This window comes from Elephas maximus, chromosome 6 (genome assembly GCF_024166365.1).
Source record: "Elephas maximus indicus isolate mEleMax1 chromosome 6, mEleMax1 primary haplotype, whole genome shotgun sequence".
Lineage (NCBI taxonomy): Eukaryota > Metazoa > Chordata > Mammalia > Proboscidea > Elephantidae > Elephas > Elephas maximus.
In genome coordinates, this window is record NC_064824.1 from 107,696,610 (window position 1) to 108,186,615 (window position 490,006).

General features: G+C 37.8%; 1 protein-coding gene across 43 annotated transcripts; it reads left to right on the forward strand.

Annotated features, from left to right (window-relative positions):
• The first annotated feature begins 193,041 nt into the window (after nucleotides 1–193,041).
• Nucleotides 193,042–482,017, forward strand: MAP2 (microtubule associated protein 2). Of its 43 annotated transcripts, none has more exons than XM_049888022.1 (19): nucleotides 193,042–193,280; nucleotides 271,449–271,498; nucleotides 346,083–346,150; nucleotides 387,904–387,981; nucleotides 410,207–410,491; nucleotides 427,484–427,597; nucleotides 428,696–428,773; nucleotides 438,532–438,777; nucleotides 440,423–444,148; nucleotides 444,355–444,561; nucleotides 444,730–444,864; nucleotides 447,938–447,999; nucleotides 453,050–453,220; nucleotides 453,796–453,943; nucleotides 458,560–458,900; nucleotides 472,139–472,231; nucleotides 474,158–474,239; nucleotides 477,830–477,942; nucleotides 478,163–482,017. In XM_049888022.1, exons 5-19 carry the CDS (start codon nucleotides 410,230–410,232, stop codon nucleotides 478,376–478,378), a joined length of 5,994 nt encoding a protein of 1,997 aa, XP_049743979.1. In that variant the 5' UTR covers nucleotides 193,042–193,280; nucleotides 271,449–271,498; nucleotides 346,083–346,150; nucleotides 387,904–387,981; nucleotides 410,207–410,229; the 3' UTR covers nucleotides 478,379–482,017. The 43 variants fall into 43 exon arrangements, with proteins under 43 accessions (XP_049743979.1, XP_049743992.1, XP_049743993.1 ...); XM_049888035.1 differs by having other exon boundaries at nucleotides 447,941–447,999; XM_049888036.1 differs by having other exon boundaries at nucleotides 444,733–444,864.
• The last annotated feature ends 7,989 nt before the right edge of the window (nucleotides 482,018–490,006 follow it).

Genomic DNA, 490,006 nt, shown 5'->3' on the forward strand with positions numbered 1-490,006 from the left:
CTGTTCCACTAGCCATCAGGTTTCAAGTTCCTCCTAAGTTCCAGGCATGGTGTTGTGTGCAATCTCAGAAGTAATATTAGAATGTTTCAAGAAGAGCATATGTAGCAGATGTTTACAGATCCACTTTACCTGGTAAAATTTTTTTTTAAATCAAAGTAGCAACAGCAGGCATGAATAATTTTTCATTTCATTATTTCTCTTACAAAGGTATAAATATCCAGTGGTATTTTTACATAAAGAACTTTATTTAAAATTAAGCTTGGATGCATTTACTTATTTACCCAAACAAATGACAGAGGAAAGAAACTCAGGTGATTGCTTGTTATTTGAAATACTGTTATTTCAATAATGTGGTAAACAATTTTGAAGTGGGGTTATCAGTTTCAGAAAGAAAATTCCTTGATAATTTTATTGCAAAAACAGTATGGTATAATTTCCAGTTTTTGCTTGTGGTAGGGAGCTAGAAAAAAAACACTGATTCCACTACTTCCTCAATTTTGATATAAACAGATACCATTTAATCCTACACCAACCATGCAACGTTTACATTTCAGATGAGAAAACATGCTCAGGAATGGTCAATACTTGCCCAAAGTCAAAAAAGTAAGTGGGGGAATCAATTTTATGTTTGCTGTTATACAAAAAAAGGGTGAATTTGTAACAAAATAAATGTAAATCATAACTTTTTGTTCATTTAACACTTATTGGCTATCTGAATAAACTGAAAATTTGACATTTTTTTTTTGCATTAAATTTTTAATTTTACTGTCACATATTCATCCACTCCTGTCAATTACTATTGTGTCTTGTTTCACCAAGACACTAAGTTGTGAGACCTAAGGAAAACATGTGTTCATTCTGATATTCTGTCTGATTCATTCCTCAATTTTCTTTACATCAATCTTGTTTAAAAATAACTGCTTGAAACTAAAACCATACTCGAAGCCAACTCTTCAGATAAAGATTAGATATATATAAGACAGACAATGATACTGGTCAGGAGTGTGCTTCTTAGCTCAAGTGGACACACGAGACTATGTGGGCAGCTTCTGTCTGGAGGCAAGATGAGAAGGCAGAGAGGGACAGGAGCTGGTTGAATGGACACGGGAAATACAGGGTGGAGAAAAGGGATGTGCTGTCACATAGTAGAGAGAGCAACTAGGGCCACATAACCATGTGTGTATAGTTTTTTGTACGAAAAGCAGACTTGAGTTGTAAACTTTCACTTAAAGCACAATAAAAAAATAAAAAATAACTACATGAATTAATTCATTCTGCCAGGCTCAATTTTGTAGCACTGTACTAATTAAGAGAGTGACATTTGTTATGCAAAAGTTCTTCTGTGTGTGCGTGTGTATATACAGTTGCGTCTTTATGTTCAAACACAGCTAAACAACATACCTTTTTCATTTTCAGCTTCGCTCAAGAGACTAACTCATTCTGAACACTCTTTCATGATCAAAAGCCAGTAACGTTACAATGGGCTTAACTGCTTTGCATGTCATAATGTTTGTTATTTTATTTTAGCTTAGCAAGAATTTTTTAATCTACCAAACTTTCAGAGAATAATTAACACCACCACTACTAAAGGTATTTCAGAACACAGAAAAGAATGGAATACTCCCAAACTCATTCTATAAAGCCAGCATATCCTGATACCAAAACCAGATAAAGACACCACAAAAAAAGAAAATTACAGACATATATCCCTCATAAGCACAGATGCAAAAATCCTCAACAAAATTCTAGCCAATAGAATTCAACAACATGTCAAAAAAATAATTCACCATGACTAAGTGGGATTCATACCAGGTATGTAGGGATAGTTCAATATTAGAAAAACAATTAAAGTAATCCATCATATAAATAAAACAAAAGGCAAGAAACATATGATTTTATCAATAAATGCAGAAAAGGCATTTTACAAAGTTCAATACCCATTCATGATAAAAACTCTCAGCAAAATAGGAATAGAGGGAAAATTCCTTGATATAATAAAGGACAATTATACAAAGCCCACAGCTTACACCGTAAATGGAGAGAGTCTGAAAGCATTCCCCTTGAGATCAGGAACCAGACAAGGATGCTCTTTATCACCACTCTTATTCAACATTCTGCTGGAGGTCCTAGCCAGAGCAATTAGGCTAGATAAAGAAATAAAGGGCATCCAGATTGGTAAGGAAGAAGTAAAAGTATCTCTATTTGCAGATGACATGGTCTTATACACAGAAAACCCTAAAGAATCCTCAAGAAAACTACTGAAACTAATAGAAGAATTCAGCAGAGTATCAGGATACAAGATAAACATACAAAAATCAGTTGGAACCTCTACACCAACAAAAAGAACATCAAAGAGGAAATCATCAAACCAATACCATTTACAGTAGCCCCCAAGAAGATAAAATACTTAGGAATAAATCTTACCAGAGATGTAAAAGACGTATACATAGAAAACTACAAAACACTACTGCAAGAAACCAAAAGAGACCTACATAAGTGGAAAAACATAACTTGCTCATGGATAGGAAGACTTAACATTCTAAAAATGTCTATTCTACCAAAAGGGATCTTTAGATATGATGCAATTCCAATCCAAATTCCAATGACATTTTTTAACGAGATGGAGAAACAAATCACCAACTTCATATGGAAGGGAAAGAGGCCCTGGATAAGTAAAGCAGTACTGAAAAAGAAGAAGAAAGTGGGAGGCCTCACTCTACCTGATTTTAGAACTATTATACTGCAAAAGTAGTCAAAACTGGTACTGGTATGACAACAGATACACAGACCAATGGAACAGAATTGAGACTCCAGACATAAATCCATCCACATATGAGCAGCTGATATTTGGCAAAGGCCCAAAGTCAGTTAAATAGGGAAAAGAGTCTTTTTTAACAAATGATGCTGGCATATCTGAATATTCATCTGCAAAAAAAAAATGAAACAAGACCCATACCTCACTCCATGCACAAAAACTAACTCAAAATGGATCAAAGACTTAAATATAAAATCTAAAATGATAAAGATCATGGAAGAAAAAATAGGGACAATGTTAGGAACCCTAATACATGGCATAAATAGTGTACAAAACATTACTAACAATGCAGAAGAAAAAGTAGATAACTGGGAGTTCCTAAAAATGAAACACTACGCTCATCCAAAGACTTCACCAAAAGAGTAAAAAGATTACCTAACGACTGGGAAAAAGTTTTTAGCTATGACATTTCTGATCAGTGCCTGATCTCTAGAATCTACGTGATAATGCAAAAACTCACTACAAAAAGACAAATAACCCAATTAAAAAATGGGCAAAGGATATGAACAGACACTTCGCTAAAGAAGACATTCAGGTAGCTAACAGATACCTGAGGAAATGCTCACGATAATTAGCCATTAGAGAAATGCAAATCAAAACTACAGTGAGATTTCTGCTCAATCCAACAAGACTGACATTAATCCAAAAAACACAAAATAATAAATGTTGGAGAAGTTGTGGAGAGACTGGAACACTTACACATTGCTGATGGGAATGTAAAATGGCACAACCAATTTGGAAATTGATTTCGCGCTTCTCTAAAAGACTAGAAATAGAACTACCATCCGATCCAGGAATCCCACTCCTTGGAATATATCCTAGAGAAATAAGAGCCTTTACCCGAACAGATATATGCACACCCATGTTTATTGCAGCACTGTTTACAATAGCAAAAACCTGGAAGCAACCAAGGTACCCATCAAAGGATGAATGGATAAATAAATTATGGTATATTCACACAATGGAATATTACGCATCAATAAAGAACAATAATGAATCCGTGAAACATTTCATAACATGGAGGAATCTGGAAGGCATTATGCTGAGTAAAATTAGTCAGCTGCAAAAGGATGAATATTGTATAAGACCACTATTATAAGAACTTGAGAAATAGCTTAAACAGAGAAGAGAATATTCTTTAATAGCTAGAAGAAGGGGAGGAAGGTTGGGAAAGAGAGGGGTTTTCACTAGTTAGATCGTAGATAAGAACTATTTTAGGTGAAGGGAAAGACAACACACAATACAGGAGAGGTCAGCACAGCTGGACTAAACCAAAAGCAAAGAAGTTTCCTGAATAAACTGAACGCTTCGAAGGTCAGCATAGCAGGGGCGGGGGCTTGGGGACATCTAAGTCAATTGGCATAATAAAATCTATTAAGAAAACATCCTGCAACCACTTTGGAGAGTGGCGTCTGGGGTCTTAAACGCTAGCAAGCAGCCATCTAAGATGCATCAATGGATCTCAACCCATCTGGACCAAAGGAGGATGAAGAACAGCAAAGATACAAGGCAATTATGAGCCCAAGAGGCAGAAATGGCAACATAAAACAGAGGCTACATTAGCCTGAGACCAGAAAAACTAGATGGTGCCCAGCTACAACCAATGACTGTCCTGACAGGGAACACAACAGAGAACCCCTCAGGGAGCAAGAGAGTAGTGGGATGCAGACCCCAAATTCTTGTAAAAAGACCAGACTTAATGGTCTGACTGAGACTAGAATGATGCCAGAGGTCATGGTCCCCTGATCTTCAGTTAGCCCAAGACAGGAACCATTCGCTAAGCCAACTCTTCAGACAGAGATTGGACTGGACTATGGGATAGACAATGGTACTGGTGAAGAATGAGCTTTTTGTATCAAGTAGACACATGAGACTATGTTGGCATCTCCTGTCTGAAGGGGAGGTGAGAGGGAAGAGGGGGTCAGAAGCTGGACAAATGGACACGAAAAGAGAGAGTGGAGGGAAGGAGTGTGCTGTCTCATTAGGGGGAGAGCAATTACGAGTATATAGCAAGGTGTTTATAAATTTTTTATGACAGTCTGACTTGATTTTTAAACTTTCACTTAAAGCACATTAAAAATTAAAAAAAAAATAATTTTTTGATGTATGTTTTGATACATGAGTGATAACAGGAGATACAAAATAAAATACTCAACTTACCCTCAAAATAGAAATTATACCCCACAGGCTTCCTCCTACTAAGTTCCTTTTAAAAAGCGAAATCCAGCTTCTCACATCATGCTTATATAAGACCTCAGAAACTGAGTAATAAATTGAATTCCCAAATCAAGGCAAAGCAGAGGAACATAAATCAGTCATGGCACCTGCATGTAGTTTACATGCTTTTAACCACTAAAACGAAAGAATTATTTTCTAATGCACTTTTATCTATAATTTATCTTGGGAGATTGTTAAGAAGGTTAAATTTTCTTTGATACAACGGAATTTCTGTATGAGTGAAACCGCCTCCCTAGCCTCCTACTAGGTTAGGCCTGCCATAATTAATTATGTAAAACCAAATAAACCTCTGGGAGATAACCCGTTGCCACATATCATTTAACAGTTCTCCTGAATAAGTGGTTTAGAATATTAGCAAAGAATTTTCTTTAGTTATTCCCTAAGATACCATCTTCTTCAAAACATTGTCTATGGTACTCTATTTTTAAAACAACTGCTCTCTTTTCACACCAAAGACAGACTTATCAGAAGGTTGTAGAGCCTCTCAAAGTTCTTTGTTAACTTCTTTTCTAAAATTCCATGTATTCATCTCTCAGAATCACAGAAATAGAGGGGAATTCGGACATCACTACTTTTCTTCACTCTATGAAGAAAGATGAAACACTGTTTATAGCTTTCATATGTCTATAATCCTTTCAACTGTGGGTACACGAACAGAACATGCCCTGAGACAAGCTATGTGAGTATAATATAGGTTCTTAGCTGTAAATACATATGCAAAATTGATAGAATACCACCATGTGCCAAAACTAAACAATGAAATCCCCTGCTATGAAGTTGATTCCAACTCATAGCAACCCTATAGGACAGAGTAGAACTGCCCCATGGGGTTTCCAAGGAGCAGGTGGCAGATTTGAACTGCCAACCTTTTGGTTAGCAGCCAAGTTCTTAAGCACTGTGCCACTAGGGCTCCTTAAAAATAGCTGGGACTGACAGCTACCAATTTGTTCAGATTCTGCTCCCTATCCAAACTCCAGGGCATAACTCTAGCATTTCTGCTAGTGACAGCAAATGCTGCTGATCAGGTAGAAGGGAGTGATTCAACAAACAAAGTATGACAGTACATTTGTGGGCTTCACGCATTAAGTGAGACAGCCAAGACACTGGAAGGATATTTCTTTCTGTTATGTGTCTTAGACAACATTCCACAATGACTCCTGGCAAAAAAGACAGGAACCAGCTATTGATTCAAGAGACTGAGCATATCTACTTAATGATTTTAAAGCTTTGTGTACACATGAATGGAGAACACTATTTCATATAGTTTCCTAAATACTCATTGGGAGAAACACAAACACCCTTAAAAGATTTTCATCATGGATGCGAATACTCAATTTAACTATTTCTTTATCAAAGTCTCAATAATAAACTTCTTACCCAGTACATTTTAAAGTTCTTTAAAAATTACTCTTGGCAAATTCCTAGCTGGTTGCAAGAAAGAAAACAATACAGCAAACTTATTTCTAGTTGTATTTCAGTTGTTGCCTTAATTTGGGTCACAGATAAGACATGTGCTGATATACCCAATTTTAGAGTTATTGACGAGAAAGTATTTTATGGGAAAAACGTATCCTATTAAGAACAGATAACAGTATTATATTTAGAATGGACACCCACTTTTTGATAAACTACCAAATTGAAAAAATGAAATTACATGTTCATAAATTTAATCTTTTATAAAAAAACATTTGTTAAATAATATTTATTTTCTTAATGTATGTATTAGGCATGAATGAAGTCTATGATGGTCTCTGGAAGGCTAACCCAAACCCAGTGCCGTCGAGTCGATTCTGACTCATAGCAACCCTATAGGACAGAGTACAACTGCTCCACAGAGCTTCCAAGAGTGATGTGTAATTTTCCATCATGCAAACCCAAAAAGAGAAGAAAAGCTTCCATGGTACCGAAAACCAGTAAAACTAGTTCTTTTGTAAGAAACCACTGAGCACTTCCACAAACCAACATTCAGGTGAAGCTCTGGGGTATACAGGCAGAGGAAAGCAATGACAGTAGTTTTATGTAAATGTAGCAAACTACCATTTTGGAAATGAACTTGAGTATCTGGCTCTGTTTGGGAAAAACATAACAGAATGATTTGATTGTTTCTGGAAGTTTGCCTCACCATTGATGGATGAATGTTTTTGGGTGGGATACATAAATTAAAAGCAAACAAAGGAAGTTACTAGGTAGGCAAGGACCCTCAGTGATGACAATATAAAAGAAAATTTTATGTTTTAAAGGACTGAACCCCATTAGAGACCTTGCATCCACAAAAGGGGAAAGACGGGATGGGCCGTCTTGAGTCTAAGGATGTCAAGAAGTACCATATTTTTACACAAATAACACACACCTTCTACATTTGTTTGCCAACCATGCCCTCCCTGCCACAAGGTATTTTTGCAAGCACACTATGCTATTTTTTTTACAGCAACATGTAAAAAAATTGGCATAGTGGCACTTAAGAATATACTTCACAGGGGGAGGACATGGTGGCAAACAAACATAGAAAGTGTATGCTTTTTGCATAAAAACATGGCAGTAAAAAGACTCTGAGGGAGGAAAAGAAGAAAGTCTCTAAGTCTGGGTCCATAAAGTGATGTAGGCTTGCACCCACTGGGACACTCACAATGTAGATATGTGGTTCAGAAAGTGCCAGTTCCTATGGATAATGAGATGAAAAATTGCTAAGAGTGGATATTATGCTCATTCCCAGAGCAGGAGTCAAAGAAGTGGATTTATCACAATTGCAGATAAACTGTCCTCTGTCCTCATTTGCTTCCGGGATTTGGAGAATTTTGGTCATTGGATGAGTTGTATGCTTCATTTCCATCTCCAGCTGATTATTTGTATTAGTCCTGCCCCCTGCCCTCTATACCCCAGCAATCCCACCTTGGACTGTCCAGTAGAGTCTCTTATGAAATTTCTTGCTTGCTGGACGAGCTGGGGCCTAGGGATTAAGTTCCACACTCTAGGGAAGAACAGACGAATGCTTGTACTCACTGGTCTCATGAAGGGAGAATAGGTCTCCAAGCTAATAATAGCATGGTATTAAAAGAACATATTTTGGAAATTAAAAAAAAAAAAAAAGATTCTTAAAGTAAAGCAGAACTACAGTTTTGAATATATTCACCCCTTGTTCTTAATAAAATTCAGGAAAATTTACTACACAGAAACAAGTATAACTAAACATTACTGAGAACTGGTTATGTAACAGGATATAGGGTTACTATGAAGTTGGAATAGGCTCGAAGGCAATGAGTTTGGTTTGGTTACCTGTATTTACTGTTTATTCTTCTCAAAATTTCTATGAGACAATAATCATAATCATCATTATTATCATTATCCCCATTTTACCCTACAGCAAACCAAGGCAAAAAAAATTAAGTACCTTGCCTAAGGTCACAAAGATGGTAAGTGTCAGAGACCCAGTTCAGGTACAGGCAGTCTGTCTTTAGAATCCATGCTCTTAACCACTTCACTACCTAAAGAATAAAAGATAATTAATGAGATATCAAAATGTGATGAACATGAAAATTTTACGTAGAGCATTAAGGAAACTATCTAAAGGAAGAAACAAAATAGAATCACAGCACTAAAAGAAGTGTTAGAAAACAGTAGATCTAACATAGCAGAAAACTGAGTCAGAAACTTGGAAGGCAGCTGATGAGTGCTGAATCCAAGAAATAGATTAAGGGAGGCATAAACCAGAGAACTTGAATATATGTTCGGTATTTTCCTAAAAAAAAAAAAAAAGTGTATATATAAACAAATAAAATGTATTAACTTTCTATTGTTTCTATAACAAATTATCACAGACTTAGTGACTGAAAACAGCACAAATTTATTATCTCACAGTTTTGTATGTCAGAAGTATTGGCTCTTCTCGTTCCTTTGTTCCAGGTGTCACAAAGCCAAAATTAAGGTGTTGGCCAGACTGTACCCTTATCTGAAGGCACTGGGGAAGAAGCCATTTCCAAGCAAATTTGTACGCAGAATTTAGTTCCTTCTGGTTGTAGGACTGAGGTTCACGTTTCCTGGCTGGTTGTCACCCAGGGGCCAAGCTTGGTTCCTAGAGACTGCCTCATACTTCAGATCTCTCTTACTTCTCCTTCTGCCAAATGTCTCTTGCCTCCAGCCAGAGAAAGTTATCTACTTTCAAGGGATCATGTGAGCAGATTGGCCCACCCAGTAATCCAGAAGAAAACAAAAACAATAAAAACTCACTGCCATCAAGTCTATTACAACTCATGGTGACCCCATATGTTTCATAGTAGAACCGCTCCATAGGATTTTCTTGGCTGTAATCTTTATGGAAGGAGATCACCAAGCCTTTCCTTCCCAGGTGTCACTGGGTGGGTTTCAACCACCAACCTTTAGTTTAGTCCACAAGCTGTTTCTGCCACCCAGTGACCTAAGCCAGTATAATCTCTATATCTTAAAATCTGTATTAGACTGCAACATCTTTCTACTGCAGGGTGGCTGGTGAGTTTGAACTGCTGAACTTTTGGTTAACAGCTGAGCACTTACTCACTGTGCCACCAGCTCTCCTTTTTACACTTGTAGGACGGCATCATCCTGGCTACCACATAGAACAAATCAATAAATAAAGGTAAAAAAGGGAAATAATTTCCCAAGCTATTGAAATCTAAGTCTACAGATGGAAAAGATCAAATTTATATATTAGAATAATGACTGAAAACAAATAAGACACATTGTTTTTGGTGGTTTTAGTTTTTATTTCAGAGTTGAAAGAATAAAATCAAGATAAGAATAAATAAATGGATACCCACAAAGGAACCAAAGCCAGGCCTGCTTTAGATTACCCATTGTGGTCGAGCTGATTCTGATTTACAGCGATCCTATAGAACAGAGTAGAACAACTCCGTAGGGTTTCCAAGGAGCAGCTGGTGGATTTGAACTGCCAACCTCTTGGTTAGCAGCCGTGCTCTTAACCACTGCGCCACCAGGGCTGCAGATTTAGCTTATCAACTCCACATTCTAGAAGATAACAGATTCATGTGTCCAACGTTTTATGAGAGAGCATTATGATTCAACAATTCATTACTAGTCAAGTTCATTCATGTCTAAAGGCAAGAGCAAAACATTTACACTGTCCGTGTATACCTGATGCATGCTTCTTGAAGAAAAAATGTTTAATGACATACTCCACACTAACTCCAAGTAAATAAAAGAAAAAAAAAATCCCTCAAAATATCACAGGTGTACCATAAAAGGTAACCCTAAACATTAAATCCAGTTTATGACAACTCATGAACAAGCCTCAAATTAAATAAAGACTCTGGGAGCTAGGAGAAAAATAAGTATCATTGTGGAAGGTACACAGCATTTGGAAATTTAATGATATTCTATTACCTTAAGGTAGTGTTCAGAGTTAAATTGACTTTTCATAGCGTAAGTTTGACTACAACGGCAAAGACCAAGTACCTGCTTGCCCTTCCATTTTCATTCTTTGACTCATTGTTACTAAGAAGAATGATATGAAAAATGAACACTCCAGTGTTCATTCATTATATATTCCCTAACGAGAAACAGAAAATTGGGGGATTCTACCCAAGGTCCAAGTAAGGCCAATTAAAAAAAACCTTCACCAGGCAGCTAGCAGTTGGCTGTGGAGGTGTATGGAGCAGAGGGAAGCAGTGAATGAATCACTATCTGCCAGACATTTATAATGAACATTTACAGTGAACATTGGGAAACCAGCTGTCAATTTTGGGGGTTTTTATTTTGTTGTGTTTTTTTTCCCTCATTTATATATAACCATCAGATTGTACTAATTACTGATTCCCTGACTAAGTTCTAATGTTTATGTAGAACTTGGAGTTTACCAAATACTTTCAGAGAAGGGCTTTTACCTGACATTGGTAGATTCACAACCTTAGTCACAGGCAAGAACATTATTCTTGTTTCATAGATGGGATGACTGAGCCTGAGAAAATATTACAGTTAATAAATGGAAGAGAAAACAGGTCTCCTAATTCTCAGCTTGTACTAACTCAGAGATCCCTGGGTGGCACACACAGTTTGCACTTGTCTGGTAACTAAAAGTTTGGAGGTTCTAAGACAGGGAACAGAGGAGCCCCCAAATCTGCAAAGTACAAGAAATGGGCCAGGGCACAGGAACAAAGCCATTCCCCAGAACATTGGGCACGGTATCAGAAAATAGCCCACAAACTTCTTTAAAGTTGTCTTTCAGAAGCAGCTGGATAAAACCAGCTCCAGGGACATGCATACAACGTCCACCTGCGACCAGTGTGTGACCTTCCACCAGGTGCAGTGAGGGGCTGCAGCAGCAGCCGGGGAATCAAACTCGGGGAGCGAGAGCACAGGTGTGACACCCCATAATAAGTCCTGCTACAAATCCCAGAGGCATCTGTGACAGGAGCCGTCTTAGAAAGCTGCTGCGCAGCACCTTAGTTAACATATTTCCACCTATGCCTATGAACAAACATGAATCTTTTCCCAACCAAGAACTTTTAAAAACCCAGGCAAGTCCTTTGTTCTGTGAAACAGGGGTATGCATTGCTTAGGCCCTCCTTGTCTCTGCTTACAAGCCTCTTCAATAAAGCTTTGCTGGTGTGGAAAACTCTGTGTGCCTTACCTGTTCATTCTTGACCAGTGAGAGGCAAAAGCCTTATTTGATTTTGGCAACAGTTTGAACCCACCCAACAGCACCACAGAAGAAAAGGCCTGGCGATCTGCTTCCATAAAGATTACAGCCAAAAAAACTCAATGGAGCAGTTCTACTCTGTAATACATAGTGTTGCCATGAGCCAAAATTGGCTCTAAGGCATAAAACAATAACAACATTAACTTAGAGTTTGTAACTGCTCGGTAAATAGTTACCAATCAAAGAAGATAGCCAAAGGAACCACTATGAATCACTCAACGAGCATTTCAGAGCCTACTGCTACTGAACATAGTGTTTTAGACACAAAAGGAAGTGTCATTTCAAAACACAGATGATTTCACTGCTGCCTATATGGAAATTTCTGGCTTTGTTGTTAAAATGTGGTATTTCTACACGCAGTAACAGAGAAGAAACAAGATTTTATATAACAAAGATTGAATCCTACAGTACAGAGATTTCATGTTATAGGAATATGATAAGGAACAATGTCATCCACTGGAATAGATTTTTAAACATAGGGTTTGAACCCAGGTCTGTCTAACTCTAAATACACATGGGAGCACTGCCCTGTGCTCTTAAATGTTGCCTTAACTTCAGGTCACCTGGGAGATCCAACGATCCATATCTAAAGGAATGTGGAATTCCACTAAAGGGAAAATGACATCAAGAGTAGGAACACAAGAAAATTTCAAGTTTTGTTCTCCCTTATTCCTTTGAACTTACTTGGATTGGCCAGTGTTGCTGGTGCTGCTGCCCAGGCCTCAATAAGCAGTGCTGGCATCAGAAAAGGGCAATGTGAAAACTTCAGCTGAATTTTTTTTATAAAGTTTTTTTTTCTTTTATATTCACCACACACAACACACCACTTAAAATGGATACAAAAACAGACATGAAAACCATTGATTATTGGACAAGCCACCTTAATTTTTAGCATGTTATTCTGAGCCATGAGAGAATACTGATGCTTTTATTTCTAAAAGCTTAAAGATGGTGATTGGTCTACTTTTTGTGTGAGTTATAGGAGTAAGCCATGTTTGGAGGGCAGAAGGAAGTTCTTGAGGCCAGAAATATGATACCGTTGGTGCATTTGATTTTTAATCTCCCCATACATGAGCCCCTCATGCATTTAATGAGGAGAAAGCTGCTGAGAAGGGTGTGTAAGAAACTACAGAAAAACAGGGTAGCTGTTGATTTAAAAAAAAAAAAAAAGGAAGAGACAGAATTGTTTGGTCCTAAAACTTGAAGCTATAGAGGGGCTATTTTTCACAAGTTAGAAAATCAGAAAGTTTTGGAAATCTGAGTCTCTTTCTCTTTTGGTTCCTGTTGGTTCCAAAATGGGAGCATTTAGATGCATTAACAGTTCAAAGAAGTATAATTGTTATGGTCATTTGATGATTCAAGCATAAGTAATCCAAATAAAAATATCTTGCTGGGTTCTGTTAACTTCAAATTTACTATAATATTTTGTTTCTTGTTTTAAATTTTTTCCCATGTATCCTGTTCCCAATATGAAGGTATCTGTTCAGTTCATTCTATAGTTGAATAGCCTTTTATAGTACAAGTGGCATAAAGTTTAGCTTTAAGGATTAATGAATGACTTTATACTATGCACTATTTACGGAAAAGGCTTAAATAAATAAAGATGATAAAGATAACAATACAAACACATAGAAGCCAGTACTTTATAAAAGAGGAAAAATATTTCAATTCAACCTAGACATTAATCCTAGATACCATATTAAATGCTTCAACCTACTTCAAGTACACTCTTAATATTCCAAACATTCCATCTGAGAGATAAAATTAACATAGATGAAGACAAAGAAAACTGCCAAAAAGAAACAAAAGCCAATAAGAGAGAATTTCCTTGGTTTCTCCAGTGACCGTACAAGTAACTGGTTTCAACCTTAGCTTATCTGTGTGAGTTTTAATCTTATATTTATATATTTCAAATTTTTATCTAATACTTTCTTGAAAATCTGCTCAATTCCTGTACCATCTAAGAAATTTATTCCAAAGTAGACAACTCAATTGTCTCTGGTAATTTCTTTGTCTTAATTCCTATATTTAAATATATTTAAATTGGCACATCCAAGAAACATTTAGTACATGCCTGTTATAGGCTAAGGATTATTCAAGGTTCAGAAGATACAGCAGTGAACAAGACAGACAACATCCCTTCTTTCATAGAATTTGTACTCTAGTGAAGGAGACAAAATTTTTTAAAAATGATTTTATTTTGTGTTAATGAGAAAAGAGACAAAAGCACAATGAATCTCGTGGTGCTGAATTAGAATTGGAGGTATCCATGTAAACTTGTGTTTTCAATATTTGTAGATAGATACAGAAATAAATATAGGTGTAAATGTGGCTGTCTATCTATTTAAGAGCTATGGCTGCTAACCAAAAGGTTTGCAGTTCAAATCCACCAGATGCTCCTTGGAAACTGTATGGGGCAGTTCTACTCTGTCCTATAGGGTCACTATGAGTCAGAATCAACTCGATGGCAACTGGTTTGGTTTGGTGGTTTTTTATCTACCTATAAAAACAAAAAAATTTTTTTTTTTTTATCTAGTTTTATCCACTGATAGGCAGAGCAGGGATAGCCCAAAAGAAATCAGCACTCCAGATGCCTAGGTCTTGGTTTGTAAATACCATTCTCTGCTAAAATAAGAACACAAACAAAAATCCAAGAGATTCTTGGAGAAATAGCTGATTCCAGGTCCTGATCAGAAAAGTACAAGATGAGTCCAGAACAATACTTTGTGGATGATGGTTTGAGTCCACCCAGGGATGCCTCAGAAAAAGTCTGGTAAACTACTTTCGAAAAATCAGCTGGGGAACAGTTTTACTCTGACACACATGGGGTCACCATTAGTAGGAATCAACTTTTTGGTGACTGTTTTTTGTTTTGTTTTGTTTTAAACCAATAAAAACCATTGCTATTGTATCAACTCCCAACTCATAGCGACCCCACAGGACAGAGTAGAACTTCCCCATAGGGTTTGGAAAGAGCAGCTGGTGGATTTGAACTGTGATCTTTTGGTTAGCAGCTGAGCTCTTAACCACTGTGCCACCAGGGCTCCTTGTTTTAAGGATGAGAAAAATTAATAGATAGTATGGAAAGACACCAAAGTCATGGTCAGTGACAAAGAGCTCATCTTTGCATTATTGTCAATTTATCTTTGTTCTCCTCCAGAATGCAAGCTCCCTTAAAGTAAAGATCACATCTTAATCACTGGACATTCATAACAAACGCAGTGCTCAGTATCTCAGTGAAACGTGGTTTTAAAAAGAAGACCTAAGAAAAATCAATTTTTAGAGGAAAATTCTTTGGCCAATTTTTTACCTACAATCTAGACCAAATTTTACTGGTGCAGCAGCAGGAACTACTGAGTTCATTTGTTCCACAAATGTGTACTGAGACCTACCAAAAGCAAAGTGCTTTATAGACACCATGGCAGAAGTGGATAGACAAATTAAAGGTTATGGCCATCAGGTATCTTAGGAAGTAGGAAACACTCTTAAGCACTTGAAATACAATTGCCTTTACTAATATGCTACCAGTCTGCTAGGTAATGGTGCTATGCACTGTATTTGAAATTAAGTAAACATTTTTTAGCCTGCAAAAAAGTCCCAAAGAATTTTGTAAGTCTTGTTTTCACTTGAGATTTTTTGCACTTCCTGATAGCTCCAGGCCGTGTTAGTCAATATAATAAATGCAGTGACATTTTGCTTACACCATGACCACAGGCTATTAAGAACTTTTGTGTCTTACAGACTTTACTCATCCAGGAAATGAGCTGCCAGGATATGTGATGAGACTAGAAGTTACATTTTGTAACTCATTATATGTGTGGGTGTCTTTCTGAAATTGTAGAAACCGTATTCTCTTGCAGGATAGGCAGAAGGGAATGCAAACTCACATACAGCCAGGGCTTACAATTAGTTTGTTCCAGTTCAAACCCCTGCTGAGAATATGCATTTCCATTCCAGATATACTGAGTCAGAATCCACATTTTAACAAGATCCACAGGTGATTCTTCTCCCCAGCAGTATTAGCATTGCCTGGGAACTTGTGAGAAACACAAATTCTCAGCAGGGAACTTATTAAAAATGTAAATTCTCAGCAGGGGTTCAAACGTGAATGAACCATTTCAAAGCCATGCGGGGTTCAAAGCCCTGCATATATAATGCCTTCTCAATTGGTCTAAACATATGGTAAATACAAGTAAATTCAAAACTCTCCCTTAAAGGAAGGAAGCAAAGCCAACTTAACCACATAAGCAGTGAGAGTGACAAATAGTAGTAATAAGTAACACACATGACAACTATTCTCATTAGGACATTCTAATCAGTTTATAACTTACTGTGAGTCCAGCAGAGGCAGCAGGCTATCAGGAGAGAAATTTTACAGATAAGGTCTGCACTTACCTTGCCACCTAAACATTCGGCTACAAGTTATTTAAAGTTGTTTGCTGATTTGTTTTCTCAAATTTTACTTCATTACTGATCTGTGTCTTATCTTACCAAGAATGTGTAACCAATTTGGGAACAACTGTCAAATATATAATGACTCTTACCCAAAGATTAAGCACTAGGCTGCTATCCAAAAGGTTGGGAGTTTGAATCCATCCAGAAGCTCTACAGGAGAAGGATCTGAAGATCTGCTTCCAAGAAGATTACAACTTAGAAAACCCTGTGAAGTTCTGCTGTGTCACTTGGGATCACTCTGAGTTGAACACTGACTCGATGACACCTAACAACAACATCACTAGTAAAGGATATCATGTTTGGTAAAGTAGAGGGTTAGAAAAAACAAAGGAAACCTTCAATGAAATGGATTGACACAGTCACAAAAATGGACTCAAACACACCAATGATCATGAAGATGGCACAAGACCAGGCAATATTCCATTCTGTAATACATAAGGTTACCATGAGCCTGAGCCAACTCAATGGCAACTAACAACGAAAACATAGCTATACTCAAAAAGACATCAACTAATTTTTAATAAGCATCCACTAAATGCTAGTCAGAGTGAGCAAATAACTGCTTGCTCCAAAATCTGGAGTTCTCTTGTATAACATATTTACATGTGTTCAAAATAAATGGGGCACTCTTCATAATTTTAAATTAAATTTTGTAAACTTTAAATTAAAAAATTATATGTCTTATTATAATTCACAACTTGCTAATACAGAGGACTTCCAGTCAACATGGCATCCTAGATAAACACACTATAATGACCCCCCGACAAAAAAGTCTCGAGAAACTAAGTAAAATAGACACATAAAATGACCTTGGATCCCAGAGCATCTAAAAAAGAGTAGAAGAAACAGACTGAGCACTGATTGGAAGGAGAGGCAGAATGAGGCCAGCAGGAAAACAGAGATTCACAGGTCAACTGTGCCCTGCTTGCCAGTACAGAACAACACAGTTATTTGGGGATGGCATCAAACAATAGCTCAGAGCAAGGAACCCAGGAAAGCAACCACAAAGAGAGCACAGCTGGTGACAGAGGTTCTGTGCAAACACTCCCAGAAAGAAGTGACAAAATAGGCAGGATGCAGCCAGGGATGGGGCACCCCTGTGGAGAAAGTTCAGGAGTGGTATAGCTTTGAAACCAAGGGAACACAGGGAAGTGCCTCTAGAGCACTGAGTCTGAGACTGAGTCATCTGAGCCTTAGAGAAGAAGAAAGTGTAGACAGGGAGTGCAGAATTGCAGGGGAAGGCAGTGAAGGGAGAGACAGACGGGTGGGTGAGAGGTCCAGCCCCTCTGGTGAATGCAAAAAGGAAGGAAGCTAGGTATTAGTGTAGCAACTGCTTGTCAGTGGAGGCACCTGGTCATTTATATGGGAGCCACCCAGTAAAAAGTCAACTTACAGAGTGACTAGAGCCCCCTACCCTCAAAACCAGCCCTGTAAAAGCAGCCACACCACCTACCATCTACATGAGTGTGTTCCCTGAGACACAAGCATATGGAGCCAAGGTGTGCAAGCCCAGTCCACCCACAACCCCCTCCATGAGGCACAAGAGACTTTCACTTCCATGTGCAAGCCTGGTTTGCCCACTTGGTGATCAGGGACCTGTGTGTCCTTGCCTAGATAAGAGCCACCGATGGTGTGTGCACACAGTGCCCAACCCAGTAACCAGTGAGAATGTTCCCTCTACCCATCCCCCAGTGACTGGACGGACAGATGCATCACCTCATTAGCAATACCATTCACATCCTGACAGGCATAATCTACACCTCTACCAAATGATGAGCAGGAGATCCTAGTGTCTACATCCAACGTCCACATGGCTACATCATCATACATTCTATTCCCAAACCGTTCCTGCAGGCCATCTGCACTTGCACTGAAACCCCTTGATACCCTGCCACCTACTGAGACACCAATTTGTGCATGCACAGAGGGCCTACCCCACTGTGCATGCACAAATTGGGTAGCATTCCCTCACAGCAGATACAGCAACATCCTGCCCTGACCTCCAGAGAATGTACTAAATGCTAGCACCAACCAGGAAGGACCCTACAGGCCTACAAGGGCTGTGGAGGGACCCTGAAGCACTCAACACTTGTCTCTCAATATCAGGGAAAGATCTTGCTCACCCACCGCCATTCAATGCGGTAAGGGAAGACATATGTGCCTAACCACAGAGGACTCACACATGGGTGAGAACCACTATACCCACTACCCACTAAAAAAAAAAAAAAACCCACTAGTGAGAGGAAATCATACCCAGCCAAAAGACACCACCAAAGCCACACAGAGACCAGAACCACAAAACAACAACAATTAAAATAATACAAAGGAAGAAAGATATCCCAAAGAAAAAGAGAGGAAACAAAGGTCCAGATACCTGAAAACAAATTTTTTAAAAATCAGCACAAAACAAACATACGTACAATCAATAGAGAAATATGTAAATAAATAAATTAATACCCTCGTGCCTTGGAGACAGCAGACAATAACAAATCATATGAACAAACAGGCTCAAAGCCATAAGATGGTTCAAACAAGTGAGCAAAATAAAGTGGCAGAAACCTGCCTGAGAAAGAAATACCAATAGAGCTACCCAAAAGGAATTCAAAAGACTTATATACAGAATCATTAAAGAAATCAAGGAAAACAAACAAAACCCTAGAAGAATTCAGGAAAACAATAGAAGAATAAAATGACAAAATAAATAGACAATTAGAAACCATACAAAAATAACAACTAGAAATTCAGAAAATTAACAATAAAATATCAGAAATAGATAATCGTATAGAAGAATCAGCAAAATTGAGGACAAGTCTCTACCAGACTGAGCCCAGAACAACTAGATGGTGCACCGCTCTGACAGGGATCACAATAGAGAGTCCAGAGCAGGAGAAAAAAGTAGAATAAAATCCAAATTCACACACCACAAAGACAAGGCTAGCTTGTCTGATAGAGACTATAGAAACCCCAGAGTATGGCCCTGGAGACCCTTTTAACTCAATACTGAACTGATTTGACAGTTCTACAGGGCAAACGGTAACACACATGAGGAATGTGCCTAGTAGTTCACTCATGTACCTGAGATTAAATGGGCATACCAGCCCAAAAGCAAAGACGAGAAGGCAGGAAAGGACAGGAAAACTGGACAAATGGAAATAGGGAACCTGGGGTGGAGAATGGGAGAGTGTTGATGTCACAATGTCACAAAACAACTTGTATATTAATTGTTTAATGAGAAACTAATTTGCTCTGCAAACTTTCACTTAAAGCACAATTTAAAAAAATGCAGGACAAGTCCCTTGATATTAATTTGTTTGAGGAACAATCAGGAAAAAGAATGAAAACAGCCTAAGAGTTATGGAATATTATCAAAAGGAAACATTTGAGTGTAATAGGAATTCTGGAAAGGGGGCGGCGGGAGGAGAAGCACAAAGAAAATCTTTGAAGATTTATTGGCAGAAAACTTCCCTAATATCATGAAAGATGAGAAGGTTTCCATCCAAGAAGCTCAGAGAACCCGAGACAGGATAGGACCCCCCAAGAAGTCACCAAGGCATATCGTAATCAAACTTTGCAAAACCAAAGATAAAGAATTCTGAAAGCAGCTCATAAAGAAACAAAATATCACCTACAAAGGGGCACCAATAATACTAAGCACTGATTTCTCTGCAGAAACCATGCAGGCAAGAAGGCAAAGGGATGACATACATAAAACTCTGAAAGAAAAGAATTGCCAACTAAGAGTCATATAGCTAACAAAATTGTCTTCCAAATATGATGGCAAAACTAGGACATTCCCAGGAAAATCAGAATTAAGGAACTGGTAAAAACCAATCCAATGTTACAAGAAACATTAAAGGAAGTCTTTTGGACAGAGAACCAACAACATTAGGCAACAACCTGAGATTAAGGCACACTACAGCACCAGCCAGATACCAATCCAGATAAAGAAGTCACAAAAGTACAATAAAAGCTGCAAAACCGAAAGCAGGGAACCAGAGATGTCAATCTGTAAAATGATGACAGCTTCAAAATAAAATGGGGAATAAAAGGTGTAGTTAAAGAACTCCCACATGGAGAGGAAGTCAGGATTTTATTGAGGTATAACAGACTGTTTCAAACTTAGGAAGAAAAAGTAACCATAAAGAAAATTAATAAATCTACTCACCAAAATAAAGAAGAAAATCAAAAAGACTCAGTAAACACAAAACCAACAATAACAAAGGATACGAAAAGAAAATCCATAAACAAGAAGGACCCAGCACAGAAATTTAAGGGGAGCAAAGAAACTGTTCACACCACACACACACAAAAAGCCTAACAAAATGGTAGCAACATAGTCATATCTATTGATAATCACACTGAATGTAAATGGTTTGAATGCACTAGTCAAGAGACAGAGAGTGGCGGAATGGATTAAAAAACATGACTCGTCAATATTGCCTACAAGGGACACTCTTTAGACACAAAGACATAAATAGATTAAAAAGCAAAGGATGGAAAAAATATATCAAGCAAACAGTAACCAAAAAAGAGCAAAATAATCTCTGATAAAATGGACTTTAAGTCAAAAGCCGTTATAAGAGACAAAGAAGGGCATTATACAATGATTAAAGCATAGATCCACCAAGAGGACATAGTCGTAATAAATATTTACTTATCTAATGACAAAGCTCCAAAATACATAAAAACAAACTAACAGAATTGAAAACAGAAATAGAAAATTCAACAATAATAGCAGGAGACTTTAACACACAACTTTCAATAACAGACAGAACAACTAGAAAGAAGCTCAACAAAGACAGATATAAATAACACACTCAACCAACTCAACTTCACAGATATATACAGAACATACCACCCAACAGCAGCACAGTACACATTCTTCTTCCATGCACATGGATCATTCTCTAGAATAAACCATATATTAGGCCACAAAGTGAGCCTCAATAAATTCAAAACCACAGAAATAATACAAAGCATCTTTTCTGATAATAATGCTATAAAACTAGAAATCAATAATAGAAAGAACAAGGAAAATATTAAATACATGGAAATTTAATACCTTACGTATAAATTATTGGGTAATAGAAGAAATTAAAAATGAAATTAAAAAATCCTTAGAATCAAATACAAAGGAAACCACAATATACAAAACCTTTTGGACATAGCAAAAGCTGCGCTCAGAGGAGAATCTATAGCAATAAATGCACACATCAAAAAAGAATAAAAGCCCAAAATCAGTAGCTTAACCCTACAACTTGAACAAATAGAAAAGGAACAGCAAAAGAAGTCCACAGTCACCAGAATAAAGGAAAAATAAAGATCAGAGCAGAAACAAATGAAACAGAAAAGCAGTAGAAGGAATCAATAAGACTAGAAATTAGTTCTTTGAAAGAATCAACAAAATTGACAAACCACTGCCAAACTGACAAAGGGAGAAGAAATTAGAAAATACAAATAAACAAAATAAGAAGTGGGATGGGTGACACTACAACAAAACCAACTGAGATAAAAAGGATTATAACGGAATATTATGAAAAACTGTACTCCAAAAAACTTGAAAACCTGAAGAAATGGGCAAATTTATGGAAATAGCCTACCTACTAAAACTAACAGAAATAGTAATAGAAAGTTTGAACAGACCCATAACAAAAGAAGAAATTGAAGATGTCATTAAAAAAGCAAACTTCCAATTAAAAAAAAAAAAAGCCCCAGCCCAGGCAGCATCACTGGAGAATTCTACCAAACATTCAAAGAAGCTATTCCAGAACATAGAAAAGGAAGGAATACCCTCTAATTCATTCTATGAAACCAGCATGACCCTGATACCAAAGCCAGGCAAAGACACCACTAAAAAAGAAAATCACAGACCAATATCCCTTATGAAAAAAAAAAAAAGTTGCCATCGAGTTGATTCCGATTCATAGCAACCGTATAGAACAGAATAGAACTGCTCCACAGGGTTTCCAAGGAATGACTGATGGATGTGAACTGCTGACCTTTTTGGTTAGCAGTCATAGTTCGCCATAGTTCTTAACCACTGTGCCACCAGGGCTCCATGAATATAGACTCAAAAATTTTCAACAAAATTCTAGCCAACAGAATTCAACAGCATATCAGAAAATATATTATGATCGAGTGAAATTCATACTAAGGATATAAGGATGGTTCAACATTAGAAAACCAATCGATGTAATTCACCACATAAATAAAACGAAGGCAAAGAATCACATGATCATCTCAACCAATGCAGAAAAGGCATTTGATAAAATCTAACACCCTTTCCTGATAAAAGCTCTCACCAAAATAGGAATAGAAGGGAAATTCCTTAATATAATTAAGGGCATACAGTTGGCCCTCTATATCCACGGGTTCCACATCTGTGAATTCAATCAACTGTGGATTAAAAATATTTGGGGGAAAAAAGTTTCCTAAAAGCAAAACTTGAATTTGCTGCATGCTGAGTATTACTCTGAATCCACGTGAATGAAATGATGTGTAGGCATAGCCTGCTGTAGCCTCCTACCATTTAATAGATCCTCAAATTCTTTGCAGCGCTCATGGTTTGAGCATTGTTTTCCTCTTGTCTTATCATTATTCCCTGAACAATACAGTATAACAACAACTATGTACATAGCATTTAGATTGTATTAGTAATATAATTAATCTAGACATGATTTTAATTATATAGGAGGACGTGCATAAGTTATATGACAATATTATGCCTTTTTTTTTACTATGCCATTTTATATAAGTGGCTTCAGCATCTTCAGATTTTAGTATCTGTGAGGGGCCTGGAACCAATCTCCCGTGGATATTGAGGGACAACTGGATATTCAAAACCCACAGCCAACATTATTCTCAACCAAGACTGAGAGTATTTCCCCTTGAGAATAGGAACAAGACAAGGATACCCTTTATCACCACTCTTATTCAATATTGTACTGGAAGTTCTAGCTAGAGCAGTAAGGCGAGAAAGGGGGAAAAAAGGGTATCCAAATTGAAGAAGTAAAACTATCCGTATTCGCAGATAGCATGATCCTGTACATAGAAAATCCTCGACACTCCACAAGAAAGTTACTAGAATAATAGATGGATTCAGCAAAGTGGAAGGATACAATATCAACACACAAAAAACAGTTCAGTTCCTCTACACTAACAAAGAGAACTCTGGAAAGTAAATCAGAAAATCAATACGATTTACAATAACCCCAAAAGGATAAAATACCTAGGAATAAATCTAACTAGGGATGTAAAAGACTTATACAAGGAAAACTATAAAACAGTACTACAAGAAACTAAAAGAGATCTACATAAATGGAAAAATATTCCATGTTCATGGATTGGAAGACTTAACATTTTAAAATGTCAGTACTACCAAAAGCAGTCTATAGATATAATGCAATCCCAATCCAAATTCCAACAACATTCTTCAATGAAATGAAAAAACTAACCTCCAACTTTATGTGGAAAGGAAGGAGGCCCTGAAAAGCTGAAGAAATATTGAAGAACAACAACAATGTAGGAGGCCTCTTGCTTCCCAAACTCAAAACTTATTATACAGCTACAGTAATCAAAACAGCCTAGTACTGGCTCAATGACAGACACACAGACCAATGGAATAGAACTGAGAACACAGAAGTAAACCAATCCATCTACAGGTAGCTGATCTTCAACAAAGGGTCACAGTCCACTGAATGGAGAAGAAACAGTCTCTAACAAATGGTGCTGGCAAAACTATATATTCATATGCAGAAAAACTAATCAGGGTCCATACCTCGCACCATGCACAATAACTAACACAAAATGGATCAAAGACCTAAATGTCAAAGCCAAAACTATAAAGTTCCTGGCAGATAACACAGGGTCAAAACTAGGGGATCTAATTTTTGGCATAAGTAGCCTATCAAACAAAACTAAAAATGCACTAAACAACAGAAAAGAAATTAGATAACTGGAACTTTCTAAAAATTAAATACTTATGTTCATCAAAAGACTTTACCAATGGAGTAAAAAGAGAACCTACAGACTGGGAAAAAAAATCTTTGGCAATAATATATCTGATAAGGGTCTAATCTCTAAAATCTACTGAAAACTTCAACAACTCAACAACAAAAAGACAAACAATCCAATCAAAAAATGGACAAAGGACATGAATAGACACTTCACCAAAGAGAACATTCAGGCAGCCAAAAAATACATGAAAAGGTGCTCATGATCATTAGCAATTAGAGAGATGCAAATCAAAACTACAGTGAGAAACCACCTCGTCCCTGCAAAAATGACAATGATAAAAAAAAAATAAAGAAAACAAATGTTGGTGATGTTGTGGGGGGATTGGAACTCATACATTGCTGGTGGGATAGTAAAATGGTACAAGCACTATGGGAAATGATATGGTGCTTCCTTAAAAGCTAGAAATAGAAAAACCTTACGATCCTGAAATCCCACTCCTAGGTATATATCCTAGAGACATAAGAGCAGTGACACAAATAGAAATATGCACAGCTATGTTCATTGCAGCATTATTCCCAGCAGAAAAAAGATGGAAGCAACCTAAGTGCCCAAGCACAGATGAATGGATAAACAAACTGTGGTACATACATACAATGGAATACTACACAACTGTGAAAAATAATGAAGAGTCCACGAAACATCTTATAACATTGCTGAATATGGAGGACATTGTGCTGAGTGAAATAAGTCGATCACAAAAGGACAAATATATGGTCTCACTTTTCTAAAAAGTTGAGAATAGGTAAACCAGCTCACAGCACCCTATAGGACAGAGTAGATCTCCCCATAGTGTTTCCAAGGAGTGCCTGGTGGATTCGAACTGCTGACATTTTGGTTAGCAGCCATAGCTCTTAACCATTACACTGCCAGGGTTTCCCAAGAATAGGTATACATGCAGAAAATAACATTCTATAATGGCTACGAGGATGGGAGGGAGAAGCACTTTCTAGATAGTAGACACTTGTTATTTTTGGTTATGGGAAAGGTAATACCCAATATGGGTGAAATCTGCACAACTTGTCCAAGGTAAATGAAGACATTAAGAAGCAAGGAATACTTTGAATATTGTGCTCCCTTAAATAAGCAAAAATAAGAAGCAATTTTGGCAAATGCTATAACTTACAATTTTGCAACAATAACAACCAAAAAATAGGTGTGTCATTACATAGGTAGATATGTGTGCATGCATGTATATAGGAAGGCACATGTGAGTATTCGGGTGTGCATGTATAAGTGTATCTATAGGCATATATATATACATATTTATGTGTGCTGCATATATACTCTATATATAATAAACCACAAGGGAACACAGTTACAGATACTTCCTACACATAACCAAACACCTTGTGGGTTTGGCTTACTGGGTTTGAAGGCTTGGGCCCATAGTTTCATGGGACAACTCAGTCATTCTGCATAACATAGTACATAAAGATAATGTTCTACATCCTGGTTTGGTAAGTAGTGTCTGGAGTCTTAAAAATTTGTCAGCAGCCATCTACAATACAACTATTGGTCTCTACTCCTCTGCAACAAAAGAGAATGAAGGAAAGAAACCAAAGACTCAAAGAAGAAACTAGCCCATAGGACTAATAGCCTCATCTACCCTGAAACCAGAAGAACTAGATGGTGCCCAGCTGCCATTACCATCCGTTCTGACCCGGAACATAATAGAAGGTACCAGATAGAAAGGCAGTAAGATGGAAAAGGTTTTTATTTTATTTTATTTATTTTTTAATAGATAAATGTGTTGGATGCAAGATCAATATTGGTGCAGGGAATGATAAAATTTTTCCATATCGATTATAACCAAATAGTTAATAATAAATATAAAACAGAAATGGTAACGACAGTGATTAAAGATGGCTAACGGTTTCTATGGAGCCCTGGTGGCACAGCGGTTAAGAGCTCAGCTGCTAGCCAAAACGTCGGCAGTGATAATCCAGCACCTGCTCCTTGGAAACCCTATCAGGGAACTCTACTCTGTCCTATAGGGTCACTATGAGTTGGAATCAACTTGACAGCAACAAGTTTTTTGTTTTTTTTTTTAACAGTTCCTATATGATTGCTGGAAACCCTGGTGGCTAGCTACAGCTGCTAGCCAAAAGATCGGCAGTTTGAATCAACCAGGCTCTCCTTGGAAACTCTATGGCGCAGTTTTACTCTGTCCTATAGGGTCTCTATGAGTCGGAATTGACTCAACAGCAATGGGTTTGGGTTTTTTGGTTTTATATGATTGCTATATATCAGTGTCATGTAAATTTAGTACCAAGTTCTTTATAAAAAAAAAAAATAGATTTCCCTGCACTCATATTCTTCTCATTCAGTGGCAAAATTCAGGTTAAATTAATTATAAGATTAATTTACACTCAAGAGTCCATTGTTAATATTGTTAGCCAAATGGGTTGGCTTTAGACTCAGTTTTTTTTAAATGTCCTGATAATATTGATCAAAGTGGAAGTATTTTAGAGATGCTCTTCTTTGGTAGAAATAACTGAAGTTCTATGACTCTGACAGGTAGTTTAAAAAGAAACCATAGATTTTCGAATACTTGAACTTATCTTGTCATCTGAATGTCAACTATTCTTTTCATGATCTTTGAGATATACGGTTGTCCACCAACATTTTCCATCTCTTGGCTTTATTGGGAAGCTGCTTTCGTATTAGCAGCGTGTGCTGCCGCAAGGCCGGGGCCTTTATGACTGTTTGAAACCAAAGAATCGGGTGTGTGCTGCAAATAACTGTTTTTACAGGGTATTGTATGAGGTGTCTGAATTTTTGGTAGGAAATATAGAAATTTTTATTTGGGACCCGTATGTCCCAGTGGACTCGGGGGGGACTCGGAGTGGGGTAGGGTTAGTGGGATAAGGTATGTCTCGCTGGACTTTAAGGGCAGGCTTGTGGAAGGGGGCAAGAAAAAAAAATCCATACTATCTACCAAAAATTCACACATGCGCAATGACTCAGCATGCTTCCATTAATGAAAACACATGGTATCAACAAAATATTCACAGCAGAAAATAATTAGGTCTTGAAAAGGGTATACAGTATTAGCAGTAATATCGAATCAAGGACTCAACGTGCTCCTACGACTTCCACTGAATGTCTCAGTTCACCCACCCCCCCGCCCGGTATTAAAAAGTAATTAAAACGACTTCACAGAACTTACATTCTTTAGGCATTCGTTTTATTTCGTACTACACATACTTTCTTTTCCTCACTAAAAAAGCTGAGTGCAAACTTTACTTCTTTGGGTGGATGAATCTGTGGACGAAGAGTAGTTTTCAAATCGGAGAAGCTCCACTGTGAAATAACCCACCACATACGTTCTCTAAACTGATATTTTTACTGTGAAATCCACAACGTCTATTACCATCACTTAAACATTTATGATCACTACGATATTTTCCCTCTCTAGTCTTCTTCACCTTTATAACATATGGTGCTACTATCCCTTCAGATAGTGTTCACAATCGCTGTAGAAGCTAAAACTCTCAAAACTGAGGGCTAATTTCTAGCAGGCAAAAGCATTATGGACCATTTAAACTGAAATGAAGTAAAAAGTTCCGTCGTCTCCCAGGCCGGAACTCCTCCTCTGAAAACTGTTGTTCATAAATATTCCCTTACATTTTAGCGGCCAAGGGTCGCTGTTTCCAACTGTGCGGGCGCGTCTGTGCGTTACGTTAGCCTATGTTAGAGGTGTGTCAGCGTCAGCGCCCGCGCACGCCTTCGTCCCGGTCGCCTAATGCCCAGTCGCCGCCTGAGACTCCTGGAAGTAGGTGCTGCCCCGCACGAGCTCTTACCTGGGCTCCGGCAAGGAGGCGGCTGCCGAGCATCAGCCACCCCCAGACGTGGGGCACCGCCCCCGGCCCGGCCATGCCCGCACAGATGGAGCGAGAAGCAGGTCCCTCTTCCCCAGACTCTCCAACTTGGCTGCACGTGGCAAACTTGTGGCCTGGAGCAGGCGCAGCTGCCGCCGTCCTGCGCGTCTCGGAGGCCGGGTCCTGCCCCGTTGCGGCTCCCTGGTGACCAGTGTCCTGAGCTTGACTAGCAGCCCCTCGCGGGCCACGGCGGGGAGGGAGAGGCAGAGCGTGGTGGCCCCAGCGCCCGGCAGATTCGGGACGTCCCAAACTGCTGCAGGAGCGGCCGGGCGGTGCTCAGCTCCTCCTCCGGATTCACTCCATCCTGCAGACAATGCGGGGTGGGGAGTGTGCCAGGATGAAGGGGATCCAGAGGTGCTACTACCACCACCCCGAATTCGCACCATCTGTTTCTCTCCACTCCTCTGTCCAGAGTTCCCACTGCCCTGTCTCTAACGGCGACCTGACTCCCAGGGATTAGTCTGGAAAGGTCCCTGCTGTCCAGATGCGTGCTGCCCACCAGACACGGGAGACACTGGACAGTGGTGGTTAAAGGCTTCTAAAGCCAGGCAGATCTTCTATTAGTGGATGTTTGCGAACAGTCTCTCTGCTGTTAATTGCCTTCCAGTCCACGTATTACAGAGTAGAACCGTTCCATAGGGTTTTCTCTGCTGCAATCAACAGCAACTATCGCCAGACCTTTTCTCCCATTGTGCTGCTGTATGAGTTCGAACAGACAAGATTAAAAGTTAGCAGCCGAGTGCATATTTAGCTGCTAACCAAAAGTTCGAATCCATCAGCCACTCCTTGTAAACTCTATGAGGCAGTTCTACTCTGTCGTATAGGGTCGCTCTGAGTCGGAATGGACTCGATGGCAGCATGTTCTTTCCTTTTTTTTTTTTTTTAGGGACCTTAAAGAATCTCTAGGAGCCCTGGTGGCACAAAGGTTAAGCACTGTGCTGCTGGTTAAGTGCTAGGCTGCTATCCTAAAGCTTGGCAGTTCAAACCCACCCAGGTGACCCCCCAGAGACCTGGCCATCTGCCCCCCTAAAGATTACAGTTTAGAAAACCATATTGGGAAGTTCTGCTCTGTCACAAAAGGTCACTAGGAATTGGCAATCCGCGAAATTGACTCTATGGAGATGAACAACAACATAGCCCTCTAAAATTTTCTAACTGCCACCAACCCATGCAGATCAGGACTTCAATATAGTCATGTGTCACTTAATGTCCACAATACGTTTTGTGAAATAGGACATGATGTGATTTGGACATTGCGCGAACATGCCTAAATCAAGAGCGATAGCATTCACTGATTTTCCACCTTCCTGTTGTTTAATAACCTTTTGTTTCACTTCCAAATTGATATTGCTCCTTTTTCACTTGCTGCTGCTATCCCTAGAAATGGTTTCGCTGTTTGGGAGCCATGATACACTTCATGGTAATATTTTGGAAAGAAAATTTAACAGAGATAACGCTATAATACTCAAGAGACGCGGAGCACAGGAGATTGAATGTTGCTGCCTAGAAGTCGAAGTATATACACTGTTATACAGTGAACTTTTCATCTGTAAGTAGGGAAAGTTCCATTTAAATAATGATAGAAAGTACAGTATGGTACATACATAGACCAATAACATAGGCGTTTATTATGACTATCGAGACATATGTATTATAGGTTATATGTACACTGTACCATTATATACCTAACAATGGAATTGCTTTGTATACAAGAGGCGTGAGATACACATGTTGCATACAGGGGACTGTTGCATTTGCTATGTCCACTTACTTTCACTACCTCCCATTCTCTGATCAGGATTTCTGGACTCTATTATAGCCTTACGGGACCACAGAAGTATATGCAATCAGACGTTCCTTGAACAGATGTTATGTAGTGCATGACTGTATTTATAAATCAATGTCAATTTGTGGCCTAAAAAAATGATTTCATGGTTTATAAATATTTTTAAATCTTTTGTATCTATCAAGGAAGAATTTCAGCTAGATATTAAAATTCACCACACAGAGATAATTACTTCTAGCATTTTGAAAGACTTTTTTTTTTTTATAAAACTTTCTATATATTTATCTATACCCAAAAACCCCATGCCGTCGAGTCGATTCCAGTATATCATTTACACAGATTGCACCATATTGTTTCAACACCTATATTCTACTATTGCTGCTATTGTAAAGACTTTTCACAATTGTGGTACATCATATTCTTAAATAATGTTGCCCTCTAATTCAGTGAGATAATAGCCATTATGTCAGTAGGAAGTCTCTCTTCCAGTAGCCTAGCACCTTCCACTTTGAGGAAGCTTCACTGGGACAGATATGCCACCATGACTCTGAGCACTCTAAGACCTCCTTCTTAGGAATCCTGGCTATTATGTGTCACAACTGAAAATATTCCAGCAGTGAAGCATAATGTCAATACCCAATTGTAGTAGGCTGAATAATGGCCCCCCCAAAATATCCACATCCTAATCCCTGGAATCTGTGTTAATTTACATGGCAAAAAAAAAAAAAAGACTTTGTAGATGTGATTAAGTTAAGGGTCTTGAGATGGGGACATTATCCTAGCTTATCCCAGGGAGCCCTAGGTGCAATCACATGTATCCTTATAAGAGTGAACCAGAGGGAGATTTGACACAAAGAGAAGAGGAGAAGGCAATATGACCAGATAGGTGGAGGTTGGAGTGATGCTGCCACAAGGCAAAAAATCTTGCAGCCACCAGAAACTGGAAGAAGAAATAAATAAATTCTCCTTTAGAGCCCAGGGAGGGAGCATAGCCCTATAGACACCTTGATTTCAGCCTAGTAAAAGTGATTTTGGAACTCTGGCCTCCAGAACTGTGACAGAACAGCTTTCTATTGTTTTAAGCTGCCTACTTTGTGAAGATTTGTTACACTAGCTCCAGGAAACTAACTCACCAATATGAACTTCAGATTCCCATCTAAAGTACTGTGAAAAGTTTGTTCCCTCTTATCTCTGCAGTCTGAGGGAATCCGTTCAATTGATGAGCCTGTATTTTTATTACATCAATCTCAGAGGGGAGTAGTAAAGTATTTAAAAGTTCTGCTATTAAAGTTCCATTTTTAATGGCAGTTCCAGAGGAGGTTAGAAATTTTGTTTCCATAAGATGCTAAAATCATAAGCCATTCCAAAGGCATATTTAAATTTCATGTAAATATTCACAAACCTTCCTTTAGTAAGTTTGCAGCTCTAGTAACCCTACTGGAAATCCTGATGGTGTAGTGGTTAAGTACTACAGCTGCTAACCAAAAGGCTGGCAGTTCAAATCCACCAGGTGCTCCTTGGAAACTCTATGGGGCAGTTCTACTCTGTCCTATAGGGTCTCTATGAGTCAGAATCAACTCAACAGCAATGGGTTTGGTTATCTGGTTTAGTGACCCCGGTGGCATAATGGTTAAGACCTCGGCTGCTAGTCAAAAGGTCTGCAGTTCAAATTCATCAGTCGCTCTTTGGAAACCCCATGAGGCAGTTCTACTCTGTCCAATAGGGTCTCAATGGGTTGTTTGTTTTTGATTTTTTTAGTAAAAGCAATAAATTCAGCTTGTTGGGCTGAAGTAGCTTCAGGAAAGGCTTGACTTTCAAGAACCTCAGTAGAGGTCATGATTGCACATCCAGCCTGATAGCAAGAGCTAGTAGGATCAGGTTTCAAATAGGAACCATCAACAAATAGAGTTAAATTAGGATCAGCCAAAGGAGTTTCTCTTAAATCTTTTTGGGAGGTTAAAAGCTGTTCAGTTAAATTTAAGCAATCATGAGTCAGGTAATCATTATTATCAATTTCTGGAAGGAGAGTGGGAGGATTTAGACAAGCCACAGAATGTAGTCTAATATTAGGTGCAGCCAGAAGGGGCACTTCATAGGAAGTGAGTTGACTGGCAGAAAGATGTTGGGTCAAAGCAGACTTAAGAATAGCAGATACTGCATGGGGAAGACAAACATTTAGAAAATTTCCCAGCACTATATCTTGAGTGCTTTCAACTAGTTTGGCTGTGGTAGCAACCTCCCGGAGTCAGGGAGGGTACCTTTGGCTACAAGATCAAGCTGCAGGCTGTAATAGCCTACTTGCCTCTGATAGTCTGCATGCTTCTGGGTGAAAACACCTAAAGCATTTCCAGAGTCTTCATGTACAAACAGGGAAAAATCTAGGTGAGAGCTAGGAAAGTCTAGTGTAGATATGTTTCCTAGAGCTTCTTTTAGTTTAATTGCAGCTTCCAGATTCTCCAGTGAAATTTGGAAAGAATCTGGTTCAGAGGCTTTCAAATATTTATACAGGAGTTGGGCTAACAAGGAGAAATTAGGACTCCAAGTTCTACAGTAGCAGCAAAGTCCAAGAAACCCACATAATTTCTTCTTAGTTTTGAGAATAGGAAAAGCAAAAGAAAAAAAACTTCTTTCCATTTAGGATCAACAGAAATGTTTTCTGCAGAAATTAAATAACCTAAATACTTAACAGAAATCTGGGCCAATTGTAATTTTTTTTTAGAAGTTTTATGCCCTTCAGCAGCCAGATGTTTGAATAAGATGATGCTGCAACATGCAGGCTTGCTGCGAGTTTGAGTTTATTCGTAAGTCATCAACATATTGCAGTAATTTAGATTCATGTTTGAATTATAAGGGCTATAAATCAGCATGGAGAACTTGAGAGAAGTAGGTGAGAGATTCAGTAAATCCTTATGGCATTACTGTCCTAAGTAAAGGCAAACAAATATTGGCTCTCAGGATGGACAAGAATACTGAGAAAAGCTCATCACTGATCAATTACAGTAAAATGTGTATCATATGGAAGAACATTAGAAAGAAGTAGATGAGGGTTTGGAACTACTGGAAATCCAGGAATAACAGTGAAGTTGATAGTCTGCTAATACTGAACAAACCTTCAGCCTCCATTCTTTGGTTTCTTAACAGGGAGTACAGGGATGTTACAAGAGCTGCTGCAGGGAACAATTAATCCTTTAGAAAGGAAGTCCCGAATAATAGGGGCAAATCCCTCTTTAGCTTCTCATTTAAGAGGGTATTGCGGGAATCTCAGTAAAGGCTTAGTGGTGTCTACTTGAACCTTAATGGATTCTGCTGATAAAACTCGCCCCACATGGGTAGATGGGGTGGCCCATAAGATTGAAGGAATTGATGAAAAGAGTCACAGGGAAATGGGTTAGAGCGGGTTAAACTGCCTTTGTGCATGACTAACGTTTGCAAACAGCAAGCAGCTTTTTCCCTTTGAATTAGTACAGATTCATATCCCTCTTTAAGGGTTTTTTGGGATCTGGTAAGCTCAATAATATCTCTCCTTTTTCTGAAAATTGTAAGTGGTAGTCTCATTCAGACAAAAGGTCATGGCCTAACAAATTAACAGGAGTATCAGAACTAAGTAGGGCCAAGGGATATTGGAACAGGCTTTGAATGAAATCAGTCTATTTTTAATTTGTAACCCGCACAATTTCTATAGTTTTAGTACTCCGAGGCAGGTGCTATTGTAAACAATTGGAATTAATAGCAGAAAGAATAGAACCAGTGTAAATTAGAAATTTTCAAGGTTTTCCATTAATATACATGGTAATTTCTCCTTGTGAATTTAGTGCCACCAAAGGAAAGGACCCTGTCGTGTCCCCAGAGCCACTTTATTCCATATCTGGCTGAAGGGTCTCTCATTTAGACTGTTTCTTTTGGTTGTTTTTCAACTTATAGCAATCTTTTTTCCAATTCTCAGGTTTCTGCAATAATTGCAAGTTCCAGGTTTAGTGTTTCCAAAGGGCTTGATTTTACTTTTTTGGCTAGGAGACTATAATCGTTGTAGTTGTCAGGCCATTAATTTATTTGGATGGAAGTTTGCTTAGTCTCCAAGGCCTAGGAAAATTCATGAGCTAAACTGGCCAGTTCAGCAATGGGAGCTGCTTTCCAATATAGTCAATGCTGTTTTACTAGGGCAGAAAGTTCAGGTTTGAGGCCAGATATGAAAACTGCATTAAAAACTCCTTGTCATGGTTAAGGTTGTGTGTCAACTTGGCTGGGCCATGATTCTCAGTGGTTTGGCAGTTGTATTATGTTGTGATCACTTCCTTGATGAGATTTGATATAATGTGATGACCTCCATGATGGAATCTGCTGTGAGTAGCCATTCAGTTGAAATGGAGTTTCCTTTGGCATGTGACCTGTGTCACATATAAGTGGACGTTTTGGCAAGGCTCATGAGTTTTTGCTTGTTCTGGATCCTGCAGTTGGCTCCTGTTCATCTGACCTGAAGTTCATGGGACTTGAGCCAGCAGCTTACCAATGGTCTTGCATGCCGATCTTGGGATTCATCAATCTTTGAAGCTTGTGAGCAAGAGCTCTGCTCTCTGACCTGCTGATCTTAGGTTCATCAGCCCCTGCAGTTACCTGAATCAGGAGAGACCTCTATCCTGACTCATTAATTGGGACATTTCAGCCTCTACAACTGTGGGAGCCATTTCCTTGATATAAACCTCCTTTTTATGTTATATATATATATATATATATATATATATATATATATATATTCATTTGCTTTACTGGTTTTGCTTCTCTAGAGAACCCAGCCTAAGACACTCCTGTATTCCCAGGAGATGATGGATCAATCCCAGAATGTTCAGCAAACATTTGAAATAATGTGGTCTGGTAATCATAAACATTTTTGTCTTTGTTTTGTATGCAAGAGTGAATTTTTTTCCTTTCTATTACTAGGGGGAAAGCCTTTGGAATGGCCTCTAACAGTCTTACACTGAAAACCCAAGAATCAGCTGACAGGTGGGTGGTTGTTCTATTTAGGTCTAGAGCAAACCTTCTTTGGAATTTTTCCATTCAGCCTGTTCTAACCATAGTTGGGCCTCTTCCAGCCCAGTTATTATGTGGACTGGTTGATATAAATTGGGGAGTCCTAAATGGTAAGTCTCAACAAGTATTCTAAATTCCTCAGCAAACTTGTAAGGATCCTCCTGGAGTTTTGGGAACTCTTTGGTAATTTTATGTAATTCTGAGATGTCTGTGGAGTAATAGTAATGTGAGGAGAATCCTCAATATCCACACTGGCATGGATTTTAAAAGGCATCTCAGGAATAGGCTTTATGTTCCCAGTAGATTCTTTAGGGGAAAAGGGAAGTTCAGGCAAAGCATTAGTGTTATTAGAGGAATCTTTAGTAGTATCAGAGGAGTAAGAAGGCAGAGGAGGATACAAAAGGGAGGTGGCTGGAAAAGGAGAAGAAAGTTCTGGGATAGTTTGGGTAGTTGGAATGGAAGTCTGACATTGCAATTCCTTATTTTGTTCAGTTAATTTAGAAACATTATCCTGGCGAGAAGCTATTTTACTTTTATTATATTTTCCAGAGGCTTTGGAATACCAATTAAAATAAGCATCCCATTATTTCTGCTTTATTCTGGAGTTTTCTAATGTGCTGCACAGAAAACTCAATTTAGATCATTAAAATTAACCAAAAATTGGCCACATATTTTCTAGACCATCCTTAGTGAGATTATGTCAAGCAGCTAGGTACAATCAAGTAGCAGAGCCATAATACTTGTTCATGTATTGAACGGGACTCCCAGAAGCGAATTCCACGTTGCCCCTAGATATGGCATTTCCCATTTTCAAAAAAGGCTCAAGTTTGCTCAAAGTTTAAGACTCTCAGGCTCAACAAAATCTTAAGGCGCCTGAGATTCAACACACTCAAAAACTTCTAGGACAGCAATTTGCCAGTTTGTCCAGAACCTCACACTACTGCCACTAAAGAGGCAAAATCTTGCAAGGACAAAACCAGAACAACATGAAACAAATCCTTCAATAAATCTCAAAGAGCTTAACACAAGACAGTGAAGCTCAAATTTCAAGAGGGCTTACCTAAGCAACTCCCAAGAGCCCATGGAGATGGATGAGCTGAATGGCTCATGTTGGCACTGGAACTCTGGGTCCTCAATCTATTGGGATCACTAAAGATAAGGTGCCTCCAAATCCCATAATTCTGACACCAAGAAATATCAAAGAGTAATGTGAAGTTTCTGTTAAGATTAAAGCAGAGAGTTTTATTGAAGGAATAAAGCAATCCATATTAGGCAGTCCTTCATGAGGATTTACCAAAGTACTCCAGCTAAATAAATTTTTCACAGAGTGTAAGTACAGAAAATCCAGGAACTTACAAGAAAAAATTCTGATTGGTTGACACATACATAATCATGCTTTAACAGATACCAAGCAATTATGAGATCCGTTATGCATTGTTTCATTAATTGTAAAATTTGAGACAGTTAACTTCTTGCTAATCTATGGATATTTTGGGGGACAGCCTGAGTGAATATCCTTTCTGGGAGCATACTGTGAGAGGAAGGGAGGGGAGAGGAAGAGAGCTCTCAGGGTTCCTGAGGTATTCTGGCTAGCTGATTTTTGAGGGCAGCTCAGAATGAGCAGTAAACATTAAAAGTGGAGACTGGCTGTCTTAGTTACCTAGTGCTGCTGTAACAGAAATACCACAAGTGGATGGCTTTAACAAACAGAAATTTATTCTCTCAGAGTTTAGATGGCTAGAAGTCCAAATTCAGGGTGCCAGCTCTAGGGGATGCCTTTTATCCTTACAATCAATCTTCTCCTGGTCAAGGATCTTCTGATTATAGGGACCCCGGTCCAAAGGATGCAGACTCTTGGTTCTTCTTGCTTAATGGTAGTGAGGTCCCCATTCTCTCTGTTCACTTCTCTCTTTTATATCTCAACAGAGATTGACTTAAGACACAACTTAATCTTGTATATCAAGTCCTGCCTCATTAGCATAACTACCACTAATAAAACCTCATTAACACCACAGAGGTACGATTTACAACACATAGAAAAATCACATCAGATGACAAAGTGGTAGACAATCACACAACACTGGAAATCATGAACTAGCCAAGCCAACATACACTTTTCTTTTCTTTTTTTTAAATTAATTTTTATTGAGCTTTAAGTGAAAGTTTACAGATCAAGTCAGTCTCTCATACAAAAATTTACACACACCTTGCCGTATACTCCTAATTGCTCTCCCTCTAATGATAGCACAGTTCTTCCCTCCACTCTCTCTCCTCATGTCCATTCATATAGCTTCTGGGTCCTCTGGCCTCTCATCCCCCCTCCAGACAGGAGATGCTAACATAGTCTCAAGTGTCCACTTGATCCAAGAAGCTCATTCTTCACCAGTATCATTTTCCATCCCCTATTCCAGTCCAATCCCTGTCTGAAGAGTTAGCTTTGGGAATGGTTCCTGTCTGGGGCTAACAGAAGGTCTGGGGACGTTGGCTTCCGGGGTCCCTCCAGTTCCAGCCTAACCATTAAGTCTGGTCTATTGACGAGAATTTGGGGTCTGCATCCCACTACTCTCCTGCTCCCTCAGGGGTTCTCTGTTGAGTTCCCTGTCAGGGCAGTCATCGGTTGTGGCCAGGCACCATCCATCTCTTCTGGTCTCACGCTGATGTAGTCTCTGGTTTATGTGGTCCTTTCTGTCTCCTAGGCTCATAACTACTTTGTGTCTTTGGTGTTCTTCATTCTTCCTTGCTCCAGGTGGGTTGAGACCAATTGATGCATCTTAGACGGCTGCTTGTTAGCTTTTAAGACCCCAGATGCCACTCTCCAAAGTGGAATGCAGAATGTTTTCTTAACACATTTTATTATGCCAATTGACTTAGATATCCCCTGAAACTATGGTCCTCAAACCCCTGCCCCTGCTACGCTGACCTTTGAAGCATTCAGTTTATTCAGGAAACTTCTTTTCTTATGGTTTAGTCCACTTGTGTTGACCTCTCCTGTATTGTGTATTGTCTTTCCCTTCATCTAAAATGAAACTTATCTACTATCTAAATAGTAAATACCCCCTCCCTCCCTCCCCCCTCTCATAACCATCAAAGAATATTTTCTTCTCTGTTTAAACTATTTCTCCAGTTCTTATGATAGTAGTCTTATACAATATTTGTCCTTTTGCAATTGACTAATTTCACTTAGCATAATGTCTTCCAGATTTCCGCATGTTATGAAATGTTTCATGGATTCAACATTGTTCTTTATCGATGGGTAGTATTCCATTGCAACACACACTTTTTTGAGGGGGTACAATTCAATCCATAACACCACCCTACGTCTTTGGCAAAAACCTCTTCCTATGCCAAACACCTAGATTTTGGGGGCTCCTTCACAAGTTCAAATGTCATAATGTTCACCTACGTATTTCTATGCAAATAACACACACCTTCTGTGTTTGTTTGCTGGTTGCACCCTCTTCCCATGAGATATTTTTAAAGCATACTGTGCTAATTTTTTTTTACAGCAAGGTGTGGAAGAAGATTGGCATGGCAGTGCTTGTGAGGGTGCCTCCAAGGGAGAGGGTGCCTCCCAGGGAGAGGGTGCCTCCCAGGGAGAGGGTGAAGCTGGCAAACAAACACAGAGGGTGTGCATTATTTGCATAAAAATAATGTATACTCATAGAAATTGATGAATAATGTAGACTTCTCCCAGCTCTTTACTTGTTCCTAGTTATTTTGTGCAAGTTCAAAAAAGAAGTCAGTGCGGCATTTTGGGACAGTATTGGTTGTGATTTAAAAAGAATGAATTCAAAGGTAAAGCCTTTGAGAGACATGTAGGCTCTCATGGAAGAGTAAGATTTTATAAACTCTAATCAGTTTCTCATAAACCTATGTGTGTTGATCTTCAATCTTCAAAAGGTTATACTTTCTAGTTATTGGATAACGCTGAAGTATAGGCACTTGAAATATTATGTTAGTATAAGGAATCCCCACAGAAGAAAAGATTTCCACTATGTCACTATAGGAACTACCAAGGTTCATTTTGCCTAAGAGACAGTCAATCGATAATTCTCAGAATTTATTTGGGATGCAATTTCCTTCTGATATATCAAATGAATAACACATCAGATTTGTATAAATAATACAGAAAATAGCATGTAATCTCTATTTAGATAAGGTCCACCCCACTGAAAAAGTGATATTTCAGAACTGGAGTCTGCTTTGTAGCTTATAAAGTAAAAAATCATTGGTCCTTTACTGAAAGGAATTGGATATTTGATCATTCTTCTTACTGAGAAGGTATTTTTATGCCTTTAGTAGAATCATTACTTCCATCATCCCATCTCATTAAGGATTTGAAGTAACCGTTCCATGGAGAAGTATCATGGAGAAAAGGCCACAAGGCCAAATGTATTTCAGGTTCCAAAACACATAAACAGTTCATATAGCAACAAAACTATTTGAAAATATAAAATTTTATTATGTGTAATTCTGTGGTCAATTTCCTGTGGTGGTTTCTTGTATTGAGCACTCATAAATCCACATATGCCTAGATATGCGAGTGCTTGTCTTGAGGAAGAAGCAATAAATGCTAAGGAGGAAAAGAAATCCTGGACACCGATCCTGGGAAATGATACCATTTCAAGAAAACATATATAGGTTTTTTTTTTAATTGTTTTTATTTACCTAGTGATTTTCCTTTGAAGTAAAAAAAAAAAAAAAAAAGCATGATAATTATTCAACAAATCCTTATTGAGTATCAGCTATATAGAAGACATTCTAAGTGTTTCAGAAGATACAAAAATGATTAAGACAGTTTCTTTCTTTATGAAGTTTTTTTGTTTTGTTTTGTTTTTTTAATCAATGAAGGTGAATATAAAGCAGCCCAGGCAGCCAAGAAAGCTTCTGGTATATTATTGTTCTTCTTTGAAGGTTTTACTTTAACCAGTGCCACGAATTACACTCAAAGAATACTGTTTCTGGGTCCCTTTCCTATGGTTCTGTGCTCTGTATTTATCCTTTCAGATGATTTCTCCAGCTCCATATTCATCTCGTTTAAATCCAGTTGATAGGACCCATTTCCTGTGATCTGTGTCAATGCTATCCTCACCTTAAACCATATCCAAGGCAGGAATAACCACACATGTCAGTCCCTGAACTTGACAAATTCACTTTCGAGTCCCATTTTCCATACTGAGATGTGTTTTGATATCAGAGTGAGACAAGTTAATTGTGTGTGAAACAAGTTAGACAAGGCAGCTATTAATTTGAAAAACTATAGCAATTAAGAGCTACAACTGCTAACCAAAAGGTCGGCAGTTCAAATCCACCAGCTGCTCCTTGGAAACCCTATAGGGAAGTTCTACTCCATCCTATCAGGTTGCTATGAGTTGGAACCAACTCAACGGCAACGGGTTTGGTTTGGTTTGTTTTACAGGCTTATATGCCATGATAGTCAGGGAGCCCTTTCCTGGCTACATGACAAATTTCTTTCTTCAGTGCAGCTGCAGGAATACATTGCATATTTATTCAAAATAATCAGAGTGAAAACCCAAATATAACCTACTGAAAATAGAACTAGATCAGTATTCAGGACAGACTAACTTCTACAACACCCAGAACCAATGCATGCATTTATGAGAAGAGATTTACTAAGTTTGAAGACTGGCTTTGATGAACCAATCAGACCCCAATGGCTGGTGATGGATAGAGTGGCTGTAAATCATCACCCAAACTGGGACTATGTTGATATAAATTGGGCACAAATAGTGATTAGACAGGGCCAATGCACACAACTATGTGTCACCCTTACTACTGGCCTCCTGCTAGGGTTACTACCCATTTCTGTAGACTAAGCCCACTTTTTCAGATAGACTGCTTCACTTTTTGGCATTGAACAAGTTGTTAACATCTCTGAGCCCGGTTCTCTCATCTATAAAATGAAATTAAAATAGTATGTACCTCGATGGGTTATTAGGATTAGATGGGGTAATATACGTAAAAGAAAGAGGAGAATATCTCACACATAAGAGCTAATTAAAATAATAAAATTTTGATGAGGATGATGATGATTATTACTGTGGACATACTGAGTATGAATATTTGAAGATTATAAACTTCTGTAAAAATGATCTTCTCCTCTCGTTCGTCTCACAGAATATTTGATTTATGCATAGAGGGTTGAGTATTCATTAACACGCTGGCAGTTGCTTCCTGCAGCTTTGATTAAAAGTAGCACATTTACAAAAAAGTCATGTTTTTCATTAAATGTATTCAGTACTGCAGCCATAGTATAGAATGGCATTTGAGCTTCTTTGAAAAAACTATATCATGTTTCTGCTTCTGAAATTCTCATGAACCCTCACAACTCTAGACAGTAAATTGGTATCATTCTTCAGTAACTTCATCATTTCAGGATTTTGAAGGGTCTTAAGTCTTCCCTTGTTCTACCACAGTGTGCACATCTCCAAAATCATGTGGGCAATAATATATTATTCACACTCCATGTATTTAAAAAATGAGTTTATCTGATGGTTGCTATTGTTGTCAGTTGTCCTCAAGTCATTTCCAACTCATAGTGACACTATGTACAACAGAACGAACCACTGCCTGGTCTTGTGCCATCCTCACAATCATTCTCATGTTTGAGCCCATTGTTGCAGCCGCTATGTCAATCCATCGCATTGAGGGTCTTCTTCTTTTTCGCTGACCCTCTACTTTACCAAGCCTGGTGTCCTTCTCCAGGGAATGGTCCCTCCTGATAACATATCCAAAGTATGGGAGACAAAGTCTCATCCTCCTTGCTTCTAAGAGCATTCTGGCTGTACTTGCTCTAAGACAGATTTGTTTGTTCTTCTGGCAGTCCATGATATATTCCATATTCTTTGCCACCATCACAATTCAAATGCATCAATTCTTCTTCGATGTTCTTTATTCATTGTCCAGCTTTCCCATGATTATGCAATCACTGAAAACATCCTGGCTTGGGTCAGGTGGCACCTTAGTCCTTAAAGTGCCATCTTTGCTTTTTAACACTTTGAAGAGAACTTTTGCACCAGATTTGCCCAATGAAACGCATTGTTTGCTATCTTGACTGCTGCTTCCACGGGCATTGATTGTGGATCCAAGTAAAATGAAATCAGAGAAAAGACTGACGTTGTCAAGGATTTCATTTTATGGCAACAGAAGTAAATAGCAATTTGAAGAAATAAATTACATGACCTTGTAAATCAATCATGAAAAGAAATGTCTTTTTTTCTTAACAAAGCTTAACAATGGGAACCTGTATCACTCCAGTAGTGACGACCCCTAGAAGCATATTTCAATAGTCTGACTTCAAGGTTTAAATGGATTTTTTAGACTAGAATCATACAAATAAGAGAAAACAGAAGTAATATTTCTAAAGTATCCACCCCATGTCAACAACTGAAAAGGTGAGATAAATATAGATATCACTATAGGTTGCAGAGTCCTTGGGTAGTACAAATAGTTAACATGTTTGACTGCTAACTTAAAAGTTAGCAGTTCAAGTCCACCCAGAGGTGCCTCAGAAGAAAAGCCTGGTGATCTACTTCTGAAATACAGTTCTACTTTGACACACATGGAGTTTCCTTGAGTCAGAATTGACTCAACTGCAACTGGCATATATATGAATTCTTCAAAGCAGCAAGCATAGTGAGGTAGGTATTATTTTTTATTTACAAATGAGGACACCGAGACTCAGAGAGCTCCATAAGTCACAGAGTTGTTAAGAAGTGGCCCAAGAAATAAAGATTCCAGGCTAAATAACACATATGTAAACAAAAAGTATCCTATAAATTATGTGATACCTTGGAAAGGGCTCTGAATTTTTGTATCTGAGAGCATAGGCTTGCGTTTTGAATGCCCTGTGCTGTGTGACCACTTGGGTAGTCACTCATTTTCTTTGAGCCTTGCTTTTTTTTAATAGTGTTCGAAATTTAGTAGGGAAAACAGACCATTTTCACCAAATATAGGACTGGTTTATAGACACACACACAGCATTTGGGCATACGGAAATCAAACCATCACCTTTGATATTGGTAAGTTTCATATTGGTGAATATAGCTTCAGTCAGCTAATTATTCCACGAATTTAGACTTTGAATTAGTCCATTCAAAAGAAACTTAGTTCTACAAAGCAGACAAATTTCTCCAGATTGCTGCCTCCACAGGACCAGCATGCAGCAAGCAGGAAACCAAATATCTCACTCCCTCTTCTTAAAATCAATGAGAAGTGTTTAGGGAAATTTCTTCCTCAGGTGGAAAGAGGATTGTTACTTTAAATAAGAGGACAAGATAATTTGGTACACACACACACAGTTATGTTATTTCCAATGAAATCCTAAGTATTTTTCCTCATAACCCTCAGAGGCAAAGCCCAACTGAGATAAGATAAAAGAAAAGCACTTTGTAATTTTTTCATTTCTTTATAAATGCTGGGGACTATCATAATTTACAAAAGGTCAATTTGTGAATTTAAGGTTTATATGATATTAGACTTCTTCCTTTGTCGTGTAATTCCATGGGACTTCTTAAGTTTAACATGGGTTGTCACATTGAATGGGAACTTGTGGAAGGAAATCAACATTTTGAAGGGAACCTACTTCATACCCGGGAAACTTGACATGTACTGCTCACTTAATACTCATGACTAACCTGTAAGTTAACTACTAGAGAAATCTGTTGCTCACGCAAGTTATATAATGTGCCCAACTTTGTACTGAGAGTGTGCACGAAATCTGAAAAAGCCAGCTGAACTCCGAAACAGTTTCGGAATAGTTCTGTGACCCTTTACATTTTCGTTGTGTTAGAGAAAATAGGTCAGATATTTCCTGCAAGAAATATTCTATAATAATTATGTCTAAGCTATGCATTTTAAATCCATTTGCATTTGAATACATATTGAAATCTTTTAAATTTTAGAATCGATTTTAAAATAATAAACCAAATATTTACCATTATTATTTTATCTGATTAATGGCTCGGAATGAAGAAATATATTCCAAAAGGGCAGGTAGTAATCTCATTATTCAGCTCTGAAATTGATTACCTAAAAAAGAACACAGGCTAATTTAATTACTAAAAGCCTTTCTTGACTAACTAAAGAAGTTGAAATGGCACATTGTCCTTCAAATCTGTAAATATTCCTTTCCTATGATTCTTCCTCTGTGCCCCCATATTATACAAAAAAAAAAAAAAAGATGTGCAAAGAAGGTTAGTATTCTACCTGGTTTAATATAAATTGCCTTACATGAAAGCCCATGGGTGGCAGCAATGGTTTCAATAAATGTCATTTGAAAGAATCCAGCTGGGTGTCAAACATTTATTAGATATCACCACATTGATGGTGAGGATATCATCCACAAGTTCACACTTGGGAAATTTCCTGAGGATGTGTATGATATAAACAAAGGAGGGATCAGTCCCTGGAGAAGGACATCAAGCTTGGTAGAGCAGAAGGTCAGTGAAAAAGAGGAAGACCCTCAAAGAGATGGATTGACACACGGGCTGCAACAATGGGCTCAAGCATAACAACGATTGTAAGCATGGTGCAGGGCCAGGCTGTGTTTCGTTCTGGTGTATATGGATAGGGTGTCTATGAGTCATAACCCACTCGATGGCACCTGACACCAATAACATAAAAAGAAATGCTGACTCTATGGCAGCTAACAACGGTAACAAAAATATTGCAATGTTTCAGGTTAAAAGGAATGGGACATATCCAGATTACCTTGCGGCACGTGGTTAAGAGCTTGTCTGCTAACTGAAAGGTTGACAGAACTCACAAGCAGCTTTGTGAGAGAAAAGACCTGGCAGTCTACTCCCATAAAGATTATGACCCAGGGAACACTATGGGGCAGCTCTACTCTCTCACATGGGGTTGCTATGAGTAAGAACCAACTCGCAGCACACAACAACAATTAATAAACGTCGTAAATTATATCCAAGCAGGACACAGAGTAGACCCAATGTACATCTCACTATCTTCTATAAAAACAGAGAAAATGGCTTGACCAATTCTGGAACCAAATATTACGCCGCAAAGTGGCTTTGATATATGTTTACCAGAAATAAAAATATTTGTGGTGGTATTCCTGCAAAATTATCAACCAAAAATGTAAGATATTTATGTGATTAAAAACCAAAATATATTGACTTTATCAGAATGTCATTATTGCTTTGTAATTGCAAGAAGAAAAATGAATACCTCCATGCTATGATCATCACCAGAACATTTCCCTAATGGTACAGATTTCTTTGAGCTTATGCTGTGATCTACTTACATTTCCTTCTCTTCCTATGATAACAATTTTATATACCAAACTTCTTACACATATAACACTCACTTTCTATGTTTTTGCTTGCCAACTATACCCTCCCCTTGGAGATATTTTTGTAAGCCCTGCTATGCCAATTTTTTTTACATATTGCTGTGAAAAAAATTAGCTTGGTGAGCTAACAAAAATACCTGGGGGGAGGGAGGACATGATTGGCAAACAAACATAGAAGATGTGCATTATTTGGATGAAAATATGATAATGATTTTATAGAGGAATATGATAAGGCACTTCTATATGAAGACGTTAAGCAATATATGTGAAGTGTCTTAAAAGGAAGTAAAGTTGTGTTTTAAAGAGCTAAGTGCACCCTAAATAAATTGGAACATTGACTATGAGGCAAATAGATGGTAAATGGTATTATCCATGACAAGTTAGTTCTATCAATCATTAACTCTCACCATTTTGTGCTTACTAAAAGTATAAGAACAATTTCCAAATGTCTGCTTCTTAAAAGCTACTATAAAAAGATTTCACAAGATAAAACACCAAGACTTCAAATTCCTTTCCATTGTGTATCAATGCAACAATATTGTATAAAGCTCTTTATTCTGTCCAGAGTCTGATAACAGTAAGTGCTTAGGAAAAGAAGCAATTAAGCACAGAAGTCATCTGTTATGGAGATGGAAATCTGTACTAAAAGGTAGGTTTTAACATGAGAATCCTTAACTTTTACAAACAATAGATATTGCTGTCAGAATACAAGATTTTTGGACCTTTTGTTTCAAAGAATGAGTAACTGAAGCAGAGATGTCAGAATTATATACACATACGGAGCCCTGGTGGTCCAGTGGTTAAGAGTTAACAGCTGCTAGTCAAAAGGTCAACAGTTCAAATCCACCAGGCCCTCCTTGGAAACCCTATGGGGCAGTTCTACTCTGTCCTATAGGGTTGCTATGAGTCGGAATCAACTCGACGGCACGGTTTTTGTGTGTGTGTGTGTGATATATATATATATATATATACACCAAACACATTGCCGTCGAGCTGATTCTGATTCATGGCAACCCTATAGGACAGAGTAGAGCTGCCCCATAGAGTTTCCAAGGAGCGCTTGGCGGATTTGAACTGCTGAACCTTTGGTTATCAGCCATAGCACTTAACCACTACGCAACCCGAGTTTCATATAAATATATGTGTGTATATATACACACATATATATATATATATGACCAGACCAGACCCAGACCCAGTGCCATCAAGTCGATTCCGACTCATGGCGACCCTCTAGGACAGAGTAGAACTGCCCCATAGAGTTTCCAAGGAGCGCTTGGAGGATTTGAACTGCCGGCCCTTTGGTTAGCAGCTGTAGCACTTAACCACTACACCACCAGGGTTTCCCTATATATATATATATATATATATAAAATTTATTAGTAATATAAATTAGCTCTGGTAGTATAGCGGTTAAGTGTTCAGCTGCTAACCAAAAGGGTGGCAGTAGGAATCCAACAGCTACTCCACAGGTGAAAGACTTGATAGTCAGATTCTGTAAAGACTGTTGTTGTTTTTAGGTGCCCTCCACTTGGTTCCGACTCAGAGCAACCCTATGCTCAACTGAAGGAATCAGTGCCTGGTCATGCACCATCCTCACAATATTATTGTGCTTGTGACCGTTATTGCAGCCAATGTGTCAACCCACCTCACTGAGAGTCTTCCTCTTTTTTGCTGACTTTCTGTTTTACCAAGCATGATGTCCTTCTCCAGGAACTGGTCCCTCCTGATAACATGTCCAAAATATGTGAAACGAAGTCTCACCCTCCTTGCTTTTAATGAACATTCTGGCTGTGCTTTTCCCAAAACCAATTTGTTCCTTCTTCTACTAGTCCATGTTATATTCAACATTCTTCAGCAACACCACAATTCAAAGGCATCAGTTCTTCTTCCTTCTTCTTTATTCATCGTCCAGCTTTCACATGCATATGACATGATTGAAAACACCCTGGCTTGGCTCAGGTGAATTTCAGTCCTTAAAGTGACATCTTTGCTTTTTAACACTTTAAAGAGGACTTTTGTAGCAGATCACCCAATGCGATGCATCTTTTGATTTCTTGATTGGCAATTTTTTTTTTACCTCCACAGGCATTGATTGTGGATTCAAGTAAAAATGATATCCTTGACAACTTCAATCTTTTCTCCATTTATCATGATGTTGCTTATTAGTCCAGTTGTGAGAATTTTTGTTTTCTTTATGTTGAGGGGTAATTCACACTGAAGGCTGTAGATTTTGATCTTCATCAATAAGTGCTTCCAGTCTTCTTCACTTTCAGCAAGCAAGGTTGTGCCATCTGCATATTGCAGGTTGTTAATGGCCCTTCCTCCAACCCTGATGCTGTGTTCTTTACTGCTATAAATAATGAAACTGTCATCCTTTTATGTATCAATGTGACATCTAGCTATTTTCCCATGAAAGGAAAGCTCCTTAGAGAATGCAACATAGTCTTGATAATTTTAATTTTATGAGATCTGGAAAAGTTAGGTAATTACAGTTTGTTAATTTGTCTTTCACTAATCCTGATGCTGTGTTCCTCTTCATACAGTCCAGTTTCTCGGACTATTTGCTCAGCATACAGAGTAACAAATATGGTGAAAAGATACAACTCTGAAGCACACCTTTCTTGACTTTAAACCACACAGTGTCCCCTTGTTCTCTTAGAACAACTGCCTCATGGTCTAAGTACAGATTCTTCATCAGCACAATTACGTGTTCTGAAATTCCCATTCTTTGCAATGTTATCCATAATTTGTTAATGAGTTTTCCTTCAATCCTGATGCCCCATTCTTCTTCATGTAGTTCAGCTTCTTGGATTATTTGCTCACGTACAGACTGAATAGGTACAGTGAAAGGATACAAACATGAAGCACAACTTTCCTGACTTTGAACCAAGTGGTATCCCCTTGCTCTGTTCGAACTGCTGCCTCTTGATCTGTGTAGAGATTCCTCTTGAGGACAATTAAGTGTTCCAGAATTGGGAATTCCATATATGTACATATATATAATTAATGAGTTTTATATATAAACCAGTAGGCTGTATATATATATATATATATATCATCAGGGACATCATACATGAAGAAAGCAAGAGGTCATTAAAACGACAAAAAAGAAGGAAAAAATCAAAATAGTTATCAGAAGAGTCTCCAAAACTTGCTAAAGCAAAAGGAAGAAATGATGAACCAAAATTACTTAACAGAAGATTTCAAAGGTCGATTCAAGAAGACGAAGTAAATCATCATGACGACACATACAAAGAACTGAAGTTAGAAAACCAAAAGGGAAGAACACAGTCGGCATTCTCAAGCTGAAAGAACTGGAGAAAAAACTCAAGCTTCAAGGTGCAGTAGTTAAGGATTCTATGGGCCACATACTGAATGACTCAGGAAAGAAGCATCAAAAGAAGATGAAATGAATACACAGAGTCAGTGTACCAAAAATAATTGGTTGACATTCAATCATTTCAAGAGGTAGCATATAATCAAGAACGGATGCTACTGAGGGAAGAAAGTCAAGCTGCACTGAAGACATTGGAGAAAAACAAGGCTCCAGGAATTGATGGAATACAAATTGAGATGTTTCAACAAATAGATGCAGCACTGGAAGTGCTCACTCTTCTATGTCAAGAATTTTGAAAGACCTGGCCAACTGACTGGAAGAGACTCCTATTTATGCCTATTCCAAAGAAAGCTGATCCAACCAAATGCAGAAATATCAAACAGTATCATTAATATCACATGCAAGTAAAATTTTGCTGGAGATCACTCAAAAGCAGTTGCAGCAATACATTGACAGGGAACTGCCAGAGATTCAATCTGGATTCATAAAAGGATGTGGAACAAGGGGTATCATTGCTGATGTCAGATGGGTCCTGACTGAAAGCAGAGAGCACCAGAAAGATATTTACCTGTGTTTTATTGACTATGCAAAGACATTCAACTATGTGCACCATAACAACTTATGGATAACACTGCAAAGAATAGGAATTCCAGAACACTTAATTGTGCTCATAAGGAACCTGAGCATAGACTAAGAGGCAGCTGTTTGAACAGAACAAGGGGATATTGGGTGGTTTGAAGTCAGGAAAGGTATGTATCAGGGTTATATCCTTTCACCATACTTATTCAACTTGTATGCTAAGCAAATAATCCAAGAAGCCAGACTATATGAAGAAGAACAGGGCATCAGGATTGAAGGAAGACTCATTACCAACCTTCGATATGCAGATGACACAAACTGCTTGCTAAAAGTGAAGAGGACTTGAAGCACTTATTGATAAAGATCAAAGACTACAGCCTTCTGTATGGATTACATCTCAACATAAAGAAGACAAAAATCCTCACAACTGGATCAATAAGCAATATCATAATAAATGGAGAAAAGTCTGAAGCTGTCAAAGATTTCATTTTACTTGTGGATCAAGTTGATTGTGGATCAACGCCTGTGGAAGCAGCAGTCTAGAAGTCAAACAGCGTATTGTATTGGACAAATCTGCTACAAAAGACCACTTTAAAGTGTTAAAAAACAAAGATGTCACTTTACAGACTAAGGTGTGCCTGACGCAAGGCAGGATGTTTTCAATTGCCTCAAATGCACGGGACAGCTGGTCGACGAATAAGGAAGACTGAAGAAGAACTGACACCTTTGAATTATGCTGTTGATGAAGAATATTGAATATATCATGGACTTACAGAAGAACGAACAAATCTCACTTGGAAGAAGTATAGTTAGAATGCTCCTTAACAGCAAGGATGGCAAGACTTTTCTCACATACTTTGGACATGTTATCAGAAGTGATCAGTCCCTGGAGAAGCACATCATGCTTGGTTAACTAGAGAGTCAGCAGAAAACAGGAAGACCCTCAATGAGATGGATTGACATAGTGGCTGCAACAAGGAACTCAAGCTTAACAAACCTGGCTGAGAAGTTTTTACAAAACATAGATTCCTAAACCTTCATCCCACACTAATTTCAAAATTTGAAGAGTGGGGCTCAGAAATATTTTTATGTCCTAAAATTTTCATGTCATTCTTTGGTAAAGTTGGTGGATTAATAACAAGAATAAATGGAGTTAGAGAAAATTTTATTTTAGCATTTAGGAATTAAATTTATCTGCTCCTGGAGACTTGAGTTCGTTTGAAGCAAGCATTCTCTCATTTTTTTCTGCTCTACAGAGTTTCCCCTTAATAATTTCTGCATGGCTATTTCCAACCTGGAAATTATTCCTCTTAGTAGAAAATATGTAAAGATTAAACACTTCATTTAACACACACTTCAAATATCTTTTGTTTATTTGAAAATATCTGTTGAACAATTACCTTATGCCAAAACATAAACAGTTACTATTGAGTCCACTCTGACTCATGGTGACCATATATGTGTCAGAGTAGAACTATGCTTCATGGGATTTTCAGTGGCTGATTTTTTGGAAGTAGATTGACAAGCCTTTCTTCTGAGATGCCTCCGTAGACTTGAACCTTCAACCATTGCAGTTAGCAGTCCAGTGTATTAACTGCTTACACCATCTAGGGACTTTTCCAGGCACTCATATATTCTGGGGTACATATGCCCAGATGTGTGGGACTGGCAGCCCAGTGGAAGGAGACAAATGTTAAATAAGTAAGTTCACAAATATGAAGTCGACAAAAGTTTGGTGAATTGAATCTGTATAAGAATGTTCTACTTGTTTACAGGATTTCTTTATAGAGAGAAAGTTCTAGAATAGCTGGGGGAAAAAATGGCTTTGTAAAAGAAATGGAACTATTTAAAGCCACAAGCCCTTTGGTAGCCTTATTTCACTTTAAAGAACCATACTACTTTGACAGAGTCTTCAAAAGCTTTTCCAGAAATTTAAGCCTAACATTCCCCTACAATTTTCTGTTCACTTTTTCCAATAATAATTGCTCACCTTCCTGGAGAGAGGCTAGAGAGGGCTAGCAAGAATAAGCATAGCATACCGCTTCACACTGGGTTGAGTCATGCCTTGGTTTTATTTAGGGAGTTATTACCTGTTAAGTGTTTTTTTTCTTCTTCTTCTTTTTTACCAGAATCTTATCATTAGAAAATATGGTGTTTTATTTAAATTACAGGTCATTGTTGTTTCTGAACAAAACGCTGCGTTTGATTGCAAGACAAGGAAAATGGTCACCTCTCGTGAAGTCGATTTGTTTTGAAGACTGCTGACTGAAGAAGCAATTGTAAATGAACTGCTGAATGACTTTTGGTGAGCACTTGGGCTACACCTGCAAATTAGAAATTATTTTCAACTTTCTACCACAGTTTTGATCCAGAATAGAAAAAAAAAAACTTGCTAGTCAAGTAATGCCAGTTGCAAACATGACATAATAGGGGTAAATATTATAGTTAAGAAATATTAAAAAAAAAAAAAGTAAGTATATATTACAATCTGGAGAAAAAACTGATTATGTTGGCTTTATTGTCATATAGCTTCTAAGTAAAAAGTATTCTCTAGATGACTTATGCTATTTTCAAAGGACATTTTCAGCAAAGACTTTACTGCTGATGTTAACATCAAACACAAATTTAATAAAGATTCCACACTACTGCAAGTAAAGTAAGGAAGGGATGAAGTGGACTGAGTAAGCTTGAACATAAAGCATGAAAATTGGAGCATTAAGGAAGCGAAGAGGCCATAATGATGAGACCGTGAGAAGAATAGAAAGGAGGTCAGAGATGCAACTAGGGGTCAGACCAAAGAGGGCCTTGGAAGCCTGAATCTTATCTGAGAGGAAGAGAAGCCATTTGAGGGCTCTGAGCAGAAGAGAGACATCGTCAGACTTGGATTTTCAATGGATCACTCTATCTGCATATGTAGAATAGAGTATATGAAGTCAGTGGTGGATGCAGGGAAACCATCCAGGAGGCTACGATAAACATGAAAGGAAGAGCTGATGGTGACGTAGACTAGAGTGATAGTGGTAGAGATGATGTGAAAAGTGGTAATGTTTTGGATATAGTTTGAAGGTGGAAATTTTTTTTTGCCATAGGTTGGATGTGGGATATAGAAGAAAAAGAGGAGTAAAGGAAAGTGCCAACGTTTTTGGCTTCAGAAACTGGGTTAATGGATTTTCTATATTTCATTCCATCATTCGATAGTTGTGTTTTATTTATAATACTTGATCTGGGAGGCTTTTCGAAGGAGAGAATCTACAATTAGAATACTTAAAATTTCTTCTCTGAAGGAGAATGATTCTTGTTCAAACAGATAGTCTCCAGACTCCTTGACTAACCTGTTGCCCTCAAGTCAATTCCGACTCCTAGTGACACTATAGGACAGACTAGAACTGTCCCATAGGGTTTCCAAGGCTGAAATATTTAGGCAAGCAGACTGCTACATCTTACCAGCACAGAGCAGCTGGTGGGTTTGAATCTCAGACCTTTCAGTTAGCAGCTGAGTGCTTAACCACTGTGCCACCAAGATTCCTTTTTCCTTGACTAGCTGCCTTCAACCTCTTTTGGGGGGGGGAACCTAAAGAAACAAACACAATGTTATCACTAATTTTCCTGCTGACTGAACTCCTCAAAAGATTTTTCTTTTAATGAGCTCAAAAAATACAGAGTTGCCCTCAAATGACAATCTTCCCACATTAAAATAATTAAGGGCTCTGTCTTTTATGTTTATCTTTTAGAATATGTAGGAGATAAAAGGTTGACCAATCTGTCTAAGCCAGCCATGGAAACTAGTATTTAAAGTGTTTAGTTCAATTCCCGGAGAAGCCCTGAGATATCCTGTGTACTCAATAAAATAATTTATTTCTATGTGTTTCATTCCAATAAATTTCTTCCAAAAGTTTTCTTCTTAGATATAAGACTATTGACAAATGATTCCTAGAGTATAGTAAGCAAAATAATCACAATGTTCTTATCAATATTACATTCAAAAGTATGATTTGATTTGTTTACAGATGACATTTTCAAAATCTATTTTCACATTTTGTATCTTTAAGTCTAACTATAGTGGTTTTTGGAGCCCTGGTGGTACAGTGGTTAAGAGTTCAGCTGCTAACCAAAAGGTCAGCAGTTCAAATCCACCAGTCGCTCCTTGGAAACCTTATGAGGCAGTTCTACTCTGTCCTATAGGGTTGCTGTGAGTCAGAATTGACTAGATGGCAACAAATATTTGATAGTGCTTTTACTCTATAATAAAAATGTCCTAAAATCTTCTGTGTTTTTTAAATAAACTGATAATATGTGACGAAACCTTTAATTAAAATTTAGACAATCTGTAACAATCAGTGTCACCAAAACTATACCAAACTGGGCGGAGCCGAGATGGCGGAATAGATAGACGCTTCCAGTGAGCCCTCTTTACAACAAAGACTGCAAAAAAAAAAGTGAAACGATTATATTTATAACAAGCTAGGAGCCCTGCACATCAAAGGCAAGATTAGAAAATGAACTGAGGGGCGGGGGAGGAAGAGATGTTTCAGAAGCAGAAAGTAGTTACTGGACCTGAATCATGGGGAACCCTCAGGCACCATCCCAGAAGTGGCAGTGGGGGGCTGGTACTAGCATTCGGAGGCAGTTTCCTCAGACAGAAGCAGCCAGCAACGTAGCCTACTCATACCTCCAGAACCAGAGAAGAATGGTGCTCTAAGCAAAAACTAAAAATACTTGTATGTATTTTACTGCCACCCCTGCCCCCAAGCCGGTATCAGCAGCTGAATTCCCTGGGCCTGAGATAGGCCATGTTGAATGCCTAGACCCATTCACCTGGCCTTGGAGAAGGAATAAATTTGCAATTATTTGCTAGCTCCACTAACCGGGGGAGCTCAGGACAGAAGCGGCTCCTATCCAGGCATAAATGGTCCGTGGACTTTGAGTACCTTTACCCCTGCATGGACCTGTGTAGGCCTATTTCAGGAGAGTAGGCCTTTGTTCGCAGACTCCAACCATTTCAGCTGTGCAGTGGAGAGGTGGGTGTTTGATGTTTGACATTGCTTCGCATATTAAACAGGGTCCTTACCCACCCACATCTATGACCTAAGGACCGGTAGGTCCACTCAGGTCACCCAGCCACCCATGACAGGGGTCCAAGGATAACTGATACCTCCCAGTTCTTACAACCAAACACATTGGGTGCCCATGCTCCATCTGCAGAAACCATCCACCTGTATGCTCTAGGGAACAGGGACACGCTTTCCTCAGAGACACGTGGGGGATGATTCTCAGCCTCCTGCCTCATTCAGAGTGTGATCCCCTGTTGCAATCAGATACTGGTATATACGCCAATCACCCCTGCCCCTCTAAGACTGTAGGAGAGAGCCTATACCACACACTTGATGATCAGCTACCTGAACACCTGAGCCGAATTCATACAAGAAAAGTGAATGGATACCTAGACTAATACACCTGATAACAGCTCTAGCCATCCAGGGACAGGACTTCAGAGCTGCCAAAGCAAAAATAATCAAGCTAGCTCACTCAAGCAACCCTTTTGGGCATATCAAAACAAAACAAAGCAAGAAGCTATGACACAGTAAGCAAACATAAAATAAACTGATACAATAACTTATGGATGGCTCGGAAAAAACAGTCAGTATCAAGTCACATAAAGAAACAGACCATGATCACCTCAACAAGCTCTCAAAACAAAGAATGCAGGGATCTTCTAGATGAAAGTGCCTTCCTGGAATTACCAGAAGCAGAATACACAAGATTAATATAGAGAACACTTCAAGACATCAGGAAGGAAACAAGGTAATATGCAGAAAAAGCCAAGGAACACACAGATAAAGCAATTGAGAAATTAGAAAGATTATTCAGGAACATGATGAAAAATTTAATAAGATGGAAAAATCCATAGATAGGCAGCAATCAGAAATTCAGAAGATTAACAATAGAATTACAGAAGTAGACGACTCAACAGAAAGTCAGATAAGCAGACTTGAGCAAGTGGAAGGCAGAAATTCTGAACGTGAAGATAAATCACTTGGCACTAATATATTTGAAGAAAAATAAGATAAAAGAGTTAAAAAAAAAAATGAAGAAACCTTAAGAATCGTGTGGGACTCTATCAAGAGAAATAACCTACGAGTGATTGGAGTACCAGAACAGGGAGGGATAACAGAAAAAACAGAAAGAATTGTTGAAGATTTGTTGGCAGAAAACTTCCCTGATATTGTGAAAGATGAGAAGATATCTACCCAAGATGCTCATCGAAACCCACATAAGGTAGATGTTAAAATAAAGTCACCAACAGTATTATAATCAAATGTGCCAAAACCAAACATAAAGACATAATTTTAAGAGCAGCTATGGATAAAAGTCACTTACAAAGGAGAGCCAATAAGAATAAACTTGGACTACTCGGCAGAAACCATGCTGCCAAGAAGGCAATGGGATGACTTATATAAAAATTTCAAGGAAAAAAATTGCCAACCAAGAATCATATATCCAGAAAAACTATCTCTCAAATAAAAAAAATGAAAATAGGACATTTCCAGATAAACAGAAGTTTAGGGAATTCTTAAAAACCAAACCAAAACGACAAGAAATACTAAAACGAGTTCTTTGGTTAGAAAATCAATAATATCAGGTATCAACCCAAGGCTAGAACACTGGGCAGAGCAATCAGAAGTCAACCCAGACAGGGAAATCAAAAAAATAAATCAAGATTAAAAAAAAAAAAGTGCTCAAAACAGGGTAACAGCAGTCATTGTGTAAAAGAAAAAAAAAAGTGTAAAAGAAGACAGTATTAATACAATAAAGAGGGATTAAGAAATGTAGTCATAGATCTTCCATATGAAGAGGAAGACAAGGAGGTACAAAGAAATAAAAATTAGGTTTAAATTTAGAAAAATACAGGTGAATAATAAGGTAACCACAAAGGAGACAAACTATCCTACTTATCAAAATAAAATACAAGAAAAAAATAGTCTCAGCAGAAAAAACATCAACAACAACAAATATGAGGAAAGAACAATATATAAATATAATCTACTCAGCACATAAAATTAAGTAGGAAAAAGAAACTGTCAACAACACACATGAAAAAGACATCAAAATGATAACACTAAATTCATACCTATTCATAATTATGCTGAATGTAAATGGACTAAATGCACCAATAAAGAGCCAGAGGGTGGCAGAATGGATTAAAAGACACGATCTGTCTATTTGCTGCCTACAAGAGACACACCCTAGACTTAGAGACAAAAAGAAATTAAAACTCAAAGGATGGAAAAAATGTATCAAGCAAACAACAATCAAAAAAGAGCAGGAGTGGCAATATTAATTTCTAACAAAATAGACTTTAAAGCTAAATCCATCAGAAAGGATAAGGAAGGACACTATATAATGATGAAAGGGACAATACACCAAGAAGATATAACCATATTAAATATTTATGCACCCAAAGACAGGGCTGCAAGATACATAAAAAACTCTATCGGCACTGAAAAGTGCGATAGACACCACCACAGTAAGAGTAGGAGACTTCAACACCCCACTTTCAGTGAAAGACAGGACATCCAGAAAGAAGCTCAATAAAGACACGGAAGATCTAAGTGCCACAATCAACCAACTTGACCTCATAGACATATACAGAACGCTCCATCCAACAGCAACCAAGCATGCTTTCTTTTCTAGTGCACATGGAACATTCTCTAGAATAGACCACGTATTAGATCATAAGGCAAGCCTTAGCAGAATCCAAAACATTGAAATATTATAAAGCATCTTCTCTGACCATAAGGCCTTAAAAGTGGAAACCAATAACAGAAAAAGCAGGGAAAAGAAATTAAACACTTGGGAACTGAACAATGCCCTGCTCAAAAAAGACTAGATTATAGAAGACATTAAGGATGGAATAAAGAAATTCAGAGAATCCAATGAGAATGAAAACACTTCCTATCAAAACTTTTGGGACACAGTGAAAGCAGTGCTCAGAGGTCAGTTTAGATCAATAAATGCACACATCCAAAAAGAAGAAAGGGCCAAAATCAAAGAATTATCCCTATAACTTGAACTAATAGAGAAACAAAAGAAACCCTCAGGCACCAGAAGAAAACAAATAATAAAAATTAGAGCAGAACTAAACAAAATAGAAAACAGAAAAAGAACTGAAAGAAGTAACAAGACCAAAAGCTGGTTCTTTGAAAAAATCAACAAAAGTGATAAACCATTGGCCAGACCGATAAAAGAAAAACAGGAGAGGAAGCAAATAACCCGAATAAGAAATGAGATGGGTGATATTACAACAGACCCAACTGAAATTAAAAGAATCATATCAGGTTACTATGAAAAATTGTACTCGAACAAGTTTGAAAACCTAGAAGAAATGGATGAATTCCTAGAAACACACTACCTACCTAAACTAACACAAACAGAGGTAGAACAACTAAATAGACCCATAACAAAAGAAGAGATTGAAAAGGTAATCAAAAAACTCCCAACAAAAAAAAAGCCCTGGCACTGACGGCTTCACTGCAGAGTTCTACCAAACTTTCAGAGAAGAGCTAACACCACTGCTACTAAAGGTATTTCAGAGCATAGAAAAGAACGGAATACTACCAAACTCATTCTATGAAGCCACCATATCCCTGATACCAAAACCAGGTAAAAAAAAAAGACACCACAAAAAAGAAAATTACAGACATATATCCCTTATAAACACAGATGCAAAAATCCTCAATAAAATTCTAGCCAATAGAATTCAACAACATATCAAAAAAGTAATTCACCATGACCAAGTGGGATTCATACCAGGCATGCAGGGATGGTTCAACATTAGAAAAACAACTAACGTAATCCATCATATAAATAAAACAAAGACAAGAATCACATGATTTTATCAATTTATGCAGATAAAACTTTTGACAAAGTTCAACTCCCATTCATGATAAAAACTCTCAGCAAAATAGGAATAGAAAGAAAATTTCTTAACACAATAAAGGGCATTTATACAAAGCAAAGCCAATAGCCAACATCATCCTAAATGGAGAGTCTGAAAGCATTCCCCTTGAAATCGGGAACGAGACAAGGATGCCCTTTATCACCACTCTTATTCAACATTCTGCTGGAGGTCCTAGCCAGAGTATTTAAGCAAGATAAAGAAATAAAGGGCATCCAGATTGGCAAGGAAGAAGTAAAAGTATTTCTATTTGCAGATGACAAGATCTTATACACAGAAAACCTTTAAGGAATTCTCCACAAAACTGCTGAAACTAATAGAAGAGTTCAGCAGAGTATCAGAATACAAGATAAACATACAAGAATCAGTTGGATTCCTCTACACCAACAAAAAAAAGATCGAAGAGGAAATCACCAAATCAATACCATTTACAGTAGCCCCCAAGAGGATAAAATACTTAGGAATAAATCTTACCAGAGATGTAAAAGACTTATACAAAGAAAACTACAAAACACTTCTGCAAGAAACCAAGAGACCTGCATAAGTGGGAAAACATACCTTGCTCATGGATAGGAAGACTTAACATTATAAAAATGGCTATTCTACCAAAAGTGATCTACAGATTTAATGCACTTCCAATTCAAATTCCAATGACATTTTTTAATGAAATTGAGAAAAATATCACCAACTTCATATGGAAGGGAAAGAGACCCTGGATAAGTAAAGCATTACTGAAAAAGAAGAACAAAGTGGAAGGCCTTACTCTACCTGATTTTAGAACGTATTATACCGCCACAGTAGTCAAAACAGCCTGATACTGGTACAACAGCAGACACACAGACGAATGGAACAGAATTGAGAATCTAAACATAAATCTATCCACAAATGAGCGGTTGATATTTGACAAAGACCTCAAAACAGTTAAATGAGGAAAAGACAGTCTTTTTAACAACTGGTGCTGGCATATCTGGATATCCACCTGCAAAAAAATGAAACAAGACCCATACCTCACACCATGCAAATGAATCAAAGACCTAAATATAAAATCTAAAACAATAAAGATCATGGAAGAAAAAATAGGGACAATGTTAGGAACCCTAACACATGGCATAAATAGTATACGAAACATTGCTAACCATGCAGAAGAAAAACTGGATAACTGGGAGCTCCTAAAAATCAAACACCTATGCTCATCCAAAGACTTCACCAAAAGAGTAAAAAGATTACCTACAGACTGGGAAAAAGTTTTTAGCTATGACATTTCTGATCAGCGCCTGATCTCTAAAATCTACATGATACTGCAAAAACCCAAGTACAAAAAGACATATTCCAATTAAAAAATGGGCAAAAGATATGAACAGACACTTCCCCAAAGAGGACATTCAGGTAGCTAACAGTTACATGAGGAACTGCTCACTATCGTTAGCCATTAGAGAAATGCAAATCAAAACTACAATGAGATTTCATCTCTCGCCAACAAGGCTGGCATTAATCCAAAAAACATAAACGAAGAAATGTTGTAGAGGCTGTGGAGAGATTGGAACACTTATACACTGCTGGTGGGAATGTCAAATGGTACAGCCACTTTGGAAATCAATTTGGTGCTCCCTTAAAAAGCTAGAAATAGAACTACATATGATCCAACATTCCCACAAACAGATACATGAGCACCCATGTTTACTGCAGCACTGTTTACAATAGCAAAAAGAAGGAAATAACCAAGGTTCCCATCAACGGATGAATGGATAAATAAATTATGGTATATTCACACAATGGAATACTACACATCGATAAAGAACAGTGATGAATCTTTGAAACATTTCATAACATAGAGGAATCTGGAAGGTATTATGCTGAGTGAAATTTGTCAGTTGGAAAAGGACAAATACTGTATAAGCCCACTCTTATAAGAACTCAAGAAATAGTTTAACAGAGAAGAAAATATTCTTTGATGGTTACGGGGCGGGGAGGGAGGGTGGGAAAGTGGTTTTCATTAAATAGTGGATAAGAACTACTCTTGGTGATGGGAAAAACAACATACAATACAGGTGAGGTCAGCACAACTGGACTAATCGAAAAGGAAAGAAGTTTCTGGAATAAACTGAATGCTTTGAAGGTCAGTGTAGCAAGGGTGGAGGTTTGGGGACCATGGTTTCTGGGGACATGTAAGTCAATTCGCATAATAAAATCTAATAAGAAAATATTCTGCATCCCACTTTGGAGAGTGGCGTCTGGGGTCTTAAACGCTAGCAAGCGGCCATCTAATATGCATCAGTTGGTCTCATCCCACCTGGACCAAAGGAGAATGAAGAATACCAAGGACACAAGGTAATTACAAGCCCAAGAGACAGAAAGGGCCACATAACTAGAGACTACATCAGCCTGAGACCAGAAGAACTAGAGTGTGCCTGTCTACAACTGATGACTGCCCTGGCAGGGAACACAACAGAGAACCCCTGAGGGAGCAGGAGAGCAGTGGGATGCAGACCCCAAATTCTCCTAAAAAGACCAGACTTAATGGTCTGACTGAGACAGAAGGTCATGGCACCCAGACCTTCTGTTGGACCAGGACAGGAACCATTCCCAAAGCTAACTCTTCAGGCAGGGATTAGACTGGACAACGTGTTGGAGAGGGGTGATGGCGAGGAGTGAGCTTCCTGGATTAGGTGGACACTTGAGACTGTGTTGGCATCACCTGCCTGGAGGGGAGATGAGAGGGTAGAGGGGGTTAGTGAGTGGAGGGAGGAAGCGGGCTGTTTCATTAGGGGGAGAGCAATTGGGAGTATGTAGCAAGGTGTATATAAGTTTTTGTGTGAGAGACTGACTTGATTGGTAAATTTTCACTTAAAGCACATTAAAAATTAAAAAAAAAAAAACTATATGAAACTTTAAAGCGACAAACACATATTTTCTAAACATGAGAATTGAATAAATAAATGAGATTTAGTTGTGGTTTCTTATTTCATATGTAGAAGATAATCTTCCAATTCCAATGGTTTTGGGGGGAAAGGGGATCTTTTTCCCCTATAAATTAATCAGGATCTCCTTATGTGTTATTATAATAACCCATAGTAACTTCTAGCCATTAGGTTAGAGACTTGGATATACCTAGGTCATGAAAAAGTAGAAGTCTATGTTCGTAAGAATGAGGTAGAGGAAGCCATGTGTTTTAAAGCTGTCCCTTTGTGGTAACGAGTTTTCTACTGTGTTGGAAAGAGAAACACCATATTTTAGGGTTTAACTATTATTTTAAATACTGCCATGTAACTAAAATAATCAGAAATGTTGAACAGCTTATCAAACCTTGTTGGACTTGAGATTCCTAAAGTGATAGAAATATATATATATATATATATATATATATATATATATAGCAACCTAGCTTATAGAACTATTGTAAATTCCAGTGGAAATAATTCCTTCTTTAAATTTTAAATAAGTTAGATATCCTACACAGGGCACACACACGCACGCACACTCACACACAGAGGGAAAGACAGACACCATACGAAAACTCTCTGCAAGCCGAGAAACCAAGGAATGTCCAGGGTTACCAACCAGGAAGGGATTAATACAGTCAAGACCCTGATTTGAACTTTTAGCCTCTAAAAGTGTGAGAAAATAAATGCCTGTCCCTTAAAGCCAGATACCAGCAGGGTCACCCATGGAGGACAGGTTTCAGCTGAGCTTCCAGACTAAGACAGACTAGGAAGAAGGACCCGGCAGTCTACTTCTGAAAAGCATTAGCCAGTGAAAACCTTATGAATAGCAGCAGAACATTGTCTGATATAGTGCTGGAAGATGAGCCCCCCAGGTTGGAAGGGACTCAAAAGATGACTGGGGAAGAGCTGCCTCCTCAAAGTAGAGTCGACCTTAATGACGTGGATGGAGTAAAGCTTTCAGGACCCTCATTTGCTGATGTGGCATGACTCAATATGAGAAGAAACAGCTGCGAACATCCATTAATAATCGGAACCTGGAATGTACGAAGTATGAATATAGGAAAATTGGAAATCATCAAAAATGAAATGGAAGGCATAAACATTGACATCCTAGGCATTAGTGAGCTGAAATGGACTGGTATTGACCATTTTGAATCGGATAATCATACAGTCTACTATGCTGGGAATGACAACTCAAAGAGGAATGGTGGTGCATTCATCGTCAAAAAGAACGTTTCAAGATCTATCCAGAAGTACAACGCTGTGAGTGATAGGATAATATCCATACGCCTACAAGGAAGACCAGTTAATACAACTATTATTCAAATTTACGCACCAAGCACCAGGGCCAAAGGTGAAGAATTAGAAGATTTTTATGAGCTGTTGCAGTCTGAAATTGATCGAAAATGCAATCAAGATGCATTGATAATTACTGGCAATTGGAATGGGAAAGTTGGAAACAAAGAAGAAGGATCAGTAGTTGGAAAACACGGCATTGGTGATAGAAACAATGCTGGAGATCGAATGATAGAATTTTGCAAGACCAATGACTTCTTTCATTGCAAATACCTCTTTCACCAACATAAATGGCGACTATACACATGGACCTCGCCAGATGGAACACACAGAAATTGAATTGACTACATCTGCGGAAAGAGACGATGGAAAAGCTCAATATCATCAGTCAGAACAAGGCCGGAGGCTGACTGTGGAACAGACCATCAATTGCTCATATGCAAGTTCAAGCTGAAACTGAAGAAAATCAGAGCAAGTTCACGAGAGCCAAAATATGACCTTGAGTATATCCCACCTGAATTTAGAGACCATCTCAGGAATAGATTTGACCCATTGAACACTATTGACCAAAGACCAGATGAGTTGTGGAATGACATCAAGGACATCATCCATGAAGAAAGCAAGAGGTCACTGAAAAGACAGGAAAGAAAGAAAAGACCAAGATGGATGTCAGAGGAGACTCTGAAACTTGCTCTTGAGCATCGAGCAGCTAAAGCAGAAGGAAGAATTCACGAAGTAAAAGAACTGAACAGAAGATTTCAAAGGGCCTCTCGAGAAGACAAAATAAAGTTTTATAATGACACATGCAGAGAGCTGGAAAAGGAAAACCAAAAGGGAAGAACATGCTGGACGTTTCTCAAGCTGAAGGAACTGAAGAAAAAATTCAAGCCTCGAGTTGCAATAGTGAAGGATTCCATGGGGAAAATATTAAATGATGCAGGAAGCATCAAAAGAAGATGGAAGGAATACACAGAGCCATTATAACAAAAAGAACTAGTCGATATTCAACCATTTCAAGAGGTGGCATATGATCAGGAACCGATGGTACTGAAGGAAGAAGTCCAAGCTGCTCTGAAGGTATTGGTGAAAAACAAGGCTCGACGAATTGATGGAGTATCAATTGAGATGTTTCAACAAACAGATGCAGCGCTGGAGGTGCTCACTTGGTTATGGCAAGGAATATGGAAGACAGCTTCCTGGCCAACTGACTGGAAGAGATCCATATTTATGCCTCTTCCCAAGAAAGGCGATCCAACCGAATGTGGAAATTATAGGACAATATCATTAACATCACACGCAAGCAAAATTTTGCTGAAGATCATTTAAGAACAGCAGCAGCAGTATATGGACAGGGAATTGCCAGAAATTCAGGCTGATTTCAGAAGAGGACTTGGAACCAGGGATATCATTGCTGATGTCAGATGGATCCTGGCTGAAAGCGGAGAATACCAGAAGGATGTTTACCTGTGTTTTATTGACTATGCAAAGGCATTTGACTGTGTGGATAACAAACTATGGATAACACTGCGAAGAATGGGAATTCCAGAACACTTAATTGTGCTCATGAGGAACCTTTACATAGATCAAGAGGCAGTTGTTCAGACAGAACGAGGGGATACGGATTGGTTTAAAGCAGGAAACGTGTGCGTCAGGGTTGTATTCTTTCACCATACCTATTTAATCTGTGTGCTGAACAAATAATACGAGAAGCTGGACTATATGAAGAAGAACGGGGCATCAAGATTGGAGGAAGACTCATTAACAACCTGCATTATGCAGATGACACAAACTTGCTTGCTGGAAGTGAAGAGGACTTGAAGCACTTAGTAATGAAGATCAAAGACCACAACGTTCAGTATGGATTACACCTCAACATAAAGAAAACAAAAATTCTCACAACTGGACCAATAAGCAACATCATGATAAACGGAGAAAAGATTGAAGTTGTCAAGGATTTCTTTTTTTTTTGGATCCACAATCAACAGCCATGGAAGCAGCAGTCAAGAAATCAAAGGATGCATTGCATTGGGCAAATCTGCTGCAAAGGACCTCTTTAAAGTGTTGAAGAGCAAAGATCTCACCCCGAAGACTAAGGTGCACCTGACCCAAGCCATGGTATTTTCAATCGCATCATATGCATGTGAAAGCTGGACAATGAATAAGGAAGACCGAAGAAGAGTTGATGCCTTTGAATTGTGGTGTTGGCGAAGAATATTGTATATGCCATGTTCTGCCAAAAGAACGAACAAATCTGTCTTAGAACAAGTACAACCAGAATGCTCCTTAGAAGCAAGGATGGCGAGACTGCGTCCTACATACTTTGGACATGTTGTCAGGAGGGATGAGTCCCTGGAGAAGGACATTGTGCTTGGCAGAGTACAGGGTCAGCGGAAAAGAGGAAGACCCTCAAGGAGGTGGATTTACACAGTGGCTGCAACAATGAGCTCAAGAATAACGATGATTGTAAGGATGGCGCAGGACCGGGCAGTGTTTCGTTCTGTTGTGCATAGGGTCGCTATGAGTCGGAACCAACTTGACGGCACCTAACAACAACAACAACATCCTACATAATAAGTTTTAAGCTTAACAAGCCAATGCTATAAATCATTTATAAACAAAATATTTTGTAAGAAAAAACACTCCATCGAAAATGTTTAAGAGGTAAGTTGTTACATGGGAAAAGAACATTTCATCCTGGCAGTTTGACAGCTGTAAGCTTTGGTGCCATATGTCTGTGTGAGATTGTTTTATAAGGCACTAGTTCTCTTTGAGGCTCTTCCATCCCCTCCCCCCCACCCAGAGAGAATATGAACTGTGATCAAATCTTCTCTATATGAAGATAAATTCCCATCTCGGGCTGGCTTCCTTCCTACAACCAGTGAATTGTGGGAGGAAAGTATTTATTTGTAAGTGTCTATGCTGAAGAATGGAAACCCTGGTGGCGTAGTGGTGAAGTGCTATGGCTGATAACCAAAAGGTCGGCAGTTCAAATCCACCAGGTGCTCCTTGGAAACTCTGTGGGGCAGTTCTACTCTGTCCTTTAGAGTCCCTATGAATTGGAATCGACTCAATGGCACTGGATCTGGTTTTATGCTGAAGAATGAAGAAAAAACTAGTAAAGGAAATAGATACCCCAGATACCAGTTGAGATAAGAGAAAAAAAAGCTTAAACACATTTCATAACAAGGGGATGGGAGATAAGACAAATTTACAACTTTAGTCTCTTTGATGCTTATACGTTTACCTTGAGGAGGCTGGATTTAATCTTTCTATTGGTTGACTTTTCAAAACCTCTTTACAGAACGACTTAATGTTCATGGAGGATGGAAGAGTAGATGGGTTATTTTTTCAATAAAGGATGACAGGATATTAAGGAATAACAAGAGGATTGTGCTCAAGCAATATCAGTAGGGAATCTATAAAGTGTAAGACGAACTGTACAAGGATAAGCCCTTACAGGTAACATTCATAAAATTCACCGTATCCAGCTTTTCATTTTAAATTAAAAAATCCAATGGGAAGTTTCAAGAAGGAAGGACCTGAAGTAAGTTATTTTGTGTTTTTGCTTGTTTTGCAGGCTTCTGAAAAGTGGAAATCATTTAATGCAAAGAAAATGTCTTGTCTTTCAATCAAAGTCCACATAATCTTTTTGGCAAAGGTTGTGATGTGTTGTAGTTCCATTAAATATGAGAAAATACAAGGCTGAATAGTATTAAATAAGGTCCTAGACTTGAATTAACATTTGAACTAAGGTAGGATTGATTTTACCCCTATATATTTGGTGAAGGGAACGTTGCAATAGTTTTAGGTGAAAAAATAAAAGTCTCAATGTAGCCTAAGAAATGGTTTAAGAAGACAAAACTGTAACTGTAAGATAATAAATATGGGAAATGTTTTCTGATTTTTAATTCAATAATAGCAAAACATGAGGTAAAATTTATGTTGTAGAGTAGCAATACTATTTGAATGATGCTTTATTAATCACTTTAATAAATGGCAATGATGATTCAGTGACAAAATTCTCACCTTCCATGTGAGAGGCCTGTCTTCTGTTCTCGGACAATGCACCTCCAGTGCAGCCACCGCTCATGTGTCAGTGGAGGCTTGCACATTGCTCTGATGCTGAACAGGTTCTGGTGGAGCTTCCAGACTAGGAAGAAAAGCCTGGTTATCTACCTCACAAAATCAGCCAGTGAAAACCCTATGGACCATAACAGTCTAATCCCCTTTGCATGGAATTGCTATAGTCGGGACCCATTAAAATCTGAAATGTGCAATGAAATACATGGACTGAGTTTTAAAATTTTAACTATAGGAAACAATTTCTACTACTTGTGAAGAGGAAACAAAAAAGGAATGCAGCAGCATCCATCCAGCTTCATCATCACTAATGGAAAGCCTGAAGCCACACTCCCTACATTAAAAAAAAAAAAAAACCATGGTCCATTCCAATGAATCTGAATTTATTGTAATTCAAGACCTGTCATGTCTTGAATTTCACTAAGGGTACTCAGAATCACCAACAATACTACTTAAAGTCCTTCCTTTACCCCTCTCACATCCACTAGTGTTCCTTGGGCTTCTTTCCTCAAACTCTGTTCACACCCCTAGAAACGCCTTCTCCACTATGTATGTTTTATGTGTTACTGAAAGTAATTAGGGGGAAAAATCAGGGTCATTATAATGAAAAGATAAAATATCATAAACTAAGTTCAAATGGCTTAATAAATGGTATAATGAAGAGAGAAACATCTGAAGCACTTGTTATGACTATGTGATAAACTATTTTATATTACTAGTTTGTGCTTATTTGTATTGATCTTTATTCACCTTGAAGAAAAATATGAGTTAAAAATTATCAACAGATAATAGAACAGTTTCAGAATAGCTTCTTGTGGTTGAACACGTAAAAAGGATTTTCTTTTAGTAGACAATTAGACGAGAGAATTGATTAACAGAATCTGTAAGTGGAAAAAACTAGATGTGGTTATTGGAAAAGTTCATTTAAAAATCAAAGACCTAACAGGTCCATAATAAATCTATATGCCAGTACTAAAGATTTTCTACTAATTAGAAAAAGAGCAAAGTTCACTCAATAAAAAACATTACATAACGTCTTAGGCTGGTTTCTCTAAGCCAAAAAACAAGCCTGTTGCTGTCAAGTCAATTTTGACTCATAGCTACTCTACAGGACAGAATAGAACTGCCACATAGGGTTTCCAAGGAGCAGGTGGTAGATTTGAACTGCTGAGCTTTTTGTTATCAACCAAATGCGCCCCTGGAGAGGCATCACCAGGGCTCCCCTAGAGGGCCAAAATCAGTGAAGTGTATATATAAATATATAATGAGAGATTTATTTCAAGGAAATGGCTCACACAAACGGGGAGACTGGCAAGTCTCAAATCCGTGGGTAAGGTAGCAGGCTGGAAGCTTCTCCTGACTTATGTGGATGCAAGGGCTGATGATCATAAAATCTTCAGGTCAGGCAGCAGACTGCTTGCTCATGGGGTGGGAGGGGCTGGAGAATCCAAAATCTGTAGGTCAGGCAGCAGGCTGAAGGCTTCTTATGTCCTAAGAACTGAAGATCAGACAATAAATACAAGATGAATATAGGATTGAGAGAGAGAGAGAGCTTTGCCAGAACATCTGTTTATATCATGGATGCAGGCCACACCCCCAAGGAAAGGCCTCTTCCAACACATGGGCTGCCCGCATCAGATTATAAAATGGGAGCTGAAGCCAAGTTGATGCATAACATTTAGAAATAATCTTTCACAATTGTTATAAGAGTGTTAAGTTACTAGAGGAACTCTATCTATCTATGTATCCATCCTAGATCAAAGTCTACAGCCTTCAGTATGGATTATACCTCAACATAAAGAAAACAAAAATCCTCACAACTGGAACAATAAGAAACATCATGATAAATGAGGAAAAGATTGAAGTTGTCAAGAATTTTACTTCACTTGGATCCGCAAACAACACCCAGGGAAGCAGCAGTCAAGAAATCAAAAGGCACATCGCATTGGGCAAATCTGCTGTGAAAGACCTCCTGAAAGTGTTGAAAAGCAAAGATGTCACCTTGAAGACTAAGCTGCACCTGACTCAAGTCATGGTGTTTTCAATCACCTCCTATGCATATGAAAGCTGGACAATGAATAAGGAAGACAGAGGAAGAGTTAACACCTTTGAATTGTGGTGTTGGAGAAGAATATTGAATATACCATGTTCTGCCAAAAGAACGAACAAATCTGTCTTGGAAGAAGTACAACCAGAATACTCCTTAGAAGCAAGGACATGTTGTCAGGAGGGATCAATCCCTGGAGAAGGACATCATGCTTGGTAAAGTAGAGGGTCAGCAAAAAAGAAGACCCTCAATGATATGGGTTGACACAGTGGCTGCAACAATGGGCTTAAGCATAACAACAATTGTGAGGATGGTGCAGGACCGGGCAATATTTCGTTCTGTTGTGCGTAGGGTCTCTATGAGGTGGAACCAACTCGATGGCACCTAACAACAATAACGGCAAATGTCCATCCATCCTTCCACAGTTTTGTAGTGGAGCCATGTGAAGGTATTTGTTTCTTCAATTTTCTCAATAAAAAGGCTGCAAAAAGGTCTTGATTCTTTTGAGATAGTCTGGATAATTGAGTGAAAAATAAGAGTCCTTACTTGGACAGAAGTCATGTAATTCAGGACAGTAATACAATGAAGATAAATTCCACAGAAGCAAAGTGGAGATTCATAATAACGGAATAGAATATGTTGATGGAGGAATGGCAGCAGAGTGTTCCTCAAACTAATATGATTTCAAATGCTATCTTTTTCTACTTGGTGTCAACTTTCAACGTGTCTCCATTGACCATAAAAACCTGTAAGGCTTGTGCACTGACATTCAGACAGATTTCGCTGAGTTTAACATCTTTCTCAAACAATCTAGTAATCGCATTTTTGACACAAATGAAAGAAATGTTCCTAGCTCTCATGCAATCTTCCTACTGTGGTTCAGAGAGACTTCAATGATTTTGAAGTTAGTTATGTTTTAGTGTTTTGCTTTTTTACTTTTTTCTTCCTCAACTGGAGTAGAGAGAAAACAAGTTGATCTCAGTCAAAACACTTCATTCTTGTAAAATTATTGTATTTAGGATATGTTTATAAAAGATAAAATCAATGAAAATCTTGGAAAAGCAAGTTCAATAAATTAATGTGGGCATTGGTGTTTTCATTGGTTTATATGTTAACGTTGTATATGGTGGAAAAATAAGAGGAAGATGACAAGGATGACTCCAATTTTGTTTTGTGCAAAATTTGAGTGGAAAGATAATAAATTCAATTTTGAACATATAGTTTGCATCATCTTTGAGACATCTGAGAAAACACAAGTGATAGGCTTTTGAATAGTGGCTGTGAAGTGCTATAGAATGATATAAGCTGGGAACAAAGGTATGGGAGTCATGGTCATGCAGAGGGTAAGGCCTTAATGATGGGCACCTTTGCCTAGGGAAAGAATGTAAAACCATCTGGTGAGCCACTGATTGAAATCAGCCTGAAAATAGTTTTTCGATTGCAGGAGAGTGTTTTAAAATTTTGAATACTTTAAAGAGAGCATGCCTTCTTCAGTGCCAAAGTCCATATCGTCTACTGTCTTCTTACACCTGGTTGCTTCATACTTTTATATTACATGCCCAGGACCCAACAGTTGTTGAGTTAGGGATGCCCTGTCTAGGGAGAACAGAGAAAGGCTTAATACTGTGCCCTTATGATTGCCAACATTTAATTGTCAGTTAAAAAACAATGTCCCATCAAAGAAGGCTGTCAAAGGGATGGGATGAGAACCAGGGAAGTTGGCTATCTTATTGAACTGAGGGAAGGGAGGGTTTTAAGAAAGAAGAGACTCTTGAGGTTATTAGGGTATGATTTATCAGTAGATAATACACAAAAATGTTCAATTTTCAGGATCAAAAATACTTAAGGTGAAACAGTGTGCACTATGAATTTCAGACTGTTTCGTTATCATTAAAATAAATTCTGAGAATATACCTGGTTGGAACTTTCTAATTAGTGTGATTACTATGGAACTGGAAATAATTACATTTAAAAGTAAGGGCTTATTTTAGAAAATAATCAGTTAGTATTAGAATAAGAAATTGTCAAATGAGTCATTCAGTAAAATAAAATACCTTTCCCTTGAATCCTGATGAATATATTATCTGTAAGATTCAAGAGCAGTCATTGGCAATTACTTTGTAGAATTTTTCTAAGAAAAACCTGATGTGGTGAGGACAAATCAAAAGAAAAGAAATAAAATATATAAAACACAGATGAGTGACCAATTTAAAATTAATAATAATTTAGTTGAAATTTACTTAGAATTCAAATTAGACCTAAGTTTCAGCCCAGGAGTTAACAATAATAAAGACAGCTTATTATATTTTCAGTTGGTTTAAAGCTAAGAAATACTCCCAAGTTACAGAGCTTTGTATTGGTAAACTATTCACAAAACAATGTGCATATCAAACAACCGGAAAACTCAATGTTTACAACTAAAGCATTTATTTTTCACATACATGACTTAAGGTCTGCTAGGGTTCAGCTGATCTCAGGTAAGCTCAATAGGGTTTGTCTCCAAGACCTGTGTATCTGAAACCTGTGGGTTCCTATGAATATGTTCTACCCTTGGCAGTGATGTAGTGTCGTGACCAAGAGACCAAACCAAACCACACAAGTACTTTTGAACCCTCTGCTTCTGTCATACCCACTAACATTTGATTTCCAAAACAAGTCACATGGCCAAGCCCCACATTAATGAAATGGGAAAGTGTATTCTGCTCACCAAGAAGCTACAGCAAGGGCCAGGATGCAAAATATGGTTGCCAGGGAATAAAGAATGGATAATGATAATTAGATCTCTAACACATTTAATACTCTCTTATCTCTGAGAAGGAAAGTTTGTGTATGTTTTGCTAAGAATTTGGATTTTGCAAATAACATTCCTAAGAATTAGCAGTAAAATGTCCAAAAATACATACAGCCATACATGTATAAATTACTCTTTACCATCTTAAAAAGAGCAAGATTTTTGAGCTACAAAAAAAAGGAGTAAAAATATGGCTAAATAGATAAGATGACAGCATATAGAATTGAAAAAAAAATTGAAATGTGTTAAAGAGGAAAGGGCTGACATGAAATAGAACAAGACTGAGACAAGTAAGGATTATTTTAAAAAATCAATAACACAAATAAAATTCACCTAGATATTGCAGAAAAACAAATCTTTACGGTAGAAAATGGAGGAGAATGTTAAGAAAAGGGACACAAAGTTTTGAGAGAATATGCTGGAAATGTAGTCTAAATAATAAAGATATACACAGACAAACATTGGAGAGATCCAAAAAATAAAAAGCAAGAATTAGTGACAGTGTGATATCTCAAATCCATTATCTGGCGCAGACAATTCCAGTCACATTAGAAATTTCCTTGTCTAGGAACAGAAAATATTAAAAGGCCCAGAATAGAAAAAAAAAAAAAAAAAGGTGTGTATGTGCATACACATACACACACATACATACGTATTTATACCTCATTTTTGCTGATTAATCTAGTTGATGAGAGACCAAGTGTCAGATGCTACTATTACCTACAATTTTAATAGAGAAGTAGTGTTTCATCATGTACCACCATTACCCTGAGACAGGAGGTTATTATAATGTTCTTTTCTGAGGTAAAAATTTATCAATGTGGAAAGCCTTGGTCAAAGTACTACCATGTGACAATGGCCATTCCTTTACAATGATCCATTGACTGTCATTGGCTCTGTCACATGGAACTATAAAGAGCCTACCAACCGTACAGACTGGGTCATAAGTTTCATCTCTCTTAAATGGCCTTGTCTAAAATTTGGCTTTTCCTTGAATACTACCTTTTCGTCTACAGTATTTGCTTCAAGTTTACCAAAGAAGAAAAATGAGAACTAAAACTATCAAAGTGAAAAATCAACTTTAAAACATGTGAACAAAATACTACATTTTCTTCTACAGCCATCTGCTTACAGTTTACAAAAGAAAACTAAGAGCAAAACTATCAAAGAGAAATATCAACTTTAAAATATATTAACTGAGTATATGTACAATATTTGATAATGTCTTGATCAGTTAACCACCCACGGCATAAATGAGTAAATATTGTCTTTAAGTGGACTATGGTGAAGGAGTCTGAATACTTAGTAAAAATCTTTCATCGCCTCTGCAGAAATTCAAGCAAAGCACATTTCTCACTGACTCTTTGTGAATAGTAGCAGCTTAAAGACAAAAATCTACTTATGAATGATTCCCAGAAGCATGGATGAGACTTTCATGATAACATATAAAAGTAATATTTCCTATAAATCAGAGATTATGTGATGTTTTTACTTATAACTTCAAAAGAATTATGATTGCTCAAGTACTAATAAAGATATAAGGTGGAGTTTCAGAAACCACAAAGAACTGTATTTTGTGTAGATGATTTTTAAAGACAAAGACAACTTTCTTTGAAATTATTCAAAAACAAAGCATCTACATTGTTTTGCTGGAAAGAACATTACAGAACAAATTAGAAAACACCTACTCAAGTTGTCATGCCAAAGATGTGAGAGGAATTTTAGCAATAACACGGTCTTTTGTCTCCCTTAAAGAAAAAATTCAAGCCTCCAATTCCAGTACTGAAGGATTCTATGGGCAAAATGGAACCCTGGTGGTACAGTGGTTAAGGGTTCAGCTACTAACCAAAAGGTCAGCAGTTCAAATCCACCAGCGCTAAACCCTATGGGGCAGTTTACTCTGTCCTTATAGGGTCACTATGAGTTGGAATTGACTCGACGACAACAGGTGAGTTACTTAGTTATGGGCAAAATATTGAAGGACACGGGAGGTATCAAAAGAAGATGGAAGGAATATACAGAGTCACTGTACCAAAAATAATTGGTTGACATTCAACCATTTCAGGAGGTAGCATATGACCAATAACCAATGGTACTGAAGGAAAAAGTCCAAGCTTCACTGAAGGCATTGGAGGAAAACAAGGTTTCAATAATTGGCGGGGTACCAGTTGAGATATTTTAACAAACAGCTGCAGCGCTGGAGGTGTTCACTCATCTATGCCAAGAAATTTGGAAGATGGTTACTGGTCTACTGACTGGGAGAGAGACACATTTATCCCCGTTTTAAAGAAAGGTGATGCAACAGAATGTGGAAATTATTGAACAATATTATTAATATCACATGGAAGTGAAATTTTGCTGAAGATCATTCAAAAGTGGTTGCAGCAGTACGTCATCACACAACTGCCAGAAATTCAAGTAAGATTCAGAAGAGGATGTGGAATGAAAGATATCATTATTGATGTCAGATGGATCTTGGCTGAAAGCAGAGAATACCAAGAAGATGTTTGTTTTTTATTGACTCTGCAAAGCCATTCCACTGTGCGGATAACAAATTATGGATAACACTGCGAAGAAGGAATTCCAGGACACTTAACTGTGCTCATGAGGAACCTGTACAAGGGAATACTGCCTAGTTTAGTCAGGAAAGGTGTGGGCCAGGATTGTATCCTTTTACCATACTTATTCAACCTGTATGCTGAGAAAATAATCCAAGAAGTTAGACTATATAAAGAAGAATGAGGCATTGGGATTGTAGGAAAACTCATTAACAATTTACATTATGTAGATGACACAACCTTGCCTCTTGGAAGTGAAGAGGACTGGAAGCACTTAGTGATGAAGGTCAAAGACCACAGCCTACAGTATGGATTGCACCTCAACGTAAAGAAAACAAAAACCCTCACAACTGGATCAATAAGCAGCATCATGATAAACGGAGAAAAGATTGAAATTGTCAATCATTTCATTTTACTTGTATCCAAAATCAACACCCATGGAAGCAGCAGTCAAGAAATCAAACAACATATTACATTGGGCAAATCTGCTGCAAAAAACCTCTTTAAAGTGTTAAAAAGCAAAGGTGTCACTTTGAGGACTAATGTGCGCCTGACCCAATCCATGGTGTTTTCACTTGCCTCATGCATGCAAAAGCTGGACAATGAATAAGGAAGACTGAAGAAGAATTAACTTCTTTGAATTATGGTGTTGGCAAAGAATATTGAATATACCATGGGCGGCCAGAAGAGCCAACAAATCCGTCATGGAAGAAGTACAGCCAGAATGCTCCTTAGAAACAAGGATGGCAAGACTTCGTCTCATGTACTTTGGACATGTTATCAGGAGGGACCAGCCCCTGAAGAAGGACATCATGCTTGGTAAAGTAGGGCAGTGAAAGGAAGTGAATTGACACAGTGCAAGGATGGGCTCACATATAGCAACCATTATGAGGATGGTACAGGACCATGCAGTGTTTCTTTCTATTGTATGTAGGTTGTTACGAGTTGGAACCAACTCTACAGCGCTTAACAACAACAACAATTTAACATTGCCATTGATTTTAATGTTAATATTGTTAATGTCAATTTTGCTAATATTAATTTAACATTTTCCAATCTTGTGTCTTAAAAATGGAAGAAACCCCTTGGTCAGTTCTCAAAATAACCAATCTATGTGTGGCTTGCAGTGCTTCTTGGCCATTGTCTTAGTTACCTAGTGCTGCTACAACACAAACACCACAGTTGGATGGCTTTAAAGGACAGGAATTTATTTTGTCAACACTTTGACAAAACAATGTAAATATTGTACCCAACTATATGTCCAATTGCTACATTTTCATCTTAATAAAAATATATATTTTTTTAAAGTATGAAATATAGGAATGAATACTTAACACCAAGTTTTGTGAAACTGGAGGCTTAAATATTTTCTGGTAGTAATGTAGCACCATCTCTTGGAATTTTACTGGAACTGGCAGAAAAGTTTATTGACGTTCTACTAAGTCACTATTATCTAGAATGCCTTTGTGTAACTTCTAAATTGTACTAAAAATAATGTGTAAAAAAAAAGTAAAGCCTTTTGAATTATAATGAATTTATAAAAGTAAGAGACCACTTAATCCTAGTCTTTCATTTTCTGGATAAGGAAAGTGGTCATCTGAAGTAAGTGACTTATTTAAACTTGCACAGTAAGTTTTAATAGCTAAACTTCAGAGTTTTTCTTAAAAAAAAAAAAAAAACCTTAAACTAAGTATATGTGTATACATTTAGTATGTGAAATTATTTCAATAGTAACATTTTTATTTAAAAATAAATTTCAGTAGTTTCTAATTTGACTTTTTATTTTTTAAGTTCTAGATTTATGGAAAAATTTCAAAGATAATGCAGAGAATTAGTTTTTATATATAGTAATACTAAATAAATCACATTGATAGAAAAATTATAGAGATGAAATGACTTGGGGGTATTATGCTGAGTTCTGAACACTAGGTCTAGAGGAACATTGAAAAACTGGAAACTTGTTAAGGCAAATTGCAATCAAGTAGATAAGAGAATGTGCTTCAGGGAACCATTACATCAAATGAGCTATGAAGGGATCTTGGGCTGTTTATTGTGGAAAAGATACAGATGAGAATTTTATGTGACCCCAAGGCACAGCATCAGTCTCAAAGGGTCAAAGATATAGAGATACAGTTTTGTTCCTTCTAACTGAAAAGAGAATGGGCAACCTGATGAGTAGTGAGTTTTCAGTCACAAGCGATATCTCATCAGAAGCTAAACTCTCCTGGGGAAATTCAGTCAGGAATGCTGTACAGTGTGTTGGAAGAGAGATAAAATTAGGTTCCCAAACCACTATTATGTATTTGGGTTTTTATATGTGATGTGTAGAAATGCAATGGGATGTAGAAGATTCTCAGACTATGAAGAGCTTAAGGGCACTCATTCAAAGGTTCGGTTACGTGCATTCTGATATATTCTAATAAGCAGACAAATGCTACCTGTGTCTTACTGGAAGAGTTTACAGTAGGAAATTTCGGGGACCCTCCAGAATTTGTAGACCTGCTGAGACCTGGGGAGGAGCTCCCAGACTGTACTGGTGGAAAGTGCTGGCCAGTGTTTCTCTAAGAAACCAAAGAGACCAGGGTAGCTATTCCAAGAACAATCCTTTCTTGCCTTCTCATTAACATACACTGAGTTAAGAGAACTCTAAAACTGTGGAAACTCTTAAAATCCAATTAACTAAAAACAGTTATTAACTACATAAGTAGGGAAACTTTTTATCACAACCATGAAAAGTATTTCCTAAAGGATCTCACCACCACCAAGAAAGAAGAGCCAGAAGTGGAGCGCACATTTGGACGCAGAATCCCTGCACTGAGAAGCTCCTGGAACCAGGAGACTGAGAGAGAGAGAGAGAGAGACAGCTGTACCACTGAAGATGGCAAAATGGTGAGAAGCAGTGGCAGGGAAATGGCAGCAGCAGAGGCAGCAGAACCGGATCGACAGGAGGCAAACAGGAGATGGCATGGTAAGCAAGAAAGTTGGGTGCCTTCAGGCAAGAGACTAGTTGGCAGAGTGGGGTGCCTCTAGGCACTTGATGGAGCTAGGTTTGCTGACCCACAGAGCTACAGCTGAGCACCTGTGGGCCGGAGCTTACTGGTAGAGTGGGGTGCCTCTGGTCATTTATCGGCAGGGCTTTGTAACACTTGCATGTGAGCAAGGCAGAGGCATGGCTGAGAAGAGCCTGTCCTGATGGAAGAACTGTTTCCTGAGAATTCCTTAACCTGAATCATAACCTGTTACTTCCCTAATAAACCCCATAACTGTGAAAAAAAAGAGATTCATCGAGGATGCAAATTTATGAGGAAAGTACTTAGTAGGCCTTTCAAATAATGATGGCTTTATATTTGGGCTATAGAGTTTATATATAGAGAGAGGGTGCACACGTATGTCAGTTTGTCCTGCTATGGTGCCTAATAAGTTGCCATGGTACTGGAAGCTTTGCCAAAGGTATCCAAATACTAGCAGGGTCACCCATGGTGGACAGGTTTCAGCAGATCTTTAAAAAGACAGACTAAGAAGAAGGACCTGACTTCTGAAAAAACTGACCAGTGCAAATCTTACGAATAGCAGCAAAACATTGTCTGATAAGTTGCTGAAAGGAGAGTCCCTCGGGTCAGAAGTTACTCAAAATAAAACTGAGGAAGAGTTGCCTCTTCAAAGTAGAGTCGGCCTTAATGACGTGGCTGGAGTCAAGCTTTCAGAAGCTTCGTTTACTGATATGGCTTGACTCAAAATGAGAAGAAACAGCTGCAAACATCCATTAATAATTGGAACATGGAATGTACAAATTATAAATCTAGGAAAATTGGAAGTCATCAAAAATGAAATAGAACACATAAACAATGGCATCCTAGATATTAGTGAGCTGAAATGGACTATCGTTGGCCATTTTGAATCAGAAAATCATATGGCCTACCATACCAGGAATGACAAATTGAAGAGAGATAGCATCAGGTTTATTGTCAAAAAGAACATTTCAGGATTTATCCTGAAGTACGATACTGTCAGTGACGGGATAATATTCATACACTTACAAGGAAGACCAGTTAATACAACTATTATTCAAATTTACCCACCAACCACTAATGTCAAAGATGAGAAAACTGAAGATTTTTACCAACTTCTGCAGCCTGAATTTGATCAAACATGCAATCAAGATGCATTGATAATTACTGGCGATTGGAATGCAAAAGTTGGAAACAAAGAAGAAGGATTGGTAGTTGGAAAATATGATCTCGGTGATAGAAACAGCACTGGCGATAACATGATAGAATTTTGCAAGACCAATTGCGAATACTTCTTTTTCAACAACATAAACGGTGACTATACACATGGACCTCACTAGATGGAAAGCATAGGAATCAAATAGACTACTTTTGTGGAAAGAGATAATGGAAAAGCTTAATATCATCTGTCAGAACAAGGCCAGGGGCCAACTGCAGAACAGAAGACCATCAATTGCTCATAGCTGAAGAAAATTAGAACAAGTCCACCTGAGCCAAAATACAACCTTGAGTATATTCCACCTGAGTTTGAAGACCATCTCAAGAATAGATTCGATGCATTGAACACTAATAACCAAAGACCAGAGAGGTTGTGGGAAGAGATCAAGGACATCATACATGAAGGAAGCAAAAGGCCATTAAACAGTCAGGAAAGAAAGAAAAGACCAAAATGGATGTCAGAAGAGACTCTGAAACTTGCTCTTTGATGTAGAGTAGCTAAAGCGAATGGAAGAAATGATAACATAAAAGAGCTGAACAGAAGATTTCAAAGGGCAGCTTGAGAAGACAAAGTAAAATGTTATAATGAAATGTGCAAAGATCTGGAGTTAGAAAACCAAAAGGAAAGGACACGCAGGGCATTTCTCAAGCTTCCAGTTGCAATTTTGAAGAATTGTAAGGACAAAATATTAAACAAAGCAGGAAGCATCTAAAGCAGATGGAAGGAACACACAGAGTCACTGTATCAAAAAGAATTGGCCAATGTTCAACCATTTCAGAAGGTAGCATATGATCAAGAACCAATAGTATTGAAGGAAGAAGTTCAAGCTGCACTGGAGGCATTGTTGAAAAACAATGCTTCAGGAATTGACAGAATACCTATTGAGATGTTTCAACAAACGGACGCAGGGCTGGAGTTGCTCACTTGTCTGTGCCAAGAAATTTAGAAGACAGCTACCGGGCCAACCAGCTGGAAGAGATCTATATTTGTGCCCATTCCAAAGAAAGGTGAACCCACAGAATGTGGAAATTATAGAATAGTATCATTAATATCCCACACAAGTTAAATTTTGCTGAAGATCATTCAAAAGCACCTTGCAGCAGTAAATCAACAGCGTACTGCCAAAATTCAAGCCAGATTCAGAAGAGGACATGGAACTAGAGGTATCATTGCTGACGTCAGGTGGTTCATGGTTGAAAGCAGAAAATACCAGAAAGATGTTTACCTGTATTTTATTGACTATGCAAAGGCATTCAACTGTGTGGATCATAATAAATTACATATAACATTGCAAAGAATGGAAATTCCAGAACACTTAATTGTGCTCAGGAGGAAACTTTACATAGATCAAGAGGCAGTCGTTCAAACAGAGCACGGGGATACTGCATGGCTTAAAATCAAGAAAGGCGTGTGTCAGGGTTGAATCTTTTCACCATACTTATTCAATCTGTATGCTGAACAAATTATCCGAGAAGCTGAGCTATATGAAGAAGAATGAGGCATTAGGATTGGTGGAAGACTCATTAACCACCTGTGATATGCAGATGATACAACCTTGCTTTCTGAAAGCAAAGAGGACTTTAAGTACTTACTAATCAAGATCAAAGACTGCAACCTTTGATATGCATTACATGTCAACATAAAGAAAACAAAAATCCTCACAACTGGACCGATAAGCAACATCATGATAAATGGACAAAAGATTGACATCAAGGATTTCATTTTACTTGGATCCACAATCAATGGCCATGGAAACAGCAGTTAAGAAATCAAATGACATCTTGCATTGGTCAAATCTGCTGCAAAAGCAAAGATGTTACTTCGAGGACTAAGGTGCACCTGTCCCAAACCATGGTGTTTTCCACAGCTTTCTAAGCACTTGAAAGCTGGGCAATGGATAAGGAAGACCTAAGAAGATTTGACACCTTTGAATTACGGTGTTGGTGAAGAATATCAAATGTACCATGGACTGCCAGATGAACAGACAAATCTGTTGGAAGAAGTACAGCCAGAACGCTCCTTAGAAGCAAGGATGGCGAGACTTCGTCTCACATACTTTGGACATGTTATCGGGAGGCATCGGTCCCTGGAGAAGGACATCATGCTTGGTAAAGTAGAGGATCAGCAAAAAAGAGGAAGATCCTCAATGAGATGGATTGACAGTGGCTGCAACAATGGACTAAAGTATAACAATGATCATAAGGATAATGCAGGACCAGGCACTGTTTCATTCTGTTGTACATAAGGTCTCTATGAGTCAGAACCGACTCGATGGCAGCTAACAACAACGTGTATATGTATATATTTCATATGTGTGTGTGTGTGTCTGTGTGTGTCTACGACTCTCAATATCTAAATTAGTTGTTGCTAAAAAAAAATTCACTTGTAAGTCAACTGTTTAGAATTCAGGAAAAAAAGACAACTATTTAGATTTCAGAAATTCTCTTTACACTAGCCTTGTAAATGGTTGTTGGTTCCCTTCCAATGTGGAATTTTTTTTAAGAGTACGCAGACACACAAATATAATTTTGTGTTGATGCATGAGTGAATGTGTTACCATACTTTTTCATAGGTTTTTTTTTTTTTAAACTTTTCTTTTCCACAGTTCATGGACCATACGGTGTGACATGTTTTATGGGCTCAGAAACTGTGGAAGTAAAGGTGTTAGAGAATGCAGTGCCCCCTCAGGCAACCTTACTGTGAGATAAATTCCCACTTCCCACTCTCAGGGATCTTCATTTTTAAGAAGCATCCTACACAATTCTGAGGATGTGGGTCACACTGACAAAAACAGATCCAAAAGTTTGGTTTGGTTTGGTTTTTCCATCACCTACAGCAACAATGGCAGTGATTCATGCAGTAATGAAGTGTTGTAAAGACACTTTTTGTATGCATAGGTTATTTGCAAATTGTGTGCTTGTAAGCTGGGGAACTAACAAACAATAAAATATATTCCACTACTGGTAATTCTTAAAAAATTGTGTTAACAGCTAGAGTGTTGTATGACAGTATTCTGAAGCCAGTGGGTTTCTGTAAAACTTTATAAGCCAAATCTTGGACTCTACTGTTAGCATATAGATGGCAGGTATTCTTCAAAGTAAAATGATATTTCTTTTTCTAACATGAGAACTATGTATTTTATATGAAATAGCAAAGTAGTATTCGATAAAGCCTATTGGAGTAGTTAAGCTGATAAAAATTTAAATTGGGTTTTCTCCTCCATTCAATTCTTATTTCCTTCTTAGTTGTCTAACCCACCCACCCACTGCCATCGAGTCGATTCTGACTCATAGCGACCCTATAGGACAGAGTAGAACTGCCCCATAGAGTTCTTAGTTATCTAGTGCTGTTATAACAGAAATACAACAAATAAGTGGTTTTAACAAACAGAAGTTTATTTTCTCACAGATTAGGAGGTTAGAAGTTTGAATTCAGGGTTCCAGCTCTAGGGGAAAGCTTTCTCTCCCTGTTGGATCTGGAGGAAAGTCCTTGTCTCTGAGCTTCTGCTCCTGGGTAATCTTCATGTGGCTTGGCATCTCTCTTCCCCTATCTCTCCTCTGCTTGTTTGTTAAAACTCTTTTATATCTCAAAAGAAATTCACTCATGATATACCCTACGCTAATCCTTCCTCATTAACATAACAAGATGACCCATTTTGCAAATGGGATTATAACGATAGGCATGGAGGTTAGGATTTACAACACATATATTTGGGTAACATAATTCGATCCATAAAACTTTCCTGTGGTAAAACAGCCTAATTCTCATCATTAGCACAAACAATTGACTATCTACACTTTGTTAAAATTCTAGGCAACGCTGTAATCTATTTTCTGATTACATCTATTATACCAAAACTAGTATTTTTGATTAGGTAAATAAATTGGGAAAGGGTATCTTAAAATACTCCCTTTGACCATGCCATCTATTTCCTCTTTAGAAAAAATGAATGCTATACGTGAAGCTACTCACCTGAAAAATCAATTCAATGAATTTACAAGAGCTTTTTCCTATTATTCATCAATTTTACTTTATTTTGTATAGTGACTGAGGTACTTAGAATTTACAACCAACTTACTAGTCAGCTGGCAGAATTTATTCTGCACTTCTACCTATGCAATCCATTCCGAAAGTAGACACACAACAGAGAACAACAAATGTTGGTGAGGATGTGGGGAGACTGGATGGAACACTTATCCATTGCTGGTAGGATAGTAAAATGGTTATAACCCCTTGGAAAATGGTATGGTGCTTCCTCAAAGAACTAGAAATAGAACTACCTTATGACTGAGCAATCCACTTCTGGGTATATATCTTAGAGACATGTGAGTAGTGACACAAATAGACACGTGCACGCCTATGTTTGTTGCAGCATTATTCACAATAGCAAAAAGATGGAAACAATCTAAGTGCCCATCAAAAGATGAATGGATAAACAAATTGTGGTACATACAGACAATGGAATGCTATGCAACCATAAAGGAAAATGATGACCTCTTGAAGCATAACGTGGATGAATCTGGAGGACATATGCTGAGTAAAATAAGTCAATTACAAAAGGACAAATATTGAATGATCTCACTTTTATAAAAAGACGAGAATAGGTATACCTACAGATACCAATATTCATTGGTGGTTGTCAGGGATGGGAAAGGTAACACCGAATGTGGGTGGAGTGCACACAGCTTGACCATGTGAAGTGATGTCACTAAGAAATACACAAGAAAAAGGGCATTTTTGGCAACTGCTATAAGGTAAAAAAAAAAAAAAAAAATTTTATAAGGTATATAATTTTTCAACAATAGCAACAACCAAAAAAAATATGTGCAGTTATAAATCTATTCATGTATGTGTATATGTATGTACATATATGTGTGTATATTTGTATATACATGTATGTATGTGCATGTATATACATTCGTATGCATAATAAAGCACAGAGGGCGCACAGTTATAGACATTTCTTAGACATAAATACATCGCAGGGTTAGTTTTCTGGGTTGGAAGGCTTAGGGCCATAGTCCTGCAGGACAACTCAGTCAATTGGCATAATATTGTTCATAAAGTTTATGTTTACATCCTAGTTTGCTGAGTAGTGTCTGGGGTCTTAAAAGCTTGCTAGTGGCCATCTAAGATAGAACTGTTGGTCTCTACTAATCCAGAGCAAAAGAGAAAGAAGAAAACCAAAGATAGAGAAGAAACTAGTCTACAGGATTAATATTCTACAGAAACCACAACCTCATCTACCCTGAAATCAGAACTACATGGTGCCCAACTACCACCACGAACCATTCTGATCAGGGAAATAATAGACGGATCCTGATAGGATGGGAGAAAAATGTGGAACAGAACTCAAATTCTTAAAAAGGCCAGACTTACTGGACTGGTTGAGACTGGAGGGCTCCCAGAGACTGTCTCCCTGAAATACTCTTTAAACCTTGAACCAGAACTATCCCCTGATGTCACCTTTTAGCTAAGTAACACATTGGCTCGTAAAATAAAGAATATCACCATGAGTACTGCACTCCTTTAAAAAAATCTATACAAGACCAAACGGTCAACTATTACTCTAAAGTAAAGATTGGAAGGTAAGAGGGCAGGGAAATTAGATTACTGGAAAAATGGAACAACCAGAACAGAAATAATAAGAATATTGACACATTGTGAAAATCATAACCAATGTCACTGAACCATCTGTGTACAAATTGTTAAATGGAAGCCTAATTTGCTGCATAAATTTTCACTGGAAGCACAATAAAATATTATCAAAAAACAAAAACAAAACAGCAGATACACGGCTTTCCTCACCCTTCTAATCCAATATGTATTTTCATTTTTGGTGTTCTGCAAAAATGTGATTGGTTTACCAAGTCTGACTTAAATTTTAATTATTTTGGTAAACTGCTTAAATATAAATTGCACTGCATTACTTTTAAAAACACAGTTATATAAACAAAAATCTAAATATTGTTAATGTCGCTGGAAAAAATAAAATATGTAGGTATAGAGCACCACCTACTGATGAGAATATTTATGAGACTACTGATTTTATTTAATTGGTAAGTAAAAATGAAAATTACAGGGACATCATATGAGTTCACTTATTTTGTGGATATTCCTAGGACAATTATTTCTATCCCACTTGGTATTGATGAGATGATCCCTCTACTAGCTTACTATGCAATAGACAAAAAAAAAGTATCTAATAAAACAAGAGTTAAGCAAATAATACTAATTTAGGTGTACTGATTGTCATTTTCTTGCATCTCAGTTCCAAATCTATTCTTCATTGCCTTGCTTGTGATAATGGAGCTGAATCTTTACACTTTTCTCCCTTTCTAGCTGGCAACATGTTAAGTGGAGGAAACAACTGCTCACAGGCAAGTCCAAGTTGAAGCTAAAGAAAATTAATTAAGTCCATGAGAGTCAAAGCACAACCGTGAGTATACCCCACCTAAACTTAGAGACTATCTCAAGAACAGATTTGATGCACTGAACACTAATGACTGAAGACCAGACGAGCTATGGGATGACGTCACGAAAGTTGTGGGATGACACAGGAAGAAGGGGCTTATCTTTCTAGTTCAGTTGTGTTTTTTGTTTGTTTGTTTGCTTTGTTTTTTCTTGTTGCTCCTACAGTGTTGTTTTTCCCAGAATATCATATAGTTGTAATCATACAGTATATAGATTTTCCAGACTGGCTTTTTTCATTTAGCAATATGCATCAAAGTTTCCTTCATGTCTTATCATAGCTTGATAGCTCATCTCTTTTATCATTGAATAATAATAATATCGTATGGATGTACAGTTTATTTATCTATCTGGGACACCACTTATCTGTCAGTTTGTTGTACTGTGGAGGCTTGCATGTTGCTGTAATGATGGAAGCTATGTCACCGGTATTTTGAATACCAGGAGGGTCAACCATGATGGACAGATTTCATCAGAGCTTCCAGACTTGAAAGGAGGACTTGGGGACCTACTTCTGAAGGAATTGGCCAGTAAAAATGTTATGAATGGCAGTGCAACATTGTCTGATGTAGTGCCGGAAGATGAGCCCCTCAGGTTGGGAGGCACTCAAAATACAACTGGGGAAGAGCTTCCTATTCAAAGTTGAGCTGATCTTTCTGATGTGGATGGAGTAAACTTTTCAGGACCTTCATTTTCTGATGTGGCACAACTCAAAATCAGAAGAAACAGCTGCAAACATCCATTAGTAATCGGAACATGAAATGAACAAGGTCGGAATCTAGGAAAACTGGAAATCGTCAAAAATGACACAGAATACTTGAAGGTCCATATTACAGGCATTAGTGAGCCAAAATGGACTGGTATTGGCCATTTTGAATCAGACAATCTTATGGTCTACTATGCCAAGAATAACAAATTAAAGAGGAACAGTGTCACATTCATTGACAAGAAGAACATTTCAAAATCTATCTTGAAGTACAGCACTGTCAGTGATAGGATAATATCCATATTCCTACAAGGTTGTTGTTGTTAGGTGCTATTGAGTCGCTTCCAACTCATAGCGACCCTATGCACAACAGAACGAAACACTGCCCGGTCCTGAGCCATCCTCACAATTACTGTTATGCTTGAGCTCATTGTTGCAGCCACTGTGTCAATCCACCTTGTTGAGGGTCTTCCTCTTTTCCACTGACCCTGTACTTTGCCAAGCATGATGTCCTTCTCCAGGGACTGATCCCTCCTGACAACATGTCCAAAGTATGTGAGACGTATCCTCGCCATTTTTGCATCTAAGGAGCATTCTGGTTGTACTTCTTCCAAGACAGGTTTTTTCGTTCTTTCAGCAGCCCATGGTATATTCAATATTCTTCACCAACACCATAATTCAAAGGCGTCAATTCTTCTTCGGTCTTCCTTATTCATTGTCCAGCATTCACATGCATATGATGCGATTGAAAATACCATGGCTTGGGTCAGGCGCACCTTGGTCTTCAAGGTGACGTCTTTGCTTTTCAACACTTTGAAGAGGTCCTTTGCAGCAGATTTACCCAATGCAATGCATCTTTTGATTTCTTGACTGTTGCTTCCATGGCTGTTGACTGTGGATCCAAGTAAAATGAAATACTTGACAACTTTAGTCTTTTCTCCATTTATCATAATGTTGCTTATTGGTCCATCTGTGAGGATTTTTGTTTTCCTTATGTTGAGGTGTAATCCATACTGAAGGCTGTGGTCTTTGATCTTCATCAGTAAGTGCTTCAAGTCCTCTTTACTTTCAGCAAGCAAGGTTGTGTCATCTGCATAATGCAGGTTGTTAATGAGTCTTCCTCCAAACTGGATGCCCTGTTCTTTTTCATATACTCCAGCTTCTCGGATTATTTCCTCAGCATACAGATCGAATAAGTAGGGTGAAAGGATACAACCCTGATGCACACCTTTCCTGAATTTAAACCTCTCAGTACCCCCTCGTTCTGTCTGAACAACTGCCTCTTGATGTATGTGCTGTTTCCTCATGAGCACAATTAAGTGTTCTGAAATTCCCATTCTTCACAGTGTTATCTATAATTTGTTAAGATCCACACAGTCGAGTGCCTTTGCATAGTCAATAAAACACAGGTAAACGCCTTTCTGGTATTCTCTGCTTTCAGTCATGATCCATCTAATATTAGCAATGATATCCTTCATTCCACATCCTTTTCTGAATCCGGTTTGAATTTCTGGCAGTTCCCAGTTGATGTAAATGCTTTTGAATGATCTTCAGCAAAATTTTACTTATGTGTGATATTAATGTTATTGTTCAATAATTTCTGTATTCTGTTGGATCACCTTTCTTGGGAATGGGTACAAACATGGATCTCTTTCAGTTGGTTGGCCATATAGTTGTCTTCCAAGTTTCTTGGCATAGATTAGTGAGCACTTTCGGCACTGCATCCATTTGTCGAAACATCTTAGTTGGTATTCCATCAATTCCTGGAGCCTTGTTTTTTGCCAATGCTTTCAGTGCAGTTTGGACTCCTTCCTTCAGTACCATTGGTTGTTGATTATACACTACCTCCTTTACCCTCGTGGCGTAGTGGTTAAGAGCTAGAGCTGCCAACCAAAAGGTCAGCAGTTCAAATCCACCAGGCACTCCTTGGAAACTCTATGGGGCAGTTCTACTCTGTCCTATAGGGTCGCTATGAGTCAGAATTGACTTGACAGCAATGGGTTTGGTTTTTTGGTTTTCTCCTGAAATGATTGAATGTTGACCAGTTCTTTTTGGTACAGTGACTCTGTGTATTTCTTCCATCTTCTTTTGATGCTTCCTGCATTATTTAGTATTTTCTTCACAGAAGTCTTCAATATTGCAACTCAAGGCTTGAATTTTTTCTTCAGTTCTTTCAGCTTGAGAAATGCCGAGTGTGTTGTTCTCTTTTGGTTTTCTATCTCCAGGTCCTTGTGCATGTCATTATAATACTTTACTTTGTCTTTCTGAGCTGCCCTTTGACATCTTCTGTTCATTTCTTTGGCTTCATTATTTCTTTCTTTTGCTTTAGCTACTCGAGTTCAAGAACAAGTTCTAGAATCTCTTCTGATATCTATTTTGGTCTTCTTTTTCTTTCCTGTCTTTTTAATGACCTCTTGCTTTCTTCATGTGTGATGTCCTTGATGTCATTCCACAAATTCTCTGGTCTTTGGTCATTAGTGTTTAGTGGGTCAAATCTATTTTTGAGATGATCTCTCAATTCAGGTGCAATATACTTGAGGTTATACTTTGGTTTTCACAGAATTGTTCTAATTTTCTTCAACTTCAACTTGAACTTACATATAAGCAATTGATGGTCTGCCCAGTCAGTCCCTGGTCTTGTTCTGAATGCTAGTATTGGGCTTTTCCATCATCTCTTTCCACAGATGTAGTGTATTTGACTCCTGTATATTCCATTTGGTGAGGTCTATGTGTATAGTCAATGTTTATGTTGGTGAAAAGATATTTGCAATGAAGAATTCATTGGTCTTGCAAAATTCTATCACGTAACTTCCGGGATCCTTTCTATCATCAAGGCCATATTTTCTAACTACCAATCCTTCTTTGTCTCCAACTTTCACATTCCTATCATAAGTAATTATCAATGCATCCTGATTGCATGTTTGATCAATTTCAGACTGCAGATGCTGGTAAAAGTCTTTGATTTCCTCATTTTTGGCTTTAGTGATTGATGCATAAATTTGCATCATAGTTGTATTAACTGGTCTTCCTTGTAGGTGTATGAATATTTTCCTATTACTGACAGCATTGTACTTCAGGATCTGTCTTGAAATGTTCTTTTTGACAACGAACAGGATGCCATTCTTCTTCAATTTATCATTACTGACATAGTAGACCAGATGATTGATTCAAAGTGGCCAATACCAGTCCATTTCAGCTCACTAATGCCTAGGATATCAATGCTTATGCATTCTGTTTCATTTCTGATGATTTCCAATTTTCGTAGGTTCATACATCATACACTCCATGTTTTGATTATTAATGGATGAGTAGAACTGCCCCCATAGGCTTTCCTAGGCTGTAATCTTTACGAGAGCAGATGGCCAGGTCTTTTCTTCTAAAGAATGGCTGGTGTGTTCAAACCACTGACCTATCTGTTAGCAGCTGAGTGCTTAACCATTGCACCACTATGGCTCCTTCCTTACTAATATAAACCTATACATTAATATGACCTGTAAATGCTTAGTAATCATGCAGGTATCTGTGGGCAGGTGGTTGCATATTCTATTCTAGATCAAATAAAAAAATGCTAAGAAAAATCTTGTTAAAGTATATAGACAATGCTTTTGCTCTCTCAAGGAGTCAATTAATATTTTTTAAAGAATTAATTCTTGATAAAGGTAACTTACTCAACACTAAGGGGAAAGAGATAGCTTTAAAGCTGAGTAATCTGACACCATCTTAACCAAGTATAGTGGGTTGAACTGTGTCCCCTCAAAAGATATGCTCAGGTCCTAACCCCCAGAACTTGTGAATGTGGCCTTATCTGGGGAAAAGATCTTTGCAAACACAACTGAGTTCAGGATCTCAAGACAAGATCATTCTGAATTAACCATAAAAAAAAATTATGGGCTCTAAATCCAATGATGAGTGGCCTTATCAGAAGAGGAAAAGGCAGAGACAAAAGAGAAAAAACACATGGACTAAGGCCATGTAAAGATGGAGGCAGAGATAGGAGTGATGTGTCTACAAGCCAAGGAATGCCAATGATTGCCAGCAACCATCAAAAGTTGGAAAAGCCAAGGAAAGATTCTCCCCTAGAGCCTTTAGAGGAAATGCAACCTTGCCAACACCTTGATTTTGGACTTCTGACCTCCAGAACTGTGACAGAATAAATTTCTGTTGTTCTAAGCCACCAAGTTTGTAGTAATTTGGTACAGAAGCCTAGGAAATTATATACTAACTGATCACAATTCACCAATAGGGGACAATATTGGGACAAGCTGGCACCATGTGCCTCCTGATGTGATATAAGAAGGATAGAAAACCATGTCTATGGAATTCCTTCCTAAAATACCTGGACAAAAATTAGACAAACCTACTACAGAGGCATAGCTTTTATTATTATTATACTCTAAACGAATTTATATTTTGTGTATTTTTTCTTTTCTATGTACAATATCTTTATTCAGATACGTTTTTTGACGACAACTACGTAGAGCCTCTTCTCCTACTTGCCTGCTTTCTTCCATCACCCACAACCCCTCTATCCCCACTCCAGCTGCTTTCTTCTCACATAAAACTTTAAAACTTCATGAATTAAGTAATAATAATTGCTTTCAGAGGGCCTGTAATATGCCAGGTGATTTATATTATATAGCTTATTTTGTTTAATCCTTAGAATAAATCTGTAAAGAAAATAGTAACTCTGTTTTGCAGATGAGAACTCAGATGCTCAGAGATGTTCAATAACACATTCAAAGTCATGAGCTAGTGAATGAGAAGCCAGGATCCCATCACTGGGCTGTTATCTCACTGCAGTACTCTACACAGTCCTGTAATTTACATTTTAAAGGGAAATCTATTTCTGTCATCTCCACTTCTATGCCTTCACTCTTTTTTTTTTTTTTAAGAAATAGCCATCCTGATTTATGTGAACCACGTAAAAGTTGCAATATTAGCGTTGCATTATACTTCTTTAAATCAATGTCTCATTCTTTATGCCAATAACGGCAACAATTCCTCATAAAAAGCTACCAGAAATGATGGTCTTTTGCGTGCTCTCCAAAACCAAATCAAACCCGTTGCCATCGAGTTGATTCCGACTCATACCGACCCTGTAGGTCAGAGTAGAACTGCCCCATGGAGTTCCCAAGGTGTGCCTGGTGGATTCAGACTGCGGACCTTTTGGTTAGCAGCTACAGTACTTAACCACTGTACCACCAGAGTTTCCTAACGGACTTTTTCACAGAGGAAGCCTCAGGTTGTAGAGCATCCCTCTGACCTGCAGAGGGAATCAGCTGCCCAGAGAGCAAAATCTATTGCCTCACATTAAACTCAGACTTGAAACAAAAAGTCCTTTGCAAACCCTGCACATTCACTGTGGATTGTGGGGACCACAACTAAAGCACACACTCCTACAGCCTCCCTTGGAGTTTTGAGTATGTCATCTAGGACCTTCATAGCTGAGTTTCAGATTGGGCCTCAAATTGAGTATTTTCATAATTTAGTTATATTGAAAGCTTTACAAATTGCTAAGATCATTATATTTTTTATCCTTAAAAAATAAAGATTTTTAAAAGACCAGTATACAATTCAAATTCTAAAAATCATTAAATCATCAGAAATGTCATAATACAAAAAATACTGAGAATAGTAAAACCTTATTAATTCACCCTAGCTAAGAGATCTTTCTACCTGAGACAGCAAAAGATACTAATCATATACTTTAATAAAGTTATGTTGTTTTAAGTGTATTTCTTCCTAATTAAGTTAACCAGCTGCCATCAAGATGATTATGACTCATGGCATCCTTTTGTTCACTCACATTGTTTCCTAGAAAAGGAGTATTAAATGTAGGAGCCGAGCTGATCAAGCACATGGTCTTTGGCATCAAACATACCTGGACTCAAATCACATCTCTGCCACTTATTAGCTGGATGACCTTGAGAAGTCACTTTACTTCTCTGAGCCTCAATTCCCTCATTATTATATCATAAAAATAAAGATACTTGGTTCATATCCTTGCTGTGAGAGTAAAATTAGATAATGTATAAAAATGTTTAGCACAATGTAAGTGCACAGAGTAGTGTCACTATTTGAATTGTTTTATGTGGTTTCTAGGAAAATCTTTGGCCCCATTTATATTGGTCTTTACCATTAATTTCTAGTCAAATACAAAAATATTCTTAGGGCAAGAATATTCTTAGAAGCAGGGATGGCGAGACTTCATCTCACATACTTTGGACATGTTATCAGGAAGGATCAGTTGCTTGAGAAGGACATTATGCTTGGTAAAGTAGAGGGTCAGTGTAAAAAAGAAAGACCCTCAACGAGATGGAATGACATGGTGGCTGCAATATTGGGCTCAAGCATGGCAATGATTGTGAGGATGGTGCAGGACTGGGCACTGTTTTGTTCTGTTGTATGTGGGGTCATTATGAGTTGGAACTGGCTCAACAGCACCTAGACACAACACTATTCCAAAATAAATTGCTAATAAATTTCAAAATGTAATGTTAACTTCATTATTAGTAATATTGTAGGTGATAATAATGTTAGCAAAAATATAAAAACCCTAGGAATTAAATTTGCAATCAATGTATAATACCTATATACGGAAAGTTTAAAAAGTAATTGAGGGGCATAAGAAAAACTAATTCTTTGAAATTTTCAATTCTCCCTGTGACCACTACCATGTGAAGAGCCTAGTCTAGCCTACTGAATGATGACAGACAGGTCATCGCCATCTCCCAGTCAACATCTAGACAATCACTATACATAAGATTGAGGCCATTTTACGCAATTCAGCCCTAACCAAGCTGCCAGCTGACCACAGAAGCCATGTGACTGACTCCAAAAAATAATAAACATTGGTTGTCTTAAGCCACTGAGTTTTTGGATGATTTGTTACATAGCAAATTCTAATACACCCTCTTAGAAAAGTACTAAGACAAGCTCACACTGGCTTTCACCTGACATGGCACACATCAGGTATAGGAGAAACCTTCGCGCAATGTTTGCTTTGCTGAACTTGAGAGAGTAGAATGATTCTGAAGCAACAACTTCCTTCATGTCATACCAGAAAGCCAGCCCAGCACTTGCCTTTTGAGTTTCTCAGGCATGAGTCAGATCTAGTGGTAATGAGGGGAGTATAATAAGCCCTCCAAATGGTCACCTTAAAACCCTTTTCCTTTGACTAAAAGAAAGAGAAAGCACTTTGTCTTACTCTAGTAGGAAGAATCACAGCACACCAATACTGTTTACTTTGAATTTCCAATTATCTATTTCTTAGCCTATTAAAGACCTAATTTTTTTTTTTTTTTTTAGCGATGAGAGATGGGTGGTCAGCCAATGATGAAAACTAACATCCTGTTATCTCCCTTTTTAAGTCTTACACTCACTATGCAATGCACATCTATCATTTTTGTGCCTCAGGCTAAATCAAGTCTAAAGTAATTCCATTACAACGTCCTTTTAACATGTACTTATAGAATCTTGAAAACCTGGTGGCATAGTGGTTAAGCGCTATGGCTGCTAACCAAAAGTCAGCAGTTTGAATCCATCAGAAGCTCCTTGGGCAGTTCTACTCTGTCCTATAATGTTGCTAAGAGTCAGAATCAACTTGATGGCAATGGGTTTGGTTTTTGGTTATAGAATCTTTGAACGGGGAAGCTCTTAGATTGATTTGAAATGCAGATACTTTGAAGAGAAATAATGGTGTATTCCTTCTCCTTCCTACTTTAACCTGACATGGGCCCCAACGTTCCTCTTTTCAGGTTCCCAGTAACCTCCATGAAACCAGGAACATTGGGGCCCATGGACCTCACCAGATGGAACACACAGAAATCAAATTGACTACATCTGTGGAAAGAGATGAGGGAAAAGCTCAATATCATCAGTCAAAACAACGCTAGGGGCCAACTGTGGAACAGACCATCAATTGCTCATATGCAAGTTCAAGCTGAAACTGAAGAAAATCAGAGCAAGTCCACCAGAGCCAAAATATGACCTTGAGTATATCCCACCTGAATTTAGAGACCATCTCAAGAATAGATTTGACACATTGAACACTAGTGACTGAAGACCAGACAAGTTGTGCAAGGACATTATCCATGAAGAAAGCAAGAGATCACTGAAAAGACAGGAAAGAAAGAAAAGACCAAGGTGGATGTCAGAGGAGATTCTGAAACTTGCATTTGAGAGTTGAGCAGCTAAAGCAAAAGGAAGAATTCACAAAGTAAAAGAACTGAACAGAAGATTTCAAAGGGCCTTTGGAGAAGACAAGATAAAGTATTATAATGACATGTGCAAAGAGCTGGAGATGGAAAACCAAAAGGGAATAACATGCTCGGCATTTCTCAAGCTGAAAGAACTAAGAAAAAATTCAAGTCTTGAGTTGCAATAGTGAAGGATTCCATGGGGAAGATATTAAATGATGCAGGAAGCATCAAAAGAATATGGAAGGAATACACAGAGTCATTATACCAAAAAGAATTAGTCGATATTCAACTATTTCAAGAGGAGGCATATGATCAGGAACCGATGGTACTGAAGGAAGAAGTCCAAGCTGCTCTGTAGGCGTTGGCGAAAAACAAGGCTCCAGGAATTGATGGAATATCAATTGAGATGTTTCAACCATCGGATGCAGTGCTGGAGGTGCTCACTTGTCTATGGCAAGAAATATGGAAGACAGCTTCCTGGCCAACTGATTGGAAGAGATCCATATTTATGCCTATTCCCAAGAAAGGTGATTCAACCAAATGTGGAAATTATAGAACAATATCGTTAATATCACACACAAGCAAAATTCTGCTGAAGATCATTCAAAAATGGCTGCAGCAGTATATTGACAGGGAACTGCCAGAAATTCAGGCCGGCTTCAGAAGAGGAACCAGGGATATCATTGCTGATGTCAGATGGATCCTGGCTGAAAGCAGAGAATACCAGAAGGATGTTTACCTGTGTTTTATTGATTATGCAAAGGCATTTGACTGTGTGGATCATAACAAACTATGGATAATACTGCGAAGAATGGGAATTCCAGAACACTTAATTGTGCTCATGAGCAACCTTTACATAGATCAAGAGGCAGTTGTTCGGACAGAACAAGGGGATACTGAGTGGTTTAAAGTCAGGAAAGGTGGGCACCAGGGTTGTATTCTTTCACCATACCCGTTCAGTCTGTATGCTGAGCAAATAATCTGAGAAGCTGGACTATATGAAGAAGAATGGGGCATCAGGATTGAAGGAAGACTCATTAACAACCTGCGTTATGCAGATGACACAACTTTGCTTGCTGAAAGTGAAAAGGACTTGAAGCACTTACTAATGAAGATCAAAGGCTACAGCCTTCAGTATGGATTGCATCTCAACATAAAGAAAACAAAAATCCTCACAACTGGACCAATAAGCAACATCTTGATAAATGGAGAAAAGATTGAAGTTGTCAAGGATTTCATTTTACCTGGATCCACAATCAACAGCCATGGAAGCAGCAGTCAAGAAATCAAAAGACACATTGCATTGGGCAAATCTGCTGCAAAGGACCTCTTCAAAGTGTTGAAGAGCAAAGATCTCACCCTGAAGACTAAGGTGCCCCTGACCCAAGTCATGGTATTTTCAATCATTTCATATGCATGTGAAAGCTGGACAATGAATAAGGAAGACCGAAGAAGAGTTCATGCTTTTGAATTGTGGTGTTGGCGAAGAATATTGAACATACTATGGACTGCCAAAAGAACGAACAAATCTGTCTTGGAAGAAGTGCGACCAGAATGCTCCTTAGAGGCAAGGATGGTGAAACTGCGTCTTACATACTTTGGACATGTTGTCAGGAGGGATGAGTCCCTGGAGAAGGACATCATGCCTGGCAGAGTACAGGGTCAGCGGAAAAGAAGAAGACCCTCAACGAGGTGGATTGACACAGCGGCTGCAACAATGAGCTCAAGCATAATGATGATTGTAAGGATGGCACAGGACTGGGCATTGTTTCACTCTGTTGTGCATAGGGTAGCTATGAGTCGGAACCGACTCGACGGCACCTAACAACAACAAAAAGTAACCTCCATATTGATAAACTCACTGTTCCATTTCTAAGTCTCATATTACTCAGCTTCTCAAGGGCGTTGTACACAGTAGAGATATTTTCTACTCTTTGTTTCCAAGGATACAATGCACCCTTGTTTCTTCCTCCCTGGTAAGCTGATTTTGCTCATCTTTCTGTGTTGAATTTACCTCCTCTTCCTGATCTCTACATGTTAGAGTTCCCTAGGTCTTTACCTCCTCACTATTTTTTATCCTTAACCTTTAGGTGATCTCATTCAGTAACATGACCTTAAATACCATCTATACATGAATGGTCGCTATGAGTCGGAATCGACTCGATGGCAGTGGTTTATACATGAATGATTCTCAAAATTTATATACTTGCTCTGTCTTCTCCCCCTGATTTGTATATTCAATTTCCTACTTGACATCTCTGCTTGGCTACCTCACGGTTATTTCAGATATACGTCAAACACAACTTGACCCGTTCCCCATAAACCTATTCTTCACCTATTCTTCTCTGTATTAGTAAAGAATACTACCATTCGCCCACTTGCCCAAGTCAAAACTTTTGATGTCATTCGACCACCATTTTCTTAGTAAATTCTAACAAATTTCTATCTTCCAAAAAACCAACTGCAACCATCTCTTACCAATTTCCCAGCTAACATCCTATTCCAGGCCACTATTAGCTCACATTCAGATGATTGCAATAGCCTCGTATGTGGTCCCCCTACTTCCACTCTTGAAGTCAGATCATGTCACTTTCCTGCTCAAAATTCTCCCATAACTGCCCTTAATATATATAAAACAAAGCACAAAACTTTCTATGGCTTTTAAGGTCGTATATGATGCACCTGTTGTTGTTGTTTTTAGGCACCATCAGGTCATCTCCAACTTACAGTGACCCTATGTACAATTGAAAGAAATGTTGCCTGGTCCTGCATCATCTTCACAATAATTTCTGTTTGAGCTCATTGTTGCATCCACTGTCTATCTATCTCGTTAAGGGTCTTCCTCTTTTTCAGTGACTTTCCACTTACCAGGCATGATGTCCTTCTCCAGCAACTGGCCCCTCCTGATAACATGTCCAAAGTAAGCAAAACAAAGTCTTGCCATCCTCATTTCTAAGGGGCATTCTGGCTCTACTTCTTGCAACACAGGTTTGTTCATTCTTCTGGCAATCCATGGTATATTCAATATTCTTCGCCAACACTGTATTCCAAAGGAATCTATTCTTCGGCCTTTCTTATTGTCTTAGTTATCTAGCGCTGCTGTAACAGAAATACCACGAGTCAACAGCTTTAACAAACAGAAATTTATTCTCTCACAGTCTAGGAGGCTCGACGTCCAAATTCAGGGCTCCAGCTTCTGAGGGAATGTTTTCTCTCTCTACCTGTTCTGACGGAAGGCCCTTGTCATCAATTTTCCCCTGGTCTAGGAGCTTCTCAGAGCAGGAACCCAGGTCCAAAGGATGTGCTCTGCTCCTGGGGCTTCTTTCTTGGTGGTACGTGGTCCCTCTCCTCTCTGCTCCATTCTCTTTTATATCTCAAAAGAGATTGACTCAAGATACAATCTAATCCTGTAGATTGAGTCCTGCCTCATTAACATAACAGCCTCTAATTCTGCCTCATTAACATCATAGAGGTTAGGGTTTACAACACGTAGAATAATCATATTAGATCACAAAATGAAGGACAACTACACAATACTGGCAATCATGGCCTAGTCAAGCTGACACAATTTGGGGGGGACACAATTCAATCCATGACATTTATTCATTGTTCAGTTTTTACATGCGAATGAGGAAATTGAAAATACCATGGCTTGGGTCAGGCATACCTTAGTCCTCAAGGTGGCATCTTTGTTTTTTAAAACTTTAAAGATGTCTTCTGCAGCAGATTTGCCCAATGAAATACCTCATTTGATTCTTGACTGCTGCATCCATGGGCATGATCTAACTAGTGGCTGCTTATCCAATTTCATTCATTACCTCTCTCCCTTTGCTCACTCTATTTAAGCTACATCGGCCTTCTCCATGGTTCCAGAATACATTAAACTTGTGCCCAAGACAGGATATTTGTATCTTCTGCCCCCCTTTGCTTGGAACACTATTAACACAGGCATTTCAATGGTGCAATCTCTTACTGTGTTCAGATCTTCATTCCACTATGATAATTTTAGAGCAGCTTCTACCCATTCCTCATTTCTATATCCTTATCCTACTTCTCCATAAATTGCTTAACACTTAACTGCCATTATATGGTATGTCTATTTGTAAATTTTTCATAACCCCTGCTAGAATGTAAGTTTCATGAAAGCAGGAACTGTTTTATATAAATGTACAACATAGCTCTGATATGAAATACTCATTTGCCTATATGAAAATTCAAAATGCCATAAGCAGTAAAAGAAATTAGACAAGATGAGCCCCTCAGGTTGGAAGGCATTCGAAAGATGACGGGGAAAGAGCTGTCTCCTCAAAGTAGAGTCAACCTTAATGAGTAAGTTAAGTGTTTGTGTATCATTATTTTTTAACAATGAAAATACAGTCATGTTGCTGTTGTTGTTACGTGCTGTCAGGTCGGTTCTGACTCATAGTAAACCTATGTACAACAGAATGAAACACTGCCTGGTCCTGCGCCAATCTCACAATCGTTGTTGTGCTTGAGCCCATTATTGCAGCTACTGTATCAATCATAGTAAACCTACGTACAACAGTTACATCTTTCTGGTATTCTGTGTTTTCAGCCATGATCCATCTCACATCAGCGATGATATCCAGCTTGGATTTCTGGCAGTTCCCTATCAATTTACTGCTGCAGCTGCTTTTGAGTGATCTTCAGCAAAATTTTACTTGCATGTGCTATTAATGTTATGGTTCGATAATTTCTGCATTCTGTTGGATCACCTTTCTTGGGAATAGGCATAAATACGGATCTCTTCCAGTTGGTTGGTCGGGTAGCTGTCCTTCAAATTTCTTGGCATAGATGAGTTAGCACCTCCAGTTTCTTGAAACATCTCAGTTGGTATATCATCAATTCCTGGAGACTTGTTTTTTGCCTATGCCTGCAGCTTGGACTTCTTTCTTCAGTACCATATGTTCCTGATCGTATGCTACCTCCTGAAATGGTTGAACGTTGACCAATCCTTTTTGGTACAGTGACTCTGTGTATTCCTTCTGTCTGCTTTTTATGCTTCCTGCATTGTTTAATATTTTGTTGTTAGAGTCCTTCAAAATTGTAACTTGAGACTTGAGAAATACCCAGCATGCTCTTTCATTTTGGCTTTCTAACCCCAGATGTTTGCACATTTCATTATAACATTTTACTCTGTCTTCTTGAGCTGCCCTTTGAAATCTTCTGTTCAGCTCTTTTCCTTAATTCTTCCTTTTGCTTTAGCTACTCAACATTCAAGAGTAAGTTTCAGAGTCTCTTCTGACATCCGTTTTGGTCTTTTCTTTCTTTCCTGACTTTTTAATGACCTCTTAATTTCTCCATGTATGATATCTTTGATGTCATTCCACAACTTGTCTGGTCTTTGGCCATTAGTATTCAGCAAGTCAAATCTTTGAGATGGCCTCTAAATTCAGGTGGGATATGCTTAAGGTCATCCTTTGGCTCTCAAGGACTTATTCTCATTTTCTTCAGTTTCAACTTGAACTTGCATATGAGCAATTGATGGTCTGTTCCACAGTCAGCCCCTGGCCTTGTTTGAGAGATGACTTTGAACTTTTCCATCATCTTTTTTGACAGATGTAGTTGATTGGATTCCTGTATATTCCATTTCGTGAGGTCCACGTGTATAGTCGCTGTTTATGTTGGTGAAAAAAGGTATTTGCAATAAAGAAGTCATTGCTCTTGCAAAATTCTATCATGAGATCTCTGGCATCGCTTCTATCACCAAGGCCATATTTTCCAACTGCCAGTCCTTCTATGTCTCCATCTGTCATATTCCAATCACCGGTAATTATCAATGCATCCTAATTGTATGTATGCTCAATTTCACACTGCAGAAGTTGGTAAAAATCTTCAATTTCTTCATCTTTGGCCTTAGTGATTGGTGAGTAAATCTGAATAATAGTTGTATTAACTCATCTTTCTTGTGTTGTTGTTGTTAGGTGCTGTTGACTCGGTTCCCAGTCATAGGGACCGTACCCACAACAGAACAAAATGATGCCTGGTCCTGCTCCATCATTACAATCATTGTTATGCTTGAGCTCATTGTTGCAGTCACTGTGTAAATCCACCTCGTTTAGGGTCTTCCTCTTTTCCACTGACCCTGTACTTTGCCAAGCATGATGTCCCTCTCCAGGGACTGATCCCTCCTGGCAACATGTCTAAAGTATATAAGGCGCAGTCTCACCATCCTTGCTTCTAAGGAGCATTCTGGTTGTACTTCCTCTAAGACAGATTCGTTCATTCTTTTGGCAGTCCATAGTATGTTCAATATTCTTTGCCAACACTGCAATTCAAAGGCGTCAATTCTTCAGTCTTCCTTATTCATTGTCCAGCTTTCACATGCATATGACATGATTGAAAATACCATGGCTTGGCCAGGTGCACCTTTGTCTTTGGGGTGAGATCTTTACTCTTCAACACTTTGAAGAGGTCCTTTGCAGCAGATTTGCCCAATGCAATGCGTCTTTTGATTTCTTGACTGCTGCTTCCATGGCTGTTGATTGTGGATCCAAGTAAAATGAAATTCTTGACAACTTCAACCTTTTCTCCATTTATCAAGATGTTGCTTATTGGTCCAGTTGTGAGAATTTTTGTTTTCTTTATGTTGAGATGCAATCCATACTGAAGGCTGTAGCCTTTGATCTTCATTAGTAAGTGCTTCAAGTCCTTTTCACTTTCAGCAAGCAAGGTTGTGTTATATGCATAATGCAGGTTGTTAATGAGTCTTCCTCCAATCCTGATGCCCCATTCTTCTTCATATAGTCTAGCTTCTCGGATTATTTGCTCAGCATACAGATTGAATAGGTATGGTGAAAGAATACAACCTTGGTGCCCACCTTTCCCGACTTTAAACCAATCGGTATCCCCTTGTTCTGTCCGAACAACTGCCTCTTGATCTATGTAAAGGTTGCTCATGAGCACAATTAAGTGTTCTGGAATTCCCATTCTTCGCAGTATTATCCATAGTTTGTTATGATCCACACAGTCAAATGCCTTTGCATAATCAATAAAACACAGGTAAACATCCTTCTGGTATTCTCTGCTTTCAGCCAGGATCCATCTGACATCAGCAGTGATACCCCTGGTTCCAAGTCCTCTTCTGAAATCGGCCTGAACTGCCGTCAATTCCCTGTCCATATACTGCTGCTGCTGTTTTTGAATGATCTTCAGCAAAATTTTGCTTGTGTGTGATGTTAATGATATTGTTCTATAATTTCCACATTCGGTTGGATCACCTTCCTTGGGAAGAGGCATAAATATGGATCTCTTCCAGTCAGTTGGCCAGGAAGCTGTCTCCCATATTTCTTGGCATAGATGAGTGAGCACCTCCAGTGCTGCATCTGTTTGTTGAAACATCTCAATTGATATTCCATCAATTCCTCGAGCCTTGTTTTTTGCCAATGCCTTCAGCACAGCTTGGACTTCTTCGTTCAGTTCCATTGGTTCCTGATCATATGCTACCTCTTGATATGGTTGAACATCTACTAATTCTTTTTGGTATAATGGCTCTGTGTATTCCTTCCATCTTCTTTTGATGCTTCCTGCGTCGTTTAATATTTTCCCCATAGAATCCTTCACTATTGCAACTTGAGGCTTGAATTTTTTTCTTCAGTTCTTTCAGCTTCAGAAACACTGAGCATATTCTTCCCTTTTGGTTTTCCATCTCCAGTTCTTTGCACATGACATTATAATACTTTACTTGGTCTTCTTGAGACACCCTTTGAAATCTTCTGTTCATTTCTTTTACTTCATCAATTCTTCTTTTGCTTTAGCTGCTCGATGTTCGAGAGCAAGTTTCAGAGTCTCCTCTGACATCCGTCTTGGTCTTTTCTTTCTTTCTTATCTTTTCAATGACCTCTTGCTTTCTTCTTGTGTTATGTCCTTGATGTCATTCTACAACTTGTCTGGTCTTCAGTCACTGCTGTTCAATGCATCAAGTCTATCCTTCAGATGGTCTCTAAATTCAGGTGGGATATACTCAAGGTTGTATTTTGGCTCTCATGGACTTGCTCTGATTTTCTTCAGTTTTGGCTTGAACTTGCATACGAGCGATTGATGGTCTGTCCCACAGTCGGCCCCTGGCCTTGTTCTGACTGATCATACTGAGCTTTTCCATTGTCTCTTTCCACAGATGTAGTTAATTTGATTTCGGTGTGTTCCATCCGGCAAGTCCATGTGTATAGTCACCCTTTATGTTGGTGAAGAAGGTATTTGCAATGAAGAAGTCATTGGTCTTGCAAAATTCTATCATTCGATCTCCGGCATTGTTTCTATCACCAAGGCTGTATTTTCCAACTACTGATCCTTCTTCTTTGCTTCCAACTTTCACATTCCAGTCTCCAGTGATTATGAATGCATCTTGATTGCATGTTCGATCAATTTCAGAGTGTAGCAGCTGATAAAAATCTTCTGTTTCTTCATCTTCTGCCTTAGTGGTTGGTGCATAAATTTGAATAATTGTTGTATTAACTGGTCTTCCTTTTAGGAATTGGATATGGATATTATCCTATCACCGACAGCATTGTTCTTCAGGATAGATCTTGAAATGTTCTTTTTGACAATGAATGCAACACCATTCCTCTTTAAGTTGCCATTCCTGGCATAGTAGACCATAGGATTGTATGATTCGAAATGGCCAATACTATTCCATTTCAGCTCACTAATGCCTAGGATATTGATGTTTATGTATTCCATTTCATTTTTGATGATTTCTAATTTTCCTAGACTCATATTTCATACATTCCTTGTTCCAATTATTAACGTATGTTTACAGCTGTTTCTTCTCATTTTGATTCATGCCATGTCAGCAAATGAAGGTCCCAGAAGCTTGACTCCACCCACATTGCTAAGGTCAGCTCTACTTTGAGGAGGTAGCTCTTCCCCAGTCGTCTTTTGAGTGCCTTCCAACCTGAGGGGCTCATCTTCGGCACTATATCAGACAATGTTCTGGGGCTATTCATAAGGTTTTCACTGGCTAATTCGTTTCAAAAGTAGACTGGAGGGTCCTTATTCCCAGTCTGTCTTAGTCTGAAAGCTCAGCCGAAACCTGTTCACCATGGATACCATACTGGTATTTGAATACCGGTGGCATAGCTTCCAGCAACACAGCAATATGCAATCGCCCACAGTACGACAAACTGGCAGACACTTGGGGGAAATATGGTCATGCATTAAAATTAGAATTAGAATTTTTAAGGTAGAAAAGTAACGAATGACTGTATGTCTATAAATACAGTCATACATTACTTTTCTACCTTAAAAATTCTAGTTAAAAAAATTGCTTTTGAGGGAGATTATGAAGATTATTTGTCTTTTTTAATAATTAATGTCTAATTTTCCATTTTGTGCAGTCTTCAAAGACAAAGCCTAAGGGGCTATAAATGAGAGATTTTCAATGTTTTCACCATCATATTCATTTGCCTTTCTCCTTCTGGTTTAGAAGAAAACTTCGGCTAACATACGGAGTATACTGAGGTCTTTAATAATTGACACCGCAGCATGCACAGTGAACGCAGTGACATGTACAATTGCACGTGTCAGTTTCACATGTCACAAACTGAAAACACTTGTACATGAAAATTGAACATGCTCATTCTCAGGACCCATCTTAGGTCCTTAACGTCGAAGTAAAACAGGAAGCTGATATTCTACGTTTCCCTTAGGAAATCCAAAGGATGCCCATCCCACTGCTCCCCTGCTGATATTATCAGAAGAAGAACTTGATCAGGAAGATCAAGTTGGTGTCTAAAGAATTCTCAGCATCCTGCTCGATGCTCTTGGAAGAGTCTTCTCTCTAACCTCCTGTCAACAACCATTCAGTCTGCAACCAAGCTTAACTGCTGTATTCCTGAGCATCAAAGCCCTGGGGGAAAATAAGAAACTACTTTTTTTTCTACTTATATTTGCATAAAGAAACTCTAGAAGAATGCATAAAGTGTAATAAAAGTGGTTACGTGTGGGAGTGAGAGTGGGAGGCAAGCTGATGGTTAACAGAAAGTGTGAGACTGTTTTTGAATCATATAAATACACCTGTACAAAAATATTTTAATAATAAACAATGTACTGAGGAAAACTAAATTGGATATAATGAAACTCGATGTTGTTTTCTAAGTTTAATAAAATGGAAATTTGAAAGTACTTTTGCCTCTGGTAAAGTTTTGTAGGAGAAACTACGGAAGAACATGCCTGCCATGTCAGTTCACAAGAGTTCACGTCTTATGATAATCTGCCTGCATTTTGTAGATATAACTGTTTTCCTAGGTGAAATCCAGCGTAGCATCTACTTTAAAACATTCCATTCATTATCTAAATATTTTCTATGTCCTAAGAAAAGAGAAAGTCTCTCCCTCTGCAGAACTACCAATATTCTATTCGTTTCTCCTCATTAGCTCTTGGCTCTTTGGGCATGTTTCTCTTGGAATGTTTCAAGCAGCTTGTTTTTAAAGAGGAACCTATTCCATCTCTAAAAAAAAAAAAAAAAAAATTATAGATGAGCTCGTATTCCTTAAAATATCTAAACTAGCTTTCTTTGTTTTACATATGCGGGACTGGGTTCCTCAACCTAAGTCCTTTTCTGAAAAACAAGCAGAGTTGAGGTATAAGAGATGGTTTTCATCCTATTTCAGCTACATGAGAGAATGTTTAAGAGTCTTGTTAGAATCCATCAAGTATTATGTTACATTGGGCTCCACAGAATCAGACACTGAGAAGAGGCTCTGTGTGCAAGTAATTTTTTTAAGGAAGTGTTTCCAGGGGAGATATAATAGAGCGTGAGTCGTAGAACAGACAAAGGGAGAAATCCAAGTAAAGGCAAAAGTCCCCCTGAGTGTATCTCCAACCGGATCCTGGATGGGAATCCTGGACTGTGAGGTACACCTCAGAGTTCTCCCTATCGAAGGTGGGGGAACTGGGAATACATGTTTCCAAGTGGAAGTGGTGGGGCACATATGCTAGGCCTAGGGCAATCTGCTGAAAAAAGAGCCCTATATCTGGCCACTGAAAACACACTGAAGGATAAGGAGTAGAAAGTGTTTGGGGCAGGGGATGGGGAAGGAAGATACAAAAATGTACCAACAGATCAGAGGAGGTCTGAATGGAGTACCCACATTACCTGGTGCAACTATTCTTTAGCTTTTCATTGCAGACTCAGGATGCATTTATGTATAATCTGTGTATCGATCCAAAGCTATTAATGTTGTTTTTTTTTTTTTTTAATTTTTGACGTATCTAATATTATAGCCAGAAATTCATATGGATAATCTGACAGATTACATTCCAATTTTAAGTAGTCTAAAAAAACTCTCTCCCCTATTTTTAATATATTTAAATAACTTGATAAATTCATTAAATTAATTGGTTTCATGTATCCTAAAAATAAATATTCTTCTCCGTGGTGATGTCATGATTTAGAAACCACAAATTAAGTCATCTTAAAAAACTTAACCTGTTGATTAAATGTTTCTTAAAATGTCAGCTTTAAATCAACTAGTACAGAGCTAAAATTTCTGTGTCTGGGTATCATTTTTCAGTGTGTAAGTGGAATATTTGAACAATGAATTTATGTAACAAATATTGTGCCAGGCACATTTTGGAGGAGCCTGGCAGGCACAAACTGCGATTGGTTGCTAACCTAAAGGTTGGCAGTTCGAACCCATCCAGTTGTTCTGTGGAAGAAAGGCCTGGAGAACTTTAAAAATAAAGATTACAGCCAAGGAAACCCTATGGAGCAGTTCTCACTCAATGGCAGCAAATAACAACAACAACAGACACATTCTGGGCATTGGAAATGAAGTGAGGAAGAAGACTGGCAAAATTCTTTCTCGTGGAGTTTACATTCCAGAAGGGAAAGATAGACCAAAACCAAGGAAAGGAATGTGTCACATAATTTCTGATGTTTACATGTCCTATGAAAAAAAAAAATAATAAAATGGTGTGATAAAAACTGAAGGGAGTTTAAAAATATACAGGAAAATAAAACTGTAACACTAAAAGAAGAAAATGTAGACTGTTATCTTGACCTTGGGATTAAAAAAGACTTCTTACAATCCAAAAAACCTTAGATTTTAACATATCAGTATTAAAAATGTCTGATCGGTGAACTGAACTACAGACAAAGTTAGCTAATGACAGACTGGGAAAAGATATTTGTAATATCTAAAAGTGAGAATTAACATATGGATTATATAAGGAATTCCTAAAAATCAATAAGAAATGGATCAATAGAAAAAAATGGCCAAAGGATATGAAAAAACAATAGACACAGGGGGAATTTGATTGCTAAAAGTATGTGATGTGATACCCAGCTTCATCAGTGATCAGAGAAATGCATTTTAAAACAATAAGCCTGTCAAGTCACCATAAGTTTCAAATCAGATCGTATCCAATGTGATAAGTGTGACGGTTAAGATTGCGTGTCAGCTTGGCTGGGCCATGATTCTCAGTTGTGATCGCTCCCATGATTGAATGTACTGTGAGTAACCAATCAGTTGAAAGGGAGTTTCCTTGGGGGGTGTGGCCTGCATCCAAATATAAACAGAATTCCCGGCTTCTTTGCTCACTCTGGATCCTGGGCTGCCTCGTGTCTCTCTGATCTCTGGCTCTTGGGACTTGAGCTATCAACTTATCTGCAGATCTTGGAATTCGCTTCACAGCCTGAGAGCCCCGCTCTCCAGCCTGCCAATCTTGGGTAGCCACCCTCCTCCCCGCCAGCGACATGAATTGAGAGAAGCCTTATCCTGATACACGGGCTTGGGACATTTCAACCTCTACAATCGCTTGAGCTGTTTCCTTGATATAAATCTCTCTTTCTCTATATATTTATACGCTTTACTGGTTTTGTTTCTCTACAGAACCCAGCCTAAGACAGTAAGTAGATGGAAAAAATGGAGACCATCATGCCGTGCAAGTAGGAGTGTAATTGTTGCTAAAGAGCCATCTAACAGTGTTGATGTGGCCAAACCTGCAGATGGACTATGACTTAACAATCAGGCTTTGGGAAACATACCTCAAGAAAGAATTGCACGGGTCAACGCAGGCTCATTTTTAAGGCCATTGGGAGTCAGAGACAATCTTAGTGTCCAGAACTAAGGGAATGAATAAATAAAATGTGGTGGTCAAGCACCATGAAATACTTTGCAACAATTAGGACCAATTAACCCACAAACAGCAATACCCCAGGTGATTTCTAAAATAAGTGAGGATAGTGACAGGTATATAAACATGTCATTTAGATACACTGAAATCCCACAAATACAAAATAACACTGTACATCGTATAAGGATATGAATTTACCCAAGATTAATCAACAAATTGTTGTTGTTGTGTGTCTTCGAGTCCATTCCAACCCATAGCGACCCTATAGGTCAGAGTAGAACTGCCCCATAGGGTTTCCTAGGCTGAAATCTTTACATGAATAGCGCCAGGTCTTTTCTTCAGAGAAGCTACTGTTAGATTTGAACTGCTGACCTTTCAGTTAGCAGCCAAGCACTTAACCATTGAGATACCAGGGCTTCTTAGATAAACAATGCTATGAGGGAAATGAGAGTAAAAAAAGAAAAGGAACAAAGTTGAAAACAAAATTAAACAGGGAAGACCCCTGCAAAGAAAAATTTCTACAAGGGTCAAGTTCCAATCATCTAATTAGAATCTTTTGCAAAAACTTAACTGACTACGTTTTCATTATGATTCACATTTATCATGACTCAAGGGTCTACGCAATAAATGAATTCATTTTACAAACTTTTACGAGTGTCTATTACGAACAAGCACAGTTCTACTCTGACCCACCCTGGGTCACCATGAGTTTGAATCGACTTCACAGCAACTGCTGGTTACTATGGACCAGGCTTTGGGATGAATGTTAAGCTTAGAAAGAGAAACGAAACAAGGGCCGTCTAGTCTAAGGGAAGACATGATACATATTTAGTACAGTCTGTGCTTTTAGGTAAGTTTAGACACTTATTTTCCCACGCAATGATATGATATCTGTTTCACAAATGTGAACACATTTCCCCTTTGGAATCTGGGACTTGGAGTTAAATTTTGAATTCGGTAGCTAAAGTTAACTGATCCTAAGTTTCTGATAGAGTTTTCACTCTCTTTTCTCAAGAATTTTGGTTTGATTTTAAAATTATATTTCAAATGTTCAATTTGAACATTTAGTCACCCTGAATCTTTCTAGGAAACTGGTAAACTACAGAGCATAAAATATTTAAGCATTTAGAAAACTATATGTAAATGCGCGCATTCGAATGCTGTTGAACCTGCATTTTTCATTGTTACCCAGTATTTTATATTGTATATGCTAAATTGACAAAGTGATATTAGGGGATGGTACTCAACTCTGCAAAGTAACCCTGAACCATTCACATATTATAAAACATCACTAGGAAATATAAAAAGGCACAACACAAGAGTAGCTTTAAGAAAATCAAAGTGCGAAAGTTTGGGTAGTAGCAAAAGAATCCACCAGCGATTGGATTTGGAAAAGTAAAAGCAAAGCTTCAACAGGCAGCAGCTGGAGAGGATAAAGATTTCAGTTGTTTTCTATGAAATACATCTCAGAAATGTAGCAAATGACACGTTATTCATGCCCTAGGGCTCCTTCTGACTAAAAGCCAATTTCCTCTGTTTGAGCCACGGAGTATCTGCAGGCTTAACCCAGCTTGGCAGTCGTCCGGCAGCCTGAATCAAGGACCAGCTATGACTTCCTGTTGCCTTTTTCTGAAACTTTTAACAATACAGAGAACCAGTCACTCCTCACGTTACAGTGTGTTAATTAGCAATACTTCACTGTAATGACTCTGAGAAAAATCTGACAAAGAAAAAACAAAACAAACAAACAAAACACTACGGCAAAGAAAATATAACATCAGAACTGCCTTACCATAAAAAAGAACACTGACAGAATTTCTAGATTTTGGACTTGTCTTTTTAGGTTTACATTCATGTTTAATGAACTGAGCATCTTCTAAGCATATGAGCATATTTAATTCTTGAAGCAATCCTGAATGGCAGGTAAATTGTCCTTATTTTGTATTAACAGGAAATTAAAGCCAAAAAAAAAAAAAAAATCCCTGGATTCTGAGTCATAGTGACTCTATAGGTAATGGAAGCTCTAGAAGATTAATGGCTTGTACAGGATAATATAGGTTGCAAGGGATGAAGTTGTTCGTGGACCCCAATGTGAATTAGACCAGCTGTCTAGGCTACGCATATGAAAACAAACAAACAGGCTATCCATAAGGAGTATATTTATTGCAAAGATGATGGAGCATGAGGTAGGAGCAGAACTCACTATATCATCAACAGTTAACCCGGGTCTACTTCCCCAAATTCTACAGTATACAGAAGTCCTCGTAAAGACACAGAAAATTTGCTTGGCAATTCTCAAGACAAAGATCCTAGCCATATAACCACTACCATCCCTCATTTTCCAAAGGGAAGGGTTTGCTTGGGGAGGTTTGGGTATTACTTGGTGTGTTGTAGTTTTACTGTGCAGTTTTAGCCAACTACCTTTGGGTGATCAGCCAGAGGAAACCTGTTCAGCACTGCCCTTAATCCAGGCAAAACGGCCTTCTACGCTGAGCCCCTCAATTTAGATGGCCCATTTTATTGCTTTCTTTACATTTCAATTTGTGGTTTTGTAGAAACTCATGAACTAGTGGGGTATTTGCAACAGTTGCAAGAGGCTGCTGAGGAATATTTTGTGTTGTTAAATAAATGTTTATATGTTAAAATATTTTAAATAAATAACATCCATATCACTATATATATATGAGAGATAGATATGAAGTGTAATACTAAATTTTTTTCCCTTGGCAACCAGAAGGGTTGAACTGTGGGAGATTATATTTTTACAAAAACAATTTAAAAGTGTCGTTAAATTTTTTTAATTAAAATTCTTGACTTATCGAAATCTGGTTTTAAGTTCTTTTTTTTTTAATTGTGTTCTAGATGAAAGTTTACAGGGCAAATTAGTTTCTCATTAAACAATTGATATGCATATTGTTTTGTGACATCGATTGCCAACCCCATGACGTGTCAACGTTCTCCCCTTCTCAACCTTGGGTTCCCCAATTCCATTTATTCAGCTTTCCTGTCCCCTCCTGCCTTCTCGTCCTTGCCCCTGGGCTGCTGTGCCCATTTAGTCTCATATACATGATTGAACTACATGTATTATTGTTTGTTTTTTAGGCCTCTTTAATCTTTGGCTGGAAACCCTGGTGGCCTAGTGGTTAAGTACTACAGCTGCTAACCAAAAGGTCAGCAGTTTGAATTCGCCAGGTCTCCTTCACAACTCTATGGGGCGGTTCTACCCTGTCCTATAGGGTCACTATGAGTCAGAATCAATTCAACTGCAATGGGTTCGGTTTGGTTTTTAATCTTTGGCTGGAGGGTGAACCTCAGGAGTGACTTCGGCACTGAGTTAAAACGGTGTCCGGTAGCCATACTCTCGGAGTTTCCCCAGTCTCTGTCAGACCAGTAAGTCTGGTCTTTTGTTTGTGAGTTTGAATTTAGTTCTACATTTTTCTCCAGCTCTGTCCTGGACCCTCTGTTATGATCCCTGTTAGAGCAGCTGGTAGTGGTAGCCAGGCACAATCTATTGTGCTGGACTTAGTCTGGTGGAGGCTGTGGTAGTTATCGTTAGTTTTGAGTTTTGATTTATACTTCTAATAATTGAGATATATGGTATGTGAGTCACCACTTGTCTTCTTGCTTTGAGATGCCAAATGTTAGAAACTAACTTGCTTTGAGATCAGGCAGTAGCTTGGTGAAAGTTGCTATGGCCATGGCAGTGTCTGGGTACTCCCCTCTAACAAAGTACGCAGCACTAGCAATGATTGCTAAGATGGAGAGAAGCCTGCTGAACAAACTTCATTCCAAAAGGGGCTGTATATGTGGCAAGCACTGAGGATGTTTTGATTCCTCTTTCAGTTCATCTAAAACATAACAATACCTAATGGTTTATCTTTTTCAAAATATATTGGAAATTAACAGTCTTTCTGGAACAAGAAACTTAAACATCCCCACGAGCAACAGAAGAAGTGGATTTAGAGTCTGCCACAGAGAAAGCATTGACCATAGGAAACCATCATACCATCTCTCTTCCCTATAATTCTGGTATGGATGGCAGGATGTAAATGCTTATCCAGAGTCCAGCCACAGTTCAGAGACAATTGAAGGCCATTTTGATTATGTCCTCCAAGGAACAATATCCTCTAAGAGTCTCTTCTTGACAGAAAAACACAGAAAGAGATGGAGAGATCAATCCTTAAGCCATTATTAGCTAGACTTACCCCTCAGCTAACACAAGTTAAGGAGGAAAATTCAGGATTGTAAAAATGATAAGAATAGTAGCAATAAGTACAGCTTCTAGTTATTAAGCCTGAACTATAAAAAAAAAAAAAAAACTTTTTTTTTTTTAATGTGCCAGGGACTTGACATACATTATTCAACACAGAAAACATGCAAGAAATGCATTAATATACAATATTGAATATAAGAAAACTGTGATTAAATAAGGTGAAATCATTTATGCAGGCAAACGATGTAACTACCAGCTACAGCCAGGATTCCAAACCATGTTTGTCTGACTCCAAAACTCAGGAAAGCTGCTTTGACCTTATATAAGCCCACAGCCTCCCTTGCAGAAAGAGAGCTTATAGAGAAGAGGGTAGACTTCAAAGGAAAGTAAAACTCTGGGTAACGTGAAGATCTTCTAGCTCAGTGCTTTTCAAACTTGAATGTACATCAGAATCACTCACGAGTCTTGTTAAATAAGAATTCTGTTTCTGCAGGTCTGGGTGAGACTCAAGATTCAATATTTTTAAAGCTCCCGAAATAGCAAGAATCTGGTCCAACCCCTTTACTCATAGATGAGTAAAATGAGGTCCAGAGAGGTTAGGTGATTACTGTTCATTCAATGAGGACAGAGCAAGTATCTCCAGACTGTTCTGCTGCCCCTTCCAGTTTACTGCACAAGTTGTTCCAAACGGGTTCATCGCCATTACTAGTCATTTCAGTCTACCCACATAGCTCTTCAGGATAACTTCTGCCCCTTGCCCTCCTGCCCCTCATGCCCCTGTCACACATGTACTATAGGTTCCTATCTTCTCCCCTAATCACTGTTACCACATTAAAGATTGCCTTGCTTTGTGCAATGACTGGATTCCTGGAAAATTATGTGAGATTTTATTTTTTAAATTAAATCATGATTTAAATGCTCTGACAAACCTGGCTCTTTCTGTTTTTTTGCGCGGGGGGGATAAGGGTGAGAGAGGGCAATGAGCTTTATAATTTAAATATGCAGAATTTTTTTTAAAATGTCTACAGTTGGGACTTCATTTATCAGGATCTCTTAAACTGGGGGAACACTAGATAATTAATAGCTCTTACAAACAAAAACATCATCTCCCAGACTCTAATTTGATGACTTGGCACAGATCCATAATTACATTATTACTGTGTACAGATTATGTTATCTTCCCTCAGAGCTACATAATGAATAGGAAATTCAATTTTATTATTTGACATTTCTCAGAGCTTATTATCCCAATTTGGAGAAATTGCTTTTTTAAAACTATTTCTTCTTACCAAAGCATTTTAAATGGATTTCTCCAGAACCTACTGCAAGGCAACCTGTTCTTGGCAAAAAAAAAAAAAAAAAAGGCAATTCATTTTCTGACTTGGGAAATTCTTTTAGAAATGGTGTCAAAAATAAAAGTAAATAGGGGATGATGCATCATAACTAAAGTGCTTATTACAGATGGCGCTTCCCATACGATAAACTTATACAGGCTGTAATAAACTCCTCAGGCAAACTGATTTCCACTTCCTTAAGAGTCTGTCTAATAGCCTTCATCCTAGAATTTAACATCAAACTAGAGTCAAAATATAAAGATTCATCAATCATTATCAGAGGTATTAGGAGCAAAATATTGCTTTCAAATATAACTTTAGAGACTATCACAAAGGGAAATGATTTTTATACATAGGTTTCTCAGGCAAATCACATTTTACCCTTGCTGGAGTACATTGAGTACTTTCTTGGGAGCTTTCTGAGCCAACTGTGATCTAAAATCAGGTCTATTTCTTTTGTCTTTCTTTGTGTGGCTGCCAATTTCTAAGTAGCTTTTTTATGCCAAACTTAATCAAATAGGATCACACCAACCCAACAGTTGGGTAATGTTCTTTTCCAGCACTGCCGTCATCTAGCTCTCTCATTCCATTTCGTTTCTCTCCCTTCTCTTTCCCTTCGTCCTGCTGTCTGCTTTTACATGATTTCACTTTCTTGTCCTTTCACTAAAGGATTAGCTTGAAAATAAAATAAGATGAAATTTTACAGAGTTTATTATGGTTACTAACAGGGATAATAATAACCTGCTATTTCTCTCTCTCCTTTACTCCCCCAGCACATACACAAATTGGTCACTTCACAAATTTTAGAATGCAAACAAACCATTTAGAAAACGATCTCATTCTTGTGTTCTGGTCAACCTGGACCACTAGTCCTTTCCTGACATGCAGCTGGGCACCTTTAACACCAAGGCTAAGTTTGCACTGTCCCCACTAGGGAGAAGGTATTTTATCCATTTAGTTGTCTGCTCTTAAAAACACTAACCCTTCTTCAAGTTCCTGTCGAATGGCACCTCCTTGAAACTGTCTCGGCCTCGATTTGTGATTGATTTGATTGACTTTTCTCCCCTAAAAGCCTGTAAGCTTCTTGAGGACAGTGCCAATGTTTTTTTTTATCTTGGTCTCTCCACAGGGTCTGTGTTAGTGTCTTGTTCGTGGTGTTACTCACAGCTAGTTTGATGGAAGTCACAGGATAACACATGCCAATTATTTCCAGCATCAGCGCTATAGAGACATACAAGTTGGCTGTCACAGCTTCCTTGGAGTGCCACCAACGATGGTAACTGGCCAATTTCCTGGTCATTCATTTTATCCCATGAGTTCCCATTAGGTTACAGAAGTGATAATTGTTACATGATCCTGTTGAAAATTTCCTAAGCATATGAGAACAAAGTCAGAAGTCATTCCAAGACATAAGTGGCATCAGGTGGTAAAATAAATGTCAATAAGCCCGGGAATCTAAGCAAGCAGGAAGCATGTGATACATTACATAGATTTAGGTAGATCAGGGGCTAAGTTCAGGGTAATAACAGCTAAAACAGGTAAAAAACAGTTAAAGCTGTTTCGTAAGGACTCTTTATGAAGGTGAAATTGTGCTGCCTGCTATATTATTGCTGCGTGTGTATGTGACTACTGATTAAGAATATACATAACCTCACAAAGACCCCTGGGATTAAGTAAAGCTTTCAAATGAATCTATAACAATGACAATGGCATCTACTTACGTGTAAAACTTAACAGTAGGTAATGATCAAGAAACATTAAGCATTCTTTATGTATTCTCAGTACATGTATGGATTCACAAAATATAGTAAAGCCTGTGAAAGCTGAAACCTGTGTAAGAGGGAAACCTGTCAGAGAAGAAAAACTCAAATATTTTCCACTAATAGAGAGTGATAGAAAAGTGGTAAGGCTGCACCCTGTCAAAAGTGGAAAACTTGAGGGATCTGGAAAAACAAGGTAGTCCTGTCGAGTTTCGGTTCTCACAGGTTTCAACGTATATGCAGCATTTTGTAGCCTCTAAAGTTCTGGCGCCCACTGGGTGGGAGCTCCAGACGTAAGGCTCGACTAGCAGATACTGTCTCATAGGGTTTCCAAGGCTGTAAATCTTTGTGAAAGCAAAATGCCACACCTTTCTTCCATGGAACGGCTGGTGGGTTCAACTACCTTTTGGTTAGCAGCCAAGCACTTAACCACAGCACCGTGAAGACTCCTAGATTGATTAATAAAAAAAAAAAAAATTTTTTTAAGTGGTTAATTGGAAAAGCTATTCCCAATGTTAGCAAGATTTTACTTTAATTAATCATCATTGGCTTTCATTCTTTACATGTTACATACAGCAAACCCAAAACAGACTTTGAACAAATACTTGCATTTATTGATTTATATTATTGATCACATTCTTTATAACAGTCTTTCTCAAAGGATAATACTCAGGTCTCTAGCATCAGACCCATCAGGGACATTCATTTCAGATGGAGATTGCCGGACCATATCTGAGATCTTCTGAATCAGTGTCTTTAGACATGACATCCAGGAACAGGGGTTTTTAAAACATATACCATAGGTGGAGTTTACACAAATGCAAAAATTGGAAATTTTCTGATTTAGAATAATGGGATTTTTTTTAAAAAAAACCTTCTTTACAGTCAAGAGTATTTAAAGGGTAGGGAGAAAATATTAAACATAGAGAAAAAATATGACAAAGCATGACTTTAAAACATATCCGACTTAGCCTGTCCTAAGTGGAGTTTCTCAAAGGTAGAGAGACGTGTCAAATGAAATCTAATACTCATTCCAGCTATGTATTTCCCTAACTTTTGTCACAGCTGTACAAGCACCATAATTTTAATTTACAAGATTGATAAATGTTTAATTAATAAAAAAATACTGATTAACATGTCTGACTAAAGAAAAGATAGAGAAACCGTTCAGACAAAATTATTTAAAATATATCTATTGCTGCTCTGTTTAAAATAATATTCTGCCATTGCCCACACATTTTCCTCCTTCATAACATTTTCTCTCTTTTGTTTTAAACAAGTGGCCTGCGATCCATAAAGAGTCTGTTGAAATGATGGATGAGAGGTTTATCTTTTCCTCCGAGGGGAAGCTCACTAAAGGGCAAAAGCTGTTTTGCTCTATGCTGCTTGGGGACTGTAAACTCCCTGGAAGCTGGGTGATAAATGCTCATCTAGTGAGTGTTTTCCCTTTTCCAGCCATTTTTTTACATTAGTTTCACCTCTCCTATTTTTTTTTTTTTTTTTTTTTTTTAGTGAGTGGACAAAGGCAGACATATTTGCCAAGACAAAAAAAAAAAAAGAGTTCTTAATATTTCAGTAGATATTTTTGCTTTTCATGGATTCATTTTTGGATAAAATCGTTTTTTTCTTTCCCCTTTCTTTATAGAAACATTTATAAAATTAAATTGATAAAATGAGCGTTTAAAATGAAATAAGTTTTAGTACCTGGTCTGGGAAGTAGTCATTACTGCTGTGTGTGTGTGTGTGTGTGTGTGTGTGCGTAAATATTTCTCTACTTGTGAAGAATTGGACTTCCCTGCCCTCTTAATGGTAGGCGTTGCCACTGGACTTGCTTAGACCAATGGAATGTGAATAAAAGTGATGTGTCATTTCTGGGTGGCAGCATTTAGTTGCTAATGCTTAATGGTGCCAAGGCAATTATGGGAGCCCAGGTTGGTATGAGGGTGCCCTAAAATTGAAACAGCCTAGAATACTGAGCCCATACATGGAAGGCAGCTACCCAGGAAAGCCACCTGGGGCTGCAGCAAATATGATGAGAACAAGAAACAAACTTTTGTTGTGTTAGATTACAAAGACTTAGGGGTGTTTGCCCTCACAGCAAAACCCATCCTCTGCTGACATACACTCTGAGAACTTCTTTTAAGGTTGCATAATTTTTTCTAGCTCCTTTCTTAGTTGCCAGTTTCTCCTCAAACATTGTTTTGTAATTATCAGACTTGACTCTTCCAGCAAACTGAGAAAGATATTGAAAAAAACTTCCGTCTGCTTCACAGAATTCTCCAGAATGAAAGTCTCTCTCGTTATCTCATGTCATTCATTCTATTCTGGAAGAACAGTCTCCAGAATGTTTCAAGTGGCCCCTTTCATTCAATAGTCCATCTACATGTGCCTAATTTCCTTGAAATTTCTCAGGGTCAATGTACCTTATCAATCTGTCATATTATCTTGCAACTAACATATTTAAATAAAATAGTTTATCTTTCTAAAACTACAGAAAAACAGATTATTTCTCTGGAAAGGGCAATAAATTTGGTTTCATGTCCCAGTACTTTGTACCTCTCTCAATGGTATCATTTTAGTTACCTTTGAGATCTAGGTAACCTTACTCTCCAAAAATATTTCAAACAATCTGTATAAAAAATTAAAGCCAATCATGGCAAAAGTTGTGTGATAGATATATTTATAATAATGACAAACCAAAACAAATAAATAAAAACATGAGTAGCTGCCGAGACTGTGTCTGTACAACCAAAAACCTCATGAGGTTTGATTCCTTGATTTGGAGGTTTAAAGTCATGGTTTTATGGAACATCCCAGTTAATTGGCCTATTAACGCGTTTAGTCCTTCTGCTCTATCTCCTAGTTCATTGCATGCCCGGGGTCTTAAAAGCTTGCGAACAGCCATCCAAGGCATGACAATTGGTCTCTATTTGCCTGGAGCAACAGACGAAAAAAGGGAGTCAGGAATAGGAGGAGGATGTGAAATGTGTGGTAAATTGCCTCCATAAACAACTGTGTCCTTTGTTGTGAGACCACAAGAACTAGATGGTGCCCAGCTACCATTACTGAACATTCTGACTGAAGAGTCCATGGAAGAACCCTGATCAAAAGAGGGAAAATGCAGAACAGGATCTCAAATTGTCATGGATTCCAGACTTTCTGGAGCTATGAAGGCTTATGAACCCCTGAAACTACTGCCCTGAGATAATCTTTAAACCTTAAACCAAAAATAGCCCCTGAAGTCTTCTTACTACCAAACAATAGGTTGCTTAACTAGTAAAAAATGCCTGCTTTGAGCATTATGCTCTTTAAAGAACTATCTATATGGGATCAAAGTGACTACAGCAGCTCAGAAGATTAGATAGGAAACTTAGGGGACAGTTAGTTTATGTTAATGGGGGAGGAATAAGTCAGAAAACGAGGGTGAGAATGACTGCACAACTTGAAGAATATAATCAATGTCACGGAATTATATGTGTAGAAATGGTTGAATTGGTATATGTTTTGCTGTGTATATTCTCAACAACTACAACAACAAAAAAGAATTAAAGCCAATCTCAAAATGACAGTGAAAAAACATAAGTGTTTTATTCACTATTTTAGTATATATTGAATATATATAAATATGTCAAAATACTGTTGATTCTTGCTATTTGTGGTAGTTATGTTCTATAAAGACTCTTCGAACACTTAATTAGTGAATTTCAAATCAGCCTTGTTCAACTTCACCTGAGAATGCATATCTGAAAAGATTTTTACATAGAAGTATTTATGACAGCATAATTCATTTAAAAATAGAAAATGAATCAGCCTAAATAACATACTGAAGTCCCTGGGTTGCTTCTCTAGAGGAGGCTGGAATGTCCTAAGTCCGTGGATCAAGAGAGAGGCTTCTCCTCATTCACGTATCGGCAAGGGCTGGTGAGCCCAAGATCGGCAGGTTGGAGAGCACAGCTCATGCTCACAGGCTGTGAAGATCAATGAATCCCAAGATCAGCAGGTAAGCTGCTAGCTCAAGTCCCAAGGGCTGGAGGTCAGACAAACAGGACACATCTGAGGATCCAGTGAAGGCAAAAGCCAGAATGTTCACTTATATATGAATGCATGCCACACACTCAGCAAAACTCCTTTCAACTGATTGGCTACTCACAGTAGATCCCATCATGAGGATGATCACATAACACTGAGAATCATCGCCCAGCCAAGTTGACACACAATCTTAACCATCACAGTCCACCCCTTGTCAACTTTGCACCTGTACACATCTCCACAAACCATACATAATCTCTGAATAAAGACAATTACAAAGTCATACTTGCACATAACATGATACAACTACCACACGTACAATCAAAAACACACTAGCCATGTTTACACCTTATATTTTATAAGTGAAGAAAACAAAAAGATTTGATGCACACATACAAAGCAAAAATACTCAACAATTACAGTCCTCATTTCTGCAATTGGTCAGATGGCTGTAACTGGTATTTAGAACTACCTTCTTCTACTACTCATTCTGTACTCCCTTTGCCCTCAGCAAGCTCCTCATCTGGTTGCAGTTCTTTACCTGGTGGGGTGACCCAAAACTTCATTCCTGAAAGGTCTGGGCCATTAGTAGTCATGTTGGAATTGGGTTGCTGTAATTTTCCATTGACTTTAATCACAGCTCATGCTAGTACTAAGAGACGCCCTAAGGGATCTCCTGAATTCCAGACACACTCTTTTACTGCTATTATGTGATATCAATACAATTTTCCCTTGGTAATCAGGATCAATCACACCAGCCAGTATGGTAACTCCCTTCTTTGCCTGTTGACCCAGAGGCATAAGGAGCTCAAAGTGGCCAAACGGCATTCTTAGTTTCCAGTTCAATGGAATCAATGATGTGTCTCCAGGTAGGAGCATTCCTCCCTTTGAAACTAAAAACTTTAGACCTGCAAAGCATAAGGCCGTGGGGACAGGAAGCAAAAATCTTTTGAGTGGGTCAGTAGGGGTAAAAGTGAGTGGTCCCACTCTCATTTCCACCCCAGGATCCCTGGACCCATGAATCCTGGCTATGAGAGAAACAGCACCATACATTGAATGCTGCTTTAGAGCACATACAGCCTCCTTGAAAACATTGCCCCAGTCCTGCAAGGTATTGTCACCTAGCTGGTACCGTAATTGTGTCTTTAGAAGGCCATTCCATTATTCTATCAAGCCAGCTGTTTCAGGTTGATGGGAAACATGGTAAGGCCAGTGAATTCCATGAGCATGGGCCCACTGCCACACTTCATTTGCTGTGAAGTGAGTCCTTTGATCAGAGGCAATGCTGTATGGGATACCATGACGGTGGATAAGGCATTCTGTAAGTCTACAGATGGTAGTTTTGGCAGAAGCATTGTGTGCAGGGAAGGCAAATCCATACCCAGAGTAAGAGTCTATTCTAGTAAGGACAAAATGCTGCCCTTTGCATGATGGAATTGATCCAATATAATCAACATGCCACCAGGTTGCTGGCTGATCACTTAGAGGGATGGTGCCATATCGGGGACTCAGTGTTGGTCCCTGCTGCTGGAAGATTGGGCACTCAGCAGTGGCTGTAGCCAAGTCAGCCTTAGTGAGTAGAAGTCCATGTTGCTGGGCCCATGCATAATTTCCATCCCTGCCACCGTGGCCACTTTGTTCATGAGCCCATTGAACAATGTTGGGAGTAGCAGATATTCCTGAGTGGCAGAGAGTAAGGAGACAAGGACTGCTAGGTAGGGAATGGAGATTTGTAACTTTTTCTTCTGTATTGTTGGAATTCATTACAGTGAGCATTATTACTTTTATAATTTAAAAAAGCAATAAAGTTTGAAAAATAGAACACTCTTTTTCAAGACAATATATCTTTCCTGCTTCTGTTGAAGCAGAACAAGTCTCTCTCTTGAGTCTGTCAGATATAGATTCAATGGAAGTAATTTAGATTCTTTGTTTTTTTTTTTTTTCCCTGTGAGAGTAAGTACAGCAATTCAGTGCAGGTGTAGTGGGTTTTTAGTGGGTTACCTGGTATTCAGAGCATTATTGCCAAGTCTGCTCTAATAGTTCAGTCCCTCCATCTGGACTCACACGCTCTTTTGGCTGGGACAATACATTTACCTGTCATTGCATAGGCTAAGCCACATAAAAAAAGTTCCTTAAAAATGTATATGTGGGGGTGTTACGTTTGTAATGAATTTTTGTATAAACAGTGGAAAGCAGTAAGTTTTTCTCTTTCTTGTTCTATTCTTCTGATGTACATTAACTCACATTTGTCACGTTTGAAATGAAATGTTTTGCATAAGTAGGAGCGATGGAACTAGATCTATGAGCTATATATTAAATAAAATGAAGCAAATTACAGAGGCGGAGCCAAGATGGCGGACTAGGCAGACGCTACCTCGGATCCCTCTTACAACAAAGACACGGAAAAACAAGTGAATCGATCACATACATAACAATCTACGAACCCTGAACAACAAACACAGATTTAGAGACGGAGAACGAACTAATACGGGGAAGCAGCGATTGTTTCCAGAGCCTGGAGCCAGCATACCAGTCAGGTACGGCACAAGCACAGAGACCTGCTCCACCCCCCTGAACTAACCCCAGGAGGGGGACTAGCCGGTTCCACGGGCGGCGTGGGACGCAGCCGTTAGGAGAAGTCCCCGGGAGGCAGTGACTGATCTTGGAGCAGAAAGAGCAGCATCCGAGCCGGGGAACCGTCCCACAGGGATTTGGACTGCACGCAGGTACGCCATAAACACGGAGAGTTGCTCCACCCCCTGAACTAACCCCGGGAAGGTGACCATCCGGGTCGCGCGGGCGGCGTGGGACGCAGCCGGTAGGAGAAGTCCCCGGGAGGCAGCGACTGGTATTGGAGCGGGGAGAACAGCGTTCCAGCCGGGACACTCGGTCGCGGCACAAGCACGGGGAGCTACTCCACCAATCTGAACTAACCCCGGGAGGGGGCCCACCTGGTTCACGGGGGCGGCACGGCCACGCGGCTGGAGGGACGAGAAGTCCCCGGGAGGCAGCGACTGATTTTGGAGTCGAGAGTGCACCGTCCCAGTAGGGGAGCCTTGACGCTGGGCGTGGGGCTGGAAGCGGAGGATCTGACCGTGACTCCAGCGGGCCAGACCCCCCGGGGGCAATCTCCACACAGACAGCACACATAGGCGACGCGCCCGCGGGAATCTCAGATATAATAGTCATTCCAAGCAAGACAAGCAACTCTGGCTATATTCTGAGGTGCTACTCTCCTATCTCTCTGTTCCCTCCCCCACCCTCCCCAGGCGGCTTCATTAACATCTGAATAGCCTGAGCCAGAGGGAGAACTCTGATAGAGATCTGACTGCAGTTTTTTTTTAGCGGATTTTCTGGAAAAACTAGTTTCCCAGTGATGGCTCGGAGACAACAATCCATATCAAACCACTTAAAGAAGCAGACCGTGACAGCTTCTCCAACTCCCCAAACAAAAGAATCAAAATCTTTCCCAAATGAAGATACAATTTTGGAATTATCAGATACAGAATATAAAAAACTAATTTACAGAATGCTTAATGATATCACAAATGAAATTAGGATATCTGCAGAAAAAGCCAAGGAACACACTGATAAAACTGTTGAAGAACTCAAAAAGATTATTCAAGAACATACTGGAAAAATTAATAAGTTGCAAGAATCCATAGAGAGACAACATGTAGAAATCCAAAAGATTAACAATAAAATAACAGAATTAGACAACACACTAGGAAGTCAGAGGAGCAGACTCGAGCAATTAGAATGCAGACTGGGACATCTGGAGGACCAGGGAATCAACACCAACATAGCTGAAAAAAAATCAGATAAAAGAATTAAAAAAAATGAAGAAACCCTAAGAATTATGTGGGACTCTATCAAGAAGGATAACCTGCGGGTGATTGGAGTCCCAGAACAGGGAGGGGGGACAGAAAACACAGAGAAAATAGTTGAAGAACTTCTGACAGAAAACTTCCCTGACATCATGAAAGACGAAAGGATATCTATCCAAGATGCTCATCGAACCCCATTTAAGATTGATCCAAAAAGAAAAACACCAAGACATATTATCATCAAACTCGCCAAAACCAAAGATAAACAGAAAATTTTAAAAGCAGCCAGGGAGAAAAGAAAGGTTTCCTTCAAGGGAGAATCAATAAGAATATGTTCTGACTACTCAGCAGAAACCATGCAGGCAAGAAGGGAATGGGACGACATATACAGAACACTGAAGGAGAAAAACTGCCAACCAAGGATCATATATCCAGCAAAACTCTCTCTGAAATATGAAGGCGAAATTAAGATATTTACAGACAAACACAAGTTTAGAGAATTTGCAAAAACCAAACCAAAGCTACAAGAAATACTAAAGGATATTGTTTGGTCAGAGAACCAATAATATCAGATATCAGCACAACACAAGGTCACAAAACAGAAAGTCCTGATATCAACTCAAATAGGGAAATCACAAAAACAAACAAATTAAGATTAATTAAAAAAAAAATACACATAACAGGGAATCATGGAAGTCAATAGGTAAAAGATCACAATAATCAAAAAGAGGGACTAAATACAGGAGGCATTGAACTGCCATATGGAGAGTGATACAAGGCGATATAGAACAATACAAGTTAGGTTTTTACTTAGAAAAATAGGGGTATATAATGAGGTAACCACAAAAAGGTATAACAACTCTATAACTCAAGACAAAAACCAAGAAAAACGTAACGACTCAACTAACATAAAGTCAAACACTATGAAAGTGAGGATCTCACAATTTACTAAGAAAAACGCCTCAGCACAAAAAAGTATGTGGAAAAATGAAATTGTCAACAACACACATAAAAAGGCATCAAAATGACAGCACTAAAAACTTATTTATCTATAATTACCCTGAATGTAAATGGACTAAATGCACCAATAAAGAGACAGAGAGTCACAGACTGGATAAAGAAACACGATCCATCTATATGCTGCCTACAAGAGACACACCTTAGACTTAGAGACACAAACAAACTAAAACTCAAAGGATGGAAAAAAGTATATCAAGCAAACAATAAGCAAAAAAGAAGAGGAGTAGCAATATTAATTTCTGACAAAATAGACTTTAGACTTAAATCCACCACAAAGGATAAAGAAGGACACTATATAATGATAAAAGGGACAATTGATCAGGAAGACATAACCATATTAAATATTTACGCACCCAATGACAGGGCTGCAAGATATATAAATCAAATTTTAACGGAACTGAAAAGCGAGATAGATACCTCCACAATTATAGTAGGAGACTTCAACACACCCCTTTCGGAGAAGGACAGGACATCCAGTAAGAAGCTCAACAGAGACACGGAAGATCTAATTACAACAATCAACCAACTTGACCTCATTGACTTATACAGAACTCTCCACCCAACTGCTGCAAAATATACTTTTTTTTCTAGCGCACATGGAACATTCTCTAGAATAGACCACATATTAGGTCATAAAACAAACCTTTGCAGAGTCCAAAACATCGAAATATTACAAAGCATCTTCTCAGACCACAAGGCAATAAAACTAGAGATCAATAACAGAAGAACGAGGGAAAAGAAATCAAATACTTGGAAAATGAACAATACCCTCCTGAAAAAAGACTGGGTTATAGAAGACATCAAGGAGGGAATAAGGAAATTCATAGAAAGCAACGAGAATGAAAATACTTCCTATCAAAACCTCTGGGACACAGCAAAAGCAGTGCTCAGAGGTCAATTTATATCAATAAATGCACACATACAAAAAGAAGAAAGAGCCAAAATCAGAGAACTGTCCCTACAACTTGAACAAATAGAAAGTGAGCAACAAAAGAATCCATCAGGCACCAGAAGAAAACAAATAATAAAAATTAGAGCTGAACTAAATGAATTAGAGAACAGAAAAACAATTGAAAGAATTAACAAAGCCAAAAGCTGGTTCTTTGAAAAAATTAACAAAATTGATAAACCATTGGCTAGACTGACTAAAGAAATACAGGAAAGGAAACAAATAACCCGAATAAGAAATGAGAAGGACCACATCACAACAGAACCAAATGAAATTAAAAGAATCATTTCAGATTATTATGAAAAATTGTACTCTAACAAATTTGAAAACCTAGAAGAAATGGATGAATTCCTTGAAAAACACTACCTACCTAAACTAACACATTCAGAAGCAGAACAACTAAATAGACCCATAACAAAAAAAGAGATTGAAACGGTAATCAAAAAACTCCCAACAAAAAAAAGTCCTGGCCCGGACGGCTTCACTGCAGAGTTCTACCAAATTTTCAGAGAAGAGTTAACACCACTACTACTAAAGGTATTCCAAAGCATAGAAAATGACGGAATACTACCCAACTCATTCTATGAAGCCACCATCTCCCTGATACCAAAACCAGGTAAAGACATTACAAAAAAAGAAAATTATAGACCTATATCCCTCATGAACATTGATGCAAAAATCCTCAACAAAATTCTAGCCAATAGAATCCAACAACACATCAAAAAAATAATTCACCCTGATCAAGTGGGATTTATACCAGGTATGCAAGGCTGGTTTAATATCAGAAAAACCATTAATGTAATCCATCACATAAATAAAACAAAAGACAAAAACCACATGATCTTATCAATTGATGCAGAAAAGGCATTTGACAAAGTCCAACACCCATTTATGATAAAAACTCTTACCAAAATAGGAATTGAAGGAAAATTCCTCAACATAATAAAGGGCATCTATGCAAAGCCAACAGCCAATATCACTCTAAATGGAGAGAACCTGAAAGCATTTCCCTTGAGAACGGGAACCAGACAAGGATGCCCTTTATCACCGCTCTTATTCAACATCGTGTTGGAAGTCTTAGCCAGGGCAATCAGGCTAGACAAAGAAATAAAAGGTATCCGGATTGGCAAGGAAGAAGTAAAGTTATCACTATTTGCAGATGACATGATTATATACACAGAAAACCCTAAGGAATCCTCCAGAAAACTACTGAAACTAATAGAAGAGTTTGGCAGAGTCTCAGGTTATAAAATAAACATACAAAAATCACTTGGATTCCTCTACATCAACAAAAAGAACACCGAAGAGGAAATAACCAAATCAATACCATTCACGGTAGCCCCCAAGAAGATAAGATACTTAGGAATAAATCTTACCAAGGATGTAAAAGACCTATACAAAGAAAACTACAAAGCTCTACTACAAGAAATTCAAAAGGACATACTTAAGTGGAAAAACATACCTTGCTCATGGATAGGAAGACTTAACATAGTAAAAATGTCTATTCTACCAAAAGCCATCTATACATTTAACGCACTTCCGATCCAAATTCCAATGTCATATTTTAAGGGGATAGAGAAACAAATCACCAATTTCATATGGAAGGGAAAGAAGCCCCGGATAAGCAAAGCACTACTGAAAAAGAAGAAGAAAGTGGGAGGCCTCACCTTACCTGACTTCAGAACCTATTATACAGCCACAGTAGTCAAAACAGCCTGGTATTGGTACAACAACAGACACATAGACCAATGGAACAGAATTGAGAACCCAGACATAGATCCATCCACGTATGAGCAGCTGATATTTGACAAAGGACCAGTGTCAATTAACTGGGGAAAAGACAGCCTTTTTAACAAATGGTGCTGGCATAACTGGATATCCATTTGCAAAAAAATGAAACAGGACCCATACCTCACACCATGCACAAAAACTAACTCCAAGTGGATCAAAGACCTAAACATAAAGACTAAAACGATAAAGATCATGGAAGAAAAAATTGGGACAACCCTAGGAGCCCTAATACAAGGTATAAACAGAATACAAAACATTACCAAAAATGATGAAGAGAAACCCGATAACTGGGAGCTCCTAAAAATCAAACACCTATGCTCATCTAAAGACTTCACCAAAAGAGTAAAAAGACCACCTACAGATTGGGAAAGAATTTTCAGCTATGACATCTCCGACCAGCGCCTGATCTCTAAAATCTACATGATTCTGTCAAAACTCAACCACAAAAAGACAAACAACCCATTCAAGAAGTGGGCAAAGGATATGAACACACATTTCTCTAAAGAAGATATTCAGGCAGCCAACAGATACATGAGAAAATGCTCTCGATCATTAGCCATTAGAGAAATGCAAATTAAAACTACGATGAGATTCCATCTCACACCAGCAAGGCTGGCATTAATCCAAAAAACACAAAATAATAAATGTTGGAGAGGCTGCGGAGAGATTGGAACTCTCATACACTGCTGGTGGGAATGTAAAATGGTACAACCACTTTGGAAATCTATCTGGCGTTATCTTAAACAGTTAGAAATAGAACTACCATACAACCCAGAAATCCCACTCCTCGGAATATACCCTAGAGATACAAGAGCCTTCATACAAACAGATATATGCACACCCATGTTTATTGCAGCTCTGTTTACAATAGCAAAAAGTTGGAAGCAACCAAGGTGTCCATCAACGGATGAATGGGTAAATAAATTGTGGTATATTCACACAATGGAATACTACGCATCGATAAAGAACAGTGACGAATCTCTGAAACATTTCATAACATGGAGGAACCTGGAAGGCATTATGCTGAGCGAAATGAGTCAGAGGCAAAAGGACAAATACTGTATAAGACCACTATTATAAGATCTTGAGAAATAGTAAACCTGAGAAGAACACATACTTTTGTGGTTACGAGGGGGGGAGGGAGGGAGGGTGGGAGAGGGTTTTTTTATTGATTAATCAGTAGATAAGAACTGCTTTAGGTGAAGGGAAAGACAACACTCAATACATGGAAGGTCAGCTCAATTGGACTGGACCAAAAGCAAAGAAGTTTCCGGGATAAAATGAATGCTTCAAAGCTCAGCGGAGCAAGCGCGGGGGTCTGGGGAACATGGTTTGCGGGGACTTCTAAGTCAATTGGCAAAATAATTCTATTATGAAATCATTCTGCATCCCACTTTGAAATGTGGCGTCTGGGGTCTTAAATGCTAACAAGCAGCCATCTAAGATGCAGCAATTGGTCTCAACCCACCTGGAGCAAAGGAAAATGAAGAACACCAAGCCCACATGACAACTAAGAGCCCAAGAGACAGAAAGGGCCACATGAACCAGAGACCTACATCATCCTGAGACCAGAAGAACTAGTTGGTGCCCGGCCACAATCGATGACTGCCCTGACAGGGAGCTCAGCAGAGGACCCCTGAGGGAGCAGGAGAGCAGTGGGATGCAGACCCCAAATTCTCATAAGAAGACCAAACTTAATGGTCTGACTGAGACTGGAGGAATCCCGGCGGTCATGCTCTCCAGACCTTCTGTTGACACAGGACAGGAACCATCCCTGAAGACAACTCATCAGACATGAAAGGGACTGGTCAGCGGGTGGGAGAGAGACGCTGATGAAGAATGAGCTAATTATATCAGGTGTACACTTGAGATTGTGTTGGCAACTCTTGTCTGGAGGGGGGATGGGAGGATAGAGAGAGAGGGAAGCCGGCAAAATTGTCAAGAAAGGAGAGACTGAAAGGGCTGACTCAAGACGGGGAGAGTAAGTGGGAGTAGGGAGTGAGATGTATGTAAACTTATATGTGACAGACTGATTGGATTTGTAAACGTTCACTTGAAGCTTAATAAAAGTTATTATAAAAAAAAAAAAAAACACACACAAAAAAAAAAAAAAAAAAATGAAGCAAATTTTCATCACCGGAGGAATTATCATATTTAGATATTCTCATAAAGCAATCATCAGTTGTGTTACAGATCCCAAGAAGAGTAAACCTACAAGCAGACAAAGCCGAATGTTGTTTTGACACTGAGAAATTTAAGGCAGTTGAAATTTTGACGATTATCTCAGAACAGATCAAAAATTTTTAAAGCAGTGGGGTTGGTTTGACCGATTCATGTTTTAAAGCATTAAAATGTATCCGTCAAAATCTCTGGCTGACTCTCAAAAAAAGATACCTAACTTCCAGTAAGGCTTAAGTCAATTAAAGAAAAACAAATTTATGTATTCAATTAAATAAGAAAATGCAAACAATACACTGATTAAAATGTTACAAAAAGCAGTATGTACCTATGACGTTAAATATGCATGGCCGCCAATGGCTAAAAGTTAGTTATAAGGATCTTTATTCCTTACATTTGCAGAAAACTTTATGATGTTAAATAAGGAAACGATTTATGTTGTTGCTGTTGTTGCCTTGAAGTCGGCTCCGTCTCATAGCTCTCTCATGCACTACAGCAGAAAATACTACCCTGTCCGGCGCCATCCTCACAGTCTTTGCTACGTTTGAGCCCATTGTTGTAGCCGCTGTGTTGATATGTCTTGCTGAGAGTCTTCCTCTCTTTTGCTGACCCTCTACTTTACCAAGCATGATGTCCTTCTCCAGGGACTGGCCCCTCCTGATAGCATGTCCGAAGTAGGTGAGACAAAGTCTCGCCATCCTTGCTTTTAAGGAGCATTCTCGCTGTGCTTGTTCCAAGACAGATTTGTTTGTTCTTGTGGCAGTCTATGGTATATTTGATTTTCTTCACCAACACCATAATTCAAATACATGATAATATTAAAAATTTTTCTATTGTTAGTAGAAAATAAAAACTGCCTGTGTTTACTGTAATATTTTCTAAATTAAAAAAAAAAGGTATTACTATCGAGTCAATTCCGACACATAGCGATGCTATAAGACAGAGTAGAACTGTCCCACAGGGTTTCCAAGGCTGTAAACGTTATGGAAGCAGACTGCTATGTCTTTCTCCTGCAGAGCAGCTGGTGGGTTCAAACTCCTGACCTTTTGGTTAGCAGCACAGTGATAACCATTGAGCCACCAGGGCTTCATCTGTCTTTAAAAGGTTCCAACAATTCCATCTTAGATCAAGAGTAAGTCCATTTCCTAGCAGGTCACTAAGCTTCTTTTTGCTGCTAATTTCACTGCAACTTAACATAGGTTTAATATTGTCCCCCATTTGCACACTTTAAAGAAATTTAATCAGATTCCTTTCAGTTTTAACCTTGTATTATAATGCTTTATGCACACAAGTAGGGTGGCTTGTTGATCTTTGTATTTTCCAAGTGTATAGCCCACTACTTTGACCAGCCTGCTTAGTTGACAAATGTTTCATGAATAAGGGACTAACGGTTAGTGTGTAGCTTGGTTGCCCACGTTTTATCATCTTGGTTATAACATAATAATGCAATTGATTTTCTTGGTTTTTTTGCAGTACCTATCAAATGAGTGTTATTCCTTCCACAGCAACCTAAGCTTTTGGTTACCATGACATGTTAATGAAAATAAAACATACTGTCTCTTTCTCTAGAAGGCAGTAAATTTTGCCCCAATTCTGAAATGTAATAGCCTATACATGACAGAAACTTGTACTATTTGAGAGTCTACAAAGTTGTAGACATAAGTTGTCACATAAATCTGACCTGATACAATTTTTATGAAATCAGGGAGAGCGATCAGTTTCTCATATCTAATAATCTTACCTTTTTTCTAATATCAAACTACAAAAATTTCTCAGATACCAGAAAACACATTAATCATTTTGGTAAAATAATAATTTTTCCAGGGAAATTAAAAATGTCTCTTTTTAATTCTTAGCTATTTGAACATCATCAAATGTTATTGCTAAATTGTAAATGTTAAGAGTTTCAAAAATATTTATTCATTTACTTTACATTAATTTTGTCCTGTAATCCTAAATTAGTATATTTCAAGTGACATAAATTCCTTCCTAGATTCCCTAGGACATGATTTCTCTAAGTTTCTTTGATGTTTAGCAGAATAATATAGAATTTAAATTATGTATTTTTCATTTCATTTATATTCAATGCTTCTCTTGGTTCCTAAGTATAAAATCAAAATAAAGACAGATAAAAATATCTCTGATATCTCTGTAATAATTTCTTAGGCAGGATATTTCTGGAAATTAAAAGTAACTCCATAATCAGAACAGACTATCACCAGAAAAATAAAATTAGTCATTAAAAAAGAGGCTGTTATATCTTCTCCCTACAGGGAAATCATGATTTAATGTTTACATTTTAATCCTTGCTCCATAATTCATTCTTGTTTCAGAGTAAGTACAATCTTACCTCCTACCTCTTGGACCCTCTTCTCTTTGTGCAACCCTGATCAAGTCTACTTTTGAGATAGAAAGATAAAAGAGACCTGATTATCTTTGAAGACGGATCACACCGGATTTTGCCTCCAAAGTAATTTGAATAAACTAAGTAAACCCAAAGGTGCAGACCAAATAGTGAGAATGAATATGTAGTTGATCTGTAATTTACACACAATAAAATGCCCTCACTTTAAGCATATAGTTTGATTACTTTTGGCAAATGTAAACATCCGTGGAACCAACCCCTGACCAATGTAGAGGATATTTTCATCATCTAAAAAAGTCACTTCGCGCCTCTTTGTAGTCTATATCCACCCCCACCACCACCACTGCCAACACCACCCCACCATCACAAGGTCAAAAACCACTTAAATGATTTCTATCACTATAGATTAGACTTTCTTATTCTAAAACTTCACAGTTGATATAAAGATAAGGGGGAAAAAATGATCACAGAGAGATTTCATTATATAAGCTTTTCATATTTTGCATGGTGGCATAACCTGGCCATGTTTCCTGATGTGTGAATGGGCTCTCATGTCTATTTTCTTATTTGGCATGGACCCAGGACTATATTCTGAGGAAAAACCCTCCACTACCTCTGTGCTGAGAAAGAGAGGCCACATAGTCAACCGACTGCTCTGATTGGCTCTTCCTACTTCACTGAAAATGGCATCCCATTCTTCAATCTGGTACTTTATCAAGAAGCCTGAGGCTCTGACCTTAGTTACCAACACAAACTAGCTGCCCTTCAGGTCTCAACAAAAATTAGAACTGTGAATACTCAGTTGCTAATTCTCACTAAAATTGTAATTGTGATAAATAAGTTTATTTGGAGTATTGCCAGAATGGTAAGTAGCTAATCAGTTCATCCAGAAGTGTAAATCCATTGGTCCTCCTAAGTTTGCTTTTAATAAGTTGTACTTTGATTTTATAACACCAGCTTACATTGAAGAAACTATTAGGGGAAATACATAAAATTCAGTGTTATATCCTCTCATTTATTCAACTTTTTTGTTTTAATGAAAAGTTAAGTTCGAAGTACCCATGAGAAATCCAAATCATACATAAGGTAAGGACATGAGTGTCATAGTCTCCAGAGATCTATTGTCTTAAAATAGTGGATGATGTTGTTAGCTGCCATCAAGTCGGCCCTCGACTCATCGAGTTGGCCCTCTACTCATGGCAGAGACTCAGACCATTATAAGTCATAGGGTTTTCACTGGCTGACTTTACAGAAGTAGATCACCAGGCCCTTCTTCCTAGTCTGTCTTGGCCTCCACTGGCAGATGGGCAGTGGCTGTGCATAAGGTCGAGAATCAAACCCGAGTCTCCTGAATGAAGGCCAATAATTCTACCACCGAACCACCACTATCACCAGGGGATGGTCGTCAACATATTTAAAAATTAGTCAGGCACAGGCACTGAGCAATCAGGAGAAACACCACCAGAGTGCTGGCGCATGACTTGAAGTCCTCCTGCTATACCAGGTTTCAGCCCTGGATGCTGGACGGTAATGATGAACTGAAATAACAAGCTCAGCAGAAAAGGGTGAAGAAAAGGCATTCAGGGCAGTGGCTATTTACCCAGTAAGAATATTTCGAGGTTTTAATAATCAACATGGCCATCTTGATGCATACTGGTTGGATATCAGTCCTGAATACTGTTGAGAACATTTATTACAAGCAATGTCCTATTTATAAAGACTTTTGGAATAAATTTGTTTCAGAATGATGGAAGTTATATAGTTCCTAAGCACTTGCCTTCTTAAAAATGTATCTCATAGACATTCTGAATCTCAGCAATCTCTCTTTCTCAGTCTGCCTACTGAGAAGCTTAGAACAATAATTTCAGCTATGGTATTAAAATTTTAGCTATTGTATTAAATATTCTAAAGTAAGGTACTTTGTATTCTTTTTTTTTTTTTTAAGGTACTTTGTATTCCTACACTTGGCTGTATCTTATTTTTACTCTAACGTCATGTTTCTTTTGAATACAGTTTCCTATTATTTGTATCCTATTGTATGTATTTCTTAAATATTTACGTATTTCTCAAAATTTTTTTTTAATTTAATATATACTCAATTGTGTAAATATATATATACATCCCCCACGTACCTGTCAGTTTGTCGTACTGTGGGGGCTTCCATGTTGCTGTGTTGCTGGAAGCTGTGCCACCAGTATTCAGATACCAGTAGGGTCACCCATGGAGGACAGGTTTCAGCTGAGCTTCCAGACTAAGACACACTAGGAAGAAGGACCTGGCAGTCTACTTCTGAAAAGTATTAGCCAGTGAAAACCTTGTGAATAGCAGTGGAACATTGTCAGATATAGTGCTGGAAGATGAGTCCCCCAGGTTGAAAGGCACTCAAAAAATGACTGTGGAAGAGCTGCCTCCTCGAAGTAGAGTTGACCTTAATGATATGGATGGAGTAAAGCTTTCAGGACTTTCATTTGCTGATGTGGCACAACTCAAAATGAGAAGAAACAGCTGCAAACATCTATTAATAATCAGAACCTGGAATGTACGAAGTATGAATCTAGGAAAATTGGAAATCATCAAAAATGAAATAGAACCCATAAACATCGATATCCTAAGCATTAGTGAGCTGAAATGGACTGGTGTTGGCCATTCTGAATTGGACAATCATATAGTCTACTATGCTGGGAATGACAACTTGAAGAGGAATCCTGAAGTGAAATGCTGTCAGTGATAGGATAATATCCACACGTCTACAAGGAAGACCAGTTAATACGACTATTGTTCAAATTTATGCACCAACCACTAGGGCCAATGATGTAGAAATATAAGATTTTTATCAGCTGCTTCACTCTGAAATTGATCGAACATGCAATCAAGATGCAATGATAATTACTGGTGATTTTAATGCAAAAGTTGGAAACAAAGAAGAAGGATCAGTAGTTGGAAAGCATGGCCTTGGTGATAGGAACAATGCCGGAGATCCAATGATAGAGTTTTGCAAGACCAATGACTTCTTCCTTGCAAATACCTTCTTTCACCAACATAAATGGTGACTACACGCATGGACCTCACCAGATGGAACACGCAGAAATCAAATTATCTACATCTGTGGAAAGAGACGATGGAAAAGCTCAATATAATCAGTCAGAACAAGGCCAGGAGCCGACCGTGGAACAGACCATCAATTGCTCATATGCAAATTCAAGCCGAAACTGAAGAAAATCAGAGCAAGTCCATGAGAGCCAAAATATGACCCTGAGCATATCCCACCTGAATTTAGAGACCATCTGAAGAACAGATTTGACACATTGAACACTGGTGACCGAAGACTGGATGAGTTGTGGAATGACATCAAGGACATCATCCATGAAGAAAGCAAGAGATCATTAAGAAGACAGGAAAGAAAGAAAAGACCAAGATGGATGTCAGAGGAGATTCTGAAACTTGCTCAGGAACGTTGAGAAGCTAAAGCAAAAGGAAGAATTGGTGAAGTAAAAAAACTGAACAGAAGATTTCAAAGGACGGCTCGAGAAGACAACGTACAGTATTATAATAATGTGCAAAGAGCTGGAAATGGAAAACCAAAAGGGAAGAACACACTCGGTGTTTCTCAAGCTGAAAGAACTGAAGAAAAAATTCAAGCCTCAAGTTGCAATAGTGAAGGATTCTATGGGGAAAATATTAAATGACATAGGAAGCATCAAAAAAAGATGGAAGGAATACACAGAGTCATTATACCAAAAAGAATTAGTCCATGTTCAACCATTTCAAGAAGTAGCATATGATCAGGAACTGATGGTACTGAAAGAAGAAGTCCAAGCTGCTCTGAAGGCACTGGCAAAAAACAAGGCTTCAGGGATTGATGGAACACCAATTGAGATGGTTCAACAAACGGATGCAGTGCTGGAGGTGCTCACTTGTCTATGACAAGAAATGTGGAAGACAGCTTCCTGGCCAACTGACTGGAAGATATCCATATTTATGCCTATTCCCAAGAAAGGTGATCCAATCAAATGTGGAAATTACAGAACAATATCGTTAATATGACACGCAAGCACAATTTTGCTGAAGATCATTCAAAAATGGCTGCAGCAGTATATTGACAGGGAACTGCCAGAAATTCAGGCCAGTTTCAGAAGAGGACGTGGAACCAGGGATATCATTGCTGATGTCAGATGGATCCTGGCTGAAAGCAGAGAATACCAGAAGGATGTTTACCTGTGTTTTACTGACTATGCAAAGGCATTTGACTGTGTGGATCATAACAAATTATGGATAACATTGTGAAGAATGAGAATTCCAGAACACTTAATTGTGCTCATGAGGAACCTTTACATAGATCAAGAGGCAGTTATTGGACAGAACAAGGGGATATTGAGTGGTTTAGAGTCAGGAGAGGTGTACACCAGGGTTGTGTTCTTTCACCATACCTATTCAATCTGTATGCTGATCAAATAATCTGAGAAGCTGGACTATATAAAGAAGAATGGGGCATCAGGATTGGAGGAAGACTCATTAACAATGTGCGTTATGCAGATGACACAACCTTGCTTGCTGAAAGTGAAGAGGACTTGAAGCACTTACTAATGAAGATCAAAGACCACAGCCTTCAGTATGGATTACACCTCAACATAAAGAAAACAAAAATGCTCACAACTGGACCAATGAGCAACATCATGATAAACGGAGAAAAGATTGAAATTGTCAAGGATTTCATTTTACTTGGATCTACAATCAATAGCCATGGAAGCAGCAGTCAAGAAATCAAAAGATGTATTGCATTGGGCAAATCTGCTGCAAAGGACTTCTTTAAAGTGTTGAAGAGCAAAGATGTCACCTTGAAGACTGAGGTGCACCTGACCCAAGCCATGGTATTTTCAATCACATAATATGCATATGAAGGCTGGACGATGAATAAGGAAGACTGAAGAAGAATTCATGCCTTTGAATTGTGGTGTTGGCGAAGAATATTGAATATACCATGGACTGCCAGAATAACAAATCTTTCTTGGAAGAAGTACAACCAGAATGCTCCTTAGAAGCAAGGATGGGGAGACTGTGCCTTACATACTTTGGACATGTTGTCAGGAGGGATCAGTCCCTGGAGAAGGACATCATGCTTGGCAGAGTTCAGGGTCAGCAGAAAAGAGGAAGACCCTTAATGAGGTGGATTGACACAGTGGCTGCAACAATTGGCTCAAGCATAACAACAGTTGTGAGGATGGCGCAGGACTGGGCAGTGTTTCGTTCTGTTGTGCATAGGGTCGCTATGAGTCAGAGTCGACTGGACGGCAGGTAACAACAACAACAACATATATATTCATATATGTATCATATATACATATTATACAAAATATTGGTTAACTTTGAGTGGTATAAAATAGGTGATACCTGAGCCAGAATTTGAGACAAAGGCATTTACTTGGTAGACATGGGAACAAGAGCATTCCAGAAAGATGTCATAGCATGTTCAAAGGCATGAATTAGTGAAAATAGCATTGTATATTGTTGAACTATTCATTTTTTAATTAGAAGATACCGATGGGGAGAGGACAGACTTGCAGAGATAAACAGAGGCCAGCTTAGGATACCAAGACAATTATCTTGGACTTATTATTGCATGCAACAGAAATTTAATGATTAATTTTCAGCATAAGAGAAATGTGTACCCATTTGTAATAATAAAAAAAAAAGGTATACTTTAGGAGCAATATAGAAAATATTTTTCAGGGTGGAAGAGGTTAGAACATGGGATATAAATTAAATGTGTTATAATATTCTAAGCTAAATATGTTTAAAAAATAAACAAAAGTATGTGTTGGGCACGGTGCTAAGAGCCTTTGCATGTATCATTTGGTTCAGCACTCCGTTCTAATGATAATGAAAAGATTCCTATAACTGTAATAATATTGCTCAACTTTTCTGGAATGATTCATCTGTTTTCTTGTCCTTCTTGATCAAATGCTTCTTATCCTCCAAAGCAAGATCTGAGTACCACCTCCTGCAGGAAACCTCTGAGTGCTCTCTTCTCTAAAGTTGAAGATTATACCAAATCTATTAAACAACATTAAGCAGTTCACTGTTGATTCATGTGTTATCTCTCCACCAAGAGCATAAGCTCCTTGAGTAGATGAACCATGCAAAATTTCTCTTAAGAGCTCCCACCACTCCCTCCTCATAGTGGTTAGTTTTAAGAAGAGTACATTGAAAAAAAAAATCTGTGTCCTTTGGTATAAAAGAAAAAATAATTGGTAGAATTCTTTATCAATTGCTACTTTCAGCTGCTGGTAAGAAGCTAAAAATAACATAGGCTTTAATAAGGTTTAACTCCATTTCTTTTTCATTAAAAAAAAATGTCAAGGTAAGTCAACAATGGTAGAAGTTGAGCTCCACTCACTATCAAAGACCCACTGTCCTACCTTTCTGTTTCTCCATCCTTAGCAAATGGCTTACATTCTCAAGGCTTCTTCTTGGTTCAGGGATACAGCTGGTGCTTCAGCTATCACATTCAGGCGGGAAGCAAAAGGAAGGATTGAGGGGCAAAAACTACACGCCAGTCCTCTGTCCCGCTAAGAAGTTCTCCCAGACTTCCCATCTAACTACTACTGCTTATTTTATTGTTCTCCTCTAGCTTCAGGAAAGGCTGGGAAATGTAACTTTTTAACTGGACACTGTAACTTCAAATAGAATTAGAATCATAATAAGGAAGAAAGGTTGTACAACTATTAGGTAGGCATTTCACACTGTCTGCCACAGTGCTTCTTTTAAGCTCAATATTTTAATATATTTTTTCTTTTCATTAACCCACAGAAGGATGTCCTGAAGCATGTGGACTCAAGACTGCCTGAATCCATATTCCATTTTACTAGCTGTGTGAACTTGCAAAGTTATTTATCCACTCTGTGCCTCAGTTTCTCAATCTATAAAATGGGGATAAGCATGTACCTACATCAGGGTAGCTGTAAGGATTAAATGAGTCAATAGGTGAAATCCATTAAAACAATACCTGACATAAAGTAAGCATTAGGCAAGTATTTGCTATTATTGTTACAAATGTTCGATGAGAGTAGGCCTGGATTGCCATTTTGAGTGGCAGTATCCAAACTTGGCTTCTCTAAAGCCAAGCTTAGAACTCTTCATCTCACCACCAATTTACTGGGCTCCAATAGACCAGTGCAAATAAAGGACTGCAGAAAAAAGAAACAATAAAGCCCAGACATAAGCATCTCTCCTTTGCAATTTTACTGAGGGCTAGTTTGATAGCCCTGATGCCTGGATAGTCTGTGCCTTTAAATATTTAATAAAGCTTCATGCAGCCCCTGGACCTGGAATAACTATCAGAAAGGAATACCTCAATCTGTCATGTGAAATTATTTGTCAAGATGAGACCAGCTATGTATTTGAAGCTACATTGCAAGCATTTAACAGTAAAGAAAAGTTGTTTTCTGCTCGATGCAGAGTAACTTTCAAAGATTCAAATGATTTTTACTTGTTATGCATAATAAAAATGGTTTTACATCCAGAGGACTGCAGCCTTTTCTGTCCCCTCTCGGGGTGACCTGGCTTCACTAGCTGGTTAGATTGCTCTCTATCTGATTGGGGCCTTGTCAGGAATTCTCACTTCCTACACCAGCTGAGGCAATGCCACGTTAGCTCACCGACTCATTGCAGTGGAATGAAACCAACAACTGGGAGTGAAACCTGAAGTCCTGTTGACAAAAATGACATTATAGGCTCATGATCAAGAGCAATGGCTTCATGCTGAGCACAAATTGTGGGCAGCTTATTTGTTTTGCATCAAGATTGCTGATTCCTGAACCCAAGCAATGGCCTACTTTTAAAGCACCTATGGTCACAGAAAGGAGCTTTATAATTTCTTTAGCCTCTCCTATGATCATAATATTATATTGAAAACGTTACTTCTATGTATTCCAGACAAGTTGTTGCAATGACTATATAGTGTGCTATTTTGTTAAGTAAAATATCAATTATCTTAGTATACTATAAAGGTAAAGCAACTATGTGCAAAGACCTGGAGTTAGAAAACCTAAACAGAAGGACATGCTCAGTATTTCTCAAGCTGAAAGAATTGAAGAAAAAATTCAAACATCAAGCTGTAATAATAAAGGATTCCATTGGGCAGGAAATTGAGTAATGTAGGAATCATCAAAAGAAGATGGAAATAATGCACAGTCGTTGTACCATAAAGAACTGGTCGATATTCAACCATTTCAGGAGGTAGCATATGATCAAGAACTGATAGTACTGAAGGAAGAAGTCCAAGCTGCAATGAAGGCATTGGCGAAGACAAGGCACCAGGAATTTTGGAGTACCAGTTGAGATGTTAAGGGATGCAATGCTGGAAGTGCTCACTTATCTACGCTAAGAAATTTGGAACACAGCTATCTGGCCAACGAACTGGAAGAGATCTATATTTGTGCCCATTCCAAAGAAAGGTGATCCAATGGAATGCAGTAATTATTGAAAGTATCATTAATATCACATGCAAGCAAAATTATGCCAAATTCAGAAGAGGATGTGGTGCTGATGTCAGGTGCATTTTGGCTGAAAGCATATTCCAGAAAGATGTTTACCTGTGTTTTATTGACTGTGTGAAGGCATTTGGCTGTGTGAATCATAACAAATTACGGATAACATTGCAAAAAATGGGAATTCCAGAACACTTAATTGTGCTCATGAGGAACCTGTACATAGACCAAGAGGCAGTTGTTCGAACAGAACAAGGGAATACTGTATGGTTTAAAATTAGGGAAGGTGTGAGTCAGGGTAGGATCCTTTCACCATACTTATTCAATCCGTGTGCTGAGCAAATAGCAAATAATCCCAGAAACTGGACTATATAAAGAAGAAAGAATCATCAGCATTGGAGGAAGACTCATTAACACCCTGCAATATATAGATGACACAACCTTTCTTGCTGAAAGTGAAGAGGACTTGAAGCACTTACTGATGAAAGTCAAAGACTACAGCCTTCAACGTAGATTGCACCTCAACATAAAGAAAACAAATATCCTCACAGCTGGATGAATGAGCAACAACATGATAAACACAGAAAAGATTGAAGTTGTCAAGAATTTCATTTTACATGGATCTGCAATCAATGCATGGGAACAGCAGTCAAGAAATCAAATGCATTGCACTGGGCAAATCTGCTGCAAAAGACCTCTTTAAAGTGTTAAAAAGCAAAGATGTCACTTCCAGGACTGAGGTGACCTGATCCACGCCATAGTATTTTCAGTCACCTCATATGCATATGAAAGTTGGACAATGAATAAGGAAGACTGAAGAAGAATTGATGCCTTTGAATTGTGGTGTTGGTGAAGAACACTGAACATACCATGGACTCCCAGAAGAATGAACAAATCTGTTTTGCAAGAAGTACAGCCAGAATGCGCCTCAGAGGCAAGGATGGCAAAACTTCTTCTCGCGTATTTCCGATATTTTATCAGGAGGGACCAGTCCCTGGAGAAGGATGTCATGCTTGATAAAGTGGAGGATTATTGAAAAAGAGGAAGACCCTCAATGAGATGGATTGACACAGTAGCTACAACGATGGGCTCAAGCATAACAACAAATGTGTGGATGAGGCAGGACCGGGCAGTGTTTTTTGTATTGTACATAGACGGCATCTAACAACAACAACAAAACAACTGTAAAGTCCGAGAAAATCTATGAACTTCTCCTAATTTTTACCCTTAAGAAGGAAAGAAGTTACGTTCAAAAGCAATACAAGTGCGTAGCAGAGAAGAAATGTAACCTTCTTCCTCAAGGCAGATTAAATCTGACCAGTGCAGCCATGAACTAAAAGACAATCTAGCACCACCTGTTTTCTTTTTGTTCAAAAGCCTGAGGAAGACACATCACTACTTTATATGTCTTTTTCCTTTTCTACACTGACAAAAATGTTTTTAACACTTTTTTGTTAAATGATCAGGCTGGTAATAAAATGTTATACAATAATAATAAGGACAATATGAATTACTGACAAAAAGAAGCCATCTGGCAAAATTGCATTACTGTGGAAGAGTTTTGGTCTATGTGAATGTTATAGGGGTATTGTTTTTCAAACTGGGCGTTGCCACAGGGTGGAATAGGGAGAGGTATCCTTCATTCAGAAGGGCCAAGTGATTTCAGGTAGATGATTCAAAGGTCCAGGTACTTTCACAGGTGCTCACTGAGTTGGGCCTCTCATGTTTACACACACATGAATGATCATCTTTACACTGATCTCCATATCAACTCTATATACCTGATGTTTTACCGTAAAGCACAGAGTGAGAGTCTTGGAGTTATCTGTGGCCTAGACCTTGAAAACTGTGAGAATGATGCCAATATTGAATTAATTTTTATAGCAAATATCACCTTCAAAATGAGAAATGGCATATAGTTGTGAAAGCATAAGTAGTGCACAATGTCTGGCCCAGTAAATCTTTAAGTAAAATGTATTCAGTGAATGCAAAGCTCTGGACAAAATGCCAGGAAATATGAATTCTAGCTGCAAAATATCCACTTGTTAGCCATTTGAACATGGCTGACCACTTATCGTGATAGCAAGAGGGTATACTTCCACTTATCTACCAGGATTTTTTTTTGTGTGTGTGTGTGTCATGGAGCAGAAACTGCATTTATCAGTGCTTTCTTGTCTCTGCAGAACATACCAACAGAGGTCTGTAGATTCTTATCTGGGTAATTTGCCCATTGACTGGTATTTAAATCTCGTTATGTTCCTGGGCCTTGGTTTTGTAACCACATATTTGAATTAATCATTACATAAATTGACGTAAATATGCATGTAAAAAGAGAATACTTTCTATGAAAACTAAGTCAAATGCTTTGGAAAGACTTTGTAAATCTGAATCTATCAATACCCTTTATCAATCAAGGTGTATCAAGAAAACTAAAAAAGTGGGGAGAAAGATAACAAAAGTATTGTACTTAGTTTGCTTCAAAATCAAGGTGTCGGCAACTCCATGCTCCCCAACCTCCCCCCCCAAACCTCTAGGGAAAAATCCTTCCTTGCCTCTTCCAGCTTCTGATTGCCCCAGGCATTCTTTGGCTTACAGCCGTATAACTCTAATCTGCTCATGACCATCTACAAACCGTTTGTGTGTCTCTGTCTCTTTTCCTCTTCTTTTAAGGATACCAGTCATGCTGGATTCAGCCCCACCCTGCTGACCTCATCTTGACTTGATTGCATCTGAAAAGATTTCTGTTTCCAAATAAGGTCATATTCACAGGTACCATGTGTTAGGGTTTCAATATATCATCTGGAAAAACACAATTCAGCTCATAACACCAACCAATCATTGTTACTGATAATGTCAGAAAACAGGGCTTCATCTCAAATATATACGTAAAAATTTATAAAGTCTTACATAAATTTAATGACTTCTTCATTGCAAAAACTTTGTTTGAACAATGAAAACTACAACCATACATGTGGACCTCCCCAAATGAAATACACAGGAATCAAATTGACTACATCTGTGGAAAGAAACAATGGAAAAGCGCAACATCGTCAGTCAGAACAAGGCCAGGGGCAGACTGCAAAACGGCCATCAACTGCTCATATGCAAGTTCAAGTTGAAGGTGAAGAAAATTAGAACGAGGCCACAAGAGCCAAAGTACAACCTTGAACATATACCACCTGAATTTAGAGACCATCTCAAGGACAGATTTGACACATTGAACACTGATGCCCGGAGACCAGATGAGTTGTGGAATGACATCAAGGACATCATACATGAAGAAAGCAAGAAGTCATTAAAAACACAGAAAAGACCAAAATGGATGTCAGAAGAGACTTCAAAACTTGCTCTTGAACGTAGAGTAGCTAAGGGGAAGGCAAGAAATGATGAAGAAAGAGAGCTGAACAAAAGGTTTCAAAGGGTGTCTTGAGAAGACAAAGTAAAGCGTTATAATGAAATGTGCAAAGACCAGAAATATAAAACTGACAGGGAAGAATATGCTTAGCATTTCTCAAGGTGAAACAACCGAAAAAAAAAAAATTCAAGCCTCAAGTTGCAGTATTGAAGAATTCTATGGGGAAAATATTAAACTACTTAGGAATCATTAAAAGAAGATGGAAAGAATCCAGTCACTGTACCAAAAAAGCATTGGTTGACATTCTACCATTTCAGGAGGTAGCAAGTGATCAATAACTGATGGTACTGAAGGAAGAGGTCCGAGCTGCACTGAAAGCATTGGTGAAAAACAAGGCTCCAGGAATTGACGGAACACCAGTTGAGATGTTTCAACAAACAGATGCAACTCTAGAAGCACTCACTTATTTATTCCAAGAAATCTGAAAGACAGCTACGTGGTCACCTACTGGAAGAGGTCTATATTTGTACCCATTCTAAAGAAAGGTGATCCAACAGAATGTGGAAATTATTGAACAATATCATACACAAGTAAAATTTTGCTGAAGATCATTCAAAAGCAGTTGCAGCAGTACATCAACAGGGAACTGCCAGAAATTCAAGCCAGATTCAGAAGAGGATGGGGGCAAGGAATATTATTGTTGTTGTCAGATGGATCACGGCTGAAAGCAGATAATACCAGAAATATGTTTACCTATGTTTTATTGGCTATGCAAAGGCATTCAACTGTGTGAATCATAACAAATTATGGATAACATTGCAAAGAAAAGGAATTACCAAACACTTAATTATGCTCATGAAAAACCTGTACTTAGACCAAGAGGTAGTCATTCCAACAGAACACAGGAAAACTGTGTGGTTTAAAGTCAGGAAAGGTATGTGTAAGGGTTGTATCCTTTCACCATACTTATTCAATCTGTATGCTGAGCAAATAATCCAAGAAGCTGGACTATATGAAGAAGAATGGGACATCAGAATTGGAGGAAGACTCATTAACAACCTGCGTTATGCACATGACACAACCTTGCTTGCTGAAAGTGAAGAGGACTTGAAGCTCTTACTGATGAATATCAAAGACCACAGCCTTCAGTATGGATTGTATCTCAACACAAAGAAAACAAAAATCCTCACATTGAACCAATAAGCAAGCAACATCATGATAAACAGAGAAAAAATTGAAGTCAAGGATTTCATTTTACTTGGATCCACAGTCAACACCCATGGAAGCAGCAGTCAAGAAATCAAATGGTGCATCACATTGGGCAAATCTGCTGCAAAAGCCCTCTTTAAAGTGTTAAAAAGCAAAGATGTCACTTTGAGGACTAAGGTGCACCTCACCCACACCACAGTATCTTCAGTCGCCTCATATGCATGTGAAAACTGGACAATGAATAAGGAAGATTGAAGAAGAATTGATGCCTTTGTATTATTGTGTTGACAAAGAATATTGAATATACCATGTACTGCCAGAAGAACAAACAAATCTGTTTTGGAAGAAGTACAGCCAGAATGCTCATTAGAAGTGAGGATGGTGGGAGGTCATCTTACATACTTTGGACATGCTGTCAGGAGGGACCAGTACCATCATGCTTGGTAAAATAGAGGGTCAGTGAAAAATAAGATGACTCTCTATGACATGGATTGACACAGTGGCTTCAACAATTGGCTGAAACATAGCAAAGATGGTGAGGATGTTGCAGGACCCAGCAGTGTTTCACTCTGTTGTACATAGGGTCACTATGAGTTGGAATAGACTCGATGGCACCTAATAACAAAAACAACACAACAACAACAACACATATTAGTATATGTATGTATACTAATAATCCACAAAGTCAATAAATGAAGTATTCACTGGGAAAAAATGAAGAATTGATTCATGTATAGTTGGTTCTGAAGCCATGAAGATATACATGGTGAATTGAAAGAAGAGGACACAAAACTTCAGAACTCATAAACTCTAAGTGTGAACCAAAGCCTTCCTTAACCTCAGTAGCTTCTTTACCAGGAGTCAGTATCAATCTACAAACACATGCACAAATATACACGTATCTATGTATATATAAACCCATTACCTTTGATTAGATTCTGACTCATAGTGACCGTAAAGGACAGAGCAGAACTGCCCCATAAGGTTTCCAAGGAATAGCTGGTGAGTTCAAAATGCTGACCTCTTGGTTAGCAGCCAAGCTTTTAACCACTGTGCCACTAAGGCTCCATACGAAGCATTTAAATATATACATGTATCATGATTTTTATACACATGCCATATATGCACACGATATATATAACATATGTATGCCTATAAATACAGTCAGACATACATTTACTGAATGCTGAACTTTCTACTCCCCCTCTTAATCTTATTCCTATAAACTCAATGCCTAGCCAACAACGTACAGTTTCTGAAACAAAATTACTTAAAAGGAAACTTCACACATAGCTTGTACTTTCTTGCAGAATTTCTGTGGCAGCAAGTTCTCAAACTTTATTCCTAACATTTAGAGAGCTTATTGCTGATCTTAGGTGATAGAAGTTAACACCTGAACAATGTGCTTTATATTTTCAGAACACTTTGCATCTAATAATTAATCTACATAATATCACTGTGAAGTGAATAAATTATAATTTTCACTTTTTTTTCACATGAGACAACTGAGATTCAGTTAAATAAAGTATCTAATACATAGGACACTAATGAAATTTATTTCAACACTATTATTTAAAGAAGAACTACACACAAATGATAAAATAATATTTCTATAAACTATTACTGGGCACTGATTATGTTCCTTAAAAACAAAGAAGAAAAAAAAGTGGTCTTCATGTGATTATAGTATAATGTGTTGTGTGTGATGAGAGATTTGTTTGAGGCACAGTCAAGGCACCAAACCAAACCAAATCTGTTGCTGACTCAGGGCAATCCCATGTGTTACAGAGTAGAACAGGTTCATAATGTTTTCTTGGCTGTAATGTTTATGGAAGCAAAGTTGCTGGATGTGTTCTTACTGCCACCCGTTAGGTTAGTAGTCCAGTGCAAACCATTTGCACCAGTGGAGGCACAGGAGCAGGAAGTACTATTGTTTGTGGGGTGCCTTAGTTATCTAGTGCTGCTACAACAGAAATACCACAAGTGAATAGCTTTGATTTATTCTCTCACAGTTTAGGATGCTAGAAGTCAGAATTCAGGGTGCTAACTCCAGGGTAAGGCTGTTTCTCTAGGTCGGCTCTAGGAAAATCCTTGACACCAGTCTTCCCCTAGTCTAGGAGCTTCTCAGCTCAGGGACCCACAGTCCAAAGAATGCACTCTGCTGCTGGCTTTTCTTGCTTGGTGGAAATGAGGTCTCTCTCCTCTCTGCTCGGTTCTCTCTTTTATACTTCAAAAGAGATTGACTGAATCCTGTAGATTGTGCCCTGCCTTATTAACATAACTGCCTCTAATCCTGCCTCATTAACATCATAGAGGTTATGATTTATAACACATAGAATTACATCAGATCACAAAATGGAGGACAACCACACAATACTGGGAATTATGGCCTAGCCAAGTTGACATATATTTCAGAGGGACACTATTCAATCCATAACATGGGGGAAGGGTAGAAAATGCCTCCCTATGATAACCTTGATGAAAGTTATCATGTCTTGGAAAGTAGGATTTCATTCAGCAGACCAAAGTGAGAAGGGCTCCTATGTGGGCACGGCAAAGTACCAAGATACACAAGTGTGAAGCACCTTTCTAAGCTAAAAATAAAAATAAGAAATTACATCAGTGCAGTAAGACTAAATAAGCCCCAAGTTTTTGTAGGAAATTGTTAGGAGGTAAGTTTTGGCAGGCATACAGAAACCACAAGATGAATAATCCATATTCCATGCTATGAAATTTAAAATCTATTCTTGAGGCCGCCAGGAGCCACTGAAGGAGTTTAAACAGGGAAGTGAATGACATGGTCACATTTGCATCTAGAAGATTTTCTCTGTAAATAAGTCCTGGTTGAATTCTTTGATTTAAACAAAAAGGAGAATAAGCTGAACAGAAGAAAGACCTAGATTAATTTGTAGCACTGAAGCTGGAGAGATGGTGCCAATTTCAATTCTTATTTTAGAGGTGGAATTAACAACTCTCAGTGTCTTTAAATATAATCGGTGACTTTCCTTCACTAGCGGTTTTAAAAAAATTTCTCTAGTAAGTGAGCAAATATACAAGTATATGCACACACAAAACAGCAACCCTTAAACCTTGACAATAAATGTCTGCTGGAAAATAAGACTTGGCCAAAGAGATACTCATTGTTATTAATAAGATAGTGGCCAAATCTTACATATCTATGGGAATTTATTGATCTGTAAATTAAAAGCCAAATAATTTTGAAATATCCTATTTTTAATACTAGTTGTATTTTAATCCACTATGTTTTGAGGGAGTCCCTGGGTAGGACAAACAGTTAAGTGTTGGACTGCCAACCAAAAGGTAGGTAGTTCAAACCCACCCAAAGACGACTTAGAAGTGATGCCTGGAGATCTACTTCAGAAAGGTCACAGCCTTGAAAACCCAATGGAGTACAGTTCTACTCTGCACAGTTGGGGTCATCGTAAGTCAGAATTGACTCAATGGCAACTAACAACAACATGTTTTAAGGCCTAATGTAGAAATGTTTAGTAGCCACTTATTTCTCTTAGCTTAGCTCTATATCAGACCCTAAGAAATCTTGGGGAAGAGTAACACTCACCAGTCTCCAAAAATGAAGAGAGGAATAGAGATGGTTGACTAACGTCCTATGTGCCTCCAGTTCATTTCTCATGCCCTCGCAGGAAACTTCATACTTCCCCTAGAGCTTTCTATGCTGAAAACCCAGGCTCATTTTTCAGTCTGACCAAGGCCCTGGAGGACATGATGCTCTGGAGGACACAAACACAGTGGCAGACAGACAGGTTACTGGTGTCAGGCACAGAGTAGAGATTGTGTTTCCCAGGTCCCCATCCACTCCTTGCCTTCTTGTACATGAGCTTAGGCATGTGACTTAGCCCAGCTGTGTCTCAGTTTCCTTCTCTGTAAAAAGTGTGAGAATTATAATTACTTACTTCTCAGGGATGTTATGACACTAATTAATGTCTCAAAACTCTGTGCATAAAAATTATTCTGCACAGATGTTAATTGCTATTATTCAGAGAACAGTCATGAGGGCAGACGCAGTAGAAGAAGGTGGTGGGCAGGTTTTCAACCTCCTTACTGAAGGTCAAATTGTAGTTAGTAAGAAGAACGGTGAAGAAAATAAAACAGTTACCCAATACTTTAAAGTGAAGGCATTAATTTGTAGAGCTGAAGCAACCAGGTGTCTACTGAAAATGAATGTGGAGTGACTCAAAATCATCAGAAAATTCAATGGTCTATGGGAATATTCCATGAAAAAGGCAATGCTTTTAACACAACCTGATTCCCAGTGGAATGGAAAAAATTTTGAAGGATATTGGCATGCTGTGTATAATCAAAATGAGACTAATCCACTTAAAAGGCATCATGTGAGTCCACCTGACCCTGTCCTTTTATCATTTTTAGATCCTGAAGAAGTTCAAGATGTGAAAACTAATAAATGCATAAGGATTGCTGAAGAGACAAAGGTCAAACTAGAGAATTCTGGAACTTCTCTTATCTCTTATTCCGTAACTGAGAAAGATATGAGATTGTGTCTCAGTGACATTTGAAAGGCTGATATATTTGACAGACAGCATAGTTATTTTCCTATAATTTCTACAGTTGTACCCATCTCCTTTTGGCTTCTGCCTCTGTGGCACTTTTTGGCCACGCCCGGGGAAGCATGAGGAAGACAAGTCCTCAATTCTCCCTGACAAATCTTGTATAACGTGACCTGGTAAATCATGTGAGGTGATTCCTGTAAGGTTGCTGGACCAGTAGAGATAGTCTGAGCAGAAAGTCAGGGGGTTCTAAAGTCTGTTTCATCCTAAAATCGCAGGATTTCTAAGCACCCATGTGTTGCAGATTATTTACTTAACATTTTGTCTTTTCCACAAGACTTCTGCAAGATGACTTAAGCATTTTCAATATTACAAGCTGCTGCACCAGCTAAGGGCAGAAGTATTGTGAAATCACACTTGAGTTGTATGTGGGTGAGCTAAGCAATAGGTGGCCCAGCTGGAAGATGGGGTCAGATCTGGAGAACAGCAGTTGTTATCTTACGTGTCTGAGCTGTATCTGAAAACCACTTATTTTTGTGGAGATCATATTCAACGTAAGTTGAAGTTTATTATATGCCAGGACAGCCATAGTTGTTTTGTCATTCTATCTTCAAAAAGCCAAGTAAAATAGGCATTTTCATTCCAGTTTTTTTCAGAGAGGAAACTGCGATTCAGGGAAGTTAAATAACATACCGTGGTAATTTAACAAAGTAAGATGCCTCACAGAAAACAAAAATCCTCACAACTGAACGAATAAGCAACATCATGATAAAAGATTGAGGTTGTCGAGGATTTCATTTTACTTGGATCCACAATCAACACACATGGAAGCAGCAGTCAAGAAATCAAAATGACCCATTTCATTAGGCAAATCTGCTGTGAGAGATATCTTTAAAGTGTCAAAAAGCAAAGATGTCATCTGGAAGACTAGATGCGTCTGATCCAAACCATGGTGTTTTCAATTGCCTCATATGCATGCAAAACCTGGGCAATGAATAAGGAAGACCGAAAAAGAATTGATCCTTTTGAATTGTGGCATTGGTGAAGAATATTGAATATACCATTGACTGCCGGAAGAAGGAACAAATCTGTCTTGGAAGAAGTACAGCCACAATGCTCCTTAGAAGCAAGGATGGGGAGACTATGTCTCACATGTTTTGGACATGTTATCAGGAGAGATGAATCCCTGGAGAAGGGCATCATGCTCTGGTCAGCGAAAAACAGAAAGACCCTCAATGAGATGGATTGGCACAGTGGCTGCAACAATGGGCTCAAGCATAACAATGATTGTAAGGATGGCACAGGGCCGGGCAGTGTTCTGTTCTGTTGTACATAGGGTCTCTACAAGTCTGAACTGACTCAATGGCACCGAACAACAACAAGATGTTTTACCTTCTAGTCTAGTAATTTTTTTTATCTATGTCCCATGGCTTCCTCTGATATCATAATTATTTAAGTACCTAAAGAGGCTTTATGAAACATGAGTGTACTACTTCATGATGGGCTCTGCTCTAGATCATAAAAGCATACTCACTCCCAAGCCCCAGTTGAAGAGAAGTAAAAGTAATAATAGACGCAAATTGCACTAAGCAGCCATAGGAGAAAGATGAGAAAGGAAACTGACATAGTCGCTGTCACCAAATCATCATGGTGAGAAAAAATATGGTGCTTATCCATTTATGGAGACATTATTATGTGTCATCATCTAAGGATGACAAAGGAGTCTAGAGAGACTAGGTCAGTTCCCTCGAGGATTTAACCATCTAGTAGAGAAGACACTCATGAAACAAATAAGTTTCCGAACAATCATTTAATTATGAGTAATGCTAAAATGAATGTAGAAGTTTAGTTGCTGTAATATCCAGTATGCATAAAATATGTTGCTACTTTTTCCAGAGTAGTAGCCTTGTTTATAATGTAAAAAAAGCTGATTTCAGTCAACGTTCTATATCCCTATATCCAAAGGGGATTGCCTGCAGATTTTATCCTGGATTTTCACAGTTCCCAGGACTTCCAATTCATTTTAAGACTCTTCTTTAAATGAAGATAGAGTCAGCGGTTCAATTCCAGGAGGAACTCACCATGATAAACCAGAAAACCAGATGCCAATGAAACAGCCTGATAGGTTGAGTCAGGGTTGACTGGGCTATGGATCCTGTCACATGAGCCTGGCTCCATGCCCCAGGCATCGAAAGGTCTGGTTACCAGGTCCCTGACAACTCTCACCAAGAACAAATGGATTGTTAATCCTGAGCCTACAGGTGAAATGAAATCCACAGGTTGGTCTCAATAACAACTACTCTTCAAAATGCTCACTGTGACCACATGAGTCCCCTTAACACCATCCCAGCACTTTAACTTGAAAACTGTAACTGCACCTTACTGTTTGGAGATAATAAGTGTGTAGCAGCTGAGACTTCTTCATTTGTTTGTATATGATTCTCCTTGTGAGTTTTAAAAGATCCCTGGAATTAAACTGGGCCTTGCTGCACTGCAGAAACAGCAGGACACCCAGCACACTGGTGGTAGGCTGTTGGATAATGGGGCAGAACGGCAACATAATGAGATATTATAGCAATTCCTAACCCATTCCACACCTGAACAACTCTGTTAATGAGTCAATAAGGTCTGTAGCTCTGTAATGGGAATTTAGGCAGTAGGACATTGAGGCAGGACATTGCACAAGACAACCTAGGAGCTGCACCAGAGCAGATACCATGGCTCCCAATGTTTTTAATAGGCCAATTCAATCTGTAATGTGATCTTTGTGTGGTACCCAGCACTCTCTTCCTTTTCTGAACTACTTCTCCTTTTCAAGTTCCTTATACAAAAATAATAGAGGCTTTCTTTCTAAAATGAGACAGACAGGATTTACAACTTTGAGTTCCCAAAAGGAGGAAGTACAAGGAGTGAAAATAAGACTTACCACCCAAAATTTAGTCTCCTCTCATACTGACCTCTCATCCCAAACTCTTGGATTTCTAGGATATATGTCTAGGAGTGTGATATTGAAGCATCATGGTGGTGCAATGCTTGGAGGTTTAAACTCACCCAAAGGCTCCATGAGAAAAACACCTGGCGATCTGCTTCCATAAAGATTACAGCCTAGAAAACCTCATGAGGCAGTTCTACACCTTCACATGGAGTTGCTATGAGTTGAAATCAGCTTGACTGCACCCAACAACAATGAAATTGTGATATTAGCCAGAATTATGGCTTTCCCCTTTTAGTTCTACCAATTCATTTCCTTGTTTTAATTCTTTTGCAGTCTTAAATGGTATTTATCTCTTTTAAAACCTAATAATCACATGAATAACTTGGGCTCTTTGAGCAGTTGCCCAGTGATATCAAATCGATTACACATGGAAAGTCAAATATCACAGCATTCTTCCCCTGCCCCAACAATATTGATAGCCATATGCTTCTAGACCAGTGCTGCTGTCCAATAGACATATAATGCAAGCCAAATACATATTGTTCAGCTTTCTAGTAGCCACATTAAAAACAGGTGAAATTAGTTAGTAGTATATTTTATTTAATGTGGTATACCCAAGATAGTATCACTTGCTACAGGATGAAGGAGGGCTGCCTCATCCATACCAAATTTTTTCTGAGCAAGAAATAATCCTTTGTTGCATTGAGCAAGCCACTGAAATTTCAGGGTTTATTTGTTACTACAGCATAGCCTACAGTTATCCTGACTAGTATAAACATTTTATAAATTCAGGATTAAGCAGAACATTTCTTTCTCATCAGTTTAGAGAAATTTGGTCTGGCTAAACAGAAATAAAATCTTTGACCAGGAAATTAGGTTAAGGGTTGATACACCAGTGTTTTTTAGTGGTGGGAACAAACTTACTAAAGAATAAAAAGCTGTTGCCTCACTGTCAAAAGAAATATACACAGGAGTTGGAATTGATTGCCCACGAGTGAGTCAGATATGTGCACAAAACTGAGTCCCATCACAAATCAAAACATTTCAGAGCCCCCTTTGCTACATGGCTGTAGAGAACTTGACTTTTTCCCAAAGTTATCATTCAGTCAGACATCAAGGTTATTATTCAATACATCCTTTTCAACCCTCCTTCTTTTTCGTGTATTTACCCCTTCCTCTCCTCCTGGTCTTACGTTTAAATTTCATGGGAGTCACAAATGCCAAATGCCCAGTGGAGGAATGGAAAAGTCTGATACCATAGAGATGCAGAGGTTGGGGATAAGGGGTGGGGTGTTTACATTCTCCCAGAGCCTCCTGCTTCTTAGCCAGATGTTGAAGGGGATCAGCTGATGACACCTAAAGCAGAGGTCTATGGAAGGCTTATGTACCAATATGTGTAGCATTTAATGACTTTTGGGTGTCTAGTTACTTCCATCCACCTCACAAACTATGCTCTTACCTTGCTGAGTAATTTCTTGGAGGAACTGATAATTCAAATTAATTTCCTTGCCCTGCCCTAGACCTACTGTCACACCCAAATGGGGCACGGGGGATGGGACACACTCTCTCACACAAATACTATTCAAGCTGTCAGCCTCTTATGCTCCAGGATTCTGCTGCTCCATGAATTCCAGTCAAAAAGCAGTTGCCAGTCCCCTAATTAAAGGCTCACCCAAAAACTTCATGGGCAGGTACCTTAGGACTTCTAATTGCATGGGAAGATGAGTCAAGCACTACCAACCACTATAATGAAGACGGTGGACTAGAGAGGCACAAAGAAACCCTCATATACATTTTTCCAAATCTGTCCAACTCTCCTCTCACCCTCACACCCTTTTGCTCCACCTCAGCAGTGAAGAGCCAAACCAGTTCTTCTAGTTCTTATAATTTCTTCCCCAAAGGCTTTAATCTGACACCTAGCCAGGTCTCCATTGAAATGACAATCTTCTGTCTTTCCCTCTCTTCCCACACCCTCTCCCATAGCATTTGAGTGTGTGTGTGTGTGCGTGCGTGTGTGTGCACGTGTGTGTGCGAGCGTGCATGCGCTTGCTTTGTCTTTGTGTGTGTGTGTGTGTGGTTTGCCTTTTGTGTTTGAGTTGGGAGAGGGGAAATGAGAAAAAAGGTAAAATTCCTTGTTCTCTCTTTCACTTTCTTGCCACAGGTAAACACTTCACATCTCGCCCTTTTCCATGTAATTTCTATAGCCTCACTGCAGATAAAAGAGCTTCCATAGACATTCAAGACAGGTGCACAATTGAGTTCCTGATGAAACCTTTTTTGTTTGGCTTTGTGAATAGATCTGACAACAGCGTCCAGGAAATTGCATCTGATGTATCAAGGCTAGGCCTGGCTGTCAAGCCTGCTGAGTCATATCCATTGAGTCAGAGAGTATTGTGCTGTAAGAGAATTTTTCTTTAATTAGCAAAATTCTTTGCTTTGGGATGAGGAAGACAGACAGAGTTTCCTAGGAAATGACCCTGAAGAGGTAGAAAAGCTTCTTCCCTTAAATGTTGAGTTGTTGCTATTTTTCTTCAAGGTCTTGTCATTATGGTCTCAAGGGTCAAACACAACTCTGAACTCAACTATGTGGGAACTAGAAGCTTGTAACTCAAGTGATTTTTTAAATAAATATATTCATTACCATCAAGTCAATTCTGACTCATAGTGAGCCTATAGGACAGAGTAGAACTGCCCCATAGGGTTTCCTGGGCTATAACCTTTACAGAGGGTCATTTGCCTTGATCTGGCCAATGGGATACTAACAGACATGACCCAAATAGTGACTTGAAAGGCGCTTGCATATTCTAATATCCTTCTGCAATTGCAAATGAGAAGAACATGACCCAGGAAAGTCTATGGGAGATAAGCAAGGCAAATGGAACAGATGTGCGTTTAAACTGCATCTCGAAGCTAAAACCAAATTAGTTAAACCCCAGCAGACCTGCAAGTGCATGAGCAAGAATAAATGATCATTGCTTTAAGCCACTACATTTTGTGGTGCTTTGTTCTGGAGCCTCATCATGGCAGTACCTAACAGATCTACTGATCTAAGTGCTAGAAATAAGACAGTAAACAAGACATAATCTTTACTCTCGAGGGACTTACATTTTAGTGGGTGACACATATAGACAACCAGAAAGTAAATTGCTGTAAAGAATACTATGAAGAGCACCTAACCTGATCTTAAGGACTCAGGTGTCCTGGATCAAGTGATATCTAAGCTCAGACCAGAAGAGTGAAGAGGAGTGAGCATACTTAAAGGGCTGGACGCAAGGTCTGATTTGATAGAGTATCCACGGGCAGAGGAAGTAGATGCGAGAGAGCAGTACAATTGAAGGGAAGTGTGAGCAACTAGAATATAAAGTTTGAGGTGGAAAATGGTGAGAAATGAGATGAGAAAGAGGAGCAGCCAAACAAGTCCAGTTAAGGAATCTGGACTCTATCCCAAGGGCAACATGGAAGAAGGATAGCAAGCATGGGTGTGAGATTTTGATATGGTACACTAGGAAGATTATCAGGCCATTGAGTCACAAGACCAGAGTTCGGGTTTATTCACTTTCTAGCAACGTATCCTTTGACATGTTATATTGGAGTTTCTGTTTTTTAGTTGTCACTCAGAAACGATCAAATATACCTTAAAGCACTGTGAAAATTCCTAAATTACAGAATTTTATGCAACCCGTGATATGCAGATAACACCACTTTGCTTGCTGAAAGTGAAGAGGATTTGAAGCACTTACTGATGCAGATCAAAAAATACAGCCCTCAGTATGGATCACACCTCAACATAAAGAAAAGAAAAATCCTCAAAACTGGACCGATAAGCAACATCATGGTAAACAAAGAAAAGATTGAAGTTGTCAAAGATTTCATTTTACTTGGATCCACAATCAACACCCATGGAAGCAGCAGTCAAGAAATCAAATGACATATTGCATCGGACAAATCTGCTACAAAAGAACTCTTTAAGGTATTAAAAAGCAACAACGTCACTTTGAGGATTAAGGTGCACCTGACGCAAGCCATGGAATTTTCAATTATCTCATAGGTGTGCGAAAGCTGGACAATGAACAAGGAAGAGCAAAGAAGAAGAATTGATGCCTTTGAATTATGGTAATGGTGAAGAATACTGAATACACCATGGACTGCCAGAAGAATGAACAAATCTATCTTGAAAGAAGTACAGCCAGAATGCTCCTTAGAAGCAAGGATGGCGAGACTTCATCTTTGGACATGCTATCAAGAGGGACCAGTCTCTGGAGAAGGACATCATGCTTGGTAAAGTAAAGGGTCAGTGAAAAAGAGAAAGACACTCAATGAGATGGACTAACACAGTGACTGCAACAATGGGCTCAAACACAGCAACGATCGTGAGGATGACACAGGACCGGGCAGTGTTTCGTTCTGTTGTACATGGGGTCGCTGTGAGTCAGAACCAACTAGACTGCACCTAACAATAACTGCCTAACAACATGCAAATGCTATTATTATATTTGGTAATAACAATGCCCCTTTATCTATAAAGTTCTTATTTGAGGGACATAGAAGAAAATAATGATTAAAGTGATTTAAGATTACATGCAAATTTCTGTTTTTTGATTTTTATTAAATTTTATTGCATTTCATCATACAGTAATTTCTAGTATTTATCTAAGAATATGCACAGTTTAAAAAATAAAAAAGCAAACAATGAATAGACTATTACCAGTCTATTATTCTCTCCAATCCATTTTTCCCCCTTATTCAAACATAATGCTGAATTTCCTGTTAATAGTTCTATTCTTCTTTATAATTTTATCATTTGTGTATGTATTGTTAAATGATGTATTATTTAGTTTTAAGTATTTTAAATTATTACTGTGTTTATCCTTCTATGACTTTCTCAGCATTAATTTTTGAGAATCATCTATGCTGCTGTGTGTGAAGTATTCTGTTAAATCTCCAGTATGTTTACTATTACACCCTGGGCTGCCAGAAACGTTTTTGTATATTTGTCCCGGTGTGCATGTGTAAGAAGGTCTTGAAATACTGTTCTAAGGATTGAAATTGCTGGGTCATAGATTTTGTATATTTTCAAGTCCACTGGGAATATTATATTGTTTTCCAAAAAGGCTATCGCCAGTAGTGTTTATGAGTTCACACTGCTTTACTTCTTGCTTGCAGTTGGTACTGTGGGTTTCGATTTTGCAAGTCATGCTGGCCCATCCCTCCTTTCCATCTCTCCTTTCTTCCTCACTCTTCTTCATTTCCTCCCTTGTATACTGTCTTCCCTATATCCCATCACTGACTTGAAAACTGAAATAAGTCTATAACTAAATTTGCTAGGGTGAAGAATGAGGAAGAGGGTCAAGAGATACCTTGCTGACTTATTATACACAAGCATCATCCTCAAGCTCTGTGGTGAGACTATTGCTAGTCTGGCAATGCTTAAAACAATATTTTTTCCAGATTGCCTTAGCATCATTTATTGCAGAGTAACATTTAAAGTGTGACCTTCTGAAACAGAGTAAGAGGCTAATGTCAAATACATTAGAGGCAGAGCTGCTGTTTTGAGAATCCGCATCCACCATGTTTTGGAAGGTACTCAAATAAATGAAATCTTTTACTAACGGACTGCAACGCTGATTCCACTGTTTCCATGGCAACCAGTTCTGGGCAAGGTATGAAATCTGGGCAAGACTCTTTATTTAAGAAATATCGAATAGCCCCAGGGAGTCACTAGTCATGTCAGACCATCATACCCACAATAACAAAGATTATCCCTTACCCGTCAGAAGGGGATAATCCTTCCCCAGATTTCAGGACTTTCTGACAACTCTCGAGAGGAGTAAAATCCCATCTTGAAGCGTTTCTCTTTATTTTGCTTTCTTGGAGCAAATAGAGTATTCAGAATACAAGGCAGGAGGAAGTGGGGGGGCGGGGGAGGAGGAGTGGATCCAGGCTGTCTCCAGTGGCTCTACTTATGCTAGATGTCAGGAAGTATTAAACACAAGTATTTAGAGGGTCTAGGTTTTAATCCCCCCTTCTAACTGTGTGATATTAGTGCTGAAGTCTTGGGTTCTTCTGCTTTAAAATGAAAGGATTGCCCTGGATTATCTCAAAAGATTCTTCAAGTTATCAACTGAAAAATATGACGCCATGTTCTATCTGTCAGATAGACTTCCACGTAAGCACACTTTCTCCCTCAGAAAATGATCAACAATAAGGGCAAAGTAAAGGTCCTAAGAATCCCACATTTTTTTACATGATATAATATTTTCATTTTGAAACAAGTTAAAAGGCATCTTTTTAAACTGTAAAGACCACTGTATTGGAATATAAGAGGATTAGCTCTTGTAATTCAACTTTTTAAAAAACGTAGACTCTGAGACTGGGTGATGGGGTTTCTACTCCTGGATCTGCCCCTTTTTTGGCTCTTTGACTTTGGGCAACTTCCATATCCTCTCTGACCTCAGTTTTCCACATATGTAAAATACGAATAATAATCGTACTTCCATCATAGTATTGCTGTGAAAAATAAAGAAGCTAATGCTTGTAAAGCACTTAACAGTGCTGGCATATTACAAAATAAAGCACTCAATAAATATTAGCTATTATTTCAGAAGCATTCCTTAGGGTACCATTCAGTGCACTAAAGTGCTCATTTACTTGATAACAGTCTAGTCGCCCAAACGTTTATTTGCCTCCAAAGTAAGCAGTTTATTGCTTACTTAATTGCCTAATGGACTCTAAAGTATTTTAATCTGCTTGAATAATAATAAAAGCATACTATGAAGCATTATTCTTATTATTTTAAAAACAGAAGAAATTAATTAATGCAATGAATGTAGAGAGTTAATTAAATTCAAGTCTTTGAAAATGTTGGCAAACTATCATCAATGTTTATGCTGCTGAATATTTAAAAAGCAGAAAACTAAGATTTTTTAATGTTTTTCTTAAACAACAATTTGGTTGTTTTAGTTTGTTTTATTTTTTAAGTTCTATCCAGAATCCATTAGTTTCTCTGTATATCACAGTACAATTCAGACACAGATTTCCCTATTTTTCAGGTTGGAAGTAAATTTCAATTTTACAAGCCAGTCTGGCCCCTCCTTTTCTTCCTCCTCTTTCTCTCCTTCACTCCCTTCTTGTGGTTCCCTCTTTCGAGATTCTCCAATTAATATGGACCATTAAAACTGTTCAGCAACCTAGAATTTCAGTGACCAAAAGTGTTAGGAACCCAAAGAAGAGCTCCCTTCCATAAAACCATTCACCACAACAATATCTGTATTTTCATTTAATCATCTTTATCTATTGGTTTGATTTTTGGTACCTGAGTATTTTGTAAATTGATCAAATGCAGTAATTTATTTAACAACAAATTCTCTAAGTAAAATTTAAAAAAATTTTTTTTGCAAAGTGAAGAATCATCAGCCTCATCATTTTTTTCAACATATAAATTGGATTTCTTTTAAACAAGTCCTGTCTGTATTTTTCCATCTCTAATAAGGGCACAATCGGGCCACCTGCAGCTGGGATGCAGTGAGATATTTGGAAGGATTTCTACATTGTAATGGCTGGCAAACCCTGGGATGCTTTACTAAGGCCAAAAGCCCTTTCTCTGAAGTTTTTAGGAACAGGATGACTAACTTGTCTGGGAACAATGCCATCTTGAAATCTGAAGGACAGAAAGGAATCATCAGATGATTTAATAGAGTCCCTTCTTATCACATGCTTATCACACTTGCAGTGCCTTTATTGATGGCTAGCCTTAGACAAAAGAGTGAAGCAATCAAAATGGGACTTGCTTGCCTCTCTCTCTGCAATAGTGTCATTCATAATATTACCTCAACCTTTACCAGGCAACTGGTACACTCAAAGTATCTCACAAAACCTGGGAGTCATCCACTGTGTTAAAAATTAAGTGAATCAGTACCATGATAAATAGCCTTCTATAGTTCATAAATACTCATGCTATTACATTTAATTCTCACAGAACAACTCTTTCAGGAAGCTACTTTTGTCTATTTTGCAACAGGAGGTTGAGAGAGGCAAGTAGCGTCCTCTAGGCAAAACAGATGACTCCAATTCTGCTGCTTTTTCCAACAAATTAATCTGCAAAGGTAACAGAATGGCAATGCTTTTAACCATAAAACTAATAAATTACCCCCAAAGGATGAGTGACTGGGATTTTTCAGGGACAGTGGCAAAGTCGGTGGGGACAGTTAAGTTTAGAGCTGAGAGGTGGAAGGGACTTTTTCCAGCATGTCTCCAATTGTGTTAAGTAGCCAGGTTCATATTGTGACCATGTCTGAGTTCAAGATTTCAGATTTTACTTAAATAAAGGTATTTGTCTTTAGGCAGTTGAGTTGCATGGCAGTCTGACTCTTGTAGAAAAACAACTGCTATTCTTACTTCAGTACATTACTCTCCTCATCATTTTACACAAGACCAAAACTGATCACCCCTTAAGTTTTATCACTCATGTATTCTGGGAACATTAAGAAACTTAGATGTCATACTTTGACATTTTTGAAGCAGTATCTTTCTGAACATTTGTAAAGAAGCATAAACACTTTAAATTAATGCTATAAAAATAAATGAGTGCAGCGAACTAGCATCAGCTGTTTAGTTATACTTGTATTCTTGCCTAATGATTCAAAAACTGTATTATTATTCTAGAATGAAACTCTTAATCGTTATGTATCAATATACACTTGGACAAATTCACTGATGTAAAGAATTAGTGTTTTCATAAAAGTAAATATTTTTCTTAGAATTTATATCAGGTCCTTAAAAGAATTCAAATTACAAATCAATGTTTATTAAATGATGTCATGCACATTAAGCACTTTGACACATAGGAAGAGCTCAATAAATATTAACAACATTATTTTTGTAAATCTAAAGAGCATGATTCTATTTTATGGCCCCTCTTATTTTGTTAACTTTTTTAAAATTGCTTTCTTTGTAATAATTTGCCCCATTACTGAATTTTAAGATACTTTATAAAAATAAAACAACTGCAAGTTAAAATATATATCAAGTTATATTGCAGTAATGTTAAGACATGCTGACTATCCATTTGACAATTAGATCTTATGGACATCTATTGAAATTCCTTTGTAGAATCTGCGTATTAATCTTAATTTCCACCCACAGGAAAAAATAAAACATTTGCTAATCTTTCCACAAGTACTGAAGATTAATGGATTAAGTTAAACTCTGTACCCCAGGGTTCACACAATAAAAATGGTACCAAAAAATAATTCTGGTAATAATTGTTCGTGTGTATTTATCTCCAGACTTATATCTACCTGAGAGCAAAGATTTGATTTTAGTAATGTTTGTACCCATTTACCCATTAATTCATTCAAGAATTATTTACAACAAACTTATCATGTGCTATGTACTGTGCAAGCCCCCAGTCCTACTGGAATCCATGCATTTATCTCCATCTTCACCACTGACGTGAGGATCCTACTAATCAACATCTCTTGCAGGGACTATCACAACAGCTCCCTGACTGTTCTTCCTACTTTCATCCTTGTCTCTCTATAGTGCATTCTCCACAGCAGTCAAAGTGATTTCTTTAATTATATAAATGCTCCAATAGCTTCTGATGGCATTTCAAATAAAATCCAAACACTCAGGTTTCTAAGTCCCTGCCTGATATGACCCCATCTGCTTGGACCTCATGGAACACAATCCCTCTTGTCTACTACCCTCAAGCCCTCTGGCCTTGTATGTCGATCTTGCTCATTCTCACCTCCTCCTTATCATTCAGATATCAGCTTAGACATCATCTCTTCCTGATGACCCATCTAAATTAGACACTCAGTCACTTTTCTTCACTTCACCTCATTATTAGTGCATTCTGCAGAGACTTATCAGTATCTGGTATTTCTCTCCCTGCCCAAGAATGTAAGCTTGAGAGAACATTTTGTTTGTTCGTGAGAATGAGGTCTTTGTCCCTCTTATTCACCACTCTATGTTCAGTGACTAGAACACAGTGTGTGCTAAATAAACAGTTGCTGAATTAATGGACAGAGATACTGCAAACAACAGCATGAACAGCAATGATAACTCAGACTTCCCATCTACAGGAAGTTTTCCAGTCTAATAGAAGAGAAAGGAAAGTAACAGAAAATAATGTAATTTGATGGTAGAAGTATACACCGGATGCTAGAAGAGAGTGTCTGTTCCTTAACTGGAAACAGGGGAATTTAAGGAAGATGCAGAATTGAGAAGATTTAATCTGGAAGATGAGGTGAAAGAAGGAATCTAGGATAAATCTTAGTTTTCTGATTTGGGAGACAGAGTGACAGAGGTACCATTGCCCAGGATAGAGATGACATGAAGAGTATGTGCCTTGAGAAAAAGTAAGTATTATTTGGAACATATTGAGTTTGATGCCTATAAGCCAAACAGAGATGATTAGTAAGCAGTCGTACAGAGGACTAGGGAATCCAGGAGAAAAAATTGAGTAGATCCTAAATATAGAGTACTATATCACTTGTTTTCATATCCATTATCTCTTTGGAAATTAAAGCAATTCTTTAAGGTAAGTAAGGCTGATATAATTGCCATTTGATGGTAAATAACCAATTCAAAGGACACAGAAAAATAATGAGAAATGGAATTCAAATCTCCTATTTGGACAGTGTTTTCTTCATTATGCTTACCGTAGACATCAAATATTTGGAATATAGTAATGGACCGCAGGAAGAATAAACGTTCTTGATAGGGATGGTGAAGAGACAGAAGAAAAGAATGTTTCCTGTTTAATTCTGGCTTTTTTTAATTTCAAACTGAAGGTAGAAGGCTTTGGGTTAATTCATGACTGCCTTTAGAAGGGAGATGTTACTGGGACATTGATTCATGAATTTACTGGTCATCCTTCCATGTTGGAAATCAGTCTTGCTAATATTTTTTGGGTGTGGGGGCGTAGATAATGTTAATATTGATATATATATATATATACCCATAACCCATTGCTGTCGAGTCGATTCCTATTCATAGAGACCCTGTAGGACTGCGTAGAACTGCCCCATAGAGTTTCCAAGGAGTGCCTGGTGGATTCGAACTGCTGACCTTTTGGTTAGCAGCCATAGCTCTTAACCACTACGCCACCAGGGTTTCATACATATATATACAGTGTGTGTGTGTACACTAAGGGGCAAGAAGTAAGAGAAGGGAGAAGTACTTAAGTTATTTCAGTGATTAAAGCATTTAACAAAGGAAAGATGATAAGTTTTAGGTCATTTTACTCACTTTTCTCAGAAACATCTCAATGAAACAAATAAATATAAGAAAGTGCAATAAAACAATTACTAACCCTTAAAAACTGGTGGTATTGAATCTGTAAAATGTACCTGAAGGATAATTATAATGGATTTTGAAAACAATGAGTGGTTACTGAATCCAGTTATGGTAGACATATAATCACACTGGAGGAGACATTTTACTTTAGTGGTTTTAAAGTAGAAAATGTACTTGATGTACATCCAGAGAGTGTCTAATCTGTTGTTACAAAATGGGGGACAACATCAATAAGAATGATAAATATTTACTGTATTGAACAGAAATGGAGTGGAAAGCTACATCCATGGCTTGGAGCCCTTTTGCCGTATTACAAAAAAAAAAAAAAAAAATTTCCTTTGAAAAGGATTTTAAAGCATTGTGGCTATAAAGGAAAACAGGAAAAGTATTTTGGGTTTATATGTAAATGTGGATTCAACAACATCTTTTGTACATTTTCACACTTTTTATTTCAACATGTGTAATTTTATTATACATTAATTTATATAAAACGTGGAGCATTATAAAATATAAAAATTAAAGTAAAAATAAAATATTTTACTAGACAACCAACTACCATTGCTAACATTTACCTGTCTATCGCTCCACCCATCTAGTCCATTTTATTACTTTTCATTGCACTTATTATGGAGGCTCAGTGGCTAAGAGCTTGACTGCTAACTAAAAGGTCAGCAGTTCAAATCCACCAGCGTTTCTTGGTAACCCTATGGGGCAGTACAACCTTGTCCTATGGGTCGCTATGCATCAGAATGGACAGCAACGGGTTTGGTTGTTTTTTTGGTATTATCTCTTTTTATTTATAACTTATAATAACCTTTTTTTCTAAATTATAAGTTTAAGACAGCCTACAGATCAAGCTCCTGGGCTCTAGAGTCAGAAATTCTGGAATTAAATTTTACTGCTTACTATTCATACGATCTTGCTTTTACTACTCAACATCTCTAAGATTTAATTGCCTTATCAATATAATGGAGATAATAAAAGTACTTACCTTGTATGTCTATCTGAGATATGAATTTGTGTGCATGTGTCTAGCTGCATTGCACATGCAGACAGCGCCTCAAACTTCCAGACTGCTAGAAATGGAACATGTACACCCATTGGCATCAACCATTTGACAGGTGCTACATTCATCTGCTGGCAAAATGAAAGCTATCATTATTTGTAGAAAGCAGACAGTAAACAAAAAATTTCACAAAAGGAGAACTACTTACTCTTCCTCTAATTACCCGTGTCCTTCTTACATCACTGAGTAGGCGTGCCGTGGTTCAGGTCATATGTCAGATGCTGTCTTCACATCACCACTGCCTCTGGCTACCACCATGCTGCTCGGGGAGCCTGCATGGCTCCCAAGGCTTCTGCTGTACCACTGGGCCTCGCTGACCTCTGCTGCCGGTTTCCACCACACTACTCAGGCCTACAGGGCTGTATTACTGCATGCTACCCAGGCCTCACTGCCCAAGGGGGGAGGCATGCAACCCTTGCACAGACACACTCAGGCCTCTGCCTTGCATGGGCAAGTGTTACAACTCTTTTAGCTCTGCCAGCAAGCCTTCTGCCTGAAGGCGCTCAGCTCTCACTCCATGGGCTGACAAGCCTACTGCCACCATTTCTTGCCTTCACACGCAGTCTTTAGTGTTCACTTTTTTTTCTGGGTCTTGGAGGTTCTCAGCACAGGGACCCTGGGTCCTTGGTCCAAAGGATGTGCTTCACTCTAGAATCTTTTTTTTTTTTTCTTGAAACGTTTCTATGTCGTATAGAACAGAGCCTAACTTAGTAATATTGATCACTAATGAAGCCTTGAAGAGTTTTTTTTTTTTTTTTAACACAGTGGGTCTCTTTGTATAAATAAATATTTTTCAGAAAATTCAGTGTATAAAAGGAATAAAAACAGAACTGTGACTAAGTTCTTGAGACACCTTCATAAAATCCCTAGGGCCCATGGTTAGAAGACAGATGGGAAACTGCTGTTAGAGTGGGAATAGCATTGGAATTACAGCAGGTGAGCAGTGTGCCTATACCTGTGTGACTCTGAGCAAGCTATTTAACCATTCTAGGACTTCGTTTTCTTATCTGTGAAACGACAGCTTTGTCCTAAATGTTCTGAGTGGTTCTTTTCAGCTATATAAGTATATTCAAATATTTCAGGTATATTTAAATATTTCAGGTGTATTCCAGCTCTTGTTCCTCACTCAAGTTATATTCTCTTACTGGAGTATACCCTTGTCTCTGCCTATCTTAATCCTAAATTTCTTTCAAGACCATGCCAATGTCTTTCCTTTCTTTTTTTTTTTTTTAAATGTGTGATTATTATGCTCTAAAATCTCTCCTTTTTTTTTTTTCCCTAGGCTCTTCTTGATGGTAGTGAGGCCTCCCTGAACCTCTGTGGGTTTAATCCTTATATAAGCCTGCTCCTTTTCAGTTTCAAGCAATGGTCCTCCCACCAGGACCACCAATTGACCAATCCCCTCAGTAAACCATAAGTCACTCAATTTGCATAGTCCCAGCAAAATAATTTTTTGGGAGTTATAAGACCATGGCTATGAAGGCCATCTAAAAGCAATTCATTATAATTAAGTGAGACTGTATGTAAAGTACCTTAGCAAATACTAAGTGCTCATTAAATTTTTATTAGTTTTAATTGTTATTTTTATCATTTTAATGCCTATATATTATCTTATTATAATGTTTTGTCATTTTTACTAATGATCTCATGAACATTCGCATCACAAAATATTTAGTTGATTCGTTTTTCTTTCCTATGTATTCCTGAAAGTAGAATTGCTGATCAAAAGGCAAGCTTCTTTATAGAGCTTCTAGTTATTTACATTTGGTTTAGTAAAGAAAAAATAAAATGAAGGTGCCTCAGTAGCAGAAAGATATGTACTTGATAAAACTGTAGCATTGTATTAAGAATAAATGTCAGGGGGAAAAAAAGTTACAAAATTATGCCCTATCCTGAGGATGCAACTTCAATTAAAATAAAGTAGCTTGCGTGTAGGTGACCGGAATAATATTTTAAAAGGTCATGTATAATAGGTCAAAAGCTAAGGCATTTCAGAACCTCCTAGCCTTGAGATAGAAACCTGAAATAATTAATCAAGGTGCCAGTTCTCCCAAGAGAACCCTGATAGGCATTGTCTAGTGAAAGGAGAAGAAAATAAAAATATAGAGGATGTTGATAGACAGAGGAGATAGGAATGCTGGAGTCTTGTTAAATCTGCACATAGAGTAGAATGTTATACATCCGTGTATAGCTAGAAGAAAAAATAACAGAATATGAAATATTCTTTGAGAAGACTGCAGTGGCATCACTAGGGTTGTCGTCACCCAGTGTGGTAACTAATGGTGTCATCCCCCCACACCATGCTAATTACCACAATACTGTAGCTCAAACACCAGAAGAGTTGGCAAAATTAGTGACTATAAAAACACCAGAAGCAATGAAAATATCAGTGCGTGCTTGTAGCAGGTGCGAACGAAACCACATGATTCAAAGTGTCATTGTAATTGGGTAATAAAGACGGCTCTGACTGGAGGGCATCAGAAGGTTCAAAAAGTAAATTAGCGTAGAGTTTTAGCCTTGTAGGTATATTGATACATGTAACCTGGGCTTATAAAAAATTTTTTTTGTTGTTATAACTAACTACAGGGATATTTTTATAAAAAAGTAATGAATTTCTGTTGTAAGACTGCACAAAAATTTTATAGACAGTCATTTTGGTGTCATCCTTTCTGATAGTGTCACCCGGTGCAGTCCACACCACCTCCTCTCCCCAACACCCCAGTGTGACACCACTGGAAGACTGAGACTTCCAGAGTGATTCATCAGTTAGTTCATTTCTGAATGAAGTTATACATAAATCCAATATAAAAACTAAATCTAACATTATGTCAACTATGATTGACTCAGCAAGAGAAAAGATGAGTTGGAGGCTTGGAAAGAAGCACAGACAGTGACCAGAGAATAGAAGATTGGGGGATATGCCCTCTCAGTTCATGCATACTCCTCTATGTTATGATGTTTCTACCCCAAAACTGTAATGTTGCCAGGTGTATTAGTTTCCCAAGACTGCTGTAACAAAGTACCACAAACTAGGTGGCATAAAATGACAGAAGCTTATTGTCTCACAGTTCTGGAGGCTAGAAGTTCAAATTCAGGGTGTCAGCAGGACCATGCTCTCTAATGACTCTAGGAGACAATTCTTTTTTGTCTCTCCCAGCTCCTGGTAGCTCCAGGTGCTTCTTGACTTGCAGCTGCAGCGATCTGTCCCTCTGTAGTCACATGGTATTCCTCCCTCTGTGTCACTTCTCTTTTTAAGGATGCCACTAATATTGGATTAGGGCCCACCTTATTTCAGTATGACCTCATGTTAACTGATAATATCTTCAAAGATCATATTTCCAAACAAGGTCATATTCATAGGTACTGGATTTTAGGGGCTCAACATATATATCTCTTTGGGAGACACAGTTTAATCTATAACACCAGGTAAAGTTCAAAAGGCCAGAAAAGGAAAGAATTGCAACTATAGAAAACTCACTAGTACATGAAGCATAACAGTGTGTGAAATTAGCTATGCAAAGCTTGAAACAATACATGATTTCCTTTTTTCTACAACTGGGTGAAAATTGCAAAATTTCCAATACAAGAGAAACTAAAAACAAATATAAGCTATGAAAAATCACTACAACGAAAGATTCATTTCTACATTCTTACTCTCAGATTCTGTATGTAGTTTTTTCTCCTTAGGTAAAAGATACTGAAATATTTTAGAAAGTCCTTAGTTTATAGAGCTACAAAAAGAGTAGTGAAAAAATATATGCAATTTAGGGCTTACTGAACAAATAGAAGGAGAAAAAAAATAGGTCAAGGTACTCCGTTGGTTTTTTCTATAAGGTGCTCTATGATGGAGTCAGGAAATCAGCTCGAAGTGATTGTTGTTGTTAGGTGCCCTCAAGTCAGTTCCGACACGTAGCTACCCTATGTACCACAGAGTGAAACATTGTGCGATCCAGCACCATGCTCACAAGCCTTGTTATGGTTGACCCCATTGTTGCAGCCACTGTGTTAATCCATCTCATTGAGGGTCTTCCTCTTTTCCTCTGACTCTGTACTTTACCAAGCATGATGTCCTTCTCCAGGGACTGATCCCTCCTGAAAACATGTCCAAAGTATGTAAGACACAGCCTCACCATTCTTGCGTCTAAAGGGCATTCTGGTTTTACTTCTTCGAAGACAGATTTGTTAGTTCCTTTGGTAGTCTACGGTATGTTTAATATTCTTCTCCAACGCCATGATTTTAAGTGGATAAGGGATAAATACATTGAAAACACAAGCAACAAATTTCGCATGTGGCCTACTCATTAAAAGCTACTGTCTGTTAAGCTCTTAAGTATGTGGTAGGTTGCAGACTATAACATTAATTAATCCCCCCAACTACTGTACTAGGAGAATACTATATTCCTATTGTAGGTAAGAGAAGTTGGGTATCTTGTTCATTGTCCAGCTAGTAAGACACAGAACTGGGGTTCAAATTTAGGAATTCTTTGTGAGTTCAGAATCTGTTCTCTTAAATGCTCTACTAACTTGGCTAAACTGCAGCTCAATTCCAGGATAAGACAGATGCATAAAATCTGGCTGCCTCTCTAAATTTCAGATTTATATCTAGGACCAAAAGAGAGAAGTACTATATCCTTGATGTAGGAACATCATATCACCTTCATTTACTGAAGTTCCAGTTCATTTGAAAACCCTAAGCCCTGACAGGAGCCCTGGTGGCATAGTGGTTAAGTGTTCACTGCTAACCAAAAGACTGGCAGTTTGAATCTACCAGCTGATCCTTGGAAGCCCTATGGGGCAGTTCTACTCTGTCCTGTAGGGTTGCTAAGAGTTGGAATCCACTTGATGGCAATGGGTTTAAGGCCTAATAACCCATCTAAAGGAAAAGGAATTGTAAGAGCGACTGCTTATGTATAGCTTCAATTTATCTGATTCCTAACCTACAAACAAAATTAATTAGTGCCATAAAAGGACTGGGATGTAGAATGTATCTGAGAATATAGACGTTTAACATGGAGACTATAAAAATGAAGATACAGACTAGGTGAAGATATTTAATGATAAGAAAGAAAATGTGAAATGTGATGAGTGGGAGTAAAAAAGGATACTGAGAACTGTTAAGACCGTGTGGTTGCCAAGGAGACACCAAACCATGCTGTGGATGACCTAGCTAGGAGAAATATTCATAAGTGAGAAAATGGCTTTGAGAGAGATATAAGAACAATCACATTTTAAAGCAGCATATGGGGAAATAACGCATACTAGAACATTTGGTTTTTGAATGTCTGGTAACAAAGAAATAGTTGGGAAAAAATAGCAATAGATTTAAGAATGTCAAGGTTGAAGAGCTGTCTGTGGAAAGGAAGAAGTACCAGAGAACAGTAAATGCCTTTTCATGAAGGGCGCGGGAGGGTAATTATCCAGTAGAGACAACAGAGTGACTGTGCTGATGTCAATGACCATCGGCAGCTGGAAATACAACCTTGGTACTAACTTGCTCATGGACAAATTGTTTTAAGTTCTGACCAATCTCGTTATTGTTTTGCAAGACCATTTTTTCAATCTATTTTTACCTATCGTAGAACACTTTCCGGGTGACAGACCCTAGGTGACTTCTGAGGCTCCATTTATGAAGTGAAACTCGATACAGCGTTGTTGACATTTTAGTTAAGAGGAGTATGAGCAAAGCACGATGTATAAAGAAATGCATATTTCTATACAAACCTTAGTGTTCATCTGGTTTATCTTAACATATTTCATAGTACCTAGCACAACGGTTTGTATATGCTAATTGTTTTTTGAATTCCATTGAACAAAGCATTATACTAACTACTCCCTAATCCTTATGAATATTAAGGCAGGGGCACCTTTAGAGCAAAAATTAAGGAAATAAAAATTGTGAGAGACAGTTGAGATTTTTCTATTAAGTATGACTTATTTTACATTGTACTTTCTTGCTTTTTAATGGAGCAAATGTTAACCATTTCACTTATTCTTCAAATGATGAAAAGCTTTGGGCCTGTATGCAACTCAATAATTCTTTGAAATAATGACGAAATGACACTTGATGCAATTTAACTGAGAATGCTTTTGATGATATGACATTCGACACACAACTAACGTCTCAACAGCTTGTGACAACAAAAGAAAGAATTGTTTTTTGTTCAACTTGAATATATTGCTTGATAAATGTTAGAAGAATCGTACAAAATTATACAAGAGTGGGTGTTCCAACAGAGTACCCTGTACCTTGCAGAAAAAAAGTAACAAGAAAGAATTTAACTTTAAAAAGAATAAATGGAAAGTCAATCGACCAAAAAAATAAATAAATAAATAAAAGGAATTAAATTAATTCTAACCCATTGCTGTCGAGTCAATTCTGACTCGTAGAGACCCTATAGAACTGAGTAGAACTGCCCCATGGGGTTTCCAAGGAGCATCTGGTAGATTCAAACCGCTGAGCTTTGTAGCTGTAGCTCTTAACCACTGTGCCACCATGGTTTCCTAAGATTAAGTAAAGGTACCAATATGTTTAGAGAAACATATTCATTGAGAATAATATCACATTTTGACAATTGCAAACTTTAGAGTTGTTCCCCAAATACCATTACTGCTTATATTTTCATGCGGAAAGTAATGTTACAGCTGAATTGTTTCCACCTTTAGGAATTGACATCATATTCTTTGTTAAATTTAGTACTTAAAATATCTCTTGAAACCTTTGTGCCCTTTTGTCTTTCAGATCTTCTTGTAAAAATTAAAAAAAAAAATTTAGCCACATTTATTTCCTTGCATTGATGATAAGGTCCCTTTTTTCTGCCATTTTTTTCTTAAATAACAGATGCAATATAACAAACCTGAATTAAATTACATGGCAGTCAAGACAAACTACAGCAATTGATTTTTATCAGATCAACCTATTAGCAAAAGGAGCTATTGTTGATGCAATACATTTCTCCTGTTTTATAGACTTGTTTCGGAGAATAATTTTGAAAGTTCTCTTTACTTATGACATCAACCAGCTTCACGTTAACAAAGTATTTTTCTGTGAAACTGGTGATTAGAAGTCATCATCCACCCATTTTATTGACTCAATTTAGAGTAATATCAGGAATCCTATTTTGACTTCCTGTGAACAGGTTTTCTAAAAATAAAATTTAAAGGACTGCGTAATAATGACACAAGGCTTGTAACGTACATTTTAAATGAAGCTCAATCAAGATTTCAAATATTGACCTGAATTTTACTTTGATCTAAATAATAAAAATTACCCCAATGTTAGATGTAATTATGGTTTATTTTATTACGAATAAGAAAATAATTCCTTAAGTTTTTAGCCTGGCAAGTGTTCTGAATTCTTCATAAGAAAAGAGCCAAATAAAAACAAATACAAGTATTTTGATTCACTATTCAAGGTACTAATGTTGCAATATACCTTAATGCTTTTATTTGAGAGATAATATGCCTATATATGTACAATTCGTTTTGGGACATAGCATAGTTACCTAATAGTTTTTCTCTTTTCTCCTAGTAATTTCACAACAAAATGGCAATGAACCGGTAGGGGCCTCTGGTGCTCTTCCATTTATGTCAAACTACATTTATTTCTGCATTCCTTGATCCTATTAATTAATGAGCAAAGACTCATTCAGAGTATCACAACACTCATGGCAAAAATAATTGGCCTTTAGATATTTGCAGACCTTGTCTTCTGACCTTGTCAAGTCTTGCGGTATTTGAAAAATAACACTCAAACAGCAAATACTTTTCTTAATTATATTGACTACTTCAAGTATGAGGTCATCATTTAAACGTGTTTTGGAGTAGAAAGTGTCTTTGGGGGCGGGGAGGTGAGTTTGCAAGAATGAGAATCTAAGAAGTCAGTAGGAGAGTGAAGTTATCTACACCATATTAGAAAAACTGCATTTGTATTTATCACTTCTTTTACTTCCAAGTCTAACCAATGTTTCTTTTGTTCAAGAAAAATGAATAGGGAGCTGCTCAACTGCTTGAGTCTTTTTCTGCGGAAGTGGAGGTGTGTTGAAACTTCAGAAATATTCTTTAAGGTCTGAGCATGCTCTTTTGCAATCACCATAACTCTGGGCTGCTTAAATGCAGCATAAAAATTCTATCGTTGATGGAAAAATACAAAACCTCTGAATTATCTCCCATTGCCCTTAAGGCAAACTGGCTTCTGTGTCAGGAGCAGTTCAACTCTGTGCCTTTTCCAACACAATTGTACTCATTTCTGGCTCTCCTTCCAGTGGTGAGAGCAGCTCTATTTTCCTGCTGAGATACTTGATGCTGCGGATCAGAGTTATGACAATTGACTTATAAGTACCTGAGAAGATATGAAGGGGCAGCACTGTTTCCTTTGACAGCTGGAGTTTCTGGACTTGTGTGCTGTAATATTCAACTGACACAGTTTTCACCACAATGTCATTTCACAAGAATAACAATTTGGGTTTTATGTTGACAAGCACACTATGAAAAATTGGAAGTCCAGCCAAAAAAATCTTTGATCAATGAGAAGGTATCATTCAGACAGAACAAGCAAGAGCTATTTTACACAAGGGAAGGCTTATAAATTCTCTACACCACTGTCTCATTATTAAATGGATTCTATTGAAGTGCTGAGTTGTGCGTGGCATTGAGAAGAGCTAAATCATGACTCATATTTGGAGAGACACTTGCTAGCACATTATAATTTAATCAATTCTGATATGGTAAGTTGGCACAAAGCCTTCATTACAACCTCATGCTACCATTGCATACAGCAGGAGATAGATAACCAAACCATACACACACACATTTCACTTGTAAAGTTCTGGAAATTACATTTGCTGTCTCCTGTGATTTAGAAAGAAGGAAGGCTGTGTTTTGGTTGTTGCTGGCTAGTGCAGTTTAGATGTTGGATTTTTCTGCAGCTGTGGTTCAGGGTCCTATCATTGTCAAGAGGCAGTTGGGATGTGAGCAGAAGCTATTTCCTGATAATTGAATTACATTTAGGGCACTGTTCTTAAACTCACCAGTTACAATAACACCTTCATGATTTGCAACTAACTAAATATAAGACCCAAATCAAAACATTCTGGAAAGTAACATGTAAAAATGTCTTCACGAGTTTGTGTGGGTTCTAGCCAGGCCGAAGGACATCATTCCTTCTTGCTCTTTGATTATGTTCTTCTTGTTAGGTGCCATCCGATGGGGTCCAATTCATAGTGACCCTGTGTAAAACAGAATGAAACACTGCCTGTCAGGTATCATCCACACAATGGTTGTTATGCTTAGCCCCATTATTGGAGCCACTGTGTTAATCCATCTCGTTCAGGGTCTTCTTCTCTTCTGCTGACCCTCTACCAAGCATGACGTCCTTCTCCAGGGACTGGTCCCTTCAGATAACATGTCCAAAGTAGGTGAGATAAAGTATCACCAGCCTTGCTTCTAAGAAGCATTCTGGCTGTTCTTCTTCCAAGATAAATTTCTTCATTCTTCTGGAAGTCCATGGTATATCCAATATTCTTTGCCAACACCGTAAATCAAAACCATCAATTCCTCCTAGGTTTTCCTTATTCATTGTTCAGCTTTTGTATTCATATGAGGCAATTGAAAACACCCTGTCTTGGTCCTCGAAGTGACATCTTTGCTTTTTAACACTTTAAAGAAGTCTTTTGCAGCAGATTTTCCCAATGAAATACTTTGTTTGATTTCTTGACTACTGCTTCCATGGACTTTGATTGTGGATCCAAGCAAAACAAAATCCTTTGCAACTTCACTCTTTTCTCCGTTTATCATGATATCACCCATTGGTCCAGTTGTGAGGATTTTTGTTTTCTTTAGGTTGAGATGTAATCCACACTGAAGGCTATAGTCCTAGATCTTCACCTGTAAGTGCTTCAAGTCCTCTTCACTTGTAGCAAATAGGGTTGTGTTATCTGCATGTTGCAGGTTGTCAATGAGTCTTCCTCTGATTTTGAAGCCCCATTCTTCTTCATATAGTCCAACTTCTCAGATTGCTTGCTGAGCATACAGGTTGAATAAGTATGGTGAAAGGATACAACCCTAACGTACACCTTTGCTGACATTAAACCATGAGGTATTCCCTTGTTCTTTCCGAATGACTGCCTCTTGGTCTATGTGTAGGTTCCTCAGGAGCATAAGTAAGTGTTTGGTAATTCCCATTCTTTGCACTGTTATCCATAATTTGTTATGATCCACACAGTCAAATGCCGTTGTATAGTCAATAAAACACAGGTGAACATCTTTCTGGTATTCACTGCTTTCAGCCAGGATCCATCTGATATCAGCAATGATATCCCTAGTTCCATGTCCTCTTCTGAATCCAACTTGAATTTCTGGCAGTTCCCTGTTGATGTACTGCTACAAATGCTTTCAAATAATCTTCAGCAAAATTTTACTTGAGTGTGATATTAATGACGATGTTCGATAATTTCTATGTCGGGTTGGATCACCTTTCTTTGGAATAGGCATAAGTATGGAGCTCTTCAGTCAGTTGGCCAGGTAGCTGTCTTCCAAATTTCTTGGCGTAGACCAGTGAGCACCTCCAGTCCTGCATCCACTTGTTGAAACATTTCAATTGTTATTTTGTCAATTCTAGGAGCCTTATTTTTCCCCAATGTCTTCAGTGCGGCTTGGACTTCTTCCTTCAGTATCATTGGTTCTTGATCATAAGCTACCCCCTGACCTCACCTAATTATTGATGGTACAGTGACTCTGTGTATTCTGTTCATCTTTTTTTGATGCTCCCTGTGTCATTATGTATTTTGCCCATAGAATTCTTCACTATAGCAACTCAAGGCTTGAATTTTTTCTTCAGTTCTTTCAGCTTGAGAAATGCTGAGTGTGTTCTTCCCTTTTGGTTTTCTAACTCCAGGTCTTTGCACATTTAACTATAATACTTTATTTGGTGTTCTTGAGCTGCCCTTTGAAATCTGTTCAACTCTTTTTCTTTAAGAGCAACTTCAGAGTCACTTCTGACACCCATATTGATTCTTTCTTTCTTTTCTGTCTTTTTAATGACCTCTTGCTTTCTTTGTGTATGATGTCTTTGTTGTCATTCTACAACTCGTCCGGTCTTCGGTCATTAGTGTTCAATGGGTCAAATCTATCTTTGATATGGTCTCTAAATTCAGGTGGGATATACTCAAGGTCGTTCTTTGGCTCTCATGAACTTTTTCTAATTTTCTTCAATTTCATCTTGAACTTGCAATTGATGGTCTATTCCACAGTCAGCCCCCGGCCCCCGGCCTTGCTCTGACTGATGATATTGAGCATTTCCACCATCTCTTTCCACAGATGTAGTAAATTTGATTCCTGTGCATTCCATCTGGCAAGGTTCATGTGTAAAGTCATTGTTTATGTTGTTGAAAAAAAGATATTTGCAATGAAGAAGTTGATCACGCAAAATTCTGTCGTTTGATCTCACACATCTGTTTTATCACCAAGGTCATATTTTCCAAATATCTACCCTTCTTCTTCGTTTCCAACTTGCACATTCCAGTCACCAGTAATTATCAATGCATCTTGACTGCATGTTTGAACAATTTCAGACTGCAAAAGTTGCTAAAAGTCTTCAGTTTCTTCATCTTTGGCATTAGAGGCTGGTGTGTAAATTTGAAGTAATAGTAGTATTAACTGATCTTCCTTGTAGACATATGGATTTTATCATATCACCGACTGCATTGTACTTGAGGATAGATCTTCCAATGTTCTTTTGGATGATGAATGCAATGCCATTCCCTTTCAATTTGTCTTTCCTGTCATAGTAGACTATATAATTTTCTGATCTAAAATGGCCAATACAAGTTCATTTCAGGTCGCTAATGCCTAGGATGTCTATGTTTATGTGTTCCATTTCATTTTTGATGATTCTCAGTTTTTCTAGATTCACACTTCATACATTCCACATTCCTATTATTAATGGATGTTAGTAGCTGTCTCTTCTCATTTTGAGTAGTGCCACATCAGCAAAGGAAGGCCCCAAAAGCTTGACTCCATCCACATTATTAAGCTTGACTCTGCTTTGAGAAGGCAGCTCTTCTCCAGTTGTATTTTGAGTGCCTTCCAGTCTGAGGAGCTCATCCTCTGGCACTGTATCAGACAATGCTCTGTTGCTATTCATAAGGTTTTCACTGGCTAATTGTTTTCAGAATTAGATGGCGGCATCCTTCTTCCTCGTCTGTCTTAGCCTGGAAGCTCAGCTGAAACCTGTCCACCATAGGTGACCCTGCTGGTATTGGAATACCAGTGGCATAGATTCCAGCATTGCAGCAGCACACAAAGCCCTAATGACAACAAACTGACAGACACGTGGGGACTCTCTGACTATGGAGGAAATAAATTAGAAATCAATAAAAATAAGATATCTAGGATATTAAACAAAATAATGTTTTCAATTTAAACAACACAATTCTAAATCCTAAAGGAAATTAGGAAATATTTAGAACTGAAATATAATGAAAATACAACATATCAAAATTTGCGGGATACAACTAAAGCAGTATTTAGAGGGAAATTTTATACAAATTCTTATATTAGAAATAAACGTCTGGTGTTCAATCAAAAATTGCTAGATAGGCCAAGAAGCAAGAAAAATAGGACCTATAAGCAAAAGAAAGTGGTCAAAAGAAAATGAAACAAATATTAGGGACAATGAAAAATAGAACAGCAAAAATGATTCTTAAAACAACAATTATGTTAATACTGAAGTATTTAAAGAAAAAAATGAAGACAGCAGAGAAATGGAAGAGTCAAAAATAATAGAATTCTAGAGATATCTGAAATAAAAACTTAACTATTTGTGATTATCTTACCATTAAACAATGCAGAAAAATTTAGTGAATAATGACAGAATAAAATCTTTCCAGACATAAGCATACAGAGGGTAGGATTGAACAAAAATTAACAGAGACTCGAAGACATGTGAAACAAGAGCAAGAAGTCTAATATCAATGTACTTTAATATTTTATATACCTTTTTTTATAAACATAAATTATGGATAACATTGTGAGCAATAGAAATGCCAGAACACTTTATTATGCTCATGAGGAACCTGTACATAGATCAAGAGGCAGTCATTCCAATAGAACAAGGCAATTCTGCACGTTTTAGAGTCAGGAAAGTTGTGCGTCAGGGTTGTATCCTTTCACCATATTTATTCAATCTGTATCCTGAGCAAATAGTCTGTGAAGCTGCACTATATGAAGTAGAACGGGGCATCAGGATTGAAGGAAGACCCATTATTAACCTGCGTTATGCCGATGACACAACCTTGCTTTCTGAAAGTAAAGAGAACTTGAAGCACTTACTGATAAAGATAAAAGAATGCAGTCTTCAGTATGGATTACACCTCAACATAATGGAAATGAAAATCTTCACAACTGGACAAATAAGCAATGTCATGATAAACAGAGAAAAGATTGACGTTGTCAAGAACTTCATTCATTTTACTTGGATCCACAATCAACACCCATGGAAGCAGAAGTCAAGAAATCAAAAGACTCGTTGCACTGGGCAAATCTGCTGCAAAAGACCTCTTTAAAGTGTTAAAAAGCTAAGATGTCACTTTGAGGACTAAAGTGCGCCTGACCCAAACCATGGAGTTTTCAATCACCTCATATGCATGTGAAAGCTGGATGTTGAATAAGGAAGACCAAAGAAGAATTGATGCCTTTTAATTGTGGTGTTGGTGAAGAATATTGAATACACCATGGGCTGCCAAAAGAACGAACAAATCTGTCTTCAAAGAAGTATAGCCAGAATGCTCCTTAGAAGCAAAAATGGTGATACTTTGTCCTACATACTTTGGACATATTATCAGGGGGAATCAGTCCCTGGAGAAGGACATCATGCTTGGTAAAGTAGAGGGTCAGCAAAGAAGGGGAAGACCCTCAACGAGATCGATTGACACAATGGCTGCAACAATGCGCGAAGCATAACGATGATTCTGGGGATGGTGCAGGACCGTGTACATAGGGTTGCTATGAGTCAAAACTGACTCAACCACACCTGACAACAACCAGATAAACACTAATAAAATATTAAAGAAATAGTTGAAAGAAATTTTTGAAATTTAATGAAAATTATAAACTCAAATATTCAAGAAGCTCATAAATCCCCGAGGAGGATAAATGTTGTTGTTAGGTGCCATCGAGTCGGTTCCGATTCCTAGAAGCAACCCTAAGCACAACAAAATGATACACTGCCCAGTCCTGTGCCATCCTTACAATTGTTGTCATGCTTGAGCTCATTATTGCAGCCACTGTGTCAATCCACCTCATTGAGGGTCTTCCTCTTTTCCGCTGACCCTGTACTCTGCCAAGCATGATGTCCTTCTCCAGGGACTGATCCCTCCTGATAACATGTCCAAAGTATATAAGACGCAGTATCGCCATCCTTGCCTCTAAGGAGCACTCTGGTTGTACTTCTTCCAAGACAGATTTTTTCATTCTTTCAGCAGCCCATGGTATATTCAATATTCTTCACCAACACCATAATTCAAAGACGTCAATTCTTCTTCGGTCTTCCTTATTCATTGTCCAGCTTTCACATGCATACGATGTGATTGAAAATACCATGGCTTGGGTCAGGCACACCTTGGTCTTCAAGGTGACATCTTTGCTTTTCAACACTTTGAAGAGGTCCTTTGCAGCAGATTTACCCAATGCAATGCGTTTTTTGATTTCTTGACTGCTGCTTCCATGGCTGTTGATTGTGGATCCAAGTAAAATGAAATCCTTGACAACTTCAATCTTTTCTCCATTTATCATGATGTTGCTCATTGGTCCAGTTGTGAGGATTTTTGTTTTCTTTATGTTGAGGTGTAATCCATGCTGAAGGCTGTGGTCTTTGATCTTCATTAGTAAGAGCTTCAAACCTTCTTCATTTTCGGCAAGCAAGATTGTGTCATGTGCATAATGCAGGTTGTTAATAAATCTTCCTTCAGTCCTGACGCCCTGTTCTTCATATATTCCAACTTCTCGGACTATTTGCTTGGCATACAGACTGAATAGGTATGGTGAAAGAATACAACCCTGGTGCACACGTTTCCTGACTTTATACCCTTGTTCTCTGAACAACTGCCTCTTGATCTGTGTAAAGGTGCCTCATGAGCACAATTAGGTCTTCTGGAATTCCCATTCTTAACACTGTTATTCACAATTTGTTATGATCCACACAGTCGAATGCCTTTGCCTAGTCAATGAAACACAGGTAAACATCCTTCTGGTATTCTCTGTTTTCAGCCAGGATCCATATGACATCAGCAATGATATCCCTGGGTCCACATCCTCTTCTGAAACCAGCCTGAATTTCTGGCAGTTCCTTGCTGCAGCCGTTTTTGAATGATCTTCAGCAAAATTTTGCTTGAATGTGATATTAATGATATTGTTCTATAATTTCTGCATGTGGTCGGATCACCTTTCTTGGGGATAGGCGTAAATACGGATCTCTTCCAGTCAGATGGCCAGGACACGGTCTTCTGTATTTCATGTTGCTCTTGTCTTTTGTTTTGTTTATATGATGAATTTCATTAATTGTTTTTCTAATGTTGAACTCTCCCTGCATACCTGGTTTGAATCACAATTGATCATGATGAATTATTTTTTTGATATAGTGCTGAATTCTACTTACTAGAATTTTGTGGAGAATTTTTGCTTCTGTGTTTAGGAGTGATATTGTCTGTAATTTTCTTTTTTGTGTGATGTCTTTACCTGCTTTTAGTATCACAGTTATGCTGGCTTCATAGAATGAGTTTGGGAGTATTCCATCCTTTTCTATGCTTTGAAATACCTTTAGTAATACTGGTGTTAACTCTTCTCTGAAAATTTGGTAGAATTCTCCAGTGAAGCCATCAGGGCCAGGGCTTTTTTTTTTTTTTTTGCTGGGAGCTTTTCAAATTGCCTTTTCAATCTCTCCTTTTGTTATTGGTTTATTTAGCTGTGTTTTCTCTGTTTGTGTTAGTTTAGGTAGTTAGTGTGTTTCCAGAAATTTGTCCATTTCCTTTAGGTTTTCAAATTTGTTATAGTACCATTTTTCATGATATTCTGTTATGATTCTTTTAATTTCACTTGAGTCTGTTGTGATATCACCCATTTCATTCCTTACTCAGGTTGTTTGTTTCTGCTCCTGTTTTTCTCCTGTCAGTGGATATTTGATTTTGTTGATCTTTTCAAAGAACCAGCTTTTGGTTTCCTTAACTCTTTGAATTGTTTTCCTATTTTCTATTTCATTTTATTCTGCTCTAATTTTCATTACTTTCTTCTGGTACCAAGGGCTTCTTTTGCTGCTCTTTTTCTATTTGTCCAAGTTATAGGGACAAATGTTTTGATTTTGGCCCTTTCTTCTTTTTGATGTGCGCATTCATGGCTATAAATTGACCTCTGAGCACTGCTTTTTGCTGTGTCCCAAAGGTTCTAGTAGGATGTGTTTTCACTCTCATTTCATTCTGTGAATTTCTTTCAAAAAAAGAAAAAAATTTTTTTTTGTCCTTAATTACTTCTATAACCCAGTAGTTTTTGAGCAAGATATTTATTGTTCAGTTTCCATGTGTTTGATTTTTTTTTCCTTGCTGTTTTTTTTTTCTTTTTTTCCTGTTATTGATTTCTACTTTTGTGACTTTATGGTCCAAAATGATGCTTAGTAATATTTCAATGCTTTGGATTCTGTTAAGCTTGCTTTTCGACCTAATATGTGGTCTATTCTGGAGAATGTTCTGTGTGTGTTGGAAAAGAAAGTATATTTGGCTGCTGTTGGGTGGAGTGTTCTGTATATGTCTGTGAGATCAAGCTGGTTGATTGTGACATTTAGGTCTTCTGTGTCTTTTTGAGCTTCTTTCTGGATGTTCTGTCCCTCATCGAAAATGATGTGTTGAAGTCTCTTACTATTATTGTGGAGCTGGCTATCTTTCTTTTCATTGCTGTTAGAGTTTGTTTTATGTTTTTGGAGCTCTATTGTTGGGTTTGTAAATATGTATTATGGTTATGTCCTCCTGGTGTATTGACCCTTTAATCATTATTTAGTGTCCTTCCTCACTCTTTGAAGTGGATTTTACTTTAAAGTCTATTTTGTCCAAGATTAGTATTGCCACTCCTGCTTTTTTGATTGCTGTTTGCTTGATATATTTTCTTCCATCCTTTGAGTTTTAGTTTGTGTCTTTAATTCTCAGGTGCATCTCTTATAGGCAGCATATAGAAGGATCATGTTTTTCAATCTAGTCTACCACCCTCAGTCTCTATTGGTGCATTTAGTCCATTTACATTCAGCATAATTATTGATAGGTATGAGTTTAGTGCTGTCATTTTGATGTCTTTTCTTGCATATTTTTGACAGTTTCTTTGTTCCACTTAATTTTCTGTGGTGAGTCATTTTTCTTTATGTATTTTCTTTTCATCTTTTTCATTGTTGTTAATTTTGTATTTGCTGAGTCTTTGTCCTTTTCTTGCTTTTTATTTCGATGTGTAGGATTGTTAGTTTCTTTTGCAGTTACCTTAACATTTACTCCTATTTTTCTAAGTTTAAATCAATCTTTTATTTCTTTATATCACCTTGACTTCCTCTCCATATGAAAAATTTATGACTACATTTTTAGTCCTTCTTTTTTGTTTTAATGTTGTCATCTTTTACACATTGACATCTCTGTTTCCCTATTTTCAGTGTTTTAGCTTTGATTTATTTTTGTGACTTCTGTATCTGGATTTGTATCTGGTTGCTGTGTCCTGCTATGAGTCGGAATCGACTCAGTGGGAGTGGGTTTGGCTTGGTTTTGGGTTGCTGTGTCCTGTGTTCCAATCTTGGGTTGTTATCTGATGCTATTGATTTTCTAACTCGAGGACTCCCTTTAATATTGCTTGTAATTTTGGTTTGATTTTTACAAATTCCCTAAATTTCTGTTTATCTGGAAGTGCCCTAATTTGCCATCGTATTTAAGAGACAGTTTTGCTGGATATATAATTCTTGGCTGGCAATTTTTTTCCTTCAAGGCTTTATATATGTCATCGCATTGCCTTCTTGCCTGCATGGTTTCTGCTGAGTAGTCCAAGCTTAGTCTTATTGACTCTCCTTTGTAGATGACTTTTTGTTTATCCCTAGCCACTCTTAAAATTCTCTCTTTATCTTTGGTTTTGACAAGTTTGATTATAATATGTCTTGGTGACTTTCTTTTGGGGCCTACTTTGTGTGGGTTCAATAAGCTTCCTGGATAAATATCTTCTCATCTTTCACAAAATCAGGGAAATTTTCTGCCAACAAATCTTCAACAATTCTCTCTGTGTTTTCTGTTACCTCCCCCACCCCTTCTGTTCTGGTACTCCAATCATTTGTAGGTTATTCCCCTTGATAGAGTTTCACATAATTCTTAGTGTTTCTTCTTCTTCTTCCTTTTTTTTTAATTCTTTTATCTGATCTTTCCTCAAATAATCTGGTGTCAAGTGCTTTATCTTCAATCTCACTAATTCTGACTTCCATGGTCTCAATTCTGCTCCTATGACATTCTATTGAGTTGCCTAATTCTGATTTTTTATTTTTAATCTTCTGGATTTCTGTTTGCTGTCTCTCTATGGATTCTTGCAGCCTGTTAAATTTGTCACTGTGCTCTTCTATGATCTTCTTAAGTCCCTCTATTGCTTTGTCTGTGTGTTGCTTGGCTTGTTCTGGGTTTTGCCTGATCTCCTTCCTGATCTCTTCAAGAGTTCTGTATATTAATATTTTGTGGTCTATCTCTGGTAATTCGAAGAAGTTTTCTTCCCCCAGAAGATTTCTTGATTCTTTTTTTGGGGGGAGGAGCTTGCTGAAGCCATTATGGCCTGCCTTTTTTTTGATATTGACTGCTGTCAAGGAGCCATCAATAAGTTATTATATTTATTTATTTATTTTACTATGTCCTAGCTTCTTGTTTTGTTTTGATATGCCCAGATTGGCTGCACATGTGAGCTAGTTTGACTATTGGAGCCTTTGAAGCTCTAATGTCCTGTCACCAGGTGGTTAGGGCTGTTTGTAAGTATGTGAGCCCAGGAGCCCATTTTCTTTTCTTGTATGGATTCAGGTCAGGTGCCCAGGTAGTTGGTCACCAAGTTTGTGGTGCAGGCTCTGCCCTACAGTCCTAGATGGGTAGGGGTAATTAGAGTAGGCACAGGTATCTGGCTGCAATAGGGGGTCATGCACTGAGCAAGGCAGGGGGCTGCCAAATGCCCCCGAGTGTCGGAGAGGAAAGCATATCCCTGTTCCCTAGCATGTGTAGGTGAGTGGGTTTTGCATCCTGACTATGTGTACCTAATGCTGTTTGCTGAAAGAGTGGGAGGCACCACTTATTCTTGGGCCCCTTTCACAGATGGCTAGGTGGTGTGAGTGGAGTCATCAGTCCTCAGGTCCCTGATGTGGGTAGTGAGGACCCTGCTTAATGGGCAGAGTGGTGTCAAATGTCACAATCCTGCCTCTCCACCATATAGCTGATATAGTAAAGTTAGGCTTCAGGTATATACTCTGTAGTACTGTGCTAATAAGGGCCTACACTGTTGAAATAGGCCCACATAGGTCTATGTAGGAGTGAAAGGCATTCAAACTCTGTGGACCCCTCATGCCCATGTCTGGGCAAAGGAGCTGTGCCTGCCCTGAGTTCCTGGCTTAGGGGAGCTGGCAGATCATTTTTTTCTATTTGTTAATTTGTTCCCTCTCCAAGGCTGGGAGAATGGCTCAGTGCGAGTGACAGGCCCTACTTCATGTCCGGGGAAGCAGAAATCACTGAAGCAGGCCCAGACCAGTGCGGGGGGGGGGGGGGAGGGGGCGGCAGAGAGCAGGTAAATGGGAGAGAGTTTCTTCCCAAAAGAGGTGTTTTTTCTAAACAAGCAGTAGGTTAGATGCATGTACTTATCTTTTACCAACTGAGTGCTGCTTTTCACTGGTTCTGGAGGCTTGAGTAGATTCTCCACCTCTCTGTATCTACCAATGTGGAAAACACATCCTAAGTACCACTGCTTACCTCAGCGCTCGTGTCAGCCAGTTCGGCCTGCAGGGTGCCGGTTCCCACCGGGTCAGGTCTGGCAACTCCTCGCTACTTCTGAACAGTCTCTCCCACCCCCTGCCACTCAGTCCAATACCTCAACTTTGCCTTTGATATTCAGGGCTCCTAGATTGTCATATGCAATTAATTCACTGTTTTGGGGGGTCTTTGTTATAAGAGGGGCTACCAGAAGCATCTGACTACTCGGCCATCTTGGCCCCACCTCTCGTGATCTGATGATTTTTGACAAGTGTGTCAAGACCATTCAATGAGAAAAGAGTAGTCTTTTCAGCTAATAGCTCTGGACACTGGCTATTCAAATGCAAAGAATGAGTTTAAACTTATAGCACATACTATCTACGAAAATTAACTAAAAAGGAATCAAAGACCTAAATGCAAAAGCTAAAACTATAAAATTCTTACAACAACAATAAACAAACAAACAAAAAAGCAAATCTTCGAAATCTTGGATTAGGCAGTGGTTTCATAGATATTGTTAGGTACTACTGAGTGGATAACCACTCAAAGTGACCACATGTGACAGAGTAGCAATGCCCCATAGTGTTTTCTAGGCTGTAATCTTTAAGGAAACAGATCACCAGGTCATTTTTCCCCTGGAACAACTGGGTGGGTTTGAGCCACCAACCTTTTGGTTAGTAGCCAAGAGGTAAACCGTTGTACCACCAGGGCTACCCAAAAAAACAACAACAACAAAAAAAACTGGCTTAATAGATATGACATGAAAAATACAGGTAACCAAAGAAAAAGTAAAGTGAACTTCATCAAAACTAAAAGCTTTGGCACAGCAAAGGATAGTATCAAGAAAGGGGAAACACAAATCATAGTGTCAAAAATGTGTAAAAAACACAACTCACCAACAAAAAGACAAATAACCCTGATACCAAGCAGAATAACATCAATTTCCAGTTTTCGAGGATAGTCTTTCTGACTCCAGGAGACAGCATCATTGTATACATAGAAAATCTTACAGAATGTACAAAACAGCTTCTTAAAAAAAAAACCCGAATTTAGAAAATACATAGATTGGAAGGTTAATGTATGCAAATTAGCTGTATTCTACATAGTAGCAGTGAATTCTTGGACATTGAAATTAAAAAAACCAATACTATTTACAATAATGTCAAAGATATTTAGGGATAAATTTGACAAGATACATGCAAAACGCTTCCACTGAAAACAATAAAACAGAAACTCAAGAAAATCTGAGTAAATAGAGATGTACCATGTTCATGTATTGAAGACTCAATATTGTTAAGATGGCAATTCTGCCAATGTTGATCTATAGCTTCAACACAATCCCAATGAAACATCTGCATTGTTTTTGTAGAAATCGACAAGCTGATACTAAAATTTTTATGGAAATGCAAAGGAATAGAAAGCTAAAAGGCTTTAGAAAAAGAACAAGAATGTTGGACTTTCTGTGCCTGACTATTATAAGTTACTTAGGTGTATTTTATTAAATACACCTAATTAAATTGTTCATTTAGTTGGCTGTCTTTATTAATATAAATTATTCATTAATAAATTTTATATATGCTTATATACATTTTTTCATATTTATATGTGTATGTGTGTGTGTGCACATGTGTAGAGAGATGGATAGATAGAGGAAAGCAACATAAATGAATGAAATGAAAACCAGCAGCTAGACAAAGCTTTCTTCGGCAGGGCTCCAAAACAAATAACTATAAAATATGGATAAATTAGATTTCAGCAAAACAAAAAAGTAAATCATTCTTATCATCAAAGACTGTATTGAAAAAAAGTCATAGACTGGGAAAAAATATTAGCAAATATATATATCGAAGAAATGCTGAGTATCCAGAATATATTAAGAACTCATCTATAAGATGTCATCAATAATACAAATACACAATTCTAAAAAATAGATAAAATGCATTAACACAAAAGAAGATGTAAGTATGGCCAGTAGGAGCATGAGAAAGTCCTCAACATCACCGCATGCAAAATCGTTGTGATTAGGTGCCTTCAAGCTGGCTCCAACTCACAGCGGCCCTATGCACGACAGAATGAAATACTGCCAGGTCCTGTGCCACTTCCACAATTAGAGCTATGCTTGAGTCCATCCTTGCAGCCACTGTGTCAACCCATCTCATTGAAGGTCTTCCTCTCTTTTGTTGACTCTCTACTTTACCAACCCTGAAGTCCCTCTCCAGGGACTGGTCACTCCTGATAAAACGTCCAAAGTACAAAAGAAAAAGTCTCTCCGTTCTTGCTTCTAAGGAGCATTCTGGCTGCACTTCTTCCTAAGACAGATTTGTTTGTTCTTCTGGCAGTTCATGGGATTCAATATTCTTCACCAACACCATAATTCAAACTAATCAATTCTCTTTAGTGTTTCTTATTCACTGTCTAGCTTTCACATGCATATGAGGTGATTGAAAATACCATGGCTTGGCTCAGGCACACCTTAGTCCTCTAAGAGACATCTTTGCTTTTTAACACTTTAAAGAGGTCCTTTGCAGCCGATTTGCCCAATGCAATATGTCCTTTGATTTCTTTTATATATATATATGTACATACATACATAATTATTGTGCTTTAAGTCAAAGTTGACAATTCAAGTCAGTTTCTCATACAAAAACTTACATACACATTGTTATGTGACCCTAGTTGCTCTCCCTGCAATGTGACAGCACACTTCTCCTCTTCAAGCTGTATTTCCCATGTCCATTCAACCAACTCCTGTCCCTCTCTGCCATCTTATCTTGCCTCCAGACGGGAGCTGCCCATATAATCTCATGTGTCTACTTGAGCTAAGAAGGACACTCCTCACAAGTATCATTTTTTCTCTTATGTTGTTGTTGTTAGGTGCCGTCAAGTTGGTTCCAACTCATAGCGACCCTATGCACAACAGAACAGAACACTGCCCGGTCCTGATCCATCCTTACAATTGTTGTTATGCTTGAGCCCATTGTTGCAGCCACTGTGTCAATCCACCTCATTGAGGGTCTTCCTCTTTTCTGCTGACCCTGTACTCTGCCAAGCATGACATCCTTCTCCAGAGACTGACCCCCCCAACAACATGTCCAAAGTGTGTAAGACGCAGTCTCGCCATCCTTGCTTCTAAGGAGCATTCTGGTTGTACTTCTTCTGCACTTCTTTTGTCTTATAGTCCAGTATAATCTTTGTCTGAAGAGTTGGCTTTGAGAATGGTTTTAGTTTTGGGCTAAAAAAAAGTCCGGAGGCCACGACCTCTGGGGTCCCTCCAGTCTCAGTCAGACCATTAACTCTGGTCTTTTTACTAGAATTTGGGGTCTGCATCCCACTTTTCTCCTCCTCCACCAGGGATTCTCTGTTGTGTTCCTTGTCAGGTCAGTCATTGGTGGTAGCCAGACACCATCTTGTTCTTCTGGTCTCAGGCCGAACATCCTCTGATTTCTTGATTGGGTTGATTGTGAGTCCAAGTAGAATGAAATCCTTGACAACTCACTCCAATATTTCCTCCATTTATTATGATGTTGCTTATTAGTCCAGTTGTGAGGATTTTTGTTTTTTATGTTGGCGTGTAATCCATATTGAAGGCTGTAGTCTTTGATCTTCATCAGTAAGTGCTTCAAGTCCTCTTCCCTTTCAGCCACCTGCCGCCTGCATATCACGTTGTTAATAAGCCATCCTCCAATCTTTATGCTTCATTCTTCTTCATATTGTCCAGATTGAATAATTATGGTGAAGAATACAATGTTGTTGCACACCTTTCCTGATTTTAAACCATGCAGTATCCCCTTGTTCTGTTAGAATGACTGCCTCTTGGTCTATGTACGTGTTCTTCATGAGCACAATTAAGTTCTGGAATTTCTGTGTGGAAATATTCTGATATGTTTTTATAACTGGATTTGTCCTTTTATGATTGACTTATTTCACTCAGCATAATGTCCTCCAGATTCATCCATGTTGTGAGATGTTTCAAAAAGATTCATCATTGTTCTTTAGCATTGCGTAGTATTCTATTGAGTGTATGTACCATAATTTGTTTATCCATTCATCTGCTGATGGGCACTTAGGTTGTTACCATGTTTCTGCTATTGGGAATAATGTTGCAGTGAACATGGGTGGGCATATGTCTACTCGTGTGACAGCTCTTATTTCTCTAGGATATATTTCTAGCAGTGGGATTGCTGGATGATATGGCATTTCTATTTCTAGCTTTTTAAGGAAGAGCCATATTGTATTCCGAAATGGTTGTACCATTTTGCATTCCCACCAGCAATGCATAAGAGTTCCAGTCTCCCCTCAACTTCTTTAACATTTGTTATTTTCAGTTTTTTTGATTTGTGCCAGTAATGTTGGGGTGAGATGGTATCTCATTGTAGTTTTGATTTGCATTTTTCTAATGGTTAGTGATTGTGAGCATCTCCTCATGTGCCTGTTAGCTGCCTCAATTTCTTCTTCGATGAAGTGTCTGTTCATATCCTTTCAACAGAGGTATTAGATTCCTGCAGATTTTAGAAATCAGAACTTTGTTGAATATGTCAGAGTGAAAAATTTGTTCCCAGCCTGTAAATTCTGTGTTTACTCCTTTGGTGAAGTCTTCTGATGAACGTAAGCGCTTAATTTCTAGAGGATCTCATATATCTAGCTTATCTTCAGGTATTTGTGTATTGTTAATTATGGTGTGTATTGGTGTTATATGAATGTTGTTTGTATGAATGGTGTTGCATTCATCGTCAAAAGAATGTTTCAAGGTCTATCCTGAAGTACAATGCTGTCAGTGATAGGATAATATCCATACGCCTACAAGGAAGACCAGTTGATATGACTATTACTCAAATTTACGCACCAACCACTAGGGCCAAAGATGAAGAATTAGAAGATTCTTATCAGCTGCTGCAGTCTGAAATCGATTGAACATGCAATCAAGATGCATGGATAATTACTGGTGATTTTAATGTGAAAGTTGGAAACAAAGAAGAAGGATCAGTAGTTGGAAAATATGGCCTTGGTGATAGAAACAATGCTGGAGATCGAATGATAGAATTTTGCAAGACCAACGACTTCTTCAATGCAAATACCTTCTTTCACCAACATATACGGCGACTATATACATGGACCTTGCAAGATGGAACACACAGAAATCAAATTGACTACATCTGTGTAAAGAGACGATGGAAAAGCTCAGTATGATCAGTCAGAACAAGGCCAGGGGCCGACTGTGGAACAGACCATCAATTGCTCATATGCAAGTTCAAGCTGAAACTGAAGAAAATCAGAGCAAGTCCACGAGAGCCAAAATATGACCTTCAGTATATCCCACCTGAATTTAGAGACCACCTGAAGAATAGATTTGATGCATTAAACACTAGCGACCAAAGACCAGAAGAGTTGTGGAATGACATCAAGGACATCATCCATGAAGAAAGCAAGAGGTCATTGAAAAGACAGGAAAGAAAGAAAAGACCAAGATGGATGTCAGAAGAGACTCTGAAACTTGCTCTTAAGCATCAAGGGAAGAACTGATGAAGTAAAAGAACTAAACAGATGATTTCAAAGGGCATCTTGAGAAGACAAAGTAAAGTATTATAATGACATGTGCAAAGAGCTGGAAATGGAATACCAAAAGGGAAGAACATGCTCGCTATGATTCGGAACTGACTTGACAGCACCTAACAACACAACAACAACATCCTGTTTATGCTGTATATTAGGGTCCCCATTTTTTCTTCCATGATCTTTATGGTTTTTGTTTTATATTTAGGTCTTTGATGCATTTTGATTTAGTTTTTGTGTATGGTGTGTGGTATGGGTCCTGTTTCATTTTTTTGCAGATGGACATCCAGTTTTGCCAGCACTATTTGTTAAAAAGACTGTCTTTTCCCCATTCAATGGACTTGGGGCCTTTGTCAAATATCAGGTAGCCATAGGTAGATGGATTTACATCTGGGTTCTCGATTCTATTCCATTAGTCAATGTGTCCGTCGATGTACCAGTACCAGGCTGTTTTGACTACTGTAGCTGTATAGTAGGTTGTAAGGTCAGGTAGTGGTAGGCCTCCTTCTGTGTTCTTCTTCCTCAGTACTGCTTTCCTTTCCAGGGCCTCTTTCCTTTCCATATAAAGTTAACGATTAGTTTTTCCACCTCGTTAAAGAATGCTGTTGGTACTTAGATCGGGACTGGGTTGTAGTGGTTAAGTGCTATGGCTGCTAACCAAAGGGTCGGCAGTTCGAATCCGCCAGGCGCTCCTTGGAAACTCTATGGGGCAGTTCTACTCCGTCCTATAGGGTCGCTATGAGTCAGAATCGACTCGAGGGCACTGGGTTTGGGTAGAAATGACATTTTCACAATGTTGAGTCTACTTATCCATTAGCATGGTATGTTTTTGCATTTATGTAGGTTCATTTTGGTTTCTTGAGTAGTGTTTTGCAGTTTTCTTTGTATAGGTCTTTTATGTTTCTGGAAACCCTGGTAGTGTAGTGATTAAAGAGTTCAGCTACTAACCAAAAGGTCAGCAGTTTGAATCCACCAGGTGCTCCTTGGAAATCCTATGGGGCAGTTCTATCCTGTCCTATGGGGTCGCTATGAGTTGGAATCAACTTGATGGCAACAGGTTTTGTTGTTTTTTATGTCCCTGGTTAGATTTATTCCTAAATGTTTTATTTCTTTAAGGGTTGTCTTAGTTATCTAGTGCTGCTATACCAGAAGTACCACAAGTGGATGGCCTCAACGAAAAATTTATTCTCTCACAGTCAAGTAGGCTAGAAGTCCAAATTCAGGGCATTGGGTCCAGGAAAAGGCTTTCTCTCTCTGTCAGCTCTGGAGGAAGGTCCTTGTCATCAATCTTCCCCTGGACTAGGAGCTTCTCAGCGCAGGAATCCTGCATCCAAAGGAAGTGCTGTGCTCCCAGTGCTGCTTTTTTTGGTGGTATGAGGTCCCTGTCTCTTTGTTCACATCTCTGTTTTGTATCTCAAAAAATGTTGGCTTAAGACACAATCTAGTCTTGTAGATTGAGTCCTGCCTCATTAACATAACTGCCACTAATCCCATACATTAACATCGTAGAGATAGGATTTACAACACATAGGAAAACCACATCGGAAGACAAAATGGTGGACAATCACACAACTGGGAATCATGGCATAGCCAAGTTGACAGATATTTTAGAGGGACACAATTCAGTCATTGACAGGGTTTATTATAAATGCTATTGCTTTCCTGATTTTCTTTTCATAGTTCTCTCTATTGGTGTATAGGAAACCAACTAATTTTCGTGTGTTTATCTTGTATCGTGCTACTCTGCTGAATCTTTCTATTAGTTCTAGCAGTTTTCTTGTGGAGTCTTTATGATTCTTAGGTTCTTAGGTATAGTTTTACTTCTTACTTACCAATTGGATGCCCTTTTTTTCTTTTTCTTACTTTATTGTTCTAGGTAGGACTTCCAGTACAATGTTAAATAGGAGTGGTGATAAAGGACATCCTTGTCTTGTTCCTGTTCTCATGGGGAGTGTTTTCAGCCTCCCTCTGTTGAGAACGATGTTGTCTGGTGGTTTCGTTTAGATGCTCTTTATTATGTTGAGGAATTTCCCTTCTATCCTATTTTACTAAGAGTTCTTATCAGGAACGGGTATTGGACTTTATCAAATGCTTTTTCTGTGTCACCTGAGATGATCACGTGATTCTTTTGTTTTATTTATGTGGTATATTACATTGATTGATTTTCTAATGTTGAACCATCCTTGCAAACCTGGTATGAATCCCACTTGGTCCTGGTGCATTATTATTATTATTTTTTAATGTGGTATGGAATTCTATTGGCTAGAATTTTGTTGAGAATTTTGGCATCTATATTCATGAGAGATATTGATCTGTAATTTTCTTTTTTTGTGGTGTCTTTGCCTGGTTTTGTATTAGGGTTATACTGGTTTCACGGAATGAATTTGAAAGTACACTTTCCTTTTCTATGTTCTGAAATAGTTTGAGTAGGACTTGTGTGAGCTCTTCTCTGAATGTTTGGTAGAAATCTCCGGTGAAGCTATCTGGACCAGGACTTTTTTTGTTGTTGTTGGGAATTTTTTTTTTTAAACCTTTTCACACTCTTCTCTTGTTATGGGTCATTTCATTTTTGACAACTTCTAATTTTCCTAGATTCATATTTCTTACTTTCCACATTCTGGATGTTTGCAGCTGTTTCTTCTCATTTTGAGTCATGTCACATCAACTAATGAAGGCCCCCAAAACTTTACTCCATCCATGTCATTAAGGTTGACTCTACTCTGATGAGGTAGCTCTTCTGCAGTTGTATTTTGGGAGTTTCCAACCTGAGAGGCTTTTCTCCTGGCAGTATGTCAGACAGTGTTCCCCAGCTATTCATAAGGTTTTTGCTCACAATTTTTTTCAAAAGTAGACTTCCAGGTTCTTCTTCCTAGTCTCTCTTAGGCTGGGAGCTCTACTGAAACCTCTCCACCATGGGTGACCCTGCTGTTATTTGAAATACCGGTGACATAGCATCCAGCATCACAGCAATATGCAAGCCACCACAGTATGACAAACTGGCAGATGAGTGGTGGGCATACGAAGTATAATGACTAAAATTAAAAAGACAGACACAATCATATGTTAGCAAAGATGTAGAGCAACCAGAACTTTCGGATATTGCCGGTGGGAATATAAAAACAGTGTGATGCCTTTGGAAAAAGTTTTGGTCATTTCTTTTAATTTCAAATATTATATTTTGCAGTGGTAATCTTTCTGTTGCTTCTTAATAATTTAGGTTCTCTGCTGAGATTATCGTCCCATTCATTGCAAACATTTCATTTACTTCACTGAGAATAGTATAATACTTTATAATTCTATGATTCTATAGTTAATTTAGGTGACAAAACCAAATTATAGCTGCTGTTTCATCAGCGTTGCTGAAACCAAGCAAGCCATACCCTACTATCCTGGGTGACCTTAAAAGCACCTTGTCAATACCTGATATGGACACTTGAAGCAATTCTATGTCGCATCTTAGCTCTCTTAAAAAAAAAAAAAATTTTTTTTTTAGCTCTCTTTTTACTTACAAGAAATTACTGTTCTCAGATTATAAAGATTCCGTGGTAAAGAATCTCTTTTCTCTGCACTTACAAAAGTATTTAAGAGACGATTTTCTAAGAAGGTGACATTTCACATTTCAAGGTCAACATTTTCTGCACTAATTTGCTATTTTGCATCATCATATTTGTCAAAGGCCCTTCTTATACATTCTTATTATATCCTCATTTTAAACATGTGAGAAGGGTAGGACTGGCATCTTTAATCCCCATCTGACATATTAATAAACCGACATTGAGATTTCATGAACTGTCCCTGGATCATACACTGATTATCCAGAATGTGATGTCCACGAAGGCAGAGGTTTTTCTTTTTTTGTTTTTGGTCTGTTTTTTCCACTGATACCTCTTCTGTGCCTAGAATAGTTCCTGACACAAAGTAAATTTCAATAAACACTTGTTGAATAAATAAATGAACCTGTTTATTGTCAGCTGAGTTTAGAATTCTCTGAACACTCAGCCATCGCTCCTTTAGTATTTACAGGTTTTTTTTTTTATGTTCTTAAGCTCCCCTACTTTTCCTTTGTCGTTTGTGGATACAATCGTTAGGTTTGTGGAGGCAACGCCAGACCACCTTCTCCACTGAGGGGTTACTGGAATCCCGGCCTCAAGGAAAGAAAGGAGGGGGCTTCATGCGCCTCAAGGAAAGAAAGGAGGGGGCTTCATGCGGGGGCTCCTCCTAAAATACTAAAGCCGATGTCCAACGATTTCTCAAGGCCATAGGTGCAGAAGGCCGGCTGGTCCCTGCTGCCCAGAGGAGCGGGGGGGGGCGGGGGGAGGCGGTGGCTAATTCTCTAGGGAGGGGCCCCTTCGGGTGGTAGCCTCGTCCCTCCAGCCCCACATCCTCATTTCACCGAGGCTGGGCGGGCTCCGAAGCACCCAAGCTCCTTGTCACCGCCGGGCGGCGGGCTGGCTGCGGCGGGAGGCGGGGCCGCGCTCGCCCCTCCCGGACACTGCGGCGGCGGCAGGCCAGCATCGAGCGGCGGACCGGCTCGGAGCCGGGCGGGACTTGCGGGGGCGGGGCAGGCGGGGCGGGGCGGGGCGGCCGAACTGGGAGCCGGGGCGGGCGCCGCTCAGACGAGGCGGGCGCTCGGCGGCGCGGGCTCTGGGCGGCCGCGGCGGCAGCAGCAGCAGCATCTGCATCCCCTCCTCTTCTTCCCTTCCACTCCTTTCTCTTCCTCCTCCTCCTCCTCCTTCTTCTCCCCCTGTCCCTTCTTCCCCTTCTACTCCTTCCCCGGGGGGCGTTCGCTCTCCGAGTCTGGGAGCGGCGGCAGCGGCGACCGCGGGTGCATCCAGCGTCTGCGCCCAGGTAAGAGTTCGGTCACCACCTCTGGCTCTATGTACGACGCCTGTCTTTCGTCTTGCTCGGTTTCCCCGTAGAACAAGCCTCAGCCTGCAAAGGGATGGGAGTGGTGAGGGGGCTGCCTCTTCCTCCGTGCCTTGGAAACAGGCACAGGTTGGCCGAATGTCCAGTCTCCCACCTGGCGGAAGCTTCAGGCCACGTCTCTCCAGGTGTCACCACAGAGCGCTGGTACCTGGGCTCTGGCTTTGTAGAAGAGCGAGTGACCTTTTTAGGTACCACTTTGAAGCGCCAGGAAACTTACCTCGGGCCAGACTGTGCGTATTGTGAGCTAATATTATCTGAGTTGTGGCGAGACTGGGAGTGGGTAATTATACAAAGATAATGGAAAAAAGGAATTCGAGGTGGAGGGGTTTTTTTGTCCCATCCAGCTGCAGAGAACTGCACATCGACGAATGAGTGAGGGAAGTCTTATCCCTTTAAAATCATTTCCCCTGTAATTATTCAGAAAGAGTTGTAAGGAGAAGGTTGATAAATATTTACGCATTTAAGAAAATGAAAAATCGATGTCTGGTGGTGTTAGAGGGCGGGGCACTAAGAAAGGGCTTGGGTTGAGCTAGCTCATACACATAGGCTTTTTTCTTTTTAAACGATGGGGGTGCAACGCTGCATCCACAGTACATCTATTCTTTCCTTCTTTTTCTTTTTAAAAGGTTTTTTGGGGGGGCTGCAGTGCTGACTGCCTTCCTTCCCCAACCTCGTCTTTTGTTTAAGGTCGGAGATTTCAAGACAGTGTTGGAGAGCCCAGGAGTGTGTGGGGGGGGCGGTGGGGGGGTGGGTGTGTGTGTGTTGGGGGCTGGTAGTAAAGCGGCTCGAGTCACAAAAACCATCCTTGAAAACTGGAAATTGATGTTATTCTGCCTGGCCTGAGGGCTTCAGGATTTTGTCAGAAAATAAAAACCTTTCATCAGCAGCCCGTTTGTGACAATTGCTGTCTGCCATCTGCCATGAGCCCTTAGCATAATGCTTCTGGGACATAGACCCTTTAAAACGGAGTCAGTGTGAAGGGTTTTTGTTTAAATGCATACACAACCGTACACACACAAACACGCACAAACACACACGTAATACACTGTATACATAATGCAAAAGGGAGTGGATATTTAAAAGATGAGCCTTTTGAATTCATTTTTGGGGGCTTTAGGGATTATGGTATGAATGAAATCTGTAATGCAAAACAAAAAAAAAGTATTGATGAGAAGTGTATAATTTGGAGTGTGAAACAAAGGGATTGATGAACGTTGGTAAGGAGCTAACTTAAATGCTAAAGGTATAATTTATTTTAAGATGATCAGCCTGGGAGAGGAAATAACTCCCAGCTGAAATTGAGGTTTACAACCGCAGTGAGGCGATGGAGAACAAAGCCTTTTTATGTGAGCCACATTATGCAAAACGTCCCATGCATGAGCTGCTGCAGGTACCAGCCTAGTTTGAAAGCATAGCCCTGTGACCCTGTCATTTGACTGTAGGTAATTAGGGTTTTTTTTTTTTTTGGCAGTGAAAATAGATTGAATAAATAAAACTTTTCTAGAATGATTTTGATTTTATGCTCAAGAGGAAGATTACAGCATTTTACCTGAATATGACACAAAACACCAGTTTAACTGGGCAATACATGTCTGTATATTCGTAGGAATCCTTGTGAATTTGTAAATCATGGATGCTTCAATCACCCCAGCACACAAAACACTTCCCTCAAAAAGAGGTGGAAATTCTATTATCACAGGTTTAAATCTGTACTCATGATTTATGTAATATCACAGCCATTGTGCCTTTAAGATCAGTGGTACATGCTGTTGATTTATTCATGGTTGATTTAATTTAAATTTTTAGTATTTCACAGTTTGCTATAATTTTGTTTAATTTCCCAAAGGTTTTTTTTTTTCCTTTTCCTAGGTAGAAAATTGCTTAACACATACACCTGGAGATATAAGCAATTTTGAAAAATGAGGTTACTTTTAAAAAAATATTTTGATTGCATGAAATTTCATTTTCTGTTTCTCTCCATTCATATATATATATATATTTTTTCCTTCTGGTCAAATAACCCATTTCTTCCTGACTGTCTATGCTACTTTAAGCTTCTGGTTATTTCTAGACGACCAAAACCAGAGCCAATGTTCTTAGGAATTTCGAACTCAGGATTTGTTTCTTCTCTGCAGTGGTTCTCTTTCTGGATGACTTGTTTACAGCACCTTCTCAGGGAGGAGAGAGAGAAAGAATGTGCTGAGAAAGCAGGACCCAGTGAAACTGGTACAGCCATTACCTCACCATGGCAGGTACTTCAGATTCTTTGAGGGAGCAGGCATCTTCTCAGTGGAAAACCAACACCAGGAGCACACCCATCTCAAGGCAGAAGCCCTTCTCTGCCCAGAGCAGCCTCTACTAATGTTGTTCTGCTGAGGTTAAAGGGCTGTTTTCTCTTTCATGTATTTCTTTTCAGGGATCTTGAACTTGGCCAGAAATATGCAGCCAGAAATGAAACTTGGCACCAAATCCTCTAAGCCTGAAGGAATAATTTCATTCCTTTACCACTTTTGGTTTAAATCGATTTGCCAATTTTCTACATGTCAGAAGGGAGGAGGAGGAAAAATGCTTGTTGGCATATTTTTGCGTGTTTTCTTATGACCCACTATTTTGTGTTGAGTTTTGCTACCTATTATATAACAGAGTGGATCGCTATGCTTTTTGGGAAATATAGTGGTACTTTTGGCATTTAAAATAGTTATTACCTTCACTTCGATGCGTAAGTGACAATATGTGTATCCCTAAATTATTCACTGATGTCCATATCAGCTAGGAAACCCACTTGGTGATTTTAATATTCAAGTTGGTTACTCTGATTATTGAATTTTTTTCAATGCTTAATTTCTACTTGACAGATAAGATAAAGAGTCTGATAATAGTTACAGATGATAAAAACATCATCCCCAAATCAGTACTCCTTAACTTTGGAAGTAGCCATTACAAAATGCATGAACCTGAAAGTAACAGCTCTGAAACAGTCCCAACCTCTCTTTTGTGTCTGATAAAGACCCTAATAGGCTCTTTGAGTCATATCTGTTTCTCTCCGATGTGTTTGTTCTTTTTACTACTTTGATTCTCTGTATGCCTTACTGTTACTATAACCTCAATCTACTTCATCTAGGCCTTCATTTTCATCTATGGACAGGATTTTGATCATTTCACTGGTTTTTTTTTTTTTTTTTTTTTCCTTTATACCATTCTTTTTAGTTGCATGTTTGAATGTTAGACTTACTGTTGTCCAGGTTTTTTGGCTTCCACTCTGTTACTCTCTTGACACAGAAGCTTTTACCTTTTATTTAGGAGAGCATTTATCCCCATTTATCTATTTATTCATTGTATATCCATTAAATTTCTACTGGATGCAAAATATACCGGGGGCTATGTGGGGGAGATACAAAAGACAAAACCTGTATGGTCTCTGGCTTTAAGGAATTTACAATAAAGCTGAAGGAATTTGTTTCTTTTATAACAGAGAATAAGACGTAGTTAGTATACAAATGAGTAGCTATTGCATTTCAGATATGACACACAAGTGCTAAGGATTGCAATTGGACACAGAGACAATGTCCCTGCACCTCATAAAAAAAAAAAAGTGCACCTCATAGACAAGCTTTTATGCAGTAATCATGTAAATGTCTCTTTGTTCCATATATACCTTTTTTAAAAAAGAAAACTAGGGAGTGATAAAATATAACTTTTTTTTTTTTTACTGTTGACGGGTATAATTATAAACAATAAACTGTAACTGTCTTTGAGTGTGTGTATAACGGTTTGTGTTGGACTGCTAACCAAAAGGTTGAAAGTTTGAACCCTCATACTGGCACCTCAGAAGAAAGTCCTTGTGATCTGGTTTCTTAAGACTAAAACAAAACAAACCCCTTGCTGTTGAGTCCATTCCAGCTCATAGTGACCCTCTAGGAGTAGGGTTTCCAGAGTAGGGTGCCCCATAAGACTTCCAAGGAGTGGCTGGTGGATTCGAACTGCTGACCTTTTGGTTAGTAGCTGATCTCTTAACCACTGTGCTATCAGGGCTGCCTCTGTAAAGATTACAGGCAAGAAAACCCTGTGGAGCTGAGATCTACTCTGTGTGTAACACGTGGGGTTGCTGTGAGTCGGAATCGACTCAACGGCAATGAATTTCGTTTTGCTTTTGGCATATTCACACACATAACACGAGTACTGATGGTCTCTCAGATGCTCCCCTTACATACACATAAAGAAAGCTGTAGAAGGTCATGTCATTAAATGCTGGACTGCACATGGAATTTCCAACTCAGAATATTCTGAGAAACAACTTTTGATATTCTCAAGGAATTTCAGGTACTAAAAGCATTGGAAGAACTATAAATTAAGAACTGTTACACAAAGGACCATAATCAAGGGAGATGGTGTGTGTGAGAATGTGGGTGGGTGGGTGGGGGTAGAGGGAGATGAGGAACCAAAGCAAATGCTCAGCTGTTAATAGTTGTGCATGTAGGAAGAGGACGAGGCAGAGCCACGGAGATGAGGCTTTGTCTAAGTCGGTGGAGTGGGAAGAAATCTGTTTTGTTCTTCTACCTTGACAAAATATTTCCTCCCCATCCCTTCCCTGCCATTCCTTTGAACTAAGGCCACGAGTGCTTCCTTGTAAAGATTGTACAGGATGCTCATGGGAAGCGCTTCTGTGGTGAATTAAAAATTTTAAAACAATGTGAATATGATTAGTTGACTTTTTATGAAAAACACTTTGAAGCTGATCTTTGAATCTAATCTTTCTCATTCAAGAAAGTAAAATTTTCCTTTGAGGGGTACTACTTTAACAGTGATACTTTTCACTCATACATTTTAGTAAAAGTCAGGGGAAATTTAGACAAAGTAAAGAGCTCAGTCTTTTTAACAATAGAGCTAAGTCTATTGTTAAGTTTATTATTGTGGACTTTGGGGAAAGTTTGAACAATTTGTTTTCTATTTAAACATACTAAACTGCTGCTGAGTTGATTCTGACTCGTGGTGACCCTATAGGGCAGGGTGGAACTGCCATATACAGTTTCCAAGGCTGTAAATCTTTAGGGAAGCAAACTGCCACATCTGTCTCCCTTTGAGGGGCTAGTAGTTTTGAACTGCTGACCTTTCGGTTAGCAGCCAAGCACTTTAACCACTGCACCACCAGGGCTCCCTAAAACATATTAAAAACAAACAAACAAACAAACAAACAAATCTGTTTCTGTGGAGTAGGTTCTGACTCCTTTTATTATGTTAATAAGCCTTTTACCGGTAGACAAATATGTATACTTATGAAATCACACAGCTTGCCTTTTTCCATCCCTCCTTCCTTATCTTCTTTTTTACCTTTCTTCTTCCCTCCCTCCCTTTTTCCTTCCTTTCTTTTTTCTTCCTTTGTTTTTTCCTTTCAATTTGTATTCAGAAAACATCATTGATCATTAGAAAATGATAATATAGCCTGTTCTTTTTATGGAACTCTGTTTCCCATTAGATTTCTCAGCTAACATGCAGTTTCATCTAACTTCTTCTCAGAGCTCCATCCCTATATTAGCTTTTACTTTGAACTTACCCTTTATATCCCCAAGTTTAGAACAATCATTTCCTTGTATGCCAGTCCTTGATGAGGCTTCCTACCTCTAGAAAGCCTTTCTGAATCAAGAAGAAAAGTTAATGCCTGTTTCTTCACATTAATTTGTGCCCAGGTTTACCCAAGTGCCCTTATTGCTCATCTCAACTGTGTCCTCACTAACCTTCTATAGTTTAAAATTTTCTTCAAGCAAAAATGGTACAGCTCTACATACATAACTGTTTTTTTCAAAGTGAAAAATTTGGTTAACAAACTGAGTTTTTATATTTATTTACAAGATATCAAATCAAATGGTTTGATTTTTTAAAAATTAAATTGACTAGTCAATGTCATTACATGTCCGGCAATCATTTGTCTATATATTAAGTTAGTTAACTGATTCTGCTGATATATAACTAATAAATTGAGTACCAGCTACTGTATGATCAATCAGTGCTGAGCCACATAAATTCAAATTTAAATGTAATATCCCTAATTGTATTACTCTGTACAATATCATCTTTAGCCATTTTGAATCTACCTCAAAAGGATCAAAGTGCACAGTGCTTGGATATCCGTGAGTGTATTTCACCACATAACTGTGAATCCTTTACATTTAAAGTAGACTCACAAGTGAAAACACAGACTATTTGTTTGAGGCAAAATAAACATGTCAATATAAACCCTTTACATTTATTTAAGTCTTAGTGGATTTATTTTTTAGCGTGTTGTGTTGCTAACGGACCACAGTGAAATTCTGTAATGAATTGGTATGAAAGATGTTTCTCAATTTTTTATTGGCTAGTAAGAATGATGTAGCATCATTTTCTTTGGCAAAAAGGAAATTAAATAATGCTTAGGTGTGAAAATTTACTATTTTATTTGAGTATTGTACCTCTCAAAATTGTAATGTAGTCTTTAAGATTATACATTTTTGAGCACAGCAATATTTTAAACAAAATGCTGTCTATTTTTTATTGGTGTTTATATGAGATGCCACATTCTTTTTGTCCACTTTGGAAACTAAGCAAAAGAGGCTTTAGAATTCAGTTTTGCGTTTTTTAAATTTAAATGTGTAGCTAGGAAAAACCTGATTCTTTAAGTTGCTACACTTATTATTTATTATTTAAACAGTTATTTGCCATCTGTAGCATACTCTTTCTTTGCTCAGAGGCCTAGAATCTGTAACAACTAATTCGGCAACCAAACTTGTCTACCTTGGCTTTCACGAAGGGCTTACATGGTGATGGTAGTGGTGTTGGTGGTGAGAGGGATGTAATAAAACTTGAAGGCAGAGTTGGCCTTTTATATATATGCCCCTCCCCCGACCAGTGCAGATCAAATTGTTATGCAGTCAGTTGATTAAAAAAAATTAAAAGCTCTACTGTGATGTTCTACAAAGAGCCCTAGTGGCATAACGGTTAAGCGCTCAGCTGCTAACCAAAAGGTTGGAGGTTCAAACCCACCCAGTAGCTCTGTGGGAAAAAGACCTGGCTATCTACTCCCATAAAGATAACAGCCTAGAAAACCCTGTGGGGGAGTTCTGCTCTGTCATATGAGGTCACTATGAGTCGAAATCGACCTGACAGCACCTAACAACAACAACGTGATATTCCACATTGTAATACAAATTTATAAGAAAAACAGTGCCATGAGCATTCATTGATGAAATCAGATTAGATGAATATCAGACTATTGCTGTATTTTTCTGTTTGGAGTGGTATAGTCCAAATTCCATTGTTCATTATCCAAATCAGATGGTAAAGCTAAATTGTTTGCTCAAATTCAAAGCGTCTTCGAATTGATCAAAATGTCTTAATTTGAAATACAGGCCACTTAAATTTACCATTTAGGAAGTGCAGGTGGCACTGCTTTTGTGTGGTAAATGCAGTTGATCTTCATTTAAACAGCAGAAGCCAGGACTGATGGAATTTTAGGAATGGTATTGCCAAGAAAACACTAAGCATCCTACTGAAAGCTGAATCTCTTATGAAACAAGGAAGTGAGTATGATTTAGAATTTATTTAAATGAACTTTGGCCATTATTTCTCAGACTAAAGTTATGCCTCGTTCATAGATTGCATGATTAAAATGATTATAATATATTAAAGGAGCCCCTATAGGGTCGCTATGAGTGGGAATCGACTCAACGCCACGGATTTTGGTGGTTGGTGCAATGGTCAAGCCCTCAGCTGCTAACCAAAAGGTTTTCAGTTCAAACCCACAAGCTGCTCCAAGGGAGAAAAGACCTGGCTATCTGCTCCCATAAAGATTACAGCGTAGGAAACCCTATGGGGCAAGTCTTTTCTGTCCTACTATGAGTTGGAATTGACTCCATGGCACACAACAGCAACAGTGCATTAAGTGGCCTTTGGTGAAATTTTGTGTTTTGTTTTTTTTTTTAAGTTCTTATAGCTTTCAAACTGAGTCACCAATGCCATGATGTTTGTTTTGTTTTGCTTTGAGTAGGGCCACATTAAATAGGGGTGGTCCATATCATATTTGGAAATTCTGAGAGCTTTATACACCCTGGACCTCCTCACTGCCCTATTTCAGCCCCTTCCCAAAAGGTAATTAAGAAACTCAAGTTTTCCATTAGAAAACAAAGCAACAACAAAAACTGTTATTGAAAATGAGTTAACTGATGTTTAATAAAGTCTTCTCCTTTGTTTCCTAATACATTTATATTCTGCCTAATAGAATAACCCACTGCCATTGAGTCGATAGGTCTATGTATTAATTTAATGGCTTAGAAGAATTGTGTGCTTACCCTTTGGAAAACATAAAATGTCATTAAATGCAGTCTTTATTTCTGTGTCTCTGCCTCATGACAGAAGGGGTATCTATTCTCAACATTTTCTAATTACATATGAATTAGAGGATTTTTTGATGGGGAAGAGGAACCTTAGAGAGCAGATGGTATGAAGCTTTGATGTACATGTAAGTAAACTGGGACAACGAGAGGCTAAGTGACTTACCTAAGGTATGCAGTTAATAATGAAACCAGACCCGAGACCCAGTTATTCAACCTCGACCTTGGTGTCTGATATGGATGCCAGCAACAGCCATCTCATTTTAGCTCTCCATTCCCTATTCTGTTTATATTTTTCTTCTGTAAGGGTGGAGTGAGGTGACAGTCTTTGTTGCCCAACTTTGTGACTCAGCTGTAACTTTCACATGGCTGTAAAAGAGGGAGGGATTCAGAATTCTAGGGCCATTCCAACAAGCTACATAGGTGGGCGGGACTGAACCTGATTCAGGAAATCCTTATAAGGCTGCTGCTGGTGCAGGGCAATTCCTGTGGCTTAGTTCTCTCAGGACTGAGGTTTAACCTCTCTGGGGATGTATCCCAGACTCTAAGGGATTTGGCAAACCAAAGAGCTTTTCTCTGAGCTTGAATTACCTATACTGATGCCTCCAGCTTGATTGAGTCTATTTAAGTTTGGTCCTGTGTACCAGGAAAATCTAACAAAAATTAAAAAAATGAAACTTTATTCTGATCTAGAGCACCTTGAAATTTTCTCAAAAACAGTTTTCCCTTTGTGTTTCCTTCAGCTTTCACATTTTTTGGCTAGAGGAAGCGATCTAGAAAGGCTGTGGGCCTCTGTTTGTGCCTGTTGCCCACTTACCTCCCTCCTCTTATATGTCTTCCTGTTTCTCTTCTCTGCCTACGGTTCTCTCTCCCTCTTGTTTTGTGCTTCTTCCAGTGAGACAGCAAATTAAATGGGAATTAAGTGTTGCCATGGTTACTGTGTTCCGTAGCGCTTCACCTGCACCCACGCTGCTTAGGCATTGTAGAGCCTTGAGTTGACAAATATTTGAAAGGCATGAGAGTTATCTTGGAGGAAAGAAATTAAGCAGAAACTGTTCTTAAACATTTAAAGAGAAACATATGCCTAATCACTGCGAATTGAAACTGTACCACTGTCTAGGGAGTGGAGTAATTCTACTGTCACCCTTCTGATAGAGAATGTGGTGGAGTATGTCCCAGTTCTCTAGCTGAGCATGTTTAATTACCCATCAGAATTGGAATGGCTGTTTTATCACTGAGTAGATAGAACATTTAAAAAACCAGTTGCTTTCAGTAAAGAATGCTTGCCTTGAATATCAGGGCTCTTTTGAAGAACTATCAGTATGGGATTAAATTGACAACAGAAACCTCAAACCAAACCCACTGTTGATTCAGACTCATAGCAACCCCATAGGGTTTCCAAGGCTGTAAATCTCTACAGAAGCAAACTGCCACATCTTTCCCACTGGAAAGATAAGAAAGGAAGCTTAGGGTAAATGGTGAGTTTATTTTAATGAGAGAGGAAAAATTTGGAAAAGTAGGGTGTGAATTGTTGCACAACTTGGAGATTGTAGTCCATGTCACTGAATTGTACGTGTAGAAATTGTTGAATTGGTGTATGTTCTGCTGTGTATTTTCTCGACAACAAAAAATAAAGTAAATTATATTTAAAAAAAACAATCAAACCAGTCGTTGTCTAGTTAATTTCGACTCATGGCGACCCATGTGGGTCAAAGTAGGACTGTGCTCCATAGGGTTTTCAATGACTGGTTTTTCAAAATTAGGTTGCTAAGCCTTTCTTGAGGTATATCTGGGTGAATTTGAACCTCCAACCTTTTGGTTAGCAGTTGAACACATTAACCATATTGTAATATTTTCCATGCACATTGGTAAAAGAATGGAATGGGCATATTTCATTCCCTTGAAGTGTTTTTTTGTTTGTCTTAAACCACAGATACAGGAAAAAAGCCATTTTGATTGCACATCAGAAATATATACTTACTGAATACAAACCTTTTTAAAATAAGATATTCTTTGTTCATATTCTTAGATGTGGTTTATTGAATTCCATACACTGAAAATCTAAAGTCTGTAAAGAAATAAATAATAGCTTTTAGTAAATTATGCACTTACTGGAGAAGGACTTACACTGTTTCTCTTCCACTTAAATAAATATCAGGCTAGGAGCCCTGGTGGCACAGTGGTTAAAAGATCCGCTGCTAACCAAAAGGTCGGCAGTTTGAACCCACCATCCACTCCTTGGAAACCCTATGGGGTAGTTCTACTCTGGAATTGACTCGATGGCAATAGATTTTTTTTGGGGGGGCGGGTTTAGTTAATCTCAAGTATTTATAGTATCATGGTTCATGATTCATTTATTTATGTATTTAACTAATGATTATAGGGTCCCTAGTAACAACACTTTTTTTAAGTATGAAGGATATTGTGACAAGCCTTGTGGATTCCAGCCCGCATCGAGTTTATAGTCTAGTAGCAGGAGACAGAAATCAACAAGTAAAACAATAAGTGAATAAAAATTTCAAACACAAATAAATCCTATGAAGAATGTAAGACAAAATCATATGAGAGAGACTGACTGGGATGGTGTTCTTGTCTTTTCCAGCTTTTGGTAGCCCCAGGCATCTCTTGGCCTTGCTTGGCTTATAGATATGTCTTCATACAGCCCCCAGTGTGACTGTCTCCATGTCTGTTCTCCTCTTTTATAAGAAGCCATACAGAAGGGATTAGGACCCACCCTACTCCAGCGTGACCTCCATAGCTTAACTGATAACACCTTCAAAGAAAGAACCTATTCCCAAACAAGGTCACAGGTACTGGGGTTAGGGCTTCAACTTATCTTTTTGTAGGACACAATTCAATCATAACAGCTGGAATAGGCTGCCTTTGGAGACCTGACTAATGTGAAGGAGCCAACTAAGAAACCAAACCTGTCGCTGTTGAATTGATTCTGAGTCATAGCAACCGTATAGGACAGAGTAGAACTGCCCCATGGGGTTTCCAAAGAGTGGCTGGTGGATTCGAACTGCTGAAGTTTTAGTTAGCAGCTGAGCTCTTAACCACTGTGCTACCAGAGCTCTGTGAAGTAGCCAGCCATATTAATAACTGGAGGAAGAGCTTCCAAGCCAGAAAAAAGAGCAAAAGTAAAGGCCTTGAGGCAGGAAAAAACATGGCATATTTGAGAAACAGATAGCAAGTTAATGGTGTTGGAGTCTAATGAACATGGTGGAAGGTGGTGAAACAGGATAACAGAGTGGAAGGCAGGTCCAGGTCATGTCGGTCCTGTTGACCATGACAAAGAAGTTGACCTTGATTTGATTTGAATTGCACTCTAATTTTTGAGGTAGTAGGGACAGAAATTATTTGAGACTCATAAAAACTTTCAACGCTTAATTATATCTTCTAAATCCCTTTGGATATATCTGTATCTTATTCACTAATGTGTTAAATCACAAGAGAGAAATAATTTAGGAAATCAGAAATCAATGGTGAAGACAAGACTAGGCTTTGATTAACCTGATCTGATATAATGCTGTAAATAAATGTAACCCAAATTCTGTCATTTTCTTTGGATGTTGGAGAATTACATGTACAAGTAATTTTAATCCCCTGTAGTCTTTTTGTACCTAAGACAAGTTATTTTTATGTATTAATATTTTTACTTTTCTGATAAATATAGATTTTTTTTTTTTTTAATAAGCCACTGGGAGCCTGAAAGAAAAACTAATTAAAAAAAAAAAAAAAACTAAACTGAGAGAAGTACTAATCCATATATGAGAAATGTAATCACAAAAGGATTCCATTTCCAACATGAATGTATCCTTTGTCTGTTTCTCCCATAGGAACTTTAGTTGTAAACAAGGTCAGGTGCAAACAACAACCAACATGGCAATGAAATGTATAAGTAACAGTGTACCACACATTTTGCCTTTTAGAGGTGATGCTCCTAAATCTGTTCAGAATTTGGTAAGTGAGCCAACCCAATTCCATGATGACCTTGCATCATCTGTGAGATTGATTATTAGTGTACCTCTTCATACATATGCATATATTTTGCTTACACTAAAAAATTTAATGCACTTTTCACAGAGTTATAGACAGTGTATTGCTCTATTGAACTTAACATCAAAAAGAGTTTGATTAGATTTTTGCAAGCAGTTTATTTTTCTTCTAGGTATTTCCTCCATAGAAAACAAAAATGCTATCTTTTTTTTCATTCCTTCAGGTAATGTTATTTACCAGGCATTTTCAAATATCACAGAATATAAGAGAAATTAGTATTTTTATTTTATAATGAAGTATTGAATTGCTATTGATTTCTCTTCAAGTTATTTTCCTTCACTTCCATTTTGTTTTGTTTTAAGGGTTAATTTATGATATAAATTGCTTAAAGTGAAAAAAAATATATATGTCTCCCAGACTTGAAATTATTCAAGTTAATAATAAAAAATATGAATACGAAAAAGTAATTCAAATATATATGAAGCTCTGAATAGTGTTATTGGAATTATATTCAAATATGGACTTTTTAATATTGAGATGTCACTAAACATGAAATATAAAGTAAAATATCATTTCAAAGGATTAATGAAAAGACTTTAAAAATAAAAAAAGGAAGTAATTAATATCCTCATATGTATACAACCATGCTTGTGTTATATAATAAAATATGTAATATGTTATCCTATTCTTCTAGCTGACATACATTAGAGACCCAAGACTTACTATTAGGCACCTGAAAACTCTTCCACCCTCTACTCATTACCCAATTCCAAAACCACTTCCACACTGTAGGTATTTGTTAGAGCAGCACCCCTACTTCTCTGTAGCAAATTCTGTTTTAGTCATCTAGTGCTACTGTAATAGAAATACTACAAGTGGATGGCTTTAAGAAACAAATTTAATTTTCACGGTTTAGGGGGCAAAAGTCTGAATTCAGAATGCCACCTCTAGGGGAAACCCATCTCTCTCGTTGACTCTGGAGGAAGGTGCTTGTCTCTTCAGCTTCTTGTTCCTGGTTCCTTGGACATCTCCAAGTGTCTTGGTACCCATCATACCCCATTTCTCCTCTCCTCCCATGTTTAATCTCTTTTATATCTCAAAAGAGATTGACTCAAGATACACCCTGTATTAATCCTGTCTCATTAACATAACAAAGAACGCATTCCCAAATGGGAGTATACCCACAGGCGTACCGACTCGACCTGCCCGTTGCCATCAAGTCAACTCTGACTCATAGCAACCCTATGGGACAGAGTAGAACTATCCCATAGAGTTTACAAGGAGAGCCTGGTAGATTTAAACTTCCAACCTTTTGGTTAGCAGACGAGTTCTTAACCACTGTGCTGCCAGGGCTCTACCCATAGTCATAGAGGTTAGGATTTACAATACGTATTTTGGGGTGACATAACTCAATCCATAACAAATAGTATGTCCTGTAAGTACTATAATTCAGAAGAGGTAGATTTGCCACCATTTGCTGACTGGACAGCAAAAGACTTCAGGTGGGAAATAGGATGTGGAATGGCTGCATAAGTTGCTGGGTTTGGAAAAGCACCCCAGGTAGGACACTAGGAAAAGGAAAGGACTGAAGTGACAATGAGCAAGGCAAACCAGATTGACTGTGATGAAGGGTTCTCTTTGGAGAAGAATGGAAAATGAGTGAGTGGTCTTGAGTTTTTTGTTGTTAGCTGTTATTGAGTTGGTTCTGAGTCCTGGCGACCCCATGTGTGTTACAGAGTAGAACTGCTCCATTTGGTTTTCTTGGCTGTAATCTTAATGGAAGCAGATCTCCAGGCCTTTTCTTCTCTGGTACCATTAGATGAGTTTGAACCTGCTGTTGTCAGTTGCCATTGAGTCGACCCTGACTCGTGGTGACTGCATGTGTGCAGAGGAGAACTACTTCATACAGTTTTCATGGCTGTGACATTGACATTTTGGAAGCAGATCACCAGGTATGTCTTCTGAGGTGCCTCTGAGTGGTTTTGAACTGTTTGTGCCACCCAGGGACTTCTTTGGTAACTAACCCACCCGATAACTAAAGAGGCTATAAATACTTAACACTAATCTACCTGTTTAAAATACATGTGGAAGAAAATATATATGTGAAACCCTTAAATAAGAGCCAAACATAATGTGGTTATGTGTTAAAATGATTGATACTAATATTTAGAATCTTTGGGAGGATGAAACTGAGGCAAGGCTTTGGGAAAAGACTGATACAAAGCCATACACTTTGCAGATTACATTTGCCCTTCCCGTAGCTTGTAAGGATTTTAAAAATAAAAAGGACAGAGCTGTTTTTGACAGAATATTTTGCATTAGAAGGGCAAATAAATTTTTTCCACTAATATATATATATTTATTTATTGATGATTCTGTGTTTTCTTTGTGTAATAAGTCTTAAAATGATCCATCAGACATAGTATGGATAAAATATTTCTCATTCAAATTTCTTGTCATCTGCAGATGATCTACAAATGTCCATTTAAACTCTCTGAGAATGTTTTCCACTTGAAACGTGAGTCCTTTGGAAGACATGGTGCTTTGGAAAAGGAAGGAGGTGTGCCCAAAGGATTTATTGTACCGTTTTTCAAAGCAGAGGCCAGCTGTTTTGGAACTAGAATTAAAATGTAAATTATCAAGGGGGGTAATGAGAGCCATTCCTTTCAGACAATGCCCAGTGCAATCAGAGTAAGAAAGGTTTTAGGGAGATTTTCTACTATGCATAAGTCACGAATGATGAACTGAATGACGGGGAGGAAAGTGATTTATAGGAAACTAAATGGACACAACCCACAGATTGTCTGGTACTCTGGGCAGTTGAATTAATTGAGGAACAGACTTTCAATTCTGCTGGGACCGAATCCAAATCAGAAGATAACTGTGCGTGGAACTTAGGAAGTCAATGCTTCAATACCATAGCATGACTGTAAATTGAAATACAGTGCTGGCATGAGTTGCATTTCAATTCATGTGGTTTTATGAATCAAAACAGAGGTCTTTTAGTACATTGCAGCCAGTCAAGTGCCACATGGGAACAAACTAGAGTGATTTAATGCATAAGTTTGGTCAGGGCTTACTATATTAATCATAGGATAAAAACCAATAAATGTTTGCAAATCCAAGGATTTTCACAAATAATTTGGTTTTTATTACATTTTTTTGTTCAAATTTGACTAGCTGCTTCAGAAAGGTGGAAATGTTTTAACCAAGGTTGTACATAATTGTACAGATACACATTCATTTAAGCTGACCTTATAATATATAATATCAATCAGACATGGTTCTGTATGAAGAAATGAAATATATATGAGAAAAAATAGCTGTAAATAGTGTATTGCTTTATAATTGGGCTTTACACAAATAAAACTGTTAAAGCGAGGGAGTAAAAGAATTTTATCCTCTAATTTTTTTGGGTGTGGAGGCTTTAAACACATTTTTATAAAACATTGATCAATGATTTTTCCTTTTACATAACCATAAAGTTTATAAGAGCTAGTGACCAATTTTTATAGCATCCAAATGGATAAAGACCAGATCTGCTTAATGAATGAAATAATAAGAGATTTGATTAGCAAATAAATACTTGATTACCAGCTTAAATTTCAGCATTCCCCCACCCACCTCAGCATTTTGTTAGGATATATGACTCACCTTTCTGTATATACTCATTCTGGTTACTCATGTCCATTTTCAAAGTTTTAAGAACTATCCGTACACTAACAACTCCCAAATCTGTATCTCCAGCTTGGCCTCTTCTCTGAGCATCAGACCCATAAACCCCACTGCCAGCCAGGTGGTTCCACTTGGGCCCAGTAGGTACCTGAAACTGAATGTATTCATCAGTAAACTTATTTCTACATATACCCTGCCATTCTTCTTCTTCGTTGTTGTTAGGCGCCATCAAGTCAGTTCTGACTCCTAGCGACCCTGTGTACAACAGAATGAAACACTGCCCAGTCCTGTGCCATCCTCACAATCATTGGTATGTTTGAGCCCGTTGTTGGCAGCCATTGTGACAGTCCATCTCATTGAGGGTCTTCCTCTTTTTCACTGACCTTTTACTTTACCTAGCATGACGTCCTTCTCCAGGAAATGATCCTTCCGGATAAATGTTGGAAGTATGTGAGACCAAGTCTTGCCATCCTTGCTTCTAAGGAGCATTCTGGCTGTGCTTCTTCCAAGACAGATTTGTTCGTTCTTCTGGCAGTCCATGGTATATTCAGTATTCTTCACCAACAGCATTATTTAAATGAATCAGTTCTTATTCTTTGGTCTTCCTTGCTCATTGTCCAGCTTCCCCAGGCTTATGAGGTGATTGAAAATACCATGGCTTAGATCGGGCACACTTTAGTCCTTAAAGTGACATCTTTGCTTTTTAACACTTTAAAGAGTTCTTTTGCAGCAGATTTGCCCAATGCAATATGTCTTTTGATTTTTTGACTGCTGCTTCCATGGTGATTGTGAATCCAAGTAAAGTGAAAACCTTGACAACTTTAGTATTTTCTCTCTTTATCATGATGTTGCTTGTTGGTCCAGTCATGAGGATTTTTGTTTTCTTTCTGTTGAGTTGTTAGCCAGAATGAAGGCTGTAGTCTTTGATCTTCATCAATAAGTACTCTAAGTCCTCTTTACTTTCAGCAAGCAAGGTTGTATTGTCTGCATACTGAAGGTTGTTGATGAGTCTTCGTCCAATCCTAATGCCCTATTCTTCTTCATATAGTCCTTCAATCCTGATACTGCATTTTTCTTCATGTAGTCCAGCTTCTCGCATTATTTGTTCAACATACAGATTGAGTAATTATGGTGAAGAATACAATGCTGATGCATACGTTTCCTGACTTTAAACCACACAGTATCCCCTTGTTTTGTTGGAATAACTGCCTCTTGGTGTATGTACAGGTTCCTCATGAGCACTATTAAGTGTTCTGGAATTCCCATTCTTTGCAGTGTTATCCATAATTTGTTATGATCCTCACAGTTGAATGCCTTTGCATTGTCAATAAAACACAGGTAAACATCTTTCTGGTATTCTCTGCTTTCAACCAAGATCCATCTGACATAAACAGTGATATCCCTTTCTCCATGTCCTCTTCTGAATCTGACTTGTATTTGTGGTAGTTCCCTGTCAATTTACTGCTGCAACCTTTTTAAAATTACCTTCAGCATAATTTTACTTGCATGTGGTATTAACGATATTGTTGGGTAATTTCTGTATTCCATTGGATCACCTTTCTTTGGGATAGGTACATATATGGATCTCTTCTATTCTCTTAGCCAGATAGCTGTCTTTTTTGCTTGAATGCAACATTGTTTTGGCATAATTTCATAAATCAATAAATTTCTCAGGAGCTATTTAGCTTTAAAAGCCCTTGGAATTAGGAAATAGTATTTATGGATCACTTAGATTTTTTTTTAGACTCTACAAAAATGTTGTTAGGGGCCATCCAGGTTGGGTCCAACTCACAGTGACCCTAAATATACCAGAGCAAAATGTTGCCTGCTCCTGTGTCATCCTCACAATCATTGCTATGTGTGAGCCCATTGTTGCAGCCCCTGTGTCAGTGCATCTTGTTGAGGGTCTTCCACTTTTTTGCTGACCCTCTACTTTACCATATCCTTCTCCAGGAATTGGTCCCTTCTAATCACATGTTCAAAGTGTGACGAAGTCTCTCCATCTTTGCTTCTACGTAGCGTTCTGGCTGTTCCTTCTCCAAGACAGATTTTTCGTTCTTCTTGCAGTCCATGGCATATTCAGTATTCTTCAACACCACCGCAATTCAAAGGCATCATTCTTCTTCAGTCTTCCTTATTCATTGTCCAGCTTTCGAGTGCATATGAGGTGATTAAAAATACCATGGCTTGGGTCAGGTGCACCTTAGTCATCAAAGTGACAGACAGATGGTGGAGACTCTGTGGTCTCCATATTCACATTGTAATATCTAATCACATAGTATCTGATTAAAAACAAACAAACAAAAAAAACCATTGCCATCGAGTCAGTTCTAACCCATAGTGACCCTATAGGACAGAGCAGAACTGCCCCATAGGGTTTCCAAGGAACACCTGGTGAATTCAAACTGCCAACCTTTTGATTAGCAGCCATAGCTCTTAACCACTACACCAGCAGGGTTTCCAGTATCTGATTAGCTCCACTTATATATAGCCCCCATATTTAAGAATTCTAAAAATTAACTAATAAAGCAAATTCTAACACTTTTAACAGGCAATAAGGACATTAAAGTGATTACTATCTTCAGTGCTTTTAAGAGAGAAATGTATGTTCACCTTTTTAAAAACTGAGTCCCTGAAATACATAGTATAAGTCTGCTTAGACAGTAATGAGACTGAATATTACATGAAAGCAAAAGTTACAGCTTAGTCATTGTTCAGATTAGATTGACAGACTGTGGTTTCAGTGTTTGGGTTTTCTTAAAACCCTAAAGGTATATGGCACGATTTCCCTACCCACTCACCTCCCTGGCAGAGAAGTTGCAACACATTTAAAAGATGTAGCCAAAAAATGTGGGTGGAGATCAGAGAAAAACTGATGTTCCTGTTTTTAACGGAAAAGCAAATATCAATCTGAACACAAAATCCTGCTAGGTGCATGTCTGTGTTAAGAGAGTAAAATGTCATTTCTATATAGCACCTTAACTATGATGACTTATTAAATATGATCAAGAAAATCATGTTCTACCAACAGGACTAAACTCGAGAACAACAATCAGAAGCATTGGTGAACCATTAAACCACTCACATCATCCAAGAAAATTACTCATAATAGCAATTTTCATTGAGGTATTAAGCAGGATGTTTTAATCATATGTGGGTGCAAACTCAACAAGGAAACAGAACAGTTCTTACTTTTTGCCTACAGACCATAAAACGTACCACAACCTAAATGAACAACACAAAACTGTGTGTTTTTTGACAACCGTAATCTAAGTATTCCTGCTTCCTGCCCATTATAGAATACCATGAAAAAAAAAAATTAGTATTCCTTCACAAGATGCGTCTGCAAGGGGCCAAACCAGCAAATATTAGAAAATATTTGGAAATTTGAAGTGATTATTTAAAATTGTTCAGTTTGATCCATTATGTGGCTATAAGCATGGATTTTTTAGAAAAAAAGTAAATTAAGGAAAGTCTCAGTTTTCATATAGTTTCTCACTTTTTATTAACCATAGCTGTATTCATTGACTGACAAACCTCAAGTATAGAAGTAAAGGAAACTTCAGTACATTACTGAATGTGGTCCTGGCATACCACCTGGTTTCTTTAGATTCCTGGAGGACTTTAGTCATCAGTTTAATGTTACACTGTATATTTTATCATTTTTATTGAAAAAGAAAGATCCCAAGGATAACTTCACGTCCCCTTAACCACCACCAGTCTCAATTTTGAAATAAATAGAGCTGCTACGTTAAATTATCTTGGACATGCTGACTATTTAACGAATAACAATGAAACAGGCTCTAAATTTACAACGGTGTAAATTTTTTAATGTAGACACACAAACTAGAACTACCTAGACATGCATGAGCCAAGGGAAAGAATTTTGAAAGCATCTAAAATTATTAAAATGGGCGGGAGGGAAAGGAGGTTCCAGCTGCCTTGTCTCTCCGCTCGGTTTTGAATAACTACAACTTGTCTTTCTCAGAACGTGGGAGTTGGGTTTTTCATTGTGGAATCAATAATGGGGAGAGTCAAACAGCCTACCACCTCATACCCTACTGCTGATCTGTTTAAGTAGAACATATTCAGCAGATTTTTAAAGTCCTTGGCCCCCTGTTGAGGTTTAATTGGTCCATGCCAAGAGCTATTGTTAGTTTCCCAAGACTTCAAAGGGTTGACAGTGTTAGCTGAATTGGAGCTATTTCACCAGATACTACCTTCCTGGGTACTCTGGGTACTTTAAGACCACCTAGGTACACTGGGTTCTGGGTTAGGTCATCTGAGGAAACCCTGGTGGTGTAGTGGTTAAGGTGTAGTGGCTGCTAACCAAAAGGTTGGCAGTTTGAATCCACCAGCTGCTCCTTGGAAACTCTATGGGGCAGTTATACTCTGACCTATAGGGTTGCTATGAGTCGAGATCGACTCGATGGCAATGGGTTTTTTTTTTTTTTTAGGTCACCTGAGACCAATAATTCTTTTCTTCTGGCAAAGCTTACTACTGTCCACATTTTGCTTTCTTTTTCTGGAACTAATGTCCAGGTAAATAACTGGAGGAAAGCAATAGGACACCAGAGTAACTGTAGCTTCTTTTCCCATGGACCTGGGACTGTGGCCTTCCTTTGTGCCTTGACAAAGACACCCTTTGTGTTCACCTCCACATGACATTCCTCTCAATTGGTCGTGAACTTGCAGTTTGGTAAAAACATGGCTCTTTTGTGGCTCACAAGCCTACAAGTTTGATCATGGGAAAGATGCCACTTACATAGAACTACCAAATACTAGTCCACCAATATCCCCTGAACCACTGAAGTTTTGCTAGCCATGTCTCTTTACATTACCTCTTGTGGGTTATGTTGGGCCTTTTGAGCTAGTAATTCCACCTTTGGGGTTTTCTCAAGGCTGTGATATAATCCCAAACTATATGAACCTCCTTTGCTAACATCTTAGTAACCAGGGGAGCAGACTCAACTCCTCTCATTCCTATGGAGAAAATCTTGTGTCCAGAGAAAGAAACAAGATCATTTAGTGTAAAGAGTCTATAGGATATACTCTCATTTGTTGGAGAAGGTGGTCATACATTTCCTGAGACTAACCATATTGATTTTAATAACTTCTAAGGATCACTTAGCAGGTAGTGATTTCCTTAACCTTATGAGGGCAACTAAGGACAAAAACTCATACCTCTGTAAAGGATCCCTTCATGAGAACTCCACTTTCCTCATTAGAGTCCTGACATACAGATGCTGAACAAGACTGGGGCATTTAATACTGATTTTTAGTAAACTTGCTGCTGGGTGTATGTAGGCACAGCTGTACAAGGCTAAAAATAGGCTCTGTCCACAGCATCTTTTTTTCTGAGTATCTTTTGCAGTTCTAAACTCTTATTTTCTGGGCTCACTAAGGACTTTATCTTTAAGTGTCAGCTCTTTACTTACAATCTAATCATCTCTCTACTCTCAAAAAAGAGCCTGATATTAATCAGCACTTACCCTCACTACTTGATCATACAATATTTTAAAACCCATGAGTTTAAGGGAAGCGTACTTCAGACTAGTGTTCACCTTATAAACCTTCTGTCTCATTTTGTACAGAAAGACTGTGTCAATTGTTATTGAAGTTTTAGGTAGCATTGAGTTGATGTGGAGATATTAGAGGAGTCAGAAGAACACACTGAAATCAAATTAGGTCTATTTGCCAGTTTAGCCTTTAAGGTAAACCTGATCATTTCTTAGAGGTGGGGAATAGGAAAGGATGTGAAGTGATAGTCTAGGTGTTTCTCGCCTCTCGAGATGGACCTGAGATCTCTTGAAGCAGACAGAGTAGGGGGAGAGTCTGACCTAGATACAAATACTAACGCCCTGTTTCTAGGCGCTATTTGGTTTCACCATCCTCTTTAAGGAGATAAAACTCACTTTCATCTAGTCCTCTGGCGGGTCCTTCTCTCTAGAAAGGTGTTCTATTAGGAACTCTCTTCTCCCTTTTTGAGCATAGATATGATTCTTCCCAGTCTATAGGCCTTCCTATTTATTTTGTATTTTCTCACATGCCTAGAAAAAATCCTGGTATTTTAATACCCCTTTTTTTTATATCTCAGGCATATCCCTAGACATCCCATTTTCTTCCTGCTCTGATAATGACATTTCTGCCAAAGTACATCTTCAGAATGAAACTTCATCAGTTGAGTTAGAATAAAACCATCCTAAAGGATTGATGCACATTTTCAGATCCTTCATAGCAATGCACTTGGTACCTCCATGATGCATTCCCATCTGACATGAATCTCCACCCTACGTCAGTTCTTACTGGTATCTACTGCCCAGTACCAGCCTATAGTTCTGTATCTGGATTAAAACATGGAGGGGGCAAGGAGGAATGCTTTTAATATCTTAACATTTTTGTAGTAATCTTCTATCTTTTGTTATATAATAAAAAGTTATATAGTTGGTAATTATCATTTTTATAAATGCTATCTGTAACCAATGATTTACATCTATTCATCTTTTCTTTGTCACTCTAAAAGAAATTGAGACTAGCCTGAAGCTTTATTTTTTTTTCTTTATGTTACTTATATTCCAGCCCTACAATTATTTTCTTCGCTCCTCTCTGTGTTTTCTCCTGCTCATCTATATTTTGAGAGTAGAATAGCCAAAAAGGGAATTCTGTAGCTTATATATATACACATATATATGTGTGTGTGTGTGTATATACATATATATATATATATATAAAAGATTCAGACAGAGTGGGAAGTGTGCCTTATGGTCTTTGTGTTTAATACTCGGTTATTGCATCTCAGAGTGACAATATAATTGTAGAGATGTTGTTGTTCTTTAAGTGAACTCTCTGAACCCCCGGATGTTTTCCTGTTCTAATGATGCATAATCAGCCATTACGCACCTTGTATCCATGCTTTACCTGGCCATGATAGTAATAGTTTGATGCTTTGCGTGGCAAGTCAGTCCTGTATTAGTCGGGTTTCATTTGTTAAAAAGTAAGTTTTATCCTTAGGAATATAGTATCAGAGTCTGATCACTTAATATCAAAATACTTTGAAGTTGGAATGTACAGTTTTAATAAACAAAGTGCAACAGAACAATTCAAGATGGGCTGGAAGAGGGTTAGGATTACATACAAATACCTATGGCTATTACTGTTTATATTTGTTTTCCGAGAGAATAAAATCAAAGTAATCACAACTATTTATGTGCCAAACTTATATTGAAATTCTCCCAGTAAAAAGATTCCATACATTCTCTTAGTAACGAAGATTCTTACTTAGAATTCCTTTTTATATCAATAAGTTATTTTTCCGGCCAAAAGCTTCCCTGTTCTATCTTTACTCAGATGGAGTGACGTCTCATAAAAAGTGATGCTGCTCACATGAATCACCATCTTCGTGTTGGCATAATTAGCACACACAGATGGGGTTGTACTGAGTTGCCCTTTACTTAAATAAAGTAATAAAAATAGGGGGCAAGTTTCAATGCAGTTAGCTCAGTCTAGTAGTGAGTGAAAAAGCTCAATATTAAAATGAGAAAAAAAGGAATATTTTACTTTTCCTCATGGTGTAGTACAGGGTTGTGTTCATCTAAAGCTAATATGTTAGAAAATTATCCATATATTCATTGAGGACTAAGTATCTTAATACATTCTATGTGTAGCAAAATAAAAACAGTCTGTTTTTAAATATGCAATACTACATAACAGCATATAATATGTAAAGATGTGAAAACAGCTAATATTTAGCACTATACTGAGTGTTACCTATGTGCCTGGCACGATTCTGAGTGTGTGTGTGTGTGTATATATGTAATCCTTTAGTCCTTACAACAACCTTATTAAGCAGATTCTGTTACTAACCTGGGAAACCCTGGTGGCGTATTGGTTAAGCGCAACAGCTGCTAACGAAGAGGTCGGCAGTTGGAATCCGCCAGGCGTTCCTTGGAAACTCTATGGGGCACTTCTGCTCTGTCCTGTAGGGCCTCTATGAGTTGGAATCAACTCCACGGCAGTGGGGTTTTTTGCGTATTACTAAACCTCATTTTATAGATGAGGGGACTGAGACAAAGAAAATGCTAAGTAATTTTTCCTAGGACATACAAGTAATAAGTAATAAAGTTAGAATTTTATCGCATAACCTTAACAAAAAGACTCTCCATTCTCCTCTAAAATTCTTGTCTCTCTTCCTCTTACGTGGATTTCAGTTCAGGATATCCTTTTGTCCACCCTTAATTTATTTTCCTTTGTATTTTTTCCAACACTCTTGTTATGGATTGAATAGTGTCCTCCCAAAATGTATGTCAGTTTGGCTAGGCCATGATTCCCAGTATTGTGTGGTTGTCCTCCATTTTGTGATCTGATGTAATTTTCCTATGTGTTGTAAATTCTAACCTCTCTGATGTTAATGAGGCAGGATTTGAGGCAGTTATGTTAATGAAGCAGGACAGCATCCATAGGATTAGGTTGTACTTTGATTCAATCTCTTTTGAGATATAAAAAGAGAAGTGAGCAGAAAGAGATGGGACCTCATAACCACCAAGAAAGAAAAGCCAGAAATGGAGCCCATCCTTTGGACCCAGGGTCCCTAGCCTGAGAAGCTCCTACACCAGGGGAAGATTGATGACAACGACCTTCCCGCGGAGCCAACTGAGAGAGAAAGCCTTCCCCTGGAGGTAGCACCCTGAATTCAGACTTCTAGCCTCCTAAACTGTGAAAGAATAAATTTCACTTTGTTAAAACCATCCACTTGTGGTATTTTTTTTGTTATAGCAGCACTAGATAACTAAGACAATCCTTGTTTCTTTTTTTTTTAATTGTGCTTTAAAAGTTTACAGCACAAATTAATTCCTCATTCAAAAATTTACACACAAATTGTTTTGTGATATTGGTTGCAATCCCCACAATGTGTCAGCACTCTCCCCCTTTCCCTTTACACCCTAGGTTCCCTGTCCCTTCCAGCTTTCTTGTCTTTGCATTTGGGCGAGTGTTGCCCATTTGGTGTTCTATACTTAATTGAACTGAGAAGCACTTTTCTCCCATGTATTATCGTTTGTTTTATAGGCCTGATTAATCTTTGGCTGAAAGGTGGACTTTAGGAGTGGCTTCAGTTCTGAGTTAGCAGGGTGTCCAGGGGCTGTAGTCTTGGAGGTTTCTCCAGTCTCTGTCAGACCAGTAAGTCTGGTCTTTTTTTGTGAATTTGAATTTTGTTGTATATTTTTCTCCCACTCTCTCCAGAACCCTCTATTGTGATCTGTGTCAAAGCAGTTGGTGGTGGTAGCTGGGCACCATCTTCTGGACTTAGGCTGGTGGAGGCTGTGGTCTGTGTGGTCCATCAGTCCTTTGGACTAATATTTTTGTTGTGTGTTTGGTTTTCTTCATTCTTTGCTCCAGATGAGATGGGACCAATAAATGTGTCTTAAATGGCTGCTCGAAAGCTTTTAAGACTCCAAAAGCTACTCAACAAAATAGGAGGTAGAATAATATTTTCTTTATGAGTTATGTTATGCCAGTTGACCTAGATGTTTCCTGAGACTGGGGTCCCCAGCACTCAGTCCCAGTAACTTGGTCCCTCAAGGTGTTTAGATGTATCTAGAAACCTTCTGTGACTTTGCCTTGGTCAGGTTGTACTGCCTTCCCCTATATTGTGTGTTGTCTTTCCCTTCACCAAAGTTAACACTTGTCTACTATCTAGTTAGTGATTTCCACTCTACAACCTTCCCTTTTCTCCTAACCACCTGTCATGGATTGAATTGTGTCCCCCCAAAATATCTGTCAGCTTGGCTAGGTCATGATTCCCTTGTCTGATTGTCTACCATTTTATCTTCTGATGTGATTTCCCTATATGTTGTAAATCCTATCAGTATGATGTAGTAAAATGGATTAGCGGCAGTTGTATTGATGAGGTCTACAAGATTAGGTAGTGTCTTAAGCCAACCTCTTTTGAGATATAAAAGAGAGATGCGAGCAGAGAGACATGGGGACCTCCTACCATGAAGAACACAGTGCTGGGAGCAGAGCGCATCCTTTGGACCTGAGGTTCCTATGCTGAGGTGCTCCCAGACCAAGGGAAGACTGATGCATCACAAGGACCTCCCTCCAGAGCTGACAGAGAGAAAAAGACTTCCCCTGGAGCCGGCACCCTGAATCCGGACTTCTAGCTTACTGGACTGTGAGATAAAAAACTTCTCTTTGTTAAAGCCTTCCACTTGCGGCATTTCTGTTATAGCAGCACTAGATAACTAAGACACCATCAAAGGTTTTTTTCTGTGTGTAAACCTTTTCTTGGGTTTTATAATAGTGGTCTCATACAACATTTGTCCTTTCATGTTTGACTTATTTCACTCAGCATAATGCCCTCCAGATTCATCCATATTGTGAAATGTTTCGTGGATTCATCATTGTTCTTTATCTTTGTGTAGTATTCAATTGTGTGTATGTACCATAATTTGTTTATCCATTCATCTGGTGATGGGCACTTAGGTTGTTTCCATATTTTTGCTATTGTGAATAATGCTACAATGAACATGGGTGTGCATATGTGTATTCATGTGACAGCTCTTATTTCGCAAGGATATAGTCCTAGGAGAGGGATTGCTGGACCATACGGTATTTCTATTTCTAACTTTTTAAGTAAGTGCCATATTGTTTTCCATAGTGCTTGCACCATTTTATATTCCCACCATAAATGCATAAGAGTTCTAATCTTCCCATAGCCTCTCCAACATTGGTCATTTTCTGTTGTTTTTATTTCTGCCAGTAATGTCAGGGTGGGATGGTATCTCATTGTAGTTTTGATTTGCGTTTCTCTAATGGCTAATGATGGTAAGCATTTCCTCAGGTGCCTGAGTGTCGTCTTTGGTGAAGTGTCTGTTCCTATCCTTTGCCCATTTTTTAATTGGATTATTTATCTTTTTATTGTTGAGGTGATAAAGTATCCTATAGATTTTAGAGATTAGACCCTTGTTGGATATGTCATAGCCAATTTTTTTTCCCCAGGCTGTAGGTTCTCTTTTCATTCTTTTGGTGAAGCCTTTTGATGAGCGTAAGTATTTAATTTTTAGGAACTCCCAGTTTTCTGGAACCCCTAGTGGCGTAGTGGTTAAGTGCTACTGCTGCTAAGCAAAAGGCCAGCAGTTCAAATCTACCAGGTGCTCCTTGAAAACTCTATGGGGCAGTTCTTACTCTGTCCTATAGGTTCACTATGAGTTGGAATTGACTCGATGGCAAGGGGTTGGTTGGTTGTTGGTCAAGTTATCTAGTTTATCTCCTGATGTTTATGCGTTGTTACTTATGGTTTGTATTCTATTTATGCCATGTATTAAGGCCCCTAGCGTTGTCCCTGTATTTTCTTCCATGATCCTTATTGTTTCAGTTTTATATTTTAGGTCTTTGATCCATTTTGAGTTTGTTTTTGTGTGTGGTGTGAGGTATGGGTCCTGTTTCTTTCCTTTTTTTTTTTTGCACAGATAAACATCCAGTTTTTCCAGCACCATTTGTTAAAAAGACTATCTTTCCCCCATTTAATGGCCTTTGGCCCTTTGACAAAGATCAGCTGACCATAGGTGGATGGATTTGCATCTGGTTTCTCCATTCTGTTCCACTGCTCTATGTGTCTGCTGTACCAATGCTACACCTTTAATTTCTTGATATAATTGTGTGAATAGATTTCTTTTGGTGATTCAAAGAAATGTTTAGATTAGAATATTTAGATAATATTTTTTAGGAAATTATTCTAGATTATGTTTGACAGTTTGCCTTTATCAACAATCACAGTTTAAAGGCATATTAAAATATAATAGATTGACAAGTTTTCTTATCTTTGAAATTGCTCGAACTCTGTGTTCAGTTATGTCAAAACAAGCCTCATGCGTGCCAACCAGAGTGAAAGGCAAATTTGTTTACTCTTGTTCCATATTCACCATTTCTATTGATGCTCCCAATGCTCAAAATATAGATGAATCTTTAGGAAGATTTCTTGACATGGTGCAAACATGTTAGTACTTATTATTTTCAGTAAATACTCTTATAAAATACCAAGCATTAATAAAAACTGTTGTTTCATATTTCTAATATACTTAGGGCTAGATGACTTGAGTGTATAAATCCTTTACAGAAAGTTTCTAGTAATGCTTACAAAATCTACTTTGAAATCCTGGGCCTGAAGAATGGTTGCCATGGTGGTGGTGATTCACAGAAAGTAGATTCTCATTCTTACCTATCATTTAGGTTTTCTTGCAATGACTTGAAATCAACTTGATGGCACCTTACTACAACAGTAAGTGCCAGGCATAGTACTAAGCACTGTGTCTACATTATTTCACTTAATTCTCATAATGATCTTGTTAAATCAGCAGTAGTTTTACTCCAGTTTTGTAGACAACTTTTTAGCACCAAGTGAAATTCTCTGCAACTATAATCTCAAGCAGCAATAAAAAGAAGTGACTATCACTCAAGCTCCCTGCATCTTGTCACCCTTAATGCCTCTGAGTCACTCCTTAAATGGACTCTTTCATGCTGTGTTATGGATTGAATTGTGTCCCTAGAAAGATGTGTTGAAATCCTAATTCCTGGTACCTGTGAACATGACCTCTTTTGGAAATAGAGTCTTTGAAGATGTTACTAGTTAATATGAGGTCATACCAGAGTAGGGCGGGTCCTAATTTCATCATATTAGTGTCCTTGTAAAAGAGAAGAAAAGACACAGAGAGATAGAGGAAGGACGCCATGTGACCCTGCAGCTGCAAGCCAAAGAGTTAACAGAAGTTAGGGAAGAGGAATGGAATAAATTCTCCTTCAAAGCCTCAGGAGGAGACAACAGGGCCAATACCCTGATCTCAGACTGCTAGCTTCCAGAACGGTGAGACAATACATTTCTGTTCTTTAAAGCCACCTGCTTTGTGACATTTTGTTATGGCAGAAATAAGAAACTAATACATATTGTAAGGTACCTCTAAGATGCTAAATGGTAAATCTTTCCACTTGGATGAGGAAGGGTTTGTAAGACCCTTTATTATAACCTTAGAAATTAATAATCTCAGGCCGAGGGTATTGGTTCCCTACTAATAGAATTAAAGAATGTCAGGATTGTGAATGACTTTCATAAAATTGCTGTTCTAAGCTTTCATTTTACAGATGAGAAAACTGAGGCCTAGGAAGTGAAACAGCTGGTTTAAAGTGATGTACCTTATTGTAGCCCAATGGGGAGCAACCGCTTTACTACTTGGACCCCTGGCTTTGAAATCAGTGTTGGTCCCAGTGCATCTTTTCTGGATATTGAGAAGAGTGCTAGAAGCCATGAGATTGCAGCCCACTTATGCATCTCTGATTAGGGAAAGCCCGGGAGGGACAATTGACTGAAGAAATGAAGCCCAAGGTTAAGGAAGGTGGAGAGGAGCCAGTGACAAATCAGGAGTGGCCCTGCTCTCTCCATTTTGTTTATTGTAGTTGTCCTTGATGGCTGTCCTCAAGGAGGAAGAGTTGTCATCAGTTTTAAATTCCTAAGGGGCAGGGGCCATTTGCATGCTTTCTTATATCAGATGCATTGGCCTGTGAAACAGTGTGCCTCCTTCATGTGAAACAGGGAGAAAAAGGTATTGCCTTATCTGTTTGGTGATTAAACTGTGCCATAATAACAAATTACAACCTTTAAAACTCAATGTAATTGGGAGTTGGGATAAGGGAAAACCTGTCTTTTTTTGTCATCATTATTTTACTAAGGGAAATTAATTTTTGGAATAGGAAAATGGTCATCAGTGTAGGAATCTTAGGGGAAGAAAATTGGTAGCCCATCCCTCCCCAACACACACACAAGCATCAAAGAAAGCGTATGGATCATTTAAATAAATCTCATCCCTGCCAATAGATGATCATCTTAATCAAAATTAACATTTATATAGGGTCTACTGTGTAAAAAGATGTGTTTCTCATGCATTGACTCATTATAGTCTGTTTTGAAGCAGTTGTTATTATTTTCTTGGCTTTACAGATGAAAACGCTGAGTCTTCAAGAGGGTGAATCTTGAAGAGCATGAGTGGTTTGGCTATGACAGCTACCCAAATAAGCTTTCGCCTGGATATTGGCTCATGTTTTCTGCACTTTCACAGTATGTTACAAAATCTTAGATTGCCCACCATCCAGGTCTGGAGAGGTACCCACACACCTATGTATCTTCTTTTGGGGCTGTGAGCCTACTACTAGGAAATGACTGCATATGTGCGCAAGAGTATCCCATGTCATAACCCATTTTTGGAAACAAGAAAGTTATAATACAACAAACTAATGAGGCCTTCAGAAATCCCTTCAGTTTAGATTTTTTGAATGAGCGAGGTATTGTGCTATAGTGGAAAGAGTACTGAATTTGTAGTCAAAATATAAAGGTTTCAACTTCAGCTCTCCCATGTATGAGTTGTGACCTGAACATGTGACTTATTCTCTCTGAGCAACAAACACATCATCCATTATAAGAAGACAAGGGTACCCAATCCGTATACCTCATAGGATCGTTGAGAAGACCAAACTCAATGCAGCACATGAAAGTTCCTTGAAAACTATAAGATACTAGAGAAGTGTTCTGGGGTTGAGGGGGAGGGGTGAGGGTAGAGGTTAGTCCAGGTGGTGTCGTATCGATGTAGAGACCTGAGTTTCATTGCCACCTTTGGCCTTCCTTCTTGAGTTAGGATGGTCCAAAGAGAATCATGACCCACGTGCCACAATATTCCAATGAATTACAGCTGCAAAATAAGTCAATCCATGGCATGGTTTTTCTTGATTTTGTTGGGATTGGCAAATTTGTTTTTTTGTTAAATTAAAAATGGTTGCTGTTTAACCAGTACTGGATATTAGTATGTCCTGGGTATTAGAATAATAATGCAAAAAAAAAAAAAAAAAAAAATAGGTCGAGTGTTTCTCTCTGACAGAAGTTCTTGCTGTTACAATGCCAGCAATCTCATTTAATAGAGTCATTTTAAAAGGCATGACTCACAGAGCAGGAGGTTTTCCAGTGAAAAACCAACTGTTAGCAAAGTCTTCATCTCGCTGTTTAGAGTCACCTAAGAATGTGACTTATCCAGAGGAAACAACACAGAGGATCAAGTGGAAAATTGCCTTCCCCAAAGAATTCAAAGACTGTATAGTTATACCTTCTGCTGATTGAAGCTTTTTAAAAAGAGGTAGAAACAATGGAAACAGGAAAGCAGAGATAAAGGTTACTGCCAACCAAAAAATGGTCTATGCGTAATACTCAGTAACTGGATGTCAGTCACACTAAGGGATCCTGGTGCCCATTTGAGAAATGTTTGGGATTGGGTAGGGGTATAGATCACACAGTAGGGAATAAAGCAAGCAGAGTTTAGGTATGCTGAAAGATATTTTGACTTAAAAATTCCCCCAAGATGTGTCTTGTTACTTTTTATCACAATGATAATTCATATGGGTAGAGCACACTGTTCCCAAACCTGTAAACGTTAGACCTTGAACCACACAGGCTATCTCCTGCCCATCAGACGTTCCATAGATGTGTATGATGCATATAATGCTTCCTTCACCTCTCTGAGAAGCCGTTCAGGATACAGGTTAAGAGCACAGGATATAGAGTAGCTTTGGGTAAGTTATGGAGCCTCTCTCTAGTTTCCTCACATACTAAGCAGAGATAATACTTATACCTATATTACTTTTATGTACGTGGGTGTGTGGGGGTGTATTTAGAATAATTAAAGGTAATTTAATCTGGGAAATAATTACCAGATGAGATTGAATGATAAGCAAATTTAAAATCAGTCTATTGCTATTTATAAAATTCATTGCACCTCCAAATTTTTATTTCTTTCAATATTCTGGGCCCTTTCATATGTAGTCCATCTGGCGTCATGATGAAGAGTATGAGTTGTGAAATCAAACTGCTTGTGTTTAAATTATTGGTCCACTCTTTATTAGGTGTGGTCTCGGGCAATTTATTTACCCTCTCATGCCTTTTTCCTCTTCTGTAAAACGAGGATGATAGAAATCAAGGAGTTGTTGAGAGAGTTAAGTGAGTTAAATCCTGAAATAATGCTTGGCATGTGTTAAGTGCTCATTAAGTGCTGCCTATTGGAGCCCTTGGTGGTGCAGTGGTTAAAAGCTTGGCTGCTAACCAAAATGTTGGCAGTTTGAATCCATCAGCCAGTGGTTCCTTGGAAACCCTATGGGGCAGTTCTGTTCTGTCCTATAGGGTCCCTGTGAGTCGGAATCGACTTGACAGCAGTGGGTTTGGTTTTGGTATTGTTATCAGCAGAGTCCTTGTGGCACAGTGGTTAAGTGCTTGGCTGCTAACCAAAATGTTGGCAGTTCAAATCCACCAGCTGCTCCTTGGAAACCCTATGGGGCAATTCTACTCTGTCCTATAAGATTGCTATGAGTTGGAATTGATTCTGTGGCAATGTTTTTTTTTGCTGTTGTTCATTGTTGTTATTTTTCTGTGCAACTTACTTCCTCCCCATAACTGGGACCACTAGATACTCCCCTAGAATCTATCCCTTCCCTAGCATTAAGACCAACCCTGGCCCAAAGTAAAAGATAAGGAAGCATTTGTAATTACTCTGACTCCGTATCAAGATGTACAGTATTATGTCATCCTGCCCTCCAGGCACTTTCTGATCTTTTTCTCCAGCCCTCATATGTGGGGTTCTACTATGGTTTTTGTGTCCTGGTTCCTACTCTAGCACTCTGCCAAGACTCCCTAGACTGTCTTGGACCTGGGGTCCTTTACTTCTGTCCCCTCAAGATGGTCACACAGCTGGAATCTATTGGCAGATGTGTTGGTAGTCTCTGATGTTCACTGCCTGCCAGGCCACCGTGCTTTTTTGAAGGGTGACATTTTGGGGCTTCCAGTCCCCAGTCCTTTCATTTAGAACTTACTTTGCCTGTAGAACATTCACACCATAGGTCTTGGACCCATTACAATTTATAATTCAAAGATTTCTGTACTCTTATCACTTGAAGCCCCCCCATCTCCATGTGTTAGCCCCTCCTATCAGCTTTTCTGAGTAACCATTGTTTCCAATGAGCACACAAGACTTTCTGATAGATTAACTGATATGCTATGAGTCCAAGCTTCCTTATAAAAACAAATACTTGGAGGTACAAATAAGTGGAACAAACTTTTCAACTCAGCATATAAAATCTTCTTTGTAGAAGTGATATCTCAGTGTTTGTAATGTAGCCTATTTTTACTTGTGAATGTAAGTGTGATATCATAGATTCTTCAATAAATTCTGGAATTATAACTTTCATAAAGTAAGAGATACATAAAATAGATGGAAGAAATTGGTCATCAAAGTGTATGGAGATTACTAATATGTGACTAACTTTGTTCTCAGTGACAACCTATGCAAGGCTATACCTATTCAGGAGAAAACAACACAGGTGTTTTGAAAAAGAACAAACTAGTTCCTTTGGGTGTGGGCACCAGTTTCATAATGGAGAAGTTGGTTTGCCCTAGAAAATCATTGCAGTGCAATGAATTGAGTGACTCAGGTGCCTTTGATCTCAAGGAGAAAAAATTATCTGCCTTAGTAGCTGGGATATGGGTGAACTGGGAAGGATTAATTTCTCGAATCAATTTCTATTCACTCTCTTTTCTCACCTTTTAACTAATTCATTAAAACAAATTTCCTCTTTCCCCTGGTTCTAAAAAAAAGAGATGAGTCCCCTGGTTCTAAGTAGAATGATTTCAGTGGGTAATCAAAAAATAGAAAATTTAAAATATAAACTAGCTCTACTGTGAAGAAAGAGCAAGCCACAAAAAGCTCATTATAATACTCCATAAAACCTGATGATTTAATAAACTTAATTAGCATTACTAGGAAACTACTTATAATCATTCAAAGTGAAAATAAAGCATTTGTTCAAAAATCTGTGCTGTCCAAAATTAACCATATGTGGTTATTTAAATTTAAATTAATTAAAATTAAATATAATATCAAATATAAAGTTTAGTTCCTGAGTTGCACTAGCACAATTCCAAAGGCACAGTAGCCACACGTGGGTAGTGGTTACCATACAGGACAGCATAGAACATTCTATTGGACAGCACTGGTTCACATACTTTTATATTGGATCATCGCAGAAAGTTCGATTGCCCAGCAGTAGTTCAAATCATGCCCTTGCTTTAGGGTCTTTGTTTAATAGATAAAACCTGTTTTTATTGTGTGCTTCTTTGGTTCCTAGCCTTCTAGTCTTTCAGCCTCTTTTTTGCTACTTTCCAACTGTATTCCACCTCCTCTTATAATTGTTGACTTTTTTTTTTTTCTCCTTTGGCCCTTTTCACTGGTTGTTTCTCATCCTTTGAATTTAACTCAAAATCAACTGCTCAAAAAACCTTCTCTGACCTTCTTCCTCTGGGTTTGGTGCTCTTAGAGTCTGAGGGTCCCAATAATATCTTGTGCTCACTTATATTTGATAAATCATCACATCTGTCAAAACTGCATTATAATTTCTCTTCTATCTTGAGTTGCCTTAAAGAAAATCCTGGTATACATATATGAATTTTACTTCCATTCAATTTTGGGCAACAATGAAACTGTTAAGTTTTCCTTTTGAGAATACATGATAAAGAAAAGAGAAGTAAAATCAATGACAGAAGGTTAGATTTTTCAATAATGCCTTATTGGGCAAGATAAAGAAAAATAAAGGAAACAAAGGTAGGCTGCACTCCAGTGGTATCATTGAAAAGAGAAGATGTGTAAAAAGAGCAGGGACTTTGTAATGGAGTCATCCTGGGAAGAGATAATGCCATGGGACCCTAAATATTGGGCCAGAGGTTTGAAAATACTTAGTCATTCCAATTATACACCCAAACCAAACCAAACGTACTGCCGTTGAGTCGATTCCAACTCATAGCAACTCCATAGATTTTCTGAGGCTATAAAATTCTACAGAAGCAGACTGCCACATCTTTGTCCTGTGGAGCTGCTAGTGGTTTTGAATCACTGACCTTTCGGTTAGCAGTTGATCGCTTTAACCACTGCGCAACCAGGGATCCTTAGATTATACACAGGTGACCACAGTATTTTTTAAGCGTACATGTTATTTTGTATTTCTGAAAGCTCTGTTGAACCTAGGAGCTGGAATCCAAGAGACAGGAGGAGCTCAATCATTGAGTCATGAAATCAGAAAATCATTGGCCAGTTAGAAGCCCACATCATGACTATAAATTTGGATTTATTTTCCACAAATGCTTCATAGATTTTGATTAGACTTGTGTTCATAGTTGTTTGTTTTATATATATATATATATATATATATATATATATATATATATATATATATATATATGAAGCCCTAGTGGTCCAAACAGTTAAGGACTTCGCTGCTAAACGAAAGGTGGGCAGTTCAAATGCACCCAATGACTTTGCGGAAGAATAACCTGGCCATTTGCTTCCATAAAAATTACAGCCAAGAAAAACCTATGGTGCAGTTCTAATTTGTCACATGGGGTTACTGTCTATGAGTTGAAATCAAGTCGATGGCCCCTAACAACTATATATATATATACGCAATAAGAGATTACTTAAATTCATTCTGACATTATTTTCCAAATTTATTTTAAGATATTCAGTTGTGAATCCTTTTACATGGTGGCTTTCAGGATTCCGGTCTCTTTAAGTGAGGAGAGACTTCTGTGTGATTATCTCTTTGCCTGGCTGCTCGTCTATCAGTCCGCAGCACACACAAGTACATGCATGTGGATGCATATACACCCACACACCCGCATACACGCTTGCCTGCGCGTACCGATGAACAACTTGAAGGCCAGGGCGTCTTTTATCTTTACATTCCCGGTGTCTATCTCATAATGGTTATTTGATAAATGTTGAAAGGAGGAAAGGCAGGAAGGAATGTAAGGAAGAAGGGAGAAAATTTTTTATACTGAATGTTTTTACAGTCATTCTGTAATTATAATCTGGCTTTCATCATCTCAAACTTATTCTTTACTGAATGATAAAGTCCTTTAAAATTTGTTCTAATGAATCATGCCATATCTAATTTGTTTCATTTCACAGAAAATAATGAAAATCAACTTCCTTCCATTTCTTCACTTATATAGTTGTATAAAAACTGTCCTTTTATTGAAGCACCCCTTTAGTGCTTTCTGGTCTCCTGTAAGTAAGGTTTAACTTCTCTAGCTTCTAGAAGCCTGAGAATGTTTTTCTTCCTTTTTCTGGTCACTCTTTGGGGAGAAATTAGGTTGTAACCTCCTCCTCCCTTTTGGATTATGAAAATTTGAAAGCAAGACATGCCAGCTAATTAGTAATCACAATTCTGACATACTCTAATGAGATATGAAAACCCTGGTGATGGAGTGGTTAAGTGCTACAGCTGCTAACCAAGAGGTCGGCAGTTTGAATCCACCAGGCACTCCTTGGAAACTCTATGGACCAGTTCTACTCTGTCCTACAGGATCACTATGAGTCGGAATCAACTTGAAGGCAGCGGGTTCTTTTTTTTTCCTAATGAGATACAATTGTAAAACCTTTATAATGACAAATCATAAAAATGTATGCACCAAAAGGACCAACATCCGTATTTCTCATATGAGGAGATTGGGATCCAGAAAAACAAGCTAACTTGCCCAGGGTCAGAGAGTAAATAAAACCAAGCCTATAGCGTAGACGCTATAGATAAAACAGGGATAGATTTAGAAACTCCAACTACTTCACAGAGTGCCAACTGCAACACCATTTTTTTTTTTTTCTGCTAGTAAAAGAAATAACTGAAATGATCTGCGGTAGTTGTCTCTTCCCATTTTTTTCCTTATCTCTGCAGGTGCCTCTTCATTGAAGCCTTGAATGTTGGTAAAATATTTTTTGCCTTGGTCAGATTAAAGACTGTAGATTCAGTGAAGTAAATTATAGATCTAGGGATTGCTTGCTTCTGAACTTCCTCTCAGTCCTTAGATACATGGATTCTGGGACATTCACTTTTCAACATAACCACTGATAAACCAAAAAACCCAAACCCGTTGGCGTCAAGTCGATTCCAATCCATGGTGCTTCTATAAAACCCAGTGCTGTCGAGTCGATTCTGACTCCATATCGACCCTATAGGATAGAGTAGAACTGCCCCGTAGAGTTTCCAAGGAGCGCCTGGCGGATTCAAAGTGCCGACCCTTTGGTTATCAGCCGTAGCACTTAAATACTACACCACCAGGGTTTCCCTTGGTGCTTCTATACAAGGACTCAAATCACAGAGCTGAGGAATGATTAATGAATGGTTAGGCCAAATGGATTATATTTTTTTAAATCACGAATGTGTCTAGCTACTGTAGCAGATCAGTAATTTGAGACCACTCTATTCCATTCCAAATTTTATGAATGCCTGAAATGATTTGCTAAAATAGATTAATTATTGCATCTCAGTTTACAGATATGACTGGGTTGTCCCCCTGCTAGCATGGCTTTACTTTGTCTTTTTCTGAGGAGGTATTAGCCAGGTACTTTGGTTGAAAATACATATTTTATTAGAAACTCAAAACCATTTATTCCCAACCCTTGAATTAATGTGGTAAAAATCTCTATGTGTGATTAATTAAAATAATTTCAACAAAATAACTTAGATGTATTCACATTATGCTATTAAGGAAGAGAAAGTGACTACAGGCAGGCTCTTTTTTTGGTAGAAACATTATTAGACAATGTTTATTGTTTGGGGTTGGGATGAGTTTGAGGGAGTCTGAAGGGGTTGACATTACTTCTGTTTTCCTGAAAGAATGAACTAAACAGAGAAATAATTCTACTAGTATTAAATTGTACACTATTGGTTGATTCCAGTAGCGATCAGCTTTTTCCAATCTGACATTCGGTTCACTCTTCTACATTCCATTACTTATCCTCTGTTTACCATGACTAATAAAATGATTAATAATAATATTAAGCATCATTAAGAATAAAAATACTCAGATTAAAAAAAAGGTTATGAAGGCATGAATTTTTAAACTTTTTCTACTCATAAGACCATTATGGACAACTAATAAAGTTAAAAATATGAACACATAAATTAAAATTGCCTGTATTCAGCCAACAACTGAAACCATTTTGTAACATTTTCTTTAAAAAATATCTTTTTCTGTTAATGTGAATATACAGCTCTGTGTGTGTGTATGTACCCACATGTATAGATCATTATAATTTTATGTGTGTGTAAATAATTGTATGCTGTTTTATACCCCCAATTTTTCATATCATATCATAAAATTCCTTCTAAGGCTGCATGCATCCCGCTGTTGTTGGGCACTTTAGTTATTTCCAAAGGTCATGGGTTAATAAAACTCAAGAGCGGGGAGAGGGTTTAGAGAAGATTTAATCTATCCCCTCTACCTTTAAAATTAGATTTTATAGTTAAAACTGAGATCTAGAAGGATTAAGTGACTTAGGAATTATTTTATTTTAGTTATAAAAATAATGTGAATTACATAATTCTAGAAATACTTTTGTGTTAAAAAAAGTGAAAGAAAAATAAATCAGTCAAGACGCATTCAAAATAGAAAAAAATGTGCATGAGTAATCTATCAGCGGGGTGAGTAATATATCTTTTGCTATAAATATTTTCTTCACATTTTTAAAAGGCAAAATAATTTCATATAATTTTTTAGTCTCTGTCGTTCTGAAGGACACACAAAATATGGTATTGCATGAAAATCGGCAAATGAGTTTCCAGTCTACTTTGCCCAAACTAATTGCATAGCTATACAAAGTGAGCACATGTTGAAAACTGAACTTGGTTTTAAAAACTCTTTCCATTTTAATAATTTATTGTCAGGAACAATAATACATTTTCCGCTCTGGGCTATAACTACTTGGCATTTAACTTATTTTTCATTTCCTTATAGTTGTTCACAGTATTGTAATTTATGGCTTTGGCGTTAGTCTAAATGATAGCTTGGTTGGTAAGTGCTCTTAGGCATAAGACACATGTCAGTTCTTGATAGTTTTGCCTTTTCCTGTTCTAATGGAAACAGAGCAGTGGGTTTTTTTTTTTTTTTTTGATGGAAACAGAGGCGTGATATTTCTTAAATGGAGTGGGTCAATGGTCGGTGCTTCATTTTTCAAGAGCAATGTAAAATGGAAGGTACATCTCTTCACACATTTCTCCCCAAGTAAGACTATTGGACAAGGATCTGAATGATTCAGAAATGCTGGCAGTTACCCTAGGTTATGAAGATAATATCCTTGACAGATTATCCAAAGTTGTTAAATGTATGACTTCAAAATATCACCAAACTTTGAACAGGCTGCGTTCTAAAACATTCTGATAATGGTTCTGAAGAAATGGCTCTTTAGTCCAAAGAATACTAAATTATAGGTTTTGTCTGAATTTTTTCTGGAGTGAAATTTGAGCCTGTTAGCTATGAGTTCCTGCCTTTGCCACCCAAGGAAATGGAATCACTAGTATTAGCTTCTGAATGCTTAAGCGATCCACTGCGAATAACTGTCTACAGTCATCACATTGCTTTTTGAAAGTAGCTCTAACCCATCATGAACAATTCTTCTCGACTGACATTTTTACCCTAAATAACATTTTAGGACGTGTGACCCTGGGCTAGTTACTTAACCTCTTTATACCTTAGCTTTCTTATTTATAAAATGGAACTAATAATAGTATCTTCTCCTCAGGATTGTGGCGAAGATCCCCTAAGCAAATAGAGTGCCAGACCACATATATCGTAAATGCTTAGTAAAGAGCTACATAATTCAAGAGCCTGATAGGTACCAGGTACTTCATAAACACTCTCAGAATTAATCTCATAACAATAATACCTACCCATTTTTCAAATTAAAAAAAACTTGGACTTTGAAGCAGTGACTCAAATAAGGGATAATGGAGCTAGGATTAAAATTTGATCTGTCTAATTCCATGATCTGAATACTACATATTTCTTCCTCCAAGAAGGGGATTGTGTTTGTTTCTGAAACAGCACAGTTGAAGAGAATCTGTGAAAGTTTCACCAATGACATGATGAAAAACCAAGAAAGTAGTGGTGGGTCAAGTTCCTAGTATCTTCAAAAGAATACCAGGGATCTCACTGGGCAAGAGGGACTGAAGACTTGAATATGTGAGGCAAGAAAGAACGTTGGCCCAGAGAATTAGGTTTTTCTCTCTGTCTCATTTATATATTCTCATTCTCTCTGGCTCTATCTCTGTCTCTCTCCTGGAGTTTTTAACATTTCCAGCTGCCTGTTGGCATTTTCTTCTGAATGCCCTACTAGCTCTTCAAGCTCCGTATGTCCCAATCAGAACCAGGCATCTCCTCTAAACGTGCTCCTACTTCCCAGGTTTTCTCCATTCCTGTCGAGGGTACCTAACATCCACCAAGTCACCCAGACTCCAACTCATAGAGCAAAGCCTTTCCATCACCAACATCTAATTGGTTCAAATTCTGTCACTTTGCTATTGCTAGAACGTGGTGGCTTCCTTTCATTTTTATTTCCAGCCCACTTGTTCAGCCTTCTGTCCCTCTTAACAAAGTAATTGTAATAAACTCTTTACCAGGGTATCTCCATCCAGTTTCTACCCCTGCCAGTTTGTCCTACAGGTACTTCTGGAAGATGTTCCTAAATTCCATCTTCAATTCTACAACTGTCCAGATTAGTCACTTCTGATGCCTGTCCAGTTTCTAAAAAATAAATCCTAGCTTCCAACAACATGCCAGTGAAAACCACCGATAATATTTTGCAAGTGTACTTTTTTAGATTCACCTCACTACTCCCTTTCATGACCACTAATTGCTGACCAACTTGGACTAACTCATCGTTCTCCACATATTCCTTCTCTTTTACATCCTTCTCATCAAGCCTTGGGGCCCTGGTGGCACAGTGGTTTAAGCATTTGGTTGCTAACCAAAAGGTCAGCCGTTCAAATCCATAGTCACTCCTTGGAAACCCTGTGGGGCAGTTCTAGTCAGTTCTATAGGGACTCTGTGAGTCGGAATTGAGTCAATGGCAACAGATTTGTTTTTTTTGTTTTTTTTATCGCACCTTTGTTATGGTACTCTATTTCTCAGTATTGCCATTTTGTCTGTCCCTCTTCTATCAGCTGCAATCTTGTATATGTCTTATTACTAAAGCCCTTGATTTGCCTACATTTCCTCGTGGCATGAGAATTGTTCATTCCCTCCTGTCTAGACAAAAGACATAATAAAGACATAAAAAAGGAGGATAGAGAAGATAAGAATATGGATCTGGAGACAGATTGCCAGGATTCAGTCTCGGCTCTGCCACTTCATATATATAAACCCTTGAGCAATTTCTTAATACTTCTGTGCCTCAGTTTCCATATTTGTAAAATGGGGACAATAATAATACTTACCTTCTAGGTTGTCATGAGAATTATATTAAATATAAAGCTCTTAGAGTAGTGGAAGCCCTTGAAGTGCAGTGGTTAAGACCTATGGCTGCTAACCAAAAGGTCGGCAGTTTGAATCCACCAGGCAGTTCAAATCCAGGCTCCTTGGAAACCCTAGGGGGCAGTTCTACTCTGTCCTATAGGGTTGCCTTGAGTTGGAATCAACTCGAGGGTAATGGGATTTTTTTGTGTGTGTGTGTGTGTGTTTAGAACAGTACCTGCTCATACAAGGCACTATATGAATTTATTAAATACAGTGGTTAAGAATTGGTTGTAGCAACAGGTTTATACCTTTCTTATGACAGTATTACCCAAGCCAACCCCACTTCACCCTCAACTTGGAGGTAAGAATTATACTTTCTTCAATGAACTTATCCATAGTGAGTTTCAGTACTTGTTCCTTGAAAGAATGAATCTTTATCATGGCTGTTGAGTAGGCCATTCTCAATAAAATTATCTTAAGATTTGAGACAGCCCTTTCTGCTTAGTAATTGTGTCATATTTCCCTGAGCAAGCTAATCAGGTTTTTAAGAAAACAGAAAAGTCTCATGGAGAGTTTACTCAGTTCAGTATTTTTTTAAGCATCCAAACCCTTAAATTTAGTCCATTGAGAGTTCGTCTTTTCAGCTCTCAGCCTCACAGGTTTTATGGTTCTTGTATTTTTGTGGACTGTACCAACAGATAATGATATAGTGCCTTTGCCAGAGGGTTTTAGAGATTGCATCTAGCTAAACCGTATGAATGTTTTTGATCTGAGTACATATTACCCTTACTTAGTAGGTGAGGAAACAGAAGGCAGAGGCACAGGGTAGCCAAGTGATATGGATGGAACTTAGAGCCATTCTGACTACTCCAGTGCCTGGAGCTGTCAACATGCAGGAGCATTTCTCTGCTGCAACTTCCAACTTCCAGTATAACATCCAAGATGAAACTGTTGGGACCACACTGTGAGTTCGTAACTGAGTCAAAGACAGAACCAGGTCATGAAATCCTATTAATATGAATCAGAGAGTTAGAAGAGATCTTGGAACACATTTTGTTCGATTCCTTATGCATGAATCCCCTTAAAATGAATTTATGACCTGAACTCATCCAGCCTTTACATGAATTCCTCCAGTGTTAGGGAACTTACTATCTTAAGTCAGCTTACATTTTCTTTATTGCTAAAAAGAGCTTCTGAATATCGAGGCATTGTATTCTTGCAGTTTTCACTCCCTTGTAGAAGTCCTTCCCTTAAACTACTCACACCTTGCCCCAGTTCTCTTCCATGGAAGGGCTGTTCCAGGATGAAAACAAAAATACCATATCTTCTGGCTGAGTCTTCTCTGGCCTAAATATCCTTAATCCTCTCAACCATCTCTAAGGTGATATCAATTTACCTATTCTATTTTTAAAAGGCTTCTATTTTGATCGTGGAACCCTAGTGGCACAGTAGTTAAGAACTTGGCTGCTAAGCAAAAGATTGGCAGTTTGAATCTACCAGGCACTCCTTGGAAACCCTGTGGGGCAGCTTTACTCTGTCCTGTGGGGTTGCTATGAGTCAGAATCGACTTGATGGCAACGGGTTTGGTTTTTGGGTTTTTTTTAATCATACTCAATTAAGTGTATGCACGGTGTACTTTTTTTCAGTTGGTCATTAATAGGCTTTACTTTCTTTCCCTTTCCATCCTTTTAGGAAGAAAAACAGCAGTGATATGCTCCTTATGGTCTATCACTTTTTTCCTTCCCTAGCACCTACTGCATCCTCCCCTTACAGTCTTCTCCCCGACCTCCAATTCCAGTCTCCCTTTCTTTCTCTCAAACGCGTGCGCGCGCACACACAGACACACATGCATGCTTTAGTGCCTGGTTTTCCACCCAGGCGAAGAGTTCCCTGTGCACGTATGGTTCATACCTACAAACTAGTATTGTAAAAAATAATGTGACTTTCAGCTGCACACGCTAAAATCTGAATTTCAGCATTGCCTCTTAATAGCTATGTTACCCTAACAAGTTATTTCAACTTAACGCACCTCTGTTTTTTCACCTGTAAAATGGAAAATAATTCCTGTCTCCCGGGCAAGTAGTGACTATTAAATGAAAAGTTGATGTGAGAGTGCCTGGCTCATAATAAGCACTCAAGAACTATGAGTTTCCATTCTACTGTGGGTGTACATTCTCAACAGCCCACCTACCAATTTTATTATGGTTTGCTGCATCAAACACATATGTTTTCTTTCAGACCTCAGCCATCCATATTTTTTTAATACAGCAAATCTCAATACTCAAAATTAGTATAGTATGTTTGAATTTAAACACTTGTAATTGAAAGAAGTGAAAATCCAAACAATGCTTTAGGCAGGCAAATGCTGTGCAGGAGGAGATAATCATTGGAAACAGCTTGTCATGTAGATGCGCAAGGCCCCTTGGCACTGTTATAAAAGAAAAAAAAAGGTTTTACATATGGCAAAGTGCTCTTGTGTATTTATCTAGCCGGGCATGTTATTAATGTGTCTTGTTTAGCAGTCTGAGCTTGTGCTATACTGTAATTACACGTACATTTTTTCCCTGCAGACTTCTTTCCCTGAATATAAAAGAAATTCATTAAAAAAATTATAACTGGAAGAACTAGATGGTACCCAGCTACCGCTACCCACTGTTCTAATCAGGGCCACAATTGATAGACCCTGATAGAATGGGAGAAAAATGTGGAGCAAAACCTCAAATTCCTAAAAAAAAAAAAAAAGAAAGAAAAACAGACTTACTGGACTGGTTGCGACTGGAGGACTCCCCGATACTGTTGTCCTGAGATAGTCTTTAAACCTTGAACTGAAGCTAACCCCAGAGGTCACATTGCAGCTAAATAACAGATGGGCTCACAAAATAATGAATATCACCTGTAAGTACTGTGCTCCCTTAAAAAAATCAAGTATGTGAGACTAAACGGTCAACAATAACTTTAAAACAAAAATGAGAATGTAAGGGGGCAGAGAACCTAGACTACTGGAAACAGGACATGCAGAATGGAAATAAGGAGAATGCTCACGCATTGTGAAGCATATAACCATTGTCACTGAACAATTTGTGTAGAAATTGTCGAATGGGAACCTAAACTGCTATGTAAACCTTCACTGAAAACACAGTAAAATATTATTAAAAAAAAAAATGTATATAGAAGAATTTCCCTTCCTATAAGCTCCTGCCCCCCCAGTTTAAAACAGATACTGTCACTGAACCAAAAAAACACCAAACCAAACCCAGTGCTGTTGAGTCGATTGCAACTCATAGCGACCCTATAGGACAGGGTGGAACTTCCCCATAGAGTTTCCAAGGAGCGCCTGGGAGATTTGAACTGCTGACCCTATGGTTAGCAGCTGTAGCACTTAGCCACTACGCCACCAGGGTTTGCTGTCACTGAACAGCAGTAGGAAATAGGAAAACCTAGTCAGGAACAGGCTGTGTGTCCTCACCAACAGTTTCTCAAGCTTACCTTCACGGACACTCACTGCCCACCTTTGTTCCGGCTCCTTTATGTCCAACCCCTCATTGTGCACACAGTATGTTTTCAACCCTGAGCCAGGAGCACTGAGTGTGACTACACTCTCAGGTTCAGTTTCCCCTCAGATGGATCCAGACACCTAGATTCCACACTTGAATAGTGAAAGGGAAGATCATCTGTTTCTCTTCCTTTCACATCACAAAGCAAGTAATGGTGGCACTTGCACATCTTCTATTCCCATTCATTTTATTTAATGAAAACAAGTTTCATTTTTGCATTCTGCGATGACCTGTTAACTGATTTTCTCACATCCCTCTCCCTGCACTCCAGCTTGTCCTCCATGTTGGGGTAGACCGATCTTATAAAAGTGCACATTGACCAGTGTTCATAAAATCTCTGGGTAGCACAAATGGTGGAGCACTGGGCTACTAACCGAAAGTTGGTGGTTCACACCCACCCAGAGGTACCTTCAAAGCAGGCCTAGAGATCTGCTTTTGAAAGGTCACGGCCTTGAAAACCCTGTGGAGCACTTCTACTCTGCACACATAGGGTTGCCATGAGCTGGAATTGACTTGATTGCAACAAACAACAACAAAAACCAGTATTCATGCCCATGTTTAAAGGTGTTTAATGGCTTCTATTTGTCTTAGGGTACAAATACAAATCTTTCCGTGGTGTGCAAGGTTCTGAGCATTGGTTACATCCACAGTATCACTCACACCATTCTCTGCCTTGACACATTTTACCTCAAATACGCCACATTTCTGCTTTTTTAGGCTACTTGCAGTTTCTTCTGGAACATGCTCTCACCTACCTCCCTCTTTCTGGTTAACTGATTGATCCTACAAATTTAGGAAATCTTGTCTCACTCCAAGCATTTCATGTTCTTTTGCTTTAGAACACCTCTTTCAGTTTTTAGTTATTTTAAAACTATTTTAGAATTTTCACTGTTTCATTCTTTAATTCTTGTTTCCCTTACCAGATTGTAAGCTTTGTGAGAGTGGGAACTGGCTCTGGTTTTGGTCACCGTTATATCCTGGATACCCAGCCTGGTATTTGGCACATATTGAGTCCTATGTAAACACTGCAAAAATAAATAAAAGTAGAAGCTATTAGAGAAGTGGAGAGATATTTTCTTTTTTTTTTTTTTTACCAATTATTCTAAAACTCCAGGTGAGTTTGATAAAGGAGGTTAGTATCTTAAAATTATTTATTAAAAAATTCTAAGATTAGTGGAAATTTTGTATCCAAGCTCTCAAATAATTAGTGTCAGTGCCTTCCCATTGAATAAAATAGTAAAGAGGGAGAAAAAGAATATCTTATATAAAGAAAACAACTTTCCTTTGATGTATCTTATTACCTTGCAAATACTGCCTATCTTTAAAAAACTGCCAGATAAGAAGACATTTTAATGATAAATTTGAATGCACATAAATTTGGTCTCTATTATTAGCATTTTCTGGTTTTAAACAAACCAACAGAAGGTCATGCAAATGAGATATTTCTGCATTTTTATCTCTACACTAAAAAGAGGAATAAGTCAATGTTATGGTTAAAAGGGGATTCAAAGTCATCTGAGCTGCCATTTCTCCCCCCCCCCCCCCGCTTCTTATCCCAGTGATTTTCCACTAGGATTAATATACTGGATATGTTATGAAAAGCAGACAGATACATATTAGGTAGCTATTGATTTTTAATTTTCATTTGGAGCCCCTCTGGGATAATATTACCGATCCTCTTCAAAGCAAGTTGTATGTCTGGGTTATTAGCCAGGGAGTTAAGTCAGCAACTGGGTTTATTAGGGAGAAAATGAGACCCTTAGGATTGTTGCAGGTGTATAACACCAAGCTGAAAAGTACAGTCAAGGAGCTGCTGAAGCCTGCAGTACTTGGCTTTCTGTTTCATTTTGACCGGAGTTTTAAAGGGCTGAGTCAGCCCGTAGTTAGGCTGGAGTCGTAGTAACTCTCCTAAAGCTCACGGCCAAGTGAATCTCGGAGGTAAAAGGAAAGCTCGCAGTCCATGCTCTTTGTTTCCACTCTGTCCTATAGGGTAGTTATGAGCCGGAATTGATTCCATGGCAACCGGTTTGGTTTTTCGGTTTGGTGATGAAGGAAAGAGCAATTAAACAGTAATTACTAATGATGATTTGCCCCGTAAAACTTTGTGAGAAAACGAAAAAGCAGAGGATTGTGTAACACAGTAATGAATGGTAAGGATGATTCCAAGGAAGTGATGATGCCATCACTGAATTTTTTTGTCATTGTTTTGCATCCAGGAACTGAAAATTTGTATAACTATGAATACTATTTAATAGAATCATAGCAGTGAGCTAGAAGGAAGTTTAGAAATCTTCTAGCCTCATTTTATTGTAAAAGAAATTCATGGATTAGCAATTGTCGAGAAATACAAAGGGCTTTCCAGTTATTTTCATGTATACATTTTTTGTTTTTACATTAGTCTGATTCTCCAAATAGCAGACCAAGATCTTTGAAGGCAAGGACTGCATTGTGAGTCCCCAGGGCAGGGTGCTGTTCTCTGGCTTACCTCAAGTCAGACTCTTCAGAAGGTTATCAAGAACTTCTACTATTACTGAAATCTATACCTTGTACTGCGTTGTGTTGGGTCTAGTCTATTTCAACCGCCTAATAGCATCACTGGAACCATGTTTTTTTTTTTAAATCCCTGAGTCCTACATGTTTACAGAGTGCTTGGCAGACTGTTGGTGCTCAATAATCATTTTTGGTGAGAATAATCAATGCAAAAACTTATCCTACATTAGACAGGAAACTTAAGGGGCAGTGAGTTTATGTTAATAGGGGAGGAACAACTCAGAAGAGGCTGAATGGTTGCACAACTTGAAGAATATAATCAATGTCACTGAATTGTACATGTAGAAATTGTTGAATTGGTATATGGTCTGCTGTGTATATTCCCAACAACAAAAATAAATTATTAAAAAAAAAAAAACTGATCTACAGCTTCCTATTCAGCAGTTTTACTTACAAATAGGCATATTGTTTTCCTTCAGTCTTCTGAGTATTTTAATGTTAATTATTTAATTTAGAAAGTCCATTTGTTACAGGGTTAGGGATCTTGAGGGTTGAAGAGGCAACATACATTGGGACTTCTAAAGGAGAAGTAACTCTGGTAACATATGTGTTTGGGGTTTTTATGTTAAAGATGTTTTCCTCAAGGGACCTGTACAGTTTTTTAGTATGATTTATCATTGGGACCCTAGTGGCACAGTGGGTAAGAGCTATGGCTGCTAACCAAAAAGTCAGCAGTTCAAATCCACCAGCCGTTCCCCAGAAACCCTATGGCGCAGTTGTACTCTGTCCTCTAGGGTGACTGTGGGTTTGGAATTGACTAGCTGGCAAAGTTTTTTTTTTTAATCACCACCAAATTTCTAGATTTTAATTTTAACTTCTGTACTTTAGTATATAGATAGCATAATACAATGTTGTTGTTTGTTAGGTGACTTTGGGTCAGTTCCAACTCACAGAAACCTTACGTACAACAGAAGGAAACACTGCCAGGTCTTGTACCATCCTCACAGTTGTTGCTTTGTTTCGGCCTGTTGTTGCAGCCACAGTGTCAGTCCATCTCATTGAGGGTCTTTCTCTTTTTCACTGACCCTCTACTTTACCAAGCATGATGTCCTTCTCCAGGGACTGGTCCCTCCTGATAACATGTCCAAAGTATGTAAGATGAAGCCTTGCCATCTTTGCTTCTAAGGAGCATTTTGGCTGTACTTCTGCCAAGGCAGATTTGTTTGTTCTTCTGGCAGACCATGGTATATTCATTATTCTTTGCCAACAGCACAATTCAAAAGCATCAGTTCTTCTTTGGTCTTCTTTATTCACTGCCCAGCTTTTGCAGGCATATTAAAAAAAATTAGACGATTAAAAACACCATGGCTTTAATCAGGTGAACCTTAGTGCTCAAAGCGACATCTTTGATTTTTAATACTTTAAAGAGGTCTTTTGCAGCAGATTTGCCCAATGAAATAATCATTTGATTTCTTGACTGCTTGGGTGGGTATTGATTGTGGATCCAATTAAATCCTTGACAACTTCAATGTTTTCTCTGTTTATCATGATGTTGTTAATTGGTCCAGTTGTGAGGATTTTTGTTTTCTTTATGTTGAGGTATAATCCATACAAAAGCTGTAGTCTTTGATCTTCATCAGTAAGTGCTTTTAGTCCTTTTCACTTTCAGCAAGCAAGGTATGTCATCTGCATATCACAGGTCATTAGTCTTCCTTCAATTCTGCTGCTGCGTTCTTCTCTGTATAGTCCAGCTTCTTGAATTATTTGCTTAGCACACAGACTAAATAAGTATGATGAAATGATACAACTCTGACTCCTTTCCTGATTTTAAACCACTCGGTATACCCTTGTTCTGTTTGAACGACTGCCTCAAGCTCCTCATGAGCACAATTAAGTGTCCTGGAATTCTCTTCAAAATGTTAGCCATAATTTGTATGATCCACACAGTCCAATACCTTCGCATAGTCAGTAAAACACAGGTAAACGTCTTTCTGGTATTCTCTATTAGCCAGGATCCTTCTCACATCAGCAGTGACATCCCTCGTTGCATGTCCTTTTCTGAATCCAGCTTGAATTTCTGGCAGTTCCCTGTCAGTGTACTGCTGCAACTGTTTTTGAATTATCTTCAGCAAAATTTTACTTGCATGTGATATTAATGGTATTGTTTGATAATTTCTGCAGTTACAGTAGAAATATCTCCTTGTCTACTCTTACAAGATATTTTTCTCTATAAACTAAAAGGTTACAAGAATTCTTAATAAATCCCTCCCGAGGAGCCCTGATGGTACAGTGGTTAAGAGCTCAGCTGCTAACCAACAGGTCAGCAGTTCAAACCCACCAGCTGTTCCCTGGAAACCCTATGGGGCAGTTCTACTCTGTCCTATAGGGCCTCTATGAGTTGGAATTGACTTGAGGGCAACAGCTTTGGTTTTGGTGTCTTAAGTTTTTTATGCACTGGTTTTGAGGTATTTATTGAATAAAGACCTTAGATATGAAGTATATAATATATTAGAACATAGAATAAAACTCAGATTACGAGTTACTACCTTAAAGGCACCTTGTAAAACAATGATTGAATACACATTTATATTCTTGTATTTTATAGCATATGTTACTAAAAAAATAGTATTGCATATGTCCTTTTAAGATTTTACTAGGAGAAAATATTAATATTTCCAACTTACTGTATTTAGTCTTCCCCATGTAATTCTTGGTCTGGCATTTCTGTCTGACTTTACCACTTGAGGGTCTACCTCCCCGATGCTTGACTCACATTCCACTAGCGTGATTCATGGTGTTTTCTCACATTTAACCAATCAGGGGAGACAAGTTTTAGAAATTCATATTCATTACCCTAAATGTACTCCATAGTGGTTAACCCAAAGGGAGCTTGAGATATGGGCATCCAGCCAGGAGGTGAAGCAGGGCAGTTTTGGTTACAACTGATTTGTGGTTTGATCTGTGCAGATGTACTTAACTTTGGTCCAAGTTTTCGGAAGTCACTGTAGTTCAGTGGAGTCGATTGTGGTAACTGCCTGAAGATAGACTTCAGTGCATGTTTTGTCAGCTGCTTATTATTTTTGCTTAGCCAGAAAGTGAAAATTATGAGTCCTACATGTAATTTATACAGTAGAAGATGGTTTTATATGTGTGTGTGTGTGTATATAGCTTTTTGAATAATTTTTTATAGATTGTATCATTACCCCAACAACAATGCATTGTCTGTAAGTAAAGGATTCTCAATACTGGTTTCTGACAAATAGTTTTTCATTATTTTTCATAATCCCTAATTTGGAGATCAGTATTTTTAGAAATTTATAAAAATTAAATGTGCATATAAACAATAAATAGTAACTTCACAAAATTCCAAAATACTAGGACAATCCTGCTTGAACCTTGAAATAGGTGATTTTCAGTTAAATATGTCTAAGTAATATTTTACTATACAGTGAATAAAGTACTTAGAAATTGTTACTTCAAACTTCCATATGTGAAAGCAGTTTAAATACATAAATAAGCACAAACAGAGCATGGATCTTTTTCTCAATTCAAACAGTAGCCTTTCTGAATACAGTCTGTTGATGATTTATCCTCCCCTTTCTAACATAAAAAAAATTTTAACATAGATAATTGCAAATAGAGACTTTTTTTTTTGCAGATGATGGATTTTCATTATAATATCAGCTCTCATTCATTCAAAAGCATTTTTTTTTCCCACATAAAATTTTCTGTGTATGGAGAGGAATGAGTTTTACTATTATACCTTATCTTGGTCCTACTGTTTGAAAAATTGACTTATAGGTATATATCCTTAAAAATGATTTGTTACAATAAAGCAATTTACTTTTCTACTGAAGTTTTCATAAATAGGTCACTACTATGTGTTTATACATATACACATATCATAGACAATTCACAAGTCAATGAATGTAAAAAACCATCTTATGGTCAGATCTTAAACACATTATATATATGTCTCTTCAACAAATGGTGCTGGGAAAAATGGATATCCATTTGCAGAAAAATGAAACCGGATCCGTACCTTATACCATACAAAAAAACTAACTCAAAATGGATCAAAGACCTAAATGTAAATCCTGAAATTATAAAGATCATGAAAAAGAACATAATGACAACACTAGGGCCCTAATTTGTTGCATAAATAGGATATCAAGAATACCTAAAGATGCACAAACTCCAGAAGATAAACTAGACCACTTGGACTTCCTAAAAATTGAACACTTATGCTTATCAAAAGACTTTTCCAAGACAGTAAAAAGAGAATCTACAGACTGGGAAAAAAGTCTTTGGCAGCAACATATCTGATAAAGGTTTAATCTCTAAAATATATAGAAAACTTCAACAACTCAACAATAAAAAGACAAGCAACCCAATTACAGAATAGGCAAAGGACATGAACCGACACTTCACCAAAGAAGACATTCAGGTGACCAACAAATACATGAAAAGATGCTCATGATCATTAGTCATTAGAGAGATACAAATCAAAACCACAGTGAGCTACCTACCATCTAACACCTGCAAGAACGGCACTGACCATAAATTCAGAAAACAATAAATGCTAGCAAGGTTGGGGAGAGATCTGAACTTTCATTCACTGCTGATAGGAATGTAAAATGGTACAACCACTGTGGAAAACTGTAGGTAGCTTCCTTAAAAAGCTAGAAGTAGAAATACCATACAATCCAGCATTCCCACTCCTAGGAATATGTCCTAGAGAAATAAGAGCTGTCACACGAATAGACATGTGCACACCTATGTTCATTGCAGCATTATTCACAATAGCAAAAAGATGGAAATAACCTAAGTGCCCATCAACAGATGAATGGATAAACAAATTACGGTACATACGCACAACGGAATACTATGCAATGATGAATGATGATGAATCCAAGAAACATCTCACAATATGAATGAATATGGAGGGCATTATGCTGAGTGAAATAAGTCAATCATGAAATAACAAATATTTTATGAGACCACTATATAAAAACTCAAGAAAAGATTTACACACAGAAAAAAAGAATCTTTGATGGTTACAAGGGAGGGAAGGGGTAGGGAGGGGAATCACTAACTAGATAGTAGACAAGTGTTAATTTTGGTGAAGGGAAAGGCAATACACAATATGGGGGAAGTCGGTACAATTGATAAAGGCAAAGGAAGACACTGTGAGGAACGCAAGGAAAAAAAAAAGGCAGCCATAGTAAGTAATATAATATATACAGCTCTGTAACAGCAGTATAAACAATAATTACAAGCGGATACATAGGTAGATACATTTTCTGAATAGGGGAAGGAGGGCATATAGGAATATACCAACATACATATATAGGTTAAGCTGTGGATGTTTTTACATACATATTTGTGCAGCATCTGTATTCATACAAACAATAGAGCACAAAATGGGGCACAGTCACATAAGCTTCCTAGACACAACCAAACACCTTGAGGGACTGAGGGCTGGGGACCATGGTCTTGGGGGACATCTAGGTCAATTGGCATAACATAGCTCATGAAGAAAATGTTTTACATCCTACTTCGGCAAGTAGCATCTGGGGTCTTAAAAGCTTGAGAGTGGCCATCTAAGATATATCTATTGGTGTCATTCCATATGGAGCAAATAAGAATGAAGAAAACCAAAGACATAGGGAAACAATTAGTCCAAAGGGCTAAAGGATCAGATGAACCAGAGACTCCACCAGTCTGAGCCCAGAAGGACTAGATGGTGCCCAACTACCATCACCGACTGCTCTAACTGAGATCACAATAGAGGATCCCATACAGAGTGGGAGAACAATGTAGAACAAAATTCAAATTCACAAAAAAGACCAGACTTATGGTCTGGGAGAGACCGGAGAAGTCCCTGAGACTGTACAACCTTCTAACTCAGAACTGAATCCACTTCTGAAGTTCACTTTCCAGCCAAATATTAGACAGGCCTATAAAACAAACAATAAAACCCGTAAGGAACATGCTCCTTAGATCAATCAAGCATATGAAACTAAATGGGCAACACCTGCCCAAAAGCAAAGATGAGAAGGCAGGAAGGAACAAGAAAACCAGACAAATGGAAACATGGAGCCCAGGGTGGAAAGGGGGAGAATGCTGACACATTACGGTGATTGCAACCAATGTCACAAAACAATTTGTGTATAAATTTCTGAATAAGAAACTAATTTGCTCTGTAAACTTCCGCCTAAACACAATGTTCATATACTCACACACAGATACTGTGGTGCAGTGGTTAACAGCTACAGCTGTTAACCAAAAGTTCAGCAGTTCGAGTCCACCAGCCACTCTTTGGAAACCCTAAGAAGGCAGTTCTACTCTGCCTTATAGGGTTGCTATGAGTCAGAATCAACTTGATGGCAACGGGTTTTATATACATATATAAGAGTTTGTTGCTCATTTGTTTACTATAAAAAGAGAAATTGTGGGTGAAATAAATGCATTCTCATCTTTTCGTTTAAAACACTTTATAGAACTCTGAACTGAAGAGAGAAGTGCTCCCTTTTATCCCCATTCTCATGGATTATCCTGTGAGCATAATACTTTATAACATTAGGGCAAAAGTTAATATTTATTTAGTAACAAATGTCTAGTAGATACATTCTTCTTTCTTCTAAGAGTGTATATGATAGGAAGAACCTTATTAGATTGAGAACCAGAAATTATGTTAAATAGTGAAGTGAGGCAGAACTTAGGGGAAAAGTCAACATTGCTATGTTCAAATGGAACTGTGTTTCTGGTTCTATAAGTATCCAATTAAAAAAAAAGTAAAATGCATTGGGACTTCAGTTTTTAGCTTCTATCTAGCTTCTATTATGTATCAATTCTAAATAAGTATCAATCTTTGTGTCTGCGCATTCTTCTCTTCTGTATTGCATATTTTTACTTTGTTGCTGTTGTTTGGTGCTGTCAAGTTGATTTCAACTCATAGTGAACCCAAGTGACAGAGCAGAAATGGTGCATAGGGTTTTCTAGGCTGTAATCTTTATGGGAACAGAGCCAGACTTTTCTCCAGGAGCTGCTGGGTGGGTTTGAACTTCCAACCTTTCGGTTAGTAGCAGAGTGCTTAACTGTTTTGCCACCAGTGAGTCTTCCTCTTTTACGTTCCGGCTATGTAATCATCACAGCTTGTGTGGAATACATTTATAATGCCGAAATACAAGAATCAAGAAGAGGATAGTCCCAATATAGTGGTATTCCAGAGCTTTCTACGACTCTTCTCTAGGAAGAGTGTAAGAATTAACACAAGGCCAGTGAATACATGCTGGGCATATTTAAGACAAAGCATTCTATTTCTGCCCCTCAGAGTAGAAGGTACTTTGAAGTGATTTTATGCTTTTAGATTGAGAGTATTTTACTATAGTGAGAACTTCTCATCTAGAAAAATGAGTTCTTTATGTTCTGAGATAGAGGCAAAAGCTGAAACAAATGTTTAGGAAATGCTTGAGAAGTTACTATAAATTTTAAGCTGAGGCTTCCTGCAAGAACATGATTGCGGATGTTCATCTACAAATGATAGCAGTTACTTAGAAATAGGATTCTGTGACCTCCAATTTAAGACTCTTTCCCTTACCTGGAAAGTAAGCATCTCAATAAAAAGATGTTGAGAATAGAGTTCGGTTTACAGATGGAGATAAAATAGCCAAGTCTGTAGTAGTCCTCCCTCCAGTTTTCTTTCACTCTGCTATACTTATCATTCCATTCTGTGACACTGGGTTGCTGTGAGTTGGAATGGACTCCACAACACCCAACATCAAGCCAAATTTAGAAAACAAATTGTTGCTTACCACCAGCTCTCCTGAAAGTGAAACATACCCTCTGGTCAGAGCACTATTTCCCTAATGGTGATTAAAACTGGGCAGAGAGCCCAATGTAATAAAAACAGTCTCAGAACGTTTTCACCAACCTTAGTCTGGGAAAAGCCACATTGGAGCTTTGATTTCTTGAAAAATACACAACGTCCATATGATTAAATGTTCTTTAGTTTTTTTTCAACCACAGGGTGCACATTTGGGCCTTAATTGTGCCAGGTGTTCTTTTAACCCATCACCTAAATAATTGCTTTTGAATGGAATCTGTCTTGATACAAAACCTTTTAAGTTTTCTTTATCACAATTCATCTTTCTTATACTCAATGCCTTTTTTCTTACTCAAGAAGAGAGAGCTCTTTGTAGGAAAAAATAAAAACAAAGGCTTTTTAATTCTGCATATATTAAGGCAAATCCTTTTTCCTGTCTTAACTGAATTCAATTAAGCATTCAAAAACTTCACCACAAAAGTTGGCTGAGCTATTTTTGTTTTTACATGAGGCCAAATCTTGTTGGCACCCATGGTGAATGCCATACTGTTAGAGGGCTTGTTGCCAAGCAGGCTTAGCATCCAGGGTTTGACTGTGTCTTCCCAAAGCTTCTTCAAGAGTCTTGCAGTGATGCCACCTGCAAGCCAGTGATGTACATCCTGCACAGGTATCATTTCTGTCCTTTTCAGGTGGTAGATTTGGAAACAAAGGAAGTAATCCATTTACTTTCTCACATGCCGAAAATTAACGATAGAATTGGGGGAAGTTGGGTGAAAGTCACACACAAATCTGTGCCACATTTGAAGCTTCTTGTGAGTCTTTAAACTATTTCAAAACAAAAAAGTTATTTTAAAAAAGAACAACAAGACAGCTTATAATGAAGAAATCAAACTGGAATGCATAATTACTGCTCTATCTTTTAAAAAAAACTTATAAAAAAATAATGACAGAATAAAGAAGATTTTTTTCTTTCCATTGTTTTAGCCCTATGCATGTGATGCTTACTTTATGACAAAAATCTTTAAAAATTGCCAGTAAACCCATTGCTGTCAAGTCGATTTTGACTCATAGTGACCCTGTAGGAGAGAGTGTAACTGCCCCATAGGGTTTCAAAAGAGCTGCTGCTGGATTCAGCCTTTCCGGTTAGCAGCTGAGCTCTTAGCCACTGCCCTACGAGGACTCTAAATTATTGCCACAGTCCTCTGTAAGGAAAGGACTTCAGTCATAATGATTACATTCAGTCCAGACACAGATTTAGATCTTGATCATTCCCCTTACGTGTAATCTTTAGCAAGTTATTCCTTGTGCCTTATTTCCTCATCTTTAAAATGTGGGAGACCATATTATTTTCTACCTCATTAGTTTGTTAGAAGAACCATGTGAGTTAATACATTTAAAGCATTTTGGAAGAGTGCCTAGCATAGAAAAAGCACTCAGTAAGTCTTAGCTTATTTTATCTAACTAAAGGCAAATGTTTAGCACTGAAAAATCTCAGACCATATCTGGATATTTAAAATACAATTTAAAAAGACTCCACTTGAGAAGGCCACAAAACATGAGCAGTAAAAGATAACATAGTTGTGTCAGGGACACCTAGAACATCACAGCTACTCTCCAGGAGAATACTTTATACTCTTTTGCGCAGTCCACTCTTCAAATGTATTTAGGGCAGGCGCATATAAATAATTTAATTTCTGCTGCTGTTTATCATACATTATTTAAATACTATCTAGCAGTGGCTGCTATCTTCAGTTCACTCTGAAGTTCTACATTTTCACTTTATTTGGTATGTTTTCCATTTTCCCTTCAGATTTAATAACCTAAATATATATTTTTTTAATCTATGCCCCAGGATATCTGTCTGAAATTTGAGGGAGTTGCCTGTATTTCAACCAGACAGCCTCACTGTAACTAAATGGATTGAAATTCAATAGATTGTATGGAGACTGATCCAGGGTAGGAGACAACTTTGTACACAAGTATCTAGCATTTACCCAGTCACATGGTTTTATTGCCTTGCCATCACTTAAGGAGTTTTATTTATTGAGAAGCAATTAATAAACTGTTTCTGAATAAAGAATGAAATGAATATTAATATCTAATGCCTCAGCTTATGCTGATTCTCTTTCAAGTTACAAAAGCAAGTGACTTTTTCCAAAGTGGAACTTTAATCACCATGGAATATTTTCTACCATGAAAAAATATGTTTTCCAATTTAAGATTGCTAATACTTTCCTTGAAATAGTTGCATAAAAGATTAACATTTCTCATTTTTATAGGGCTCTAATGTTTTCATTGGAACTAACAAAAGAAGAAACTCTGTGGGTTGTCTTTAGATTGGCGTAGGATTCTGCTAAAAGAAATATTATAAATACTATGAATGATTGGGAAGCCCTGGTGGTGTAGTGGTTAAGTGCTACGGCTGCTAACCAAAGGGTCGGCAGTTCGAATCCGCCAGGTGCTCCTTGGAAACTCTATGGGGCAGTTCTACTCTGTCCTATAGGGTCGCTATGAGTCAGAATCGACTGGATGACCCTGGGGTTTTTTGGTTTATGGATGATTAATATAAAACTACATTGTGGCAATTATAGTAGCATTTGTACTGCTCTGTTACTGTAATTATACTTTTGAGTTATATTCTTTGCTTAATGGAGAGGAACTTTGTTAATAAAAATAACTTTTTGATCAATTTTCTAGGCTCTCAATAAAGAAAGGGCCTGAGATATGACACCTCAAATCATATGGTAGTTAGATTTACTTTCTTAGTTTCTGTCTCATTAAACAGCGATGATGATTTTAGAGAGTTCTCTGATCCAAGGGCATAATTCATGAATAGTAGTAGGAGAATATTAAAAATAAACAAATTATGGAAATACTCTGAGATTCTGTTAATTAAATGCATCGCATCTAATTGCTAGCTTGAGGTGGAAGACAGCATAACCTTTGACTATATAAGACTGAATATTTCAGTTCCCAGTGTTTCATTACAAAAAATTATACAACTTTCTTTATTAAATGTTTAAGAAACACTTGGTAAATTAAAACTTCTCATAGTCAGCAGGTGTAATAGCTGTTAGTTGAACGTTCCAACCTTTTTCAGATTTTCAGGTTGCTAACAGGTTGTCCAAATGATTTTTGTACAACTGAACCCATGAACATGCTTTATTACTGCTACTGTTTCCTGCATTTTACTTGAATAACCCTGCCCCTACAAAAAAGAAAAACAAACAAATGCTGAGTCAATTCCGACTCACAGCAACCCTGTAGGACAGAGTAGAGCTGCCCCATAGGGCTTCCAAGGAGCGGCTGGTAGATTCGAACTGTCAGCCTTTTGGTTAGCAGCCATAGCTCTTAACCACTGTGCCACCAGGACTCCTTCTCTTGAATAAGTCACATAAATTTGTTACGTGTAAATTTGTTAAGTTAAGGTACAACAGTTTAAGCTCCATGACCCAAGTTTTTCATAATTTTCTCCACCAGCCCTGACCTGGTGATGTACATACTGAAATGGTTCATAGGCTCTATACTAACGTATGCACATTGTCTAAGAGTAGTTAATAAAACTTAACATCAGCAGACAATCACTATGTCAAAGAGGCAAAGTCTGATGATGTTCTGCCAAAGATAAGTCTTCCCAGGAGAATGTCATTATGGAACTTTAGAATATAATAATGTTGTTTCCTAGACTGGCAGGAGGAAGCCCTGGTGGTTTAGTGGTTAAGCACTCCACTGCTAACTGAAAGGTTAGTGGTTCGAACCCACCAGCTGCTCAATGGCAGAAAGAGATAGCATTCTGCTTCCGTAAAGATTACAGCCTTGGAAACCCTATGGGAGCAATTCTACCCTGTACTATAGGGTTGCTATGAGTTGGAATCGATTCCATGGCAACCGTTAGATTGGTCGACTCCATTTACCACTATAACTAGTAGGCTTTATTGTCTATGACCTTTTATTACATTTGGAGGTAAACTACTAGGTTCCAGTTTCCACAAGGAACAAACAGTAAAGCTATTGTATATTTTTTGCCCTTATGCATTTAATTTTGAATAGTGTTCTGTGGGTACCTGGCAAAAAATATTTAAATATGATTACAAGGTTGCTTTATTTGTTGTTGGAATTGTATATTCTTGCTTAAAAAATAAGTTGCAACTGAGATGATCGAAAGCTTTCTTTTGTTTATTATATACTTTATGTTATATTTCTTGAGCAGGCATTGGCCAATCATGACCCTGCTTGTGTACCAGCCAAACGTGTCATTTGAAGTTAATAATAACATAGAATATCAGTATGTTATCTATAGTAATCAGGATCTTTCAGCTGTAAGTTGAAAAGACTCAACTCAAATTAGTTTAAAACAAAATAATAATAGCTAAAAAGCCCAGGGGATCTCCTGTTACAGGGATGACAGTATCCAGGTTTTCCTATGTAATTGTTAGCTTAGTCTTGTTCTTGCTCTCACTTATTCATATTCACTCTCCCTCACTTCCTTTCTTCCCCTTATCTCTGCTTTACTGTAAAGTATTGGCTCATCATAAGGCTTTCTTTCTGCGGTGAAAAGATAGACTCCAGCAGTTTCAGGCTTACAGGATTGTAACATAGCCATAACTCAGAAAAAAAGAGACCATTTCTCATGCAGCATTCACATACCAGAGAAAACTCTTTTTGGCGTGTGTCACAAATTGAGTTCCTGTGAGGGAGGCTCTGAGACAGACTTTAGCTTACAGTGTTTGTTGGGATCAGTGCCTGTGGGAAGGAGGAGAAGGAAGCAGGAGTGGGCAGAAGGGGATGTTAAGGCATTTTCCCTGCGGGACCGATGCTGTCATTGGATGTGGGCCACCCAGGGTACAGACCTGACCTTGGATAAGGCAGCTGTCTTGTGGCAGTCTTTGAAGGGGTCAGTGGTGAAGCATTTGCTGCTGACAGCACTGGGTCATTAAGTATTTCATTAAACGGGGATGTGGGCAGTGCTTCATAGCATCTACCACAGCGTCTTTTGGCCTGAATTCCCAGATCTCTACCAGTATGTCTGAGGAATAGATAGATCTGCAGATTGGTCAGTACTGCCAGTGGCTCAGCTGGGATAGGATTGGGTTGTGTGTAGTCAGCCCTATCTAAACCATATAAAATTGGTTCCCCCCCTTAATAAAAATCAGCTCCAGAACAAGAAAGGGGAAGAGTTATACTGACAAAACCAGACCCCTTGCTGTCGAGTCAATTCCAACTCATGGCAACCCTACAGGACAGAGTAGAGCTGACCCATAGGGTTTACAAGGCTGTAAACTTTGCAGAGGCAGATTGCCACATCTTTCTCCCCAGGAGCAACTGGGGAGTTGGAACCACCGACCCTTTCGGTTAGCAGCCAAGTGCTTAACCACTGCACCACCAGGGCTACATGAAAATCCCTGGCATGGGTCTCTTAACTATGAAACCAGATTGTCTTTAGGTTCAATTAAAGGGAAGCATGGTAGAATGAATTTTTATTCAGAATGTAGTATTTGAATATATTTTAGTTCTAAACCTCTCCTTTGTTATTAAGCATTTATTAGTTCACAGTATAATATAAATTAAAGGACAGCTAGCTTGAATGAACTTCTTGTTCATACAGAGCTGATTATGTTACAGTTATCTGTGAGTTAAAGCCTATGAGAATCTGGTTCAATTGTTCTTAGAAACATGTATTCTTGTAAAGACAACAAAAGGCCCTTGCTGTTGAGTCAGTTGCGAATCATGTTAAGAGAGTAGATAGAACTGCGCCATACGGTTCTCTTGGCTGTAATCTTTATGGAAGCAGATTACCAGGCCTTTCTTTACAGCACCTTTGGGTGGATTCGAACTGCCAAACTTTAGGTTAGCAGTGAGTCGCAAACTGCTGGATGAAAAAACTTACTTGACTGTGTAATTTTTTTTTTTTTTAATAAAGCATTTTATAGAAGAACACACACTAGGGAAAGCTGGGGTTAAATGATTTGACCAAAATCTCAGAGACAGCAGTCAGACCAGTGCCAACAGCCCATGCAATCATAACTAAAACTTCATGACTGTAGTTTGGTTATAAATATGGATTCTGTGTCTTAGCTCCTTTATAAATTGCAAGTCCTTTATACTCCCTTATACTTAACCATATACTCCTTCATAAAAAAAAAAAAAACATATACTCCCTTATACAATGGTATTAATTGTAACTCTCTCCTTTACAGAGAATGTTATGCATGTATGTTATGTATCTTCTAGACTACTTAGCATTTAACCCTGAGCAATATAGAACACAATAAATATTTGCATAAGTGAATGTGTCTGTAAGTTTATTGTGATAGTTGGAAAAAAAAAAAAACCATAATACCCATGAGTACTTAAGGTTTGTATTAAATGGTATAATTAATGTCATCATCAGAAATCCAATGTTAGCTTCAATTGACTTCATTGTGACAACATTTTAGCCTATCAGAGCCAGCCTTACTAAAAAATTAGGTTAACCCTTTCCTGTTTGACACTTGGCAATGTGTATTCAGGCTAATGTATAATTAATAAAGGCAAGCATCAGTCACAAGGGCTAAGCAGATTTGCAAAAGCATGTTAGAGAATGAAGAAAATTCATTTATTGAGTCCCTATATATGCCAGACTTTCTCATGTGCTCTTAACCTACATATTCTTGTCATTGAGGAACTCTGATAAATAAATATTGTGATCCCCATTCTAAGGATAAGAAAACTGAAGCTCAGATATAGATAAATACTAATTGGTGAGAAAATCTTAGGATTTAAATACATAGCCTGGACCCTTTCCATTTTACCAGCTACCTTGAATTTTTGTTTGCTTGTTTCTATAAGATTAAAAATATATATATTTGTGGTAATAAAATTCGAATATTAGTGTATTACATGGTGGTGGTCTGATTAAAATAAACTACCTTCCCAGAATCATAGCATATTTTTACAAAATATCACTACCTTTAGCAGACTGCCTTTTTATCTTGTTATTCTCACAACTGTCATATCACTGGAAACCCTGGTGGCATAGTGGTTAAGTGCTACAGCTGCTAACCAAAAGGCCAGCAGTTTGAATCTACCAGGCACTCCTTGGAAACTCTATGGGCCAGTTCCACTCTGTCTACAGGGTTGCTATGAGTCAGAATCGACTTGATGGCAATGGGTTTGGTTTTTTTGGCTTTGGTCCTATCACTTAGGTAGGAGCAGATTTTAGTATCCTTCTTTTAGAATTTAGAAACAAGCACAAAATTGCATGTTAACAAAGGCACTAGATGTACTTAGAGATAAAGCTATGAAAGGCTTTATGGCTTTGTTAAATTAAACTTATCCATACCACATTAATGACTGTACACATGAACTGAAATTCTGTTTTCAGAATATTTTTCTTAAGAATTGTGTACTATCACCACAGAGAACAACTATTTCTGTAAAAATTATTTTTGCTTATATTTTCTGTTAATGAATATAATACATGTTCTTTAAAGAAAAATTATAAATACAAAAGAGCAAGACAAGTCTAAAAAAGAGAAAAATCCCAACACTGGAAAGTGTAACTTGTTTTAATGTTTATTATTTTATTACTAGTACTAGTACCAACATTCAGTGGCACATTCACCCTTTGTTGAAAAAAAGTTGTTCTTGAAATTATTCTTTTGTCGGTATGTTTTACCTATTATGGTTCCCACTTACATACAACAAAAACGGAATTTTGAAATTTGAGACAAAATGTCATAATTCACTGTGCAGTTTGGAATGTGGCAGTGCCAGACTTTGTGGGAATCTTTTGAAAAATTTCCAAGTCACATCAGCATGTTTTGCCTTAAGAGAACACACTGCGTTTACTCTTATTCGTCCTTTCATCATGGGGAAGATTAAATAGAAAGCGTGGAGCCTGGAAAGGTGGCTGACAGCTGGGAGAGATTTTCTTGGAGGACAGAGAGCACTTCTAGAAGATTGATTATGCTCCATTTTCTGCCAGTTGCCTTAGCTTCACACGGGTTATCATCCCATCAGGACCGTTGGTGCTGTACCTCGCTGTGCTTCTGACAATTTAGACAACCTTAGACATTCCTTTAATCTCCTAAAGCTTGATTCTCTTTTTCAAAAATAACGGTGGTGACCCTTGCCTCATCTGTTGCTCCTAGGGATGATGTAGAGGAAAATGTTTTTGCATTTGGGAAAAAAAAAATGATTTTAACTCTCGTGAGAACCATTTGTGAAGACTGTGAAAACAGGCTGCCTTTTACAGCAGTGAACAGCTTCCTGTTGTTGGTAGTTCATTCTGGTACTGACCAGAAGTTAAAAGGAGTTTATTTAACACACCATTACACTGAATTTTACTTTGCTTCATAAATTTGCTTGGAAGCAAATTACTGTGAGTCAGGAAATAATTATTTTCTCCATTCAGTCTGCCTTTTTAACAACTTGGCCTTCTTGGATTTGGGGTTGGCTGGAAAATAATGCTTCTCAATTATTTAAATGGCCCTTGTCAGCTATTAGCAACAGTTAGGAAAAAAAAAAAAAAGTCTTGTCGAAGAACTTAAATCTTCAGTCTCTGTTCCCCCGTGTACTCTGAAATCTGGCAGATGGAAACACAATAGCAATTGTGCAGAATGACTACAACTGTGACACACACACAACAGAAGTTGGTAATTGGGTTCCTCGTTACAGACAGGGAGAGGCCTGTTGACTTTCTCTAACGGTTAAAGAGTGTATATAGTTACTCTGCTGTGGTACTGGGTCCATCAAGTACTAAGTCCTCCCAGAATTGACAGGGTGACCTGCAGTACAGGCTAATGCCAGCTGTCTTCATGGACCTCACATGGGGCAGCGTTTCAGGGTGAGTACGTTTGTGTTGCCTGATCACTGCCAAAGCTTATTTTCTTCTCTGTTAACTGGTTGGAGATTTATATACCACAGGAATTTTATTGTGGTGTGTTAGAAGTAACTTCGTGCCTGGCCCAAGCAAGAAGAGTTAATTTATGATGGATTATGGAATCCACCTTCTGTAACTACTATTTTTTTCTTAAGTCGGAGGTTTGGAAATGAAGCACATATTATTTGGAAACATTACATTGGACAGGGATATAAAAAATTAGGTCATTGGTATTCCTTTGTATCTGGATTATTTTCTTTCCTCCATGCTATTTGACACTTTGGCAAGCTAACAATTGAGGATAACCCATTACTAAAGATTACCTTTCACTGAGAAGCAAGTGTCATGCTTGATAATGAGTCAGAGCCCACAAAATCTAGGTCAACAGAGGTATCCCTGTTCGCTTACAGGATTAAGTGAGACTATGTGTGTGGAAAAACTTAAAGCCCTACCGATGTAGGATGCTAGTGCATCAGTGTTGACAATATTACTACTAAAACCTACACTAGTCCCTAGATTGTACTTATTTTTGCACACTTTCAGAGTGCACATGAATTTGATAAATTTGCATTCTCTAACTTAATGCTTGTATGGTTGATCAATAGTAGTGGGACTGTTGTAGGCCAGGGATCTGCTAGTTGAAATATTTCCTTCTGAAAGGGCAGAGGGTCCAGACTTCTTGCTTTGATAAATGTCGTATTAACTTCTACTTCTTTCTGCTAAAATTGGGAGTGGAGAAAGCTCCCAACTACCATTCATTTAGTCACCCCTTATCTGGATTTATTTTCTTCAGAGTAGTTATCACTGTCTTCTGTGCTTGTCTTTCAATAGAAGAATGAAAACTTCAAAATGGCAGGAATCTGTTTGGTAACTTATTGGCCACCATTATATCTCATTTCCTTGAAAAATACCTGCCACGTAGCAGATATTTAAAAAAAAAAAAATCAGTTAAAAAGTAAATAGCTTCCAAGTGCACATTATTTGCTTGTGGAAGTATTTTTACATTAAAGTAATGATGAAGCTGTACCTTGGTTCAAAGATCAGCCCATAAATATTCTATTTAGCTATTCAGTCCAACTTCAATTATACCAAGAATTAAATAGACCAGGTTAGGAATTTACCACCTTTTGTAATATTTTGCTTATAGTTTTAAATAAATAGTTGAAAACTTATCAAGTTTTATATTTGGACTGCCTCTATGGATATATGAATTATAGGGAAAAGATGAAGAGTTAATTTCGGCTATTTTAATTCCACTTATAGTGCTTTTTGTTTCAGGGCTACTTTGGGGAAAATTAAATCTTTAACCTCCAATTAGTACAGCTGAAGGATGATGGAATCTGAAAAAGCACTTATTATTTCAAAGGTGGTAACAGCAGAACTGTTTTCTACATTACTGATGTTTTCAAATTGGTAGGAAGCCCCAACTTCTGCTGTAGCTACATTTGTTCCAGACATAGGATTTCTCATTGTAATGTGTAAATCCCATTGGAATTCGTGCCCTCTCCTTTGATCCCTTATATGTAAAATGAAATGCAATAGAAATATTAAACTGGATGAAAGCTCCTCTATAATAAGTAGTTTTGAAGTCAACCCTTTTTGTATCTTTTTTGGAGATTTACAAGTTTTTAAATTAAATGATGTGAGAGCTAAGTTATAACAGCAAAGTATTTAAGAGTTAAATACACCTGGACTCACCCAGGGGAAAAACCTCTGACTCAGGGAACCAAAAAAAAAAAAAACCCAAAAAACTAAACCCATTGCTGTCAAGTTGATTCTGACTCATAAGTGGGTCCAGAAATGTGCAGAGTGCTCCAATTTAGCCTGTTAGTGCCTTCCTAGGGTTTTCAGGAAATTGGAGTTTTGGAAAATAGCTTTACTTTCTTGTTTCAGGATTATCTATAGCTGTACATTTCTTTGAAATTCAAATCTCACTGAGATAAAAAAATGACCTTCTCATAGGCCTAGGAGAATGAGTACTTTCCCAGTCGGAGAAAATCTAGGTTGTGGCATGTCTTAGTTATCTAATGCTGCTATAACAGAAATACCACAAGTAGATGACTTTAACAAATAGAAGCATATTTTCTCACAGTAAAGTAGGCTAGAAGTCCAACTTCAGGGTGTCAGCTCCAGGGCAAGGCTTTCTCTCTGTTGGCCTTCTTATCAATCTTCCCCCAAGCTGGGAGCTTCACTGCACAGGGACCCCGGGTCTGAAGGGCATGCTCTGCTTCTGGCACTGCTCTCTTGGTAGTATGAGGTCCCCAAGTCTCTGCTTGCTTCATTTTTGTTTTTTATCTCTTGAGAGATAAAAGGTGGTGTAGGCCACACCCCAGGGAAATTTCCTTTACATTGGATCAGGGATGTGACCTGGGTAAGTAAGGGTGGTGTTACGATCCCACCCTAATCCTCTTTAACCACAGGCAGAGATTATGATTTATAACACATAGGAAAATCACAAAATGGAGGACCACCACAGAATACTGGGAATCATGGCCTACCCAAGTTGATACACACATTTTTGGGGGCATATAATTCAATCCATGACATGACATTAATTTCAAAAGCCTGCTGATGTTAGACACAAGAAGCACACTGTTTGCCCAACGTGCCCTCATGTTTCCCATATCTTTACAAATCTCGATTGTAAATCCAAGTACTAATGAAAAGATGCCCCCTTAAAGATTTTGAGCAAATAGTTAATAATGCATTCATTTTACTATAAAACCATTTCTAAAAAAACTTAGTAAAAGTTAGTGAATGGGTTTTCATTCTGGTAACAATAAGCTTATTGGCTTTCTCAGAGTCCGTCATCCTTCAACTTATTGGTGTTAGGTGCCATAGAGTCAACTCCAATTCATGGCAATACCCTTTGTGTAGAGTAGAACTGCTCCAGAGGGTTTCCAAGGCTATGACCTTTTGGAAGCAGATACCCAGGCCTGTCTTCCAAGGTGCCTCTGAGTGGGTTTGAATCACCAACCATTTGGCTAGTTGTTGAGCGCTTAACTGCTTGTACCTCCCAGGGCCTCCCTTTAACTATATCACCTCCTTATCCAAATAAATACAGATAATTCAGATGTGTTTTAACTGTCAATGTAACTCGTACTGCTATATTTCCTCATAGACCCTCAATCCGTTTTCATCTTAAACTATTTATATGCATAACATTGATAAAAATTACAGAGAAGGGAAAGAAAGAACCTTGGGTAAGAATACAAAATACCTTTTTGCAGCGGCGTCACTAGGATTGGTGTCACCCAGTGCAGTAACTCATGGTGTCACTTCCCCAACCAAGGCTAATTACCACAATATCGTAGCTAAAACACCAGGAAATTTGACAAACGCAGCTGCTATAAAAATATTGGCAGCAACGAAAACAAGTGTGTGCTTATAGCGCATGCAGATGAAACCACGTGATTGGAAGCATCATTGTAATTGGGTAATAATGACAGCTCTGACTGGAGCACATTAGAAGGTTCAAAAAGTAAACTAGCACGGTTTTAGCCTTGTAGGTATGTTAATACGTGTAAGCTGGGCTTATGAACATTTTTTTTTTGTTATAATTAACTACAGGGCTATTTTTATTAAAAAGAATAACTTTCTGCTGCACAAAGACTGCACAAAAATTTTATAGACAGTCATTTTGGTGTCTGACAGTATAATCCTTTGCAATCCTCACCCCCCACAGCTCCCTAGTGACTCCTCTGCTTTTTTGACATAGACCTTCAAGGTAGTGTTAGTAAAAAGGTTCTTAAAAAATAAGTTCTTACCATACAACCCAGAAATCCCACTCCTCGGAATATACCCTAGAGATACAAGAGCCTTCATACAAACAGATATATGCACACCCATGTTTATTGCAGCTCTGTTTACAATAGCAAAAAGTTGGAAGCAACCAAGGTGTCCATCAACGGATGAATGGGTAAATAAATTGTGGTATATTCACACAATGAAATACTACGCATCGATAAAGAACAGTGACGAATCTCTGAAACATTTCATAACATGGAGGAACCTGGAAGCCATTATGCTGAGCGAAATGAGTCAGAGGCAAAAGGACAAATACTGTATAAGACCACTATTATAAGATCTTGAGAAATAGTAAACCTGAGAAGAACACATACTTTTGTGGTTACGAGGGGGGGAGGGAGGGAGGGTGGGAGAGGGTTTTTTTATTGATTAATCAGTAGATAAGAACTGCTTTAGGTGAAGGGAAAGACAACACTCAATACATGGAAGGTCAGCTCAATTGGACTGGACCAAAAGCAAAGAAGTTTCCGGGATAAAATGAATGCTTCAAAGCTCAGCGGAGCAAGCGCGGGGGTCTGGGGAACATGGTTTGCGGGGACTTCTAAGTCAATTGGCAAAATAATTCTATTATGAAATCATTCTGCATCCCACTTTGAAATGTGGCGTCTGGGGTCTTAAATGCTAACAAGCAGCCATCTAAGATGCAGCAATTGGTCTCAACCCACCTGGAGCAAAGGAAAATGAAGAACACCAAGCCCACATGACAACTAAGAGCCCAAGAGACAGAAAGGGCCACATGAACCAGAGACCTACATCATCCTGAGACCAGAAGAACTAGTTGGTGCCCGGCCACAATCGATGACTGCCCTGACAGGGAGCTCAGCAGAGGACCCCTGACGGAGCAGGAGAGCAGTGGGATGCAGACCCCAAATTCTCATAAGAAGACCAAACTTAATGGTCTGACTGAGACTGGAGGAATCCCGGCGGTCATGCTCTCCAGACCTTCTGTTGACACAGGACAGGAACCATCCCTGAAGACAACTCATCAGACATGAAAGGGACTGGTCAGCGGGTGGGAGAGAGACGCTGATGAAGAGTGAGCTAATTATATCAGGTGTACACTTGAGATTGTGTTGGCAACTCTTGTCTGGAGGGGGGATGGGAGGATAGAGAGAGAGGGAAGCCGGCAAAATTGTCAAGAAAGGAGTGACTGAAAGGGCTGACTCAAGACGGGGAGAGTAAGTGGGAGTAGGGAGTGAGATGTATGTAAACTTATATGTGACAGACTGATTGGATTTGTAAACGTTCACTTGAAGCTTAATAAAAGTTATTATAAAAAAAAAAAAAAAAAAAATAAGTTCTGTGATCTTCCAAAATTTTTGTTCCACGAAAATACCTAGAGTAAGTACTACAGAAGACTGAATTTCATAAATTCATTATTTTCTTCATTATTTTCTTATAGACTTTCTCCAAAACAAGCTTGTTCCTTATTGTTTCTGCCTGAGTTTGATGATCCTGATAACAGAATTCCTTGACAAATCACATCGTTAGAGAAAACCTTCAGTGCCCTAAAGTGAAAAACAAGAGGGATACAATATATAAGTACGCACAGGCAATGTGTATACAGACACACGCATGAATGTGTAGCGTATAAGTGTATGTGTTTGTGTATGCATTCTCACCTCTGATATCTTTTTCTTTTGCCTTAATAAACCACATTGTAGTAATGTCAATCATTTAGGAATCTTTATCTTCCCATAGATATTGGGTATTTAATTTGTATAAGCTTAGTTTCCTTTCTGGGTTTTAAGCTTAGTTTCCTCCTGGAAATAATAATAGTATTTTTTTTTATTTGGTCTCGTGAGGATTAAATGAATAATGCACATGATGTGATTTGTATAATGCCTGGGTTACAGTCAACTCTTAATGATCTTTTCCTGTTATTGTTGTTTTTGTTATTAGAGATGGCAGTATAGTTTTCATAAAACAAATTTTTTTGTAAAATTTGATTTTCAGAAATTTTTCCAAATGATTTGGGTATTTGAAAGGACTTCACTTTATTTTTTTCACGATTACGGGGTTTATTAGGGAAGTAACAGGTTACAATTTGGGTGCAGGAATCCTCAGGATACAAAACTCTTTTAGCTGTGCTGATAAGTGCCCGGAGATACCCCACTCTGCCAGTAAGCCTTGGCCTGAAGGTGCTCAGCTCTAGCTCAGTGGGTCAGCAAACCTAGCTCCAGCGAGTGCCCAGAGGCACCCTACTCTGCCAGCTGGCCTACTACCCAAAGGTACTCAGCTTTCTTGCTCTGTGAGCCAGGAAGCCCACCGGGCTGTCTCCCGCCTCTGTGGCTGCCGTTTCTCTGACACCGTTTCTCACTGTCTTCGGTGTTACAGCTCTGTCTCTTGGTCTCCTGGTTCCAGGAGCTTCTAAGTGCAGGGATCCTGGGTCCAAAGGATGCACTCTACTCCTGGCTCTTCTTTCTTGGTGGTGGTGAGATCCTCAAGACTTTACTTTAAATGGGGACTTATTTTTATTTCTAGTTTCTGTGTCATGTAGTCATTTCTTTTCTGTTTTGTGACAGCAGATGGGTGAATGAAATACAATTTCCAGCATGAAACTCATCTATGGCTTTGACTTCCATTTCCAACCATACTTAGAGCAGCTACAGTAAATGTGTCAGAGTACAGAACATTCCCTTAAGAGTGATACCTAGTGCCTAGCTTCCTGCAATGTTTTATCTGAATAATACAACTTCTGGAAGTCAAATTAGTTTGAGTGCCTATGACTCAGCTTCTTTTTTCCTGGGAGTGACTCATTCCACATTTATAGATCCCTGACTTGGTGTCATGTACCACAGTAAGTGCTTGGGATACAAACATTGATTTTTGCTGGGTCATTGACTCAGAGTATCTCACAGTCTGAACAGATAGAACATAGTGTTCATTAAGAACAGTATGACTTACACACAGCAAATAATCTATTAATATTATACCTATTCTGTCAGAGCAAAGTGTGATTAAATATGCAATAACGTGGCCTGGCTATACAACTTAAATCTAAAACTTGGAATACACACAAACACACACACACACACACCCACACACACACACTTTCTGACTCTATGTCAATCCAACCTGGCCTAATTATATCACCAAAACTTTAAATCTTTTTTGTTTTGCTTTAACACTAAGTAATATTTCACTCTTGTGCCTCATACAAAATCATACCCTGCATGAATTGGTCAGCTGACTCATGAATACCTTCCTTTGATTATCCTGCAAGAAACTCAAACTTAGTGTATCTAAAGTAGTCCATCATCCTCTACTCCTGCCTAGCAACCTCGTCTTCTTCCAGTCTTCCCCGTTTTAAAGAATGACACCATCTTTCTGGGATTCTGTCTCAAACTCTCATAAATCTCTTGACTCATTTTCTCTGCTCATGTCCAATCAGCTGCTAAATCCATATGTTAATATACACCTCTGCAACTGTGAGAGCACTCTTTCCTTCCATTGCATTCTCACTGGCTTTATCTGAGTTGGCTCCTTATTACCATTCACTTGGACTTTTCATGGAGCTACCCAAATGGTCTATTCTCTTTTAATCTCTTCCCATCTCTGATCTAATCTTCACAGGGTTGCCAAATTAAATTCCCTAACTATGCCATTCTTGAATTTAAAACCTTCAGTAGTTCACTTAGGTCTACAAAATTAAGTATATTTAACTATATGGGGTCCTCAAATTGCCTTTCAAGGCCGTTACTTCCTATACAGACTCAACCTAGCTTTCCCCCAATCTATTGCTCTTCTTATGTCTACCTTCCAGCCAGGTAGAGCAGTAAGCATTTTTGCAAACATCTCCTGGGCTTTGTTTCTTCCATGACTTTGTTTCTGCTGTTCCCATTGTCTAAATTGGTCTCCTTCCCACTCCATCTCCACCTATCAAAATCCTTTGCCTCCTTCAAAGCCTAACTCAGTTGCTACCTCCTCTGTGAATTCTTTTCTTATCTACATACTGTTTGCCGTTAAGTCGATTCCAACTCATAGCGACCCTATAGGCCAGAGTAGAACTGCCCCATAGGGTTTCCCAGGAGGGGTGGTGGATTCGAACTGCCGACCTTTTGGATAGCAGTCGAGTTCTTAACCACTGTGCCACGAGGGCTCCCTTACCTTCATAAAGAATTCTATCTTTCCTTTCTTGGATTTCTGATAACTTTTTTGCTGGTATTTTTTTTTTTTTTTTACAACAGGCACAAGTTCTCTTCTGTTTTATTCACCACCACTCCCACCTCACTAGATTCTATGTAAACTCTTTGATGGCAAAGAACTTTGGATCCCTGAAATACTAAAAGATGCTTTTTAAAAACTGCTCTGTAGTTTAAAAAGGTTAAGGATTATAAACAAATAAAAAGCATTTCAGTTTACTTTTTCAAGAAAAATTGATTTTTAATTTATCTTGCAACTGCAATATTCACTACATCTATTCCTGTAAATTTAAACTTAAGCAATTAATATGTAACTTTAAGAAGGTTGTTGTTGCGTGTAGTAGAGTGGATTCTGACTCATAGTGACCGTATATAGGACAGAGTAGAACTGCCCCACAGGGTTTCCTAGGCTGTAATCTTTATGGGAGCAGATCTCATCTATTCTCCCACAGAGCCTCTAGTGTGTTTGAACCATTGACCTTTAGGTTAGCCGCCAAGCGCTTAACCATTGTGGGAAAGAGTTACGAAAGGTAACCTTTCAGTCGACAGTTGACCTTGATAATCTAATGGCTAAAATATGTTTACTATTTTCAACTATTTTCTTTGTGAGATGTAAACAGATATACTTCCGTTTGATATAACCAACCAAACAAACAAACCTGTTGCCATTGAGTCAATTCCAACTCATAGCAACCCTATAGGACAGAGTAGAACTGCCCTTTGTGTTTCCAAGGAGTACCTGGTAGATTCGAACTGCTGACCTTTCGGTTAGCAGCCAAGCTCTTAACCAGGGTTTTCTTGTTTGATATAGGGTTCATAATTTTTATCTGGTCATCACATATGATTTTTAATATGTAGATACGAGATAATTTTCATTGAAAAAAAAGAAAAAAATGTTTCAACAATTAACTCTCAAGGTTACCTCTAACTTTTTGGTGCAGAGACTTAGAGGAGGATGAAGCGCTGTTTTTAGTATGCTGATGTGTTAAGCTGCCTGGACGCAGATGCTGAATCCTATGGAAAGGTTATCTTTTAAGAGTTACTGCTTTAGGGTATTGTTTAGCAAAAAACCACACAGAAAGCTTTGACCTGTGTGTTTGAAATGGCAGATGTTCACAGTGAGGACTGAGCCATAGGGCAACATTAGTTCACTATTCTGTGCCTATTTGCTTAATAACAGGTTGGGTGGAGAAAAAAAAGTTCAGAAAGCCATTTACAAAACAGCTGCTCTCGATGTTACAAATGGCAGTGCTTCCCTTTAGATAAGAAAACAAACAAAACCACAAGAGAACTTGAGTCCACTAGGTCAACCATGAATACTTCTTTTCCTTCAGAATTTCATTTTCATTACATATTTTCATTGTAAGTCCAAGGACAGGATTTTTTTTTTTTTTTCTTATTTCCTCCAAAAAGGAAGTTTTCAGTTTTTTCTTTAAATTTGATGGAGCATCAGGAAAGTACAACATTAAGCACCTTCATTCATCTGACAAATACTGATATTCTTTACACTTAACACCTTGCTAGGCCTATGGGTTCAAATGCAAAGTTTGCTTAGCTAAAATGACATTAATATTTTAAATCAAGTTCATATCCTATTCATGCTGTAACAAAAACAAAAGAAACACGATTTATTTTGAGATGGGCTTTGGGGTATAGTGAGAGCAAGTTGAAATGTCTTCCCAAACACGTGGGACACATAAAGAGGCCAGGTTCAGGTATCGTAAGACCCAACTTTTGACAAACTACACAAATATCTTTTTTGTTTTTATTATGAAAGTGTATATTTAGGAGCACATGCAGAGGAGGTAGAAATCCAATTTATTTAAAGAATATTAAAGATATCAGGATGTTGATATAATGTGCCAAAAAGCTCTTAGCAAGAAGCTGTTGTGCTCAAAGTATAAATTGAGGCATAATTTGCGTGCAAACCAATACACAGTTCTGCGTAGTCTTTTCCTGAAACCAGGCAACTAGTTAACCACCCTCTCCCCTAAACTATTTGAGTTGGGAAATTGTAATAGTCATTCTGCAATTCGTCACTCATTATATGTTCAAGGATTATCGAGCTGGGTTTTTGTGCTAGGCAACATGCAAGTTTCTATAGTAACAGCATCACCTTTTTTTCTATGGAGTATTTAAATCTGAATCAAAATCTTTTTTGCATCACCTCTTTTTCTTAGGGGATGATGACTGACAATCAGCAATATGAAGATGCACATATATGTAGTATGCCCACTACTTGGTCCTTATCTCTCATTGCCCAGTGTTCATGTGTCCTAGGTTAGCTACCTCTTGTACACACAGAGTGCACATGTACATGTGTGCACTCTCAGTCTCATGTACACTCAATCACACGTACATATTCATGGGCACACAGTCCGGGGCACACGGTCACTGAGTGTTTTGAACCATCGTCCTTCCTACTGTCCCAGCTTTATCCTGGTTACTTTAAGAAAATATTTTTCTATTTTTTCTCCTTTCTTCTTTTCTAGTCTCTTTTTTATATCCCCTCTCTTTTCTTTAAACTTGTGGAGAAAGAAGGGGAAAAGAAATAAAACTGTGCTTGATATAGAATTTCCCAAACTTTCTCACTTCACGGCACCCTTAATTTTTTCATGATACCTAGACCAAAAGAAGTACCTAGCTGTTCCATTTCAGTAGTATAATAAGTACTCTGTCCTAACAATTGAGTGGCCTTTTCAAAAAAATAATATAAATTGAAAGAAAAAAATATTTTATTTTAATCCAAGAAGCCGGACTATATGAAGAAGAATGGGGCATCAGGATTGGTGGAAGATTCATTAACAACCTGCGTTATGCAGATGATGCAACCTTGCTTGCTGAAAATGAAGAGGACTTGAAGCATTTACTAATGAAGATCAAAGACCACAGCCTTCAGTATGGATTACACCTCAGCATAAAGAAAACAAAAATTCTCACAACTGGACCAGTGAGCAACATCATGATAAATGGAGAAAAGATTGAAGTTGTCAAGAATTTCATTTTACTTGGATCCACAATCAATACCCTTGGAAGCAGCAGTCAAGAAATCAAAAGATGCATTGCATTGGGTAAATGTGCTGCAAAAGACCTCTTTAAAGTGTTGAAAAGCAAAGACATCACCTTGAAGACTAAGGTGTGCCTGACCCAAACTATGGTATTTTCAATAGCACCGTATGCATGTGAAAGCTGGACAATGAATAAAGAAGACAGAAGAAGAATTGACGCCTTTGAATTGTTGTGTTGGTGAAGAATATTGACTATACCATGGACTGCCAGAAGAACAAAAAAATCTGTCTTAGAAGAAGTATGAGAATGCTCATTAGAAGCAAGGATGGTGACTACATCTTACATACTTTGGACATGTTGTCAGAAGAGATCAGTCCCTGGAGAAGGACATCATGCTTGGTAAAGTACAGGGACAATGAAAAAGAGAAGACCCTCATGCAGATGGACTGACACAGTGGTTGCAACAGTGGACTCAAGCATTATAATGATTGTGGGCATGGCGCAGGACCGGGCAGTGTTTCGTTCTGTTGTACATAGGGTCGCTATGAAATGGAACCAACTTGACGGCACCTAACAACAACAGGAAACTCATAATTCCTAATGGGATGTGTGCACCCAGCTTCTCACCTTGGAGTCAGATTGGACACTGGCTTTCCACATTGACTTTCATGTATTCTCTTTTATATCGAAAATACCATCAAAAACCCAACTTTGGAAAGATATGATGTCATCAAAAGGAATGTAGATTAATGTTGAAATTGAAAATTACTTTGAATTAGTGAAGCCCTGGTGGTGCAGTGGTTAAGAGCTGAGCTGCTAACCAAAAGGTCGGCAGTTCAAATCCACCAGCTGCTCCTCGGAAACCCTATGGGGCAGTTCTACTCTGTCCTGTAGGGTAGCTATGAGTTGGAATCGACTCCACGGCAACAGGTTTGGTTTTTTGTTTTGAACTACTAGCTTGCATGGTGTCCCACAAATGTTGCTGTATTTTTCTAAAATACTGAAAAAATTTCGCTGTTCTCCTGGGAGATTGCTGTGGCACCCTGGGAACTGTTGGCTTTATAGCAAAAGAATAATACTTAAATAAAAAAAAATAAAATCAGATATTTGAAGTGGAAATAGACATACAGAAGCCATTAATCTTTAAAATACCCACAAATTTCCCCAAATACTTTTTCCTAATCTCTGCAAAATTCACTTTTCTTAAGCACCTGTCTTTAGGATTTAAAATCAACTATTTCATATTCAATTCTGGAGCTTTTTTGGTTTGCTTCCTAGTATTTCCTTGATATTATTTTACACAGTGAAACCTGTGAAAGCCGGAACTCAGTGGGTCTTGAAAGTTTTCTGCCTTTGACAGGGTACAGTCTTACTACTTTTCTGTCGCTGGTTTTAGTGGAAAATATTTGCATTTTCCTTCTCTGCCAGGTTTCTCCCTTACTCAGGTTCCAGCTTTCGTAGGTTTTAGCGTACTATTCTTTTCACTAAATAATCTTTTAAGTTAATTTAGCTTTTGGACTTTGCCTAGAAGTCTAATAATGAACCATTTTTAGCATTATCATATGTAAAAATGCTGTCTAACTTTCAAACAAATAGCTTAGACAAACACACTTCTAGAAGTCAGCTTGTTATTTAATTGAAGACTTAGTCATAGGTGCTCCCTGCAGCAAGTCGATAATCAGAGGCCTATCTATGTAAAATAGTGTGTATGGCTATTAGTTTTAAATTGCTGGGTGATCTCTCACAGCTGGCAATGGAAACTACAGTGGCCAATAGAAACTACTCACTAGTGCCCCTCCTCAAGGGGTGCCCGTACTGGCCATACCTTAGTTATACCTCTGTAGTTTCAGTTTTTGTTATTTTGAACTTATTTTCTTTTCCACTTGTCCAAAAGACAGGCTGACTTTTGGCACAAAATTTTTAGTTTGCTTTCGCCCTCAGTTTACACTCTTTATTACTTCCATTTGACAGTATGCTTCTCAGCATATGTAGTGGCAAGGTTTAAGTGATTGATAGATTGTTGTGTGCTGTTGAGCCTATTCTGACTCACAGTGACCCTACAGGGACCCTAAAGGACAGAGTAGAACTGCCCCAAAGGGTTTCCAAGGCTGTAATCTCACAGAAACAGACTGCTATATCTTTTTTCCCAAGGAGTGGCTGGTGGGTTCAAACTGCTGACCTTTGCAATTAGCAGCCAAGCGCTTAAATGCTCACCACAAGGTTTTCTGAATGAGTTGATAGATTACCACTGGGATTGTCATATTTGACGTTTGCTACCTTTAGACCGATTGTTGATCCTGGACCAAAAATCTACAGAATCTCTGTGGATATTAAATCATATTAAGGATCCAAATGCATCATTTTTATTATTTTTAGTCATCTTTAAAAAAGAAATAAAAGTACTTAAATACTGAGTTTGTTAAAAGGTATTTTTTGGTTAAGTGTTTTAGGATATAGGCATGAGAACTGCTCTACTCTAAATAGAAATGGATGAAAATAAGCGTAGGACCTGATTTGGCATCTAATATATGTTTTGTTTTTAACAAAACACTGGAAAATGTTTTTAAGCTTGAAGTTTTATTACTACCTAACCCCTATATGTTGTTAATGGGTATCAGTGGTTTAGTGGCAGAATTCTTCTATGTAGGACAACAGGTTCACTTCCTGACCAGTGCACCTCATGTGTATCCACCATCTGTCAGTGGAGGCTTGCACATTGCCATGGTGCTGAACAAATATCAGTGGAGCTTCCAGACTAAGGCAGACTAGTGAGAAAGGCCTGGTGATCTACTTCTGGAAATCAGCCAGTACCTTCTGCTGACGTGGAGTAGCCATGAGTTGGGGTCAATTCGAAGGCAGCTAACAACTCAGCCAGTAAATTTTATGGCATGAAAAACAAGAATTCACTTAACTTCTGGCTTCACCTACCTCCTTAGTAAAATAAAAGTCTACGTCATTCAACTGATTTGATTTATGGGTGTTTTTCTGTTTTCCTTTCAGAGTCTATTGATCTGATCCAAGGTATCTTGTGACTGCTGGCTGGAATCAAGGTTGGTGGTATTTTTATATGGGTCATGAATTAACTGTGAAATAAAGTAAAGGCATCTTGGGTATAGACAGCTGAGTGATAGTATACTTGCAGAATATGGTAGAAAACCGAAACTTAGAACCGGATATAGTTCATCCAGACCTGGGACACTTGCAAATACAGTTGCATTGTTAGTTTCCACAATTTGGTATAATTTCTTTGGTCAGTGAGTGTTTCATTTATTTTACCTGTCTTACTAACTTACCTTTTGGGTTATATAACAAGGTCCAGTTCTAATTCATTCATCCAACAAACACACATCTAAAAATAATGACTTTTTTTTTTATAGCACTGGCTGACATTTTGATGAATGATCAGCTCTCTGCATTTGCAGGAAAACACTTCTGAACTCCACAATTTGGTAGTCGCATAGAATGCATTTCCTAAGGAGGATGGGGTTGAAAAATAACTTATCAACTGTAAATTTCAATTAGTTAACAGAGTTTTTAAGATCCCATTCCTTTTATTCTATTTTCTTACTAATTGGTTTTTGTAGGAGACATAAAGCCAGCTTAACTGGGTTTAGAGTAATAACAGAGCCTTGTAGGGTAATCACATCAATAGGCTTGAGTTGCCTTTATTCCTTCTATTTTCATCTCTACAACATGTATTCAGATTTTCAAACAAAATAATAAAACTAACCCCTGAATGCAATGTGGGCTTTTGTTGCTCATAAAAAGCAAAATACCAGATGTTGCTAAACTTTCTGTATAGGCCTTTGATTAATAATTAACAAGAAGGAAAACACCATCTTTTCATTTATACTTACACTAATCAGGAATTTAGCCTTCGAAGGCCATATTTACCCTTCAAGTTGCAGTGTCTAACACAGAGCAGGCACACAGTAAATACGTACCTTTAGTGGCCTCAATTCTGACCTCCCTACCCCACCCCCAATACACATCACACATGCGGGCACAGATGAAAGGCTACTATTATTTCTCTTTTTCAAGTATTGACTGTGCTTTCCTATCTTAAAATCTGTATGAAAGCAAATGGAGTGTGCTGGAATTATGCCTGCTGCTAATTAGCAACTTAATAAGGAAAAAGTTAAATGGAAGTGATGATTTAAGGACTTTGTAAACTGTATCATTTTGTTATGGGTTGATATAGTTCGGGGTTGAATTTCTTGAAGACCCTTAAGCTGGCTTCCCTTTATAGTCTCTCCTTAATTCTATGTAAATTTGTTGACATTTAAACATGCAATTTCTTTAAAGACTTTTTGGACTTTGACTAATCTTCTTTCCCTGCCAGCCCCCACCCTCTCCATCTACGAAATAGAAATTACTGACAAAATGAGATTTTGATAAAGTATAAGTCTTTGAACCAGGAATATTTTCATTACTCCAGGTTAAGTTTGAATTGTTAACTTTGTATTTTAATTAGAAGTAAACTATATTTTCTCCTCTTTCTCTTATGGATTTTTGTTTTGTGATTGTTATGTTCAACATGGCAGCTTGAAACCTCGTTCTGTCTTGGCCACTTTTCAGAAAGAAAGAAAACTACAGTGAAACATAAAAAATGAAAAGAAATAAAAGGTTTTGATAAATAAAAAATACCTGTAAGAGTAATACACAAAAACTTGTCTAATCTGGTCCCCTAGACATCTTCTGTAGAGAGAGCTTCTTTGGGGGTATGTGAGCATAAATTTGAGTGTGTTTGGTAAAATTGCAGAAAGTCAGGATGACTTATATGTTGTAAATATATCAATTAGATATACAAAGTGTACATAGAAATGGAAAAATGTCTCTCATTGCCAGGTCATCATCCTACTTGGATATGTATAATTCAGCACAATTGGTATTACTTTTTCTTTTTGCACATAACCGAGAATGAAAAAGATTGTTTTACATTTGGAAATGAATTATCTAAATCACATTTTCACAAATTAGCTAGATGTAGCAGGGTTTTTTAATTTATTTTTTATTCTTTAATATATGAATTGCCAGAAACAGACAGAGCCTCCGCATAGAATATGATATGTAATTTAAAATTATCATTATTTTCTCAACTAGAATTAAATTCTTTTTTCTTTATAATAAAGCTTGTTTTTCTGTAATAATATTAGCGGAGCAAAGTGCTTGTGTTGTTGGGTGCTGTTGAGTCAGCTCCAATTCATAGCGACCGTATGTGCGACAGAATGAAACATTCCCCGTCCATCCTCACAATCGTTGCTGTGTTTCAGCCCATTGTTGCAGCCACCGTGTCAATTAATCTTGTTGAGGGCCTTCCTGTCTTTCACTGACCGTCTACATTACTAAGCATGATGTCTTTCTCCAGGGACTGGTTCCTCCTGATAATAGGTGCAAATTACGTGAGACCAAGTCTCACTACCATCTCTTCTAAGGAGCATTCTGGCTGTACTTCTTCCGAGAGAGATTTGTTCATTCTTCTGTCAGTCCATCGTATGTTCAGTATTCTTTGGAAGACCGAAGAAGAAAAGCAAGGAATAACCCATTGCTGTTGAGTCAGTTCTGACTCATAGCGACCCTATAGGACAGAGCAGAACTGCCTCATAGGGTTTCCAAGGAGCGGCCAGTGGATTCAAACTGCCGACCTTTTGGTTAGCAGCCATAGCTCTTAACCACTGCACCGCCAAGGCTCCAAGCAAGGAATAAAAATAGGGATATATCCAGCTGGATGTTGGAGATGTTATTACAATATTTCATCAGTTATAAAATGTACATTTTTTCACATTAAACTGTTAAACTAAAATTAAACAATGCCATACATAGTCAAATTGGCAGCATTTTTTTTCTTTTTTAGTTGTAACTATGAAACATAGTATTATTGAGTTTAGACTTGACAAATTTTAAAATTCCCTAAAACTAGTAAAAAAAAAAAAAAAGTGAAGTCCAGAATCAAGATAGATAAGCTTGACTCTGATTCTTAACATTTTAGACAACACTTTTTGCCTTTTTAAAAATGTGTATTTTTCTTATTAGTTTTTATTATTAATACTAACAGCATTTTGGTTTGTTTTCAGAAAATTTAAGGTAAACATTGCATCCTGTAACTTCCAGTTACTTGGAAATGTGATCTTAATGGCTGTATAATATTTCATCCTATGGGTATTTCATAATTTATTTCACCTTTTACCCATTGTTGGATATTCAGACTATTTCCAATATCTCTCTATAGCACTTCTGTAAGCATCCTTCTGCTAAAATGTTTATGATCACTGCTGACATTTGTACTTAGCATAATTTATAGAAGTGGAATTTTATCATCAAAGACACATATGCATTTGAGTTGCCTAACATGTATTTTCCAAGTGCTGCTCCCAGAATTATTCTACCAGTGTATACCCCACTAGGAGATATACAGTTCTGGCAATACCACTGCCAACATTAGAATTAGGATTTTTAAAATTGTCTCCCAATTTGATAAGCAAATAATGGTCTCTGATTTTTAAAAATTTAATATAAAATAGGACATAGATGCTTATAAAGGAATATCCATGGGTCATTAAAAATAACAAAAACGTTGAGCAAAAAAAGATAGGACATTAAACAAATCACCCAAAACACATTTGAAGCAACAATAACCATTAGCTTTAATTTGGAGAATTTGGAAATTAAGGAGATGAAAAATGTGATTCGTTGTTTTCATTTCTATTTTATTCCTACATTTAGCATAATATAGTAATTTATTTGTTGACTAAAACAGCTAGAATTGTAATTATTGGAGCAGCACATGGCAAAATTGACTTCTGGATGCCTAATAGAATGCCTACTTATCTATTTAAAAAAAAATTTTTTTTTTTTAATTATCTGTTTACCACCTTAAGGAGAGCTACAAAGCAGCTAGCGTCACATGTCAGACTGGAAAGACCAGTTAGTTTCTAGGAGAACTTACTTCCTTTGGTGCAGCTTTCTGAAATCTGAAGCATCATGAATACTTTCTCCTTTTTATAAAAAGTAATCCTGTCCTGTTTCAAATGGTACCGTCAAGGAGTTTGCTCATGACATGATTTAGAATGGGAGAGGTAGGGAAGGTTTGAAATGAGGGGGACAAACTTGCTATCACTTTTCATCTCCTCATATGACCTAATAAGAAACCTGGGGAATACTTGTTTCCAGAATTGCCCCCTTTATTTTGACAGAGTTTTGACATTCTGAGGAAGTAGTTTTATTGGTGGCACAGGGGACAAGTGGAAAAATATAACCCACTGGAAATATCTTAGTGAGCAGGTATAGGATCTGCCTTTTCCATGTGAAAAAAACAATATTCTAGCTGATTCTTTTCTTTCTTTGACTAAATGTTGGTGGTATCGAATGACTACAAAAAACAAACCCTTGGATATGTTTTCATTCAGACTCCATGCTCCTGAAACCAGTCCTGTGGATTTATTTCACTGGCTAGTTAATTTTTATTCTTTGTCTGCATTCATCTGAAAGGAAGAATGTCATTCCAAAGCATAGAACAGCTGACCTTTTAGCAGATCATTTATATTTATAAAGAATACCACGACTTATATGTGAGCCTTCTATCTGATTTGGGTAGTTTGCAGGGTTTAAAAACATAAGTACATTTCCTTTTTATGCAAGAAGGAGCTCATTCATTTAGAAATCCTCTCTTTTATGTTACTTATTGGAAAATAAGAACTTTTTTATTATAAGGGAACTTGCTTTCTTGTTCCTCAGTTTCCCTAAATCAACATGAGAATTATGAAGTTTCCCTGTTCATGTAAGAATAGAAAATCGCCAGAGGTATGGCAGAAAAACAGAATATGACATAAAATACGTATATCTTAGATAGATATCTAGGTGTATCAAATAGATAGCTAGGTATATGTACATGCTGGTATTGGATAACTTTGTCAATGAGCATTAATAAGGGATTTGCTTTTGGGTATACTCGCTGGTCATTCCTGTTGAAGAAAGTAGAATTACTTGCCTCTCCGGAGCTAATAACCCCTTCCAGTCATTTAGTAATATAAAGGGTGTGAGTTGAAAAACTATGTGTCATAATAAACCGTGTGGGTCAGGTTTCATCCCATATTATCACGTTTTCTGACCTTCAGCTTATGTTGCGTTAGAGTCTTAGAGTCTTTGCTTTATTTGTTTACTTTTTCCAACAGTTCAAAAATACCTAGTGAAGAGCTGAAAGAAAGAAAAAAAAAAAAAACACTGACTAGACCGTATACCTGCATCTATATCTTTATCTGTGTATCTATCCATATCTCTATCTTTTTTTTTTTACCTGCATCTATATCTTTATCTGTGTATCTATCCATATCTCTATCTTATAGTGAAAGTTGTATGCTTGTCAAATAAACTTTATAGTTCAAAACTACAACCCATGATCTCTTACAACTTTAGCTAATTTTTACACTATTAATAAACTATAAAATTTTAAGTATTATTCTTTAGACTCTGTGAATAGAGCCACTAAACTAGACACAGTTTTTGTAATAAACTATTCCTCTGAAATATAACAGTCCTTAAAAATATAGAAAATTCTTTTAATGGAGTAAAAAATCAGTGAAAAAAGACACATTTACACAAATGTAATTACTTCCTTATAATATGCAGGTATATACCTTTGAGTGATGGCTTAATTTATAAAATATTGATCTTCAGAAATGATAAATAAGACCGTGAACATGATATTTTTTGCCTAACGATGTTTTAGCTATATGACGGAAATACTTTTTTTGTCCTTGACCTCTGATCTGTTGCCATGTATTGGTGTCCTGCCAAAAGTAGCTCTCCAGGTATTCAAGAACCAAGGTACAAGAATAAACTAGTTCAAATTTTCAAAACACCTATGTGACACCTTTAAGGGAACTTAAGCTAGTGATAAGGAATGTCAGCCATGCAAAGAAACATAAATAACAATGATAGGAAGAAGTAGGTATGTTCAAGGAGGAACGGAGGGCCTCATTTCTGGGGGCATTAAGAAGAACAAGATTACAAAAATTTTCTCTTCCCAATATGATTTTGATTATTTTTTCGTTCTTTGAAAATTTTAGATAGTTGGAATAGATGGGAAACATGAATTACTGGAAAGGATGTTGAAGTGGATAGACAACTTTGTAGACACAACCTTTTCCAATTTTCAGTTGACTTTCCATTATCTTTTAAGGATTCAGAGACGTTAATAAAGACCATCTGGCTATACTATCAGAGTGAGAAGGCCTTTGCAGTTAAGTTGCCCCTTGAGGTTTTCTAACTGTTTTATCTATTTAGAAATTAAGATGTAAGACACATGCAAGGCAACCATATAAGAAAGATGAAATTAATGACCAGAGAGAAATCGTGCTTACATATTCAGGCTGGGCTATTTTAGGTGTATGTCAGTGAAGCATAATCATCTTTTCTTCTGTTTAATAAAAGTATTGTGAATTCACAAAAATGGTCTGAAGACGTCAGAACCTCAAAAACACTCTTGTACCAAAACTTATTGGCATTGCCATGGGAAAAAAGGTCAGAACAGAACTGAGAAACAAATTTGTGGTCTGAAAAGATTTTCATTCAGCATTGTCTTGAAGAGCAATTAAAATAATTACTGATTTACCCTAAAACATAGCTCCCAGTGTGATCTTTGGCATCTGCTTCCTGAAACAGGCTGCAAATAGATAATTTTACAAAAGAACACAATGCCTCATGCAAAATGGTATCCCCTCAACTGCTTATTGGGCTATTTTTGACTTAAAGGTGACTTCAGAGAACCAGTTCCTTCAAGGTTCAAAGGACACCTAAGGGTGGATGGCCTAGGTGGGTCACCCCAATTCTGTGAACCCAGAAACCTGGATTCCAAGAGAATCAAGTGGTTTTGTCAGTACTTGTTTCATCACTTTGATGCTGCTATAAATGGTATCACATATTCAACTATTCAAACAATATATCATTCACTTTGATGCAGGAGTCATCACTTCATAGAGGGTAACATGCCCAAGGAAGAGAAAAATGTATTTAAAGAAAAGTTAGCCACAATGTGATTGCTCTTTGCCTGACAGCCAAACCAAATTTTTTTAAAAGGAAAAAAAGAAAAGTGAACAAAAAAGAAATACAACACAGATGAAAACCCATTTTTGCACAGTCCAGGCTTTGGGAAACCAATTTGTTTTCCTCAATATCATAGTTTCATGCACATACATTTTTATTGGAGAAAGAGAATTTATAAATGCTGTTTTTGTTGTTAGGTGCCGTTGAGTCAATTCCGGTTCATAGTGACCCTATGTACAACCAAAAGAAACACTGACTGGTCCTGCGCCATCCTCACAATCATTGCTACATTTGAGCCCATTGTTGCAACCACTGTATCACTCCATCTCATTGAGAGTCTTCCTTGTTTTCGATGCCCTCTCCTTTACCAAGTGTGACGTCCTTCTCCAGGGACTGGTCTCTCTTGGTAACTTGTCCAAAATATGTGAGAGGAAGTCTCACTTCTAAGAAGCATTCTGGCTACACTTCTTCCAAGACAGATTTGTTTGTTCTTCTGGTAGTCCATGATATATTCAAAATTCTTCACCAGTGTAATAATTCACATGATTAAAAAACAAACAAACTCATTGCAGTCGACTCGATTGTGACTCATAGCGACCCCCTACGTCAGAGTAGAACTGCCCTACAGGGTTTCTAAGGGGCAGCTGGTGGATTCGAACTGCCAGCCTTTTGGTTAGCAGCCAAATGCTTAACCACTGTATCACCAGGGCTCCAATTCAAATGGTAGTTTTTCTAAATCATGGTTTGCTGTCTGTACTCTCATAATAAAATCTTCGCATATATGAAGTAAGCTGCATGAGATGATGCAGTTCCAATGAAAGAGAGTGGCTATTAATACACCAAGTATTGAGAGTCTACTTGTGGTGGTTCATTTGAGAGTAGATTCTGTGGAAGTTGCAGAAGTATTAAAAGTGGTCCCTTCTTTGCTCTCCAATAGTTTATGGTCAAGTTATGGGGAGGGAAAACTAAGTCACATAGATAGTAATTAGTATATGATGTTACAATCAAATATTAAATACAGACATAGCTTTCTAGAGCAATCCGGATGAGATATAATTCAATGTCATTTAGGAGGACCTCATTAAAAATGGAATTTCAGCTGGGCTTAAAGCGAGTAGAATTTAAGTAGACACAATAGAGTGTGAAAGGTAAAGAAGGGCATTTCTTGGCAGGGGTCTATGTAAGCAAAGGCACAGAGAAGGGATAGCAAACCTGAATGAACATAAGGTACAGAACAAGTTTCCTATGGATATGGGTTCTTCTTCCCTCTCTCCTGTCTCTGTCTTCCACCTTTTTTTAATCTTTTCACAAATATTGTTGAACTACTGTTATATGTATCTTTTTTTTTTTAATGTGAACAGAACCCAATTCATATGAGATTGTTCTTGTTCTCTTTGTGTACAAAGAACAGTTAAATGGGAAAATTCTAATGCGATGTCTCCTGTAAGAGCTCTCCTTAATAATTTTTTTTTTATTGTCTTAGATTTTGTGATGACAAGAAGATCAAACACCAATACCTCAGTGTATGGTACCTAAATGTTCCAACTAGCACTCCTGCTATCTGTATTTATTTTATTTTGATATTTATATTACCAAGCTTGTCTATAAATTAAAAGTGAATGGAATAATAAAATTAAGTAGAGTAACTCATTTTTAAAATTTCAGATGGAAAATTTGGAATTTCACCATTTAAATTCTTTGTTAAAATATCTAAAAGGGCTCCACCACTACAGAGAGAAGGATTTGTTGTGATCGGTATAAAATGAACAAATAATTATTGCTTCTTGAGGAAAGTGGTCAATAGATGTTTTTGGTTCTTACAAAATACTGTTAAAATAATCTAAAGCCAAAAAATACAGGCATTGAAATTGAAAGATTAAAGTAAAATCACCATCACTCCTTCCTTCCACTCATAATAACTGATTGTTGGGCAAGTTATCTGGGTAGTCCTGTCCAGATGTGCCCTTTGCAGGGGAAGGCAGACCTCCTTGGGGAGGACAGAATGGACAATATAAAAATAACTTAAACTACCCCCTTGAAGTATGTTTGAGGTTGGGCATTCACAGCTTTTTGGTGCATTTAACCTAAACTCTGCTCAACTGAAAGACCTTCAGAACTCATTCAAATGCTAATGTTTGGCCATCTGCTTTTTTTTTTTTTTAAGCAGAAACAAGCTGAAGGTCATGTGACCCTAATTACTGCCTTCAAGCTTTCTGGGAGCAATCACTCAGGTTGTACCCAGAGTGAGCATCTGTTGATGATAAATAGATCAGGAGATTATACTAAAGACGGGCTTCTCTGTAAGACACCCAGTGATTCATTTCTGAATATGTATATAAAAAAAAAAAATCATTAAAACACGTATCTACTAAGAATATTCTTTTTCTCGTACAGTTTCCTTTTTCCTTTAATTCCGTTTTACAATTTGGTAGGAACAGTTTATGCCTATTTATGTGTGTGTGTGTGCGTGCGTGTGTGCATTGTGTGAGAGTATAATTAGCATTCTAAAGAAGGACGTGGAGAAAATACTAGCAATGACTAATGATGAAGCAGCAGCCGTCACCTACACAAATTTTAATTCTCTGTGCAAAAAGGGACAAGTTTCCTAAGGGCTAAATATTTCAAGCAGAAATAGTATTTCATATTATTTTATTTGGGTGTAATAATTTAGAGGAAGAGGTAAAGACCTAACGTCTAATGATAAGAGGGTATGTTTAAGAGAAAATTCTTCAGACCACTTAAGGCCTTCTTAGAAGGTCTTTCTTTAACAAGGCAAATTATTTTCCCTTACATAAGGCCATTTATCTATCAAGAGATTATAGTTTCATAGGATAGATTTTAGCAGTGTTGTTTACTTTGCTCCTTATTATTTATACTTCTTAGACTATAGAGGGCTCATAGTTTTAAATTTCATTGTTTGCTACTTGATTGATTTTTAATCTCACTCAACCTCAACCATAGAGCAAAACTCTGTTCATGTTGAATCAAATGATGAGACTTGACAGTAATATCTTATCAGTACCATTTGATTGTTCTACCCATGGTGATTAATGCCAGTGAGATCAGAGATAATGCATGGTATCTTTCTTCTTTTGAAAATCCCTCACCGTTGCCAACTTCCTCCAAATTTAAGTATAGACTTCTTGTAAGTTCTTATTTTGGTATTGAGGCGGGATAAGCTTATATCCAGCCTGAGTAAAATGTCTCTTAGTACCTTATTCATTTATTAAACAAATGATTTCCTGAGCACTTACAATGTGCCAAGAAGTGTGTTAGAAGGGGACAGGCAGAGTTCTTTTTTATTCAAGTGATAACTCTCACCATCTTCAAAGTATCACATTCATGCGATACACTGGAAATATGATGTATAGTTTGCTAAATGATTTGACCTTGTTTTTTAACAATTTTAAAATGCATCGATTAAGAGTTTTTAAAAGCAGTTTTGTCGTTACTAGGAAACGACAGAGTTTATTCTTTAGAAATAAAAGAAGTCTGATTGGATCGTAACCTTTCCCCTCTCCCTTCATCTGTCTTTACGCTTCCTCCTTGCTTCTTGTAAACTCTTTAATCTTCTTTCAAAGCAAAACATAACAAAAAACTGCTTCAGCTGTACAGATGGATCTGTCTCCCTTCTAACTTCCCAGAGAAGCAGCAGTGAGAGAATTCACAGTGTTGGGTCTATCGGCTGGGACTCTGTGCCTTTCAAAGATAACGTTAGGAGCACATTCATCATCCATCTGAACTACTAAGCCAGGGAAACTGGGATTTTGAGATCAATACTTGGAGCTGCCCCTATTCCATTCTATGACACATTTTAAAAGAGAGGAAGCTTCACATGCTAAATCCTAAAATTACCGTTTTCATATATACCAAGACCCCCCCATGCTATTGTTCTTGCCAATAAAATGATAGATTAAATATGACAATATATAGTTCAGTTGTTCAGTGATGTAGGATTTCATATACATAAAATCATAATTCACATTAAAAAGAAAACCTTTTGACAGACCATGTGTTTAGAGTTTTGGTTCAGAAAATATTGTCACCATAAATATATGTCAGATAGGAAGAGTTTGTTCACTCGCTTTTAGTGAAGTAGTGGAACCTGGGGTGAGCTACTCCACACTCAATATAGAGCCAGGTAGCTCATTTTGCAAACCAGGTTTTAATGTAACTTTGAAAAACTCAGAGTTTCTTAGGCTATATCATGAAGTCATCCATGCCCAGGTAGAAATGATGGGGCTTCATTTACTTCACAAGCTGGATCTCAGCTGTAACATGAGAGAAAATATCAAGAAAAGAGAGTAACAAGTGCCTAGAAGCTAATAAGATCAGAAGGACATGGCCATGAACTTCTGAATCACGACAGAAGTAACGCCTAGAGCAAAAACTATGGCAGTTGCCACAAAACAGCATTATAAACTCGGAAAATTAGAATAACAGAGATGAAGAAAGGAGCCCTGGTGGCTCAACAGTTAAAGCTCAGTGGTTCAAATCCATCAGCTGGTCAGTGGGAGAAAAGACCTGGCCATCTGCTGCCATAAAGATTTGTTGTTGTTATTAGATGCACTTGAGTTGATTTCGACTGATGGTAATTGCATGTGACAGAGTAGAACTGCCCCACAGGGTTTTCTAGGCTGTAATCTTTATGGGAATACATCAACCGGTCTTTCTCCTGCAGAGGAGCTGGGCGGGTTTGAACCTACAACCTTTTTTGGTTAGCGGCCAAGTACTTAACTGTTGTCCCACCAGGGATCACCTGTAAAGATTATAGCCTAGGAAACCCTACGAGGCAGTTCTTCTCTGTCCTATAGGGTCACTATGCATCAGAATGCACGCAACAGCAACAACAAAGAGGAAGAGAGATATAATTTATCAGAAGGAAATCTTGCAGATTAGGATAAAGGAAACTACATCCTATCAGTGATGTAGACTGGCAAACCCCAGATTGAGAAAAGTTTTTATATGTTTTCAGAAATGGTTGCAACCAAACATCTAAAAATAACTTTTGAAAGTGCTATAGATATCATTAGTATTACATGATTTGGGGTCATGGGTGGAAGGTTCAAATCCATATATAAAAAAAGTTTAAAAACAATTACTATATGTATCAACCTTGCAGTTGTGGGTATTTCCAACAGGAGGGGCATGGCCTGATATTTCAATTTAGGAAATTGTTATTGGCAGAGTCATTAATTGAGGTCTTCCTTAAAGCTCTACATGGAGGTTTGTTTTTTATTTTTATTTTTTTACCTTTGGTAAAATCTTAAATCCTCCTCATTTAGGGAAAGTATTAACTGATGCCAGCTCCTCTGAAATAAAAGTGGTTCAAACACATTATAATTTACGGACAGAAAACCTGGCACAATAAACCAAAGAGACATCAGCTCAGTGCAACCCGTAATTATGGGTGATGAAATAAGTGTAGTCATATCTCCAGTGAATTTATAGCTGTCTATGAACCCCTGTGGCATAGTGGTTAAGAGCTACAGCTGCCAACCAAAAGGTCAGCAGTTCGAATCCACCAAGCACTCCTTGTAAAGTCTATGGGGCAGTTCTACTCTGTCCTATAGGGTCGCTATGAGTCAAAATCAACTTGATGGCAATGGGCATACCTATTTATGTTTGTCTAAAGCAACTCTTAAGATATGACATATTGTATGCTTAGGCAAAGCCTGGTAAGGCACAAATTAAAATCTGATATTTATATTCACTTTAAGTTATCCTTTGACAGCCCTGGTGGCTCAGTGGTTAAAAGCTCAGCTGTTAATCAAAAGTTTGGAGTTTGAATCCACCAGCCACTCCTTGGAAACCCCATGGGGAAGTTCTACTCTGTCCTTTAGGGCCACTATGAGTTGGAATTGACTTGACTGCAACCAGTTTTTTTTTTATTTGTTTATTTTAAATTATATTTTGACATCTCTTTTTTTTTCCTTTTATTCTTAGTTTTTTATTTCTTTATGGTTAGTATGAATGCTTAGACATCAGTTACTCAGGAGAGCCTTCCCTACACTGGCTAGCTGTTCCGGTCATGCACTATCATACGCTCTGAATCCCATATTTCATGGCGTTTCTTTATTCTTGTTCCTTAATCAACAACCATCTTTCATATTAACTTGACAGAGACCACGTATGCTTTGTTATTACTATCTCTCTGGAACCCTCTCATTTTGAGTCATGACCCATCAGCAAATGAAGGTCCCGAAAACTTTATCTACATCGTTAAGGTCCACTCTAGTTTGAGGAGGCAGCTCTTCCTCAGTCGTATTTTGAGTGCCTTCCAACCTCAGGGGCTCATCTTCCAACACTATATCAGACAGTGTTCCACTGCTATCCATGAGGTTTTCAATGGCCAGTTTTTTAACCAGTAGATCCCCAGGTCCTTCTTCCTACTCTGTCCTAGCCTGGGAGCTCCAATGAAACTTATCCACTATGGGTGACCCTGCTGGTTTTTGAAATACCGGTTGCATAATTTCCAGCATCACAGCAACATGCAAACCACCATGATATGACAAACTGACAAATGTACAAAGTATGATCCTAGGAAAATTGGAAGTCATCAAAAATGAAATGGACCACAAATGGATATCCTAGGTATGAATGAGCTGAAATGGACTTGTATTGGCCATTTTGAATTGAACAGTCATATGGTCTACTATGCCAGAAATGACAAAATGAAGAGGAATGGCATCATATTCACTGTCAAAAAGAACACTTCAAGATCTACCCTGAAGTATAACACTGTCAGTGATAATACCCATATGCCTACAAGGAAGACCAGTTAATAGGACTATTATTCAAATTTACAAACCAACCACTAATGCCAAAGATGAAGAAACTGAAGATTTTTACCAACCTCCGCAGTCCGAAATTGATCAAATACTCATTCAAGATGCACTGAAATTACTGGTGATTGTAATACAGAAGTTGGGAAACAAAGAAGAAGGACCAATAGTTGGAAAATGTGGCCTTGATGATAGAAATGATGCTGGAGATAGCATGATAGAATTTTGCAAGACCAATGAATTATTCACTGAAAATACCTTTTGTCAACAGCATAAATGGTGACTGTACGCATGGACCTCACCAGATGGAATACACAGGAATCAAATTGACTACATGTGTGGAAAGAGACAATGAAGAAGCTCAATATCATTGGTCAGAATAAGGCCAGGGGCAGACTGTGAACAGATCATCAGTTGCTCATATGCAAGTTCAAGTTGAATTGGAAGAATATTGAAACAAGTCCACAAGAGCCAAAGTATGACCTTGAGTATATCCCACCTGAATTTAGAGACCATCTCCAAAATAGATTTTGTGCATTGAGCACTAATGACGGAAGACCAGACGAGTTGTAGAATGACATAAAGGACATCATACATGAAGAAAGCAAAAAGGTCATTAAAAAGACAAGAAAGAAAGAAAAGACCAAAATGAATATCAGGAGAGCCTCTGAAACGTGTTATTGAATGTAGAGAGTATAAAGCGAATGGAAATGAAGTAAAAGAGCTGAACAGAAGGTCAGCTCGAAAAGACAAAGTATTATAATGAAATGTGTAAAGACTTGGAGTTAGAAAACCAAAAGGGAGGAATATGCTTGGCGTTTCTCAAGCTGAAAGAACTGAAGAAAAAATTTAAGCCTCCAGTTGCAATATTGAAGAATTCTATGGGCAAAATATTGAACGATGCAGGAAACATCAAAAGAAGATGAAAGGAATACACTGAGTCACTGTACCAAAAAGATCTGATCGATGTTCAGCTTTTTCAGGAGGTAGCATATGATCAAGAACTGATGGTATTAAGGAAGAAGTCCAAACTGCACTGAAGGCATTGGTGAAAAATGAGGCTCCAGGCATTGACTGAATACCAGATGTTTCAACGAACAGATGCAGTACTGGAGGTGCTCACTTGTCTATAACAAGAAATTTGGAAGACAGCTACCTGGCCAACTGACTGGAAGAGATACACATTTGTGCCCATTCCCAAGAAACGTGATCCAACAGAATGTGGAAATTATCGAACAATATCACACAAAAGTAAAAGTTTGCTGAAGATAATTTGAAAACAGTTGTGGCAGTACATGGACAGGCAATTACTAGAAATTCAGGCCAGATTCAGAAGAGGACTTGGAACGAGGAACATCATTGATTATATCAGATGAATATTGGTTGAAAGCAAAGAATACCAGGAAGATGTTTACCTGTGTTTTATTCACTATGCAAGGGCATTCAACTGTTTGGATCATACAAATTATGGATAGCATTGCAGAGAATGGGAATTCCAGAACACTTAATTGTGCTCATGAGGAACCTGTACATAGATCAAGAGGCAGTCATTTGAAGAGTACAAGGGGATAGTACCCATTTTAAAATCAGGATAGGTGTGCGTCAGGGTTGTATACTTTCACTATACTTACTCAATCTGTATGCTGAGCAAATAATCTGAGAAGCTAGACTGTACAAAGAAGAACAAGGCATCAGGATTGGGGGAAGGCTCATCAAAAACCTGTGATATGCAGATGACACAACCTTGCTTGCTGGCAGTGAAGAGAACTTCAAGCACTTACTGAAGATCAAAGACTACAGCCGTCAGTATGGATTATACCTCAACATAAAGAAAACAAGAATCCTCACAACTGGACCAATGAGCAACATCATGATAAATGGAGAAAAGATTGAAGTTGGCAAGGATTTCATATTACTTGAATCCACAATCAACACCACAATCAGCAGTTAAGACATCAAAGAACGTATTGCTTTGGGCAGATTTGCTCCAAAAGATCTCTTTAATGTGTAAAAAACAAAGATGTCACTCTGAGGACTAAGATGTGCCTGATGAAAGCCCTGGTATTTTCAACCACCTCATATGTATGTGAAAGTTGGACAATGAATAAGGAAGACTGAAGGAGAATTGACACCTTTGAATTATGATGTTCCTGAAGAATATTGAATATACCATGGACTGCCAGAAGAATGAACACACCTGTCTTGGAAGAAGTACAGCCAGACTGCTTCTTAGAAGCAAGGATGGTAAGACTTCATCTCAGGTACTTTGGACATGTTATCAGGAGGAACCTGTCCCAGGAGAAGGACATGATGCTCGGTAAAGTGGAAGGTCAGTGAAAAAGAGGAAGACCCTTAACTAGATAGATTGACACAGTGGTTGCAACAATGGGCTCAAAATTAGCAATGATTGTGAGGATAGCCCAAGAATAGGCGGTGTTTTCTTCATTGTACAGGGTGGCTATGAGTCAGAACCCAGTAAGAATTGCTTAAGGAGCCTTCTCAGGCGCTGTGCTAGGTTCTGGAGTTGTTGTTAGGGGCTGTCGACTTGGTTCTGACTCATAGCGACCCTTATACAATGAAGAAAACACTGCCCATTCCTGGGCCATCCTCACAATCATTGCTAACTTTGAGTCCATTGTTGTAACCACTGTGTCAATCCATGTAATTGAGGGTCTTCCTCTTTTTCACTGACCGTCCATTTTACCAAGCATGATGTCCTTCTCCTGAGACCGGTTCCTCCTGATAACATGTCCAAAGTACCTGAGATGAAGTCTCACCATCCTTGCTTTTAAGAATTGCCTAAGGAGCCTTGGGGGAAACCCTGGTGGCGTAGTTGTTGAGTGCTATGGCTGCTAACCAAAATATCGGCAGTTTCAATCCACCAGGTGCTCCTTGGAACTCTATATAGGCAGTTCTACTCTGTCCTATAGGGTCTCTACAAGTCGGAGTCGACTCGACTCGACAGCAGCGGGTTTTGGTTTGGGTAAGAAGCCTTGGCTTCTTAATGGTTAAGTGCTAGGCTGCTAATCGAAAGGTTGGCAGTTTGGATTCACCAGCTGCTCTGTGGGAGAAAACACCTAGTGGTCTGCTCCGTAAAGATTCCAAAAAAAAAAACCTAATGCTGTCAAGTCGATTCCGACTCATAGTGAGTCTAAAAGACAGAGTAGAACTGCCTCGTAGGGTTTCAAAGGAACGCCTGGTGGATTCGAACTGTCAACTTTTTGGTTAGCAGCCATAGCTCTTAACCACAATGCCACCAGGATTTCCCTGTAAAGATTGTATCCCCTGGGGAAGTTCCACTCTATCGCTATAAGTCGGAATCGGCTGGATGGCAAGTGTTCACTACTATTGGGACCCCTCTCATTGTTCTTGTTCTCTAGCTGTTATTATTCCCAACCCTTGTATGTACCTCTCTATTGCTGTCCTGTGCATTCCCTTTGTACCACTCTGTCTGGGCTCCCTTTTGCCTGGATCTTCTGCCTGTTGGAGACTGGACCTGAATGCCACGTCTCCCCAGCCACCAGCCCTTCCTGCTCCCCTTTCCTCTTCCCCCTTGGAGGTTCCTGTCATGTTCAACAGTCAGCCAAACTGCAATATTTACCCTTAAGGAACTTGCTAAATTTAAAAGAAATCTCTTTAAACTGCATAAGGGAACCAGCAGACCTGTTCAGCTCCATTTGGTTTTTTTAATTCATGATTTTCTTTTGCCATGTTTGTCTGAATCAAGAATCGAATTGCCCTAGATTTCCAGACTAATCTTCTACAGATTCAATGTTAAGTGCTTAGTGCTGTTTACATTTTAAGCATAACTTTTATGAAACTCTATTTTGAAAAGCCATGACTAACTATGGATGCACTTAAAAAAGAAAGTTAACGGAAATGAAAGGTCTCTTTCAAATCTGTTTTGTTAAGGCTTTTCACATTTAGAAAAGTAAAAGTTAACATGGCTTGTCTCAGTGATGACTTGTACCAGTTTTACTTTCCTCATTTGCTAAACATTTACCATTTATTTGGCCTTATGAAAATAAAAAAGATAGCAAAATGATTTAAAGTATCAAAAGGCTGCATATTATGGTATGAGTAAATGTTTCACAGTGTATTTTCATATTCTAGAATGGTTGGCATGGAAACCTGGAGAAGGCATTTTGGATGCTCAATGATACATAAAGACTTTCATTTTGAAAAGCCCTGGTTTTCTTATTTATCCCATGTAGAATTAATTTTAATGTTCATTTCTATCTAATTTTAGGAATATAAATTTTTACATAGGCAGAGGTAGCATCTTTAGTCTATTTTTTAAAAGTGAACTAAACATAATATTAGAGAGAGATGAGCAGGTAGGCAAAGTGAGGGAGGACTTTCAGAATTAAGCAATATAATTCAGTGATACAAGAATAGACTGTGGAACCGTATAAGCCTGAGTTCCAGCGCTAGTTCCAGCACTTACTAGTTTTATGACCTTTGGTATGTTAGTTGCCAAAAAAAATTGAGATTAAAAACTGACATATATATGTAATACAATTAGCAGAGTGTCTTGCATAAAGAACACACTCATCACCTTTTATTACTGAAATGAGAGAGTGGGTAAAAGAAAAATTCCCCAACATACTTTGATCCAGAGTTCTTCTTTTAAGCAGCCATCTTCTTTTGTGTCTTTATGTCTTTTGCATGAGTGTCTGTGAAAGGTGGTTATAAATAGTCTGAAGACCTTCACTAATTTGTATGTGAATAAGCTTCTGTGGGTTAAAACAAGGGTGTGAAAAAGTTCCACATCGATTTTTTTCAGTTCATGTTGCATGTTGTGTCATTGTGTTATTGGTTGGAGCTCCCTGAACTAGCTGCCGTTGAGTCAGTTCCAACTGATGCAGAGCTCATGTGTAGTGGAGTAGAACTGTGGTTCTCATGGCTGTGACCTTTCTGAAGCAGGGCTGTCTACTGAGGCGCCTCTGGGTAGGTTTGAACCACCAACCTTTTTGTTAGTAGTAGATTTCTTCACCAGCCAGGGACTCCTGGAGCTACCTAACCTCATGATAATTAGTGTCTGTCATTGTCCTTTAGGATCCAGAGACCTGGGTTTAATTCCTGCCTCTGCTGCTAAGCAACTGTGTGACCTTGAACAATAAATTTCAACTATTGAGACCTGGATTTTCTTGTATATAAATTAAGTTGGGATGAGCCATATGTTTTCTGATCTATATCCCAACTTTGAAATACTGTGATCATATTAGCCCTAGATGTCATAAGACAAGGTCTAGGTTTCTGAGCCCCATTTTTTTCTTGACCTTGCAAACAGGATATAAATATGATATAGGAAATTATATGTAGATCATTTTCCGTCCTCCATAGCTCTGAATTTACCATCACTGCACATATGCCCAGAAGCTGTCAAATTTTTTGCAAGTGACTTGCTAAGTGAATTTGCTGCTACTTTTTTTAACCTTCACTGAATGTTGGGCAAGTTTGATAATACTGGAGCCCTGGTGGTGCACTGGTTCACAGCTTGGCTGCTAATCAAAAGATAGCAGTTTGAATCCACCAACTGCTCCTTGAAAACCTTATGGGGCAGTTCTGCTCTGCCATGTAGGGTCGCTACGAGTTGGAGTTGACTCGACAGCAACAGGTTTTTTCATGATACTGGATTTCGAAAAAACCCTACCAAATAGATAATAATTATTCCTAAATCTCTTTAAAAAATACGAGTCCCTGGGTGGCTCTAACAGTTTGCGCTTGACTACTAACCTAAAGGTTGGTGGCTCAAACCCACCTAGCAGCACCACAAAGAAAGATCTGGCAGTCTACTTCCATAAAGATTACAGTCAAGAAAACCCTGTGGAGCAGTTCTGTCTGTAACACAAGAGGTCACCATGAGTCAAAAGCAACCTGACAGCAATGGATTTGGTTGTTTTTGTTTTTGTTGATTTTTAAATATAGGAATCAATTTTCTATCTGCATATTTGAAGGTGATATTCTCTAATTTTACCTAAGCATACAATGGTTCAAAAACAATTGGCATATTCTATATCAAAATAACCCAGCGATATGAGTAAGTCAAGATGAGGGAATGCTCCCAAAGGATCAACTTTCATGTTAAAATTTGCCGGTGTGCTGAAGACTATTAAATCACAGAAGACTGATCTGTCGGCAGTGACTATGGCTAAGCTGGAGAGGGTTCTGCCAAAACTGGTTCACTCCTGAGTGGACTGACCCTCGCAGTGGCCTTGGGCTAGGGACAACATTAATCATGCTTCTGGAAAGGGTGTCAGCCTCTGGAAAGGGTGTCATGGCATAGTTACATAGACCTTATTGCTAAAGGCTCCAGCCCTTCTAACTAACGTTTCACTAGAATACCAGAAGAATCCCAAGAAGAGTAATTTTGGAAATTCCACTGCATAAAAACTCCATTGTCTTTTCATTAAACATATATTCACATCATATTCTGTAACCTCTGAAAGTAAGTAACTTTGTCGTAACTCATATTCTACATTAGATTACAATTTCTTTTTCTTCCCCCCACCACCAGAAGAAAGCCTGGGAAAAAAAAGTGTCTTCACTATAGTAACTGATGAGTCCCATTTCCTGTACTATTTCTTTTCTTGTGGTTGCTGGTTTCTAGCCAATTCTATTTTTGCATTTATTTTCTCCTATTTTTATTAGATTCTGGGTTTTTTTTGGTAGAAGTTGTTTTGTGTTTTTCACGTGTGATATCATGTGATATCATGATTTTCGCATTTTCAAAGCTTAAAAAGCAGCCCAGAGGAGCTATGTCTACCTAATTAAACCTCTCATGGGCTTTTGCAAAATATCTGATAACTCAGAAAGGATTTCCTACTAGCAGTGGATTGGAACAGTCCAATCACTTTTTTCATAAGTTCTGTACTTTTGACTGTTGCAGTCAGCTTGGTGCAGCTGGCGTTTAAAAGAGGAAACTAGAAGTCTTGGAAGTGACCTCATGAGAATGCAGAAAACTTAGAGATTAAATAATAATAATAGACAAAGACAAACAGGGTATTCTACTAAGTGCATGAGAATTCTGAATGTGGAGGGAAATCCAATTCAAAGAGTAAATATGTGCGCAGAGGCACCGAGAGAGCTTTCTTAGGCTCCTGCTTTTTGTTTTTTTTTGTTGTTGTTGTTGTTCTGTTTTTGGTATGTGTGTGGCACACTCTAGATTCATTTGGATAAGGTCATTTACAGTTCAGGATCTAAGCATTTATAAATTTTTAAAGGAAGGACACTCCTTGGTAGCAAATCTTTCCATCTTTATACTATATACTACATGTAAAAAATAACCAGGGATTTACCTTAGAATTCATAGGGTTTACCTCTTAACTGAACTGTCTGTGCCAGATTCTCGCAGAAGTATTGGCTGACCCAAATCCTATTTTCCACCATTCTGAAAGTGAAAGAAGGAAGCATTGCTATAATAAGAACTATAGCTAAATCAAACAACATTCCTGCTTTCTGACATCTACAGATGGTCATTGTGTGTTAGAAAAGTTTCATTTTAGATGTGAGGTACAAAATGTGCAAACTTCTTCCTAAGCCTGATCCTCCACAGTAGACCTGTGAATGGAAATCTGTAAAGCTGACCACAAAACCAACAACTATTTCTCTTCTCTCCCAGAAGTATTTAAACTAGAAGAGGGGCAAAGATGTGAATATGGTAGACCTCTAGGCAGGAGGACTTTCATGAATTCTATACCCTCACTCTCTGAAGTTCTTTGTACTAATCCTGCATCTGGAGGATTAAGTAATTGCTCAAGTTACATGTTGGAATTGTCTGTTTCTTGCAGCAGCTCCTTTGTCTGATATCTGGTAGGCATTCTTCTCACATCACCCTGGATAAAATAGGAACAGTTCACCCCAACTCACAGTACCCTGTTTTATTTTTCTCCATTCCACTTATATATAACAGATATATCTGATATATTTTATATTTGTTTGTGAACGTATTTATCATTTGTTTGCCCTAACTAGAATGGGAGGCCCATGAGAGCAGGATCATTTTGTTTTGTTCACTGATGTGCCCCTAACTCCTGGCCCAGTTTTTGGCACGTAATAGGTGATCAATATGTATTTGTTGAATAAATAAATCTAGTCACTGTTTTTCTGCAGCCACTGATGTCTGGATGTCTTTGGTATTTTCTCTCTTGCACACATTCTGTCTCTTCTTTCTCTCCACGTGCCCCAATTCCCATCCTCGGTAGTAGCTCTCTTCACAATACTGAGGTTATATACCTGATTAAGGAACCATCTCTTCTAGACAGGGGTAGATTATCCAATAAGCAAAGTAAACACAGCACTTACCTTGCTTACCAGATCGTAAGTAGTTCACACGGACTTTTCGAAAACCCAGACCTAGAGAACTCAGTCCTAGATTAGAGATACCTGGGTTGGGACCAGTAAACTCTGTTTTTTTGAGCCCTGCAGGTGATTCTGATGCTAAAGTTTGAGAACCAATTATACATGGTGTAGGTTGCATCCCTGTCCTTATTTATAACTTTTCAAAAACCCTAGTAATTTTGCAGTTTGTTTCTTCAGGGAATTTAGTAGGATTCATATTATACTGAGTCCTCTATCTAGATTAATGCAGAAGGTTAGTCTTTATTTCCTAACTGTGATCATGATGGACAAAAGCCACTGAATTATGTGCCCTTGTAGAATTTACAGCACAGAAACCATCTATTTTTGTATAGAAAATAGCCAGAGTCAAGTATCCAGAAGACCTGATTATGATTCCCAATTCCTTTTTATACGCCTACCTCTTCTACCCCCTAAAGATACCCACATGACATATATGCAAATTATCCCCAGAGCCTGCTGTAGGTGAGTCATAGTTCTTCAAGGCAAGTATCAAAATAACTAATTGGGTCTAAAGCTAAAAAAAATAAATACTTTAGAACAGAATATATTATGTAGATATTATATTTTCCCATAAATCCTATTTATTTTAGTTTTAGAGAATGATAAGAAAGATTGCTTGTTTTTTTTATTTTCAAATACGAGCTTTGCAAAGTTTCCTGAATAAACCTAATGCTTCAAAAGCCAGAGTAACAGGGATGAGGGTCTCGGGACCATGGTTTCAGGGACATCTAGGTCAATTGGCATAATAAAATCTATTAAGAAAATATTCTGCATCCAACTTTGGTGAGTGGCATCTGGGTCTTAAATGCTAGCAAGTGGCCATCTAAGATCCATCAATTGGTCTCAACCTACTTGGAGCAAAGGAGAATGAAGAACACCAACAGCACAAGGTAATCATGAGCCTTAAAGGGCCGTGTAAATCAGAGACTACATCAGCCGGAGACCAGAAGAACTAGACGGTGCCTGCCTACAACCAATGACTGCCCTGACAGGGAACACAACAGAGAATCCCTGATGGAGTAGGAGAGCAGTGGGTTGCAGACCTCAAATTCTCTTAAAAAGACCAGACTTATTGGTATGACTGAGACTAGAAGGACCTCAGAGGTCATGGTCCCCAGGCCTTCTGTTAGCCCAAGACTGGAACCGTTTCCAAAGCTAACTCTTCAGACAGGGATTGGACTGGAATATAAGATAGAAAATGTTACTGGTGAGGAGTGAGCCTCTTGGCTCAAGTAGACACATGAGACTATGTGGGCAGCTCCTGTCTGGAGGGGAGATGAGACAGCAGAGGGGGACAGAAGCAGCTGAATGGACATGGGGAATACAGGGTGGAGAGGAGTGTGCTGTCTCATTAAGGGGAGAGCAACTAGTAGTAGATAACAAGGTATATATAAATTTTTGTATGAGAGACTGACTTGATTTGTAAACTTTCACTTAAAGCCCAATAAAAAAAGTCAACTTTGCTTTAATTTATAAATTGAAGATAGACTATCGCGTTTACTTTTTTATTAAAACCACTTCTGTTGTGCATGGGAAGATAATTTCTGATGCCACATTTTACTTCTTAATTTTATTATAATTTGTTTAACATAGGGATGGACAATTCCCTATGGCTGTAAGAGCACCATGGTTAGTGCTCTCCCTCCAAAGAGGAACTGAAAGGACAGCTGAGCTCCTGATGTCTTGGAATCTGCACATATAGATAGATGGATGGATGGATGGATGGATACATAGATAGATACATAGAAGGATGAATAGATAAATTTATAGATATATATATATACACACACCCATATATATGATCAATCCTCATTATTTGTGAATTCTGTATTTGCAGATTCTCTTACTCATTAAAATTTATTTGAACCCCCAAATCAAATAATTGCAGAGCTTTCATGAACATGTGCAGAGTAGCAAAGTTACCTGACCCTCACATTCCCAGATGAGGTCCAACAAGATAATGTTCTCTTTTTATTTCACCTCTCATATTGTAAGTAAGTGTTCTTTCACGGTGTATTTAATGTAAATTTTTTTTTGCATTTTTGTTGGTGATTTTGCTGTTTAAAATGACCTCCAAGCATAGTGCTGAAGTGCTATGTATTATTCCTAGATACGAAAAGGCCGTGGTATACCTTACAGAGAAAATACATAAGCCTTTTTCAGGTGTGAGTTACAGTGCTGATGTCTGTGAGTTCAATGTCAATTAATCAATAATATGTATTCATTAGGGTATCTCTTGAACAAAAACATGCATAAAACAAGGTTGTGTGTTGATCAGTTGACAAAAATGTTGTGACCCCAGGCTCACATGAATCTAACTGTGTATTTCCCCTAGGAGCAGTGGCTTGTTATTCAGTATTAGCTAGCTCAGTGTTTGAGACATCTTTATAGAACATAACTACCGTGAATAACAAATGTTGACTCTGGGGTGTGTGTGTGTGTATTTGTCCTTAGTTATTTATTAATTTTTTTATACTTTTAAAAGCACAGCTTCATCTCTAGCCTCTCTTTCTGGGAAAGGCCAATAAATTATTGTCTCTGAAGAATCCTGTGTCTGAATTAGATCAGAATGAGGCGCCTCTATTTGTCCTTCAGTATGGAGTTAGCCATAGTCTCAGTGAGAGATAAGAGGGTCTTAGCTACGAAAGTCGTGGTGTGGATGAAGCAGCAGGTACAGAAGTTGTAGAGAACCTCCAAGCTTCCTTGCTTGCAATTTTATAATGATACGGCCATTGCATTTTGAAGGGAGTTGGCAAGTTCTGGAAGGCTAAACGGCATTGTTATAAATATTATATGTAATTGGCAGGGCATTAAGTCCAAGCCAATTTGTACTGAAAGCATTGCACGTTGATTAAACTTAATGGGTAAAGTTTTAGCAAATAATTAAATGTGACTCTGATAAAAAGATAGCAGTCGAACCTGTGGGAATGAGGGTCATCACCTGGAGTAAGTGAGAGAAACATATACATCTTCTAGGAAAGTCACTGACATTGCTGCTGAGTCTATTAAAATAGGTCTTTAAGAAAAAAAGAATATGGGTCTGATAACCAGGAATGTGATTTATTAGTCCAGTCTTATAATGGCACCAAATCCAACCAAACCTGTTGCTCTCAAGTCGATTCCGACTCATAGCAACACTGTAGGACAGAGTAGAACTGCCCCATAGGGTTCCCAAGGAGCAGCTGATGGATTTGAACTGCTGACTTTTTGGTTAGCAGCTCCTATAATGGCACAGATCCCCTAAAACGCCTTCATAATTGTTCTGAGAGTGGAGTTCCATTTAAAGTAAGTTGGAAACAAGCAGATTCATTAATTCTTAGTGGGTATTGGCAAAAATAAAAATGGCCTAAGAGGAAGCAAGAAATATTTTGAGCAGAATATGTGTCACCACCTATATGCTACTTATTTCCCAGTTTAATCTATCATAGACCAATTACTCACTTCTGGATGGCTGAAGTAAGTTATTAGGATTAGTTATGACCCAATCTTTTTTTTTTTTTAAATGATTGTTTTGGGGTGGGGGTGGTGTGGGAGACTCAGTAATTCCATAGGTGTTGAGGGCAGAATTTTTCCTACCTGCATTTAATTTATTTTAACTATATCAAGGGGAGAATGACAGAAAACCCAAACTAACAGCAACTTAGCTAATCCAAAATTGGCATAGTCCTCTAGCATGGCCAGGGACCCAAATGTCTTCTCTGTTGTTACTCTGCCATCCTCAACATGCAACTTCCAAGATGGCAGCTTCACCTGGTGCCATAGCATCACATGTGCATCTCAAAAAGCAGGTTGGGGAAAATAGAAGGATACGACTTCACCCTTTACACATATTTCTTACTGATCAAACATACCACTTATTCTCACATCCCATTGACCAGGACTTACGTGGTCATACCTTGCTGTGTAGTCTTTATTTGGAACAAACGTGTGCAACTAACATTTGAGGATTCTTTTACTGGGGAAAAAGAGGATGGTGGATAATGAAGGACAGTTTGTAACCTCTGCCACACTAGAATTAGTTCTATTTATTTTGTTAATCGAAGGAGGAAATTCAGATGATTAGGGTTGCAGTGAGTGTTCACTGTTCAGTTACATGATTATAGGACAAATATAGAGAGGAAATCAAATATCTCTTGCAGATTGTATAAGTTGGGATATTAAAGTTGTCTACTATTTATGAGCTCACTGTTTTTTTCAGTTTGAATTAAATTATAAATTCTAGTAATTGTGTTCATAAGAGGACAAATGTTTATAAAATTCTAGGTACCATGCTAGGCTCCTTCCATATGTTATGGTTTTTTCTTTATAACCATTCAATAAGATAGATATTCACCTGCTGTTACAGTTGAACAGCCTGACAATTAGAAAAGTTGACTAACTTGCTCAAGGTCACGTGAATAATAAGAAATAGAGTTGGATTTTAACCTGTATCCATATGATTGTGAAGTATGCCTTTCCCTCATGTCCTTCTGTACCCTGCTAGCCTATCAGTGGTTAACGACACTGTATTCAATGTGTTTCATCCATCTTTGAATCCTCCATTTTTAAGACAGCTACTGAATGAAGGCATGAAATACTGAATTCACTACTTTTCCTGATCCTGTGAAGTATTTCATCATTTATAGACTATCCAGAGCCATCTAGTGCCTTTGCTACTGTTCAATATCTGATTAAATCCAGATAATGGCTTAAATTTTTTTGAGTGACTTTGGTGACATGGTAAATGAAACATTCCAAATAGTTTTTTTCTTTATGATAAAACTGAAAGATGGAAAGAGAGAGAGTAACAGGAAAGAAAAGGCAATGTCCTTCTCTTCATTTCTAAGTTCTTATTGTACCTGAATCTCCTCATGTTGTGGGTTTATTTTATCCATAGTCTATCCCCAAACATCTGCTGCCCCTCTTTCAAAATTTTGTCCTCTTATTTAATAGTCTGTCTTTTGAAACCATTTCGTTTAAGAAAGCATGTCTAGTGCCATTTAGTGGTTATTACAGTGAGTGCTGCAGTAAAGAAAATGCAAATGCTCCTTTTATGAGCCTGTAACAGAGTTTGTTGAAATTAGTATAAAATATTTAAATGTGTGTTTGCTACATTTATGCATATCAGCCTTGAAAATAATGAGTTAGAAGATGAAAAAAAAAAATTGCCTTCCATACCCTTGAGATGTTTATTGGTTGGCTAATATGACTTATTTTTGGTATGGTTTAAAAAATATTTTTTAGAAATTAAGTTATGTTAACTATGTTTTGAAATTTGAAAAACAAGATTTGTGATACACGGGTCGCTGATTTAAACTGTTTTTGCAGACAACTCCTCTTTTGCTTTTAATGCTAAATTTGTTGTTAGTTGCTGTCAAGTCGGCTCTGACTCATCACAACCCTGTGTACGACAGAAGGAAATGTTGGTCCTGTGCCATCTTCAGGGTCATTGGTAAGCTCGAGTGCATTGCTGTGGCCATTCCAACCTACGAGGCTTATGTTCCTAGACTATATCAGACAATATTCTATTGTGATTAATATGTTTCCTTGGCTAATTTTCAGAAGTAAATGTCAGGCCTTTCTTCCTAGTCTGTCTTAGTCTGAGGGAAACTCTGCTGAAATTTATCTGCCGTGGGTAATCCTGCTGGTATTTGAAATACGATGACATTTGCTTCTTCATGCAGTCCAACACAGTACAACAAACTGACAGATGGGTGATGGATACTTAATTATCTAGATACAAACAGCCTTGGGCCTTTAGGGGTGCTCTTATGCAACCAACATTAGGTATGTAAGAGAAGGGGCTTATTGACAAAAGCTGTCTTTAAACAATGTTATTCTTTGCTAAAATATACGTGTTGATTGTTTCCTTCTTTTGACTAATTGGAAAACAGGAGCTCTTGGTAGATACAGGCTTCCTGAACTCTTACATGACCTAGGGCTTATTCATTTCACATAAGCTCTGCATCTTCATTCTATCATCCTCCTCATCAGGATCATGCCTAATATTTGGTGAGTGCTAAGCCTTTAACATGTGTTAGTTATTTCATCGAATTCTTGTAACATTTCCAGGAACTAGATAATATTATTATCCCCATTTTTAAGATGATGTACCTGAGGTTTAGTACAGTAAGCAGTTTTTCCCACAGTCTTACAGTTTTTCCCACAGTCTTACAGTTTTTAATGGGATTCAGATTGAGACAGTCTAAAATCTGGAACCTGCCCCCTTAGCCGTAACGCTATACACCCGTATACACTGACTCACAGATTCTGAAGTCTGGGCTAGCCAGCTTTAGATGCTCTTCCACTAAATCATTTTTCTACATTTTTAACTGTCTCTCTCAAGTTTCTGGATCACAAAATGATATTATTCCTCCATACAGAAGTCAACATAGACTAGGTCTACAGGTTTATTGCATTTGCCGTTTTGATTTAATTGACTGGTTATTTTCATTAACCAATAAGTTTTGTAAAATTTTCACCAATGAATTGGGTGGTGGTTTTAATGTATCTTAAAAACTAGGCTTAACATGCTCTGAGGTGGACTCATGAAATTGCTGGTTTGTCCACCCCTTACCCTATCCCCCACACACCTCTTTGCCTTTCAGATATTTTGTATTCAAGGGGACTGCACTGCTTTCTTTGCTCAATGCCCCTTTTCACCTACTTCAAAACCACGTCTTGAAAAATATGTACAAATTTATTTTCTCATTATTCTTTCCTATTACCCCCACTCCTCAAGCTAAGGTATGTCTTAAATATTTTTTTTTCGGGTTTTCTAGGTTTTATATTTTAATCGTGGAGGTTTTAGAAAATACAGAGCAGGGTAAAGAAGCAGAAAAAATAGAGCCCACGATTCTACCACCCAGTTGCAGCTACAGTAAGCATTTTGACAGCTTTCCTTCCAGCCTTCTTTTGTTGTATGAGGAATTTCTAAGGCATGAGGAATCATTTTATTAATAGTGTGTTGTTAGGTGCCTTTGAATCGGTTCTGACTCATAGAGACTCTATGCACGACAGAACAAAACACTACTAGGTCCTGCGCCATCCTCACAGTCATTGCTATGTTTCAGCCCATTGCTGGAACCACTGTGTCAGTCCATCTCACTGAGGATCTTTCTCTTTTTCACTGACCCTCTGCTTTACCAATCATAATGTCCTTCTCCGGAGACTGGTCCCTCCTGATAACATGTTCAAAGTAAGTAAGACGAAGTCTCACCATTCTTGCATCTAAGGAGCATTCTGGCTGTACTTCTTCCAAGATGGATTTGTTCATTCTTCTGGAAGTCCATGGTATATTCAATATTCTTCACCAACACCATAGTTAAAATGCACCAATTCTTCTTCAGTCTTCCTTATTCATTGTCCAGGTTTCGCATGCATATGAGGCAATTGAAAATATCATGGCTTAAGTCAGGTGCACCTTAGTCCTCAAAATGGCACCTTTGCTTTTTAACACATTGAAGAGTTCTTTTGCAGATTTGCCCAATGCAATACATTGTTTGATTTGTTGACTGCTGTTTCCCTGGGTGTTGATTTTGGATCCAAGTAAAATGACATCCTTGACTACTTCTCCATTCACCATGATGTTGCTTAATAGTCCAGTTGTGAGAATTTTTTTTTTTTAATGTTGAGGTGTAATCCATACTGAAGGCTGTAGTCTTTGATCTTCATCAGTAAATGGTTCATGTCCTCTTTTCTTTCAGCAAGCAAGGTTGTGTCATCTGCATAATGCAGGTTGTTAATGAGTTTTCCTTCAAACCTGATGACCCATTCCTCTTCATGTAGTTCAGCTTCTCGGATTATTTTGCTCAGCATACAGATTGAATAAGTATGGTGAAAGGACACAACCCTGATGCACACCTGTCCTGATTTTAAAGCACTCAGTATTCCCTTGTTCTGTTGGAAGAACTGCCTCCTGGTCTATATACAGGTTCCTCATGAGCACAATTAAGTGCTCTGGAATTCCCATTCGTCTCAATGTTATCATAATTTGTTATGATCCACACAGTCGAATGCTTTTGCATAGTGAATAAAACACAAGTAAACATCTTTCTGGTATTCTCTGCTTTCAGCCATGATCCATCTGACATCAGCAATGATATCAGATGAGCAAAATTGATGATCTATTCCACAGTCTGCCCCTGGCCTTGTTTTCATTGATGATATTGAGCATCTCCATTGTCTCTTGCCACAAATGTCGATTTGATTCCTGTGTATTCCAACTGGTGAGTCCACATACATAGTCACCATGTGTGCTGTTGAAAAAGGTATTTGCAATGAATAAATCTTGGTCTTACAAAATTCTATCATGAGATCCCCAGAGTCGTTTCTGCCACCAAGGCCATATTTTCCAATGACTGATCCTTCTTTATTCCCATCTTTCACGTTCCAATCATCAGTAATTATCAGTGCATCTTGATTTCATGTTTGATCAATTTCAGACTGCAGAAGTTGGTAAAAACTTCAGTTTCTTCATCATTCTTCAGCATTAGTTGTTGGCACATAAATTTGAGTAATAGTCATGTTAACTGGTCTTCCTTGTAGGCATGTGGATATTATCGTATTACTGACGCATTGTACTTCAGGATGGATCTTGAAATGCTCTTTTTGACAATGTGAAACCATGCCTCTTCGGTTTGTCATTCCCTTCATAGTAGACTACGTGATTTTCCAATTCAAAATGGCCAATACCAAGTCCATTTCAGCTTACTAGTGCCTAGGATATTGATCTTTATGCATTCCATTTCATTTTTGATGAATTCTAATTTTCCTGGATTCATACTCTATCCATTTCGTGTTTCAAGTATTAACAGATATTTGCAAAGGTTTCTTCTCATTTTGAGTCCTGCCGTATCAGTAAATGAAGACCCCAAAAGCTTGACTCCATTCATGACATTAAGGATGACTCTAAGTGGGAACCTTGGTGGCATAATGGTTAAGAGCTATGGCTGCTAACCAAAAGGTCAGCAGTTTAGATCCACCAGACACTCTTTGGAAATCCTGGCGGGCAGCTCTCCTCTGTCCTATAGGGCTGTTATGGGTTGGAATCGACTTGACAGCAAATGGTTTTGGTGTTTTTTCTACTTTGAGTAGGCAACTCTTCTCCAGTCCTCTTTTGCGTGTCTTCCAACCTGAGAGGCACTATATCAATGTTCTGCTGCTATTCATAAATTTTTCACAGGTCTTTTTTTTCTAGAGGTAGATCGCCAGGTGCTTCTTCTTAGTCTCTCTTAGAGTGGAAGCTCCCCTGAAACCTGCCCACCAAGGGTGACCCTGCTGGTATTTGAAATAACAGTAGCAAAGCTTCCAACATCACAGCAACATGCAAGCCTCCACAGCACCACAAACTGACAGATGATTGGTGGATTAATAGGATGCGGCCTTTTAAAATAAAAGTGTGATTGCCAGGGCTTGAATTCAGGACTGATTAGACAAAAGCTTCTGGTCACTGGGCATCAATGAGAACCTAAATTGGTTTGTTGTGGGTAAATTGAGGTAATGCCACCCATCAAGGGAGGATAAGAGAGTTACTCACAGACTACGATCATTCCTGAGAGAGCTAGGGTGGAACATGGTCTAGGGCAGCTGGTCCAGGTAAGAAAGTTGACAAAGGCAAAGGCAAGTCTTCCCAGGAATTGTCATTACTCAAGGAGGGCGGAAGCAGGGACCTGCCCAGCTAGAGGAAATGGGAGTGGAGTGCTGGCAGAAGGAACCAGATGATCCCAAGAGAGCAGGGCTCTACAGGACCAGCTAGCAACCTGGCTGCTCCAAGCGGGTAAGCAAATACCAAGTTAACCTGCCAAACCGTGGGGAGCTCCCACCTTCAAGCATGGGCCAACTTGATTGTTTCTGAGCACTGCAAGTTAACTGCTGTGAGACCTTTTGTTAGTTTTGCTGTTAATAATAGCTAACATTTCTTGATTGTGTGTCCAGCGCTGGCTAATCTATTTCCTGGTGTTATCTCATTTAGCCCTTTCAACAAGTCAGTTACTGTTAGGATCTTCATTTTACAGATAAGGAGTCAGAGGCTCTCAGAAGCTGAAGATGTTGCCCAAGACCACTTGGATAAATAGAGGAATAGGAATTCCAGTCCAGGGATTATGTGACTCCAGATTTCTTTCTGTTAGCCACCACCAGGTCTGGGATTTAGCCCATTGTCTGGGCCTTATGGGATTCTCTCCTATTAGAAAAGACTGTAGTGTGTGTGTGTGTGTGTGTGTGTGGTATTTTCTGGAGATCCTCAAATTAACGTACAGAGGTAACTGCTCGTTGTTGTTGTTAGCTGCCCTGGACTCAGCCCCTGACTCAGGCCAACCCCATGCATAATGAAGCAAATGCTCCCCTCACCCTGGACCATCCCCATGACCGGTTGTGGATGGGACCGCTGAGATCCACTTGCTTTTCTAAATTGCCTTACATAGACCTGATCTATAAAAATGTCAGTTATTAAAACTGTCCCCTGATTTTGAACTATTCTGGACCTCTTAATTCTGTCAGCCTTACCCAATTGGTTATTTCTATTTATTTATCCTGAGCTGAACCTTAATTTTATTCACATAGAATTAAATGACAAATATCTTTCTCAAGTGCCACAAATTCTACAGGACTTAACATTCAGTTTTTAAGTGTATTACCGCTCTAAAACAGCAGGCAGTTTTAAAGCTAACCTGTAGGGACATGAAGAAATGTTCATGAGATCTGAAGGCTATGTGTCCTGCCATCCCAGAAATGGAATACTTGCATTAAAATATATATATATATATGTATAAAACAGCTTTATTGAGATAAAATTCATATGCTGCACAATTTACCCATTTAAAATATACAATTCAATGGTTCTTAGTATATTTACAGATATGTGTTACCTTCACCACAGTCAATTTCAGGACGTTTTCATCATCCCAAAAGGATACATCATACCATTTAGCTATCACTCCGTTATCTCACCCTGTGTTCCTCTCCCCTGCTCCCAACCTACTTTCTGTCTCTATTGTTGTGGTTAATTGCCTTCCAGTGTACTCCAACTTATGGTGACCTTAGTTATAACGGAAGAAAATGATGTCCAGTTCTGGTTCATCTATGGGATTACTGGTATGTTTGAGTCCATTGTTGAAGCTATTGTGTAGCGCCTTCTAACCCAGGGGCTCCTCTTGCAACATTATATTGGAAAATATTCTGTTGTGATCCATAAAATTTTCATTGGCTAATTTTCAGAAAGTAGATCACCAGGCCTTTCTTCCTTGTCTGTTTTAGTTTGAAAGCTTTGCTGAAACTTGTCTACCGTGGGTGACGTGGGTGGTATTTGAAATACTAGCCGCACAGCTTCCAGCTATAGATTTCCCTATTTTGTACTTTCATATGAATGGAATCATGTAATATGTGGACTTTTGTGACTGACTTCTTTCAGTTAGCCTGATGTTTTCAAGGCTTATTGAGGTTGAAGCATGTACCCAATTCCTTTTTTGTGTTATGTTTTTCTAAGAGTTCTCACTCTTGATGCTGCTAACGTGTGCCTCCATATTTTTCCCTGATAACATCACTTGATGACCATAACATTTCCAAGGAGCACTTAGATAGGAGCCCTAGTGGTGCAGTGGTTAAAGCTGTCAGCCGCTAACCGAGAGGTCGGTGGTTTGAACGCACTAGCTGCTCCCCAAGAAAAAGATGTGGCAGTCTGCTTCCATAACGATTACATCCTTGAACACTCTGTGGGGCAGTTTTACTCTCCTCTGTAAGGTTGCTGAGTCAGAATCGACTCAATGGCAGTGGAACTTTGGGCTTCGGACTTGGAATCCTAAATTTTCCACAGTGTTTTAAAAGGTCCATGGTCCTTAAGGAAACCATGGTGGCATAGTGGTTAAGTGCTATAGCTCCTAAGCAAGAGATCGGCAGTTTGAATCCACCAGGTGCTCTTTGGAAACTCTATGGGGCAGTTCTACTCTGTCCTATAGGGTCTCTATGAGTCCGAATCAACTCGACAGCAGTGGGTTTTAAGAACATTCTGCACCTACTTCATACATGCCTGTGTACTTGCCAATGTGTTTTTCAGCCATGCATGCTTGGTTCACTGCAGTCTTCCCTATAATCTTGCAGAATATCTTTTATTGCAGAGGTTAATCAACCAATGGCTTTAGACTGGTGTAAAAAGAAAGCCGTGAAGCAAATAATGACTAATACATTTTTGGAGGCTTTATAGTTTTAACCTCCATTAAGAAAATTACAAAGCCAGAGTAAAACTGGTCATAAACAGGATATATTATTTTATTATTATGTTATTTTTAGGCTTTCTCAGTTGTACCAAATTAAATATAATTGTTTGATTAAAATAGTATAGAAATATAATTGTTTGATTAAAATAATATAGAAGCTACTGTGATCTAAAATTTTACTTAATTATTCTCTGTTCCTCACTGTCTTTGCCTATAAACTGACCTGTTATATAATAGTAACTGAACTGGGACTGAATGTTTTAGGCCTTTGCTCCATTCATTGTACCTTAGTAAATAATTTGTAATACATTTGAAAACCTACAATGATTTTTTTCCAAAACCAGAAAATTAGCTTCTTCAAAATATTCTTGAAATGAGACATACTATGGATAAAAATAAATTGTAATAAATTGACATCTTAATTATTATGCTTTTAATTTCAGCACTGTCTCAACAAATAACATCTAGACACTGTGATTTTTTAAGTTGTTCTACGTATTTGTTAGCCACCTGATTTATCTCACAGCTGGAATAGGTGCTTTCAATTGTTATCTCATTATTTGTTTATAAGATATAATGTAAAATATAAAACCAAAATGAGGCAACATTTTCATATTGTTTCAGCTTTCTAGGTTAACCATGGAAACCCTGGTGGCAGAGCAGTTAAGAGCTATGACCCCTAACCAAAAGGTTGGCAGTTCAAATCCACCAGGCGCTCCTTGGAAACCCAGTGGGGCAGTTCTACTCTGTCCTAGAGGGTTGCTATGAGTCGGAATCGATTCAATGGCAACGGATTTGGTTTAATTTTGGTTTAGGTTAACCAACCAGTTGTCATTGAGTCGACTCTACTCATGGTGACCCATGTGTGTCAGAGTAGAACTGTGCTCCGTAGGGTTTCCAATGGCTGATGTTTGGGAAGTAGATTGCCAGACCTTTCTTCTGAGGTGCCTCTGAGTGGACTCAAACATCTACCCTTTTGGTTAGCAGCAGAGCACATTAACCATCTGCGCCATCCAGGGACTCCAGCTATCTAGGTAGTCTCTGTCAAAGACCTTGCGAATTTATTGCTCTGCTTCATTTTGAGTTTAAGGTGACATCACAAAAACCAGGCAGTTGAAAACATTGATCTTCTGGGCAAATTCAGAGTTTGATACGCAGTTTTAGAACCAGTCATGAACTCAACTACACTGAAAATCAAATTATGTCCTTGTAAACATAAAACAAAAACTTAAAATACAGTTGATTTAAATTAATATACGGAAGGTATTAGGCTTGTCAGTCAACACTAGATCTATAAATGCTTCCACTACATTTATAAATTATCTCCTGCAGACCTGTTATTTAGAATGGATTCAAGCCTTTGAAAATAGATACCATATAATTGAAATCTTTGGCTGAGCCATAGAGTGGCTTTGGGTTTGAGTGCATTTGGGCTCCCAACAGTAACTCTGGGGGTTACTTAATCCTTTCCATGCCATTAAATCTGTTGACCTTTTCTTTAATGGCTTTGGAATCTTATCGAGAACATGAGGTAATCTTAAAACAGTGACTATCATTAAAATATTAACTAAAAAATAATTGCATTCCTGATATCTCAAGCACATTTTTATAAATAAAGTATTTAATCATTAGAGTATGAAACTATTTCAGAGTGTCACTCAGTGGCATAAATGTAGTTCCTTGTTAATGTAAAGAAATTTTAAAATACTGTAGTAATTTTTTTTTTTTTGCATAAACCCAGTAAAAGTCTAAACAGTAACTGGGGGGAAAAAAACAAACCCATGTATTATTGTATGGAAGCTTTCATTTTCACCCTCTGTTTCCATTTTCACTCTTTTGGGTGGCACCAAACATATGCTTGCATAGAATGTATTCATTATGTGTTTGCAAATAAATACTCTGAGACCTGTGACAACAACGGGGAATGTTTTGTTGGATTTTCTTTTTCTCCAAGATCCAGCAGACACTGAACCAAGAATACACAGTGAATACAGTAGATTGGTGATATCAAGAGCAAATATATTTTGAAAATCCTTTACGTATTCCTGACGTATATTAGCTATTTCTCATTGTTTAGATCTATCACTTGACAACTCCAGGCACCAGTTTTATCAGTGACATGAACATAAAGATGTTTTCCAGTATATTTTTTGAGAATCAAAAGTCCTTAGTTGATGTTGAGATTATCTTACAAAGTGCCAGGTTTTATTAAATGTTTTAATAAAGAAAATACCCAAATGCATTATAAAAATGCTAAAATTTAGCTTCTTTACTTTCCTTAAAATTTTCATTAACTTTTCCTCAAGCCAGCAATCATGGAAGGAGGTCGCTACATATTTCCAATGCCCTGCAACTTCACTGTAAGTGGCAGGGTATGTTCTGAATCCATTTCACATTGATATGACTTTTGTATAGTTTGGGCAAGTAAACAAATGTGTCTTACATGAGTTTGCCAATATCAAATTCACATTATTCCTAGACAACCTACATAAAGGAAGGAAACTTTTGGAAACCATATAACTGATAAGGGTTTAACTCAACAACAGAGAGACAAACAACACAGTCAAAAAGGACTTAAATAGACATTTTGCCAAAGAAGATATACAAGCAGCCATATGCACATGAGAAGATGCTCAGCATCATTAGCCATTAAAGAACCAAACCCACTGCTGCCAAGTCAAGTCTGACTCATAGTGACCCTATAGGAAAGAGGAGAACTGCCCCATAGAGTTTCCAAGGAGTGCCTGGTGGATTTGAACTGCTGACCTTTCGGTTAACAGCCAAAGGACTTAACCATTACACCACCAAGGTTTTCTATTAGTCATTAGGGAAATACAAATTAAATTTACAATAAAATACCACTTCACCCCCACTAAGACAACTATTAACAGAAAATGGAAAACAAATATTGGCAAGGATGTGGGGAATTGGAACCCTTATCCATTACTGGTGGGATTGTAAAATGCTGCAGCTGCTCTGGAAAGCTGATGATTCTTCAAAAAGTTAAACATGCAGTTACCCCATGACCCATCAATTCCACTCCTGTGCATATATACCCAAAAGACATGAAGGCAGGGACTCAAACAGATACTTGTACACCCAAGTTCTTTGCACCATTACTCACAATAGTCAAAAGGCGTAACAACCCAAGTTGTTATCCATCAACAGATGAATGGATAAACAAAATGTGATATATTCATACAACGGATTATTCAGCAATAAAGAAAAATGAAGTTCTGATAAATGATCTGACAGGGATGAACCTTGAAAAGATTGTGCTGAGTGAATTATCAGACTCAAGAGGACCAATATTGTATGATCCTACTTACATGAAATATCTAGAATAGGCAAATGCATAGAGACCAAAGTTTATTGGTGGTTACCAGGGGTAAGTGGGACGGGGAAAAGGGGAGTTACTGCTTAAGGGTCACTGAGTTTCTGTTAAGAGTGATGAAAAAATTTGGAAATGATAGTGGTGATTGTTGTACAGCATGGCAAACGTAATTAATGTCACTATATTGTACCTGTAAAAATGGTTGAAATGGCAAATATTTTGTTATACCCACAATAAAATAAAAAAGTACTATTCCTCATAAAACACTTAGAAAAGCAGATCGTTAGTTAAAAAATATAACATTTACTATTAAATATAAATATAATTAGATTATGACATCCATTCAAATGATATTCATAAAAAGTAATTTCATAACAAGTCAGCAACAATGAAAGAATAACAAAACCTGAGAAAAAAATCCATGAAGGCTTTAGTCCTAAAATTAAATGCTAATTTTTTTTTGAAAAAGAGTCCTTGAGGAACAATGAGATCAGAAAATTGCCTCTATATTTAATACTCAAATGAGCATTTCAGCATAAAAGCCAAATTTGACTTTGTTTTTCTACATCTTAGATACTCAGGACAAAGAATATCTTTTTTTCCCCCTTTGTAGAAAATTCTGATTCATGTTATACTGTGGCTGAACCTTAAAAACATTACGCTTAGTGAAATAAGTTAGACACAAAAGGACAAATATTATATAACCCTACTTATATGAAATATCTAGAATGGGCAAATGAGTAGAGACCAAAGTATATTAGTGATTATGGGGAGAGGCGTGGAGTAAGAGGGAGGGAGAAAGGAGGAGTCAATGCTTAGAGGACACGGAGCTTCTGTTAAGAGCGATGCTATAATTTGAGAATGGATATGGGTGATGGTTGAACGACATGATGAACATAATGTCACTAAACTGTACATTTGAAGATTGTTAAATGTCAAATACTTTGTTAAACTTATTTACCACAATAAAACAAAAAAATGAAAATACTAGCTACTTTTTTTTTTTTAAATGACTAGTCCAGCTGTTTTGGATTCATGTCATAAATTAGGTCAAATGAGTGGCCCAGTTTTGAAGGAGCTGGGGTGAATACTGATCTAATTAGAACCAACAATTCGTTACATGCAGACTGCATTCTTATCTGTTACAAAAACACTGCTAGGCTAAGACTTGGTGAGTTCTTTACTGGGGTCTTTATACTTGGCACTCTAAGAATGGAAATAATCCATAGGTTTTAAAGTAGCTCAGAGTGGTTGCCAAAATGATAATGATCCTGGACAATCCTAAATTCATCACGTTGAAGGAAGACAAAATTTAACTAAAAATTTAAGTAGTCCAGAGTATCAAAAATTACCAAAATGGTGTTGGTTTCTATCTTGAAAACTAAGTTCACACAGAAAATAATGTCATTATAATATTTTGTTGTAAATTAATTAAGGTAGTAATCTGTATCTGATTCTCAAAGAAGGAAACTTAATAAAAACAGTGATTTTTTTTTTTTTTTTTTAGCTATTCTAATATGTATTTATTTAACAGTTAGTTTACTTCTTTTCCATTGAGCAAATATTAGGATATACAACAAGGGATTTGATTAAATCAGTGTGCTCAGTGCTGGGAGATAAATAATTGTTCTTTCAGCTTTTCAATTTCACACTGTTTTTATTAGCCTCAAAATCAGAGAAACATAGTAGGGATAATTTTAATTCAAAGTGCACCAGGCATTTACATTCATTTTTTCCAATGTATACCACATTTCTCTAAAACCTAATGTAGTACTGGGTCACTTTATACCAATGGAGCCCTAGTAGCACAGTGGTTAAGAGTTTGGCTACTAACCAAAATGTCTGCAGTTTGAATCCATCAGCCGCTCATTGGAAACCCTATGGGGCAATTCTACTGCGTCGTATAGGGTCGCTATCAGTCAGAATGGACTTGGTGGCAATGAGTTACGGTTCATAATAAAGTCAATGCAGAGAAAAAGATAGCTTTTTTACTCTGACCTACTGATTTGTCTATTTCTTGAATTGAATTGTGTTTTTATTTCACCTTGCTAGGAAAAAGCCATAGGCAGTAAGCGTACTTTTTATCAATGTTATCTTCCTGGAAAAGATTTGAAGATCTTGCTGGCATATGAGTCAGTGATACAAAATAGCAATAATTACAAAGTCATGGTAGGAAATTCACTAACAACTCTTTCAACCTTAATATCCATCACCTCCAAGGTCATTAATACAAAATAACAACCTACTTCCCTCCATCCCTCTAAGCATTATTTTCATCTGCAATTCATTTATGTCACGTATTACCACATACCATAAATTGTATTAGCAACTTGTAAAGTATCTAACATAATATCCACATGCAAAAGAAAAAAAAAAAAAAGCTGAAGTCCCCTCAACAAAAATTGACCAACAGGTCTATGTGTGAAATATAGCCAGATATGAGCTATGTTCATGATCAAAATGTCCTGTAGTAGTTCTGAAGTGAGGTGGACTGTTAAATCTGCCTGACTGTGTGACCTTGGGTAAGTTACATAACCTTGGTGAGGCAGATACCATTATCTCCCTGAAGATTAAAGTCATATGCAGGGTGTTTGTAAAGGTGCCAGGCATCAAATATTGTGGATGTTATTATCATTTCAATGCTTATTGATACCTCTGTAATCAGCAGAAGGGAAAGAAAATTAAGTTCATATGGTCAGCAATGCTGCTCTTTGATAAAATACACAGAAGATGGAATCTGATGCAGGTGAAGGCAATAGGTAATAAGATGATCAGGGAGGGAATCTGAATCTTCATTGTGAATTCAGCCTGTTAGAATCATGCCATCATTATTTGAGGCCTTAAGAAAGGATTTGGTTTAATTACATCCCAATCAACGAATACTAATGGAATGACTATTAGCCTGTCAATACTATGCTAAGTAATGTTGATACTGTAGGACAGGCATGTGAGACAAGGACAGGGTCACTGCCCTCCAAGCCCTTGAAACACAGGGAAACAAAACTAACATATAAAAATGGTAAACAATATACACACACACCTGTAATTAATTTCTAAAGTGCATTATACAAAAAGCCATGCAATTGCTCTCAAGAAGTTTGGATGAGGATTTGGGGTTCATTTAATCATTTTATCTAAATATAGTCTCAGCACAGAAACAATCAGAATTTTTTTTCTTAATTATGTTTCTAGTTGCCTTGATAATTTGCACGTGAGTCTTCCCAGGTATAAATTAATTCAAATTATATTGACTAATTATTATGTTGTTTTCTTCTGTGAGTCATATTTAGTTAAACATGGATTTCTATTCAGCTTTATGATATGGCATAGAGAAATGTGAGTTAACCTTGGGGGGGAAAAAAACAAAACTAAGGCTCCACCTGATCTTTATTTTAATTTCAAATTTATTAGGGAATTTTTAAATAAAGATTTGCTGTAATTTAAGAAATTTAATTAGGGTAGTTGGCACATTAAGTAGAAGTCTGTGCTTTCCAAAAATTATGAAGTCTTAATTATTCATCGAAACTACCATTTGTTGAATGAAATCCCTGGGAGAGATACTCTGCTTATTCTTTTGTATACATAGTCTCATTTGTTCTTTTCAACAATTCTACAAGATAGTTATTATAGTTTCTCTGTGAGGTACTTGAGGGCCCCCAGGGATTAAACAACTTGCCCAAGATCGTATAGTTTATGTCATAAACCCAGGTTTGTGTGTTCCATAGAATACACTGGGCCCTTTCTTGAACCAAAAAGTTACCTTAAACTAACATGCTGAGTACAACTGACATTTAGAAAACATTTAAAATTATTTTGCATCTGTTTCTGTATTTTAGGATTGTTTCAGATTTATTTAGATTCCACACATACATTTTAAAAATATTAAGGGTAATTTGGAATGATATGATTTTCTTTTAATATATCTTTAGAAAACAGGGCACTGAAATCTTGGCTTTAGAACCGCACCAAAATGTGAGATCATGTTTCATTTTGCAGTTGTTTAAAAAATAACAATTTTGTTGTAAATATCTGAGGCCTCCTTCTCTAAAGCTTTCATTCTGTTTTGCATTGTTTTTTCGTCTTTTTTCTCTTTTCTCTACCCCTAAAATATCAAGACCATCTTGAAAAAGACCGGACTAACAAAATGACTTGGGGGAAGGAGCAGTAACGCTCTTTCATATTGACTTTGGAGGGAAAGGTTAAATCTTGGGATGATTTTACTTATATGAACCTAAGGAGCCCTGGCTATAGGGTTGTTGAGTTGGAATTGATTTGACTGCAATGGGTTTGGTTTGGGTTTTATTAAGGAGCCCTTGTGGTGCAGAGGTTAAGAGCTAAGTTGCTAACCAGGTCAGTGGTTTGAACCCACCAGCAGCTCCACAGCAGAAAGACGTGGCAGTCTACTTCATTAAAGATTACAGCCTATGGGGCAGTTCGACTCTGTCCTATAGGGTTGCTGTGAGTTGGAATCGACTGGACAGCAACGGGTTTCTGGGGGGGGGGGGGGTTAAATAATTAAGTTGTTATTTTATGTATGATGTTTTGAATTTGCTTTCTTCTTCCATCTTCTGTTGACGCCCCATGTCACTGCTTAGGCCGGCTAGGGTGATGTAATCTTGAGCAAGTCATTTCACCTTTGAAGCCATAGTTTCTCTTCTGTAAAATGAGGATATCATCATACGGTTGTTTTGAGAAATAAATTCAATAATCCATGTAAAGTGCTACCACTCAGTAGACACTAATATACACTGTTATTGTTGTTAGGTGCCATCAAGTCAATTCTGACTTATTGTGACCCTTTGTACAAGAGAATGAAACACTGTCCAGTCCTGCGCCATCCTCACAATTGTTGCTATGTTTGAGCCCATTGTTGCAGTCACTGTTGTCAGTCCATCTCATTGAGGGCCTTCCTTTTTTTCCACTGACCCTCTTTTTCCAGGGACTGGTCCCTCCTGGTAACATGCCCAAAGCACATGGGCAAAGTCTCACTATCCTTGCTTCTAATGGGCATTCTGGCTGCACTTCTTCCAGGACAGATTTGTTTGCTCTTTTGGCAGTCCATGGTATATTCAATATTGTTCACCAACACCATAATTCAAAGGCATCATCAATTCTTCTTTGGCCTTCCTTATTCATTGTCCAGCTTTCACATACACATGAGACGATTGAACATACCATGACTTGGTTCAGGCATAAAATAGTTCTCAAAGTGACATCTTTGCTTTAAAGAGGTGTTTGCAGCAGATTTGCCCAAAGCAATATGTCATTTGATTTCTTGACTGCCGCTTCCGTATTAGAAACCACTGAATTACAGGACAGAGGCAGAGGATCAAAATCACAATCAAAGACTGCTCAATTTTAGATTCCTTATCCATTTCTTAAAACTATGCTAAATGAATTAAAAAAAAAATCAATAACGTGGTTTAATTCTGCATGCAGTCAGCATAGTAAACCAATATTTTTATGGAGGTTGGAACAGATATTATTGTGTAAATGCAGTTGTAGAAAACACGTGATTATTCAGGGCTTGAATAGCCAGTGTTTAGCACCCATGGTCCTTTGTGAAACTCAAGTATTTTTCTTCTGGCTATTTCGCTGCTAATTAAACTACCTATCAGAATATAATTATAATTATAAGCAGTGGGAAAAGAAGCCAATAAAATGGAATCCAGCCTAATTTGCCAAGTTTTAAAGAAAATACCTCTGTAAATTATGAGAGGATTTTGGCTGTGGGATAATGACAAGAATCTTTTTTTGGGGGGGGGTGGAATTTGACAGTGATCAGATTATTTTACACATTTAAATTAGGCTCTTTACACTCCACCTGTTGTTGAAGGTCGTTGTGAGTTTCCTGCGGTGTGCTGAACATTAATTTACACTTTACCATCTGTCTGTGTCTTAAGGTTTTAGTAGATTTTCCGGTGTAGTATCCTCTTGTAAATGGAATCCATCTTTGGAACGTCATCCACTTTTGAAAAGCTACCTAACCTGCTTTATTGGGTCTCTCAGTCAGAGCTATTAGTCCTAATGAAGTTCTACAGGCAGGTTATTATTATTTTTTTAATTCTGCCTTGTTTTGTTTTTCATATTGTAGAGCTTTAAATGAATATTAATCAGTTGACCTGGTGACAATATTGTGGAAACAACACAGCCGACAGTATTGTAAATTATTAGTCACATGGCTAAGTATTCTGTTAACCTGGGAGTTTGTTTTTCATATAAATTAATTACAATTTTCCCCCTATAGGAGTAAAAGATGATAAAAAATCAAATTAAAACATTATTCGTTGCTTGTTTTTAGCCCACAAATTGCTGCATTTGTATTTTGTTTTTGTTACAGTTTAAACTATTAATTTGAAAACCCAAGAATTTAGGTGAACTTTGGAATCTTTTTGTGACATCAAAACTACATAGTTACGTTTCGTAAATTGTGGATCGAACGTGAGAAAGTGAATTATTGTTGTTAGTTGCTGTCAAGTCGATACTGACTCGTGGCAACCCCATGTGTTACAGAACTGCTCCGCAGGATTTTCTTGGCTGTAATCTTAACAGAAGCAGATCACCAGACCTTTTATTCCCCAAGGTATCACTAGATGAATTCTGACTGCCAACATTTTCAGTTAGCAGTCGAGCGCAAGCTGTTTGTGCCACCTAGGACCTTGAGAAAGTGAATAGTACTGAATTAAATCCGCATATAACAGCAGCTGATATTTTACAAACTTAATTTAAGAAATGCAACATTTGTAATTTATAGTTGTTTATTTCACATATAGATATTTGTATGTATTCATATATGTGTATTATATATATATATGTACTAAAAAAAAAAAAATATACATGTACATACACATACCCTTAGTTGACCTTCCCTTAGTGGTGAAGAAATTAAAAATATGTTTGAGGCCCAGAAGTCTACACTCTGTTAAAAATGAGATATTGAAGGCTCTGGAGTCCTACGATCTGGGTTAAAGTTCCTGCTCTAATACATATTCACCATGTGTCTTTGAACATCGTTACCGAACCTCTCTGTGCCTCAGTTCCCTCTGCGAAATGGGGAAAGTAAGACTGATCTCATAAGACTGTTTTAAGAATTAAATGAGAAATTCATATAAAACACTTAGCTTAGTGAAACTGTAATAAGAGTTCTTGCTGTAATTTCCGTTATTATTATTATTTAATGTGGTGTCGTACGGCGTGAGAACAAACTATGCTTTAAGGCTAGAGTTCTCCCCCCTTGCCCCTTTTTTAAAATTGTGCTTTAGATGAAGGTTTACAGAGCAAATTATTTTCTCGTTAAACAATTAATATGCATATTGTGACAATGTTTCCAACCCCGTGACATGTCAACATTCTCCTTTTCTCAACCATAGATTTCCCATTTCCATTCATCCAGCTTTTCTGTACCTTCCTGCCTTCTTGTCCTTGCCCCTGGGCTGGTGTGCCCATTTAGTATCGTATACATGGATGAGTTACGAGTATTATTGTTTGTATTATGGGCCTGTCTAATCTTTGGCTGAAGGGTGATCCTCAGCAGTGACTTCAGTACTGAGTTAAAAGGGTGTCCAGGGGCCATACTCTCGGGGTTTCTCCAGTCTCTGTCAGACCAGTAAGTCTAGGTTTGTTTTTGAAGTTAGAATTTTGTTCTACATTTTTCTCCAGCTCTGTCCAGGGCTCTGTATTGTGATCCCTGTCAAAGCAGTCAGTTGGTAGCCCAGCACCATCTAGTTGTGCTAGACTCAGCCTGGTGGAGGCTCTGGTAGTTGTGGTCCATTAGACTTGTGGACTAATGTTTCCCTTGTGTCTGGTTTTCTTCATTCTCCCTTGCTCTAGATGAGTGGAACCAATGAGTATCTTAGATGTAGAATTCTTTCACTTTTTTGATACTATAACAGTCAGTCTTTTTTACCAAAAATGATACTGTGCAATAGTCTTTAAGTGGAAGAAAGGGAATAAATAAGAACACAAGGCTTCTCCGTTTCTCATTTTTTTTTTTTTTTACTCAAACAGTGAAGCTTTATGCAGAGTGCTTCTCAATAAAGCACCAGAAATAAATTGAATATTGTTCATTAGCTGGACACAAAGTCTTCTGATTGCTTCAGTTCATCTAGGCATGTAAATTATTCATCTTTCCACACTAAATTAAACTTCAGGATTCAAGCATCAGTGGGAAAATATTTCCTGAATAGCTTAACAAAATGTGCATTAATGTAATAAAAAATCGTAAGGCAATCCTACCAGGGAACAGGTCTCTCAGCTTTGATAGGGAAAACGGGGAGCTCCACAAACCTTATTTTTATCTATGTACAACTAACTTGTGCTCAGAGGGACAATTGAAATGACAGCCTGCCTAGAAAGGCTTTGCATTTGTTTATTCGTCCTTTTCCGCTACTCACCCAGCATTCTATGCCTTTTCATTATTTTTTTCTTTGCTAAATAAATAGCAGAGCTGTAGCTCCTGGGGCTGCTATGAGTCAAAATTGACTCAAAGGCACCTAAAAGCAATAATAACGTGCTCTTAGCATGTAACTTATGAATCATTTTGGTAAATATGGAGAGTGAAGCTTTCTTCAAATGTCATTGGAATGACAAGCACAAAATATTAGAAACGTATCAGTGAGAAATGTGATCAGTTGCTTAGTGATACCATTAGCGACCTAGTGTTACTACATCTTTCTACATTTTTAGAGTGTTGACCTTTTCTTTTTTTAGTCATGCCCATTACCTCATGGTCACAAGATGGCTGCCGCACATTCAGCCCTTATATCTGTGTTCCAGGCAGAAACTATAAAAAATGATAAAAGACTTTTCCTTCCTCACGATTTGCATTTTGATTTGGGAAGGGAAAATCTTTGCAGATTTTTATTTTATATTCCAATAGCCAGAACTGGATCATTTCCCTACTCCTGGCACTAGGAAAAAAAAAAAAAAAAAAAACAATCATTGGACAGGGGAAATGACTGCTGACTAGACAATGGAAAATGTCTGTCATACCTCTCTTTGACCAAAAATAAAACCAAGATCTATTCACCAGAGAAGACTTGTATCAGGTCTTACAGTTAGATGTCCTGGTTCTGGTGGCTTCCACCGTACCAAGCTGTATCTCCATTGATCAATCAAGTCCTCACTGAAATTCTCTCTAGAATTGTGCTATTATTCTTGAAAGTTAATCTTGATTACCTATGAGGGATAATTAGAAGTACAATGTATCAATAAATAAATCACCATGCTTTACATCTTGGAACTATTTAAAAAGATATTTTCTTGTAGCTCTAGATCTGTCATAAAACTTCTTGAAGCATATTGCTTTCTCTTCAGCAGCTACTGTATATTCTGCTCTCTGCTATTTTCGTGGTAACAATCACAAGTTGGATGCTCTTTTTAGCTATAACAGGACTATGCTGAATAGCCCAGCTGAGAGCTATTTTACAAGAAAATTTAGCAATCGCTTTGTGGTAATGGATATTGGTTTGTGGTACATCCGTTCCAGTTTTCTGCCTTGTTAAACACTTTAAAAAGCAGCTCCACTTAACTTTCTGGCCCTCTGGGAACTACAGGTTTACACATCTTCACAATTGGTGGTGAAGAAAACCAAGCTGATCTTAATTGCGTATTTTGCTCGTTGGCATTACGTAGAAAAGCTTACCTGGGTATTTCTTAATAATGCTTTTGATTTTATACCACTTCAGATGATGGAAAGGGTACTGATTCATTACAATTCAGATGCTCAACATAGTCCATTTTTAGATCTTCTCAGAAAAATTTTTAAAGGTTTTTTTAAATAGCTCGGAGAATGGAAACCAACTTTTTGTTAATTCTGTTATTGTCAATACTGGTGGAACCTATGATTTGTGAATCAGCCACCCTAGTATTTTATATTAGAAACATTTAAAATCTGTTTCTCGTTGGAATAAGATCATAAAGCACTACATTTAAAAAAAGAATCACTCGATTCACTCAATTCCTCCTCTGAGACCATCGAGCCACTCTCAAAAAATTGCTGTTGTTGACAATATGTATTTGATGGAAAAGTGAATGTGCTGAGTCCATGTACTTATGATTATAGAAATAAAATATGTCTAGCTTTCTAAAGTAATATTTACACTCAAGATCACTAGTGTACTGTCATGGGTGCTGTGTCAAAAATATATTATTAGGTTTAGTTAGAAAAGTTACCGACAAGATGTATAGAAATCAGAAGTTTGTTTCTTATCATTTCACAAAAATATTTGGCTTCTCTGATCCTAATTCTTACACTTGATATCTTTTGTGAATTGGAAACAATACTTCTGAGATTTTGATGATGAATATGAAAGAGCCCCCTGGTAGCATTTCTTAATTTCTAAGCCAGAGTTAGTCAAGTATAGCTAGAATCTTTAGGAAACCTTAAAAGAGACCTTTTTTAGATGATTAATTAGTGATCAAGATCAGCTATTGCAGTTAACTAAAGGCTGTAACAGTTGCAATATTCAGAAGACCCAAGAATAGAACTAGTTTTGTCATGGTTAACATATTTCTGGAAACACTTCCTGCTTGTCACAGCCCTCATGATGTACTTTTGCTTGATCTAATATAATTAAGGAATTCAAACTTTTCGAAGTTCGGTCATCTCGCAATTCCCTCATTCATGGATGCTTAATTGTGTTTATAACTTGCATTAGGGTTTTTAATGTAGGTAGAATCTCCTAGTTCCATTGAGGAGGTCACTCTGAGCTCATTTCATATCCCTTCTTATATCGTACTCATTTCAGTTTTGTTCTAAGCAAAACATAATCAGAGAAAGATATATAACGTAGCAGCAGTCAGATCTTAAACACTGCCTTTAAATGATTCCTCATTACCATGCCACTAGCCCTGTATTAGCATAAGAAGTAAAGATTTGATTGTATACAAATTACACAGCTAGATAGAAAAAGTACAACCACCCTTTTTTGTTAATGGAGAATTGAGGTCTGCAGAAATGAAGGACTTAGGACCAGCTAGCACGTAGGTATCAGTTAGGAAGCATCATCTAGGAAGAAAAAGTAAGATCCTGATGGTGTACCTCTTCCTCAGTCTTTATTTTGATCAATTGCTTTCTCCAGCTTCATCAGTCAATTTCCATTTCATTCCTTTTAAAAGTAGCATACATAAAATATATTTTTAAAAAATTCTTTGGTATTACGTTATTCACTCTGAAAAGCCTATTACATCCACTTGATAAGGTAAATTTCATAATTATTCAAAAGTGATTTAGGTTTTAATGTATTTGTCCTGTACTTGGATGGAGCCCAGAGAGCTCTTGGGTACCTGTTTTGTTTTAGAAAGTTTGATAATTTCATTATATGCAGAGATAACGTAGGTAAACTGCTTAATGCTATTTCTTTTCAAGATTTTGTTTTCTGATATAGGTGAGCATTTCCATTTTAAAGATTTGCAGTCTGGGAGAGAAAACATCTATGATCTGAGCAGGTTTACGTATAATGAAAGGCTCTCTCATGGCTTAAATGATTTCCTTTTTTGGGAAAACAGAGTATGGTGTGGCCAATCAGGAAAGAAAGGGGCTACCTTTATTGGGAGCAAATGATATACTGTTACTTTGTATACATCAAATCCCTTATTCCTAATAACTAATGATCTTGAGAAGTAGGGATTATTAAACCTAGGCTACTTAGCTTCCCCCAGGCTTTACAGCTAACAAAGAACTCAGTTTTAGACTTGAAATTTCACCTTAAAGCCATGCACCCTTCAGTATACCATACTCCCAGTAAGATTAAAAGTCTCAAAGTTGAATAAGTCCAGTTTTTGATATTGTCAATTCTTTCTGTGATAGAATCATAGGGTTTGAAGTTTCTGCCAAAGCAAAAGATTGCATAAGTGTTTATCGAGAGTGTATATTCTAATTTTTTCCCCACTGTGAAACTGTGGATAACAGCGGCTATATATAAAGGTATCTATAATAAAATCAGATTTACTGATAAACATACTTAGCTCTTTTTATTTTTCCTTATTTACTGTGAAGTTGTTAAGCACTAACCTGTTAGGAACAGAAATTTCCCCAGGCCATTTGGAACTTTTAGTTATAATTACTTCCTACATCCATCCCATCTACTTCTATTTTTAAGCATTGGGGTTTAGAAAAAGACTTAGCACAGTGCCAGGGACATAATACATTTAATTAATGTTGAGTTTATGCTATTAATAATATCACGGTTTAGAGTGAAATACGCAATCCACTGACTGTAAACCTCTTTGCAGTTGTGTGTCACAGTCATCATTTACCTTCCCTAAATAATCTCTTCTTTGAAAAGTCCTATGTGTCTAAGACTTAAACAAACAAACAAACCTACCTTTAAAATTAACTAAAATTTAATTTAACCTGGAGAATTTTTGAGAATCTTACAAACACTATTTGAGAGAGCTGGGTTGTTAGAAAACAGAGCTCAAATATTAAAAAAGATGATTCTTAAGCAGTGGGATGGTGTAATGAAAAGAGCCCTGTACTGAAAACCATAAACCACAGGTTCTGGTGTTGCTTATCTGTAAACCAGAGGTTTGATTTTATGAATGTAGGCATGGGAATAAAAAATGCTGGAGTTAACACCTTTACAAGATTCTCATGACGAACACATAAGTTAACATACAGGAAAATGCTTTTAAACAGTACACTGAAGCCCAGAGGTAAATGACTGCCCTGATAATTGTTGCTATTTTTAACCCCACCACTTAATTGTAGTGATAGACACTTAGTAAGCTATTGCAGTTTTTGGAACAACTTCTCAGAGTCCAACAAGTGATTTCTAGTATCTTTCCAGGTTGTTTTTATGTCTGTATTACTCTCATTTTTGGACTACCCCTACCATGTTTACTTAATCTGTTCTAGTCCCTAACCCAGTGCCATCAAGTCCCTAGATGAGATATTTGGGAATGTTGCCACTACCCGAAGGAGTAAAAAGTAAGTCGAAAGGAATAAGAATATAAAAATTCTTGTGAGCTAGTGGTGTGCTGGTAAATTGGCTCTAGAGCAAGGGAATGGGGAGAGAAAAAAAAGAAAAAGCCTGATTTGTAATTAGCCAGATTTCTGTGTATAAATACTTTCACTGTGGCTGATGTCAACCTAACTTTGTGATGCCTGAACGCAGTTGGCAAGAGATGGTCACAACTGACTCTTGTGACCCAGTAGGAGCTGGCTTTAGCACACATACCACTGGCCTGGGGTTGAATGGTTTGGTTCAAGCTGATAGTTTCAGTGCACCTGGTTCAGGGTGGAGCCTATGGAGAATAAAGGCATGGCAGAAATTTACAGTTCTCCAGGCCATGACTTCCTGGCTCTTTGACTCTCACCTCAGTTTCTGACTCTGGTCCTTGATGGGGCATTTACATTCAGTCTTTTGGGTATTTGAATATAAACTCTTCCCAGCACACCCTCAATTGGCTCAGCTAGTAGCTCTTGGCAGCCAGACTGTCTCTTATTTTGTCCCCTCCAAATCTAACCCACAGTTTAGGCCATACATGTCCAACATTCCAGCTGTGCGTATCCTCCTTCTGTCCACTTTGCTCCTTCCCCGAGAGCACGGGATTCAGACAGATAGAGCCATCGTTCCATAGTGTGTTAATAGGAGTGGTTTAGTTATCCTATGAAGACTTATTGCAAGAGAGATTCCACAGTTTCCTACAAAGCCTCTCTACTAGGTCTGCAGATCTCTAGATGTGTTATTTGTAGACTACGGAGTAGCAGAATGAAGCCCTGGTGGTGCAGTGGTTAAGAGCTCAGCTGCTAGCCAGAAAGTCAGCAGTTTGAATCCTCCAGCTGTTCCTTGGAAACCCTGTTGTCATTGTTGTTAGGTGCTGTTGAGTCGGTTTCAACTCGTAGCGACCCTGTGTACAACAGAACAAAACACTGCCTGGCCCTGCGCCATCTTCACAATTGTTGTATGCTTGAGCCCATTGTTGTAGCCACTGTGTCAATCCATCTTGTTGAGGAGCTTCCTCTTTTTTGCTGACCCTCTCCTTTACCAAGAATGATGTCCTTCTCCAGGGGCTCATCCCCCCTGATAACATGTTCAAAGTATGTGAGATGAAGTCTCACCATCCTTGCTTCTAGTGAGCATTCTGGCTGTACTTCTTCCAAGACAGGTTCGTTCGTTCTTCTGGCAGTCCATGGTTTATTAAATATTCTTTGTCAGCACCATAATTCAAAGGCATCAGTTCTTCTTCAGTCTTCCTTATTCATCATTCAGCTTGGAAACCCTATGGGACAGTTCTACTCTGGCCTATAGGGTTGCTATGAGTCAGGATCGACTCAATGGCAATGAGTTTTGAGTAGCAGAATGGAGAGGAATGAAAGTCTGAAAACTTCTGGGGTTAAAAAGGTACATTCATTTTGATAACAGGTAAACTGAGACTACAGGATTTAAACAGTAACTGACTTAACAACCATGAGTATGCTTTCATTCATTCATTTGCTGCCTTGTTTCTGAAAACATTTAAAGTGTTAGAATTTAGGGTTAGTCATAGAATCGACAACCAAACGATGCTCACTGCCCATCATAATTATAATTATCCTTGATTTTATGATATTGTGTGTGCCTTTTTTTTTTTTTTAAATGTTTGTTTCTATATTACTGTTAGAATTCAACCAAGGAGGCTTATTTGGTAGAATTCCTCTGATAGACAAGGATTTATTTCCATTAAAAAAAAAAGAAACACACATATTCTGAGAGAGCTAAGATGCTAGCAAATATTCATTCAGTTATGTTTTTTTCAATAGTCCAGGTAGATCTGCAGTGGGGGAGACAGTTTTACTGGAGACTGAGAGGAAGGCAATTTTGTACGGAAAATTCTGGGAGGATACAAAGGTCTGAGTGGAATTCTTTATTGAGATTTAGGGCATATGGAGGTTGGAGGCTTATGGTTGGGCCAAATGTGAGGTAAGTTAGTATTGAGAATACAGGGAACCAAAGGAATAACAAAGAAGCTTATGTGTTTTCAATACAAAGGAGTAAAAACAGAAACTCAGTTTATTTCTTCACTTCAAAACCCAAATTTGTTTGTCTGTCTCTTCCTTCCTCCTTCCCTTCCTCCCTCTTTTCCTCCCTTCCTCCTTTTCTTCCTTACCTCCTTTGTTTCCTTCTTCCCTCTTTTCCTTTCCTTTCTTCCTTCCTTCCCTTCCCTCCCTCCTTGCCTCTTTCCTTCCTTTCCTCTCACCCTCCCTTTCCTCCCTCCCTTCCTTCCTGTAATCCATTCAGAATTTATTTGTATCAGGCTTACTGCTACCAAAAAGCACTTCTATCTCATATATGTACTGATTCAACCACATTATGAGTTAAATAGATTTTGTGAGCTAGCCAGAAAACCCAAGTAATGTTTAATATTCTTCCTCATAAGTTGGGGAATATCAGTATTCCACTTCTATCCTTCACTCAAGGATGTTACAAAATCTAGTCACATTCTCAACTCCTGCAATTTGTAACTGGTGTGGCAATTATTAGGGTCCAGTATAACTCTCCTACTAATGGTGTTAGTTTTGGGAATCCTTGATTTTCTGCTTGAGAAGAAAGTGGAAAGAGAAAACTGTTTTCAAGTGTTCTTTGTATTGATGATTTGTGGTTCTACTGTTTATTAGCTCTGTTATCCCAGGACCTGCCACTTAAAGTTGTGAGGATTACGCGAGCTTTATAAAGTGCTTAGCACAGTTTCTGGCACATAGCAAGTGCTTTATACGGTGCTTAGCACAGTTTCTGGCACATAGTAAGTATTACAACTCTGCCCTCTGCTGCTTAGAAACATTGGGATAAAAAGATGTATGCACATACACACATACACCAAAAAAAACCCAAACCCAGTGCTGTCGAGTCGACTCTGACTCATAGTGACCCTATAGGACAGAGTAGAACTGCCCCATGGGCTTTCCAAGGAGTGCCTGGTAGATTCGAACTGCCATCCCTTTGGTTAGCAGCTGTAGCACTTAACCACTATGCCACCAGCGTTTCCCACACATACACACATGGCAACGTAATCTGGTTTACTAATAAAGAGGAACTCAGTAAACGAAACAATCAAAATGGAAAGAAATATTTCTCCTATAGATAACCTGGGATGAAAGTACTTGCTTACTACAGCATACACAGGCATGTTAAACCCAGAAATGTTCTAACCTACATTTTAAAACTCTTAAAGGTGAATGCATTATACCAAAAAAAAAAAAAAAGAACAAAAAACCCAAACAAACCTGTTACCATCAAGTCAATTCCAACTCATAGCAACCCTGCGCTTTTTTTGTTTAGTTATTAAGCAATGCAGTAAACCCAAGCAGGAATATGAAAGTAATGTTCTTCGTTCTCCTAAGGGAAATGCAGAGTTAGTTGCATATATGTAGATTAGAATTATGGCTTATTCAGATCAACAAAGGAGCTTTTGAGCACTTTTGTTGAAGTTCACCACATGGGGAAATTAATATCCTTTGAATCCTATGGTTTAAAGTAGACATTGTCATTTCTACTGAACTATTAAAAATAATTTAACATAGAAGAGAAATAAGTAACACCCAGTAAGCTCTGAGAAATCTGTGATCTCACATTCGCTATTAACTTTTTTGCGTTCAATAAAATCCTCTTCTCGTTCCTTTGAGTCCTTGAAACCTATGGCTTCTAATTCTAATGATGAGTCTGAAAACAGACTTATTCACTCACACAATATAGCTCATTAATTACACTAACACCTCAGTCCAGAATTTGACTGGGATGACAAATGATGCACATTACCTGTCCGGTAAGGAGAGAAGACTGTTGTTCTTCAGATAACAGAGACAGATAGTAGGAGCAGAGTTCTTTGCTCTCTGGTAGGTTACACCTTGATCATGGCAGTGTAAGCATGCCTAAGAGTGAATCTCCTGTGAGGGCATTTGCCCAGTACAACTGTTATACACCTCCAGTCTCTGGCATTGCTGGAAGGCTCATCTAGGTCATCTCCTGGATGGATTTACGAGTACTAGAAGTAGTCTATAAAATAGAACCCTGAGCCTGCCATCTAGGAACAATGCTGGATCCCCAGGAGTGTGGGGACTGAGAATGAGCCAGGCTGTCTTTAGCTTAGATTGTCATTGTTGTTGTTATCTGCCTTCTAGTTGGCCTGTAACTCATGGTGATCCCATGTGTTACAGTGCAGAATTGCTCCATAGGATTCTCTTGGCTGTAATCTTTACTGAAGACTAAGGTGCACCTGACCCAAGCCATGGTATTTTCAGTCACCTCATATGTATATGAAAGCTGGATGGTGAGTAAGACAGACTGAAGAAGAATTGATGCCTTTGAATTATGATGTTGGTAAAAAATATTGAGTATACCAAGGACTGCCAAAAGAACGAACAGATCTGTGTTGGAAGAAGTACAGCCAGAATGCTCTTTAGAAGCAAGGATGGGGAGACTTCATCTAACATACTTTGGACATGTTATCGGAAGGGACCAGTCCCTGGAGAAGGACATCATGCTTGGTAAAGTAGAGGGAGAGGGTCAGCAGAAGAGAGGAAGACCCTCAATGAGATGGATTGACACAGCAGCTGCAACAATGGGCTCAAACTTAATGATTGTGAGGATGGCGCAGGACTGGGCAGTGTTTTGTTTTACATAGGATCACTATGAGTTGGAACTGACTCAATGGCACCTAACAACAGCAACAATCTTTACTGAAGCAGTTTGCCAGGCCTTTGTTCCATGGAGCTGCTGAGGAGGTTTGAACCACTAACCTTTAGGTTAGCAGTGAGGTCCCCTTTTATTAGGCAGATGCTCTTTCAGAGTATCACTATAGTCTCATGGATTTTCTTTTATTCAGTGTCTTACAGTCTCTTACCATCATTTTTATATCTGATGTTCAAATTATCTCAAACTTGGTCACTAGGACTGCTCCAAGACAGCTGTAGTGTCATTTGACAAGCCCCATTAGTCCTCAACCATTTTCTTGCCTTCTCACTCTAAATGTCCATGGTCTCCTTGTATTTTCTCTGCCCCAGGCCTGGGTCAGCCTTTTTGGTTTTTTTCCCCAAGGAGTACCAGTTTTTTTTTTTCAGTGATAAATGGAAACCAAGACTGAGGCATCATTGCTTCCAGGACAAAGTGAAGTAATTGGGGTGAATGTGCTTTACAATATATAAAGCATCAAATTATCATTACTGTTATTAGTGTCATCCAACATTCAGTTTATTTGAAGCAGTGCTAAATAACAGCACCAATGTGACTCTCTTTATGTTTAGAGAATGGTAGGAGACACAGGACATATGTGAGAGCGGAGGAGAAAAATGAGCAAGCTTTGTCATATACAATGTGAACCCTTGTCTCATAATGCTTAGAGAGTAAATAAAATAGAGCAAAATGCTCTGGATTTTATTTTCAGCTTTCCCCTAAGTTGCTTTGTTATTTAATACTTCAGATGAGAAAGCATAAAGTATTTTATTTGGTAGATCCATTGTTATCTTTTTAAAAAAATCAAACATTTATCTGAAAATGGTGAAACATACATGTGTGATTTCTTGTGTATTTACTTTTCTCACATTTTAAGTAGGCTCTGAAAGGACAGCATAATTTTAGGAACTCTGAGGTGTTTTTAAATTGCAAGTATATTTTCTCCAGTAGATGCGGTACCTATGTCGTATTTAAGGAGTTGGTGTAGTGATATCTTGGGTTTATTTTTGTCAGCAAATTAATTATCCTGGGTTTTGCTTCCTGTGGCTTTATTACATATAGAGAGCATATGTATTTGTCTAGAATTTTATTTTTAATTCACACTAGAAATATCCTATAATTTCCAGGCTTTCCTGCTGCATCTTTTTATTCTCTGAAATTGAAACGTTTTATAACATTCCCCTGTGGGACCACAGGTCCTGATAAATTGGACAGGAGACCGAAAAATGGGTAAACAGGTGATGTTTAGGCTCTCATTAATTGCAGGGAAGAAAAGCAAAACAGCCCCACTATGCAGACGGTAACAATTCTTTTCAAGTTTGCCAGGACCATTTCTTCTAACCATGGTGGCAAAGGGAGAGATGAGGATGGGGTAAGGAAGATATATACAGAGAATCAGTGGTTTTATAAGCTCTCTTTTCAGCAGAAGCTGGGCTAAAAATGGGAAAGAACAAAGAACGTGGGATTAAATGTCCTTTATTTTTCTATTTTTGGTGTTGTATCAAATCCTGTTGAAGAGATGTTGAAAGTGTGTGTGTGTAGGATGGGCTGAAATAGGCAAGAAAAGTGATTGGGTTTCGTTGTGCTCTGTCTTGGGTGTTTAAAGAATTCCTCATTCTCCTATACTGAACGGAATGGGTTTGTCCTATAAAGAACTCAAAACACATGCAGAAAAATTGAGGCTAATGGAGAAGCTCAAGCCAGAATGCCTGTCATGAACGCTCCTCAATTTACTAGCAATTTGTCCTTGGGGAACTTACTAACCTGTGTCTCAATTTGCCCATCTATAAAGTGGGGATAATAGTACAACCTTCCTTATAAAGTTGTTATGAGAATGAAGTGTCTTAAATACGTGCGTAGTAAATGTTAGCTCTTATTATCACTTATATATGCCTCAGTAGTAATATTCAGAAAGTATCACTTATTGTTAATTTCTGAAAAATTTAAAACTTCCTATTTTATTAACAAATAAATTTTTTTTTTTTTTTGCTAACTTAATTTTGTTCTTGGTTTATTTAACTTCCTTCCTTAAGACATGTAATATTTTTTTAGTTCTCTTTATTACCTAGGTCCACCAACTCAATGTAAGAGACATGGTGGAGCATCTGCTATGGCCAGGCACTCTGCTAGGTGCTAGGGCTACAAAAATATAATGAGATATTTGTCCTCAAGTAGCTAACTCTGATGGGGCAGACCATTATATAAACAAAGAAATACCATTTGGCTAAGGAGTCCCGGGGTGGTGCAGATGGTTAAGGGCTGGACTACTAACCAAATAGCTGGCAGTTCAAACCCACCCATAGGCACCCTAGAAGTAAGGCCTCGTGATCTGTCTCTGAAAAGTCACATCCTTGAAAACCCCAAGGGAGCAGCTCTGCTCTGCACACATGGGGTCACCATGAGTTGGAATCAACTTCATGGGAACTAACAGCAATCATGTGATATGATACTTACTTTTACTAGATATGACAGAGGTATAAACTTGGAGAAATTAAGAATTCATTATACTTTATAGACATGAAGGATGAGCTGATATTCCTCAAATTAATAAGGCTGCGGTGAACTTTCCAAAACTGAAAATATAAATAACTTTGCTTAATTACCAGAAATGTTTTTAATAAATTAACATGAGTTATACTTTAAAGCAATTGTGAACACACATGTGACTCAGAAGGTTGTATTTTGCAATTTATTAAAGTGCCCAAAGCTGTAAGCATCACTAATTTACTTGTTTCCCCTGGGCATTTTGTAATTTATAAGAAAAAAATATAATTTTCCCCTTTCAGCTGAAGCACATGAGTCACAGAAGTACCTATGCACCGGATGTCTCTAGCTTACAAAGAAGTTGCTGTAAACAGTGTCTATGAAGCTAAAATCAGTGCCTCCAAAGACTAACAGTGATTCCATACTGGCTCAGGTACCAAAACAGAGATTTTTCTTTTTGGACTGTTCGACTAGCCTTAAAATATAAGGCAGCTTTTTTAAAAAATTGGGACAGATTTCATTAAAAAAAAAAAAAGAATCTTTAATGTTAGTTTTAAACATGTCTCAGAAAATTAAAAGACAAAGAAATAAATTATTGAAATTGTTTTTGGATATTCCATTGCTCCTTGGGTACTAGATCTTTCATATTATACATATTACTAATGTATGGCCTATTGTGAAAATTTTTAGCTGGAAGACTGGAATGCCTAGCGTTATGTCTTCTGAGGCCTTTAAACCATTTACCTGCTCTAGGAGCAGCTTAGATTACATACAGAATATATGAGAATATTTCATTGCTGTCAAGTTGATTCTGACCCATAGTGACCCAATAGGACAGAGTAGAACTGCCCCATAAGGTTTCCAAGCCATAAATCTTTACAGAAGTTGACTGCCGCATCTTCCCCTTGATAGAGGTTTTGGTCCTTATCTTAGTTATCTTGTACTGCTATAACAAACGGAAGTTTATTCTTTCACAGTTTAGGAAAACCTAAGCCTGAGTTCAGGGCACTAGCTCCAAGGGAAAGTTCTCTCTCTGTCAGCTCTGGGGGAAGGTCCTTGTCATCAGTCTTCCCCTGGGCCTAGGATCTTCTCAGCACAGGGACCCTGGGGCCAACAAATGCGCTTCATTTCCGGCTCATCTTGTATGGTGGTAATGAGGTCCCTCTCCTCTCTGCTCACTTTTCTCTTTTATATTCCAAAAGAGATTGACTCAAGATACAAACCTAACCCTGTACATTGACTCCTGCTTCATTAACATCATAGAAATAGGATTTACAACACATAGGATAATGACATCAGATCACACAATGGTGGACAAACACCCAATACTGGGAATCATGGCCTAGCCAAGTGGATACACATTTTTGGAGGACACAATTTAATCCATAACAGTCCTCAACCAAGATAAAAAAACTGTGAAGCTAGAATAATGTAATTTCATCTGACATAAATAGGTGTCGCATTCTCCTTATAGTTGCTTTGTAGTTGAAAGAATAAGCTCCTTTTCCCCCCTGTGGCTGCCAGTTCACAAGTATCAAAAGCAAAACTCACACTGTTGTTTTTCATTGCCGTAGACTCACCCCCAATTCATGGTGTACTGTGTACAACATAATGAAACATCGTCTGGTTCTGCACCATCTTCACAATCCTTGGTATGCTCAAATCCATTTTGTGGCCATTGTGTAGTGCCTTACAACCCAGGAGACTCATCTTTCAGCACTATATCCAACTATATTCTGTTGTGATCTATAGGGTTTTCATTAGCTAATTTCCAGAAGTAGATTGCCAGGCTTAGTCCTTTCTTCCTAGTCTGTCTTAGTCTGAAAGTATCACTGAAGCCTGTCCACCATGGGTGGCCTTCTGGTATCTGAAATACCAGTGGCATAGCTTCCAGTGTCATGGCAACACACAAGCCATGACAGTGTAAGACAAACTGACAGATGGGTGGTAGAAAATCACACTGGGTGATAGAATTGTGACAAAAATGATGATATTTGTAGATTTTATTTAAAGAATAGGTCGTAAATACAATCTTGTAATCCTTTTTCTGTCTTCATCTGGCTGTTAACATTGAAATGAAGGTCAGTTAATCTTAAAATGGCCTTGATGAAAGCGATTTTTCCCCCTGGATTTTTCCTGTGATTGCTGATTACAGTTAATGAGAAGGGCTGATAACAAAGGAAAAAGAAATAGAAAAATAAAGAGAAGTCTTATTCTTTATACAATGAGTTTCTAAATTTAACGTAATCTTTCATTGTTGAAGACATTGATGCAATTCACTATACTTTGTTCTTGGCACAAATTTATATTCTCACATAGTTGACCCTGCATCCCTTTTTCATTGTCACAAGAGACAAACACATTTGCATTTGATGAGGAAACAATTTATCCCAGTAATTCTGAATCTTCTATGGTAGTGTTTTTTCTTTTTTTTTTTTAATTCTACATTTTTTTTTTATTGTACTTTAGATGAAGGTTTACAGAGCAAATTAGTTTCTCATTAAACAGTTGATACATATATTGTTTCGTGACCTTGGTTGCCAACCCCACAACATGTCAACACTCTCCCCTCCTTGGCCTTAGGCTCCCCATTAGGTCCGTTCTTGCCTTCTTGTCCTTACCTCTGAGCTGGTGTGCCCATTTACTCTAGTTTTGTTTTATGGGCCTGTCCAATCTTTGGCTGAAGGGTGAACCTCAGGAGTGACTTCTATACTTAGTTAAAAGGGTGTCTGGGGACCATACTCTCACGGGTTCTCTACTCTCTGTCAGACCAGTAAGTCTAGGTCTTTTTTTGTGAGTTAGAGTTTTGTTCTACATTTTTCTCCAGCTCTGTCCAGGATTCTGTATTGTGGTCCCTGTCAGAGCAGTTGGTGGTGGTAGCTGGACACCATCTAGTTGTGCTGGACTCAGTCTGGTAGAGGCTGTGGTAGTTGTGGTCCATTAGTCCTTTGGACTAATCTTCCCCCTGTGTCTTTGGTTTTCTTCATTTTCCCTTATTCCAGATGGGGTGAGATCAGTGGAGTATCTTAGATGGCCACTCACAAGCTTTTAAGACCCCAGACGCTACTCACCAAAGTAGGATGTAGAACATTTTCTTTATAAACCATGTTATGCCAGGTGAGGTAGATGTCCCCCGAGACCATGGTCCCTAACCCTCAGCCAAGTAATTTGGTCCCTCAGGGAGTTTGGATGTGTTTATGAAGCTTCCATGACCTTACCTTGGTCAAGTTGTACTGACTTCCCTAGTGTTGTATACTGTCTTACCCTTCACCAAAGTTATATGGTAGTGTTTTTTCAAAGTGTATTCCATGAACCAGTGGCCTCAGAATCACCTGGAGGCCTTAATAAATACACAGTCAACTTGTGGGCTTCCTCTAAACTTATGAATAGAATCACACAGAGGTGAGGCCAGAATCTGCATTTTATCACAGTTCTGTGGAGCCCAGAAAAAAGGTGTGAGGCACAGTCATGCTCTCCTTTTTCACAGTCTTTCCCTCACAAATGGTGCTGGAGTCTCTTTTCATAATCCTTTGTTGATTTCTAGAGGGTGGGAACCACAGGTGCAAAGAACTGAGTTCCTGATAATCTTCATATTTGGTTCCCTGATCATCAGACCATGAAAGCCCCTTCCCTTGTTCTATCTTGTTTCGTATTTTTCCTTTTATCTCCAACTCCCACTCCCATTCCACTCCCCTCATACACCCTCATTGCAATATGCTTGATATACACCTAGTTCTTGTAGCAATGCCATTCTGTTTCTTTTTCATTCACTGCTGCTGTATGCTCACCCAGTTCGAAGCTTCTCGCAGCTAAGCAAAACTCCAGGGCTCCATCTACCCGCTTTGACTAGTCCATGCCTCTGGCTCTGCATACCTCAGTTGCTCTGATCTCCTGCCACTACAAATACCTATTTCTCATTTACTGTGTTTTGAGCTGGCTTGATGACTTGTATTGGTATGAATCACAAACTCAGTGGAAAATGCCTTTAAATTACAATGTAGAATGAGTTGTCTCTAGGTGTCCTTTCACCACCTATTTTCAGCCATGATTTATAAATTCTTAAAAATATCTATCTTAGGAGTGAATCCTGACCCACAGTTTTCTTTTTCTCACGTTTGTCATAAAATTTTGTCATCTTCCTCTCTCGGGAAGCTCTTTGTTTACTACCTAGAAGTTACCAAGAAAATGTGATGAGATGTCACAAATCCATCTTCAGCAGTAAAAGATGTGCCTTGCATATAGAGGACATAGCTTTTCAGTGAAGTATTTACTCTTAATAGAAAGGTCACAAGTTAAGACTGTTTTCTCCAATTACTTGCCTATTTGTAGTATCAGGGTCTCTTTATCAAATGCTGTCTTTGAATCTCTTGTCTGGTGGCACAGATTTATGAAAAGAAAATTATTCTAACTTATAAAAAGATACAGTAAAACTCGCTAAAGCTGCAACCACCATAAGATGGAAAACTGTCAGAGAAGGAAAACTCAAATATTTTCCACTAAAAAGAGCAGTAGAAAAGTGGTAAGACTGCAACCTGTCAAAGGTGGAAAACTTGCAAGACCCAGAAAAACCACGCAGTCCCATCAGATTCTGGCTCTCACAGGTTTGTTTCATTGTTAAGTAGCTAAGCATTTTACTTAAAGAAGAATGCAACCAGCTAGTCAATGGCAGTGGAATACTTTTTGTCTGTTTTTCACTCGGTCTCACTCAGAGACTAACAGTGCACCTCCAGGCCACAGACATATTGAGGGTGACATTCTCTCTTTCCAAGATAATCCTCATGATAGGACGTACTTGATTTATACTATTAATGAGACTGAACTGAACGGATTTGCATGTCATCAATACACAGAAGTCCTGAGTAGAGGGCCAGCTATCCAAATTAAAATATTCCCTGTTAAGGACTTGCTATGTCTAGCAAATTCTTGGAGTAATGCTGATTGCAGGTGGTTGGCGAACACTGATGCTGTTATTTATAAGGCTGTATTGGAGGGCACGTGAAACTTAAGATTTCTTTAAACAATGTCTGTGTTTAAAACTACTCTTGTTCAGACCCAGCTGGGCAGTCAGGAATGCCAGCCACTGAAAAAGATCTTTCAAGTGCCTCAGCCCGCCTCACCTGTCAGACGGGCTCTCTGGTTTATAAATGAAACTCTGTAAAGCTCTTGAGCTCCCAACTCTTCTCTCTACACATCTCTCATATTCTTGCTTTTTTACCAAATAGCAAGTCTCAACTCTCCTAACACATGCCGTCAGCTTGTATTTTCTTCTTTTCTTCAGGTGGTGTTTTCTATGCGTTTTATCATCTTTACTGTGTCTTTTTTTTTTTTTTTTTAGTTTTCCCTGTTGTTAAAACAGGTTTCTCTTTCACTGCACTTAGCCTTTAACTGAATATTATGACTGCTTATTTCTCCAGGTTTCCCTTTGTGCATTTCTTTTCACAGGGTTTGCTTCCCCTTCTCAACCAGCCAATCAAACATTGGATTGGCTACATTTGATTGAGTAGCTCCAAATAGAGATATTCCCAGTCAAGGGAAATAGGAAATTATTAAAAAAAAAAACAAAAAACTGACTTATAGCCATCCAGAAAAGCCTATGTTTGAGCACTTTCTATCTTTTGGATGTGGTAGCTACGTGCTCACAAGCATTTCAGCAGAAGGTATTTGTAAGCTGGGCATTCTATTCCCTATTCATTTCTTTCGTTCTACTGGGTTCAGAATAAATAGATTGCCATACCATGTACCCTGACCACAATAACCGCATATTTTCTCTCCCTTCCCACTCCATTTTTATTCTAAGCCAACATTCATGAAACAAATTAATGTTATTTATTGTGCACCAAAGCAAAAGGGTCTACCAGATATTCTAGAGAGATAAAATGATGTAAAACACATGGAGTCTACCCTCAACTAACGTGAAACTAAAGACCTACACAGATGAAAGTTTTTCTAAATGGTTCCTTGACTATTTTTCCTATTTCCTTGACTATGCTCCCCATGGCTTTGAGGTAAAAAGGAGAAGGAAGAGTTGGAAGGTGAAGGAAAAGCAAGGAGAATTTAAGTGTAAGGAAGACAAAACAAAACAAAAAACAGCAGTTTGACAGGTTAAGGGGAAAAATTTAAAAAGCCAGGGAGTTAGTGTTCTAGGAGATGTGGAAATTTCTCTCAGAGACTAATCCATTGCCCCAGATATTTATTTACAATGGCTACTTTTGCAAAGAGCGTAATTCTGCAAATCATTTAGATAAAAGTCACAGTAAGTGAACAATGCCTAGAAAAATCTTCTGAGCTCTTGTTTCTAGAATATTAAATAAAGCATGTATTTCTTCAATACATGTTTGCTATGAAGCAAAAGGAAAAAGGCCACAAAATTATGGGAAATAATAGTATATATAATGTAACTTCAAATATTACCATACAGAATTTTTCCCACATGAACTCTTTCTAGCCAAGTTGATAGTACTGCTGAGAAGGAGTAAAACAAATTCATATATAGTCATTGATTATGTAAAATATTTCATTTTAATTTAAAAGACAATATAAATTTTATCTAAAGTCGTTCGTAGCTTAGAAATCTGATTGTAGGGGGAACACAAAAGTTTAATAGAAATAGAAAAAGTGCTCCCACTTTTCATCGCTTAACCCTTCTTCTCACAAAGGGGATTTGCATAGTTAGACAGATACTTGTTATCTCTATTCTGTGGTTTAATTAATGAGAAGAGTTAGAAATTTAATGCAATTTAGATTGAAAGTATTCTAATTATTCAAAGTGTGTTGTAGTTCTGATAAACATTTTTTATTTAAACTATTTATAAATAAACACTCACATAACAATTAATTCCCTCCTCTTGTCTTGATGTAACCCTGGCACAGGGACTAAAGAAAAAGGAAAAATAGGGATTAAAGAACTCTATATGTAATTCTTGGTGTTCATCACTCGAGGACCCATTCTGCCGTAAGAAACAGAGAATATGTACGGATTTTTTTAATTTCTGGAATATAAGCTTCAGTGCTTTACAAAATAAATCATTCCACATACAATATTGTACTCATTAAACCATCACGATAGAGGTTTTATGATTTGTACTGGAAATACACATTGAAAGAAAATTCTATGTGTGAGCTTGCAGAATTTAAACGTTTTAAGAGCAATCTAATAATGTTGAGGTTGAAGACTACCTAATTAGAATGAAATAGCCCTACCTGACCTCTCAAAGTACTGTTAGCTCTCAAATCTATGAAATTGCTGATGATTGAAGGAATGACAAAGGTTTAGAATACTGAGACAATTGAATCTTCAAAGCTTGAAAATCAATAAACAAAATCATTCTTTTCAATAGTTTTCAAAAAGAAATCAGGAATTTAAATCTAGCAGCATACGATGTAACATTTGATTTTGTGCCATTATTAGTCTTCCATTAAATTGCAATGGCTCGACTTGGGGATACATTCCATAAAATGAAGCTTCATCTCCTGCTTCCAGAAAGTTCAGCCAAGAAATTCATGACTCCTAAGGATTTAAGGATGGTTCTGGTGATTTGACTGTTTTATGAAAATTTTATTGGGTGAGAAATCCTCAATACTAATTCTCATAATTTTACTTCCCTGCTTGACCCTTTCTTTTTGTAAATATGTTTTGCCTATAGATTGACTGGAAACCGTGGTGGCATTGTGGTTAAGAGCTATAGCTGCTAACCAAGAGGTCAGCAGTTCGAATTCACCAGGTGCTTCTTGGAAAACACATAGGGCTGTTCTACTCTGTCCTATAGGGTCGCTATAGGGCTGCTATGGGTTGAAATCAACTTAGCAAGCAACAGGTTTTTTTTTTTTTTAATAGATTGATTGTATCTTCAGTAGTGAAAGAAAGCAGTTTTTGTCACCTCTTAGGTGACTGGAAAGATTGATATGTAAATTATAATTAAAAATTCTTAAGCAGAAAAATTTTGAGAAGAATTTTGTTTGAAAAAAATCTAAAGAGAGAGAGGTGCTCAAAAAATGCCTATAACATGCCAAAGATGAAAAACCTAAACTTGTATATTTAAATCAAAACCCAAACTAAATGATATACCATGTGTTGCATTTTATGATTTATGAACTGAAAGTATTCAGCTATTTGAGCTCAGAATTCAGATTTTGGGTGTGTGGGGAAATTCATTCTTTTGTATGAGTTTTAATATATTCAACAAATACTTATTTTGCACCAATGATGTACCAGGCCCAGTTCTAGGTACTTGGCATATATCTGAATTTATAGGCAGATGGTTCTCTCATATAGTTTACAAGTTAATGGGGAGAGTCATATAATAAAAAACACACATATAGTATATTATGTAGTATGGATTATACCTCAACATAAAGAAAACAAAAATTCTCACAACTGGACCAATAAGCAACATCATGATAAATGGAGTAAATATTGAAGTTGTCAAGGATTTCATTTTACTTGAATCCACAATCAATGCATATGGAAGAAGCAGTCAAGAAATCAAAAGACATATTGCATTGGGCAAATATACTGCAAAAGACCTCTTTAAAGTGTTCAAAAGCAAAGATGTTACCTTGAGGACTAAGGTGCACCTGACCCAAGCCTTAGTATTTTCAATCACCTCATATGCATGTGAAAGCTAGACAATGAATAAGGAAAACTGAAAATGAACTGATGCCTTTGAATTATGGTGTTGGCAAAGAATATTGAATATACCATGGATTGGCAAAAGAATGAACAAATCTGTCTTGGAAGAATTACATCCAGAATGCTCCTTAGAAGTGAAGATGGTGAGACTTCATCTCATGTACTTTGGCCATGTTATCAGGAGGGACCAGTCTCTGGAGAAGAACATCATGCTTGGTGAAGTAGTTGTTGTTGTTAGGTCCCATCATGTCAGTTCCAATTCATGGCGACCCTATAAACAACAGAACAAAACACTACCCAGTCCTGTGTCATCCTCACAATCATTGTTATTCTTGAGCCCATTGTTGCAGCCACTGTGTCTATGCATCTCTTTGAGGGTCTTCCTCTTTTTTGCTGACCCTCTACTTTACCAAGCATGATGCCAAGAAATCTGGAAGACAGCTACCAGGCCAATCAACTGGAAGAGATCCATATTTATGCTTATTCCCAAGAAAGGTGATCCAACTGAATGCAGAAATTTTCGAACAATACCATTACTGTCACACAGGAGTAAAATTTTGCTGAAGATCCTTCAAAAGCAGCTGCAGCAGTATATCAACAGGGAATTGCCAGAAATTCAAGCTGGATTCAGAAGAGGATGGGGAACCAGGGCTATCATCGCTGACATCAGATGGATTCTGGCTGAAAGCAGAGAATACCAGAAAGATATTTCCTTGTGTTTTATTTACTACCCAGAAACCAGTGATTGACTAGACAAAGGCATTTGCCTGTGTGAATCATAACAAATTATGGATAACATTGGGAAGAACAGGAATTTCAGAACACTTAATTGTGCTCATGAGGAACATGTACATAGATCAAGAGGCAGTTGTTCAAACAGATTAAGGGGATACTACATAGTTTAAAGTCAGGAAAGGTGTGTGTCAGGGTTGTTTTCTTTCACCATACCTGTTCCATATGCTGAGCAAATAATCTAAGAAGCTGGACTATATGAAGAAAAATGGGGCATTAGGATTGGAGGAAGACTGGTAAAGTAGAGGGTCATTGAAAAAGAGGAAGACCCTCAAAGAGACGGATTGACACAGTGGCTGCAACAATGGGCTCAAACATAGCAACGATTGTGAGGGTGTCACAGGACTGGGCAGTGTTTTGTTCTGTTGTACATAGGGTTGCTATGAGTTGGACCAACTAGTTGGCACCTAACAACATATTATGTCATATATACTAGAAAGTGATAAGCATTGTGTAAATAGGATAAAGTGGATTGGGAGTGGGAATTGCAGATTGCAGTATTAAATATGATCAGGTTAAGCCTCACTGAGAAGGTAATAGCTGTGAAAAGACTTCAAGGAGGTAATGGAGTTATTTGGAAGGAAAGTGTTCCATACCCAAAATTTAACTATAAATGTTTAATTTAAACAAAACATGGATTATATAATATATTGACACAATGTTTTCTAAGCTAACATTTAAGATTCACCATGATATTTCATAATATCTAACATGATATAATAAAAAGCAGGTAATTAATTATTATATAAGACATATACTTTACTATTATTACTTCTAAAAAAGGCATCGGTTAATTCAAACGAGATGCTTAAAAACCAACACAAAACTATAAATTAAACAAACAAGAAAGTTCTTTAAAAACATGTGAGCATATATCTCACTTATTCAACTCTATATTCTCTGCTAAGAATAGACCAGAGGCCTGGGTGATGCAAATGTTTAAGCACTTGACTACTAGCTTAAAGATGGGCAGTTCGAACCCACCCAGAGGTGCCTTGAATGACAGGCCTGGCGATCTGCTTCTGAAAGATCACAGCCTTGAAAACCTACTCAGCACACGTGTAGTGGCCATGAGTCGGAATCGACTCAACAGCAACTAATAACAAGATACACATACGTTTAGCTTTACTAGATATTGCCAAACAATTTCCCAAGGTGGCTGTCCTAATTTACACTCTCTCCAGCAATATGTGAGAGTACCAGTTATTCTACCATTATAGCTTTTCTTTTCAACATCTTGAGAACTTTCTCCCCCTCACCTAATGAATTGTTTTTCATAATTGCAGTTCACATGATATTGTTTTCTATTCAAAGAAGTCTTATGAAAGAAGTTTGGCTCAGTTGACTTTGATGAAAGTATATGAGCAAAATAGAACTTTGAGTACAGTTATTTCTTCAGCCTAGATGACAATAGCATACAAAAATCTAAATACGGCTTTTGAGCTATGTTTCAATCAAGCTTTGAGATCTGACAATCCGAAAATCTTATCCATCTTGTCTGTATCTAGCTAGTACATTTACCTCATCATGTTGGCTTCACCCTTATAAGTGATATAAAAACACTGAGAGAAAAAAAAAGTACATTACATTTGCGAAATTCAAAATAGTGCATAGTCTAAATATAACTTGAAACATAATTTGTACTTACATTTAGATAAGAATATAACTGATTTTTAGAGAAATTGCCATATTAAGATTTAAAATAGAATTGTAAGGCCAAGCTCTGGTAATGACAATTAAGAAGAATTACAGTCTGATTCAAGAGCAGTTGGAAAGTGGTCCAGTTGGTCCAGTTATCCTCTCATACTCACCCTACTTGCTCAGAATAAATTCATCCTTCCCACTGCAGGCCAAGTCTCATCAAAATCACAGTGAAGAATGTCAGAGATGCCTGTGGATGACCTATATGTCAGTATTCTCTCTTTTCCTTTATCAACATTTATTTCTGATTCATTCTTCATTCAAGTTCAGTACAGATACTGAATATTTTGGTTTAAAATATTTTCTTTTGGGTTATAAGTCTAAGAGAGAGGTAAAATAAATACAAAGTAAGGCAAATAATTACAGGAATTGGAGCCTGAAGAATATCAGTTTATTTTAAAACTTTAAATGAGTAAACAGCCCAGCTCAGTGGCACAGAATATCTAGCAAAAGTAAATCAAAGATATGGTATACAGTAAGCAAAGGAATGTAGTCTAGCTTCTTCAATTAACAAGAAGAATTTAGGGCAGGAATCAAGTGACTTAAGGATTCTACTTTCAGGGGAAATACATTATATAAGTTTCTCAGTGTATTATTTTATTTTTTATAATGGGTAACTGAGCTTTGTTGATGTTGTAATATGAATAATTTTTGTAGCTTATTATGAAAAACAAAAGAAAACCATATGAGTGATTTTACATATATTTATTCTGTTGGTACTTGTTGCTTTTCTTTTAACTCCTGACCAGTTATTATTCATCCTATAATTCAGGGATCTTCTAGAGCATGTGTTTTTCATGGATGATATCCTGTTGGATCATTTTCCATGTCAATTTGTTTTAAAGCTGAGATCTAGAGGCCTAGTGTTGAACTTGTCAAGAAATTTAAATATTTTTTGGAGATTTTTCAGATTATCTAATAAACTATAACCCCCAAACCCAAACCCACTGTTGACAAGATGATTCTAACCCATAGCAACCCCATAGGGTCTCCAAGGCTCTAAATTTCTACAGAAGCAAACTGCCACATCTTTCTCCCGGGGAGCCACTGGTGGTTTCAAACCACCGGCCTTTTGGTGAGCAGTGGAGCACCACCAAGGCTCTTTGCTAATGAACCACCCCCCTCCCAGAAAAAAGATACCCGTTGCCATGGAGTCGATTCGGACTCATAGCAACCCTACAGGGGAGAGTAGACCTGGCGATAGGGTTTCTAAGGAGTGGCTTGTGGATTCGAGCTGCCAGCCTTTTTTTGGTTAGCAGCTGAGCTCTTAACCACTGCACCACCAGTGCTCCATCAAGCCTCATGGCCTTCAAAACAAGTCAATTGTTTTTGGCACCATGCTTCTAATAATTTATAATATTCTGTAAGATGCCACAAACTGAATTTAAATTTATCATATTTAATTAATGGTCATGAAATCTGAAGACTAGCCCTGATTAAAGACTAGGGTATTTTGTGCAACTCACTCTACTCAATTCTGCATCCTTTTATTCTTTGGGTATTAGGTTGAACCGTATCAAATTGCCATATTGTAGTTAAAAAGTGATAGAATTTCAGCACTTCATATGGTTCACACTTTTTTCCTTTTCTTCTGTTTTACCACAAGTGTACTTTTGCATGGACCAAATTTGACAGAAGAAAAGATGTCATCTGTGGTAAATAAGGAGAGACAGCATTCAGTGAAATTGGATGTCACAATCATTTGCAAAGTACTTAAACTTCTGCTTATTATATTTAAAGTAACTCAAATTTAAGAGCACTAGATGAAATCGTAATTATCATTTCTACTATTAATTTAAAAAATGAAAATTATAGCAATTACAGTTGACTTTTTAAAAAGCCATTTCACTGCATTTTGGCCACAAGGCAGTATTAATTAGTTAATTATTCAAATTTTATGTCATTATTAAAATTCTATTTAAATAATCTAACGTTAAAATTTATCATAATTTAGCACTAATATAAGGTATGTTTGACAAACAAGCTTTTTCTGAGGATTATGGACTGATAGCCCCATGCTTGGTATTTTGAAGGACTGAAAAAAAGAGACAAATCCCTATTCTAAACAATTTTATGTCCTTTGATCAAACCAAAAACCAAACCCATTGCCATGGAGTCAATTCTGACTCTTAGCGACCCGAGAGGACAGAGTAGAACGGCCCCGTCGGGTTTCCAAGGAGCGCCTGGTAGATTCAAACTGCTGACGCACTTAACCACTACACCACCAGGGTTTCCATATCCTGTGATAGAAGTGAGTAAATATTGGCTCTATAGCTAAAACTGTTTTACAAGATAAATAAAAGGCAGTTTTCACAAGCTAGACTGAATACATACGATAGGGAAAATCAATGAAATACAAGGACTTTTCTCATGTTAAAACACTTCAGTTCATCCACTAATGTTATTTTTAGTCATTCGCTCATAAAGTGGATTCAAACTGCTGACCTTTCAGTTAGCAGCTGAGCGCTTAAGCGCTGTACCACCGGGGCTCCTAGATAACTCCTTAAAAAAAAAAAAAAAACCGATTGCCGTTGTTGAGTGGATTCCAACTCATAGGGACCCTATAGGACAGAGTAGAACTGCCCCATACGGTTTCCAAGGAGTGCCTCGTACGTAGATTTGAACTGCCAACCTTTTGGTTAGCAGCCATAGCTCTTAACTACTACATCACCAGGGTTTCCAAATCATTCCGTGTTAGTAGGGTAGGTGGTAAGAAACAAAACATTTATTTGAAAAGCTACATTAGTGTTCAAAATCACTGAAGAAAAATAGAGGCATTTAACAAGGAGACCATATTTAAAGGAACACTTTGGGGAGGTGGGGGGGGATCCTAATGAGTATTTAGGGTCACTGAGACCTGAGATATCCTGTAATTGTTAGCTATAGTAATCATGTTTTTTAAATGTCATTTATTCATCTTATAGCTTACATATGGGGGCAGAGGATGGTGTTGGTGGCAGCAACTGTATTTTAGACATCAAAAAGGGCAATATGGGCCTACCTGTAGATAACTTAAAAGAAGTGAGTCATAGCAACTGAATATTGAAAGAACATCTGCAAAAAGAAATAACAGTAAAGTAGCAAGGTCAAGATTCTAGCCACAATTTTTACTAATTTAGAAAGATTTTAGCAAATATTGCGCCCTCCAGTGGCTGTTTTTGAATGAATTAACTTTTTTTGTTGTTCATTTTCTCCTGGGCTCCCAGTTTTCCAGCTTCATTGGTTTGGGTAACCCAAGGAAGGCTCACATTATTCACACCTACCAGGAACCTTGGGAGGCTGAGTCAATCTGACTGTAGGATTTCATGCTTGCAGAAAGAATGATCCCAGGGATGATAGGAGTGCCTAGTGTATGATGCGTTAAGTTCAGGCTCGACAAGATAGGTTCACAAAAGGGCAATCATTCTTGATTCATCTGATTGCCAAACTGGAGACAGAAAAAAACAATGACATAATTACCCCAGATTCTGCAGACCTCATATATAACACAGCACAGATATTAAGCAAAGCCAGTCCTCAGAACGATGGCAGCGCGATTTAAAGAGGAAGGTCGCTGCTTTAGCAACTAAAAGAAGGCTTACAAAATAAAAGACGAACGATGTTTCTGGAATCTGTTTTGCTTACAAACAGAATAGAGAAAGCAGGGAGAGAAAACCACTTAGTGAGAGAAGGAAGACAGGGATCCTGAGTCGGGACACCCGGATGTTGCCTCTGCTGGAGGATCTCTAGCTCTCTTTGCGACCTTGGTCAAATGCCCTGGACTTCAGCTGTCTCAGCTGCGAAACAAAAGGTATGGACTCCCATGAGTGGCTTTGATAAATCCAGGTATATGCACGTAGGCAAGGAGCAGCAACATCGATCACATTCAAAAGAACGATAATCTGAATATTTATGAAAGCAAAATTAGCTAGTGAGCAAAAATGGGGAAGAAAGGTGGGTGATGGAGGAGGCAGATTCATCTTAATGGAGTCAAAAGACGGTAAAAAAAAAAAAAAACTGGCAAAGACAATTTTTTCAAGAAGGAAAAGAATGAAGCGTATCATTCGTCTCTACATTTTCTCCACGGTAGTCCGGTTTCCTCTTCTCTTTCTTCACCTTATTTTTTCTCTTTACTTTCTGCTTCCGGTAACCATGGTGATGCTCCCTCCCAGCAACCTTCTTCACAGCTGGCCCTTTTGGTACACATTGTATTTCGCTCCATTCACTGATGCAGGGAGCTAACAATGCCATAAAAATTATTTTATTTATTAACAGTTTCCCCTGTTCTTTTTCTCCAGGAAATAAATGTAGGGAATTATTCTACATTTAACCTCCCTACACAAGGGGCATTGTACAACAGGGATAAAAGTCAACTGTTAATTTCAGTTTCTAACATGAAAAGGATACTGATTATGCCAGAGATTCAATTCCCTGTCTTGGTCCTCGGGGACTCTAAATATAAAGCCCCAGTGCTCAAGCTGGTTGCCACCTCATTTTTGCTTTTGTATATAAATGGAATAGATTGCCCACAAAAACCACACATCGACACGAGTTTCCTGATTCCCTTTGTTTTTTGCTGCTTTCCCTTTTGTATGGAAAACATTGTCAAGTGCGTAATTATCAGTTACAAGATTGAATTTTCCATAAGAAAATATCCATAAATATATACATATCTCAAAGGAACCCATTTATTTACTTTGAAATATAAATAAACAAGGTGCAATACTCAGTTTTAAAAATACTGTGATTACCTGCCGGTGACAAAGCATCAAAAAATCTCTGTTGTCATGAATGCGTATCATGTGAATCCCTATAAACTGTCATTTAGTCATGTCCAGTTTTGTGTAGCCTAACTTAACATTTGTAATCCTGTAGGCCTGAAAACTCATTCCATTTAAGCACTGCTTTTTTTTTGAGAGAGGGAGAGAGAGAGAGAGAGTGTGTGTGTGTGTGTGTGTCTGGCATTAACACAAAGGAAGGCAGATGATGACATTCATAGGCTTATAGGCTCGACTCCTGGGGACACACTTGGATGGAGGCAATTAAAATGCCTGTCAGGCATTTGATACCAGAAACCCCTATGGCAAACCGCTAAATCGTAAGCCAATGCTGCATCCTATTGTCAGTGAATGATGGCGGAGCTGGGTGGCTTGTCATCATTCTCGAAAATTCTGAGGCTAGTGAGCTCTCTCTCCCTCTCCCACTCGCCTTATTTTCCTTTTCGCCACTGCGGGGACTTTTTCTAATTTGCTGCTTCCCTTTCCCCGACACACACAGACACGAGCTGGTGGCTTGCAGACTGCGTCTGTCTGGAGCTGGAGAGCCAGCCCGTGGAGAATAATGCTCCGGAAGAAGGATTCTGCAGCAGTCCTCAAAGGCTAGGCTTGGGTGGTGGTATCCCTGCATATGCGCTGGTAATGGTTCGGGTCTTTTTGTTTTATTTTCTTTTATTTTTTGTCCGGTTTTTCAAAGGATCAGCTTTATGTGATTTCAGAGTAAAATGCTTTAGATTTCGTTATTGAGCTTCCTAAAAAACCCAGCTCTGCATCTTTTGAACTACAGATCTCAAGACGTAGGTTTATTATCTGAATGTAAAGACTGCGTTTGCTTACTGGTGAGTTACAATTTTCAATATGTAGTTAACAAATTTATATACGTATTTTTGTTTTCTTTTTTGTTTCAGTAGATTCTTCAGCTTGTCTCTAACCGAGGAAACATTGATTGGGAACTACTCATTCAGAAAATTAAAAGGTACCAGATGTTTTGTTTGAATGTTTAAATGAGGAAAAAGCAGTGAGGAACCCAAATGTTTTTATTTAAATTAGTCTCTCCATGGTCAGCGTTTTCTCCTTAAGCCGATGTTGGTCATTGTTTATAGCATGTATGATTACCTATGCACTGTTTTCAAGGCTGTTTTGATTAGAGAATTTCTAAATAATTGAGTTTTTTGCCTGTGTTTTGAGTTATTAGCAAATATCAACATGTCTGGCTTATTTTTGGACTATATTATTGTACCAGCAAAAAAAAAGTCCAAAATTCTCTATACTAATCAAAATTTAATCATTTGAATTTAAGAGAAATATACCAAGTAATGATTTTATCTGAAGGAACCCTGTGCCTAAGTCATTTTTTAAAATAATTAAATGCAATAGTTTGCCTTTGCCAGGTAGAACGAGTGCTAGAGATAAATGCCCAGGAATGACTCAGTATTATTGGGTTTTTTTGTTTGTTTGTTTTTTGTTTTGCAAGTAAAACATTATGGCTTCTTCATTGATACTTTAATTTTTAGAAATGGATATTTTTAAAGGTCAAGGATGTTAGTTACTAAAATAAAAACTGATTTTGTGTATGTTTTATTCAGCATTGACATCATAAGAAATTAATCCTTTATCTTGCCATGGAAGCGGTTGAATCCATTGATCGTAGGCTTTTTGCCTTACATGAAAAATGTTAATTTTAAAATTCAGCATCAGAATGTATACTGATTTGGGAGGCTCATTATGCCTTTTTTTTTCCTTAATATATAAGATTATCTTTTGACGTTAGTTTATACTCATGTCAGTAAAACATATATTTGTAATTTGCCTTTAAAAAATGGAAGACATTTTCTGCCTCGCTGAGATCGATGACATTATTTGAAACTTTCCTTAGCTTTTAGCATCCGTATAATATTTCCCCTCTATCAGTCTCAGTCTAAAATATTTTATGCTGTAAGATTAGCTTTTTAAAAACATGTATACCTTTAAAAATGGTCAACTACTGACCGGGAAATACTCTGAGTACATGAGTGTACACCTGAGAGTGTGAATATTTGTAGCATTGAAGGAGACTAATGCATTATCCTTGTTTAATTTTCTCTGCAATGTGTAATTATGAGGACCTTAATTTATTCATTCCACAAGCTCTTAAGAGCCTTGCCGCTGTGGGTAGTTACTGTGGGAGAGAGGCAAGGAGCAGATGACACCATCCCCACCCTTCCAGAGTGCCGGCAGCATCACATAAGATTTTTGAACAGGAGAATGAATTTTGTAAAATAAACCAGAGTATTCTGAAAAAGGAATTGCCCTTTTTTCAAATATTGAACAAATTCTATTAGACAAGTCTCAGAGCTACGTGAAAACATTGCATCATTCCTCAGAAATTAGACTCAGGGGACTCATGTCTGAAATCCCTAAACGAGACCTTCCGTTCCTCCTGGGAATTGTCAAACCCTTGGGACTGTTCCCTTTTTTTAGGGTTCACTCAGAGAAAATAAAACCATTTTATGTTTGGCGAAAATAACCTATTTGGTATTTTCCCATCTAACTAAATCGATAGAGCAATAATTTCATGTGAAAATCTATTTCCTAATCTTCAGATTCATTCGGCACCTAATTATATTAATTTTGAACTTGCAAGTATTTACTTGAATTGAAAAAGCATGAAATTATTACTTAATAGCTACAAATAGTGTGCTTAATATATTGCCAATAGGAACTGATAAGGTCTGTCGCAATTGTCTGGGTATTGGGCAAGCAGCATATGATCTCACCAAGAATCTGTCAATAGCCACTGCTTGAATAATCGGGGACCATTTAAAATTAGTCTAGGGGTGTAGGGACATATTTTGTGTAATAAAAGTTTATTTAAATAGTCTGCTAGGTAGGCAAATCAAAAGAAAATTTGACTCTTGAACTCTAAGAAAGGCAGGCATCTTCATCACAATTTTCCTAATTAGTATCATCTTGGCATTAGTGAATTCCTTGACTAATTTTTTTCACTCATATCTTTAGCACGGAAACCCTGGTGGTGTAGTGGTTAAGGGCTATGGCTGCTAACCGAAAGGTCAGCAGTTCAAATCCACCAGGTGCTCCTTGGAAACCCTATGGGGCAGTTCTACTCTGTCATGTAGAGTCACTACGAGTCAGAATCGATGTGACAGCAATGGGTTTTTGGGTTTGGTATCTTCAGCACATAGAATAGTGCCTGGACCATAGCAGGAGCTCGATAAATATTTAGTTACTCATTTAACAGATAAGTGAATTCGTCACCGTTTTCCCCTTTACCTTTTTTCTCACTTTTTATGAGATTACGCAGTATAAAATAGATGTTTGGTACTTTTTTTTTTATTTTTTAGCTACCCAAAATATTCGTTACATATTTCTAATTAATTAATGGTAATTAATTTAATAATTAATACTAGGTAGAAGAGTGGACTATCCTTCTGTAGAAATTTCTTCACGCTATGTGGAAAAGGATTTTTCTTGCTGTAGGTTAAGATGGAAAGAAATTATTGAAATGTCCCCCTTCACTTTCATCAGCTGGGGAAGGATGCCAAACTGCAGCATGAGTTTTGCTTTCTGGATGCTTCCTACATTCTACTCCTGGTCTTGACACTGTTTATTTCTCGTCATAGCTCCAGCCAAGATTTTGCTGCAGCACAAGGAGTTGTTTTTTTCTCCTCTTCCTATAAGCGTAATACTAGAAATGATGTCATACTTACCAGCACATAATGGATAGCAAAGTGTCTAACAAGAAAAATAAAACACTATATAGGAACCTGTAAAGCAACTTCTATAATCATAATAGGTTTAGAAAATGCTTTTATTTCATGTTATTTATCTTGACTAATAAAACTATAATCTTTTCATTATTAACTATGTGCCAGGTTCTGTCCTAAGCCCTTAACATACGTTATCTCATTTATCTCTCCCCACAGTCTTGGGGAATAATATGGTCTCCATTTTATGGTTGAATGAACTGAGACTCCAGTCAGTTCAAACCATTTAAATCAAGTATGACCCCAAAGTTCTTCAAATTAATTACCACGCATTACGTTTTTCTAGCACATTTTTGTTGCCTAGTCATTGTCTTGTTTTATTTATGCGTATGATATACAATAAGGTTAAAACAGTATTCCTGAAGATTATTTTTATATCTATAAGTTAGTACTGAATATGTCTTCAAATACTTAACTCTAATATTCAAGCTTTGACATATTTTATAATTTTTACATATTTTAATATTTAATCTGAAGAACTTTGTTCTCCAAGGAGGAATGTTGGAGAATAATTAGGACATTTTTAAACAACTGAATTTATGAAATCATCTCCAATGTCATTACACAAAAATCATATTATTGAATTGTTTATTACTTGTACATGAAAACCAAAACCAAACCTGCTGCCCTCAGGTTGATTCTGACTCATAGCGACCCTCTAGGGCAGAGTAGAACCACCCCATAGGGTTTCCAAGGAGCAGCTGGTGGATTCGAACTGCTGACCTTTTGGTTAGCAACAGTAGCTCTTAACCATTTAGCCACCAGGGTCTCCTTCTATATATCCAGTAAATATAATTAACTAGAGAATTCAAGTACTAAGTAGTGTAACTAATGCCATATTTTATAAAGGTTTTTGAAATTGAAATAATGGCAGATAAAAGTTCACATGGCCAAAATAAATAAGCATGCAGGAAAAAATATCATGAACAGTGTGAAAATACCACCTTCAACCTCAAGTACAACTAACGAGCCCAGAAACATCACTGAGGACACTAACAATTATACAAGTATACTTGTAAAGTAGCACACAACAGAATATTTACACAGCTTAGTTAGGAGCGGTGCAATAAAACAAGACAGTGACATCAAGGCTCATTCGTATCACGAGAGAGATGAATAACTTCTTAAAGGACTTCACTGCAGGGCAGGATTACTGATAACTGGGAAGGGACTCAACAGGAAATATTTTATGGAAAATGAGTCTTGGGGATCTTAGGGATGAGTAGAAGCATTTAAGGGGGAGATAATGCATAGAAGAGCTCCAAGAAGAACAAACAGCATTTGAAAAGGAACCAAAGGAAGTGAACCTGCATGAAAAGCATAGACTGATCTCATTTATACTCTAGAGTGTAGAAGAAGGGGAATCTTAAACACTAAAGATGGAAACATCCATAAATGTTATTAGGTTAAAAAAAAATGGCCAATATTTGACCATTTTTGCATTACAAAGTAATTCAATTGAATTACAAAGAATTTTATCCAATTTGATGTAATATATTGGGAGAGGACCTTAAATGCCAAGTTGAGGGTTGTGTATTTAATTGGCATGCAATGAGAAACCACTGACTGTTTTTTGAACTGGAGACTACTATCACCTAAATGATGTTTTCAGATAATGTATCTCATAGCTCTGTGTGCGACAAATTAAAATTGTGGATGAAAGAATGTAGAACACATCACTTCAGAAGCTACCATAGGATAATCCAGGGAAGAATAAAGACCAAAAGAGAACACTATTTGTGGGAATGCAAAAAAGGGCATGAAAATGAAAAATGTTTCTCAACTCAAATTCATACACAAAGTGCAGCACCTGCTGACTGGTAGGAGGAATGCAAGATTGAAGGAATCAGAGGTGATTGTAAAGTTTGGATTTGATGAGTGGAAGAATTATAGTGAAACGAAGTAGTATCCCTAGGCTCTAGCACTCTGTCTGGGACATGCCCCAAACGCATTGCCCTCAGGTCAATTCCCACTCATAGTAACCCTATAAGACAGAGTAGAACTGCCTCATAGGGTTTCTAAAAAGTGGCTGTTGGATTCAAACTGCCAACTTTTGTTTAGCAGATAAAAGCTTAACCACTGTACCACCAGGGCTCCAGGGCATAGTAGATAGCCAGTAAATGCTAGATGAATGAGCGAGTAAATAAAAATGAAGAGTTAGGTTTGGGATATGATGATGCCTAGATATGCAGGTAGACTCATCTAGCAGATTCCAAAAGATGTAGATTCAGAGCTCAGATGAGAAAATTGGGAGATAGGAAATGGATGAGATTATCAAGAAAGATAAGAAAAAGACCAGAGGGAGAACTCTTGGCAGTGTCTGCTTTTAGGAGACAGAATAAGAAAGAGGAATTGGCAAAGGAGAAGAAAGAATTTTAAAAGAAAGAAGAGGAATGGCAAGGCAATAGAAAACAAAGCTAAAATTGAAGCTCTCCAGAAAAAAAAAATTGATGAATGCAAATCAAGAAAAAGACTATTGGATTTAGTTGTTTATTTTAGTAAAGTTTTCTGTTATAAAAACAAGTTCCACATTTTATAAAATTTGTAAAATTTAGAAAAGTGTAAGAAAGGAAAACATAGCCACCAATAATTATATAATCTGGAAATTATAGTTAACGTTTTAAAATCTCTTGGCTTATTTCCTGTCATCCTATTGCACATAAATTTACATAATCAGTATCTTCAGAATACAATTTTAAATTCTGCTTTTTTCCACTCAGTTGGATCTTATGTGTGTTCTTACAACATTTTGCCATCTGGAATATGACCTATCGTATTTTTTTTTTTTATAGACACTGGACATTTTATTCTCTGCTTCCAATTTTTCACTATTATAATAATGCTTTCATAGAATATTTTGTACATTATTCTTACAGAATATTGCAAATTATTTCCAATGGGTATTTCCTAACAACAGAATCACTATATCATAGGTAGTACATTGTCATTTCTTGCCAGAAAAGATTTGTGGTTTCAAAATGAGCCTCTGCTTTCTGCCAAGAGAAAGAATCTGAGAATCTGTTAGCATCTCCCAAGTGCCAACTTCTGTGGCAAGTACTTTAAGAATCACAGTTACTCTGATGTAGATTCTATTGCCTCCATTTTACAAATAAAGGAACAGAGACCCAGAGAGTTGCACAAGGCCATACAGCCAGCGAGTTTCAAAACTAGCTTTGAATGTGGGTCTGACTCTAAAACAGACAAATGGTGAGGTCAGAAACAACCTCTTAAGAAGTTCTTAAGGTAGCTCTTGTAAGAAATACTCCTAAGAAGTCCAGGACTCAAAGGAAAGAGAGATAAAACATATAAGGCAAGGAAGGTAGTGAGTGAAGTGAAGCTTTGCTGCTTTTCAGCATGGGAAGTCCTAGGTCAAAGGACAGGAGCAAAGAGTAGGTGCTGCATATTTAAACAGGAATAGGACAGATGGCTAAAACATGTTTCTAATTGAAAGGAGATAAAGAGACAGATTTGAGCTTGGCAAGTAAAACGCATCTTCCATATAGATAGAAGCAAGGGAAAAGAAAGTGAGACATTTCAAGTGGTAAAGGAAAGATCGGGAGACCTCACATATCATTTGTCTTTTGTCTTAGACTGGTGGAAAATTCACTTATTTATTTAACAAGTATCTACTGAATACCAAACTCCATGCCCTTTTCCTCCCCTCATAGAACTTTCTTTCTAGAGAGGGAAATAATCAGTGGGTAAACACAGGGAGGAAACCCTGGTGGCATAGTGGTTAAGAGCTATGGCTGCTAAGCAAAAGGTCGGCAGTGCAGATCCACCAGGTGCTCCTTGAAAACCACGTGGGGTAGTTCTACTCTGCCTGTAGGATTGCTATGAGTCGGAATCGACTCAAAGGCACCAAGTTAAATAGGGATTTGAAAGATTACTTAGGCAGCTGTCAGAGAATGGGCTATAAGGAGGTGAGAGTAGAAGCTGGGAGATAAGCTTCTCAAACTTTAAAGCACAGATAAATCATCTGGGGATCTTAGAATCAGTAGGTCTGGGGAGGGGCCTGAGAGTCTGTATTTTATCAAGCTCACAGGTGATGTTGAGCCTACTAGTCCGTGGGCCATACTTTGATTAACAAAAGGTTAGAAGGCAAACTTCCAGCAAGAAAAATCAGAGGCGATTGGAGCAGTTATTATGAACAAGTCAAGTATGAGTTCTCTCTTTACAGCAATACAACATACTTCTAACCCTCGTTGATGGAAAGAGAATTGTCTCTCTTTACATCTGAGCTTTTTCAATTCCAGCCAGCTGTTTTATGAAAGATCCATTAACCCAGCCCTGATGAGCTACTGCCATTTCATTCTTTCTGCCCACACTCAATGCTTGTTATGCAAAACCCATTGCCATGTAATGGATTCCTGTGGCTCAGATTTCGGGATGTGGTTCATTAAAGCATGTGCCAGTTTCTTAACTCCAATTCTGTTTTCTGCTTTCATGATTTTGTACTTTAACCCCCTTTCTCCCTGGATGTTCAGCACAGTATTAACCTGATAAACTTTCTGTCTCCTTTAGCCAGTGCCATTCATCATACTCCTGTGCATATTAGTGAAGCTTCCAGGTCTCCACATCCTGTCTTCTGGCTGTTCACATCCTGGTCAAGCCTTAGGTGACTCTACTTAAAGCCCCGGGGGAATATTGAGGATAGTCTCTGATTTAAGGAGTACATTTTTTTTTTCCTCCATCAAAATAACTGTCTCTTTGGTGGACTGCTTTGGTTGGTGACAGCAACCTGAATTTCTTTGAAAGATTTGTGAAAACGCCACAAGAGGATGCATGTGTTTGTCAACAATTAGGGTGTTTGGGGAGGCTGTGTTCTCAATAAACCTTGACAGACTCTGTGAGGGGGATGTTATCTTTCTGCCTACAGTGCTAGGTTGTAGCGCTGGGGTCTGCCCTTTTAGCCGCAGGCACTTGGGAGCATTTACCTGTTCAAATCCCCTCTGCACCACATCTGTAAAATAACTAAAAAAAAAAAAGAAATCAGATAAATGTGGTGTACTTATACATCAAGGAAGAATAACCAACCCGTTGCTGTTGAGTCAATTCTGACTCATAGCAACCCTGTAGGACAGAGTGGAACTGCCCCATAGGTTTTCCAAGGAGCAGCTGTTGGATTCAGACTGCCGACCTTTTGGTTAGTTAGCAACCGAGCACCACTAGGGCTCCAATATGGATAGAAGTCAACTTAAACTGATAAGTACATTTCTTCATGCAGAACACTTAGGAGGGGTTCTTGAAGGGAGAATCTGCAAAGCCATGGCATAGTCTGTTGTCTGCACAGAAACAGCTTTTTGATGCGTTGAGCCATGTGCCAAACTGAGGCTAAGAAAACGAGTGCCCTGTATGTGCATGTGTGCCCATGTGCAACTCTAGTCTTTCTACATTGGACTTTGTTAATTCAAGCTGCAGTTGTTAAAATTTCCATATTTTTAGTACGGTGCCCATGCCTTTTTGCCATTCGTTGTATAGATAAGAGGAGTGAAGTTTTAATTTCAAGGGTTTATTTATTTCCTGTGTCTCAGAGTACCACAGGATCATCATCTCTGGCCTTTCTGACGCAAATTTTCTCTCAAAAGAAGTATAAATCAAACCCCCCCTTTTTTGTGTGGATACCATTTGGATCTACCTCAGATGGTTTGAATTAGCCTTTTCTTCAAATTCTGTCCTCATGTTAATGACTCTGGATTATGACCATTTAAAGCAGTTGGGTGTACATTGACCTACATCTGGCAATTGTTAAAACAAAGCTACTCCATTTAACACATTTCAACCAAAATATATAGCTTCACGATATATAGGAACTTCAAAATGATGGGGTTTTTTGTTTGTTTGTTTTCAGAAAGATCTTAAGTTTTCTTTCCAAGGTGAATTTTTGTACTTATTTTTAATTAAAAATATTTTCTCTTTCATTGCAGGTTTTTCCCATGGTAATATTTTGTGGCTATAAAAAAAAAAAAAATTTTTTTTTTTTTTAATGAATACGGGATAAGATACAACATATATTAAGGTTTCTTCTCACATAGTGCCACACTGGTTAGCACATTTTTGAGCACAGATGCAGGTACACTGATGATATTCTAGAATCTTAGAAAAAGACATAATTAGACTGCCTGTACCTATGAGGAGCCCTGGTGGCACAGTGGTTAAGAGATCAGCTGTTCAAATCCAAAACCTGCTCCTTGGAAACCCTGTGGGGCAGTTCTACTCTGACCTACAGGACCGCTATGAGTCGGAACCTAGTCAACGGCACCTAACAACAAAAACAACATACTCTACGAAGTGGGGGACAGAAATCCCTAAAATGATTGGGTTTGTAAGACTGCACTGGTACTTGAGGAAATACAAGAACAAACAAAAATTTTAAAAACATACAAGAACTCATGGCACTAAGTAAGTAATCCATATAACTCTATAAAAATAAAGAGTGCATTATTAAAATGTTCCGAATCTACCTGCTGAATCTTTCACATTTTTTTAATCTCTTTTTCACTTTTTCTGCATTCTGAGAGACTTTTTCCCCCTTTTTATCATGAAGACAATATAATTGTAAGTTCTCTTTTGTCTCCTGAATCATCTCTGTTTCTTCAGGAATCATTTTTAAAATGTATTTTTCTTGTCCATACTGCTGATTTTCCTCTAATGTCTTGATTTTGAGGTTTGTTTGTTTGCATTTTAATAAATAAAGAACTAGATTGAGGGTCATAGGCAGTTCTTGTAAGTTTCCCAGGAGAAGCTTGGGTGTGGAGCCAGCAAATGAACAGGCTAGGCTTTCTACAATTCCATAAATAAATGAGAGTTGAGTGTTTCACTGTGTTTTAGTCCTATGTGGATTTATTTGTACTTGATCAGGTGTTAAAACTAATAATCTGCTTTCATCAAGGACCAATTCTTGTTTTCACCCCTGGAGGCAAAGCTCCTCTTGTCAGCTGAAAATGTCAGAGCTAGGAAAAAGGAGAGTACAAGGGTTCCAACTGTTCTCAATGTGCTTCTTAAAAAGTTGCCCTGATGTTGGCCACATAGTCGTGTCCGACTCTGTATTCGATGACCCTAAGCTTAGGGTTTCCCTGGATTTCCTTTGAATGGACCTGCTATTAACCCAGATGTCCTGCCCTCAGTTTCTCTGATGTTTTTTTCTCTTTCTGTCTCAGCACACCTGGATTCTGACTGCCAAAATGCCTTCAGTTTTTTTTTTAGGCTTACGCTATTTTTAAACATTTTAATGATAATTAGGAGAAAGGAGAAGTATGTGTACCAGCATAATTCTCTCTTCCGTCGCTGATCATGTTTAATTTTCTTTACTCTGAATTCCTGTGACACCAATATACCTTTGTGCTGCGTTATTTTGCACTTATTACTATATTGTCCTACCTCTACTATTTACTAGCTATTTGGAAAAATTACCTCTCTTATCTGGGCCTTTTGTCTATAAAACAAAATAACATTTGATTTTCAGAGCTGACGTGGAACATATGAATTCATGTCATAAGGTATAGAGTATAAATGTAAGCTATCTTTATATATCAAACATTGTCATAGATCCATGGGAACAAATAAGTGCAAACCTGGGGATTGACCATAGTCAAGGAAAAAACTACCTGCTCTGAATCTCAAAGTGACCTCAAGTTGAGGCAAGAACTAAAAACTCCATATGCAATGCAAATGAACCACACAGTATGCATTGGTACCCAAAAAAACCAAACCCACTGCCGTCAAGTCGATTCCAACTCATAGCGACCCTATAGGACAGGGTAGAACTGCCCAATAGAGTTCCCAAGGAGTGCCTGGCGGATATGAACTGCCAGCTCTTGGTTAGCAGCGGTAGCATTTAACCACTACGCCACCAGGGTTTACTAAAATAAGCAGATTGTTCATGAATATATTTTTCACCTAATGAAAAGACAAAGAAAAAAAGCAACTCTAGAATGTGATTGACACACTACTAGTTAAATTGAAATAAATGTGGATTTGGGGTTTGGGATAGAACGTGACTTAATATGTGTTATCCTTTTGCTTGGCAAATTTAAGAACGGGGATATTTATGTGAATAATGAGTATAATTTAGTGCTGCCAATTAGCTACCACAAAAACATCATTGATTTTATACACTCTAGTTAATTGATGGTTCCTGTACTGTCAGTGGGCTTAGGGCATGAAGCACCCAGAAAAAAGGAAATGAAGAAAATGAGAATAGTAGTAAAGGAGCCCAATTGTAAAGGTCAAAGAAACATTGAAAGGAATTTCAATGTAGAAAGAAAGTTAGGATCACAGCGGGCTTTGACATCTATATTGAGAACCATTTGTGGATGATAAAAGAGAAATGTTTTGGCTAAATTATTAAAATACAGCGTCTTTACTGACAACCCTTTGTTCTTAGAAACAAAGCGAGAACACATCAAATAGACCAGGCACTAAAATAAATGCTTATGAATGCATGCTAAATGGTGTATATACAATTCAGCAACTGACTGCTATTAATTTTCATTTCCTGCATGGAGTTATTACATTCTAAACTTGAATGTTTGTAGAGGATAAGTCGCCAGCCCTAGTTAAATGTTAATGGGTCTAGTGACATAATTTAAAGCCAAGGCCTTATCCAAAGGAATGTGAGTAAAATACATTTGTTTGGCTTTTTATGGCCACTATTAAAATTAAAAGTAAAGGAAATGAAACCATAAACAACTATGCTCAAATATTGGCATAGCCAAGGCAGCTTTGTGGCAGTATAAAACCATATGTAGTTAGGAAAATCAAACATATGTGTTGATGGTGAAGCTCCATTTAACCTACGCAGTCCATCTAGATTGTAGCCGACGTTAAAAAAATATACTTGGAGACTTCAACAAAATATGGGGTGTTGATTCAAAGTAAGTTCATTTTGATGTGCTTTGATTTTCTGTCATTATAAAGGGCTGGTAAAATTTGTTTAATTTTTTTCTAATCCATTCCTAAGGACTTAGCCCATAATTAACATGGTACATATTACTCTTGCCATCCTCTCTTTCTTCCTTAGTAATAACAGAACACATGCTTTTTGAGGGTTCATGGGCACATGTCCACCCACAATAAGATACAGAATTCCAGCCTTCTTTGCAACTAGATGTGACCATATGACTAATTTCTGGCCAATAAGGTATAAACAGAAGTGGTATGTGAAACTTCTATCAGTTACTTCAAAAGAGGGAGTAAGTTTCTGCTGATAGGAATTCAGACTTGATGGCACACTTCAGCAGCCATTCTGAGTGTGAGATAACTTTGTAATGAACTTCTGTTTCAGTTAAGCCACTGTTACTTCCCATTGGTTGCAGCCTAACCTAATCATCGTTAGTATAACGCCTTAGCAACTCTATATTTATAGTCAAAGAGTTTAACAAAAACAAACCAACCAAAAAAAAAACCTATTTCCGTCAAGTCGATTCCGACTCATAGCGGCCCTGTAGGACAGAGTAGAACTGCCCCATGGGGTTTCCAGGGAGCGGCTAGTGGATTCGAACTGCTGATCTTTTGATTAGCTCTTAACCACTGTGCTATCAGGGCTTCTCAAAGGCTCTAGGATGTCCTTTTATCAAAATAATTTTTATATTAAAAAAATGTTACCTAAAATATACCAGTCTAATCTGTTACCAACTCCTATCAGTTCTGATTCCTAAACATGCTTTAATACACCTGTTTTCCTATCCCTACAAGAACTGCATTAGTCCAGTCTCCCATTTTCCCTGTTTTGATGACCACAGCAGATTCCTGCATCCCCTCTTGCTCCTTAAAAGCCATTTTACACACAGTAGCTGGAGCTTCTAATCTTATCATGATATTCCTGTGCTTAAACTCTTCAGTGCTCCCCATATATCATTTATAATAAAGCCCAGAATCCATAAACTGTGCTACAAGGCCATCCATGATCTGGCCTCTTCCTCGCTCTCCAAGCCCATCCAAACCCTTGGAGTTTTTTGCACATGTTTTTTCTCTTTGCCTAGAAAGTTGTCCTTACACTGCCACCCTCTTCCCTGCCTCCCCGTCCCTTCACTTACTCAAGTCCTGCTCACCAGTTAAGTCTTAGACATTTCACGATCAAGCCTTCTCTCTTCCTCTGCTCTAAGTTAGGTCTGCCCTTTGCATACTCCCACAGCACCCTACACTCCTTTCACTTACATTTATCAGCTTAACAAATGGCTCACCACAAGACAATAACCTCCATGAGTGCCTGTCCTATTTCGAACTAGAACCCCTACAACCTAGTACAGGAACCAGTACAGAACTGCAGCTCAAAGAACATTTGTTGATTGACTGCCAGATCCTTTATTCTCTTTCTCTAAAAAAGCATTCCTGACTGACATCCCACCCCAAGCCCCACTGATCAAAATTCCCCATCCATTCCCTGGATCATCAAAACTATGTATGTGCTCTCGCCTTTCAATTAGATGTTCACTTTTATTGTGATTATATACTAGACTTTAATTACAGTTATTGTTTATAAAAGTCTAAACTACTGTTTGGGAACATATTCTAGAAAATATGGAGCCTTTTAACAAAGCTTTATTATAATAACAGCCTCTATTTAAAAGCCATTTATTACAATCGTCTTCATCTCAGCAGAGCAGGAATTTCCAGAGGCTATGGCTGCATGGCTGGTGAAATATTCCTGTTACCAGCAGAGTGTCTGGCACATAATAGGCATTTAACATATGTTGGGTTATAAGGCAGTGGAATAAGTACAGACTTTGAAGTTAGATACCCTTGGGTTCAAATCCAAGATCTACCCTTTGTCAGCTGTGAGAGATTGTGGATTTATCCAGCCTCAGTTAACAGGGATAATACCAACTTCCTTAGGATATTGTGGGAATTAATGAAGATCACTTACATAGCAGCAGTGCTATAATTGATAGCAATTATTATGACAAGTTTTAGGATTAAACAAAAGGCCCATAAAAGGAGCCTTGAGGGCACTGCACAGTTTTGGCTACTATGTCCCCTTCTTTCCTCCCCACTCTACCTGTATCAAATATAAATGAATGAAGGAAGGAAGACATTAGCAGGTGAAAAAAGGCAAGACAAGAGATGGAATCATGTTAAACCACGCAAGGTCACCAGAAAGAGCTAGAAATTATATACATTCTACATCACACCACCTGAGGCCATTCTGCTCTCAGGAGGGAAGTTGGCTTGGAGGAGATGCTAAGAGTTCAGCCATCTCCCATGAGGCTTATCTGCAATGCAGATTCGTCTGAACCCTTCCAAGCTGCTTCAGCCTCCTGACCCACCAGCTGCTGTTTTCCCTGCTGGTTTAATAGGATTTGTCTTCTCTATAGTCTGCTTCCGAGGTGTTTTATCAATAGAACATATTCTGGGTAGATTGTTTTCCCTCCTAACTAGTATCAGAATCCCTACAAATCCCTGAAGTTGCAAGGGTACCTCAGCTGTCTCAAAGAAAGGTAAATTACTCAGGATTTATTTAAATTACTCAGAATTTATTTTCAGCTCTCTGCCTCTTGCCTCACTGGTGTTATATTTTCTGAGGTCCTCTGACAGTCCCTGTTACTAAACAAGAGTGGCAAACCTCCTATAGGGCAGCAGAGTTGTACACTAGGAGTGAGCTTGGAGGCAGCTGCCTGGAACTTTCAGGCCTCCCACGTGTTCTGCCACTGGGCTACTAGATTTCAGTTGCTCTGCTTATCTTCTTTTGCAGGAGTAGAATTGGCTTCATCAGTTATTGAGTCAGGATTGTGGCTATATAACCTTTCCCACAGGTTAAGGTTAAGCATTACATGCAGATTCGTGCTCATTTTCTTATGAGTAAGCACAACATATTGTTGAGAGGCTAAGAGCTCAAGCCATGTTGGTAACACACACCAGAGTTCAGGTTTAGGCTGACAGCTGTGTGCTCTTAGGCAAGTTACTCTCTAGGAATGGGTTTCTCACCAGTAAGTTTTGGTACTTAACTCGTAGAGCTGATGTGAGGTGTAAATGTGATGTTGATTGTAGAGTACTAAGCAAGGTGTTAAGGAGCCCTGGTGGTGCAATGGTTAGGCGCTTGGCTGCTAACTAAAAGGTCAGCAGTTCAAACCCACCAGCTGCTCTGCAGGAGAAAGATGTGGCAGTCTGCTTCCTTAAAGAAAGACTACAGCTTTGGAAACCCTATGGGGCAGGGACAGTTCTACTTTGTCCTACAGGGTCGCTATGAGTCAGAATTGACAGCAATGGGATTGGTTTTTGTTTTTTTGTTGTTTTTGTTTTCTTGGTAGCAAGTTGCCAGACAGTTAGAGATGAGCAATAATGATGGCTGGTATTCTAATTATTTTTATATGTATTTAATTTATTTATATATTTATTTAGTGACTTAAACATTAAAGTTATAGATACGCAGTTTTTCTTTTCTAGTTTTTTTTTTTTTGGTCATAATAATACAGGATTTTTATTTTGGGGACATATTCATGAAAAATTATCTTATTCCTTTCTGTATTTTACATAAAAAATTATTCTCCTTTTAGACTCAAATGCAACCATATTTCATACTTCAGGCATATGAATTCTTGTTGATGTAGAGGAAATATGCTACTTATTTTCATAACGTACTTAATAGTCTTGGCATGTAAAATATTGCCTCAGGAAAAGGTAAATTGCTGTTTATTGTTTATAAAGAGAACGTCTATGAATTATGTCTGAAATGCAGTGAGCTTGGAAGTCAATATGATCTAGAGGTGTGCCCTTGGGAGTTTTTATTCCTTCAGTATTTTCCCCTTGCGCCACTAATGACATACCAAGTGTGTAAATGAGAAAAATGCTGATTTATTCTGGCTTCTGTCAATAATGATTCTTGAGTCTACTGCAAATCTGTTCTGGGGAGGTCAAGTCACACGTGGCTGGTACTGTATTTTTCTCCCTTGTAGGATATGCTGATGAGAAAGGATCAATCTGAGTCACCTTTGAAAGAACACTACTTATATTTAAAAAATATATAAATTTTAAATCTTTAAAGACACACTTCGTACCTACAAATTAAAATTGTAAAACTGAATCTCTGCTTAATGAAACTTAAGGAAGGGCGTTGTTTACTTGTGTGACGTGTAAACTCTTCCATGCTTCAAGGTTCAGTTTAGTAACTTCCTCTTTTCACAGACATTTTGTGTAAAAAATCTCCCAAACTAATTTATACAACACCCAGAGCACAGTGTTGCTGCCATTGTTTTTCCTAAATGACTTGTTCTGCTTTTGAATTTATCTAATTGAAAAAAGAAATTGATTAATATGCTTTACCTTCAAGTTTTTCAGCTCAAACAAGGCTTAACTATTTATTTTTTATATCACCCAAAAATCAAACCAGTTAACTGTCAGTTAAAAAGTTGGGGAAGTTCATTTTGTATTGGGGTTAAAAAAGAGCATTGACTTCTTGTTTTTTTTTAATGATTTATTGTGTTTAAGGTGAAAGTTTAAACAGCTAATAGGTTCTCATTTAACAGTTTCTACACAAATTATTCAGTGATATTGGTTATACATTTTTCACAGTGTGTCATCATTCTCATTCATTCCATTCTGGTTGTACCATTTCTAGTACTCTAGTTTCCCTGCCCCTTACCTTCTCATCTTTGTGTTAGAGTAATTTTTGATCATTTGGTCTCATAGATAATTTTTTAAAGGATCTCATTACTCATGAGTGATATTCTTTATTTTATGAGCCAGTCTGTTGTTTATCTAAAAGATGACCTCCATGGATAATTTTGGTTTAAGGTTTAAAGAGTATCTCAGGGCAGTAGTCTCAGGGAGTCCTCTAGTCTCAACTAGTCCAGTAAGTCTGGAATTTTTAAGAACTTGAGTTGTGTTCCACATTTTTCTCTCATTCTATCAGGAGCCATCTATTGTGGACCTGATCAGAACAGTCAGTAGTGGTAGCTGGGGACCGTGTAGTTTCCCTGATCTCAGGATAGATGAGGCCCTGGTTCAGGTAGACTATTAGCCCTGTGGACTACTTTCTTTTCTGAGTAGCATTGACTTTTAAAACAAATATAAAAACGTTTAGGATCTTTTTTTCTTGAAAGGTATTTAGATAAAATTAGCAAAGGATGCAAAGTTTCGGTGGGCTACCCATTCAGTGATAAACTTGTTGTTGTTAGGTGCCCATCTAATTGATTTTGACTCATAGTGACCCCATGTGACAGAGTAGAACTTCTCCATAGGGTTTCTAGGTTGTAATTTTGGGGAGCAGATTGCCAGATCTTTCTCCCGAGGAGTCCCTGGGTGGGTTTGAATCACCAGCGTTTGGGTTAGCGGCCTAGCACTTAACCTTTGCACCACCAGGGTTAAACTACATGCTGCTAAAACCATTTGATTTAAAATGCTCTGCTTCAGCCAGGCAAGCAGCTACCCTGGCTTCTCAGCTGTTAGAAGTATCGAGCCTTTTTTAAGTCCCCTGGTCAGAGCTAGTGTAAATAGAAAGATTAAAACATTGCTAATATTGGTGATTAATATCAGCTAGCAATAAAAGTACATATTCACACCAGGAACCTCTTTTTAATAAGTTCATAAAAGAGCAGCAGCCAGTTCTCTTGACATCTAGAAGAAGACCAAGAAGATTCCAGGATCTCGTAAGAAACTTTGTGGACTCTGAGCATACCAGATTTGGCCTGCCTTTCCAGTGGGGCTTTGATAAATCTGAAGAGCTAACTCTGGGGTTTGAAGCCACTTCTCTAAAGTCAACTTTACAAATTGGAAATTCATTATCAGATCATAAATCAATAGTGTGAAGTGAGGCCCTTTATGGCAGAAACTGCTTAACCGTAAGTATCAAAGTGAGGTAAGATATCCTTAAGAAAGAGGACCACTGGCTATGCACGGCTGTTCAGTCGTCCAACCAGGAGCCAGACTGGCTTCAAGCAAGGGGACAACAATAATTGGTTGAATTGGATTGCCTGAGCCAATAGACTTAGGGGGAAAGGCAATATATTAGTGTTGTTGTGTGCTGTGGATTCAATTCCGACTTATACTGTAGTGACCCTGTAGGACAGAGTAGAACAGCCCGGTAGGACTTCCAAGGCTGTAATCTTTATGGGAGCTAGAAACTAAAAATATGTAGATTTAATTATTATTTTTTTCTACCTAGCATGTTAGCCATGAGAGATGCCTAACAAGACAATGACAATAATCAGTAATAAACAGAGTCCTTTACTACTTACAACGTGCCTTCATAGTTGACATCTCATTTGATGTAGAAACTTCAGGAAAGTGGGGTTTATCATGAAGAATCAACAGAGTGTACGTGAATGATTTTCCCTCTAATGATGTCCTACTTGCCTTTTATATGTAAAAGAGGAAAGCAGCACTGAGGAAACATTTAAGAGTATTTTCACGGCTTTTTCTGCATCATGGTGGGCAGCTCCTTTCACTCAATGTTAATAACTAAGTGGTGGGAGGTGACCCCAGTCTTTTATCCCTGTATAATCTTTTCTCAGAGTCCCTTGGTAGTACAAATGATTAAAGCGCTCAGCTGCTAACTGAAAGGTTGGCAGTTCGAGTCTACCCAGAGGCACCTCAGAAGAAAGCCCTGGCCATCTACTTCCAAAAAATCAGCCATTGGATACCCTATGGAGCACAGTTCTACTCCAACACGCATGAGTCAGAGTCAACTCCGTGGCAGCTGGTGGTTAATCTTTTTTCAGCTCTTTGTATCCTCCTTTTTTGGCTGTATGGCAGAATAGCCATGGTTTTGCACATTTTTCCCAGGATTACACTCAATTTTTTAGAATAAATATAGTGTTATAAGAAAACCTTGTTTTTAGTGACTGTCCCAATCTTTTCATCAGTGAAACAGCCCACAATTGCTGTTAGTGGTTTCAAAGTTGATCTAATAACTTTGCTGTGTGTACTCTGGTGGCAAGAAAACAGATTTGGAAAAGTTTGTAGAATGCCAAGGTAAGGCCACAGATATCTGCTTCAGCTGCAGAGAGGTATGTGCAGTTGCCTGGGGGAGCACGTTACACATTCCAGTTAGCTGAGGGCTGTGTCTTGCCGAGCTGTGGCAGCTCCCCAGTCGGCTGGAGGGTTTTATTTTGCCTACTGTGTGCATTCACTTGTTTGCACCAGTTTGCACTGATTTACCTCTCAGATTCACTGGATCCTAAGGCAGTGACAGGAGAGATACCAGAAAGGTTTGTAGATGAAGGGTAGGGACCTAGAAAGATGAAAGGACTTTGCTCTTAGAATGTTTGCATTTGCTTAGTCATAGACTCTGCACAGTATTCCTGGTAGATGCTTAGGTATTCATTAAGTCTTTGCCCAGTGCCCTTGAAATAAGAATGGTGTACAAATCCCTGTCATAATCTTCCCTAATCCAGATGAGCTAATTTGGTAGTTTGGCCCTTGAGTTAGCTAAAGCAACTGTCACACAGAGTCGCTCAGTGCCCCATCTACATAATCATCAATTGTAGCAAAAGGATTTTGCACGTTGGTCTTCAGAATATTACCATCTTTCTTTTTGTAGTGATGCATTTGTTCTCTGGTGTCTCAGTTACTGAATGTTGCCATTACAAAAATTATCACAAGAGGATGGCTTTAAAGAAGAGACATTTATTTTTTCTCATGGTTCTGGAGGCCAAAAGCTCAAATCAGGGTCTCGGCCATGTGAATTCCTTCCGTGGGCCTTTCTCTTGGTTTCTGGAGACTACTGGCAACCGTTAGCATTCCATTGCTGCTTATAGATGCACCTGTGTGCTTTGTGTCTTTTCAGCTCATTTTGTAAGACACCACTCAGAAGGGATTAGGTTTAGAGCCTACCGTACTCTGGTATGACTGCATTAACATACAAGAGGAAACCCCGATTTCCAAACAGGGTCATATGAATAAGTACAGAGGTTAGGACTTCAACATAACTTTTTGGGGAGTACAGTTCAATCCGTAACATCTGGTATGAACATCAGCCAAAGAGAGCTCCCCTTAGATCCTCTTAAATGTGACTGTTTTGCTTTCTCTTTGAAAGCCTTTTGTAAAGGATTACATAAAATTCCCTTTTATATTTCGCTGAATGACCTACAACGCCAGTTTGTTTTATGGAATGCAGTTGGAACCTTTCCATATTGTGCACACAGGCAGGCTGATATTCCTGTGCCCATGCTTCTTGTTTGTGGGGAGAACACTGTTAGGTTATTTTATCGCTTAAGCAAAAATAACAAATAATTATCCTGCTGTAAAAGAAAATACTGATAATTATAGTTTGCCAAGCATGTTGTATAAATGGACAGGAAAGCCAAAGTGTTACTGTCGGCAAATCCCAAAACAGAATATTTCTGCAGACTTAAATATACTCCCACAGTCTAATGGCCTCCCTGTAGAAATGCTAAAACCTTCAGAGACTATTGAACATCATTATATAGTTATGGTATATTATGCTTAATCAGAGATGTTATTGTTGTTTAAAAAAAAAAAAAAAGCCAAACTTATTTCTGTTGAGTTGATTCTGACTCATAGGGACCCTATAGGACAGAGTAGAATAGAACTGCCCCATAGGGTTTCCAAGGAGCGGCTGATCGATTCTAACTGCCGGCCTTTGGGTTAGCAGCCATGCCACCAGGGTTCTGACTTACAGCTACCCTATAAGACAGAGTAGAACTACCCTATAGAGTTTCCTGGACTGTAATCTTTATGGGATTAGATTGCCACGTCTTTCAGCCAGAAATCAAAGAGATGGAGATTTTCAATATAGTCAAGATTTTACCACTGTATTGTAGTAGTTAGTGCAGCAGAAATCTACTGAAAAAGTGTGCGTGTGGATGTGTGTGCCCGTGCATATTTGTTAGTTGCCTTTGAGTTGGCTCCGACTTATGGCAACCTTATGTATAACAAGATGAAACATTGCTGTGCACCATCTTCACGATTGCTGGCATGTTTGGGTCCATTGTGGCTGTTTTGTCAATACATCCCATTGAGGGTTTCCCTTGTTTTCGTTGGCCCTCTGCTTTCCCAAACATGATGTCTTTTTCTTACGATTGGTCTTTTCTGATGACATGTCCAAAATGAGCAAATCAAAGCCTCACCATCCTCACTTCTAAGAAACATTCTGGTTATATTTCTTCTAAGACTGGTTTGTTTGTTCTTTTGGCATTCCGCGGTATGCTCAGCATTCTTCACCAACGTTGAAGTTCAGATGTGTCAATTCTCTTTCTATCTTCCTTTTTTCATAGATCCAATACATGCATATATGTAAATATTTATATGTGTGTGTGTGTCATGGTGAATTAAGCTCTGAAAGAAAACTATTTAGATAGTCCCTGACTTTATATTTTATTTGAGCATTTCTCCTACATTGCCTTCATGCTCTTCATGGAGCCCTGCATCTTTAGCAAAACTTTCAATTTCAATTTGCAATTGAATGGAATAAAATTTCCACTCTGTTGTCAGGTATTAACATTTTCAGACAGTCATTCAAGAATTAGCTAAAGAGCAAAGGCCTTGACCTTTTCAGAAAGGATAGAAGCTAGTATTAACCAGGGATAGATGGATATTCAAGTGGGTACTCATAAATGTCAGCTCACTAGTGATTATATTCATGTTACAGTTAGGTGGTCCAGTAGAAGATAAATTTCCCAAATTTGGAAAATGGTCTTCATCACTCAAAATCATGTATTCAAGTCTTTAAGAAGGCATCCATTTGGTTGACATCACCATGGAAGACTGTCAGTAGTAGTACATTATCCGGTCTTATTTGGTAACCAGCTCTTTCAGAAAACTACTTGAGGAATGTTTCTGATGATGTGTTCATGAGTGAAAACATAAAGGAAATGTAGAGCTGCAGGTATGACTACACATATTTTGTTTTCAGGCACAATAAAAGGGCAAGTTGTTCCTCTTGGTGTTAACATGTTAAGAAAGAATGGGAAGATTGGGGTTAAAAATATAGTAGATTTCACTTTGTAGGCAGAATCTAGTAAGACTGTATAATCAGCATCTCTATTAGCATGAACATATAGAGGAGCTTTAGAACAATCTGTAAAAGTTTCTTTCCTTCCTTTAATGACATATTTTGAATGCAATAAATAATTATGACATTAGATAGTTGAGATCATGTCTATGAGTCATTTGCTTTGCGTCTTCGAGATTCTCTTTCCTCATAGATGCAAACTTCTTAATTAGATTGGCATTTAAAGAAACAATGATGACAGTGGAAAGCCAAAAGCAAATCCAAGTGACACATCATAAAAGGGGGCTAATGTTTCTTTTTTAAGTAAGCTAATAACATCAACTATATTAAATATATCATGTGCGGTTGTGTTCCTATTAAGCTCCAGCAGAAATGCCTATTGACTTTAAATGTACTTTGAAGATATATGTCTTATTTTAATGAGCAGGAGAACTAATAACATCTACCAATATGTGTAAGGTAATAACCACAAAACTCATCTATTCACCAACATGCCTCTAATTTAAGATACATTTCCAAGCAGGTAGCGTTCTACTTTCTAATAGAGTTGAAAACCACATAACCACTGGGTACAATTTAACTTTACAGACATTTTCAAAAGTCAAAGGATGTTCTGAACATTTAAGGTTTTGTTTTGTTCTGTTTTTCTCTTTCTCCAGTACCTTAAGAGACATATGCAGAATTAAGGGAGAAATTGTTCCATTGACTGTAGACTAAGATGAACTAGTGAAGGGATAATGTAATTATTGATCTCAGGAATAATCCATACCAAACAGATTGTGAAGAACGGTAAATTATTTCCTTGCTCTCAGTGGTCTTCAGTCTAAAACCATGTGGCTGCTTTGCCCCAGTAAGTGTGTGCCATCACTGGATCCCCACCTGTACACTTTTACTCTGGCATCTATGTTCTGAAAGCTCCACACCAAAAGCTGGTTGATGAAACCTGCTACTGTTTCTAGCTACTATCTCCTTATTCCCCTTTTCTCTGCAAACTCCTCTATTATGTCCTCTTCAGCTATTGTCTTATCTGTACCATTCTATTCATCCCCTTTTCTTAAATGGCTTCTTTCAGCCTACTACTTGTTAAAAATGTTTTTGTTTTGTTTTGTTTTTGAGAGATTTCTTGTAATGATCTTATTTAAAATATTAAATGAATGCTTCTTAGCCTTTATGCTGAATGACCTCTCTTTCATTGCAATGATGCAATAGAAAGAATGCTGCCACCTACGGCCAATATGAGACCCCAAACAAGTTAGAAAACACTGAAAGATTGGCACAAAAATTGTGTACTGTACACATATGTTAAGGGGTGTTATTAGTGGCCACTCATGTCTTCTTGAAATCATTGTCATTATATTCTGAAACACTGAACTTGTTTCTTCATTATTGTCATCACTGGCTTTTCTTCATTCTGCCATTCTACCACTGGTTTATCCCAAGACTGTTCTGGCCCTTGATTTACAAACATTTGATGAGCTCCTTCATTTCGATTTAAGATTAATATTCCTAAAACACAACTGATTATTTCTGAGTCTAAAATCTCCACGAAATTCCTGTAACTACAAAAATAAATATGTATTTCTCCAGTTAGGATTCCAAGCTGTTATCTGGCCCCAACCTACATTTCCAAGTTTATCTCCCCAAATTCCCTGTGCCCCAGCCAACTGTACTTCTCATTGCCCCTTCTTTTTCTTTTGCTTGTGCTATTTCCTCCACTTAGTGTGCCTTCTTCAGCTCCTCTTGCCCTGCTTACCCAAATCGTATGTACCTTTACCAAATCAAAAAAAACCAAACCCATTGCTGTCGAGTCGATTCCAACTTATAGCGACCCTATTGGACAGAGTAGAACTGCCCCATAGAGTTTCCAAGGAGTGCCTGGCAGATTTGAACTGCCGACCTTTAGGTTAGCAGCCGTAGCACTTAACCACTATGCCACCAGGGTTTCCGTAACTTTATCAGGCTCAACTTAAATACCATGTCCTCCAGAATCATTTAAAATGAAACTAATTCTTCCTTTAACTCAACATAGTCCCCAGTTTGTAATTTTTCTTTTGTACACTCACCCTATGGGAGGGTGTTTCATGTATTTCTTTATAGGGTCTAAGTAGACAGTGTATAATTCAATGTCTCATACACAGCAACAAAGGAATAAATATTCTAATATTTTGTTCCAGTATACAACCATTTTCCCTATTTGGGCTTAAACTCTTTGAAAAAGATCTTAAACCTCTGTGAAAAAGTTGATACTTACTGAAAAATTAATTTTAAGTTTTAGTATTAAGACCATGTAACATAGGCTGCTGATTTATTGACGTTTTATAACTGCTATGCTGAGATTTTTTTTGTTTTTTATGCTAAGATGTAACTCACATACCAAAAAATTCATCCTTTTAAAGTTACGAATCAGTATATTCACATAGTTAGTTATGCAACCATTGCCCTTATCTGATTTTAGAATATTTTCATTATCCCAAAAGAAACCCCAGACCTGTTAACAATCATTCCCTATCCCCACCTCTCCATAAAAAATTAAAAAAAAAAAATTGCCATCGTGCTGATTCCAACTGATAGCATCCCTAGCCCCTGTCAAATACTAATCTACTTTTTATCTCTGTGAATTTGCTTCTTCTGGACATTTCATATAAAATTGAATCATATAATATATGGCCTTTTGTGGTAGGTTTTTTTCACTTAGTAAATGTTTTCAAGGTCCGTCCGTGTTGTAGTATCTATCAGTATTCCTTTTTATGGCCAAATAATATTTAATTTGTATGGATATACCGCATTTTGTTAATCCACTCATCAGCTGATGGATATTTATGTTGTTGGGTCAGTGATTTTTAAAATGGAAGCGAACCCAGTGATTATCTAATCAAATGCCTTCCTCTTGTGGATATGAAAACTGAGCCAAAAGAGATATTCCCAGCCGTTTGTTTACAGTTACTGATCTTCTTATTATTCTAGATGCTAGGTTAATACAGTATATGTGAGCATTCATTCATTTTTTTTTTTTAAATTCTTCCATCTAGTTAATAAGTTTTTACTGCATACCAATTCCTTAAGAGCTGGGTAAACCAAAAACAATTTATGGTCCCTGTCCTTATGAAGCTTACGGTCTAGTGGGAAATGAGTTTGCACTCAAACAATCACACAGATAAATACAAAATTATGACAGTAACAAGGGTTGTGAAAGAGAAAATCAGAAAATGACCTAATTATGAAGGCTATTTTAGCAGTGACCTATGAATAACTAATAATTAACCAAGCAAAGAGAGTGGAGAAGATCATTCCAGGCAGAGCAAAAGCACGTGCAAAGGCCCTGTGGTTGTAGGAGCATGGCTTGTAAGGAGGAGTTCAGGAGGCCAATGTGACAGGAGAGGAGAGGATAAGAGGAGCATGGGGCAGCATGAATCTGGAGAGATAAGTAAGGCTAGATGATGCGGGCCTTCCAGGACAAGGGGAGGATTTTATTCTTTATCCTAAGAGCATTAGACCATTGAAGTATTTTAATCCCAGATGTAATGCAATGAAAAAAAAATCTACATTCCCCGAGATTCTTCATGAAAGCACATTTCTCTCCTAGGACTTAGATGTATTGGGAAAGATAAAACCTGCTGGATAATACGTATCTGCTCTGCCAAAACTTGGGGTAGAATTCGTGGCATTTCAAGTTTTCTTTTATGTGTTTACTGCATTCTTTGTTATTCAAAGTAGAAACTTGTGTTATTTTCACAAAATAAACAACCTTCTTATTAGAATTCTCCAATTCAGTTTTGTAAAGAACTATTCTTTCTAACCCTCCTACAAAATAAGCAATCAAAGCTACTTCAGAAGAAATAAATAGATATGTAAAGGTCACATTTTTTTCTGTCGTATAATAATGTTTCAGACGTGTAAAATCTGAAGAGCACTAAAGCCTTTCTCTAAATTGCAAGTGGTTAATACCTAATTCTTGAGTCCAAACGCTTTTAACCTGTGGTCCATTGGCTCCCAGGGGGTATACAAATGGTGTGCAGGAGGCTTTTGTACAAATAAAAGTCATGCCTATAGGGGCATGGATCCAAAGCGTTCATTAGATTTTTCAAAGAGTTTATCATGCAAAAAAAAGTTAAAAACCAGGGCTTTTGAAAAGAGAGACAATGCATAAATCACTAGGGGAAAAAAAAGTTCTACTTTATTTTATTTCAGCTACAGAGAATTAGGAAACCCTTGTGGCATAGTGATTAAGAGCCATGGCTACTAACCAAAAGGTTGGCAGTTTGAACCCAGCAGGCATTCCTTGGAAACTCTATGGGAAAGTTCTACTCTGTCCGATAGGGTTGCTATGAGTCGGAATCGACTTGATGGCAACAAGTTTTTTTTTTTGGTATAGAGAATTAAGGATCCCTGGTGGCGTAGTGGTTGAAGTGCTTAGCTGCTAACCAAAAGGTTGGTTCTAACCAGCCGTTCCAAGGGAGAAAGATGTGGCAGTCTGCTTCCATAAAGATTTATAGCCTTGGAAACCCTATGGGTTAGCTCTGCTCTGTCCTATAGGGTTGCTTTGAGTTGGAATCAACTTGACTGGGCAATGGGTTTTTTTTTTTTTTTGCTTGATAGAGGATTAAAGGAAACCCTAGTTGTACAATGGTTAAGCGCTCATCTTCTAACCAAAAGGTTGCAGTGCTGATCAAACCCATTAGCCCTTCCATGGGAAACAAAACCTAGAGACCTGCTCCCATAAAGATTACAGCCTAGGAAACTCCATGGAGCAGTTCTACTCTGTCCTATAGGGTTGCTTTAAGTCGAAATTGACTTGATGGCACACAACAACAGAGGATTAAGCCTATACAGTTAAAAATAACAACAAACATTTAAACTAATAGCTATTACTAAACTAACATTTTGAGAACAATGTCCTCTCTTTTTTTTTTAATGACTGATGTACTGACAATCAAATCATGATCATAACAATAAGATTAAGTACATATTCCACAGAAGTTATTTCTCAATTTGTGCTGCCCAGACCACCTTCTAAGGGATCATGTGCTTGTGAAGAATGTAGATTCCTAGATCCACCTCAAACTTATGGAATCAGGATCTCTGGCATGGACCCCAGGACTCTGGATTTATAACAAGGACCCCACATGATTCTCATGCCCACCCATGTTTGGAAAATGCTGTAGAGCAAAATAGCAACTTTTTCTCTGTTTAACATTTTGACAAACCAGCTTTACCCAATTCTTTGGGTTATAAAATAATACTAAACCAAAAAATCCAAACCAGTTTCCATCAAGTTGATGCCAACTCATGGTGACTCCATGTGTTGCAGAGTAGAACTGTTCCATATGGTTTTCTTGGCTGTAATCTTACAGAATCAGATCAAGAGGCCTTTATTCCATAGTGCCACCAGGTGGGTTCAAATGGTCCACTTTTAGGTTAGTAGACCAGCACAAACCATTTGCACCACCCAGGGACAATAAACCAAAACCAAACCCGTTGCCTTCGAGTTGATTCCGACTCATAATGACCTTATAGGACAGAGTAGAACTGTCCCATAGGGTTTCCAAAGAGTGGCTGGTAGATTTGCACTGCCAACCTTTTGGTTAGCAGCCGAGGTCTTAACTACTTCACCACGGGGGCCCCGATCTTTGCTGCTATGTGTCATCAAGTCAATTCTGACTTATAGCGACCTCATGTGACAGAATATAACTGCCCCATAGGGTTTCCTGGGAGCAGCTGGTGGATTTGAACTGCCTACCTTTTGGTTAGTAGTCAAGCTCTTAACCACTGTGCTACCAGGGCTCCCCAGGGCCCCTAGTACCCTGTGATAATCACTGAGCATATGTCAGACCCTGTGCAAGAAGCTTTCCTAAAATAGTTCTACAAGAAAGTAGCTTTGTTATCCACAATTTATAGATAAAGAAATTGTGACCCAATAAAATTAGATAACTTACTACGTAGAGGTCTGGCCGGCTCCAAAACCACTCTGGCATATTGCGGTAAACTGCTGTACTATTTTCCCACTACAAAAAAGTCACCAGAAAAAGAAAGCCTAACAACCCCGGTCGCCATCCACTGAAACCAACAGTCTTCAGCCGACTTACAGACGTGTGATGAACGAAGTATAACACGGGAGCCGCTCTTGCCAAAGCACATCTGTTTGTCGCTTTTCTAAAAGAGGCTTCCAGAGGTAACACTGTAGAGCAGGAATAGTGCGAGTATGAGAAACCGCTTCCGGTGGTTACAATTTAACACGTAGGGAATATGAAGGAAAACCAAGCAGTACATTATGTAAAGTCACTCCAGACCCTACCAACGTATGTTTTTGTTGTTAGCTGCTGTTGATTTGGCCCCTGATTTGTGGAGACCCCATGCACGATGGAACAAAAAGCTGGCCCATCCTGCGCCATCCTCATGACTGGTTGTGGATCTGCTGTCATCCATAGGGTTTTCATTGGCTTATTTTTCGGAAGTAGGTTGCTGGACCTTTCTTCCTACTCTGCCTTAGTCTAGACGCTCCACTGAGGCCTGTTCAAATCATAGCAACATGTAAGCCTCCACCGACAAAAGGGTGGTAGCTGAGCTTGAGGTGCATTGATGAGGAATCGAACCCTGGTGTCTCACATGGAAGGCAAGAATTTTATCACTGAAACACCAATGTTATTACTGCCACCCCATCCCCAAAAAAAGAAAAAATCAAACCGAAACGAAAAGCAGGACCAAAAACAACCTGGGTAATTTGATAAATGAGCTGGAATACAGACTTTGGAACTGATTTTAAAACAGGACCTTTTCCAGGATTTTTTTGCCTAAGGGAAGTGGCCCTCTGATGTGTGTGTGCTATAGCATGGGAACTGGGCTTCGTTCCACATATCGCCCATATTGGATACTGATAATGAAGTTACTTTAAAAAATCTTGATAATCCTCTGTATTTTATAGGTTTTAAATGTAATCAATTCTTAAAATATTTCAACAGTGACAAAATACAGATTTTATAACTATTACTGTAGCTGTAATTAAAAATGCACTTTAGATAGGAAATCATTAGATTAAGATATTTAACTTGACTTTTCAGGAAGCTCTTTAAAATGACAATGATTTCTCTTCAAATACCTTCACAGATTATTTTGGGGGAAGAAGAAAGGATTTTGATTCAAATTACATAAGATCAATAACTGTTTATGTGGGTAACATTCCGAATCAATTCTCTGTGAGACTGGGAGCCAAGGTTCGCCCTGGGTACCCTGCGATTGAGTTTGTCTGCTGCCATGTAATGGCATAAATGCTGTTCTCCGTGGACTCCATTGGAAACTGAGTGTGCTATTCAGCAGACAAGGACAGCAAGTAATTTGTAAAATAAATGAGAGAACTGTTAAATAGACCTTATAATTAAAACGGAAACTTTAGAGATCGTTAGGTGAGGCTACACGCGCCAATATTTGACAACATGGAAAATAACTGAGGGATATCTTTTGTGATACTGCATGGGCATAAAGAGGTCATATTAGAACAAGTTTCAGAGACTCTTAGCTAAGAGCAGAGAAGCTTACGCCTTTCTTCCAACAGTTTAGGGTCTTTATATGTTGGTCTGGAGCCCTGGTGGCACAGGGATTAAGAGCTCGGCTGCTAACCAAAAGGTTGACAGTTTGAATCCACCATCTGCTCCTTGGAAACCCCCCGGGGCAGTTCTACTCTGTCCTATAGGGTCGCTGTGAGTTGGAATAGACTCGACTGCAACGGATTTGGTTTTGATTATATGTTGGTCCAGCAGTGGACATATCTGTTTTTTTTACTGCAAATTAAGAGAAGTTTGTATTCCAGATTTCAGCATTATTTTAAAGTTATATCATGATTTATTGAGTCTTTACTCCTTCATGTGTACAATCTAATGGGTTTCAGTTAATCCTGGAAGCTTTTATTAAGATTACCTTCTATTATACCAGGATTTTCTACTCCTCTCTGGTCACCAGGAAATCTCCAGAGAACCGATAGGAGTAGTTTATGGACTTGAAACAGGATACTCTGGGCATAGGAAAGCATATTCAGTTCATGCCAGCTCTCATGAGCCACCCGAAACATGAGACAAAGAGGAAGTCACAAATGGCTTTCAGTCTCCTTTCACCTGTTGTATTTTTTTTTCATTGTTTTAACTGAATGAGTTTTCTTTTTAGCTAAAAGACTTTCAGACTTGGAATTGCTTTAAAAAATAGAATGGATGTGAGATGAAAAAAGTAAAATCACAAATAAAAACAACAACAGTATTGTGAGGATGTGGAGTCCTTTACTAAGAAGAATCCTCTTAAAAAAAACAGTTGCTGCTGAGTCGATTTCGACTCATGGCGACCCCACGTGTGTCAGAGTAGAACTGTGCTCCATGGGATTTTCAATGGCAGATTTTTCGAAAGTAAATCACCAGGCCTGTCTTCTGAGGTGTCTCTGGGTAGACTGAAACACTTAGCTGGGTGCTTCTATTAGTGCCACCCAGGGACTCCTCAAATATTTCTTAAATCTGAAGCTCCTGCTAAGGATGAAAGAATGCAAGTCACAGGGTGCAAGGGGTACCCATAGAGCAGACTGCTGACCTTCACAGTGCTGGGAAAGTCCAGGACTGAGGGGGGAAGTCAGTGGGGTGAGGGGAGTTGCCCCACACTTGTGGTTGGACAGCTCCTAAGACTCCATATGGGATGTTTTAATTGTAATGTATAATTGAAAGCCATCTTTTTCAAAGAGAATACATTTTTAAAGTCTCAAACCATCTGTTTAAAGACTGTTGACTGTTAATTGATCTGGCGTAGCTACAAAACATTCTCAGAGTGTGAGTTTGAAACCCCATCTCTGAAGCAAACCTTTGTGCCTGCAAATGCCAACGGTAGCTGATGTAGTCCCAGGGCAACTCAAGCAAAGAGCTGACACCCCTCACAGTCCTATGGAACAACAGTAATTAGAGCAGCTGGAATATTCACAACCTCATTGGCTCATTTGCTGATTTTTTCAGCCCGGACTTTAATCTTATTTTCATATGTTTTTGTGTAACTCAGGCACATATGGCTTGATTATAGAACTTAAGTGGCCACTAGGAGCTTTAGATTGAAGCCTTTTAGGAACATGCCATGTCCCAGGTTCTCTGGTGTCTGGCCATAGTTCCACAGAGTCTGTCTCTCTGTGTGCACCTCTCCTTCTTCTATTCCAACTGCCTTTCATCTCAGTGGTGTCTGTTTGCTTAAATCTAAGCCAGTTAAATAAAGCATAATAATAGAACACCCTTCTGAAATGAGCACAACGGAGGGGAATTGCATGGCCACCAATAGAGAATAATAGAAGAGAGGGGACAGCTTCAAATCACTCCCCAGCAGAAGCTCTGCCCCCTCCTTTGCTTCCTATTATAGGGAGGCAAACTCTTTGTTACCAGCATCTCTATGCCAAGTCCTCCGCTTTTGTTTGGTGAAATGTTAATGATATATCCTTATGCGTCTTAATATTTCTAAGATTACTGATGTGAGAATTATTGTATCGTGTGTGTGTGAATATCGCTACAGAATTTCCGGAACACCTGGGAGTTAACCTAGTGGAATCATGTGTCTCAATGGTAGCTTTTATTTTGATATATTTTCTAAACCAATAAGTAATATTCTCACTCAATTTAAGAGAGCCTCACTTTTTAAAATGAGTTATTGCAGGCAATTTCTTTCATAATAAAATATTGGCTGCCACTGTTAAGAAAATAACTCTGGGAGAAAAGAAGACATTTCAAATGAGCAGTACAGAAGAGGGAGGGGTGGGCGCCAGCTTAGTCCCCGCTGTGCTAATTAAGTTATCAGGCATTGCCTCTTGAACAATATGCAGCAAAAGATGAAGGACTAGAATCAGCTGGAGACCACCCTTAATTGTAAACTCTTCCGTGAGACGCCAATGATTTGATGAAATTCCTCTGTTTCTAGAGCTTTTAGCTCCAAGGGCTATAAGTAGGTTTGTCAGAACTTCATTTTTCCAAGATCAAGTCAGATGGCTGCAGCACAGCTTGCCTTTTCCTTTCTCTGGAACCGTCCCCTTTCATGAATGCATGCCTTTCCAAACTACCCAGCAAATTATCCCATCAATGGGATGGCACTTTCCAAATCTTACTCCTCTGAGGGTGTGAGAGCCCAGGTAAAGAACATCATCAGCCAGCTGCACTCTGACTTCTTCAGACTGCAGCTGGAATTTGAATGCTTACGTTGACCTCCAAAATAGCCTGGTGCTCTGTCACTGGGTTAAGCCAAATGCCTCCTCCGTGAAATCTCCGTAAGCTGCTGCAGGTTGACAGATGGCTCCCAGCAGGTGAACTTGGCCTATTAGTGAACAAGGCACTGTCTTATCCTGGCAGAGTCTTATCAAAGAGACATGAATTTACAAAAGGCAGTTGGATGCTAAGCAAAACTGAAGAGCAGAGTTGAAGCAAAGAAACCACAGATCAGCACGAACCTAGGGTTTCTGCTCAAGTTAATACATAGTGTCTTCAAGAGGGTGTACAGTAGTGCTACCAAACCAAATTAAAAAAAAAAAAACCTGTTTCCATCAAGTTGATTCCAACTCATAGCAACCCTGTAGGACAGAATAGATCTGAACCATAGGGTTTCCAAGGAGTGATTGGTGAATTCAAACTGCTGACCTTTTGGCTAGCAGCCAAGCTCTTAACCACTGCACCACCAGTGCTCCCAGTAGTGCTAAGTGACAAAGAAATGCTATTTGAAGACTGATATTTTCATGTCACAGTTTTCCACAATCGTCAAAGCATTTTTCCAGAGATGATTTTATTTAACCCTTACACCAGTTCTTTTAAGGGAAATCTCATTAATAACTTCCATTTTACTGATGGTAAAACTGAGGATCCAAAAGGCCAGCCCAGTATTCCATAGGCAGTAAGTGATGGGCCAGCTTTTATATCCAAAGTTGGTGTTCTTTTTATTTCAGACCTGGTTCAAATGAATCCTAATCAGAATGCTTAGGAAAATTAACTGTTTTCACTCATTCATTAGACCTTTACTGCTCATCTGTTTAAAAATCAGGGAAGCAATAGGTCAGATATAATGAGATTGTCATTGCCTATAATAGAGGGATTCATATACGTGAACTCAACCAGCATCAACACATCTTTGCACTTTCTACAATACACATCTCGATTCTTCATTCATTTGACCGCTAGTTTTTGTTATTGAGCAAATACTTGCTGCCAGACGGAGAGTGTAGTGTAGTAAATACAAAAGAAAATAATCCCTACCCTTCTCGCACTTACAGGTTAGTTAGGGTTGGGGAGAAGAGCAGACATTAAACAAATACATAATACACCATGCTGGTGATGGTATAGGGAAACAGACAGTGGTAGAAGGATAAATTGTTAGTCCTTCTTCAGAGACACTTTAAGAATGTGGCAACATTATTTGAAGTATATTGTATATACTCTTACATGGCTTGATTTTTTAATCCTGCATATGTATGTTTTTTATTCAAAATACTATGAAAAAAGAATGCATATATTTGATAGAGATGAATGACTTATAGGATTGAAATAAGGCACAAAAAAGGGATGGGGATATGAATTTCTTTTAACTTCAAAGAGGCTTAATTCACAATTCAGGTTGGTTCATATTAATGCCAACTAAGTGATAAAAACAAGAACCATGTATCAGTAGACAGAGACTTTCTTGGAGGTGATTGGGGAGACTTCATAGAGAAGAATCCTTCCATTGAACTAGGAGTTGGCAAACCTAGAGGAAGGAAGGGAGCAATAGAGGGAAGAATGAGAGAAAGAAGAATGCTTTACAGTTGGAGAGGAGAGAAATGTGAATATGGAATGAAAAGGACAATTCATAGGTCTACAAAACAATCAGTCTAAGAAGATGTGAGGGCTTGCAAAGTAGGAGATAAAGTTAAAAAAGTCGAGTTTAATCAGAATGTGGAAGCCTTTGAAGCTAGGCCTAAAAATGTAGTTTTTATTTTTATTTTATTTTTTGCCTTGAATACAAGGGTGAAATTATTGAGTGATATCTTGGCCAAGATAAGTCCTGTGGCGATCTGTGAGTCTGCTTCATTTTCTTTGAGCCTCTCCCAGTTTCTTTTCCTGTTACCACATGAACTTTCCTATCTGCGTTAATTTATTTATTCTACCATTTAAAAATTCTACCATTTGTGTGAAAATTGGAAACAAATGAACAGATGGTTTTCTGTCAAACAAAGAAGTGTTACATTTCTTCAGATTTATTCTAAGCAGAAAAAACAGTGTAATACATAAATAAGTGAAAACACTGACACATGTGCCCCTTTGCAGCCCAATTTGTATTTATTTATAAAATAAGATATTTATTTATATTTATATACATTCCATCAAAGTCAGCATGTGTTTAAAAAAAATTAGCAAAATAAGATGTTCGCTGATATCACTGAGTATCATTATTTATTTTCAACTCTTTTTGACAAGGAAGGTATCTAAATGAGACCCTAAAGTAGCTACTGGACATGTTACCATGCCTTATTCACCCTTAAGAAAGAGATATTTACGGCTCACCAATATCCATTTATCCTCCATGTTTCTCAACCCCTTACATTTATGCAAAGCCATGAGATTAGTTCAGTCCATCTGGCTGTGAGAGGAAGTGATGTGTGGCACTTCCATATTAGGCTTTTAAGAGCCAGTGTGCAGCCCTCCAGATCCCTTCTTCCCCTCCTTTGGTAATCTTGGAGCTCATGTGTTGAGCCTCTAGAGAGATGTATCTGGAGAAAGACCTAGAGAGACAGAGGTGGCCTGGTAGTCAACCAGCTGGCATCAGGGTTTGTGTGAGCAAGATATAAACCTTTATTGGGTTACGCCTTTGAGACTTTACCCTGACACTTTGACTAATGCGGTCCTTTATCCTTGGCTTATTTGTATCCTGTTTTTGCCCTCCCCCCCCACCCCCAAACTATCCCCATGAGATCCTTTGGAAAACACTAGACAGTTTCTACTAAATTAGCTTAACCCAGCCTTCTAGGCCTCAGCAACAGCCTAGAGTATCACATCTGGCAATGAAGGAAGAGAATTCATGCCATCTACCCTACCAAAGTGGAGCCCTGGTTGCACCAAAAAAAACCAAACCCATTGCCGTGTATTCAATTCCGACTCATAGTGATCCTGGTGGCACAGTGTTTATTAAAGCGCTTGGCTGCTAACTGAAACGTCGGTGGTTTGAACCCACCAGCCACTCTGCTGGAGAAAGATGTGGCAGCCTGCTTCTGTAAAGATTACAGCCTTGGAAACCCTGTGAGGCAATTCAATTCTGTCCTGTAGGGTCGCTATGAGTCAGAATTGACTCAATGACAATGGATTTCTTTTTTTTTTTTTTTCGTTGTTGTTTACCTTACTAAGGTTCTCTGGTCAGTTGAAGACCATATGCTTTGAATAGGGCCTTTGTTACAGGTTCTTAACTCTTTCAAGTGTATATTTTGAAATACTTTTCTTTACAAGAAACATAATTCTCATCAAAGAACCTTTGGCAAAAGCCCCAAGAAAGGAATAATTTTTCCTGGTTTGTTCAACTCTCAGGGACTTTGGTTCACCATGGATTTCTGCTACTCACAAATAAGTAGAGATAATGAACTGCTCCTAAAACGTATTAAAACCGTAAACAACCATTGCTGTAGAGTCGATTCCAACTCACAGCGACCCTATAGGACAGAGTAGAACTGCCCCATAGAGTTTTCAAGGACTACCTGGTAGATTAGAGCTGCTGACCTTTTGGTTAGCAGCTATAGCACTTAACTACTATGCCACCAGGGTTTCCTAAACACATTAGGGAATAGAAATGGTTTAGTAACATGTTAGACTAAGTGATATTATGTTGGCAGTTGCTTTCCTACTTAAAAGACTGTCTGGATAGTGGATATTTTCCCGACAGTATTAGCAGTTCAGTCTCAGTAGCTGAAATCTTGTTATCCTGGGCGAGTACACTGAATTACATGAACTGCTCAAAATCATGTAGAACAGACGAGTAGAGGAGGTAGAAACAATGTTATTGTTTATCTGAGAGCTGGCAGAATAGGCTAATGCTAGCCATTATGAGATTAAGCTGCCCCTTCAGAAACACTCAGGATTCCAGCAACTTCATGCATCTGCTTATCTGATAAAGTCTATCAAAACATAAAATGAATGACCAAATCATACTTATGTTAGAATGTATTTTAAAGGCTAAATGAAGAGTCTATGCTGCCCAACAATCCCGGAAAGATTTCATCTTGATGTCTTATTACTTCATCAATCATGGGATCTTACATTAGTTGGAGAAACTACACCTTGGTAATATCTTTTCCATGAGATTTTATATGCATGAATTTATCATTCCAACTTGAATGCTATAGAGAGCAAATAACTTGCACGTAAATATGCAAACAGCTAAACATGTTCTAGATGCAACCTCAATACATTGAATGCACTTCCTATTTATCTGAGAGATCAGCTAGTAAAAGCTGATTTTGTTTATAGCTGAACAAATGTGTATCTTGGCTCTTTGTTAAATGATTTAGCCAATTTACTTTGTGATGCCAATGTACATTCTGTGCTATCATGTATAAGCTAGCTCTTAACTATGGCTGTTATCCAGTTGACTTTGGCCAGTGTTGTCAGTCGTGATTCTCAGCAACATTTCATACCTCGCTCTAAGAGGTTTTGGAGAGTGGCATGAGCGAAGCCCACAGACATAATGGGGTACTCGGAACTGCAGCTGAATAAGTTTCAATTTGTTCAAGAAGCGGAATTTGCTGTATGATAAATATGCTTAGTAAGTATTACTGGTTAATTGGGGGTTGCCATAGATGAAATAGGATTTCTCAGAGAAGCCTCAAAGTCTTTTGCTTGAAATGATGTCCTTAACCAGAGCTGAAGCTGTAAAATCAACTCTATAAAGCGTTGGTGTATTGTCAAGAGGCTCAGTCACTTTTTTACTATGATGCTAGGAAAGGCACTTAAACTCTCTTGCCCTAAGTTTTTTCACCTGTAAAGTGGGAACAATAAGAGTTACCTGCTTTAGAGGGTGGTAGTGAGAAACAAATGAATTAATGTATGTGAAGTGCTGGGGACATTGTCTGGCACAAAATAAATGCTGTATAAATGTTTGGTAATATTATTTTCGGGATGACGTAGTCACTTATATAATGTATCTAATTCTGTAACTGTGTCAGAGACTATTCCTAACAAAAAACTATTAAAATAATTTAATCCTTTCAAGTGATAATAGAAATTAGCACTTCTACCCATTCAGTGTGAATTTAAAATAAAACTGTTCAATTGCAAGTGCTTAATGGAATAGACCAGAAGTTCCTTTTTAAAAATAAATCCCAGATGGCATTTATCTTTTTCTCAAAAAACAAAGGCGCAAGGGGGAGGGGAGGACAATCATTTTAATCTTTATAACAAACAAAAACCATAAGTCAGGATTATGGGCAAATGGGGCATTGTTTTTATGACTAATAGATACTGGGACTCCTCAGCTTTCTATGAATCATCTCATCCTTTGGCCAATAATTTCCTAATTCTTCTGGGATGAATTAACTTTTATGTGTTTAGGGCTTGAATTTCAATTTGATTCATATATGACTATTCTGTTAATTTTTAGAAATACTGTAAAAGATATGATAGTATTTTCAATATTGTTCTTGATAGTACTCAAATGATGAGCATATTCTTCCGCATCAGGAGCCAACAAATGTTTCCTGTCAAGGGCCAGATAGTAAACATTTTCAGCTTTGCAGGCCATACAGGCTCTGCCACATCCATTCAGTTCTGGCATTGTGGTGTGAAAGGAGCCACAGACAGCTCGGAAATGAATGGGCATGGCCGTGTGCCAGTAACTTTATTTAGAAAAAGAGGAAACAAGATGGATTTGGCCCACAGACCATAGTTTGTTGATCGCTGTTCTATAGAATTCCTATTGCTTGTTTCTTAGTTCTCCTAGTCAAGGGCACATTACCCAATAAGCAAGGTAAGCACAGACTTACTTGTGTGTATTTGCTGATCTGTAGTGAACAGTTTCACGTGTTTTTCACCACATCTTTGACAGAAGCAAGTTGCCATGTCTTTCTCCCACAGAGTGGCTGATGGGTTCAAACCACTGACCTTTCGATTAGCTGCCAAGTGCTTAACTACTGTGCAACAAGGACACCTTAAAACTACTCTTAAAAATTTCTTAAATAGTTTTAGTTATTGTGTATAGAACTCTGTATAATAATGTTAAGTGTATTCCAAATTTGAGAACCATTGAGCTGGGCTAAAGGAAAAAATGCTGTATGCAAAGGTTTGGGTCGTCAACTTTTCTTTCTAAAATAACTATCAAATTATTAGAGGGAATGCTGGAAAATTCTAATGTGTTTCCTCTTGTCTGCAGAATTTTTTTTTTTTAAACGTAAGCCTTTCTAAATTCAATATGCATTAATAGACTTGTTTGTTGCTGCCCATTGAATGTGAGTCCTCCTAGAGTAAAAGAGCTAGTACATTAAATGAGCTAATATTTAGGAAGTGTTTAATACTGGACTTGGCTCAGTCCATATGGTTTGCTTTTGAATCTGACTCTTGTCTGCTCAGATCCACATACACATTGTTTTTTGGAGGGTCATAGAGAAAAGCTGAGCTGTCTGCTTCCGGTTCTCACAAGTTTGCCTTTCCTGCTAGGCATCGCAATGTAGCTTACAGCTATTACAATTTCAGCATTAGTCTCAGGATCCCTTCTTGTTGTTTTTTCTGTTGTTGGTTGCTGTAGAGTTGGGTCCAACTCCTGGCGACTTTACATATAACAAAATGAAAGGTTGCACATTCCTGCACCATCTTTATAATTATTGAAGACATATGGAGTGCAACAGGATCACCTACCCTTAGAGTCACAGCTACCCTGATGATATGAGGTCCACCCTAAAAAATTAAAAAAAAAAAAAAAAAAGCTTTAAAAACTCATTGCTGTCAAGTCGATTTCAACTCATGGAAACCACATGAGTTAAAGTAGAATTGCTCTGTAAGGTACTAGGGGTGAAACCATAAAGGCAATGGGAAAAACATATAAAGCACACATCTAATGTAAGCGCATCGGCTCGGCCCCTTGCTTTAAGGACAACGCCTTATATATGTGCTGTGAGCACTGTTCACTAGTCTTTGCTGACGAGGATGACTGGCTTATGAAGTAGAAAACAAACCTAATGCCTTCTAGTTTATTTCTAGGTACCATTTCAGTAAAAAGTATTGTTCTAGCTGGAATTTCTAAGCAGAAAGTCCAATTCAGCATGACTTTTAGAATTTTAAATGTCAAAATGAGGTTAGTATTCTGTAGAGGAAATTTAATTAGTTTGTTAAAAAATTCCTCTCCCTCTGTGCTGGAGGGAATCAATGCAGACTGGGCTAGAGGCCCAGTCCTTTAAAACTTACTAGATACAATTAATAATTTACTAGGACTAAATGTATTCTCCTGGGAGAGAGTATGGTTGCCTACTATTTTTTAGCTGAAAACAATGTAAATTTATTTTTCCTTAGATATAATACTTATGAAGCTACAGAAGAGGGAAGCTAAAAAGTGAGGAAAAGCATACAACAGTTAGCATTTTCAATGCTGTATTCCCTACACCTGAAATAGTGCCTGTTGTTGCTGTTGTGTGCCATCGAGTCAATTCCAACTCATAAGCGACCCTATAGGACAGAGCAGAAGTGCCCCAAAGGGTTTCCAAGGAGCTCCTAGTGAATTCAGACTGTTGACCTTTTGGTTATCAGCCTTGGCTCTTAACCACTGTACCACCAGGGTTTCTGAAGATAGTGCGTAGCAGGTTGTAAATGTTCAGTCAGTATTGTTAGTGCGTATTAACCCGTTGCGGTCAAGCTAATTCCGACTCACAGCGACCCTACAGGACAGTGTAGAACTGCCCCATAGAGTTTCCAAGTCTGTAAAGCTTTTCTGGAAGCAGACTGTCACGTTATTCTCAAGCAGAGCATCTGGTGGGCTCAAACCACTGACCTCGGTTAGCAGCTGAGCACTTAAGCACTGTGCCTATATTAAACACAGAGCTTTTCTCTTAAGGTGACATGTTTCTTAATTTATATCACTGGCTTAAAATATAAGACCAACTTACGCTAAGCGAGTACACAAAATTGTTCATCAAGACGTAATTTATAATAGTGAAAAATTGGATTCAATCAACTGGAGATTAGATAAATAATGTATTATACATTTAAACAGCAGACTACATATAGATGTTTAAAATGGTGAGGTAGCTCTTTATTATAGGCATAAAAATATTTGGAAGCATATATATGCTTATGTATATATAAATCATCTCTTGGTAATATGATTCGAGGTGATATTAACCTATTTTATAATATTTTGTGCCACAGGAATCTTTTACAGGGAGCATGTATGATTTTAAAATCAGAAAAAAAATTTGGAAATAATCATAATCTGGTGAATTGTTGATGGATTTTTATTGTGAAAAGTGATAGTGCCTAGGGACATGAAGCGTTTAATCATAAACTAGAGAGACAGTGAGCCCCTGAGTGGTGCAAACGGCTAATGTGCTTGGCTGCTAACCAAAAGGCTGGAGGTTCAAGTCCACCAAGAGGCTCCACAGAAGAAAGGCCTGGAAATCTACCTTCAAAAAATCAACCATTAAAAACCCTGTAGAGCACAGTTCCACTCTGACACAAACAGGGTCATCATGAGTCAGAATCAATTTCATGGCAACTGATTTTTTTTAGAAAGACAAACCATTAAGGAGGAAAAATTAACGAGGCTCAAGCTGACATGCGATTATTTTGGTTGATGGCTCAACTGCAATATAATAGATGAATTTCAGTTTTTTTGGCTGCACAAGACACACATTGCCGTTAGAATTAGGACTATATGAGAATAACGGTCAGGACCTAAATGCATGAGGGTCACTTACTAGAAAACATAAATTTTTTAAATTAAAAAAAAAAAACAAAACAACTCACTGGCTTCGAGTCAATTCCAACTCACAGTGACCCTATATGACAGAGAAGAACTGCCCCATAGACTTCTCTGTAACTCTTTATGGAAGCAGTCTGCCACATCTTCCTCTCGAAGGGTGGCTAGTAGATTCAAACTGCCAGCTTTTCAGTTAGCAGCCAAAAACCTTAACCACTGTGCCACTAGAAAGAAAAAAATCACACCTGTTGTATTCCAGTCAATTCCAACTTATCCTTAATTAAAATAGTCTGATTAAATATTATGAAGATCATATGTCAGCTCTTGTCCTTGATACCAGGCGAGAAGTTAATATTTCTTTGAGACCCTTTCAAGTGCTTCTCAAATACTTTAAAACACTGTATTTTTATGAAAATAATGTATGCCTTCTATGTTTGCCAACCATGCCCCCCACAGCAAGTAACCTGCAAAAAAATTTTACAGGAACACGTGAAACAAATTAGCATAGCAGTATCAAAATACCTCTGCGGGGGCGGGAGTGTGCAGTTGGTAAACAAACATAGAAGGCACGCATTATTTGAGTAAAAATACAGTAACTGACCTCATAATGCTTCTAAACATTTACATGAACGTAAAGTGCAACAAAATATACATCATCCTCTTAGGCAGGCATGCTTCAATAAAGAATGACACATAATGCCCAAATGGCCAGTCGCTTTTTTATGTATTTTTTCTGTATAAGTCTGTTTCGTCAAAATTCGCTGAATATTGGTTGGAGTTTGTATAGGCAATGTGAAGAGAGTTTAAGATCACGTTTTTAAAAGGAAGGCCACTTACTTTTTGAGAAACAATACATGTTCTAGCAAGAGTAGTTGATGCTTGATTTGACTTTGACTACAGAGGCATAGGAGGGTTTGAGTTTTCTGAGCAGAAAAGAGGGTCACTAAAGTTTTGGAAATATAGGAGTCAAAAAAGAACAAGAGAGGGAATCTTAGGGCATTTCAGTGGCAAATATATGACTGTAAAGATTGATCATAAGCTCCTTCTCATAGTTACCCAAAATAAAAAGAGAAAGCTACAAGTAGAATTTTACATTGAGCTATGTAATATAATTAATCCATTTGGATTAGATTATTATTAATTTTTTTACAGAAAGAAGCCAGAACATATCATCAACCCTTTGAAAACACAACGTAACAAACTTTACCATTTTACTACTTCCTTGAAAAGGTAAGACCCTTTCTAGTATTAAAAAGTTACCCAGAAAAGATGAGTCCAAAAGACTAATGGCCTACAACTACCACAGCCTCCACCAGACTGAGTCCAGCACAACTAGAGGGTCCCCAGCTACCACCACCGACTGCTGTGACAGGGATCACGATAGAGGGTCCTGGACAGAGCTGGAGAAAAATGTAGAACAAAATTCTACCTCACAAAAAAAGACCAGACTTACTGGTCTGACAGAGACTGGAAAAACTCCAAGAGCATGGCCCCCAGACACCTTTTTAGCTCAGTAATGAAGTCACTCCTGAACTGAGGTTCACCCTTCATCCAAAGATTAGACAGGCCCAGAAAACAATACGAGACTAAAGGGGCACACCAGCCCAGGGGCAAGGACTAGAAGCGAGGAGGCAGTAAAACTGGTTATAGGAAACCCAGGGTCTAGAAGGGGAGAGTGTTGACCTGTCGTGGGATTGGTAACCAATGTCACAAGACAATATGTGTAGTAATTGTTTAATGAGAAACTAGTTTGTTCTGTAACCCTCCTCTAAAGTACAATAAATAAATAAATGCAATTAAAAAAAAAAAGTTGACCCAGAAATATGAAAACCATATTTTTGTTGTTGTTGTTTTTGGCCTTTAAGTAAATTTCAATTCAGTTTAATAAGGGAGAAATACACATGAATTCTATGGCTAATAAGTTTAGAATCACTAAAAGAGCACTACATAGTGTTTGGACCAATTTCATAGTAAAAGAATGTCAAGATCTCGCTCTGAAATGAGGAGTGAACTAAGCTTGTCTCTCCCGCTATTGTCCCCAATACCAGTAAACATTTCTTCAGCACTTACACATACCAGATGTGTTGCTATACAGCTGATTTTACATAAGCTAAATCATTTATTTCTTACAAAAACTCCATTGGGCAGATACGGGTGTCATCCCCATTTTATAGATGGGGGCAAAGAGGAGGCAGGTAGGTGAAAGGGTTCACTCAAAATTGTCTACGTGGGTTCTAGAAGCAGCAGGGACTAAAAGAATACCAGCCCCAGGTGTTGCTGTGAGAGTGTTTTCATGTTGTGATAGAAATATCTAGCAATCAGATTCTCCTACATTTTGAGTAGTTATCTATAAGCATATTAATCTAGCTAAAATCTATCTAAATTATGCAGAAAAAAAAAAGGTGGCATTCGCAGAAACAGCCATAGCAGGCAAATTTATTTTATGTTTGCACTTCTTATTTAGAAGGTGGTTGCTTGAGTCAATAAAAGAATTTATATGCTTGGGCTCAGTTTACAAGCCAAAGCAATATTTTCCTTTATTTTACTTCTTACATTAAATTCAAAATTCCAATGATAAGAGCAGAAAAATATTATGAAGAACTTACAAGGGAATGACTTCTTATTCTAGTAAAAGCAAACGCATTTAATTTTATTTCTTTTTATTGGAAATACCAGATATACCATATTAAAATTGGCAGCAGCAATATTTGCTTTACAATGTTTATATTTATTTAATTTTTAGTCTAGAAAATTTACAAAACTTTAAAAGGTAAATGGAGAAAATATTATAATATCTACACAGATTAGACATATGCTAACAGTCAGCTATATTCAAATCTTTTTTTTAAAAAAATTAACCATCACAGAAAGAGCAAAGGCTCACCCTCCCCCCTTTCCACTTTTCTACTTTTCTTCCCGAGGGTGTCACATCCTGAAGTTGATGAAAACCTTCCTATGCATGTTCTGATACTTTTAAGTCATGTATTTAAAATAATATGTCATGGAATTAATTGTATTTTAAAAGCTGCCATAAATGGTATCATATAGTAGATATCCTTTTGCAGCCAGCCTTCACCTGACATTATATTTAGATAATTATCCATATTGATACATGAAGGCCAAGGTGACTCATTTTAACTGTGTCAGTCATACATCAAGGCCAAGTTGGCTCATTTTAACTGTGTCAGTCTTTTGGTGCTTAGTATTATTAATTATTATTTCTAAATAACTTTCAGCATTTTATAAATATAATGCTAAAATGGTTAAACATGACTCACAGCACCTTTGGAATTTGAGTATAAAGAATCCAGAGTTCTTAACAAATCATCACATGCCAATCCTGGTTATGTTTTATTTTTTTCCTATTAGAGAAGCATTTTTATTGACTCTAAAGATCTTACTAATCTCATTGGATTCATAATTTTTACTGTTTCTGCCATAACATGAGAATTGAAATCTGTTTTATTTCCTCATGGATAAAATGTTGACTATTCCCAAATACAGCATAAACATGACCTTTGAAATTTAAAATATACATGAAAGGAATATAGTTTTGTTTGGTCCATGTTAATTAGTTATATTCCCTTAGAAGTTAAAAAAAAAAAAGACGTTTTGTAATTTTGAATCTTAATTTATAGTACCAAAAAATACAGAGGCATATTAGGAGCAAATTAGCTCAGTGGAAATGAGAAAACCATTTAAGATCAGAACATGTAAGTATTTTCATTTTTTTTTAATGCAGCCTCTTGACTAATAATACTAAGATTGGCCATTACCTAATATTGCTTAGATTGCAGAGCTTGTATCTTCCTGTCATTTATAGATGGGTGAAGTTTATCTGTAAAAAGATGAATTTTCGGTAAAAGAAGCTGGGTTTTGTTGTTGTTTTTACCGTATTCCCAGGAACAGCACTTAATGACTGTTTATCGTATTGAGAAAATTTGGCAAGAGAAAGTCAAACAGTAGGACCACAGTATCCCCAATGGTTATTGAAAAGAGAAGGAAAACCTGGTATTTTCATTACTCTCTCTGAAAATAAGCACCTTGAGTTACATTGATTACTATGTGATCAGCATTCCGCTCTTGTGCCATAGCACTCTTTGTGAATAATTTCAAAGGCAGGTTTACCATTCTAAAAATAAGTCCTTTTGGTAAATCAGGATATCAGATGTTCCCTTTAGGAAAGTCTATCCTAATCAGTGCTATCAGCTAGCAGTCACACCCAGATCCCAAACTGTTCTGGCTCTTATTGAGCAAGAACCTATTCCAGGGGTGAGGTTTTGAAGAGGGATCTCTTATAGTTAAGTAGAGACAGAAAGAAGGAGAATTGCCCACATACTCTGGCTGGAGTTAAAATAACAATAACAGTCCTCCTACTTAACAGGCTGAGTCATAAGCACATTCTACTGGTTTCTCGGCAATTCTGAGCAGATTGTTTGGGCTGGAATTCTGTAGGCAGAGGTGGGCACCACCTGCTGCAAAGGCTCTCATTCTTGTTAGGATGGTGCTGTTAGAAGTTTGGTCTTTTAACAGTTTGGCCAAATAGAGATACGAAAAGAAAAAATGTGATGCTGATGGGCATTTTTTGAAATGCTTACAATAAAAAAATGGTGGTGCAGGTGTGGTTATTAAGGGTTCAGGCATCTCACTGGCTGTGAGTGTAAGCCACTTAAAGTGGGAGGCTTAAAGTGCTGAAGGTTTCAAAAGTCAAATTTTTCTGAGATGTTTGTTTTAAAAAAAAATTCTGTAGGCCGGTGGCAGTAGCTTTGTCTTAGTTTGAGGAAAGGGTTGAAACTACTAGAGATCTACTTTTTGCTTAAGCAGAAGAGGAAAAATTATTCTGTGGTGTCTGGGATACCTCATAATCCAAGGGCTGAGAAAGAGTTGGACCTTATGAGGGACCAGAACCAGGAACCAGATGTGAACCAAGAACCAAGGGCACCATTCTCCCGGTCTCTCTGGGATCCCAGAGCCTCACTCCCCTTCTACCTCCTGCCTCTGGATGCCTCTTTCACAATATAAGACTAGATTTCCCCACTGTTCTTAACATAAGCACAGCTCTCAACTTCACCTACCCATCAGGGCCAGCCTCACATTGGCCCAACTTAGTTGGTATCTATTCTTGAACTCTATGTAATAAGCTATGTTGTGGTTAGGTGCCATTGAGTCAGTTCTGACTCACAGAGACCCTATAGGACAGAGTAGAATTGCCCATAGGGTTTCTAAGGAGCAGCTGGTAGATTTGAACTGCCGACTTTTGGTTAGTAGCCAACTCTTAACCACTACGCCACCGGAGAAGAAGGAAAAATAATGAGTGAAAGACGTTCTGATGCTGGACAAACACTCTCAAAAGCTATTAAATCTCCAGGGGCATTTTATTTTCTCCTTCACTCTTCTCCACAGTAAATTGCCCTTCACTGATAATTGGCACATAAAGAGCCAAAGAGTAGGAAGTTAAGAGATTGGAAGAGCAGAGGTTGAAGCCAGCACCAATGAGATAGATAAATGGGTGAGGACTTCTGGTCTGTTCTTGTGTAATTAATATTTCAGAGAATTTTCACTACATACTATTTTTCCCTTATTACTCTAAGGCATGCATATTTTACAACTGTCAGGTCTAATTAAGGGTACTCTTTTCCATACCCTGGTCAGTATTCTTAAACCGAGGACATTCATAAGCCCTTGAAAGTCCTGATCTCTCTCTCTCATTGCCCCTTGGGAAAGAAAGTAGCATTTTGCAAGATTAAAGAGAACTATAAGCAAGGAAGAGAATCAGTGGAGAGCAAATTGACCATCGTAGACAAATTTGGAGCTATAGCAAGCATCTTGAGGGAGTGTTTCAGATGCGAAGTAAGCACTCAGTGTAGCTTGCCACATTTTTCTGCAAAAATAAAACTGTTTATAAAATGTATTCATCGGCCCCTCCTGTCCCTTGTTTATATGATGCAGCATGAAATAGGTGGACTTGGCAAGACTTGTGCAGGTGTGTGTATGTATGTGTTCTCAGGGACACCTTAAACCAACTCAGTATTGAAATAAAAATGATTCCAAAAAAACACGTTTTTACACTCAGGGTGAAATTTAGCGCAAACATAATCATGAGTGTAGGACACTTTAAAGCCTCAGTCCTACGGTAATTGAAACCAATTTTAATTTGGGGTTAGGGTATGATGAGGAATTTTGCCAGAGCAGACCCTTCAGCCACTGTCCTGTGGACCTAGCTATTTTGCTGAGGTCCCATTTACCTTGCAGTGACATATTTGGCTCATCCCCTTTTGCCCCTCAGGTTTCTAGTGCTAGTAAAAAACAGCAAAAAAGGAGCCATTTTTTTTTTCAGTGATTTAATCTAATCTCAGCACACTGCCTGCCCAATTCTCACTGAAATATACCAACACCTTTTTAAGCAGAGTTCTTTTCATTTATTCAGTCAAAAATATTTTAATTTCTACCTGTTCAAGTCTTAGTTCTATTAAGTATGGGAAATCCAAATATTGATAAGAGGTAGTGATGACTGTCCTCAGAGATCTGGGAATCCAAAGGGATTGGAATAAGAAAGTGTGTAGACACAGGAAACAGCAACATGTGTTAAAGAAACAGCAAGTCTGCTTTAATTGGGTTATGTAGGGTAGGAGTATGAATTGAGGCAGAAGGGTAAAATGGAATGAAGAATGGGCGAGCTATAAAGCAAAACAGAAGCAGATGTTACAAGAGGACTAACCCAATGGCTGTGCCATCTTTGCAGAGCAGAGGGGCATGAAGAGGCTAATTCTGGATAACCCCAAAAATCCACTGCTGTCAAGTCAGTTCCAATTCACAGCAACCCTATAGGACAGAGTAGAACTTCTCCATAGGGCTTCCAAGGCTGTAAATCTTTGCAGAAACAGACTGCCTCATCTTTCTCCAATGGAGCAACTGGTGGGTTCAAACCACTGACCTCTTGGTTAGCAGCCAAGCGCTTTAACCTGTGCATCACCAGGGCTCCATAATTTTGGAAAAGTAGCAGGAAATGCTACTTTCCTTGAGCTTGCTGTCTCACTTCTCCCACTCCAACACCCACAGGCTCTGCTAGTTGTGGTCAGAATTTGCTGAGCAGGCAATAAATTGGGAGAGTTTTAAAATTTTGTTTCATTTAACTGTGTTACTTGTTTTAGTCTCATCCTTTTTTTTTTTTTTTTCACAATCTCAGTATGTTCTTCTTCAAACCCAGTGCATTAGTTAGGATTGGCTGATGCTGTACAAACAACCCAAATATGTGTTATAACTTAATTTCTTGCTCATTTAACAGACCTGGATGGGTGTTGAGGTTGGCAGGTTTCATTTCTCTCCTTATCATCCAGGGACCCAGGCTCCTTCCACTTGTTGCTCTGACTTGCCTTTGTCTACATCCAGCTGCAGAAGGACAAAGACCCGAGGAGGAGCACATGGGAGTTATATATGAGCCAAAGTGCCCTGGAAGTGTACCTGTCACTTCTGCTCACATTCTGTTGGGTAGACTCCATGACCATGCCTAATTGCAAGGGAGGTTAGGAAGTGTTCTCTAGCTGTGTGCCAGAAAAAAAGAAGAAAGAGCTTTTGGGAAACTGCTAGCAGTCTGCCTTAAAAAAACATAAAAAAAAAACATACCAGGGGAAAAATCTGCCTGTAGAATTAATACATTTGAACAACTGGATAAAATAGCTCAAGCTGTGGCAAGAATAAATGCCAATCATATCATAGAGATAAAATTTTGAATCAGAATTTCAATAGCATGTTAAAATAGTCAAAGATATGAGATATATCAGTTTATCAAAGTTAATTCTTATAGGAATACACAAGTAAGATTAAAAAAAAAAAACAAAAAACCCTCCCTATGCAAATAAGTGTGGTGTCCAAAAGGATAATAGCTAAAAAGCATGTGCCTAATACTGCTGTTGATTTTCTTCCATAGCAACTTGTTAAATGAATCAATTGATTAATAGATATATAAACCTTCTTTGCAGGACAAACTAAAAATGTACACTTTTTTGAGTTTCTAAAACTCATTATAAATAACCATGAATTGGTATGGTCAAATAAAAACTCATTTTGTTTGACTATACCAATAAAAGGAATGTGCTCTTTTAAGGAAAAATCAAGGCTAAAGGTAAAATGTTGAGGGGGAAAAAAAAGTTGTTACTTTTGCAAGAATTTTAAAAGAATTTTGATTTTTTGATGAACCTACAAATAATCATATATATAGACCTTTTATCACATTTCATATGTGCTCAGTCAGTACTATTTACTTGGAGGATGGGAAACAATGTTTATATGAAGGGTAGCAATGAATCTGATTATTTTACATGAATGGGATACTGTGTCACAATGTTGTATAAAAGCCATTCTAGAGTGCTCCTTGGAAGCAAGGATGGTGAGACTTCATCTCATGTACTTTGAAGATCTTATCAGGAGGGACCAGTCCCTGGAGAAGGACGTCATGCTTGGTAAGGTAGAGGTCAGAAAAAAAGAGGAAGACCCTCAATGAGATGGATTGACACAGTGGCTGCAACAATGGGCAATGATTGTGAGAGTGGCGCAGGACCGGGCAGTGTTGCGTTCTGTTGTCCATAGGGTCATTATGAGTTGGAACTGACTCCATGGCACCTAACAACAACAACAACATCAGCTAAGTAGTCTACAAAATCAACGAATCTGCTAAACAGTTCTGTCACGGAGTTTCAGTACCCTGTAACTGCAGATGACTTGGGTTTTTGTGAAAATACTACACTGCTGGTTTTTTCTCAGAGGTTAAAACTTCTCTCCCTTTAAAAGTAGGTGACAATTTAATCAAGTTCTCATGGCACCAGAGAACATTTTGAAATGTAAGAACCCAAAAAAAACTGGCCATTTCTATAAGTATATAAGAAATGACAGTTTGATACTTTAGCCTGCGTGAGGAGAGATGTTGAACAAAACCCCAACACAAGTGAATCTGATGGCTGACTCCTTGAGGGCCTTTATCAGATCTTTCTTCTTGAGAAATATAATGATTTACTTAAACTTTCTAAGCTCTCGTCACTCTTTTTCTTTTCTCACACCCCACACTTTTTTTAATGAATGTCAGTGACTCCAGTCATACCATATGCTCAGTAATTACTACAGAAGGCAATTGAATTTTGAGACAGTTGTAGTCTTAGTAAGAGAAATTTAGTATTCACTAAAGCAAATACTTTAGTGAGGAGGTGCCAAACCTTGAGTCATTTCAAACCATTATGAGCAAAACTCTAGGAGGTATCCGGTAGTAATCAATCCTGAATAAAGAGCAAAGGGCCAAAACAATCAAAAAGACCATTTTCCAAGACAGACTGCTGTGGCACTAGAAAGTTCATACTACTGGGAAGCAATGTGTAAGCCTCTGTTTTTTGGCTTATGTATTTCTTTTTGGCATATGTTTACAATTAGAGTGAGTCTTGTAATTGAAACTCAAGAAGTCTAAAGAAAACTTTGTTTTAAAAGCAAGAGAAGTAGAAAATATAGTGCTATAAGAAAATATACCATATTTTTACTTAAATAATGCACGCCTTCTACATTTGCTTGCCAACCTCACCCAGTTCCTCTGGGGGGGAGGGTGTTTTTGGCAAGCAAACCTAGAAGGTGCACATTATTTGCATAAAAATACAGTAATGTACATTATACATGCACATGTATAATACACCTATAAGTGCATAGGAGCCCTTGCGGTGCAGTGGTTAAGAGCTTGGCTGCTAACCGAAAGATCAGCAGTTTGAATCCACCAGCCGCTCCTTGGGGCAGTTCTACTCTGTCCTGTAGGGTGGCTATGAGTTGGAATCAACTCGATGGCAACAGGTTTTTAAGGTTTTTGGTATAAACACATATGTCTACGCATCATTTAAATATACACTGCCAAGTGCTACTTGAATGGGAACATGAGAGTGAGGAAATTCTTCAGTGAAGCTCTGTGAGGAAGTAACATAAAACCAAAAGCCAAACCCATCCCTGTCAAGTTGATTCTGACTCATAGTGACCCTATAGGATAGAGTAGAACATCTTTATGGAAGCAGACTGCCTCATCTTTCTCCCGTAGAATGACCAGTGGGTAGGAACCTCTGACCTTTCAGTTAGCATCTGAGCACTTAACCACTGCACCACCAGGGCTCCTGATGTATAATTTTTATATAATTTCTCATTGCAGAGTTGAGTAACTATATTAAAAACCAAACCTGTTGCCATCAAGTTAATTCCAACTCATGGTGACCCAATGTATTAGAGACCCCATGTATTACAGGCCTCATGTATTCCAGATTTCCAGGCCTTTCTTCCACTGACTGGGTTCAAAACACCAACCTTTAGGTTAACAGTCAAGCACAAACCATTTGTGCCATCTAGGAACCTATTACATACTTTTAAATATTTGTATATAGAAAGTACATAGAACAAATATTCTAACATTTTCCCCTCACAACAGTTTAAATCATGACACATGTAATCTGCAAGTATTGTTTCTACCATCCAGAATCTACTGACTTCTCATTCCCTCCCTTTCCACCCTTGTAATCAGAGCCACCATCATCCCCTCCCCTGGATTTCCTGTTCACACCCTTGTTCCATTATGTTCTATTTTCCACACAGTAGCCATATGATTTAAAAAAAAAAAAAAAAAAACATTTGTTAATACCGTAGGAGCCCTGGCGGTATAGTGGTTAAACCCTTGGTTGCTAACCGAAAGGTTGGTGTTTCCAACCTACCAGCCACTCCATGGGAGAAAGACGTGGCAGTCTGCTTCCGTGAAGATTATAGCCTAGGAAACTTTATGGACAGTTCTACTCTGTCCTATAGGGTCGCTATGAGTTGGAATCAACTCAACAGCAATGTGTTTTTGTTTGTTTTTAATTACTACCCTGCTCAAAATCTTCCACAGACTTTCCATTATATTTAGAAATAAATTCGAAGTCTTGACCTAAATGAAATTTTTGTATTTTAATTATGTGTTTAGTTACTATATGATTACCCCCATGAAAATGTAAACTTCATGGGCATAGCAATTTTGTGTGACTGCATATTGAAAGAACTCCCTGTGCCTCCAAATGCATATGGTAACCACCCCTGCTCTGCCCAAATTCCATTACAGGTAGTCCCTGACTTACTACAGGGTTTTGTTCCGACGACCCCATTGTAAGTCGGTTTGATATAAATCAAATATCTCAATTTTTAAAAATTAGTTTTCATTATTATTGCTGTTTATTGTCAGTATCTTTATAAAACTGATCTTTATTTGTCTTTGGGGGTTGGCATGCTAATGATAACATCAGCAAATTATGCACTGCAGCACTGTGTGTAGTACATATTACTAACAATAAGACGTACCAAAAAAAAAAAGTCCAGCCGTAAGTGCAGTTCCTCCTAATTATATCGTAAGTCGAGGACCACATGCACTTCAACCTTAACCTTTTAAAGGATGAAGTTTTTTTTTTTTTTAATTTTTTTTTGTGATGCCATGTTTTTTCACTAATGGAATGGATGCTGAATCATTGTTGGTAGTTTTTTATTATTTGAAAAAACAGGATGCCAATTGCAAGGGAGCCATATCAGTCCCATGCTCCATGAAATGTGTCATAAATACAGTGCATATATGTCCCCTAGCCCAGGAAGTGCATCACAGACTGTTTTCCAGGAGCCAAGTACTTTATAAAAATGCCATCAGGGAAGTGACTAAAGCAAGTGGGCCACACTGGTCCCATGTTCCATGAAGCACATTGCACATGCAGTACACATCAGTTCCCTGGCTCAGGAAGTATATCATGAACAGTTTTCAGGGAGGCAAGCACTTTATAAAAGATGTCATCGGGGCGTGACTAAGGGCAAGCAGGCCATATCGGTCCCATGTTCCATAAAGCACATTACATACACCATACATATCAGTACCGTGGCCCAGAAAGGAGGAGCCCTGGTAGCGTAGTGGTTAAATTGATTGACTGCTAACCAAGAGGTTGGTGGTTCAAAATCTCCAGAGGGTCCAGATGTGGTAATCTGCTCCCATAGAGATTTACAGCCTTGGAAACCCTATGGGGCCACTATGAGTCGGAATTGACTTGATGGCAGTGGTTTTGTGCCCAGGAAATACATCATAAACTGTTTTCACCCAAAAAATAACTCATTCCAAATGCCAGTAACCGTACCTTCCCAGTAACACAAAGGAAATATTAAACATACTCACAAGCCTTATCTAGCTGTACAGAAGCGAAAAGACACAAAGGTTTCACACTCCTCCAGGAAGCATCCCCTCATACGAATGGCTGTCAATGCTCAAATATGGCACAGACCAACTTCCTTGTTTTTCAGGCCTTGCACCAGTATCTGTCCGCCACAATGCCAAAACATACTAAGTGGCTCAAATGCCTGCCAGTAAACCTCCAGGGGTGGAAAATGTCACTAGAACATACATGTGCCATTGCCTGTCAAAGGGTTAACTCAAAATCTTGTATGTTCTCTCGTGGATTGTTGCATTGACTGACCGGCCATTGACTTTTCCCGTTTCTGAGCATAGCCTCTACAACCTATTCTCATTATATCATTAACCCGCTTAAAATTTTTCAGCAGTATGCCATTAATAATGGTTATTGATTAAGCTTATATTACCTCACCTGCCAAACAAGGTGCTTCATAATCTGAACATCTGTGCCTTCTCTCAACATTTTCCACCACTCCTGAATGCCCTTCACTATCAAAACAAGATTTAATTGCATCTTTCCTACTTTTTCCTCTGTTTTACTTTCATATCTATTATTGAAAATGCTAGACCTATTTTCCGGACTTACAGATGAGTAGGTCTCATTTTTAAATTGACCTGTTTTTGCCTGTGGGCCCAGTGTATAATATTGTTACACCTGTGTGGTGCAGTGGTTAAGTGCTCGGCTCTTAAGCAAAAGGTCAGTGGTTTGAATCCATCAGCTGCTCCATGGGACAAAGATGTGGCAGTCTGTTTCCTTAAAGGTTAACAGCCTTGGAAACCCTATGGGGCAGTTCTACTCCATCCTTTGGGATCACTATGAGCTGGAATTGACTCAACAACAAAGAAGTTTCGGTGCCTATACTTAAATTAAAACTTTTGCATGAAAGATTGCACTGCTTGTCTTGGTGGAAAATAAATCATGTGGATATTTGCTTATTTGAATAATTTTTCCAGCTCGGTTTCTTACCATCACATATACATAGACCGATTATATACATTTTAGGCCTGGAGGGTTTAACAAGTTTATGTCAGTCACATCATATCCTTACAGAAGTCTGGAAGGATACAAGTAGCAAGTCATAAAAATTGACCTAATTCCTAGAGTTCAATCCAGGCTACACAAAGATATGTCTGTTCAAAAAGACAAGTCAAGCAGTGTGTGAAGACTCACCCAGTTGTGTCAGACTGAGTTGTGAAGGAATCCCAAATGATAAGGATTCTGTGTGCTTCCTTTTTGGCCCACCTCAACTGACACAGTGAACAAGGAGACTTTCAACTCATCTCAGATTTCCCTGAGTCACAGTTACAGCCAGTGGTGGGCAGAATACAACATAGAGCACAGCCTACCCTAAAAAAAAAAAAAAATTTTAAAGGCCTTATCTTATATGACTCATGCTTTACTTTTACATAACTTTTCTCTAAAATCAAAATATTTTACTTTTCTCTAGAAACAAAATAGCATTTAATATAGTTAACTAGCTGTTGGGCTGTCCGTAGGCACAGTAGTTTAATATATTTAAAAATGCATCTCATGCAAATATTTTAGTCCACCCATTTTTCTGGTTAAATATGTGTGACTCAAAAGGGTTATGTTCCTATAACCTGTTTTGTCCTCTGGTATTGCATTTACAGAGTTATCTTGTAATGTATTTTTCAAACACATGTTTTTCTCAGGATAGTGGGAGCTGTTTGGAGTCAAAGTTCATACCTTAATCATCGTCGTATCCCCATTGCCTGACAGAATCCCTGGTATAAACTAGCATTCAATTAATCTTTCTTGTTTGTTTTTAACAAAATACTAGAGAGCATAGTAAATGAATTGATGGATTGGCAATAATCTGAAAATTAAATGAAGGCTCAAAACATGCTTATTAAAGCAATTTGTAAATCAGTACCTCTTAAAGAAAGGTCCAGTTCTTCCTGCATTTAGCCTTCCCGCCTGTCTTTTTCTTGGGAGTTCCTGAATAATGCAAACAATTAACGAGCTCGTAGACTAATTGAAAAGCTGGTAGTTTGCCTATACCTAGAGGCACCTGAGAAGAAAGACTTGGAAATCGACTTCCAAAGAATCAGCCTTTGAAAACCCTATAAAGCACAGTTCTACTCTGACACACATGGTGTTATGGATTGAATTGTGTCCCCCAAAGATATGTGTTGTAATTCCTAACCTCTGCTAAGCAAAAAGTCAGCAGTTCAAATCCACCAGCTTCGCCTTGGAAAGCCTATGAGGCAATTCTCCTCTGTCCTGTAGGGTTGCTATGAGTCGGAATCAACTCCATGGCAACGGGTTTGGTTTTTTTTGTTTTGTTTTGTTTTTGTTTCATGCCTGTGGTAAGCAGCCCTGATGGCACAGTGTTTAAAGTGCTGGGCTGCTAACCAAAAGGTCAGTGGGTCAAACCCCTCAACCGTTCTTCGGGAGAAAGATGTGGCAGTCTGCTTCTGTAAGGGTTTACAGCCTTGAAAACCCATGGGGTAGTTCTACTCTCTCCTATAGGGTCACTCTAAGTCAGAATCGACACAACAGCAATGTGTTAGCATCATTAACAATACTGATTGAATGTTTACAACCTACACTATTTCAGTTGTAGGAAATAATACTTGCCTGGAATTTTGCTTTATTTTTATTACCTAATTCTAGCAGTCACCCACCATTAGCTTGTTTTGTTCTCATTGACCATTATGTACCCACCAACTCTCTACATACTAATTGTTTATTAGTCATGGTATGTGATGAAGATCAAGTCATTCTTATATAGGTATTCTACAGGCAGCTTAAAAGCAAAGAAGGCATGAGGCAGATATCTGGATTTCCAACTTTATTTCTTCATGGCAAGTTTTGCATAGAAGACAAAGAGGAAGGATACAGAATAATTGTCAGTTTATCAACAAAATTTAAGGTTAAACTCCTTGACATTGATCAGCACAGTTAGTGGATTATATACAAGCGTGTAATATAATTAGTGACCACCCCCCCAAAAAAGGCTTTTGCTTTGAAATAATGATATTTAAAAAAAAAAAAAAGTAATTGCCATCCAGTCAATTCCAACTCATGGCAGCTCCTTGTGTCTCAGAGTAGAACTGTGCTCCATAGAGCTTCCAAGGGATGATTTTTTGGAAGTAGATTGCCAGTTCTTTCTTCTAAGGTATCTCTGGGTGAACTAAAAAATGTCCAACATTTCAGTTAGCAACGAGCATTTTAACCCTTTGTACCACTCAGGGTCTCCTTAGCACTGGTATGAATAGCACTAATATAAGGCATACTCGACCCGCATGGAAAAGAGAAGCAATTTTCCTATGCTTAATTATGTTAGATGTCTGGTTATTTTATTCTTTTGTTCATCTTTGGATATGTAGCAGCACAAAATTATAATCTTAGTGGTTTTATTGGACTGACACATTTACATGATGACAAGCAGAACATTTTATAGAAAACATTCTAGAACTGTCTTGCCAAGAGCATTAGAAAAAATGGAGACATGCCTATCGCTACTCAGTGCATTTTTTTATCTAGATTTTCCAAATCTTTGTGGTTTTTCCTCTTGCCAATTATTGAGAGTATTCAATGGTGCCTAATAATAACTACAATCAAGGACTGTTTCTGTGCTTTGGTGATCTTTCTAATACTGTAATCCAAACAAACACAAGGAAGTTTGTGATCATATGGTAATCCTGGGAGGAAAAGTTTCACTTCACTAAATGAGATTTTCTTCACACACATCTCAGTTATTTAGATGTGAAATAATTCAGTTATTTCTTTGATAGCTTTACTAGTTCAGATTATGTATCACGCATTCTCCCACACCCCACCTCCATCTACCACTCTGTCGCCCTCTCCTCAGTGATTTAATGGGGAAAAAAATTGATAACTCAATTTGGGATCTTTCAAGCAAATGTACTTCTGTCATAAACCATGAATGAATGCCAAGAGTGCCTAAAATAAATATTCTAAAGATAGTTTGATGATGTTGATAGACTGACCAAGGACTAGTCATTGTTTTCACAATATGAAGTAGATTTTTACCACAGACAAGGGGGTAATTTTAAACATCCTTCTGAAGTTTTTTTTAATCCACTCAAGTCAGTTACACACAACAGAGAATTGCCTTATTCACAGGAAGCTGGAGTAAAAGCAGCCAGTCCTGTGGTTAGACTCTATTGCCTCATCATAAATGTCCTGGCCTGAGAAAATGAAAGGTTCAGCTTCTATTTGTGAGAATGATTGTATGATCCATCAAGACCATTGCCTCAACCCTTTACTTCAGTTATTCCTCGGGTATTTCATGTGGATATTCTTATCTAGAGTTCTGTGCAGCAAGCTTGCCTAAAAGCAGTTTTTTTTTCCAACTTTAGTTATATCAGAATCACCTGTTGAGATTGTTAAACTAGCCATTCTCAAGCCCCACATCCAGAAATTCTAATTCTTTAGATGTATGTTGGAGGCAGGGGAGCAGTGGTAGGTCAGGGGTAGCATTCTCATCTTCTTTGTAGGAGACCCAAGTTTGATTCCTGGCCAAGCACCTCAAGTGCAGCCACCACCCATCTGTCTGAGAGGCTTGCATGTTGCTATGATGCTGAATAGGTTTTATCAGAGCTTGCAGAGTAAGGCAGACCAGGAAGAAAGGCCTGGCCATCTATATCCAAAAAAAAAAAAAAATCAGCAAATGAAAACCTATGGATCACAATGGTTCGATCCCATTGTGTATGGGAGTAGCTATGAGTCGAGAGCCAAGCTCAACAGCAGCTAACAACAACATATTGAAGGTTGATTGACTGAAAACACTTTAAGATACATTGGAATAGATGACCACTGAGAGCTGTTCTATTGCAAGATCCGAAAAGTTTTTCTGAGATGGAATGAAATAGTCTCATGGACTCCATTATGTCTGCTAGGCCTTATTACAGGTCTAGTAGTTTATTCTACTTGGTGTCATATTTCCTACACTCTAAATGGAGTTAGAACTTGAGTCCCAGCTATTCTACTGTGTCAGCCCTGAAAATTATATTCAAAACCATTCTGCTCTTATGCATAGCAAGCATCAGCAGACCATCCAAAGCTGACAAAACCTTTCTCCCCATGTTTCTCTCTGGACGAAGGATTGATGATTAATTCATTCAGCAGGTATTTGGGACCCAACTTATGACTAAATGGCCCTATGGCAGGGTTGTATATTACTATCATGTTTTGGTTGTGTGCATCTAGCTTTTTCTTAACCCTTTGCTTACTTCAAAGAAAACATATGAATAGCTCCAACTAAGTAATTGATCATTAGAAAGTGGTTTCCTATTTAGTGAAATGCATTTCCACTTGGCATCCTTAGACCCTGGATTTACCCTGAGAAAAGAAATTCATCAGTACCTCAGAAAGACTTCACAGCTGTCAGGGACATTTTCTTCTGGATGTTTCTCTTTAGTTCTATTTTTTCCCTTAAAATATTGGAGGAAATGTGACAGCTGTACCTTATTTTCTTTTGTCTGCCAGCCCTCAGGGTATATGTGCTCAGGAACTGCTTCTTGGTTTAATTCTGAATTGAGAAAGCAAATATATCTACTCAACTTGTTGTAAAGGAAAGAAATTATCAGAGTATATCAAAATATTGTTTTTTTTTCACTTATAATATGCAAGCAATTGAATGATAGATGGAGTTCCAGATGAAAATGCTTCTCTTTTTAACCCAGCTGTTAAATGCATTAAGTTTTAATGTGCACACATGGTTCTATAGCTCTTAGAGGGAACCAACAAAAGTGTGCTATTTGGCTCCCTCTGCTACAGTAAGTAATTTTTAAGTTATTCTTTGCTTATTAGCAGCATTTGTTTGAATGGTAATTAAAAGAGTATTCAGAAAATGACAATGGTGGAAATTTTTTTAATGTTTGTAAATTTATTGATTCCAAGAAATCAGATGTTTCTGCTGGAATTTGTTAACCTAGAATGTATCTGAAAGGTCTAATATATTAAAGTTTTATAAAAAGTTTTGTGTGAAAAAGATTGATATCTACTTTGTATATCAGTATTTTATTCACTTTATCTCCATTAGCAGTAATATCAGCACTATCGTGTCCTAAATAATATACAATATTCTCTAAGGAACCATGTCCTAAAATACAATGTCGGAAGGCAGTGTATACGCAGTTATTATTTACTTATGATGTATATCCTAATTTCAGAAAAGATTTGAGAAGTTTTACAATTCAATTCTATATAAAATAAGGGACAGAACACAGGATCAAAGACTTAGAAGGAAGTAAATGATGCAATTAAACATTAAAGTTCCTGTGGTTAAAAAAAAATGTGAGAAAAGATAGATTATCTGATAGTCTAAGAAATCAAGCAAAAAATCCATGTTATTTTTTCTTATTTCTATTTTTTTTATAGTCCAACATAATTTACTGTGAAGATCCTTAATCAAGGGAAAACCATATCACAAAAGACATTGTTTTTAACTGTGTTATAGATTTGAATGTAGAATTTGGGGCTTTCTGGGGAGCTTTTTTTTTTTGATTCACTAAAGAAATCTGAATTCATTTCAGTATCTGGACAGTTTTGAACCATAGAGAATTATGGTATTTGGTCTAGCAAATTTTAGAAGCAGATGCATTTAAATACAAGAGAATCTCAATATAGTGGATAACTAGTTATTAATGTTGTAAACAACCCTGTAGAGATCGGGTAAGCAATAGCAGTGCTGACTGACAGACCCACTTCATCAGCTACAAAATGAAGCTCCAAGAACCTAAATTAATTAGCATATTAGATTTTTAATTTTTCTATTAAGTAATTTAAAGTTGAAGTACACTCTCTCTGAACTGTGATTTGAGTTTTGCCATGGTAGCCATGTTTAATGTTGAGTTGGATATTTCCTTTCTTCTGTTATTTCTTCTGTTTATTTTTTTTTTCCCTGTTTTTTTCTTCCTTTGGCTCTTTTACTTGCTTCCTCTCTCTCTCTCTTTTCTTTTTCTTGATATTTTTTAACTAAAATTAGCTAAGAGATTTGACAAGGTATAAGTCTCTTGGCTTATGGCACTAAAACCCTCTAATCAAAATAGGAGGAAGTACTTATTTTATTCTGCAATATTAAATATGTATGCATTAGTTCTACCTAAAAACAAATGTGAAGAATTTTGCGTATGTTAAATAGAGCAGGAACTAATCCATATAGCATTTTAACTATATAGCTGGGATTCCTATTGTAATATTGAGTGTAGGAAGATATAAAATTTCCATTTCTCACTTCAAACTGTGAGGATCAGTTCAATTCAATTCAATCTGTCAATTCTGTTCCTCTCTGTCCCCTTCTGTTCTGACATCAGCTGCATATGCAGCACTTCTTCCTCTTACCCTAACCACCTGGAGTGAGATCAGATCTCACAAGTTAAAGGACACAATCTTCCAGACTGCCAAGTCTGCCAACGTCTTCAAACACTGACCACAAGCTAGAGGGTACCCACTGTACCCTCACATCTGACTTCTTGGGCTCCTTACTCCCTCGGGTTAGCTAATATCCTAGAATGACTCACAGAAGTCATGGAAAGCACTATATTTGTGATCAGAGTTTTATTACAGCAAAAAGGATACCAATGAAGAGACACATAGGGTGAAGTCTGGGAGGATTCCCATTGTGAAGCTTCATGTCCCAAAATGGGATACACTGCTCTCGCACATGCACTGATGTCTTTCACCAACCAGGAAGCCCATGGACCTTCTGTGTCAAAAGCATTTATTGGGGCCTCATTAATTAGGCATGATTGGCTAAATCATACCCCCCTCTTCCCTGAGGTCAGCTGATACCATGTGGTGGTCTTTCTAGCCTGGCCAGCCCCCACCTCAGTCACCTCATTAGCCTAATCCCTCAAGTGTGGTCCGGAAGCCTCATCAAAGACACTTCAGTCCCTAGGAAAATTTCAAGGTTTTAGAGGTTATCTCTCAGGAACCAAAGACAAAGACCAAAACCTCTGGGTAAAGTAATATAAACCCCACAAATATGTTGTAAATCTTTAAATCAATTTCTTTTTTTTTTAATTGTGCTTTAGGAGGAAGTTTACAGAGCAAATTAGTTTCTCATTAAATACTTAATACACAAATTGTTTTGTGGCATTGGTTGCCAACCCCTCGACCTGTCAACACTCTCCGCTTCTCAACGTCAGGTTCCCCATTTCCATTCGTCCAGTTTTCCTGTCCCTTCGTGCCTTGTCATGTTTGTTTTTGGGCTGATGTGCCCATTTAGTTTCAAATACATGGTTGAACTACATGTGTTACTGTTTCTTTTATAGGTCTGTCTAATCTTTGGCTAACGGGTGAACTTCAGAAGTGACTTCAGTACTGAGTTAAAAAGGTGTCCAGGATAAATGAATGTCTTAGAATTTCATAAATTTCTTTTTAACTTTCTCAAGAATTTCTTTGCTTATATTATGAAACTAGGTGGCATAAGGAGATAGGGAAGGAAAAGATGAGATTCAGGTATCTTCTCAGGTTCCTTTATCAAACCGGGAGATGGTATGGCAGATGCCCAACTGGTTGGCAATCAGGCTAAGTTTTAAACCTCTGTAATCTTTTGCAATTTGGAGAGAGGAGAGCCTCTCCCATTACACAGTAGGAATGGAATGTTAGCATTCCTGGCACCTCACAAGATTGCTTATAGATTTGGAGAAGATTTGCTTTTGTTTCAGCTTTCTTATCTTCTTTACCAGATTCACAGTTTTCAGAGAAATTAGCAAGAAGAATTTAAAGGCAAGTGTGAACACTTTTAGCTATATTCAAATATATTTGAAAAATCAAGATAATCCTCAAACTTTCGATTAGAAATTTAAGTAAAATTTCCCATATGGGTGACATTTTAATAATATCATGCTGTCATTATAAGTGAGTGTGGCCAAGTAGTGTCTCCTTTGATTAAGCAGCTTTTCCCTAGAGCAAAGGCAATCTTTTCAAGTCATATTTTTTGTCAAAGTAGTTTTGTCACAACAATGCCAATTCTAGCTTGAAATGGCCTAAGATGATTGTCACTTAACAGATGGTTAGACAATGTATATTTCAAAAACCTGACAAATTAGAAAGTCGTATCTGATTAATCTGCAGACATTTTAAAGAGTATTATCAATCTTATCAGGAAGTCAGATGGCACTTATTAGATCATAAATGTCCTTTATTTATGCTTCTGGTATTGATTGAAATCAGTGTGGCCAGCCAGCCTTTTCTTCTTCCAAAATTAGTTTTTATTAAGAAGAAAGATTCTAAAACTCTTAGGCATTAAACATTAAGAAATTCACTTTTTAAATGTATGATCTCTTAAAATCAAATTATCGTAACTTTTTAAGTGGATGATTAACCTCCCCATGTAGATGGCTTCTTAAATTTAAAACCCAGTGCCGTCGAGTCGATTCCGACTCATAGCGACCCTATAGGACAGAGCAGAACTGCCCCATAGAGTTTCCAAGGAACGCCTGGCGGATTTGAACTGCCGACCTTTTTGGTTAACAGCCATAGCACTTAACCACTACGCCACCAGGGTTTTCTCTTAAATTTAAGATGAGGATATTTTAGTCAATAAGAAATCTGTTCCCAAGAGCCCCGGGGATCAAGAAAAGCTGCCAATTTCAGCTGAGAGCTGTGGGCGCTCGTATGGTTTTATTTACTTTGAATAGTGGCTCAACTCCCAGAGTTAAATACAGGCTAAGGTATAAACCTAAGTGTTTCCTACTTCCTCTCAAAGATTTTAATAAACATGGCGTCAGAAAAACAGTTCAGTGGCCATTTGGTTTTGTGTGCTTTACACACCACTGAACAGGCTTCAGCAGAGCTTCCAGACATGAATTGGAATGGACTTCATGGCAACTGATTCCAGACTAAGACTATCTGCTCAATTTTCCTGGAAATCTAAAATTGTTCTAAAAAAAAAGCCTATTAATTTTTAAAAAGCTACATTGATATGACATGTGTTTCTTTATGTGCAACTTTTCAATTTATAGTATTCAGTCTGCACACAAAATAGATTGGACCAATAAGAATATGGAAAGTTTAATTAAGCACATGTGGTAAAGGAAAAAGTATCACAAAAAAAAAAACATTGCCATTGAGTTGATTCTGACTTATAGTGACCCTACAGGACAGAGTATAACTGCCCCATAAGGTTTCTAAGGAGCAGGTGGTGGATTCAAACTGCTGACCTTTTGGTTAGCTGCCAAGCCCTTAACCACTATGCCACCAGGGCTCCAAGGCTTGTAGAAATAGGATGCCGAGGCAAGAGTCTGCCCAACTGTATGTCAGAGCCTCTCTATCAGTAAAGCCCTACATTGCTGGGAACAGCTTTCTAAAACTGAGTGGTAAATCACCTCTCACTGGTTATATATCTAAACTTAACATCATCAGCATGTAAAAAAAGGGCGTACAATATCTGCCGTTCACATAGCATGTACAGAACACCTACCCCACAACTAACTCACCCTTTGCTATAGTTTACAGTTACTTGATATATGCCAATGATTTAACCTTCCCAGATTTTGTTTGGCTTGTCTGTGAAATAATAGCAGAAGGTGGAGTTAATACCCGATACTGTATCCCTGTCCTTTCTGTCCATCGATTTGTGGTCATGGAAAATGTCATTCTCTCATAATTTATGGAGTTCAGAAAATAGGCTGAAAAATCAAGTCAAAGCTATTTTCTTTTAATTCACAGTCTACAGAAAAGCATATCCACCTCTGGTCTGAATTGAACACCTTAGAATTTTGAAAGGGCTAATATGTTGGCCGTTGTATTTTCTAGATTTCTCTGAAAGCTGTGTTTTTAATAGAGTACTTACAGTGAGTTTTGATAATCCAGCATCTTCCTTCACCATTTCCTTCACCATACATCCCACTGTTTTGACCTCCCACTTTTCTCATGCTACGTTTTCCCCATGCTGAAGGATTCCTTCATTCTACTGTGTAGTCAACATTCAAGACCATATGTCAGTGAAAGGTAATTAAGTGTGTCCTCAAATGACAAACACTGGTGTCAAAAATAGATTAAATTGAAAAAGAAGCACATATACACTGATAGTGATTTTATTTTAAAAGAATAAATATGTTCCAAAAAGTCTGTAAAAACCAAGGTGTTAACAGTGCCTACCTCTTGATAGTATAAGAGGGTTACTAAATATGTTCCTTTGACTATTTAGTCCACTGAGTTTGCTATAAATCTGTCCTATCTTGGTACCGCTAACATCAGGTCAGATTTTCCTAAAATGATGGCTATTATTTTTCCTCTTCCAATCACAGGAGAGGTCACAGGGCATTAAAGAATGGCGGATGATCGGAAAGATGAAGCAAAGGCGCCTCACTGGACCTCAGCTCAACTAACAGAGGCGTCTGCACACCCACATCCACCTGAGATTAAAGATCAAGATGGGGCAGGGGAAGAACTTGTCCGAAGCGCTAATGGATTCCCATACAGAGAGGATGAAGAGGGTGCCTTTGGAGAGCACGGGCCAGAGGGCACCTATTCAGATACCAAAGAGAATGGGATTAATGGAGAGCTGAGCTCAGCCGACAGAGAAACAGCAGGTAACTAAGGCTTCCTCTGTCATCAGTGCTCGCTTTGTGCTTTGAAGTCGGTTTAGTCTGAAAGTAAATTAATAGGCAGCACTGATCCTCTGTCACTAGTCCTGGGACCCAAGTCCCAGCAGTCAGGGGAAGTAGACACCAAATGGAGAGAAAAATCATGAGGACTAGCTTGACATTTCCCAAATTTACTTGTATTCTCGATCCCATCAGCTATTTAATTTTTACTGCTTTAATTTTAATAGGCAAACAAAAGTTTTTGTATATGTTTGTTTTACTAGAAACTGTCAGCATTTTAACTCATTTAAGGAAAATTTTAGAATTGTTTTCTTTGTGATTCTCTTGAATGAAATTGGACCTAAATCCATTTGATTGATTAGAAGCATATTTACTAGTTAGAGTAGTAAGGAATGTAGAGTCCACCCACCCTGCCTAAGAAAGAAAGAAAGGGAGGGAGAGAAGGAAGAAAGGAGAGGAGGAAGAAGAGAAGAGAAGAGAAAAGAAAAAAGAAGAGAGAGAGAAAAAAAAAGATATACACACACATACCCAGGAGCCATGTCATGCTTCCTCAATAGCTTTATAAAAAACAATACACAGTACTTAAAGGGGAATATAATTTACTTTTGTACACTTTCTTTCAAAGCATAATTTCTATCAATAGCTTCCTTTACTGTTATTGTTGCTAATGTTGTCATTAATGATATAGCATTAATGGCATAAAGAATCACTAGGCTGCATGCTAATATTCTTCACCATTATTTTCCCCTTTCTGCAGTTTGGAATTCAGTGCAGTTGAACCCAGTTACTTGCATACACACGCTTTCCCTAAAAGTTTAAGTATAATTAGAAAGAAAGTCCATTTCCCCTTCAAAATCATCTCATACTCCGGGACTGGCTTTCTGTATTCCATCTGTTAGTCAGCAACACTTGGTCGACTGCACGCTCTATTCAAAAAATGTATTTATTTTGATAGGGAAATAGGAGAGACGTTTCTGTTGACTAGGGAGAAATTACATTAAGTACGTACTATATTTTTTAATCCATTCATTTGTCGAACTTGTTGAACACTTTCTTCATACCAGGTAACATGTTAGGTTCTATACCAGGGTGTGTGCAAAAAATGATACCTTAACTGCTAGTAGCAGAAGTTAGACCTTGTGTACAATTAATTTAAACAGTAAGTGCACTGTGCTAAGTGCCAAATGAAGGATCTAGAATGGCCGAGTTGAGGAGGGATTATTTCTGGTTAGGATCACAGTTCCCAAATACTGCATGGAAGCGCTTTGGGGTACAAAATCACAGGGATGCCGTGGGATATTTTAAATATGCACAGAACACAATGATATTCAACATCTGTCAAAACTGCATGGACTATTAGTTCAAGATAGTTCACAGCTTCAACATTAGATCATGCTGCATTCCTTTTGATGATGTCATATCTTTGCCAAGTTGAGTTTTCAGCAGTTGCTGTGATAAAAAGCAAATACTGTGTATAAATCCATGTGAAACAAGAAATGATGGTGGTGATATTCAGTCCTGATTCCAGGATATGAGAAGTTGTGCAGTGCTCAATAATGAAATTATTATTTTTACCTTTCATGAAGATTAAATGAAACAGTAAATTGTACAAAGTGATTAGCTCAAGAAATGAGAGCTTTTAATTATTATTGTGATTATTATTGGTGGTGGTGGTATCAGTATGGACAACAGGCCACTCTTGATCAAGGAAGATTTTCCTACAGCTGAGTATAACACAACTTGAAAAGGGTGAGACTTGCTGTCCGGAGCACTAAGTAGGAGGATTTTGAAGGGCATGAGGTGACCAGGACGTGTTAAAGTACAGTGGTTGTGGAAAAGGAAAGAGATGTCCCTTAAATACTCAATAAATGTATGTTGAGTGAATGAATGAATATGAAAAGAAGGAAGTAGTAAGTCCTTTGAAATTAGTGGTAAACACTATTGCAAAGTCTTACTTGGTCAAGTGGACTGTCAGTGGCTTTTATAGAGGCTTGTAGAATATCACGAAAAAAATCAATATAGTATACTTGCTCAAGCCATAGCTAACCAACATCCTTCACTATTTAATTTTTTCAATGGTCTTAATTATTTAAAAATATCAGAAAAATCTACTTGCCAGGTCAGTGTGTCCCTGCCAGCTTCTTTTTGAAGAGCCGTTAGCATGAAGCCTTTCCCAATGGAATCAGGTTCCCCGCCATACGTTGTGCCCAGTCCTTTACTGGTTAGAGTCAAAGATCCTTCCTCTGCTTTCCTTCTTTGTTATAGTCCTCTCTTCATTTTTAGAAGTAAATCTTTTCACCAAGGTTATTGTTATTATTTTTTTTAATTCATCTCCATTAACAAGATCAAAGGGTAAATGAATTTCTATCATCACATCTTCCTTCTCCCTTCTTTCCTTCATCAGTGTGGGCTTAATGTCAACCACAAGTCTTGCCTCATTCTCCCTGATCTAGCCTTTTCAATGTTCACCTTCATCTCTGGGCCATAATAGCTTTTTAAATTGCAAGTCCCTAAGCTGCTTGTCCTTGATCTTAATATACTGAGGCCTAGGGAGAACCCTCTGAAAGGCAATAATCCAGCAACATTTTAAATTGTATTTCTTCACACTTTATTCTTCTGTGTTTTACCTCTTTCCTTATAATTTAAGGGTAGTCCATAGAAAGGTAGATAGAATTGTTTTCTCACCTATAGCATAATTTTTGATGCTTTAAGATGGTTTCTTACATTTACTTGCTAAAGCGCCCTTTTTAGAAGCCATGCCACATAAACATGAAAAATGAGAAACCATTGAGAATCTAGCCACTTAGAAAAGTTATTATTATAATAAGACTAAAGCAGTCATTTTTAAATTATTTTCCAAAGCATGCATAATTAGAATAATGGCTGTAGTAATCCCTCTTCTCTCTTTTCTTATTTTTATTGGCAAAAGAAAGAGGAATTATTTTGGACCCTACAGAGTTCCAGATCTGAGTGACGATTAAGATACTCATCTTTGTTTCTTAGCTGGGGATGGGGCCCAAACTCATCAGAATTCATACCAAAATCATATCATGTTGCTTGTAAAAGGGCAGAAGGGCTAATTTGTGAAATTTATAAAATCATAAGTGAAAAATCATTTTAAAAAATGGAAAATAAAACAGATAATCTTTAAAATTACATTTTAAGGATACCTAAAAGGTATTCATTTCTGTAAGTACCATCCAGGTGATTTGGCAATGCAGCAGGTTTTTACTTAGTACAGCATCCCTTAATCTATTACATCCGATCCTATCCTCACTGTGTCACTTCGTGGAATCATTTTGAATTTACTGCAAAAACAGGGATCTACAAAGTAGAAGTTCCGTATCCCTGACCTTGCTCTGAAAATTCTCCTCATTTTGCTATCACTCATGTTTCATCTATAGAGAGGAAAAGATTTTCTAATTCTTATTCACCCCTCAGGGTTTGTTTAAAGAACAGTTATGGAAATATATGTAAAAATACATCTTGAGAAAAAATGCGATTTTTATACCATCACACACTTCTGCAATGCCCTTCAGTTTAGAAAGCACCATCACACCTTTATCTCATTTCATCTTCTCAGGACTTCTGGGGGGATATCTGTCATTATTATCTTCACTTTACAAGGTTGAAGCCTAAGGCACAGAATGACCAAGTTTCTTGCCCAGGGTTGAACAGCATCTGAGTGAGGGAGCTGAACTGTGAACACAGTGCTTATGAATGCAGTGAAACTCTTCTTGCTAAGAGGCGGTGTGTGATTTTTCCTGAAGTTTCTAATGTACTTGGCTTTATAAGCTTACTGAAGTGCTGGTGGAGTGCTAGCGGTACAGTGGTTAAGAGCTCAGTTGCTAACCAAAAGGTCACCAGTTTGGATCCACCAGCTGCTCCTTGGAAACCCTCTGGGGCATTTCTACTCTGTCCTATAGTGTCACTATGAGTCAGAATCAACTCGACGGCAGCAGGTTTGGAGTTTTTGGTTTACAAACCTGCTACTGGTTATGGAAGTATTCAAGACTCTTCTTGATGAGACTACGTTTCTGTGGCTACCAGGATTAATTTTGCAACTGTCAGGATTTATTCTTCATCAGAAGACACTGACAGAATCAGCTAGCTCTGTCATAGTTATAGATAATCTCATAGAAAACTGAAAAAAAGGGACCATAAAATGATCTTTCACAGTCCTTCCCTTCTCAGGCTTAAGCACCCATACGAGATACGATGACTGCTACCAGACTCCAAGTCTCCCGGCTCATAAACCAGTGCTTTTTGCACTAGCCACCCTGCCAGCTTCAGAACAGCAAAACCAGAAGTCGTAGCCAGAGAGGACAATTCTACCTCTATTGCAAAACTGCCACACTGATGTTCCTTTAAGCGTGACAGAATATCAGAACCTTATTCCTAGTTTTCAGGATAAGTGAGAAAGAAAGGAGGATCCTGAGGTGTTTATAGATGCCAAAGCATTAAATCACGTTTTGGCGATTTCAACTATCCTAAGGTGCCATGCTTGGAACGCTAGTAAGAAACACTAATCATAGGGTAAAGTGCCTACGTGACTGTCAGAAGCCAGTGTTAGATGTCTCTTTGAGTAAATTCAAAGATTAAATGGTTTTTTTTTTTTTTTTTCATTTTGCTCCCAGTGTTTCCCAAGAGCCGTTTTGTTTCCCAGCATTTCCAGACACACTGTCCAGGTCTGATTTTAGTTAGTTGCTGTCAAGTAAGCTCCAACTCACAGTGACCCCATGTACAAACGGAACAGAGCATTGCCCAGTCCTGCACCATCTTCACAATTGTTGGTATGCTTGAGTCCTTTGTTTTGGCCACTGTATATTTTGAGTGCCTTCCATTTGAGCACTGTATTGAACACTCCTCTGTTGTGATTCATAAAGTTCTCATTGGTTAATTTTTGGAAGTAGGTACCAGACCTTTCTTCCTAGTCTGTCTTAGTCAGGAAACTCTGCTGCAACCTGTCCGCATTGATGACCCTGCTGGTATGTGAAATTCCGGTGGCATAGCTTCCAGCATCATGGCCACTCACAAGCAACCACACTTCGACAAACTGACGGACAGACGGTGCTATCCACATCTAAAAAAAACCCAGTATCCAGATCTACTCCCTGCAAAAGCAGTTAGACTATTTCAGAGGTTACCAATGGGGCAATGTCTTCTAAAGCCTTTTCCTGCATTTTAACCATCTACATAACTCAAGCAGTCAGGTGACTTATATATAAGCTAATTATTGCTACAATTATAAATTGACGCCTGACGACATACTCAGGAAGATGAATATGCCGTTAAGCCTATGTTCTCCTTTAACGATCTTCTAAAATTCTAACCTGCCTTTTCTTACCTCTCCCATTCTCCCCAGCCTCTATTCCTAAATTTAAGATTTACCAGTAAGATTCAGCATCCTGTTTAAAATATAGAGTATTAAATTTACACAGAACGAAATAGTGCACAGCCGTTTCTCCTGTAAAATGACTAAAGCCATGCACACCACCCCCCACGGCAAATAAACAAGCTCGCCTAACAATACAGAAGGTTGCAGATTTTCCTTTCTTTTGTTGCCATGCCAACCACTCATTGCTCCGGCTGCAATTTCCCTGAGCTCCGCAGAGAGAGAAGAGCGACTGGAGCAGAGTTATTTAGCATTCAAGGGTGGTTCTACAGAAAGCCGCACGGCCTCACTTCGAAGCTGCTGGGCCAGCCGGCGCGGATGGATGAGGACAGAAAATGGGAATCTTTTCAGTATTTTCATTTGAAAGGTTAGGCATCTGGGCCTAGAAAGAGAGTGAGAAAAAGACAAGGATTGATAGAGGAGACAGTTACCTGAGGTTTGTATTTGTCATGTTTGTTTTGGTCTCTGTGTCTCTGTATCTGACAAAGCAGACTGGGTATTAGCTTCTTTCATGATATGTGTCTTGACTTGTTGTTGAATAGAAGGGTCTGAATCTGATTTAGTGCTAGTTTACATGGACATTATAGGAAAGAATTGCATGTCTTACTCTTGGTAAGAGGAGTCCCGGTGGCACAGTGGTTAAGCACTCAGCTGCTAACCAAAAGGTCAGCAGTTTGAACCCAGCAGCCATTCCGCAGGACAAAGATGTGGCAGTCTGCTTCCGTAAAGGTTACAGCCTTGAAAACCTTATGGGAAGTTCTGTTCTGTCCTATAAGGTCATTAGAGCTTTTGATGTTTTACAAATTGGAGGAAAAGACAGGCACTGGATAAAATTTTTTGTATAAATATGCGGTTTTATATTAGTTCTTCCCATGAAATCCATCTCGTATCAATCTTTGCTCTTCAGTTAAAGTCTTAAAGTAGGAAAGGAGATTGTCTGAAGCCAGTAATTCCAAATCAAAAGATGAGGAAACCTAGTTTCTCTAGACTTGTTTTAATTAAACCCAGTGTCTCAACAAATTAGAACATGATTTTCTTCCTTGGAATTTTAATTGCCTACATTGTGAAGAGTGGGGCTCCATCTAACACAATATAATATGGTATTTTTAAAGTAAGAACAATTTGCATACACATTTACTGTCATTTTTGCTCTTCCAGAAAATTCCTCCTGTGCACTTGTGGAAATCAATCTCATTTCTTTGTTGCCTTGCATTGTGCTAATGTCAGATAAGTGCTGAAAGTATTCCTTCAAGCTCTTTGATGCACTGACGCTTTGAAAAAGCATGTTGTTGAATTCGGGTTTTCATCAATGCGACAGATTTGAGCTAAGAACAATTCAGAATTATTGATAAAAATAATTCTGTCTGGACAGTTTTTAAATGTAAACATGATTCACATTCATTGCTTGTTTTTTTTTTTTTTTTTGCTTGACTGTTCTCCTGAGCCTGTATTTTCCAAGACTTTAGCTCTTTAATTTGCTGTCATGTTTTTTCATCATATTTTTCTTTTAACATATTCTAATTTTTCAAGATTTTAAAATATCCAATTAGAGAAGAATTCTAAATGGTTCCTAAAATCTTTCTTATGAAGCAGGTGAAAATCATCAATCATGGAGCCAAGTCTTCTTGGATTCATTTATGGGCTGTCTAAACCTTTGTTTTGGTCAGGATTATACACGGCCTTTATCTGTCCTTTGTTGTATTTCCAATAACTCTCTCCTCATGAAAAAGAAAGAGAAAGAAGAGAAAAACTTTAATAGTAATCTTGAACAAATTGATTACTCAAAAGCCTTGAGAATATATTCATCATCAAGGAATAATATGTTTTTTCAAAAGATGTGATGTATGTATAAGTTGATTTTATTGCTGATACGTGTCTCAGAGAGCAAATATTTCCCACTGTATGCCAAATGGCGCCTTGAGTTTTAGCTTTGGGCTTGATTTTTATTGCTGATAGGAGATCAGACAGGGGAGTACCTAGCAGTCATCGCTTCTCCCATGTTGTTTCCCAAGCTACTGAGATGAACCGTCTCTTTCCGCTTCACTGTGCCAAGCCTTTTTCCCTTCCTTCCATTTCCTCACACTTCACTGCTCCTTAACACATTACAGACAGCACGTGTTTTGCCTGTCAGGGGAGTCTGGAAATTCATATCAGATGAATTCAGGAGCAGATGAAGAGAACAACTGGTGCTGCATTGCAGAGCTGATTGTCTAACATGATCTGACTTGGCATCGTGAGTCCTGAGGGGAAAAGGACACTGAACCGCTTGCTGCCCGCTCGCTGGCTGGCTGGGCTCACAGAATGAGTCAGCACTCAGGGAAAACACTGCAAAAACCAGCCAAGCTGATGAGCAAAGAAAGAGGAAAGCATATGTCCTAGGCTCTCCTGCAACTTTTAAGAAATATGCTAGTTTTATGTGGTTATTAGAACACAGAAATGAGAGTAAGATGCCTGCCTTCCTATAGGGTCGCTGTGCATCGGAATCGACTGGATGGCAATGGGTTTAATGAATTTCCTTAAATATCCCCTTCCTCTTTTAGGATATAAAACTAACATGTACATTTACAACTGATTTCAGGAATCAAAACTTAAAATGGTAGAGAAAATGGATAAGAGAGGAATCAAGATTTAGAAAAAAGTCATGTTTAATAAAAATGATCCCACATTCAGCAGCCTGAAAGTTAGACTCAATTTTTTCAGCCCACGTTTTCTATTTGTGGTGGTGCTGAGAATGAGTACCTCTGATGGCCAGTCTCCTAAATGAATTAAGATCTTCTCTTTTGCAAAACAAATATGTTTTGCCCAACCAATTTGCCATGGTTTCATTCATGTGCAGGACTGGGCAAGAAGTGATGCAAAAACATTTTGGAAGAGCAGAAACCCAAGAGGAGAGGTCCTCAGAAGTCTTAGTCAAAGGTGGAAAACTGATGTTAATTTTATTCTCGAGGCTGAACCTCTTCCTCTTCTGAATGCCCCCAAGTGCCGTGTTTATATCTTGCCAACAGCATTGATGATATTGAATATTTTACTGTGGTTGCTTGTTACTTGTTTTTATCCGCATTACTAGTTTATAAATGCTGTGCTTAATTCATCTTCATTTCCTTGTGGCATGTGATGCAGTATTAACTTCCTATAGCAGGTCCTCCTGAATATTTTTAATTATCATAAAAAGAGAGACAGTCAGTATCCATGTTCCATCTTGAAAATGGAAACCACATACACATAATGGTGCTGCAAAAATTACACCACAGTGTGAGCAATATGTTTGCAGGAAAGATTACATAGAAGGGAACCCTGGAAATACTGTAGTGAAAGGGTTGTCGTGGAAGGATATAGGAGACTTGACAAAGCCTGAAAGTAAGCTTGAGGGTTTGGAGTAAATATATACATATCTTTGACGTAAAACAGCAGTAAGACATCTAAGTAGAAATATTTTCTGGAAGGTGAAATTTATAAAAATGGAAAGAACCTGAAAAGTCAGGGTAAATGACCTTTCTAAGAGTCACCTGTAACAGCTAAGAAACACATGGATACTGAACAACTTTTCATGTTCTTTCCTGCATAATTGAGCACAATGTAATAGTTGGCCTCAATTAAAAATGTCACTGAAATATCCTGCAATCAGAACTTTAAAAGGCATATCCTTTTTGATCCTCTGGCTATAAGGTGTGACTTCACTCAGAGGTCCTGCCAAAAAGTCTTCAATATCATCAATTTTACTTGTTTGAGATATTTTCTGTGAAGGTGTTCGCCTTATCTTGTGTTGTGGCCAAGTAGCTTTTATTTAACAAAAATTATTAAAATAACTTTTCTCCTCATTTTTCTTTTTTTCCCTCTTCCATTTTTCAGTTTCCAGAATCCCGTAATTTAATTAATTCCATTTTACCTTCCCCATAGGGTTATTGAAACATGGTACTCTGGCTTAAATCATTTCCTTATAAACTGAAGATTCTAAGGAATTACCATGTGCATTTATTAGCAACTTAAAGTCTCCTAAATCCTTTCAGGTATTGATATAAAAAAATCTTGGTAGACAGTATTTTATATAGCAACAATATGTCAAAAAAAAAAATAAGCATTATAGAAGATGGACAACCACTTATTTAAAACATCCATAATTCATGAGAGACTTGCTAAGAATAAACGTTGATGTTATATGTTGGTATTTGCACATTTGTTCTTAGAAATGTGTTCAAACGGGGGTTAAGCAATCTTTAGTTATACAGACATCTTGTTCTCTCTGTGTGCTGACTGAATGTATGTTATGATATATCATGAATGAGGTGATTTGCCCATCATATGGATTCTACATTCCATATGCTTCTAGATCACAAGGCCTCTGAAGATTTACTTAAATTATGCTGGGGGTGAAATAGAAGGAGCAAACATAGGTTAGCTAAGCTGATGATTTTTACCATTTCATTATAACAAAACATAGTTCTGCATAGAAGAAAGATCTAAGTTTACAACGATAACTAGTTCAGGCCATTCCTGGTATACAGAGAGCTTATATTTTGAAAGTTTACTCCAATGACAGTTTTTGGAATCTAGAATATTTTTCCATTTTCTTCATCATTTCCACTGACTCATGGATTCCTAGGTTTTTGTAGATGTAGGAGTATTAATTTGTCTATATGAAACCCAAGTCTCGCTCCTGGTGCTCATGCCCCTTAAGGAACCCAAGTACAAATGAGACTTTAAAACAAGAAGAGATCCTTATGCTGATAAGTACAGGCATATGTGCACACACACACTGTTTTTATATTTTCTTTATCCCACAGTTACTCTTTATAAGAGTGAAATTGTTCAAGCTCTCTTTATTTTGTTGAGATGTTATCTTCCCATTAATGTATTAATAATTTCACAGTCTACATTTATTTGACAATGTGATATGTTTCAAGACTTAATATAGGATATAATCCAAGTTCTCACAAGTCTACAAGAAGCAGTACAATTGTAATGGTTTTGAGAAGATGCAAAACTGAGTCTTCTAAAACTTCTAAGGCATTATCGGTTCCCTCAATGCCTTGATGATTGTATTCATCTTATTGGCATTAAGGTGATTTGAAAATTTCAGAGGAGTGGATTTCCCAAGAAATTTCTCTTTCTCAATTTAAGACGGATAAAATATTACAACCTGACTTAATTAACAAATGTTTAATATATAGGCTGCCAACAACATAAATTTGTACAGATTCCTACTTTAGAAAACCCCAACATCATCACCACCAAAAATCTTTATCCTAGAACATGTGTATAAAGCTGAACTATATTCACTTACTATATTTCTTCTGCTTGATGTGTTATTTTCCCCTTTCCTAATCTTATTGGCATTAAGGTGATCTGAAAATTTCAGAGGAGTGGATTTCTCTTTCTCAATCTAAGATGGATAAAATATTACAACCTGACTTAATTAGCAAATGTTTAATATATAGGCTGCCAACAACATGTTTGTACAGATTCGTACTTTAGAAAACCCCAACATCATCACCACCAAAAACCTTTAACCTAGAACATGTGTATAAAGCTGAACTATATTCACTTACTATATTTCTTCTGCTTGATGTGTTATTTTCCCCTTTCCTACCTGAGCCCTTAAAATTAGAAGCAAAACATTCCAGAAGGTACCATTTCTAATCTGCGCTTTTCTAACTTCTTTTGACTCCATAGTATGGTATACTTAACCTGTGCTATCCTTCCACTGATACTCTTCTTAATTTATGGTACCTCCCACCTTGACTAAGCTTAAATGCTTGGATGATTCTGTTCAAGCTTTAAAGGCTTCATTTGAGTTGGTTAGGGTGCTAATCTAAACAAATTGTGAATTTTAGCATGTAGAGTTGAGGTAGAAAAAAAGAGAGAAGGAAAATTCTTCCAGAATCTACATAGAACTTTAAGTTTAGTCCAATCAGTTTGCAAATGCATTTTAGAAGAGGACCATTTGAGTGACTGTCGGGGGATCGGTCCAAATCCATGGCCCCTACAAGAAACAAAAACAAAAAGCGTGTTATTCAATGAGATTTCCTCCCTTCAAACACACTTTAAATGTGGGAACACCATGTCTTACATACCTTTGTATTTCTCATAATGACTAAATATAGCTCTATTGTCTATACTGGCTACAAAGTAAATTCTCTTAAATTTTAGTACCCATCAGAACAGAGCTTTGTGGAATCATGATTCCTTCCCTTAAGTACATTTCTCCCCATAAACTAACTTTACCTCAAATTCATTCCCCCCATAAACTAAATTCAGTGAGTTTTTCTTTTAATCAATGAATCATTGGGAGGAAACACGGATAGGCAAAGCTCTGCAGCTGCAGTGCTGGCCAGGGTGGCCCTTGGAGATCAACTGGAGTCTGACAACGACGAATATGCCAACGCCGACCTCTTCTATGAGTGCCGAGGTGCCAGGGAAACAAACAAAAGCAATCTGCTCTTTTAATTTCCTTCATCATCATTTGATTATAGGAAATAGTTTCAGAGGAACCATTTACTCTCCAAATTAAGCAAGGAGTAGAAGCAAGGAACTTTTCTTATTTCTCTGTTTTGGGAAATTTATCTAGGGTATTTGTTTCACAGAGCACTTGGAACTGCACAGTGCCTTCCTTGTTGACTAGTTTCCATCAGCAGCAGCAATTAACATTAGTTTCCTAGGCAACCATTTCGTACCCTACTGAGAAAAACCTTTTCTTGACAGGAGCATTCTGTCTAAAACGGTTTTGTTTTCCTTCTTCATGAGTGTATGGTAGGCTTACTTGTCATTTCTTTTAACGCACCGTTATTCTGCCTGTTATTCTTAAAAGCAGAAACATTTTATATTCCATATGGTCGAATTTACAGTCAATGTCTCTTACATCTCTCTGAAGAAAAACATGAAAGAAAACAAAAATATGTTCTCAGTCATATGCCAATTCACTTGGATTTCTTGCTCACAGTCTGGTTGGTGAACCTTTGTATGTTCAAGTAATTACAGCTGGTCCTGATGAAAACTTGAACGGTATGCATTCAAAATCAAACTTTTGTGTATACCAACAATGTCATATATTGCTAGAAGTAATTTATGTAATTTTCCAGGACCACTGAGAAAGTTTCAATGCCATTGCTTTTGTAATGTCAGCTAAGCAATATTGATAGATTAATGGAACAAAGTGACTAAGCTAAAAATATGAGGCCATCTTAAAAATGTGGGCATGGCCATAAGAGACTACTATGGCCGTGGGAACACACAGTATCATGGAAGAAATCAGAGGGTTACAGTAGTTATAAATGCTGAGTAATACAACAATGGAGTAACATTTACTTAATGTACATTTTATTATTTTAGTTTAAATAATAAATGGCAAGAGCCTCATATATTGTCTTTTAGACAGTGAGCCAACATTCAGTCAAGGAGGTATTCATTGGGAAAAATGACATCATCATGTCAATGTATGACAAAAACTTTCAGGTTCTACCTAGATTTCATCAATCAAATGATAATCATAGATTTAGATTATAACAAAACAAGAGTACTTAAAAAATAGGTAGATGCCATTTTGTTGACTCCAACTCATGGCAACCTGGGTACAACAGAATGAAACGTTGCCAGTCCGTTGTCATCCTCATGATTGGTAGCATGTTCCAGCCCATCGCTGCAGCTCTCGTGCCAACCCATCTCACTGAGGGTCTCCCTCGCCCTCACTGGCCCTCTACTTCACCAAACATCATGTCCTCCTCCAGTGATTGATTCCTCCTGATGACATGTCCAAAGCAAGTGAGTTGGTAATTGTTCTGTTGTAGATCACCAAGCCTTTCTTCGTATTCTGTCTTTGTCTGGAAATTCTGCTGAAACTTGTCCACCATGGGTGACCCTACTGATATTTGAAATACCAGTGGCATAATTTCCAGCATCACAGCAACACACTAGCCATCACAGTAGGACAAACTGACAAATGGGTGATGGAAAACAGTAGTATACGATTTAACTAAGCACTTGTTATTATTAGTTCATTTAATTGTCAGAACATACCAAAAGATGGATGTCACTTTTATTCCCATATTGCAGATGGAGAATCTGAGGCTTAGAGAGATTAAGCCACTTAACCCAGAACATGCAGCTAGTAAGAAATGGAGGCAGAATGTGATCCCAGGTTTTCTGACACCAGAACCTGCTCTTATATAAAATAGTCGTACAATACTGATGCAAATCAAAGTCATATTCACAAAGGACAATAAGTTTCTATTATTTTGTCAGTTTTCCCATCTGGAATATGGGTTATTGTGTGAATTAAATAAAATAATATCGACAGTAAATACAAGCACCTAGTATAACAACTTGTTTAATAACTTTGTATAACTGTATGTTTATTCATTACTTCTGTAAGTAGCTTAGCATAACTTTTGGATATTACTAAGTAGCTTTTTGTGGGTGACCGCATGTCTCAGTTAGTTTCTCTGTACGTTATGTGTATTTTTCCACTAGTATATTTCCCCAGTAACAAGAAAAAAACATTATTTCTTTCCAGAATTTAAATTATCTGCTGAGGACTACTTTGATACTCTTCATACGCTAGAATAAATTTTCAAGACAAACTTCACTTTTTACCTTCTGATGTTTGCCTATATAGTGATCTATTATCATCTATTGCTCTGTTCCCTGGGTTGTAGATTTAAAATCCTTTATTCCAAATCACTATAATTCAATAATATTTGTAGAGGTTATGAGATGAATTTGTCTTAATGAACTTACTTTTAATGTTTTCCTTTCAACTAACCTGCAGGCAGATCCATTTATTAGATTAGTTCCAAATTGTCATTCATTTTGCTTAGTCATGACATGGCTTTACAGCTGTGCGAAAAATGAGATTTTTTTTTATAAATTGTAGAAGCTGTCTCATTACCATATTGACACTACTCATAAAATAATAACAAGTCAAGGTCCAAATTCTGAGTATAAGGTTCTCACTATAGTACAGATAGTATTGTTAGCTAGTAGCATTGAAATCTTGATATTAATAAGATGAAAAATACATATCACACACATACCATAACTAAGATAAATTTTAACGTGAACTAAAACTAAAACACTTTTAGAAAATTTTAAAAGTTCAAAAGAAAGGTGATTGAGCCCTTAAAAGCAGCTGTGAAGATCACCGTTATGTTTTAATTATATGTAATGAATAATAATTTATAATAATTTATGTGTATTCTAGATTCATCTTTAATAGTCTGAAGAGTTCAAGTTCTATTCATAACTTTACACACAATGTTTGGAAGAAAAAGCAAAAAGAAAAAAATGTATGTAGTAGAAAATAGGGAAGGGCGTAAAAGAGGTCAAGTTAGCAGTGAATAATTAGAATGTATTCTAATCTCTCAACTCAAAAGGCATTTTCCACATTGCTTATTCATGTTCTCGGTAGTAGATAGGGGTTACCATGCCTTTTGAGTCACTGTCTAAGAGACAGCTCTGAATAAAGACTTGGTGGCAGGAGTCTTCAGCAGAGGAGAACCCAGGACCTACACAGCCAGGAAAATGGGTAAGACTCCAGAGAAGAAATAACAAAGACAGTATGTAATTGAGTCCCCACACCAACCTATCAGAAAGGTACTAAATTCCATTTTACAGGTTAGGCCTTAAAGCACAACAAGTTTAAATAAATTTCTTAAGTTCAAATAACTAGAATGTAGCAATGCCATAGTTTATATCCACATTTCTCTGAATTAAAGCTCATGTGACTTCCTCTGATATACACCATAAAATGTAATAATCCCCTTGATAGATAGAAAGATATGGTAAATAAATAGAAGGATGGATAGATGGGTGGGTGGATGACTGGATGGATGGAGGCATTTAATAAATATTTGTAAAATGAATGAATATATATATATATAATCACACACATAATAGCCCTTAAATTTTTATAGGTCCGATTTTGTGACTGTAGTCCCTGTCTTCTGTATTTGTTTGGCATATTTACTCTTCATTCTCCCTGAGCTTTACCCAGACCCCAAGTGATTTTGCTCCTGTCTTGGGAGCCAGGCTGTAAGAGTGAAGTTCACCCAAGAGATCTGCTGATTAGGCCTCCATTGGAAGAAGGCCATGTCTCCCTCCTCTCTCCATACTGGTGACAACTCTTGCTTAGAAGATTTCAAATTGACTGGACTCATTGATAGCCCCAGAATAATCTTATCTTCATATTTTCTGAAATTCGCTGTGAATTTTTCATTAGAAAATGTGTTATTTCCTACTTGAAAAGTATTAACAATATTGTTCTCCCAGAAACTTTAGATTAATACGTCATGAACTAGGCTCCCACACAACCTGTCTGATTATTCTAAAATAGTGTTTCTTAAAATCTGTTAAATTCAAGAAAAAAACTACCAATCCTCCCAGGATTAGGTTATTTTCTTGTAACTCTAGCTTAAATGTGTACAGATATAAAAGTTAGCTTCTTCATAAGCTCTTATTCAACTATGAAACTCAAGCACATGTATGGATTAATTTTCTCTAAAACAACAAAATCAACAGAATTCAAATATTCTATCTAAGGTAAATGATAGTTTTGCTGACACTGAATCATTGCTCACAACTGGAATGTGGTACTGGCTGATAGAGTGCATTTCATGTGGGTGGACATGTCTCTACTGACTGGAGACAGTTCTGTACTTGTCTCTATTTAAACTATTTTGAAATTCTCGTTTGTACAGCGCACCACAGTGTCATTTGACTTACACCTTGTGTGAACACATCCTTTGGGTATTAAGTTTACCCCTGTTCATTTCTCGCTAATCCTCAACGTTTAAAATAATTCTCCATATCAAAATTATTCTAAATACAATCTCAAACAAAAAGACTGAAATATTGTAACATTGCTCAGTTATAACTTGTTCAGATATACAGATACTTGTATTAATTTTATTGCATTGTCTTCCTAATTAGTAAATATGATATGACTTTAAATATTTCTAAAACATCTACTGTCTAGAAAGAGATCCTCTTATATACCGTTTCTCTTAATTTCATTCAAATTTTATCTTCCCAGGGTTTTCATAACCTCTTTTGTTCACACTGATCCTGGAATGCCTGTCATCACAAATACACATTTTCCGACTTCTTTTTCAGGCTTCAAATCACAGTATTCCTGCAAATCAGCATAAAGAACTATTTGAATGACACTTTTCTAGAATATGTTAAGAAAATTAAAAAATATATTTTAAGTTAAATCTAAAATGAATCATCTCTCCTCTCTTTGAATTTGTTTTACTAGGTGCAAAATTCTTTAGGCATAAACAGCTTTTAAAAAATAAAGTACCATACAAAATTATTATTATTATTCTTTAGTTATCAGTTCATTGTGCTTAGCTCCCAAATACCAATTTCTGCCTTAGTTTTCTTTTTTTTCTAACAGTATGTGTACACACGTATACACGTGTGTGTGTATTTTATCTGCAATTTTTAAAAAATTCTATTGTTCTATTGTACTTTTTTGGGAGAAAACATTAAACTGAAATCCAATTGACTATATTGTTTGATCAATTTTTTTTTTCTGCCTGCTTCAGACTTTTCATAATTATATTTTCTTCTGTTACTGTTTATTACAGAGGAGGTATCTGCAAGGATAGTTCAAGTAGTCACTGCTGAAGCTGTAGCCGTCCTGAAAGGCGAACAAGAAAAAGAAGCTCAACATAAAGACCAACCTGCAGCTCTGCCTTTAGGTAAATGAGAAAGAGCCTCAGATTAGGATCTGTGTCTGCAGTGCCCTGACCACAGGACAAAGTCTTCATGTTCAAAGATAGACCATGCCGTGTGCTTCATCCTTACGTATGACATTCATCAAACACCTGTCTTGGAATACACTGGGATCTATTTGAACCTTTAACAACATGCTAATTGTGTTATTTTGTTAATCTCTAGGATGATAAATTGGTAGTTAGACTTGCTTCTAAGTTGCCCTTAATTTTTTATTTCCCAGACCACTATAGAGAGTTATTATAAAAATAAAGCCACTGCATTTTGATTTCATGACCCTCACCCATAAGGAAAATATTCTAATACTTTAACTAGAGATGGTCATTTTCCTTTGTGGTTTTGGTGAATATCAATAAAATAGTTTTGGATCTCCCTGAACTGGCCATACAATACCTATAGCCCAAGCTTTGTTAGAATCATCAATGACTTTGTTATTCCATACGAGGTACCAATCTTCCCTTGGTTCATTGGCTCATATAAGGCACCTCGATGGCACTGCCCTCTTCCTGGGTCACAAGTCAAATGCCCTCTGGAGACAGACAGGTAATGTAACCCACGTTTGCCAAGGAAAACACTTTTGTTCATAGGACACTGCTACTCAATAGATAATAATAACTGTGAACAATCAAGGTAACATTTGCTTTCAGATCAAGAAGTTGAACAATAGAGTTCTAATGTTTTTTTCAGTCAAATCCAAACTAAATTACTTGCCCATGTGTGTTTGCATATGATAAATAAGAGCAGATATGAAATATTTTATTAATTGAACAAGAAGACCAAATGAATGTGATTAATGATCAAATTTAGCAGAATTCTCTCATCCATTTTTGTGGAGAAGTCAGAATAATACTTTGACAAATATTAAATGCTATTCTTTCTTTTTAGGTTTTCAAAAACATGTGAATCAGGTAATGGGGCTAAAAATAAGTCAAGGACAGCATACTATTGAATGTTTCCCTGAATAGCATAGAGAGGCCTTTTTACAGATGGCAGAACTGCTTACACATCTAATGGCCTAATAGGATTAATTGTTGTGTCTCATTTTTCCATTGTTTGATCTTTAGCAGCTGAAGAGACAGCTAATCTGCCTCCTTCTCCACCTCCATCACCCGCCTCAGAACAGACTGTCACAGTAGAGGAAGGTAAGGCCTATTGGACTTTTCAAGGTTTGTCTTCTGATAAAAGGTAAATAAAGTGCATAGCTTAAGGACTGGACTTTGATCAGGATGGGACTCAGCTTTGGAGCTGTCTGTTTCAAATGGTCAAGAAGAATGAAAACCTTAATAAAGGTATAATCATTTATCCATATAAAATCAGAAGTAGAGAAATACGGTAAATAAAAAGGAAAAATTGATAAAGGAAAAGATAACTTTGTATTTAAGATGATAGGATAGCTATAGAAAAGTGGTTTACTTAATGTAGAATGTTTTAACAGAGAAGATACAATGATAATGTTTGCTATCTTGTAAGTGATTGAATGAAAATAAAAATAAATTTGTTTTCCACTTTATAGTAGGAGTCAGATTTATTGATGAAACTAACACTTCCTTCTGGAAGTGTCAGGAATTATCTCTGTTTTGTTCATCACTGTATTGCCAAGGCCTTCTCTAGGGACTGGCCCATAGCAAACTCTCAATAAACATTTAGTGAATAAATGAAGAAGTTAATGAATGAATCCGATATTGAGGGCCAAAAACCAAAACCAAACCCATTGCCGTCGAGTCAATTCTAACTCATAGTGACCCTATAGGACAGAGTAGAACTGCCCCATAGAGCTTCCAAGGAGCACCTGGCAGATTCTAACTGCTGACTCTTTGGTTAGCAGCCATAGCACTTAGCCACTATACCACCACAGTTTCCGACATTGAGGGCAGTGAACTGAAAACTTCTTTCCTTCTGAGACCAGCTATTGTCTATGAATCTAGTTATACATTTACTCAACATGGACTGTCATGTCAGCTTTTCACTTCTCATTGGTAAAATGGAGGGATCCCTTGAAGAATATTAATTTAGAATCTGAGATGAAAGGCACTATTTAAGAGCAAATTATTATTCATTCTCTGACCTAGGTCAATTAACTTATGTGTATCATTCAAGAGGTATAGAAAAAGACAGTTACAGCTCAGTTTTTTTCCACGTAATTTAGTTTTCAAATACTAATGCCAGGAATTTATTAGTATTATTCCATTTTATTCATTTATTTCTTCACTTATTTTTTCTTTTGTCATTTCTAGATTATTTTACTTTGTTAAAATTGAATATGATATTTATCACAACAAACTCATTATCTTTTCATAATTTGTCTAAGTATATTTGTTTGAAATATTCTTTGATTTCCTAAATATAAAAATATAAATTATTGAAGTATAGACTATCAACTCCAAGATAATTTCATTTTAAATGCAGATTTTTTGTTTTTAATAAGGTAGTTTTTTTTTTTTTCCCCTAAACTGGATTTTTTTTTTTAATTTACTTCTTAAAATAATGCCTACTCTAAGGAATAAAAGAAAATTTGAGAAATGTAGACTAATAGCCACTGATTATTACTTAATTTCCTTAAATATGTAAGTTGATCTGTATAGATTTGAAATTTACAGATTTGAAGGATTCTTTTTGGCCTTATGTTTATACATTGATCCACCAAATGTTTATTGAGCAGCTAAATGTTCCAGGCACTCTTTAAATTCTTGGAATACAGTACTGAACAAAATGGACATGATCCCCACTTTTAAGGAGCACATCATTGAATGGAGAACAAAAGCTTGATAAATAAGCTCACAAATAACTTCAGATAGACCAAAAAAGGAAAACCTTGTTTTATTGAATGGTTAATGGAAGTTTCTCTAAGATAGTAACATTTCAACTGAGCCCAGAATCATGAGTAAGAGTTGGCCAAGCAAAGATGGAGGAAAGGGTGAATTTCAGGCAAAGGGACCAGAATGTGCAAGGGCACTCAGGTGGGCAAGAGCATGAAGTGCTCTAGAACTGAAGGAGACCCCTGGCTGATGGGTGACAAGAAAATGGTAGGAGTAGTGAAGGAGAAGGAGAATAGGCAGCCACTGGCTGGGTTCAGGAGCAAGGATTTCACTTGGAATGCAGTAGGAAGCCTTACATAACAGTTATATTTCCCTAGGATCACTGGAAATGTTTCTGAGCCCCTGCTTAAGGCCTTTCAAGTGTCAGAGAGTCCTCTTAACCCCAGAGAGGGCTGTGATGTTGACACATCTGACCTACTCTAAAAGTCTGTCTGAAGTCAAGTAATTTACTCTTCTTACTCTTATGTTGGAGTTGGAGCTGGAAAGGAAGAAGTAGAGTTCTCCCATCCACCTAGGGATTTGTCCAACCTATTTGTGGAGGGTATTGCAGTGGATATAGTAAAAACATAAATAAAATACAGAATAACTTTCACATTTTGCTAACTTTGGTGTCATTTTCCAGACTAGCTGAACTCTTACATTTTAGAATTGCATTTTTCTGGATGTTCAATATACTGAGGGAAAATGTCAACTCACTTTTACTTACTGTTAAAAGTAATTTGAAGATACTTCAACATTTTTTTTTAAAGCAAACTGTATTTTTATTGAATTATTGTTTTCTTCTTTTTATAAAAAAAGCATTAAACTATGTGAAGGCTTAATGATTTCCTTTTAAAAGCATAACCACTTTTTAACATATTGGAGATAGAGATTTTTTTTTCCCCAAACTATACCTCATTAACCAGGTAATAACCACAGTTTAAATGTTGAGAGACATGTGATCTAGACAAATTAGCTGTCTCATTCTCTTTATTAAACCACAGTATATTATATAGAATAAATATTGTTTTAAAAATACCCAGTTTAGTTTTGTCAGAAGATAAATTACTCACCGACAGAAAACAGGGTTCAAGTGATTAATTTTTCAAGCTAAATTGATTGTAAAGATGCAACTTAAATTCCATTAATGTCATGGCTTATAGCAAATTGAATGGAAAAGGAGTAGGTGGTTTTGCTTGCCTTGCTGAGGAGATTATTTACTCTCTTTGACACACCTTCAAAGTGACTTTCATCCCAGGACCACAGTAACTGCACCACAGTCTGATCCTTTCAGGCAAAATGTAAGAAAGCTCTTGGATTAAATTGAGTAATTCAATGATTTTGAGGATATGCTTACTTTTTATTAAATATCAATTTTTTGAAGCTGCTCTTTCCCTAAGGGGAAATGTGAAAGCTTCTCCTAAAAACAATTGAAGATATAAATTACTCTCATTTATGAATATTTATTTATTACAATTAATGTAATATTACTAATTCCCAGAATAGGTACTTACTTGGAGAAACATTTACAAGGGATTTTGATGCAAAAGTTAAACAAGTAGCACACTTAAAAATATAAGCATACAGGGAAGCGTGGTAGAGTAAATTGATACTCTGCTGAGTTGGGATGGCTTCAGATTAACCTCCTTTTTCTTTTCGGCCTAACCGTAGTAGTTGGCATTTGGACTGAACTGTTAGAATTTGGAAGCCTGTGCAAGAACAGTGGAACCATCTGAAAACACAGCCAGGGATCCTTCTGCCCTCTTAGGTTTGCTCCAGAATTCTAGGGTGGTGTTTTCCTGTGTCATGGATATGGTGACATAATAATTGCTAATCTGAATGCAGTTTTCCCTCCATATCATTCTGTGGCAGCAAACACAGCTGGCAAACTGATGAGACCTCAGCCAAAAGCTTGCAGAGTGGAAAAGGCTTAGAGATGGAGGAGAACCATATAAACGGAGCCAGCTGCCTTGAGCCATACATTGTGATGCCAAGACAGGCAAGATCACTGAGTCACTGATGCCCCGTGAGACCCAGTGTCTAGTAAAAGTGACTACTCATTTGTACCCAAGGGGGTTGACATTCCAAGACTGAGTTTTATGTGGCAAGCATTACTTTTAACCCAATAGAAACTTTCAAACTTTTTTTTTGAATGAAAGCAAATTAGGAAAAATCCATTCCATCCATTGAAACCAGGTAAGCTTCATTTTGAAGATTATATTTATGAAAAAGAGCTATGTAGAAATCCAGGATCCACAAAGCTACCTTGCCCTTTACTATATCACATTCTTAAGTGAAATAGAATATTTCGTGACAAAAGTAGGGTCCCCAAAAACATGCATCTTATAGTAAAAGGTACCTTCAATCCTGCCCTTAAACCCCAAACTACTGTTATTAAGTGATTTCACTGTTCATAAATATCTCAACTCTAACGTTGATGAGTCAAGTGACATGAAAGAGCAGAGGTACTTAAGAACTTGTCTGAGTATGCTGAGAACAAGGATGCTAACATGTGTCAGATATTGTGCTTGGCACTTTCACAGATGTCTTCTCATTTAGTTCTCCCAGCAACCCACAGAGGTAGATATTGTTTATTCTCCCTGTATTGTTCAGGATGTCATGGTTTATAAGTGGCTTATCCAGAAATCAATCCTTGTAACCACAGCCCTACCCCTTCCCTCAAGTTGTTTCTTTCTGTGGACCTGTAGAAGTGAAGTTATTTTCAAATGAGAACTTTTTATTATGAGCTACTGGACTAATTTCCTTTTCTTCAGACCATCTCCAAAATAGCTTCTTTGTGTCTTCCATCTCCCTTGGGTGCAATCCAAGACCATCCGCCATACATTACTTTGTATCAAATGAGAATCTAATGTCTTCTCTCATTATCATTGGAACCAACTGCACTGTTTGGACTTGGCTAGAAGTGATCTCCTCTAAGAATAGTTTCCCTGACACATCTCTGGGGTTTGTAATATAGATGGACTTCATACATTTTAAATGAAGAATTGAAGTACATACACCTCACAGTACCACAGTACCAAGAGTGCCAGACACTGTTTTTGAAGTTGTCTGGGCTCAGAAATGGACAAAAGCTAAGTAGAGAAGCTACTTTTCCACTGAAACTCTTAAGGTGTTTCTTGGTTTTATTTATTGTTCTCTGATCAGAATTAAAGTTTTCAGAATAGAAAACACTGTTTCTCTGAAATGTTGAAGACCTGAAGCAAGCCTCTGGGCTGTTTTTTATATTTGGGTGCTTTGAAAAGAACAATAACAACAAGAAAAAGGAGGCCAAAATCTTCAAAAGTTTAAATTATCCAATGAACGTTGCCTTTAACGCCCAGCCTTTAAATTCTTTAGTTGCATACTATAGTCTGCTCTGCGTCCCAGGAAATGTTGAAAAACAGCCAAATATCCCATTTTCACTTACTGATTGCCCATGCAGCCTGTTGAACATATTAGAAGTTTCAGAAGTAACTTGCATATATGGAGAGTTCCTCCATGAGTCACTGGGAAATATGAATGACTGGGACATGTGACAACCCCAGTGGTGTAGACCAGATCTTGTCCAGTTATCTGCTCAGCTGAGAAATTGTGTTGAGCAGAACTAAGAATATTAAATGTAGTTTTAGGCTTCTGCTATCCCATGGTATAACAAGCATCATGACTGAGAAAGTTCTGAGCACCCATCCAGAAACAACTTCCATGGAGTAGTCACTAAATAATGTGCTCAAGAGATTAAAAGTGTTCTCTATGTAGAATGTTATTTTAGTATTCTTATGATTTCAGGCTTATTTCCACTTTTCATCACTTGGTTGCTGAATAAGTTATTGCCCTAAAGATACAGTGTATTTTCAAATTAATGCTATAATTCTCTCTGCTTAAATTCTGATAGAATTAAAACTGTATACATAGATACAAGAGACTTTGTTTTTATTACTGAGTTATGAAATTTAAAAATAATTTCCCTATATAAGTAAATAAATAGTGATTAGCAAATTTAGTAACCTGCTACATAGGCCAGAAATGTAGAGGTCTGTGCCACATTGAAGTCAAATATTGTCCATTGTCATTGTCCTTAAAACTCATTGAATTATATAGGAATCCAAGTGCTAAGCAGCCTGATCTACAGTTACTCCTTTAAGGAGATACATTTAAATGAGCAGATTTCCAAGCCAAGACACGGGAAAGGACAGAAATGACAACAGTTCCTTTAGTATTTCAGTGAGAAATATGTAATGGGGGGTTGAAACATGAAAACAGTAATGAACCAGTGGCGCAAATGAAACTGCATAAAGGCTTGATTAATCTGAAGCCAACTCTCCAGAAATTCTCAGTTGATTCTGTCTCTATTAAGCTTTCAGAAGAGAAGCAAAACTCCAAAAAAAAAAAAAAAAGTTTTATTTTTAGAAACTTTCTTAACCATATTCTTCCACGGTCCTATAAACGAACCAGTGTTCAAACGGATGTCCCAAGCTACTGTATTACCCTTAGTGTTCAAAGAAACAGCTTTGCTGACTGCATCTCCTTATGGAAGTAGAATAATGCATGGTAGATTTGTCATAACAAAGTGAAATAAAAAATTATTTTCCACCTAAAATCATTAACTAAAAATTAAATTAACTAAAATGCTAACTATTTGAGCAGCTTAGATAAGATTGTGCTTCATACAGGACTATTTTCCCCCATAGACACACAGGCATCAGATCCTAACAACTTTCTTCTCTTTAGCTTGCAAATGTATTGCCAGCAGCATAAGAATTCTAATTTTTTTGAAAAAAAATTTTTTTCTTCCAAAGAACGCATTTGTTTTGTAATGCTTTGTTTCTATTCCAATGTTTCCTTGGTTATTCTGACTTGTTAGCAGGGGATGTATAGATAATTTCTGCTCTGCAGTGGGGTTATCAGTGCTTTTGATTCATAGAGATCAACGGCAAGCTTGTTTAAGGGATAGTTTTTAAATTCAGTGGCTACAGAAGCATGAAACATTCTCTGTCTCCCATTCTCCATTGGCTTGGTCATGCTAGTTCCCATCCATCCTGCTCTGCTTCTTTTGCAGCCCTTTGTGTCCTTGTGCAGGTGTCTGTCTCGTCAGTCTGATCTTGTGTCTGTCTTGTCCAGTTCTCCCTGCAGTTTCTTCCTGTGTGTCTGTTTGTAGATGAAGGGGCTGAGGATCAAGTGGGCACTCTACACAGGTTCCCCAGCCACGAACCTGCCACCAGTGGGGAGAGGCGTAGACTCCTAGCCCCCTCCATTTCGGTGTCTGTACCTGATGATGACCCTTACAATTCCGATGAGGAGTACTATGAGCATCCTTTGTTCAGCTCAGAATGGACTGCCTCTAGTGCGCACCCCAGTGTCACAGCGCAGAGCGCAGAGGCCCATTTAAGCCAGGAGAAAGGTGAACCGAGCATGGTCCCCTTTTGCTCCTCCTCCCCAGCCCGCGGCTTTGTCCACACACATCATACTAAGTGTGCCTTCATACGGAGGGGGGCGGGGGAAGGAGCTGGCTTTTTCCACATGAAAGTGAAGCCCCTGTATAGGTTGTGTCCATCCAAGAGCCTCAACAATTTATATGAAAGAAGCCTTCCTCGGGGTATGTGAGTACTTCTTTTTTCTCAATCGTTGCTTCTGAGAAGGAAGAAAAAAAGTAAATAAAAGGAAGCAAAAATGGTCTGATTAAAGCTTGACTCCTTTCTGCTCCTACTCACAGAGAGTAAGTCAGAGAAGAACATACTCTTACCCAAATCGAAGAAGATGGTCCTTAATATTATTTTTGTCTTCTCTGAATACATATCTCTAAGACCAGACTTCAATACAATTAGTCCTCTTTTTAGTGCTATGTTAATACTACTTACTATTAAAAAAAATTTATTTAATAATTTTAATTTTAATGTTAATACTACTTACTATATAGCTCCTTAAAAAAGAGCTACTGAAGAGGGTCTGCTTAGGGCAGAATAAATGTTATGGAGTAGATTTATTTCTCCAAATCACTTAGTCATCTACAGAGAGTACAAAGGCCACCCCAGGTGATTGCATCTTGGCTCAAGCTGGGCTAAAATGAAGGATCTAATTCATAGCCTTCATCATCTTAGCCTCATAAAGCCAGGAAACCCTGGTATATAATTGGCTATGGTAGAGAGAAAACAAGTGGGCAATAGTTGCAATTTATCTCATTGTAACTGGTCTTGTAAGGGAAAACAAAGGGGGAAATTTTGCTTAGGTGAAGGGGTTATTTTCATATCGGGTAATAATGTAAGGGCAAAATAGTTTCAAAGCAATGGGGAATAAGCTCTCAGCTCACAAACTACATTCATGGTCATAGACTTCTTCAAGGGTCCTTTTGAAAACAAAGAGCCTCAATGATTCAAACACTCTGATAGAGAAATATAACCCATATTTCTAGGTAAACTAAGCTCTTGGGATAGTGTGAACTTAAAACTATTAAGAACAATATGTGGGTTTTTTTTTTTTTTAACTAAGGAACAGGTATAGTAGAATAAACTTGATTTACACAAAATGAGGAAATGGAAAGCTAGAAAGTTACATGGATTTGGAAAACATATAAATTAACTTGATTAGACTTCATTCAATAAGCTAAAGTCAGTAAAGCAGCTGTGTTAAAAATCTTCTAACTGCGATCCAAAACTCTAATTCTATGGCATTATAAAAATTGCCTTAATAATAAGTTCAAATCTGAAATTTTTTAAATGTCATTACATAATTTAATTACACAAATCAAAGTGCCTGAGTGCTAAGTATGAGGAGATAGATGGCGTAGTTCTCATTTTTTCCACCTGAAGGTTTTAATATTTCCCACAAAAGAAAATTCCTTTCCTGTCTATCTGTAGTCTCTCCCACAGGACTGTTAAAACAATGACAGTATTTCACAGGGAACTTCAATTTGGATAACTATCAAACAGCTTAAATTTTTCCCTCTAATTTCATAAGAGATGAAATGTGATTTATTTTACTGGCATTTGAAGCATAAATGAGGAACAAATGAACAAAATAATTGATGAAGCTCATAGGTTTGTTTTTTTACATTTTAAATGCTAACATTTTTTTTTTCTTGTGATTTGCATCTTTCAGAGGATAGTTTGGCAGTTTGGTTGCCACTCAATTGTTTTCTTGGTGATTTAATTTTGAATTGCAGAAATAAGAATTTGTAGCTAATATGCACGTCTTCTTTCAGACTCACTGTCAAAGAGAACTATACATGAGCTACTTTACTGATATTTCAGGGGTCTAAGCAGTATGGTAAGAGTTGTGTCCCAGAGGTAGACTTTTCTAACTAGTAAGGCTTAGATTTTCCCTTGACCTTGTCTTTCAAAATATTTTACTTTCTCCTGAAGAATTTTCACCTCCTCCAACATCATAGAATGCATTAAAGTAAAATAAATTTTCACCCTAGAAAATAATAAGTAAATTATATTTTAAATAGTCATGATGGACTTTGTGATAAAGCTATTAAGGTAGTTGATTGGATATTATTTTGAGGCAAGGCTTTTTTTGTTCCCAAAGGTTTCTTTAGCTAAGTTTACATGTTTTAAATAATCAGGCATTCTTATGTAGGGGCTTCCTGCATTGGAGAAAGGTTTCTTTAGCAAAGTTTACATGTTTTAAATAGAGTAATCAGGCATTCTTATGTAGGGGCTTCCTGCATTGGAGAAAACAGCACATGTCTAACAAATTTCAAGGTTTTTTTCTGTACATCAATGCATCTGTCTTTTCACAATCATCTGTTAGCTGGCAGCACCATCTCTTCTTTCCAGCAAGCTTTCCACATGTGTTCGACTTACTGCCATTTCCACTAAGGGAAATAGAGCAATAAAACTCTTTCAGCTCTCAATTTTTTAAATAAACAGACTTTTAATGAGAATTCAGAAGGCATCATTATTAACAGATTATACATAATAATTTTCCAACCAATACATAACATACATTTTGTAAGAACATTAATTAATGGCAAAAGAAAAAAAAACAAAAACCTGAGGTTCTGATAAGGTCATTACAATGGAGCTGAAAGGGTTCCTTGGATAATATTTCTGTCATTTTGTGTATGGTTCTGTGGTCATGATGTCGACATCTTTTTCATCCCTAAGAAGAAGAAACGCTAGAGGGTCCCATGGCTGAGGAAGAGAAACCTGCTGCTCTTCTTGGGAAAGAGTGTGGGGCTCCTAAGTCCTCAGACCAACCCAAAGACCTCAGTGAGGGCCAAGTGGAGTCTAGTGAGAAGGCCAAAGTAGTTCCTGAAGAGAGTGCCCCAGCAGGGGCCCCACAGGAGAAAAGTGTAAAGGAGATCACAGAGGTGTCTCCGGAAGTAAAAGCTCCTTCCTCTGCCAAGGAAGGTGTGTCTTTCTTAGGACTTGCATGAGTTTTGTTGCAAATGATCTCTCCAGCAGCTTACCAACCTGATGCCTTTTCAATGCTGTTTCATTGCTTGGTCTTGTGATCACAAGGCCACTGTTTTAGGCTTACTGAATAGTGAGTGTGGCTTGCGCAGGTGCTGTACGACAGCTTGGTTTATCACTGCTGTTGCTGATTTGTGATTTTCCTTTGCCATGGTACAATACGCTTTGCAGCCAGGCTGATGGTGCTATGTGATCTTTTTTTTTTTTTTACTCATCTCAAATGTTTGCCAGTCACATTGCTAATACATGTCTATTTTTATTTTTATTTTGGGGACAGCAATTCATATGCTTTTCTTTTGAACCGTAGAGTTGTTGACTCGGACTCTGGCACATAGAGGCTTAAATGGTACAATCGTTTTTGTTTGCAACCACAATGTGCTATGTTTTTATGCTTCAATGAATACTGGTTTGGTTTCCTTAAACGCTCTTGCTGATGTGTCTCATGTCATTTCCTCTTCATGGCAGCCAACTCCTTTTGATCATCCCCATATCTCTTGAGTTTTCATTCATCTAACCTTTATTATAAGTTCATGAAGTATTTCTTTTCTATTGTTACAACAGGACACACAAGTATATAAGGTAATGATGATCCATACACTTGCTCTTCGAGAGATGGTTTGAATTTTATTATTTTTCCCCAAATTGTTTCTAAATGATTACGTTTAGCCCTACAGATCACAGTCAAATACCCTTAATTTTAAAACATAAGTGGGATTCTGAAGCCTTTCAGATTGGTGAATAAAAAATAAATAAAAGTTTGTCATTCAATTTCTGGGAAGCATCTCTCAAGCCATTACTGGGCAATGCTTCTCCAGTTGGTCAAGTCCCAGGGAATGAGGTCATGACCATGGAGAGAAAAGTCTTTTAAAAATGTCGTTACTCTACTCATGCAACTTTCCAGTAATAATAGTATAATTCATATTTTCTTAAACCTACATACAGACGAGAATTTGATGAAACTTAAACATTGATTATGTATAAAACCTCCTGATGTCCAAAAAATTGGTGCTGGTATTTGCTGATCAAGTGATCTTGAAACTATTGACACTCATATCATTATGAATTAATTGGTTTTCTGTCCATGGCGTGCCAAAAAAAAAAAAAAAAAAAAGTTCACTTTAAAATGAGATAACAAGTGAAAAAGTTAGTAAAAATCAATTCTCATACATATTTACTATTTCAAATGTATTTCTTTTATACCCTAATATTAGGTACTTATTCAATATTCTTTAGTTTATCATTTATATCTCTGGAAGGCACATGAAATTTTTTCTACTAAATTACATGTAATGTTTAGGAGAGACCAAAAGTAAGCAAAGAGGACAGAAGAGTACTCAAAATTATACTCCTATTACAATTACTATACACGCTAATTTACAATGAGAGTTTATTTTAGCAATAACTTACATATATCTCAGTCCTGACATTTTCATATTGATTTTTAAATGGGTGGCATGCTTGCATGTTTCATAGTTTTTCTTTTTACACTACCATTCATTTATCATTTCAAAATATAGTTTTAAACTTACTGCCTGAAAGCAATTGCCTGTTATCTGTTTAAAAATCCACCCAATTACTTCAGGTTTATTTACAGCCTTGAAGATGGAGTTCCGTGATCAACAGGAATTGAGTCCTTCTACAGATGAGCCATTAGACCAGAAAGCAGAGGAGTCAGAAAAGCAAATTAAGCCTGGTGAAGACCTTGAAAATGCTGCCTTAGTTTCTCAGCCTGAGACAACTAAAACATCCCCTGATGAAAAGGACGTGCAAGACGAAGAAGAAGAAAAAGCACTTCCCAGTCTATTTGCCAGTCCAGAAGACTTAAAACAGAAGACAGAACCAAGCCTAGTAGTAGCTGGCATTGGCGTCCCTACAGAGCCTCCAGCTCAAAAAGAGCAGAAGGATTGGTTCATTGAAATGCCAATGGAAGCCAAAAAGGATGAGTGGGGTTTAGTTGCTCCAATATCTCCTGGTCCCCTAACACCTATGAAGGAAAAAGATGTGCTTGACGATATCCCAAAATGGGAAGGGAAACAATTTGACTCTCCCATGCCAAGTCCCTTTCAAGGTGGAAGCTTCACTCTTCCTTTAGATGTCTTGAAGAATCAAATAGTTCCAACAACATCACCCTTTTCACCTGTCCTATTACAGCCAGATAAAAAATCTCTAGAAGAAGCCAGCGGCCCAGAGACTGCCAAAGATACTTCTAAAGTTGAAGAGCCCCTTAAGGATAAACCTGACAAAACAGCAGAAACACCAGCCTCAGCGGAAATTACCTCACACAAAGACACTGACATTTCTATTATGGAAGAATGTATCACAGAGAAAGTTTCAGGAGAAGAAAAGGGGGCCATAGAGGAAGAAAGTATGCAGAAAAAAGAGACTTCCACCCCCAGTGGACAGGAACCTATTCTTACTGAAAAGGAAACTCAGCTAAAGTTTGAAGAAAAAATTACCATCCCTGACAAAGAAGCTGTGCCAAAAGAGAGCGAACCTCCCAAATTGACAGATGATGAAACAAGCATAACTCAGACCACCACAGAGCATACTATCTCAAAAGAAGAACAGAAAGGTCAAGAGCCTACCACAGATATGTTAAAACAGGACTTGTTCCCTCTAAGTTTGGAGCAAGAATTTACAGATTCAGCCCTGACCTCTAAAACATTGGAGAAAGTGTTGACTGAACCATGTGCACTAAGTGAAAAGAGTTCAATCCAGGAACTTTTTGAAGAGAAAGTTGCTGACAAAGATAAGGTTGAAAGGGTTGGGGCTGCAGCATCATCTGAGCTTGACATGCCATTTTATGAAGATAAGTCAGGAATGTCCAAGTACTTTGAAACATCTGCCTTGAAAGAAGAAGTGACAAAAAGCACTCAGCCAGGCAGTGATTACTATGAACTGAGTGACACAAGAGAAAGTGCCCAAGAGTCTTTTGATACTATAGCTCCCACTTATAAAAATGGCGAGGAGGAAACTCAGGCAGGAAAGGAACCCCAACCCCATGCTGCAGCACAAGAAACAGGGTACAGTACGCTTGCCCAGAGTTATCCATCTGAGTTACCCGAGGAACCCAGTTCTCCTCAAGAAAGAATGTTCACTATTGATCCAAAAGTATATGGGGAGAAAAGGGATCTCCATAGTAAGAATAAGGATGATTTGACACTAAGCAGAAGTTTAGGACTTGGTGGTAGGTCTGCAATAGAGCAAAGAAGCATGTCAATCAATTTGCCCATGTCTTGCCTTGATTCCATAGCCCTTGGATTTAACTTTGGTCGGGGGCATGATCTTTCTCCTCTGGCTTCTGATATTCTGACCAACACGAGTGGAAGTATGGATGAAGGGGATGATTACCTTCCCGCCACAACACCTGGACTGGAGAAAGCCCCTTGCTTCCCAATAGAAAACAAAGAGGAAGAAGAAAAGATAGAGGAAGAAAAAGCTACAGGAGAGGAAAATATTCACGCTGACACAACATGTGAGTCACCTTTCCTAGCCAAAGATTATTATAAAAATGGGACTGTCATGGCCCCTGACTTGCCGGAAATGCTAGATCTGGCAGGCACAAGGTCAAGATTAGCTTCCGTTAGTGCAGACGCTGAGGTTGCAAGGAGGAAATCAGTCCCATCTGAGACTGTGATCGAGGAGGGTACTGGTTTGCCCTCAGTGACTGATGAAAACCACGTCATTGTAAAAACAGACAGTCAGCTGGAAGACCTGGGCTACTGTGTGTTCAATAAATATACAGTCCCACTCCCATCACCTGTTCAAGACAGTGAGAATTTGTCAGGGGAGAGTGGTTCCTTTTATGAAGGCACTGATGATAAAGTTCGAAGAGATTTAGCCACAGACCTTTCTTTGATTGAAGTCAAACTGGCAGCTGCAGGAAGAGTCAAAGATGAGTTTAGCACCGAGAAAGAAACATCCCCACATATGTCAGGACTGGGTAGGGAGTTTGATCAGGAAAAGAAAGTGAATGATAAGCTGGATACTGTACTAGAAAAAAGTGAAGAACAAGTTGATTCAAAAGCACATGCCACAACAACAGAAGAGGCTGGTGATAAAGTCGAAACAGTTGAATTAGGAGTCACTGATGAACAACCTTTGGCCAAAGAACCGGCAGTATCAAAAGATACACCACCACCCATGGCTGAGAAAGCAGAGGAAGGTCTGAGCTCAGTACCAGAGGTGGTTGAGGTAGAACCATCCAAAAAAGCTGAACCAGAACTGGATTTTGCTGCAGAGAAAGCTGACCAGGGTCAATTAGATGTTCAAATCAGTGACTTTGAGCAGACACCCGCGGAGCTAACCGTGGATGCTGGAATGGTAACAGAGCTTGAACTCGAGGAGACACAACAGGACCTGACCCCCTCATCCAAAGTGCCTCAGGAGGCAGATGCGTTTATGGATGTTGAGTCTGTCCACATGAAAGAAGGCACCAAAGTGAGTGAGACAGAAGTCAAAGAGAAGGTGGCCAAGCCTGACTTGGTACACCAGGAGGCCGTAGACAAAGAGGAATCCTATGAGTCTAGTGGTGAGCATGAAAGCCTGACCATGGAGTCCTTGAAACCTGATGAGGGCAAGAAGGAAACATCCCCAGAGTCTTCTCTAATTCAAGACGAGATTGCCATCAAGTTGTCAGTGGAAATACCCTGTGCAGCTGCTGTTTCGGAGGCTGATTTAGCCACAGATGAAAGAGCCGATGTCCAGATGGAATTTATTCAGCTGCCAAAAGAAGAAAGCAAAGAGACCCCAGATATATCTATCACACCCTCAGATGTTACAGAGCCGTTGCTTGAAGGGATCGTGTCTGAACCAGCAGAGGCTCAGAGTGAGGAAGAAGAGATAGAAGCCCGGGGAGAATACGATAAGCTGCTCTTTCGCTCAGACACCCTTCAGATTACCGACCTGGGTGTCCCAGGTGTCAGGGAGGAGTTCGTGGAGACCTGCCCTGGTGAACACAAAGGAGTAATTGAGTCAGTTGTAACCATTGAGGATGATTTCATAACTGTAGTGCAAACCACAACCGACGAAGGGGAGTCTGGTTCCCACAGTGTGCGTTTTGCAGCCCTAGAGCAGCCTGAGGTGGAAAGGAGACCCTCTCCTCATGATGAAGAAGAACTTGAAGTAGAAGAGGCAGCTGAAGCCCAGGCAGAACCCAAGGATGGCTCCCCAGAGGCTCCGGCTTCCCCTGAGAGAGAAGAGGTTGCACTCTCAGAATATAAGACAGAAACCTACGACGAATACAAAGACGAGACCACCATTGATGACTCCATCATGGATGCTGACAGCCTCTGGGTGGACACTCAAGGTGTGCATTATTTTTTTTTTAATTTCCTACTCCCAAATAAAACTCAGTAACCAAGTAGGAAAAATACTTTTCCCCCTAATATAACATTTTTAAACATCCCTTTATTTCTTTATTTAGCATTTTGTTAAATATATGAGAGATTTTGTACATTTGTTACTAATGTTTTCGTTGTTGTTGTTGTTGTCATGATTTGCTTTGATCCGCAGATGATGATAGGAGCATCATGACAGAACAGTTAGAAACTATTCCTAAAGAGGAGAAAGCTGAAAAGGAAGCTCGGAGATCATCTCTTGAGAAACATAGAAAAGAAAAGCCCTTTAAAACCGGGAGAGGCAGAATTTCCACTCCTGAAAGAAAAATAGCTAAAAAGGAACCTAGCACAGTCTCCAGAGATGAAGTGAGAAGGAAAAAAGGTTCATTTAACAATCACTTCTTTAAAAATGTTTTTAAAGTAATTTATTATTGTTCTTTTGTGGAAGAAACTGCTTAACAGTGGTAACTATTTATGAAATTTCTTTCGGTTTTGCTCCAAGTGTTTATTTTTTCCTGATGGTATGCTTTTTGTGTTTTCTTATTCATAGCAGTTTATAAGAAGGCTGAACTTGCTAAAAAAACAGAAGTTCAGGCCCACTCTCCCTCCAGGAAATTCATTTTAAAACCTGCTATCAAATATACTAGACCAACTCATCTCTCCTGTGTTAAGCGGAAAACGACAGGTGACTGTTCAATTCTGCAATGTGGCTGGCAAACATAGACTTTCTTTTTTTGTTTGTTTTATTTTTTAATGTCATTGCTGTAGGAGAGTCTTATTTTGTTTTTCTTCCAAGAATTCTCAGCGGTCATGAACAATTTTGCTATTAAGTGTCTTGTATCATTATCCCCTTTTGCTCATATATTTCTTTGTCATAGTCAGACTTAACCAATGCGTCATTGTATCTTGGCATTATGCTCTAATGTCATGTTATGAGGAGTCCTATTTGCATCCTGTGTTTTTGGTTAGATGATGGTGATAAGTTTAATTATGGTATGCGTTCTCATTATTTTGCTTTTTCTACCTCCCTCATGCTTAAACCCATACGTATTTCTCCTATTTTCTACATTGTTACTGCCAAATCTGTTACTGATGTTGATGAATTTACTAAAAATCACACCAAGAATGCACAGTGATTTAGAGATTAAAAATGAAAAGCAACGTGAGGGTAAAATTGTGATTTGTAAAATATCTCTTCTTTAGATGAAAATTAACAGAAGAAAAATGAAATTGGTAATCTCATCAGATTTTGTTCCTCATATCCAAAATTAGCAAGGCTTTCAATCTACTGTACTACATCTTTTGGCTAACACCTTGACATTTGATTTTCTTAAATGTGTTGGATCAAAACTGTCGATTTTTCTTATATAATTCAGTATCAAATTCTAAAACTCCTCTGCCCTGAATATCTTAGATCCCAAGTTTGTTTCTATTTTGCTACCTTTTACTTCTCTGTCTTCTCCAAATTATGCTCATTTTTTACTTAGTAAAGAAGTGATGGAATGAAGGAATAAAACATGTTACAAATTATTTGTATCATAAAAGCCCATACAAATATCTGTAATGCAAACTTTATTCCTAAATTTGAGTGTGCAGTATTTATTTTATATGTATAATGATACTATGATCATCTTACTTTATATTTTACTTTGTCACTTATTAAGTGACCAACTTGTAGTGTATAAAAGAAGATATTGGTTTGCTAATTCAGAAAGGAATTAACTTCATTTTCATCATGAATCATAAAGGCCTGTGCATAAATCTTTGGATGGTTTTAAAGGTTAAGAGCAGCGTTAATCTTTGATGGGAGAGAAAGAAAATGAAGGTGATTGATGGTTTTGTGATAGCCACTAAAATTTAAAGTGTTTTGTGTTTGTGTTTTTCATATACGAATCTTCTCATGCGCTGTCATTCCAGAACCGGTATGTAAGGCAGGATTTGAAAGTGAAAGGCTTAGACACAAACCTGGATGATGAAGGTTCAGAATGAGGAGTTCCTCTACGTTAGGAGTTAGGAATTAACACCACATCTCTAAATCCTGTGTTATATCTTATTTAGTTCATTTGCTCAGGTTTTTAGCATCTTTAAACTTGGTATTTTTCTTCTAGTTAGACAAACGTTTGGGCAAGGAGAAGAATATCTTGATTTAGGAATAAAAATCCTATATCCTACCTAAAAGGACTGAAAAATGTCATCGGGATTGTGGAATTTCAGAGGAAATGTCAAATGGTTTAATGTGGTGACTACATGACATTGATATTCAAGTTACTAATTTTAATAGGCTTTTTAAATTCAGTCTTTAAAGGAAATTAAGTTCTTTGGACTATTTTGTGTCTTCCCTTATTCTAGTCAAAGATTAAGGTACCCATTCAAGAAAAAAGCATATACTGAACATGGGAGTCATGAGTTTCAAACAAACTATTTCACAGAAATTTGAGATACAGCATAGAAGTGATAGGAAGGTATCATTTGTGCTGCTTCTTTAAGGAATCAGTTCTAGAATTTGTGAATAATCTTACTAGCCATTCCTACATAACTTGTAGATAGCAAATCCAAGAGAGTTAATGTTTTTGTGTTAGTGCCGCACATGGTGTAAGAACTTTTTTGAAACTCATTAACGGTGCTTCTAAGGATAAGTAATTTTTTGCTGAGGTTTTCTCTCTTATGGTGGCTCAGCGGCTAAAGCACTCAGCTGCTAACTGAAAGGTCAGTTGTTCAAACCCACCAGCCACTCCATGGGAGAAAGATATGGCAGTATGCTACCATAAAGAATACTGCCTTGCAAACCCTGTAGGGCAGTTCTACTCTGTCTTACTGAGGTTACTATGAGTTGGAATGGACTTGAAGGTAATGGGTAAACATACACACTTGAATATTTTATTTTCCAAGTACAATTTTCTTTTTCTCTAAGTACAAAAATATGGGTGGTTTTCAGAAACACAAAGGGTTGTTCTAAATCATGAGAGATATTTAAGTCAAGTCAGGTAAGTCATCAACAGAAATATGCTAGAGATAATGAAGTTTAAAATTCAAACCAGAAGTATCAAACAGCAGCAAGAGAAACAACAGTAACAGATGTGGTAATAATTTCATACAGGAAGTGCATGTATAGAACATGTTTGATATTACTGAACTTAAAATTCCTCTCGTGTTTTCTCTCCTTGACAAGCTATTTTTCTTCCCCTCTCTACTCACGTGGTGCATTTTTTACATTAAATGATTTTGTTATTTATTTTATGAAATGGAGGGGTGCAGAGGGAATGGGGTTGGCAGGCCATGGTCGCTTAGAATAGAAAATGGCACAAACATCTGCTGGCATGCCAGTAGTTCGCAGAACAAGAAGAGGTTTTGGGAACTTCCATGAACACTCTTGTATATCATGACAAATCTAGAAGCCAATCAGCCCTCTTTTCCTTAAATTCTATGGCTCATGAATCGCTGTTCTGTGAGTAACTTCCACTTCACAAGCTCTTACTCGTGAGTAGTGATTCAAATGTATCTCGGTAGCCGAGAGGAAATTATTTGGTGTGCTTACCTGTGCTTGGTAAACACTTGGTTATATTAATTATCACACACAGTGTGAGCCACGTGCTATTATGTTATACGGGTTTCTTTAGTTAACGAATTTGAATCTCAAAATACGGAGGATCTTCCCTGTCATTAGCAACTGCTCGTCCAAAAGGTGTTGAAAAATGCATTACGTGGTCTTTCACCACTAAGTTTGAGGTTGTTTGTTTTGTGTCCTTCCCTTTCAACAGCAGCAGGTGGTGAATCAGCTCAGGCTCCTGGTGTATTTAAACAGGCAAAGGACAAAGTCTCTGTGAGTAAAACAAGCTTTTCCTTTTCCTTCATTTGAAGTTCCTTTCTGCATTATTTGCAGAATTAACTTGAGGTGTAGTTTAGGCTTTAGATGTTTACTCTTTACGTCATTTTAAATCTTTCATACACCTGGAATGATTCTCTGTGACACCCAAGTGTGTTTTAACGGCTTCTGGAAGGACACACGATGGTAGTTGGTAAGGGCAGGGTCAGAACGTAGGCTTTGTCTTTATTAAGACAGAAACACATGAAATAGGATGATCTTGCAAAAATTACGGAGCTCACTTTACTAACTTTTCAAAACATGAAGTTAAACTGTGGTAATTAATACTAAACTATGTTTTATTAGATGTTTTCATTTTTTATTAAAAATAATACTATGACAAAATGGCTTGAAGTCATTTAGATTACAATAATTTAAATAACCAAAAGAAGTAAAAAAAAAAAAAAATCAGCTATAATTCCTGAATTTAAAGATAACTTTAGTTATCATTTAGATGTAAAATATTTGAGGTTTTTTTAATATATTTCTATACATTTAATAACAAAAATGGAGGCATTTACTGTGTAAATTTTATTAAACAATAAACATATTTCCATGCCATAAAATAATCTTTTACATCACTTTAGTAACTATATAATATTTCATTTTATTTATTTGCAAGCATATACTCAAATTGCTTATCTAGACTTTCAGACTTTTTTGTGGTTGTTTTAACAGTTTAACTCTAGAAATCCTTTCGGTTAAACCCATGAAATACATCCCTACACATTGCCTTAGGATAATTTCCTAGTAGTGAAATTATTGTTTGTAAAAGACTGTCCATATTTAAAGTTTTGTTACATGTGCCAAATTGCTCTCCAAAAAGGTTCTATTCATTTATACTTCTTCCAATTGTATATGAGTTGTCCACATTCATTATTACTAGATATTCATATATTCTTTTCTATATCAGCCAAATTATGGAAATGAAATACTGTCTCGTTTTAATTTGGTTTTTATTAATGATGTTGAATTTCTTCATATGTCTACAAATCCTTTATATTTCTTCTTTTGTTAATTTTACTTTTTATGTTATTAATCCTATTTTAAAGACCTTTGTCTAACAGGCCACAGTTGTTATCAAGTATTTTTACTCCTTTGTGATTGACAGAAAAAATTAAGTTCTAAAATTACAACAAATAATTTTAATAATGTTAATCAGTAAAATCACAGCATTCATGAGTCTTAGCCATTACACCTGATATGTAAATTGCAATTTTTTTGTTTGGACTTTTAAAAACTGGTGAGATTTTAGACTTCTATTTTTTTCTTTATTGTGAAAAATTGTGATTTATTTCCAGTGACAACCAAATCATCTTTAACCTGACGGGCTTTACATTGATAAAAGAAAGCATTTGGTTTTTATGTGTTTTCAGACATATTCCTGAACAGATGGCAAACAATAGAATACATTTCTTGCTTTGATAAATATCAGACTTTATTTTGAGTGCAATCTGTTTTCAAGATTTATGTCTCTTCACCTCTGTTCCTAATGGGGAAGTAGCAAGTTGCAGTGGTTAGGAACAGGGCTGTGAACAGACCAGATCTAAATTCTGAACGTTTATTAGCAGTATGATCCTTTACTTCCTGTACTTTAATTTTAAAAAATAAGCAGGTTAAATTATGTTAGTTATGAAAATTAAATATAGTAACTCTATAAAACTGTACCCGGTATCACATAGTATTCGTTCAATAAATAGTGATACTTGTTACTTTTATTACTATTATTACAGGCAGTCCCTGGGTTATGAACGTCTGATTTAGGGACAACTTGTACTTGTCGTTTAATGTTAGAAAAATTTGCTCTCGCTTTGAAACGATTGAACCAACCTCTACTGGAAACAAATTCTTCATCACAATCACCTTCACGTGCTGCAAGTGCAGCTTTGAAGTCATTGAAAAGGCTTTGAACCTTTTCATTCACTAAAATCCATTGCCTTCGGGTCAATTCTGACTCATAGCAACCCTATAGGACAGTGTAGAAGTGCCCCATACAGTTTCCAAGGAGCACCTGGTGGATTCGAACTGCTGACCTTTTGGTTAGCAGTCATAGTTTTTAACCACTATGCCACCAAAAAGTAAGGCTAAATAAGAACCATATGCACCTGTTTTAACTAACTTACACATCAAGCTTAAAGAAACAGGAACAGATCTTTTTCATAACCCAGCGGCTGCCTGTATTTGGAAGATGAAAGTCTTCAGGAGCAGATATAAAAAGTAAGTCTGAGCTTTGCCCCTTTAAGAAAGGAATTTTTAAGTGAACATTGTTTGGAAAAGCTTTAGGAAATTTCCAAGTTCCTTGGTCTTCCAGTAAACCAACAGGAATCAGCATTCAATGTTTACACTTACTACAGAAACCATGTGCATTTCCTGATACAAAACTTTCTTCTTTTGTCAATGCCCTTGTAGACTTTCTGAAGACAAGAGATTACACCGTCATTTTCTTTTTTTTTTTTCCCCTCATTTATTATTCTCCTCTTTTCCTTCCTAATACTTCATCTTCTTCCTATATGTTTCCTAAAATCCCTGAGGTTAACTCTTTCTTAATTTATCTCTGATATTCTGTACATTCATCAGAATAGTTCTCTCTGATTCTTTAACTAATCTTTATTATTATGAACCTGACCTATTCACAATCCTTTATTTCTTTTCTTTTTGGTTTGGCTGGTTTTTTTGTTGTAGTTTTGTTTTTTAGCATGACATTAGTAGTTATCTTCTGTAATTTGAGGCAATCCAATTACTCCATTTTCTTTCCTAAGTCACACTTTCAATATTCAGCCTTTTGTGGGTGGGATCAATCAAAGCAGAATGACTTGTGCTGACCCAGTAACACTTCCCACTCAAGATGCGATGTGTCTAAAACAAGAATTGATATGTGCAATCTGTGAACGCTTCTGACTCTGCCGAAGTGGATATGAAGGTTAAAAGTCGAGATAAAATCTCAGTTTCAACTGCTATTTTTGTGACAGACAAATTATATTAATCACTTGATTATAAAAATTCCCTTGGCTTTGTCTTACTTGCTTGTATTTTTAACAGAGTCCGCCATGAGACAAGTGGCATGCCAGCACAGCTTTTTCCAAAAAGCCATACATCCAGCCCACTTGCTTGCAGACAGTCTCCTCAGGAGCTATCAACACCTACAAATTAAGTCTTGTGACTTTTATGGGCAGTCTTTTGGGGGCTGACTTTCATTTTAAGAATTTATAATACATCATACCAGCTGTAGTCTATGCATAAAAATGTTATTAATTCTAGAGTATAACTTGGTCCCAGTATCCATTTCACTCATCAAATAGATTCATTATATATAAGCACTGCAGTTCTCTGATGAAAGACAATGTAGATTGTCTTAAAAGAAATTTTCTTAATCTTTAAAAAAAAAGTTTTTCCCAATATTGGGCCTCAAAAATGTTGTTCTGAAGTTCTTGAAATATTATCAATATATGAATTATGTACATACCTTAAGGGTTTTTTTTTTTTTTCTTAAGAGCTGTGTTTATTAGAGAAAGAATTCTGATAAACTCTCAGGATATTTTCCAAATATGGTGCCATTATAGACCAATAGATTAATTAGAGACCTTATACATTTTTTTTTTATGCATAGAAATCTGTAAAAAACATTTTATCTGTATTTGGTATTATATTAGATAATTGTATATCAAGTTTCATTTAAAAATTAAAAATTCAGCCACCAAGCATTCCTTTTAACCAGAAAAAAAGATTTTAATCATCACCTTGCTAACTTCCATTTGTAATATTCTTCCATCTTAAGACTTATTTTATAAAGTGCGATTTCTATTGATAACACATCCTCAAATAGTAGAATTCAATATTTGGAGCCTTTATTTTGGTCTCTCATCATGCAGTGATTTGAGTTACTACAAGAGTTCTTTGAAAAGGTTTGACATTTGCAAAGAGTTGGCCATTGTGCCAAATCTCACTTAAACTCATCAGAATGTGATAAGGGACCCTCCAGGGAGCTTATTTCCCCACTCCTCCAGAAGGCACAGAAGCAGGAGTGAATATAATACTCACTTTTAAACTCACTGAAAATAGTATATATTAGGAATATGACTATGTCTTGGATATAAATATACAGTGTGGGAATTGCTTCCAAAAACTTTCTATAATTGAATCCTCAGAATAACCCAAGCTTCTCGCAGAGACGAGAACATCTTGAAATTATGTTCTCTTCCTGAACAATTTCACTACTGAAGAAAAATGGCCACCTCAGCCTCAGAGGGCTTTCAGTGACTCTGCTCACCCAAAGTAGTCCACACCAGAGAGGCGTGCTCATATTTTTTCTGCTTCTGTCCCAAACTCTGGCTCTAGACCTTAACAGTGGGAGGTCTCAGCACTACCATGCTTCTTCCCAGAAAGGGTCTTTTCTGCCCCTCTTTCAGAGGCTAAATTACAGCGTTAATACTTGCAGTCATGTCTTCTGTTTCTCTGAGTACAGTTATACACTTACAGATTCCTGTATCAAACCATCCATTTGGTCTCAGAATTTCACAAAGCCAGTTCTTCCATATCTAAGCAATGTTATTCATTCTTCCATCCTTCCATCCATCCATCCTTCTCTCCATCCACTCATCCATCTGTCCATCCACCCACCATTTACTCAATAAATAGTCATTGTGCCACTGCTATGTACCAAGCCTAAACAACCACAGTGCTTGTAAGTAAAGGAGATCAAATAACATGGAAGCCTGGTCTGAACCTGATTAATGTAAGGTCAAATAATTTAGCATTAGTTTTCTTTTTATGTGTGGCATACATTTTTATATGAGTATCCTTAAGTTAATTCCAGTTAAAAGGAGGTGTTCAATGAAAGTGTCTTGTTCTCACATAAATGTACATCTCTATCATTAATTATAACCATTTATCATGTATTCTTATTAAAGTTAAACATTTAATTTCTTATATGTTTATGCTTCTTTTTATTTTGTTTTTACTTCATAGTTTGGTTTATGTTGTGCTTTTGTTTGTTTTCTTTCACGGCTAGAATTCTACCTTGTCAAAGATTCCTGCCTTACAGGGTAGCACAAAGTCCCCAAGATACAGCTCAGCCTGCCCTAGTACGACTAAAAGGGCTACATTTTCTGACAGTTTTTTAATGCAGCCCAACTCAGCGGGCTCCACAGACCGTTTGCCATACTCAGAATCAGGGAACAAGGTAAGGCAGCAGGTCAATAAAAGATGCAGAAAGGAATATAATTTGGGAGAAGGTTGTAGGACAAGATTCAGGAAATATATGACAGCAAAGACTTAAAGTTCTAAAGCATATGAGACATAAACAATAGACTGTATTAGAAACAAATACAAATTAAAAGTTTCAATAGTTGTTAACAACCTAACCAGTAAAAAAATATAGAAAATATCTCTCTGTATCTAGATATGCTATCCAAGATTGATTTTTTACTACTTTGATTATCTTGTGAAATTTTAAATATAAACTAACAGAACAAATTATATATGATATATAGTGTATTTTATTTTATATCATATTATATATAATTAACAATAATAAATTACATTATATATAATAAATAGTTTGGACTTGGACCTTTGAGAAAATATGATCTCTAAGCTATAAAGCAAAAATGTTTATAGGTGTATAAAATGTGTTAGTGTGTTTTAAAATAAATTCATCTATCATAAGTGGAGGGAAAAAATCAGAGCAATGTAATCACTTTATATAATTAAAATAAAGATTGGTAGGAATGCACTGTCCTCTTTTCCTTCAATCAGGATGGAGTTACCAGGAGCCCGGAAAAGCGCTCTTCTTTGCCAAGACCCTCCTCCATCCTCCCTCCTCGCCGAGGTGTGTCAGGAGACAGAGATGAGAATTCCTTCTCTCTCAATAGCTCCATCTCTTCTTCAGCACGACGGACCACTAGTAGGTTTATTTTCATTTCTCTTCCTTGTTATTTTTTTTTAACCTCTTAAGTGGCAGAGAAATTATTATGTTCTTATCTTTTACATCATTCAAATAAAACATGCATTAAAAATATTTATCCTAAGAATCAGAAAATCTGGACTGTAAATGATGAGTCCCAAATACCTAGCTCCTCCGTTGATAGAGGAAAGGGGCACATAGCACCCTGTGATTTCCTAAATTGTTGTTGTTCGCTGCCAGCAAGTTGGCTGCTGACTCAAGGCAACTCATGCACAATAGGACAACAGGATCGGACCATTGTGATCCATGGAATTTTCATTGGCTAATTTTCTGATGTAGATTGCCAGGCCTTTCTTCCTAGTTTTGTCAGTCTGGAAACTCTGCTGAAACGTGTTCAGCATCATAGAGACATAATTTTCTGAAGTAGATTGCCAGGCCTTTCTTCCTAGTTTTGTCAGTCTGGAAACTCTGCTGAAACGTGTTCAGCATCATAGAGACATAATTTTCTGAAGTAGATTGCCAGGCCTTTCTTCCTAGTTTTGTCAGTCTGGAAACTCTGCTGAAACGTGTTCAGCATCATAGAGACATAATTTTCTGAAGTAGATTGCCAGGCCTTTCTTCCTAGTTTTTTTAGTCTGGAAACTCTGCTGAAACGTGTTCAGCATCGTAGAAACATGCAAGTCTCCACTGACAAATGGTTGCTGTGCTTGAGTATATTGACCAGGAATTGAACCACTGCACCACCACTGCCCTCATTCATTCAATAAGATTAAATAATTTTTTCAGAATATAATTTCTCTCTTATTTCAAAATTTATAGCAAAAAAGAAAATTCTGAAGAAATAATTAATAGACAAAACCAATAGTCAGTGATTTTTTAAATATATATCAATATAAGCTTAACTCTTAGTAGAATTCCAAGTTCTAGGATCAAACTGGAGAGTCAACAATCAAAACCTAGGATTCTGGTCAGTTTGTTGAGTCTACATTCCAAATGAGGCTGCAGATGTAGCATGTTCTGTGCAATAGCGTATGTTTCTTTTTGTTTGATGGTCCTTCATGAACTGGTTGGCAATTATTTTTACAGTTTATATAGGGGATATAAAAAGGCTCTAGTCGTTGCCCACTTACATGTCAGGTTGCTACTAAGTCTATCTAGTAAAACATAGCTTTGCATTATTTTCATAAATATTTTACTATCACAACAAAAATAGCTACCATTTATGGAGCACTTGAGTCACGATGAGTTGGAATTGACGGCAACTAACAACAACAAATTGAGCGCATATTGATGCTAAATTCTTAACGTACATTATTTCACTCACTGTAGTTAATAATGCTGAAGGCTAGATTTTAATAGCTTCGTTCAATCTATTGATGAGAAAAACTGATTTTTAGAGTGGTTAAGTAACTTGTCCAACGCTACACAAATAGAAAATGGTTGAGTTTGGTATTCAGCCCTCTGATAACCTCAAAACCTGTGCTCCTGATGCCTTCTCTATATTTATTTGGAATTCCTGGTGGTGTAGTGGTTTAGAACTACTGCTGCTAACCAAAAGATCAGCAGTTCAAATCCCCCAGACACTCCTTGGTAAACTCTATGGGGCAGTTCTACTCTGTCCTATAGTGTTGCTATGAATCGGAATTGACTTGATGGCAACGGGTTTGTTTTTTTTCTTTTTCTTTTGGTATATTTGTTTGCAGGCAATACCACTAGAGAACCTCTCTGTAGAATTATTTGGAGAATAGTATCTGTCATGTAAGGACCAGGACAAAATGATGGGAGTCACTACCATTGTCACATTACAGTTGATTTCAGGATTTCTTTTTTTAAAATGTTTAATAACACTTGGCCTGCTTCAAGGGTGACTATTTTGCATGACACTTTAAACAGTGTTACTTGCCTACAGTGAAAGTGTTTGTTAAAATTAGACTGACTGTACCCTATACTATTTAGTTTCATGAAATATCAGCATTCCTTGAAGTATGAACTAAGAGCGTTTTGAAACCACTAAAACTCTTTTTATCCTAGCAAAAATAAAGGGGTCAAATGAACTAGCAGAGAGGGCATTTAAGAGTCAGTAATCCAGGGAAAAACTTATCTCCAATATCTAGGGTTGAAATTGGCCATCAGAAATAATCCAGGGGTGATGAGACAAAACATGGTCTCAAAGGAACTGCGTGCCCCAGAGGAACACCTTGAATTATGCTTGTATTTGTTGCTATGGAAACAAAATGGCATTTTCTCCATAAATGCACATATTCAAGCTACTGCATGCTGCATTTTAAAATGTATCTGTATGTGAGTTGCTTTTTAAAATATTCGGAGCCAATTCTGTTTGACTTTTAACTTATGTTCATGGGCATATTGTATTGCATTATTAGGTAATGAACTTAATTGATCCTCTGATAATCTAAAGACAAAGGGTCTATTTTATGTAGCAATAGCTAAAAGGCATAAAGGCAATTAAAAGAAAAGGAATTTGCCTCCTCCTGTCCTATCATCTCCTTAACTGCACATGGAATGTTCTGGCACTTTGTACTGCTACTGAAAAAATCTTAAGGAACAGTGCCATGCCACAAGTTTATTTAGCCAGAGAGGAGAGAAAGGCATTGTCACTGAGGAGTTGACAAGATAAATAAGAGCACAGTTTCATACAGTAACTGGTAAATATTTTTAAAATTGTTTTGGTATCTTAGATTTAACCTCTTCAAATAGGTTAAACACTTAAACTAAATAGGACCAAATAGGAAACACTTAAACTTATCATTTTGACAACTGTAGGAAAGTTTATTACAATAAAACTTGATCATATGTACTGAACCGCAGTGTTAAGACCTTGTTACTTGTGATCATTCCTCATTCCTCAGATGTAACACAAGTCTTTTATCCTTTACTTTGTTTCAAGCTTAAAGCCATTTTCTACAAGTATGGAAGTCACTTGGGTTGATGTCATCCAGTACAGTAACTCATGATCTCATCTTCTCCCCATGGACCTCCTCCTGTATCAGACAAATACTTCATTCTCAGAAAAACTATTGATATAAGTTCACAAATAATAATTACCACAATATGATAGCTAAAACACCAGAAACTGACAAACTCAGTGACTATAAAAACACAGCTGCAACGAAAACAACAACGTGTGCTTGTAGCCCAGGCAGACGAAACCATATGATTCAAAGTGTCATTGTAATCGGGCATTAGAAGGTTCGAAAGGTAAATTAGCAGAGAGTTTTAGCCTTGTAGGTGTATTGAGACATGTAAGCTGGGCTTATGAAAAATGTTTTCTTATAACTGACCACAGGGATATTTTTATAAAAAATAAATTTCTGCTGAAACACTACAAAAATTTTAGACAGTCATTTTGTTGTCACCCCTCTCTGACAGTGTCACCTGGAGTGGTCTGCACCCACCCACACACACTCCCTTAGTGATGCTACTGATGGAAATGACTCTTTAGGAAAATGTTTTATTTTAATAGAAGCTGTTTTCTACACCCTTAACATCACTTCAGCTCAGTCTCCATAAAGAAAAAACAAAAAAAAAATCTCATCAGACTTCTGATAAATTCTAAATCCAATTCATTCCATTCAAAAAATATTTGTTGAGCACCTACTGTGTTCAGGCCCATGAAAGGCAATAATGCCAGCTACAGTAGCAAATAATACAGAGGAGGTCCCTCACCCATAAAATTGCTTTGAAGTCTGCAAGATGCTATACTCTTATTTATATTAGCATTCCTTCAAAATAGCACTCAAAAATCCTTACATTCAAAAGATAATATCAGAGAAATGTAGTACGGAGGAAAAAAGTAAAATAATAAAATGAGGCTGAGGTCAAGTTGAGGCGAAGAAATGCATCTCAAAATAGCCTACGTAATTGACAGTGATGGATGGTTGATTTGACACCAAACTCCCAAAGGAGTGATGAAAGCAGCAGAACAGGCACAATGAGGTACAAGATCCATCATGGATATATGGTTATAACATTCCAGTTCTTAGAAGAGAAATAGATTTTTTTGATATTAAAAGCTGAGAGAATTTTCCTTATAAGGACACAATATAGGGTGTATTAGGACAATATATGACATAGTATGAATGGCCTATAATAAACAACTCACAGTGCTCCTCAAGATAAGCTGAGAAAGTAATATTGAAACACAATTTAACAAATACCATTTTACACAGGCAAAAACTCTGTGGTCTAAATACATGGCCCAATGCTGTGGGTCCACCTGAATCTGTGAATTAATTTACTGCAGAGAGAAGTGGATACCATACATATCATTCAGTGTAGACTCTTCTTTCAACTAAAGACAGATCCACATGCCTTAATGATCACACCATTAGAAAATAGCTTTTGGCACACTTACATGAGTATTAAGGAAAATAACCAGGTTTTATCTTTGTGTTAATAGCAATACCAGTTCAAAAGAAGCAGGTTATGAAAGAAAGGAGGTCATTAACCCTTTTGAGTGTTATTATGATGACTCATATACATTTCTAAATGCTTTAGAAATTAAATGAATTGAGTTCTAACAATCTATGAGAAGAGGGATATCTTGAGAACATGCTAATGTTGTGGGGTTTTGTTTTGTTTGCTTGTTAATATAGGGTCAGAGCCAATTCGCAGAGCAGGAAAAAGTGGCACCTCAACACCCACTACCCCTGGATCAACCGCCATCACTCCTGGCACACCACCAAGTTATTCTTCACGCACACCAGGCACTCCTGGAACCCCTAGCTACCCCAGGACCCCACACACACCAGGAACCCCCAAATCTGCCATCTTGGTGCCCAGTGAGAAGAAGGTCGCCATCATACGTACTCCTCCAAAATCTCCCGCTACTCCCAAGCAGCTTCGGCTTATTAACCAGCCACTGCCAGACCTGAAAAATGTCAAGTCCAAAATCGGATCAACTGACAACATCAAATACCAGCCTAAAGGCGGGCAGGTAAGCGATGAACACGTATCTGTTGCCATAACTAAAATCCTATTCATTAAGTATTCTGTTGACCTCCTCGTCTTATACACTATGAGTTCTTAAAATAAAGGGGAGGTTGGAGGTAGTAAAGAATTATTGGTGATGATTGCTTGCTAAGAGTTTGAACCTTATCTGAAAAAGCTAGGCTTTAGAGTAAAATGAAAATCACATGCCATGTCCATTCTTTCTGGTTATTATTTGATAAAAACGAATTTAACTATATGGGAGAATCGTTCCACCAGGTGATTCCTAACAGATCTTCTTTGAATGTGCCTCTGTTGCTTTGTGGATTTTAATTTATGAGATTGAAGTTACATTTCTGACATGAATTTTGATTTTCCATTTTAGATCCTGGTCACTAGCTCTTTGACTATTTTTAGTGCATCTACTTTTATCTCCTTCTTTCTTCCCTGAGCATTTTCTTTAACATCTTCTTCCATTGCCCATGTTTACTCCAAAATCAAGTTTCTTCTCTCTAATACTGCCTAAACATTGTAAAGAGTGGTAGTCTTAGGATTTCTATTTCAGCTGAATTTCATTGAGTGGAGTTATTATTAAAACTCTACCTATTACCTCTTAACTTCAGCATCAAAGCAAACATTCATATCTTTTCCAGCCAGGAGACTTCGAGTTCTGCCTTGACCTGGTGACCAAGACCTTGCTTACACATGGTTTGTTTGGACAAAGCCTTTAGCTGGGAAGGAAATAATACAACCATTATTTAATATTTCCCTTTAAAATTGATAATACCCATGGGATAGTTCGACTTTTCTTGTCGATGAAGAGATAAAAGAAAATACGCATCCTTGAAAGAAGAAAGTGATTAACTTAATTTGTACGTGAACAAACTTGTAATGCCCTTTCAATACCCCAAAAAATACATTTCTTTTTAAACTTGAAATTCTTTTCTGCCTTCTCTTTTTCTTGCCTCTTATATGTTCTGCCACTGATTTCTGATATCCTTCCTTTTCCCCAAATAAAATTTACTTTTAGGCAGGTTTAGAAGGAAGATCTTGCCAAAATTTGAAATATCAGGGGCTCCTATTCACTGTTGAAACAAAACTTCAGCATGTTGCCTTCCTTTAGCGACAGTCTTCTTTGCTGTCTCATTATGATTCTGTTCAAAAAAGCCCAAGCAGTTAAGAAAATTTAACCATTGGTGGTGTGGGAGGGATCCATATGCCCTTTTCAGAATGCCTATAACATTCTGTAATAATACAGTCACAGGAAGATTTTTTTCATAGAAAGATATGATTAAAAATATGAACTACAGAAAACATTTTTAAAAAATGCAAATTCTGCCAAATCTAAACCTGTAATTCCTGAAGATCTCATAATCCATTCAGCAGAGTTTTGTACATCCAAAAAAGGATATATATAATCGGACTTCTGGAAATATCTAAATGTCATCCTGCTTTCGTATTTATACATAAGTTGTTTAAAAAAGTACGTTGAATAAAATCAGTTTAGTACCAATTTGAAAGTGTATCATTTTAGCTTTTGGGAAGATGAGCCTTAAAATCGAGTAATTATTATGTGTATGTGAAAATATTCCTCTGTTTATAAGTATCCCCACTTCTTAGTGTGCTTCTGAACTAAATGTGGGATTTACTGGCTTATAGTCTGGGAAATTTTGATACTTAGAAGAGCCTGCTTCTTCTTGGAATCACAGGGGAATATAAACTATCACTGCAATGTTTTATTGAAACTAAAAAAATAATAATAAAAATGGAAAAAATATTGATATAGCTTATATAGAAATTTTAAATATTTGATTTTATTGAAAGGACTCTTTAAAGCCACAGAAGTAAAAGGCTGTTTTAGCCTCAGCTTTTTAGGAATCTCTAAGGTTAAACCAGTGTAGAAAATATGAAAATTATTTATTTTTTACTGCTTTTTTATCTATTAGGTTGTATTTCTGTGCCTAACTTTAGTTTCCTTCTACTGTATTTGACAGTTCATAAAATTGATAGAAAGCTCCTGTATTATTTTGAGGGGAACTAATACTGCCCTAGAGATTATAGTAGTTAATGACTGATAAAGATATATGACACAAAAATTATAGAAAGAACAAAAGTAGCTTCAAAATCACAGTGTCGTTTGAAGAAAATATCTTTTTTCATCAAGACAAGTGTTAATCTGCTACAAAATAACCTGTCTCTGCTCCAGATGACTTAGAAAAAATCCACAACAGCGGGGTTATAAGGACGTTGTTGGAGAACCTGAAGGTATCCTCACATATATAAGAAACAGATGGAAGCTGTTTGCCTTCTATTCTGTGGTAGATGGTATACAAACATTTAAATTGGAAGAGAAAATTTAATAGGGAAATTGACAGAACTGTGTAGGAGAAACATCATCCCTTAACACCTTAACACTATCCCCTTAAAAGCCACCTGACAGTATATGCTTTCCTTACATATGAGGAGTGAGAAGAGGTTCTCTTATCATGTGTGTTAAACAGGAGACTTTGCCTGGATTGTTAGTGTTTTCACGTTACAGAATGACTAGGACAAATTTTTATGTTAGAACTTCTTAGAGATGACCAAGATGATATGTCAAAGAATTTAATTATATGATTGAGGATCTATTTGGGTCATTGAAGGCACTGACATGTTGTTCCAAAATGTAAAATTGATAGCCATAGGATACTTGGATGGACAGTGGCCAACCCAGAATCTTTGAAGAGGACAGTACAATGCTATACTTGCTATAGGAGTCAAGCATCATAGCAGAGATATGTGATCTGTAGGTATTGACAAAAATAGTCATCTCATTCTTAATGAAGATAGGAATTAATTTGAAGATGTAAACATTAATTTTATTTTATCTGCCCAGATTCTGTTGTGAAGTGGTTAAGACTGTATATAAATGACAACTGTTAATTATTTATTATTGTTGTTTTCAAGTTTGTGCCTTCAATAAGAACTGGGAGGGGAAATATATAATAAAAGCTATATGTGTCTTGAGAATTCAAAAACTTCCCAAGTTTTGTCCTTATAATCATGTTTTATCCTTATAACCATTATCTCTTCCATTAAAGTCCAATTTTCTGTTGGCAGAGAGGCTCAGCTTAGTGGCTCAGTTCAGTGAGGCAAATCAATGCCTAATGGAATAGATAAGCTAGCTGAAGATATGAGGAGCTTTACAGAAAGTAATAAAGTTAATCTTTTCAGCTAAAACATAAATTCATTCTCCTGGAAAGAATGTCTGCAGCCTTGGATTTACCATAGATAGTGAGCTTGGTTCATTTAACTCAAGCCATAGGTAAGACTGTCTCTGTAGAGTTATTTCCTGATCTACATTAAGTTCAAATCTTAGAATAAATAATACTGACTTTACAAGGACACAGCTGTTGGGTTTAAGCAGAGGTGGGAAAATTTCTCTAAACCAGAGGCATAAAAAAAATTTAGGCAACAACTCAACAAAAGGGGTTTTTTACCTTTTCTATCAATGGCACTAGAAAAAAAAAATATAATATTTTTATATATGTATCCGGTTTGTCATAGGTACTTTGATTTATATGGAGTACCCTTACATGTTTTGACAGGAGTTGGTTTCTTGTTTGGTCTCTCCATCAGTGTTAGGAAGACCAACATAAAAATCAGAATCAACACTTTGTGTGTGTGTGTGTGTGTGTGTGTGTGTGTATGACAGGTGAAAGTTAGTAGCGAGGCGGTTTTCCAGAGTTTGTTTTTATTTACAGCTTGTTGGACGTAGTGGTTAGATCATGATCTCTGCAAGGCCATGTCTGTGGATTTGATTGATCGAATTGTACTTTTTATGAACGATGTACTTCTGCTTTCATCCATAGTCACAGTCAGCCATTTTCAGACCAGCTGGGATAAATATTTTGGCATCTTCTGGCAAGTCACTCCTGGTCCCAGGAAAGGGCAGTAGTCACCTTTTATGTAAAGAAACAGAAAATCTTGTCAGCCTGTCCCTTTCCCAGTCCATATTGCTGGAGCATCTTTTAGGCAGATAGATAGATAGATCCATTAGAACACGAATGTACGAAGAATATCCTTGAAGTTCTAGAAATAAAGCAATCTAGTTTCTGTCTCCCAGTTCTCAATGGATCCATAGAAGGAAGAGATATTAAAGGTCAGAGATAATGGCTATCAGATGCTAGGCCAATCTCTCATTTTGACTGAATAAGAAACAGAAGTCCTCATATTACCCACATCTTGCATATAGGACTTCTAATATCATCCCTAGATGGTTGAGCTACAAATTCAGATTCTATAATTTGTATTTAATGAATAATTAATCACCTAGCTATAAAGTATCTAATTTTATCTTAGCTGTTTTTTTTTTTTTTTTTTTGGTCTCCTTTAACTGTGGTTGAACAACATGAAAATGGCCATTTTCTTTAACAGCGGCTTCCATGAGGTTTATTCATATTATGATTAACCAAGTGTGTTAACAGTTTGTACCACCCAGGGGCTCCATGAAATCCCAATGAGGCCCCATTTTGTCCTCAGGGTCTAGCGCATAGTAGGTGCTCAATAAACCTGTCAAATGAAGGTAGTGTACCATATACATGGAGAGATGCATTCTTTCTAGTAGTATTCTTATTTGAGTGTGAATGCCTTATGCCATTGCAATTATTACTCAAAGAAAATTCTCATGTTTGGGCCACAGTAAAGCTTCGTTAAAAGAATATTGGACTGTGATTTAAGAGCTGAGTTTTTGGTTCAGCTCTTCTATTAAATTATTGTGTGACCTTAGATACTGACCTCTCTGATCAGGTTTCTTGTTTGTAGAACAGAAGCAACCACACAATGCTTGTTGTCATATATAACACCATCTCATTTAACTAGACTAAGATCACTTTAAGTAGTATAATAGCATTTTTGCATCACAGTGGTCAAAAGACATTCATTAAGGTATTCTAATCATTCCATATGTGTTTATGACAAAAAGGGCAAGCTGAAGCTGAGTGAAAAAGCAATGCTTCTCAAGTAGAAAGGGAGCACAATTAGGAAACAGGGAGCATTAGAGGAGAGGACTGAGGGAATGAAATACTGAAAAGTAGACTGGAGTTTCTTTTATATATTTTTTAAAGGTTTAAGCATTATCATGAGACCTGTTTTAAGTCTTTTACATACTACTTTGAATAGCTTGCTTTCCATTTTATATTCAAAGAAGAGAATGGAAGTAATTCTCAAGGTAGCTAATGAATTGTAGTGAAATGGTTTTTTTCTCCACTGTATAAAATTGTGATGGTTACCCCTGTGAAGGTCTTCTGGCAGCTACAAACATATAAGCAGGTTTATAAATTATATAGACTGAAAGACAAGAGTTAAGGCTTATTTAGATTTTTTTTTACGTATTTATTCTTTCATCAAGCATGACTGTGCTGGAGGCTATATAGCAAAACGGAGTGAGAAGAAAAGAGAGTATGTTTTTCTCCACTTGCCCTTCCCTGGTATCTTGCCCTTATATAATTTTAAGTTCTTTCTAAGCAGTGTCTTTTCACCTCCTTAACTCATTACAGTCTAGTTGATTCCAACTCAGCAACCCTATAGGTCAAAGTAGAGCTGTCCCATAGGGTTTCCAAGGCTGTAATCCTTACGGAAGCAGGCTGCCACATCTTTCTCTTGCAGAGCGGCTGGTGGGTTCAAACCACCAGTCTTTCGGCTAACAGCTGAGTGCTTCACCACTGTGTCACCAGGGCTCCTTAGGGATACAAATATGTGTTAAATAAGAGGAAAAATAAAATACCCCATGAACTTTGAAATACTGTCAGTCAACCCAGTGTGAAGAAAAATCATTCACTGAAATACATTTGTTCACGAGGTTTTTTTTTTTTTAATATCAAAGTCATCATTATCACAAAATGAAAGCTCCCTATGATCAGGAACCCTGTCTTTATGCAATAGAACTCTTATAACTGTAATTCAAGTGTTTTTTTTAAATAGGATAATGAAAACTTTTGGCGCTAAACTCCACAAACCTTATTAATAAATATGGAAAAATTATTATTTGTGTTTCCAAAGTGGAGACCTATAGAAACCCTTTTTGTTTGCTGTTTATTCACAAGCCAAGTAAGGACAGAGGTTGTTTTCAAACAACTGAACCAAACCCGTTGCTGTTGCATCAATTCTGACTCCTAGCCAGCCTATAGGACAGAGTAGAACTGCCCCATAGAGTTTCCAAGGAGCGCCTGGTAGACTCAAACTGCCGACCTTTTGGTTAGCAACCGTAGCACTTAACCACTATGCCACCAGAGTTTCCAAACAATGGAATAGACTCTTTAAGAAGTTGCTTTCCTCACTGACTTGGTCCACTATACTTTGGAATTCCTTAAAAAATTATACAATGGAAAGAATGTTGTCTGAATTTGAAAAAGCTCATCATCTTCTCATTCCATTGAATCACAATGACTATTGTGCTCATGAAGACTCCCTTCCAGCTCCCAGTGAGGGGCTATTTGACAATACGTAACAATGGAGCTGATAACTAAACTCATTAATGTCCTTAGCATCAAAAAGTTCTTTCCGTATTCTTCAGTATTATCTCTTCACCCCAGAGTTTTTCAGTGTGGTTCTACTTTCTGTACATATACTAAGGGGCAGTCCATCCAACAGAACAAGGGAATACCTTGTGGTTTAAAATCAGGCAAGGCGTATGTCAGGGTTGTATCCTTTCACCATACTTGTTCAAACTGTATGCTGAGCAAATAATCCAAGAATCTGAACTATATAAAGAAGAAAAGGGCATCAGGATTGGAGGCACACTCATAAACAATCTGCATTATGCAGATGACGTAACCTCAAGTGCTGAAAATGAAGAGGACTTGAAGCACTTACTGATGAAGATCAAAGACTACAGCCTTCAGTATAGATTACATCTCAACATAAAGAAAAAAAAAATCATCACAACTAGACCACCATGGAATAAGCAGCATCACAATAAATGGAGAAAAGATTGAAGTTGTCAAGGATTTCATTTTACTTGGATCCACAATCAACATCCATGGAAGCAGAGGTCAAGAAATCAAATGACACATTGCATTGGCCAAATCGGCTGCAAAAGACCTCTCTGAATTGTTAAAAACAAAGATGTCACTTTGAGGACTAAGGTGCACCTGGTCCAAGCCCTGGTATTTTCAGTCACCTCGTAGGCACTGGAAAACTGGACAATGAATAAGGAAGACCGAAGAAGAACTGATGCCTTTGAGTTATGGTGTTAGCAAAGAATATTGAATATACCACGAACTGCCAGAAGAACAAACTAATCTGTCTTGAAAGTACAGCTAGAATGCTGCTTAGAAGCAAGGATGGCAAGACTTGGTGGTCTCATGTACTTTGGACGTGTTATCAAGCGGGACCAGTCCCTGGAGAAGGACATCATGCTTGGTAAAGTAGAAGGTCAGCGAAAAAGAGGCAGCTGTCAATGAGATGGATTGACACAGTGACTGCAACAATGAACTCAAACATAACAATCAATGATTATGAGGCTGGTGCAGAACTGGGAAGTGTTTCGTTCTGTTGTACGTGGCGTCGTTGTAGGTTGGAACCGACTGATTGGCACCTAACAACAACAACACCCTAATGGACCGTCCTACGTATCCTTCCCGTTTTGAGTTTTGTGGAATTGTATGTTTTGCTACAAACTATCATTTTCATTTAAATATGTTCTTAAATATGTGTATTATTTATATTTGATATCAATTATTTTAAAGTAAACTATTGGTCAATAAATTCTGATTGAACTAGAGTGTGTGTATCCCTGAATGTATTTTAACCAGAGTGCAAGGTTACTAGAGGTAAATCTTTGAAGACCATCATCTGTGTGAGAGAACTTTGAATCTTCAGGAATATCTGATGCAGTCATACTGTGGTTTAGTATCTGATGCCTCAGGTTTTTATGGAGGCTGTATAAATAGTTTTCATTAAAGTTAAGTGTTATAGAATAGGAAATGTATTTGAGAGGGCCAGAAAAGTGTTTTTGTAACGCAAGACAAAGGAGCGCTCCGTTTAAGCACTCCTGAGAAATCACGTGGATGTAGAGGTGAAGCTTAAACCCTGCAGGAAGAGGGAAGTTAGCCCAGTGCCACTGACCATCACCCGTTCACAAAAGCATTCTTCGTAAGGCAGGCTCAGATTGAGGAAGAACGGAATGGTTCTACAACTGAGGGTCAGACCCAGAGCTTGCCTGAGAGTTTAATACAAGATTGTTGGAGAGCCGAGAACAGCATCCAAACCTTTAGACTCCAGTTACTCCCCATACCTCACCACCTCTAGCTGATAGATGGGTCCTTTCATTAAAGAAGCAGAAACAGTGGCCATCAAATTTAAAAAATTAGAATCACATTGCTCAAGAAATTCAAGTTGATGTTGGAATTGATTTCCTTTAGTTTATAAATTGTTTTCCTCAAAAGTATAAGTTAGATTTGATTTTCTTTGGTTTTACATGTTTCTTTTTTCTGTCTAACCTCTAATTAGAGAGGTTTGTTCTTGCCTACAGGCATAGCCTGCATTTTGTCTTCCTACTTTTTCCTAGAATGACCCCATTTTGGAAAAAATGCTAATTTCTCTGCTTGAGCAATTAAACTCCTTTAAGATCATTTCAGCTGTAGCGTGAGGATAAAAACCAGCTAAAGTTATACCAAGAATATCCAGAAAGTAACTGCAGTGTTCTCCCCTAACAGGTTCTATTCCCTAGAATAGACAGAACTAGTAAAAAGTAAAATAAAATAAACCTTATTAATTTTTCTATTATAATAACATATAATTTATAACTCTTCATACTTAATATGGCCCTTAAGTGAATGAAAAGGCAACAGTTTATGCAAGTAAGTTGCCAGTGTTTGCATAAAACTGCTGAGACATAAATCCTTTGGAAGTATTGATTGGGCTGAGCTTTGAAGGATCAACTGCTCTTACAGGCTAGACTTGGAATGAAGGCATTCCAGAGAGATATAATAACATACAACACAGGGATGAGCTTGGGAATATAAATAAGGGCTTCAAAGCATTAAAATAAAAATCCTATTAAGCCCATAATAGAAATTAATTGATGTTTTTTAGATATATGATTTGCAAATTAGGGTAACGTTTCAACTAAAACCCAATGCCATCGAGTCGATTCCGACTCATAGTGTTCAACTAGAGTCAAAAATGGTCATTAGGTGAGAAAATTTCCGGGTACTCTTATACCCCAGCCCTTCAATATTGTCATGGAAATAGGGCCGGAACAGTGTTTCTGTAATAACAATTTATCCTAAAACACAGCTTCCAGTCAGACCCCGGAGCTCCCATTTCTCAAGCTACTGCACATAGGTAATTCTTCAAAAGAGCCCAAGGCGTAAGGCAAAACAGTCTACACTAAGCTGCTTACTAGGCTGTTGTTTGTCTTAAAAAGTGACTTTAGGAAACCAGTTTCTTCAAGGCTCAAGGTTCTAAAGGACAGCTAAGGGCAAATGGCCTGAGTGGGTCACCCCAACTTCATGAACCCCAGAGATCTGAATTCCAGGAGAATTAAAATGTTTTCTCAAAAGTATGGAAAGTAATGCAGCCTGGCCAAATGTAAAATAGGAAGGACATAAGAGAAGGCAGAATTGTCAGAATTGCCGAGAACTCTGGTTGTTTCACCAAGAAGTTTGGATTCATTTCACGGGAAATACAGAGCTTGGGGGGATTTTGAACAGTGCAGAGCTTTAAGACGATGATCCAGCTGACTGATATAATACATTTCACTTCTACTGTGAAGTATGCAGAAGAGAAGATAGGCACATGCTTTCAAATCACCCTATTTTGTATGAATAGTGCAAGTAAAAACCATGCAAGCCAAAAAAGAAGATTGAAATGTGGTTTAGAGATAATCTTGGGTAATGATTACCAAAGTGTTATTTCCCACCATTTCATGAATATAGAAAATTAGTTCATTTGTCACATAGAGGTTTTATTTTTTCTAGACTGTCTCTAAGATGTTGATACTTTTCCCTTGAACAAGGATATTAGAAAAAATATGAGTGAAATACCTTCCAAAAAAAAAAAAATTGATCTTTATTTGGGTCCATCCATAGAGGCCGGAGAGCTAAAACTCAAAGTTTTGTTAAAAAAATTAACCTGGAATAAAGTCTTACCCTTCACAGTAGTCATCTATTTCTCTATTTTAGGGAATGGTTCCTGTTGACTGCTGGTATTGGTGGAATCAATTTTAAGGGGTTAATTATTTGTAAGTGACCCTAGAGATTTTTGGCATACAGTAAATTGTAATTTTTCTAGAGCATAAGTGTGAGTTACATGGAGTAGGTGGGTGCTCAGGTGCAAGTCATCGAGCTAGAGTACAAAGCTGACTGAGCATCAAACACCCTCTCCCCAAAATGGTTTTGTTTCTCTCTACTCAACCATCAAGCACTATGGTGAGTAGCATTCTGCAGAGATCATTTATATTAATTCTATCATACTTTTCCTTGTTTTAGACAAAATCTTTATGCTGTGATGCTATTTGCAAATATGGAAATACATTAAGTATATGCCACTAATGCATGTCCAACTTCTGTCCAACATGACACGTCATGTGTTATTATTGTTAAGTGCCATCGAGTTGGTTCCTACTCATAGCAAGCCTGTGTACAATAGAATGAAACACTGCCTGGTCCTGGTCCTGTGCCATTCTCACAATCTTTGCTATGTTTGAGCCCATTGCAGCCACTGTGTCATTCTATCTTGTTGAGGGTCTTCCTCTTTTTCTCTGACCCTCTACTTTACTGGAAACCTTGGTGATGTAGTGATTAAGAACTACAGCTGCTAACCAAAAGGTCAGCAGTTTAAATCCATCAGGTGCTCCTTGAAAAACCTATGGGGCAGTTCTACTCTGTCCTGTAGGACCACTATGATTTGGAATCGACTTGATGGCAACAGATTTGGTTTTGGTTTTTTGGTCTACTTTACCAAGCATGATGTCTTTCTCCAGGGACTGGTCCCTCCTGATAACATGTCCAAAGTAAGTGAGACAAATACTTGCCATCCTTGTTTCTAAGGAGTATTCTGACCATACTTCTTCCAAGACAGATCAGTGCATTCTTCTCGCAGTTCACGGTATATTCAATATTCTTTGCCAACACCATAATTGAAAGCCACCAATTCCTTGGTCTTTATATGTTGAGCAGAAATAGGTTGAGAACAGTCTACCATCAAAAAAGGGCCAGCTAGTCATTTCACTGGAAAACCTATGACTCCAGAAAAATCTGTGGAAAATCTACAGAAGTCAGCTTTCAAGTTCTAGAACTTTTAAGATTCTAAATCATCTCTAAATATTCTAGCAACATGGCTGCTTTGAGATTGAATCATTTATTTTGGAAATCATAAAATTTTTCAAATAGTTGATCAAATGTTAAGGTCAAATATATTTATTCAACTGAATTTTGAATTTCCATTTTTGTAGCAAATGAATCAGATTTAACTTTTAGCTCCTGATCACTTGGTGATGAGTCACTTGATTGGCACTCTAGTGATCTCTGAATTAAAGTCTGTAGACAAAATATCAGATGCTATGGATATAGTTTTTTTTTTTTTTTTTTATGGATATGGTAGGTTGGGTTATGGATATACCCCCAAGGATGAGTAAAAGGATTCAGATAAATTCTATATCTATTTCATAGGCACACTAATTAGATCCTCATGGAGAATAATTAAAAATATGATCATTAGAAATAATCAGAATTATTTGCTTTCTGAAAATAATTTATAAGGTTTGAAATGTAGTGGTTCTTACTGAAAATACTTGCGTCTGCATTTTATATGAAACTCTGACAGTGAAAGTAAGTATACTTCTTATTAGATTTAGACTGTCTTTGTGATACCCTCTTTTTTAAAACTGTTATTTTTATTTTACCCTAAAGAGTAGCCCAATCATCATGTCTTCTGAATTCAAATTTTGACATGAGGCCCTTCCCTTGGGTCATTGATGAGAGAACTGTCAGTGATATTTCCCTGTAAGGGACAAGCTATCTTGTCAGTGTTAGACAGGCACTGCTATTGAAGCTTTGTTTAGTTTTAAATAATTTAGGATTAAATGTCCTTTGAATTTCTGACTCTTTTTTGCAAATACTCAAGAGATGTGATACCATTCTTAGAGACAGCTGTATATCAGGGATAAATTTCTTTAGTTTTTTTTTTTGTTTGTTTGTTGTTTTAAATAAAAGGATAAACTATCACCTAAAGCATTAAAAATATCATTTCTCTTTAGCATTTAGGGGGGAAAAAAAAACACATAAAAAAAGTCATCAGATTTAGTAATGCCCTTCCAGATCTGGATTTGTATTGTCTTGAAGATGAATGCTTGACTTCTGAAAATTAGAAATAAGACACCTAACTTCAGCTCTTCTGAACTCAACCAAGGCCTGGACTACCTCTGCATGGCCAAGTACAAGTCCACTAACCAATGGGCCTTGGTTTTCTCAAATCTGAAAGTGGAAATAATGCTTCTATACTGACCACATGAGGGAAATGGCTGCTGAAGAGCAGCTTTCACAGAGGAGCCTTTAGAAGGCCACTGAGCCAAACATGAAAGGGAATCACAAAGCCCTTTCAGTAGGGCAGGCCTGGACCCTCCTTGCTGACCCCCCTGGGACACCAAGGGGACCTTCTTCTAAATGAATGAGAAGCCTGACTTGTAGCATCAAGCCAGACTAATAGTAGGCCTCACCTGTGCTATGTGGACCAATGGGATAGTCAAGTCAAATGGCCTCACCTGTGCTATGTGGACCAATGGGATAGTCAAGTCAAATGTGCAAAGTGACTAATAATTATGATGACTGACATTTTGGGGTTTGGGAAGAGAGGGGACTGGTATATCCATAAAGGTCTTGGGCTCAACTACACTGAAATACAATATTGGAATGTCCATGGAGTGTACCTGAATCCCAGTGTTGCCCACAACATTGAAAGCCCCCCATCACAGATGATCCAAGTTTTTTGTTTTTGTGCTTTTGATTGTTTCCAGGTCATACCCGCCTACAGTGAGGATACTTAAGACTCTTGAGCATTTTGCCCTTAGATGTGCAGGGAAAGGTGGGGGGAGCTCATATTTACATGACAGATCTGCTCAAGTTGCAGTGTTAGTTTTTTCTCTTAAATGAATATGTAGGTGGAAGCAAGTCTGGAGCCTCTTTGGAACTACCCTTTCTGGTTTCTTCTATCCAGCATATTGAAAGAAAAACGCATAGTGAAGTTACCTCCAATTCCTTTTAGGTTAGAATTTTAAACAAGAAGATCGATTTTAGCAAGGTTCAGTCCAGATGTGGTTCCAAGGATAACATCAGACATTCTGCTGGGGGTGGAAATGTAAGTAGAAGTTTATAGAAAGCTGCCCTACACAGCCAGCACCGTGCCTTTTTTTCTGCCTCCCTCTCAACACACTTCCCTCTTCTCATTGCTGCTCCACATGTCCACCTGGTCTGGTGGCTTCTCAGCCTTGCATTTTCAGTGATGGGCTTCCCATCCTTCCCTGTAGGATCATCAATGAATATCTCACTTTTGGCTTGAGAAGAAAACCTTGATGGTGTTACTACGGTTTTCAAGGGAATGGCAAGCCCACTCACTTGCCAATTTTGTGTGGTGGTCTTTGGCTTAGAGGTATTTTCTCATGCCATCTCTACTCCCCTGCAAAGTCAACTGGGTACTCCCTTCTGTAGCTCCATTTAAATTACTCTTGAAGCAAAGGTTGAAACACTTGAAAGTACCGAAAGTATATAATGTCAATTTTCGCTGCTTCATTATTCAGGAGAGTTAGGATATCCTTTGGAAAAATACAAAACTGGTGAAGCATGCTTCATCGATAATTCAAAGTGAAATGATTCAAGTCCCGTATACACTTTGTCTTGACAGGATTTTTTCCTGTCTCTTTCATTTAGTGGAAATAATCATCTATGAAGGGAAGGAAAAGACACATCCAGGTTTCTTAAATGTGGCTGAGGCAGAGTTGAAATAGTCACTCAAATGCAAGCTAAAGTTAGACAAAGTAAGGATAGCTCCTCATAAAAATTATTTTAAAACATGAACTAGGCAGACTCTTCCTATTTTACAGATCCTACCACCTAAACCTTCTGGTAACTGAGACTCAAATTACAGGGTATCAGATCCAGAATCCTCATCTAACTCTTGGCTATTTGCCCCTCATCTGGGCAGAGATGGCACAGAGCAGCAAAAGGAAATGGAGGCAAACAAGTGCCTCTACTAGGAGCTGTCTTCTGACACTCGAAGTATCTCCATTGTCATGGAAAGTCCATAGCCCTGTTTGCTGGACTTCTTGAAGGCTGCTGGACTAAGCCTCAGAGTCAGTATTTACACTGACGTGGTTGCCATTCTTCCTGTTGCCCTGACTGCAATACCCACCTTGTGTTACTCTCATAGAAGCAGGCTTAGTCATGGTAAATAAATTGAGGGTATCAGAAGATGGACCCAGCTATGCAGCAGAGAAAGTGTTGCTGATCAAAACACCTAAGCAAAAATGGATAAGTTGGGATAATTAAAGATCCTAAAGTAAGTAAATTCTAGCCTCCAAAGCAATTGTCTTAAATTTTCTCTAGAGAAGATTTACTTTTCTAAATATGCAGTTAACCTGGCCCATTCCCAGAGTGCCTGAGTTAGTAATTCCCATGTACTTCTGATGCAGGTGGACAATGGAGGACACTTTTAGAAGCACTCCTTCAAACATTGGGAGAGGAAACATTGTCAATATAACATAAAGAAAAAAATGTTGCTATCATTTTGTAATTTGGTGGGTAAGAAAAAAATCCATTTAGCCAAGATATGATAATTTAATAACATTTTAGAAAAGCACCTTTATAGCTTTCTTCTTCCTGGATTTTAAGGCAATGTTAGTTCACCGTGTATCTATAAGCAGTGTTGTTCACTTTTATGTTCTTGGCTCTTTGCATATGGAAAGGTTTAACAGGGTGTGGCTCAGTTCTTTGAGTGGAAGCTTGCTATATTAATCCAGGTGTTTCTATCCCTTGTGGCATGATCTGTTTTCTACTAATAAGATCTTCTGTTCAAGGGTTTTCTTTCACTTGAGTCCTTCTTTCCAATCCAAACATGTGGGAAGACCTATGGGAGATGTTCTTATGTGTTTGCGTGTACCTTAGTTTGGGTTTCTGGATATGTTGTTGCGTGTTGTGAGTTTAGATGTGTTTCTAGATTTTATGTTTGAATTTGAGGATTTCTTCCACGTCTAAACTATTTCAAGCATATTTTGTGTGGTTCATCCAGGTACAAATTGTTACCAAGAAGATAGATCTAAGCCATGTGACATCCAAATGTGGTTCTCTGAAGAACATCCGCCACAGGCCAGGTAAATAAATAATTTTTAGAAATTTGAGAAATATTAAATTGGATTCAGGAAATTTCAAGTGCAAATTTTGTATTGTGAAATACCTAGTTAGAAGAACATTTCAAAATCCTGATACTTCATGCTTTTATTAATAGAAACTTAAGTTAGAAACCTCAAGGCATCTTCATTTGGCCAAATGAACCTGATTACCATGAATAGGCCACATATTATAGAACAGGTTAAAACATTAAAAGGCATTTAAGATGAGTTTGTCCTCATGTACATAACCTAAAAAATTTATTTTATAGACTATATAATTCAAAGGAAACCCTGGTTTTGTTGTCATATATTTCAAAAGAGCTTATTTGAAATAATACAGTCTATAAAATTTTTTTTATAAAATACATTGTACCATGTCTTTATGTATAATAACATTGATTAAAAGCATTTACAGAGATTTTTCATGAAACTTTTTCTTCATTATATAAGAATTGTGCTTAAGAAATGCTGAACAAATTTATTTATCTGATGAATTTCTCAGATCCTTCATTAGGTCAATGAGCATTGTAAATCCTTTGTAGAATGCAACGTTTCCAAAACTTATTTGACCATGAATCCCTTTTGTTTTTCCAGACTAGGACCAGTGCTTTAAAGTAGAATTCGTATTCATACTTGTGGCGTGTGATTTCCCCCTTTAAACTGTAATTCTAACATAGTATGAGTCATCTTTCTGAGTATCATATTTTTTTTTGCTAAATTTCACCTTTATAGATATGTAATCATAGAAAACTGTCAAATTTATAATTTTCTTAATATTTTTAAACTATTTATATATACCATTAATTTACAGAGGACAAGAGGAAAGCAATTGGTTTTAACCATCTATGCTTAGCATCATAGCATATAAATCAGGTGGAAGGTTATTTGCATTAATCATTATCTCAAATGTAATTAAAAAAAATAAGGTGTAAGAACAATTGAGTCCCATAAGACCTCTGACAAAGAAAGATTATTAGGAAGAATTTATTAGTTGAAAAACACAGGTAGGTTAAGACAAGTTTCAAAACTAAAAAATCTGCTGGAAACATGTCTAGAAATTAGGCTTCACTTTGGACCAGGGATGTTCATAGAGCAATTCAAGGCGTTAGAAATACCGTATATGGAATCCTCATTACTAGTCCCCAAATTGCTGTCATAGAATTACCTGTCATTTATAAGACAATAGGGACTGGTCTCATGCTGTGTGTCTTCATAATTCCCCTGTCTATAACTCAAATCTACAAACACTTGGTTGACCTTGCATTGTCCTATCAATAAAAAAAAAAAAAAAATTTTCATGACTAAAATATTTTGTCATAGTGCCTATTTTCTTCCAGAATACAAGAGAAAGTGCCAGATTCTTTAATTCCAAGGAGGATGTATACAATTAGTCAAATTTGCCTGGGGACTGGGTTCACAAAAAAAAAAAAAAAAAAAAATCTTATGTAGGAAAGGAAACATTCTGTCATGATTTACTTATTGGTCATAAAAGACTGTTGGCATTGACTCCCACCTATTACTAAATCTAGCTCCTGTGTAATAGCTGAATCAGATGACTAAATTCGTAAAGAAATGCTAGCACAATGATCCTTGACAATGGCAAGCTTTTCACAAAGCTACTTAGAAATGTGGAACATCTAAAGAGAAACTAAAGGAAACAACCCAATACCTGGAGGCACAAATTGAAATGTTTGCACTTTTCAACTTTACTTCAGGACTTACGAAGCTCGATAAAAATTATCATTTTTCATAATTGCTGTTCCTAGTGGGTGCCACAGTTCCTTAGAACCAAAGGCATATATCTCTAAATTCAAACATGCTTTGCTGATAGTTGCATAGGAATTTCTAGTAAGGCCTCAACAGAAATAGCCTTCTCAAGCTTCCCTTTCTGAATATATTTTGGGTCACTATTACATTATTGCTTTTTTTTCTCTCAAAAGACAGTTCAAGAAAATTTAACCAACTTATATTTTTTATATTGGTACGACATATAATCATAAAAGAAAGCCCGAGAAGGCTACTACAATAAATAAATAAATAAATAAATAAATAAAATCCCAAGGAAATTGATCTCATCTGGTTAGAAACCCAGCATCCTCATTTAATAAATACATTTAGTGAATCATTATGAATCATGCTAATTCTATCACAGCCAACGAGTGAGACAGGTAAAATATTGGAAGAATAATACTCCCTACAATGAGGTGTATTTTGAGGGGAGGACAACTACATACATCCTGTAAACATGAGCTAAAGAACATCATGCACATCCTGATTCGGGAGAAGAATTATTAGATGTTTCTTCAAAATGTAATCCAATAAAACCATATAACTTAAGTGGACCCAAGGCCAAGCAATTGGGTGTTAATATAAATGTCTAGGTATTCCATGGGAAAAAATACCACAAGGCTTAAAAGAGCTATGAAGCCTTAACAGACCTTTGTCTTTGGTCTGCATCAAGGATCCAAAATTGAAAAATTTTTCCCGTGTTTCCATAGAGTCCCTCATATTTTTCCCAAATGGAAATTCCCAGAAAAATGCAATGGTAGTATAGGGTCATTATCATTCACCACTGGACTTCCAAAAGAAGGCACGCTGCCACAACCAAATTGCTCATGCAAGTGAGAGCAAATCTCTTAGTTGAAGACAAGATAGATTAAAAAAAAAAAGAAGAAGTCTAATCTAGCATCTTTCCAGGTCAAAGACATCAGCAGGTACTTAGAAGTGGTTGTTGACAGGCCAAAGGACAAAAAAACCTACTCAGTGTAGAACAACTCCTGCATTTGAAGCCTGAGAAAGGGAAGACCACACTGAAATGTGGCACATAGCACCCTCATCAAACAGCAGATCTTCGAGTTTCAGGCTAGTTAGCGTTTGGAAACGTGGCACAGTCAAAACCCTATCTCAATGTTATCAGATTGAAATCAGTGTCAGATTTGTCCTATGACATTTGAAACAAGAACAAAGATCTCCTAAGATTCTCTCCCTTTCACTCCATTTGCTAATTAAAATGGTGTGCTCTTAGAGCTAACTAGTTATAAACACCTTAGCTCCTGACTCATTCCATCAGTCAAGCTGTCATTGATGAGCACTTACAAATGAACATATCACCCATCTGCAGCCTAAAATGTCTTTGAACAATGACCTTTTACCACGAAGAAGAATAAAAAAAGAGGCTCATATCAATGTAATTTGCTCCCTTAGGCATAAGAGACTAAATGTTCCAATTTCTAGAAAGGATGCAATAGGGTATTTTCATTGTGTCATTTTAGAGTGTTTTGTTATACTGATGAGAAACCCTTCCTGATTTCTTAGGTTAGACATGGGTAAAGGAGAAAGGTATTCACATATAAAGCAATCCACATAATAGTATAAGAAGGATGCCATTATCTTGACTGGTCTAGGCGAATAGAAACTCTAAAAGATTCCTTTCATATCTATGATCGGAGGGATAGTAAAGCTGATTGAGTTTGTGTTTTGGTGTGGTGTATCATTTCTGGGAAATGGTCACCACAAATATTTCACCTTAGTCAAGTATTTAGCAATTTAAACCTTTCTCCTCTCATACATAGGTGGTGGGCGTGTGAAAATCGAGAGTGTAAAACTGGATTTCAAAGAAAAGGCCCAAGCTAAAGTCGGTTCACTGGACAATGCTCACCATGTCCCTGGAGGCGGTAATGTCAAGGTAAGCAACAAGGTCATGAGCCAATCTTGTCTTTTCTTTGAATCCTTCTGAAATACTCTTCATCAAAATGAGTCCCAGATTGAAGGCCAAGACACATAGGAAATGGGGGGTGACAGAGCTGCATAGAAGTCACATTAACATCTGCTCTGGGATATAAAGAAAGAGCTGGGGGCTAGTTCTGATGCTTGAGTTAACGAGGATTGATGCTTATCTTGAACAGATTGACAGCCAGAAATTGAACTTCAGAGAGCATGCAAAGGCCCGTGTGGACCATGGGGCTGAGATCATTACGCAGTCCCCAGGCAGATCCAGTGTGGCATCACCCCGACGACTCAGCAACGTCTCCTCTTCTGGAAGCATCAACCTGCTCGAATCCCCTCAGCTTGCCACTTTGGCTGAGGATGTCACTGCTGCACTCGCTAAGCAGGGCTTGTGAATATTTCTCATTTAGCATTGAAGTCATAATATTTAGGCATGAGCTCTTGGCAGGAGTGGGCTCTGAGCAGGTGTTATACTCGTTCTTTACAAACCATAAAATAAATAATCTTATCCCCAAACTGTAGTAATTGTTACAATTTTATAAAAAAAAAAAAAAATGAATAGAATATGCAGAAATTGACCTGATTTCCATTTGCAACAGGAAGACACTGGCTTTACATGGGTACAATCAGATAATTATTTTTGCTCTGCTCTGTTTTGCATGGAGTATTATGATTTTAAAAGTTGCATTTTTATCTTTCATGTGCCTGAAGGCTATCCATTACATCCTGAAGGGCCTTGTTAAAATCCATGCTGCTCATTTCACTGTTCTGTTTATGGGTGAAAAAATAAAAGCCACCCACTGTAACTTATTACAGGTTAAATTAAACCATGAAGTCTGATTGTAGGAAGGGAAGAGCATGTAAGAAATAACCAGTTTTTTAAAAGTGTTATTTTGTATAAATGGGAAGAAAGATTCAATTAAGTTATTAACATTTGGGACCTGGATAATTATATCAGAGTATAAGTGAATCCAATAAATTATTTAACTAATTAAAAAATAGTTACAAAGCATTTGAGCGGTTTTTGAGAAAGTGGCGTGAAAGTGCATCTCTTAGGATTAAAGCACTTTCATTATGATGGACTTGTGTCTGATTAGAATGTCAGGTGATCGGCTAGATTTGTGTCCACACTACCAGTTTCATACCCCCTTCCATCTGTTTGATACAGTATTATATATATAAATATATATATATTTCTCTGTGGCCATTTGTGATACTTCCTCATATACTTGAATATTATACTTCTTTATTCACAGTATCTGTGTCTCCTGCACCCTTTGGTGTTGCAATTTTAGGTCTGTGAAAGTAGATGTTAGCAGGGTTCTTTCCCTACTTAAAAAAAAAAAAAAAGACAAACATTTTAGCATGAAGTTGCTTCCTGTAACAACTCAAAGATGTAACCCTGTTTTAGTGCCAGATACAAGTCTATCCTGTGATGCTAGGAAAATGTATTTTTCTTTACTTTCACCAACATGGAGTTTGTGGGGGTGGGTCCCGTTATACATAAAAGGGTCTACAGATTGTTGGTTTAAGATATGACTTTCTTTCATTTTTCATCACAGAATAGTTTGGGTTTTATTCCTATAATGATTCATGAAACAGACTTCTTAAGATTTCTTCTTCTTTTTTTTTTTTTTCATTTGCTAAAGTTGAAACAAACAGTGAAAGATTAGGGACATGCTATCCCATTCTTTCAAATAGTATCTGTTTATTAAATTCTCTGGTAGAACATGTTTGACTTCCTCACCCAAAATAAGATCTCTTGATCAGGAAGAAAAAATACAGTATTTTGTGAAGCTATAGCTACAAAACATTTGAGATGCAGATATCTGAATCAATTTTTTCAGAATTCCAACATTACACTCTGTAAAGGAACACAATGTGACTTCATAGTATTTACCAGTAGATAATACTGTTCTGACCTTGGGTACAGTCTAGAAATCATAAATCAGTTAATTAGTTCCTCTCAAAAAGCATTCATCTCAGACTCAAACAAGCAATGACATAGTCAATGACCTCAATAGGGCAATGAGCCGCAGGGCTGGATGGACACTTTTTAGTATTTTTCTGTCCTTTTTCTTGCTCAGGGCTGGTAGACTGAATCTGACTGAACAGTGAAAGGCAGATGGTCAGATAGGCATTTGATCTCTCTGAGCCAAATCGATTCCCAAATATAAAGGGGTAAAGGATGAGCATGGCCTGAGGCAATGAGGAGGTATAGGGGCATCTAAGACAAAAGCCAAGAGATGTAGAGACAGGGAGAAATGGGTGCCATTTTGTGCCCCATCGGATACTGCATCCAATGAGATTGCCACAAGAGAAACCCTAGGAGCAGACCAACACCATTAATTCTCAACTCAGAGGCTTTACACACGTGACCACATCTTAAGCCATTTATAAATCAGTTATTTTATAGGACAGGCAAAAACATGGAAACTGTCAAGTAAAACTATGGATGTTCTGCCTTGTAATTGCTGTGAGTTTTGATTTGACCAATCCAGGTAATTTCTTAGCTTGCCTTGAAATGTACCAGAAAATAGAAGAAGAAAAAATAGTTGTGTGGAGACTTGTGGTATTTTCTTACATGCTTTGATATGTGTTAGATAGTCATTAAGGTTCTCTGAAAAGAAGTTAACAGCTGGTTAGAACTGTTTTAACCTGTAAAACAAGTAATTTTTTTTTAACCTGGTTTAATTTTTTTTATATATATAAAGAAGTGAACACACTCAAAATATTAAAACTCAGTTTCTTAAAATACATGTCCAAAATCAAGTTTATATTAACCACTAAGTTGTTAGATCTGGCATTAAAAAATATATTTCTGATCATAGCAAAGTTATCATAATGAATAAATGCCCTTGCTTTATATGGAATTGGGATGCATTTGCACTGATTATTTACGCTGGTGAAAAAAAAGAGAAACCCACAGGCTGAATGTCTTCTTATGGGTGTGGAGCCCGTCTTGCCTTCACTCTCAAGATAACGACTCAAATTAAGCTTCTTGAGCACCACTTTTGTGGGAACACACATGCGCTGATCTAGGAATTAAAACTTCATAGTTTCAATTCTAGATCTACCAATGCCAGGTTCTCTTTGGCTTGAGCCTTTGAGACCCTGTTTAATAATACAAAAGTAATCCAGAGGTGTAAAGAGTTAAAAGGCCAATTTCTCCACTGAACTCTCTCTCTGGGTCACCTGCAACTAAGAATTGGTACCTTACAAGGATGCAGGAAAGATCCAGGTTCTTGATGAGTTTCAAGGCCATGTTCATTTAGGAACCAACTCTCTCTGGATTCACCTGCTGAATTCCAGCAGGGTGATGGGCCAAAATCCCACCCAGGAAAAAGACACCTGTGTAGTATCAGGTAGGTATGGCTGAAGAGAGAACATTTAAAATGGGGGAATGTGCTGATTGTGGCCGACCTTCTCCATACACTCACACAGTCATACAGCAGGAAGTGGGATCATTAGCCAAATATAACATCATGTCAGTGTTATTGAAGAAATAGAATGTGGTTGATCCTATCATAGCTGGAAATAGTTTTTCTCCTATTTCTCATTCCACATAAAAGAGGAAAAGAAACTATTCACAGTCTAAGTAGCAAAAACTTTATATTTGCTTGGGAAAGGTAAATTCTAGGCTTTCCTTCAAAGATTGATGTGCTAAAATCAGCATCGAGTTTGTATTTTTGCACCTAGGATTTTTGTGCCGGGTGTGCATGTTGAGGTCAAGTCCCTCTGCAGGAAAAAGATTATTTTCAAACTCAGAAAACGTCAATCATAAAAATCTACTTCAACTTTAGCAAAAAGAAAAAAAAAAATCAACAAAAAGTATACTCTGTATGCTGGGATTCCAAGGTTCCAACACGCCGCTACAAACCTGTGGGGGGTTTCTTTCTTCTGGAATTCTAAAGCCTGTTACCATAGAAAGGCATTTCTTCAATGGCTGGTTATAGTTAGTTCATGTTTTTCAATCAAATTTGCAAATGTATTTGTTGCTGTATAGTGATTGTTTTGCAAAATAAAATTGCTTGTCACCTAACTGCCAGTCTCAGGTTGTTCGTTCTTCTCTGGAAAACAAAATATGTATGTGTGTGTGTCTACATATATATCACCTATACACACATATATACACACACAAACACATATATATACATACATGTGTGTATACATATATGTGTGTATATAACAAAGGAATTATTTGATCCAACCAAAGAAAAATTGTGAAGAGAAGGCTATTAACATCTGCTGAATTACTACTATGTGTCAGGCCCTATACTAGGTGATTTTATATTAGTTCATCTAATAAATAATGGGAGCCCTGGTGGCACAGTGGTTAAGAACTCAACTGCTAACCAAAAAGTCAGCAGTTCAAATCCACTGCTCCTTGAAAACCCTGTAGGGCAGTTCTGCTCTGTCTTGTGGGGTCGTTATGAGCCAGAATCAACATGATGGCAACGGTTTTTCTTGATGGTGGTGGTGGTGTAATAAATAATGAGAAGATACCTAAGTGGTTCAAACAGTTTGCGCTTGATTGCTAACCTAAAGGTTGGCGATCTGAACTCACCCAGCAGTACTGCAGAAGAAAAGTCCTGGCAATGTGTTTCCATTAAGATTTACAACCCTATGGAGCAATTCTACTCTGTAACACATGAGATCACCATGAGTCAGAATGGACTCAATGACAGTTAACAACAACAGTAAATAAGGGAACTTGTTTTGATTCTAACATAACCACATTGCAGGATGCTATCTTTTGCAAATGACAGAAACCCAAATCAAATTTGGCTTAATTAAGCATAAATGTGAATTTATTGACTCAAGCAACAACTAGACCAGAACATCTGTGTCAGGTGTAGCTGTATCCCAGTGCTCAAAAGATGTCATCAGGAATCCTTCCTTTTCCAGCTCTTAGATCTGCATTATCTATGTTTTCTTTATTTTCAGGCAGACACCCTTTTCATGATGGTCACCAGAAGATCCAGATTTCACAACCTACCAAAAAAAGCCTGTTTCCCAACAGCTCTAGCCAAAATGCAGGGCCTGAAAACCATCCAACTGACTTGGATCACTTGCCTACTTGTGCTGATCGGCCAGCCTTAGGTCACATACCCAACTCTACCACAAGTGGTTGGGGTAGGCGATGAGTAAAGGGGGAAGTGTCCTTATCTGAACTTCATTAACTAACACTGAGAAAGAAATGTTTCCTGCAAAGTAAACTTGGGCTGCTAGATGCTGGACAGGCCAGAAAATCCAGTGTCCTCTACATCCACACACCCTATTCTCTGTATTCATCCTCTCTCTCCTTGCTGCTCAGCGTATTCAGGTTTCACCTGAGAACTTGTTAGAAATGCAGATTCTCAGGTCCCACCCAACAACAAATTCTAAGATTCCCCTAGGAGATTCACATGTACCTTAAAGTTTGAGAAGCACTGCATCTTAACCAATCCCTGAGAATGTGCTCAGAGAAAAAAAACTCCAGTGCAACCCTCTAACATACAAATAAATTATTCCTAAGACTTTCTGGGACATCACTAACTCTGATATCAGACAGTTTAGTTACCAAGTAACAGGAACTTATGACTTCTGGAAGAAACACTTTCGTATGGAAAGTTTTCCAGCCCTCAGATCATGCCAACTCAGCTAAAACCTTCTCTTACCAAGGTACGTATCATCACACCCCGTTCAATCTTCCTTTGCTAGTAATGCAGATTTGGTACTAGCCTAAATCATTAGGAATCATCTTTAATATTTATTTTTTTAATTAGCACCCATGCTGTCCCTGAAGGAAGAGTCTGTAAACCACAAGGGATTGACCATTTATTTGTCCAGTAGCATAAACAACAATAACATTCTTGATTCAACCAAGGAAGAATTCACTTGCTGTCTCAGGCTGGGTTCTCTAGAGACACAAAACCAGTGAAGCATATATATAGAGAGAGAGAGAAATTTGTATCAAGGAAGTGGTTCACGTAGCTGTAGAGACTGGCAAGTCCCAAGTCCGTGGGTCAGGCATTAGGCTGGAGGCTTCTCCGCACTCACATAGCTGCAGGGGTTAATGAACCCAAGATCAGCAGATCAGATGGCTGGTTGCTAGCTCACAACCTACAGAGGCTGACAGTCCAGCATCAGCAGGTAAGATGGCAGGCTGCTGGCTCAAGTTCCAAGAACTGGAGGTCAGATGATGACGAGCTGAATGCAGGATCCAGAGCAGAGCAAAAGCCAGTGAGCTTTGCCAGAAAGTCTGTATATATTGAATGTAGGCCACAACCTCAAAGAAAATCCCTTTTGACTGATTGCCTTAAGATGTGGTGCTTGATAAGCTGTGATCCAAATAATTTAGGGCTACAATGTCATCTCTATCGAAAGAACACAATCCAGCAAATGAAAATTATTTCAAAACACTAAGAACATTCAGTCCCTCACTTTCTTCTTGAGCATGGTGAAACAACATAGAAATATTATTTTAAGCCCCTTTTTATCTCGCGTGCCTTTCCATCACAAATAAACCACAGCTGCTCCCACCTCTCTTTCTCTACATCCTTTTAAAGTCCCCTCCTATTCTTGGGCTGAAGTAAGAGAACTGTGGCCTCAGATGTGCTTTGTTTGGTCTGTGCAGTGTTTTCAAATTCAAGAAATTTCACTCTCCCTCCCCTTAAAGACCTGGATTTTAATCATCTTTTGAAAAGTTGAAAAATTTGGCAACACCAGCCTGTATTCTCTCTTGGTTACAATTGGCTAGTGCTTAGCAGTGGGTACCTTTGGGGAAAGGGTCTGTGCCTTCCTCTCCCCACAATGCTCACTGTGCCTGTTAATTGCTCCCAGCCCACTCTGTTCACTTTCACTCATTACTGTGGGATCAAGAGCTTGCAACCCCTGACCGAGACCCACTTCTCTTTCTCTCCTCAATTTTCTCTTGATTCTGTGAAGCAAAAGTTTAAAAGAAGTCCCTTGTCCTAGAGGAGAGTTGGGGAAGGAAAAAATGCAAGTTGGTTAGGTCAGATCAAAATTTTCAGGGATTCTGGGTAGCCTAGGAACACCAATAGGTTAATATTTTCTCCCTTGTATTAAGAAAAAGAGAGAGAAACAAGTTTTAAGCCTTTATATTTTTATATTTCTATTTTGTAAGCATTTATTTTTATTTCACAGTAACAACTGGTAATTCTCACATCCTTGATAAATACATTTAAGATTCTGCTTCCCCCCATCTATCATTAAATCAGAGGTGAGGTGCAGCAGAGTTTGTTTCTTTGTTTCCTCACCCTGTCATAAATAAAGATCTCATTGTCAAATGAGAAATGACAAAAACTATCATCCTACTCAGGTGGCATGGATTTAAAGAATATTTGCCCATTACTTTCAGGAATAAAAGAAAGGCAGAGAGAAAAAATGCTCTAGTCAAGCCAGTGAGATGTTCTTAAACCCAGGACTGATCCTCATCTAGTGTACACCTTATGCAGCTGAATAAATTATTAAAATATTAAAAGAGGTGATTGGAACTTGAACCAGGGCAGTTGCAGTGAGGATCTGGAGGAGAGACTAAGCTTAAGACGCTGTTGAAATAAAAGTGATAGAACTTAGAGACCATGAGGATATGAGCTGGTTAATAGAGAAGAGGGAATCAACTTGAGTTTTGTAAACTGAGTAACCAAGTAGATGATAACGCTATGATGAAAGGTGAAGTAGGCAGGTAGAGAAGATGAAGTGTCAGGACTATCCATGAGGAAATTTCAAGAAAGTTATTAACCCTTGTCTGAGTCTTAGAATTGGAATCATGGCCAAAGATGGATATATGAATATTATCCCAGGCTCTAGATGGTCCCAAGTCAGGTGGAGTAAATAACAGGAAGAAAAGTGACTAGCCATAATCATCTCTACCCCAACCATATTGATCATTAATGAGTACTGCTAAAACTAAAAAAAAAAAAACAAAAAACTAGGATCTTTAAAATAGGAAAGAGGCCTATTTACTGGGTACAGTGCACAAAACAGGAAATAATAGCAAAAACTTGTAACTCTCACCACTCATCCCAGTACATGATCTTCTCCAAGTGTAAGAATTGCCTTTTAGGATGAATCTAGTTGACAATGAATGCAATGTCAGTGACCACTCCAGGAACATGACTTGACTATGCTTGACCCCTGAAGATGCTTGTTTTAGGGATAGTAAGAGGAGCTTAGTTTGAAAACATCATCTGAGCCAATAGGATGCACCCATGTTGGTGCAGTCATTTTATACCAAGATCCTTTTACATTGCCACAAGTGCTTGCTCTTAGTTGGTCTAGTCCCCCCAAGATTTTTACATACGTCTGAAGTGGGGAGAGAGTCTTTTTTTTCTAATTGCTTTATTTGTTCTTGACATCTACTCATTAAGCACCATGTATTTTGTTTAGGGATAAAATATTGAGCAGTCAGAAATCGTAGTCTTAAAGTCAAGTCAGAAAAGACCAGTGCAAAGCTATTAATTTTGCTGCTACCATGATACAGCATGTTTGTCCTCCATTTCTTATTTGCCAATGCTCATAATCTGAAACTGAACTTTGAACCATTCCTAACATCAATGATAGATTCTGGAGGATGGACAAGCTCATTCAGAGTGGGTTTACAAGAGTTAAAAATGCCAAAATGAAACTTACAGTAGGTCCTATATTTAAAGGACAGGCAGAGGAAAAGGGAGGTGATCAGAAAAACTGAGGACCAGGTTTTGAAGGATGGTACTAGGAAAAAATGTCACAGAAGCCACACACGAGAGTCAGTGTAGCAGAGGGTTAAAAGCTGCAGAGAGTCTGCCAAAAGTGAGAAGTGAGAAACCGTTGAGTTTTAGAATAGATTATTCAATGATTTAGCAGAACAATGGTGGATGCTGAACATAGAACAAGGTAATGAGTTTCCTTGCGCTGTACGTGTTCTTCATTTCATTTATAAATGACCTAGGGCAAATTGCATAACTGAGGCATTTGCAAAAATAAAAAATCTTCACCAGCTCCAAAAGTTCACTCTGAAATGAATTTTCCCCACTCATAGCTTAGGGAACCTTGAATATAAATGTCTTCTTCTTGAAACACCTTTCATCCTGGGCATACAACGTTGGTACTCATCATCAATGGTGAAAAGGTCTCTCTGCACTGCCACATTTCACCCAATTGCTTCCACTCCCACTCCCATTGCTATTTTTGAAAGCCAGTTTCCTGGTTATCTAGTGCTGCTATAACAGAAATACCACAAGTGGGTAGCTTTAACAAACAGAAGTTTATTTCCTCACTGTTTAGGGGGCTAGGAGTCAAAATTCAGAATGTCGTCTCTAGGGGAAGGCTTTCTCTCTCTATTGGCTCTGGGGGAAGATCCTTGTCTCTTTTGAGTGTCTGCTCCTGTGGGATCTTCACGTGGCTTGGCATCTCTTTCCCCCATCTCTGCTTCTCTGGTTTGTTTGTTCAATTTCTTTTATATCTCAAAAGAGATTGACTTAAGACACACCCTACACTAATCCTGTCTTACTAACATAACAACAACAACAACAACAAAATCCATTCCCAAATGGAATTATAACCACAGGCATAGAGGTTAAGATTTACAACACATGTTTTGGGAGGACACAGTTCAGCCCACAACAGACGGCTTCTATTTCCTTTGGTTCAGAAACACCCGCATTTAGTATCTTGTTAGAACATGGCTACGGACTCTAACACTGGCTTTTAACTGAACATAAGTGCATTTAGTTGTATACATAATAAAAATCATGAATAAAATTTTTCAAAAGAGTAAACAGGCTTTGGTATGTACATGTAGTATCTTTAGCTCAAGGAACTGTCGGGGGTTAAAAGAGAGTGATTAATGTTTCTCTCATTGCTGATTCATTCTTGGTTTTAGATTAAATCTATTAGCCAGTCCTTCCAGCCACAAAAATGAAGATAGCAATTCTTGCTAATGTCCTTGTGTTTTAGCCAATTGGATTTGCCGAATGATTTGTGATTCTCAAATGAAAAGCATTGAGTGTTCTCATTTACACATTCTAAGAGCAGTGGATGACGAGTTGATGAATTTAAAACCCTCTGCCTTCAGGGCCAGTCTGGGAAACCACAGTAGATTAATTTTGGTTACATAATTTATTGTGAGTTCTTCTCTAGATAGATTTGAATCCATTATACAATCGTGCAATCATTTGTCTGTACATAACTGCCTTTAGATTATTTCCTACTTTGATTTGATTCCTGTTTTTTGCACAGACACACATGAACACACTATAAATATTCTACATTTTATGAAATGTCTGTTCTAAAATTAAGTTAGTTTTTAATTTCTCAGTAAGTGAGAAATGTTTCTGTTCATTCCAGCATGAAAAGAGGAGTTAAATTTGCAAGCTAGCTCCTACAGAGCACTTGTAGTTCTTCCCAGTTTTATCACCTGTACTTTGGTCCCTGATGCCAGGGGGGCAATAGTGCTTGATTTAGAGGAGCACCTTCACAGCAACATAACTTACTGCAAAGCAGAAAGAATCCAAGAGGAGATGAGACATTTACCTATGTTTTCAAAAAAAAATTTTTTTTCACCAATAAAAAACCAAAAACCATATTAAATAATAGTGCATAAATCAGTGGCTTACACTCTTTTTAGAGCACAGATTAAATATACGATAGAATCCTTTTTCCTGAACCTCAAATCAACGTTCAATACTGCTCCTTTTTTATAGCAAAATGTCTCACCAGTCTTCTCTAGAGAGACATCAAGAGTCCATGGAATTAATTCTGTGCGTGTGAGACAAAGATCTTTGAAACTAGTAAACATCAAAAGAAGTCTATTTGGCTTGTTTTTTTGTTTTGTTTTTGTTTTTATCCATTTGCTAGAAAACCAGATTAAAATTACCAAATGTGGTACACTACAAATCATGGGACAAGATGAGACACCTTTGTTGTTTTAAGATGCTTCTGTCACAGGGCGCCATTATTCTCTACACAAGATGCTTGGGCGAATGTTTTCTTGTGTTTAAACCAATGACAAGGGCTGTACTCAGCTATTTCTGGTTCCCTGGCCATGACACTTCCAAGGAACCCATAGCAACCATTCCTCAGTTGGTGGTGTTTTTTCACTTGCTAAGCTGCAGCCCTAACACTAGCAGAAGGAAATTTCCCAAATTCTTCTTTCAAACGCTGTTTTTCTTGCCAGCTAACATATTTTCTTCAGCAGACAAATGTCATTCTTAGGCAGGCTGCGTGCACTATCTTTAGATGTAAAGGGTGTTTTGAGTAATGGAGAGACTGTGTAAATTTTACAAGAAGAGCTTGGAGAATGATTGGGATGTGTGTGATAAGTGGATCTTTTGCTATCATTTTCTAGAAAAACACAAAATTCTGATCCATAATGTAAATTAGTAGTCATAAACTGATATGTAGCAAAATTAATTTACGCACTCAGTGCTTAGTATTTTCAGCAATCTATATTCAGATACATTAAGGTAAATCATAGCTTTCATTGTTTGTTATGCATTTAAGGGATTCCGTTTATTGCTTTTCAAATATGTCTTCCATGCCTTGATACGTTTCCCTTTTTAACATGCACAATAACTCTATGAAATAAATATCATTACGTTCATATCGTTTTAGGAAAATAGGGACTCATAGAGCTACTAAATACCTTGTCCACTATCACAAAGATAACAGAGCATTAATCTCCCTGATTGGAAAACCCGTAATTGTCCCACTCAACTATGTTGTGTCTCAGTCAGGGCATTGGCTATTTGTAAGAAAAGAACATAGTAAAGTTTACTGGTAGATTTTTATAAAATGAAACAAACATTCAACACAATCCTGAGAGGAGCAACTGTGTCATAGAATGTAAAGAACGTGCACTTTCTAATTCTGGCCTTACTGCTTACTGGTTATATGACGTTGGGCAAATTAATGTTTCTGCCTCAGTTTCCACACCTGTTAAATGGAGAGGATGTTAGGTGCATAACAAAATGCTTGATTAAATTTAAAGTGAGTGAAGAGCTTGCAAGGTCTTTGGTAATTTTAAATGAAATAATGAG

Excerpts from the sequence above, each read along its gene's own strand:
- MAP2 (XM_049888022.1), top strand. The coding sequence starts at position 410,230 with ATGGCGGATGATCGGAAAGATGAAGCAAAGGCGCCTCACTGGACCTCA. Across the intron at positions 444,562-444,729 it reads TGAAGTGAGAAGGAAAAAAG|CAGTTTATAAGAAGGCTGAA; the intron begins GTTCATTTAACA and ends TCTTATTCATAG. Across the intron at positions 474,240-477,829 it reads GAACATCCGCCACAGGCCAG|GTGGTGGGCGTGTGAAAATC; the intron begins GTAAATAAATAA and ends TCTCATACATAG.